General features: G+C 32.2%; 5 protein-coding genes across 13 annotated transcripts; 2 read left to right on the top strand and 3 right to left on the bottom strand.

The window, feature by feature from the left end:
• Window positions 1-13,210: 13,210 nt before the first annotated feature.
• LOC113510212 (glutathione S-transferase 1-like) lies at window positions 13,211-20,678 on the bottom strand. Its single transcript, XM_052901020.1, has 6 exons — window positions 20,577-20,678; window positions 19,153-19,304; window positions 18,172-18,230; window positions 17,309-17,450; window positions 15,731-15,921; window positions 13,211-13,554 (listed from the first exon to the last, which is right to left on the bottom strand). The coding sequence occupies exons 2-6, from the start codon at window positions 19,294-19,296 to the stop codon at window positions 13,440-13,442; spliced, it is 651 nt and encodes a 216-aa protein (XP_052756980.1). The 5' UTR covers window positions 19,297-19,304; window positions 20,577-20,678; the 3' UTR covers window positions 13,211-13,439.
• Window positions 20,679-80,004: 59,326 nt separating this feature from the next.
• On the top strand, window positions 80,005-83,059 carry LOC113516553 (odorant receptor Or2-like). Its single transcript, XM_052900498.1, has 5 exons — window positions 80,005-80,811; window positions 81,675-81,774; window positions 82,352-82,456; window positions 82,828-82,983; window positions 83,045-83,059. Exons 1-5 carry the CDS (start codon window positions 80,018-80,020, stop codon window positions 83,057-83,059), a joined length of 1,170 nt encoding a protein of 389 aa, XP_052756458.1. The 5' UTR covers window positions 80,005-80,017.
• Window positions 83,060-86,271: 3,212 nt separating this feature from the next.
• On the top strand, window positions 86,272-91,710 carry LOC113516551 (odorant receptor 4). The gene is made up of 5 exons (XM_052900748.1): window positions 86,272-87,081; window positions 88,313-88,412; window positions 89,015-89,119; window positions 89,861-90,016; window positions 91,626-91,710. Exons 1-5 carry the CDS (start codon window positions 86,300-86,302, stop codon window positions 91,677-91,679), a joined length of 1,197 nt encoding a protein of 398 aa, XP_052756708.1. The 5' UTR covers window positions 86,272-86,299; the 3' UTR covers window positions 91,680-91,710.
• A 26,233-nt stretch (window positions 91,711-117,943) lies between these two features.
• LOC113512279 (atrial natriuretic peptide receptor 1) lies at window positions 117,944-487,767 on the bottom strand. 9 transcript variants are annotated; one of them, XM_052900303.1, is made up of 22 exons: window positions 487,610-487,767; window positions 434,696-434,971; window positions 431,197-431,386; window positions 372,294-372,477; window positions 349,787-349,984; window positions 349,262-349,461; window positions 195,015-195,129; window positions 180,665-180,812; window positions 176,359-176,554; window positions 175,166-175,257; window positions 159,038-159,176; window positions 150,025-150,106; window positions 143,495-143,618; window positions 135,035-135,361; window positions 133,324-133,483; window positions 131,878-132,036; window positions 130,705-130,870; window positions 128,497-128,646; window positions 128,044-128,236; window positions 125,366-125,540; window positions 121,428-121,618; window positions 117,944-121,114 (listed from the first exon to the last, which is right to left on the bottom strand). In XM_052900303.1, exons 2-22 carry the CDS (start codon window positions 434,867-434,869, stop codon window positions 120,500-120,502), a joined length of 3,978 nt encoding a protein of 1,325 aa, XP_052756263.1. In that variant the 5' UTR covers window positions 434,870-434,971; window positions 487,610-487,767; the 3' UTR covers window positions 117,944-120,499. The 9 variants fall into 9 exon arrangements, with proteins under 9 accessions (XP_052756263.1, XP_052756267.1, XP_052756272.1 ...); XM_052900307.1 differs by lacking the exon at window positions 487,610-487,767 and adding an exon at window positions 487,459-487,602; XM_052900312.1 differs by lacking the exon at window positions 487,610-487,767 and adding an exon at window positions 446,131-446,232.
• A 12,576-nt stretch (window positions 487,768-500,343) lies between these two features.
• On the bottom strand, window positions 500,344-574,315 carry LOC113516399 (F-box/LRR-repeat protein 7). Its single transcript, XM_052900276.1, has 8 exons — window positions 573,948-574,315; window positions 522,785-523,011; window positions 521,670-521,861; window positions 519,348-519,492; window positions 512,757-512,942; window positions 504,056-504,201; window positions 502,523-502,696; window positions 500,344-500,689 (listed from the first exon to the last, which is right to left on the bottom strand). Exons 2-8 carry the CDS (start codon window positions 522,998-523,000, stop codon window positions 500,477-500,479), a joined length of 1,272 nt encoding a protein of 423 aa, XP_052756236.1. The 5' UTR covers window positions 523,001-523,011; window positions 573,948-574,315; the 3' UTR covers window positions 500,344-500,476.
• Between the last annotated feature and the right edge of the window lie 2,401 nt (window positions 574,316-576,716).

The following is a 576,716-nucleotide window of genomic DNA, read 5'->3' as shown; positions in this document are numbered from 1 at the left end:
TAAATTTACGCACACATACATAACAATACATACATATAACACAAAACATTATCACATTAATATATAGAATTTTTCCGTTACGTTATCATAATGCTTTTTATATAAAAGTGGCAAAGTGACAATGATGTCATACACATAACAATACATACACATAACATAAAACATTATCACATTAATATATGTACATAGTTTTTCTGTTACGCTATCATAATGCTTTGTATATAAAAGTGGCAGAGTGATAATGGTGTCATACAAATAACAATGCATGCACATAACATACAACATTATTATAATAGGAACATTATGTCCCCTCAAGCCAAGGTGCATTAAGGGAACAGTCAGCTTGTCAGCAGTAATTGTATATCAAAGCAACTGTGATTTCACACGGCGATTGTCCTCTGACACTGTCGTAGTTCAGAATAATTTGAGCAGGAACTTGGAATGTAATGGGAGCATTATGTACTCGGAATATTTTTTAAGGGAAACGCTTTTTATTTATACGAAGTTGAAAAATTGTTTTGAAGTTTTCTTAGTTATTTAAAATTATTTTTAAACGTATAATTTATATTTAGAATGTTAATTTCCTACCTTTATTTTAAGGAGTTTTCCTATATTTACAACTGAAATAAGAATAATTATTTTTAGAAAATGTATTATTAATTCTTAAAAAAAAATATTATTTCTTAGATTTCAATAACTAAAATGCTGTATTTAATGCTTTTATGCTATATAATTAATGCTTTTACCAAGGTATCATTTTAGTGTTCCATTAATCCTATTTTGTTCAATTGTATATTTTGCACTGTTATTTATATTACAAAAAAATTATGTCAGTTTTTGATATAATATTTTTAACTAGTTGGGATTAAAATAATTTCGTTTAATTTTTAATCTGTTCTACTCTACTAACCAATTTTTAGATTTCCATAAAATAACACCTAATTCAGTAAGATATACCATCATTTTAGCCATCTACAGTCTACTGCTAAACATACCATACCCCATAGGCCTTTGAAGTCATCTGTTCGTTTAGCTGGAGGTCATCAGCTGTTAACTGTTGCTAAATACAGGCCTCCCCCATAAATTGGCAGTATTTGTCACGGTTGGCAGGCGGGTTAGCAACCGCAGTTAGATTTCGGTGATGTTTTAAGTGGGACGCTGCTGCCCGTTCCTCAACTATAAAGTTTGTATACCAAAAATATAAATATTAGCAAATACACTAAAGTCATGCATATTATGCCTACGGTACTACTCATGTCTATAGGTGACGGTTACTGCTTTCCATCAGGTGAGCCTTTAGCTTGTTTGGCATTCTAAGTTGCATAAAAAAAAAATACAAAGTTAAAAACTATTAGTGCTTTATATAAATTTTTGGTGTTTAAAAATTTTAAGAACTCCGATTCGATTTTCAGTCATAATATTTACTGAACTGAAATGCCCCGTTGACTACCAACGACGTAGCAGCGGGTAAATACAATTAATTAAATCAACATTAAGAATATTGCGTAGCTTATATCGTAACTGTATGCCTGATATTGTACATTTATTTGCTTGTACTTATTTAAGAACACTTCCAGTCTATTTCAATTTTGTACCCGTAATGTTGAGGCACATCTCAAGGATATATGTTGCTCCTTTGTCTGTCTACAAGAGGTATATTAATATTTCGAAAGCAAAGGAAATATGTTATACAGTTTAGGTTTGTCGAAGATGTAACACACGTAGCTATATTTGAGTGTGGTCTCCTCTGAAGTAGAGGTTTATTATCAGTTGGCTGAGTCCAGTTTTGTAACTGGGAATCTCGTTCTATCCTTATCCGAATATAGCTACCCGTCCTGGGTGCGGATGGTTTCATAGGGAGAAGATCTAATTTCTTTTAATAAAATATATGCTTATGTTACGTACTTATAATATAGCTTACTCTATATGCATGAATTTTTAAAATCGGCTCAGTATTATATATATAATATAATAATGGATAATCCTTAAAAAATACTGAGCCGATTTTAAATATATAATATATTATAAAGTATATAAATAATATATATGTGTGTGTGTGTGTATGTGTGCGTGCGTGTTTACGAGTGTCCAAGCGAACATGCGTGCGTGTTTGCGAGCGTCCGATCGTGTGTACGTGCGTGTGTGCGTACGTGCGTCCGAGCGTGCGTGCGAGCGTGCGTGCGTGCGTGCGTGCGTGCGTACGTGCGTGCGTGCATGCGTACGTACGTGTGTGTGTGTGTGTGTGTACATATTTTTCCTCCTTTATTTAGGACTAGCTATCCACGACTGCCGTGTGGTCCCGGTATATAATAGGTCATCCTTACCTTTCCTGTGGGTATCGTAGGAAGCGACTAAGGAAAGGCCGGTTGCCAATCCGCCTGCCAAACGTTACAATTACTGGTAAGACCCTTCAAAAGGGAGGCTTATGTTCAGCAATGGAGAATTAAAGGCTGATAATGATGATGATCCACGACTGCGTCCGTGTATTCAGAATATCTTTATAAACCGGGATCAAATTTCACAGATATTAGTTACGGTGTGAAGGCGCTAATCGGTAAAATCAAATACATTTTCATATTTATAATATTAGTAAGAATAAGGATTTAATAATAATTGAATAAGACGTTAAGAAGTAACAAACGAGATAGCAAATAAATTCACTTGCACATTAATATTAGAAAGGATTTCATTTGTCTAAATGAGTGCAACTAAATCGTGCACTTTGTTCAGAAAATACCTTGCATGGCATGTGTGAAACTAGTAATTTCCGCCTTATATTGATTAGAGATTCAGCTAATTGCCTGAGTTGCTGCATGTGATTTAGCAGCGAGGAAGAAGTGCACTCAGATGTCACTAATCCAGCCTTTAATCAAGCTAAGCTCTTGCAATCTGTTTCTTAGTGTCATTAAATTGGATTAGTTAGTAGTGACACATAAGGAGAGTTAATATTATGATAATATGACTTTTAATAATAATTTACCAGAGGGAGACTTTGTACAAAAGTCGTTTGCTTGGGCACCTCTGTCCCATTCGTGTTTCAACCGTAAAGCAGTTGTGTTTGCATGGCTGTGTTTCGGTTTGAAGGATGGGATATGGCGTGAATTTACAGGGTACAAAGGAATAACATCGGAGTCCTCAGGAATAGCAACGCATGGGGGGTACATGGGCGAAACAGTATACTCTGTGTTATGTCCATACCACTGCTCATGTTTAAAGGCGAGGGTTACCACTTTCCATCAGGTAGACCGTCAGCATGTTTGCTATTTCAAGTTGTATAATATATATATAATTAAATTAAATATCACCAAAAGCCTAAATGCGGTCACCAACCCACCTGCTAAGTCTCATATCATCCCAATTCAATCCCATCGCATCTTATGGAGGAGGCCTATGTTCTGCAGTGGACAGTTAATGGCTGATATGATGATGGTGGAAAGCTACATTATCAGAGAGTATATTTTATTTTTGTCATAGGCTATATTTTATTTTTGTAAATTTTATCTATCCATGCGAAGCCAAGGTAGATCGCTAATAATATTATATAGTCGATATAATAAAGCTCAATCAAGAAGTCAGAATAAAGAAGAAGTTTTATTTCTCAGAAACGACAACGCACAATACAAGAAAAAGTAACATGGGGATGGCAGTATATTATGTGAAGTTAATGGTACGTAGTATATAGGCAATAGTTCCTGTACAAATATAGGTGACTGTTATGTCCAATTACGTGAACACATCAGCTTAATAAGAAATAATTCCGTGTTCGAAATAGTTCACCTAAGATAAGTTGTCAAAGTAGATAAAAATAGAAGATTGTAGATTTGCAAAACCATAAATTGGATATTACTAAAAGACTACACAATTTTATGCATAAATTTTGTGGTTATATAGATATGAGTTAAAATTACTGACTTGTTTATTTATTCAACGTTATACGTACAATATACACAACTAAATAAAGTCAAGACGTTACAATCATTTAAATACTTACTATAAATATCACTATAAAAATTAAAAAATCATTTTTTTTTATTAAAGACGCCAAAGAATCTGAGAAAGCTGCAGTATCCAAAGAGTCTGAGAAAGCTGCAGCGTCCTATATACTCGTATTGCGTGTTTTTAGACAAACTACCTAATTAAAAATTGAGAGTGAAGATCAAGAATTAGGTGAAAGAAAGTGGAGGGATAATCCATGGTGTAAGCTGATAACATTAATAAATTTGTAGAATTAAGGATCAGATCAAATGGATCAAATTAATGGATCAATGGAATTCATGTAAGGACCTTATAACCAAAAATGTGCAATCGCAACCTAAGAAAGACAAAGAACATATTCGTAAAACTACAAACACATAATATGCAGTTCATCATAATCGCCTCTCGTCGTGTACTCAATTTATCATAATCGTAGCATGTCATAATATTTATTTCGCTGCGAAAACCAATAATGATTAATCTTGATTGTATTGTTTGTGCTTCCTTCGATTTTATCGGACATTCTTGTCATACATATTCATTAATATTGTCAATGTTCCGTAACATGTCCAGTGTGTCTAATTGGACGTTTTCCTAGAACTATTAAAGTGTCCTGCAATTATTACTTGTTCTTGTATAGGCCTTATCAATGCCCCTCATTCGCACGATCTTTTCACTACATTCATAATTTTGGTCACATATTTTCGGTATTTATCGTTTCTAATAATAGTACCTATATAGATATCTGGCAGGATTATTATTATTGGTAATTTTTGCTTTTTTAATCCATAAATAAATTAAAATCTTGATCTTAATTGTTTATTATTGTATAATACATTGAAAATTTTCAAATAAAAAGTATTACTATTTTTTCATTTAAAATATTCTTCTAAATTATCCATCCCGTTTGTTATAAAATCCCGAAAAAATCCCGTTTGTTATAAAATTCTTAACTATATAGTATATATATAAAATATTAACACTTCTATAACGGAACGATATAGTAATACTATATCGTCCGCCTTTTGTACTAGACATTATTTTTGTAATGTGGTCAATAAAGAATAAATAAATTAAAAAAAAAAATAAAAAAAAAAACGATGGATTATGATGGTAGTAAATGATGAAGACATGAATTTAAAGACAGTAATTGCACAGTGACCGAGAAAACAAAAAGACTGTCAAAAATACAAGATATATCTAAATTATTAATTAAAATGTAAAACGTAAAAATAAATCTATAAAGAAGTATATAAAAAAAGTGTATAAGACTGCATCAGTCGGTCGCTAAGGACTACTTTGAGACAATAACGTCAAAAGATACAAAATCAAAATTATAAATTAAAACATTCTAAAAGTAAATATATATATATAAAAAAATGTAAAATAGTGGTAAAAGTCATTGTTGTTTACACAGTTTTAAGAATAGTAACAATATAATAAATAATGTGCAATTAAAAGTTTTATTGGTGCACTATATCTATAGATTATATAAAATTTCTCTTGCAACTGCAATCCTTACTGTACTCGTATTTTCATTACGGGTGAATTTTGTCTGTATTTTTGTCTACTCTTTTGACCAGACACTTAATTCCCCTGATTTCATTAAGAGAACACGAACTGGAATGTGTTGGTTAGTACCAGTTTCAACTGGTTTCGTATTCTGTGCTAGGCCGCCATGTTAGTGGGCACTAACGAGTCTCACATTCAGACGTATTCAAATTAAGCTTTTAACTGCAAATTTTTCGTCGCATTTAGGCTCTCTATACATTTCTTGTATGCTATGAATAGAATTTTGGCGCTATTCAATGGATAGCAATTTAAAAATCAAGTAAATTATACCTGCTATATTTTTATTTATTAAATATGATATTTTACATGATATTTCTATTAACATTATTAAAAAAACATTTATTGGCAGTGTTTGTAGATCAATCGTTTGAAATACTGTTTGAAGACTTATGGAGATGGATTTTTATAAATATATAAAACTTTTTACTTTTTAATCATGTTCGTTCATATTCAGCAGGATTTTTAAATTTATCTCCTCTTATAGTATTCGAAGAAGCTGTCTATTCAAGAAACCAAAGAGATCACCGATAAATTGATCAGAAATATTTTTTATACTACTAAAGTGGCAAACAAGTATACGATATGCTCTGCATATAACGCTTGCAATATCAGGGCATTACGCGGCGTTACTGACCCTGAAAAAACCTCTTTATCTCTTTTTTGATGAACCCCATACTGTAGTCTCTTGGATTCTGAGCATTTTGATCAAGAGCTTGAGGATTGTTTATCAAACTAGTTGTCTTTTGAGAATCTGCTCGAATACATAGAATATAGTTGATATCTATGGGATAAAAGTTGTCATTTTTTGCTTGGACCTCTTCTTTTATCTAGGAGAGAAGACTAAGTCTAAGTGTCTTCTCTCCTAGATAAAAGAAGAGGTCCAAAGAATTAGATAAAAGAAGTAATTGAAGTTCTCGCAATGTGTCTCTATCTATGTCTGTTCACAGCTGAGCTAGAGGATTCCACAATTGACTGTTCTGTGGCTGTTTTTATTAGATAAATCCATTTTCTTCTCCGTTTCTTTTTCTTTCCCTCGGGTATAATATCGGGTAAGAGGCGACTAAGGGAACTTAATTGTCAAAAGATGGACAGCAGTATTCCTTTTAAAACATCACTACAGACCGCCAGTTGCCAATCCGCCTGCCAAGCGTGACAACTACTGGCAAACTTTATGGGAGAGACTTATGATCAGTAGTGTGGCCACTAATGGTTATTGATTGATATGATGATGTAAACGGTTAACGGTTGAAATGATGACGATGTGAACCCATTATAAGATTATTTCTTTAAATTTTATTAGCAATTTATATAATAATTCTGATTCTAAGTCTAATCTGGCTCCTTCAAGCTCAATTTATACGTCAGTCAATTCATAAATTGCATTTTAAAATGTGATTATAAAAAGCGTCTAAAAACAACAGTAACAAATCCAATTCTGTAACTATTCTGTAACTGACTCATTAATATTAACTTGCCCAGTCTCATATCTTATTCATTCAAGTAGAATTTACGTAGTTCTTGCTTTAGTAGCGTATGCAAGTACGGATTTTGTGGACTCGTTGAAACCACTTAGCTAAACAGATCAGGTCAAACTATGCAACTTTCTTTGATTAAATTTAACAGAGAGATGCAATGAAAACAAAATCTAAACCTACAGGAAATTACACGGTTATCTAAATAAATAGTCACATTATAGCATGGTTATAATTTTAATAATTATTTTTAGCTAAGTAAGCTAAGGTCTGTGAGATTTGTCGTACATTAAATTTGGTGCATTATAAGAAAGTTACTATGCGTATTTATAATTGTTTTATTTTGGATAAATTCAACTAAAACTTTATTGCTTAATAAAAAATAACAACCAAAAGAGAAACAAATTTATAAATATAGTTGGGAAATATAATATGTAAAAATATTCAAACATTCACTAATTCTTTTATTTGAAGCCATTACTATGAATATTTAATACCTAGGTCGGCAACATTAGATTTTTTTGCCTTTTAAAAAGTCGATTTAATAAACAATTCTGCTTTAAAATTCAATATTTAATATCTTCAATATACGTAGCTAAAAATATACGTATGGTAAGTAACTTGATTAGAATTATTTTGTTTAATTCCGCTACTATTAGTATATTGGCAACTGCCAACACTTGAGAATTGACTACTATTATTATTACCAGAAGTTCTACAATCTTTCATATTAGCCGTTAGTTTCCGACCACTGTTCCGTCCACGCATGTTTTGCGGCACATGTTTCACCTCTACACGAGGTATCTTTAGGCAAATTATTAGATTACTGCTTGGAACCTAATGTTAACAATTAGGTAGCCAAACTACGAATAATGCATACTAATGGTAGCGGTATTAAACAAAATAATTCTAATCCGCTAATCAGTGATATGGATTTTCAGGTTTGCTTTTAGGAATGCAGTATTGATTCAAATTCAGATCATCTGTATACAATTAAACTTGTACAAACACTTTTAAAAAGTAATTTTTTTTTAATCTACTACAGGATTCGGAAAGTTATTATCTCCTGAGAAGAACCCGCAAGAAACTCAATGATATGTTATATTACTTGATGGCATTCTCTACCAACCTTAGCTCCGAATATACGTTTTTTTCGAACCGAAGCCAAAACATGATAATGACGCCTTCTGTCTCCAGTGTTTGAGATTAATTGCTAAAAATGCTTATATATATAATCATCATCATCATTATTTGTCCACTGTTGAATATGGAGGAGGCCATAAACTAACACAAAGAACGGTCGTAAGCCACCTTCATCCATTGCCTCCCTGCATATAAATTTAATTATTATATTATGTAAATATAATGCCACCTATTATATTTACAAAATATAATGAGTGGCATTATTTTAATGTGAATTTAACTCTCTTCCTCCTGAAAATGTTGCCTGGGGCAGGTGCTCGGTTTAATCTTCCCCCTTCTAGTTCCATGGTGCAGTCGATCGTTACGCTAAACAAAGAGAGTGAAAGCTGATGTACAAATTTAATACTGACATGTTTGCACATGCCAATTTATAATTTCCAGTAAGTTGAACTTGATTCGAAATATTATTATTGAATTTTCTAAAAGAAAATTACGTTTTTTAATGCTTGTCTACTTTTTTATCTATTGTCTATTATATATATATATATATATATATATATATAATACATAAATACTTTCTGTTCTAATGTATAAGAGATCTTAGCATTTTTTTTCTATTTTTATCGATACAAAGAATTGTAAATGGATATTTTGAGGCTTTCACTTTTTAAGATTTATTTTGTAACTTAGACCTCTTGAGACTTACATTCCGGGAGTTATGGAAGTTTTTACTACGTATTTTATGTTATTTTAAGATTTATATGTTCCGAGAAACGAACATATCTTGCTGTTCTTGAACTCCCTACTATATAAGACAGTTTTAGTCCATTATTATCACGATCCACCAGTAGATGGAGAGACGACCCCAAATGCATTGTAGTGAATGTAGATGGCTCGGGATCCTTATGCCAATCTATGAAGGAAATCTATTTTCGGCAATAGATAACGGCTGATATGATGATGATGATGATTATTACAGCAGTCAGATGATTTGGTTAAAGATTTTAAGTTTTTAAATGTAACTAAATTTTTTTTTATACAACTTAGATTGGCAAACAATTTTTTTTATTACAGCACGACATGTGACCACTTCATTCTGAGCAAGCACAGAGATATTCATGAATAAGATCAACCGAAAAGAGAATTATTTACGCTCAATGGCTGACTGCACTATGCTGGCTCATTAAGTACTTTTCACGCTACGTTTCAAGGATCTGAGGTTATAGGATGAAGGAAATATATTAAGGGAAAGGCCAATGTCAAAATTATTATATTATTGTAGGTGTACCATCATTAGGCTAAGTTTGTGTTATTAACAAATTGTAGTTTGTAATAAGGATTTTTTTATACCACTGAGGTGGCAAACAAGCATACGGCCCACCTGATGGTAAGTGGTTACCGTAGCCTATGAACACCATCACTACCACCATCATCATCACCAATATATCAGCCATTAACTGTCCACTGCTGAACATAAATATCCCCCATAGACTGCCACAGGAAATAGTCCTGAGTCACTTGTATACACTGATTTCCCGCAATGTATTTAAAATCGTCATTTCATCAAATAGAGGGTCGTCCTACACTGCATGTAAAGGGTCGCCATTCAAGAAATTCTTCTTCCGCGTCGATTGTCGAGGCTTATTATATTATATATGAGAATTTAACTATTTTTCTGAATTAAATTTATCCTAACAATATATCTTAATACATAATATGTTAGAGTATATAAAATTTATTACTTCAAACTGGAGCTTGTATTGAACAACGCGTGTGGTATCATTAATTTGCCATATGTCATTTTCAAGGAAACCCTAATTAAATATGAATTCCCGGTTTCCAGGAAAAGCTCTCAGATGATTTTCTAGTCGATACCTACGAGATTGGAAATTGTCTTGCCTTTATGTAAAGTCGATGGAAAATTACAGGTAAGTTGAAACAATTAATTTTAGATTTCACCGCATTCAGGCAATTTATTAGATACGCAGTACAAAAGACTTGTGTATTGGGAAATTTATTAACGTTATTAATCTTTGGTTAAGACTTTGGATTAACTGTTACACGTACACCGTTATAATCTGTATTAATATTATGAATGTAAAAGTTAGTTTGGTTGTTTGTAATCTCTTGGCGCTTTCGTAATAGCTCAACAATTTATTATAAAATTTGGTATACACGTAGATATATGTGCTGGACAGATAGACGATATAAATTATGGAAAGTGGTAACCGTCGCCCATGCGTTGGTATTCCTGAGGACTCAGGTGTTATTTCTCTGTACCATGTAAATTCACTGCCATATCCCACCCTTCAAACCGAAACAGCCATGCAAACACAATTGCTTCACGGTAGAAACACGAATGGTACAGAGGTGCAAACGACTTTTGTACAAAGTCTCTCTCTGGTAATTTTAGCATGTGTGAAAGTACTAAACTAATAATCTCTAAAATTTTAAAATGAACGATCTATTTAGAAATTTTATGTACGCGCGTTTATATACTCCTGCGCATCTTACCTACGTGCCTCGTCTACTATTCTCGCACGGGCAACGCCTGCGATTACGCAATAATTTTACCGGCCTATTGTTTTTATTTCGCGATATCTTTTGACCAACTGTATCAATTAATATGATGTTAACAGTAAACTTTATTTCTATAAAATTTCCATTTTGATTTTGCTATTTATTTTTATAAGAATTTGTAATGTATACGACAAACCTGTATCCAAAACTTAATCTTGTAAAATTTATTTCAATTTTAAAAACCTTTTTTTCGGCTGAGATATTAGACTTAGATATATGATGTCGCGAACTTTTGTGTAAAGCTAAATATAATGAATATTTTTGCTATAGATTTTATTCCTTTATTTAAACCGTTAAAGTATTGTACGCCAAATTATAGAATTTTTTAATATAATTAAGGGGTTTATAATTAAGGGGTAATAATATAATAGTAAATATTAGTACAGATATAAATAAAACATAATATGCCACATACGTCCGTCATTATATTTATTAGAACGAGACAGCGTATCTCACGTTACTCTCTACGTGGGCGATAAGCGAATTCTATTACATCTGTAAAAAATAAAGGTCATCTATTTACTTTGCTATGGTAGGAAGATGTAGGTACTCAGAAATCGAATTGACTGCCTCCCACACATGTTATTAATTTACACGAGGTCTTTTCGGCGGACATTGCCCGTTCAGTTCATAGAGCAAATATTCACCATTTTATTTAAGAGTCGACATTCTCTTTGTATTGTCGACACGAAAAAATGAATCTATGCAACCGTCCAAAAGTCATACCATCGTAAAATAAAATAATATTTTTACGATTTTATGACCATGTTTCTGTGTAAAATATCGATATTGACAACTATTTTTAATGATCAAGCTAACTTATAGTGTAAAATTCTGAAATTTAGTAAACTGGTTACATAGATATCATACAAACTTTTATTTTTCGAAGTGACGAGGCCTGGTAAGATCTTTATAGTGGGCATTGTTTGTTCTTCCCGCCATTTTGTTACGCACTCTATTACTGTGATACCTATTATTTATTATTATATCAGCCCTTAACTGTCTACTGCTGAACATAGGCCTTCCCATAAAGAGGGATTTTGCCAGTAGTTGTCACGTTTGGCAAAAGGGTTGGCAACTGCAGTTAGATTTTTGGTAATGTTTTAAGAAAGATGTGATAACTAGATAATATCTAAATCTCAATAATCTTAATTGAAATATTTTTATTTTTATTTTGGTATTCTTCGTCTTCTTGTGAAAAGAAGGATAGACCAAGGGAATATAATAACCTATAAATTCTACTGATACTTATCTTTCGTCCATAGTTTTTCTGTTTAATTAATAAAATATTTAAATATTTATATCTTTTTTTTTTAAATGTATTCTTGTTTATTCTAGATTCGATATTATTTATTTCATTTTTTTTAATTTCCAACCACACTTACTAAATTATTTTTTTAATTATTTTAAATGTTGTATAAATACAACATTTATATTTGCTACCTCAATTTGACGCCTACATTTAAATTAAAAGGCGCAATTTTTCAGTGTTGCAAGTAATTAAACTAAACATTTTCTGGACTAAATCAATTTCCTAAATTAGAATTCAGAATTATTTCTTCTGATATTATATAAACATAAATATGATCGTATTATATACAAATAAATATAAATGTATTAATTAAAATGGCAGCCAGTTTCAATTATTTTAAAACGGAAACATATTATAAGTTTTTAGTTGGATATAAATCAAAATAATCGGTAAAGATAAGCATCACCTTAAATTTATTATGGACTGTTTATCTTGTTTGTAGTTCTAATTTCTTATCGTTTTTATTTTACGATTTAACTTTTTTTCGTACAATTTAGAATGGCATACAAGCTAACGGCCTACTTGATGGAAAGTGGTAACCGTCGCCCAGAGGCATGAGCATAACAGAGTATACTGTTTCGCCCATGATACTCCCAATGCGTTGCCATTCCTGAGGACTCAGATGTTATTCCTCTGTACCCTGTAAATTCACGCCATATCCCACCCTTCAAACCGAAACACAGCCATGCAAACACAACCGCTTCACGGTAGAAACAAGAATGGGACAGAGGTACCCAAGCAATCGACTTTTGTACAAAGTCTCTACTGAGTACTAAATGCACATTATAGTAACCCTGTTGACGCACACGCATATGGATATACGGAGACACTATATAATCTAAGGTGCCACACAATCACACCTATTGCCTGATCTTCAAATATGTATATCAAATAATTGCTTCTGTATATATTATACTAATTTTATTAAGATTGAAGTAGCATTATGTTTAAACCGACTTTAAAAAAAGGAAGTTATCAATTTGATTGTATTTTTTTGATATTTGTTACTTCATAACTTCGTCAGTTATGAATCAATTTGAAAAATCCTTTTTATCTAAAAGTATATACTTACAGATTAGTCCTGTAGAAATTTTATCAGAATAAGTTTAGTAGTTTCGTTTTGAAATAAAAAGAAACAGTTTTTGCGACAATTAAAGTCTTTTTTTTTTGTGGAACACTATCTTTAATTATTCTCATAAGCCTAAGTATCTTATTTTTACAATTTTTCGCATTTTTAGTGATAAGTACAGTTCACTAAGTTAATCAAATTCCTTTTTAAAGTGCTATATTATATTGAACACTATTAATTCCAGTATTGTATGAATATTCAATAACAGACGGTGAATAGTTGTTTATAACGATGATGATGTAGTTATTGTATCCCTTTATTCGAGTTTCGACTTCAACATTTGACGGATTTGTAGCAAGCCGGGTTCGTTGCCTTTTTTGCAAATGTCTTCATTGGAGCAACGCTCCAGCCATGCCAGTAGATTGGGGTACCTGTAATTTTAGGTTTAATGTATAGTATATAAGATATATTTAATAATAATAATAATTAATCCGCCACGTGGTCCCAGCATAGAATAGACCAGCCCTGCCATTCCTGTGAGCGTCGTTAGAGGCGACTAAGAGAACTTAATAGTCGAGGGATGGGCAGCGACGTTCTTTGAACTTGTCTTTGTCTGATGTTTTTTGAACCATTTTTCCTTTAATTTTGAACATGAATTATATCACCTTGATTTATTTCACCAATAAAAAAAATCATGCAAAGAAGGGTAAAGGTACGTCCCGTTTAGACCTCTAAATATTATTTTTTTTTTTACATTTTTCGCTAAGATCATTTGCATGTTTATTCCGCAAAATCGCTTATCTAATTATAATAAATGAAGGGATGTTCATTCATTGTAAAAAGTATGTATACATAAATTAATAGTAATACGGTCCAGCTTTACAGGTGAATAGAATTTTAAAAAATAATGTATAGCCACAAAATTTTATCGCGTGACCGGGATATGTTTATTGACTGGAATAAAAAGTAGCCTATAACCTTCTCCATCCCAGATAGTATATGTATAACAAATTTTATAATAATTGGTTAAGCCATTAAGGCGTTATAATCTAACAAACAAACTCACATTTACATTAATAATATTAGTAGGAATGTAATTCACTGATAACGTAGCTTTTTACAGGTGAAATATATTTTAATATTGATGGAGTAATTTATGAGCTTGTCCATTACGAACAATCAGAGGTTTCCTCTTTATAATATTAGGATAGATATATATTATTTATTTAATTTAATTGGTGATTAATGCTTCTTACCACTCAAGGTTTGCTGAAAGAGAACTCTTGTGGAGTTAAGCACACCTGTTATACATCTTTATTCAAAATAAATTATAACAATATATTTTTTTGTAAAATAAAGTATAAATAAATAAATATATGTAAGACAACTATTAGTATTGTTAATTACAATGTATAAGCCGAGGTATACAATACAAATTACATAAGGCATTAAAGGAAGGCATGTTAAGTATTACGTCCGCCACAACGTGAACAGTCAATAAATCGATGGTTAACCGCAAATATTTCGTCAACAAAACTTTATAAGAGACATAGAAAAGATCCCAATTTTAACTCTACTCTTAATATGATGGAACCGAATAGTAATTTAGTTTATTTTAATATCAGTTCTGAAAATAATGATGTACAAATTAATATCATAGATAAAATAATATTACTTCGTACCTGCTTTTTTTTTCTATGGCAATTTATTTATTTATTTGTCTTGAGGGAAGATTACAGTTATAATAACCTAATAATTAAATATATATAACAACAGTAAGCCGTTTAAAAGTTACCAAATATACTCGTATGTACATACAATACAATATTAGCCATGAACTGTCCACTGCTGAATATAGACTTCCCCCTAATAGGGGATTATGCCGGTAGTTGTCAGGCTTGGCAGGCAAATTGGCAACTGCAGTTAGGTTTTGGTGTTATTTTAAGAAAGATCCTGCTGCCGACCTCTCGACGGTTAACTTCTCTAAGTCACCTCTTACGACACCCACGGGAAAGGAAGGGGTGGCCCATTCTATGCCGGAACCTAAATTAATGAGTGCGCAAATATAATATAGGAAAGGAAGTAAAAAAGTTAAAAGGAATGTTTAATAAATATTTTATAAATATCAGTTACGAAATGTTGGTTATCAACCGTTGAAATACCGTTTAGATAAGCGTCATTATGATCATTTGGTATAGTCGTGAGCTTATTTCTTTTACAATAACGAGAAGGCTTTTTTACGAGATTAAAATTAAATGGTAACTCCGCTTTCGCTATCATTATACACTGGCATGGAACCAGTGAGTGATAATACGTGTGGATGAAAGCAGGTCAGTTGGCCCATCGTCAACAATTGAATGAGTATTAACTACGATGGCTTCCAGAACCGTATGGAGAGATCTCCACTTATAAAGGTATATTACTAGCAATGGGGCTTTTAGAACTACTCATTTCCCTCCCTTTTTTATTTTAGAGTTTCATCTTCTTGAGGCAACTAATTCGTGTATTCTCTTCCAGCCAGCTCTATTCCAGGCTATATATTTGACCGTCATGTTGACATGACACCTAGTTTTTCCTTAACGAGAGAATTTAAACCTAACAACTTACAAGCTTCCGTTGATCGGTACGATTTCATTTAAAGTACTGATACTAGAAACGCAGCAGATGTCAGCTAGCGTCAACTCATCACCAGCCAGCCACGGTGCGGTAAAGAATTTCTCTATCAGAGTGTATGCAGAGTTTATTTTCACAATGTCTTCATCCTTGATGTACTTCTGTCCATGGAAAAGTATAGGCTCCTGAAATAGAATTAAGGTACAATTTTTCATGAGATAGAATAAGACTTTTGGCTCAAAGGTATCAAAACAAATGCTTTCACGAAATGATAATATAAAATACATCGCTTGCCACCTTTTGGCGCCTTAACAGCTTAATTAATCGCTTTAAAAATTGATATAGACATAGTTAATATAGGCTTAATATAAGGTTGCCGAAGATCTGGAAGATGCCGAATCTCCTGGTCAAAAAATCTAAGTCAGTGGTTCGGAATGAGCACCAGATCTTTTTCCAGGATCGCGGTGGACAAAATAAAGATTTCCATGATGAAAGCTAACCTTCGATAGGATATGGGTGCCATATCCTACCGAAGAAATAGACGTAGTTACTACATAAAATGGAGAAAGATATGAGCTACTTTTTATCTTGGCCAATGAACGTAATATCTCGGTTACGCGGACGAAGTCGCGATTAAAAGCTAAATATAAATCTTTATTTAGTACTCACAAGAAATACTGTACTGCTAATTCAATTAGGTTCTTATCTTAATAAGTCCTTGCGAAAGTTTAGAGATAACTAATCTGTATTAAGCCTGAACCTGTGTGTACTACAGAATTCTCTCGGGAATCTTACGATATATTGTTCTACACGTCTTTAAAAAATATTATTATGTGCATGAAGTGTTTAATGGATGATAATGGAATGGTAACCCCATTTGCGCTAACGGTATACGCCGGTAAGGTACCGTAAGGTGAAAGATGATAAGAGAGGATTGACAGGTAAAAAAGAAAGCAGATCAGTTAAACCAACGTGAAGAATTTCACAAGAACTAACCACAGTAGTTTCCAGGAGAACTGCGAGAGATCGATCTAAAAGGATATATTGTTATCTCACTGTGATCACTTCTTGTAATTGCTTGAATTTATAATAAGTTTACTACTGGATAATAATCTTTAAGAGGAAACAATAAACAGTATCTATCTATCTATATTGCTAGCAACGGGATTTTTTTTTATTGGATGAAAATGGAGTGGTAACCCCGCCTGCGCTAATGGGATACGCTGGCGGGGCACCAGTGAAGGATGATCGATGAGGATAAAAACAGGCCAGTTAGCCCATCATGATGAATTCATCAGGAATTAATCATGATAGTTTCCAGGGGGAACCGCGAGGAGGTCGACCTGGTTGGATATATTGCTAGCAATGGGATTCTTAGTCTCCATTACTAACAATCCCTTTCCCTCCCGCAACGGGATTGTTAGACCCCATTACTAACAATACCTATCTCCCCAACTTTAGTTAGTAGTTTTACCCGTAATACAAGCTACGCTATGTTCAATTAGTGCTATATGCTATGTCTAGGACCTATAAAAAGTATACAGATAAAAAAAAAAATACAAAAATACTCACTAAAGTTCCACGAATGGCTGGGAATAATACGCCGCTATCGAAATGCAATCTCTGGTCGATAATTGCTCTCTGCTTAGGCTCGGTCGGATAAAGTGAGTCGTCTTTGCCGTACTTCGCTATCAGATATCCGCAGATCGCGTGGCTTAATATTGAATAAAAAAAATATTAATGTTTTAGTAATAAAGTTATTAACAAACTGGCCCTCAATTTTGCTATATTTCCAACTGACATTAAAAAGAAAAAGCTTCTCAATTCGATTGTATTTTTTATGTTTGTTACCTCATAACTCTATCAGTGGTAAACCAATTTGAAAAAATTCATTCCTTATCTAAATTATATAAAGCATATGATTACAGGTCCTTTAGATATTTTATCAAAATCGATTAAATACTTTAGTTTTTAAATTAAAATAACTGATTCAATTGTGGTAAACAATTGAAGTTGGATTTTTTTTTGTGAAACAAAAAACACAAATTAATTTCTTTTTTATTTTATTTCCGGTTTTGATGATTATTTTTAATCGAAAGAATTTATTCCCGTATTATGTTTTCACACAAATTTTATTAAAATTAAATTCGTTTCCTATGGAAGCATATCTTCGTTTATTGCATCTATATAAAATAAATGTGAATCACTAAATATGTTGCTAAGCACAAAACTGGGGAATGACTAGTTAAAGAACAATTAAGGTAATTTTTTTTCAAATATGTTGTAATGTTCGCGGAATATTCTTATGAAGAGAAAATTAAAAAAAAAATGCCCGTGTAAATATAAAAACCTTATTTTTCTCTCTCCCATTCAAACAGCTTTTGGAAAAATGTCTGCAACTGTGATATAGTAAGTACTACACTTGTATTATTTACCTGTCCCATATAACGAAGTCGTCCTCTTTTAGCGTAGGAATAGTATGTTGAGGATTCATCTGAAAAAAAAAATAGATTTCAATATTTACAACGATTTTAAATCGATTTAGCTGCTTTGATGATATATCTTGAAATATCAATTATAGAGTTATCCTTAAATCAAAATAAATATAAAAATGTTTATTATAATTTTTGTCAATTATTTATTGATGGCGAATAAAATTTTAATATTTTTAAATTTATAATAAAAAAATCATAGTTTATTAAAAGAGAAAGAATTTCAAAAGTTTTAGTTCCCTTATAGATATTCTCTTCTATTTTTTGTGGCTATTTTACACAACTGCTTCGTTAATTTTGAGTAAATTTTGATAGTTCTGTATGATCTTTTTGTTTATAAATTAATTTTGAGAGCATTGAAGCTGTTTTTTTTTTGCATAGCAAAGTATGATTTAACTTTTTTTGCATGCCATAACAAGACATGTTTACCATTTACTTCAAGAATTAGAAGACAAAACTCCTCATAATTTTTCATTTTCTTAATATTTTTTATTCATTTAATAACATGTATTAGTTTAATTCAATTTTTATGTTTCTCAAACACAAAGCATGCTGTGGTTGCCTCTACATGTAAAAACAATTAAACCTAATTCACTAGTGCATTGTATTGAAATGCTTCGCTGTATCTTATATTGGTGGTTGTATAAATAAATAAATAATAAAGAGATTTAATAAACGCTCACAAATTTTTACATATAATATTTCACTCTGTTTATTTGGTAAAATACTACTAGTATAATCTAAACTAATATTAAAAGAGGAAAGATTTAATTTTTTGTTTGCAATGAATAAGCTCGAAAATACTTAACTCGTTTTTTTAAATTCTTTCACCTATAGAAACAGAAATATCATATAAAAAAAAAAACAATCGAATTAAGAATAGCCTTTTGTAGTCGATTAAAAATCTTTTAATCTATACCTCACCTGTATAAATTCTTCTGTGAGATGCTCCCCTTTGAATAAATTCGTGTCTATGTATTGTACATCAGAAAGATTTAGGGCTTCAATAGTCATATACACGGCGCGAACTGGCGGGCTTGCGTCCAATTTGTATAGGGTTAGAACCATTTTTATTTCTAAAATAAAAAGAAATACTTATTGTTTTACAATGTATACCAGAGGGAGACTTTGTACAAAAGTCCATTGCTTGGGTACCTCTGTCCCATTCGTGTTTCAACCGTGAAGCAGTTGTGTTTGCATGGCTATGTTTCGGTTTGAAGGGTGGGATATGGCGTGAATTTACTGGGTACGAAGGAAAAACACCTGAGTTCTCAGAAATGGCAACGCATGGGGGGTATCATGGGCGAAACAGTATACTCTGTTATGTCCATGGTACTGCTCATGTTTATAGGCGACGGTTACCACTTTCCATCAGGTGGGCCATCAGCTTGTTTACCATTCTAAGTTGTATAAAAAAAATGTATAAAAAAGATACATCATTATTATCATACCAGCCGTAAACTGTCCACTGCTGAACATAGGCCTCCCCCTTAAGGATATTGGCATTCGTTGTCATGCTTGGCAAGTGAGTCAGCAACCGCAGTTAGGTTTTGGTGATGTTTTAAGAAGGACGTTACTGCCCATCCCTCGATTATTAAATTCCCTTAGTCGCCTCTTACGACACCCACAGTAAAGCAAGAGCTCACCCATTTGTACTGGGACCACACGGCAAAAAATAGATGTAAAAAATGTTGTTTATTAAAATTATTATAAAATACAATTATATTAATTTTAATCGTAAATGTGTATATTTGGTTTTTATTCAATAGATAAATAATTACAGCTTCTTATTCTTATTAATTTTTCTTTTTTTTTAATGAAGATATAAATTTATTTTTTTCTTTTCTAAATATGATTATACGAATTGATCCACTCGTTCTTAAATGATACACTTTTCAACCTATTATAAGTTGATAACAACGTTGCTTACTTTTTAATCTATTTTATGCAAGAAAAGTCATAAGTTACAGTTAGTATAAATTTATTTTTCTTTGGACCTAATAATGGAAAATAGCCTTGTAGCCTAATGGAAATGAATTCACTTATTTATTCTTTGCATCTTTTTTTTTAAATATTAATAATTGTTCAAAAATTACAAAATGTCATAGTGTATACAAAACATAATTTATTGAGATTGCTTATTCATCAGTCAAAGAATTAAAAAAAAAATGTAACAAAAGACGCCCTTAGTCATAAAAACTAAAACCTGTTTTAATTACTACACTATTTTGTCACTTTCGTTCAAACTGAGAATTCAGCAAAAAAGAAAGAGATGAAATAGTTCAATACCTTATATGATAGATTTGATCATTCTTCGAATGAGGAGCTAAATCTTTAAAAATACTTACCCGGTTTTATTGATGCAAACACTGTCCCTGGTGTCTTTAACGTAACTGACGCGTGAGACTCAAAAGCTGATCTCTGACTTTCACTTATCGTAACATAAACATGCCATTTGGTGAATATTTGATTGTGAGCTCAATTAAGTGGGCGTTAAGGAGTAGAATAGCTTAATGATGTCTTGTTGATCAATTTCGGAAGCGCATTTCATATGGATGTGGCACTTGTGTTTAATTCGAGTGTTGTATTCAAAGATCAATAAGATCTTATATGCATTCGAAAATCCTTACTAATATCATAAATGTGAAAGTGAGTTTGTCTGTTACCTCTTAGCGTGTTAACCAAACGCCACGTTTGGTATACACACGGCCAGTGAACCAAGTCACGCGGACGCAGTCGTGGGCAGTAAAACTAGTATCAAATATTTTCATTATCTGTCATAGTGTCATATGAGCTCAGTATCTAAAAATTTGATTAACTTTTTAATAATGCGTATGATTTTTTTGTTTAATTAATAATTTCACAGAAAATATTTATTTTATTTTTTAACCTTTAAAATAGTAGGAGGTTCTATGCTCGACTGTATTTTTTTTACTTAAATTCAAATCCATTTATTGCCAGACAACAAGATCTATTCTGTTAGTACTAGATATAAAATTATTTTAGAAAGAAAGGTTATAATTTAATACACCATATATTTGAAAGGCATTCGGTTAGGACGGCAACGAAGGTTGACCGACAACAAACAACAAATGACGAAATGCCCTATCACAAGTACATGGCTCAGCTATAGGTTTTTGTATTTCTTGAATGGCCATCAATTTTTTCATTTATATGTGTGTGCGTGCGTGCGTGCGTGCGTGCGTGCGTGTTTGCGTGCGTGCGTGCGTGCGTGCGTGCGTGCGTGCGTGAGTGCGTGCGTGCGTGCGTGCGTGTGTGTGTATGTGTACAGTGTGTGTACAGATACACCTGTACATCATGGGTGTATCTCTTTGTTTCCTATTGCTTAAATTAATATCTCGAACTGTCCGATTTTCCTAAGTGATTGTTTATAGAGTGATGAATGAGAATTTCTGTTTACAATTCTAAAGGTTGCGTAATAGCTAATGTCATAATAGCCTCTTGTACTACACTTGTACTATTATTTATTTAATGAATACCATGTCTAACCTTGTATGGTATTACTTCTTTGAATTATTTCATGTTTGTGACAGTAATAGATGGTATGCTTAACTACTTTGAGAACCTCTGATGCGTAATGAACTTGATACTTTGTAAAATGTACGGTTCGATTCTCCGTCGAGGTAATTTCAGTTTTCGCTATCTTAACATATTGACCAGATGGCGTGGCATGGTATTTAGTTTTAAGCTGTCCTACTCTGGTGGTAATAAACTTTTACGATTTTCTAATGAAGATTATGTAATAGGTAACAGTTCACTCGATGGCAACTGTAGCTTATAGTTATGACGTGTACCATGGATATCACAAAATACACTGTGACGCCCATTGTACCACAAGTGTTGCCATTTTATATCTTTATTTCTTCTGTGGCATTGTCTCCTATAAATATGTATATTCTTTTTTATAACTTTAATAATTTCAGATGATAGTGTCAACATATCAGCTATCTACTGTCCACTGCTGAACATAGGCCTCCTCCAAAAGGGGGGGGATTGCTAATAGTTTGCTACGATTGATAACGCAGGCAGGTTGATAACCACAGTTAAGTTTTGGTGATGTTTTAAGAAGGACGCAGCTGCCTATCTCTCGACTATTAAGTTCCTTTAGTCACATCTGATGACATTCAAGTGGAATGGGTAGCCTATTCTATGCCGAGACCATATATATATATATATATATGTATATATATATATATCTTTTTGTCTAAAAGATTATAATCACAGATTGGTCCTATAGAAAATTAATCCAAAATCAAGTAGTTTATTTTTTATATAAAAATAAACGGGTTTACTACAATTAAATTCGGCTTTTTTGTAGATCACAATTTAAAAACAATATAATAAAGCCCATGTTACTCGCTGCTAATGTAGCTTTCTATAAGGTAAATAAAATTAAAAAGCGATTGAGTATTTTTTTAATTTATCTTATTACTTATTTACAAACATAAAGATAAATCTTTTCATTTCGTAAAAATATTTAGGTGATAATACAGTTTATTATAATAATAAATAGCATTTTAGATTCAGTACATGACAATAATTTTGTAAAATCCGACATAATCTAGTGTGAAACCGAATTCTGCTACCAAAAAGTAATAAATTTCCCTTTTAATCTGATATTCGACACTGAATGGTTTTTATCGACGCGATATATGTGTATAGAAATACCATTTACTGTGCTATGGTTACTTTTATTATTTATAGCTGGTTTTAAAGGGGATTATGATGTTATGAAGTCTAATATAAATGCAACATATGCAGAAAATAAATAACTCGGAATGATCTGAGGGATCAAGTTTTTTATCATTAGAAAGGATTTTTTTTATACCACTGAAGTTGCAAACAAGCATATGGCCCACCTGGTGGTGAGTGGTTACCGTAGCCTATGAACGCCTCCAATACTAGAGATATTACCCACACGTTGCCGACCCTGAAGACACCTTTTTACCCCCTTTTGAAGAACCCCATGCTGTGATCTCTTGGGAAAACCTCGGCTTATTTCATAACTTGAGTGTTCGTGGGAGAAAACATCTCTGAAACCGCGTTGTACGCGACCATCTAGGCAGTAGGGAGAGTGAACTCCCTGTCAATGGCGAGCCGAGGATTATTTTGAAGTAAATCTTCATACTCTCTCTTCATAATATAATATTGGGCTCAATCTTAAGTTTAAAGAAAAATATTATAGTACATTACTGCAGCGGCCAGCAACTCAGGCATTGATGGACGAACGTGGGCCGAGGCGTAGCCGAAGCACACATACGTAAGTCCATCAATGCCTAGTTGTGACCAAGGCTTGTATAGTACTTTTCTCAAACAATGCGTGGAAATCAAAAACACAATTTTACTTTTTAAGTTCAGTGACGAATGACGAACAATAATAATTTTTCACGCGCCATAATGTTCATTTGTTTTTTTTTTTCAATAAATAAAGCTTTCTATTTGTAAGCCTGTTCGAAATTTAAATAAAACTTTTTATTAGTTACCTCCTTGGTAGCCATGTTTCGAAGTAAAAGGTCACTCCATTTTTAAATTACAAGACAGATATGAGTTTACATTGTAATTTATCTGGCCGCAAAAAACGACAGATATGGATTTTCATACAACTTTTGCCGGCCGCTGTCCGCATGTATCTGGCCAGTACGGCAATTTTGATTTATCTCGAAGAAGATTGTCAAAATAATGCTCACATTTCCAAGCATGTTTGAGAAAAATTATAAAATATTGAGTATAAAATTTCAAATATTTTTTAACTAAAATTCATTATAAATTAATTTCTTTAAAAATATAAATAAGTATTTCTGCGTAATTTATTTATTTATTTATTCTTTATTGACCATGTTACAAAAAAATGTCTGGTATAAAAGGCGGACTTAATACATTCTCTATTAGTCAACCTTAAGATGAAATTTAAATCTTAGTATAGAGACATACAATGATCATGAGCAGTAAAATGAATAAGAAACGTTCACATTTTCTATTTTATTGCCCTCTGTTACAAACAACTGAAATCAAATATTTATCAAGGCTTTTCCTACTACTTACTACCTTGGTCGGTGAAATTATTTCACTCCAGTAATAATAGCTATCAGACGTTAGATGGCGTTAAGTATTTACTCTTTAAGATCTGTTGTCTTGCTACCGTATCACAGATGGCGATACTTTAATTATAAAACACGGTATTTTAATATTGCTGTATATTTTTGCTACAACTGCCAAAAAACTAAGTGTTTTTAATCTTTGGCATTGATTTTCTATGTTTGTTGGTTTTAACAGAAATAAAAAAAAATATAGAGGAGGAAAAAGCGAAATAAAATATACAAGTTTGTGAAATACATAGATATAACAAGTAAAACAATTTATCAGAAATATTTATGGTTAGGATTTGCGCCTCCTTTCAACAAGTTCTACAACAACAACAATTCTAAGAACAAAAAAGTCGTAAAGAAAGAGTAATTTCGTTTTACGACAAAATCTGAAACAGGAAGAAAAATATTTCCAGGCACAGGTTACCTAACTTCATAACAAATCAATAACTTTATCTCATATTTTCATCATACTAGATTCTCAGTAGAAATTTTATGAAGACAAAAATACAAGGACTATTAGATTAAAAAATGTAAAGTAGGGGTGTATAAGTGTAGGGATATATTGCAATATCTATATATTTTAGTTTAATACATATATATATCTGTCACGCCTGTCTCCCATTAGGGTAGGCAGAAACAATGGAACGCCAAATGCTTCGATTCAAACAAACCTCTTTCGCTTCTTCCACATTCATCAATCTTGTCATACACGCTCGCCGGTTACGGGTACTTATAACAAGTACTTACTTACTTACTGTACAAATAACATACTGTTTTACTGCTCTCTACTCACACAAAAAAGGAACATAAAATGGAAATAGATTTTGTTTTATTTTTATTATTTTACATGTTCTTTCACTAAATGGAACTGAACTTCAGTAATGGTATCATAAGTCAAACGGCAATAAAAAGATATGAATTTTACCTATATATTTTAATCTCAAGGTTACCAAAGAAACGTAACAAAATTCAAATAGCTATGTAACGTGTGTCAAATACTAAAGTCAGTATACGAGATTGCATTTGTGCAACGCTAATCCATACACGTGCACGTGACTGAAGTGATAAACTCAGGGAAAATTGAAATAGCTTTGAAATTTTGTAGAGAAGTAACTAGGTTTTAAAATTTCAACGCAAAATGGACTGTATGAGCGAGATCCACGTAACAATTTCATATTTACGTGGTTGACATTTCACCTATCCATACCAAATAGTTTACTACATCGTTTTTTTATTGGATTGGTGAAACAGTGTAATTCTGTGTTTACTGTTTTATTTAGCCTTCTTTTTTTTATAATATATAGAATGGAAAACAAGCTGATGGCCCACCTAATGGAAAGTGGTAATCGTCGTCTAAGGCGAGGGGAAAGAGATAGTAATGGATTTTTTTTTATACGACTTAGAATGGCAAACAAGCTGACGGCCCACCTGATGGAAAGTGGTAACCGTCGCCTATAGACATGAGCAATACCATAGACATAACAGAGTGTACTGTTTCGCCCATGATACCCTCCATGCGTTGCCATTCCTGAGGACTCAGATGTTATTCCTCTGTACCCTGTAAATTCACGCTATATCCCACCCTTCTTATTATATATTGCAATAAAGAATATATATAATTATATATATATATATTCTTTATTGCACTAAAACATACAGTAACAACAATAAGTTAATAACAATATTAGCAAAGGCGAACTTATCTCTAAAAGAGATTTCTTCCAGTCAACCTAACGCAGTGGAATAGGAAGTTAATGGCCACTTTTTAAAATGTAAAAATGTCCACCCGTGCGACGCCGGGACGGGCCGCTAGTTTTGAAATATATCTTTAGGTACGTAAGAAATAAGCATAAAGGTAGGTAGGATAGTAAATGCGTAAGCCTAAAAAATGAAGGGTCACGAATTCAATTTCCACTTCTATGCTACATTATATTCTGTATATTTTTCAAAGTGAAATTGATTGCTTCTTTTAGGTACTGTCGAACATAAAATCACGTAGAACCAATTTTTTTGCGAACTGAAATGTATAAGAAAGACGATGTATACAAAATTTGCGATAAAAATGAAAAAAGGCTAGAAAGAATGTTTTATACCTATATCATACATAACACTTTTAATTAAAAAAAATTGTACATACATATACCTATCTGTCATGCCCGTCTCCTGTTAGGGTAGGTAGAAACAATGGAACGCCAAATTCTTCGATTCAAACAATCCTCTTTCGCTTCCTCCACATTCAATCTTTTCATACACGCTCGCCGGTTATGGGTATTTGGCCTTTCTTTAGCGCGTCATCTATCTTTTGGTGGAATTTTATTTTTGGAGTTTCTGTAATGGATAAAATTTTATTATATTTTAATTATTTTATGATGGCATTACAAAATCAAATTTACTTTCATATTATCTCTTTTCTCACAAAAAGAACGATTAAAATCGGTACAGAATGATTCTAATTAAACTTATCCTTTTATAAGTAGTTAAAGGTGTTTGGTTAAAATATATATCCAAAAAGCGACCCAAAAAAGAACGATTGATTGTATAAACTCATTCGTTAATTTACGTGTGTCATTAAATGGCTCGAATAAAGTGTTTATCTATCATCTATCTACCTATCTATCTACGAGTATACATATCATATTATCATATTTCGCCATTATATTAATTATACTTAATGAATAAAAATTTGTAAATATGTATCTTCCCTCTATCTTTATGAAGGAAATTTAATGGATGAGGAATGTGCAGCAGCGTCCTTCTTAAAACATCACCAAAGTCTAACTGCGGGTGCCAATCCGCCTACCAAGCGTGGCAACTACTGACAAAACTTCCCTTTATGGGGGAGGCCTATGTTCAGCAGTGGTCAGTTAACGACTAATTGATACGATACGACACTTATATACAAGAATAGATATGTGTGTGCAAACATACAGACGGATAGACAGACAACTAAACAATATTATTTTGACATCCGTTGGGCTTATTAAGATTCCTCATATTATTTATTCTTTAAAATATAATTTATACAGTGTAATTTTATTGTACGTAATTCATACTGATAAATTAAAAGATTTAATATACAATGGCGGACTTATCCCATTAAGGGATCTCTTACAGTTAACCTACCAGAGGGAGACTTTGTACAAAAGTCGATTGCTTGGGTACCTCTGTCTCATTAGTGTTTCAACCGTGAAGCAGCTGTGTTTGCATGGCTGTGTTTCGGTTTGAATGGTGGGATATGGCGTGAATTTACTGGGTACAGAGGAATAACACCTGAGTCCTCAGGAATGGCAACGCAGGGGGTATCATGGGCGAAACAGTATACTCTGTTATGTCCATGGTACTGCTCATGTCTATAGGCGGCGGTTACTACTTTCCATCAGGTGGACCGTCAGCTTGTCTGCCATTCTAAGTTGTATATAAAAAAAACCTTTGAGAAGCTGAAAGAAAACTATAGAATGTACAAGGGTAATAACCGTCAATTTATCTGCCATGTACAGGCATCATTAAGATATAATTTTATTATATTAATAAAGTAATCACCTTTATTGTATCCTCACTTAATCTAATCGCCAAACATTATTGTTTGTAATGTCAATGGTTAATTAAAATAGTAGAATCTCAGTAGGCGCCAACAACATTTGCCTACACGCATACAGTAAGCTCTCGTGTGAATAGGCGTTTAATTAGGAGCGGTATTCGTCCAAAGGTTGCATTCCCTTTGATAACGAACCGCTTTTTAATAGTATTAAAGTGTCTCTGAAATTAATGAATGGAGAAAATTGAAAGGTCTCAAGAATACTGAAAGGTTTTTAAACAACAATGTTGAGGGTTGGGATAAACATATCTACAGTGGAGAAAGATAACAGGCAAAATTCATAATGGGCGCCTTAACTGGACATGCCAGTAACGCATATACTATACAAGATGGGTTTGCAGATGGTGCAGTGAGGAATCGAAATCCTTGCAACATCAGATGTATAACTGATTCGTTGGTATGTATGCATATGAGTCTACTGGGAACGGTTTGTCCTGAAGCAGAAGACTATAGGCATCTTAAATCATGGGATATCGCAAAGGATTTGTATCATCATGTCAGCCTTTAACTATCTACTGCTGAACATAACCTTTCACCAGAAGGGGAGTTTTTCCAGTACTTGCCATGCTTGTCAGACGAGTTGGCAACCGCAGTTAAGCGTTTAGAGATGTTTTAGGAGGAACGATGCTGCCCAATCCTCTACCATTAAGTTTCCTAGTCGCCTCTTACGACACCCACGGGACAGGAAGGGGTGGTCCATTCTATGCCTGGATTTACACAGCGAAAAGATAATGTAAAGGATCTATAAAATTTTAGTACAAGGCAGACGGAAGCACAAAAAAGGGTGGGATATGGCGTGAATTTACTGGGTACAGAGGAATAACACCTGAGTTCTCAGGAATGGCAACGTATGGGGGTATCATGGGCGAAACAGTATATTATGTCCATGGTACTGCTCATGACTATAGGCGACGGTTACCACTTTCCATCAGGTGGGCCGTCAACTTGTTTGACATTCTAAGTTGTATAAAAAAAATCCCAATGGTTCGAAATGCAACAGTTTAGCTGACCCCATACGCAAATATTAGATACAGGAGATACCTCTGTTTTTTTTTTTTTTGTATATCATAAATATCAAACAGTAAAAATACCGATGACAAGTTTGAACGATTGAGAGATGGATGTGTGGGTTAACAAAGAGTAAGTGACAATGCATCCATCTTTTCAGGTCGTCCTTTAGATTCTTCATTTCCTTAATTTGAAAGCAAAATCCTGTAAAAAAATACGTGATTCTAAGGGAAGAAACAACAAGGAGGTACGTGCCTACTTTTTATTCTGCAAACAAAAAGTGACTTTCAATCATGAAAAATATTAATGTTCGTATTGATTAATATTTTCACTGTTCTTACTTCAAAACTAACTTTTTCCTGCGACCTCGTGCGCATTGGTTTTAAAACATAATTTTATAACATAAGAATAATAGTGATTTTTTAATATGTTTGAATACACAACAAGAAATCGAATTATGAAAGATATTGTGTAACATATAATTATTAAAATTTTAATGCTGTTAGATGAATTTTTTTTATAATCCAGTGAGCATATGGCTCATCCGAAGGTAAGTGAGTACTGTTGCCTATGAGTAGTTGTAACAATGGAGGAAATACAAGTGTACTACCAGGCTTTTAAAAAAGAATATGCTCATTTCTTAAAGGTATGATATCGTATCGGTTTGGAAATACTGCTGCTGGGAGTTGGGTCCAAAGCTTGGTTAGTTGGTTGTGCGTGGAAGAAAGTGACATGAAAAATGCACTTGATGAAATGTGATGATGATAAGTTGATGAATAAATGACCGAATGAAATTTATTTAGCAGGAAAATTCTAAATATACCATCACCATCATATCAGCCATTAACTGTCCACTGCTGAACATAGGGCTCCCCATATTGATATTTGCCAGTAGTTGCCATATTAGGCAAGCCGATTGGCAGCCGCAGTTAAACTTTGGTGATGTTTTAAGAGGGATGCTGATGCTCATCCTTTGATCATTAAATTTCCTTAGTCACTTCTTACGACACCCACGGGAAAGGAAGAGGTGACCCATTCTATGCCGAAACCACACGGCAAATAATTAGTTGCTAACAATTATAATAATAAGTCCACATATATCTCCATGATCATACCATAATAGAAATGTTAATAATATAGATTTTATCCAATATTATTATTAGAAGACTCCAACTATTTATCCTTATGTTAACCTATTAGCACGTTCCGTTTCAGCCTATTCAATATTCAACTAATGCGCCAATTGTCACGATTATTGAAACGAAGATATCCCTGCAGTGGTTGGAGCTGGCTTAATTACTTCATTAGACGAGCGTTAATCGACGATGTAGCTTGAATCGACTATCAATTCGATTATTGAAATACAATTTGAAATTATTCGAAACCAAACGATCAAACTCAGCAATTCGGTAATTAGAAAATTTTTTTTTGTTATTATAGTTTAATTCTGATACTAGGTATTACTTTCATGAAAATTTCAGGGTAATACCTAAATAATACTTAAATTTTTGAACAAATTACTTTGAATAAATATCAGAGAACGATGGTCGATTCGAATAAAGAATGATCGAATTATGTTTATAAATAGTGAAGAATCGTATAATAATAGTTACATTATAATTAGAGATTGTGATTTACCAAAAAACTGACTTCTATTGTAACAATACCAAATAGATTGGTCTAAAAATTAAACTACTCAACTGATTTTGATAAAAGAAGAACAGAATTGACCAAATAAGATCCCTTCTCTTTTGCACTGAAACAAAGATTTTTCGAAAATATAACCTATATTACCCGCTGATAACGTAGCTTTCTGCATGTGAAAGTTGCAGTGAAAGTAGTTTTTTTAAATCGATTATATAGTTTTTGTGTAATAAACAAGCAAACCATGATTTTTTTTTCCTCTTTATAATATTAGTATAGATAAATAAATTCTCCGAATGATATTATCATCATCATCTCAGCCATTGTCTGTCCACTGCTTTTTTTGCAGTAGAACATAGCGAAACTCCCTCACATATCAAGAGTGAACAAGTATAGTAAACCACGTGGTCATTATATAAAATATATCACAATTATTGTTGATGGAAGTCCTAAAGAAACTAAAGTTAAATAAGTGTCAATGGATTAACAGAAGTTGAGTATTTATGTTATATTATTTGTTATATATCAAATACAAAGTAAAATAAGTAAATATATGATTTAATAGTATGATATCTAAATTAAATGAACTAAGTGAACTTGTACTTAATTTCTATTTATTGGTAAGAGGCTTACAACTTTTATATTTCTAAAGATTATATCTTATATACCATGTAAAGTTAGAATTACATAGTTAAAGTATTATATAAACATATTATATATATTAAATACAGTTTTTTAATTTTTTGATAAATGCATGCAGTGTGATATGTATTTGCCTATCAAACATAAGCCATTTCTCATTTATTATCTTTGCAAACAGTCGATTTTCTCCAACCTGCCTGTATATTTTTTTATAAATTGTATCAGATTACCTTCTTTTATAATGATGCGTGTTATGGTGAAATTGTAATATGAATCCATTTTATTTACTTTTCCTCTTATTGCTTATTTTATATACATATATTCATTCCCAAATCTGTCCTTATTTTGTAATAGGTGTATGCTGCAATAAACGATTTCTCTTCTATCATAATTATTAAGGTGAATGCCACAAAAAATTTCGAGTAATGTTTTAGTCGCGCACACTTGAACCACACCCTATTATTATAATAATACACACAGAGAGAAGAAATTTAATTAATCCAGTAAGCGCAACCGGATACGGGAAATTGCTCATTAAAAGTTTCCACGGATTAAACTGTGAGAGTGCATTATTCTCACTATCACTTATCTATTAATTTATAGATAATTGTTTAAATCGTAATATTATTTAACGGATCATAATAGGATGGTCGTTTGCGCTATCGGTTAACGTTGGCCAAGTATCACTGAAGGATATGTAACTATGAGAATTACCAAAGAGAACAGCGTAGAATATAAATAATGGGACCGCTCGTCCCCGCAGATCATAATAGTAACATCTACAAAAAAAAAACAAGCGTGGTAACCCCATATTTACCATTTAGATACCAGAGGGAGACTTTGTACAAAAGTCGATTGCTTGGGTAACTTTGTCCCATTCGTGTTTCTACCGTGAAGCAGTTGTGTTTGCATAGCTGTGTTTCGGTTTGAAGGGTGGGATATGGCGTGATTTTGGAGGAGGAATAACACCTGAGTCCTCAGGAATGAGGTTCCCTCAACGCATGGGGGGTATCATGGGCGAAACAGTATGTATCCGCCTATAGACATAGTACTGCTCATGTCTATAGGCGACGGTTACCACTTTCCATCAGGTGGGCCATCAGCTTGTTTGAAATTCTAAGTCGTATAAAAAAACTTATTAAAAAAAAACTAAACTACTTATATACTACGGTTTATAAATGACGCACTGTTTATATATATTGTCACTTGCATAAAAAAAGTTAGTAATTAGCAGAAAATAATAAAAAAAAAATGCTCGCAACTATAATTCTTAGTAATATTACACAATTAGTATTTGTCAGCAAGCTTTTGTCAACTATTGTGGTGAACATAACACTCGACATGTCCATGTTTCACGTTACGTTCTAAATTAACCCATATTGCATTCTAATATACCCGTATTAGAATCCAATGTGGCAGGAGACGAGCTTATCCTCGCTCGAGCTGTCATTCAATTCAATTTATTAGTGTAATCACACGTTAGAGATCTTCGACCTATTTATCCTTTCGAAGCCGAAACGAGATATTAGTTTTAATAATAAAATAATTGAAGTAAGTATTTATGAAGTAATAATCATCATGTCAGTCTTGATATATCCACTGCTGAATACAAGCCTTCCCTTGGGGGGTTTTGCCAGTAGTTGCCATGCTTGGCAGATCGATTGGCAACCTCAGTTAGACTTAAGAGATGTTTTAAGAGGGATGGTGCTGTCCATCTCTCGCACTCCCTTAGTCATCTCTTTCGACAACTACGGGAAAAGAAGGGGTGGCTAATTCTATGCCGGAAGCACACGGCCTCTAAAGTAATAATAATAATTATTTATTCAATAAAAAATACAAATTCGTTATACAAGATACAGTACATATAGTCTCTGGTCTCCATGCTAGGAAAATTCTGTGTTATGAAATTCAGGCTACCGTATTTTATATATTTAATTTTTTTTAATATAAGTTTAAAGAATTTTTAAATAAACAAAAACTATAGAATTAAATATTAATTACAAGGGATATTGTATCCTAGTATGAAATAATAAAATTATTGCCCTTACTTATATATTATATATTACTTATATATGTAAACTAAGCTATGTATCTATGAGTACATGTGTTATTTGTATTAAAAAAAGTAAAGTCTATGCGATGTAAAAAGTGATAAATTGTAAGCAAATGTATGAGAGTGGTCAGTAGATAAGGTTAGTGTATGTGTAATTGCAGGAAGTTACTTAAAATCATGTACATTTATATAGTATACTTAAAAAGCAAAAAGCTCGTGATGCATTAATGCTATCGTCAAGAAGTGTCATCATTATTATCCAGATATCATTAGGTGTTCTGTGTCAGCATAACCTAAATAAAGTAGGCATAAATTAATATATGGTATTATAAAATAAACAAAATTAAAATATAAATCAGTAATATTATTTATCAAACTTAATTAATTCTTTAATTAAAACAAATAAGGAATTCTCTTACAATATTATATTACACGAAACAATTTTGTTATTTTAGTAAAATAATTCCTCACTCCTGTTTATTAAATTGTAAATAGTATGGCATTATGCTTTATCTATTTGCTGTCCTGATAATAGGATCTCATAACAAAATTATACAAAGACCCTCTTATTTTTGTCACTTTGACTCGATTCTCTTAAAAGAAAGCACTCAAATATCACTGCAGCAGAGAATTCAATTGAAATATTGATACTTGTCAATTGATTTGTCAACCGAGATACAATGTTTCCAGTTATATTTTTCTGTATTGTTCTTGTTTCTGGCAGATATGTCAGCCAACATTTTTATGTAATTCTGCAGTTTTGATATTCGTCTTTTTAATGGATTTCTTGATACCTCTTTGACATCTTTTCATGTACAGTTTTCCTTTCATTGAGTATTACTTTGAAGTACTATAGTACATTAATAACGTGTTTTGTTTTATATAATAAAAAAATATTTGTACCTCGCAATTCATACGATTTATTTTAAAACAAAAGTGATTAAAAATTGAATGAAAGAAAACTCAAATTACCTTGTCACCAAAAACAAAACAAAAATATTGCAATTGAACTATCAAATAAATTTAAATTCAAATCATCTTTATTTAAATATACTTATTTACAAGCACTGTTAAATGGTAAATAAAGGATAATTAAAAAAAAAATAGTTTTAAAACTAAGAGACAGAAGGATTCGGTATCTTTAGATGAGTGGACATCGTCTGATATTAAGATCACGTACATTTTTCAAATTTTGGGCATAAAACTTTTAGAAATCTTGGATTTGAAAGTACTAGAACGCGGAACAGTCGAGAATTATATTAACATTTTAGAAACTAAATTAGCAACAGTTAGTTTATCTTTACAAAAAACACAGTATGTTTGGTAATTGACAGACATATCGTTATATGTACTATGAGTAAAATAGTGCGTTTATTGTTTGCGTCTCGCACATGGTATCCAAAATATATATAAGAATAATTTTAATGGAAAATGATAAAAGCATAACAATAATAAAGATACTGAAGAAATTATACATAAATTATAAGATGCTAATTAGATTTCTGATAGTGATTTCGATGAAGATAGTTTTGACGTTTATCAACAAGATCAGAGAGCTCTTGTTTCTAATCCAATATGTAAGGATGTAATCTGTCAAGTCAGAAAAGATGTAAAATTATATAAAAAGTCTCCAATATAATAAGAAATATTGTTTAAATATTTTAAATTATTAATAATATATATTATTAATAATTTACAATAAAATATAGAAATAAATTAAAATATAAATGGCAGTATTTGATAGAGAAGGACTCCAACAATTATTAATATTTAACCCAAGTTCATGAATCCTTATTGGCTATACTACGAACAAAATAGAATGTGTAAAAAGTTTTTTCTCAATTAAATACAAGTATATAATATGGATCCATCTTAGATATTCGTTTTAGGTCATATTACCAAATCAAAAAATAGAAATGGAAATATATATTTATAAACATTTGACAGGTGTGGGTATGAGAGTGACAAATAATGGATAAGATTAACAGGGAGTATTATTGGATGAGGTTTGGAAGTTGTACTTGTGATAGATTATTTGAAAAATATTCGCCTGTACTGGTATGGTATCGTGACACCTCTGGTGTTGCAGGCGTCCATAGGCTACAGTGGCAGTTTATCATCAGACGGGCTGCATGCTTGTTTGCCACCTTTGTGTTTTAAAAAATATGAACGGACATGTAATGCGCAGAGATTTTTTCAATCAATTTTTTCAATTGTCTCCTGTTACAGAGATGTCGAGCTACTGTAAGTATAGTGTTTGTACTTTAATTTTATTGTGATCATTATATAAGACTCTCTTATGATGACCCATCCATGTAATAAAAAAATAATTGTTTACCCAATATTATATGCCTCAACATGTCTAAATTTGATTTTTATATTCAGTTTAATTAACCATAATTTATTTCTAATAGGCAGAATCTCGAGTTCCAATATTCTATTATATAATTTAATAAATAAAAAAGCCGATCAAGTGCGAGTTGGACGCACGCAACGAGGGTTCCGTACTAAATCATCAAGTATAAAACTTTTGGTTTTTAAAGAACTACAAATTTACGGTTTTTGGATTTTTCCCTTTACTTGTGCTATGTGACATTGTTTCTTGCCAAATATCATAATTTTAAGTCAACGGGAAGTACCCTATAGGTTTTAACTCACTTTGCGAATGTCAAAATATGCCATATAAATGGATTATAAACGGCCGTATCTTTTGGTTGCGTCGATTTATAAGCTTGATTTTCTCACTGCTTTAAGAGATTGCAAACCTGAGTATATAATATTAATTTCAATTTGATACCTCCATGCGTTTTTTAAGAAAAAGGGTCTTGACAGACGGACGGACAGACAACTAAGTGATCCTATAAGGGTTCCATCTTTTCCTTTGGAGACACGGAACTCTAAAAATATAACTAGGATTGTCTATGATTAAAGCTCTTATCAGTTCCCGCTCCAGGAAGCAAGCGAGTCTCATCGATGTAATTTAGTAAATTATAAAGATAAAATGCACTTTAACATTGTAATAGTCCGTGTGTTGCAAGAAATAAATCAGGAAGTGAATTCAGTAATTTTCAGTTTAATTTACCAAGCCATCAAAACCACGTCTGCTCGCGGTCAGACATAATTTGAGTGCACAATTAATGTTAAATTATGTTGTGGTTGTTATTTTTTCGCTTTAGTTATGTAGTTTTTTTTTTATTGGATGAAAATGGAATGGTAACCCCGCCCGCGCTAACGGGATACGCCGGCGGGGCACCAGTGAATGGTGATCGATGAGGATGAAAACAGGCCAGTTAGCCCATCATGATGAATTCATCTGGAATTAATCATGATAGTTTCCAGGGGGAACCGCGAGGAGGTCGACCTGGTTGGATATATTGCCAGCAATGAGATTCTCAGTCTCCATTACTAACAATCCCTTTCCCCCCTTAGTTATATAGTTCTTACTGTATGTATCATTAATTTATTATCAGGCCTGTTAGGATGTATGTCTAATTTCTTCTTATAATTGTCATTACTTTTCTTCCATTTTTAATTACTCGTATACGCATATCCTTATGAATTATTTTATTAGGTACATATCTACAAATCTATTAAAACGTTTAATAAAGTATTTTAATAAATAAAATAATAGTATAATAAGTGTACGTTAACCAAAAATTTTAGATACTGTCCTTACATTGTAAACACCCTGTTGTATTAATATTTCTTTTAAGTGTTTTATGTACAAATCTTTAGAGAAATAAATGTCTTAAAACCGTAAACCTAATTTAAAACAGGGTACTTTATGTTACGATTCATGCAAATAGAGTCGCGGGATACGATATTACAATTTTGAAACCGAGTGATGTTTTGTGATATAAAAAAAAAAGGTTTTTTTTATAACACAAATTTGGCATACACATGTTGTTTGGTGAAGAGGTACATCATATTTCATTCTGCCATTCTGGTCACGCGAGCAAAGTCGCTTGTAAAAACTAGTAATGACGACAAATTTTAATTATTAAAATTCAGTTTCTTTGTATTAATACTACGTTTAGTGTTTCATTAAGCAAACCCGCAAGATGAGGGTACACTGGTGTTTAACGCTAAATGAACAGGATGAGAAATAAATGTTCTCATTGTTTATTTGGGCAAATGTAGGTGTCTTGATGTGGGTCGGTTTATAAATTGTGACTGTAGGTGTGTCTCGTTGAGTTGGCAGATTCATTTTTACATATAATTACGTATGTATGCTGTTGTGGTTAGGTTAGTACATTACAGTAAGCTACGTGACAGACGGACAGAACTGTCTTAATTAAATAACAAGTACGTTTAAACATTTTTAAAAAGGAGCTTCTATAGTTTTTAAGCTACATCATCAGAGTTTGGACACTACACATTAATAAGCCTAAACATCATCATCAGACCAACTTCATAACACAATATTATATTGTCACGTTACCGAACTTACATGATATGATTTCAGTACAGTTGGAAGTTAGTAAATAGTTGAAAAATTATTGCAAATTCTGAAGATTTACAGACTAAAGTAAGTATTTTCAAGCATCTTAGAATGGCAAACAATCGATGCCGAAGAAACGGCTGCTCACGTCATTCTGGAATTTAAAGCTGTGGCCCCTCAACGTTAAGAAATCCTCGTAATGGTGAGGTCACTCTGTGAGTCCTGTAAAGATCCCAGGACGCTTCTGTACCTCTGGGCGGAGCTGAGCTGGCTGTACTAGACACAACTCTGAGCACAACGGCCCAAATGTGAGGCTAAGCGCGGAAGCTGACAGCCCACCTGATGAAAAATGGTCTGCTGTCTGACAACTGTCGCCAATAGACATGAGCAGTACTATGGATAAGTTAAATAAAAGATAAAAGATAAATTAAAGATAAGATGATCATCGCAGTCTATACTAGCACCAACAGAAGAGTCTCCTAAGTCTCCGTTGCTAATCTTTTAAAATTTAAAATCTCTTTAAGGCTCCGATGTTCAATTTGTTAAGAAAGGTTGCTGCAGGTAGTTTTAATGAAAATGTTATTATAACCTTGACTGCATTAGCAGTAGGTATATACTGAAGGGACGTGACTGATGATTAGTGAAGAAATAAGTGAAGTCACGTCATTTGGTTCATCATGATATATATACATCAAGAATCAACTACGATAGTTTCTAGAAAGAACTGTATGGAAATCAACCTGATAAATTATATTGCTAGCAATGGTGTTACTAGATCCCTTTACTCACGATCCTCCTCCACAATCCTTACAATTTTTTACAGGACTTAGTAGAAAATGTCACGTAGCTTACTGTAATGAACCGCCATTCGTCAAGATTATGTTGGTAGAAATTTAATTTGAAAGGTAGAAAAATTATTTTCATGCTAGTTGTGATCATTGTTTTGCTTGAGTAAATTATAATAAAGCGTTACAGTCAAGGTTTTTATTATAGAATAAAATATAAAATTTCAATGTCGATGATCCCAGGCTTACAATCAGTATCGAAACCTTAACTCTTAGGAGAGATTTTGCCTCACTTTGCGTGTTCTACCGCTTGTATAACGGACTGTGCTGAGAGGAATTGTTCAATATGATGCCCACAGCCATTTTCTACTATCGTACAAAATCCCTATCGACTCGCCGTCGACAGGGAGTCACACCCGTACTTTAGAGCCCAGATGGTCTCATACAACGCAGTTTCAGAGATGTTTACTCCCACGAATGCTCAGGTTATTGAATGAACTAGTTATTGAGGTTTTTCAAAAAAATTACAGCATGGGGTTCTTTTTGAAACTAATTTACTTAATTATCTAAATTATTATACATGCTAATTCAATGTGATACGTTCGAGACCTCCTATCCTAACGTTAAAATAAATCTAACCAAAATAAACTTGGAAACAGGCGTATAATAAAATATAACGCGAATTGTAAATAGACTATAATAGTATTGAGCAAACGAATAATTCAGAGATAGCATGTTTATAAAATATTCATAGGCAGATTAATGTTACGATAATTCATATTAAGTAGTCAGGCATGAATAGTTTCGAGGATGAGAGTGAATTAAGAATGTTACAGATCCCTAATTGTTCCCTATACCATACTCTGACATTGAACCAGACTCAAAACAACGCATCTGTATGATAATAAGCCACTATATAAAGCAACAATCGTACCACAGATGGATTAAAGGAGTCTTGATCTCAGAGTATTACGAATCGTTTCTAATATCAAAGCAATACGATAAACTGACTTACGAAATAAGATAAATAATACACACATGCACATAACATTTAAAATGGCATAGAAATAGAATAGAGTAAACTTAAATGATAAAATAAACAACTTATACACACATGCACTTAAAATCGTATTGCTGAAATAAAATTAGTTAAAGTAAATGCTGAAAGAATAAATAGATAGTGAAAATAACATACAATCAATAATTATTCAGGTCACACAAAGCATTAGCGTTTGTGGATCATCTGCTTTCACCGCTTTTTATCATTATTCCTTTAATTATTTTATATTTTAATATCTTAAATGTTCTCCTACGCTAGCTGAAATCCCTAACAAAACCCTAGCTAGTCCTGAATTATTTAGTAACATCTATTAATGTTTAAATACCTTGTGAATTTATTATTTACAAAACTATACCTAACTATTCATTAAACCTAATGATAATTGTTCCTTTCGGTTCTAATAATCTTTGCTAGCTGAAAATCCTATTAAAACCCTAGCTATTCGTATATCTAATGCAAAATTGAATTTAAATTATTAAAATTAAAATTTGATAAAAATGAATTTAAACTACTCTAAGCTGATTGAATCCTATTCTAAATATCTTGAAAACACGAGGAAATAATATATATTAGTGCAGTCAGAAAAACAGAACGGATTCACTGGATTACGCCAATCTCGAACCTGCTACGCCAATCAGGTACCAGCAATCAGGAACCCGCATCACGCCTACCAGGAATCACTCGCGATTCACTCCCGAATTTAATTAAATTTAACACTATAAAATTTAAAATAAATGAACCAAGCGAATCGGGCAGAGTCTCGACCAGCACGGACGGGAGCCTTCCTCACGGACCCGATGAGTGTTCTTCCAATTTTTGCTGCTAGCGCGCCGAATAAGAAAAGAGACCGAGACCCTCCATTCAGGCTCTTTTATAGGGCCTCCCCTCATCATTCCTTCGTCACTCTCACCTTCGTTATTTTTTCCCTCCAATTTCCCAAAAACTTCATTCAATTCATCGCTATTAGTTATCCCCAATTTAGGTTACCTATGTGCTCTATTTCTATTGGCTCGCGCCAAAATACCACGTTTTTACATCATCCAACTACCTTCATAAGTTATAATTGTATTATTCCTAAACAAAATCATTCAGAATCAAAATATATACTAATACTATAGTTTTATCAAATTTGTTAGATATATAATATAAATTTTATTCTATGATAATATTCATTATTACTGAACCAGATAGACATGCAATCGTAGCCTATCTTCCATTATTTTCCTAGTCAGAAGATAAATTTAAATTCTTCCCGCCTACGTACATAAAATATCATTCAATTCATAGTTTATCAGTGGTAGTAAATTTAGTGTCCGATTAAATAGATTGTTCTTTTTAAACTTCATTAAGTAATTATATTTTCACAATAATGCTTTCTTATTTTATTACTAACTTTTATCCTGAAATAATACCTTATAATCAATTAATTTATATACCGCAAAGCGCCCTCTTCACGTAAAAATGTAGAATACGATTCCAACTTCCTATTCTTCTGTAAAATTTGACAGAGAAATAATTAATTTTAGGTCTTAATTGTATGCCTATAAGTTCACTAAATCCTACTCAAAATTTATTAAATATTCTAATTTATAAATTTTGTAACATATACGATTTTCATATGAAAATAGTAGTTTTATTAATTCAGTTCCATTATGACGTACAATTTTTTTTACCACTGAGGTGGCAAACAAGCATACGGCTCACCTGATGGTAAGTGGTTACCGTAGCCATTTTTAACATTATTTAACAATGCATCAATATCAAACATCTTAAATTAATATTAAATGGACGTTCATATAGTATTAATTTTGTTAAATTATTTTCTAGCTTTATACATTTTTCTGTAAACATTAAAATATTAATTTATTATTTAAATTTCTTGCAAGTTCAACACCTCTCCACGAGATGGCGTTAAATGTATTTTTACACATATGACGAACGGTAACAGTATGCTTGTCAATGGTATAAAAATCATAAACTAAATTTATAATTATTTTAACTTAAATCTATTAGAAATTGAGCTCATATTGGTTCATTCGCTGTGATATTAAAAGTTTTAAATTTACATAAATATATAGAGAAATGGCTTAGAATAGACCATATTATGAATCTCTAAAATACATGTCTATAAAATCACTGTGTAATCCGAGTTTACAATGGGACACTCCTTTCATTTTAGTGTCGTAAGAGGCGACTAAGGGAACTTAATGGTCGAAGGATAGTTAACAGGGTCCTTTTTAAAATATCATCAAAGTTTAACTGCCACCAAACCGCATGTCAAGCGTGGCAACTACTAGCAAAAGTCACACAATAGGGATAGGCTTATGTACAGCAGTAGATAGTTAACGGCTGTTACGTATGTCTATAAAATCTGCCAGTACATCAGTAACGTAAAATGTCTTTGTTTCTAACATTGAGTTTGAATACTCCAGAGAACATACGCTTCGTAAAATTTGCAATTTGCTTAAATCCTATTTTGTATAAGTATACCTAAGCAGTTAAGTACATCAAATAAAATTTAGAATACTGCCAGAGGGAGACTTTATATTAAAGTCGTTTGCATGGGTACCTTTGTCCCACCTATGAATTTATTATGAAATAACTATTCTTTAAAGACCTTTCTCCTTTCAGATAGTAAGTTTAGACATAGCAATAAAATCACATGGTACGTCCAATTTAGTTTTCAATAATAGCAATCTACCATGGGGATTACAGTGCAGTCTTTAATGGTGCTTTTCATTTTTGTAAGCGATGGTTACCACTTCCAATCGGATGGGCTGCCATCTTGTTTGCTATTCTGAACATCATAAAAATATTTGTGCATTTATTGATTTGATAAAGTGATGGGTTTCTAAAATTTCTCATTACGTATTAGTATCCAATTTTATAAATTATTTATTCATTTAATTTATTCATGTAATACATAATACATAGATTTCTTAAAAACAAATCGTCATAGTCGTAGAATACTGACGGATATATATATATGTTATATTTGTCAGATCCGTCAGTATTCTACGACTATGACGAAATAGTATACTGGATTGGTTAGCAGTATATTTTAAGAGCGCAAATTAAAAAAAATCTGAAAAACAAAACTAAATCTGTTTTCTATCTACTTCAAAACGAAGAAGGTTCTGAATTCCGTTGTATTTTTTTTATATTTGTTACCTCATAACATTGAAATTACATTTTTTTATCTAAGTATATCATATGCTTACACATTGATTCTATAGGAATTTTATCAAAATCAGTTGAGTATTTTAGATCAAAATAACTGATTTGTCATAATTGATGTCGGATTTTTTTTATGGGGCAGTAATTTTAATTATCAGCCATAATTACACTCTTTGTTATTTATTTGTGTGTTTTTGTACATTAATGTACATTTTGTAAATTATAATACATAATGCATACAGGCGGACTCATCGAATTTTTTTTTTTATTTTCAGGTCATTATATTTACATATTCCCGTTTAGTCACGGCATAGAATAAGCCACCCCCTTCCTTTCCCGTGGGTGTCGTAAGAGGCAACTAAGGTTACTAATCCGTCTGCCAAACATGGCATCTACTGGCAAAACCCTCTTATGTTCAGCAGTGGACATTTAAAAGCTGATATGATGATGACGATGATGATTACTAGAGGGAGACTTTGTACAAAAGTCGATTCCTTGGGTACCTTTGTGTTTCCCCATTCGTGTTTCAACCGTGAAGCAGTTGTGTTTGCATGGCTGTGTTTCGGTTTGAAGGGTGGGATATGGTGTGAATTTACAGGGTACAGAGGAATAACACCTGAGTCCTCAAGAATGACAACGCATGGGGGGTATCATGGCCGAAACAATATACTCTGTTATGTCCATGTTACTGCTCATGTCTATAGGCAATGGTTACCACTTTCCATCAGGCCGTCAGCTTGTTTGCCATTCTAAGTTGTATATATATATATATATATATATATATATATATATATATATATATATATATATATATATATATATATATATGCTCGGAACGCACCTCGCACCTCGTAGTACCTCAACATTGAAGTGTCAGATGACCTATGTCAGACTTTTGAGCTGTCTGCTGTCACTTGCTTTTTAGGAATTAATTACGTCCAATGATTCTGTTGTTAGTAATAATAAAAAGTAAATAGAATTACATTCTTCTTATTAAATATTACATACAATATAAGAACCCACCAAACACAACAACTAAACCATCCTGTGTAAAATAAATATAAAACATTGACACATGAGCAACGAATACAAATTAGACTATTTCTTATTCCCTTACTGTTATTTTTAACAAAATATGTTATATGAGGATATTGATTGTTGATTGAAAATAAATTTATGGAAAGGATCTCCTGTTCTGAGTAATAAAAAGGAAAAAAACACAAAAAAAAATTTCAGAAGGAACGCAATCATCATATCAATATTTTTATGACATGTCGTAAATTTTACATTACGTCCTTTTGTTTGTTTTCTGATTTTTTTTCGTGATTTCGAAGTATTTTTTCTTGCTGATATACTTTCAAGGATAATATCTTTGGTCGAAATAAATAAATTATTTTAGAGTAAATGTCGTATTAAAATTAGAATTTCGATTTATTTAATTACTGATATTGTGCATATTAATGGATGATATTGGAATGGTAACCCCGCCTGCGCTATCACTATACGTTAACGAGGAACCAATGAGAGACGACAGATGCAGATGAAAGCAGGTCAGTAAGCCCATCTTGACAAATTCGACTATAATTAATCACGACAGTTACCAGAAAGAACCGCGGATAGATCGACCTGAGGGTACCTTGCTAGTAATGGAGCTATTTGATCCCATGACTAACAATCCCTTTCCCCCTAATATTGTGCTTACGACATCGTCCGCGTAAACAGGATAAAATATAGCCTTCTCTGTGCCATGTGTGCCTCTCTCAATAGGAGCCCTTATAAGGGCTTTATACATATCATATGTATGTATATGAATAAAGGCTTATATTGAGTTTGAAACTAGTCTGCCACCCCTGAAATCAAAACGTAAGCAAAGCCGATAAATAGTTATAACTTATATTTATGATAAATTTTACAGTGACAATAATAAGAGCTAACAAACAAACAAACTCACTTCATGTTAATCCTTATTAATATAATAATATTTAATACAACTGCACTTTACAACTGACAAAATATGGGAAACTGTAAAAGAATTAACAAAATAGATTTAGAATTTGTGACGTAATAGCTTAACTGAGAATTTATTTTCCTTGCCATATTTCCAAATTCAGAATTTATTTAATTTCTGTAACTGACATAACATATGATCGACTTTTTCCACTTTCGACTTGTGAACTTCAAAGAAAGTGCGTGCGTGGGAGTTTAATAGGGTTGAAATTCAATTTATTTCTCTGTTATTTTTCGTATTTGTAATATTATAGGAAAATGTCTACTTGCTATGCAAATAAGACAATTTCTTATTGATTTGAAAGTGACAATGTTTATGTATTAGTGTTGGTGGTTATTATTATATACTCTTATTACATTTTTCCGCACTTTAACAAACTTAAATAAAATGCATATTCCTTTTTAAGAGGCCGGCAGTATACCTGTAATTTCTTTGGTGTTGCGAGTCATGAGTGACTTACGTAACCTCCCTGTCTCCTCTTACGACACCTACAGAAAAGAAAGCGGGGGCCTATCCTATGCTGGGACCCAAATGGCTATTGTAGAATATATTTTATCTTAATTCAAGAGGAAAAAGCGTTTTATTAATAATGCTGACATCAAGGCCTTTGACAATTTTATAAAGGTTACTTTTTTCCATTAAAATATGCTTTTACAATTAACATATTTATTCACTTAAAATAACCAAACCACAGCAACATGCCTCATACCACAGATCACAATTTGTTACGCTCCATCACAAAACGAACCTACCTTGTTGGATTTAGAGTAGCCTATTTATGGTTATTGTTAATTAATCATCTATAATAATGAAAATATTACAGCTTAATCGATTATAACATAATAAATAATCTTACAAAATCGATTACGGTATGCAATGATGATGTCTGCTCATATAGATTACGTTATAAAAATAAATTTAATTTGTAGTCAAAAATATGTGTTGCATATCTTGTTATTGTTGTCTTTTTGTCTGTCTATTTGTCTGTTTTTCGCTTTGTCAAATGCTTAAATAAGCGGCAAAATACTGTCGAATAAATTATAGTGGAATATATCGTACTTGATATTGATACTATCGATTACATTGATTAATTGATAGTATCTTAATCAATAAGAACATATTATCGATTAACAATCGGTTATTAGATTATTTGTTGCTATCATCTAATAATCGATATCCAACGATTTATAGGCATCAGTCGGCAACATTAACTCAACCTGTGCAAAGAATATGTTTAAATATTTAATAATCCGTTCATATTTTTTAAAATAAATTACTAAACGTACGTAAAACTTCTGAAAATTGAACGACATCTCGGCTGTAGGTGTCAAGAAGTTTTTTTATGTTCAACCAAAGTTGAACCAAACCTCCACGTTGGTGTACATAATGAAAGGAAATTGCTTGCTAAACAAAACTTATTAATTCTCAAGGGACTCGACTGGATAAATAAATAATAAACCTATTTGCTTTAATATTCTATTATTGAAATTTATAATAATGTAATCGTATGATTTTGGTTAAGAGCGTTCATAGTGGAACCAGATACCATTTCATACCATACCATACAATTTCGCAATGTTTTGTCAAACTTCAAAACATCTGGATTAATTCCAATATTTCTAATTAAAATTTGTTTGATATCGAACTGAAAAATTACAAATTTCTACATAAATTTGTAACTCCAAGAGCTAAAGATAAAAATAAAAAGTCAAATTTTAATTTTTAATATATACAAAGATAAAAATAAAATCCAGCTCGTAAAGTACGGGAGTGAATTCTGTGAAGGAATAATTATAAAGATAATAGATACTTACAAGAAGGAGTGAATTAAATATAGTATTTGCAAAGAATAATGAAGTACTTTAGAAATTATTACAATTACTGAATATTAAATAAAGAAATAAATTAACGCAACATTGCCTATGTTCCATAAGAACGTTTGTTTGTTTCTTTAAAATCCTTTATAAAAACCACAAAAAAAAAATATACTTAAAATAATCAGACTGTAGATGCATGCCTTAGTGGTAACTTCTGCCACGCAAATAATATAGTCAGGATCTACGAATGTTTTTGAAATTCGGTCTTGAAGCCATGACCTATGTGGTAGATTGCTATCTGCAATTAATACTGGGTATCCAACTTTAAAAACTGGCATTTACTCAAAGCATCTAAGAATTAAAGTAAGGAGGTATTAAAAATGGTCAGCGAACCGAAGTTCCTTTTTCTATTCGACTTGAAGATCTCGATCCTTCAATTATTTATTTGTTTTTCTATACACCGACAATGTAATGAGGTTGATTGTCTACATATCAAAATTGAGCAATTGCACTAACACCATTGTTTACTTAACCCTACAGGACTTTTTCCTATGATTTTTCTTTTTCAAGTTTGTTATTAATTCTTCTGGTGACAAAACAACACAAATAAATGTTATTAGATGAATTAAATAAAATTGTTATAGTAAGTTGGATAAAAGTACAAGAATGACAATGTTTTGGCGTCTCCCTGCAGAAGCAAATCATTGGAATACATACCTCTGGTATTCAAAGCTGCCAGCCGTCTAGATTTACTGTACGAATGAATACTGTAAGTTGCAAAGTTTCTATTAACATTGTTCTTCATTGGAAAAAAAAATAATAAAAAAAATATCGTGTATTATAAATGTGGTAAGAAGAGAAGATTATGGTTAGAATATATATTATTTATCATCAAATTAAGGTTATAATTAAATAAGGCGGAAGAAGGAATTCCCCCACTCCAAAAAAATAACGCAAGATAAGAAAACTTTGTTTTATCAAATTTTAAAAATTACTTAAGATTAATTAAAAATAAAAATCTCCAATTATCACTGGTCACCCGGAGGATGGAATAGTAGTAGGATGATAAAAAAATAAGAAGAGAAAAGGGTAAAAAAGATGAAAAGGGGTTGAAAAGTAAGTTAAGTAAAATTAGAAAGAATTAGGAAAGCTTTCCTTTATAAAGATGAATTGAAAATTTTTATAACTTTTCATATAAAGATTTATTTTTAATAAGTCTTTCTATTTCCTCTACTTTGACCCTATTTCATCTATATTAATTGGAAAGTTACCCGTTAGTATGGTAACATTTATATTTATTATTATGAAATACTCATTTTAATATGCACAAATAACTTTTAATTCGCCGGATGTGCATATCATTAATTGCAATGAATCTATTAATTGTACGAGCTTCATAATATATATCGTATCTAATATAATGTAATGATGTCTTATATTATGTACGTATATATATGTATAACGGGAAATTTAGTATCCTTACTATTTTGTTTATCCTTTCCGACAATTGTTTCGTCTTTATTTAGAAGTCTTCTTTATAGGGAATACAGCGCTTTGCGTCACAACGTCTCGTCTTAGTTATTAGGGCAATCTTCCAGTTTTGGATCACCACTCTTAGAATCAATTTTAATTTTCAAATTTTGATGTAACTATTTGGGTGAATTACCCAGTGAAATGTATCATTAGATACTTATAAGTATTATGTATATCTCTGCAATCCAAATTTTACTTCATCGATTTCAATAATACGCGAAAGTATGCGTATCATTAAATTTTTATTTTGATTTTATAATTTATAAGCAATTACTATTTTTTTTACAATGATCATTATTATCTCATTAACTCAGCCATTATTTGTCCACTGCTGAACATGGGCCTTCCCCATAGACTATGGTCCTGAGCCACCTGCATCCACTGACTCCCTGCAATGCATTAAAGGTCGTCACTCCATCTAGTGGGGGTTCGACTTACACTGCATTTGCTCGTACGGAGTTGTCACTTGGGAATCTTTCTTTAACATCGTTTGTCGGTTCTTCGATCATATCAATAATCATACGTATCTGAAATTAGTATATGGTGACAACACAGTATATCTTTTATTCTCTGTCGTTTTCCTTCTTTGTTTGCACATACATACATATAATTCAATTTGCTATTTGTGCTACCAATTGTTACAAATCAATTATTTTAATCACTATGATTAACTTTGGGATGTAAACTCTTTTATTTGTAGCATTAATCTTGCTGATCACTCGTAGAACAAACTTGTCCACTGCTGAACATAAATCTCCCCTTTGAGGGGGGGGGGGGGGGGGGGGTTACCAACAGTTCCTCCGCTTGGCAGGCGGATTGGCAACTGCAGTCAGACTTTAGAAATGTTTTAAGAAGGACGCTGCTGTCCATCTCTCGCCCTCCCTTAGCCAGCTCTTACGACGTCCACGGGAAAGGAAGGGGTGGCCTATTCTATGCCGGAACTACACGACCACATCATAACATGATTATATTAATTGTCAAATTGCGATTCTTTCATTTGGATAATGTGCCCAGGATTATCTATCGTTAAATTTTCATTTTGATATTTTTATTCGTTAATAATAGTTGTTCCAACACAGAATATTTTTCATTATTTGCAATTTTCCTTTTTTTTGTTGTTTATGCATAAAATTATGAGAAAGCATGTTCATTAACTTAAAAATAAGAAGCGAATTTGTACAAGGCTCTTAGGAGCATGTTTTCAAAGTTCCAATATAAGGTTTTCTTTGTCATTTGGGACATTTCACGACAAGCGGACAGCAAAAAATGAGACATTCTGAAATTCATTTTTATTCCGGTTAATTTTACCTCTGGCCAGAGGGTATGAATGTAAACAAATTTTTTTTTCTTTGTATGAGTTTTTGGTTTTTAAGATCAAAGTATTGATGGATTATGAGGAACAATTTTTAGAAAATGTTAATGAAATTAAACAACTTGCAATAAAATAATCTAAATAGCGTTTGATATACATACTTAACGGTCTATTCAATTTAACGGTCATCATGTCATGGAATCAAATTCGAAATTTGAATTTTTCATGTAGAAAACCGAAAGGGAACGTTTAAATTAGACTTTGAGTGACTTAAATCATTATTATTTTTGAGTTTTAAAATGTTACATTTGAGGTTTCGTAAAATGAATGAATTTAACTTCAATTAAATTAATTTTTTACATTTAAATAGATTCACAAAATTAAATAAATTTTTATTGCAAAGTATCTGTTATATACATAATTTTAATTTTTTTTTTCTAAAAAGTGTAGATATAGTTATTTTTGGAAGTTATAGTATTGTTGTATCATGTTTTAGATCATCCAAGATCATAAGAAAGAAAAAAGAAACAAATATTTTTATTCAAGTAAACTTAGATTTAAGCATTTTTGACATTTTTTTTCATTACCGCCCATTCGGAACGCAATTTCGGCCAAGACGAACGGGCAAGAAACTCAGCTGTTGCTTTTAACAAAAAGTTTAATTGTATAAATAATGAATTTGTGTGAATACAAACGACTAAGCAGTATCAGGTCATAAAATTTAAAATATATAAAGCAGACCAGTTCTCACAGGAACATGATGGATAAGTTAGCCATAATTGGGCTCAGCCATATTTTAGAGAACTCAATAACCCGATCCACCACGCCATCACCTATTTGGATAATCATGTTTTCATATCTTAATTCAGTTCCATTTTCATAATTATATACGGACGTTAAAAGATCTCAATACAATGTAATCGTCATCTCTATTTTAAATATTCAACGACCCTCAATGGGCTTTCTTTGATTACCTTTTAATCCTTAATCTTTTAATCCAAACATCGATCTGATTTACGTCAATAGACCAGAGTTGTTTATTACTTTGTTTTAATTTAGATTTTCTTATTTGAAATCAAGTATGGTTTCTTTACAATATGAAAAAATGATAACTTTATTTGCTTATAACTACAGGAACTCATAAATAAGTTACAATAGTAATTGAGTCTCTACGAATCATGTTCTCAAACTTCTATTGTAAGATTTAGTTAGACATTTAGTTTCGTGGTACCGTAATCTGCTAAGTTGTTGTAGTAGATTGCTACAGACTCATTGAAGTTTGGTAATATACATGTGTTTTCTAGTAGCTATAATCTATTTCTTCTGCAATCCATCCTATCAGAGGAAGACTTTGTACAAAAGTCGTTTGCTTGGGCACATCTGTTCCATTCGTGTTCCTACCGTGAAGAAGTTATTTATTTATTTATTACATTCACTGTTATGTTTGCATAGCTATGTTTCGGTTTGAAGAGTGGGATATGGCAGTAGTTTTACAGGGTACACAGGAATAACATTGGAGTCCTCAGAAATTGCAACGCATGGGGAGTATCATGGCTGAAACAGTATACTCTTGTGATGGTCCCCCCTTTTTGTGCACCCCTATATAAAATAACTACCCTCAAACTAACCTACACATGGAAAACCTACAAAGCCTAAGAAAAGCCTACGAAGGCTTAACATAATGGAAATTTATGAAAACCTACCCTAAAGAATGGCCTAACACCCTCAATATAACCCCATACCTATATTGCCTTATATACCCCAAACACCCTATTAATCATATAACCTTTCAATAAACACATAATATTGAACAGATCTTTAGTAGAACACTTGATCATCTGGCCAGATAAATAAATGTGTGATCGTCTAGTAATGTAGGACCCGTTGTGTGTGTAATAACCAAAAGGTTCTTTAATTGGTATATTATAGGAGTTAAATTATGAAGATAATTGATAAAGCTTTAAGGATTAAGAATAATTAATAAATTATACTCATTATTCGTGCAACTAGGAAGTTGTTAATTTAATATTAAATTACAGAATAATTGTAATAAAAAAATGGGGGAGCGGTCAGGCCCCTCACACGCCCGGACCAGTGGAAGACTTTCCAACTATCTATAACTCTTCCTCCTAAAAGGTAGGGAAGGGTATTACTATTTATTAATGCACTCTGATGGTAATAAGGGCATGAGTATTCTCAGTTCCAAACCAAACATAAGTACATTTACTTCAACATTACAGTGGCTCCACCAGCCCCACGATGCTTCCAGTATAAATTGGTGTTTGCCAGAGGCAAAAGGATCGGAACTGAAATCCCAGGATCACTCCGACACGAGAGCTTACTCATGGGCGATGACCCTTTCAGTCCTATATGGCGACATAGAGATCACCCACTAACAGTACGAAACTGTTTCCCAGCGTCACCCTGTTACGAGCTTACTCAATGGGGGTTTCCCTTCGGCTCCACAAGAGATCAGACCAAGAAGCGAGATCACCCAGACACCAGAACCTACTTTGATGGGACATAACCCTTCGGCCCTATATAATGTGACATTAGAGATCACCTGTGAAGACAGTCCGATAGAGATGAAGATTTGTGTGATAGGGGATACCTTCCACACCCCGGAATTGGCCAAGCCATATAATGTTGATAATTGCTATATCATAACATAGCATTGTCAATTTAATATTATTTACTTAATACCAAGAATACTCAAGGTTCAAGTTAAATCTGTTGATTAGGCCGGAGCCTAAGAACGAGTAGTCTAACCCATAGGTCGAGAGCTACTAAAAGTAATGAGTGCTATTGAATGAACTATAAGTCCAGTCAATTATATATAATATTATTGTTGATTAACCACATTGTGAATTAACCAATTATTTATTCAGAGAGATATATCTAAAGGAACTATAAGTCCTTTAAAAGACACTGATTAATCACAAGTTAACAACGTCTCGTGAAATAACCAGTTGGGTTTTCTAGAAGTTTGAGGACACTAAGTCCAACAAGCTATTATTGTGTTGAGAGTAATAGAGATCTTTTGTAATATTTGTAGAGGTTTGATTAATCACATTGTGAAATAATCAGATTAAATAATTATGTAGCTTTATAGAGAGGACTATAAGTCCTAATTGGTTGTTGTCATAAGTACTGATAAATTACACATTAAAGTGCCAGGTCAATTATTATATATAGGTATATAGGAAGGACAATAAGTCCTATTTGTGTATGTTGTAGTAGTAGAGGCAATATATTGCATAATTATAATGTGAAAGATATAGATTAAATATATATTTGTATAGAAAGGACAGTAAGTCCCATACAATTATTGTAGCTGTACTATAGTTATACTATATCTACTTCCTTTTAGTGTCTTAGTAAACCTATTTACTAAGAGGATTTCTCAGATAAACAAGTGTTTTAGTGTTTAAATCATCATGATTAAATCCCTAAGAAATTAGGTCTTTAAATAATTATCATATCATTTAAGTGAAATTTCTCATATAAATAATTCCAATATTTCCCCTACAGTTATTATAAAATAACAGAAAATTATATAAATTTTCTATAGACTTAGATATAGAATCATAACGTGTATAATCTCCTTTTGTTTGACATCTGTCACATTAATGACGTATTGATGTATTGAATTGAATTTTGATTATCTATCACAACTGTCAACGTAACAAATACTAGCAAGTTTGTTTATTTGTATTTGTTTAATATAATTAAATATAAAATCATCATATATCAACCGTAATATACAACTAAATTATCAGTGACATAAATAATTATGGTTTACACCAGAAATAATTAATAGTATCCAGTAATGCTGCAGCTTTATATTCATATCAGTAGCCAAGCTTACTTTCAAATTCAAGAATGAACAGAAGATTAGAAGTTTAACATTCTTATTGCAATTGTACTTGCAATAATATATACATACAGTACTAATTATCAAGAACATTCCTCAAATACATGTGTGGTGAAGATTTCCCAATATGCTATCTATTTGATTCCTAACCTCTAATGTAAATTTATTAAAGAAGTGAATAATCAGTGTTAGTGTTTGTTTTATTAATATTTAAAGTAATTGTCCTAACTTGATATTAATAGGATAATATCTCCTTGGATACAGTCCGACATAAACATATAACTCAATAATTAAATTTATAAAATACTAATATTATATTTTACTACTTGTATATCTCCATACTATTCCCATAAAATATTCAAACATGTATATTAAATATAAATCCAGTAAATATTCACTAATATTAACCCTGTCTGAATTTGTCTAGTCAATATAACATGAACAAACAACACACATACAAATCTTATCGCCAGGACAACTTCCTTTCTAAATATGAGTAAAATACATAACTCATACTTGTCATTTAGTACTAATTTTATACTGTATCTCATACCTAGTTAAGAATAACTATAGTCAGAGAATCCTTTAGTACATTTATTACCATTAGGAAATAAATCCACACCCATAATATCAATATAATTAAATATTATTAAAAGCAGTAATATACAATGAGTTGTTATTGTCAGCTTGCTCACTACAATAAAATCAATATTAAAGTTTATAATAAATCAAGACAAAATATCTATTTAAACAATACAGGCTTGTTTACCATAAACACCCCACAGTCACATGAATTTATCTAATAACACAATTAATAATGTATTAAAAGTATTACATTCACATAATATTACATGCATCAGTTAAGCTGTTTCTTTGTACATCTGGTGTAAAACAAATCCCCACATGTAATCATGGGTAATTAGAAGTATACAAAAGAATTATTAGTTCAGTCGACCGAGCAATGGTATGAAAACATTTCACCATGGGGCGTTAAGCATGCACAGAAATTCCAAACCAACACTGTAATAGTGTAATAAATACAACTATTCCATCATCATCATCGTCTCAACCATCATTAATCCACGACTGAACACAGACAATTCCCACACACTACCACAAGGAACGGCCCGAGACTCCTGCATCCACTAACTCCCTGATCAACCTATAATAACTTTGCTTGCTTGCCTGACCGTTATAAATAAATAATTTTATATTAAACAATAAGCTGTCTTTATATAGGTGTTATAATAGCTTGATAGTTAATTCCTAAAGTAATCTCCAAATCTAAACAAGTACAACAATTTTGTAATAGTGGAACCTAAGTTTACATCAGCTTCACTGAATCAAAGTGATAAAGTTCTACTAAACAAATGTCTAATTAGAGTTTTGTATATGAATAGAATAACATAGGTATATATCATCATATAGATTATTCATCATCATCGTTATATTGAAGTCAAAATTTTATCAAATGTGATAACATTTAAAGATTAAACGCATTACCTAAGCTTGTATTGACTCTAGTAAATATGTATTTCAATAGTTGGTGGAAATATTAAGTATAGACATTGCCTGCGATCACAGTCAAAAATCTAACTACGCAGTAATAAATGGAACAAGCTCACCGGATTCTCCAGTCTTCCATTGATTAATTTCACACTCTTAATCGATAGTGATACACTAAGGTCTCAAACCCCTTCATCGATCCAGTCCCTCCTAGATCTATATCCCAGTTAGTTTTTTATTTCTATTGCGCAATTCCTAAAACACGACTCCCGCGCCATTTTTTTTTTTTTTTTTTTTTTTTTTTTTTTTTGCGCAATTCCTAAAAAGCGACTCCCGCGCGCCCGCCGATCTGCCGGCTCTCCTTTTTTCTTTTTTTTTTTTCTCACCTAGTAACGTCATAGATTATGTTACCGAAGGGTAGATATTTCAATAATCGGATTTAGCCTATTATTCGAACTGAACTTTTCTTTAAATTCAATTTAATTATATGTTAACGTATTTTGGTATTTTCTATTAAATTGATTATCGAATTTATAAAACTTTAAAGGCTCTCATAAACCTTATTAAACTGTGTTATATGCATCCTTTTTACACCTGATGAGAAAAAGGTAAACTATAATTTGGTTAATATAAAATATAATATATTTTTGTTTAATTTATTTAATTTTCTTGTGACGTCCATTACACTCTGGAAACACATCAAAGGAGTTTCCCTTCTGTGTCAATATTTCATATATGGTAACGTCTTCTCTGTATACTATTGTGAACCTTGACTTTAAAGTTTGTTTATATTAAATAGCTCAGCTTTCGCAGCGGTCACCCATAGGAACCCCTGTTTCTTTTCTATGTACTTATGGTATTAAACCTATTGTACTATAGGCGAACCGTCACACTCTGTTATGTCCATGGTACTGCTCAGGTAACGGTTAGCACTTTCCATCATAAAAGTTGCATAAAAAAAAAACCAGTCGTTAGCAGTCCTCTATGCTATCAATTATAAAATAGGTTCATTTAAGTTTTTTGTTTTCGTGAATTGTGAACGAATTTATGAACGGATGACATGACAATATATCTAAAATAAACTTTTGTTTCTTAGTATTATTACTTATACAATACTTTTATATAAGCAAATCGGCTTGCGAGTCGCATGTTAATTATAAATTCTCTATTACATTAGTAGCTTTAATTTGTTACAGTTCTAATTCACTAAAACGTCACTTGTCACAGGAAACGAGTCGAGTATTTTACTAATTTCAACTGTAAATGTTAAAGCGTGACGGGAATTACTGGGTCTTTTAAAGATTAGTTCAATTGGACTTTTGTAAAAATTGTTGGAACCTTTCAGGCTTTATTTGTTACATATTAAAAAGAAAGTTTCAGTGAATAACTTTTATTTTTATTTCAGTTATAAAAACATTAGCTGTGTCCACATAACTCCTAAGCAAATTTCCCTAAAAACCATTAATTATTTTTTGTCATTTTTCAAAAAACATGGATTATGTTTTTTTGGTGAAAATGTTATATACATATGTACTTATTATATACGTATATATTATATATGTATATATTATATATAATAATCGTGTTTTGAAGAATTTTTATTTAATTTCTCTATTTTTGATAATTATTAAAAATTTGCTCTTATCAATCACGGAAAGGAATAAATTTTTGAAATTTATTTCACTCTGATTCCTCCACTACAGCTTTGAATATATTGAGATTAATGTTTAAAATGTTATTCGTCGTAATGGTTGAGAATTTTAAGTACATGGCCGAAGTTTCATAATATTTACTTTCAAAATTGTCTCCTTTTTCTACATCAGATTCTAAATCTTGTGGAGTCTCTATATATAGTCAAATTTCCATAAAATCGTCTTACAGTTTATTAAATTTTTATATCTAACTTTCTTTTAAACAAATTTTGTTTGATGTTTACTTATGAAAGTATTATAACGTGTGGCCTTTTACATTGTACGTTTATTAAGCAATCGTTCCAATTCAGCCATCTTTTTTTTATACCACTGCGGGAGCAAACATGCATTCGGCCTACCTGATGGTAAACGGTTACCTTAGCCTATGAATGCCTGTAATACCAGAGGTATTTCGCGCGCGTTGGCATAGCTGAAGGAACCCTCTTTACCTCTTTTTTGGAGAATTCCATGTTGTAGTCTTTTGGAAAAATGTCGACAGGAAGTTCGTTCCATAACCTGAGCGTTTATGGGAGAAAACATCTCTGATACCGTTGGTTATTATAATGTTATAACTATTATGTAGTCTGTATATAGTATAATGTGGGTAAATGCTTTTATTTTACTTATGATTATGTATGATCTATTAATCAGATTCTGTTTTATTCTTCTGTTGCTTTATAAAATGAAATTAGTTTCTATGCATTAAACGTTTAAAATTATTAACAAAGATCACGTAGTATTAAGTTTGGCACCTGTTTTATTGCTTTAAGCGAAGTAGTCATGCAAATATGTTTATTTTATAAAATAAGTGAAAAATTAATTATAAAAAAGTGATACAATTTTAGGTAATTTAATTACATTTATATTTTAAACATTAAATTATGTTACATCATTACGCATTATGTTACTTATACAGATTATATCTAGACTGACAATAAGGAAAAGTAATAATTAAAATGTCAACTATAACAAAAATACAATAAAATTATGAATTAAGAAAATGTAAAATAATTTAAATGTTAATATTACTCTAAAAATACTCCTTAGAATAATAAAACAGTTTGTCCAAAAGTCATTTAATTAGCTCTTTTTTAAATTTAATAAGAGACAATTCTTAAATGTCAGAAGGTAACTTGTTAAAAGTTTTTTGTGTTATAAATGTATTGTCTTGAATATTATTTTTCCAATTATATTGTCTATCGAAAGACTACTTATTATATTCATAAATATGCCAGCCTTTTGTATCACTTCTTATTAAAATTAACTGTATTTATTTATTTTGTAAATGGTGCAATAAAATGTAAATTAATATATATAAAAGTAACATGCAGAAACAGATTAAAAAGATCTCTGTACACAATACAGCATTAAACTATGGACGAGCGCCTTCTGGTATCGAAATAAAACAACCGTTAATGTCGGATCGTTGAACATGGAAGATGTTCTTGGAATTATGATATATTTATTTTAACTTGCGTAGCAAATGAAGTACTAGCGGCGTCTAAATTATTGACAGTACCATCTATTATTGACAGAAAATATTAAATTTAAATATGTAGACTGTAAATAAGATGTTATTACTTTAATATCCATTACAAACTTATGTAATCACGCTTATACAAAATATCTATAGTTTATCCAGATATTTCTGAATACTATTATATAATTTCCTAAATTATTTGATATCTAATTTGTTTCTCGATTTATAACGAAAGTACAAATTTGTTATTACAATAATTATTGTAATTAATTAATTATTATGTAAAATGATAATTAGAATAACAACTTTACCAAAGTAACAAAGATAAAGTTTATGCAAATATCTGGAAACTCTTATTAAAGTAATTGTTTTCAAACCTATTGGGACCCTTGTAATAATTTTGCCTTCTCTTATAATTAGCGTTTCTCATTTACATGGAAAGATAAATACAATTTGGTTTAATTGCTTGCTTATTCTGCAAATAAATTATGCTCCTCAGAAAAAATAGACAATTTAAATCCTAAATACACAGATCAATGAATAATGAGATCTTGAATAGAAATATTATAAAAAAAAATAGACAGTTAGAACAAGTAGGTTTTTGATCTCTTTTCTTTTATCCAGTCTCTCTTATCTCTACTAACATTTCATCTCAATCATGAATTCGAGAAAAAAATCGAATTTGAAAGTTTTTCGAGCGAAAATCAGGTTATGTTATTCTGGGTACGCCGATTTCCATGTATCTCGATTGTAAACCACTCAAATTTATTTATTTATTTATAGGATCACGAACATATAAATAAATAAATAAATTTGCAAAGTATTTCAATACAATACTCGTATATGGATAGATTAGATCTAACTGTTCTTACATTTAGAGACAACCACAACATACTTTGTATTTAATAATCATAAAAATGGAATTAAATTATTAAATGTCATTAAATGAATAAAGATATTGTCAATTTAAATAAATAATGGGAATTGTAATTAAATTATTTTAATAGTTTTTTTTCAAAAGAAGCGGAGAACTTTTTACTTTTTAACTGCGGGTCCGTTTTAACAAGTTCTACTAATAATTACTTTTGCTGTAGTGACGGATATACTTTTTTGCTTATTTTTATTTGCCTATTTCAAATTAACAATAATAATAAATTATAATAATAAAACCGGTTTTAAGCAATAATAAATTAAATGTAAAATAAAAATAATGGGTTTATAAAAAATAAGAAACTAGGTTGACATTGAGAATCCATCGTGCTGAATTCCAGGCGTATTCATGACGATGGGTTAACTGACCTGCTTTTTCATTCTCACCTATCATCCCTCACTGGTGTATATCGTTAGCGCATGCGAAGTTACCATTCTATTATCATCCATTAAAAAAAAAAATAAAGCCGAACAGTTTGCTTATTTTTGCTCTGAAACTGTCAGTCTGCTTTGAAATTATTTTTGCCTTTAATACTCGTAGCTTATTTCTTAAGGAACGTATTCAACAATACGACAAATCGCGGAATACAGCTGGTATATTACAAAAATTATAAGAATTCACACGGGCAAAGACGCAGTATACAACTAGCATCCAGTTAATCTAAACGCGTAGGTATTATATCAAAATTATTGATTTTGTCCCTTTAGATTTCATTTCTGCCTCCCAATACAGCCATTTTGAGAAGTTTGCGGCACTTCACAATTGAAATAAAGTGCAAAGTTTAAAATGTTGCTCAATAGCGACTCTGTATAAGGTCTTACTGCAAACTAAGAGACTTAAAATTGCTATTCGATCGTTCTAATCAAATTAGTTGTAATATACAAAATTTGATTAGAACGATTGTTAATTGGAAAGGGATTGTTAATTATGGAGACTGAGAATCCCATTGCTAGCAATACATCCAACCAGGTCGACCTCCTCGCGGTTCCCCCTGGAAACTATCATGGTTAATTCCCTATGAATTCATCATGATAGGCTAACTGGCCTGTTTTCATTCTCATCTATCACCCTTCACTGGTGCTCTGCCATCGTATCCCGTTAGCGCAGGCGGGGTTACCATACCATTTTCACCCATCAAAAATGCAGTTGCAGAATTAGTAATTTCTTTTCAATTTTATTAAATAAGCAATAATATATATGATAATTGTCGTTCATCATCATCATTATTATCATATCAACTGTTAATAGTCCACTGCTGAATACGAGTATAGGCTCTGCTGTATGCTGAATATACTGTCTCTATTGGGGGGATTTAGTCGGTAGTTATCATACTTGGCAGGCAGGTTAACAACCGTAGTTAAGCTTTAGTCATGTTTTAAGAAGGACGCTGCTGTCGAACTTTTTCTTGTCGCCTCTTACGACAGCCACGGGAAAGGAAGAGGTGGCCCATTTTATGACAGATAATTTTCTTTAGTACCAATTAAATTATACTATAATATTATTACTAGAATACCGATATTTGTAACTGATAAAATAGGAATTAATATTTAAAGCACTTGCATTCTTTAACAAATTGTTAAAATAAATACTTAAAAGGTAAAAACATATATAGTTTAATTCTTTGACTTCTTAAATGGTTAAAAGTTATTTTGAAAATAGAAACTGTGCGGTGTGGACTGCCGCACGGTGAGCGTGGACTGTAGGGGCGTTGGTTCAGGCTGGAGTGAAACACAGGGATTACTATTCTGAAGCCTCCGGTACCGTCTGAAGAGAGTATTTTTTCTTCTTGTCCTATTTCTTCTCGAGTGTAGTGTGTCGCTGCCCGGAAGCGAATGCCGCTCGACGAGAGGCGGCCTATCTTTATACCCGCCCGCTCGCATGATAACGTTTCCAACTCGCGTTAGCGAATCTGCGCGAGCGGGACGGGGCGAGAAAGAACGAGACGCGTGTCTCTTCAGATCGGTACTCTATAGCGTTTATTTATTGCAATTTACAAGTTCTTAATTCTATTTATTGTTACAATTTCTATTTGTATTCGTAGGTAATAATGACAACACACAAAGGAATACTTTATTTAACTTACACTATCTTAAATCTATGTAAATCTATATAAAATAACAGAATACAAAACGATTAACTAGGACTTAACAACTATAAATTACGATATATACAAATAATGTCGCGAACATAATCTCCCGCCGCAGCTCTCGTAGCTGGAGTTAACTCGTGTTCGCGTCGCTCGATGTCGATGTGGGCAGTATGATCAGCTTCTTAGTGGGTCGCCGTAGGATGCCCTTGTTCGTCCGCACGTCGACCGCTCGAACCTCGCCGTCTGGTCCAGGGTAGGTCGCCACCACCACGCCTCGCGGCCACGTGTTGCGAGGCAAGGTCCCATCAGCTATTAGGACCAGGTCGTCCATTTTGATGGCTCCGTGTGTAGCTCGGGGCTCCCGCCGGTGTTGCAACTCGGGTAGGTACTCCTTCACCCACCGGTTCCAGAAGCAATCAGCTCGCCTCTGGCTGGCACGCCACTCCTTGTGTCCCGCCGCGTCGCTCTCGGTGAAGCTGCCTGGCAGTGGGACGCGCGATGGACCGCCCAATATGAAGTGATTGGGGGTTAGGGCGCTGTCGTCGTCTGCCGATGTTGACACGTGGGTTAGCGGTCGACTATTGAGGGTGTGCTCGACCTCGACCAGCAGAGTGTGGAGGACCTCTTCCTTGGGGGCCCGCTCGTTCAACGTAGCGGCTAGTGCGGTCTTCACGCTACGCACCAGCCGTTCCCACGCACCTCCCATGAAGGGTGCGCTCGGGGGAATGTAGCGCCACCGGATGAAATGGACTGATGACTCTTCTTGGATGGCTTCCTCGGCTGCTTTCTTCAGTTCGACGTCAGCACCTTTGAGGTTGGTGCCTTTGTCGGACCATAGCTCAGTGGGACACCCTCTGCGGCTTATGAAGCGCCGCAGGGCCATTATGGCGGAGTCCGTGCTGAGGCTGCCGGCGATTTCTAGGTGGACTGCGCGCGTCGTTAGGCAGGTGAAGAGCACTCCGTACCGCTTCTGGTGAGTGCGGCCCACTGTCACGGTCATAGGCCCGAAGTAGTCTAGGCCGGTGAACGTGAACGGTCGCTGATGATGCGCCAGCCTGCTCTGTGGATGGTTGCCCGTTGACGGCTGCGCCGGTCTTGCTCTTCGTAGGCGGCACAGCTGACACCTCTTCAGTTCACTGCGGACGGCGTGTCGTAGGCGCAACACCCACAAGTGTTGTCGCACCTCGTTCGTGGTGATCTCGAAGCCGCCGTGGTGAAGTTTCCGATGCACCCATGCGATGTATAGGTGCACCCAGGCGTGGTTTCCGTCGACGATGGGGGGCTCTCGTTGCTCGGCTGACAGATCGGCGGCGGCTGCTATCCTCGATCGAAGTCGCAGAATATCGTCGTTGTCTATGACGACCGACAGCTGTATGAGTCGACTGGATGACGGCAGCTGTTTTCTATGTTTCACTGCTGCGATTTCGTTGCCGAACGCCTCTTGTTGTATCGCGCGAATCCATAGTCGTCGCGCGCGATCTAGGTAGTGTGTGTCTATGGGGATGAAACACACAGATGGACTATTGTTGTTCTTGATTTTCATCTTCGTCTTCTCTCTATCGACTTTCTTCGTGCGGGTCCAAGTGGGGTCGGCGCTCTCTTTCTTCTTGTTCCTCTTTCGGATGGCGGTACAGCGTTGACTGGTCGGTCGCAGGAGGTCGATGAACTGCAACACCCGTGCTGAACTGCGAACAAGTTTCAACCAATTAGAAAAACGTGACGGATCGGGTAATGCTATAGACAACTGCGTCGCGTTCTGTAGCTTGTGTACACGTTCTTCTCCCGTTTCCGCTTGACTATCGTCGCTCGTACTATCTTCACGCGGCCACTGCTCTTCGTTTTTGTCGAAATTCCTTTCGACCGGTTGGAGACGTCGCATTACCGATTCATAGTTGTCCGGCGGCACAGGGTCGTCCTTCTTCCATAATAACCCCGTCTCGTATCCTCCCGCCGGTAACGGACGAGTTTTCTCTTCTAAAATGCGTAGGGCGCGACGTTCCTCTTCGTTGTAGGACCTCTTCGGTGCGATCCCCAGCGATTCGAGCGCGAAATGTTGCTTCATCATTTCTTCCATCGATTGTTCCTCTTCATGTGTCGTCACTATGTGGCTGATTCTGTGCACCTGCTGTCTTGTCCTGCCGCGACTCGTACCGTGCAGTACCCATCCCAGGTCGGTGAGTGATGCGACCGGCTGCGTGTCGGATCCTCTTCTGACTTCGTGGGCCAGCAGTAGGTGCCAGTTGTCTTGCCCCAACAGTACCGTCGGTTTGCCCTCTTCATAGACCAATTCCCTCTCTATGTCCCGCAGATGTGGACAGCCCTTGATGACGCTGCGTGGTACCGACTGCGGTGATAACTGCAGTCTGTCCATCGTCCGTGCCCCCACTGTGTATTCTTGTGAATTCCGCCCGCGGATCTTGAAGTGAACACGCGTCGATTGAGCTGCGTTGATCCGTGCCCCGGCCACACCTTCCATGTATAATGGTGCGGGGGGACCCGTAGCACCGATTCGCTCCGCCACCGTCGTCTCGATGATGGTGCAAGTCGACCCGTCGTCCAGTAGCGCGTAGGTGTCGCACGTTCCCGTGGGACCGGTGACTCGTATCGGCAGGATCTTCAGGAACGCGATCTTGTCGTTTTCCCTTGCCGATGCGGTGACTGCGGCGGACTTGTCCTCGACGACGTGTGTCGTTACTTCATTCTCCGGCTGTTGTCGCGTGGTGTGCAGCAGAGGGTGATGAGTCTGCGTGCACTCATCTACTCCACATCTCTTGCTCTTGCAGGCGTGGCGAAATCTTCTTACTTTGAGGCAGCGGAAACACAGCCTATGAGTCTTCGCTAACTCCCATCTCGCCGATGTGTCTGCTTCCTTCATCGTCTTGCAGTCCGATGGAGCGTGTCCCTCTCGTCGACACATCGGGCACGGTGGTGTAGCGGGTTTCTCCTGCGTCGTGTATGTCTTCGCCGTCTTCCTAGGAGCGGACTCCCGCCGGTCTTCGGACGGTATCTCCTCGGCGGGGGCGAAGTTTCCACATCGTGCGGCGGTCCTTTGCAGGAACTGAGAGAGTGTTATGAGGTCCGGTTGTCCCTCCGGTTGGTCGTTGGCGAAATCGTAGTACTTGAAGCGTAGTACCGACGGCATCTTCTCTGTGACGTTTCTCACTATTTCTTCATTGTAGAGGTAGTGACTCTTGTTCAGCGCTCGTATCGTGGCGACGACGTTCTGCACCTTGCTTGCGAAGAGGCAGACGTCTCTTGCGTTGTCCGAGAGTCGTGGTAGCGCGCGGAGTTTGTTCAGTTCGGCTGTGACGAGTGCTCCAGGGCGGCCGAACCTCGCGGCTAACATCTTCATCACTTCTTCTGCGGTCGTAGACCCGACGAATAGGGAGCGTGCCGCGTCCTTTGCGGCCCCCTTCAAACTTCTGCGCAGTCTTGCTAGGTTCTCTTGTTCTGTGTGTTGACTTGCGCTTTCTTCATAGGCCATCTTCCATGGTAACCACTCGCTCGACGATCCATTGAAGACTGGCAACTCGGTGACTCTTGACGCTGTGGAGGGCAGTATGTTGCGAGCGGCCATCTGCATGGCGATCGCAAACTCATTGCAATCGATGCCCACCTTCAGCACCGGTTCTTCCTTCTTCATCGACTGCATCGCTGCTGCTATCGTAGGCATGGCGGCATGTGGGTCAACGTGGCGTGCGTGGTCCCGGTGAAGTGCGTCGCTGCTCGGCTGTGGCGGCGGCGCTCTCGAATCCTCTTCAACGGGTCTCGATGGGACGAACCCCTGACGCTTGCCGGTGACTTCTTCTATCTCTGGTACATGCGGCTCCATCGTGAGTGCTAGCGTGCTTCGATGAACCCAATCCGACGTTCGTTCTCTTCTGACGGTAGCGTCGTCGTCTTCTATTTCCTCGTCGTCCTCTGATTCGGCTTCCAGGGCGGCGACACGTGCAGCAGCCAATTCCACCTCCTTTCGAAGTAGCTCCTCCCGTGCCTTGGCCAGAGCCTTCTTCTTCTGCGAGGCCGTGGTGCGAACCGTGCGTGCCGTGCCGTGCTTCGGTTCCTTCTTCCTTGCTGTCTCCTCTGTCGTTCCTGTGGCTTCGGTAGTCTCCGTGGCTCCTGTGGTCGTCGTATCGCCGGACGTGTTCGTAGTCGATGTGGTGGCGGCGGTAGACGACGTGGCAGCGACAGATGACGTTCTGACAGCCGCAGACGACGTGGTGGCAGCAACGGACGGCGTGGCAGCGACGGACAGCGTTCCGGCGGTCGTAGTCGACGTGGTGGCGGCGGACGTTGTGGCTTCGGTGACGGCGATTTTTTGTTGCGACGACTTCATGTTTCTCGTAGTCGGCATTTCAGCGATCCGGCTTCAGAATGGTCTTCCTCCAGCGATCCGGCTTCTCGATGTACCAACGGTGTTCCTCCAGCAATCCGGCTTCTCGAAGGACCACGATGAACGGTGTGGACTGCCGCACGGTGAGCGTGGACTGTAGGGGCGTTGGTTCAGGCTGGAGTGAAACACAGGGATTACTATTCTGAAGCCTCCGTACCGTCTGAAGAGAGTATTTTTTCTTCTTGTCCTATTTCTTCTCGAGTGTAGTGTGTCGCTGCCCGGAAGCGAATGCCGCTCGACGAGAGGCGGCCTATCTTTATACCCGCCCGCTCGCATGATAACGTTTCCAACTCGCGTTAGCGAATCTGCGCGAGCGGGACGGGGCGAGAAAGAACGAGACGCGTGTCTCTTCAGATCGGTACTCTATAGCGTTTATTTATTGCAATTTACAAGTTCTTAATTCTATTTATTGTTACAATTTCTATTTCTATTCGTAGGTAATAATGACAACACACAAAGGAATACTTTATTTAACTTACACTATCTTAAATCTATGTAAATCTATATAAAATAACAGAATACAAAACGATTAACTAGGACTTAACAACTATAAATTACGATATATACAAATAATGTCGCGAACAGAAACTATACTTTTAATCTAATCTTATTTTTATTAGAGCTTCCTTTTGTAATGTGACTTGCTTCTAGCTCTAAAAATATTTATTTATTTATTAAACTTTAATACACGAGGAAAGTGTAAACGGCGGACTTAACACCATATGGCGTTACCTACCAATCGACCGTAGACAGGAATAATGGAAAATTTAATTGACGGTGCAACGTAATAAACATCTCTGTTCAACATATTATTTACTGTCAACTACACAATTTATTAAAAATGTTATTTTTATTATTGAAAATAATATATTATTATTATATTATTGAGATTATTACTGAGAGAATTACTTGCTTCTATTTTGGTCACAATGCAAAAAAAAAGTAAAAAGAAAAAGAAGAAATACCGCACTGCCATTGTGTTGTTTTCTCATGGCATTGCCGATTAATAAAAATCTATGGCTAAACAGTTATCCTTATTTTATTCATTGACGTAACAAAAGAGGTTTCGCATTTTGTTCTAGAACTTTTCCAATATTCGATGAAAGGGCGACAACAATCGAAAGTGAGTTTTTAAAACAAGTTTGTTATCAAAATTCTTTTACAAGTTAAACGATTAAAAACGTAAAGATTTTTGATTTTTTTATGGACGAAGATGACGCCGTCCATTCATTTAAGTCAATAATATATAATAGAAATGGCAGAAAGCCAGAAAAAATTGGTGTAAATAATACACAATTATATATTTTTTTTATTTTATTTGCTCATGTTTTTATTATTGAAAAACCAAGAGGTAAAAAATGTCATAATAAAAAAAGACAAGATAAAAAGCCAATTAAAAGTTTTAACAAATAAAAACAAGATTTAACTAATGCACATAATATCACTTAAACTTAAACTTAGAGTAACATAGTAGTAGGTAGTACGAACATTATATTTAGGCAGTTATGCAAAATAAAAGGTTGAAATCACATGTTCAAAGATGAAATATCAAAGAATAACTGACTCAATACATATCTTGCATCTGCAAGATATGTATTGAGTCTATCTTAATTTTCAAATGTACAAATTAAAAAAAAAAACTAAAATATTTGTTACAAAAAAAAACTAAAATGAAACTGCATATGGATTTGAAATTTCTACTTCCAATTCAGCAAGGGTTAAGTACTGGAGGAAAAGATTGCTGGCCTTCGTTACAAGAGGTGCTTTAGCTCGGAACAAAGCCAAGTATGGCTAAACGGGCCAATCTTGGACTTTCTATCCGTGAATTTGCTATATGGAGAGCATTTCAAGGTTTATTAAATTACAATACTTTGTTTTAATCTATGTCTCAGATTTATATTGATACTTAGATGGAGAATGTAATGAAAATAAACGTAAGTACGTAATATATACAGTTGCGTAATTTATTTTTAAAACCAAACAAAAAGGTGCGATTTTTCAATGTATCAATTTATAATGTTTTAAAATCCTTATTCACGCACACACTGACAAATTAGCGACTGCTAATAACTCAGTTTGACATTACTAAACTGAGTTATTAAAGCTGTTAAACCCTAACTAATATAAAAAGTAATATGAAATTTGGTTCGGTATTGAAGAAGATATCGCCAAACATAATATGTACACAAAAAATTTATATACGATGTGAAGTTGCAAAAAATTGTTAGTTTTCTTTAGTCTTTATGGTTTTTTTTATACAACTTAGAATGGCAAACAAGCTGACGGCCCACCTGATGGAAAGTGGTAACCGTCGCCTATAGAGATGACCATGGGCATAACAGGGTATACTGTTTCGCCCGTGATACCCCCATGCGTTGCCATTCCTGAGGACTCAGGTGTTATTCCTCTGTACCCTGTAAATTCACGCCATATCCCACCCTTCAAACCGAAACGCAGCCATGCAAACACATCTGCTTTACGGTTGAAACACGAATGGAACAGAGGTACTCAAGCAAACGACTTTTGTACAAAGTCTCCCACTGATGAAGTGGTGGTTGCGGAAAAAGTTTTATGAGATTTTATATAGCCATATTCATATATAAAAGGAATGGTCACGCTGTCTACATTATTCGTGTACATTGACGTAGCACCAGTGAAAAATGTAAGTAGAAATAAGTGGGGTTTAAGCCACACTTGTTGGTTTTTCGTGACCAATTAAAAAGATACCAACTGGAAGCCGAACTAATTAGTATTGTATTGTTAGCAAATGGAGCACATCCCTAATGTCGAAGCGACATTGTGAGTTATACAATTGTGATTTTTACCCCCTAACAATAATACTTTCTTTTCCTTAACAGTCAGGTAAAAAGTAATCAAGCCGACAACTGCCTTTTTATGAAATCCGTGATATTTTAACTTTTTTTTTAATAACAAAAACACAGTGAGATCTCATTGTTTTCGTAACCCAATTCCCACAACTGGGGCACGGCATGGTAAATCTATCCTACTGGCATATATATTTCCCTCTCAAATGTTACTGAGATAGTCTCACCTCTTGTAAATGTAATGTATATTAATCTACCCGTATCCGCAACATGACACATCTATCGTGCTAGACATTTTGCGTTTTGTGTTTACTAACATATGCAAGCAAAGCCGCGGGTAGCAGCTAGTCTATATATTTTTATCATCATCATCATGTCAACCGTTAATTGTCCACTGTTGAACATAGCCCCCCCTGGGGGGTTTTGCCAGTAGTTGCTATGCTTGACAGACGAAAGGGCAACCGCAGTTAGGCTTTGGAGATGTTTTAAGAGGAACATTACTGCTCATCCCTCGCCCTTCTTAGTCGGTTTTTGCGACACCCATAGGAAACGAAAGGGTAACCTATTCTATTCCGAGATCACACGGCCATATATATATATAAACAATAATTAATTATACTTTTCACAAATTACAATACTCATAAAACCAATACATTTCACAGTATCAAAAAAAAATTCAACAATCAGTCCCTCTCATGATCCGTACCCGGCCCAAAGGTATATATATATATATATATTAAAAAGGATTAATATCTATTTTCAAGTTATCAATTAGGTTCCAGTCCATAATGCTTAGCTAATAACCCGTCTATTGCAACGTCCGATATCGCACGCATTACGACGATAGTCGCAAATGTCATTACCGATGACAATTTTCCAATACTGGTATCTAAGCTCTGGATGTGGCAGCTCATTAACGCAGATAAAATTGTCTCGTGCAAATAAATTTATTTTGCTCCACTAAAAATGATTTCTATCCGACATACTGAGACACGACGAATTGTCCGCAAAGAAAATGCTTACATTGTCAATAAAATAATATAGAAAGATTTTTTGAGAAAAATGTGATTTCTTCAGGGTTGGCATGGCATGCGTATTGCTCCTAGTATTGCAAGCATTCATAGACTACGGTAACTGCTTACCATCAGGTGGATCGTACGCCTGTTTGCCACCTCAGTGGTATAAAAAATATACTATCTACTTATTTCTGTACAGAAGTGTTCTTTTAAACAAAAACTGCGAACTGTTTTTGTTTAAAAGTATACTTTACCAAGGGTAAGGGTTATTTCTAACAGTAACAGTAAGTAGGTGGAGTAAAATTTCACTTTTACCGCTCGATGGAGAAACATTGGTAGGGATAAGTAGAACTGGCTGATAAAAGGCCCCATAAAATTTGCCCAATTCCTTTACAATTAATAGTGATTGTAAAAAAATTGTCCTAAATCTATTTAGAATTGGCAGTATCGCGTAACATAGGTATTTGCTAATAATTCGGACGAATTGAGAAAAATGAGTCTTTTGGTAAAACAATTTAATTTTTTTAAGACGAATAATATCTCGATTTGTTCGTATTTTCAACTGAACGAAAAAGGTTTGGAACGAAAAAATTTGGTTGCATTTTTTATCTTCACTTCATAAATCCGTCAGTTGTAATCTAATTTGGAAAAAAAAGTGTCTGAAAGGATATACTTACAGACTGGTTCCGTAGAAATTTTATCAAAATCGGTTTAATAGTTTAGTTTTTAAAATAAAATAATTGGTTTCGTCACATTTGAAGTCGGTTTTTAATTACGAACACAATCTTTACTATTTGTGTATATTATATAATATCTATGCCAATCCGATTATAAACTTTTCAATTATACTACAATACATATAAAGTTCATACTGAAATGAACCGTTAGAATTATTTGTCAATTTAGTAAGACAGCTGGTGTGGGCGATATTATGGACTGTATATTGATGTATATGATGTAATCAAACAATGGGTTTTAAAGGAAAATAACTATAATACAGAAAACTACGAAAAATAGACTACGACAGCAAAGAGCAAAAGTGACAATTGTAGAAACAAAAGTATAAAAATACGATACAAATAAAAACCCTTTAAAAATAACTAAGGAGTTCGCAACAGCTGGACATTTTTCAATGTTTCTGATTAAATTAATTGAAAAGTTTCCTGATAACGAATCAAAATATTAATTATGCTATGGAATTTATGTTATTTGTGTATTACCTCTAAATATATTGTACCTACTTAATAATTTGCTTCTAAAGATTATTTTACTTTATGTATCAAAATCAAAGTTGTCAGTAATGGATCGATAAGAATTTTATTGAGTGTTTTATATTTCATTTCAATATCAAAGCATTTTTAATAACCAGTCAGGAATATTGAAAATTGATCTCTTTTTTAATTATTCGATAATTGCAACGTTAAAAGACTTCATTGTAAATAAATGTAGTATGCTTTGATTTTATAATCTAAATAATAAACCTGTGTATTTTTATTTTATAATATTTAATGACCTTTTATTTGATACAAAACTTTAACAAACAAACAGGACTATAAAGAAAACAATATATTTTACGGGTTTTTAACCCTTAAACAAGCATATACAGTAATTGGTTAAAATCCGGCTCGAAGGACGAAAATGTCCCTACATTGTATCGTTCTAGTTAGGGATATATAAGAAACATCAATTCCTTACTAATCCTTACTAATATTATGAATGTGAAAGTGAGTTTATTTGTTACTTTTTGGTACTTTAGGGCACAACCCAATAATATGTATTTGGAATAAAAGAACGTAGAACGTGTTGGTTTTTACAACTGGAATCGGAATAATTCTGTTTATTAATACCATATCAGCTGTTGTTCACTGCTGAACGTAGCCCTTCCTTTATTGGCGGGTTTTGCCAGCAATTGTCACGCTTGGCAAGCGGGTTGGCAACCGTAGTTAGGCTTTGGTGATGTTCTTAGAAGGATGCTGCTGCTAATCTCTCGACCATTAAGTTCCCTTAGTTGCTTCTTATGTCACTCATGAGATAAGAACCGATGGACTATTCAATGCAAATATTGTTATGTTGCACGTGTTGTCGGAATGTTTAACAAATGTGAATTTGACTAATTAAAATTATGATACAATGTTTATTGTACACGTCGCTAATTATCGCTGAAGCGTCCCCGAAATGTACGGTGAATGACTGCACAAAGCTTTCGAATGGCAATTTATTTTTGTTGTAGACTGTACTTTGATTTTGTATATATTATTTATTATTAACAATCCGGCCTAGTTGCACACATGTAGAGAGAAATTTCGAAAATAATACACGAGTAACATAACTCGTTCAAAATATAGCTTCCTATAATATATGAACGGAAAACTCGAAAAGAAACTCTATAGCAATATGAAGCTCCTCTTATGGGGAGAGATTCGTGTCAAGCACGGGACGTTAATAGCTTGTTAAGGTGTAGTAAGGTAACATACATATATGAGTATGTATATATGTAACTCAATAGGCCAAAAACATTAGCCAGACGGATAAAAACTAGGTCGGCTATCACTAGGCTCAGCGCACTCGTATGATAAACGATCTTACAGCGTATGGTCTAGTAGGGATAAAGAAAACGGTAGCCTAGACTGAAAGCGACGTGAATTTTGCTTTTAGGATTATCCAGCGATCGATACTGTTTTTGCATGTTTTGTTTACATAAAATTTGTAGCTTATGTAATTCACTGATAGTATATCTTTCTGTAGGAAATTTTTTTTATAACTCTTTTTTTTTTATAACTCTTTATTGCACCATAAATAAAAATATACTAAATGACAAGTGAAATACAATAACATAAATACAGATTGAAATATACACATAAAGGTACAAAAGGCGGTCTTATCGCTAGGGCAGTCTCTTGTTTTTGCAATTTTGTTTTTTGATTCGAGTATATTTTGAGTTTATCTCATGTTTATTCGTTACAAATGAAAAAAGTCAAACCTTTCCTCTTTGTAATATTAATTTGGTCTATAATTTGTCCGCGATTTCGTTCGTATGTAATTTTAACCGACTTCAAAAAGAAGAAGGTTCTCAATTCGGTTATATTTTTAATATTTGTTATTTCATAACTCCATCAGTGTTGAACCAATTTGAAAATTTATTTTGTTTATCTGAAAGGATATACTTATAGATTGGACCCATAGAAATTTTATCAAAATCGGTTCAATGGTTTAATTTTTAAATCAAAACAATTGGTTTTGCCACTCTTGAAGCCGCGTCTTTTTGAACTCAATCTTAAATTATTTGGAATTATGTTACGCGATTGGGTAACCAATTTTGTACCGATTTTCATAATTCTTTTTGCAATGGATAACACACTTCCTTTTTAGTTCTATATTAATATTGCAAATATTGAAACTGCCGTTTTTTTCCGAATAAAAATATTCGAATACGGAAATCGCTCTTTTCTTAAGTCTATTAAAATGTATGCTATCACTCCATTACAAAACACATAAGCACTCTCTTGCCGTTCTGAATATCCCCATTTTATTAGCTCAGTGTCATCGTCTGGAAGCGATAGCCCCCTTCATAAATGGCAGTCATTTATTTCACATTAAACCCCTTCCAAGCTTCATATGACACGGCTTTTTATCAAGCGCGAATCTACAAATTAAGTAGGTAATTTAATTTTTATGACGGGTTTTATTCAGTTGAAAGGGAATGGTTTAATTTAGCATTGATTTGAATTCGGTCATGGAGATTTTGTACAGAGATGTAGCATGTGATTTATTATTTTTATAAATTCTTACTAATACTAAAAATGTTAAAGTGTTTCTTTATCACTTTATATGCCTTTTTTTAATGGATGATAATGCAATGGTAACCCTTCCTGCGCTATCGGTATACACCGGCGGTATACATCAGTGAGAGATGATAAGTGAAAGAGCAGATCAGTTAGTTCATCGTGATAAATACACCTGGAATTCAACACGATAGTTTCCAGGGGGGACCACGTGGAAGTCGACCTGACTTCCACATGGAAAGTGAAAGTCCTATTTTCTCTCTCCTATTACTCTATTCTACTTCGCTACCCTCAGTATATGTGTGATATATAGTAAACACGTACTATAATAGGTGATGGAGAAGAATATAGGCTACTTTGTACTTGGGTCAGTAAACAGTTATGCGGACGAAGTCGCGGGTAAAAGTTAGTACTAAATATTATTAAAATAATATGATCTGACGAGATTAGAACTCACTCTCTCTGCTATCAGGCTTAATATGTCCAGTTACACTACAGAGTCGCTAAATTCTCAACCACCTTGTTCAAACGTCTGACGTGCGATTAAATATATTGTAAAAAGAATTATCAAAATCGGTTTAGACCTATCGAAGATACCGTGTTTTTTGATTAGTGAAAATGGAATGGTCACCCGGCCTGCGCTAACGGGATACGCTGGCGGAGCACCAGTGAAGGGTGACAGGTGAGAATGAAAACAGGACAGTTAGCCCATCATGATGAATTCATCGGGAATTAACCATGATAAATTCCAGGGGGAACCGCGAGGAGGTCGACCTGGTTGGGTATATTGCTAACAATGAGATTCTCAGTCTCCATTACTAACAATCCCTTCCCCCCCCCCAACATACCGTGTTATATCCTCATAAAACAATATACAAGAATTAAAAACCTTCCCATGTCTTAGAAGTCGCCTAAAAACAATTTTGGGTAACGCAGTATTTTTTTTTATATAATTTAACAAACAATAATATAATCATCATTTTAGCCGTAAACTGTCTATTGCAGAACATAAACCTGAACATAAGGAGAGTTTTGCTCGTAGTTGCCTCGCTCGGCGCACAGGTTGGTAACCGCAGTTCGGATTTTGGACACGTTTTAAGAGCGACGCTGCTGCCCAACCCTCTACCTTTCATCCTTCATTAAATTCCTTTAGTCGCCTCTTACAACACCCACAGGAAAGGAAGGGGTGGCCTATTCTATGCCGAGACTACCCGGACAGATTACTACATAAAATGAAAATTAATATTTTATTTTTTATAATATTTTGTGTATAATTGGAGCTGATCATTATATCTATTCATTAAATTATATTACTGTAACATTAATACAACAACTACGTCATCGTTATTAATTATTATAAAAAATAAATAGATATTTAAATATATTGTTATTTTAATATTTACCAATTATGTATGTATATTACTAAATTCGCAATGGAGAAGGTAACTAGGAAAATAGTTGAAGAGAGAACGTATCTAGATTTTATAATATCTATGTCAGTGTATCATAAATTTTCTTCGTTTTTTTTTTAATTTTACAAAAAAACATTAGGTTGGCAACAATGAAACAGATAGATAAAATTCAAAAATAGAATCGAACCCTTTGATTTACCAGTAACAGAACGCAACAGGAATTAGATTACACACACTGAGTAATTATAGCACATAATTTAGTCTGTAACGAGTCAGGTCATTATGTAGTACCCTACAGTAACTTATATGGTGGTGACTACACCGACCACAGATGTAGTTTACATGGAACCGTCAGTTAATAATAAATCATATCTTATTTTTATTTTGACTGATTATGGTTGCACGCATTGATCGTGTAATTGCTACCTTATTTTTCAGACTTTTGTATTGATGAAACTGGAAAATGAATTTATATAATCATCTAAAATAAATATAATAACCTCCTTATTCATAAAAATATTAAACCTCTTATAAACCTATCTTAGCTATTAACTGTTTTTTTCTTTCTTTTACATTAAATTCCCAATTTGAAATAAAAGTGACAAAACATAGCAAGTGTTAAAATATATTTATAGAAGATTTTAGTGTTTATGAATAAAAGGGAAGTGTTATACAACTATACAACAGTGTATTTTAAATACAGAATCGGGATTTAATGTGATGTAAAAGCCGTTACAGGTAAATAGTACCTACAAACGAGTACCTGCTTCTTTATTGCTGACGTTTCGACGTGGATTGCACCACGTCGTGGTCCCGACAGGACGTGGCAAAAAAACGAAATGTTGAGTCCCGATTGTGTATTTAAAATATGTGTAAAAAAGCGAAAGTTTAAAATTAAAATAGCGGTTGCCAACCGACTTGTCAAACGTGGCAACTATTGACAAAACTCCCCTTATGGGGCAGGTTTACGCAACAGTGGACAGTTAACGACTGAGATATTAAAAAAAACTATATATCATATCTCTGTGCAAAATATCAATATCAATAGGTATCATAAAAGATCTAGCTGCTTAATAATGTAAAGCTTTCAAACACAACTTAATGCTTAGATTTGTTTTTGAAATTATATATTTTTTTTTAAATATTTATTCCTTTTTTCGTAACAACTCGGGCCTACGTAAGTTCTTCAATTTAAGAGGATTTAACGTTTATATTGAAATTTCATTGCCATTTTGATGGAATAACTTTACAATCGGCATCATTAACAAAAGACGAGAATACGAAATGGTTTTTACTTTTTAACCAACAATATTGCTGCGGTTTTTGTTATGGAAATCGAAATACTTAGGTACACCAAAAATTATAGCTACGTACAGGTCGATGGAAGGATCGAGGGGAGAGCACCATGGCTCAATCATCGATGGAACGTATGAAATTCCACACACGATATAGGTACGTCGCTTTAATGTCTATCGTCTTTAATTTGAATTATTTAGGAACATAGAAAGCAGGTTAGGAATGTCAGCATGTATGAATGAACACTCTTTACTGTTCCTTTCAAAGACAGATAAGTATAAATCTATTTTAATAGAATATAATTAAAGTTAATCAATAACGAAAGAATCATTGGCCCGAACAGAAGACAGTCTGCTGATGTCGAGTAATTTCTAGCATAAATACAAAATTTATCGAATGTTTCTATTTGTTTTCAATTTTATTTACTTTTAATATTTTTGTAATTATTCAACAAAACAGACTATATACGAGATGAGGTATGTAATATTTGTATTTTATGCAACATTCATTTAAATTGGTACATGCTTATAATAAAATATAGTTAAAATTCAAACTTCCTCTTTTTTAAGGTTAGTTAATGGATTTATTAAATTTATTTTTTATAAGAAATAATTTAATAATTATAACATTACATTTTCAAACGCTTATTTATTTATTTATATTTTATTGTATACAAAAATCACATTGTTATATTTGATTTTGAATAATGATGTACAACAGGCGAGCTTAATTCTGTAAGATATTATATGCTTATAATATGATCACTTCCATTTCTTTAACTCCACGTTTCATATTATTCTGCAACTTGATATTTTATCTAAACAATGTGTTACAGTGTAATATATAAACCTGCTATCTAAAACGGACCAAGTATGAGTCAAAGTTTTGTATTAGAAAGAAGAAGCTGAAAATGCACTCAAGTGCGAGTTGGACTCGCGCGATGAGCGTTCCGTACAAAATTATCAAGATAAAATTTTCTTTTTTTTTTGTGAAATATCTACTAATTTGGGGTTTTCGGATTTTTACCTTTTACTTGTACTACAGGACATTGCTTCTTGCCAAATTTCATGTTTTTAGAGCAACGGTTTGACATAAAAATAGGTTTTGATTCCCTTTGCGAATGTCAAAATATGCAATAAATGGACATAAACGGTCGTATCTTTTGCAGGCGCCGATTTAGAAGCTTGATTTTTTCACTGCTTTCAGAAATTGCAGACCTGAGTATATGATATTAATTTCAAATTAATACCTCCACGCGTTCGTAAGAAAAAAGGTTTTGACAGAGGGACGGACAGACAACGAAGTGTTTCTATAAGGATCCCGTTTTTTTCTTTCGAAGATACGGAACCCTAAAAATTACAGTGTCATTGACATTACATTACAAAATTAATAAAATTAATATAGAATTAATAAAAATACGAAATCGGTTCATAATTAGTAAAATTTTATCCATATTTATACAGCAAAAATACAAAAGTTAATATATAACATATACTCGAAATATTTAAAAAACAGTTTTTTTTTTATCGGTTCATAATTAGTGAAAATTTTTTTTTAAATGGTAAACTTTTTATATGAATCGAATTCGAAAAGAACGGACAAGAAAATCAACTGTTATTTTTTCAAACAAAATTGAGTATACAAAAAAGAAGCGAAATACAATCACTATTACAAATTTCATATTTATAAAAAGCAATAGTAAATCATATCGAGTCAAATATTCTTCTATAAACCAGTTCCTACCAGAAGAGCCACTGTTCACGAGTATGACGGATTTTATATCAGTCAGTCGACATGTTTCGATTACCTGGACAAAGTCAGGGATAAAGACTAGTAGCTTTACAAACTCAACTGAAGAGCTTTTAACATCAAATTTTGCAGGGCTGCCCGATTAAATTTTCATTGAGCGTCATAGGAGGAGTAATTGGTAATTTCACGTACTGACATGGGATCGACAAATTGCCTGTTAAAACTTGGTGTAGACTCAAAATTGACGCGCCTTGGCCTGTACTGTACTGTGTTAATATTGTTAACACTAACGTAGTTAAAGGTATTCATGTTCTGTTATTTCAAGGGGTTTAAACACTAGAGATAGGAGTTCATCATCACATCGGCCATTAACTGTCCACTGCTGGACATAGGCCTCCCCGTTTTTTTTAATGGATGATAATGAAATGATAATCCCGCGTGCGCTATCGGTATACACTAGTGGGGCACCAGTGAGGGATGATTGGTGAGGATGAAAAGGCAAGGAAGTTAGGCCATCGTGACGAATACAACAATAAATAAGTCACGATATTTTCCAGGAAAAACCGTGTGGAAGTCGACCTGATAGGGTGTATTGATAGCAATGGGGACTAACCTCCTCATTACTAACAATCCCTTCCCCCAGGCTTTCCTGTTAGGAGTATTTTGGCAGTCGTTGTCACGCTTGGCAGGCGTGTTGACATTTGCATTTAGGCTTGTGGTGGTATTTTTATGAGAGACGCTACTGCCTATACCTCGACGATTAAATTCTCTTAGTCGCCTCTTACGACACCCACGGGAAAGGAAGGGGTGGCCCATTCTATGCTGGGACTGCACAGTGAGTAATAAGTGTATAATCCTGTAAAAAGAAATCACTTCAACCGTGAATACACCGATAAATGACGAGATGTTTTATAGATAGATATATACAATAAACTTGTAAGAGAAGATTGCCCTAAGAAGCCGTTTTGTAAAATTATTTGTAGGTTTTCACACTTAATCAATTTAGTCATCTCAGATGTAATGTTTGTTGGTTATTTCTTTTGCTATGGTACAGGAAAATACGAGTACTTCATTAACTATATCGTATTTTTTTTTATATAATTTCCATAATACGTGGAAACCATCTTACTATACCATGTTTGTTTACATAATGTAAAAAATAATTTCATTTTTCTCAACAATTCGTTATATATATATATTTTTTATGCAACTTAGAATGGCAAACAAGCTGACGGGCCACCTGATCGAAAGTGGTAACCGTCGCCTATAGACATGAGCAGTACCATGGACATAACAGAGTATACTGTTTCGCCCATGATATCCCCCGCCCCATGCGTCTGCCATGCCTTTCCTGAGGACTCAGATATTATTCCTCTCTACCCAGTAAATTCACTGCCATATTCCAGCCTTCAAACCGAAACTCAACCATGCAAACACTATTTTACGTAGAAACACGAATAGGACAGAGGTGTCCAAGAAAATGGCTTTTGTACAAAGTCTCCCTCTGGTTAAACTGTTTCTTCTATGAGATCATTTCTTTAGTTGCTTATCTTTATTTTTATATTCGGAAAATTATCGAAATAATTTAAGAAAAAAATATTCGTCTGTTATTCACCATTATTAGTGTATTGTAGGTGCTTGAAATTGTAGCTAAAAATTAAATATTTTCATTCAAGGTTCAAAATAATTCAGTAGACTGTAAAACTAGCTCTTGCTATATAATCTTCCGTTTCTCGGCCGATCCGTGTCTCATACATACCTAATTGGCTATTTAGCTAATTCATAGTACGTAAAATATCATACTATCTCTATCATTCCTATGGTAGTGTACAGAGACAAAGAACATATTGATAGAATTTACAATTTAAAAAATATATCGTTATTGGAATTGCTGAGCGCACACCTTTTTGCCTTCAATTATTAAAGCACGTGTAATTATTAAGGCTGTATCATGCAAAATGTATGAATTTAACTTCACAAACATTTATATTTTCATACATTTTTAAATTATCTAATATTAGACAAATAGATACCTATTGTAATTAAGATTACAGAAGATGGACTTAAGCTTTTGTGTTATTATCGAAATTTTTTTTGGGAAACATTAAGTTTTTAAATGTTTTTAATTTATTTAATAAAAATACTTGAAGGGATATTATGATAAATCCTCTTCTAGTTCCAGTGTTTCTTTCTATTTGTTTTATTATTTAATGTACATTCCAAATTTATTATGTTTAGTACGTATTTATAACTTTTGATAAATTTATATGCTTTTTATCATCATATAATTATTTGTTATAATGATAAATTAAAAATAATTTCATAACTTTAATAATTAACTTTTATTTTTAATTATTTTTTATTCTTTGTTTTCTCTAATATAATAGAAACACATTTATAGATTAATAATTTCAATTTCCTCAACTAAATATAATTAGACATTTCATAAGTTGCTTTAATGTATACTATCATCCATTTTGATAATTTATTTAAAAAGCCGTGAAAGCAGTATGAATTCACCCTACCCAAATCATTCACCAATGGTTTTCGCTAAAACAACGTCATGCTTTTACGAAAATTAATTTCGTTTACCAAAGGACTGGAAGATCCTGAACATCCTTTATTGGGTCCAAATTTAAGAGGACTTTATTGGTGTGGCTTTTGGCGGGACGCTAACAAAATTCGTAACATGTGTTCTGACGTTGCAATACTTTCTGCACAATTTTTCATTGTCAGCGAAATAATTGAGATATATTGTTTGAGAAATGATGTAAATAAGATGCTAAGTAATATATCGGTGACTATTTTAAGTATAATATCCGCATCAAAAGCTATAGACTTTGTTATCAATCAAAAGAAATGGAAAGAATTAGTAAACCTGATCTCAGCGCAAGAAATCTCAGATTTAATTGAAATGGACAACGATACACTTAGAGAAATGGCAAACTATAAAAAATATGCTAGAACAGTGACGTTCACATATTGGGTACTGGTTTTCATAACTAATCTCGGAATGATAGTAACACCACTCTTTAAATATGCATCTGCTATTTGTAATAAGGATATAGATAGTTCTGAACTGTATCCTGAAATAATCAACTCTTGGTTTCCATTTGATAAAACTAAAAGACCTGGATATATTATAGCGGGTGCTATACATATATTTATGTCTACTTACGGAGCCGCCACTGTTGGAGTTTGTGATATGTTTGCTATTACGATTCTGGCTTTTATCAAAGGTCAATTGATAATTTTAAGGAAGAGATGTATGAAAATTTTTGACCGTAATCGCTATTCGGAGGAAAAAATCTTGAAGACAATCAAAAATTGTCATTGGCGTCATGATAATTTATTAAGGTAACTACAACTAGTTGCCTATTTCATAAATTACAAGTAGAATAGATTAATCGCTTAATTTCTCTAAAGTAAATAATATAGATAGATATAAATAATAATTTTAATAATTATATATTTTAAGTATGTTATCACCTGTATGTTTTTTATTGTTTTGTTGGTATCAGTTTTGTTAATATGTGATTACATATTAACAAAACTGATACCAACCGATAAATAATAAATCGATGACTTAAGAAAATGTTGTATACATCTGTAATTGGTGTAAATGCAAGATGCAAGCCCTGTATATCAATTAAAATCAATGTCTGTATTTACACTGTTGATGTACCTTTTAAAAATAAATAAATAAATAAATGATGGGTGCTACACTACTTACACTATACTAAATATCAATTGTCTGAGCTCAATTGGATGTGTTATAAAAAATTCGATAACGAGTATATGGAGACAATCTTAAAATACCCAAACCCGTGCCAATTTTGAAAATTTTCGCTTCCTAAACGGGTTTTTGGTTCCTAAACGGGTCGAGAACCGCTATGTACTTATTATACTACGAGTACAAAGGTCTAATATTATAGTAATTATTGTTTTTCTTTTATATATTATTTTTAATTATTGAAACCATTTAAAAAAATCTTTCACTTATGAAATTAATATTCTATATTTAAAATGGAAACAAAAGATTGCAGATTAGCTAGGACAAAGCAACGAGAAATATATTTTTAAAGTTTATGTTTTATACATGTACCTCTTTCTAGCTTAATAATTTTCACCACGGTTATTTAGTCTCTTTTATTTAAAGGAGCATGGTAATTACATTTACCTATAGATCATATTGCATATACTAATTTATATGATTTTAGGATCTACAAATTATTCAATTCACTGTTGTCACCAGTCATGTACGTCTATGTATTGATTTGTTCAGTAATGATTTGCTGCAATGTGGTTCAATTCACGTCGGTAAGTGTCAATTTTAATTATAAGGATTAAGATAATTACAATTATGATAAAATTGTCATTTTATAGAAGCTTATTTGGTAAACATAGTCGTACATAAGCAAGATTTTATGAAGAACAAGTATATATGAATTAAATTTCAAAATAAAATTGTAATTTGGTCGCCACGTCGAGCTGTAAGATAGTGTTAATTTCCATTTTTATTAAATCGACGTAACCCAAAGGATAAGCAAGCTGAAATGACTATAGGCTGGTCACATACATAGCACAAAGTACCAACAACCGACGGGAAAGAAAGATTCTTCAGTAACGACCTCGTACAGACAAATGCAGTATAAGACGACTCCCTGAAAGATGGAGCAACGACCTCAAATACATTGCAGTCACATTACAGTGAGTCACTGGATGCAGGAGGCTTGGAATCGTTCCTTATGGCAACCTATAGGGGAGACCTATGTTCAGGAGTGGACAGATAATGGCTGATAGAATGATGATGAGGTTAAATCTTAAGGTTAAGAATGACGTTTTATTAGTACTGTAATATTATAATCAGTGTATTGCATTTTTTTTTCTTACTCAGAGCGACATAACAATATCTCAGAAGCTGTGGATTTTTCAATACACTTTTTATCTCGTCTCCCAATTGTTTTTATTTTGCTGGCACAGTAATGAAGTAATAATTGAAGTAAGTTAAATTTTCAGTACTTATGTCGTTTTAAACAGTTTTATTTGCATTTTTATAGGTAAGTAATAAAATATTTGTAACGTCTAAATTTTTGTGCTGATTGAAACGTAATCTTTAAGGGATTTTTTATTCTTAAAAGGGTATTATACCTGCAGGTCATTTTTCACAAAAGAAAAAAATATGTTGTGGTACGAGGTAGACTTTTATTCATTTAGCAAAACAACTTTACTTTTAACTTTGAATAGCAAAAAAGTATCATCGGCAATTAGTAGTGTGCAAAAATGTCTGCTATTTGTTTAAATTTATGATCGTATAATGATAAATCATTATTATAAGGTAATAAAAGCTTTTTAAAAAGATGTTCCCTACAGAGTAAAGACGTGGATCGAGGAGTATATACAAGTGATTGGTGGAAAAGTGATCTAAACATACGGAAGCAAATTCTACTGCTAGGTGGAAAATTAAAAAGTGAATTTATAATGAATGCTGGACCTTTCACTATATTATCAATACCTACCTTTATAGATGTAAGTTTTATTTTTAAAACGGTATTTTTTATTATTATTATTGTGATACGGACTTTTTTAGGCAGAAAATCTGTGACACTGCGACCTTTTAATGGTCTTTTGTGCTCGCCCTTTATTAAAGTTCGCTGCTAATTCCTACCAGTGATAGGAATTTTAAGATGCTCTTAATAGCGAGATAGATGTTTTCTATCACCTCAGGAAATAAGGAATATTTTCCAAAGGAGATGTATCGTTTATGTATGAGTAGGCTACAGCCACAAATTTAATATTGCAGCAAAAGTTTTGCTTCAAGAGTACATATAGGTACTAAAATTTTAAAATGGTAAAATCAAGATGTAATAGAAGTATTTTATATGTTAATATAGGATATGGTTTAACATATACTCTCTATGTTAATTCTGATATTTGAATCCTTGCAATCATTTGAGCATTTGAATGACAAATATATAACATTTTTAGAAACAGTCATATTTACTATATCAATAACATAGGCAGCAAATCGCAACTTTGCAACTTATGCTAAAAAGTATAGAAAAAATAAAAGATTCCAACATAAATATGCTTTTCTAATAATTTTGTATCTTTAATGCATTTTCACAAAATATAATGTACATGTATATACAATGTACAAATATACATTTCAACTGTAGTCAACTGACGAAGGAACATCTTCAAATATACCTACATTAAAGAGAGGAATTATTTACATAGGACCTTGGTCAAATTCAATAGCCCACGGGTCATCGAATTGTAAATAGAATGAGCTATATTCTTTTTAATCTAAAATGCCCCTTTTTTAATTTGGAGCTCATATAAATATACCTACCTATACTATCTACCCCTTCCTTTCCCATGGGTGTCGAAAGAGGCGTAATTTAATGGTAGAGGGATGAGCAGCAGTATCCATCTTGAAACATCACTAAAGACTAACTGCAGTTGCCAATCCGCCTGCCAAGCGTGGCAACTACTAACAAAACTCCCCAATAGAGGGATGCCTATGTTCAGCAGTGGACAGTTAACAGCGGATATGATGATAAATAATGCAAGGCAGTGTAAACAGAGAGTTTAGAACTTTAACAATTTTAATAAATTAATTAATACAATATCACTTCATTCGTAATGTTATCTATTTTCAACCGACCTCAAAAAAATATGGTGTTTTTTATGTTTGTTACCTCAAAACTCTGACAGTATATATATATATATATATATATATATATATATATATATATATATATATATATATATATTATTTTTATAAATTCAGCGAATCAAAGAAGATGTTATAATATTAATTTGCAATGATATAACACACTTTTTAATTATATATATATATATATATATATATATATATATATATATATATATATATATATATATATATCACATTTTACAGAAAATAAATTATTAAATGGAATTAGCAAAAAATTCTATACATAATAATATATAATAGATTTTTTTCTCTAAATACATAACATAGGTTACATAACAATAAACAATTTCATACTAACTTCATGGTTAAACACATCGTCTTAGTAGCTATTGGAAACTCAACATTTTGCGTTGTTTTGTATCCATGTTTGTCAGACACATAGAATACTCGCTTAAAAGTGATTGGTGATGTTCATTTCACTTGTATATTCATCTTTTAATATATCTTATAGTGTAGTCTCAGTCTCTTAGAGAGAATTTTTGTATTTGCTTCTATTATTCCATCCTTTCCCAAAGTGGGCGATAAAGCCCCCTTGTGGGCGCTGCAGACCTAAAGGGAGGTGGTAAGAGACCCAGAAAAAAATTATTAATTTACACAGTTTACACAATAATTGATTAATTTAATTTGAAGTAATAGTGGTTTTTAAGTAGGTGAAAAAAATGGGGGCGCTAAATAATAATTTATTCTCAAAGTGGACAATAGACAAAATAAGTTTGGTTGTTTATTCTGACACTAATAAGCAGTATACACCACTAAATAGGTTGTATATTAAAAAATGACATTTCGAAATCTAAATAACAAAAATAACGAGTTGTTATAACAAACTATTATTACACCCACACTACTAAATAATTGGGTGTTCAGTTTCTTTAGATAATAATATATCATTTTACATGACAGGCAAGGTTCTATATTACTTTTACAAACTAAATTATCCTTACTAATATTACAAATGTGACAGAGTGTTTGTTTATTTGTTACGTCCTGAGTCCTCAGGAATGGCAACGCATGAGGGGTATCGTGGGTGAAACAGTATACTCTGTTATGTCCATGGTACTGCTCATGTCTATAGGCGACGGTTACCACTTTCCATCAGGTGGCCCGTCAGCTTTTTTGCCATTCTAAGTTGTATAAAAAAAAAAAAAGTGTTGACATATAAAATTTAAAGCCGGCTCGACTAATTATCGTTAAATTTTACTATAAATTAAGATGAAGAAAGACATTAGCAAATTTTTATTTCCGTCAAATAATATAACCTGGTTAGAGTCCTCTTAAAGCTGTGTTAAAACTAGTTAACTTTAAAACCACTATAAAATTTAATGCTATATTATTTTAGTTATTTGATTATAATTATTTTGTTTAATTTCTTTACCTTTAGTGTGTAAGTGTGTAACTCCCAGTACTTGAATATTGACCACCGTTATTACTACCAGAAGTTCCTCAACCTTCTATATTGGCCAACAATCTCCGACTACCATTTTGTACGTGTACGTTTTGCGACACGTGTTTCACCTCTAAACGAGGCATTTTCAGGCAAATTATTAGATCGCTGCTTGGAATCTAGTGTTAATCGGTCAGCGCCCAAACTGAGAAAATGTGTTATTTTGTTTAATTTTAACAATGTAATATTTTTAGATTATTAAAAATAATATATGTTTAGAGAAATTAAAAGGCATAGATTTGTAAAACTGGTTTTATTTTTCATTATTAAACAGGTGCATGTAATAATGAAAGTATTTAGTAATAGACTAAATACTGGACTTTTGTTTTGAATTACATCATCATGATTATTTCAGATATCATCCGTCTATAGCTGAACATAGACTTCCCCCATAGACCGTCGTAAAGCACGACACTAAATGCGATATGTAACTCAAAATATAACTACAGATTTTCATAATTTTTGGATACACTCCTATTCTCAATAAATTGAACAGTACACAAAATAAAAAAAAATATCGATGAAGCCCCAAAGGAAAACGCTTGTACATCTAAAAATACTCATAAGAATGGCTTTATATAACTTGACTATTACACATAAAACACCATTTAATCTCATAAACAGATACAAACGTTACCAGGATATCATAATAACAAGGAATAATGTTGAAGACACTTCGAGCTCTTGAAAATCCTGACCATCCGTTACTCGGGCCGACACTTAAGGGGCTTAAGTTATGGGGTCTATGGATGGGGGCTGGATGGAATCCTGTTATATATAATACGATTCATGCTTGGGCTGTATTTTTTGTAATAAGCCAATATATTGAATTGTGGTATCAAAGATCAGATCTGCCGTCAGCTCTTCGAAATCTCTCTGTTTCAATGCTAAGTACAGTTTGCATAGTAAAATCTATAACATTCGTATATTGGCAAAACGAATGGAGAGAAGTTTTGAATTTTGTATCACGCTTAGAAAGATATCAGCTTTCAAAGAACGATAAAACAACGAATTGTATTATCAAGAAGTATACTGATTATTCTAGAAGAATTACATACGTCTATTGGTCTTTAGTAACTGCAACAGTTTTAACGTTGATCCTAGCACCGTTGGTTGACTTTTTGTGCTCACCCGAAGATAGGCTGATAATTAAAAACGGTACAAAGCCATATCCAGAAATAATGAGTTCGTGGGCGCCGTTTGATAGAACAAGAGGTTTTGGGTACTGGACTGTAACTATTGAACAATCATTGATATGCTTTTATGGAGGTGGTATTGTAGCGAATTATGATACTAATGCGTTTGTTTTGATGTCTTTTATTGCTGGGCAAATGAAGATTGTAAGAAAAAATTGTGAACGGTTGTTTGAGGGGAAAGATGCTAGATATGATGTAATTTTAAAAAGAATTACATATTGTCACTATCATCATCTTTCTTTGGTCAAGTAATTTTTTTCTTTTTTTTTATTGCTTATATTACTGATTATATTGAGCATTTCGTTGTTTTGGAATATCACGAAATTTGTATTCATGGTAACGCTTACGTGTTGCAAGTTTCTGTTTGTTTTTCTCTTTTAGGGTTCAGTACCTCCAATGGAAAAAATGGAACCCTTATAAAATCACTTCATTGTCCATCTGTCCGTCCGTCTATCAAGATCCTTTTTATTAGGAACGCTTGGAGGTATCAAATTGAAATTAATATCGTATACTCAGATCTACTTATCTCTTAAAGCATTGAAAAAATTAAGCTTCTAAATCGTTGGAATCAAAAGATATGGCTGTTTATATTCCATTTATATCGCATATTTTGACATTCCCAAAACCAATCAAAATTTATAGGATACTTTCCGTTGACTTAAAATTATAAAATTTGGCAAGAAGTAATGTTATGTAGCATAAGTAATGGAAAAAATCCGAAAACCGTAAATTTGGAGTTATTTCACAAAAAAAATCAAACTTGATTTTGTAACCTCGTTACGCGAGTCCGACTCGCACTTGACCGGTTTTTATTTTCTATTGAATTAGGTATTATTTTGCGGAACTCCACGTCACTGGCAGGAATTATTTTGTTTAAGTCCAAAAAACAAAAATAAATTATTCAAATCACGCAGCCAATTTCCACTTATTTTTCGAACGAAGCGCTCCTATATTATGACCAAACTTCATTTACACATAAGTTTGTTTGATCACTACTAGTGATTTACTAATTACTAACTTAGATTTATTTATGCAACATAGAATGGTAAACAAGCTGACGGCCCACCTGATGGAAAGTAGTAGACGGCGACTATAAACATGAACAGTACCATAGACACAACAGAATATACTATTTTGCCCATGAAACCCTTATGCATTGCCATTCTTGAAGCCTAAGGTGTTATACCTCTGTACCCTCTAAATTCACTGCCATATCCTACCCTTCAAACCGAAACACAGCTATTTAAACACAACTGCTTCACGGTAGCAACGCGAATGGAACAGAGGTACCCAAGCAAACGACTTTTGTATAAATCTCCCTCCGATGATTTAGTAACTACTACTAATTATACTAATTACTTTAATTAGATACTAAATATAATAAGTAGATCATTAAGAGTGAAAAACCTATGAAAAAAATACCACACAAGTATTTAAAGTACGTGATATTTTTTCTTACATTTTTCCTACTATTTTCAGATTTGCCAAATTGTTTAATAGTTTATTGTCACCAGTGATGTTCTTGTACGTCATTATATGTTCCCTGATGATCTGCGCCAGTGCAATCCAATTAACTACGGTATTAATACATATTTTATATTCAACACTTTAGTTGAAATATCTATATTTCGCCAGTATGTATGAGATGAGGTATTTGAAGGAGGATTGAGATGCGTGTAAAAATGAAGGCTGTAGGTACTCTGTTCAACTATATGAGAAACTTGGCGAGAAGATGTAGATATTTCTCGTTAACATTCTTATAGATATTTGTAATATATTGCTGTGTGATCCCAGGATAGAATAGGCCACCCCTTCCTTTCCAGTGGGTGTCGTAAGAGGCGACTAAGGGAATTGAATGATCGAGGGATGGGCGGCAGCGTCCCTCTTAAAATATTACCAAAATCCTAACTGCGGTTGCCAACCTGCCTGCTAAACATGACAACCCTTCTTATAGAGGAGCCTTATGTTCAGCATTGGGCAGTTATCGGCTGGTATGATGAAAATGATGATGATGATGTAATATATATTTTTGATGGCTTAATGTACTGTCCAACGGTCGTGGGTTTGACCACCGACCAATATATTTGTATTCATGAGTGTGTTTTTATTGGTTTAGACGTGGTGTTTTTATATATATTCAAAGAAATAGTAATTATAATGTACCTAATATTAAAATTTTAGAAAAGCACTACTAGTATGCAGAAGATATGGATCGCTGAATATCTACTGTCACTTATATCGCAACTGTTTTTGTATTGCTGGCATAGTAATGAAGTCTTCGTTACAGTAAGTACAGACAAACAATGCTTATAACAAAAAGTTGAAGAATAAAATATTTAAAATGTTTTAGAAAAGATTTTTTTTTCTTTTTAGAAAGTCTAATTGTCTTTTACAATATACTCATATTTTTTAAGAGGTTGCCAGTATTTCATTTCCTCATTTCATTTTATACTTATTTGCTGACCCTATATTAATTGTGTCACGTTAGAAGCAAAACTTGTTGATAATACAAATTCAAATATATCAATTCTGATATATCTATAAAACATCGTATAATTTATTCATATGTTTGTAATTTTTGGAGTTTATTGTTTTGTACAGTATAAAAAGATATTTTTGTGTCATTTTTAGGGTTCCGTACCTCCGATGAAAAAAACGGATCTCTTATAGGATCACTTCGTTGTCCATCTGTCAAGACCCTTTTTCTTAGGAATGCGTGGAAGTATCAAGTTGAAATTAATATCATATACTCAGGTCTGCAATCTCATCTATCAAACAAAAGATTTTTATGTTCCGTTTATATCGCTGTTTTGACATTCGCAAAGGGAATCAAAACCTATAGTGTACTTCCCGTTCATTAAGAATCATGAAACTTAGCAAAAACTAACACAGCACAAGTAAAGGAAATCTACGAAATTCGTAAATTTATAATTATATCACAAAAAAAAATTAAACTTGATGATTTTGTACGGAACCCTCGTTGCGCGAGTCCGACTCGCACTTAACTGGCTTTTTTCTTTTTACCAGAGCAACGAAGTCGACCGTGGGTTATACAAGAGCGATTGGTGGTCGAGCAACACACGTGTACGCCGCAGTCTACTTCTACTTGGAGGGCAGCTCCAGAAGAGGGTAGTCTTTACAGCTGGACCATTCACTACTCTCAGCTTACCAACATTTATCACTGTAGGTACAGTAAGTGTAGTTACTAATATAATTTATAAATTTGCTCCACAGAAAACGCCAATTTTAATAGTGGCAAAACTTTTGATTTAAACGCTAAATTACTGAATCGATTTTTGATGAAATGTCTATGGGTCTAATCTAGAAGTATATCCTCTGAGATAAAAAAGAAAATTCCGAATTCGATCGATTTATAAATGACGGAGTTATGACGTAACAAACAATAAAACATACCACCGATTTGTGACCTTACTCATTTTTCACAACTTAAAATCATAGCCATAAGAAGTTTTCCGTATACTTCGCCGTATACTGTGCTAATATTACACTTGTAAAACATTGTTTTGTTTGTTTCCAATGGCGCTTTATCGACTTAATCAATGATCACGTTAATGATGTGGCAATTGGGATGGTGAAGAATATTTGCTTTTCATCCCCCGTTCTCTCATCTTCCATCGTTCTTGTTACAAAGTCACCGGTGAAAATCAGTATGCAATAAAAGTTATAGAACCGAAACAGGATCCTACACGATTGCCCGTATGCAAAAGCTTCAAGTTACGTGTCTTTACGTGATAGAATCTCTTTACGAAACAAAAATATCTGCAAAAGAACCAAAGTAACAGACATAGCCCGAAAGATAAGCAAACTGAAATGACAAAGGGCTGGTCACATACCACCAAGAACCGACAACCGATGAGGAAGAAAGGTTCTTGAGTGGCGATCACGTATGTTTAAATACAATGTAGGACGACCTCCCGTTAAAAGAAGTGACGACCTGAAATATATTGCAGGGAGTCAGTGGATACAGGTGGCTTAGGACCTTATACAATAAAATTATAACTAGACGATATCTATATATGGGAGATATGTATTTAAAAAAAATAAAATGACGGGTCTTAATAATACCAATAGATCCTAAAACAATAATTGTTTGAAATTTTGTTTGCCTGTTTGTGTATTTGTGTGTTTTTGTGTGTCTGTCTATCTATTCAAGTATCACGTTATAACTACTACACTAAATTGGATGCGATTTTCACAATGAAGGTCTAACTTAGAATCTAATGAATGTTTCATTTTGGTACGTTATCCAGAATTATTATTTGTTACTTCGTCGTCTGAAATTCACGGCGAATAAAAAGCAATAAGCAATAATAATAGGCGACAGCTTATAAATTTATATAATAATTAATTAAATAATATGCTTAAACTATAATACTTAATGGGTAGTAATAGCTACGGTAATAGTTAACAAGTGCACAGTAAATTATATATCATTATATATATTAAAAAATCTTATATACATACATATATGAGCAACTGTTTGCTAATTATTATATTTTCTACCTGTCGAAATTCAAATGTTATGTCCAAATATTAATCATACTGTGTACACATATTTTTTAATTGTAACCTAGTATATAAACCATAATTACCTATATATAAACCTAATATGGTTATAATTTTTCGTTGTTATGTATGCCTCATTAAAATAAAATAAATACTTTCACCACTAAGTGAATGTAACATTTCACCGAGGATATTAGAATCCAACGTGACAGAGGGTCTCTGCCTTTGTCACCCGGATTAATTTATATAATTCTTTTATTTTCAGATATTAAAAGGATCATACAGTTATTACGCCATTTTAAGTGAGAAAGCAGATTAAGTTCTATAGACTACTTGGAGCCAATATATGTATTATAGATTCACTTAAGAATTATGATAGAATTAATTATTGTACAAGCAAGCACTTTGTTTTTGTTTTTTATACAACTTAGAATGCAAACAAGCTGACGGCCCACCTGATGGAAAGTGGTAACCGTCGCCTATAGACATGAGCAGTACCATGGACGTAACATAGTTTTTTTTTTTTTATACCACTGAGGTGGCAAACAAGCATACGGCCCACCTGATGGTAAGCGGTTACCGTAGCCTATGTACGCCTGCAATACCAGAGGTATTACGCGCGCGTTGCCGACCCTGAAGAAACCTCTTTACCCCCCTTTTGAAGAACCCCAATAGTATACTGTTTCGCCCATGATACCCCCCATGTGTTGCCATTCCTGAGGACTCAGGTGTTATTCCTCTGTACCCAGTAAATTCACGCCATATACCACCCTTCAAACCAAAACACAGCCATGCAAACACAATTGCTTCACTGTTGAAACACGAATGAGACAGAGGTATCCAAGCAATCGACTTTTGTACAAAGTCTCCCTCTGGTAACACAGCACAAGCACATTTTAAAATATTAAACAATTATAATTAAATATTAAACTTGTTATTACTTAACTTATTTTGCATTAATAATTATTTTATTATACTTATTTTTGAATAAACTTGTTTTTTTTTTTGTCGAATGAAGGTTATCATATCAGCCGTTAACTGACAGCCTACTCTGAAATATTTTCCGAAAATTCGGGATCGAACGAAATACAAATTTGATGCTAAAATAATGTATACCGTTTAAAAATATTAAAAATTTTAAAATATCGTTCCTTTGGAATTTTATGGTAGAGTTTATGACGAACGAAATATTGCGCTCCATTTACTGAACCGATTTCGATATCAACAGAAACGCAAAATTGAGTCCGAAAATTCGGAATTTCATTATAAGACCCTCTATTCGCTACTGAACTCAGACCTCCCCCATAAGGGCTTTGTAATGTAAGAAGGGAATGAAGTACTTCAAAAGGTAATGAAATAAGCTTATATGTGCATTTACACAATTGTCTAATTCTCCTTTTGTCGTCTAAAATTATCCACTAAAACAACTTTTCCACGAAATTGAACTTTTACTTAAATTGCCTTGGTACTTTTATACTTCTGAAGGTAACTCGATTCATTTCCACCGTCTTTGAAGTTATTATACGATTTTAGGTTTATATTGGCGGAAAATATTATTTATTACCTGAAAATTAAAGGAATAGCTTATAAAAGTTATATTCAACTAAAATTGGAGCTATTTTTACTAGTTGGCAGCACCAAATAATCGATAGTTATACATCAAAATAATCGTAGAGTTGGTCGATAGAATCGATTTTTTACTGATAGTTAAAAGAAGTTACGTAATTTAATTCGTTATTAGGTAATAATTTACTATAATTGATCGCAATGTGAAATACTATCAATGATATTGATTATAATAATATTGGCCGTGTAGTCCCGGCATAGAATATACTACCCCTTAATTTCCCGTTGGTGTTGTAAGAGCCAACTAAGGAAACTTAATAACATTACAATCGATTATATCGAATTATCAATTACAAAATCGATTGTTATATTATTGATGCCCCTATAAGAAATACTGATTAATGATTGATACCGAATAATTATTTAACGATTATCAGGCAACACAATTATCAACTCTTTTTGTAAATAGAGTATCTTGAAATTGCATTTAAATACTCTATTTACGAAACACAAATAAATTGCTATTTTAGCAATTAAATGAAGGATAAGAAAAGCACTTAAATAAATGAAAACTCATTAAAATATTGTCTTAAGAAATATACGTTCTATGATAAAGGATATTTTGAGAGAGAATTAATAGTATAAAATGCTTTTAAACTAAACGATACTCGTCCGTTAATGAGCGGTTTTCGCTTTATTATTTAATGATTCCTATTATACAGGTAAGGTTATCTGTAGATAAACTTGAAGATCTAGAAAATACCTAAAGTAATGAAGCCAATATTTTAACCAGAAAGCATGCAGGGTTAATTAAAAAAAAGTCCCCTGGTAGTTCGATCTAAAGTTTATGATTAGTTTTAATTCTATTCATAATTAATTGTAATTAGCGTGAAATTATATAATTAGTTGATAAATTCAAGTTCAAATCCTATCAATTTGAACTAAAATTTTATTTTATTTTACTATCACCTTCATTGTCTAATATTTATTTATTTATACTTGTATACACAATAACGACTTACAGAGCGAATTTAATGCCTGATGACATTCTCCATGAGTCAACCGTTACGCTAAACAGAGTGAGTAAATGGCGGTGCATTAGTCTAACAAAATCAATTTGTAAATAAAATAAATATTTTGATAAATAACAATACTTATACATTTTTATATAAATGAATATACATACATATAGAATAATATTACAAAAATTATACATACATAAATCACATACAATATAATACATAAAAATATAACAAATATAAAGTAATAGCTAATCATATAATAGTCACTGTTTGACATTAATTACGCATTAATTCTTATAAAACTTTATCTAAGCTGCTCTATTTGTTTAACCGTGAAATAACCAAGGATTGTTTTTTTTAAACAAGCTTAGGACATATCCAAAGTCTGTACACACTCCGTAAGTAAGATTTGTATTTACATAGGTCTGTGATAGTCTTTATTTATTAAGCTCATTCACTGAGTCAGCTGGCACATTTCACTATTTCTTATATCAACGAAGTTATATAGTTTATTACTGGAATCTGGATTACCAGACTACAACAAATTGTCTAATATTAACAATTAGGCATCTATTTTAGCTTTAAACTCGATTTTGTACAAAAGTCGTTTGCTTGGGTACCTCTATACTATTCCTGTTTCAACCGTGCAACAGTTGTGTTTGCAAGGCTGTGTTTCAGTTTGAAGGGTGGGATATGGCAATGAATTTATAGGCTACAAAGGAATAACACCTGAGTCCTCAGGAATGGCAACGCATGGAGGGTATCATGGGCGAAACAGTATATTCTGTTATTCCTATGGTACTGCTCGTGTCTATAAACGACGGTTACCACTTTCCATCAGGTGGGCTGTCAGCATGTTGCCATCCTGAGTTGCATAAAAAAAAATGTTATATTAAATTACCAATAAACCACATTGCCGTGAGGTTTCGGCATAGAATAGGCCACCCCACCCTTTCCCGTAGGTGTCATAAGAAGAGGGTTGTCGAGGGATGAGCAGCAATCCCCCTTTCAAAACATCTTTAATGTCTAACTGCGGTTGCCAACTCGTGGCAAGTACTGGTAAAACCCCCAATATAGGGAGGCCAATGTTCTGTAAAGAACAATTAACGGCTAATCTGGTATGGTATGGTAAGCTACATCTTGGGCATTATTTTATATGACCACACGATTCTGAGCAAACACAGCGAAAACAGTTTATGAATACGATCAATTGAAAGTACAAAAAGCCTAATGCCAATCCGCCTGCCAAGCATAGCAACTACTGGCAAAACCCTCTTTATGCTTATATTTATGGACGCTTATGTTCAGTAGTGGACAATTAAAAGCTATGATGATAATAATATTCAAATAAAAGAGAAGTATTAATTTGTGTTGGACAATTCTAATCCTTATAGTATAGGCTATACTTATTTAAGAACTATAAGGTTGTATAAAATGTCCATTGACATTTGCCAATCAATTGATAAGTATTAATTTTTTCACTGTTATATTAAATCATAAAAAAGGATATTATGGTATTTTAGGAACCGCCGGCATCTAGATTAATTCGGTTTGATCTGATTCAGTGACCACAATTACGCGTGCCTATTCATAAGCAGGACGTGACCTTACTCCGAAATTCGTCATTGGAAATTTCAAATTAAATTATTAACATAAAATAATAAATTACAATTTCATTTTGAAATTATTCAGAAATAATTTTAATAATTGATTATGACGAAACAATCGAAATAGCAATAACTGATTATTGCTAAATTTTAAAATGTGTATTGCAGACTTTTCATTCCAAGAATGGAAATTTCTCAAATCTATTGAAGATAAATTTAATTATATGATTTAATTTGATTTTCTCTTTACCACTAATATCTTATTATGAGCTATTCATTTTCCACTTACTACCCTTTTTTCTTTTTTCTTCGATCTCGAATTAGAACTTCTATTAGTACAGTGACTGAACGGTGAACGAACTGAGCAGCAGGTCGTTTACATCTGTAGAAAAATGGAAAGATCATACAACAATAAATAATATTATCTATTGGTCTTATATAAATCTTCGTTGCGAACACTACAATATATCATCGTGTACTACTTCTATAGGATTTATTTCAGTATTTATATGACCTGACCTGCTTCACAGTATCAAGTGTATTTTTTGTGGATAAAAATAGAACGGTAAACCCACCTGCACTATTTGTTTACACTGTCGGCGGACATGTGAGTTAGTGAGGATAGATAGTGGGGATGACAGGTCAGAATGAAGTCAGGTCAGTTGGACCGATATGATTTTAAAAACAAGGAATTGAAAAAATATATATTAACTCTGTTTCAATTCAGATTCAAATATTTTTTTTTCAAACAGAGTTGTTTACAATCGTATATTTTTTATAATTTTCTCTAAATTTACTTTTCCAAATTCACAACTTTCCAATGATTAAATACACCGTTAATAAAATAATTAATGTATAATTTATATGTATCTTTTACTCCACTCAGAAATACAGATGATTCGTGGACAGATGGGGTTTGTTAAAATTTAGATTGCAATATGCCTAGTACTATGATTTAAAAATTTTCCTTTATTTTTAAAAAACCATGTATCGATTGTGTTTTGTTTTGTTTCGATAACGATTGCGAGTTTCGAACTGCATATATACTTGTTGTGAATAATTTTATCTTATTGTTTTTGTTGTTTCTATGAAGTATGTATGTACAATGTATTCAAATATTTAATCTCATATAGAGAGATTTTAGTACGTATTTTATATACGGAACTCTTGGCGATTAACTTTAACATCCACTTAATGGTTTGTTTTATCAAATTGCAAAAAAAAAATCAATATATTCCACTCTCAGATTTATCCAATTGTGGTTACTTGTTAAGTCGGAGACAAAAAAACAGGTAATGTAGACGTTCTCTTTTTGAAAATAAAATTATTAAAAAAGAACTTGAATTCTAAATAATTCTGCGAATTCTTAATTCAAATGGCAAAAATATAATATTAAAATTGTTCGGTTTCTTTTTAATGAATTATATCAATCCCAATTAATAACGGCCAGTAATAAATTATAATAATCTATCAATTAAGCTAAATGTTCTGTCATAGGCGGAGAATTGCTTTATATTAGGTCTAATAAAAGATGTTTGGGAACTTTCAGCCTATTTCTAAATTGAATTATCTTGCGTAAAAGCTTGGCAATTTTCAGAGAAAGGAAATCGACAGTTGGAAATAAAATTTATATCCTGTTAAAAAATAGGGTAAAATTGCTACAGCTATTTATAGTAACTAGTAAAATAGCCGTTAGTTGAAGAAAAAGATTTCCGAATATATATATATATATATATATATATATAAGATTTGATGGTAAGAGGTGACTAAGGGAACTTAATGGTTGAGGGAAAGGGAAAGCAGTAGTGTCCTTTTTAAAATATCATTACAACCTAACTACAGTTAATAATCCAGCTGCCGAACATGGTAACTACTGGCAAAACTATGGGGGGGCTATGATCAGTACTGGGAAGTTAACAGTTAATTTGGTATGTTATTAAAATATCAGTTAGGTATTCACTTAAATATAACATTTTAGTTTTCAGGAATGACTACGCATATGGTACGAAGTTTGTCGCAGATTTATCTATTTTATCCTCTCTGTATTTTCCACATTAAACACATTCCTTATAAACAAAGTGTTCCCAAAGTTTTCGGTGCTTATTAAACATCACAGAATAACTTAAACAACTTTACATAATTCATTTTGCAACTTCCAGTGTTGACGGCGCAAATGTAAACTTTTTAATCTTCTACAAAAACAACACTCCAATCGTTCGTTGTTGATTTCTATTTAAGTCCAGTCATTCCATTTAATAAATAAAATTAGTTACTAACTTTTAACAGCGACTTTGTCTATGTAACCGGGATATGTACTCATTTTTTTATACAACTTAGAATGGCAAACAAGCTAACGGCCCACCTGATAGAAAGTGGTAACCGTCGCCTATAGATATGAGCAACACCATGGACATAACAGAGTATACTGTTTCGCCCATGATACCCCCCACGCATTGCTATTCCTGAGGACTCAGGTGTTATTCCTTTGTACCCAATAAATTCACGCCATATACCATCCTTCAAACCGAAACACAGCCATGCAAACACAACTGCTTCACGGTAGAAACACGAATGGGACAGAGGTATCCAAGCAATCGACTTTTGTACAATGTCTCCCGCTGGTCATTATTATTATCATTATTATTTCAGTGTGTTTCTATCCACAGATGGACATAAGCCTATCCCAATGCCTTCAACCATATGCAACCCTTCGCTTAGAGCATTGATCCTCTTCCAGTCATCTTCTTAATGTCGTCGGTTCATTTAAAATAAGAGCTCCCTACGCTCTGTCACCCTGTACGCGAACTTTAATACCAAGACTATCCTTTCTCATGTACCATCGCTGATTCGACAAATATAGTCGATCTACCACCATTAACAAACTTTGAAAGTCATATTAAATACTTTAGTTCCCCGTCAAATTTCGGATCATGTTTAATAATTATATTGACTGAGCCTTTTAAAAAGATGTCTATCTTTTGGCACAAGTAAAATTTCATAATGATTATTTACACTGTAAATACATCAAAAGGCAAAATTGTGTGTAAATCCAAAATTATCAGTCAAGATACTGCTGTTCTGTCTACTAAATGACATTTAAATACGTAGATTTTTGGTGATACAATATTAAATTATTTGGTGGTACAATATTAAATTATTTATATTCATATTATGCGATTACGTTGTCAATTCAGAATCGATTATTTGATGCGTATTCGCAAAATCAAAATGTATTTTATATCAGCTCTTAAGGTTTTTCCTTTAGATATAAAATACTCGTGACCTTGATCTAACAGAAATGGAAACGAATACGCGGGTGGGAGTTAGTAAAATAATTACTTTGTAATTATTACAATGGGGACTTGTAAATGGGAAACCGAGCTGAAAATTTGGAAAACAATTTGCAGTGGGCGTACATTTATCCAACGGTGCTCTTATATTTGATGAGGGTAGTATAACATAATGACATTTACAAACTGTTTTAGTTTTATTCCAAAACTTAAACCCTATGAATTTCAAATATATTATATCACTAGCGTTTACCCGCGACTACGTGTGCGTAGATTTTGAAAATAGGTAACCTCTTCTAGATGACGTATATGAATAAAAACACTAGATTTTAAGTTATAGATTCAGGATATATAACTGTGAAGAAAGTTTGGTGCAGTAGCTTTTACGTAGCACTGAAATAAACATTCAAACAGACAAAAATCTAATCTTTAGAATTTGCCGAATTAAAAATCATGAACGATGTGAAAAATATCATAAATGTATTTCTTTTGACCAAGAAAGAACTAATTTGACATTAATAGAAAAATAAATATTACAGTTGCCAGTATCAAAAAAGGATAACTGTAAGATGTTAAACAAGGACCAAAAAAATTTTAGGTACTGGTTGGAAATAAGGAAGAGTAAATCTAACAACACTGAAAATTTGACAAATAGGTCAACAAAAAATAAAAACATGAAATAAAAGGTTAGTTCCCAACATTCCAGATATCGTCTAGTTTGAATTTTATTAGATAAAGAATAAGGAGATATAAAATTTAATGTATCTTTCAAAATACTCCAGCTTATAGTGAAAATCTTATCTACTACTTTAGGAACAAATTGGATCCAATCAACATTACAAGTCGGAGTCACCTTCTGTCTATTGTTCGAAGTTTCTGTACTCTTGTTGATATCGATGTAATTAACAAAACTATTGTTTGCTATCAAGTTATTAGGTCGAAGAGCAATACACTGTTATATTGTATTGAAAGGGCAAATTGTATTAGTGATGTGCCCAGTCGCCCTTTTTCAGTATTCGAGTATTTTCGTACTCTTTAAAAAGGAATCGAATTCCGAATCGAGTCTGTGGACTAGGATAAGTAATCGAGTACTTGTATGATTATTCGAGTACTTCATCAGACTCGAGTATTTTTTTCAATTGATTTCTAAAGCTTACTTTTAATATAATTATGAAGATAAGAAATGTTCGGTCATTTAAAAATTTCACCTTTAGTAATTAAAGTAATTATTGAATCCATGAAATAAAAATAAAAAAATATGATAATCATGAGACTAGTAGTTTAATACAAGTATTCGAATAGTGTATTTGAGTATTGTGTATTCGATATTCATACATCTAGTAATCAAGTACCTAAATACTTAGTAGATATGAGAAATTGAGGACTAAGTATTATATTTAGTGTACATATGCGATGATTTACACAAATATAATAAAACAATGGATAAAAAGGAAAAGAATAATGATATAGCAACTAAAAAAAACTGCCAAGACAAAAAATTTAAAAATTATTAAAAAAAAAATAGAAAATGAAAGAGTTTACAATAGAAGGTATTCGAGTTAGTATTCGAGTCAGTACTCGAGTCAGCCTGACTCGGTACATCATTAAATGGTACGCTATTGTGAGTTTATGTGGCAAGTTAATATTGGTTATGCTATTAACACAATCTAAGAGACCCTATTAATTTCGACTTTCTAAGAATTTCAAAGTCGTAGATTCTGTTCAAAATTCTGTATAAAGATTCTTTAGGTATGGTTTCTTGTTATGTATTACTGTACAAAGTGTGGAAACGTCGTTCCAACCGTCGTTTGGACGACAAGGAAGTATAGCCTATATTCTTCTCCATTTAAAATATTACGAGTGCACCAAATTTCATAAGTATTAGTTGAGCCATGTGTTAAAAGTGACAAATACTTTCAAATTTATAATATTATTGTTATTTACCAGACAGAGACTTTGTACAAAAGTCGATTGCTTGGGTACCTCTGTCCCATTCGTGTTTCAACCGTGAAGCAATTGTGTTTGCATGGTTGTGTTTCGGTTTGAAGTATTATGAATTATGTTTTAATTAAATAGTTATTACAAGAAACTGAAACAGTATACTGTTATTTTCTATGGTACTGCGTCTATAGGCGACGGTTACCACTTTCCATCAGGTGGACCGTCAGCTTGTTTGCCATTCTAAGTTGTATAAAAAAAAAAACTTCTTTGTTCATGTGAGTAGGATATGTTAATTGATCGGGATCAACTATATTACTAACTTCTCCAACCCAAATAATACATACATACTAAATTTTATAATTATGTAATTAATAAACGAACAAAAATCTCATTTTCACATTTTATTTGATGCCTACAATCACCTTTCACTATAGCACTGCTCGCCATCTACAGGAAATGCATCCTCATACATTAGAATTAGTTGTCGAAAGATCTTCCTGCTGAGGCTTACTCTAGAGATTGAAGCATGTTCTTAAAAATGGGCGTATTAAGATTTCTTGAAGTTTATGACATCCCTGGTGGTATAGACGTCCATAGACTACAGTAACCGCATTTACTATCAGATGGCTCGTATCTATAGCCACCATAGTAATATAAAAAAAAACTTTTATATTTATAATATTTGTAAGTATTATTAAGAATAAAGACTGTTCGTGAGTATTATGAATTAAAAGCATATTTAATTAAATAGCTAATACAAGAGACTTAAAGTGGAGTTTAATCTGCAAAATTAAAATTGCCGAAAACATATCACCATGCTTTTTTTATAACAAATAAAATGCATTGACGAACGATAAGAAGAATTTAAAACATTTGAATTTAGAATGAGGAATTGTATGGGTGAGTGATTTTTCTCAATAAAAAAAAAAATAAAAAAATGGTTCTTGAATATGTAGATGTGTAAATAATAGAAATCTGATGCAATAAATGAGTTTTAATATATAACAGAACAATTACAATTTATAGAGAACGTGTTATACATAAAAAAGCATGTTGACAAGTGTAGACTATATAGATATTACGATGATAAAACGAGCTAAATAAAACCGTTTAAAAAAACTACTCAATCTTGACAGCGCACTATTATGTGAGGTGCGTACACGCGTTACAAATTAAAAAAATCTAAAAATTTGCGACATAGCTTATGAAGAAGCTAGAGAAGGTAAGCACGCTTTTCAAAAGGTGAGATTCGTGACCAATTGCTGGATCCTTCAACAGTATTGAAAAAATTAAGGAATGAAAGGCTTGGTTCTCTCTGCCTACCTCACAAAGGACTTGACGTGAAAATAGTTAATTACACAATTGCTATAGGTATTCCATAAATTGAGGTGTGTATTTGGAATCCTAAATAAACAAAAGTTCACCATATTGAAACTAACAGCGTAACAAGCAAATAGATTGTAGGGTTGTAAAATAAAGTTAACTCCGACAAGGGATCACTTAGCAAACATTATAACATTCAACTCTAATTACTCGTTAATTTCTGAATGCAAACAAGTTTTGTAATGTAACGTAATGCACATTTAACAATGGAATCTTATTATAATATCAGTGTTAGAAAAAAAAAAACTAGATCTATTTACATTAAGAAATTATTATTTAGATATAAAGTATGATAAATTTCCTATTTTAAGTGATGTCATGCTTAATTTTTTATATATATATATATATATATATATATATATATATATATATATATATATATATATATATATATATATATATATATATATATATATATATATATATATATATTCTTTTTGTTTTATGACTCCAAATCAAAGAATATTCCTACAGTTACGTAAAATAATAAAAAAAAAAAAGGATCAAAATACATAATTTGTTTATAAATAGCAATCTTTTTCAGGCAATCTTAGGGTTATACTTTCATGATGTAGCAATAGGAATATTAAAATTATAGAAAATAATTAGTTAATTATTTTTATATTTATTTGATGATAAACCTATTCATAGATTGTCAAGAATAAGCAAATCAAAATCACCCTATCCCATTATGGTATATGTAATAAATTAATATATATGTAATAAATTAACTTATATTTAGATATTTCGCTTCTTTTAAAATTTTTTATACGGAACCCTGGATATGCAATTCCGATCGGCACTTAGCCGATTTTTTCTAACTTTTTCAATTATAAATTTTCTTTCTTATACGTATATATGTTAACGCTATATCTCCACCGAATGAGAAATAATTATTAAAATTCATTTTTGTAATCAAAAAGGTTTTAATTCAGATTTGCCAAATATGAATTTATTATTTTTATTATTTATGAATATGTATTTTTTTATTAAAAAATATATTAAAAAAAAGGAAATGTTTTATTAATATTCTATACTGGTAATTACGCAAATAGGAACATGGTAAAGGCGGATGTGAGGTTGAATTTGATTCAGCACATTTTTACAAAACCACAAAACAAAAGCGCTTTATAACGGATTTAAGCTTTCTGGTTGTCTGCTAATGCGAAAAATATTGTTGCGTTAAAAATTGTCTTACAATTAATTAAAAATTATCTAAAAAAAATCCACTAAATGAGAACTACGAGAACAAAGCGTACTATGGCGCTAAGAGAAAGAAAATTATATATAAAACTCTATACCAAGTCATCTAGCCAGTATTATCATTTTCTTCTAAATATCAAAAACTAAATAAATCTAGAATATGGAGAGAGGAAAACAAAAAGAAATAATTGCAATTGGGTTAAAATTGTTAAAATTAATTACACATTACATAAAAATAAATAGTAAAATTAAGCATTAAAAGAGACATATTTAAATACAGTTTATTTATATTCTTTCCTTACTCCTCACTGGAATAATTAATACCTGAGTCTTTCATACGGTGGACCTAACAGTATGTTTGCCATTCTAAGTTGCATAAAAAAAAAATTATTGCCGTGTGGTTCCGGCATAGAATGGGATTTTTTTCCCGTATTTGTAAATAAATAACTAAGAGAATGGTCAAGGGATGGCCAGCAGTGTTCCTCTAAAAATAACAGCCAGTCCGCCTGCCTAGTGTAGCATTTTCTGATAAAATCACTCTTATGGTGGAGGCCCATATTCAACAGTATAAGTTAACGGCTGATACGATGATGATTTTATTCAAGTAAGAAGTGAACAGATTAAAAAAATAAATTAATTTTTATTCTACTCGTATTCTTCTTCTTTTACTTTTTTTTTTATTATTCTTATTTTATTATATATTTTTATTATCAGCAGATGGCCGTACACAATAAGTAAAAACCAAGCTGTACCTAATAAATAACTTAAAATATACTTTTTTATTCAAATAGATTTCTTTCGCAGCTCGTTTAAATCATCACTTGTTAATTTTTATGTATATATATTTTTCTGCTATTAATAGCAGATTCTAAAATTTACATAACTGTACTCAACTATAAGCTTCGTATTATACAAAATCTGTTTTTAAAAATAAAAATTGAAAATAAATAAATTAGAAACAAAGATTTGTACCTACATACAAAAGTACAATAAAGCGTTTAATATGTAGCTATCATGCACAGGTTTTTGAATGACCATATAATATTAGACATGTACATTTAAATAAATGTACAATATTAACATAGATTTAAAAGAGTAACTGTTGAATTTCTTGCGAATTCTTCTCAACATATGTATAATAACTTTCCGAACCCTGCATTCATAAAAAAATATTATTTCAATGTGCTTATAAACAAGTCTAAATAAGGTAACTGTAAATAAAAATGTTGCTTAATATTTTATTGTCAATAAATTATCAATTAACATAATGAATTTTGTAATTAAATTCAAAACAATATACTGAGTTTTCAACCTTTATTACGCAAAAGGTGCGCGCCATCTTGCATTTTTACTGCTTCGTTTATAGTCGTATATCTGTGCGGGCTTAGCACCTCGATAAAAACGGAAGAAAATAAGAAAGCGAATAACAAATCTCCACTGTTTCTAAGTAAAATGTCGGTGTCTTTTTGTCGATAGGCGTGTGTCTGTTTACAGTAGCTGGCGTGAATGGGCGTGAACAAATATTTGCATGCAAAAACTTGAATTCTGTGATCAGGTTACCAAGTGATTTTTACTTGACAACCTTAGTTTATATAGATAGTGTCTCCATACAAATGCTTCGACGAAAATGTGTCAACTTTTTATCCACGTGTACGTAAATCGTGTTACCAGTATGTATAGTTTATACTAAGTATATGGGAGAAATTTAAAAATAAAAATTATACAAATTTTTACGAATATATTTGTATTGATTCGTAATGTGCTTATCTTTATTGAATACTTTGATTTATATTTATGTATAGATATAAAATATGTTTTTATTTTGAAAGAACTGAAAATAGTAGCTATTTTTTATTAATACATGTATTATATAATTTGTAAGCAGTACGTAAATTTTTATCTTTATATCAGAAAAATAGTTCCCAATTTTAATTTAAAAATTGACTTGATCTGGGAAGTTTTTAATTAACTTACTTGCAACACGAAAAAAAAGTGTGTTTGATTAGATTAAAAAAAAAAATTATCAGCCAATTTGACGTTTCTTATGGGCACCTAGATACTAACTTAAGCCCTCAGTGCAGTAACGAGCTATGAGAAATCTCGATAAGCGGTATCAAATCCTTAAGTCTGCTTATTCTACCGCTTGTACAACGGATTGTGCTCAGAGGAATTGCTTAATAAGATGCCTACGGCCACTGCTTTCTACCGTACAGCTCGCCATCGACAGTAAATTCACCTCCATAACTTAGAGCTTAGATAATCGGGTACAGTGCAGTTTCAGAGATTTTTTTTATACAACTTAAAATAGCAAACAAGCTTACGGCCCACAGCATGACGGAAAGTGGTATTGAGGCAACGTCACCTATAGACATGAGCAGTACCATGGACATAACATAAAATCATTTAATCTGTTAATTAAATTAATAGTAAATTATATTCCTGAGGACTCAGGTGTTATTCCTCTGTACCCAGTAAATAAAGAATCACGCCATATCCCATCCTTCAAACCGAAACACAGCTATGCAAATACAACTGCTTCACGGTAGAAACACGAATGGGACAGAGGTACCCAAGCAATCGACTTTTGTAGAAAGTCTCCCTCTGTTACAACAGATTATTAATAAAGAATACCTGTACATAATACAGGTATCAAATATTCTACTTTTATATAGAAATATGAGTTTTTTTTGTTATCAAAAGTACTTAAATTCATGAAAATATTTAGGCTGTATTACCAGAGATCTGGAACACACATCAGATCGATAAGGAATAAAACACAAGCTCCTTTCCTCTTTAAACACATTTCAAGTTGATTAACTTTCCAATATTTACTAGCGATCCGATTAAACCACCTTGTCTCTTGTAATAAAAGTCGGATAAATCAGGAAAAAGGAAACGATTACTTTAATCTTTAATAAACGGTTTTAATGAAACTTGACAAAAGGTACAATCTTACTTATTACTAAGGTTATCGTGACAGTAAATTAGCAGTCTACTCAGTGTTAAACGAGAATATTTAAAATGTAGAAAGAGAATGCCATAGAATACATGCGGCATTGTGAAACAGCAATAGAATGACCTCATTGAGCAAAGAGAAAAATAATACAATACAATAATACATTCACCTTCTTATTCGTGACATAGTTATTTAATTGAAGCTTTTAATGTGGTAAATAACGGTGAGGCATCCAAAAATAAAAGCATATACAGAGCAAGACAATAAACTGTTTCTGATCTTGTTCATACTTCCGTGTTTCACTTATATTACTTATAGGATATAGATTATACTGCGTTTCATATTTATAAGATCGCAGGTATTTTCCTAATTCTATGTTTAAAAAAAGCATATCATAAATTTAAAATATTTGAATTTAGAACGTGGAATTGTGTTTAAAAGAAGTTTTTCTTTTGCAATATTTTATCCTGTAAATAAAAAACAGTACCTTCGACCTTTGCAATATTAATTTATTGTTACATTTAATTTTGGACTAATACAAATTATCCTATTGATTTCAAAAAAAATATTCTTAAAAGCGTGTTTTGATTGACGAAAATATTGCGTAAATTATAAACAAAAAATATATAGACGAATTGAGAAATAGGAGGCTCCTTTTCGAAATTCCTTAAAATATGACTCGGGCTAGCGATTTTCATTGCGATATTACTGCCCTTCGTAGAAGGTAAAATATAAAATGGCTTACACTTTAATTATAACTGTTTTAATGTAACAATTTTATATTAAAAAATGCAAATGCTCTCTCAGAGGATAGTGAATCTTCTGTATCTGTAAATACAGTTTTATATTCTGTATCCTTATTGGAGATAGAACTAAATTACTGAAGACATTTTATAATTTTACGAAGTCTCAAAAAATTCTTGTTTATTATTGGTTTTACGATGTTCTCGAAAGATCGCTGTACACAAGTGATTTTGAGTAATAGCTCTTGGAAGTTTTTAATTAAATTCTCCTTAGAGTTGACACAAACAGGCAAATAAACAGTGAATTTCATAAAGACAGATTGTTATTTTATCGTTAAAAATGTCTCTTGTAATATATATATATTTACGGTAGTTAAGTTTTCTCAAAAATTGTATTATGTTGCTTTGTGTATAAAACACTAAATAAAATTGTGACTTCGTCTGCCTGAACAGGATAAAAAGAAGTCTATATCCTTAGATTATATAGATAGAGTGTCTCCATAGAAATGTTTCGAGAAAAATGGATCAACTTTTTCATACAATTTTGCGTGATAAATAGTTATGATTTCTTTATTTAATTTGTCTTATAATTTCTGCATCTTTTTTATGCATAAACACTCATTTTTTTTATTAAATAATATATAGAACAATGTATATAGAACACTAATAAAAAAGAGTTGGCCAATTTGACAATTAGCTGACAAAAAGTTGACCCGTTTTTGAGGTTTGATACTTTATCTATATAATCTAATCTCCATCTTAAATACTAAATGCCAAACATAACGACTGATTTTTAAAGTACCATTAAGTACAGAGGAATAACATCTGAGTTCTCAGGAATAGCAACGCATGGGGGATATCATGGGTGAGACAGTATACTCTGTTATGTCCATGGTACTGCTCATGTCTATAGGCGACGGTTACCACTTTCCATCAGGTGGACCGTCAGCTTATTTGCCATTCTATGTTGCATAAAAAAAAAACTCATAAAATTTATATTCATTGTCGCAAAATATTAATATAAAATATGACTAAAACTATCGAAGGGTCAACTACTAGCAATATTTTAAAGGTTGTTGAGCCTATAAAATATGCTGACACAGCACAGATGTGAGGCCATAAGTACGTTTTTGGGACAAAGTCAACATAGGATGAAAGGCTATCTTACTAGTTTTTATCATAAAAACGAGGCAAAAAGGATAACAACTTGCATAATGGGATGAAGGTCCATTATGTTAGTAGGACAACTGTGAAAGGGCTCCAATCCCAGTAAGATATCGCGTGAAAATACATGGACAAATACATTAAAACCTATCATAAAAAAATTGTTATTTCTTTTTTATGACACTTAGTGTGTTATGGATGTCATACAATACACAATACACATATACATACACAACACAATACATATACATGTATATGGAATACAGAGTGGAGTCCTTGGAAACCTTTCCCTTACATTGAGTTAAGTCATAGAAATCAAATCTTTAATATTTTAACTTTAATTACACTAAGAAATAAATTATATATATATATATATTTTCTTTACCTGAGGGAGATTTTGTACAAAAGTCGTTTGCTTGGGCAGCTCTGTCCCATTCGTGTTTCTACCGTGAAGCAGTTGTGTTTGCATGACTGTGTTTCGGTTTGAAGAGTGGGTATGGTAGTGAATTTTACAGGGTACAGAAGAATAACACCTGAGTCTTCAAGAATGGCAACGCATGAGAGAAGGGGTATGATGAGCGAAACAGTATACTCTGTTATATCCATAGTACTGTTCATGTCTATAGGCGACGGTTACCACTTTCCATCAGGTGAGTCGTCAGCTTATTTGCCATTCTAAGTTGTATAAAAAAAATTGCCAATATTATAAATTAAATTATATTCAACTAGCTTTTTGCTAGTTACTTTTTAAGCGTAGATTTCAGAAGTAAGAAATTCAATGAAATAGTCACTTCTAAATGTCACGACAAGATAATGTATATAACAGATATTAAGTTAGACTATCAGGAACATAACTGTAATAACCGCATCTAATTTAATGCAGTAGTTTTTGCGAGATATTGGAACAGATAAAATTTCTAAAAATTAATGTTTGACTTCTATTATTCTTATTGAAACTCCTTATATAATTTTTTTAAACAACCTTAAAGTGATAGCTGAAAATGTCCATGCACCTGTGATAGGGCATTTCGTCAGGACGATACCTGAAACAAAGAATAATCATTCCCTTGTTCGTTACCGTCCTAACAGTATGCCTCTCAGGTATATGATTCATTAAATTATAGCCTTTTTACTAACACAATTTTAAGTCTAGTACGGTGTTCCCCAACGTGGGGCCCACGTCCCACAGGGGGCAATTTGATAGTTATGGAGGGGCAATTAAAAAATGGAAGCGACTTTAACCCTCTTGCTCCGGGCCATTTCAATGTAATGCTACGAGTAGATATCGGGGCCAAATTTATCAAAAAAAGTAAATTAAAAAAAAATGCTGTAAATATTTATTAGGTAAAATTTCGTTTGACCTTACCGAAATATCAACTGGGCGATTAGAGTCGTCAGTCGTATTTATGAGGGCATAAAAATTTTAGTAATATTCAAGTGGGGCATGGCACAAAAAGGTTGGGAAACACTGGTCTAGTACTAACAGAATAGATCTTGTTATCTGACATTAAATAAATTTAAATTAAACATCTCCCATTCATCTCCAGACAACATCTAGTTACAATTTTATTACATGAGTAAAATTAGCTAAATTGTGTTTACGTGAGATGCGCACTGAAGCAGACTAATAGGATAAATAGGACCATCAAAATTGTAAAAGTCATTATGCTAAATCACATCCCAGCACTCGGAATGACTTAAGAGAGTGCGACAATGTACGAACTTAATTTTGTTTATTTAAGAGATTTTGTACGAAATAACGGTAAAACATGGGTGTATAAAAATTCTAGATTCTCATTCCTCATATAAAAGTTATAAACAAAATATGCTCTATTAAAATTGAAAGAAAAAGTAGTTATCGCAAAAGAGAAAAAAGTAAAAGAAAAAGAAGAAGAGGCGAGAAGGTATGAACAGTACTTATTTATTATTTTTTTTATACAACTTAGAATGGCAAACAAGCTGACGGCCCACCTGATGGAAAGTGGTAACCGTCGCCTATAGACATGAGCAGTGCCATGTACATAACAGAGTATACTGTTTCGCCCATGATACCTCCCATGCGTTGCCATTCCTGAGGACTCAGGTGTTATCCCCCTGTACCCAGTAAATTCACGCCATACCCTTCAAACTGAAACACAACCATGCAAACAGCTGTTTCACGGTTGAAACACGAATGGGACAGAGGTACCCAAGCAATTGACTTTTGTACAAAGTCTCCCTCTGGTAAATTATAATCATCATTATTGCTTTGCCTATTCTCATGTACTTGGGATCGGCTCATTATGACTTCTTCTTCCACAAATCCCTGTCAACCATAATAATAAAGGCTTTCTCTTCTTTCATTTATATTATCTTTTACACAGTTCACCTTTTCCTCCATTTTTTATTCGGTCATCCCTTTCCTTTACATCCATAAAGACTTTATTGACTCGAGTGTGATTGCCCTGAGTAGTGCTCCCAAATGAACATTGCCTGTGTCCACGGAATATTCGAGTTTGATGACCAAGCCATTGATGTTATTTTAACACTGAATATTAATTATTATTTCAGCCGTTTATTGTCCACTGCTGAACATAAACCTTCCCCATAAGGAAAGTTTTACCAGTAGTTTCCACGCTTAGCAAGCGGTTTGGCAACCGCGGTTAGGCTTTTAGAGATGTTTTAAGAAGGACGCTGCTGCCCATCCCTCGCCCTCCCTTAGTCGGCTCCTACGACACCCACGGGAAAGGAAAAGGTGCTATTGTGCCCATTTTATGGCATTATATACACACGATATAATTTATATTATTAATGTAAATATAAAACTCTGTCTTTATACGTAACATTTTTACAATTTTTTTTATGAATATTTCATCATTTTAAACTTCAAATATCCATGAATATTTAAAAATAAGTGTATAATTAACTTGATTGTGTTCTATCTTCATTGCCATAGTTAGTGCATCTTGTGTTTTTTGTACATCAATATACTATAACAAAGCACTAAATATGTACATAAGCACTGCTTTAATAATTTCTTTGTAGCTAATATCGATGTCTTTACTAAAAACGAAGCAAGCAGACAATACTTCAGTTCACTCCACTACATTCGCTCGAACTTAATTAAAACTTTCCCGTGCTTCCGAAGTAGATTTAGAAAACACATTTTTAAACCTATTCGTAGTTTATTCAAAGCTCATTTTATTTTTTGCCTTTTAATTCTTTCTTTATGTTAACATTTTGTATGATAGATCTCTAATACAGACGTTCAATTTCGATTTAACAAATTAAAATTCTAATGAACATTGCTATATTCCACTACTAGTAGCGTTCCATCCTTCCCAAGGGAGATTATATCCTCCTACCGCTATGATTCTACCTATCTATTCTACCTACAATTTCCACGCAATCTACGCAGCATAATATAATATTGTATTTAGAAATTTGCCTTTCTAGCACTGAGTTTGATATTGTTGTTTGAATATGACAATGAAATTACAAGGTACAGGGGCCTTGGTACTCAGGAATGGCAACGCACGAATGGTATCATGGATGACACAATATACTCTGTTATGTCTATAATACTGTTCAATCGATAGGCGATGCTTACTATTTTTAATCGAGTAAACCATCAGCATGTTTGCCATTCTGAGTTGCATAAAAAATATAAGTCTCCTTCCATGAATTCTAGGAAGGAAAGAAATGTTGTATGTCTTTGTATATCTATAGAGAGCTTATTTTATCTCTTAGATGATAAATCCTCATTTCTTTTTTCTATCTAGGAAAATTTATTCAGCGTTACAGAATAAGATAATAAGGTTATAATTCTATTAGAGAGCTTATTAAAGTCATTGACTTTATGATTTAATATTTGAATTTATAATTTTATGAATAAGCTTAGACTGGCGGAGTGGCGGATAGCAAAATATTGCTGGAATAATAATTGAATTCCATTTTTATTAAAAAAAAGTGAAAAATAAAATTAACAATAATAAGCTTTTTGTAATAACTATAAATACACCCTCATAGCTCGAGTGATTGTTTTTAAGCATGGAGTCATAGAAAAACAGAGAATTTTTTTTTTCTTATTATGTCAGCTTTTAACTGTCCACTGCCTCTTTTTTGACACTAGGCAGGCGGGTTGGTTATAGCAATTAGGCTTTGGTGATGTTTTAACCCTTCTTTGCATACATTTATTTTATTTAAAAATTACTCACCACGCTTACAGTCTCCCAAAACGTGTAGTGAGCCATAGGTTTATTTTACAAACTTACAAATTTTATACAACATTTTAAAAATATGTCTATTTTGTCATTAAATATATCAACATCCGGCTGCTGAGCAATCAGAGAATTGATCAGAGAAATAGCCTGATAAGTGGGAGCAAACTGAGCAGTACAGGTGCGAATTGGCGGTGCCGATAGTAATCGACAAGCACACAATCGCATACAGCGTTGGGGTGTGTACAAAGAACAACGGCTAAGAGTTGCAGGATTGTCTATTGAATGCTTAAAACCTATATAAAAGACCAAATTCACTTTAAGTTGATTGCGTCTAGATAATTTTTTAATGTCTATTGCAGAAAAAAAAAACATTGCTGTCTTTATTGTTTGAACCACTTTTCCTTTAATTTTAAACATGAATTATATCACTTTGATTATATGACTTTGATTTCACCAATAAAAAAAAATATGCAAAGAAGGGTTAAAATGGACGCTGCTGGCCATTAAGTTCCCTTCATCACCTCTGTCAGGACTACATAGCAATTTAAAATTATACCATATATCAGGTGGGCCGTCAGCTTGTTTGACATTCTAAGTTGCATAAAAAAGATTATATATATATATATATATATATATATATATATATATATATATATATATATATATATATATATATATATATATATATATATATAATCTATATATAGTACTAAGCACATTGAAAAGAAAATGTGTGAATGCATTATTAAAATGCATTTGATTAATTGTAGCCACTCTTTGTGCATATGGAAGGCTATCGAAGTAGAAGTGTACTTGGCTCACTCTATGGGACAGGTCATCAACAAACACTTCATACACTAACTAGTTTGATAAACTTTCTGCGCGTTTAATGAATTCATTTATGCACGATTTCGCTCAAACTTTACTTTGCAATGCATATCCATGCAATCTATCATTGTTAAAAATTTTAACTCACTAATTGTTATTATTTGGGCTGTACATTGATTGAAATAACTGGAGTAAAGTTGCGTATTGAGACTTCATTGCATTCAGTTCAAAAATATGTACTGGAAAATCTTTTTGTAAAATTTCCTCTTATTCAGAAGACATTTATTACTTTATTAAATGGGTTGAAAAATTTACCTTCCGAGAACTCGATCCGATGGGATTTCACATCTGTCTGCTATCTGGGTTTATTGTGTACTCAGGTATATCACGAAAAAATATTATCACTCGGTACATTTGTATATTTTTGTTTATGGTGCAATAAAGAGTTATAAATAAAATAAATAAACCACTTTTTTCATACATTTACCCCTGATTTTTTTATGTAACTTAGAATGGCAAATAAGCTGACAGCTCAACTGATGGAAAATGATAACCGTTGCATATAGACATGAGCAGTACCATATACGTAACAGAATATACTGTGTCACCCATGATACTATTCCCGAGGACTATTACGTTATCTATTACTGCACTCATCATTGCAACTTATCTATTTTTCACTGTCGAACATAGGTCTCCCATAACTACGCCACAAAGTGCGATTCTGCGTCAGTTATATCCAGCGACACTCTGGAACATTCTTAACATCGTCACTCTGTTTAACAGGGGAGGGGCGATAGCGGTGACCGGAGACAATGGTGTTATCGGAGACTAGTAGCTGAATCTCGTGTAGATATCGTTGATTGTGAAGGACTCTCCTCTTCGCTGCTGCTCTCTTCTGAGTTGTCCAACACAGTCTGACACGCAAAGCTCTCTGTATCTTCTTTAAACAATTCATGTAGTGATCTCTAGCATCCTTGCAAACACGTTCTCGAAAACTGTGATAAAGTCCACCCTTTATCTCTATTGAAATTATGGTGACAGCTAATTTATATGGCTTCACAAACCTCGCGAGGAATAAACAGCTTTTCTCTTGCTAAGACTCGAGCCTTGTCAAAACGCATATAGTGCGTCGCCTCAAAGAACAAAGTTTGCTTTAATAACTTTAGTACTTCAGCGGATTTCCATGTTCCGGATTCTATCACAAAGTGAAACTCTGAGCGTAGCCCTATCCGTAGCTTGATGAACGACTTGTAGCATTCTCATACGACAAGCAGACTAGTTTTTACACTGTCATTTATAAATTTTATCAATACTTCATCATTCAAGACTCTAAGAATTATATGACAAAACTACATTTGCATTTGCATGCCATATTTCGATAGTTATAAATAAATTATACGGATAACTTGGGGATTAAGGAGCATCTAATATAAATGCAAATATATGTCTGAAGAGTTATAAGCCTGGTAACAGCTGATAATGGCCTTATACATAATATATATATTTACTTTATATTACACATAATAAGATGTGCGGAAATATATTATGAATATCGATTTAAAATGTCAACGTATTTGGGTAATGTTCTTTCTATATATATATATATATATATATATATATATATATATATATATATATATATATATATATATATATATATGCATTCACTATTGTGTTACGATCGGATGGGATGAAATATAATAAGAAGAGATGGATGCTATAGAGGATACAGTGGGGGAAAGAGATTGAGATCTAACAACCCCATTGCTAGTCATGCACGACGAGCTATGAGAATTGTCGATGATCCCATGCTTGCAAGCGGTATCGAACCCTTAAGTCTTAGGAGAGATTTTGCCTCATTCTGCGTGTTCTACCGCTTATACAACGGATTGTGCTCAGAGGAATTATTCAATATGATGCCTACGGCCACTTTCTATCATCGTACGGCTCGCCATCGACAGGGAGTTCGCCCTCATACCTTACAGCCTAAATGGTCGCGTACAACGCGGTTTTAGAGATGCTTTCTCCCACGAACACTCAGGTTATGGAATAAGCTCCCTGCCATGATTTTCCCAAGAGACTACAGCATGGGTTCTTCAAAAGGGGGTAAAGAGGTTTCTTCAGGGTCGGCAACGCGCGCGTAATACCTCTGGTATTGCAGGCGTTCATAGGCTACGGTAACCGCTTACCATCAGGTGGGCCGTATGCTTGTTTGCCACTTCAGTGGTATAAAAAAAATGCACCCTATCAGGTCGAGATCCATGTGGTTTCCCCTGAAAACAATCTTGATTAATTCTTTTATGAATTTTCACAATGAGCCAACTCACCTGCTTTCATCATCACATATCATCTCTCACTGGTGCCCCGTCAATATATACCGATAACGCACACTCCATTTTATTATCACCCATTTAAAAAAAGGTGATACAGTATATTCCAAGAGTGTTTTCGCAGTACTTGTAATAAATCAAGTTAACAATATCATTACATTTAAAAATAATAATAATAACATAGTAATTATTTCTTTATCTCATAAAATATTTAAGCAATAAAAACCAGCAGAGGCAAATATTACAAAAGTTATTTCTAATTTATTTGTCTGATATTTGAATACCAAATCCTCATTTGAATTTAAACTTATCTATTAAGGGTCTTCTTGAAATAATTATGGAACTTAAGATACCTAAGTTTTTATACAGGTTATTGGGATATTAATTTATTGTTGACTAGCTCTGTACGCTACTTCCTATGCGTGGGTTTCAAAAGTAGATAAATCAATGAAAAACTTTTAGATGAGAGTATTAAGAAGAAACAGGCGAGATTTTAAGTTACAAGAAATACGAGTATAATTGTTAAATGCGTATTCAATTTGGCGCAGTAATTTTTTCGTGATGCCGAAGTACACATACAGATAGACAGACAAAATTTATAAAAATATTATTTTGGCTTTTATTGCTCTTTTATTATAATTCCTCATATATTTTTTTCTTAAATATCTTCCATGTACACACACTGTCTACTTACAATTTTGTTATATTTATAAGTTAGTAAAATTAGAAGACAGACTTAATCAGAGAAAAAAACTACCCTTAATTCTTCTTTTTATTTAAAAGTTTCCTCTTATCGGCGCATCTAAATTATGTATCCTCTTCCAAATAGCTCTATCCCAGGCCATATCTTTGACCTCTCTATACGACATGACACCTAGTGTTTCCTTTATCTGTTTCCCTTAGTTTCAGACCTCAAAACAGTTCTTTGCCAGCCAAAAACACCGTAAACTTGTTCATAATTATCATGGGCGATTCAGTATACTTTGTTATATTCTCGATACTGTTCATAAATACAGGCGACAGTTATCTCTATCAGGTGGGCTGTTAGATTGTATGCCATTTTAGGTTGCATAAAAAAGATAATTATAACAAAATAAATGACTAAAAAAATGGCCCAAGTAATTAATGATGGAAAACAGATTAACATAAAATCTGAACACTCTAATTAACTATTACAGCAAGAAAAGTTATCATCGTAATAAATTAGAAATTTCCACATTAAAATTCAAAATTGTGTAATTAGGTCCGTATTCATTAAAACAATAATAATGTAGATTGCTTGGAAATTATATCGAAATCAGCATTCCATATTTTATCCCCAAGGGTCTGTGTAGACGAGTAACTTTTATAAGTGAAATTATCCTTGAAGTTTTACCACAAATATTGCTCGTGTAATCAGCCCACGTCTTATACGGTCTCGTATGCAATATGCGGTGTAATTTTTTATCATAGCCTTAACAACCTAAAATGTAAGTCTATACCTATAGGTATTTCTTCATTATAAAACCTCAAGTGACTTGCTTAGTCATATCTCTCTATAGACTTATTTACACTTACTACCTTTGACAGAGGGGTAAAAATGTTGGGACACTTGATACGACATGACGAACTTATAAACATTATAATAAAAGATAAAATACAATGAAAGAGGGAAAGAGGGAGACCAAGGTATAGTTACAGTAGGCAGATCAAGAAAGAAGTTGGTGTCGTGTCGTATCAAGAGGTGAAGAGACTCGTTGAAAATCGTAGTGAGTGGCAAGAGCTCCACCGACAGGAATGCAGCTCTTAAATAGGATAGATAGATTGACCTTTTATTCACATATCGCACATTTCTTTTTCATAGCTTTATTTTTATAATTATTAATTGCTTAACCCTATGTGGGTCGCTCGATTTTACTGAAATAAATCTTCATTCTCTCCACTTAATTAAATGCTGCAAGTAATTAAATGTCGCAGCTGCATATCACTGTTTGGTCTTAAATTAAGCTTTAATAGAGCCTAATTAAATTTTAATTTAGACTGTCAATATAAAATTGATATCAATTAAGTTAATTTAGCTTTTTCTGTGATTTATTCTTCTGATTTAAATACTGCAATATCCACTGTAAATACAAGTACAATATAAACTAAAGTGCGTCCAATTTTCTAGGTTATTCCGTATTTGCGGATTTCTGTATGTAATAGTATTAACGGTGACAATAGCCCAAATCCTTATCTTTGTAATATATAAGAAGCTTACAAGAAAAGTCTATTAGTGGTCAAGCAACTTCTATGGATATTAAGATATATTACGCCGGTGTTACAAATAAATACGAAAGAGACAAAGGTATAAATAAAACAATGGAAAATTCTCATCATTTATATTCGCTATAACGTTTTTGAAACATTTAATTTATAATTAACTACTATATAAATACAATTAAGAATACCTTTCTCTAAGATCACAACAACATTGAAAAGTTAATTATAAGTATTGTAAACACACGCTTTATCCATTTGGGGTAGGTAGAAACCATAGATCGTATTTTGCTCCTATTTTAAAATGCTTATGCTAAAATATTATTTACAATAAATAGAATACATTGCTATATTTACATCCTAGTCTCATCACTGATATAAGAACCAATAAATATTCCAATTTCTTACAATAAAACTATGTTTTATGGAACAAAAATATTTTTATATTAATTTAGTCTATAACTAATATATGGGGTAATAAAATACGAGTTGATGGAATTATTCTAGTTAATGCCGCGATCACAGAATTTTTAATACAATGAAGTTATGAAATTTGAAACTTTTGTGAAACATAAAATGCTTTGCCCTTTTAAATATTAGAAAATGATGAACTTAAATCGTTTTAGAAATAATTAATTCAATATGAAAATTTCAATAATTTATTGAGTGATTGAGTGAGTGCCAAATGTCTAATGGTAAATAAAATGTTTAATGTAGTCTGAAAGACTTTACACGTTCTCTTGTATCATATTTCGCAATTGGGAATCTATTATTGATACTTTTAAAATTAGTTTTAAAAATATTAATGCTTAACATATTACATGATTTTAATTACTTAATAAATACATTTTGTAATAATTGTAGACAATTCCAAATACTGGAACAGTGGCTTTGTTAAAGAAAATTCTTTCTTTTATTTCAATCAAAATATTTTTTTAATAGATCTCTCGAAAGAAAATAATATTTTTCTCTTTATACATAATTAAAGAATGTATCCCACAAAAAACACCGACTTCAATCGAGATAAAACGAGTTATTTTAATGTCAAATTTAAACTACTGAACCGACTTTGATAAAATCTCTATGGAACCAATCTATTAATATACTTTCAGATACAAAAAGAATCATTCAAGTCGATTTAGAACTGACGGAGTTATGAGGTAACAAACATGTAAAAATCGAACAGAATTGAGAACCTTCTACCTTTTGAAGTCGGTTGAAAATTACATGTCCACAGTCGATTACATGTTTTTACATCAATGTCGATAACAGTGATAGATGTTTAGCCAAGCAAAATGTCGCAAATAAGGCAAGGGTATTAAGTGATAGATAAATAATGAATTAAACGTGGAATTTTTCTCCACTACATACCATTTAATTTATCCTTGGAAAATTTCAAAAAAATAAATATGCTCACGACAATAATCCCTAACGAGGTAGTCAGAGACATTGTCAACTTTTGCCATTGTGGTGAACGTAATATATAGGTTGACATAAAAAATACCTTATTTAAATATATTGGATCATTCTTTTTATATTATATAAAATAATAGCACATTTTAACAAAAACACTAATTTTTTGGAATTTTTCTCTTTATGTGGAACAACCAACATAAAGAGAAAAATTCCGAAAATGGACTCAAATTTCAAGAACATAAATTAAAAAAATCTAAATGCATTAATATTGGGTTAAGTACTTATAATTTTTTTAAGTAACGTGTAAAAAAAATTCTATCTAAATAATAAATAATTGCAACCATAAATATGTTCATGGCTTACTTTCTGCACTTTGCGATTTCACAACCCTTAGTTCACCATATATAAACTATTTGGCTTAGCTTTTTAGGCAGATGTTTCTCAATACTCATCCACATAAGCCTTTAAGCTCCGTCAAAACCTCTTACAACTTATTGGTGGATGCCTAAAACTAGAGATGACTTCTTTACATTTGTTCCGTAGATCAGAATCACTCAAAAGATATCAAATTACAATTTTGATATATCAAGACGCTTTAACATACTCATTGCTTCGAATTAAAAATTTCGATGTTCAATACTTATAAAAGTATCACATTCGTAAATTGATTGATTTATAATTATAGAAGCAAAGGAATGTTGGAAGTGATGTTAATATCGTATTATATTTACTATATCAGTGAAACAGTTTGACTATTTTGTTTATCGATTAAACATCTACTGTAATTGTTAGAGTCATACATATTTTCTATACAAATTTCTAGATACAATTCTTCTAGCTAAACTTGTAATAAAATTACGATCTTACCTATTCAGCAGTATAGAATTTATACGATGTTTAAGTGAGCACACAATTTTATTAACAATTTTATCAACACCTAATAATCTAATATTGACACCAAAACATTGATAATTATTATTAAAAATTCTCTCATCTTTACCAGTTAAGTACATAGATTAATAAGTTAAACCTTGACCAGAATTATAATTCAATTATACTTAATTTAGTGAAAGGATGGCTTTTTTTTCTTATATTCTAAGTTTTAAGTTTTCATCTGCATCAATTAAACTATTTATGTAAATTTAAATTATACTTCTGATCATAATACTATCAAAGAAAAATATGCAGTCTATAATAAATTAAATAATTCAGTAACATTAGCTACTGGAAATACATTAAGTATAAAGTCACACTATTGAATCATTCAGTGTATCAGCCTTAGACAACAATGGTACACTGCTATAATCTTTCAAATGCTCATTTACTTTTTTAGAGCCATTATCAAAGGAACTAGCTGTCGGTATCTTTGCTATCCAATTATTATTACCTACCTTATTCGATTTATGATTTCCAACTGAATTCATTTGACAGTCCTTCAGTTTCACTTTTGGCTGTCCATGACTGACTGAGTTGTGATTCAACGAATTTACATTCAGTGATATGGAATTCGTTACACTTATTTTTTCTAGGTCCTCACTATTGTCTGTAATTCCATTAGCTACAGGCTCAAGTGGATCTGAATGCTGTCTCTGGATTTTAAGATTTTGCAATAGCGGTGTAGCTTCTTTTTCTAATTTCTCTAGTTTGCTAGTGTCATTTTGTTTTTGTAAGAATATGCCAGAGCCTCTTCTACTAGACGAACGGGACCCATGGTCTAATCGCTGTCTGAAAGGTGTTAAGTGTGACAGAGAACCACTCTCTGATGACTGTGTTTGGTGTTTGGTCAACGAAGGTTTTTCTTTAGGTGCATTTGGATCGACTTTTTCACCTAACAACCAATATGTGACTAGAATTCCTTTTCCCTGTAATAAATTGATTTAATTAATACATTTTAAATTACACAACCACATTGGTCTGAAATTTTGAACAAGCAAATTGATTAAAATTTCAATTACAATTAATTATGAATTCCAGTAACGGTATGAAAACATTACCATATTATTCACAAAGTTATTAAATTCATGACACGAATCAATTAATTCATCATTGTAATCGAGAACAGTCCTATTGTCAAAACAATAATCATTAGAACAGCAGTGAAATACAGTTGCAGACTCTGTAGAAACATCTCGAAAATATCTTTTCTAGCAAACACGTTTTATAAATCATGCATACCTTCATAGCTACTTCGCCCCGACACTCCAGATGGAACGTTCCGAACGTATCCAACAGAGCTTTTGTATCCGGAGATACATGAATTTTGAGAGCTTCACCATTCGACTCCATCCGAGATGCCGTGTTGACTGTGTCACCAAATAAACAGTATCGAGGCATCTTGAGACCAACGACGCCGGCAACACAGGGACCTAATGTCAAATGAATAGATGAAAAGTTAATGCAGACGTAAAAAAATCAACGTTGTCGTTTCTTTACTTGGCATGTATTTTAATCTAATGCAACATATTCATTGACATATTGAATAGGTTATGTAATAATAATATTTAACGCCTCTCTAATAACACATTCACTGTGTACGCACTATTACTTGTAGAATTTTATAGTAAATAGTTTGTTTTTTATTCTATTTGTGTTACAACTTTTTGATGAGCTATTCATATTCATGGTGCTATTCATTCTATGGTGCTACTCATGTCATAAAACAGATTTTTTTTTATATATATACAGCATCAAATGGCAAAATAGTTTACGGTCCACCTGATGGAAAATGTAACCTTTGTCTATGGACACGAACAGTATACACCAAGTGATGCCTATGATACTTCTTTTCTGTTGAGATTTCTGAGTACTAGGGTGTTATGTCTCCGTGACTATAATGTCACTGTGATATTCTCCTATTCCTCAAATCGAATACATATACATAATATAACCACGGTTCATTGGCAAGGCATACATGGTAGAAATACTATATATTTAATTAATAGTAAAGCAGAACTACCCATTCAAGTGACTTTTACAGACTCTCTCTCTCTCTCTCTGTCTCTCTCTCTGGTATACTCGTATAATAATTTTAATAATATAAACAACTTCGTTATTTAAAGTACGAGCAACTGTCAAAGTGCTGATAATGCTGTAAGTAACTATAACTTTACCAGAAAACTTTTGAAAGATTTCCCGTTAAAGTTACTTTAGCAAAACCAGAAAAGTTTGTTTGGATCCTTCTAAATGGATATTGATAGTTTCAACCCAAACAAACTTGTGTATAATCCTTTTAGCACGTTTTAGTAACATTAGAGATCCATCATGCAGTTTTAACATAGTCGTCAATTGTCCACTACCGAACATAGGTATGCCTCTATTGGGAAATTTTGCCAGTATTTGCCATGTTTGGCAATCGCAGCCAGGCCTTGGAGATGTTTTAAGAGGGACGCTGCTGCCCATCCATCGACCATCAATTTCCTTTAGTCGCTTTTTACAAAACCACGGGAAAGGAATGGGTGGCCCATTCTATGTCGGGGCCATACGGTATCATGTAGTTTTACATTAATTACTTGCCAGAACTTTGCTTACGTGAATCAGTATATATAACCTATTCAATATACTAAGTTTAATTCAAATCCCTAGTTTTTTCATAATTAAATATTCCATCTAACCATACATCCTCTAGCTTCAATACAAATATTCTCAATTATAATTTATTTTTTTATTTATTTAATAATTTATTGTACACGCTAATTATACACAAAAATATGACAGAGATAATCAAATGTATTGGTAAAAGGGATTTACAATAATAGTAGTTCTATACAAATTTAAAATCATTCGTACCTTTATTTATTTTTTTATACATAGGATCACCAACATAAGATACAGCGAAACATTTCAATACAATACACTGGTAGATTAGATCTAACTGTTCTTACATTTATAGGCAATCACAGCATGCTTTGTGTTTGATAAACATTAAAATGGAATTAAATTATTAAATGTCATTAAATAAATAAAGATATTAATAATATGAATAATAATATACTATAAATAATGAAACTTTACGTCTACTACTGCTCCTTTACTTTATGTGACTGTTCTGTCAATATAACTGAACTTTTTCCCAAAGAAATATGAGTCGAAAGACGACAAAGAACTTTAGAACTTCCCTTACTAATTTGACAGTTGGACGTGCCGTGTTAGTACAGAGACTCGTAAATAATAATAAATAATTTGTATAAATAAATGTGACTTATATGTAGACAGTTATACAAAATTTATTATATATATATATATATATATATATATATATATTATCTCAGATCTCTATTACCAAAATATATTTATAATTATTACCAAAATAATTTTCATATTTGTTCCATATAAACTTCATCAAAATAGGTCCCGTAATTTTTAAATCAAAACTGATTTTGCAACTATTTTTGTGTATTTTTTAAAATAATATCTACTTGTATTTTCAAGAAAAAATACGTATAATCATTGTAAAAAAACACTTGAGTTTCCTTACAATTTTTATTAAATACGTTTTTAAAAACTACACAAAAAAATCTTACGTGCGTCATTAATACATTTGTATTAAATATTTTATAGATCTTTGAGAATTCAAAGTCAAACCGGTCCAATATTGTATAAAAATAATAAGTCATAGGATTTTACAACGATCATATTTATACCACAAAGATGGTGAACAAGCATACAGCCCGTCTGATGGTAAACAGCCACTGTAGCCTATGGACGCTTGCATCACTAGGGGTATCACGTGTGCGTTGCTGACCCTGAAGTAACCTTAATATACCCTTTTTGAAGAACCCCATACTATAGTCTCCAGGAAAAACCTCAACAGGGGAGCTCATTCTACAGCCTGAGCGTTCGTGGAAGAAAATTTCTCTGAAACCGTACGAGACGATTTAGGCTCAAGCGTATAAGGATGAAATCCCTGTCGATGGCAAGCAGTGGGATGATAAAAGGTGGCTGTGGGCATCATTTCCGCAAGAATTCCGCAGAATACAATCCGCTATACAAGCAGCAGAACAAATAAAGAGAGTAAGTCTCACCTTAGACTTAAGGACTTGATACCGCCTGTGAATTTGATGATAAAAAACTAACGTTCACATTTATAATATTAGTGCGGATTTCTCTTATTATATAAATCCCTTCTGATAACATTTTATCTGTAGTAAAAGTCTCGAACTTATACTAACGCACTTTGACCTATAAGGCGCTTTTACGCATTGTCATGCCTTTCGCTTGGGCGATTATGGTTAAGAGCCATATGATGTCCTGGGACTAAGATAAATCTTCTATTTCTAGAAAAAAGATTCATTTAAGTCCTTACTAAATATGATGCATGCCATAAAATCTTTTCGTTCTTATCTCTGTCATATTCTTGATCTGCTAATTTTAGATAGTTTTAAGTTGTACCTATATACTATTAATATTTTATGTATATGTATATCATATTATGTTATGTATATAATACCCATAATACCACATAATACTCATACATATAAATGACGAGATGTTCCATACATATTTTAAATACACTATCGGAGTTTAATAGAACTGTCGTGACCACGACATGACACAATCCACGTCAAAACATAGGCATCCAAAAGCAGGTACCTAGGCACTACTTTAAAATATTTAAAATGTTTCATTACACACACATTATATCAAATATATTTTAATTTAGAACGAAAAGAATATAAGTCGATTTTTTTTTCAACAGTTTTTTTTTCTGTTCTACTACAAAAAGCAGTTTTTTTTTTAATCTGAAATGATGTGTATAACATGTTGAAGCATATAATATTCATTTCAAAAATTATGAAACCTGATTAAGAACTGGCGAAAACAGAATAATTCAGATGAATTGAATTGATTTTTATATTAAACTTATATACAAAGCTTTAAAAACAAACATTTAATAAAAAAATATTAGCCAAGTAAGTGCAACGAAATGTAAACGAATAAAACAAATTGACATTTTTAATTATATAGATTAATTTAATAGGGAGCCAACGCATTTTTTTTTTTAACGGTTTTTTATTTTTTTTTTTTTCACTTTTATACTTATATTTTCAAGAATAATACTTAGTGGAACACTAACGCAATGTTTTCTAAACTGTATGAACTAAATAAATACTTACCAGAATGCAAACCAATCCTCAGCTTGAGCTGATCGTGAGGTCTGTGCCTGATGCGGAACCTTCTCACAGCATCCAGCAGAGCCAGTGACATCCGCGCCACCTCACACGCGTGCCGTGTGCCGTTCCTCTCAGGAAGACCAGATACCACCATGTACGCATCACCTATTGTCTCCACCTATTGGAAAATTACAATAAAATTAATAAAAATTATTTTATGTATTATATAAAATAATAATGAATATAATGAAAAAAATACAGCTGATATACATTATGATATAAAATATTTATATGATGTGTATATATATGTATATGTATAAATAAACAGTAAAATTATAAATATTCCATTATTATACATACAGATATAATAATAATAGTGCACCTAGGGTTGCAGGCGTCAATAGGTTACAGTGTTGTATTGTATTGTATTGTATTGTAAAAAAAAAAAAATCTTTATTGTACATAATTCACATTAAATACTCATAAATGATTTAATATACAGTAATAGTTTAACGATTTTTTAAGAGCATAATAGAAGGAAAGATAGAGTATAAAAGAGGAAGAGGAAGACCGAGGATTAACTACATGGGACAGATAAAGGAGACACTAGGCGTCATGTCGTATAGGAAGATAAAGAATATGGCCTGGGATAGAGCTGGCTGGAGGAAGATGCATGAATTAGTTGCACCGACAAGAGGAAACTATTAAATGAAAAGAAAAATAGTTTATCATCAGAAATAGATATACATATACATACATATATATGTATAATCATTAAGAAAATGAGCAAAAGTTAAAAATATATTCACTCATATTTGATTAGACTCAAAATAAGGCTACAGCCTTATTAGTCTAATTTTCAGATTTAAATATAAATTTTCTGCAGTAAAATATTATAGCTTTCTATGAAATAATTATTAAAATTGATTGAGTAGTTTTTGAATTTATCCATTACAATGAAACAAATAATTCCTCTTTATATGTATAGAAGTATAGATTAATTATTTTTTTATCTATCTATCCGTATAGAGTTGGAGTCTATCGCAAGTATCTATGCAAAAAGATAGATTATTCTGTACAAAAGAAAATATTATTTTTGCTAAAATCTACATTACTCATAATAATAATAAGGAACGTATTTAAGATAAGGTAAGATGAGATACATCCGCGACAACTACAACTATCTTATTAATAAAGAATTTTCTCGTTGAAGATAGTAGCTTAATAACGCTTTGTATCATCTCGCTGCTGCAGCGATTTAGGTTTTAAGAGCTTTTAGGAAATGAAATCTTTTTGTCGCGCTAGAGACACCCTAATTCTTACTAATATTGCAAATGTGAATGTGAGTTTGTTTGTCTGTTATTTCTTAGCGACTTTGTAACTTTATCGATCGATATGAAATTCAGTGAAAATATGCCGGTCACGCAGATGAAATCAGGGGTTAAAATTAGTATTGTAATATTTATAATTACCATTTGGTAAGTTGTTTTTTTAATACTACGTTTATAGTATAAATTATGTTATACACCATCATATATTTATAAATTTAAATATATATTTTCGTAATATAATTGCATATTGTTTGCACTGCCATATTTTTAAACAAACATATGTTTGTTACTGTTTTGCTATTTTCTTTCAAATTGAAAAATTTGTGCAAAACAGAAATGACAACAATTCTACAGCTAAAATAATTTTGTAAGATATTTGAGATTTCTTATGACCAAGTAAGTAATTCTTTACTGATTACAAAACATTACTAATGGATCTAATATTAATTAAGCTAAGCTTAAAAAGAATTAAGCTAAGCTTCATATCAGATGGATTTTAATAAGCTTAGCAAATTTTGTTTAGCATTGGGCTACGTTCATCACAACACTCGTAGCAACCATCGACCAAATTTCTAAAAAGACTTTGATTACCTCAACTGGATTCGTCAAATTTATTTTAAAAAGTTTCTCATTTGAAAAGAATTTAATAACAACTGCGTTTCTTGACCGTTCTTCTTTATTAAAATTGCGCTCCGAATAGGCGGAAGAATCATAAAAAATGACTATTCAAATATGCTTAAATTTAAGTTTATTTGAATAAAAATATTAATTTATTTTTTCTTTCTACCTTATCACAAAAAAAATTTAAAAAAAACTGCTATTTAAACAGATTTTGATAAAATTCAGTCTAAGTGATTAAATATTGTTTGTTTATTTATTTATTTCCAAGAAACATAGTAAGTGTATAGATGTTAACAATAGGTATAATATATATATCCTCATATTTCGCCATAATTAAGTATGCAAAATTTAAAACTTCAGAAGTATAAATGTTATATTTAATTAACAATGTCATTAAAACAATTAGTAATATTACAGAAAATACAATATATCAAATACTTTGAACACTTGTTAACAAAAAAGTAATGTCACTGTCAAATCATGGACATAACAGCTGCATTGTAAAACGATAGGTAATTCAAACTTTAGTCGATGTAATAATGTATATTTATAAATTTATTTAATAAAATTTATTACTTTAAGTACCTTTTATTTTTAATATATCAGACTATATAATAAGAGGTATATACATGTATTGATCATCTGTCTTTATAAAGTTTTGATAAGACAGTTTGTAAACCGTCTTGTGAAATATTCAAAAAAATATTAAATGTATTTAATAATACTTACTTTGTAAACGTCATAGTTTTCAACAATCGAATCGAAACACGTGTACAAATCGTTAAGTAGATCGACAACTTGCATCGGCGTGGAGGACGCAGAGAGAGCCGTGAAGCCGACAATATCGGAGAAGTAGATGGTGACCTGTTCGAACGTCTCGGCTACAACTGAGAGGCCGTTGATCAGTTGAGATGCCACAGACCTGGATGTGACAAAATTATTATTAAAAAATATATAATTCACACAAAGTAGACGACGACAAAGTAGATGACGGAGCAACATCTTCAGGTTCCTCCGTCATTTTATTGCTTGTATGTACATATATAATAAATATAATAGCTGCGAAAAATAATAATCTGTTTCGAATTCTATCACTTATTTACTAAGTTAATCCACTACAAAAGCAACAAAATTATACTAATTAATCAATGAAGCATACTGGTTACATATTCGTTAACTTACTTTGGTAACAACTGGTACAATAACTCTTCGCATTTCTTCTTCTCTTCCAAATAGTCTTGGGTACGTTCATCTACTAAGAACTCTAAATTATTTGCATATTGTTCCATACGTGAAAGCAAATTATCCAAAATATTACTACTTTCTTGAGTCCTGTTGACAATAATATCGTTCTTTAGAATTTTCTCGTAAACTTGTTATAACACAGAAGTGTTTTTAAATATATTTTATATACTAGCAAAACATATTATGTATTTGATGACAGTAATTAATAAAGAAAAAACAAGAAAATCTAATAAGCGCCACCAGGAAAAATCTCTTAAACTTATTACTAAAAAAAATATAATAAAATGAATACGAAGAAAATAAAAGTATATATTATGCTTGTGAAATAAAAAATAACACCGTGTACTATAAAAATAAAAACTACAAAATTATGACTAGAGGAATGAATGAATTAAAACTCTTCATTTGTTCAAAGAATTATACGGATTATAAAGATTAATTTTATATATATAAAATGTATCTTTATAATCCTTATAATGTATAATTTATAATGTATAATTATATATATATATATATATATATATAAAGAAATATTAAAAAAATTATAAAAATTTCTATAAACTAATTTAATATGTATAAATAATGATTACTACTTTCAATCCAGTGGACTGTCAGTTTATTCGAAAAAAAAACGACAATATTTACCAAAGGAATGATATATAAATGGTACAATAAAAAGTTTCATTCATTCATTCACAAAACATAACGAGTTAAAGCTAATGAACATAAATTAATGAAATGTAAATAAAATAATACACTAAATAAATTGGCATGATACCTTATATATATATAAAAAATACCTACAATATAAATTTATAAAGGGATCAGATTTCAAAAGTAAATTGACCGTAAAGGTCACAAAATTTCAGGTATCTTGTCCGACAAAGTGACTGGATACACAGCAACCGCAGATTTGTGTAATTTAAAACTTTTGCGTACAATGCGGTTTCCCATAATGAAACGTATAAAGTTAGAATTTGGGTAATTTGACTCGTAAAAGGAATCGAATGAAAATAGCAAAGGTATAAAGTATTCCAATATTCGACGAGTTTTTTATTTCCAATATTCTGCGAGGTCTGATTGAGGTAATAGTTTCTGAAATAGATACCGAGGTTAATTCAAATTCATTTAACAATTACAGTCATAAAGAAACACCACTTCCATGGTAATTTTAAACGAAAAAGCTATTATATGGCCATAAATTCTGAATTCGCCATTAAGCCAGGGTGAATGTAAAGAATTTTCTTATTTATTTTAATTTATCACCCGAAGTAACTTAAGATTAATGCGTTGCAAATATTTGGAGAAATTCCTTCAGACTCTTTGATACATGGGAATTCTTAGAGTGAAATTAATATTTGAAGATAAAGATATTTAAATAAATAATATTTAGATGATATTTATGTATTTTGTAAATTGTAGAAAATTTATGTTTTTACTTAATAATTTATTTTAATTATTGATTTTAATACCTGTTAATTTTATTTTTTACTGTATAAATATTTAATTATTAAAAAATAAAATAGTGAATAGTTAGTGAATGAAAAAAAGCAAATGAATGGTCATGCTAAGTAATTGACCAAAATATAGGGGAAGAGATAAAATGTTAAATGAATAAATGTTAAAAAGCTTGAAATATTTCATTTTGTTAATTTGTTTTAAATAATTAATTATTTAATTATTAGTAATTTGACGGTTAACAATTAATACCTTCTGACATTTTAAAAATAGTTTTAAATTTTATTTTTCTTACATAAATATGTATTATGTTTTATATTTATATTTTTTATGTTTTATATAAAAGTAATTTTTAGATCAGTACCTATATACGGTAATGATATACAAATCAAGAGTATTTTACTCTTTGATTTCATCGTATTCTTACTGACATTTTAAATAAATATGTAAGTTTGTTTGTTTGTTGCGTGTTAGCGTCTTAATGGCCTAACTAGTCACAAAGAAATTTGGTATACATGTACTATATGGGATGGAGAAGGACATAGGCTACTATTATTCTGGTAAATCGAAATATCTATTTCAAAATAAAAATTGATTTGGAATAAATTTTTCAAGAAACATTTTTATAGCAGAATTAGTCGAATGCATTCCACAACCAGTATGAGCAGACATGTACATAAACATTACTTATTGAGGCGTCGGATCGCTATCTTAAGGTGAGCAAAGTCCGGTCGCTCCGCAGGGTCCTCAGCCCAACACTTCCTCATCAGTTCTGCGGCATCGTCAGCCTCGCACGATCGAAGATTGGTTACATTCGGTCGAATACCGCTTCCTATTACGGTGTCAACAATTTCTGTGGAATTAAATTATAATATATAGATATAAAATTTAATGAAGGGTAACCGAGTTTTATTGAAATCAACACAAAAACACTGTGTAAATCAAATTAGTAATAAATTAAGACATTCAATTAATTGATACATTATGATTTGTACTATTCATTAGACATAAGTACACTACCTTATTGTCTAGTCAATTATTAGTTTATTTACATTTTCATTAAGTTCTATTGAAATATAGTTCTACAATATTCAAAATTTGAAAATTAATAGTGTATTATTATTATTTATATCTACAAATACACACCCATAGCTGAATTAGGTGATTTCCTTTTACTTAATACTTATTAAATGAAATCTATTGAAACTGACTATAATATTGTAAATTTAAAAATTAATAGTGTATTATTATTTTCTTTTACCACTACCAACAAATACCTACTGCTGAAGGTGATTTTCTTTAACTTAGTACTTATTAATTGATTTCTATTGAAACTGACTAAAATATTACAAATTTAAAAATTAATAGTGTATTATTATTATTATTTATTTATTACAACAAATACACACCTACTGCTGAATGAGGTGATTTTCTTTAACTTAGTATTTATTAATTGAAATCTATTGAATCTGACTATAATATTGTAAATTTGAATATAAATAGTGTATTATTATTTTCTTTTATCACTGTAAAGACACATCTACTGCTGAATGAAGTGATTTTTTTCAACTTAGTACTTAATAATTAAAATCAATCGTAATTACATACTACATAAGTCTACTTTTCTTTTCTATTTAAATAAATCAAATGTAGTGCTATTTTCAGACACTGTCATCCCATTTTACACTACTTTACCTACATTGGATTGATACTATTATTGCCTAATATACATGTTTTTTACTTATTTTTGCATATGTATTATTTATGTTTTGTAAACAAGTTAAAATACGAAAAATCTATTAGGTATAATAGTTTAAAATTTAAGCTATGTTCTTTAAAAATGACCTTTACACAACCAACCTTTAGGGGACATTTCAATGCCTGGTCCCAACCAGAACACACCCTGTCTGTTGACAATCTCGTGCATGATTATTCCAAAGGAATACACGTCACCCTTCTGCGTACCTTCAGGCGGTGGGTCTGACATACGGAGTAGCTCCGGTGATGTCCACAACAAACCTACATTAAATATAAATACATATAAAAGACATATAAAAACATTCTTCATCATCATATATGATTTAACTGTCCACTACTGTAAATAAGTCTCTCCCATAAGTGGGGTTTTGACAGTAGTTGACACGCTTGGCAGGCGGATTGGCAACCGCAGTTTTAGATATATTTTGAAATGGACGCTGCTGCCCATCACCCGCCCGCTCTTAGTCGCCTCTTATGACACCCATATGAAAGGAAGGGATGGCCTATTATTACTTAGTATAAAAAAAGTCCCTTTATATCTGTTTTCGGCTTGCTTTTTCTAAACCACGTAATACATTTTCACTGTCATTTAAATATTATTTTAAAGATGGCGGATGTACATACATTATATGTAAATTTTTGTTTATATGGATAAATTCAATGTTTTATAATTATCATTATCATTCTTAGCATTAAATCATGCTGAGCAGGCGAGTTAATAACTGTGGATTTTTTGTATTACATTTTTATTGGCTAAACCATCATCGAATGCACTTTCTACCTGTCAAATATAGATATTATTAATTAAAGATCTTTGATGGATATTCAGTAGCGAGCAGACGATTTTTATAAAAAATCTCCCTCTGCTAAAAACATCCATCATAGCTATCGTAGATATAAATTAATTAATAATAATAAAGTAAAACAAAGTGTTCTTATAATTATCATTCTTTATCATTCTCTTTAATCCAGTTACATCATTATTTAAAAGAACGTTTTATGTTTCTTGAGAGAGCGAGTTCTTATTCCTTATAACTGACAACCTCCATTTTCCTACCCATTCTTCCTCTTTCTACTCCAAATCCTTTTCCGTTTCGTTTGTGGAACTCACTCCCTACCTCTATACGGTGCGCTCAATCGTTGCCCATTTTTAAAAACTTACATCATCCTTATAATCACTTAGTCCTACGTATTTCCAGTTTTATGTGTTATATATATGTGTATTAATATGGTATATTTGTATGTATTTATGCGTATATACGTATATGTATGTATATATATTTATATGTGTATGTGTATGTATATATATGTATATGTTTGGTTGTATGTGTTTATTTATGTATGTATATGTATATGACTATCCTGTCACAAATATTATTTTTTAAAAATCTATCTTTTTTAACGCGCCACCTACCTACTTAAATTCTTTCTAAAAGGTTGTCATTGCTTAGCAATAAGACATACACTATCGTATTGAAAATAACAAATCATGTTATGTTGGTGCAATAAAGTGTTAAATAAATAAATAAGTAAATAAATAAAACATACGAGTCCAGTAGCTATGCGCTCTTGAGTCTTTCTCGCAGCTCCTCAAAGCGTGGAGTCCAAAGTCGGTGATTTTTAAAACAAATCGGGAGTCTACAACGCAGTTGCTAGATTTCAGGGCACCGTGAGATCTGATGTCCGTCCCATGAAGGTAATGCATGCCCTGTATAAAAATCAATGGTAAAGTATACCTTTAAGAATAAGCATTCTAAGAAGTGCAAAAGTATAATGTATGTACAGGTTTGTGTGTCAATCTGCCATGCGTTCGATTAGTTGCATTGGTTTCCAATATTCTTTTCATTGAACAAAATCGACAAAATATAAAAAAAAATGTGAAATGTACAAAATTAAATATTGTGTACCACAAAGTCACAGTCGGATATTGATGGCTAATATGGAAAGTTATCGAACTTCTGGTAGTAACAGTGGTGTTCGATCTTCAAGTGTTGGCAGTCACACATGTATTAATGGTAGCGGAATTAAACAAAATAATTCTATTTAAATAATCAGTGATATAGTTTTCCGCAATATATTAACCTAGCTCAGGAAAATATATCTCTTTTGATCCTTTCTTTGTTGTAATAAAGGTAATGTTGACAATTATATATGTTTATATACTTGTTTAATAAATACCAACAAGTCTGACTAGTGTAATATAAAAATTTTGCAAACAATATTTGTCTAGTTATTTTGATCCCACGCACATTTATACGGTTTACCAAGGAACGTGCCCTGAAGCTATTATCATACCAAATTACACAAACATGTTGGAAATTTTACAAAATTACTAATAACTCTGGCCCGAGGCTTCACCCTCGTTATAACTGCCCACCTAGTTTTAAACTCACCTAGTTCGAAATAGAAATTTCGTAATAAAAAAAAATTTTCATTGCTAACTGGAACTATCCAATTACAAATATTTAATGAAAAACGAGATGTTTGTAGATACATTAGATAATAAATAGTAATTGTCTACAATTCTACGAGATAATTAACACATAAAAAAAAACTTTGGACACGAATCAAATCATGTGTCCACAAGTAGACTTTTCTTTGATCTAATTAATTTTTTGCTCCATAAAAGGGTCATAAAGTTACTTAATTTATAACTGATATGAGAACAAATTCTATTGACTTCATAAATAATTAAAATTTAATAATGAAATAGAAGTTATTTCAAAATGTTGCCACAAAAAATACAAATTTAAAATCTCGTACTTATTAAAATTCCTTTAATAATATTAAAGTAAATTAATATCAAAAAATCCTAGCAAGCTATATTTATTTATTTATTTCTTATTGCATTCCATAATGTGATTAGTAGATAACATTTCAACTTTAATTATGGACCCTGTTGGGCACTGCAAGTAGGAGAGAGAAGGACAACCCTTTTTTCACTTTAGAAATAGTTTAAGAGTTTGTTACAATATTATCCAGTCATTTAAATTTTATTACGACAGGTACGTTTTTTCTAAGTGTTATTATTATTCATTATTTAAGTATTGATATATATCTATTCATATTGTATTTAATCCATTAATAAAAATAAATTATATAATCGATTTTACTTCAATATAAAAGCGAATAACTTTGTTAGCATTACTTAAATTAACACACGTAATATCCTAAACTAGATTATTCAAAATACTATGTACATTATCAAGTTAAATACTTAACAAGAAGCTTAAAGTGGATTTAATTATAAGCGCCTTACCCTCACAATGTCATGCATCAGACTGACTTTGAACATCCAATCTAATTTTATGTTTTCATTTTCAAGTATATCTTGAAGGGATCCTTTGGGACAGTACTCTGTGAGTAGGCAACAGTGTGGCGGGTCCACACAAGCTCCGTAAAACCTGGCCAAATGGTCATGTTCTAAATCCTTCATTTTCTTCAGTTCCAGCAGTAGTGGTCTGGTGAGGTCTATGCGCTGTTTGTCCACTTTCTTAATAGCAACGCGGCAGCCTTTGTAGAAGCCACACGGGGCGAAGACTTGCCTGTCGCCCGGCAATGAAGCGGCCTCATCGGAATAACCAGTCTGGAAAAAAACAAGAAATGTGAATACATTTATATTAATAGGTGGATTTCATCATCATATCATATCAACTATTAACCGTCTATTGCTGAACATAGGTTTCCCCCTATTGGGAGGGTTTTCTAGAACTACCATGTTTGGCAGGGTTAGCAAACGCAGTTAAGCTTTGGTGATGGTTTAAGAGGGACAGCTATTAAGTTCCCTTAATCACCCCTTACGATGCCCATGAAAAAGAAAGGGGTGGCCCATTCTTTGTTGGGATCACACGATAGTTGTAATGTATGTTCGCCACCACTACCCTGAAACGCTTTTTCTGAAGAAGGGCCAAATTAAAAGTACCCATAACCGGCGAGCGTGTATGAAGATTGATAATTGTGGAAGAAGCGAAAGAGGTTTGTTTGTTTTGTAACTAACAAGCGTGTATAAAAAAATTGATAAATGTAAAGGAAGCGAAAAACCTCTACTTGAATCGAAGCATTTGGCGTTCCATTGCTTCTGCCTACCCTAATGGGAGACAGGTATGACCAATATATGTATGTATGTATGTCTCATCATAATTATTACTTAGCAATAACGAGAAAATTTTTTTATTCAAGTAAACTTAATTACACACATTTTTTCATACAAATATTTTTTTTTTATGATTCTTCCACCCATTCGGTTCCATTAAGATAAACACTTAATTGCAATTAACAACTGGTCATGACAACGCTAGGGTTCCCGCTAATTTTACCATAAACTCTTATAATAATAAACGTCCAATGCAGATTGAACCTTCAGGCGTTCGAGTGCCCTTTACCGGGAGCTATTAAATTAACAATTTAATTACTCTCGTAGCATGTAGTGGTCCGTCGGCTAGACTAGACTAGCGGCGAGATGAAAGAGATATACCGATTTTGTGATAATATCATATTCCGTAAATTATAAAACTCAGGGCTGTCAACGCACATATGACAGCCTCGTATGAGGGAAGAATATTGTTAGAAATGGGATCGTAGACCGCTGTCAGATCAACTTCCACGTGGTCCTCTTATAAAACATCGTGGTTAATTCCTGACGAATTCGTCACGATGAAGTGAAATGACATGGCATGGCATGACATGACATAATATGACATGACATGGCATGATATAACATGACATGAAATTAAATAAAATGAAACGAAACGAAATTAAACGAAATTTACTTGCCAGAAACATTGTAAATAAGATGTGGCATTTATCAAGTTTACAAGATGTCCATTATGTTTCGCGACATCAAATAACATGTAAATATTAACCATTGAACGATATGCCAACTAACCTAATTTTCATGCTCACTGGTGCATCGCTAGTGCAATGGAAAATGGATTTCGTTGTTTAAAAAAAAAATTAAAAAGTATAATTTGTTAAGCTAATAGTTTACCATTAGACTAACCGTATGCTTATCTACCACCATAGTTATCATCATTATCATCGTATCTGTCTACTGCTGGACATATCCCTCCCTCATTGACCGCCATAAGGAACAGTCCTGAGCCACCTGTATCCATTGACTACCTGCAATGCATTTGAGGTCGTCATTCCATCTAGTGGGGGGTCATCCTACACTGCGTTTCCCCATATGAGGTCGCTACTCAAGAACCTTTCTTCTACATCGGTCGTTGGTTCTTCGGGCTATATGACCAGCTAATTGCCACTTCAGCTTGCTTATCTTTCAGGCTATATCGGTTACCACTATAGTTATGTAAAAAAAAGGAAAAGCGCATCCTAATGAGGTCAATATACATATGTCGACGAAGGTAAGTAACACCAACAAAAAGAAGGTTATTATTAAAACCATTTATATTAAAGTCTGAAAATATTTACATTTTAATTAGGAGGGATTTAAGGTGCATTTTTCAATTATACAGACTTCGCCAGATTTCAATGATATTTTAATACTTTATTATCTATACTGTCGTTACATTATCGTCATCGTCATTATATCAGCCTTTAACTGGCCACTGATAAACATAAGCCTTCCCCTTAGGGGGTTTTGACAGTAGTTGCCATGCTTGGCAGGCGGATTAGTAACCACAGTCAGACTTTAGAGGTGTTTTAAGAGGAACACTGCTAACCTTCCCTTGCCCTCTCTTAGTCAGCTTTTACCACATTCACGGGATAGGAAGGGGCGGCCTATTCTATTCCGGGGCCACACAGCCAAATTTAATACTACAGTACAGGGAGGAAAGGAATTGTTAGTAATGGGGTCTAATTTGCCCATTACTAGCAATTCCATTGTTTCTGCCTACCCTAATGTGTGACAGGCGTGACAGATATGTATGTATGTATGTAGCAATACACCTTATCAGGTCGACCTCCACGCGGTTCCCCCTGGAAACTCGTGGTTAATTCTAGTGGAATTCGTCACGATGGGCTAACTGACCTGCTTTCATCATCACCTATCATCCCTCACTGGTGCCCCGCCAGGATATACCGTTAGTGCAGGTGGGGTTACCATACCATTATTATGCATCAAAAAAAATACTACAGTACATAAAAAAAAATTGTTTCTGGCTGCCGGAAGCTGGTATAATTTTTTCACGGATATATTTTCTCTACATTATCATGAATCATACATGTGTCATAATTGTTTTAAAACTGTTTACAATTCAACATAAATGAGTACAATTTAACTGAATAATTATACCACAGTATAAATTGTACTAAGCAATTAAGAGGCCCATTTCATAGGTGCGCTTCATATGATAAAAAGTACCTACTTCAGAGGGCGGTAGGTACAGATGGAAGAGGCCTCTTAAATACTTATTTATTTTATTAAGAGGCCCCTTTCTTCGGAGCACTTCACATGATAAATAGCACTTATTACGTGGAGAGGCACAGAACTCTTTACGTATCCCCCCAGTGTTGCCAGATTGGGTACTTTTTTCGCAATTTTAGAATAAAAATATTCTATTTATGAAATTTTGGGAGAAAATCGAAATGGGTTTGTAGAAATTGGGGTAAATATTTTGGCAATTTTGGTACTTGTAAATCGTATAGCAGTATGTAAGAAAGACTCTGTTTTCCGCACTTAGCCTCTCAATAGCAGTATAAAATATATAAATGAAGGTAGCAAAGCACGAAACGGAATATAACAAGAAAGCAAGAACGTAGGGACATGCAGAAGCACGGTGCTTTTTTTTTATCGTTTGCTTTGTGATTCATGGTAAAACGTATTTGAAAAAAATACTATAAATACTAAAATTTTGCATGCCATTGTTTTGGCTAAACAAGCATATTCATAACATATTATTACTAGCATCTGTATACCGTGTTTTTCAGCAAATAAATAAATTATTGTTATTATTGTTATAACGTAATGAAATTCGATAGACGTTTAAGAATGGGTAAATATAAAGAAAATCTTATTAATTTGGAGAAAATTATTTAACATTTGGGTAAAAATAAAAATCACAACTGGCAACCCCGGTATACCCTCACTGCGTTCATAAAAACTAGAATGTTTACAATATGTTATTTTAATAAAATCTAAAGAAATCTCTGTTGCTATTGTATGGGTTGCATGATTTAAGAAACTAGTGTAAACTAGTTTACGACGTAAATCAATTAAATCGAACACAATACCATTTTACTTGACAATCGGAGTTACTCATAAGATTTTGAAGACTAGAAAGCGTTTAAACTAATGAATATTGTAATTTTTGGTTTTCCAATTTTGACCTTTATTTTTTTAACATTTACTTTTTTTTATATATTTTTATTATCACATATAGAATCAACAACTTATGTCTAAATTAATTAAAATATATTATATTTACAATATACCTATTCCAATTACAAATTTCCATTTTATATACTAAATAATGTTATACTTATTTTTTATATTATAATATGTTCCTGATATGTTATTTTGTATTCTGTCACTGTATCTTAAAATGAGTATTGCAGTATACTATAATAAAATAAAAAAATCCTGTAGATTCATTTAATTAAGTATGATCATCATTATACTAGCCGTTAACTGTCCGCTGTTGAGCACGGGCCTCCCCATATTGGAGGTTTTACCAGTAGTGGTCAAACTTGGCAGGCGCCCGCCTGATAGCGGCAATTAGGCTTTGTTGATGTTTTAAGAGGGACGCTGCTGCCCATTCCACCATTTAATCATTAAATTCCCTTAGTAGCCTGTTACGAAACCCACAGAAAAGAAAAGGGTGACTCATTCTACGCCGGGGCCACAGAGAAAATATTTAAGTATATCATACTACTTCAAGACAAATGGATATTTGTTACTCTTTCACGCAAAAGCTACTGAACGGCGTGAATTGGCGTGAATTTATTGGGTACAGAGGAATAACACCTGAGTCCTCAGGAATGACAACGCATGGGGGGTATCATGGGTGAAACAGTATACTCTGTTATATCCATGGTACTGCTCATGTCTATAGGCGACGGTTACCAATTTCCATCAGGTGGGCCGTCAGCTTGTTTGCCATTCAAAGTAGTATAAAGAAAACGGATTTGAATTAAATTAGGTATACCTACGGGTAGGTTATATCCTAACTTTGCACAACAATATTTTATATATTGATTCACACGAGTGAAGACACGGGATACAGCTAGTAAACGATCATCTTGAAATTTGACACATATCTAGTATTTACAACGAAAAAGAACACCACGTTCTATAAGGTTGACTGGTACAGAATGCTACTAACATTAAGTCCGCCTTTTGGACCATATTTTATTTGGATCAATAAAGTTATTTAAATAAATAAATACTCCAGCCTTTCCAACTAATCTATATTGCGAGGCGGATAAACGCTAATAACTGTTACAATAACGTTAACTTGGCTTTATTCCAAATTTGTTCATTAAAATAATGAAAATGAATAACATTTATTGGAAATGGCTAAATGATTTAGAAATAAAAAATAAAAAAACACGGAAAAAGGCAAAAGGAATTCAACGTAATGATTATAAGTACACCTTTTATTTAAGAGGTTACAAATTTCATTTTGTCGTAAGCGTAAAAGCAATTTACAAGAACGAACGATTATAGGATTCGAATCGAAGCAGGATCTAGGGAAATACTTTTTATTGTTAAGCAAAAATTACTACACTGCGATAAGGAAATCTTGTTATTTGGTAGGGCTTAAAGAAATAATCCCTATCAATACGAGTATTAACGAGCGAGCGCTTTTCGTTCTTTTATTTATTTGCTAGCAATTCGCCCGCTACTTTGTATGCCTGAATTTTAAATAGATAGATAGATAGATACTCTTTATTGTTTCCTCCTATTTATGTATAATAAACTTAGATACAGTATTAAACTGTGAGGAAACAACTATAATTATAATGTGAAAAAGGCTTTCAGGTTGCAAAAAAAGAGCGATTAGAACTATCGCTCGGATTCCGCAGTGGCAGTCTTGTAGGACTTTTTTTTTTCAAAATATAGCATTCTTACTGTACCCAGTTTATATATATTGATTGTGGTTACAGACTATGTTAAAAATCGTCTGCCAAGAAAATGAAACCAGACAAGAGAGAAATATTCGCATGATTTCTAGACGAAAAGATGTTGCAACCAAATGATATACAACCAAAACTAAATATAGTAAAACATGGCGCAAAATTCACAAGCGGTTAAATTGTATAATACATTACCCAATGCATTAAAAACTGTTGACGATTGGAGAATTTTGAAAATAAAACTTTATACTCTTTTGTTGGAAAGGTGCATCTAGTCAATTGATGAATTTTAAAAGATTAGATCTCGAATCCTTTTAACGTAACACGCAATTTTAATATGTATTGTATACTATGATTTACTAATGACATTTGTTTATTTTGTAATTTTTGGACAATTATTATTGATTATATTGTTGCTTCATATTTTAGTTTAGTAGTTTTTTTTCTAGTTCGGTTTCGGTATATATTGGCGGGGCATCAGTGAGGGATGATAAGTGAAAATGAAACAGGTCAGTTAGCCCATCGTGACAAATTCAACAATGAATCAATCACAATGGTTTCTAGGGGGAACCGCGAGGAGGTCGACCTGATGGGGTATATTGCTAGTAATACGGTTGGTAATCCCCATTACTAACAATCCCTTTCCCCCCTGTAGTTATTGGGCTAACCCTTTACAGAGCTATGTTGCATAACTGCAACATTTCAACTAAAATGAATATAAAGTTTAGTAGTTTATATATATAATTATATCTCAATCACTTTCTAAAGTACAAAATCTACATCTTAGAAATGTGATGACTACAAACAATTGTTACTAATCTAATAAACCAACCGTGAACTGGCGATTAATCACTGGACTATATTGAATCGCAAGCAACCATTGTATAATGCCAGTCATCCGAATATGACGACAGATGTGTGACGTCACCACGAGATATATTCATCCTGTCAGTTCGGAACAATTAAACACAGACGAAAAGAGGCATTCGCTCACTCCACTTACATGCCTATGATTATTGGAATAGTTGAAAATTATTATGCTATACATTCATTTATTTCTATTTGAGTGCTGTATTCTTGTCGGTGGAGCTCTTGCCAGTTACAGTTTGTAGCGAGTCTCATCACCTCTTGATACAGTATGACACCAAATTTTTCCTTGATCTACCTGATGTAACTATGTCTTTGTCTCCCCCTTCTTCTTCCCTCTATCTTACCTTCTATTAAAACGTTTATAAGGTTGTCGTGTCGTATCAAGTGTTCCAACATTTTTCTCATTTGACCTCAATAGTTTTTATAATTTGTCTTTTTTCCTTAACCCTAAGTAGAACCTTGTCATTATTAATTCGATTTTTCGAGCAAATTTTCTCCATCCTTCTGCAGAGCCACATTATAAAGGCTTTAGGTTTTTCTATTCCTTTCTGGGTTAGTATCCACGGTTTACATCTATATAAAGCTACACTCCAGATATAGTTCTTAATTAATGGAGCACAAATGACAGTGCTATGTGAAAGATAAAAGTTAGTGTAATACCCATATAGGTATGGGGGGTATCATGGGCGAAACAGTGTACTCTGTTATGTCTATGGTACTGGTCATGTCTATAGGCGACGGTTACCACTTTCCGTCAGGTGGGCCGTCAGCTTGTTTGCCATTCTAAGTTGTATAAAAAAAAATATTTTGAAAATTGTCTCAAACCAATTAAATCAAACATATACGGTCATCATATCCGCCATTATCTGTCCACTGTTGAACATAGGTGTCTTCCATAAGAGGAGTTTTACCATTAGTTGCCACGCTTGGCAGGCAGTTTGGCAAGCGCTTACTAACTTACTAAGCAATTTATAAAACAGTTTATTAAAACAGTGTTTAACAAAACTCTAAGTTATTGTTTAGACAGTGTAATTATTTGTATCTATACGTAAGTAAATAATCTATAATATGTAGGTAAGCTATATTCCGCAACTCCACTCGCTCGAATCAGTATATAAAGTTTTGTAAGTGCTAAGTTAAGAGATAACCTATTCGTGTACGAAACTTAATACAAATTCGTTTAGTATTTTTTGCGTGAAAGAGTAACATCCATCCATCTATCCATCCACCCATCCATCGATCATTGCAAACTTTCGCATTTATTTGTTCAAGCAGTTTTTACCTTCATGTTCGCACCTACATATTACTTGCTCTTTAACTGCGTGTGAATTCCGCTAATGTAGATGTTAAAATATTTTCAGATTTTACCTTTTTATTACATTTGTCGTTTTTTTTTAACATATTGAACTAATAAAAAATATATATCATCATCATCATCACCTTCATCATCTCTGCGATTATACAAAAGAAAACACAATATAAGAAAGAGATTTAACTAGTGTTGGCAATAAGAGCGTTAAAAGCTTTATATATACCAAGAGGTATGAAGGTTATTGATGAATGATAATTAAACAGCAACCCTGCTTGCGCTGTCAGTATATGCTAATGGAAGACAAGTGATGTATGACAGGTGATGAAGGCAAGTCAGTTCGTTCATCATGAAGAATTCAGTAATAATTAATCATAATGGTGTCCAGAGGGAAGTTTATTTGACAGGAAATAATGCTAGCAATGTGGTCACTAGTCGCAGTTATCAACAATCTCTTTCCGTCACTTTACTTTGCAAAAATTTCAAACATTCAAGGATACTCACTCCAGTACTGAATCTGCGTGCTAGAGAATGCATGCTGCCACGGAATCTGCCGCTAGGGTGCAGCACGTCTGTCCAGCTGACGCGCCACGTCATCATTGCTATCTCCGCTTCCAACTTGTAATGCCTGGTGGAAAATATAGTCACGTTATTTACTACTCACTTTTTGGATGATGCAAGAACAAACATATAGACAGACACGAACAAATATGTTTTGGTTTCTTTTACTCTCTTCTTTTACTTCTTCTTCTTTTATTTTCTTTTACTCTTATTAAATCTATCGTTTAAATTTTTCTTAAATATTTTTAAATATTCTTTCATATACATGCAATGTCCAGTTGTCTAGTTACATTTTATTTATATTATTAATTATTATATATTTTTGTTTTCTCCGTATAATTGCTTAAAAATCGCAGTTAGGCTTTGCTGTTGTTTTAAAAGAAATGCTGCTACCTATCAATCGACTATTAAGTTCCCTTAGTCGCCACTTACGACACCCACGGAAAAAAAAGGGGTAGCGGTACCGGGTACAAACGGAAATAAAGGCTGATAGGTTTAAATATAAAAAAAAAATCTAATAAATTGAATAAAAACCACTTAATTATATCATAATATTTTTTTCGTGATGAGAATTGTTTACTTAAATAACATAAAATATACTTATTTTATTGTTTTATTTTATTATTTTTTTAAGGCTATTATAGCCTTACATCTGATTTGATTGTGAATTTTCCTTATGTAATAGTGGTGTAATTGCCCTTTATTTCCTTATTCCAGTTTTACACGAGGAAAAAAATGTGTCATATTGTTTCTTTATACTATTCATTAAACAGACAGACAAAACCAACTATTTCGATCATGATATAGTAATTTTATATATTTATTTAAAAGAGATGACTGTTATATGTTTCATAGATACATTAGATTTGAAAAAAAAAATAACTAGAATAAATTTAAATTTATTTTGTGAAAACAAAAGATTTAATATTTTGTTTGTAATGGATAAGCTCAAAAAATTGCTAATAGATTTTAAAAATTTATTCACTTACAGGAAGGTACATTATCAGCGAGTAACATGCCTATGTTTTATGTTCAAAAAATCGTACAAAGTCGGGACCAGCTGCTAATTTTAACTGTCATTATATAGAATAAAGATTTGATTTTTTGTATGTTTGTTTTTAATGGGTATACTCAATAACACTTAACCGATTTTAAAAATTCATATACTTGTAAAAAAAACTACATTATCAGAGAGTCATATGGAATGTATTTTATAAAAAAAAAAACAAACAAAAATAAGGCGACTCGCTAGATTTTTATATAATTCAAATTTTTAATAATACGATAAGCAGGATATTGCTGTGGTAAAGGCAATGACAACAGTACCAATACTGATAAAATTCATATGGAAACAAGAACTTTAGGATAAAATACAGGCACAAATTTACGGGTTACCATCATAACAGCCTTGGGGAGTTTTGCCAGTAATTGTCACACTTGTCCGACGTATTGACTACTGCAATACGTCTTTGAAGATGTTGTATATAGGGACACTGCTGATATATATATATATATATATATATATATATATATATATATATATATATATATATATATATATATACAGCAACTCGGGCATGCGGGCATGCATCACCCACAACACCAAAGACATTGCAGGTATGCTGCCGGCCTTTTAAAAAGGAATATGCTCTTTTTTCTTAAACGTTTTTTATATAAATAGCTAGCTCTTTTCTGATGAAATGAAAGAAAGCGCGTCATATTTATCTATCGAATGGTATCAAAATGTCAAAACTGCCAAAAAATTACTTACGCAAGATAAGAACTTTACTGACGATAAGCTACTTTGTACTCTACTCTAGTCAGTGACCATAACCTAGTCATGCAGACGATGTCGTGGGCAAAAGCCAGTAAAATTCGTAAGAATTATTAATTTTAACAATAACCGAAAATCTATTCAAAAAGAAAATATAAAACTTCTCTCTCCTGTATTGTTTCATTTTCAAAAGTTGTTTGATGATCATATTTTGGTCAGTATATAATAAATTCCAGTGATAAATAAATCTTAGTCCATAAATCGTTTGGCAAGTATTATACACTGACCTAAACATTTAAAATAGATATATATTAGACTATAATACATATATATATATATATATATATATATATATATATAGTCATTAAACACAAAATGCACATATTTGTAAATTATGCATTATAACAAAAATCATACAATTAATTTTGGGAGGGTAGTTTGAACCCAAATAGTACCAAGTTGGTAACATTCATATTAGTTATTACTATTAGCATCTCTCTTGTATTGAAATTACTCAATTATGTATCAGCCAGTATACACAATCAGACGTATTTGCCTTCAACTTGTTGGAGTTTTGTCGGATGACCACAGTTGTGTTGTTTGCCACCATTGTAGTATAAAAAAACTAATGTAGCGAATGAAGGTATGTGACCTTCTAAATACGAAACAAGTGATAATATTTTTTACATGATTTTCTATTTGATCAGATATTTTGTCCTAGGATTCGATCATTATGAAAATGGAAAGTGGTAACCATCACCTCTATATATAAAATTGATAATCTCCGTGGTGCTGTGGTATGTTGCTTTGCATAAATAAGATTCCTGGTTCGATTCCCAGTCGGTCAATTTTAAGAAACGAAATTCTTCGAATTTGGTCGAGTTTGGGTATTTTGGATTGAGCCTCAGATGTGTCGGTAGCTTAATTCCTCATAAAGTATCTCAGGTATTTTAAAGTTTGAAAATAGAATGGTTACTCCGCCCGCGCTATCGGTGTACGCTGGCGGGGCACCAGTGATAGGCGATTAGTGAGGATGAAGGCAGGTCATCCCAGTCGAAGGTCCATCGTGAAGAATGCAACAAGAATTAATCACGATGGTTTCCAGGGGAAACCGCGTGGAACCCATTACTGAAAAACTCTTTCCCCCCAGTATCTTAGGTAGACGGTCAGGTAATTAGTGTATTCATGGAAAAAAAAAATTTTTTTATACCACTGAGGTGTCAAAAAAGCATACCCGTAGCATAACCCTCCTGATGGTAAGCGGTTGGTGTTTTCATGGAAAAAATATATGAACAGCATTATTTACAATAATTTTCCTTAAGACAGTCTATGGGGATTATGTTCAGCAGTGGACAGGTAACGGCTAAAATGATCATGAAAATTTAAAATACACTTTCACGAAAACCCTGTATTACCATTCTATTCCATTTATTGCGTGTATGGACGTTTTAATTTTAGTTTCTTATTCATACATCCTTAAAATCAAAACACAGTCATGTATGCACAGCTGTTTGATGGAAGAAACACAAGTGAAACAAGGGGACCCATGCAAATAACTTACATAAACTCATTTGCATGGGTCCCCTTAAAATATAGTAGCTACTATATATGATTATAAAATACCATAAAATAATAATATTCTATTTCAGAAAAGTCATGTATAATAAATTTACTATATTTATTAAATTATTATTATTATATAACTATATAGTTAGGAAATATCATCATTAATTTAACTATTTTTCTGAACTAGCTGTTTTTCGGAATTCCTTATTTTTATTGCTTAGAATTATTTTGTTTAATTCCGCTACCATTAATACATACGCTACTGCATTAATTACTGCAAAGACTGACTACTATTATTATTACCAGAAGTTCTACAACCTTCCATGTTAGTCATCAATCACCTACTGCCATTTCGTTCACGCACGTTTAGCGATATATATTTTACCTCTAATCGAGACATGTTCAGGCAAATTTATAGATCATTGCTCAGAGCCTAGTCAAACGACTTCAAAAAGAAGGAGCTTCTCAATTCGGTTACCAGAGGGTGACTTTGTACCGTTTGCTTGAGCACCTCTGTCCCTTTCGTGTTTTTACCGTGAAGCAGTTGAGTTTTGCATGTGTTTTGGTTTGAAGGCTGGAATATGGCAGTGTATTTACAGGGTACAGAGGAATAACACCTGAGTCCTCAGAAATAGCAACGCATGGGGGGTATAATGAGCGAAACAGTACACTGTATTATGTCTATGGTACTGCTCATGTCTAAGGGGCCAGCGACCACCTTTCAAAAGGTGGGCCGTTAGCTTATTTGCCATTCTAAGCTGCATAATTTTTTTTATGTTTGTTATTTCATGCCACCATCAGTTATAAACCGATTTACAAAATTCTGAATGACAGAATCTGAATTCTGAATTCTGAATACAGATTAATCTTATGGAAATATCAAATTCGATAGAGTATTTAATTTAATTTAAAATATGGGTTTTCGCTATAAATGAAGTCGGATTTTTTTGTAAAATACAACTTATTACTCTACAAAAAAGCATTGCTATAAACAAATTATTTTCATAATAATTAATAAATGATTAAATAATTATAATTAAATAATTATTCGTGTGATAATAAATTATGCTTAAATAATTAAAATACTTTGAAAAAATATTTTAGTAGAGACAATACCTAAGTTTTAAAGCGTGAGAATAGAATGGTAGTCCACCTACACTATCGGTATACGCTGATGGGCCAGTTAGAGATAATAAGTGAAGATAAAAGCAGGTCAGTTCGCCCATCGTAACAAATTGCACAAGTATTAACTATGACGGTTTCCAGGCAGAATCGGGTGGAGGTCGAGCTGATAGGATGTATTGGCAGCAATCAGGCAATTAGATCTTATTATTAACAATGTGTCTTGTCTCCTTGTCCCCATCAAAATACCTATGTACGTATTGTATCTAAGGAGTATTCCTTTAATGATTAATCCACGTTGATGAAAGACATGTTTGGATAAAATTATTGTGGAAGGGAGAATCATTTTTCTTCCCAATGATTTTTAGAATACTGTCCAAACTGTCTTGATCATCAAAGTATATACTGTGATAACATGCTACTTTTTATGTCTGTAGGCGATGGTTACCACATTCCATCACATGAGCAGCTTGTTTGCCATTCTTTGTCGTATAAGAAAAGTCTCTGTACTTTATGCATCAATAAATGGGAGATTGTACACATTTATAAACAAAAACATAAATAAAAGAATTTTTAGAATTGCGTTTTTTTTTCTTAATCTCTTGTTTTCTTCTAGTAAATAAATTTTCTTTCCATTGACTTATTTCACAGTAAAAGTTATTGTCGACAATAATTTTTTCCGCAACATTAAACACATTTGCTTTTCCGATAACAAAATAATAGAGCACCATCCAACATGGATCTAACAGAAACTAATTCGCGAAAACGTGCGGCCAAATATATATTTTATTTGTGGAACATATGAAAAGAATTTTTGTACAAACAAAAATCAGATTTCCTGATAATGGAGAGAAAATGCAATCACGAATTGTTTGTGATAGATTGTAGGGAATTATTTTCTTGGCCCTTTTGATGTTGCCGCTATTGGAAAATAGTTTATTTGTAATATATTTAATAAAACTTATAGTGTGCATGATGTACTTTTTTGGTTTCCTTTTAAACTTTATTAAAAAAAAAGTTTTAGTTTGTGATTTGAAGTTTCGCCCACATGTATGCTGGTATGGAAACGCGGTGTTTTTAGAAAGATAATATAATTATAAAAAAATATATACAAAGCAAACTAACGGAGCAAAAGAAGTGAACAAAACAAAACTAAACTGACAGTAACTTCAAATCACAAACAAAAACTTCTTTTTAATAAACGACTAGTGGCCAGCTTCGACTTGACATGATTTTTTGGAAAACAAAATTATTCGCTGATAATGTAGCTTTCTATAGGTAAAAGAATTTTTAAAATGGGTTAATTATTTTTTCATTTTATCAATTACAAAAAAAAGTCTCTATGTAACATTACTTTAAACTAAGGTTCTTAGTGAAATTTATTAAATTTCATGAATTAAATTACTGGATTTTGGTTGTTTACCTATTACAATTAATTTTTTATATACAAAATCATACAAAATTAATTGAGGTATTTAGCCTTCATTTCTAAGTCTTAAGTAAGCATGTATTTTTTTTTATTTACTACTTTAATAAAAAAATTATTTATTTATTATAATTCATAATTTTTATTTCATAATCTCTAAAAATGCAACCTAATCTGGAATTAGCTGAAGAACTGCTAGCGGAGATTCATTCTCCATTCAAGCTAGAGATTTACTAATGGAGAATGAAATTCAAGCTAAAAACTGCTTGAAATTTTATTACTAATTAAAATTTTAAAAAGTTTGATATAAATGTACATAGATGAATAAATAAAGATAGATATACATAGTATAACCAAGAACAAATATGTACACATTCACACACATATACACCTATGTGTAGTATATATGTATATTCTCTCACTCTCTCTATGTGTACACACACACACACACATACACACACACACACACACACACACACACACACAGAGAGAGAGAGAGAGAGATGATATCTTTAATTTAAAACGCTACAATACTAAAATTTATTTATAAAAAAATATTTTCATAAATGTAAACACTTCACATACCTGTATATAAACACTGATAAAATCGCCAGAACCACCACCACAGAGCTGAGTACGATACTCAGTATCGCGTAAACTGGTAGGGCTGAAACAAAAGAACTACTTTAAAGATTTTACTTCACAAAAATCAACAACTTCAATAAATGAGTAAAATTTGTCATAAGTTTAGACTTATATAGAAACTTAAATATGATGAAATTACAGGATATGGGGGTGAAATGCCTTTTGTCCTTATGAATGATATATGTTTACTGGTACAGAATCTTAATTATTATTATTAATTAGTAAGATTAACGGTGTCCAATAAATGAAATATTTTCTCCTGAATGTGCCTCTAACCGTCGTCATTAGGTACGTGAGCCTTTTCAGATTGGCGGTTGGAATGGAAAGCATTTACGACTTATGCCTATATGGTACCTAGTGGAAATATATGGAATTTCCAAATACTCAATATTTATGCCTTTTCATACCTACACGTAATATGTACTTCATAGATTTATAGATATATCACTGCAAATACAGTTAGATTTATTGTAATACTAGCTAAACTCGTGACTTCGTATAACTGAGACAGATGAAAACAAATAAGCATAGTAACTGACATTTTTAACTGACTTCAAAAAATAGCGTCCTCAATTCACTTATATTTTTTTATCTCATAACAACATCTATAAATCGATTTGGATTATTATATTTTTTTATTTATTTACTTTTATTTTTTTTATATATATTTTTATTAAATAAAAACCAACAGCTATAAAATTTATTTTTAAAAACAATAGTAAAGATAAAAAACCAATTACAGGCTTTCACAAATAAAAACAAATTTTAACTACATACGTATAAATAACATCGGTAATACGTATAATTGAACAAATTAAACTTGAAGTAATAAGTACGAATATTGTTAAATAAAAAAAATTTGAAGAAAAAAAAATCAAAAGAACCGCTGACACGTCTTTATTTATTACAAGAATCTACAGCGGTATAAAAATTAAAGTGTTAAATTTTTTTATGCAACATAGAATAGCGAACAAGCTGACGGTCCACCTGATGGAAAATGGTAACAGTCACCTATAGACATCAGCAGTACCATAATAATAAAGTATTGTTTCGCCCATGATGTGATGATAAATATCCTATCTAAGTTAGGATATTACCTACCTGTATACCAAGTTTCATTCTAATCCATTCAAAAATTTATGCGTAAAATAGTGACAAACGTCCGTCCATTCATCTGTCATTAGAAACTTTTGCATTTATGATCTTAATTAGATAATAATAATACCTTTACCTATTAGATTTTATTAATACTATAATAATAGTTCACAATAACCCGTTATGATTAACCCGAAAATATAATCCTATTTAAATCATGACCACGCAATATTGAAGAATAATATAATATTCTATTTTCTTAAAAAAATCAACATTATGCATTGGAGCACGAAAAGGGGCTGAAGTCAAATTATCGGTATAAAGCAGATAATAAAAGTTAATTTTACGGCGAAACGAACTTGCCCCTGGGCTCATATTGCGAGTGTAAGGTAAGGAATTTCTTACAACCACTATAACATGTTACTGAGCAACTATAAACATAAAACAAGCGAATGCTCAATGTAATAGCTGTTGTGTTTGTAAAATATGAGTCAAATACAAAAGTAAAATAATCACGTACATTATTATGTTATTGTTATGTACATTGTTGTACATTATTGTTGTTTTTATTTTAGCCGTTAACTGTCTACTGCTGAACATAAGCCTTCTTCATAAGGGGAGCTTTGCTAGTAGTTGCCACGCTTAGCAAGCGGGTTGACAACAGCAGTTAGACTTTTTGAGATTTTTTAAGAAACAAACGCTGTTGCCCATCCCTCGCCCTCCCTTAGTCGTCTCTTATGTTACTCACGGGAAAGGAAGGGGTGGCTCATTCTATACCGGGACACACACGCCGAATACTGTTAACTTTGAGATTTGAAGGAGTATTTGTTCAGTTTCTTGCACGTTCTTCTCATTAGATAGCAACATTCCAAACCCAGCAGTAGAATCATAAAAAAATTATGATTTAAAAGAGTTTGTAAACGAGCATATTTAAATAAAGATTAATTGTATTCTAATTAATTATATTGTCATAATATAATTAGGTAAACATTTGTATTAAATAAGTCAATAAAAAAATTACTTTGATACTGACAAAATTAATATCTTTAATTTGTATCAGTTTTAATTTCCAAATATTTCTATCAGTATTAATTTCCAAAAATAATTAAAGAATGTCTCCTACAAAAAAAAAAAATATCGACTTCAATTGTGACAAAATCGTTCTGAAAAAAAGTTGTTCTTATTCAAAAATTAAACTATTGGACCGATTTTGATAAAATTTCTACCAGACCAAACTGGAATATCGTTTCAGATAAAAAAAAAAATTCCCAAATCGGTTTACAACTAACAAAGTTATAAGGCAAAATAAGGCAATGAACATAAAAAAATACAACCGAACTGAGAACTTCCATCATTTTGAAATTGGTTAAAAAGCAGCTATTAAACAATCGTGACTAAATTAATATGAGACTGACACATATTGACGTTTTTAAAAAAAATACACTTTAGTAAACGGTTGGCTGACCTTTTCTGGCACTCAATACTCCATTTAGAAGTATATAATCTAAGGTCGTAGCAAAACCTCGCGCAATGATGAATTAGTACGTGGGTAGAATAATGATGGACGGTTTTCTGAATGATCGCGGACATATAACCATTTCTCGTACTATATTTACCGTCGGAATCCATTTTAGTACCTTTTACTTTCATTCGGTGAGATGCAAGTGTTTTTAAAGATCTTTCACAATTGTCTGCATAAAGCAAAGAAAAAAATTTAATTTTTAGAGATACTGGTTCTAAACAATTAAAGGTTTACCTTCTGATTCCTAAATTATATAAATGGATTTATTATATGATAAATTCCTTATATTAAAGAAAGTGTTTTTGAAGGTGTTGGCGTGTGGTTCCGGCATACAATAACCCAACTCCTTCCTATCCAGTCGATGTCGTAAGAGCCGACTAAGGGAGGGCGATAGATGGGCAGCAACGTTACTCTTTGAAATATCTCTAAAGCCTGATTGCGGTTGCCAACCCGCCTACCAAGCGTGGCAACTACTGGCAAAACCCCCCCAGGTGGAGCTTATATTCAGCAATGGACGGATAAAAGCTGATATGATGATGATGATGATGAAAGAAGGTGATTTAAATTGTCACTTTGCTCATTCATCACCATCATCATATAAGCCGTTTACTGCCCATTGCTGAACGTAGATCTATACACAGTAGTTGCTACGCTTAGATAAGCAAGCCAAAGTAGCAATGGTAGACCGATGAGATGGGAAGAAAGATAGATGGGCAAACGCAGTGTAGACCGACCACCCACTAGATGGAGTGACGAACTCAACCTCTTTGTTTTTAATTTTCTTTTTCTTTTTTTGCAATTTTCTATTACAGTTTGATTCCTTAATCATCTCTTACTGTATCTTAAGGATAATGACTACTCGTACATTTTATTCCACAAAAAAGCAGCGACTTCATTCGTCGAAAATCAAATTATTTCTATTTAAAAGTAGAACTATTGAACTGATTTTATGAAATTTATATAAATAATCTGAAAGTATATTCCTACTAACAAAAAAAGAATCTTCCAAATCGGTTTATAAATGACAGAGTTCTGAGATAACAAATATAAAAAATGTAATCAAATTTAAAACCTCCTTCTTTGTTGAAGTTTATTAAAAAGGAAAGGAAACACATTGTAGTTTTATTCTACCACCAAAGTACAACCAGAGAGAGACTTTGTACAAAAGTAGTTTACTTGGGCACCTCTGTCTCATTTGAGTTTCTACCTTCACGGTACCAGTTGTGTTGGCATCGCTGTTTCGGTTTGTTGAAGGGCGGGATATGGCAGTGAATTTACATAATACAGAGGAATAACACCTGAGTCCTCAGGAATGGCAACGCATGGGGGCTAACATGGATAAAACAGTATACTTTGTTATGACCATGGTACTGCTCATGTCTATAGGCGACGGTTATCACTTTTTATGAGGTTGGGCTGTCAGCTTGTTTACCATTTTAAGTGTCATAAAAAAAAACTAAAAAAAAAACTTTCGTCTTTATAATATTAGTTTAAATATCAATAGTTCACATCAGAGATAGAATAGCTGTGCTCCATATTCTTAAAAAATAAAAATAAAAAATGAATGCCTAATAATATAAAATGGGTCGTATCTTATTTACATATTACTGAACGAAATGAAATCATCGTTACTATTTTTATTTTTATATTTCTTATTATTTCTATTTCATCTGATATCCAGAATTCCTATAACGTTTATTAATATCTATTATAGATGAAACGATACTGTCAAAGGAGTTGAATAAAAACAAACAGTTTAAGTGAGTGCTTTGATTCAGATGCTCCGTAAACACCAGGGTTATGAGGCAATGTAAATTTACATGTCAGAAATGGGAAATTACATTTTGACTGTGGTAAACACAGCGATTGGTTTACTTTAAGTTATTCCAAACTCTGTTACTATGGCAGGTATTTATTTTACTAATAATCTAGATTCCGACGCTTGCGTGAATATTGATTGGGTTTACGATAACCGACAGTCAGGGGGAAAGAGATTGTTAGTAATGGAGACTGAGAATCTCATAGCTAGCAATATATCCAACCAGGTCGATCTCCTCGCGGTTCTCCCTGGAAACTATCATGGTTAATTCCTGATGAATTCATCATGATGGGCTAACTGGCCTGTTTTCATTCTCATCTATCACCCTTCACGGGTACTCCGCCAACGTATCCCGTTAGCGCAGGCGGGGTTACCATTCCATTTTCACCCATCAAAAAAAAAATAACTGACAGTCAGGGAGAAAGGGATTGTTAGTAATGGAAATCTAACAGCTCCTTTACTAGCAATGTAACTTATCACCTTAAACTTCACAAGGTTTTCCCTGGAAACCTTTTTGGTTAATTATTTATGAATTCGTCGGTATGGGCTAATTGAACTGTTTCATTCTTACTGATGTACTACGTATTACTAACAATCCCTTATCCCCCCTGGCAATATACCCTGTCAGGTCTACCTCCACTTAGTCTCCCCCTGGAATCCATTATGCTGAATTTCAGATGTATTCATCACGATGGGCTAACTAACTGCCCTTTCATCCTCACATGTCATCCCTCACTGGTGCCCCTTCAGTGTACACTGATAGCGCAGACGGGGCTCTCATTCTATTATCATCAATTAAAAAGAAATAACCAGCGGGCCAACATTTGCATTCGAATTGGATTCTAATCGAAATGGGATTAATTTATCCTATATGATTTTGGTTTTTCACGAATTTCAGTTTTTTTTAATTTTAATTAACTTAAGATTTTCTTCTACAAAAATACGGGCTTCAATAATGGCAAAACAAGGAATCTATCATGAAATAAAATTCCGAATTTTAGGACTCAATTTCATGTTTTCATTTATACTGAAATCAACCCAGTAAATGGAGCTTAACGTTTTATTTGTCATAAATCCCACCATAAAAGTCCAAAGGAACGATATTTTAACATTTTTAATGTCTTTAAATGTATTATAAAATTTCAACGTTCAAATTTGTGTTGTGTTTGGACCTGAAATTTCGAAAAACATTTCATGGTTGATCCCCAGGTTATTTTAATTTGAAAACTAAACTGATTTTGAATGTATCTATGAAACTTCTTGACATTCTTAAATAAGACCAATACATGCCAAAACTATATTTCTTTAGAATTTTTTTCTGTCTGTCTATCTGTATGTTGATTCCAGCATCACAAAAAACTACTATACCAAATTAGATGCAGTTTTCACAATTGCATTTCAGAATTTAAGTCAGTTTAATTCTGGTATATATATTTTATCTTGATACATTATCTAGTTTATTTCATTTCTTCATCATAAAATTTGTTGGTGCGATTTAAAAGAGGTAGCAAAACAGGACACTGTTGAACATAGGCCTCTTCCATAAAGGGTGGTTTACTCCTAATTGCCAAGCTTGGCAGAAATTATCAAATAGAGGATTAATAAAACAATTAAGAAAGTTTATAAGGACGGATAGATAGATGAATGCTACTCTTTCACGCAAAAACTCCTGAACGGATTTGAATGAAATTTGGTACACTACTGGTAGGTTATATCCTAAAGCAGATAGGATACTTTATATACTGATCCACATAAGTAGAGCCGCGAGATACAGCTAGTATTGTATATATGACAGTTTGTTTAAATATATCTTTGGATTCTATTTGCTTGGATTATTGGATATTTTTAACGGCTGATCGAATTTAAATAAAATTTAGTACATGGGAAACTTAAAACATAGGCTATTAAATTTTCATTCGAATAAAACAAATCCACGTTATAGTTATTACTAATATATACTTGTAAATACATTCGGTATACTATATAACGGTATATGACTTGACTGTATATATATATAATCTTCAAAATGAGCAATATGTCACGTTCTCACTTAGCGAGGCTGTGAAAAAACATCTCTTGCATTATCTATTGTTTGTTTGTTTTTCTCCGACTTCCAAAAGTAATTGGACCAGATGGAGACTTTGTATGGAAGTCGTCTGCTTGTGTGGGTACCTCTGTCCCATTCGTATTTCTACCGTGAAGCGGTTGTGTTTAAATGGCTATATTTCAGTTTGAAGAGTTTATGGCAATGAAATTACAGAAGCATAACACATTAGTCCTCAGAAATGGCAACATATGTGTTGTAATCATGGGTGACACAGTATACTCTGTTATGTCGATGATACTGTACATGTCTATAGGTGACGGTTACTACTTTCCATCAGGTGAGCCATCAGCTTGTTTGCTATTCTAAGCTTAAAAAAAAAGTTTTTTATCAGGACATTATAATTGTTTGGAATCTTCGATATCTTCTATAATTTCATTTCATCCCTGGATTATTCAGTTTTTCTACGCCATACACTTATACGGGATGACAAAAACGCAACATAAATTATGTAATCCATCTAATTTATAAAGATGGAGGATACAATGGAGGGGTCAAGCTTTATCTCGAGATTCGGTTGACCTATTCTGATAAGGCCACGTGCGGGCACCGCTGCTTAGATAAATTTGTTTATGGTGTTTCAAACCTCGTAGAGTTAGTCAAAAATTTAAATTAACACAAAATTTTTGGTGTCGGTCAGGATTTACGACTTCATCAATCAGGGACACAATAGCAATATTTTGCTCTTTTGCGGACAAAGCAATAAACTGAGTTGTGACCATTTTGTGTTGCTATCGCTAATACACGAAAGGAAAAATTATGTTTCTTCTTTCATGTTTTTTTTTTTGTATATGTTTATTTTATATTATATATTTATTTGACTATCTATCTATATATCTACAAATTATAAACATACAATAAACAATAAAACTACAGCATAGGATTTAAAAAAAAAACCGGTAAAAAGGTTTCTTTAGGGTTGGCAACGCGCGCGTAATGCCCTCGGTATTGTAATTGTAGACGATCAGAGGTTATGGGATGCGCTGTATACTTGTTTGCTTCCTCGGTGGTATAAAGAAAACGGCTGAGCTAATAGTGATGAATTTCGACATTGCACTTATAAACTGAATAAGCTTAGTCTTCAGCTTAATACGTACTAAACAATAGATGTAGGAAAATGCCATCGATGGAATATAAAATAAAGTATGTGTAAACTAATATTATAAAGAGAAAATATTTATTTATTTATTTTGTAATGGCTAAACTCAAAAAGAAATAACCTATTTTATAAACTCTTTCTCTTTTAGAAAACTCTATTATCAGCGAGTAACATAGATTGTACATAGTTCTACCTATTTACTCAAGCGAAGCCAGGACCGGTGCTAGTTTAAATAGTAAAGGTTTTGTTTTATAATAACTATTTTATTTTATACCACTGTGGTGGCAAACAAGCATACGGCCCACCTGATGGTAAGCGGTTAACGTAGCCTATGAACGCCTGCAATACCAGAGGTATTACGCGCGCGTTGCCGACCCTGAAGAAACCTCTTTACCCCCCTTTTGAAGAACCCCATGCTGTAGTCTCTCGGGAAAACCTCGGCAGGGAGCTCATTCCATAACCTGAGTGTTCGTGGGAGAAAGCATCTCTGAAACCGCGTTGTATGCGACCATTTAGGCTTTAAGGTATGAGGGTGAACTCCCTGTCGATGGCGAGCAGTACGATGATAGAAAGTGGCCGTAGGCATCATATTGAATAATTCCTCTGAGCACAATCCGTTGTATAAGCGGTAGAACACGCAGAGTGAGGCAAAATCTCTCCTAAGACTTAAGGGTTCAATACCGCTTGCAAGCATGGGATCATCGACAATTCTCATAGCTCGTCGTTGCACTAAGTCGAAGGGTTCAAGCTGGTATCTAATCGCTGATCCGGCGTGAAGTAATGCTTCGCTCTATTGAGCACACCGAGTTTTTTGGATGCCAGCTTCACCTTATCTTCGAGGTGGCCACGAAACTGTACGTCACTAGAGATGTCGACACCAAGAGTCCCAATGCTTTTACAGATGTTAAGAGACGTGCCTTGGAACTGTGGGGCCACAGCAAATGGGGTTTTCTTAGCGGTGAACGCGCAAACTTGTGTCTTAGAGGGGTTAAATTGGACCAAGTTTTATCGTCCCCAATCAGAGACTCCAGTTAGTGTTCTCTCGATTTCAGACACAAGCTGTTCACGATTGTTCTCCACGATGGAACGGGAGACATTGGTACGACCCGTATATAACTATCATGAGTCATAGTGTATTGTAATTATTGCACGCGAGTAGTAAGAGCGCGCTGGTTTTTCAGTGCTGCTCGCCACACAGCCTTGAACCGCGCTCATGAATTAGGGCTCCTATTGACTTCGGACCTAGTCCGTTATCTTCGAATTTAAAAAATGAGTAAAGTTGACATAAATCATTATAGTAAATATTTTACTTACAATTATCAGGACACAAGGAGCCATCGAACCCACACTCGGGGGTATCAGGCGGTGGGGTGAGTCGGCCTCCAGCCCAGTGGATCGGCCGGTCCGGGATGAACTGAAGGGACGAGTTTGCAGCTACATACGTCGCTACTACCTGTTGAGTAGAACCATTTTTTTACTCAAAATAAAATATTTCCTCTAAAATACAAGCTGGTAAAATATTAATTGACATGTAAACGGGAAATTTTTCACAAAAATCACGACAGTCAGTGACCGTGTCAGCTGATACGAGGCAGCTAAAAAATATTTTTCGAACATGTATTTAGTCCGTAGGCACGGTGTATATTATGTACCCAATATTCTCTTTTAGGGCAACCACAGCCGTGCGACTCAATTCAAGTGCTTTAATACAAAAAATATTAAATTTGAATTTTAAAATGTAAAAGTAACTGTCTATCACTATTTATTATCCTTAATAAGAACAAGACAGTGTCCTTACTAATATGAATGTAAAAGTGAATTTGTTTGTTTGTTACCTTATAGCGCTTTAATTAATCACTATGAAATTTCGTATACACGTTCTACATGTGAAGGAGAAGCATATAGGCTACTTTTTATCCCGGTCAGTAAATATATACTTATTCAAAATTTTATTTTTAAGTCTATCCTCAAAATTCACTGAGTTTTCGGATTGAATCTGGTGTTTTTTTTTTTCATACCAAAATCGGCCCAGGAAATGGCGCTTAACTTTTTATTTTTAGTATGATAGGATATGGATAATAGTCGAAAGGAACGATATTTTAATATTTTTAAACGGTATATGTAATTTTAACATCGAATTTGTGTTTCGCTCGGTCTTAAAATTTCGGTTGTTTCGGTTGTCAGTCCGCCTGCCAAGCGTGGCAACTACTGATAAAACCCCCCGAGGGGGAGGCTTATGTTCAGCAGTGGACTGTTAAAGGCGGATCTGATGACAGTGTATGTTTGATTTAAGTATATAATAGTATCAAATTTAATAATTATAAAAAAAATTCTAATATTCTTTTTAATCGTAACTGTTGCGGTAAGCAATTGTTTAGCATTTTTCATTTACGAGTAAGTTACTTTGATATACCAGTTAGAATGAAACTATATAAAATTATAGAAATAAAAATCTCCCGTGTGAATTCACTATTAGGAAATGAAAGATTAATATTTGTTCTGTGACGCGATTCGGAAATACCGTGAGAGCGCGCGTTTGCTTCTGCATTTCGTTTAAAAGGATACATTGTAGCGTGAAAATGCTTTCAGATATAGCTCCACGTTCGAATCGGGTGACACACTTTAGGATATTCCATTACGTTTATTATAATTACGAGTGGAACAAGTAGACTTTGTTCCACAAAACACAACTTCAATCGCTAACACACACGGAGCACAACGAAATATTTTTTTTGATAATTTGAATTTAGAACGCGAATTCATGTTTGCCAGTGGACTATGTTTTTTTTTTTTAATTTATGTTTTATGTTTGATAATGAAATGGTAACCCCGCCCACGCGGGGGGAAAGGGATTTTTAGCAATGGAGTTCGACATTGCTAGCATATGCCCTATCAGGTCGACTTCCACGTGGTTCCCCCTGGAAACCATCGTGAACAATTCTTGTTGGATTCGTCACAATGGGCTAACTGACCTGCTTCATTCTCATCTATCATCCCTTATTGGTGCCCCGCCGGTATACCAATAGCGCGGGTGGGGCTACCATTCCATTATCACCCATTAAACAAAAGAAAACCCCGCCCACGCTGACAGTATACACTGGCGGGGCACCAGTGAGGGATGATGAGTGAGATCAAAGGGCAGGTCAGTTAGATTATCGTGATAAATACACCTGAAATTCAGCGCGATGGTTTTCGGGGGGACCACGTGGAGGTCGACCTAATTGGGTATATTGTTAGCTATGCTTGTTGAATATAACTATCGTGAGTCATACTGTATTTTAATTATTTATATTGACATTATTCACGTTTTAAATCCGGGGATGCCGGGCTAGTTACAAACTCGATAGGAGCCCTTATTCATGAGTGTGGTTTACAGCAGTGTAGTGAGTAACCACTACGATATTTTTTGCTTTGCAAAAAAATGGCTTAAATTGTTTAAAAATTATTAAGGTACTAATAAAAATAAACTGTTTTACTTTTTAAAAGAACTATCTATCAAAACTGCCGTCATAGCGTAACTTGTCTACAAAAAAACAGAATCCAAATAAAGTGAATTGAATTTGAAATCGCAAAAAAAAATACTGATGTATAAATGTGAAAATGTCTGTTTATTTGTTACCTCTTAGCACCTGAACGATTTTATCAATCACTATGACATTCAGTATACACGTACTCAATAGGATGAAGATTTAATATTATTAGGATAAATATTTGGGTGGTGCATTCATAAAATTAATGTATTCCAAATCTTGTTTGTCGAACTATGTACTTCCTCCTCCCTGTATATAGGGATCCTGTATGAGTTCTATTGGGGGGATTTCATTTATATCTATTTAAAAATAATTAAAATATAATTTAAAAACTAAACTACTGAAATGATTTTGTATATATGTATGTCCTTTCTGATGAAAAAAATACAAATCGGTATATAACTGACAGAGTTATGAGGTAACAAACATAAAAAAACAATTCCAACCGAATTCAGAACCTTCTTGTTTTAAATAACAAACATAAAAAAATACAATTCCAACCGAATTCAGAACCTTCTTGTTTTCAATAACATACATAAAAAAATACAATTCCAACCGAATTCAGAACCTTCTTGTTTTAAATAACAAACATAAAAAATACAATTCCAACCGAATTCAGAATCTTCTTGTTTTAAATAACAAACATAAAAAAAACAATTCCAACCGAATTCAGAACCTTCTAGTTTTAAAAGTCTGTTGAAAAAGATTCTTCTAATAGATTCTTCTAATTGTTTGTCTATTTTTGTAAATTTATATCTGTAATGCCCATTATTACGATGGAGGCTACAAAACACATATAGATAGACAAAATCGTTTTAATACTGAGAGAGTTTCTCAAGAAAATCCTTTCAATACATCCAAGCGATTTAGTTTACAATAGTCGATGCTGGTTTGTATTGTACTGTGGAAGTGGTGAGGAAGAAAGATTTTCTAAATAACGACTCAATGCAACTGAAAATCGGTCTGTTTACATTAAACGTATTGGAGTATATAACAGGAATTTCCTATTTCGTACAGTTTCTTACGAAAACAACAAAGTTAATTTTATATATTGGTATAAAAACCGCTGGATTTACATTTATTTATTATTATTAAAATTGCATATGACTGTTACGTTATATAAGATCTGAGGATCCACATAATGTTATTATATTTTACAATTCGTTACTTAATCAAATCTTAATGGTTCTTATATTTATTTTTAACTAGATACCCACTGCGGTTTCGCTCGGGTGGCCTAATAAAGAAAATAAGACGAAAAAGCTAAAGCTTATTGAAGCGTAGTAACGTTGGAATTATCTGTAAATTTTCAAAAACTGTTACAATATATTTATATATACATAGATATATGTATATTTTCAATATTTATAAGTCACTACCTATATCAGTGATAAAAAATTAGCCTTCTCTAATTCCTATAATGCATGTACACTAAATGACATAATAATTAATTAAGTCATTAAAATAAAGCAAACAAACAAACTCACATTCATATTAATAATATAAGTAGACCTTAGGACTATTTAAAGTGTAATCTAATAATAAACTAAATAAAAATAAATTAATTATTAAATTTGGTTGAAGCACTTTATTCCAAATCTCCGTTTTTAATCTCAAATTTTGCATCTTGTATTTTTTATAACAATACATAGTAATAATCTGAAATTTACTGCAGGAGATTTAGAAGATTACGTAGAATAAGAGGACGTAACAAAGTCACAAAATCCCGACTTTGCGTGAATTTTTGCATGTTTTTCTTGGTTTTTGTAAAGTACATAATTATGGCAGCCATTTTATTTTTATACTGTTGTTAAATAAAATTAAATGGAAGAGGTTGAATATCTGTCACTTATTGTCAAACTCCAAGGGTCATCAACATGTAGAGTGTAATAAATAATTAATTATTAGTGTATAATATATTAAATTTACCAAATATTTGCTTCTATATTAGTTCCGATTTCGCCCATATTTTCATTTATATATATTACGTGATTACATCGCCAATTTTTATTGTTGTTGTTGTATTAGTTATGAACCGTCCACTGCTGAATATAACCTTCCCCTATAAGATGGGGTTTTAGTAGCAAAACCTAGTTGCCACGCTTGGCAGGCAGGTTGGAAACTGCAATTTGGCTTTTTGTGATGTTTTAAGAGGAAAGTTGCTCCATTCCTCCTCCATCTCTCCACCATAAACTCACTTAGTCGCCTCGTATGATATCCATGGGAAAGAAAGGGATGACTTTTTCTATGCCGGGACCTACACGACCAATTCCCAATTCTTATCTGAATGATTCATCCTATTTGACAAAGATTGGGTTCCTCCCGTATTGATAGCATATGAATTTTATTACAAACAATCGTTTTTCTTTTTATCTCGAAATCTACTTATAATTTATATTGTGACAAAATTCACCGCGTGGGCCCTGGTATAGAATGGGCTACTCCTTCCTTTCATGTGGGTGTAGTAAGAGGCGACTAAGGGAGGGCGAAGGATGGCGGTAGCGTCCCACTTAAAACATCTTTAAAAGCCTAACTGCGGTTGCCAACGCGACTGCCAAGCGTGGCAACTTCCTGCAAATCTTCTCTTATAGGGAAGGCTTATGTCCAACAGTGGACAGTTTGACACACAATTCTAAGTTCCAAAATCTAATGTTTTTAATCTATCGCACTCTGATAATAATGATAATGTATATTAAAAACGAAAATAATTTCACTTATTTTTTTTTTTTTTTGCGGAGAAATTTAATTGTCTTGTTTTATTTTATATACAAATTTCGTGAATAAGTATATCCCAGTATTTTGTCAAATAACATCGTAGTTCTCAAGCTACAAAATGCTTTTTTTTTCAATCTTTTTTCAGATAAAAGATCCTGATTTAGTTATTGCTCAAAGATTTATTGAGGACAAATAAAACTAATAACATATGTGCGTCTGTCTGCGTAGAATCAAGATAGCAGTTTGGGATAAATAAACATTGGCCATTTCGATTCAAGTGATCTAATACGACAAAAAATACATGCGATTATCGTTTTCGATATCGAATAAAATGAAATGATAGGCTTTGTGGCGATGTTTCTATATATACTGCTTTATTCTGTAGTCTCTCAAAAAATCATATTAGGTTTATTATATAATATTATATAGAGAGTACTTAATACAATTTTATATCGAAACATTACCACAAAGAAATATCTTCTATGATAGATAATTGAATAAATTACTTCTGAATACCAGAGGGAGACTTTGTACTAAAGTCGATTGCTTGGGTACCTCTGTCCCATTCGTGTTTCAACCGAGAAGCAGTTGTGTTTGCATGGCTGTGTTTCGGTTTGAAGGGTGGAATATGGCGTGAATTTACTGGGTACAGAGGAATAACACCTGAGACCTCAGGAATGGCAACGCATGGGGGTATCATGGGCGAAACAGTATACTCTGTTATGTCTATGGTACTGCTCATGTCTATAGGCGACGGTTACCACTTTCCATCAAATAGGCCGTCAGCTTGTTTGCCATTCTAAGTTGTATAAAAAAAAATATGAAGAACAAATTACTTAACTAGCTACTTAGAGGGCTATGTTTGGAGTTTCTTTGCGTAAAAGAATGCGAAATGAGGATATCCGCATAAGAACTAAAGTCATCGACATAGCCCGAAGGATAAGCAAGCTAAAGTAGTATTAAGCTTGTCACATAGCTGGAAGAACCGATGGGAAAGAAAGTTTCTTGAGTGGCGATCCCATACGGGCAAACGCAATAGGACGACCCCTAACTAGATGGAGTGACGATTTTTGATGCATTGCAGGGAGTCAATGACTGCAGGTAGCTCAGGACCGTTCCTTATGGCAGTCTATGGGGGAGGCCTACGTTCAGCAGTGGACAGACAATGGCAATATATATATATATATATATATATATATATATATATATATATATATATATATATATATATATATATATATATAGCGGTAATGAGTTAATGAAACAAATAGACGAAAATATTTGGGTATTTTTTTATACATTTCTGTTTTGCCAAAGGTTGACTGGTAGAAAATGTTGTAAGTTCGCCTTTAATTTTTTAATGTGGAAAATAAAGAATAAATACATATATTTTGAATATGAATTTACTAATTCTGATTATCAGGAAGCAATATATAGCTGATATAGAATAAAAATTGAACGCTGGATATGACCAGAAACTAGAAACGTAATGAATAACGTCATTGCTGTGCCCTTCCACGGTTCATGTTGATTCTTTACTTTTAATAATTTAAGACCTATATTGTTACAACATGAAATAGCAATAAATGATTAAATTGAATTAGTATTTAAATAAATAAAAAAAAAACAAGCTACAAGCAATGATGGTTTTATAATTAAATAAAATTTTATAAAAACAAACATACAAGTCTATAGTTTTCCGTATACAGCGATAGTTCAGTGTAAAAAAGAGAACGAAATTAGAATAAATGCAGTCGAAATGGAAGAAGAATGCTTTGCAAAGTGCGGCTGGCAGATCGCATTCCCAACACGTTGAATAAACGAGATAGTATGAAAGAAAGTGACAGTGTAAATAATGAAAGAGACGAATACATATTTGAAACATTCTTCTCTGTCATAAATAATATGTTATAAGCTATTTTCACCAGACAGCCGATGAAAAGAGGGTAATTTTGAGAGGTGTGTACGTCTGTATGTATACGTGCGCATCTACGATACAGCAGCTTGATGGATTTCAATAAATGTGGTGACATTAGATTCCTCTTACTTCTAAGAGTGATATAGATTATATAAAGATATAAATATCATATTATTGTTAAAATATTCGTAAGTACACATTACATTTTAATCTAATAACTGACGATTTAATTTACGTGCTAATTGGTCTAAAATGCTCGACTAGTTTTGGGACCATTCGGGCAGTAAGTCACTCAAGACTAAAGGTTCACAATTATCTTGATACCTGTCGAGCTTTCTCGACCAAATTACATGTAATTTAAACCAATATTTAGAAGAAAGAAAGAAAGAATTTTATTACATTAAAATAAAATATTATAACCATTCATATTCATTTATTTTTATAAATCTACAGGCGAGATCTATGCTCAGAAAAGAACAATTAATTTCTAATTAATAATAATGACGATTTGTTCTAATATCCATGAGACTAAATATTATGAAAAGGCGGTGAAACAGCTAATGGATAAATAATTCAGAACAATTAATATCTTTCAATACCTACGCGAAAATATCTGACTAAAAATAGAAACTTATTGGAAGTTATCGATTAGTTCATCTCATAGTGGGAAGGTAAATGAGATAAGAACCAACTTTCCAACTCCAATATGCAAGTTTGAAATCAGTATGAGGAACTTTTTCAAGGATTGTTTCAGTTCAGAACATTTGGAAATATTACATTTTCAAGAAACTTTCTACCTTCTAAATCACGATTCAAATCACTAAGACGTTTCTTGACTTTCCTGTGAGTATTATCATTCTTAGAAGAGATTATTGTTGATATAATAGCTATACTATTACTGAGGTATATAAATAAATTTTTACAAAGGCCAACCATGTACATATGATATTTTTAATGACATATTGTATATTTAAATAATTATTTTATATTTTTTTCTCTCTTACACACATTTTTTCTTTTACTGAGGATCTTGATTATATGACTTTATTACTTTTTGCATCATCATCTTACGAACTATATAGTTTTATATGCCTAACATTTTGTGTATAAATAGAATTAAAAGAAACTTGTCCAAGGGAAAGTTAGGGGTATAAACTAGTAAAAAACAGCAACAGAAGTGAGTTCGTTATTTTTGATCTACGATTTTGGTTCTATAATGTCAGAAGAAGAGTCAGAAAAGAAAAGAACTATACATATATTACAGATTACTTCTTATATTGAGATGAAAGGAATATTTCTATTTACTTTCTTGCCAAGACTTTCCCTAGAAACTACAGTATGAGTTTATTCAATAAATGTACACTAAAATTTTTTTATGGTTGGCAACATGCACGTGACATTCTTGATATTGTAAGTGTCCATATGCTACAGTGAGCGTTTAGATTCAAATAGACTGTATACAGGTTTGCTACTTTCATGATATATAAATAAAATATATCAAGATACACCAAAGAACGACTAGTATTCCTAAAGAGGCACATTTATCTTGGACCTAATCCAGACATTTGTAAGAGACCGTTCAAGTTTGTCAGAGCACTTAAAACTTCAAACTTCTATTAATCACTGAGAATATTTAAGCTGTATTGTATTAATTCAACACTGATTACATACAATAAAATACAAAGCCCTGCAACTAATTTTCTATCTGGGGTCAATGGTACGCAATGAAAAGTATTATTTCTGAATTGCTTTAATTGCATGAATATTTATATAGGTCAAGATAAAAGAGAAAGGGTATAAAAACAAATAAAGATAATAAAGATTTAATTTGTTAGTTGATTAATTTCAGTTGCTTTTAGTTTCATTTGATTAATAAGATTATTAAACAATAGCTGTATTCCGTGACTTTGCTTTGCCCTTACCAATATTGTAAATGCGAAATTGAATTTGTTTGTTAACTCTTGACGTCTTATTAGCTAAACCAATATAAAATTTTGTATACATATATTATATGAGATGGCGGATGGCATAGACTGTATTTTATCTCAGTAATTGAAAATACTCCGGACGAAAACGCGGATAAAAGTTGGTCATTAATTTCAAAACTTGTCTGTATAGGTACTTAATTTTATTGAAATCCATTAAGTAGTTTTTGCTTGAAAGACTAATAAATACCCAATCAAATTATAATAGCACATAGTAAGATAACACTAGTTTGTTGCAATAAACTTCCTCTAGAAAACAGATTAACATGAAGAAAAGAATATTATTTTTTTATGATGAAACTAGTGTGCTAATTTTGGTAGATTAGCTTAGTTATGAAGTCTTTAAAAGAATTTTAGGACATTAACATTCAACTTTTTGTTACCAGAAAGTTAAGTCTTTCGGGATAACAAGCTACCCACATACATTCACACCATACAACTAGGCTCTATATTGACTAATATATTAACACACTAGCACGTATGCACGCACGCACGCACGCCTGCACGCAATGACACCCACACACACAATGAAGCTAAAGCTCTTGACGTAAAATACATTCATACCATACAACAAGGCTCTATATTGACTAATATATTAACACACTAACACGCATGCACGCACGCACGCACGCACGCCTGCACGCAATGACACCCACATACACAATGAAGCCAAAGCTGTTGACATAAAATACATTCATACTATACAACTAGCCTCTATATTGAGTAACACACTGACACGCACGCACGCATGCCAGCACGCAATGATACCCATACACACTGTGAAGCCAAAGTCAAGACGGAGAATACATTCTGCCGAGGTTTTCCCAAGAGACTACAGCATGGGATTCTTCAAAAGAGTGGTAAAGATGTTTCTTCAGGGTCGGCAACGCACGCATAATACCTCAGGTGTTCATAGGCTACGGTAACCACTTACAATCAAGTGGGCCGTATGCTTGTTTGCCACCTCAGTGGTATAAAAAAAACACATTCACACCATACAACTTGGCTCTAAACTGACTAACATACTGACGCGCACGCACACATGTTCTCACACACGCACACCCACACACACACACACAGAAGCCAAAGTTCAAGACGGAGATAAGTTATTCTAGAATAAAAATTATAAAAATCTTTTAATGTCGAAATGAATTCATCTCGCTACCCCTAGAGGTGTTAGCAGGAAAGTAGCAATCAATCTATCAAAAAGTTTGTTTTCTTACTACATGGTAATGGTATTGTATATGGATGATTAATATTATATACTTTTTACCACGTTTCAAGAGAAATAAAGTTATTTGTATTCGTTGCTGTGCGCATAAATTATGGTGAAATGCGAATCGTTAACACCATGTAAAAGAATGTTCCACCAAAGAAACAAAACATTTTCCCCAAAGCAACATTGGTCGAAAAATGACAAAAAAATTTGAGCTTTTTACACTAACGTGGCGTGCCTAACTGTTTAGTTAGTACGAGAAGTTCGGATTTCCTTGTCAACTTTTTTAACCTTACAATTTGATTTTACGCGGTATATCCCGCATGTAGAAACTGAACTTTTATAAAAAGAATTTTCTACATTAATATTATAAAGAGGAACAATTTGATTGTTTGTTTGTTTGTAATGGATAAACTCCAAAACTACTTAACCAATTTAAAAAAATTTTTTACTTGTAGAAAGCTAGATTTTTAACGAGTAACATATGCTATATATTATTTTCCAAAAATCTATCTACTCGTGCGAAACTGGCCCGCACCACCAGTAATTAATACTAATTACTGGTGATTACTTAACTGATTTAAAAAAAACTTTCACATATAGAAAGCTACATTATAAATGCTTATATTTTATTTAACCCGAAGCCAGAACAATATGTAGTATAGAATAAGATATAAGGTCAATCGTATGAATAAGATTAAGTAACAAATATCCAAACATCTTTAAAAACTCACATTTATAAAATTAACATATTAAAATAAAATATTAATTGAAAAAAATATGTAGATTTATTGCCATAAAAAAAACTACTTCAATTATAATAAAACCAGTTATCATGATTTAAAAAAAAAATCTAGTAAACATATATTAATGCAATTCCTACTGAACTAATCTGAAAGTAAACTTAAAAGTAATTTTCTAAATCGGTTTATTTGTAAACCGAGACAGAGTTCTGTGATAACAAACATAAAAAAAAATTCAACAGAATTAATAACCTCCTTTTTTAAAGTCGGTTAATAAGAAATAACACTCCTTCACGTGTCTATATTAATTACGCCAATTGATATAATATCATCTGTGCCGTAACTATAGTTCTCATTTGCAAAGTTCCCTTTGTGTTATGGATTCGTTTAAGGCCTTTTAGCAAATGAAATCTCTTTGTGTTGCTAATGAAACGGCCCGTTATGCAATTAGTAACAATTGTTTTGTTTCTGAAATCTTTGTTCATTCCACACCGTTCTGTTCAAGAGACCCTCGCTAAAATCATAATATTGATATTTCCTGTAAATTTTCTGCTTTTACATTATTATAAAAGATATCATTTCAAAATTTAACAGTACGTAGATGCTACTGGAATTCTATTATAACAAGTGCTTTTTATTTAGCAAAAGATACGCACACACGCTCATACACACTCACATGTGCACACAGACATTAACGCGCGCGCACGCATACACACATTCATTATTTCGTCTTATACTATGAAATTCACCTTTGTTTTTTGTACTTAAAAAAATACCTCTAGACAAAAATCCAAATAAAAAGTAACGATTGAACATCTCAGTGGCGATATCACATGTCTACTCGATTCTTTACAAGGCTAAATTTCTTTAAGTCTGATATTATACCCTGATACGATATCTATCCGACATTTTACGGTCACTTAAGTTCCCTTGCGATATTTTATTCCTTTTATTACGGTTCACCAAAAGTACTCTATATAATCGGATTAGATTTATTTGTAAATAATTCTTTTCCTCTAGTCTCCCAGTATAGTGGCAGGATAAAAATACAATGGGCCACTACACATTTTTATTTATAAAATGTCGCAAAAAGCAACTAGGGGAACAAAATCCAATATACTAAGGGAAGAGATGAAAAAATCAAAAATAAAACCGATTGTAAGAAGATTTGCATTTTGATTGTTTCTTTCTTCCTATATTATGTGATATTCTCGCCAAATCTGCACTGAGTTTTTAACTAATATAATAAAATTGCAACTAGACGAAGCCTGTACATGTCATATATTTAAGAAAAAAATATTCAAATTACGTAAAATACTAACTTTTTGGCCGCAAATTTGTACATTAAAAAAGGTTCACGTTGTGTTCAATAGTCGTAGCCATTGAAAGATTAAAAAAATTAACACAAATTTAAAGAACTTCGTTTTAAAAAAATGACAGATTGTTTTTGCCGAAACATTTGTAACGAGATCTCCTTAGTCCTTACAAAGTGCTGTATCTATAAGTTTTTGACCTAGTTCTAAATGTATCATTACAGCTACTGCTATTTTGTTTGCGAATTCGCAATCGCTATTTGATAATTCACTTTGTTTAATTCCCAGATACCTATCAGTTTCAGATCCGGCGTCCGGAATAATTTATTGGTATCGAATATCGATAAACTCTCGATGAGAGCTAATTAATTACTGCCTACTCTAACAGTTGAAAAATTATCGGTTTCTTCTAATTGATAATTCACTCAACAGTTTTTGTAGAAATAATCAAATTTTCTGCTGTGTAATCCCGGCTTTGAATGGGCCTCTTCCTTTCTCGTAGACGTCATATGAGGCGACTAAGGGAAGTTAATGGTTGAAGGATTGGCAGTGCCCCTCTTAAAACATCACGAAGACCTAATTATGGTTGTAAACCCGCCTATCAAACGTGCAACTACTGGCAAAATTCCCCAAAACGGGTAGGCCTATGTTCAACAGATCGAGAAGGCTCGACTAGTTTCGATACTTTTCGAGTCTCTTATAGCCAAATTCACACTATAATGACGGTTTCAGTTCATTCGCGATTGGATCTCGGTCTAGTAAAATATTATTTAACAATATGTGTATTTTTTATGTAACTTAGAATGGCAAACAAGCTAATGGCTCATATGATGGAAAGTGAGAATGACAGAGTATTCTATGTCACTGATTATACCCTTCATGCATTGCCGTTCCTGAGAACTAAGGTGTTATGCCTCTGTACCCTGTAATTTTACTGTAATACCCCATCTTTAAAATCGAAACATAGCCATGCAAACGCAACTGCTTTACGGCAGAAACACGAATGGAACAGAGGTATTCAAGCAGATGACTTTAGCACAAAGTCTCCTTCTGGTTGTATAATGCAAAAGCACTCATCACTTCAACGTCCTCCAAGATGAATGAAGTTATAATATGGCCTTATTGAGATTTGATTGACCATGTGTCAGGACATATCGAATTTGTACATCTTGGAGTGTTCGAGTCAACGTCATGTTAGGGTATTGGAATATTGGATAGCGTAATACCGGTGTCAGTCTTGCGTTCGCGTAACGTCTCATGATTAAAACTCTCGGATTGTCCCGGAACTAATTGAACATTCTCGACAAAAATACGCTTTTTTTATGATACTTATAATGGCAAACAAGCTGACGGCCTACCTGTTCAACAACATTGTAGACATCAAAGAATACATTTTGACGCCCTTAGTACTGCTTATTCATGCGTTGCCATTCTCATTTTTTTGCAAAACAAAATCCACTCAATATTATAAATCAAAACATGTACATACATATATATTGATATTACCACAACAAATATATACATTAATGAAATATATATATGTATCTCTATATGAAAGTGCTGAGTAACCGCAATCAGGGTCATTTATAATTCCGCTTATTCACTCAAAGCCGGAGGTCAAACCAAATAAAAAAAAAATGCTACTGACCACATACAAGTCTAATTGCCCTACGTCGTACAAAGAGGTATGATGTAATGTTCTTTATAACAGTTTAAATGTCATTGAACTTTACTTACAAGATCATCGTGGACAAAAAACTTAACATAAAAATCCATATCATAGTTTTAAATATATTGTAATCAGGGTAGTTTTTAACTTTAATTGAAAAAATACCAGTCTTATATCCTACGGTTTAAAGAGACATTGATTTGCAGTATACTGTCCTGAGAGAATTAAACCGACATAGAAAGGATATTCCGAAAGTTAGTTTTAATTATATTTATGTACATATTAATAACAAGCTGTCCTGGTTCTGTCCTTACCGCTACCTACAGGGATTAACCAGGTTATGTGGGAAAAGAAAAAGTGGAAAATTTGCGTTTTTTCAGTGATTTTCTTTTTCAATATTTCTCTTTATATTGACCTGATTTGTATTTCAACAAATATGTGAAAAAAATAGCCAATTTGGTCCAACCATTCCTTAATTTTGCGCTAAGCATCACATTTAGCGGTATATTTTGTATAAACAGAAAATAGAAAGATTTATTACCTATATGTTTAGATAAAGATAGGTATAATGTATGTCCGTGTGGGGAATGATAACGGAGTTACTCTTTTTAAAAACTTGATTTTTTCATGTTTGTTTGTATAGAATAAAATCAAAAACCATACATACATATCTGTCACGCCTGTTTCCCGTTAAAATACGCAAAAACAATGGAAGGCCAAATACTTCGATTCAAACAGATTTTTCGCTTCCTCTACATTTATAATTTTTTTCATACACGCTTGTTAATTACAGGTACTTTTAATTTGGCCCTTCTTCAGCACATTGCCGATTTCATGAATATACTGCCGTATAGGGCGACCCCTACCGACATCTCCATTCACTAGTGCTCCATAAGTCTCTCAAAAACTACTTAACTGATTTTAAACTCTTTCACCTATAAATAGCTGCATTATCAGCGAGTAACATGAGCAATATATTATTAAAAAAAAAAGTCGTGTGAAGTCGAGGCGAGTCGCTAGTGATATATCTTATGAAGTCATCGATTTAACACCTTTTTCTAGACATAAAGATGTTAGATATCTAACATCTTTATTTCTATCTATTAACAGTATATATCTATCTATCTTTCTAGATAGATAGATACTGTTTATTGTTTCCATAAGATTGCAATAGTAGACTTATTATAAATACAAAAAATTACAAGAAAAGATTAGACTGACAAAACCATGGACGGCCTTATATTATAAAAATGATCTCTTCCAGGAAATATTTGGATGGAAAAAAGTAATTATAAACAGTTTGACTGTCGGCACGAAAATCTGTTCGTGTTTTAAATAATAATGTGAATATATAAATGTACATTTTAGTTGCTGATACATACTTGAATAAATCCGCATATACATATAAATATATAAATACATATACATAGAGATACATATATATAAATAAAAATTCATACATATACGAACGATAATCCTTCCTACTAACAAATATGTTATAAATGTTTTTTAAATATAAAGATGTTTCTTACTCAGTCACGCGTAAAAACAGCTGAACGAATCTGATTAAATTTTTCTACATGGATGGATCTTGTTTACTCGGATTTTAACTCCTATGGGTAGGATGTGGCGATAAAGTTACAAGGCACTAAGGCATTACACTATAGTCCTCAAGTATGGCAAAGCATGAAGGTTACTATGGGTATCACAGAGTGTTATGTGACATTGTGAAGGGGAGGCGCTAACTTGTCTACCATTACAAGTTTCATAAAAAAATTACATGTAATAAATCATATATGTCCACCAATAAAAAATGCACCAGTCTTCGGAATTAGCGTGTTTTCATAAAACTTATAAAAGTGCAAGAAACAAGAGATGTAAATAAGGAAAGGGTCTTTGGAACTCGGTTTTCTCTGTATACCCTAAAAGAGGCTTGACGTTGAAATAGATATATTTACACTATTATGAATATTGAATAATATTGAAATATATGACGACCCCCCCACTAGATGGAGGGACGACCTGAAATGCGTTGCAGGGAGTCAGTGGATGCAGGTGGCTCAGGACCGTTCTTTATGGCAGTCTATGTATCTATATCTATAAACTTATGTCCAGCAATGGACGGATAATGGCTGAAATGATGATAATGACGATGATAAATATTGAATACTAAAATTTACAAGAAAAAGAAGATAAAAGATTACATGCAGACAAACTCGCGAAAAACTACGAGTTAGGATTAAATATAGTTGCATTTCACTTTGCATCAGGTAAGTCCCAAGGTTCTTTTGTTTGTTATTACCAATAGAATCAATACAATACCAAACGGTAAAGCGAAACAGTGTTCACTGACCTGAAATTTACTTGTTTCGGGATTCATATCCAGAAGCGAATACGAAGCAACCCTGTCCCCGTTCCCATCGATTATAACTTCGCCGGTGATACCTGAAAAACAATAAGATTATACGTACTTTATTTTAAACGGGTTCGTGTATTTTATAACCGAATTTAAAAAAGTAAAGAGTACCAAGGGTAAAAAAGAGACCTGTTTGCCATTCTGAGTTTGCATAAGAAAATTCGGTTGTATTTTTTTTTATTTTTCTTACCTCAGAAGTTCGTCATTTATAAACCGATTCATAAAGTTTTTTTTTTTTTTTATTGAATTGATATACTTTCAGATTGGTCCAATAGAAATTTCATCTCATGGAATTCAGTAGTTTGGTTTTTATATCGAAATAACTGATTTTGTTATGATTGAAGACTTAAACTGAAATGATACTCCATCTGAGCTATTTGCGGAATAACAGTAAGTGATGATAGGTAAGAATAAAGTCCTATTCAGTTAGTTAATCGCAGCAAGTTCATTAGGAACTAACCACGACAGTTTCCAGGAAACGCAACGGGGAGGATAAATAAAGTAAAAAAAAAACGACTAGAAATATTGTTCAATAAAATGCTCATCGTTGTAAAACGTAAATTATACATACGACTAATAACCCAAATCTAATTAACTAAACTCTTTTTGTGTCAGAGCTTTGTTATTTTGAATGTAATGAGTGACGATTTTAATATGGAAACTAAAAAGGTTCGTAGACGGTCAAGCAACTTTATTTTAGTTCAAATATAGCGCATTTAATCATCTTCCATAATTTCTGATGCTAAATTTAAGTAAATTAGTCTAGATTTAAGTAACTGATGCAGAACTCGCATTGGACTTTTTTTCTAAAGCGAATTCTATATCAGTCAGTATGTTTGATTTTCTATTTAGGTAAACATATTTATTATATTAGGCGTTAACTGTCTTCTATTAAACATGTGCCTCCCCCATAAGGGAGGTCTTGTCAGTAACTGCCAATATTTGGCATGCGGGTGAGCAACCGTAGTTAGGCTTTAGTAATGTCGCCCCTTATGACAACCACGGGAAAAGCAGGGATGGTCCATTCTATTTCGAAATAAATAACTTAGTAATTTTTCAAGCAGCAATATGGTATATATTGTTAAATATAAAACCAAAAACTACCTATGTCTGTAATTTCGAATACAAACCTTGAAATGTCCTATTCCACATGTTCTTAATAACTGCAGCGCCATCTAGCGGTCCTTTGCTATCCGCTTCTCTCAGAGTGTCGTTTAGTGCTAATGCATACAGAAGTACTGCATCATAGAATGCTCCCACGAAGGTCGACACCACTTCGCCTTTTCCGAATGTGTAATTATATTTTGTAGCCGCCAACTCCTTAACCTGGAGAATATAAACTCGTTAATATATTTTATTGAAATATACAATAAAGTAAAGCAGAAGGTATTGTTAATAGCGGGGATATTAGTCCCCATTGCTAGCAATATATACTATCAGCTTCCGCGCGATTCCCTCTGTAAACTATCATGATTAATTTCTGACAAATTCGTCAAGTAGTGTCGACTGACCAGCTTTCATCCTCATCTATCATCACTCACTGGTTTTCCGCCAGCGTAAACTAACAGCACAGGCGGAGTTCCAATATCATTATTATCTATAAAAAAATACTTAGAATGCCAAACGAGCTGACGATCCACCTGATGGAAAATACCTCATTGCCTATAAACATGACAATTTATTTTCATTAATATATATATATATATATATATATATACACACACACACACACACACACACACACACACACATATATATATATATATATATATATATATATATATATATATACATAGTTGTTGTATGTTTATAAATACACTATGGTTTCCACTTTACACTTATGCATTGTCTCATTCCTGAAGACTATATATTATGTTTTTATAACTACACTATTATTGCCTAAAATATACCATCTCAGGTCAGATATCGTATACTGTCTACGTAGGCGGGGTTACATTTCACAACCTTTTAAAACAAGTCCCATTAAATTAATTCAATTAAAATTGTATTATTTTGTGTAATGGTCAACTAAGAATATAAAGGGTCACTAATACATTATCCCCATTATATACCCGTACCCAAAATGTACCAAGTAAATAAAGCGGTTTACTTAAAATACATTAAATTCAACTTTCTTGGAAAACGTTGTTTAATTTTATAAATATTATGGGAAAGTTTCCAGTAATTATACCCTCGACCTGACCGTTTTTTATTTACCTTTTTTTCTTATAAAACCCGGTACGGTAAATATTGATTTATTATTTACTCATCTCCTGGGTATTTCTAATTCTACTAATTATGCGTTTTTTTATGTAAGCTCTGTTAAACAATATTTATTCAGGACATGACTATAGAGAATACATTCTATTTATAAAATATTCTGTTAATATATATATATATATATATATATATATATATATATATATATATATATATATATATATATATATATATATATATATATATATTCCTTTATATTTATGTATATATTACTTATTTTGTGCAACTATATATTATTCGATGTTATTTTCTTTATCTATTCCAATAATTAAGTACGTTCGTGATTCACTCTTCATCCCAAAGGCTGACTGAAGCTACTAGCATTAAATCTGCCTTTTGTACCTTAATCTATTATCGTCAATAAAGTTATTTAAAAAAAAGAAAGTATTATAATGTTTGTGGGTACATCACTAATGTGTGACAATTGTAAAATGTGTACCTACCTCTCAACCAGGATTTGTCAGTCTGTTGCCGACATTTAAACGTATAGCATATTAACTGTATATATTTGAAACTATATCCCTAAACTATATATATTTAATAACAAACTCACGTTCTTATTTATAATATTAGTTATGGCAGGACAAACTTCTATAGAATGAATAAGGAATCTACCCTTCACCAATTTGTATAATAAACATATTTTTTCTTGTGGAAAAAATGTATTTGTGAAAATTTGATGGCAACATTCGAATGTTGCCATCATAGTGAGCATAGTACTTGACTTGCCTTTTCACTTGACACTTGACATTTCCCAGTAAAATGCGGGCAAGTCGAGAGTTGAGCAGATTTGAATTCAACGACGGAGTGATTCAAGTACCACCGTCTTTCGGATTAATTAGGTTTGTTTTTGTGACTCCTGAACAGACGTGAATGTACGAGACAAGAGAGTGAATGAAACAAAAGATGTATATAAGGATAGAAGCAAATGCATGAGACTTTGAGTGAAGATATATAAGTGTTTTTAGTACTTTTCATCATACATCACCACGCCAAATTAATTTACTAAAACACTTTTTCTTATTGTTTATAATATAGGTATAGTAAGATTTCCTCAAGGTTGGTAACACACACGTGACACCTCTAGTGTTGCAAGTATCTGTTGTCTACAGTGACTATTTATTATCATACGGGCTGCATGTTTGTTTGCTACCTTTGTAGTATAAAATATATAATTATATATAACTTTTAAATAAGCACTGTAAAAATAGGTATATTTTTATTTATTTATTTATTTTTTTAAATTAACAATTAGTTTTAGATTATATAAATAAGGCGTGTAAAAAACGTTTCAATCTTTAGTCAGCCGAACGTCAAATTAGCTAAAATATGTTTTTTTAAATCAAAACAAACGTATTTTTTTCGGTATTCCAGGACTAATGATTATTACTTATAAGTAATTGGATTTAAAAAAATGCAGATTTTTTAATTAGAATTGGTAGTTATTTTTCTGATATAATATAAATATATAAATGACTAGCACTTCAATATACGTTTATTAGTTAAAATGGCGACTTTTTACAATAGTTTAAAAACGAAAACCTAATTTATGTCTTTACTCAGATATAAACAAAGTGTCCAGTAAAGATAAGTATTATTACGAATTATTATTGACTATCTAACTCTTTTAAATATATTTTAAACATTTTATTATTATTTTTCAATTTAAACTTATAATATATTTTGTCCCATATACTTAGTAATAAATTTATTTATATTATGGTAACCCTATTCTCGCATCATGAATAAAAAAGAAACCTGCTTTTAGTGAAGCATTTGTATGAAGATACTCTATCTATATAATCTAAGTAATAAATATACTAAAGTTCATTACAACAAGATGCAGTAATTACAAAAGTGTCGCAAATAGACCAATAGACGTAAGTTCAGTCTAAATAAATAACATAAAAAAAAATTTTTCAACTAAACCATTCCTACTTATTGTTCCAGCTGCTAAACTATTAGAATATCTAAATTATAATCAGTAAAAGCTAGTTACTTGTCTTCTTATAAGAAATATGTATGTATTTAATGCGTGTGGAGTAAGAATAACTTCATGATTTATGAATCCAGTTTCAGGAGACGACGTCGTATCTTAGGTTATGGACCGTTTATATTTATTCAGGTACATGTCTTTCTGTACCTAAGCTTCACCTTCATGTCTACCGTCTTTATTTGAAAAAATTCTGAGACACGAGACAATGTAAGGTATTTTCTCTTATCTTACAAAATATTTACAAAACTCCACACGATATTTTCATGTCTAGACCTACCTAGTACATATATTTAAATACCAGCTTTTACCGGCGACTTCATCCGCGTAACCGGAATGATAAATTACCTATATCTTTCTCCAACTGTATATCAAGTCTATATTGTATACCAAATTTTATAATAAATGATTAAGTTGTTAAGGTGCCAACAGGTAACAAATAAACTCACTTTTATATTTATAATATTTAAGTTATATAATTATTAGTTATATAGTTATAAATCTATATATTTAGTAAGGTTTTAAGGCGGTTTTAAAACTAAATAACATTGTCTGCCAGTCAAGCTTTGAAAAAACAGAAAATATACCATAAAATTACCTGCACTCTAGACAAAAAAATATTTATTAAGAGTGTTTATACTGATGGTTGATAATATCCACTAATCTATCGATTTAAAAAAAAAAAACAAATTTCATTATTTGAGAATCATGTAAGAGTTATCTATTTATATCTAAGGGTACTTTTCAACTCAAGATTACGGGTCCAGATTGACCCTGAAACTAATAAAGCTATCTGGACCAAATAACATGCAAGTAAGTTATTACATTTAAATATAATGTATACTTATGAAACATTTAACAATATAAATATATATTATTTTTAATACTTAACTATTAAAATAACAATTTCTAATCGTAACCAAAATGGTTTCTTATAAAGTAGTTTTTTGTTTCGTCGTCCCATACATATCTTGATGGAAACAAAATAATATAACGGACGTCTGTTTCCAATAATACAATACCGCAGTTAGCCTTTAGAGATGTTTTAAGAGGGACGCTGTTGTGCATCCTTTGCCCTCCCTTAGTCGCTTCTTACGACATCCACGGGAAAGGAAGGGGTGGCCTATTCTATGCCAGGGCCATACGACAAAAAAATAGATTACCTGATCAGAAAATTCATGATATTCTTTCTTTTCTGGTGCAGGGCTGGTGACGGTGAGGACAGCGCTGTACGCGCGTTTGGCTCTCTCGTTCCTCTCATCTGTATCACCTTCAACTTTCCACGGCTCCTTCGATGACGCCGATGCCAAACTGCAAAATGTACATATAGTGTCAAGAAAAATAAGGTACAAAAGTTGTCTGCTTATACACTATTGCTCTAATCATGATTCTGTCGTAAAGTTGCTTGCAGGGTTTTAATAATAATAATATTTCTTTATTTATAGATTACAAAGATCCATTTTTGTTAGTAACAATTGACTTAAACTATGTTAGTAGAAAAAAAAATACAAAATTCATTTTATGGCCCCTATAATAATTTTGACCCACAATGAGAGGATCGGGCTATCGTATTTATTACATAATGCCCTCAGAATGCTGTTACTGCTGCCACGCAATCGGTATAAAAGAGATGCGATCCGTTTGCGTCTGATGGCATAGAAGCCATTTGTCCATGCCGCTGCAAACATTGTGGATGCACTACAAAAACGTGGCAGCCGCAACAATACCCTGAAAACATTATTGTATTGAATACGCAGATGTATATGTATATATAAATATGTATGCCCGCTGTGTATAGTCAACCCACAGGCTGCTCGTGTAAAAAGATTGGCAATATGTCTTGAACAATTTTATTTTGACTTCAGTCGAGCAACGAGCAAACCTGCGAGCCAACATATTACCTCTTACAGCCAGCGCCCTGCGTTCACGTTCAATGTCAGCGTTATCTTTCAAGTCATCGGTAATAATATGTCCTAGATATTTAAACTGAGTCACTCTATTAAGAGGAACACCATTCAGAAGAATTGGCGGGATTTGTGGATTCTTACCACCAAGACCGAAATACATAAATTAACTTTTTTGTGTATTATATTTTAGACCATGTTTTTCAGCATATTTTTCACACACGCTTAGCAATTTACGTAAAGCTCTGATTGATGGACTCAGCAGCACCATGTCGTCAGCGTAACTCAAGTTATTTACAGCAATCCCGTCTATGTAACAGCCCGCATGCATGCGTTTTACTTTATTTTAAAGAATTTGATCATAATCACATCACATCAGCCGTTAATTGTCCACTGTTGAACATACGCCTCCCCCATAAGGGGGAATTTTACCATTAGTTGCCTTGCTTGGCAGATGGGTTAGTAACCGCGGATAGGTTTTGGTGATGTTTTAAGAGATACGCTACTGCTCATCTCTAAACTTTTAAATTCCCTTAGTCGTCTCTTATAACGCCCACGGAAAAGAAAGGGGTGGTCCGTTCTACGCCGGGACCACAAGGCAGAATGAACAAGTATGGGATAAGGCAGTGATATTATAGAGTGCAGTGATATAATAAGGTAAAGATGCAGGACATGAGGGGTAGAATGTGTTCCACCGGTTATTCTGTGACGCTCGTGTGCTATTCATGTCGAGAGACGACGGGTTATTTTATTTTTATTTATTTAAACTTCAATGGGCAATTATATAATGTAAGTAAGTGTACATATGGCGAACTTAACATCTAATGGCGTTCTATATCTGTCAACCATAAGGCAAGCTGAAAATCGGTTATCACTTTCAATAGACTGGCCGTTATTTGCCATTATGAATTGAATAAAAAAAATTGTCTCAATGTAATTTTTTTTTTATTTTTTTTAGGCGACGTGCTGATTAAGGGTCAAATTAAAAGTACCCGTAACCGGCGAGCGTGTATGAAAAGATTGATGAATGTGGAAGAAGCGAAAGAGGTTTGTTTGAATCGAAGCATTTGGCGTTCCATTGTTTCTGCATACCCTAACGAGAGATAGGCGTGACAGATATGTATGTATATATGTATGTATGTATAATTTTACCTTTCAGTTCTACCACACCACAGATAGTTCAACCGTTTAGTTCTACTATTTGCAGAACAATTAAAAGCACTGAACGAATTTGACCTAATTTGTAGAAAGGGTTCTTATTTTAAATTAGTTCATTTTATTTCGACTTGAACGGAAATGCGCTGTATCATGTTTACCAATAAGTTTTAAATTTGGAATTGAAAATAACATAATTATTTTAAATTATTCTCTATTCAATCGATGGGTAATAGACCGTTGCAGTGATAATTTCAGTCCTCGATTATAATATGAAATTTGCATTTTTTTTACTCAAATGGGTACATAATTTGTTTACTCAAATTTTGAATTATCGGTACTATACTTTGCTCATTATCATTCTTTTTACTATACCACCATCATGATATTTAAGGAATCTAAAGCTATAATTAGCAAGCTCTCGTAATTATAATTGATACTTTGTTAATACTCATTGAATAAGTCTCGTATAAATATAAGTAGTCGTAATATATATTTAATATAATGTTTACGCTGTTATATAATAAAAATATAGTACGAATAAATTGCCCGAAAAATAAACGTGTCATAACTTCTGGCTTATATAAGTGTCGTACGCAGTACCTTTATATTACGCCTTTATATTATCATAACATTTGATTTTATTTTACGGAACCTAGACGTGTTAAAAAAGGATTAGTAAACAAAGTATCTAGATTTACAAATAAATGAACTTGTAAAAATATAAGCATCAATAACATGAACATTGAAAATTAGACTCTATGTCCTTTAATTTAGGTGTAGTACCAAATAATGAAATTCCAGTCTTTCCTTTTTCAATTTTAGTTTAGTGCAAACTTTTAAAAAGAATTCTAAGAGCATTCTTTTGTTTCTCGCCAATACTCGTTGTTATTTTAGTTATTTATAGACTAAATATGAACTATCTGAAAAGCTCTAGATAGAACATAGAATCAAGAATTTAACATAGATTTATTTAAGCTTTTATTCTACTATTTATTCTAATAGTCTAACTACACAAATTGTACAGACGATCTGATAAATATAATGGTTATTCAATACGGAACTAAACCGTTAAAAAGAATTATCTAATTCAATTTTAAATCTAAAAGTACACAGAAAATTTGTCATCCAATTGAGAATCTTTTATTTTTTAAAGTTTCTTCAGGATCGGCAACGCGCGCGTAATACCTCTGGTATTGCAGGCGTTCATAGACTACGGTAACCGCTTATCATCAGGTGGGCCGTATGCTTGTTTGCCACCTCAGTGTAATAAAAAAAAATGTATTTTTATTATACTTTAAAAAACAGCTTCAACCTGACACATCATGTTTTTATTCAATAAAAACAATTTACAATAAATATTTCATTCAATTTGTTATCTAAAGGTATTCTTGTATATCATAGTATTCAGAAAGAAGTCTCTCAAAGCAAGATTCATTATAATCAAAGTGCAAGTATTAAATGCTATTATAGCATCTAAATTCTTGTAGTATTTTTTGCTTAAACACAAACGTGACAAAATTATAATAAAGACAATTTCTTGTCAGGTTGAAATCATTATATTAACAATAGATAACTCTTTTGTATGCAGATAACAGAATTTTCTTTTGTATTCACAAATTGTGCAGGTATGTATGATAATCTATATATTTTACTAGCTGTATCTCGCGACTTTACCTGCTTGAATCAGTATATAAAGTATCCGATGTGCTGACTTAGGATATGAACAAATTCCATTTAAATTCGTTTAAAAGTTTTTGTGTGAATGAGTTACAAACAACAAGAGGGAGACTTTGTACAAAAGTCGTTTGCTTGGGCACCTCTACCCAATACGTGTTTCTACCGTGAAGCAGTTGTATTTGCATGACTGTATTTCAGTTTAAAGGATGGGATATGGCAATGAATTTACAAGGTAATGCGATATAGCACCTGAGCCCTCAGGAATGGCAACGCATGGAAAGTACCATGAGTGAAACAGTATATTCTGTTATGTCCATGGTACTACTCATATCTATAGGTGACGCTTACCACTTTACATTAGGTGGGCCGTCAGCTTGTTTGCCATTCTAAGTTGCATAAAAAAAAACCATCTATCCATCCAAAAAACAAACTTTCCCATTTATAACGTTAATTGGATAATACCAAGTATGGCAACAAGTTGACGGTCTGCCTGATGGAAAGTGGTAACCATCGTCTATAGACATGAACAATGGATATTAGAGAATGTCATTGGTAATCTTTCTGCTTTGCTATTTGAAGACTATGGTTTTATGACTTATTCTGTAATTTCATTGCTATATAAAAGCCTTCAAATCGAAATACAGCCTTGCAAGTACAGCTGATTCATAGTAGAAACATGATGAGAAAAAAGATGCCCAAGTTGACTACTTTTATACTACCAGAGGGAGATCTTTACTGTTCAATTAGAATATATTCTTCTTTATCTCATTCTTTATTTTCTTCTTTTTTGAAACAACTTCAAACTTATGGTGAATAAGAGTCTTCTGGGTAAGCGCACTCCATTCTTGATATTATCAACACTTACTATCAGGTAAGTTAAGATCAAGCGCAAACCAATCTTATAACAAAAAAAAAAAAACTTAGAATGGTAAACAAGCTGAATAAGCTGATGGCCCATCTGATGGAAAATGATAACTATCGCCTATGGACATGAACAGCACCTGCGATTCAAACTATGGTGACATTTGACAAAGGAACATATCTCCGTATACAAACACATATTTATATGTGCATAAAATATAATTTATTCATGCAATAGTAGCAGCTATGAACCACACAGTTTTTATATAAAATGTCTGGGGTTAGTTCTATTCTAACGGGCAAGGATATATCAAGAAGTGTCTATCATTTGTTAAGTTTCAGCATAAAATATACACATAAACGTTCACGTAGGCGTACTTCTCGATCTTTGAATCCTATTCTCATCTCTAATTCAAATATGTAAACATTTACAAGGCAAACGCCATATTTTCGTTGGGAGATTTAAAGCGACAGGACGACAGATGCTACCTTCCTCAACTCTTGGGTACGAAATTAAAAAAAAACAATAATTAAAAACAACAATAATATTTAGCAACATTTACAATAGCTTAACACTCGGTATACGCTGAGCCACGTTCGTCCAAACCGCAATAAAATAATAAGAATCACATACAAAGTTACGTGACTATGATGCAAATACGCGATGACGGTTTATAAAACTATATCTGGATAAATAAGTACATAAATAGAATTATAACACTGGCTGGCAAACGATGTAGTCATAGATAAAATAATAATTATAATTTTTATGGCAGTCTAAACGAGTCTAGAAACATGTCATGTTTTTTTTTCTGGTCCTTTACATATACAACCTGTGTCACTTTTAAAAATCCTTATTTATATTTATTTATTTTCGTTATAATTAAAATACATTTGGTTATATATATAATTGCATAGATATCTATTTTTTTTTTATGTAATTTATAATGGAAAACCAACTGACGGCCCACCTGAAGGAAATTAGTAACCGTCGCCTACAGACATGATCAGTACCATGGACATAACAGAGTATGTTGAGTCACTTACGATACCCCTCATGTGTAAAAAAATATTTAATTAGAAGCTTCAACGTTGTTATTTGAATACACCAACGGGACTTTTTGTCCCTGGTCATGTCTTGATCACAGCGTGGTGCAATCCACGTCGAAACGTCGACCATAAAGAAGTAGAACAGAACCTCTGTCTCATTTGTGTTTCAACCGTGAAGCAGCTGTGTTTGCATGCCTGTGTTTCAGTTTGAAGGGTGGAATATGGCGTGAATTTACTGGGTACAGAGAAATAACACCCGAGTCCTAACGAATAGCAACGCATGGGGGGTATCATGGGCGAAACAGTATACTCTATTATGTCCATGGTACTGCTCATGTCTATAGGCGACGGTTACCACTTTCCATCAGGTGGGCCATCAACTTGTTTGCTAATCTAAGTTGTATATAAAAAAAGCAGGTATATGGATACTATTTTCCTGCAAAATTTTCCATCGCGCTAAGTCCCAATAGTGTATTCAAATATACTCGTATGTAAACAATTAGAAAGTTTAAAATTAACTTTTGGAATTATTGTCATTTAATTTATTATTTTAATTTTAATAAATCTTTATTGATTTTTAAATTAGATTTAATTACATTATTAATTTGTCAGTAGATGCAGAAGGCTCAGAGCTGTTACTCATGGCATTCTATTGAGAAACCTATATTTAGCAATGGAAAGATAATGGCTGTGATAATAATGATATTATTATTAATCTTAATATAATTAATTATAAAAAAATCAAAAAGAGAATATTGCGTTGGTTTGACCATATGAAGAGAATGGATGAAAGAAAGATTATGAAAGACGTTTATCGAGCAAGAATAAATGGAGATGTCGGTAGGGAGCGTTCTAGATGGGCATATGTCCCAAATAGGCGACATGCTAAAAAAGGTTCAAATTTAAAGTACCCGTACCCGGCGAACGTGTGTGAAAAGATTGATGAATGTGGAGGAAGCGAAAGAAGCTTGTTTGAATGCCTACCCTAATCGGAGACAGGCGTGAGGAGACAGGCGTGACAGATATGTATGTATGTATTTCAGGCATTTATAATGAGAAATAACTACAGTTTGTTTTAATGCTATTTAATTTAATATGATATTATTTATAATATATATATATATATATATATATATATATATATATATATATATATATATATATATATATATATATATATATATATATATATATATATATATATATATATATATATATATATATAATAAAAAATCATCAATGTCTATCATATGGGCTAACAGCTCATTTGGCATTTTAAGTATCATAAAAAAATCCCTGATTCACAGCAGAGCGTAAGGAGAATTCACAATTGTTGATCATGACATTTAAGATTAGCTCCCTCATAAAATCCATATCGTATATATTAACGTAAGACTGCTGCGTTTCGCTAAATATTAACGGATGTTACTGGATAAATTTATAATGCTTACAATAAAGGTTGTTACATACAACAGGCACTTTGTAGTTGATTTATTCCTAGGATAAAACTTAAAAGAAAATATTATACTGATTTAAATTTCATTATGACCTTATGTGATATTGGTACGTCTATTATGTTATGGGTAACATCATTTTATTTCACCCTTTCTTTCCCGTGATAGTCATAAGTGGTGTCTAACGGAACTTAATATTTGAGGAATGGGCAGCATCGTCCCTCTTAAAAAGCCTAGCTGTAGTTGCCAACCCACCTGACAAATGTAGAAACCATTGACAAAACCATTTTTGTATTGTGAAAAAATCTTTGTATTGTAAAATCTTTATTTTACATAATTCATACTGAATACATTAAAAGATTTAATATACTCGCACAACAGCGGACTTATCCCATAAAGGGATCTCTTACAGTCAACCTTTGAGAAGATGAAACAAAACTATAGATTGTACAAGGGTAATAACTGCACAGCTAAAGACTAAATAATACCCAGTAAAAAATTTAATATATAATACATTAAAAACTTCTTATGGAGGAGATCTATGTTCAGTAGTGGACAGTTAACGGCTGATATGATGATGATGATGATGATAATTTATTTGATGACTACTGGTAAGTGATGTGATAGGATCATCAGTAACGGCTACCTAATAAAACCTATAAATCTGAAGGTGCATTGTTACACTGTATTGCATCTACGTGTTCCTATAATTTGTAATTCTCAAGCTAACAAATTGCTCCAATAAATGCATTACGCTGCTGCACTTTACTTGTTAAATGACATTTTAGAATAAAATGCAGATCTCTTTAGCTATTATCTGACGGAGTTTTTAACAGCTGAAATGCTTATTAACATATTACTGTAAAATTTAAAAAATAAAATACCATATAAAATAAAATAACATGTAACGTAAGATATGATGCTTTAAAACATCGTGTCTATATAGGTGGAACTTTAGATGTTTATCGACCGTAAACGCCAGCAAATTACACGTTAATTACATGCAACTAAAACTGCAGTAACTATTAATGCACTTCAAGATCTTGCCAGTTTTACAATTTTCAACGCCTGTAAAATATCTTGGGTCATAATATCAATTTACCATTAAATAATTTTATTTGCTTGATATATTTCATAGCAAATATTAAATGTTGTAAAATTTCAGTACCTGATTATAAAAATATAAAAATAGAATTAAATTAAAAATCGATGAATAGATCATAAGATTAGAACTTGTAGAATCAAATAGTTTTAGATAAAAAGAGTAACAGAAGAACAATACATGGTATCATGTCTATAAGCGGCAGTTACAACTTACCATCAGGTGGGTCGTCAGCTTGTTTGCAATTCTAAATTGCATAAAAAAACGCAATAAATGTTTAACGGATGCAATTGAGCGATTAAACTCTAAGAATAGTTATAGTCTCAGTATGTTTACACTAATCAACAGTTTAGAAAAAAAAAATAGATGGAGAATGATGATTCACTTGCTTAATTTTAAATTATAACTAATTCTACAAGATCGGTCTTTTTTTTTTTAATAACACAAGCAGAATTAAGTACAAACACGTCTTGGACTCCATGTCCAGTAATGAACAGTTTACGACTAACGTACGCAAAAAGTAGAGATAAAATTCAAGAATAAAATTATACAAACATTTTATTACATAATTACAATTTGGTAAATAAATGTTTAGACTTTTTAGACCAATAATTTATACTTAAGTGATAACTCTTAATTAAAAGTCATGTACGTAAAATCGATGAGAAGCTAGTTCATATATTTTTAAATGACTTTTAAAAAAGAGGATGTTTTAATATTCTTTTTTAACAAGCGGATATTATCTACTTTCGTCTTGGCCTCGTTATATTTTTTATCCAGATTATCTTATAAATTTTTTCAATTATTAAGAAATAAGAAATTTCACAAAAAAAAAAATACCAACATGAAATATTTGCTCAGCAAAATCTTAAATAATTAAGATTGTGCACAATAAAGTTATTAGACAAACAGAACCCCTTCACGTCCCCCTCAAGGCTCCTCTTCAAGGAAATTTCTGTATTGGATTAACCAATTATCTATCCCAACATAGTTGATGTTTGTATACAATACCCAATTAATGAAGTAATTAACCACAAGACGCCTAACGACACAGCTATAGATAGAAACATAGAAAGCGTTCTGGTAAGCGAATGAAAATTGCTAGAAATTTTCAGCGTAACTTCTTCTCTGCTAAGTTAGTTTGCATTCATTTTGTAGTGAACAAAGTGCTATGAAGTCGTTAGAATGAAAAAAAAAAAGAAATAAATTTCAACATAACGACATTAATGTGTCTATGTGAAATGTCACTTTAATGTAAGGACTTGTAGAAATTACTACTTTTTTTTACTACTTGTGTAACCATATCGCCCTCTGGTGATTATCTTGTATACTCGTAATTAATGGGTGATAATGGAAAATCAAAGAAAATTAAGGAATCCCCGTCTGCGCTATCGATATACGCTGGTGGTGCCCTAATGAGAGATGATAGGTGATGATGAAAGCAGGCCAGTTAGCCCATCGTAACGAATTCCACTAGAATTAACCACGATGGTTTCCAGGAGGAACCACATCGACGTCAAACTGATAGGGTGTATTGCTAGGAGTGGGTCAGTTAGACTCTATTACTAACAATCCCTTTTCCCCCCAGAAATTACTACTTGTGTAACCATATCGCCCTCTGGTGATTATCTTGTATACTCGTAATTAATGATTAGGTTATTAAAATAATTATTACGCAAAAAAAGTAAAATCAAAGAAAATTAAGCATTATCCTGAGTTTATGTTAACCAACTACTAACACCTTTGCCTCTTTGTAGTAATAAAATATATATATATATATATATATATATATATATATATATATATATATATATATATATATATATATATATATATATATATATATATATATATATATACAATTATAAATAGGAAATATTTTATTGATTTATAATGGCCTACAGAAATATATTATCAGCGAGTAAACAAGCATAAAATATGCATGTACCCACCTGATGGAAAGTGGGAACCGTTGACACCTGTGTCCTCAGAAATGGCAACGCATGGGGTTATCATGGTTGAAACAATATACTCTGTTATGTCCATGGTACTGCTCATGTCTATAGGCGACGGTTACCACTTTCCATCAGATGGGCCATCAGCTTGTTTGCTATTCTAAGTTCTATAAAAAAAAAGAAAAAGTGTGTTCGTCTGTTACCTCTTAGAGCTGTCCTTTCCCATTCCATTATTATTCGTATATTGGTTACTTTTATCCCGGTCAGATCACGCGAAAAACGAATAAAAGCTCGTAAAAATATAAATCTCTCCTTCCCTGTAAAAATGCAATGTAATACATTGCACTCCTTTTCATCCAACCACCAATATATCATATACAACACAGGAGGAAAAATGATATAAAAATCTTTCCCAAATCGCCTGACAGTTTAGATAATGGTACGGTAATATCGTAAGAATAAATACATATGATAGGTTTCTACCTATCATATCGTGTCAGTGATGTATTTTCTTTCCTTTAAGCCCCGATTTTTGAGGGTAATCACAAATCTGTACTCAAGTATACTTACATAATATACTGATATTATACAGAGGAAAGATTTTTATTTTGTTTATTTGTAATGATTAACTCAATAACTACTGGGAGGAAGGAATTGTTAGCAATGGAGTTTGACAGCCCCATTGCTAGCAATATGCCCTATCAGGTCAACCTCCTCCTGGAAACCATCGTAAACAATTCTCATTGAATTCGTCACGATGGGCTAACTGACCTGTTTCATCCTCTATCCTGTATACCGATAGCGCGGGTGGGGTTACTATTTCATTAAAACCTATAAATAACTCAATAACTAGTCAACTTGTTTTAAATATTCTATCACATATAGAGAGCTATATTATTGGCAAGTGAAATAAGTTAGATATTATTTTCAAAACATAGATATTCCAACGAAATTTGCATTAATGCAGGCCAAAGCATCAAAATTTTGTCTATTAAAGCTAATATATGTAACATATTAAGTTATCGTCCTATCTACTTGTACGAAGTCGTAACCGATTACTTGTATTTATAATATATAATTAATGATATCAGGTAATAATATAGTCTATTCTATATAATATTCCTATATACAACATATCGGAACACCCAGCAAATTCCTTTTACTTTATAGAACCCCATATCAAACGATTACAAATCAAGAACACTGTAATTTAAATAAAAGCAAAAGCTTTTATTAAAAATATTTTAAAACAATAACACTTTGTAGTTTCCTTTAACATTTAATTTACTTTAATTTCTTGAAGAATGAAATTGTTTGACTGTATTAATAATTTCGCGGAACTCAGGTGACTTTTCATGAAACCCCTTAGATTCTGCGGAATCCACTTTTTGAATCGCTGGCCAACAGTATCTTACGCATTTTGTATGAAATGTCAACCATAGAATCTATATATGTATATAGAAAATTTATTTATATATTACATCATTTTATATAAAAAAAATATATATGAAAATATTTATAACATCATGTCAGTAATTATCTGTCCACTGCTGAACATAGGCCTCTCCCATAGACTGCCATAATGAACGGTGCCGAACCACTTGTATCCACTGACTCCCTTCAATCTATTTGAGGTCGTCACTTTATCTAGTGGGGTATCAAGGGAGTCGTCCTACACTGTGTTTGCTTGTACAAGGTCGTCCCTTAAAAGTCTTTCTTCACCATCGGTTGTGGGTTCTTTGTGCTTTGTGACAATATTTATTCTTCTATACCGTGTGTAATAAATATTAGAATCTGAATTCCAAACTTTTAAACGTAAATAATATGTTTATATTTGCTCAAATATTTGTTCAGAATAAGCGAATCGATTCCTTTGACATGATCAATTGAATGCTTCCGTTAGTTGAACAAAATGCTTTTATTGGAGTATCCTTTGATGCGAGTTCTATCAGCCTGATGAAATTTTAACCTGGCGATACTAGAGAGCTCCAACTAATAGATTTATAAGTCGATATAGTTAAGTTAGTCGGTTGCTCTTGTTTATTTAACTCCTAATAAATTTGTTACAAAAAGTATAGCAGCAAAAATAACTTAATAACCAGAAAAATATATCACTTTGTACAGTATAACAGATCTGTCTCTCTATCGAGTTGATATTGCCCCTTTCTGTCAATCGAATATGATAGTACAAAAAAATAATGCACAGTACATATCCAAACATTTGCATATGTATAAATCTAAAATCTTTGGTATCTTAGACTTTTTTTTTATACAACTTAGAATGGCAAACAAGCTGACGGCCCACCTGATAGAAAGTGGTAACCGTCGCCTATAGACATGAGCAGTACCATGAACATAACAGAGTACACTGTTTCGCCCATGATACCCCCATGCGTTGCCATTCCTGAGGACTCAGGTGTTATTCCTCTGTACCCAGTAAATTCACGCCATATCCCACCCTTCAAACCGAAACACAGTCATGCAAGCACAACTGCTTCACGGTTGAAACACGAATGGGACAGAGGTACCCAAGCAATCGACTTTTGTACAAAGTCTCCCTCTGGTATTTGGTATAGTGGTAGACGTTATAATTATGTATACTAGTGGTCGCCCAGTGGTCGAAATTCGATAATAATTTGAATTATAAGTTCTAACATTATTAAAGTTCTTATGTCAAAAACTATACTATACTATATATACATACATACATACATACATACATATCTGTCACGCCTGTCTCCCATTAGGGTAGGCAGAAACAATGGAACGCCAAATTCTTCGATTCAAACGAACCTCTTTCGCTTCTTCCACATTCATCAATCTTTTCATACACGCTCGCCGGTTACGGGTACTTTTAATTTGGCCCTTCTTCAGCACGTCGCCTATTTGGTCGACATACGTCCGTCTAGGGCGGCCCCCTACCGACATCTCCATTCATTTTTGCTCGATAAATCTCTTTCGTAATTCTTCTTTCATCCATCCTCTCCAAATGACCAAACCAAGGCAACATTATACATATATCTCATATATATCATATGTTTGGCATTCAGTAAGACTATAGATAAATAATATATTAATCTGTTCTCAATTTGACCACAGACTTTAACAATAAACAAAAGAGTATATATGTGTGCGTGTATCCAATACATGGCAGTTGTATAATTTCTTTTTTATTAATTTAATGTATTTTTTATGCGAAATTCCTCCATACGCGCAATTTTCGTAAATAGGGGTATAAAGTTTTTGATTCACGTATTAATATATAGATATAATAGTGACAGTTAGGGATATAATTATTTTTAGAAATTTTAATTTACTGTTTTGATTTGCTTAAAAAAAAGCAGAGATGACACTTAAAGTGGTTAGGTATCATAAACGAATACATGACAATGTTATTTTTGGGTGTATTAATGTGTTTGGAAATATCATGCACCTACGAAACGTGTTGTGAATAAAAACGAAGCAAGAGACATTCTATCCGAGTTTCCGTAATGATTATACAAGTATTCCACGTGTACACAATATGTATACAAATCTCAATACAATAACAATTTACTATTAGACTATATCTTATTTCTTACAAATACCTTTTTCAATAGAAATCATTACAAATATAAACAAACGCTTAGTTGATGAAACATGACTCAAACAATTTGCTGAAGTTTAATCATCATCATCATCATCTTCCTACCCTTATCCCTATCATTTGGGTCGGCGTAATATGATTTTATCCATATTACAAAAAGATTTGGTTTTTAATTTTACCCAACCCTCAACCCTCTTTGGGAAAGTTTAAGTTTAATATTAGTACAAATAGAAAAATAATTAATTGATTGAAATTTTCAATTTGTTATTAATTTCATTAATATATAATAATTTAAAGAATAATTTTCATTTAAAGAATGTTTATGTGATAATTCTAACAAAACTTTGTTTAATTTTACTAAGTTATTTTGAAACGGAATTTTAACAGTACTTTTAAGTTTATTACTCTATCACATTTTAATTAAACTGGTACACAGATTTATCAAACTGGTTGGAGGGAAGGGACTGTTAGTAATAGAGGTTAATAACCCCATTGCTAACAGTACATGCAGTTCCCTTTGGAAACCATCGTCGTTAATTCTGGTCAATTTTATCACGATGGGTTAACTGGCCTGCCTTCATGCTCAACTTCCATCTCTCACTAGTCCGTCAGCAGAGCATCAGCAACCAAAAGCGTAGGCGAGGGTTTAGATTTCATCCCATAATAAAAACCATTCTGGTTATCTTATGTATTAAACATAAGATAAATTTTATCGTTTAACAAGTGAGATAGATTGTACTAGAATAAATGAATGCATGGTACTCACTTTGAAAACAATTCAATATTGAAGAACACGTACTCTCCTGAAGAAACCATGTTGAGATCGTCGGCAGCTAGCATTATTTCCCTGACTGTGCTCGGATTCGCGCAGACCACGACAACTGTAACAAAAGTAAACTATTTAGAAAACAATTTTTGTTTTCAATTAATTTTTTTTTTAAATATTTTTGTCATAATACTCAGTAGTATTTTATATTAGAAATACGATTTATTTGAGTAATTTATTACTTAAGTAAACAATAAAAACTGTGTATAATAAATAAATACAAGATATTCAGTATAACAATAAAAAATTTAAAATTATTATTTTAAGATTTCTTACAACTAATGTAAATAAAATTTAATAAAATAAAAATATAAGCTCACAGTATACTTTCATTTAAAAAAGAATCCTTGCAAAAACAAATACTTATTTACCTCCGTCATTAATAATTCATTAGTTTATCTGGTTAAAAAAAAATTATAAATAAAATCATTGTAAGACGTCAGACCGTAAATGTTTACTGTAATTGTAATAAATAATAAGTACATATAACAAATTTACAAAAAATATACGACTACCAAATTTCTTTTATTTTCACTATATTTATATTATTGCTATAATCATGTATAATTGCTGCTGTTATGTGAAATCTATCGACACTTCATTAATTCAAATCCATCAAACATAATTTAGATAGTAGCGACATCTGTATTGCATACACACATACTCACACATACACACACATAGTATGTAATTTGCAAATTAATAATTTTATCATAATTATAATTTTAATAAGTTTTAATGTTACGTTTATTCTCGCAGTTTATATCGCTTTATTGTTATCTGTGTATTATAAACATTTGTTTTTTAACTATTTGTGTAGTCCAAGGAGATGGGGCACTGGTGGCTTGTAACACAGGTCTTTTCAAAACCTATTGCAGGAACCGATCTCTCCCAAAACTGTCCTGACATATTTAATTATACCTCAAGCTGATACTTTTTACTACCTTTTGTGAAAAGAAAAATAAATCATTAATTCATTAATTTAACAAAATATAAAGTCAACTTTATTGTTAAAAGTTTCGTAAGCATACGTTATATTTTAATATAACAACTACCGGTTTAACTAACGTGTAATTAGATTGAAAAAGCTAGCGACTAGTTCCGGAATCAATTCGTGATCCTTAGTCATGAGCGACTGTAACGCGAGCACGAACTTGATTGCGTGCCTCAGTCCTTTTTCGATTTAGTTACACGTAAGTTAAATCGGTAATTATTACATTAAAATATAAAGTTAAATTGTTCAACTCTATTTTTTTTATACTTTTGATGTCTGTTAAAGCATAAACAGCGATTGAGCAACGCATAATGTATCTTCTAAGGTAAATTGGTTGGCATATTTACATAGGCAAATAATTCCTCAGCGGGTGAAACGGCGAAGACAAGATCTGACGAGGGTTCCTCATTTAAAAATGTCCCTTCAACATTTTGGACTGAGATAAACTTAATGTCTTCTGAAATAGTATTATTCAAATAAGCTTGATTTGGGTCTTGACGAATCAATAAATGTTACAGTCACACCTTCTGTTTATTAATGTACTTGGAAGCATAAATAGTATCCTTTTAACAGTGTGTTTTTTTAATGAATGGTAATAGAATGGTAATCCCGCCTGAGTTCCGCTGTAAGTATACGCTGGCAGAGCACCAATGAGAAATAAGAAGTGAAGATAAAAGCAAGTCAGATGACTCATCTTTTTTTTTTATATAACTTTGATAGCAGTAATCGTTGCCTATAAACATGAACAGTACCATGGACATAACAGAGTATACTATTTCGCCCATGATACCCCCCATGCGTTGCCATTCCTGAGCACTCAGGTGTTATTCCTCTGTATCCAGTAAATTCACGCTATATCCCACCCTTCAAACCGAAACACAGCCACGCAAACACAACTGCTTCACGGTTGAAACACGAATGGGACAGAGGTACCCAAGCAATCGACTTTTGTACCAAGTCTCCCTCTGATGCTGATCATCGTGACGATTTCGTCTAAAATTTTCTGCCATGCAGCAGTTGTTTGCATGGCTGTATTTCAGTTTGAAGTGTGGGTTATGGAAATAAAATTACCTGATACAGAGGTATAATATCTTAGTCCTCAGGAATGGCAACGCATAAAATGTATCATGAGCGAGACAGTATACTCTGTTATGTCCACGATACTGTTCATGCCTATAGACGAAGATAACCAGTAATTACCAGCTTAAGAGACTTGTGTATGCTGTTATTCCATTGCCATATCCTGCAAACCGACACACAGCCATGCAATCCAATATTGCTTCACAGCAAAAATATGAGTGAGACAGATGTATTAAAGCAAAATGGATTTTGATGTTGATTAACATTCTTGATAGAATTAATTATATTATTAATACATACAATTTTTCAATATTTTTCTATTCTATTCCCGTAAGCTTAATTACCTTTGTTCACATTCATTTGTCAGTGAAAGTGTAATGCATTTGTTTAAGATGCAGTAATTTCAAACACTTGTAGTTAATGATAACAAAAATGACATTCAGTAAGTGGTATAAGGTGATGCAGTGTATTTATTTTCAGATCTCTCTTCAATACTTCGTATTAGATAGATCAGACCACGCAGAGATCCCGCTAGTGTGTTACGACACATGTAATGGTAACAACAACACAGTACACAACTACAGGGGGATAAGGGATTGTTAGTAATAGGGACTAATGGCCTCATTGCTAGCAAGCCCTGTCAGGTCGACCTCCACGCGGTTCCCCCTGGAAACCATCGTGATTAATACTTGTTGCATTCGTTACGATGGGCTAACTGACCTGCTTTCATGCTCATCTGTGATCCCTCACTGGTGCCCCGCCAGTGTATACCAATAGCGCAGGCGGGGGTTACTATGCCATTATCATCCATTAAAAAAACTACACAACTACAAACACATATAAATACATACAAATACAATGTACTTACTTATAAACAAGTTGTCAACTGAAAATTTTATTTATTTTTTATTTTGATCCTTATATCTTTGGAAATAATGTTCAACTTGACTATTAAAACACTTATAAAAGAATGCTAATCATTAAATTTCACCTCGTACTTACAGTTCCGAATATAATTTCCAAAAAAGTTATAAAGTAAACAAAAATTCAAGGTTAAATTGAATTGAACGATACCAGCCCCGCTAGTTAGCATAGTATGATATTACGTAAACGAAAAGTTACAACATCTCAACTTTGAATGTAAACAGGAATATGAAAGCAAAATGTTTGTTTGTTCGAGTTATTTTTTCTACAACTTTCAAAATTGGAAAGTTTACTCATCGTGAAAATTTATATTCATGGAATAAAATACGTAATTTGTCGTGTTGATGACGTTGATTATTGGTATTTGATGGAATTCTATTTTTAAAATTATAAACAAAATGTTTAATAACAATAAAATAAGCCAATATTGGTTCAAATGTCCATCTGCTTGAGTACCGCTATCATATTCATGTTTCTATCGTGAAGCAGTTGTATTAGCATGGCTGCGTTTCAGTTTGAAAGATGGGATATGGTAATAAAATTACATGATACAGGGGTATAACACCTTAATCCTTAGAAATAGCAACTCTAAAGAATAATGAACGACACAGGATATAGTATACTTTTGTATGTCTATGGTACTGTTCATGTCTATAGGCGACGATTACCACTGTATCCATCTTGTAGGTCGTCAGCTTATTTGCCATTCTGTTGCGTAAAAAAAAATGTAATACCATAACACTTATATTATACCACAATTTTATCTTTATTTTATTTACAATGTTATGTATGTGCGCGTGAGCATTTACATTTGTGTGTGTGCACATGACTACGTGTTTGTATTAATTCTGACATAAGCAAAATTCGTCAAGTATATTATTATGTTAAATATAAAGGCATGAAATAGTTCAAATGACATACAAATTTAATTCAAAAATCGAATATTTGATACATCTAAACTAATATATAGCTCATGCATTATTAAAAAGGTTGCTTAGAGATGAAATGAATACAAAAAATATTATAACATATATAAATTTTTTCAGTAACGTAAATGTATGTATCAAATAATAGGTAAGGGCATATTGCATTACCCAGAATGATATCATAAGAAGCGACTAGGGGGGAAAAAGCATGATCAATCTTCATACGTATATAAAGAGAAGAAAAACTCGAAACGAAGTACTAATAGTAGCTTAGTCCTTCTCTTACAGGGGAAGAAAATAAGTAGAAACATATTACACCTCTATTCGTACTCTGTTCAATTTTTATTTCACTAAAAGGAAATTTGCTATTATCCCTTCGTTGTATTTTCCTTTAAATAAACAATGTAATTAAGTTTACACAATCTAAACGGAATTGATATTTATTAACATAACATTTTATTGAAATATTCCAAATTTATCATGATATTAGAAAATTATTTAATATTAACATTGGAATTCTGAGAATAATAAACCTAAACCATGTAAATTTAGTAGGTATATAATAATATAGAATCATTATATAATCGTGTTTATTTAGGCTAAAATTTCTAATCCAAGGCATGTGAGTTGACTGCTTTCAATTTATAATACTAATTATTATATTATTCAAAGAAAATCCATGTAGGATTATATAAAATCCAATTTCATACATACGGTGATAATTATATCAAACTTAACACAATTTGAGAGGACACTGTTTAATCATGTCGAAGCAATTTATGAGGACTATCATGAATTTTTAATCCTACTCTTATTAATCTATACTTATAATAAATCTGTAGAGAGGTCAATTCTGTACATGAAATATATTTCCAAAATAACTATCAGGGGGTGATTAGTGATCGCTACTGATGCCAAAAATGCAATCAGTATAATTTTTGTCTATCTGTCTGTCTGTATGTTCGTTATAGAAACAAAAACTACTCGATAGATTTTAACGAAACTTGGTACAATTATTCTTCATATTTCTGGGCAGGTTTTAGTATACTTTTCATCACGCTACGATCAATAGTAGCAAAGCAGTGAAGGGAAATGTGTCTGTTACATCAAAACCACTGAACCGTGAGGAAGGACATAGGCTACTTATTTTACGAAAAACGACGGAAACGCGGACGAAGTCGCTGGCAATAGTTAGTTTCTTATAAATGTGAAAGTTTATTAAAGATTGAATGTTTGTTACTCTGTGATTCTTATACGACTGAACGAATTTGAATGGAATTAATCATCATCAGCCTTTACATGTCCACTGCTGAACATAAGCCTCCCTTTTGGGGGGTTTTGCTAGTATTTTCCACACTTGGCAGGCGAATTGGCAACCGCAGTTAGAGTTTAGAGATGTTTTAAGAGGGACGCTGCTGTCCATCCCTCGTCCTACCTTAGTCGCCTCTCACGACACCCACGTTAAACGAAGGGATGGCCTATTCTACGCCGGGACCACATAGGACTAAAAGCTTTACACCTACTTAATATTTTGCTTTGTAATTATTTAAATATATTTTTGACATTAAAAATCTAAACTTTCAGTAACAGCTTAATAAGAATATTATTGCATTAACAAATAAAACGCAGTCAGAAATATAAAAAAAATGTTTAAATTGTTTTCGAAAATTGACAAATAATTGCGACAGATGTTGTCACACTTCGGTAAGCTAAAATTACGAAAGCTATTAACGTATATAACGGGTCTTAATGAACTCACTGTGTGAGTCGCTTTCGACAATTGTTTCGACTACAAAATTAACGTCAGTTATAAAAATATATCGATTTTTTAATGTATCTTAAAATGGCTAACAAGCTGACGGCCCACCTGATGGATAGCAGTAATCGTTGCCTATAAACATGAACAGTACCATGGACATAACCGAGTATACTATTTTACCCATGATACCCTCCATACGTTGCCTTTCCTGAGGACTCAGGTGTTATTCCTCTGTACCTTGTAAATTCACTACCATATCCCACTCTTCAAACCGTAACACAGCCATGCAAACACAACTGCTTCACGGTATAAACACGAATGGGACAGAGGTGACCAAGCAAACGACTTTTGTACAAGTGGTAATTGATAAAGATATTTAGATTATTGTGTGTATGTATATTCAATCATGCATAAATACTTGCACATATTTGATTAAGATTTGATACACTGACACATCCTAACCTGAATTAACACAGGATATATTTTGTTCTAATTCAAACAGATAAAGCCACGTGATAAAGCTAGTATAATAATATTTAAGCAGAGTAATTCACACACGAGTACACGAGGCAAAAAATCAAGGATCTTTCCTAATATAAGTCCAAAGTAAAGTAGTCAAAGTGCCCTGAAATATAGTCAACTTTTAATAAGCACTCTCACACTAACGACAGACTACTGCTTTAAGCATCGCTTGTTGGCACCACTAGAGTCGAAGTTATGGATAATGTATCTAGGCACTTATGTTACCTAAAATGTAGTTATTCCTTATAGAATAATGTATGTACAAAAGTTGCAACAATGTTATGCAATACCGATATGACCAGAAACAAAGTGAGGTCATGTATAATAATTGTAAATACCACATGATCACTTCCACTGCCTGATCATCATCCTACGATATTTTATATAATGAGACAGAATGAATATCTAGGGGTATAATCCAGAATACATAGATTCGTGCTATATTAGTAAAGTTAATTTTGTAAATTGACTTGTTTGACAAATTTGAGGTCTCATTCTCGTTAAATAGCGTAGGTGCGTTTTACCATCCGCTCTTGTCACAGCTGCTCACGATTAAAGGTCTCGGATGATTCTAAAACTAGTAATTTTCGCCTAAAGTACAAATCAGTCCGGTTGTTCTTACAATGAAAATATATTATATTATGTACTTTATAACTATTATTTTTATATTTTAATATATATGTTATATTAAAATTACCACTAATTGGCATTACCAATTAGTGGTAATTTTTTTCTTGGAAACATTTGCTATTTAAAATAATACTAGTTAATAAACTCGTAATCCTAACGTCATAATGACGTTAGAACTATTTAGAATAAATAAACATATTGACCACTAAAATGCTTCCTCATAGTTGTATTTTAATTATTTTGAGTAAATAAACCGTAAAAGAATCGAGAAATGAAAGTCACGTTTTAAATCAGGCGGTAATTTGAATATAGATGAATCTAAAAAGTTGAATTGATCAAAGAAAAGGCAGTAGAAATATATAAAGGAAGATTTCTTTAAAAATAAAACTCGAAAACTAGATCGAGTTCAATGGAAAGAGAAAACATACGACGCTGAGCGTAAATAATGAGACAAAGTTGAGTTGGGTTGACGTCATCAGTGTAGGTATACAAATAATACAACTGGTGCTTCATAACGTAGACTAGATATATTTTTCATCTATACATATGAAGCTACTGTTGCAATCTAAAAGGAAATGAAAGTATTTCTACAAGATGTTTCAATATTAACGATGAAGATGTTCAACGATGTCTATTGTCAATTAAAGACTAGTCTAATGTACCTGACACTTAATCAAAGTAGTCTGTTAACACAGGATACACTATTAGAAACCAGGCACATACTAAGCCTAGCCAATCGAAATATGTTAATATCATAAAATTGTATTGGCGATAAATTCGATATCTTATTAACAAATCGCAATATTCTTGCAGTATAAAATATTTTAAGATATAAAGACAAAATAGGGCATTCAGTTTAATACACACGTTGTGGTATTAAACTGAATGAAACAAGTTCTTAATAAAATCTAAAGGGCACCTAAATATTTTGAGGGCATATTAAATATTCAATACAATTTCTTAACCGGAATCTCTTTATTTCATACTCACTTCTGGTGTTTAAAGACAATTTTTGAAGAAGTTGCTTCAGCTTGGTTGTTGTGGTGTTCGTTTCGTCGAATGGAATATTAGGAATAGTAGCTCCAGATCCTTTAGTCTTTAGAACTGTGAATACAGCACTAAGAGTTAAAAAGCAGGGACTGTTGCCTTGTCCAGTTGTAGGGTCGTTGTTGTGGTAAAGCATGCCGAGCTTTCGCCAGTTGAATTCCTGTAACAATATTTCAAAGATTGGTCAAAGAGAAAAAACTGTACAATTTATATCATCATATCAGGTATTACACGAAGAAAACATACAGATTTCAGTGCCAATGACCTCATTTTTACCTACATCTTTAATTTAATTTAATTTTATAATTCACCTCATGCATGCAAGCCTAATTTGGAGGTCCGTGACTTATTCTTTTTAATGTCAAATAATCATGAAGTTGTTTTTTTTTCTAAAATTAAACAAAGGATATTAACATTAAAGCTCTGCATGATAAATCTGACCAGTGATAGAAAGATGAGTAAAAAAATTTTTCGCGTCTTCACCATAAAGTGCATAAAGCATTTTTACAATTATTACTAGGAAAAGAAAACTAACTCACGACCCATCTTAATCAAGTTAACACCTTCTATAGATCTGAACAACACTATGAACTTAGCATAGTAAACTGTTCTCATAAGTTGTTACTCCTACTTTTACTACTCTTAAGAATCCATCTATAAATATGTTTTTGCTGCCATGATCACATCTTTTATTATTTTTCTTTCTCATGCAAGTAGTGTCGAAATCGTATCTATCAATAGAAACATTTACAACTTGTCTAAGAAGACTGATGATTCTGAGGTTTGTCTCAGTTCACGAATTTATCAATTATAAACAATGGAGGTGGCTTCCTGCTGCTTTGCCTCTCATTCTTATAGCGAGGTTACATTTACCAATATATACAAAATTTATAAAGTATTTGAAACGTATTGAAAACAACAAAACAATACAACTCAGACGATACAATATTAGCTTATAATGATAAACATAGAAAGCATAGATAATTCGAAAATAAGAATTGAAAAAACAGTTATTTTATTATTAAAGACGATTTAAGTAACTTATTAACTAGACTCTTTTTTAAACAACCAATAACAAAACATAGTTATGTCAATTTTTTTTATTAAACTACAAACAAAAAAATATCAAAATATATCAACTTTTTGCGAAATACATACTACATACATACATACACAATACATAGATAAACAAGTTTATTAGAAGCTTAAATGTAATAGTGTAAGCACTGACAGTATAAAACATTCTTGATGACATTTTCATTCATACATATCGCAGAATTGCTATATATGTTTGACGGAAAAAAATATAGTATAAATATATAAGGCTAGCTTCAATCTTCGGTCGTTAATAATATACGACGAAAAGTCAATAAATTCAATTGCATACAATTTATTACTCTCGGTCACACTGCATTACAAAATCTATCATTGTATCACAGAATGCGCTTGACGTCTTTTTATGTTACTTCTTCATTTTCGCAAATATTCATGACTGATACATTACTTATTTCTTCAATTTCAATTCTTTTTAATTCTTAAGTAATATTGTTAAGTAAAATTCTAACTGTTAATTTTATTCCTCTCAATTTTATACTTATGTCGATAAAACAATTACTTGTTTTATAAAATTTAATATTATTTTATTTATAATGTGTTTACCTCGGAAACCAGAACCAATAAAATTGAAAAGCAGTACCGTCAAAGCTATATCTGAAATGGTTTCATTTGCAATATTGCCGAGTACAGGGACACTCATAAATATCCAGGTTATGATGGTAAACCGTTATTTCTAACTGTACCTACATAAGGACAAGAAGGAAATTGTTATATAAAAATTATTCCATGAACGAGTTTCGAATTCGAAATAAATCTGGACATAAAACTCAATGTAAGGAATTGACTATATTAATTTCATTTAGAGTCACAAAATTGTTATCATAACTTTTTCCTATTCTCGTATTTCAAGAATAGAAGATAAAGTACTCTTATAAGTACGTAGTTACGTCAAATAAAAATGTATCAAAATATTTTTTCTTTAATTTACTTTACCTACTGGCAGTGTTCTCTTAAAATGTTAAATGTTAAAATTCCTTCCTTATCTCTCCCCTTCTGTTTTCAAAACATTGATAGTTTCGGTTTAGTAATAATGAGGTAATTAGCTACGCAACTCTTTATAATATAAGTATACAGCTTCTTAAGATAAGATAACCCCAAAAGATAAGCAAACATGTTAATATTTTAGATGAAGCGATTTCCATATTATTTTGGTAGCTCTCAAAATTTATCGGGCCCTTGTAAAATTAGAAATTTTTCACGACCGTTAATGGCTCTATTTAAATTCCAAAGCACGGTGTATATCTTTCTCAAGCTTTATTTACCTTAAAATATTTATATATAAGGATGAAATATTGTATATACGAGTAACTTTCAAGTCAATTTACATTGTCTAAATTAAACGAAATTGCTAAACATATGAAAATGTGACGACATACTTGTATTACGATGTCTAAAAGCTACTCCGAGGATGGAGTTTAAAACAAAGATACACAGAGAATTATTGCTGCAGTTAATGTAGATACAATGAGTTGGCTTGATATTGACGATCAAAAGCTTAAGGTCATTGCATAAGATAATTAAATATTATAATATGTACTCATATTATATTATTTTTTATTCAAATTAGATACAACTATTTTAATAGCTAAAACTATATATTATTGTAAGATAGAAACAAAATCGTTTTGTGTAGAAATAGAGAAATTGTCTTCCTAATTATATTATTAAAATAAAAATAAATTTTAAATTGATATAAGTAAAAGCCAATTAAAAACAAAGATTTCCTACTATAAAAAATAGCTAAACTAAGTAAAGACTTACTTAGGAAAGTAATTATTGATATTAATTGCATTTTTAGCATTATATTGTATTTGTTAAATTTATTTAATAGCTTAAAAATCAGAATTGTGCTATGTTAGTATATAAAATAAAGGAACAAGTTTAAAATTATAATGTTATAAATAAAGTCTCTTTGTATTTCAAAAATAAATATTAAAAATGTAACATTTGAATCTCTTTCTTTTACGTGAATCAATAACGTGGATGAATTAAATAATTACTTGAAAGATTACAAATGCAAGTACATATCACACTGTTTGAATTAAGTAATGGAACAATATTACCGCATAAAATATCTTCTATTATTGCAAATTAAATCTGTTTAAGGTTACGAACACCAATTTATTTAACTAGAACATTTATCAGTCAAATCACGTTTCACATCAAGACGTAATATTATCGGCGAGTGCCCTCAGAAGTTTTTGGTCTATGACGACGAAGGTAGTAATGACGATCGTGCCTGATCCATACAATCATGTATGATGTTTACGTTTTGCTACAATTCATTAATATGTAATAACGTTCCATACGAGTTTTGATTCCTGAGTAGAATTCAAAGTATGTAGCGCAATCTTCGAGGATGAGTGTACTCGAAAATTATATTCGTGTTTCCGATTTAAATCAGTCTGATTAAGTGTTTACACATTGTCGAAATATATTGATTTAATGATGTATATATTTGGACGCAAGTAATCTTTATATTCTCAGTTCATTATAAACAAACAAGTCTATTTACAAACATTTAGTAAAAAAAATAAGCTTTTAAAATGTACATCGTTATCTTGAACCGACGGTCATTTTAAATTTAGTCTATCTTTTATTTGATATCCATAGTTGAAAAAAAAAAAAACACGATCCGCCATCTTGAGATGGTGGCTATTTTAAAAGTATTATAATGTTAACTATTACATACTATATTGTCATCAAAACTAAAGATATATGCAAAATTTTAGCACAATTGGGTGACAAGAAGTGGTTCTAAATTAACTTACAAGATTTGTCCTAAACAAACGAAATAATCAACATACATTGCAAGTTAAATAGAAGCTTGTAAATATCAAGCATAAAGCACATTACAATGCTGGAATATATGAAGAAAACATAAAAACGTGTATAATAGAAAACTTAACAGGAGAAATTACACAAATATGAGAAATAGATATTTAATAAGATCCAGTAGCAACTACACATAATAACTAGATTTCCTTATTCACAGGAAGGAAAGGAGGAAATTGATGGCAATAGAATCTTATTAATGTTGCTGGTAGTGAATCGTCTTTATTTTGGTAATCTATTGAATCCTCTTTAGGAATATTCATATAATATTATATATATATATATATATATATATATAAACTTACCTATGATAAATATGAACTTACCTATATAGGTAAGTTCATATTTATCTATGTTCATAATTGTACACTGTATATATTTTCGAACCGTTTTATACTTTCCTAATGAATATTTCTTATACAAATTGTAAATTAATGATAATTCTTTACTACTAGTAGGTCGCACAGACTTTTTTTTCAATGTTATAAGTATTCGAATACGAATTAAAAACCATATCTCATTTGCACAAAAAGTTATTACGTCAAGTGAGGACCGGTGAACGCGACGCCTTAAGAATTTTTATTTAATTTAACATTCTTCAAGTTTCATTACAAATTCGAGTCTCGTAAAACGATTACAATCAAATTTAAATTCTTATTTGACTCTATTATTTGAATATTTTAAAAGAAATCCAAGACTTTCAAAAGGAGTTGTAGTTATCGAAAAGGCATAGGTGAAAATAAAACCAAAATAATTTTAAGCAAATAACAATACAATTGCTGACATAACAAAACACAAATATACATATATACAGTACAACATTTAATACACGGAAATTGTGAATTACCTCGAAAACTTTCCGAATAGCAACACCGGCCTGGATGTAGCTTCCCATCATTCTAGTTAAGGTCATGTAACTGGGGTGCTTATAGCTAAAGGCCTCAGCTTGTGCACCAGCCGTAAGTACTGGAATACCCCATGGACCCGCATAACGAGCTACGGGAGCTATCACGTACTCGCATCCCGGTCCGATGAAGGCATCTGAAAATTATGTAATTATTGAGGTATGGATTTTGTCTTAAACTGATACATTGTAATACATTTGTTAGCAACCACGGCACAAACAAGCAGAAAATTTTCCATACACCTCATTGTTATTGTTTAATAATTATTGAATTTAAACATAACTGTTTAAAATTCAATTATTCACCTTGTTCAAATTGAAAATAGCTTTTGTACTCGTATGTTTAATAATACCTATGAATAACGACAACAGAAACTAAATATTTTCAATACCTATTTATAGTCATTGCCGTTACAATTTATACATCTGAATTTTAAACGAATAAATATTAAATTTCATAATTATGTGATATATTACATATATTTATCATTATCATCATCATATCAGCCATTAACTGTCCACCGCTGAACATAAGCCTCCCCACTTTGAAGGTTTTTCTAGTAGTTGCCACGCTTGGCAAGCAGATTGGCAATCGCAGTTGGGAATTGGTGGTGTTTTAAAAGGAACGCTACTGCCCTTCTTTCGACTACTAAATTCTCAAATATATAATAAGAAAGTATAATATTAACTGATTTTTTTTAATAAATAATAGTAATATAATAATACACAGTATGTTGAAAACTCACCGGCGGATTCATTTATATAGAATTCAAATGCAGCTAGTGGTCCTTCCACAGATGAACATCCTGTGTCTCTATAATCTACTAGAATTTTCCATCCAGGCAAAGGTCCATCGGGTTTAGTTACCGCTGGCACAGCCATTTCTAAGATAGGCAACACCTTCGCCAAAGAAAACACTTGTCTTGGGTCAGCTGGTAATAATACACCCAATTTCACAATTTTTTGATGAAACTGATGTCTCTCAGGCCTCAAATTGAAATTGGTTTTCTTAACGTTGTATGCAGAATATGCTAATTCATGTGGAACTCCCACAGAGTCCTTGTAAAAAAATTTCGACATATCGGAACTGTATGGGAATTCAGTAACATTAGTAAGTTGATCATTATGTTTGAAATAATCGTAATATTTTGCGCCAGAGTATTTATCGAGTTTTTCTTGAGTATCTGTTTCTCTTTGTGGAGTGCGTTCTTTTCTAAGATTTCTGCTGTGCAAATCATGTTTATGTCCACGTTTTACTTTATCTCTAGAAAATGAATGTGCGCCGTATGTTGCTTGATTTTCATTGAACGTCTTTATATTTACATCATTAACACTAAGATCACACGTAATTATCACATTTATAACACATACATAGAAAATAAGGAATGATAATAATAATGGGATTTTTACTATTTTTACTGGTTTGTTGTTTCTTTTAATCTGGTGTGTTTTAGCATTGTCCACAACTTCACGTCGTTTTTCGACAGCATCTTGTGCATTTTTATCTTCTTTAACTTGTGTTGTGTCCGAATTTGAAATAGTTTCTTCATTGTCAAACGTCTTTGTTGAATTTATCGGGAGGATCGTGTGAACGACCTCCTCTACCATTTTATCTTACACGAGTTTCATTTTAGTAGGTCTTTCACTACACCGCAGTTTTTCATCTATCTAAAAAGTTTTTTTTTTTTTTTTTATAATAAACGAAAGCGATAATCGTTTCTTCTTAATATTTTATATCAACTGAATCGTAAGTAAATTATTCCATTTTGTACGCAATAGTGTTTAAACAACAAAAGAATTACGATTGTTCATTTGAGTTCGATACAAAAAAAAGTCAATTCTAAAAATAATCTAATTGTATCTGACTTAAAGATAATATTTATTTAAAAACGCATAACACTACAATGTATAATATTTAAGACGTAAATGCCTCCAACTTGCTGGAGTTTCATCGGATAATAACAGAGTGTTTATGTTCAGATATTTAAGATATAAATTTTATTTCTATTATTGTTGTATGGTGGTATTTTAATCTTATTAATATTATTCCTTTTAATTGTAATTGTAAAGTATGTATTACTGTACTTATGCTTTCTTGAGTAAGCGCATTGGGAGACTGTAAAGCTCCCAATCTAAACAAACCAAGCGGTTGATCAAATAAATAAATAAATAAATAAATATATTATGATTATTTCTAAAGAAACATGACATATCAAAATAAATTATTGCTGATACTGATTTTCTGCATTTTATTTGCTCTTACACTATATATATATATATAGCCATTTGGTTTTAAAATTACTTTATAAAAAACAATTTGTCCATTTGCCTTTATTTTTTATGTACTTTATTTGTTTCACTATAATTCCAATTATATAAGTTCATCCATTCGGATATCTAATTCTTTTTATAATATTTTTTTTTATTAATCAAATAAAAATAAGCTAAGCTCTATCTTCAATTTTAATGATTCTAGTTTGCTTTTTATATAGCAATAAATATTTTAATATTCTTTTAAATATATAATTTTGCAACGATGTTTTAAGATCATTAAAAACCAATCATACTTGATATATAATACTATAATTATACCATAATAACCCACTGTCTTCCCACACAAATCTGTCTCCATAAGAAAGAGCCTATTATTACAAAGCAATCCAGACGAAATACGAGTTATATTTCAAATTTTCATTCTCTTTTACACACAGATAGTATTTACAGACTATTCGAATGTTACAAGGCCAAAGTTTCTTATTTGAAAAATTGATAAATATCAGTAGTAGATTTTACTCTATTATTACTATTTATTGAGTTACAAATGGTGCATATAAAAAGACTATTTTGTACGACAATCCCTAGTCACTTAATGCCTAAAACGATTAACTCCAAATATAGTAGTTTTTCACTTTAAATTCGCAACTTCTATATCCACACATTTATTTTACACGCACACTAATGTAAATAGGTTTATGTGTCGCCTGTGATTTTATTTTCAGTTTAGCAGTATGTCAGTATGTACTAAGTCTAGTATATACGATATTATCTGTGATTGTACTAAGGTAAATTAATCCGGATACAAGCGGTAAACTCGCCCCTGGGTAGCGATATTGTGCACGTGCTGCATTTACCACAATGGCAACAGTCATCAAATATCTGTCACTACCACATAAAAAAATATATTCACCATTACAAAAATACATGTCATCTTATTATTACATTTTTTTATGGCAAACAAACTGACTGCCCACCTGATGGAAAGTGGTAACTGTCGCCTATAGAAATGAGCAGTACAATGGACATAACAGAAAATACTGTTTTATCCATGATACCCCCATTACATCCATAATGCGTTGCCATTCCTGAAGCCTATAGGGTTATGCTTCTGTACCCTACTGTAATTTCAACTGTAAATTCATTGACATATCCCACCCTTCAATGCGAAATACTACCATGCATATACAACTGATTCACGGTAAATCATGAATGGGACAGATGTATCCAAGCAAAAACTTTTGTATTAAGTTTCCCTCTGGTAAATAACGTCAGTTAAAAACCGATTTGGAAAATTATTTTTTATTTTTTTTTATCTAAAAGAATATACTTACAAACTGATACCAGAATAGAAATTTGATCCAAATCGGTTCAATAATTGAGTTTTTTTTATCAAGATAATTGATTTTTTTTAACTCGAAAAAATTTAAATATAAAAACTGTACTCTTTCTTACGTTTTTTTTTTTTTGTTGTTGTTGCTGTATAAAGAATCTGTACTATATATTTAATTAGAATACCATATGCTATGAAGAACAATGAAGGTCAGGAGACAAAATCAATTCCAGGAATTATGTCCGAAAATGGCACAAATGACCCATTGTCGACCCTTTTAGCAGTTTCTATATATGTAACGTCATTACGGAAGGTAATTCTATTGAACTTGAACTAGGTGGCCTTAATTTGGTTAGACACATGTGTTTACAGCGGATAATAGTGTTAATTGCAATAAGTAAATCAAAAAGAGACTCTATCGTTATAAACTTATGAATGAAAATAATTAGTACAGCACAACTGTAGTTATTAGCATTCGTTACAACCTTCGATACCTAGATATATAGTAAGTAGAAGAATCTCAGAAAATAGTTTTTTTTTTTTGATGGGTGAAAATGGTATAGTAACCCCGCCTGCGCTAACGGGATACGCTGGCGGAGCACCAGTGAAGGGTGATAGATGAGAATGAAAACAGGCCAGTTAGCCCATCATGATGAATTCATCAGGAATTAACCATGATAGTTTCCAGGGGGATCCGCGAGGAGGTCGATCTGGTTGAGTATATTGCTAACAATGGGATTCTCAGTCTCCATTACTAACAATCCCTTCCCCCCCCCCCTTAGAAAATAGTTGATACCACATCATACTATATTACCCATTAAATGTCACGGTGCCAACTTATTAGTTATTGGCGTTATTATAGTAACTATCGTTTATAGATATATACCGTATGATCCTTTATATAGAACAGGCCACACCTTCCTTTCCCGTGGGTGTCGTGAGAAGCTGCTAAGGGAACTTAATGGTGGAGGAATGGACAGCAACGTCCCTCTTAAAACATCTCTAAAAGCCTAACTGCGGTTGACAATTCGCCTGCCAAGCATGGCATAACTATTGGCAATATTCCCCTTATGGGAAAGGCTTATATTTAGCAATGAACTATTTACGATTGACATGAAAAAAATGACACTACAATATCACACTTTAAACTTTAACACATATGACATGTCTCATATGAGTTTAAGTAGAAGACATAACCAGATAATACCAGACAGAATTTTTGTACAAAATTTCTGTCTGGTATTATATATTTTTTTCCAAACATCAAGCCAGTATTTCAATTGAAAGACATTTCAATAAACATGCAGTGTATTTATCCAAAATATAATTACCTACAATTTCAGTTACTGAAATCCGCATTCGAATTATTTTATTTAGCTCCACTACTATTTTGTTTATTCGTTAAAACAACACGTAACTCAATAAAACAATATACAATTTTGCTTAATTTCGTTTCATAATCGTGAGTGTATTTCATAACAATTAGTGAAACAGTATTCAGTCAAACACTATTTTCGTCGAAACATATGCGCATAATGTGTGTACAGTATGCGCATATTATTATAATACTACAGTACAATGGCGATGGTAACACGCTGTGTATATTTTTCCATCGAATAAGAATAATGCTTTGAATCCGTTCATCGATATTTTTCCAAGTTTTCAAACTTTTTTTTATGCAAATTAGCATGGCAAACAAGCTGAACGCCCACCTGATGGAAAATGGTAATCGTCGACTATAGACACAAGCAGTATCATCGACATAACAGAGTATACTGTTTTGCCTATAATACTCTCTCTACCCCTATAGATTGATACATTTCTGTTACTCCACGCATTATTATAATAAAATCCAATGTATTATAATTTTATAATGTAAGATGATATTTCACAACAAGAAACAACTTCAATTGTTGCAAGACGAGTTATTTTGATTAAAAAAGGAAGTTTTATAATTGTTTTTTACTTTATTATCATGTAAATACATACAAAAATCATAAGCATTTTTAGTACCACTTAAACCTCTCGAACTTGTATGTGGCACTTTATATTTCGTTGCTCTGTAGTAAACAGTAGCTTAGTTTTAATGATGATTAAAGATTGTGTCCCACAATAAAACATAGACATCAATTGGGGCAAAACCAACTAAAAATTAAACTACTAGACCGATTTTGATAAAATTTCTATGAGACTAATCTTTTAATATCCTTTCGGACAAAAAAAGTATTTTTCAAGTCGTTTTAGAACTGACGGTGTTATTAATTACAAACATAAAAAAATAACCGTATTGAATACCTCCTTCTTTTCAAAATAGATTGAAAAAAACTGTTTTTGTCACAATTGGATTAATTTTTTTAGTAAAATATAATACAGAGGAAGACTTTGTACAAAAGTCGATTGCTTGGGTACCTCTGTCCCATTCGTGTTTGTACCGTGAAGCAGTTGTTTGCATGGCTGTGTTTCGGTTTGAAGGGTGGGATATGGCATGAATTTACAGGGTACAGAGGAATTACATCTGAGTCCTCATGGGCGAAACAGTATACTCTGCTATGTCCATGGTACTGCTCATGTCTATAGGCGACGATTACTGGGTTTTATGTTTGCGTTGTGTGGGTAACGAATCTGTTACCGTAGGCAAGTGAAACAGCATCTTAAATCACTACAACCAAGGTCTACAACCAAATATTAATCTATATAACATTATTCTATTTTAATAACATTAACATAAAGTGATATTTTTAAAGCAAATTTAAATATCCAGCCGTGTTAGCACGCCACGATGAAAAATGTTATTAAAAAATTTTCCCTTTTTAATAGGATCGTGACTGAAAGACTTCTGTGAATATTTTAATATCTTTTTATTTTACTGGTCTAATTGTCAATGCTCGACAATTTATTCCGATTGGGTATTTTTCATGCAATTTTAGGTAAAAGATATTGTTTTCGGGAAATTATGGAGAATTGAAATTGTTAGAAAAAATTTATGAGAGTAGAGAAATTTAGTTAACATTTTTAACATTTATAAATATATATAGTATCATCATATCAGCCTTTAACTGTCTACTGCTGAACATGAGCCTCCTTCTTTGGGAGATTTTGCCAGTATCAAGCTTGGCAGACGGATTGGAGACCACAGTCAGGCTTTAAAGATGTTTTAAGTGGAACGCTCCTGCTTATACCTTGCCCTCCCTTACTCGGCTCCCGGCCACCGCAGTTAGGCTTTGGTGATATTTAAAGAGGGCCGCTGCTGCCTATCCCTCGAACATTAAGTTCCTTTAGTCACCTCTTACGACACCCACGGGAAAGGAAGGGATGGCCCATTCTATGCCGGGACCACACGGCCATATAATAATAATAATTATTCAATTCATAATAATCATGAGATATTTTTTAACATAAATATTCTTAAAGAAACAAATTATTATACTTTTAAAGATTCTATCTTTATTCAACCTATCTGTTATTTGGTATCAGGGATAAGGATATATTTAAAATGTAAAACCTTTAGAATATTTCCATAGACTAAAATAAAAGGTAGTCTATATTTATCTCCATTACATAGGAGTATATACCAAATTTTATAATGATTGCTCAAGTCATTAAGTATGTTATGTCCATGGTACTATTCATATTTATAGATGATACCATCAGATTACCATCAGGTGGGCTGTCAACTTGTTTGCCTTTCTAAGATGGATAAAAAAATTAGAGCACTAAGAGATAACAAGTAAAAAAACTTACTTTCATATTTATAAACTAATTGGACACTTTTTGAAGAGATTCATATAACATAGATGTAGCAAACTTTTTTCGATGTAAACACACCTGTATATTTCCAGTGGTATAAACAATTCTACTGTAACAAATTTAGTTTCCCGTGAGAAATGAAAGACAAAGGCCCATCACATCCTTCTATCTGTTCCACCTTACTCGCATCATTTATCTCAAAGTCTGTCTACGATTGTCCCCAAAGAAAATGATATTGAAGTCAGTGTCGCGGAAAAAATATTGTATTAATCGTAGACTTGTTACAAAAGAACACAGTTTTTTCCGTAATAAAGAATTATTTATTAAGTTTTCCAATCATATCAGAATAACATGTTTGAAGTAACATCGGAAAATTCAATTGATTTATATATTTATTTATACACGAATGGTCTAGTCACATAGCTCGAAGAACCGACAACCGATGGGGAAGAGAGGTTCTTGAGTGGCGACCCCGTACGAGCAAACGGAGTGTAGGACGATACTAGATGGAGTGACAATTTCAAATGTATTGCAGAGAGTCAGTGAATTCAGGTGGCTCAAGACTATTCCTTATAGCAGTCTATGCGAGAGATCTATGTTCATCAGTGGACAGATATCGGTTTCGATGACGATGATATTGATGAATTTATTTATGACAACGATGGCATTATTGAATTAAGCTATCGTGTCAACGTTTAACATTTATAACATAAATAGGTAAATGATATATTACCGAACGCCATCTGGTGGCAAAACAAGCAGAACTTGTATTATGAATATTTTTATCTTAGGGGGTTCGAAACATTATCAGTTGGAAGACGAGATGATGTCGTAAATAGCTTCACTACCGACTTTTATAATGAATATATAATTTACTATCAAAAATGGATACACAAGTACATGCAATTACTTTGAAAGCGACATCTATTTAAACCAATATCTGTGGTACATCCCTAAAATAAATAAACAGGATACATAAACTTTCTCATTGAAATTTAAATTCTAGAAAGGACCAATTTAGAAGTTTTTTCGCCCATATAACCGAAACAAAGGGTGGATTATGATAATATCAGCCTTAGGCTATTCGGCTATTTTAAGTATAATTTTAGATAATGTAGATAAGCTCATGAAAAAGATGTTTCAACAATATCTCCTTTTTTATAGTGGATAAAAACCTTGTTTCTCGTCTTACAGATAAAAATAAACATTCCATTTTATATAAAGTGTACTTGAGACTTGAGAAAAACGTTTATCCTTTTTGTTTTACTGTGTGGTCTCAGCATAGCATGGACCACCTCTTCATTTCCTGTGGGAGTTGTAAGAGGAAACTAAGAGAACGTAACGGTCGAGAGATGGGCAGAGGCGAGGGTACGAGGGACTTTAAACATCACCAAAAGCTAAACTGCGTATGCCACTATTAGGAGAGTTCTACTAATAGTTGTCACGCTTGGCAGATGGATTGGCAACCGCAGTTAGGCTTTTGGTAATGTTTTGAGAGAGATGCTACTGCAAATTCCTCGACGATTAAGTTCCTTTAGTCGCTTCTTGCGAAATCTATGGGAAGAAAGTGGTGGTCCATTCTAAAAGTAACCCATCTTATGTACTTTTATATACTAATTCACATTCACAAGAGAACCCACAAAAAATAGCTAGTTTTTTATACAAGTACGTAAATCATTTTTCTCTGTCTCCGACAAGTCCTACCGACACCACGACCAAGGAATGTTTTTTTTATTTTTTTTATACAACTTAGAATGGCAAACAAGCTGACGGCTCACCTTTTTTTTATACTGATGAAAACAAGCTGACGGCCCATCTAATGGAAAATGGTAACCGTCGCCTATGGACATGAGCAGTACCATGGACAGAACAGAGTATACGGTTTCGCCCATGATACCCCCCATGCGTTGCCATTCCTGAGGACTCAAGTGTTATTCCTCCGTACCCAGTAAATTCACGCCATATCTCACCCTTCAAACCGAAACACAGCCATGCAAACACAACTGCTTTACGGTTGAAACACGAATGGGACAGTGAATGTGTGAATAGGGCTTTATAATTTTTTCCATAGTTATCTCTCATGATATGCAGGGAATAAAAAACAACATGCTATTATGACACGGAAATACTCAGTACGTGAGTAAAATGTAGTTTTTGCTTGGTATGTTACCATGTTGTAATAACCTTAGAACGAATTATGTACAAATCAGTACGAGACCGAACGAAACTAATCGTTACGCCATTGTAATATGGTTCGATTCGATTAGACATCAAACTAAACCTCAGACACTGTAATAGTGACCGTGACTTATCATATAATCTCGTCCAAAAATAACTTCGACTTTGTCTATTTTTAAACTTTGAAATACTTTATTCAAATTAATGAGAACGTATAAAAACAATTTTTTTTATGTATCATAATAAGTGTACTTAATTAAAAAGATTGTTCTTTTTTCAAATTCGAGTCTTTTATGGTTCTTCAAAATTTGTTATTTACTAAGTTTTATTAGTACTAAAAATAAATCTAAGAATAAAAACCTGGGAAATACCAGTCGAAGTTGCATCCCGAGAATTCCGTATATTTAATATGTAAGTAATATAATATGTAAGGAGATAAAATATTTTTTTGTATAATTTTGATAATAATTTAGAGTTCATTCTTCATGTATATATTACGAAAAAAAATTAACTATTATTAAATAAATAATTAAGCTATTTCCACTATAGCCACATGCAACAGTGCATATTCTCTACTATTAGTAGTAAGCTTGAAGAACCGACAACCAATGGGGAGGAAAGGTTCTTGAGTGGCGACCCTGTACGGGTAAACGCTGTGTAGTACGACCCCCACTAGATGAAGTGATGACCTCAAAAGCATTGTAGGGTGTCGGTGAATGCAGGTGGCTCAGGACCGTTCCTTATGGCAGTTTATGGAGGAGGCCTATGTCCAACAGTGGACGGATAATGGCTAAAATAATGATAATGATAATCATACCTGTGTACCAAATTTAATTTAAATCTATTTATGAGCGTTTGTTAACTAAATAACAATCTTACACAAACATATAAAGAGAGAAAGAAAAAAAGAAACTTTATTTCACAAAAATATACGACTACACCCACACAGGGGTAAAAAATGATTATAAATTATAATAATGAAACTTAAACAATATATATATATATATATATATATATATATATATATATATATATATATATATATATATATATATATATATATATATATAGTAGAATAAAAGTATTTATAATATTGATAGAAATGACTTATGTATTACTAATCGAACCGAGAAATAAACACCACAGGGTTTAACTTATTAACGTTTGAGCACTAACCCTAAAAATTGTGAGTATCGCCTACCATTTTCAGTTCAACAAGACAAGTCAGGTGTGACCGTGACTTCATCGCGGACTCTAAAAATAACATCGACTCGGGTTATTTTTATATTCAATTGTCATTTATATTGATGAAAACAACTATTAAAGTGTGGTGTTTTTGCGGCTGCATATTAAATGACTCCGCACGGAAGTCTGCTAACGTTTGAATTGTCTGTTAGTACAAAAAAATTACTATTTTCTTTATTTCTTAATGATTATGTGAGCAGTACAGCTTTGCTCAGCAAGAAATAAACAGCGTCTTTAACTTTACAATGAATAACGAAATTATTATTATATATAATATATATATATATATATATATATATATATATATATATATATATATATATATATATATATATATATATATATATATATATATATATATATATATATATATATATATATATATATAAAAACAAGGATTCTATAAAAAAAAATTTGCTTCGCAATAAGCAATTTTTCAAAACTTAAAAATAAATAATTGTCTTTAAACCCTGTTGATTAATTCATTAAAAATTTTTGAATATAGAAGGAGGATTCGGTAAAAAAAAAAAACTAAACTTGCTTTTTAATAAGCAATTTTTTCGAAACTCTTCAATAAAACCAGCAACTTCAATTGTTTGAACCTTGTTAATTCATTCATTGCTCACTGTTGAACATTAATTTCCTTATGTTACGTCAGAAAATACAATCTGTTGATAATGGCTGGAAATATTTCGATATATATAGACTTTGATATAATTTAAAATTACTGTGCGATATTACCTTTTGGCTTATCTTTCATTGTTCTAATATTTTTTTCTTTCTAATAACAACTTTATAATAAAAGTTAAAAAAAACTGGTTTAGTAAAATTTCCATACAAAGGAGAATGAAAAAGCGAGAGTAAATCCATGCGAAGCCAAGACAAGCAACTAGTTCAAAATGTAAAAAAAAATATTGGATCCCTTATATTCATCAATGCTGGTCCCAAATCCGACCTCTCTTCAGGATATTGCCAATTTGGTCGAAGCAGTTTTATTGAAAAGCAACATGTTCAATTCACTATTCATATTGGAAAACCATTTACATTAGAAAAATGTATATTTTTGGATGAGTAAGTAACCTTTAAAATATTTTATTATAATTACTTGAACATAACAAAATATAATTAATTTGTTTTGTAAATATGACTAATTTTGTGTAAAGGACTATATTTGATATAGATGGAGAAATTACAAAATTACAAAATTTTCCTAGTTCTCATATTAGTGTTATGGCCAAACTTAAACGATTAAAAGCACATCATACTAATTTTGATGTCACAAAAAATACCCAGACACGAGCTAATTTGAAAAACTACATTTACCAAATTCGTTCCAAACGAGAATCAAGCGAGAAGTTTATGTACGCAAATGAACACACCTAATCGGTCTGTAAAATTAACTTATTTCGATATAACTCGAAATATTAATTAACAGAAACAGCATTATAAATGATATTTTCGAAATTAGTGTCGAACGGGATAGTAGATAAGACCGTTACTCCTAATTGACAACACATAGCTCAAACTACTAAGTCTAGAAAGCTGGAATTTGAAATATAAGTGTATTTTACAATATAATCATTTACTAAAAACAATTTTTAAATTTCAACTTGAAAGGAAAACACGACACCACGTGTGTGTAACCTCGGGCAATAGCTAATCCCAAGTCGAGTATCAGTATAACAACTTTTGTTATATCACGAGATATAATTTTGTTGTGGCACGCTTAGCCAATGGTATCTACAATTGGTATTGCGCGTCATCTAATTATATATATGTCTCTGATAATTACAATGATCATTAAAATTCATAATGTTCTACTGCGCAACGACGGTTCATAGTTTAGATGCATAAATTTATCATTATTGTATGAACAAGGAACTGGTTATTTTTTATTAAAATCAAAACATCAATTTCTTGTCGATGATTGTGTTTTTATAATTAAACATGCAGCGCATTATATATATATATATATATATATATATATATATATATATATATATATATATATATATATACTAAATTATACCATTAACGTTCTGACGTTGAAATATAAATAGCTTTAAAGCGTTTGTAGTATGTAACTTCAAATTTTTTTTTATTTTAAACGAGTTTTTTTACGATTTTTTTGATTCCGTCTGTCTGACAGAAAAGGTATAACGACTATTCGAGATAAAAATTATATACTAGGTACATATATCTTTCTCCATTTCAAATACATTCCAAATAGTGACCGAAACAAAAATTTTATGACAATTAGAAAATTAAAGCACTAATAGTTAACAAACAATCAGACAAACTGACATTGATGCTCCTTTCCCCTTTGAGTTTGCAGGAAGAGAACTACATTTGCTTTTCAATGGCATATTTCTATATCTATTATTTGCGTGTACAATAAAGTATAAATAATTTTTTTTTATATTTAAAACATTATATATATATATATATATATATATATATATATATATATATATATATATATATATATATATACATACATTTTGGTGGTTTTTTTAATGGATGACAGTGGTATGGTAACCCCGTCTGCACTATCATGACAGATTCAACGATAAATTAGTCACAATCGTTTCCAGGGGAAACCGCGTGGAGGTCGACCTGATAGAGTATATTGATTGCAATGAGGTATAACCTTCCTCTTACTAACAGTCCCTTCCCACCGGTTTTGGTGATATTTTAAGAGAGACGCAGCAGCTTATCTCTCGACTATTTAATTGACATGACCTATTCTATACCGGTACCAAACGATAAATATAAGTATAATTATATTAATTAATTAATATTAATTGCTAATAGACTAGCCATTAGCAATTAAAAACCTTGTATAAGATTGTACATTATATAAATAACATATAAATTAACAATCGATAGGTATTTAAAAGTTCCAAACAATCTATATAAATTTATTCTTTTTTTATATTTCTGATTCACGCCAATAACATTAAAAAAAAAAATATAATCCTATCTATTTAAAAATTATTTAATAAAACGTCATCATATCAGCCTTTAACTATCCACTGCTAAACGTAAGCTTCCCCCTTGGGGAGTTTTGCCAGTAGTTGCCACGCTTAGCAGGCGAATTGGCAACCGCAGTCAGGCTTCAGAGATGTTTTAAGAGGGACGCTGCTGACCATCCCTCACCTTCCTTTAGTCAGTTCTTATGATACCCACGGGAAAGGAAGGGTGGCCTATTCTACGCTGGGACCACACGGCCAGTAACAGTAATACGACCAATAAAAACATATTATTAATAGAAATAATAATAATTTAATAATAATTCTTATTTATACCTAATACATGTCAATGACATTTTGGAAGTTACATGATGTATCTATTTTTGGATTCAAATGGTCAAAATTCAATAAAAAAGTAATTCAAATTTTCTATTTATAAATTCGAGCCAAATATATTTTGTGGCAATTCGAAACGAATCTATTTTAGGATTCAAATGATCGAGTTCATTGACCAGTGGCAGTACTAAAAAATATTAGCATACTTTTTGTGTGAGACTAAAAAGGAAACGACACGTGTAGGTACGTCCGGCTTTTTTCTCGTCCTGTGAGCGACGCCAAAAATCTTATCTTAATGCCTACTTACATTAAGAAACTATTTTGACTAGCTAAACTAGTTTATATTACTTTTCGAGCGACTTCAAAAAAAAGAATGTTTTGAATTCAGTTGTATTCTTCATTTATGTTTAATACCTCATAACTCGGTCAGTTATGTTCCGATTTGGAGAATTCTTCTCATTTCACCATATACTTACAGATTGGTTCCATACATATTTTATCAAAATCGGTTCATTATTTTAGTTTTGAAATCAAAATATCTCGTTTCGTCACAAATGAAGTTGTTCTTATTTGTAGAATACAACCTTAATTATTTTTAATTCATAATTATTTTATTGTTTTATATATCATGTAAATACTCGTAGCATGTTATCTATTTAGAATTTAATACTATAATGTAATACTGCTGACTATTCAAATGGGTAATATTTTTTTTATACAACTTAGAATAGCAAATAAGCTGACGACCCACCTGATGGAAAGTGGTCACCGTCACCTATAGATATATATCATATATCATGGGCGAAACAGTATACACTGTTATGTCCATGGTACTGCTCATGAGTATAGGCGACGTTTACCACTTTCCATCAGGTGGGCAGTCAGCTTGTTTGCCAATCTAAGTCGTATAAAAAACAATTTGTCTAATAATGGTACATCCATTAAATATCAATTATTTAATAATGTCGAAATGAAGAACCCGATCGAAATTATATTGATACCAGACTAGTATGAACGACACCGATATAGATAATCTATTATTATCCAGCATCAATATCCAGAGGATTCCAATATATAGTTATTGGAGTGGATCTGATATTATCCTAGCCTAGCTAACTATAAAATTTTTAGAAATTAGTAAAAATATGCAAAAAAGTTTTCTGTTTCAAGGGTTTTGTAACTTCGTATATTTAAATGTTACTTTGAAATATCAGTAAAATGAAGGGAAGTTATAATTTTCCTTGTAATAATATAACAGCAAAAGCAACGAATATAAGAATAATATCATTTATTTACCAGAGAGATACTGTACAAAAGTCGTTTACTTGGGTACCTCTGTCGCATTCATGAAGCAGTTGTGTTTGCATGACTGTATTTCGATTTTAAGGGTGGGATATGGCTGTGAATTTACAGGGTACAGAGGAATAACACCTGAGTCCTCAGGAATGGCAACGCATGGGAGATATGATGGGCGGAACAGTATACTCTGTTATGTAAATGGTACTGCTCATGTCTATAGGTGACGGTTACCGCTTTCCATCGGGTGGCCCTCAGCTTGTTTATCATTCTAAATTGTATAAAAAAAAATGAATTTTAGATTTACAATAGTAATTATATTTTTTACGCTACGATGGTACAAGTACACGATTTGTGTAATAGTAAATAATTGCTATAACATACAGGCAAGTGCAACACCATGGGTGTCAATGGCGCGTTGATGACCGTTAAAAACCCTTATTATGGCCTTTTTAACGAATTCCACGCCATAGACTTTAGAGAAAAAAAAAAAAGGAATAAAGAAAAAAGAAAGTTAATCCCATTTGATATGTTTGCTGTAATTGTTGACAGGTCAGTTAGACTACCGTTATAAATACATTTGAAATTTAACACGATGATTACCAAGGGAGAACCACGTGGAGGTCGACCTGATAGGGTATATTGCTAGCAAAGGGTTTGATAGTCCGCATTACTAACAATCCCTTTCCCCCCTAAGTAGTCAAAGGTACCTATTGACTGTTAATGTTGGGTGAACCTGTGACGGTTCGCCTATAGTACAATAGGTTTAATACCATAAGTACATAAAAGAAACAGGGGTTCCTATGGGTGACCGCTGCGAAAGCTGAGCTATTTAATATAAACAAACTTTAAAGTCAAGGTTCACAATAGTGTACAGAGAAAACGTTACCATATATGAAATATTGACACAGAAGGGAAACTCCTTTGATGTGTTTCCAAAGTGTAGTGGATGTCACAAGAAAATTAAATAAATTAAACAAAAATATATTATATTTTATATATAACCAAATTATAGTTTACCTTTTTATCATCAGGTGTAAAAAAGATACATACAACACAGTTTAATAAGGTTTATGAGAGCCTTTAAAGTTTTATAAATTCGATAATCAATTTAATATAAAATATCAAGATACGTTAACATATAATTAAATTGAATTTAAAGAAAAGTTCAGTTCGAATAATAGGCTAAATCTGATTATTGAAATATCTACCCTTCGGTGACATAATCTATGACGTTATTAGAGAAAGAATAGAAAGAAAAAAAAGAAAAAAAAAGAGGGACGGCAGATCGGCGGGCGCGCGAGAGTGGCTTTTTAGGAATTGCGCAATAAAAAATGAAAAAAGAAAAAAAAAAAAATGGCGCGGGAGTCGTGTTTTAGGAACTGCGCAATAAAATAAAAAAGATAACTGGGATAGAGAGCTAGGAGTGACTGGATCTATGAAGGGGTTTAAGATCTTAGTGTATCACTATCGATTAAGTGTGTGAAAAGAGTCAATGGAAGACTGGAGAATCCGGTGAGCTTGTTCCATTTATTACTACGTAGTTAGATTTTTGACTGTGATCACAGGCAAGGTTTATAATTAATATTTTTCCCGACAACTATTAAAATACGTATTTAATCGAGTCCATATACCTTTAGGTAATGCGTTTATCGTTTAATGCAATCACATTTGAACAAAGATCTACATCAATATAATTTACGTAATAATAATACATACTTACGTTATTTTACTCATATACAAAATTCAATTATATGGCTGTTTGATAGAAATTCATCGATTTGACTCAATATTCTAATTGTCCAATTTTGACAAATACTTATTGAATCAACTATTAAACTATTATAATACTAACTAAATTCATATCTAGTTACTATAAATTATTTATTTATTGAGGATAAATAGACTGAGGTGGCTGTGGTCTGGTCTCATTGCTGGGGAAACAACCATTGATGAGACGGAGGGGTTATTGAGTGGCGACTCTGTATATGCAAGTGTGGTGAGGGCTGCCTCCATTGGTTGGAGTGACTGTTTTATGTGTATTGTGGGGACTCGGTGGGTGCAGGAGTTTGGGGCCGTTCCTAGTGGCAGTCTATGGGGAATTGCCTGTGTTCAGTCGTGGATTGGTGATGGTTGAGACGATGATGATGATGGAATAGTTGTATTTATTACACTATTACAGCGTTGATTTGGAACACCTGCTCATGCTTAACGTCTCATGGTAAAGTGTTTTCATACCATTGCTCGATCGACTGTACTAATGATTCTTTTGTATACTTTTAATTACCCATGATTACATGTGGGAATTTGTTTTACACCAGATGTACAGAGAAACAGCTTAGCTGTTCCAGGTGATTTTATGTGAATGTATTACTTTTAATACATTATTGTGTTAGTAGATAAATTCATGTAACGGTGGGATGTTTATGGTAAACAAGCCTGTATTGTTTAAGTAGATATTTTGTCTTGATTTATTATAAACTTTAATATTGATTTTATTGTAGTAAACAAGCTGATAATAACAATTCTGTGTGTATTACTGGTTTCTAATAATATTTAATTATGCTGATATTATAGGTGTGGATTTAATTCCTAGTGGTAATAAAATTATCAAAGGATTCTCTGACTATAATTACTATTAAGTAGGTAACTGTACCTCATGTACAGTATAAAATTAGTACTAAATGACAAGTATAAGTTATGTATTTTACTCATATTTAGGAAGAAAGTTGTCATGGCGATAAGGTTTGTATGTGTGTTGTTTGTTCATGTTATATTGACTAGACAAGTTCAGACAGGGTTAAAATTAGTGAATCTTTATTGGATTTATATTTAATATACATATTTTGAATATTTATGGGAATAGAATGGAGATATACAAGTAGTAAAATATAATATTAGTATTTTATAAATTTCATTATCGAGTTAGTTGTATATGTTGGGCTGTATCCAAGGAGATATGAACCTATTAATATCAAGTTAGGACAATTACTTTAAATATTAATAAAGCAAACACTAACACTGATTATTCACTTCTTTAATAAATTTACATTAGAGGTTAGAAATCAAATAAATAGCATATTGGGAAAATCTTCGCCACACATGTATTTGAGGAATGTTCTTGATAATTAGTACTGTATGTATATATTATTGCAAGTACAATTGCAATAAGAATGTTAAACTTCTAATCTTCTGTTCATTCTTGAATTTGAAAGTAAGCTTGGCTACTGATATGAATATAAAACTGCAGCATTGCTGGATGCTATTAATTATTACTAGTGTAAACCTTGATTATTTATGTCACTGATAATTTAGTTATATATTACGGTTGATATATGATGATTTTGTATTTAATTATATTAAACAAATACAAATAAACAAACTCGCTAGTATTTGTTACGTTGACAGTTGTGATAGATAATCAAAATTCAATTCGATACATCAATACGTCATTCAATACGTCATTGAAGTGACAGACGTCAAACAAAAGGAGATTATACACGTTATGATTCTATATCTAAGTCTATAGAAAATTTATATAATTTTCTGTTATTTTATAATAACTGTAGGGGAAATATTGGAATTATTTATATGAGAAATTTCACTTAAATGATATGATAATTATTTAAAGACCTAATTTCTTAGGGATTTAATCATGATGATTTAAACACTAAAACACTTGTTTATCTGAGAAATCCTCTTAGTAAATAGGTTTACTAAGACACTAAAAGGAAGTAGATATAGTATAACTATAGTACAGCTACAAAAATTGTATGGGACTTACTGTCCTTTCTATACAAATATATATTTAATCTATATCTTTCACATTATAATTATGCAATATATTACCTCTACAACATACACAAATAGGACTTATTGTCCTTCCTATATACCTATATATAATAATTGACCTGGCACTTTAATGTGTAATTTATCAGTACTTATGACAACAACCAATTAGGACTTATAGTCCTCTCTATAAAGCTACATAATTATTTAATCTGATTATTTCACAATGTGATTAATCAAACCTCTACAAATATTACAAAAGATCTCTATTACTCTCAACACAATAATAGCTTGTTGGACTTAGTGTCCTCAAACTTATAGAAAACCCAACTGGTTATTTCACGAGATGTTGTTAACTTGTGATTAATCAGTGTCTTTTAAAGGACTTATAGTTCCTTTAGATATATCTCTCTGAATAAATAATTGGTTAATTCACAATGTGGTTAATCAACAATAATATTATATATAATTGACTGGACTTATAGTTCATTCAATAGCACTCATTACTTTTAGTAGCTCTCGACCTTTTGGTTGGACTACTCATTCTTAGGCTCCGGCCTAATCAACAGATTTAATTTGAACCTTGAGTATTCTTGGTATTAAGTAAATAATATTAAATTGACAATGCTATGTTATGATATAGCAATTATCAACATTATATGGCTTGGCCAATTCCAGGGTGTGGAAGGTATCCCCTATCACACAAATCTTCATCTCTATCGGACTGTCTTCACAGGTGATCTCTAATGTCACATTATAGGGCCGAAGGGTTATGTCCCAACAAAGTAAGTTCTGGTGTCTGGGTGATCTCGCTTCTTGGTCTGATCTCTTGTGGAGCCGAAGGGAAACCCCATTGAGTAAGCTCGTAACAGGGTGACGCTGGGAAACAGTTTCGTACTGTTAGTGGGTGATCTCTATGTCGCCATATAGGACTGAAAGGGTCATCGCCCATGAGTAAGCTCTCGTGTCGGAGTGATCCTGGGATTTCAGTTCCGATCCGTTTGCCTCTGGCAAACACTAATTTATACTGGAAGCATCGTGGGGCTGGTGGAGCCACTGTAATGTTGAAGTAAATGTACTTATGTTTGGTTTGGAACTGAGAATACTCATTCCCTTATTACCATCAGAGTGCATTAATAAATAGTAATACCCTTCCCTACCTTTTTGGAGGAAGAGTTATAGATAGTTGGAAAGTCTTCCACTGGTCCGGGCGTGTGAGGGGCCCGACCGCTCCCCCATTTTTTTTATTATTACAGTTATTCTGTAATTTACTATTAAATTAATATATTATATTCTAACTTCCTAGTTACATGAATTATGAGTATAATTCATTAATTATTTTTAATCCTTAAAGCTTTATCAATTATCTTCATTATTTAACTCCTATCATATACCAATTAAAGAACCTTTTGGTTATTACACACACAACGGGTCCTACATTACTAGACGATCACACATTTAATTATCTGGCCAAATGATCAAGTGTTCTACTATAAGATCTGTTCAATATTATGTGTTTATTGTAAGGGTTTATATGATTCATAGGATGTTTAGGTGTATAAGGCAATATAGGTATGGGGTTATATTGAGGGTGTTAGGCCTTTCTTTAGGGTAGATTTTCATTATATTTTCATAGATTTCATTAGGTAAAGCCTTCGTAGGCTTTTCTTAGGCTTTGTAGGTTTTCCATGTGTAGCTTAGTTTAGAGAGTAGTTAATATATAAAGGGGTACACATACACAAAAGGGGGGGGACCATCACAATTGGTGCCGTGACCAGGATATAATTGGTTCATGGCTATTTACAGATCAGATCAATAAGAACACTTGGTCACAATTGGAGCTTGTGACTTCAGGGATTGGTTATTAAAATATGAAGGAGTATAAAGTTAAACAGTAATATCTGCTAATAGTATAACTCAAAACCAACTTTGATGATTATGACTAAATAATTATACCGTCATAGATCTAGGATTTGGACCTAATTTCATGATTTCTATGTCTATAGGTAAATGGCCTATTTTACTGTTATCTCATGTTCTTAGGATTTAATTTATCAAATTCATTCAGTGGTTACCTATTGGAGTCAGTTATACAACAAATTTACATGATTTGGTTTATATTTTATTTTACTCTATATCAATTGAGTAAATAATATTAAGTATTACACTAATAGGTACATAACAATAGTAGTGAGGATAGCTTACTAGGTTATATTCAGTTCACATTGATCTAATTTTATGCTATAGGACACATTTATTATTCTTTTGCTTCATTAATTCTCAATACTTACTGAACTATTAGTATAACATTATATTAAATTTATAAACAATAATTATGCTATAATGACTTATACATAAAATTTATTAATCTCATTTTATTATTAAAGAAATAATTTAAGATGAATTAATGACATTATTTATTTCTGAGGAAATATCCAATTGACTTTTATTTCATAAACTTTTATGATGCAGTGACATTAATTATATATATATAAAAAAAAAAAAATTAAATAATTATGATTTGATTTTGATTTAGGATGTTTAAATAGCTTATAAAATGTTTTATAGGGGTTTCAAATTGAAAGTTAAACGTTTCATAAAAGATCATTAAAGGTTAGTTAGGGCCTTTAGTTACTTTATTTGATTACCTAAATTTAAAAATTTAATTAGGTGTTTTCATATTGTTAAATTTAATTCCAACAATTTATTAGGATGTATTAAAAATATTTTATTTAGTTTTCTTCACATATTTTCTTTATTTCACTTTACAATTATAGTTCAGATTTTATTTGATTATTTACTTATTTTGACTTAGACACTTTATTATATAAAAAAAAAACCCTTATACTTATATCAGAGGGAGATTTTGTAGGTTATTTATACATATACACTCTTTACATGCCTAAGCATTTTACATACTTAGATGTTGTGCACACTTAGTTTATTTAGCTCTTTGTAATTGCACATAACACAAGACATCTGTATCTTTTGAAATGATAATTTATTGTACAAAATAAACTAATTGATGTATCTAATATAGTTGGTTGTATTTATGTTGGGTTTGCTGTTGTGATCTTTTGGAGGAGGCGATGGGGAGTGTCTATCTACCTATCTTATGTGGTTACATAATATTTTATTATAAAACTTATTGATCATGTTATTTCTGAGAGTATTTAGAAATAGTCATTGGTAATTTAAGTATATTAAAGGAATTTCTTATAATAAGAGTTTTAAACTATGGGGGCCGTTTGTATTATTTTATGCAACATATTTATAGAAGTCTTAAAATTTGGGGGCCGTGTAAAATTTTTGAGACAGATAAGAGTTTTAAACTATGGGCCATTTGTATTATTTTATGCAACATAATTATAGGAGTCTTAAAATTGGGGGCCGTGCAAAATTTGTCAGACAGGGGGGCCGGTGGTGATAAATTATTTTTATATAAGCTTGCAATTGAAAATATGTACTTGGGATTTTATTTAATCATTTATTTACACTCAGACAATTATTTTAGGATTCTTTTTTTTGCATTTATTACATTTTAATGCTCAGATTTTTCCACTTCATTTCGCTTTAGGTTTTCTATTTAGGCTTGTGACGGTTCGCCTATAGGGAAATAGATTCAAGAGAGGAGGGGAAGCGCAACAGAATATTTGTAATTATCAATCCGGTAAACTCCTTGATAATTAGGGGGCCGGATGTGACGGTTCGCCTATAGTACAATAGGTTTAATACCATAAGTACATAAAAGAAACAGGGGTTCCTATGGGTGACCGCTGCGAAAGCTGAGCTATTTAATATAAACAAACTTTAAAGTCAAGGTTCACAATAGTGTACAGAGAAAACGTTACCATATATGAAATATTGACACAGAAGGGAAACTCCTTTGATGTGTTTCCAAAGTGTAGTGGATGTCACAAGAAAATTAAATAAATTAAACAAAAATATATTATATTTTATATATAACCAAATTATAGTTTACCTTTTTATCATCAGGTGTAAAAAAGATACATACAACACAGTTTAATAAGGTTTATGAGAGCCTTTAAAGTTTTATAAATTCGATAATCAATTTAATATAAAATATCAAGATACGTTAACATATAATTAAATTGAATTTAAAGAAAAGTTCAGTTCGAATAATAGGCTAAATCTGATTATTGAAATATCTACCCTTCGGTGACATAATCTATGACGTTATTAGAGAAAGAATAGAAAGAAAAAAAAGAAAAAAAAGAGGGACGGCAGATCGGCGGGCGCGCGAGAGTGGCTTTTTAGGAATTGCGCAATAAAAAATGAAAAAAGAAAAAAAAAAAAATGGCGCGGGAGTCGTGTTTTAGGAACTGCGCAATAAAATAAAAAAGATAACTGGGATAGAGAGCTAGGAGTGACTGGATCTATGAAGGGGTTTAAGATCTTAGTGTATCACTATCGATTAAGTGTGTGAAAAGAGTCAATGGAAGACTGGAGAATCCGGTGAGCTTGTTCCATTTATTACTACGTAGTTAGATTTTTGACTGTGATCACAGGCAAGGTTTATAATTAATATTTTTCCCGACAACTATTAAAATACGTATTTAATCGAGTCCATATACCTTTAGGTAATGCGTTTATCGTTTAATGCAATCACATTTGAACAAAGATCTACATCAATATAATTTACGTAATAATAATACATACTTACGTTATTTTACTCATATACAAAATTCAATTATATGGCTGTTTGATAGAAATTCATCGATTTGACTCAATATTCTAATTGTCCAATTTTGACAAATACTTATTGAATCAACTATTAAACTATTATAATACTAACTAAATTCATATCTAGTTACTATAAATTATTTATTTATTGAGGATAAATAGACTGAGGTGGCTGTGGTCTGGTCTCATTGCTGGGGAAACAACCATTGATGAGACGGAGGGGTTATTGAGTGGCGACTCTGTATATGCAAGTGTGGTGAGGGCTGCCTCCATTGGTTGGAGTGACTGTTTTATGTGTATTGTGGGGACTCGGTGGGTGCAGGAGTTTGGGGCCGTTCCTAGTGGCAGTCTATGGGGAATTGCCTGTGTTCAGTCGTGGATTGGTGATGGTTGAGACGATGATGATGATGGAATAGTTGTATTTATTACACTATTACAGCGTTGATTTGGAACACCTGCTCATGCTTAACGTCTCATGGTAAAGTGTTTTCATACCATTGCTCGATCGACTGTACTAATGATTCTTTTGTATACTTTTAATTACCCATGATTACATGTGGGAATTTGTTTTACACCAGATGTACAGAGAAACAGCTTAGCTGTTCCAGGTGATTTTATGTGAATGTATTACTTTTAATACATTATTGTGTTAGTAGATAAATTCATGTAACGGTGGGATGTTTATGGTAAACAAGCCTGTATTGTTTAAGTAGATATTTTGTCTTGATTTATTATAAACTTTAATATTGATTTTATTGTAGTAAACAAGCTGATAATAACAATTCTGTGTGTATTACTGGTTTCTAATAATATTTAATTATGCTGATATTATAGGTGTGGATTTAATTCCTAGTGGTAATAAAATTATCAAAGGATTCTCTGACTATAATTACTATTAAGTAGGTAACTGTACCTCATGTACAGTATAAAATTAGTACTAAATGACAAGTATAAGTTATGTATTTTACTCATATTTAGGAAGAAAGTTGTCATGGCGATAAGGTTTGTATGTGTGTTGTTTGTTCATGTTATATTGACTAGACAAGTTCAGACAGGGTTAAAATTAGTGAATCTTTATTGGATTTATATTTAATATACATATTTTGAATATTTATGGGAATAGAATGGAGATATACAAGTAGTAAAATATAATATTAGTATTTTATAAATTTCATTATCGAGTTAGTTGTATATGTTGGGCTGTATCCAAGGAGATATGAACCTATTAATATCAAGTTAGGACAATTACTTTAAATATTAATAAAGCAAACACTAACACTGATTATTCACTTCTTTAATAAATTTACATTAGAGGTTAGAAATCAAATAAATAGCATATTGGGAAAATCTTCGCCACACATGTATTTGAGGAATGTTCTTGATAATTAGTACTGTATGTATATATTATTGCAAGTACAATTGCAATAAGAATGTTAAACTTCTAATCTTCTGTTCATTCTTGAATTTGAAAGTAAGCTTGGCTACTGATATGAATATAAAACTGCAGCATTGCTGGATGCTATTAATTATTACTAGTGTAAACCTTGATTATTTATGTCACTGATAATTTAGTTATATATTACGGTTGATATATGATGATTTTGTATTTAATTATATTAAACAAATACAAATAAACAAACTCGCTAGTATTTGTTACGTTGACAGTTGTGATAGATAATCAAAATTCAATTCGATACATCAATACGTCATTCAATACGTCATTGAAGTGACAGACGTCAAACAAAAGGAGATTATACACGTTATGATTCTATATCTAAGTCTATAGAAAATTTATATAATTTTCTGTTATTTTATAATAACTGTAGGGGAAATATTGGAATTATTTATATGAGAAATTTCACTTAAATGATATGATAATTATTTAAAGACCTAATTTCTTAGGGATTTAATCATGATGATTTAAACACTAAAACACTTGTTTATCTGAGAAATCCTCTTAGTAAATAGGTTTACTAAGACACTAAAAGGAAGTAGATATAGTATAACTATAGTACAGCTACAAAAATTGTATGGGACTTACTGTCCTTTCTATACAAATATATATTTAATCTATATCTTTCACATTATAATTATGCAATATATTACCTCTACAACATACACAAATAGGACTTATTGTCCTTCCTATATACCTATATATAATAATTGACCTGGCACTTTAATGTGTAATTTATCAGTACTTATGACAACAACCAATTAGGACTTATAGTCCTCTCTATAAAGCTACATAATTATTTAATCTGATTATTTCACAATGTGATTAATCAAACCTCTACAAATATTACAAAAGATCTCTATTACTCTCAACACAATAATAGCTTGTTGGACTTAGTGTCCTCAAACTTATAGAAAACCCAACTGGTTATTTCACGAGATGTTGTTAACTTGTGATTAATCAGTGTCTTTTAAAGGACTTATAGTTCCTTTAGATATATCTCTCTGAATAAATAATTGGTTAATTCACAATGTGGTTAATCAACAATAATATTATATATAATTGACTGGACTTATAGTTCATTCAATAGCACTCATTACTTTTAGTAGCTCTCGACCTTTTGGTTGGACTACTCATTCTTAGGCTCCGGCCTAATCAACAGATTTAATTTGAACCTTGAGTATTCTTGGTATTAAGTAAATAATATTAAATTGACAATGCTATGTTATGATATAGCAATTATCAACATTATATGGCTTGGCCAATTCCAGGGTGTGGAAGGTATCCCCTATCACACAAATCTTCATCTCTATCGGACTGTCTTCACAGGTGATCTCTAATGTCACATTATAGGGCCGAAGGGTTATGTCCCAACAAAGTAAGTTCTGGTGTCTGGGTGATCTCGCTTCTTGGTCTGATCTCTTGTGGAGCCGAAGGGAAACCCCCATTGAGTAAGCTCGTAACAGGGTGACGCTGGGAAACAGTTTCGTACTGTTAGTGGGTGATCTCTATGTCGCCATATAGGACTGAAAGGGTCATCGCCCATGAGTAAGCTCTCGTGTCGGAGTGATCCTGGGATTTCAGTTCCGATCCGTTTGCCTCTGGCAAACACTAATTTATACTGGAAGCATCGTGGGGCTGGTGGAGCCACTGTAATGTTGAAGTAAATGTACTTATGTTTGGTTTGGAACTGAGAATACTCATTCCCTTATTACCATCAGAGTGCATTAATAAATAGTAATACCCTTCCCTACCTTTTTGGAGGAAGAGTTATAGATAGTTGGAAAGTCTTCCACTGGTCCGGGCGTGTGAGGGGCCCGACCGCTCCCCCATTTTTTTTATTATTACAGTTATTCTGTAATTTACTATTAAATTAATATATTATATTCTAACTTCCTAGTTACATGAATTATGAGTATAATTCATTAATTATTTTTAATCCTTAAAGCTTTATCAATTATCTTCATTATTTAACTCCTATCATATACCAATTAAAGAACCTTTTGGTTATTACACACACAACGGGTCCTACATTACTAGACGATCACACATTTAATTATCTGGCCAAATGATCAAGTGTTCTACTATAAGATCTGTTCAATATTATGTGTTTATTGTAAGGGTTTATATGATTCATAGGATGTTTAGGTGTATAAGGCAATATAGGTATGGGGTTATATTGAGGGTGTTAGGCCTTTCTTTAGGGTAGATTTTCATTATATTTTCATAGATTTCATTAGGTAAAGCCTTCGTAGGCTTTTCTTAGGCTTTGTAGGTTTTCCATGTGTAGCTTAGTTTAGAGAGTAGTTAATATATAAAGGGGTACACATACACAAAAGGGGGGGGACCATCACAAACCTAACACTCGATATGCAGCTATCAATATACCCCTGGAAACCATCGTGGTTAATTTTTATGGAATTAATCACGATGGACTAATTGGCTTGCTTTCATCCTCACCTATATAATCTCTCAATAGTGTGTAGTAATATCGTCGGCATACACCAATAGCGTAAACAGGCTTACTTTCGATATGTCCATATTTCATTAAGCATATTATTTTACCACTTTATATCGGATTAATTCAGTTTTTTTTATTTAACAATGTTTTCCATCAAGAATATTATTTCTAATAAAAACGGTAAATTTTATTATTGCATCGATCTATCTTTGGCTGCATGCCCATAGAAAGAATGACGCACTAAAGATATATATGTATTTTTAATCAATATCAAGAACATATGTGTTCGCAATTCGGATATTGGCATACATTCTTAATTTTAAATAAATAGGTTAGTCGTAAATTCTAACATTCAAATATGAACCAAAATTAAAAGCGTATTTAGATAAAGAAACGCATTAATAGAGTGTTTGAAATGGTGTTACAGAGGTTAATCATGGTACTTACTGGAGCAGGTCAAAATGATATCTAATTGTTCTTTTTCAATGTTCCGTACAAAATGGTACAAGAAACCGTTCTGATGCGACTCCATCTATCTGTCAGTCTATTGTAGCACCATATCTAAGTAACCACTTATACTTTCGTTTTGACTGTCGAAATAGTTTTATAATATTTATTTTAAAATGCGATAAAAAATTTAAGAAGTTTAAAATCGAATTTGATGTTTTGCAAAACATTAGTTGACTACGTATTTTATTTTAAGATGCATATATTCCAATCAAATCGTCATAGTTGTAGAATACTGACAGATATATATATTTAATATTTGTCAGATCCGTCAGTATTCTACGACTATGACGAAATATTAATTACTAAAATATTAAATGAAATTGTTGTAAACTAAGTACATATTTTTTATTGTTACATTAAAATTAAATATTAATTATCAAAATATTAAATTTATTTAAATAGTTGTAGAATAATATTACCAGATATTACATTATTTGACGAAATTGAATCTGTAACACTAATAAAAACGTAACCTCTTTAATACACCTGTTAACACAATGTCCATTCAATCACTATATACCTAAAAACATGTATATCTACTTGTTACATCAATTTTAAGTTTTTTTTATCAAGTCTTAATCTTACAAAGTACATACTCAGCAGGCGTGACAGACTTATAGTGACTAAGTAATAAGTATCCTTACAGATACTAAACTACATATTTTTATAAGTACAAACGTCTCGCTAAAGGTTACGCACACACGTGCACGTGAACTCTACAACGAAGAGTTCACGTATTTACAATCAGTGCTAGTATAAACTACTTGCCACCAGCTTAATGTTTGAGTGTACTTACAGCGGAACGCGTGTATACGTCTTGAGCTCTGTAAGGATACTTATTCATGTGATTATAGTCTCGTCTAGTCTCACTTGTAACAAGTACGTGCGGTCGATTACCTCACGAAATGAATATAATTTAAAAAAAAATTAAAGTCTGCCCACCTTCTTATCTAACCGTATATCATGACGAATTTTACTAGAAGTACTTTAAAAATTATATTCATATAATTTTATTAGCATGAATGAGATTGCTGTTAAAAAATCGTGACGTAGATTTTTAGTGCTAAGAGAATATTCCGTCATAGTCATTTGTATTAATTAGTACTATATTATATTTTTAAAAACGAAATATAGCAAATGTTTTTTTGTCTTGCAAGTAATGACTATAAAATATTTTAATAGGAATATTAATTATTAACGCACACACAGATGAATTGCGTCAGTCAACGTGTGTGTAAAGTGTATACAGAATAACTCACAATTTTTTTTTTTTATAAAAACAATTTAAAATGTTAATTATGAAAAAAAAAGTTATTTATGTAACATAAGTTTATTTTTTATTTGTTTGTAACACTTTATTGTACAGTTAAGTCTTTAATTATAGGATACAGAGTTCTTAAGGAAAAAAAATGAGTACAATGGCGGACTTATCCCATAAAGAGATTTCTTCCAGTCAACATTAAAATGTTTGATAGAGATAATGAATTGGTAGAGTATTAATTAATTCTTAATAATAAATCACTTTTTAAATTTGCATATTTTCTATTAACATAACTATTTTCTTTAATAGATAAATAAACATAACAATAAATTAATTAATGAATAAAAATTAATTACATTTCTTAACTGTTCTATCTATTAACCTAATATGAAAGTCAATTTTCGATATTTTATTTTCCTAATGTGATTGAACTGTATGAACGATGAGAAAACTAGGCTATCTGTAGTATCCTGCCTTTGGTACTAAATCTTTTGTGAGAGTAAACAGCCTATTAATAAAGTCGCTTCGTAAAACATATGCCATAAACTTTACTATCGCTCAAAAATAAGTAGGTTGCTAAGAATGGGTATTGTTACTTTGTTAGACACTTTCACTTATATTGGAATTTTGTCCTTCTATCTTCGTATAATACTTTTTCTTCAGACCATACAATCAAATCATTATAATTTATTGAAAGCCACTAAAAAGTAAAAATTAAATAATAAAACATACATTTATAATACCTACTTTTTGATCCGCAAATTTTAAAATAAATAATTATTTATTATCTTACAAAAAACCTGACTTCAATTAGGACAAAACCAGTTATTTTGATCTACGAGAAAGTTTAACTACTTAACTGATTTTGATGAAAATGCTATGATACCTATCTGTAAATATTCTTTTCAGATAAAAAAAATATTTTTCCAAATCGGTTTTAGAACTAACAAAGGTATGAGGTAAAAAATTGAAAAAAAAAATACAACCGAATTGAGAATCTTATTCTTTTTAAAGCCGTTTAGAAATATGACTGAACCTAAAAAAACTATTTTCAAAAAATAAATATTTCTATATTTATTCAACTGAGTGAGCCAGTCTCCCAATACGCTCACCCAGGAAAGCATCAATACAATAACGCATACTTTACATTTATATGGAATATTACAGGTAGTGTCACTTCATACATATATATCTCTGTTCAGATATTTGGAAGTTATGGTTGAATAATATAACTTACGTACATTAATCCTGAAAATATTTCACACATTTTTGGATAGTCGCGTAAAAAAATGTTATGCTACAATTTTTGATCACTTTACGCATTGTCATTTTTAAGAACTAATATTTTTTATGGATTATATTGGAATGGTAACCCTGCTTGCTCAATTCGGTATACGCCAGTGAGGGATGATAAGTGAAGATGAAAGCAGGCCAGTTAGCACATGGTGTCGAATTCCACAAGATTTAACCAAGATGGTTTCTAAGTGATATCACGTGAAGCTCTATCTTATAGGGTATATTGCTAGAAATGGGGTTATTAAAACTCTATTACTGACAACCCCTTACCTTCAAACTGAGATGCATGCTACCGTATTTTATGATTTCATCACCATATTCAAACCAAAATAGAGGTGTACAAGCTCAGCTGTTTCGAAGAGTAGGACAGAGAAACCCATGCAAAATACTTTTGTGCAATCTCCCTTCTGTATTATGTCTGTGTAGGTCCCTGCATAGGATAGGCCACCCCTTGCTTTTCCGTGGGTGTCGTAAGAGGCGACTAAGGGAGCTTAAGAGTCGTTATATAGGTAGTAGCTTACTTCTTAAAATATCACCAAAAGCCAAACTATGGTTGCCATCTCGCCTGCCAGGCGTGGCAACTACTGGAAAAATCCCCCTTATTGGAGAAGCTATATTCAGCAGTGGACTGTTAATACAACTGGTAATACAACGATCTCCTTTTCTAAATTTAGATTATGGGCCTTCAGAATTATAAAATGTGAAAATAATAAAAAACGCCACCGTAACACCCACCTACAACTTTTCCAAGTACTTTTTTATATTTCCTTCTTATGAAGAAGTTGCCAAAATGTGGAAAAAAATTGAAAAAAAAACCATATAATTTTTTTTTTCATAGACAACATGTATTACTTTTATTCTGTGTTCAGACATACTTCGTACATACATAATGCAAACAGAACACATTTCTTCCTTATTTTCCCTAGTTCTGACATTTGATATCTCAAATAAAGCAAGAAAATATTGCTATGCCGCAATTGGATGTCGGTTTGTTCAAAGATGTCAATAACAGATAGATATATCAACATATGTAATACATTACGTACTTGAATGACAACGCAAGTAATATATTTTGACAAGTAAAGTTTTATGCTAGTTATATCTCGCTGCTATGTTCATGTAAATTAAATTTTAAAAATATAAAAGTTATCTTATTTATTAGCAAGTGCAATTAGAATTTGATGATATTTTAAGATGTTTGTTTTTTCGTGAATAATATATTTTATTTACAAAAATAAAAAAAGGATTTAAGTGTATCAGTACTATAAGTACTATACAACTGATAAATATATTTAAATAGTAGCTTTGCTTAGTTTGGGACTAGAGGGCGCTGTCCTATAATGAGTAAACTTCAGGAGTATTTATTTATTTATTTAAATGCTTATATACATTCATTTTTAATAGAGATATCTGGTTATAACCAAAATATACACAAGCAGACTTCTCCCTTGAAGGGATTTCTTCCAGTCAACTTTAACCTTATGAACCTGAAGAAGATAATATCTATTCGTACAGAGTTTGTAGATAAAGCATAACATATATGGAGCAAAAATAATATGGTAAATAATAAACTATATTATTGATAGCTATATATTTAAATAACTGAATATAAACATAAGAAGAATAAATATGTAGCTATATATTGAAATAACTGATATAAAAAGTAAATAAATAATAAATATATATATAAATTAGTCCTTAGAAATGGTAACAAGTCAAGGGTATCATGGCCGGCAGATAGATAGATATGAACATAACAGAGTACACTGTACTCTGTTAGGTTCATATCTAAATGTGACGGTTACCACTTCCCATCAGATGCACCGTCAGCTTGTTTGACATTCTAAGTTCCATAAAAAAAATTAAAAAATATGTAAGTAACTCAAATGTTAAGTTTAATATGAAATCTTATTTTAATAAATTAGAATGCATTTATAAGTATTAATATCTTATAGATAAAGCATAATTTTATGAAACTAGCGTATAAGAAAATGGCGTAACTGTCATGGCCGCTTCGCTCGTAATTTTCGCGGTTTTTAGTCGCATCGCTGCCAACTGTATAAAGTTTTATGATGAAAATCATCTTTGTTGATCTGGCACATTAACATGATATATTGATATGTTCATCGAGAAACTTCAAACGATTCATTTGTATGGGTATAGTGCAATTGTTCGCGGAATCTTTTGTGTATTAATAGATTTTTAGACGCAATTCAGTAATGTCTTTTAATTACTTGTATATATATTTATCGATTGATATTAGTAATGTGACAAAATTTCCGGGTTACCTGACCAGTACTTTATATGTAAAAAGTGACATATATATATATACACTTTTTATGGATTTTCTATTATTATTTTTTTAAAATATTATTATTTCTTTTTCTCTATTTTGTAAATGTTTGTCTCTGTTTGTGTGATAGAAATAAATTATTTATCTATCTATCTATGTAAAATTTTTTTTAGAGCCTATTGTATCTTGTGATTATAACTTTATGTTTTTGTTAAAAAATATTATTTTTTTAATTTATATTCAAAACATTTCAAAAAATAAACAATAAATAAACTTTTGCTTTATAATAAACAAAATTTTGCTTTACAAATATAGACATCGTGTTTACTGATAAAGAAATTATGCCTATATGTTGCAAAAGTAACAATTGGAATCAGTTTAAAATTTAGTACGTAATCGCATAACATATCCAAAAACGTACAGATCTTTTCTTTCTGGAATCCACTATAAAATACACAATAAAAATTCTCAGATTACTTGGAAGACTACTTGAGAAAAGGAACTAAAGGTTAGAACAACATTAATCAAGGCCTCGCCCGTAATTACTGGGAGAATTTCCATCGTATTCTATGATCTTATCTTTTTCGATTTTCTCTTTAATAGACGATGTTGGTTTGAGAAAGATCACATTATTTATTCTATGTAATTCTGCCAAAGAAATCTGATTCCTTCGTTTGAAGTATTATTGGCGAAGCTATATCAGGAGTTCGGAGTAATTCAGAATTTATTATTGTACTTAGAAGTTAAGTACTCATTTAGACCATTTTTCTAGTATAATTATATCATATTAGCTTTTATCAGAATTATATGATTAATACTTCAAATTGTTGTTCATTATACAATGTATTTTTTTTTTTTTATATAACTTAGAATGGCAAACAAGCTGACGGCCCACCTGATGGAAAGTGGTAACCGTCGCCTATAGACATGAGCAGTACTATGGACATAACAGAGTATACTGTTTCGCCCATGATAGCCCCATGTATTGCCATTCTTGAGGACTCAGGTGTTATTCCTCTGTACCCAGTAAATGCATGTATATTAACTACCTATCAATAAAATTTTACTACACTCAAACAAGGTTCGTGTACTTACTCTACATAAGAACATTGTAACTCTATGTACATGAATGCATTATAATAAATAAATGTTTACTAACTGGAACGTATACTATCTTTTACCTGCGACTTTGTTCGCATGACCGGGATATATTCATTGACCAGGATAGATATTAAATTTTACCCTCAACTTCATCCGAGTAATTGTGATATATTCACTGACCGGGATTACAAGTACGCCTACGCCTACGCCCTTCCTATCGAGGGGCAAAAGATTGTTAGTAATCAAGACTAAGGGCTCTATTACTAGCAATATACCCAACCAGGTCGGCCTCCCCATGGTGCCCCCTGGAAACCATCGTGCTGAATTCCAAGTGTATTCATCACAATGGGCTAACTGACCTGCCTTTTTCATCCCCAATTATCCCTCACTGTTGCCCCGCCAGTGTATAACGTTAGCGCAGGCGGGGATACCGTTGCATTATCATCCATTAAAAAGTCCTTCTCCATTTAATACGTGTGTACCAAATTTTAAGACGCTTTGAGGCAACAAACCCATTTCCACATTTATAATATAGGTAAGGATACAGAATGAAATGGTATACATTAGTATCCCTTTAAAGGATTGCTCCATCAGTGAAACTGGATATTTTTCCAATGAAATATAGATCGAAATACGACAAACACTTTGCGTTTACCGTACGAATTACGTGCCGTGTTCAAAACTCATATATATTTATATGCATATACATATAATAAAATATCAGCCGTTAACTGTGCACTGTTGCCATGCTTGGTAGGCGGGTTGGCAACAACAATTAAGCTTTAGTGATGTTTTAATAAACGGATTACAGAATGCCATATTGCATTAAGCTCGCTATTTGTACAAAATTTTATTGTGCAATAAAGAATAAATAAAAATAAAGTAAATAAAACAGTTTCAAATGAAAATACACATAATAAGTTACAAAGTAACATCCAGTTTAATTCATATTTAATATGAAAATAATGTCAAAGTAAACAAATAAAAAAAACAAACGCTGAAAATGAAGAACTCATTTTCACAGCGACGGTAGGGAGTGTAAAGGAAAAATCTAATAAACTCACATCACAGGTACACACATCTGGAAACGTGAATTTCGTGACTTATAATAGCATGCAAATGAAAACACGTCATATTATATATATATATATATATATAATATTATTTTTCACATATTTTCACTAGGCGCGTATTATTAACTAAATTTGCCGTATGGTCCCGGCATAGAATCGGCCATGCCTTCTATTCCCGTAAGTGTCGTAAGAGGCGACTAAAGGAACTTAATGGTCGAGGGATAGGCAGCAGCGTCCCTCTTTAAATATTACCAAGGCCTAACTGCGGTGGTCGAGGGAAAGGGATTGTTAGTAAAGGGGTCTAATAAACCCATTGCTAACAATACACCTTATCAGGACGACCTTCATGTGGTTCCCCCTGAAAATCATCGTGAACAATTCTTGTTGAATTCGTCACGATGGGCTAACTGACCTGCTTTCATGGTCATCTATCATCTATCACTGATGCCTTGCCGGTGTATACCGATAGCGCAGGCGGGGTTACCATTCCATTATCGCCCTTTAAAAAAAACTGCGGTGGCCAATCCGCCTGCCAAGCGTAACAACTACTGTTAACCCCCCCCCCATAAGTGGCGGCCTATAATCAGCAATGGACTGTTACCAGCTGATATGTGTATATAAATTATGCAAATTTATTATAATTACTTTTTCTTTGTTGTTGCCGTGTGGTCCGAACATAGAATAAGCCACGTCTTGTTCGAGCAATAGATGAGCAGCTATGTCGCTTTTAAAACATCTTCAAAACCTAACTGCCAATCCGGCTGCAACTACTGGCAAAACCCTCAAGTGAAAGGCTTATGTTCAGGAGTGGAAAGGTATGATGATGATGATTTTCCTCTGTCGTTAGAGAGACGTAAGTTTTTATAACCACATTTCATGAAATCATAAATATCAATTTTGCATGTATGTTACTCTACTGTAAAGCATTCTCTGACATATTAATTTGACTTTATTTCGTTCTGCAATAAGCACAATTTTGCTATTCAAAAATCAACTATATAACAAAAATTTAAATGAGACTCAAAAATTATCAGAAAATAATCAAAACTAATTCACATTTGGAGGAGATATATATAACATACAAAAAAAAGTTCTTTGTGGTTTAATAATCTTGTCTTTTTTTTTTAATTAGTTGTAAACGAGAATCTAAAAAAAAGAAAAAAAATTGATTAACTACTAACTCAATGCACAAAAAGCTATTGAATCTTAAATAATTATTTTTGCATATAAATGTCTTATAATGTATTTAGTCTCTTATATCATTTGAAAAGCAACTTATATCTTTATTCATTTATACTAATATTATAAAGAGTACTATATATACTAATATTATAAAGAAATATTTTACTGTTTGTTTGTTTCTAATGGATAAATTCGAAAACTAATAGACCTATTTTAAAAATTCTCCCTCCGATAGAAAGCTACATTGTCAGCAAGAAACAGACTATATATATTTTATGAAAATTCTATCTAGATAAACGAAGTCTGGCCACATCACTAGTTTCAAATAAATTTCAAGACGACCTGTTGACCTGTTAAAGTACCAAAAAGTAACAAATAAAGAATTTGACATTCATAATATAACTGAGCTGAGAAGAAAAAAGGGTTTTCTCAAAATAAAAGCAAACTTTATAGAGTAAGTGACAAAATTAAATTAAAAACACAAACAAGAGGGACAAACCTATTCCCGTTGTTGAGTCAAAAGTTATGGATAAGTGTCAACCCTCGTCAATAAACTTTATCATACAGACAAACGTTTCTACTTTATATCAACATATCAATACGTTCCAAGGGTTGACACAACATGGAAAATTATTAATAATTTCTAAGCGATCTATATGTTTTGAGACAAGTTTTTTTTTTATTTATTTCGTGTTTTGTTTGTGTGTAAATTTATGTATTTATATGTGTATGACATAGCATAGAATAGGCCACCCTTTCCTGTGAGTGTCGTAGGAGACGACTAAAGGAACTAAATGCTAGAGGAATGGGCAGCAACGTCCCTCTTAAAACATATCCAAAAGCCTAACTGTAGTTGCCGCCGCCCAATATGCCAACCCACCTGCCAAGCGTGGCAACTACTGGCAAAACTCCCCTTATGGGGAAGGCTTATGTCCAGCAATGGACAATTAATAGCTGAAATGATGATGATGTGTGTTATCGAAGTTGGTTGGGAACTGGTGATGATACATCGTAATATCTTCACCAATTCCAAACAGTAAGTCAATGTCTGAGAAGATTACAATAAGATTCTGTGGATATAGTCGAAAACTGATAAAAGATAATTTTAAATTTTCCCCAATTTCTGTTTAATTAAACCACTTCACACCTTACATTAAATACATCTTGTTCCTAATTTTTTGTTTTTTACAAATTCTAATAGTCATATAAACAATAAGTTTAGATAAATCTAAGTACACAGTGTTGCCATATTTAAATAAACCTACGTAATTTCACGTCCTATTTCACATTAATTCTGCCAGATGAAAATTGCACTGGTTCAAACAATGCCTCCGGGCCGCGGTGGGCTCAAGAGTATTATTGTTCCAGTCTAATAAGACTTTTCCCGCATTACTCAATTATATAGTTGCAGCATTGCCATGTGGCCCCGGAATAGAATGGGTCGCGCCTTCCTTTCCGGTGTTGTTTTAAGAGGGGATTAAAATAACTTAATGATTGAATGATAGGCAACAGTGTCTTTTTTAAAACATCACCAAAGCATAACTGCGGTTGCCAACTCGCCTGCCAAGCGGGGCAACTACTGGCAAAACCCTTCTCATAGGGGTGGACTATGTTCAGTGGACAGTTAATGTCATATATGATGATGATAATTGTAATATTGTAAAAAGTACTAAATATTTAAGTCACCCATATGATCTTGAGAGTTTGACGCGTCATATTTATATTAGATACCCAAAATATTTTGTTGTGCTATGAAATGAAAAAAAAAAATCCTCAAAGATTTCTTAGGAATTCCAAAACATTTCCTCGAGGATGCTACTGTTTACTATTTCAACTCATATTCCATTTACTTTATTTGTGTGTATTTAATAAAAAAACTTGCATTCAATTTGTAGCCTAGTGAAAGAAGGACCTTCTTGTTCACAAATGATTTTTCTTTCCATTCATTTTTCTCATTCTACCTATTGCTATTTAATCAAGAAAAACAATGGATATTTTTGTTATCTCACAAGACTGTGGAAATTGATAAATCCGTCAAAATTATTAAAGACTAAGTGTTTCTCGTGGCTTTGCACGTGTCATGTTGTATTTTCTCTCTAAATTGTCATTTTCCAAAACTCTTTCTTAACTTAGCTGATGCTTATATTATATCAAATTACAGATATATAGATTACTAGCTTTTACCCGCGACTTCGTCTATGATCCAAGATGTGTTCATTGACCGGAATGAAAAATAACCTGTATCCTTCCCCATCCCATACAATACATATGTACTAACATTTCATAATGATTAGATAATCCGTTAAGGCGCTAAATAGTAACAAACATACAAACTCCGTATCACATTTACAATACATACACGTATTTATTACTAGGAGTATTTATTACCTCACTACTTCCATCCTAAGAGTTTTAACTGGGCATAGGATTTTTGAATTTTCTATCTAATACACGGGCAATTAGTGCTTTATCTCGGTCATCTCGACATAATGAAGAGAAATGATATTACATTATGTACTTACACGTTTTCCATTACCACCATAGGATACCATGGACAATAGAATATAATAAATTCAGAGATCTATCAGAACGACGAGATGGCAACTTCTTTGTCAGTATCAAATATATAAAAAAGCTGGTCAAGTGCGAGTCGGATTCGCGCAGCGAAGGTGCCGTACAAAATTATCAATTTAAATTTTTTGTTTTGTGAAATAACTACAAATTTAAAGTAATTTTTTCCTTTACTTGTGCTATAGAACATTGTTTCTTGTCAAAATTCATGATTCTAGGCCAACAAGAAGTACCCTATAGGTTTGATTCCCTTTGCTTATGTCAAAATATGCGATATAAATGGAACATAAACGACCGTATCTTTTGATTTCATATATTTAAAAGCTTGACTTTTTCACTGCTTTAAGAGATTACAGACCGGGGTAAATGATATTAATTTCAATTTAATACCTTCACGCGTTCCTAAGAAAAACGGTCTTGACACACGGACGGACGGACAACTAAGTGATCCTATAAGGGTTTCGTTTTTCCTTTGGAGGTACGGAACCCTAAAAGAAACTAAATCAATACTGAACAACGAGTATAACTCAGTAAACACTTCAAATCAAATATTCATTTATATAATCCAAATAAATAAATACAATTTTTCCAGAGACCTACAAAGCTTCAACTGTGAAAGACATTCACTAAACGATTTACAATTCCAACAGAATTTTTATTTGTAGAATTCTAATATAATAAATCATCAGGACGTGATGTTTTTAGGCGATTCATGTAGTTTAACAATCATTAATTTTAGGCACAGACAATAATCTCACTTCGTGCTAATGTAAATATTTGTTAAGATGTTTGGATGTTTGTTACTTGATCACAGTTACCAGGTCCTGGACTTTTTTTATCCTAATATACGCAAAAAAACCTGTATTTTTTTTTATACGACTTAGAATGGCACACAACCTGACGGCCCACCTGATGGAAAGTGGTAACCGTCGCCTATAAACATGAGCAGTACCATGAACATAACAGTACACACACATACTGTTTCGCCCATGATAACTTCCATGCGTTGCCATTCCTGAGGACTTAGATGTTATTCCTCTATTCCTTGTAAATTTACGCCGTATCCCACCCTTCAAAGTTTATAATTTGCCAGATAGATATTGTATGAATGTTGTTTGCTTAGGTACCTCTGTCCCGTCTTGTTTGCATGGCTGTATTTCGGTATAAAGGATTTTTTTAATGGATGATAACGGGCACCAGCGAGGAATGATAAGTGGGGATAAAAGGGCAAATCAGTTAGCTCATAATGTTGAATGCATCTGGCATTTAGTAGGATGGTTTTTAGGAGGACCATAGGCAGGTCGACCTAATAGGATATATTGTTAACAATGGGACTAGTAATCCATATTACTAACAATACGTTCCCCCCTCGGTATGAAGGGTGGGATATTGCAATGAAAATACAGGGTACAAAGTCATAACACCTGAGACACAGCATACTGTGTTATGTCCATGATACTGTTCATGTCTATAGGCAACGGTTACCACTTGCCATCAGGTGGACCATAAATTTTTCTGCCATTTTAATTTGAAGAAAAAATAATTAATACAGAACACAAACAAATACATCTTTGACCGTTGTTTGCCTTGTTTCTGCTTAAAGAATCATACCTATATCTTACTGTTAGTTTATAGAGAAAGCTATTAATGTATACGGCTCAAAAACTTTTATAATAATCTCTTGTATAATTTACGAATAATGTATGAAGATGACTACCAAATTTGCCCCGTACACTTTAAGTACCTACACATTTGAAAGTATAATAAACCATTTAAACATACATATAAGCTATGCAATATTCCCTGTCCCATACCATACGAAACCCATGTTTACTGATGTATTCATACAGCGACAGAATCGAAGATGATAACGTTTGGATGGTTCAAAGAGCTATAGAAATGACCGAGGACTTATAATAACTGGTATATATATGTTAAGAATATAGATACTCGTTTTAATATCTCATTCTAAGTACAAGAGAAAGGTATATCCACTCGGAACGACCATAAAAGTGCAATAAAGAAGTGTAAAAGCTATAAACCGACGAAGCTAGAATTGTTTTTAAAAGAATAAAATTGAAAGACACGTGTGTTTATAGGCAAACTTAAAGGGTCACGGAACGTATGACAGCATATAACTGGTTCAAGATTAATACAAGATTTCAGTTCCAGGAAGCAGTCTCTAAAATTAGGTCGTCGGCCTTCTATAGGAAATGGCACGAGAAGAAGTATAGTATCAAGACATATAATAAAATCGTAACTGGTCGCTGTCCGTACATGGAAGATATACAAGAAGAAGAGAACTATTATAGGTTTAAACCGTTTCTGAGATTAGCATACACAAACGTATAGACATACAGACAAACAGACAAAAAATCCAAAAATCATTGTTTTGGGTTCCATTGCGTTCATAAAGCCCCAATATAATATTTTTTCTTATATATCTTCCATATATAGATAACGACTAGTAACGATTTTATTATATGTATTGATAAAAAAATAGTTTATATTTATGTCTGTTCTCCTTTAATCAAAGGTTGTTTGTAAGAAATTGCCCAAGTGATAAGACCGCCCGTCGTACCTTGATGTATATATTTTAAACTATACTTTATGCTACTGTAATTCACTTAAATTTTCTCACATTGTATGTATTTATGTGGTGATCCATTTGGGGTGTCCATGTTGTGGTGTGAATGTTGGGTAGTGCATAAAAAAAACAAAAATATGCAATTATAAAGTTGAAATTAAAATAAGTATAATTAAAAACATGTCTCATTTTAAACTGAATTTTATCACCAATATATAAACTTTGAATTAGGTATTTCAGTTTATTTAATAGCTTAGATACTGAGCTAATAGCAACAGCTGATTAGAATTTTAAGGCTTTCGAATTATTTGTCTGAAGTCTGAATACTAAATTGAGTTAGATAAAATTAAATTTCGAAACAAAATTATGGTCTTCAATATCGAAATAGCTTCTTTTGTTTTTACTGTTTTACATTACGAGTTAGTTTCATGTATCCTTTATAAAGATAAATTCACAAAGTCATTGAAATTAAGAGAATGCGTAAACTAGACTCATGTTCATTTATGGGCAGTAGGAGGAAGAACTTGTTAGTAATGCGGGCTACCAGTCTCGTTGCTAGCAAGTCTACCTTCATATGGTCCCTTCTGGAAACCACCGTGATGAACTCCAGGGGTATTCAACAGGATGGACTAATTGACCTGACTTTTCATTCTTTATCATCCCGCCAGCGTATACCGTTAGCGCAGGCGAGGTTACCATTCCATTATCATCCATTAGTTTATGGGCGGTTAATTTAAACATGTTTACTCAACACGTATGCACTTTCGTAATGCATATTTTATTATACATTTAATTATTGAAACCTGGTTATATGACATTAATATTATTAAAAAATCTCGATGTGTACAAAAATATTTTGGCTGTATGAAACTGATAATTGTATTAGGGGTTTATATTTGGAATCGAAGGTGTAACGAGCTTTTGCTTTTGAAAAAAGAAAACGAATTAAAATTAAGAAGATTTATTTTAAAAATATATGAAAATTTGTTTAAAATCAAATTATATATTTTGTTATTATATATTATATACAGATCATATATACGTGTGATATATGTATATATGTTTAGTATCCATATAATAATGCGGTATCTACCCTTTGCATTTTTTCTTAATGTCCTCTACTCAAAGATTGTCTGAAAGAGATTGCTTAGCAACACAGCCGCCATTTGTACTCGCATCATTTCACACTAAAATTTACTTTACTTACTATTTTCATAAATGATACAACAAAATGTATATAAATAAATAAAAATTTCAAGTCAAAATAATATACCATGGAACTTGGAACTTTTGTAAGTCTATTAAATAACGTTATAAAATTTCTTGCCATTTCTTTGTCTTTTGTAGCTAAAGTCTCCTCTTTGGGAACCTCAATATCTTTATTCATAACCTTGTCGAGCTTCGAAAATATCATATCTGATTTATTTTATACTAACTTTTACCCAGGACCTTGTCCGCGTGACCGGGATATGTTTACTGACTGAGATAAAGAGTGACATATATACTTCTCCATCCCATATAGAACGTGTATACCAAACTTCATAATTAGTTAAGCCGTTAAACCGCTATAAGATAACAAACAAACAAACTCACGTTCACGTTCATAACATTATTATCAAAAGTTTCGTTAACGCGCATTATATTTTAATGTAATAACTACCGGTTTAACTTACGTGTAATTAGATCGAAAAAGCTCGACTAATTTCGGAATCAATTTGTGATCCTTAGTCATAAGCAGCTGTGACACGAATGCAAAACTGTATAATATTAGTAAGGATATAAGATTATCGAGAAAGGCAAAATAGATTTTTTTTATAGACATAAATTGTTTATTAAGTTTAATAATAAATCATGATGAAAAGTGAATCGTCGCCTAGAAAAACATATCAGAGTATAAATGTCGCCCATGATACCCAATGCGTTGTCATTCCTGAGGGTTCAGGTGTTATTCCTCTATACCCAGTAAGTTCACGCCATATCCCACCCTTCAAACCGAAACACAGCCATACAAATACAACTGCTCTCCACGGTTAAAACACGAATGGGACAGCAGGTGTCGGGACGGGAAATCGACTTTTTACAAAGTCTATTAATTTTGTTTTTTTTTGGAAGGAACAATAAATAATCGATCTAAATATTAATTGTTTATTTGTAAAAATATTTGTTCATTTACTTTTAATATAGATATCAGGCGTGCTTATCCCTATTTATTATGACACGATAGGTGATTCTGTCTATATAATTTAACAGGTGACGAAAAGCATATTTATTTGTTTGTATATATTATTTGTTGCACTTGTAAATTACAAATATAACACATTTATAATACCTAATTGTAAGAAAAAGTTAACTTATCTCTAAAAGAGATTTTTTCCAGCTAACCCAATATACATATATACATACATATGTATACGTAGTGAGAAAGCATATAGCTAGCGGGCAGTACGTCAATTTATCTATCTAACAACAATTACAACAAAACAATTAACAACAAAAATGTTAAAGCACATTTTTAATGTGAAGTAGCGATGCGCGAATACGAATTTTTTTTTTTTTTTTTTTTTACAACACAGGGGGCAAACGAGCATGCGGCTCACCTGATGGTATATTGACTCATGGGATCACCCACAACACCTACGGCATTGCAGGTGTGCTGCCAGGCCTTATTAAAAAGGAATATGGTCTTTTCTTGAAGGTTATGTTTCGTATCGGTTCGGAAATACTATCATGCTGGAAGTTGATTCCCAGCGTATACCGTTGTGCGTGGAAGAATTATCATCCATTAGAAAAAAACCACAACGTTGGAGGAACAAATACCACTCGTCCATTATAACAGTTGGGATGAATTTATTTGTTTATATATTATTGAGCACTTGTAAATTACGATGGTGAAAAAAATCAATTGTAAGAAAAAGACTCGACTTATCTATCAAAAGAGATTTTTTCCAGCTGAAAGTGATATACATATATACGGTGTCATTTTATACGGTGAACGCGCAGACTTGTGTCTTCTTAGGGTTAAAGTCAAGATATCTATCTACCAACAATCAACAAAACAATTAACAACAAAAATATTAAAGCACATTTTTAATGTGAAGTAGCGATGCGCGAATACGAATGATTTTGTTATTCGAATTATAAGTAATTACTAATTTTAGAATTCGACTACTAAATTAGTAATGTACTAATTTCTGTATTCGAATAATTTTACTAATTAGTAACTAATTACAACGAAGTCTTATCCCTATCCTGTATCCGCTATGATTGATCATGATTTAGTATAGACTAAATCATGACGACGAAAAAAACAAAAAAAAAATCGGGTCGACTCGGCTATGTTCGTGTCAATTCGTACATAAACAACTACTAATGAATGATATTTATAGTCAAATGATATTAGTAGTCGACGATTTTTTTTTTATGATGAGTGAAAATGGTATGGTAACGGGATACGCTGGCGGAGCACCAATGAAGGGTGATAGATGAGAATGAAAACAGGTCAGTTAGCCCATCGTGATGAATTCATCTGGAATTAACCATGATAGTTTCCAGGGAGAACCGCGAGGAGGTCGACCTGGTTGGGTATATTGCTAGCAATGGGATTCTCAGTCTCCATTAATAACAATCCCTTTCCCCCCCAGTCGAACGATATTAGCAGTCTGCTAACATTAGTAGTTGAAAATCATTCGAATAATCCGAACGATTTGCTCAATAGAATGAATATTGTGCACAATAAATAGGTAGTAGAAATCATGATGACATTATGATAATAGTGGCATGCAAATGTCAAATTTTGGCTCGTTCCAGTCAACGATCTGCGGGTTGATGTGAACAAAATGCAAACCTCGCCAGCTGACGGATTAATTACAACAATTTGATCATCTGACAATATCACAAAGACGCGATTGTTGACTTCCAGTCACATAACTAAAAAAAAATATATAATAACTACCGTGAGTCATACTGTATTGTAGTTTTTATGTCGACTTTATATGTATATACTTTTTATGTTTTAAATTCGGAGATGCCTAACTAGTTCGTTGTTAGTTTGCTCGTGCTGATCACGACACAGCCGTAAACTGCGCTCATGAATAAGGGCGCTTACTTAACTCGAAACTAGTCTGGCATCCTTGAATTTAAAACATGAGTAAAGTTTTATTTTTGAAAATACATAATTATAATTATTTTCTGTACCTTTATTTTTATTATATAGCAATAAAAATATGTTAATTCTAATATTTGAAAAAAATGACAAATTAAAGGTTGACAAAACATATAATGCGACAACGAACGGATATGTGTATGGAGCAGAGGTCTAGTCCGAACATAATTATCAAGATAGTCTATGTCCACTATTACCTCTTTACCTTGCTACTTGTAGCAGATAAATAGATAAACAAAAGATTAAAATAGTAAACTTATTATAGATAAAAACAATTACGAGAAATGATCACACAGAGTAAACAATAAGCGGCCTCATGGCTAAAAACGATCTCTTCCAGACAAACTTTAGATAGAGAGGAGTTATTATATAATAATTATAAACAGTTTAATCGGAAACAAGATAAAAGTTCTGACGTAAAATCCTGTAATACTATTTTTTGTATTAAAAGTTTTGCAGAAGATTTTGCGTGATATCGATACAAACATATATATATATATATTTTATGTAGCTTGTTAAATTCATGCTCTGCTACCAGAAATTATTAAAATAAGAATAATTAATATTGTACGAGGACAATGCTATCCGATGTAATGTCCAAATCTATCCAAAAATCTAATTATAATGTCCTGGCAGTCTCGCGAAATAAAGTAAAAACGAAACACCCACGCTCTATTAGATACGAGTCTTTTAGATGATCTTAGGAAACAATAATGGATTTTGACCTGAGCTAATAAAAGTCTATTATAAGTGAAGGACTACTTGGCATAGAAAAAAATTCCCCTTATAGGGGAGGCCTATGTTCAGCAGTGGACAGTTAACGTCTGATATGGTGATAATGTAGCAAGAAATGCGGGTAATGTTGTAATAATATTACGTTGTACTTAAGTAGTAACTTATTGCTCGATATTTCGTACGCGTGGATTTCAGACGTAGGGAAACGAATGAAATAAACAATTTTTAGATGACATACGAAACATACATTATATTTTAAGTCAGACCTTTAGGAATATAACTGTGAAAACAGTTTCATGTTGTAGATTTTGCGTGATATCGGTACAAATATATAGACAGAAAGACAGATATCAAAATTTTAAATAATATTTATTTTTATTTTTAGGACCCCTTATTATAATTTTAATAAAAACCTCCTAAATACAGACATCATAGATAAGATCACCAGAGGGAGACTTTGTACAAAAGTCAATTGCTTGGGTACCTCTGTCCCATCCGTGTTTCAACCGTGAAGCAGCTATGTTTGTATGGCTGTGTTTCAGTTTGAAGGGTGGGATATGGCGTGAATTTACTGGGTACAAAAGAATAACACCTGAGTCCTCAGGAATGACAACGCATGGGGGGTATCATGGGCGAAACAGTATACTCTTAGTTATGTCCATGGTACTGCTCATGTCTATAGGCGACGGTTACCACTTTCCATCAGGTGGGCCGTTAGCTTGTTTGCCATTCTAAGTTGTATATATACATAAAGTATAATTAAAATTACAATTTTATTATATTATTAAAGTATTATAAAATATTCACTATCTATGTAATATTAATAAGCTTCTGAATATACAAGATATTTTAAATCTATCTTTAACATAGAATTTTCATTAATTAATTCAAATCATGATCGAAATATCCCTTGAAGTTCACAAGCACTCTGTTGATGAAAGTAAGCCCACCCTACTTTATACACAGTCAACATCCTGGTAGGCCTCGTTAAATGGATCTCATGTATTTTTCATTTGATCAACAATACAGGAGAATACAGAATGTTATGTGCTGTCCTAGGAATGTATGAATTTTATTGGGCATATTTTATGCAGGCGCAGCCTATACGACAAGATTGTTTTTCCACTGTTCATATTAAAATGTAGACTATAAATATATGATAAATATACGTGAATATATAAAATAAGCAATATCTTATTTTCTCTTCTTTAAAATCCATTACAATGGATATATTGTACTACATTGTAATCTATCTAATCTAGGTAATAGGTAATCTAGTTTGCACTCAATATAAAGTCTATGTATTACATGTATGATTAACATTTCGAATCATCCCACATCAAAAGTTGCTAACACCAGCATCCATAAAGACCTTCAATAAATACCTAAACAATAACCGCTTATACTCAGCACTCAACAATTCTCGTGATTTCATACAAATAATAAACTTTTACAAATATATATACACATACACTTTTTTTTTACAAATTAATATATAACACATAAAATAATTCCCCGCAATTTTTCCATGTAGAATTCCATTACTCAAAAGTACACAAATCAGGTTATCAAAATCGTTCCAGAACGAGGAAAATGCCAGTATGAGTAAGTATCTATACAGAGTCCAAGTTACATACAAATAACTCGTTATAGAACACTCACACATAGTGGATCTTTGCTATGTGAACTCTAATACTAATGACTCCGCATAAACTCAACTATATCAAGAGTTTAATTGTATCGTTTTAAAAATGAAATATACTCACAACTATAATCTCTCATTGAGTAGTCGGAGGTATTTCGCAAGACCAAAATTTCTATGTTATGTACTTTAGTGATCACATTGTGGTATTACTCTCTAATAGTATGTTACTTGAAGAAATAAATAAATGAATTTATAGTTCACGTTTCAAGCATAATAGAATTCAAAGTGCCAGAAAGTGATCCCACCGACGTCACTCGGATTATTTATATTATTATACAACATATATTTCCAAATATGTATTAAAAAAAAATGCTCACCTTATAAATTCTCTAAACGGTAGTAGTTAGTCATCACCTTCCATATATTTATATTACATTAATGTATAAAATAGTTACTAATTTATTTTATTACAATTCTTCGTGTTTTATTCATTAAGTATACCTGTTATTATTATTTCCTATCCTAATAATAAATTATTGCGTTCGTGATTCACTGTTCACACCAAAGATTGACTAGTAGAGAATGCCATAAGCATTAAATGCGCCTTAATAAAATTGTGGTACAAAAGCACAATTTTATTCCATCAATAAAATTATTTTAATAAATATATTATACCGACTTAGTCGTAGTTTGAAAATATTATGCACTTGTGTATTAATAAATGGTAAGAGCTTCACTGACAAGTGTGAGGCTCTTAAATAAGGATGAATGAATGTGTGTACCCACAACGAGCCACTTGTATGCAGCTTGGTTTCTATAGAAATAGTTACTCGTATGAAACCGTTACGAAGTTCCATCTCATTTGAAAGGTAATGAGACTGCTTCATCCGTTGAATTTTGCATGCGAAGTATAGGCAAACAGATATTCCAGTCTACAGTGATTTTATAACAAGGTATAATGTTATTCCGTAGATATTTATGTGCCTACATTCAAGGACACTGCATTGAAATGTTAGATTTGAAAATAAACTTTAGGAATCTATAATTTTAGTTAGATAATATGCAAATTTGTTTGATAAATATGTTATTTTATATTAAAAATACCCAATTTTTTATAAGACGTAGCTGAATATGTTCAGAAAATACTTTTTAAAAATATTTTTTTAACTAAACTATCGACTTAAAATTTACCAAATTAATATGAAAATTTTTTTACACAACTTAGAATGGCAAACAAGCTGACAGCCCACCTGATGGAAAGTGGTAACCGTCGCCTATAGACATGAGCAAAACCATGGACATAACAGAGTATACTGTTTCGCTCATGATACCCATGAATCGTGACAAATTAAATAAAAAGTGCAAATTGTCAATCCAGAACTCTCGAAGGAATTGGTGCAAATATATGCAAATTAAAAAGTCAAATGCCGATAATTATAACCTCCTGCATTAATTATGAATTATTTATCCTATAAAAAAGTTAATTGATTTTTGTAAATGCAAACTAAAATTAATAAGTAAATTCAATTAATGATATGGTTCGACCAAACCATAGTAAAATTAAAAATCTTTGAATTCTTTGAAGTTTGAAAATACTAACGTAACAAAACGGCTAGATGTAAAATAATGTCCCTCTATGTATTCTTTTAACGGGCTTTTAAAATATGGTGAGAAATAATTCGTGGTATAATGTTTTTCCGGTCATAATGAAACCCCTAAAACTGTATGCTACAACGAACAAGAGTTATGCAAATTCATGGCAAAGGAAAATTTTTGAGATATCCATCATTTGTAATTTTTATTTTTCTAGACGAGTATTTATTTTATAAAGAAGAAAGATTTTATTGTTTGTAATGGATAAATTTAAAAACTACTCAATCGATTTTAGTGAGTGACCTAGATGGAACCCCACCTGCGCTATCGGTATACGCTGGTGGGGCACCAGTGAGTGATTTATTTAGATTTATAAAAGACAACCAACAATATGCTCACAATAGCCCAACGTGACGAATTCCAATGTTAGAATTAACCACGATGGATTAAATCTAAGTTTGAACAAAAAAATGGAGGTCGACCTGATAAGGTATATTAACATAGAATGGGTTCATTAGACCCCATTACTAACAATCCCTTCCCCCTAAGTGACCTAGATTAGATATATGTTGTTTTCGAAAATTTAAAACACTACGCTCGAAGTTATCCAAGAGTATATATACCTGGGACAACTTGTCCGACTAGGTAAGTCTAATTTCAACTGAGAGATCAAGGCAGGGTAGATAGAGTTCGGAAAACTACGCCACATCTTTTCATCCAAAATACCTTAAAGTTTGAAGAAAAAGGTCTTTAACCAGACTGTATTACCAGTGATGAGCTATGAACCGAAACATGGTTCTACACAGTTTTTTTTATAAAGGCTGATAATGGAATGGTAACCCTACCCGCGCTGTCGGTATACACAGGCAGGGCACCAGTGAAGGATGATAGGTGAGTATGAATGAAGTAGGTCAGTTAGCCCATCGTGACGAATTCAACAAAACTTGTTCACGAGGTTTCCAGGCAGGGTAACCACGTGGAGGTCGACCTAATAAGGCATATTGCTAGAAATGGGGCTGTCAAACTCCATTGATAACAATCCCGAAACCCCTAGTTTTACACAGTTGTTCGTATGCAAAAGCTTCAAATTACTCAGCGAGCTATTGAGAGGTTTATACTTGGAGTTTTTTTGCGTAATAGAATCCGAAATGAGGGTACCCGCAATAAAACCAAAGTTAGCGACATAACTCGAAGGATATGCAAGCTGAAGTGGCAATGGGCTAATCACATAACTTAAAGAATCGATAACTGATTGGAAAGAAAGTTTCTTCAGTGGCGACCCTGTACGGGCAAACGCAGTGTATAATGCATTGCAAGGAGTCAGTGGATGCAGGTGGCTCTAGACCAATCCTTGTGGCAGTCAATATGGGAGGTCTACGTTCAGCAGTGGACGGATAATGGTTGAAATAATGATGATGGTACACTATATGTTATTTAAAAATAAATGGAGATCCATCAAAAATAACAAAAATATAACCCAAAGTGTCAAAAACTCACGTGAAGCCGCGGCGGATCGCTAGTGTTAGGATAAAATTAAAAAAAAAAACATTTCTATCTCTGTTGGGGTTTTCTTTATATTATAGGTTTAAACTTGATGGATTTATTGTCTGTATGTAAATAAATGTATGTTACTTATTCGCTACTTAGTTACAAATAGTGTGAGTAATTATGCATATGTATGGAGACAATGTATTTTTGGACGACCTTAAAAAAAGAGAGGAAGTCATTAAACTATAACAACTTCTTACAAATCCGATAATTTGTAAATTAGTCCAGCATTTAATAAAGTTTATTTTTTTAATTTCAAGACTGGAGTATTTAGAACTATGTACTATATACTACTACTATATACTATATATCTCGCGACTTTAGCCGCCTGAATCAGTATAAAGTATCCTATGTGTTAAATTAGAATGTAGTTTATTCATGTAGGTGGAAAAGTATTTTTATAATAATAGGGATCTAACAGCTCCATTGCTAGCAATATACCCTATCAGGTCGACTTTCGCGCGGTTCCCCCTGGAAACCATCTTGTTTAATTCCTATGGAATTCGTCACTATGAGCTAACTTGTTTGATTTCATTATCATATACCATCCCTCACTGGTGCCACGCCAGTGTATACCAATAGGAGGAAGAGATTGTTAGTTATGCAAACTACGAGTCCCATTGCCAGTAATCATCCTGTCAGGTCGACAACCACGTGGTCCCGCCTGGAAACCAACCACCAACCACAACAATACCGTGATGTATACCTAGAATTCATGCTGAATTCCAGGTATATACATCACGATGAGCTAACTAACCTACTTTTTCATTCTCACCTATCATCCCTCATTGATGCCCCGCTAGCGTATACCGCTAACGCAAGCAGTGTTACTATTCCATTATCACTCATTAAAAAAAAACCTATTTATGCATCAACTTTTATTTAAATCTGTTTAGTAGTTTTTGCGTAAAAGAATAATAAACATTCATGCAATCAATAAAGCAGATGAAAAAAAAATATTCAAACGTATTTGTAGTAATTTTTGGATAGCCTTTTTTACGATTTTACTAATTTCTAATTGGGAATGTAATATCCGCTGAGAATGGTCAAAAACACAGCTTTTGAATTTTTTCAACAAAATTTGTTTATTGCAAGTTACTTTGTATGATTATTAACTACCATATAGCGCAGAATCATACTAATTTAAATATTAAACATACAATTAATATATTAATAAATCAGATGCAACCACTAGAGCAGACTAGTCCCTACAAGCCCGTTTCACGAGTATGACGGTTGGACCAGTCATCATTGCAATAGTCACATAGCAGGTAGCCGCTTTTACATTATCACTAAGAGCAAGAGAAAAATTATAAGTATGGAAAGAAAAGAAAATTTTCCTTTATCATTTCACAACTCTCATGAAGAATATAAACAATATTACCTTTATCCAGTAACTAGACATTTTACTGGTAAGTATGACAGCAAAAAAAATATATTTCTCAGAAACGATGAACTTCCAAAAGATATTTACACAGCAGATACGAAATCCTTTTACTTTTTATATCGAAATAAAATATATCATTTCGTTCGCGAAGGGAACGCAATTTTCCGCTCCACGCTTGGTGCTTTTATCTCCCTTTAACGCGATAATGTATTATACATCTGTCTCGTTCACCTTCCGATATGTAATGAATCAGTAAACAGCTTTCACTTATTAACTTCTCTTTGTTCTATAACTGAAAGGGTCTCAAATTGTATGTTTAGCCCATGAGTTAATAATATGTAAATACTAGTGTCACAGCACGTTACTGGCGGAAGGAAGGAATATTGGGTTTATCGGCTTTATTACTTGTAATATATCGTCACCTCTATGGCAAATTTACAAATCTGCAGTTTTTTCAAATTTGACATTCCTTAAAAAATCTACATTTTGCGTCCTACTATTTATTGTGGCTTATTTTCAAATTTCTATCTCTAACGGTTAAAGAAATCGAGTAACTCGAATCTCCATATTTTTATGATATACCCAAAGTAAACTTACTTAGCATATTTTTATAGTATTTTCTATAATAAACACTTTAATTTGAATATTTCAATAATTATTTTATCAATTTTTCAATCCTAATTAAGTTATTTTACATGAATGATTGCTATAACGTTGTTATTTAAACTGAAGTTTTCTCCAAAACACGTAATTTATACCTTGGTACTCGTATATTTACGAAAGTGGCACTTTCATTAGTTTGCCATATATAAATGATTTTCTTTGGCAACTTATGACACTGCCACTTTTGTAGATTTGCTGTTGTATAACTCAATACCTACGAACTCTCATGTATGAAGATGCAAAGTAACGAATATGCATTTATTTCTGATACTGAATTCAATAAAAAACAGGATTTTAAAACTAAAATGTTAGCATGATCTCTTACAGTAGTCTTCTGTCAAAAGTTATTTGCATTCTAATTTTTCAAAACGTTCCCTTGTAAAATGTATATTTTTCAGTTTCGTAAGTTTACCATAAAGGTGACGATATGTACCTTGACTGGTCGACTTTCTTGCGGTCCTACCTGGAAACCATCGTGGTCAATTCCTATCGCATTCGCCATAGTGGGCAAACTGACCTGAATTTATTATCGTCGTTTTATCCTCTATTAGTGCTTCGCCATTGTATACCGTTAGCATACATAGCAGTTTTTATTTATTTATCAACCATTAAAAACAAATATTGAAAAAGAAATTATTTATGCAATTATTACTTAAATTTACGCATTTTTGAATAGTCATTTTTATGAGTGTATTGCCCATTCGGAATACAATTGCAGCTAAAAAGAACGAGCAAGAAATTTGTTATTTTTTTAAAGAGGAATTGTATAAATTATGAATTTGTGTGAATACAAACTACTAGTAAAAGGGGAAAAAGATTGGTGTACTGGGTATAATTGATCCATTGCTAGCAATACACTATCAGATCGACTTCCACGCGATTCCCCCTGAAAACCATCGTGGTTAATTCTAGTGGAGTTCGTCACGATGGGCTAATTGACTTGCCTTTTCATCCTTACGTATCATCCCTCACTGGTGATGAGTGATGGTGATGGTGAGATTACCATTCCGTTATCACTCATAAAAAAAACTACTAGTAAAATAGAACAATAGTAAAATAAATCAGTTGCAGTGAAGTTATAATAACTCAGTGATTTTATCTTTCAAACTAGAACACGGGAAAGAGGTGTCTATCCTGTCAGACGACTTCCTACGAAGTTTATCTTAGAAACTCAGTGTATCTCATATCTCAATCTATCTATAGGAAAACTAAATGTTACTATTAAACTACTTGCCTCAATCTTACAAAAGCTATTTATTGACAGCAACTGTCTTATCAAACTCTATACGAAATATTTATATATTTATTTTCCATGTGCATAACATGTGTGTACCGGGGGGAAATGGATTGTTAGTAATGAGGTCTAATAGCCCCATTGCTAGCAATATACCCTCTCAGGTCGACCTCCACGCGGTTCCCCCCTGGAAACCGTTATGGTTAATTCTTGTCGAATTCATTATGGTGGGCCAACAGACATGCATTCATTCTCACCTATCAAGATGATACCACTGGTGCCCTGTCGGTGTATACCGATAGCGCGGGCGGGGTACCCATTCCATTATCATCCATTAAAAAAAAAGTGTATACCTTGTACATGGCGAACATAACACTCAAAGACGTTCTCTGCCAATCAACCATGGGCAGACACAGATATTAAGTAGCAGTATTTTAAAATAAAAGGGAAACTATATATATGCACTAATATAAAATATCTAATATATATAGATAAATGGATATATTTTTTTTTATGGGTGAAGATGGAATTGTTACCCCGCCTGCGTACCAGTGAAGGGTGACAGGTGAGGATGATGACAGGTCGTTTGGCCTATAGTGACCAATTGATCAAGAATTAACCACTATGGTTTCCAGAGGGAACCGCTTGGAAGTCGACCTGATAGGGTGTATTGCTAGCAATGAGGTTGTTAAATCTCATTACTAACAACCTTTTCCCCCTCAAATGGATATAATTTAAAATTAATTTACATAAATATATACAGCATTATATTTATATTCAATTTTGTTTTTTTATAGAACTTAGAATGGCAAATAAGCTGACGGCCCACCTGATGGAAAGTGGTAACCGTCACCTATAGACATGAGCAGTACCATGGACATAACAAAGTATACTGTTTCGCCCATGATACCCCCCATGCATTGCCATTCCTGAGGACTCAGGTGTTATTCCTCTGTACCCAGTAAATTCGCGCAGTATAAGAATAATATTCTCTATGTGTATGTTTCTTATCTAATCATTTATCACAATAAATTTGTACAGTAATATTTTTAGCTGCTGCCTGCCAATTATCTTCAAAAGCGTACTTCTGACATTTCTTCCCACATAAGCAAATTATGTCAGAAACCACACAAACATTTTCCTGTTTGAAACATCGCTAAAAATATCCAATAATTTTGTATGTGTACTCGTATTTGAAAAACAGTACTTTTTTACATTTCACAAATTGAAAAATTAATAATGTTTTCCATTAGTAAAATATTTTAAAATACAAAGTTTTCTTTTGCCAAGAACACAAACGAACTGATGGTTTAGTTAATAAGAGATTGTTACTAATGGAGATATTAGTCCCCATTGCCAGCAATATATACTAAGTTGCCAATCGAGACACCGCGTACCAATAATAGAACAAGAAACAACGGCGACCCTTTTGTGGAGCCCCAGTAATGGTGAGATTTTTTTTATGCCATTTAGAATGGCAATCAAGCTGACGGCCTACTTGATGGAAAGTTGTAACCTATAAACACGAGATGTTTAAATCACAGCAACAATAGCGTATTGTCCCTTCCACGTATTTGTTACCACTCGATTGTTTATAAACGACGCTTATTTGATGTTCTGTAAGAACAAAGTTAGCTTAGTTCCCCTGTATCTTGCATTTAAACTACTCACTCATGTTTTGTGCAGGTATCCGCAATTAGACGTGTTTGCCTCCAACTTGCTGTAGTTTCGTCGGATGACCACAGAGTGTTTGTGTTCAGAGATTTAAGATCTAATGTTATTTCTATTTAAGTTGAATCTTATTAGTATTATTTCTTAAGTGATTTACATATGCGTTATTATACTTATGCTTTCATGGGTGAGCGTATTTGGAGACTATAAAGCTCATCTAATTGTTGAAATAAATAAAATAATAATTACGTCTCGTATGAAACTAGTTCTCTAATGTTGCTCATTTGTTTTTTTGGATTTGGAAGCATTCCTAGTGAGAACTGTGAGTCGAACGTTTGTACTTAATTTAGTGATTGTGTATGATTGTGTAATATAAAAATGTTAAATGGAGTTAAGGAATAAATCACCTAATTAAGTGAATGTATAGTATAGATTTCTTACCTAGTCAATAAATTTGTTTATTATAAAAATCTGTCTCGTTTAACTAACAACTGTTAATGTATAGATAAATTGTGTCCCACAAAAATAAAAAAGATTTCAATTCTATAAAAACACGTTATTTTGATCTAAACTCTAAATTACTGAAACGATTTTGATAAAAATTCTATGTTGATTACATAGAATTTTATAATCTGTAAGTATATCCTTTCAGATAAAAAAGAACTTTCCAAATCGGATCAAAACTAACGAAAGCACATAAAAAATTTCAATGCAATTCCAAATGGAATAATTAGAGACTATTAAACTTTAAATGAACATAACAAAATATTCATCCATTATTATTATTAAATCAACTATTAACTGTCCACTGCTGGACATAAGCCTCTCCCATAAGAGGAGAGTTTTTCCCATAATTGCCACATTTGGCAGGCGGATTGGCAATCGCAATTAGGCTTTGATGATATTTTAATAGGGATGCTGCTATTTATCCTTTAACCATAAAACTGGGAACGGGTGGCCTATTCTATACCGAGACGATCCGGCAAGAAAGATGTGATGTACTTATTAAAGTTTAGACTTCAAGGCCCCGCTCCAGTCACTCCTCTGGATGACGTTCGAGTCGGGTGGTCGTGTGAGTCGCATTGTGACATATTATTGTTTATTATTTTCTACGCCTGCTTACCATACCAAGAGGGGGGAAAGGGATTGTTAGTAATGGGGTCAAATAGCCCCATTACTGGCAATATACCCTCTCAGGTTGACCTCCACGCGGTTCCTCCTGGAAACCATTATGTTTAATTCTTTTCGAATTCATCTTGGTGGGCCAACTAACCTGCATTCATTCTCACCTATCATCTTCCACTGGTGCCTTCCAATAGCGCGGGCGGGGTTACCATTCCATTTTCACACATTAAAAAAAAACCATACCAGGAGGACAGCACAAAATAAGTATAGCAATAAATTAATATAAATTCAGCACGTGTACATTGATTATGTAACATAAAGGTTGCCACTGTATTATCAAGCAAACAATAAGTGTTAGTCATAACTTTGTTTATAATGTTTCCATCGGCGAATCAATCATAAGTTTATTTATAGAACAATACTCGTACATTGTAGTTGTACAAATCAAGTTACAACAGTTATATTTGCTTGTACATTTATAGGTAAGTGATCGTTCTATGTACAGGTAAACAGGATACCTGATATATTAATTCGAAATGCAATTTTATAATTGTTTTTATTCTAAGAAGTAATATTATATTTTCCCCTTGTATCTAAGTGGTTTTTGGTTCGACATTATATATAATTGGTATATATTATTATATATGTATAATGTAGATAATATAAGATTTATGTGTGTGTGTTATTTATGAGTAGGTGGATGATTCCTACTAATGTATAGGTTATTTCTTATACTAATTTACATATTAATATTACAAAGACGGGGATTAATTAACTCTTACTCTCCGCCCATTGTTTTCTCACTGTGATCATTTCTTGTAGTCATTTGTATCTATAATAAGTTTACTATTGTAATCCTTGAGAGAAAACAATAAAGAGTATCTATCTATTTATCTTAGGCTTCCCCTGCCCTTACGATGTCAATCAATTGTCATAAAAGAAAACTTAGTACATCTGGTATTTTGTACGAAGAAGGGCATAGGCTGCTTTTATGCTGGACGGACGAAATCGCGGGCACATCGCTTGTTAGTAAATTCTATTATGCATCTATATTTTTTATACCAAAAAAAAAAAAATATGTTGATCTTCCATAATTAATACCTGTTAGAGATATTGTATTTTTTATATATCTATAATGGACGTGTCAATAAAGCATGCGTTTCGCCGGATGTTATGCGGTAATACTAGCGCATTAGGGAGGAAAGGGATTGCTAGTAATGGGGTCTAATAGCCCCATTACTAGCAATATACGCTTTCAGGTTGACCTCCACGTGGTTCTCCCTGGAAACCATCATGTTAAATTCTTGTCGAATTTATCATGGTGGGCCAACTAACCTACATTTATTCTCACCTATCATCTTCCACTGGTGCCTCGTCGGTGTATACCGATAGAGCAAGTGGGATTACCATTCCATTATCACCCATCACAAAAAAAATACTAGCGCATTTTTATTTTAGCAAAATTTTAAGTTATATTTCCAAAAATTTCAATGTCATACCCTCATCCTATAAATTGTAATATAGCATTATACATATATTAAAGGTAAAATAAGATGCATTCAACTAAGGTCACATAAAATAGACGAGACAAAACTACACATATAAATGACTTTGTATATAATATTAATTTAAAGTAAAGTATACTGTACCAAGATTGTTGCATTTATGGATATCTATAATTATGTTTTGTGACTTGCTATTTCATAGAAATTGTGTTTGCTATGACTTAGTATTGTCGCTGTATTGACGACCTCGTGTACTCGAGGGGAAGAGATTGTTGGTAATGTGGACTATCAGTCCCATTGCTAACAATTTACCGTACCAGGTCGACCTCCCCGTGGTCTCTCCTCGAAACTAACGTGCTAAATTCCAAGTGTATTTTTTTTGATGGATGAAAATGGTATGGTAACTCCGCCTGCGCTATCGGGATATGCTGGCGGAGCACCAGTGAAGGGTGATAGATGACCATGATAGTTTGAAGGGAGAACCGCGAGGAGGTCAACCTGGTTGGGTATATTACTAGCAATGGGATTCTCAGTCTCCATTACTAACAATCCCTTTCCCTCCATTCCAAGTGTATTTATCACGATAGGCTAACTGACCTGCCTTTTTCATTCTCGACTATTTATTTATCCCTCACTAGTGCCTCGCTAGCGTATACCGTTAGTGCAAGTGGGGTTACTACTCCATTATCATCCTTTATAAAAAAGATCCCATGTACTCACATTTAAAATGAACTGCATTGTGTAATATCAGTTTTTTTTGATAATAGTATCTAACAATAGAGTTCCTTGACAGTATATCTCGGGTTACTTTCTAAACTGATAAAGAAAAGAATAAAAAAATACATGTCATAAGTATCTTGTGTTGTAGTTGTACCTACATAAATCAATATAGTTATAACCGGCTTCCTAAAGGGCAGTTTCTTATTTCATCTATTTATAGCCCTTGTACGGCATTTTATAAATCTTTTTCAAATTTAATGTCCTCCCATTTTTAATAATTGAACACGTCATTTCCATATTTGAAGCAAAATCGATTTCAACAATCCATGTTCTAAATTTAAATACGTATTTTGAATCGAATTAATCTGTTTACGAAACAATTGTTGTTTGTTTTATTCATTTTTAAAATAAGTAATATAAATTAAAAATGGACTATAAAAATATATCCAAAGCCGTAAAGTTATTAAAAAAATATTACCCAATATAAATTCTGTCATAATCGAAATCATTGTTCTTGGCGGAGAAAAATCTGCTTTCTTGTCATTGATTTTAAATCGATAATTAAATGTACAAACGTAAGCGAAACTAGTTATAAATGTATTCATTCTAAATCCATTCCCCGACAATAGGTCTGGAAGCGTACACAGATCGGTTGCATTGTGCTGAGATAAAACCAAACCTACCTACCGTATATGTCGAATTCTAAAATTAGGTTGTTCACAGTCGCTCGACTGTGTAATTAGATCAACGATTTAGTACACCTTATTAAACACGACTGTGACAATATCTTTTGATTATTACAAACGCTTTACAGAACTGTGAAACGCGTTACGTATTTTAATTTATAATTAACTACGCATGTGGATAAGTGGTAAACAGAGCGGGTTACCGAGTGGTAATATATATATATATATATATATATATATATATATTGCCACAAAGTGAGTATATTAAATTATATTTCGTCACTTCATTCTTCAGATATCAATAACTGGGTAGTTTCCTTAACCTAAAAGGAACTACGCATGTTCTTAAGTCAATCACTGTACATTTTATTTGTTTGTTCCAGCCCCTATCTACAATCCGCTCTTAGTTTCTATAATGAAGAGAAAGGGATTGTTAGTAACGGGGTCTAACAGCCTCATTGCTAGCAATGAACCCTATCAGATCGACCTCCACGCGGTTCCCCCTGGAAACTATCGTGGTTAATTCTCGTGGAATTTTTCACGATGTGCTCAATGGCCTGCTAATCTTCACCTATCTTCTCTCACTGCTGCCCCGCCAGCGTATACCGATCGCGCAGGCGGTTACCATTCCATTTTTATAAAATGGAACTATCTGGGAGTACAGATTACAGACAAAAATTTCATGAAATTTGAAAATATTTAATACTTATGAGGATCGTTTCAAAATAGTCGAAAATTGATGCGTAACATGCAATAAATAAATGTCCTTCCTTTTCCTCGCTTATAGAGTAGATAAACTAAATCCTCTTATAGTCACAGCTATCCTTAAAATAAGAATATATATTTTTCGACTCAACAATTCGATAGCTAGACGCGCCGCGCTGAGAAAACAAGGCGCGTAATTCTTTTTCTATTTCGACTGAAACTTCTTTAAAAAAAAAAAACAATTCTCATTGACAGAATAATTTTTAAAAAGATGCTAATGATTTCAGTTCCATCCTATATATTAAAACAAATTCGAGTTCTATTGTTTTAATAATAAAACTCAAATTACAACAAATTTGAGTATTGCTCATTAATTATAATGATATTTTAAGTATCTTTCTAAAAGTCAGAAGTTGCGAGCAATTTATACGTAATGAGTGTTCGAGAGTTACATTCCTTTTTCGTATTATAAGATTTTGAACTTAATTAATCTTTGTTGACATTTTGTGAAAGAAATAATAAATTACTTTCAATATAATTACATACATACATACCGTACTGGTTACGCTTCAAACTCTTTTCTCCTACATTCTTCACGACTCTGGAACGCGCTTCCTGATGCCATTAAGAGACTACCGACTAAACCGTCTTTCAAAAAAAGCGTTCACGCTCACTTTTTATTTTTATCCGAGCAATAAGTGCTTTATATTATTCCCAAATTAGTGTATAATATAGTATATATCATATATGTGTAAGTGTATTTGTTATTCATATATATTTATTCGTTTATATATGTAATTTTAGTATGTATGTATATCAATAATTAGTAGTACCGCATTCGAGTATTCTGACACTTCCCTATGGTTGACTGGGAGAGAATGCTTTTAGCATTAAGTCCGCCATGTACACATATTTGTACTAATGAATAAATAAATAAATAAAAAAATACATGTATTTTGAACTGGATTTATAAATACTGACTATATAAGTACTGTATTGTATAAGGAATTATCACTTCCCATCAAGTGGGCCGTCAACTTGTTTGCCATTATCATAAAAAAAATAATTGAGTTAATACTGACTCACATTTCCATGGTTGCGTGTTCGATCCGCAAACAGTAATACATTTGTTTACATAAATATTTGTATTATTTTTAGTGTTTTATATATTTGTATGTGTAAAATTTACAAATAAACAAATAAATATGTCTATCTATTATTTGGGTATTACAGTATGCCGTGTATTATATTGTATTTTATTATGTCCTGTTATATATATTTGTATTTATGTTTGTATAAAACATGGATTAACAATATTTTCTACATAAAAATACATTGCATTCATTTTAACCGAACTGTTCAATTAAGATAATGAAATTTGAACAATTTTTTAACGATTCTTTGTTTTTTAAATGATTAAAATATTACCATAATACCTGTGTCACTCAGATACATATTAATTAACTTAATTAACTCCGATGATTGATATACTTATGGTTCTATAGCTTGATAACGTATAAAATTAAATATATCAATATGTCACGTTAACGTCAGTTTGTTATATCTCATAAAATATAAAGAAATTATGCAATTAAATAGATCTTGAAGTAATAATAGTAGTTTTGAACAGGAATGAAAGCAACAGATTTTATCATATTTTAATGCATCTCCAGTAAAGTAACATAATAAAATACTGGTACACTTTGATAAACAAAGAAAAACCATAACTCCGTTAGCAAAAAACACGCTGAACGAAATGTTACGTAGACACATTGCAATGACAATATTTAAACTTAGATGATTAAAGATTGCTCTCTACAATTGATATCTTATTTTGATTGCAAAGCTAAACTACTAAAATTATTCAGATAAAATTTCTACAGGACCCGTCTATGAGTATATTCTTTCAAATAAAAAAATAATTCCAAATCGTTTTAGAACTGGCAATGTTATGAGGTAACAAACTTGAAAAAATACAACTAAATTGAGTACCTACTTTTTCTGAAATCGGTTGAAAAGAACACGCAATGTCAGTCATTACAAAACTCGAACGAAATGTTTCATAGAAACATTAGAGTGAAGATATTTGAAATGAGTAAATGTGTGCATGCAAATAGATTTTGCTCTTCAACCAGCAGTTTCTTGTTGAAAAACAGGCATTCTAAATTCAAATAATTTAAATCGAATATAACGTATCGTCTTTTATCGGTACACTTTATTCGTGTAAGTATAAGACTTAGCCCCTTATTCCTAAAACGTTTATCTCTTTCTTTTGTGGTAAATTCGAATTTTGAATGAAAGTGACAAAACAGTAATAGTCAAAATATATTTCTGGAAAGTTTTAGTTTTTATGAATACGTAAGGATTAATACATATATAAAAGTCAAGACTGTATAGATAGAACATTAACTGTAATAAACATACAAACATTTGCATTTATTTTTAAATTGACATTTAGCTGAATCAATTAATTTTGTTTAACGAGCATGCGGCTCACCTGATGGCAAGTGCCTACCGCCGCCCAGAATCACCCACAACACCAAAGGCATTTGTGCTGCCGGCCTTTAAAAAAGGAATATGCTCTTCTCTTGAAGGTTACGATATGGTATCGGTTCGGAAATACAGCGGAAGTAGGTTTTTATTGGGAACACAATTTTAAATTATCAATAAAGGAATTATCTATAAACGGATTTATGATAAGAATCCATATAAATTAGCACTATATTATATTATTTATATATATATATATATATATATATATAATGCCAAATATGTCCCTTCCTTGTCAGTTTTGTGTGTGGGCCACTATAAACTAGTAAAGATAGGACAGGAATCCGGTAGTTACTTCGGTACGTGATATCCGGTCTCACGTACTACGAGTATCACTAGGATCATTCGTTTCAAATAAGTATGGCTTCTGTATATGGAATCTAGTTGTCTAATTTTGGACAAGTTATTCTTATACTTATTTATACTCATATAATGGTAATATTACATATTTTTTATGCAACTTAGAATGGCAAACAAGCTAATGGTCCACCTGATGGAAAGCGGTAATAGTTGCCTATAGAAATGACCTGCAGCCCCGTAAAGGGCTGCGGATGAACCTCTGTTATTACAAAGTCTCCCTCTGGTAAAAAAAAAGAAAAAAATATATGACATAGAAAAGAATCATCATCGTCATCGTCATTATATCTGTAGATAACTATGTTGGTTTTACAGTAATGCTTAGCAATACAGGGTATATTGCTAGCCATCAGATATGCTTGCTTTCACATGAAAAAATCCAGATGGGTTTAGTACTGATGGCGTTATGTGGTAACAAACATAAAAAAAATTAGAACCTCCTTCTTTTTGAAGTTGGTTAATAAACAAAACTCAGTTGCCGAGTGTATCATCAATTCAGAATGACTGCATCTTAGCTAATTCTTTTTTTTATACATTTGTAATTAAAAAAACCTTAACAAAATTTAAAAAGAAAACATTTAAAGCTATGTATCGAAAAATAAAACAAAATGTTTAAAAATTTCCACATAAAAAATCAGTAGGAAAGCAAGTGTGACAGGAAACAAGAACTGAAAAGGGAAGATTTAGTTTCATTTTCATCATTAGCACACCTGTGCAAAGCCGGGTCGGCCAAATAGTTTATAAGGATAAGTCCAGAAGAAAGTAAAATATGAATCATACGTACTACACTTAGATTACATAGATAGAGTTTCTCCATACAAATGCTTCGAGAAAAACGGGTCAACATTTCATACAATTTTACGTGATAAATAGTTATGAGTGATTCCTAAATAACTTCTATATTTGTTTTGTGTTAAAATTTTTACATCATTTTAATACATAAACACTAGTTTAATTTATTAAATAAAACGTCAAGATTCATTAACACACAAAAAAAAAAACGAGTCAACTAATTTGACAATTAGCTGACAAAAAGTTGACCCGTTTTTGAGACTATATCTGTATAATCAAGATACTACAATAGGCAAACATTATGTGGAAAGAAAAGCATCATGAGTAAACCACAAATCAATCTACGACCATTTCATTTGATCCCAGAAGTGCTTCCAAATGGTTCTCAATAAATAAAATAAAGCAATACTCCGCTGTCACAGACAGATGTACTTACAAGTCGATCGAATTGACCCAATTTTCTAATTAATTGGATCACAACCAATAAAACATATCCTGCTGGATAAAATAAATAAATAAATATGTATCATTATATATATTACACAGCGTTCTCCGTGCGGTCCCCGCATAGAATAAGCCACCTCTTCCATTCCCGTGGGTGTCGTGAGGGATGACTAAGAGAACTCAACAGCAGAGGGGCGCTCAGCAACGTCCCTTTTTAAATTATCACCAAAGCCTAACTATGGTTGCAAACCCGCCCGTGATGTGTGACAGTTATTAGCAACTCCCCCCTTATGGGGGAGAGCTATGTTCAATAGTAGACAATTAACGGGTGATATAATAGTAAATAAAAATATTACACAGCGCCATCTGGCCTTAAACTAATCAGAGCTTGAATTACCACTATGACAATATATCAACTAATAAAAATACATACATTTTCTTTCAAAAGTTCAAATTAATAACTTTTATTGACATCATATTATTCTATTAATTAATATAATAAAAGCATAAATTTATAACGATAGATAGATGGATGGATGGATATTTGTTACTCTTTCACGCAAGAACTACTGCACGAATTTAAATGAAATTTGGTACACGGATAGGTTATTTCCTAATTTAGCACATAGAATTAACAAAATTATACACTGATTTACGCGGATGAAGTCGCTGGATACAGCTAATACTTAACTTGACTTTTTGAAGTTGGTTTTTTGTTTGTATCTGACATTGAATAAAACTGTCTAAATAAAGGATAACCCACAAAAGTAGAGGAGGAGGTATTGCTAGTAATGCGGGCTACCAGTCTCATTGCTAACAATATACCCTGTCAAGCCATCCTCCACGTGGTCCCTCCTGGAAACCATCATTCTGAATTTCAGGTGTACTATCATGAACTAACTAACCTGCATTTTTATTCTCATCTATCATCCCTCACTGGTAGCGCATACCGTTAGCGTAGGCGGGATTACCATTACATTATGATCCATAAAAAATCCCCACAAAAGTAAAAAGCAATGTGTGAAAGAAAATGTAAATAAATATTCCCATAATAAATAAGTAGTATCATTGAAACAAGATCAAAACAGAAAATAAATAAAAGCAAAGCCATACTCAAATGAAAGGTAATGACAAGAAGGATGGTGACAAATGCAAAAGTTTCTGAATAAAATTTATCGTACAAAAGTTATTTACGATATACTAAGAGATAAACAAGTCTAAAAATGTGAATGAACTAATAAAATAAATCTAGACTGTGATGCCGTTATATTTTGTCTAGTAAATAAAATATTTTTGTTCTCTTAATAGCTAAGGAAGCAGACTTTAGCACTAGGTCAATCTACAAACCGTGTCTAGACATGATTCATTATTACCACAAGTTATATCTGTATATGTGTACACCCACACATCTAAGGTTTGTCAATAAGATTAATATATATTAATTATTATACAGTTAATTTCCATTAATATATAAACTATTTATAATTATTCCTGTCCATCCAAAGGTCGCCGGGAAGAAATTCGCTTTTAGCGATAAGGTCGTCGTTTGTTTTCTCACTGTGATCTTTTCTTGTAATTGTTTGTATCTATAGTAAGTTTACTATTGTAATCTAATTGTAGTAAGTAGTTTAATAAATTATATATATTTGATATTTTTGTGCATTACATGTTTTTGTATTTTATGCACGAAAATTATAAATTCACTCTTGCGCCACCTGCCCTTTTCTATCTGTTCTCCTTTAACTAAAGGTTGTCTGTAAAAGATTGCCCTAGCGATAAGACCGCCTTTTGTACCTTTATGTGTATATTTCAATCTGTATTTATATTACTGTATTTCACTTGAATTATTCACTTGTCATTGTATATTTTTATTTATGGTGCAATAAAGAGTTAAATAAATAAATAAATAAACTAATCTTTTGGAGGAAAGAAAAAAGAGTATCTATCTATATATATCTATTAAAATCTAACTGAACTGATTTTATTGAAATTCTATGGGCCCAATCTTAAAAATATAACCATATTTTTTTAAGTCGGTTTATAAATAACAGAGTTTTGAGATAATAAACATAATAAAATACAACCAAATTGCGAAAATTCCCCCTTTTTTGTAGTTGGTTTAAAAGAAATGCACAGGTAGAGTTGCCCGTAACACAGATATTCAGTAAGCGATTTATGTGTGATTGAATATTAAACATCTGAACAGCCTTCGTTTTAAAAACTAGACGTAAATTATTTATGACTTTGCCGGCATAAAGGTCTCTTTTAAGCTGAATTCCTAATGGAAAACGGAATATTTGAGAATATGTCTATATTTATTTTTATACATACTGTATATAGGTGTAACGGAAATTTTAAGAACTTATAATTGTTTCGATTTTATAAAAAAAAGCAATAATATTTTTTTTTATACAACTTAGAATGACAAACAAGCTGACAGCCCACCTGATGGAAAGTGGTAACCGTCGCCTATAGACATGAGCAGTACCATGGACATAACAGAGTATACTGTTTCGCATGGGCGATGTATGGGGGGTATCATGGGATACCCCCCATACATTGCCATTCCTGAGGACTCAGGTTTTATTCCTCTGTACCCAGTAAATTCACGCCTTATCCCACCCTTCAAACTGAAACACAGCCATGCAAACACAACTGCTTCACGGTTGAAACACGAATGGGACAGAGGTAATCGACTTTTGTACAAAGTCTCCCTCTGGTTACAAATACAAATCCTTTAATCTCGTTAAACTTAAATGTTACTTCAATAGGGGGCCCCTAACTGATAGGTGGCCCCTAGACAGTTGTCTACACTGCCTAATGAATAATGTGGCTCTCAAAACAAAATCTGTAAAATTATACAATAAATATTACATTTTGTAAACTATTTGTGTTCGTCCCTCAAGAACATAGATTTAAATAGACAAATAACATTCATATTATTAATACAATATGGCGACTTTTGTTATATTCACACTAGGAAATTTCATTTAGTAATTTGGGTCCATTGGATATATATAGGGTTGCCATTACAATATTCGAAAAACAGGATTTTTCAAATTTGAAAACGGTAAACCAAAAAGCTAGGACAGTTCTAAAAATATTCAGATATTTTAGCCGCGAAATTTTATAATAAATATCAAATCAATATTTTTCATCTAAATCAAAAAGTCTAGGTAAACAATAGCCTGGGTGGGAGACGAAAAATGCCGTCCATATATCCAGACAAATCTGGATAAAATGTCACCCTACAAGTATGGGATTGAGAAAAGGGTCGAATGGGCAAGTAATTAAGTAAGGGCCGATAAATCACAGTTACTTATTAACAAATGGTTTTATGGACCCTATAGACCGTTGTGATGTAAAGTTCAAGGTACCAATTTAAAACTGAAATTCTATCTGCTACTTTCCTTGTGATCTGTTTTAACTGAGATATTATATATTTTATATTAATTATTACATATTACCTCCCCTTACTCCTCTTAAGAGGAAGGCTTATGTTCAGCAGCGGACAGTTAAAAATTACCAAATTTCATGATGATGGGTTGTGCCATTAAAGTACCAAAAAGAACACGAATACAAACATCAGTTAGTTTTTTTTGAGAGGACGCTTATTTATATGTCGTTCACAATTTTAGGCCGATTTAAAAGCAATAATTAATTAATGAGAAAAAACCCAAAGGGAGTTAATTAAGTTAAGTAAGTACTCGTAAAGTTAGCTTATCTACAACATGCACAGAAAGGCGAAATAACTTTCTGAAATAAGAAACTGGATTCATATTTTATGAATCACGCCAACTTCTCATAAGTACACGTTCCAAATTTAAATTGATAAAAAATTCAGTTCACTCGTATTTTATCAGATGTGTCTATCTAAAATATCCCTAATCGTCATATATTTTAAGCAAATATGGTAATATGAATTCAGAATGTTTAAGTGCTTAAGAATTTTTGTATTATCTCTATGGAGAAACGTAAAGTCTCTTTTTTACCTAAGTGCTGAGAGAGGACTAATATTTTTTTTATTTATGTATATATATATATATATATATTCATATATGTATAAATTAAAGATAGCTAGTCATTAATAAATTAAATATAATTTACACTAAAAAGCTCCAATAATTAATTAAAATAAAGCTACACAATCTCTAAAATTACTAACATTGAAACCTGTACAATCCCATTAATTACGGACTTCTGGATTTCTGACAAATCAAATACACGAGTTCCAAGTCAAGAGGTAACAACAATCTTAGAACTTTACTGTAAATAATTGAATATCTTATCGCTTCGTCTATTCTAGGTATTATTGACTTCTCTAGTAAAGATACAATACTACCCATACAAAATGAAAAAATAAAACATAACGGCAGCTAACAATCGGCAAATCGTGTTTTATAACTATTTATAGTTATAATCTAAAATTCTTTCCCCTCCCTTTCCGGATGGATATCGTAAAAGACAACTAAGGGAACTTAATGGTCGAGACAGGAAACAGCGTCCCTCTTAAAACATCATCAGGGCTTTACTGCAGTTGCCAACCTAAAGCTTGCAAAGCATGGCAAGTACTGGCAAAATCCCTCAATAAGCCTATGTACGGCAGTGAACCATTAACTGATATATGATGAAAATCTGAGATATTAGCTATCATCATCATATCAGCCATTTACTGTCCACTATAGCAGTCGACTTTCATACAAAGTCGACTGCTTGGGTACCTCTGTCACATTCGTGTTTCTACCGTGAAGCAGTTGTGTTTGCATGGCTGTGTTTCGGTTTGAAGAGTGGGATATGGCGTGAATTTACTGGGTACAGAGGAATAACACCTGAGTCCTCAGGAATGGCAACGCATGGGGGGTATCATGGGCAAAACAGTATACTCTCTTATGTCCATGGTACTGCTCATGTCTATAGACGACGGTTACCACTTTCCATCAGATAAGCCGTCAGCTTGTTTGCCGTTCTAAATTGTATAAAAAAAAGAATATAAGCCTCTCCCTTAGAGGGTTAAATATAGCAATGTCTATCATATAAAATACATTAATTTAGTCATAATTACAATTGCTCTGCCTTGACAAAGTAAGAATGACCTTCCTATAAATTATTACAGTGTAATTTGAGAAATTTATAATGTTGTTCATGTCTACCGTAATGTTTCTCACATTTGGATAACCATTATCAGATTAGATTACATTCATTTGGACGTCAATAATCCGCTATTCATAGTATTAGAAAAAACAGCTTTGGTTCACATGTTACTAATTTAATAAAATTGTAAGTAACTAAAAAATATAAAAAACATAGGAGATATTTAAGAAAAATTGATATGAAGAGTTTTAATAAAAGCTATAGAAACCAGATATTTTTTTTAAATTTATTTTTTAATCCATCTGATTTATCTATTTATTTTAGCATCATACAAAAGCTGTTGCACCAAATTGTATTCCTAAAAGTCTAATTTAAAATCCGATACACATATTTCATTTGTCATAAGTTTTTCTAGTACTGAAATCCAAGCGTACAAAGTAGGCAAAAAGTAGTATGAAATGTTAATTAGTTATTTATGAATAACATATGGCATAGAGCGCTGCTTTCAAAGCTACCTTCATTTGGGTTGCCTGCGAGACTGTGCATTTGGGTCGCCAGTTTTCTCAAGGAACGTAGCATTAAGGTCGTAGTCGACGGTGCATGCTCTGATTTAAAACCTTTGAATGCTGGTGTCCCGCAAGGCTGTGTACTATCTCCGACTCTGTTTCTTCTGCATATCAATGATATGTTACAGATAAGTAATATTCATTGCTATGCGGACGACAGTACAGTAGATACATTATATACCGGTCATGCAAAGATCTCGCGGGCACATACCGATGAGTGCCGGAATAGACTTGTGTCTGAAATCGAAACTTCACTCCATCAAGTTTCGATCTGGGGTGAACAAAATCTTGTCCAATTTAACCCCAAAAAGACACAAGTCTGCGCGTTTACCGCTAAAAAGACGCCGTTTGTCGTATCTCCTCACTTTCAGGGCACTTCCCTTGATAAAAAGTCAAGTCTAGGAATTCTGGGCGTTGATATATCTTGCGACGTCCAGTTTTGCGGTCATCTGGAGGAGAAGGCTAAGATAGCTTCCAAAAAGTTAGGAGTGCTCAATAGGGTGAGACGATATTTCATGCCAGAACACCGCCTGAAATTATATAAAGCCCAAGTCAGGCCGCATATGGAATACTGTTCTCACCTGTGGGCAGGAGCGCCACAGTACCAACTCCTTCCGTTAGACCGCATTCAAAGTCGGGCGGCTCGAATTATCGATAGTCAACGCCTTACTGTCCGACTTGACCCATTGAAACTGCGCAGAGATGTTGCATCTCTGTGCATCTTCTACCGAATTTATCATGGGGAGTGTTCTGAGGAATTGTTCGGATTGATACCTGCTGCTGATTTTCACCACCGTACAACCCGCCACAAACTAAAGTTTCATCCCAATCATCTGGACGAGTGGCGGTCTTCCACCGTGCGTTTTTCAAGGCACTTTCTTCCACGCACAACCATTCTTTGGAATCAACTTCCAGCAGCAGTATTTCCGAACCGATACGACAACATAACCTTCAAGAAAAGAGTATATTCCTTTTTAAAAGGCCGGCAGCACACCTGCAATGCCGCTGGTGTTGTGGGTGATCATGGGCGGCGGTAGTCACTTACCATCAGGTGAGCCGCATGATCGTTTGCCCCCTGTGTTGTAAAAAAAAAAAAACTAATTAATTAGTTATTTATGAATGAACCAGAGGGAGACTTTGTACAAAAGTCGATTGCTTGGGTACCTCTGTCTCTGTCCCATTCGTGTTTCAACCGTGAAGCATTTGTGTTTGCATGGCTGTGTTTCGGTTTGAAGGGTGAGATATGGCGTGAATTTACAGGGTACAGAGGAATAATATCTGAGTTCTCAGGAATGGCAACGCATGGGGGATATCATGGGCGAAACAGTATACTTTGTTATGTCCATGGTACTGCTCATGTCTATAGACGACGGTTACCACTTTCCATCAGGTGGGCCGTCAGCTTGTTTGCTATTCTAAGTTGTATAAAAAAAATTGTTATTTTATTATTTTGTTTAAAAGTCAAGAATCCCAGAAACCGTCCAATTACGAAATTGGATAAAGAAAGAGATGTTGGCAAGATGCTTTTGACTTTAGCTTATGTCTACCTAGTTCATAGCGAGAAGTTAGTGTTGAAAAACTGTGTAACCTTGACTCCGCATCAAATATACTCGTAAAAAGCATGGAAGTTTTTCTTGATTAGCATTTGGTAATTAATTTTTTATTCATCCAGTCATACGAACAGGTGGCTTAGGTATTCATCTTAAAACGTCTTATTCCTAGAATATTTTTTTTCTTCCTAACTCATCCGAGCATTTATCACTTTTTGTTCTACTCACCAGTGTTATTATCTCGTACAATTGAAAATAATCACAAAGTATTCATTTTCATATAAACGAGTAAAGTACTAGGAAAACAATAATATTATTTTCCATTTCTTTCCCCTTTCTAATTCTATACTTTTCCTTTAACACAAATTCAGTTACTTAGGATTTAATTAAACTTGCTGTAGTAATAAATTAGTTACTTGGATAACATAATTGAACCCTTTTTCTGTTAAGACAATGGGTCTCATGGGATTAATTCGATCAACGTAATCTTAGTTCCCGACTCGCATACATCATATGGCTGGACTGAGATATCAAGTCGATGTTACTTATAAGGACGATGACTTGATATATTCAAGGAATGTTGTCGTAATATTAATTGACATGCTTCATTATGTAGCTATATATGAATGATTAATTTAAATATTTAAATACCTGTATTATATATATTATGTACAAGGAAATTGTCGTATGGACCCAGCGTTACCATTCAATTTTACTCATAAAAAGACTGTTTCCCGCGGGGGAAAGGGATTATTAATAATGCGGACTCTCAGTCCCATTGCCAGTAATACACCCTATCAGGTCGACCTCTACGCGATTTCCCCTGGAAACCATCATGGTTAAGTCTAATGGAATTCGTCACGATGGGCTAACTGGCCTGCTTTCATCGTCGCTTCACTAATTCTAAAATTTCTTCACTAATGCCCCGCCAGTATATGCCGATAGCGCAGTTGGGGTTACCATTCCATTATCACCCATTCAAAAAAAACTGGCTTGACTTTTCATTTTCACCTATCATACGTCACTAATACACCACCAGCGTACAAGTATACCGTTAGTACAGGCAGGTTACTATTCCATTATCATCAATTCTGATTGTTGAAAAAAACTGTTTCCCGCGTCTTCGATCATGCGGAACTATTGTCTATTTTTATTTTTATTACTGACCGTTGGAAACAAAAAACAGACTGTTCTTCACTAAACCCAAAAGCTATTTTTATAACGCTTGCATAAGTCACTGGAGCGTCAAGAAGCGTCCAACAATAAGTACATTTGGCTTCGAAAAAATAGCAACTTCAATTGTGACAAATGAATTTATATTATTAAATATAGAAGATAGAACAATAAATGTTGGCTGTCTGTATGTCTGTATATTTATACCGACATCGCGTTAAAACTATTACATCAAATTGGACGTAGTTTTCAAAGTTGTATTCCTGAAGGTCTAACTTAAAAACTTGTATATGTTTTATCTTGATACGCCATCTAGTGATGTATTTCATTAGTTTTACTTCTAAAAACTACGTGTAGGAAGCAGAAGGCAAAAAGCTAGTAAAAAAATATAAATAAATTGAGAACTTCTTTCTTTTAGAAGTCGCTTAAAAACCAAAAAGCAACACTTGAATACTGCAAATAATGTCCCACTAAAAAAAACTAATTTAGTTATAACAAAACCAGTTATTTTGATCTAAAAAAATTAAACGAATGAACCGATTTCTATAAAAATTTTATGAGACTAATTTGTAAGCATATCCATTTAGATAAAAAAGTATTTTCCAAATCGGTTTAGAACTGACTGAGTTATGATGTAACATAATAAAAATAATAACCTAACTGAGAACCTCCTTCTTTTTAAGTCAGTTGCAAAGTAAATTAAATTTTGATTTGTAAATTTATTTAAATAAGTAACGCTGTTCTACTTCGCTCACAAATGTTTACGTCCATATTCACATATCGAACAACACATAAACAAAGTAATATCGAATATCTAAAATGCATTTATTGTTATGACTTCATAACAGAATTAGAGTTTGTTACGTGAAACCAATAAAATGGATCCCGTTTCTATTTTAACACAAATACATACATGTATATGTATATATAGGTAAGTATTGAATACTCTCTTTACACTGTACTGCGAAGGACGTTACATTACTGGATACTAGTGACTCAGCCTGACTTCGCACGACTAGATACAATTTTCAAAAACTTATAATTTTTTTTATGAGTTTATCCATTAATCAAACAAATATAATATAGTTTTAGATATACCCTTTATTTATAAAATTAAAAACTTACAAACCTATTTTAACTATTACATTCTTTTTTTACTTTCAAACTGAGAATTTTGCACAAAAGAACGAGACAAGACAGTTCAATAGTTAAAATAAATTACAACGTACAAATATATATACAAATCTTTCCTCTTTGTAATATAGATATGAGATCATACACAAATTTTACGTACACGACTATATTCTGCGCATTATCTGGTATGGTACGGGTGACAAGTCACAAAATACAAGCCAAACAATTAAAAGCTAAAGCAAAAATACATTTGATTTTAAAACTAACGTAACAAAGAGTACTGAATAAAATTTCTATGGGACCGTTTCTGTAAGAATATCCTTTAGATAAAAAAAAAATATTTCAAGTCAGTTTATAACTGACGAAGTTATGAGGTAGCAATCATAAAAAATATAATTGAATTGAGAACCTCTTTCTTTTTGAAGTCGGTTGAAAATATCAGTTACATATGATAGTCTCGAAAAATAAATCGACTTCTCTACCCCCCAGTGGGGAAACGTTGGTGAAAGACAAGTGGAATTGGACTCAATCATAACAAAACACACAACAAACGACAGGATATTAACATCTATGATATTTGAATTTAGAATGTTTTTCTTCTCAGGAAAAAAAACTGGTAATCCATTCTCAAAGAAAAATGATAGTATTAATCATCAACTGTACATGCTGTAATTTTTTTTTTTTGATGTTTGACAATTGATTTCTTCGTTATTTGTAAACTAATTTTAAAGTTTATTTTTTTTAGTTTTAAGTTTATTCCTGACATGATCCCATTGTCATCAAGTCAGGATCTAATATCAATTTATTATTCGCTTTTGTAATTTTTTTTTTTTTTAATCTTTGAAGGTTTAATTTTTTTATAATAAAATTTATACTGTAAAAGTTTTGCAAGTATACATCATTATATCATATCAACCGTTAACTGACCAATGCTAAACATAAGTCTTCCTCAGAAGGAGAATTTTGCCAATAATTACCATGCAGGTTGGCAACCGCAGTTAGGCTTTTAGTGATGTTTTAAGATGAACGCTGCTGCCCATCCCTCTACCATTCTCTTAGTCTCCTCTTACGACACCTACGGGAAAGAAAGGAGTGACCTATTCTATATCAGGACCACACGGCTAGCTTACGTGTATTTGAGTCAAGGCTTTTATTTCCATATTTACAATTAGGTAGGTCGTCTATTAAATAAATATGAGGTTGATCTTACTCTAATTCCCTAGCTGATCCCCATACTCACAGAAGACAGTAAAGCTTAATGTTTCACAAGAGTCTATGTGAATGGCCATTATGCAAAGCCAGCGGCGTGGATTTCCATTGACTACAGTCAGTGGAACAATTATTATGTAACTGAGTTGATTACTTGAATGAGTCTCCTGCGGGCGGCTCATCCGAAACCGGAAAGCGGGATATCTTAAGGCTAATGGGCAATATATACATATAATTAAATGTTTTGTTAGTAAGTATATCACTTGAAAGTCTCTGAAATAATAAACGAGAGCTTTGTATTTTTTTATGCCATGTACGGTAGAAATAAAAAAGCAAAAAGCCAAATGCCATGGTCATACTAATATGACGATACCAATTGGTAACCATCAGATTAAGTTGGGCTCAGATGCTTAAATATACAAATAGATAGTTCTAGACCTAGTGGCTGCCCCAAAAACGCTGGCTGGACATTGTGAACTAAGACATTCAAGCCAATGCTTTGTCTATAGAAGCACAAGATTGGGCAAAATGGAACAGAAATAGTAGGAAAGCTGACCCTGGCTATAGCCAAGATTATAACTAGGACGAAGAAGATGAAGTACTGTAGAAATAAATATATATCACTTATTTGTCTACAATATCTAAAATAATTAAAGATACTTAATACTTACTTATTAATTAAAGATGCAATATTGGGATACCACATGCGCGTTGCCAATCCTAAAGAAATTTTAATATGCCTTTAAGAGTTGGAACAGATAAAACGTTTTTATTGTTTTTAATATAACTAGTCTTTACGAAAATGTTCACTAGTTACTACTACTACTATCAAAATGTAAGTATACATGCTTGAAAAGCTAATAATTTTGATTTTAATCTTTATCTTTAATCGTAAGACACTAGATGGCGCTTTTTTGGTATTTTAGATTATCTCTGTATAGATACTGTAGTGTTGATTTCAATTGTCAACAATAATTTTTATAGTATTAAATGTTTTTTTTATGATTTATAACAATATAAGATGAATATTACTTAAAGTATCTTAATTTTTTATAGTTTCCATAACAATAGTTACGAGAAACTCTTATAGTTCTTGTCCGACTGTCCATTAGTCACATGTAGCATATATAAATAATTAAAACTGCCATCGATTATAAATTTATAATGTTTTATTATTGTTCTAGGAACTATTCTAATTCATCGTATAATTTAAATGATATAACATCACATTGTTACGAACACACATGCAACTGTAAACATGTGTTGCATATACATAACTAGTACCTCTATAGCTAATGACACACATCATTCATGATGAATAAATAACACAATGATAAATTTCCTGCTTAATTAGTCACACTAGTACCATATTAATAAGTATGTTTCAACCACAAGTATCTGCAATTTTACCATCTCATTCTAAGGCATAAATTCACATATAACAAATTTAATTTTAGTTTTTTAAAAACTTCAAACATCTAAAAGTTTATCTTAAAAAATATAAAATAAATCCACTCGTTTTTTTATAATATATGTATATAAATAAAGAATTACGACAACTACTTTACCTTACTACCCGCTGATGTACCCGAGTCTGTTTGTTATAGCCATGGTGCGTTACAACAGACTAGCGATGAGAAGAGATATCGTTCTCATAAAATATGTTGTGAGTATGTTACGCGGATGGATGCATCGCCCAGAAGTGCTAGAGACAATCCAACTGCGAGTATGGAACGGTTATGTAAGCGCGCTCCGTATTCCGGTTACGTTTAATATCCTGTCAGAACTAACCTACTCCAGCACACTCCCTTAACTCGTGCTGTCTATTTGTTAAACAATATTATAGACTTCTTTAATATTTTAGTAGTAGCCTACCAAAGATTGACTAAGATTGATTAAAAGTGGCTCAGAATTATCTAAAGTCTGGTTAAATACTGATAATATATCAATAATTAAATAAATGAATCTTTCTTTTTAAACATAAATCGCTTGCGGTGTAGACAAAACCGAGTGCTATAAAGACCTGTTATATAATTTTTTTTGTGCAACTTAGAACGGCGTTCAAGCAGATGGCCCACCTAATGGAAAATAGGCACCGCCACCTATAGGCATAAACAGTACAATGGACATACTAGAGTAATACTTCATTGATCCACAAAAAACAGTGACATAAATACTCTTTATTGTTTTCTCCAAAATATTACAATTGTAAACTTATTACCACAAACAATTACAAGAAAAGGTCACACTGAGAAAACAATAGACGATCAATAATGTAACTTCAGTCAATAAAAAACTGATTGAAGTGGTTTTGTGGTAAAAAATTCTTGCATTTCTTGTTTTCTTTGCTGTATTACAATATCAAATGCATGACTTAGAAAAATATCTACGTCTTGTAGTCATAAATACAGATTAGAAATTATCATAATTATATCAGCCATAAACTATTCATTACTGAACATAGACTTCCACCATAACTATGGGGTTTGGCAATAGTTGCCACGCTCGGCATTTATATTTGGAAGTAGATTATAAAGCTTATTTCTACTGTAGTTTACCGTATTACGTTTTAATTCAACTGTTTCCCGAGACTTCTCATCCTAAAAAGATATTATTTAGGTTTTTTTGGGAAGATTACGACTGCCTTAGCCGTGATTTAAACTCAGAAAAGTGCCAAAGTTTGTAATCATCATAAGTTTGTGAGTCAAACATTGCTTTCTCTGTAAATGTTTTTTTTTGCAGGGTCAACAACTATAGCATTCTTATAAAAAGTATCTTCAGCAAATAGGTACATAATTTTGGTGAATTATGTACCTATTTGCTTATTCTCATTCTTAATCTTATTTTAGTAATGTAGTAAAAATGTAATTATATGATGTTTGTACATGGGAGATATTTAAAAGAAATATGAGGAGTTTTAATAAGAACTATAGAAAACCAAAACAATATTTTTTTTAAATTATGTCTGTCTGTATGTTTGTTTTTTTTTATACAACTTAGAATGGCAAATAAGCTGACGGCCCACCTGATGGAAAGTGGTAACCGTCACCTATAGACATGAGCAGTACCATGGACATAACAGAGTATACTGTTTCGCCCATGATACCCCCCATGTGTTGCCATTCCTGAGGACTCAGATGTTATTCCTCTGTACCCTGTAAATTCTATGGCATGAATTCCCGCCCTTCAAACCGAAACACAACCATGTAAACACAATTGCTTCACGGTAGAAACACGAATGGGACAGAGATACCCAAGCAATCGACTTTTGTACAGTCTGTTTTGTTTAATTCATTTATATCAATTAACTGTCCATTGCTAAACATAAGCCTTCTCCAAAATGGAAGTTTTGCCAGTAGTTGCCACGATTTACAAAAATTTGACAACCGCAGTTGGGTTTTTAGTGATCTTTTAAGAGTTTTAAGTTTGCCCATTTCTCTACCATTAAGTTCCCTTTGGCGACTAACTGAACTTAATGGTAGAGGGATTGGCAGTAGCTCTTACACCCATGGGAAAGGAAGAGATGGTCTATTCTATGCCGGGACCTACACGATTTGTTTCATTACTACGCAAAAACTATTACACAAAATTGTATCAAGTTTTTTATAATTCTGTTTATGAGGGTCTAACTTTAAAATTGGTGTGTATTTTATACCTTAACACACTATAAATACACACTAAAAGTGGTCTCTTTCATTGACTTTTCTACTTTTGAAATCTACGCGGACAAAGTAGCAGGCAAAAGCTAGTGTCACTAAATAAATAAATAGCCCTGGAAATCTAAACAAAACTTATACAGTTGGTACTAGATAACTAACTGGCAGTATGTAAATACATAAAAACACACATGTAATGGATATAAAATGCCAAGACTAATACAAATGCTCGTGATCATAAATAGACGCGTAATAAATACAGTTTGATATATCAAACTACGTAAAATTTGTTAGCATCAGGTGGGCCGTATGCTTATTTGCCATCCCATTGGTATAAAAGATAAGAAATTAAAAATTTCAGTCATTGATAAATAAGATTGTTACTATTATATGGGAGACTAATTTATTTTAATAAAAATTCAGAAATATTAAAACCTTTCTCTGTTTAGTTACAAATAATTAATATGTTGCTCTATTTCGAATGAATGCTCTTGAATTGTGTATATTTCTCACTATCTTAGTGGGAGTATTTTCTTAGAAACTCTGAAAATAGCAGGTTTGACGCTATGTAATCGACACAGTCGCCATTTGGGGCATGTCACTGAGAAGTTTTCAATGCAATACTAAATTAGCGTCAGTTATTTGTTCATAATGACGTATTTATATTAGTGACGTGCCGAGTAAGACTAACTCGAATACCGACTCGAAACCTAATAAGTACTAATAATCAGGTATTCGAGTTCTCAGTATTTAAATTTATAAATACGGTGAAAAAAGAAAAAAGAAACTTTATTTTACAAAAATATACGACACACCTACACAGGAGTTATAAAATGATTAAAAATTATAATAAAAAAACTACACAAAAACATATAAATAAAGGAAATAAAATAAAAAAATGCATATTATAACAATTTCATCCAAAATGAGTGTGGGTGCGTGCGTCGCAATGCTTGCAAAATGAGGTCCGTGCTCAGCATTTTGCTGTAGTGTCAGGGACACTACAGCGATGATTTTCAGCAAGAGTTTCGGCAACCCACGAATACTAGTGCTCGAATACTAGTCGTGTTTCATTAATTTCTTCCTTAAATACCAATGGAAAAAATATCAAATGATTGAATTATAGTTAATTACAATTTAAAAGTAAGCTTCAAGAATCATATCGATATTATTAGTAAACATTTATACTATTTATTTATTATATTTAGCACAAAAAGGTTTTATATTAAATATCTGTCCAAGAAAGACTGCCACATTATTATTAATAATGGCCAGCTCTCAATTGATTGCGCGGAAAAAAAAAACAGTATAAAAACTACCAATTGAAAATGCCCTAAACATATTTTTACGATAAAACATTTTTGGGGAAGAGAACAAGTGTTTTCTAATAATATCAATATGTATACAAAGTCCCACCAAGTTACGACAATCATGAATATTAACATAAATCAATCGACAAATTAATCGGGTTCAGAAGTACACGAATATTCATAATATAAGTACTCGAATTCTTATTACAGCCCACGAACTCGAGTCATTCTTCGATTATTTTGTAATCAGAACCAAAATACTCGATTATAAAAAAAGCCAACTCGGCACATCACTAATTTGTACTAATATGATCTCGAAACTTCCAAAGAACACGGACAGATGTCTTCCGGTACAATGTTTACTGCTATACGTACACACAAACAGTACATCTGATGTACTGGCTGGTTTATTTTTAATGTTCTTAGCTATTTATAATAACATAGTATGCAATAAAAAACATAATGTTTAAATTATCAATGTCATGAAACTTAATAATTCAGTATTTCTTATGACATTACCTTATTGATTTCATTTTGTGTATCTTAATAAAAGGTTTTTTTTTTTTTGGACAGATGACAATGGAATACTTAGTAACCCCGCCTGCGTTACCAAGAAGGCATTTGCATGGTGAGAATGAAAAGGCAGGTCAATTAGCCCATCCTGATGTATACATCTAGAATTCAGCACGATAGTTTCCAGCGGGGACCACGTGAACGACCTGACAGGGTATATTGCTAGCAATAAGACTGATAGTCTGTATTACTATACTATCATATACTGGGGGAAGGGATTGTTAGTAATGCGGGCTACCAGTCCCATTGCTAGCAATATACCCTGTCAGGTTGACCTCCACGCGGTTTCCCCTGGAAACCATAGTGATGAATACCAGGTGTAATCATCACGATGGGCCAACTGACCTGCTTTTTTTTTCATCCACCTATCATCCCTCACTGGTGCCCCGCCAACGTATACCGTTAGCGCAGGCGGGGTTACCACTCCATTATCATCCATTAAAAAAACTATCATATACTGATAGTCAATCCCTTCCAACCCCTCCCCCCTTGAATAAATGATTTGGTATAGATATTTATTTATTTTTCTATATTGAATACAATTGAGAATAGAAAAAGTGATGACGCATAATCTAAGGAGATGACACATTATATAATTGCGTAGTAACAACATGGAGAATTTTATTTGAATACGTTTATTAATACTTAGCGAGTTATTGTATATATTGTTACTTTACTAACTTTATTGTTACTTTTGTGAGAGAAATAAATATATACTCGTATTTACTTATCTTTCAAATTTAAATTACAATTTAATAATTTTCTTAACTAATAGATCTAAACATAGCTAAAATTCCATTCATAATTTTATAGTAATATTTTTATTTGTCTAATTTTAACGAGTGAAGCAGCCAATAAATGATATAGATAGATACTCTTTATGGTTTTCTTCATAAGATTACAATAATAAACTTTGTTATTTAACTTTTCAAATTTTATTATTAAACTATTTATTGATTAATTTTACAATATGAATATAAATAATTATAAACTACAGAATATATTAAAGCTTAAAAAACTATATAATACTAATAATAATTACGATATGAATAGATACACACTAATACTTAAATAATGAGTAATAATAATAAGAAAATACGTACTTATCGTGATATACTATTTCGAAAGTGAAAAAAGTGTTGTCCTCCTCTCTCCTACTTGCTGTGCCCAACAGGGTCCATAATTGAAACCTTATGTAATAATTATGTATTATGTATTAATTAATTATTATGGAATGTAATAAATAAATAAATAAAATAAATAAATAAATAAAATAAATAAACTTATTATAGATATAAACAATTACAAGAAATAATCATGGTGAGATAAGAATGGGTGGCCTTATCGCTAAGAGCGATTTCTTCCAGGCAACTTTTGGATGAAGAAGATAATTAACTCTTTTAGAATTTTTACAACGACCATTCACTTATGGAAGTGGGAAGGAAAAAGAAAATTTTTCTTTATGCAACTTACAATGGCAAATAAACTAACGGCCCACCTGATGAAAAGTGGTAACCGTCGCCTATAGACATAAGCAGTACCATGGACATAACAGAGTATACTGTTTCTCCCATGATACCTCCCATGCGTTACCATTCCTGAGAACACAGGTGTTATTCCTCTGTACCCTGTAAATTTACTGCTATATTCCACCCTTCAAACTGAAACCCAGCTATGCAAACACAACAGGAAAAAGACAAAAGACAGTCGAATGTCAAATATATTAAAACTACACCGTCAGACAAGAAAATACTTTGTATATACAATTATATATTACTACAACTTATGAAATGACACAATAAGGTAAACGTATATAATTATACAGCTTCGAATTCGACATTATAATCCAAACGATGTGTCAACATGTCATGGCATTGAAATGGGATGGACGCCAAATGTATACCACAATTCAATAGATAACTGTGCATGATTATTTTTACGTAATACTTGTAGACACACCATATATTTTATTTAATGTCACTAATTAAAATAAATTTTAAATATATTTATTTATTTATCTATTCATTTATTTATTTATTTAAACTAATGCATAGTGTGAATAAATGTGCGTTTGGTGGCTTAACACCGGATGGTATCATATACATATCATATGTCGATTATACGATTTATTTGATTTTAAATATTTAAAACAAATTGGGTTTATTTTTGTTAGTAAGTGTACTTAAAAACTATTTTAATACTTAATTACTAATAATGATCTAGTCCTCTTGGCAAGCATTCTCACGAAAGTACTACATATTTTATTCATTTATAAACACGTTCAGGATACTGTTGCCACTCCCGCATATTCTATGTAAGAAAGAGTGATTGCCTATAGTACTTTCTCCATCTCATATAGTAAATGTACACCAAGTTTCATAATGATTGGTAAAGCTGTTAAGGCGCAATTATTACTGTTATTCAGCGCTGACACATTTACAACATTAGTAAAGATTTTGTTTAATTAAATTTTCTATATACATTTTTTTTAATAGATGATAATGAACCTTAGGTTACCTTGCCTGCACTATCGGTATACAGGTCACCAGGAAGGGATGAGGGTGAGGACGAAGCAGGTCAGTTGTCTCGTCGTGGTGAATTCAGCAATAAATCAATCACGATGTTTCCCAAAGGAAACCGCTTGGAGATCGACCTAATATTGATAGCAATGGGATTGCTAATTCTCATTACTAACAATCTCTTCCTCCCCTTCTACATACATATTAGGGTTAAAGATACCTTTAGCACTTGGATTATGTCTGCCTACCCTGCAACAGCTCAAGTTTACTCATTCATTCATTTATTCAACAGCCTAGGCGTAAATATAAATAAATAAAGTTCCATTAAGAATTTGCATTTTGAAATCAGATTTCTTGTACAGAAAGTGTTTGTTTAATCCCTCATTTCTACCAAAGTACGTGTAACAAAACTTATTGTGTTTAAGAAATGTAAATTCAAACGGTTTAAAACTTGGAATAAACGCTCTACAGAATGAACCTATTATATTTAAACCTATTGTAAGTACACGTTTTTCATCTGAGATTAACAATAAATGATAATTCTCCTGTACTGAAAAAATATACTTATGTTACTTTCATAGAGAGAAAAAAAAGTAATAAAAGAAGTTTGTGTACGTAGCGGATTGTAAGGATACCAATCTACACATATATATTACAATAAAATCTCCAATATCTGTAGATTTGAAACTGAACAGAGCCTCCTTTATACTCAATTGTAATATGTATTTTTCACCAGAGGGAGATTCTGTACTAGATTTAAAATATGTCCTTTTTTATAACACAAGAGGCAAACAAGTATACGACTCACCTGATAGTAAATGATCACCGCCGTCCACTACCGTGTATTTTCTCTTTGAAAAAAAATGTTAGAAGACGTGCATGTATTTATTTACACCCAACTGTCGAATAAAATACTCCTCTCAAAGTACCCTACATTGGGAGGAGGAGGATTTGACGATACTTTTATTATCTTTTTATTAAAAATTGTAAAGGTTTAATTATTATTTTAGTCATTAACTGTCCACTGCTGAACATAAGCCTTCCCAATAAAGAGAGTTTTGCCAGTAGTTACCACGCTTTGCCGGCAGGTTGGCAACCGCAGTTAGGTCTTTGGAGATATTTTTAGAGGAATGCTGCTGCCCATCTTTCGCCCTTCTTTAGTCGCTTACGACACCGAAGAGAAAGGAAGGGGTGGCCCATATGAAGATTTAATATTTATCTATAACTTAAATCTTTGCAATTTTTATTAAAAAAAATATAAATTTGCAATATCTGTGAATTGACTCGAGCTACATTTGATCTCCAAGATCAATCGAAGCGCATGTCTTATTTATTTGCTTACTACAATAGCTATTACAACACCCACGCAATTCTATGGATTGTCCGAGGACTCGCTAAAACATTTCTTGATTCACAATTTATCATTGTTAAAATGACGTCACTGGTGTAAGTACTTCGCTAAATTAAATTCTCGATCAAATGAGTTTAACAATTTGACTTCTTTGACAATTGAGCTTAATGTTCTAGTGAAGGGAGAGGGGGGCATTAGGGCACAATTTTGTGGAAATAATTATTCATTAGATCCGGGCTTCTAAGACTAGCTCTATCTAGTGGCTTCGCTTACGTGAATCAGTATATACCGTTTCCCCTAAATTAGAGAACATATCCTATTCGTATACTAAATTTCATTTAAATCTGTTTGGTAAATTTTTACGTAAAAATGTAAAAAATATCCATCCAGCTATTCTCACAAATTTTTGCATTTATAATGGTAGCAGAAAAAAGGAAATGTTATGCATATATGAGAACATATTGAATTTGTTTGAAAACACCGCTCTGCAGGTAGTTTATTTGACATTCATATGATACGTGGCAGGAAATGATACGTGAAATGTGCAGTAATGGACTGTCTTTTATCAAATATTTCTAAATAATAATGTAACATTTACTGAAAAATAAATATCGATCGAATTTATATAATTAATATTCTCTAACATCTTTTTTAAAATCTTCCCACCCTTATCCTAATTATTATTTGGGATCGGCGTAATATGTTTTCCGCTTTCATTCTTCTCTATTCACAGTCATTTCTGCATTCATATCCATTCTGGCCATATCATCTTTCACACAGTCCATCCATGTCTTTTTACATCTTCCTCTGCCGTTATAGTCATTAAAATTCACACTCAATATCTTTGTTTAATTATCACGTGTCCATACTTAATACATAATTAATACTCTTTAACATCATGTTAAATTATGTAAATAATTCTTCAAGTGTACTGGTGATATGTTAATGCATTTAATATTTCAGTAAGAATAAATTATTATTCAATTATTCATACGACGAAATTCTTAATTAACTACATGCTACCTATACCAGGGATCGGAAACCTTTCGAGTCGGAAGAGTCAATAATTAAAATTTACAAAATTTCAAAGTTTTTAAAGAGCCACAAAAATTTTTCTTGCCAACAATAAATAGTACTTGTATAAATAAAGTTCGGTGTCTAATCCTCTTTAACCGATTCAGAACGATTTTTTTTTTTATAAAACAATATTTGCGTACTGAAAAGCCGTAGCTTCACATCCATAGAGCTACATGTGGTTAGCGAGCCGCAGGTTGCCGACCCCTGGCCTATACCCATCTACAACGTAGTAAAAATAAAAATAAAACACTGGCTGTGACAAAATAAACGTCGCCACTGGTCCATCCAACCCCAAAGCCCCCTTTTGGCTATTTAGATACAGTGATGTTGAATCAGTCAGTCGAGAAATATGTTTTATAATGTTAATATAGATACTATTTTTATACATTGTACTTGTTTATTAAAATATATAACGATAATTCATACGGTTTTATCTATTAATTAATTAATTATTAATTAATCTATATGTATTCTAATACATAAAGCAAATAATTTTATTTGTTTGTACGTGCTAATCTTTGAAACTATTAGTCGGATTTAAAACAATCTTTTTGAATTTGATATCTCATTTCTTGAAGAAGATTATAGGTTATTCAACATCACTCGCTCGCGTTGATTTTCAAGCGGACCCTTAACTTATACTAGTATAGCATTATCATATATTTAAGTTTTCATATACATTTTAGAAGTCAGTTTGTTCAGACATCAATAAGTTTTACATTTAACGCAACAAATAACATTTCTTTAAATATACAATCGGGACTTAACGCGATGTAAAAGCTTTTACAGGTAAATAGTACCTACATACCTGCTTCTTTATTGTCGACGTTTCGACGTGGATTGCACCACGTCGTGGTCACGTCGTGTACTGAAGTAAGCAGCGTCTTCGTCTGGTATTGTGTATTTAAAATATGTATAATCAACGCGAAAGTTTAAATTAATTAAATAATATTTCACCAGAAGGAATAGTTCTAAACCACTTACATTCACAAACTCCTGACATTTGATCATTGCTCTGTCTTTATGTAGTTGCCACTTGGCTGTTAACTGTCTTCCTTTATTCTTAAGCACATTAGCTCTTCAAGCTTTATTATTTTAAGTATTGAACAACTACTACCTCATTGCTATTTCAGTTTATTGATTCTTCCGGTTATATCGGTTTCTTTTTTCTTCGACTCAGTAAAAACTTTTTTCCCAATAAGACCTCTTACACTTTGCTTTTAAACTATAAAAGCTCGTGAGAGCTTAAGTACTTTCAGCACAACTTCTTTAGTAGCGACAGGAGGAAAGTTAATTGAGGAAAATAAGCTTTCTAGTCTTTTGAGAAAAAATACAAACTTACGATGAATCAAGTCCAGGTATTAATTGCTAATTACAAGTTTTCTTGTTTATTTGATATTCTAACAAATTTATTTAAGTATTTGTCTATTATTGACAATTGTTATGTAACGTTCTTGCTTTTTCGTTTTATTCTTAATATATAAAAATATTCGTCTCTCATCAAGCTCAGTAACGCAAATTTTGCACATATTTCAAACGTCAGTAACGTTAGAAATATGTGTAATATTTTATTAACTGCAGTTTATTTTCAGTATCACTTTTTTGTCTACAATAGTCTATCTTATGCGCTTTTCCATATCAATGATGATATTTTTATCAAGTGTGATGAATTTTATCATAGCTGTATGATATATAGGTGATGTGTATAATGAGGTCAGCATCAAAGATTAGAATAGTGACTAGCTATAAATAGGCAATTCCAATATTTTTTAGTTTCTGTTTGTTTTGATGCTAAAATGTTAACTAAATTCAATATTCTAGCACAGTCTGTCGATTTAGATATAAAGAATTATTTAGGTAGTATATAAGCAAGTTTCTCGAATGCAATTTACATATTTTTGTGGCTTCAAATTTATAAAAATACAATTTATGGATATGTCATACATTAATGTATATGGAATATATATATTGTTTATGCACTAAATCTTAAAATTGTTTTGTAAAAAATTAAAAAAAAATATATTTTAAAATTGTATTCTGCGAACAATCAAAGATCAAATAGGATGCGCAGAAATACCGTTCAGTTGAATTTTTATTCGTTTGGTAGTGTATATCAACAACAAAGAGAATTAAATTTAAATTTACAAAATATAACTGATATTGGTCAAATTTAAATTCACATAATTTCCCTTGTGTATTTATAGCATGTAATTTTAAAGGTTTTTACAATAACTAGATTAAAATTTGCATCGTAGATTGATCCTTGTTGGGTTTCAAAGCTTAGGATAGTATAGGACTGCCTTCCATTTTGTTCTTTTTTTTTAAAAAAAAAAACAAAAATTTTGTTTAAAAAATATCTCTCATCTGCGCTGGTATAATAGTTACTTCTCTGATCCGAATGACAGTCTAGACTTGAAATAAACAATAAAAGACAAACAAAAGACCTATTATTATGTATTCAAATTAAGCGATGTAAAAACAAAAGTTGTTTTCGTTTTAGCTTACCATTTAATATAATCAGTCGCATTAAATGATGTGTAACTAATTCACTTACGTATGTATAACTTTTAAATTAGAAAATAGATACATCACATATAGAATAAAAGTGAAATAGTCAATGGTCTATAGAAAAAAAACTTTATTATCATCTGAATACCTCTGTTATGCATGTTGGGACCGGTTAACAAAGAGAGACGTAAGTTTGTATGGAATGTTTTGCGTGTCATTCATAAAATGTATAATAAAAATTTACGTATATTTAGAAGGTTTTGTTATGAGGGCGTATATAGTAAAAATGTGTGAGTTCACTGACAGCTCAGTTAAACAACGCTTGACAACGGTCTGAAGGTCTTAAGATCGAATCTAAAGCTAAGCCACTGAGTGGTTCAAAATCCCGTTTAAACCATTTATATATTATTATCACTTGCATCGTACTTAGGGAAGTACGTCAAATCCATTTTTCGTTAAGCCCCGTCAGAGGTTTCCTAATATGACTGCAGCTCTTGCCACCAGTCACTGTAAACTGTATAGATATAAATGCTTATAATGATGGACGATAACCTACAAAGAGATAGGTGAATCGGATGAATAATACTGTGGCCAGAAAAAGAGTCAATACAAATAGAGATTTATTTTACACAACTTAGAATGACATACAAGCTGACGGCCCACCTGATGAAAAGTGGTAACCGTCGCCTATAGACATGAACAGTACCATGGACATAACAGAGTATACTGTTTCGCCCATGATACCCCTCATGCGTTGCCATTCCTGAGGACTCGAGTGTTATTTCTCTGTACCCAGTAAATTCGCGCCGTATCCCACCCTTCAAAGCTAAACATAGACATGCAAACACAACTGCTTTAAGGTTGAAACACGAATGGGACAGAGGTAACCAAGCAAACGACTTTTGTACAAAGTCTCCCTCTGGTGATCCTGCCTACGCTAACGACATATATTGACTGGCAAGGCATCAGTGAGGGATGATAAGTGAAGATGAAGACAGGTGAATTAGCCCATCGAATTCGAAAGATTACTTACACCTATTGATCAATCAATATGGAAAAAGTTACAATGGACCAATCGCCAACATTTACAAATAAATTGCTCACCTTCCTTCTCATATATTTTTTATAAGTCATTCGATTCGAAAGGAAGTACCGGTATACAAATCAGAAAGTAAATTCGTCTCGAACCAAAGTAGAATGCCCTTCTCATTTTTATATGTGAAATGAATATCGAGGGAAAGGTTGACGGAACGAATTATGTAATGCGAAAGTATATGACTGTAGGTACTTATGCAGGTCTATACTATAAGATGCATACTAAAACTAGTATGTATGTGAAGAATTTTAAACACACAAGAAACAAAGGAAGTATTTTGTATTAATAGCTTAATTCTTATAACGTTGATAAATAGATAAATATATTTATTTGCTTAAACATTGTGTAAATGTAAAAATACCAAGATACTTGTATGGTACTAACTCACTCGTTGTAACTGTATGTATTCTTATCCTTGAACGATATCAATTCTAAGTAGTAAAACCGTGATATCATAGAGTCGTTTTCTTATTACTCGTAAAATAGTATGTAATGTTTTATATATTTTTTATTCAAAACTCTTTCAGGGTTTATTTTAAAACAATTGATTATATACAAAGTTATATATTATTTTTTATTCTTAGATAACTTTTAAATTTATTTGATAGTATGTGCAGGTGCCTTGTGGCAGTCTATAAAAAAGCATATGTCCAGCAGTGGACAGTTAATGGCTGATATGATGATGACAATGATTTTGTATTTCTTAGTTGACAAGTTATAGACAGGTAATACATGAATACAAACTGCTGACTGGATTATTTAAGTACTTCTCAAACTTAATGGTTTGCTTTTACTATAATTAAGCTATACAGTTTTCTACATGCTATTCTGTAGCCTTATACAATGAAAAACAGAATAAAAATCAGAATAAAAATCAAACCGTCTCTTGCATATTTTATTTGCATCAGTAAAAGTCAAATTTCCAGTCTTCATAAGAGCTAGAAACCATAAGTAATTTAATATTTATACATAAATAACATTTTTTATCTAACTTGCGTAAATCTTAGAAAAAAAATTTTAAATCAAATCTTGATACGAGTACTTAGTATCAAGAACACATAATTCATTCCTGTACTAACTCCAACGATGGAGAGAAGCTAAATCAACGAGGGTAGAGACCCAATTTTCATCTCATGTTTCATATACGTTCTAGTATATGATACAGCTATCGCAGACATAAATTTAACCTAAACAATAGCTTGGTAACAAGTATAATAGTGCATAGTATAGTGCCACACGATCTCACCAGGCGCCTTGTCGTCAAGCTAGAATACTATATGTTATGAAGGACCAAGCAACGAACATCTGAGGTAAATCCGAGCCAATTGGGAGGGAAAGGGATTTTTAGTAATGGTGTCTACTGACCCATTGCCAACAATACACCCTATCAGGTCGACCTCCACGTGATTCCCCTGGAAACCATCGTGGTTAATTCTAGTGGAATTCGTCACGATGGGCTAACTAACTTGCTTTCATTGTCACCTATTATCCTACACTGGTTCTCCGCCAATGTATGCCGATAGCGCAAGCGGTGTTACCATTCCATTATCACCCATTAATAAAAATCCGAGCCAATTCAAAAAATTTGCTTCCAAAATTGGTTTGATCAGAATCAAACCCAAGACCTCATGATGTGCCTATTACTACGCCATAGAGACCATCATTCAATCAGTATCTAACTTATAATATTCGGCGTACTTTTTGTCTATCAAAATAAAATATAAAATTATACTATATAGGTAACCATAACTATACGAGTAATGCAATAAATATGTCAAGAATTTAACTTCAAACAGCTGATACCGCTAGGTACAATATATATATATATATATATATATATATATATATATATTACATAGCACTAATAAACAGTACTCAATAGATATACATACTTAAAAAAATACTTTTATGGGAAAATATCTTGTAATATATATTATACATGAATATACTCATGCTATATTATACACGAAATTGAGAATAATAGTGCTTTATATTATTCTCAATTTCGTGTATAATATAGTATATGTCATATATGTGTAAGTATATTTGTTATTTATATATATTTATTCGTTTATATATGTAATTTTAGTATGTATAGATAGAGAGTATTCTGACACTTCCCTATGGTTGATTGGGACAGAATGCTTTTAGCATTAAGTCCGCCATGTACACATATTTGTACTAATGAATAAATAAATATCCAAACCAATATAAATATATATACTAGAGGTAAATAATATATAACAGTATCTATATATTTAAGATACAATATATATATATATATATATATATATATATATATATATATATATATATATATATATATATATATATTGAACCAACAACGAATATGTTTAACGTCTAATATCCAATATTTAATGTCGAAATGAAGAACTCAATCGAAACGAATATAGATAATCGACCAGCACGGACGATATCGGAATGGGTATTGACCTTGTTTCCACCATCAATGCCCGGATGCCGATGCAAGAGCATTCAATATATAGATATTAGAGCGATACTAACATTACCCATGCCTAATATATGCTCATGAATATCGAACCCACTACCATTGAAAAATAAGACAGTGTGTCAAAGCGCTAAACCATCAAGGTCGTCAAGTGAATACATTATAAGATTTATTTCTTAATTATTCCTTTGTTTATAATGTTACAATAGTGTTGACTATAATCAACAAATAGACATACAATAATATAAATCTACGTTACTTTATTTGCAATTCTGATATATTCATATTATAGATAAATCATTAATTACTCGAATTAACATAATTATTATTACAGTATAAATATATTCCGTATTGCGTTGTTGTAAAATATTTTAATAAATACAAGCAGACTTACTAATAATCAGATATATTTTAATATTCCCAGGCAACTACTAATAGCGAATCTAATATTTGAAAATACATGTATACTAAAGTTATATATATATATATATATATATATATATATATATATATATATATATATATATATATATATAATACATAATTATCCAATAACAAATACTCCCACGCTGGCGGATTTTGGCTTTTTATCATTTTTAATTTAAAAAGTACTTTTCTATTTTATATTAAAAAGAAATTGTAGTCCCAATTACAAGCTATATTAAAATATATTCGCTTTATTTTTTTTTTTACAATTGACTTCAAAAAGAAAAAGGTTCTGAATTAAGATATATTTATTTATATTTGTTACCTCATAATACTGTCAGTTATTTATTATTGCAACATAAATAAAAATATACAATGACAAATGAACAATTCAAGTGAAATACAGTAACATAAATACAGATTGAAATATACACATAAAGATACAAAAGGCGGTCTTATCGCTGGGGCAGTCTCTTACAGACAACCTTTGGTTAAATGAGAACAGATAGAAGTGGGCAGGTGGCGCGAGAGTATTTGAAACCTATATGAAAAAAAAATCTACTTTTATCTAAAAGAATATACTTATAAATCTGCTCAATATCAAGCAATTTTATTAAAATCTATTCAATAGTTTAATTTTTAAATCGAAATAACTGGTTTCGCCACAATTGAAGCCGGTTTTTTGTGGAACGGAGTCTTAATTATTCTTTAAGCACTCACATTTTCAAGTCTTTTAAAGGAAGCAATATTTGACAAGGCAGGTAAGATTTTTTTATACTAAAGATATGAAAATATTATAGTTATCAGATAGCTCATTTCTTATTAAACGGAACTCGTCACCGTCACTCTGAGGGGAACTCGAAATCATAAGTAAATAACATACAACATAAATGACACAGCTGTGCTTGTATAGTACTGTTTCGATGGATTAACACCTCCTACGTAGTTGATTATATATTTCACTAGTAAACTAACTATTGGCCGTAACTTTTTATGTATGATTTCAACAGTTTCCTCTTTAAATTGAAATTTTCAAAAATACTTCTTTAGTGGATTTTTGCGTTATAAAATAAATTAATGTTTAAAATTTGAGCTTTATGGACTTAATAGTTTACATCATCGTTTTCCTACCCTTATCCCAATTATTATTTGGGATCGGCATAATATGTTTTTCTCTTTCATTCTTCTCTATTCGCAGTCATATCCGCATTTACTCCCATTCTGGCTTTATCATCTTTCACATCCATTTCTTTTTAGGTGTTAGTAGTTTTATTAGTTAGTATATTAATTAGTCAATCAAGACGAACGATTTTATAAGTATAAATTAAAATATATATTTACCAACCTAAAACAGAACACCAACAAAACTTTAGTTGGATACTCAAAGAAACCACACAGTATTAGAACTCAATCTTTACTTATAACTTTTTTTTATATTACTTCTGGAAATATTATTTATATTTATATATTTATATTAATTAGGTATTCAAACAAACAACAACAAAAATCAAAATTCAGAACTGCTAATGTTTAGATAAGAAGTAATTTTATGACTAAAATTTTCGATTTTAGAACTCAGTTCAATACCCAATAAACTATCAGCCCTGCACAATTATCTCTCAGAATCTTCACTTGTAAAATATATAATATTGCGCGTAGAAATATATAAATAAGTAGGTTTCTACCCACTGCTTCATCATCGACATGAAATTTGTACCAGATTTTAAGTTAGACCTCCAGGAACACAACTATGAAAACCGCATCCAATTTGGTGGAGCAAATTTTGCGTGATACCACTACAAACATATAAACATTTTAGTATTTATTGGTATTGGAGTCTTAATAAATTAAGAACCCTCGTATTATTTTTTCTTAAATGCTTTCCAATGGTAAACACAGTCTATTTGCTGTTTTATTTTTCAATAGTAAGTAATTTTTAAGGCTGCAAAATAATATCCTAAACATAATACTCACTTAAACACTGAAAATGACAATCTTTCGTATTTGAACTCCGTTAATGTTTGCAACTAGTTTGTGTCCAAAATAGGGAACAATCTAATCCATCGATTGGGGTCTAGTAAACTTAGTTCAATTTAACTCCGCAAACTAGCAACCCTGCACGATCACCACACAGATAATCCTGTTTGCTGCGCTTTAGTAATTCCAGAACACGTTACGTACGTAATAAATCTAGTTTTCGGTAGACATGAGGGATATCGGTACCACTCCAATGTTTACATATCTAAAATATTGGATTCTATTCTTGCCGTAAGGTCCCGGCATTGAATAGACAACAAACGTAAACATCGTAAGAAACAACTAAAGGAACTTAATGATTGAAGGATGGGCAGCAGCATCCCTCTTAAAACATCACCAAAGCCTAACTACGGTTGCCAACCCAGCTGCCAAGCGTGTCAACTACTAATAAAACCCTTCTTATGGGAGAGGCATATGTTTAATAATGGACAGTGAACAACTGACATGATGATGATTGAATTCTAATTGGACATTGATGACGGAAAAATGTCATCACCATATCCCATTTCATCCCACGATACAACCCATACTGGCCAAATATTTATATTCATTGGATGTGTTTAGTGACAGGAATGAAAAGTAACCTATATACATTGGGGATGTATACAGGTTAGCGCTAGAGAAGTATTTTGGAAAATTTCAATTTAAAGATTATAAATTTCCCGAATAGTACGCGTATATAAATTTAATAGTAATTGGTTAAGTCGTTAAAGTGGTATAAAGTTACAAACAAACTCACTTTCACATTTAAAGTAAAAAAAATCAACTAATATTTAAATAATTTTAACTAATTGTTTATAATTACTCCTCTCCATCCAAAGGTTGCCTGGAAGAGATATCGCTTTTAGCAATAAGATCACCCATTGTTTTCTCATTGTGATTATTTCTTGTAATTGTTTATATTTATAATAAGTTTACTATTGTAATCTTTTGAAGGAAACAATAAAGAGTATCTATCTATCTTATATTTAATATATCCGTTATAGGACCAATATATAGATTATGTAACTATATACACTATATATCGCTTATCCCTAGTTTTACTGTATCTTAGTGTCTAGATCACTAGTTCAGGTTCACAGTGTTTGCAAGATAAAGTTAAGCTTAATGACGGATTGAGGCTAGATCAAAAGAGAAACGGTAACATATTAGGGCTGAATCTAAAAAACGGATGTGTAATTTATTCTTTCTATAATACTTAGAATAGCAAACAAGCTGACAGCTCATCGGATGATGGTAAAAAATAAAATCATTTATATCACAGAATACTGTGATATCCATGGTATTTCCCATGCGTTGTCGTTCATAAGAGTTGTGGTAATACCTTCTAGAATATATATATATATAAATTTCTTATATTGTTAAAAATTTGCACAGAGGCATAATGTACACGCAAGAAATATAAACCTCTATCATCTAAAAATTACCTGCATTCTAGCAAAATAAATTCATTTCATTTTTTTCATTTCATTTCATTTGACCTTCGTAACTTATAGTTTCACTACCATATGCCACTCTTAAACTGAAACACAGCCATGAAGGCAATACTGCTTCAAGATGGAATCGCGGACGAAATAGAGGTACCCATGTAGATGTCTATTATATATGAAAATAAAATTCTGCTATTATTTTTTATGAATTAAGTATTTTAATAATTAGACAAGTTATTATTTTTTAAAAGAATGGCAAATCCGAGTCGGAAAGTCTGGCTCAGTACCATCCCTGATCAAACATAAACCCAAATCCATTAACCTCGATAAAGCTCGATGTAATAGATCTAGACAGTAATTCATCCCGGACAAAGACTTCACAAGTTACAAATCCGCTCCCACATGAATATTTCTTGAATATAGTTTATTAGATTTAGCTCAAATATACAGGAATATAGGAATTTAAACAATACTAGTTCCAGAAATTATAACTATTAAAAAAATAATTTTGTCTCCTTTTGTCAGGAATTAATTAATATTAAGGACCCATTATTTACATGCCAATGTATAGCGCAACATGCGCTTATGGTTTTTCAAACACCATGTATCTCAAGTTTCAAGTGAATAATTAATTAATAAATGAAATAAAGAGCATGTTTTAATGTTCCCAAAGAGGGTCGACGTCAGGCAGGCAACCGATCGTAAAACTAAAAGCCAAATCTTTTTGTAATATCGATAAAAACATATTACGCCGACTCTAAATAATAATTGGGAGAAGGGTAGGAAGACGATGATGATGATGAAGATCATGTTTTAAGAAAAGTGTGAAATATAAAGTGTAAATAGTTATAAGGGTAAAGCAAAACCTAAAAAGTAATAAATGGACTACGTGAAATATGATATGGCCGGAATGGAAGTGAATGCAAAAATGACTGTGACTAGAGATGAATGGAAGGGGAAAATATATCGGGCCGATTCCAAATAATAGGGACAAGGGCCAGAAGAAGATAATGATAATTTTGACATCTTAATGACCTCTGTGGCTTATTATTATTGGCGTGATTTCCATAGATGAGGCCCCATATTCGAGTCTATTCAGACCAATAAAAGGAATGATTTTTTTAATTGATTTGGGTTTGAATATTCTAGCTTGTACCTCCAAACATCCATTGCCTCGTTCCTCATATCACAGAATATCTCGTAGCTTGAGAACCAGCTCGGTTGGTATGTGGTATGTTGCCTATTTATTTATTAATCTTCCTAACGGATTGTTTTTTAAAAAACTATTGTTAATACTATCATTAAAATATTTCTGTGGAATAGAGTCTTGTTGTAATTGCATAAGAATCATACAAACATCTCCACAACTTTTCATATTTATAATATTAGGAGGATCGTTTTATTCTCCCATAGCAAAAAGTTATAAATTAATCCGAAATTAATGAACAGAGATAAATGCGGGTAGAGAAATCGTGTAGATTGAAAAATGTTTGAAAGCTTTTAACGTGACTACATCTTTACTAATATTACACATGTGAAAGTAAGTTTGTTTCTTTGTTACCACTTAACGCTTTAACGACTTAATCAATCACTGTAAAATCTTTTATAAACATACTATATGAAGAAGGACATAGGATATTTTTATCCCAGTCAGGAAATATATCTCGAACACGTGAAAAAAGTCGCAGGTAAAAGCTAGTACGTATATAAATGAACTTTTTCAATTATATTTGATGGGGGAAAGGAATCGTTAATGGGCCTGTTAGGCCTCATCTAACTAGCCCATTGTTTCTAATATACCATATTAGGTCCTCCAACATCTACACGATTCCCCTGGAAAACTTAGTGGATAATTCTTGAATTTGATACGATGGGCTAACTAACCTGCTTTCATCCTCACCTATCATCACTCACTGGTGCCCCGCCAGTACAGACCGATAGCGCAGGTGGGACGATCATTCTATTTTCACCCATAAAAGTAACTACATTTGATGGAAATGTGTTCAGCTTCCAAATTAAACGGCAATATTTCTTTATCCTACTAATGTAATAATTTTTGTATATCAATATTCTTATTGCATTCTTAGTGCCGCGATACTGCTTTATATTATACTTTTACACAGTTATAACATATATACTATATATATATATATATATATATATATATATATATATATATATATATATATATATATATATATATATATATATATATATACACACACATGCATACATACATATACATACATTTACTCAAATACACTTGAACAACTGAACGAATTTAACTAATCGAATATACTTTTATCCTAATTTATCTAATTCATGGTAAGCAAAGGTACATGAAGAGAAACACAGAAAGTAATTACTATATTTCTAAACGACGGAGATTCTTAATTAATCTGTGTTTCTATGCACGTGTGCGTTTTTTATAACACAGCCAGAAAAAAAGGGGGCATGCTACTCACATAATGATATTTTAGTGGCTTCCGCCGCCTATTAGCATCCACAACACGGGAGAAATTGTAGATGTGCCGCGGACCTTTTGAAAAACGAATATTCTCTTTTTTGAAAGTTTCAATTTAGTGTCGGTCTAGAAACACTACTGCTGGGATTTAATACAAAAGAGTACCCCGCATAAAATGGGCCACCCCGTCCTCTTTCATGTGTGAGACCGAGGGATGGGCATCAGTGTCCTTCTTTCTTAAAATATTACCAAAACCTAACTGCGGTTGTCAATCCCCCTTATGAGCGATGTGCGAAGTCTTTGTTGCCAGCAGTGGACAGCTAATGGCTGATGTGGTAGTATTCATAGAAATCCTATTTTAATAAATAAAATGTACAGGAATTATGTTATTGTTTTAGTGTTCCAATAAATATAACTTCGCCCATTGTGCAAATAACGATACAATTGAACTTTTCGTAATATTTTTAGACAAATATTTTTTGTATTTGTATCTTGTGAAGAGCAATTTACTTCGACAGCACTTAATTTCCTTTACATTTGTATTGCAACAAGCCATCACATTCTATATTGTACTTACTTTTTGTTTTTTTAAACTAGAGTAATTTTTTTTATACCACAATGATGGCAAACAAGCATACTATAATACTAGGGATGTCACATGTGCGTTTCTAGCCCTGAAGAAACCTTATTATACACTTTTTAAGAACCTCATACTTTAGTCTCTAGGGTAATCCACAGCAGAGAGCTCATTCCACAACCTAAGTATCTATATAACTATATATATATATAAAAGTGGATGCAGATTGACTGACTGATATATGTATCATATATCAACACACATCTAAAACTGCTAAGTCTATTATTTTGAAATTTTTTAGATAAATTCTATCATAGAGTAGGTAATCCATAAAGAAGAAATTCGAAAAATTCAACCCCTAGAAGAGACGAAACAGAGGTTGAAAGATTATATGGAATTTCGTCACTTTAGATGTTAAACACACGTGAATTGTAGAAGAATAGATAGATTATCACACGCGAATAAAGCCGCGGGCAAAACCTAGTTAATAGATAAATATGGAAACTATAATTTAATATTCTATATCTTTAAGCCCATCACTATACACTGCACTAAATTTATATGACATTATTATAATTTTATCTTAAAGTATGTAGTAACTTGTATAAGATATATAGTTACTCAAACATTAGTATTATATTAACTTAATAAGTAATAAAATTTAATAGAAAGAAAAAAACACATCTGCAGTTGCAATTTGCAATCAAAATTATGGCAGTAAAAAATTTGCATACACACATAAAATGTACGTACCTACACTAAATTGTTTTTATGGAAACTCAAGTTTTAATAAAAACCTTGAATACAAAACATTACTCCGTATCAGGCTATTTGAATAATCTTTTGATTAAGATATTTTTTTGCTAATAAATGTAATTTTATATTCCCTTTACGGCAAAGGTATAGGAAATATAACCTAAAATTATAATATCCACTATTAATAATAGAATTCGAGTTATCACTTCCCTAAAGTTTAACCGGGAAAAAAGGTTTTTATGTTAAATATGTCTTCTAGCAACTACTAACAAAATCTCCCAAATGGGAGGCTTATGTTCGGCAGTGGACAGTTAAAGGCTGATATGATGATGATGATTTCTTCTATTCACATTACATTACACATACATTATTTCTAGAACTATACATGAAAATTCATCGTACTACAATTATTATATTCGATTTTCATCTTGCAATCCTATTGCGGAATATAAAAATCGCTTCTAAAAAACGGGTTGATCGTAAAAGTGTGAAAATTTGAAGTTGTATGTATTTTTCAATGCTAAATCATAATATAAATAAATTAATCAAAATAAATAAGGGGTGGGTTACTCTTATCATTGGGGGATATGAAAAATAGATGTTGGCCGATTCTCAGACCTACCCAATATGCACACAAAATTTTATAAAAATCGGTAAAGCCGTATATATATATATATATATATATATAATAAAGAGGAAAGATTTGTATTTATATATATATATATATATATATTCTAAAGAATAATTAATACTATGTTAGGTAATATGAAACATAGATCTCAATGTCTTTAAAATGTCATTGAATAGACGCTATGGCGTCTCATCCATCATTCAATATAAATAGCTTAGCATAACGTTATAACATTATATTGATTTAAAAGATAACAGCTTAATTTTAGTGTTTAGTCATTTTATTTTTCCCACATATAAAGATGCACTTTTTATGCAAATTTGTTAGTTATTGAAGAAATTAATTAAATCTGTGTTAACAGTTGAAATTGACTTACTTTTTTATAAAAAAATGTCTATTATATATAAAAAAAAAACTCAAAGAAGAAAATTGTCGTTAAACTTTCGCGTTTTTTTACATACATTTCAATTTATTTTGGAGGCTTAACGCAACCCGATTACGGGTAAAGTACCTACCTATAAACACGTCGCGTTATATCCCAAAAATAAAATTAAATATATGTTAAATATATGTAACCAAATAATACTATATTCAGTTTATTGAATAAAATTATATATTACTTGCGTAGTACCTATTTACGTTTCTAAGAAAAAAATATATATATAATGAATACTAAATATCTAGTCATAAGTGTCTTATTATATTTATATAAAAATGGAATTTTTATTTCAAGTACAAGAACTCAACGTAATAAATCTTTTTTGTACCTATTACTTGCGTAATAGCATACTTGTGAAAAAATTATAAGTAATACTGAATACGTAGTCATGAGAAGGGCTAATAACATTGTCTCTGCTTATTTCGAATACAAAAACTCAACAAAAAGAAATATATTAGTATATAAATATTATATTTATTAATTTATATAGTACTTACCTTACACAAATATTTAAAAAATATATGTAATTAATACTCGACATCTAGTTGAGATAACAGATAATTGGTTAAAAGATACGATGTGTACTTAACTTTTAGAACATTTGTATCAAGTTCAAAAATTCAAGGAACTAAGTCTTTTAATGTGAAAATATTGCATATTAAGTTTATTATATCAATTTATGTTACTTGATTAACAAACATAACAAATTAATGTAAAAAAAAAACGTATCTTATAATATATAAAATTGAAAATTCTTTTTAAAATACAAGTATTCAAATAAAATAGTCTTTTAGTGTGAAGTTATTACATGTTCAGTTTGTTGAAATAAAATTTATACATTACTTGTATCGTGCTTACGTTAAATATAATAGCCACTGCCTAGTCGAGATAAGAGATAATAAAATTGTCTAAAATATATCTTATAACACGTTAAAATAAAAGCGGAAATAGATATTATTATCGTGCATATAAACTCGTTTTTACTGCACATAAAAAGATCCATTCCAGCCACAACGTAAATTAGTATTCACGCCATTATATTATTTGGTAATGATATAATTGGGACTAAAATTCGTCATGTGGCCTCTACATGAATAACAACCAATTTGGCTTTTTTTAGACGAAAACCTGTTTCAACAATGCTACACCGTATATTTTCAGTTTGAATTTCAGAATTCTTTTGTATGTAAATTCGTTTACGCGACACCGCGCGATGTACATTTGTACAGCTGAATTCTTACAGAAATAATAACGTGTAGAATAACGATTATCGCTTTCGTTTGATACGGGCAAAATCGAAAACAATTTTCCAACACTACAAACCATCGGTATTATTACCGAAAAACACTAAAAGCATCACTTTATTATTATTATTTTTTTTTTAATTCACACACACTTATAACTTTTTAAACACAATTCGAATAGAACTCGGTGATTCAAAATTTGAACACAATTTTTTATGGAATCTGTGGTTTATTTCATCGAGAAAAAGTTTAAGTTGTTAACACGCGTGTTTCCCGCGTAAACAGTATGGCGACGCGTACACCCCCACCGGCCTGAACATTAACACTGGCTGGCTAGAGTGACTAGTGACGTGACACCATCGCGTCGGGTTACCGAACGCGAAATCTCTTTACCGTCGTAACCTTACCGCGACCGGTTCCATTGGAGCCCGTTAATATACTACCAAAAATAACATCGACAATAACAAAAACGTTTATTTCCATATTTTTTAAGAGACTTTACCTTGTAACATAGACACACGCGGTTACATTTGTCATAATAATATTTATTTATTCAATGATAAGCAAAAATCAATTATCACTGTTGTTAAACTGGCCCTTATCTAAATAAAAAATGTAAATAACAGTTATACTTAAGTCTCAAGCAAAAACATGAACATGCATAATAACAATGAATCTACTAAATCGCACATAATTTTAAATTAGTTGCATTAGTTTTATATACTGTACTTAGTAAAAAACTAAACCACATAATTCAATTTGTTTTTGAGTATATTTATTTATTTACTCTTTATTGCATCACTTAATGAATATATACAAATAAAATAGAGAAATTACCCAAAACAGTATCATCATCCCAATCATTTGGGGTCGGCGTAATATGGTTTTATCCATATTACAAAAAGATTTGGTTTTTAGTTTTCCGACCGGCCACCTGCCACCCAAAACAGTATATTTTGGGTAAATTCTCTAAAATTGTGCGAATTGGAAACATCTTTCTATCTTTCCTATAATACGCGTACTAACATGTCTTAATATATAAAAATCTAAGTACGATGAATTTTGACAAATATAATATCTGAAACTGATCAAGCGATTTTAATGACTATATTTAATGTGTTTGTTTTTTTTTTTGATGGGTGAAAATAGTATGGTAACCCCGCCTGCGCTAACGGGATACGCTGGCGGAGCATCAATGAAGGGTGATCGATGAGAATGAAAACAGGTCAGTTAGCCCATCATGACGAATTCATCAGGGATTAACCATGACAGTTTCCAGGGGGAACCGCGAGGAGGTCGACCTGGTTGGGTATATTGCTAGCAATGGGATTCTCAGTCTCCATCACTAACAATCCCCTTCCCGCCCTAACGTGTTTGATTTAACTTGATAGATACAATGGTTTTTCCCCCAATAGATAGGTAACTTAAATACAAAACCGAACAACTTCTTGCGGCTTAGTGGTCAGACTGTTTTATATATATTCTTTATTGCACTTGTAGATTACAATGTTAATGCATTTATAAATATTGTGAGCAAGGGTGGACTTATCTCTGACAGAGATCTCTTCCAGTCAACCCAATGCAGTTAGAAAACATGTTGCTTGCTGTTTTGTTCTATTTGAAATTTTTCGCTTCATCATCTTCAGAAGTAATAGTTTTTTTTTACGTTTCTAATCATAAATCGGAAATTACACGGCATATATTTAAAGATTGTGTCCCACAAAAAAAAACCGACTTCAAATATGGCAAAATCATATATTCTGATTTAAAGTCTAAATTGCTGAACCGACTTCGATAAAATTTCTATGAAACCAATATATAAGTTTGTCTTTTCAAATAAAAAAATAATTTTCAAAATGTTTTTAGCTAACAAAATTATGAGGTAACAAATATAAAAAAATACAAACGATCGATTGAGAATCAATCGTTTGTATTGTGAATCTTCTTCTTTCACTTTCTGAAGTCGATTTTTTATGCAACTTAGAATGATAAACGAGCCGATAGTCATTTCAACTAAAAAGGAAAAAAGTTTTAGAGACCACAAATCAACTTTATTTTTTCAATTATTAATTTTGTAATATGGATATGTGAACAATATCTGTAACTATTTCAAACTGGTAACATAACAATTGCGGAGATTATAGTACTATAACGGACGGATAGTCTGACCATAAGGCTTCCTTTGTACCTTCCGTTTTAATATCCGTTGTGTTTCGGTTTGAAACGTGGGATATGGCAGTGAATTTACAGGGTACAGAGGAGTAACACCTGAGTCCTTACAAATGGCAACGCATGAGGGTATCATGGGTGAAACAGTATACTCTGTTATGTCCATGGTATGGCTCATGTCTATAGGCGACAGTTACCACTTTTCATCAGGTGGACCGTCAGCGTGTTTGCCATTCTAAGTTGCATAAAAAAAATTAAAACAAAATGCGGCACCCAAATTATATGACGCGCGACATTATCACACTAATTAAACTAAATATGCATTATGAAATTAAACCTTTACACGTTGAAATGTTCTTAAATTAATGTTGTGTAACTAGTTTATTTTTACACTAATGTCATAACAATTTAAACTTCAATCTAACAACTTTTTGATAACAAAAAGTTGTGAAACTGAACCACTACACAATACAATTATAAAGTTAAAGTTTAAATTTAAAGTTAAACATAATCTGGTTACCTTTATCACTCACAGTAATAATTATTATTATTGGGGGTGGCAATGGAAACCAGGAATAGGAATTAAAAATATATGTATATTGCTAAAGAAACTTAGAAGACTTTTTTTAATGGATGAAAAGGGAATGGTCACACCGCCTGCGCTATCGGGATACGCTGGCAGGGCACGAGTGAGGGATAATAGGTGAGATTGAAGCAGGTCAGTTGGCCCATCATGATAGATTCATCAAAAATTGGCCACGATGTTTTCCAGGTGGAACCGCATAGAGGTCGACCTGTTAGGATAAACTGCTAGTAAAGTGTTTGTTGGATCTTACTACTAACGATCCCTGTCTACCCCATTTTAGAAGACTAGGATCGTGAAGGCCGTGAAGGGCAACTAAAAGGAAATAGAGATGCATGTCAATTTCGAATTTGGTAAATAATAATAATAATATATGTGGCCTGTACCTGTATTGTTGTTATTACTTGTTATTACTTGACTATTTTCTCGGAACACGTTTTAAACGTGACTATTTTTAACGCCTATAATAAAAATAAATGTGTACACAACTATATCCATGATGGGGTAGGCTCGCTGTCAACAGTTCTTAGAAATGTAGACATGGCCAGTGTCTTTATTTTTATTATTATTTTTTTATTTCTAACAATAATACACAGCTCTCTTACAAAACAAATTACATGTTGTGTCTCTTATACATACAGCCAATAAAGAATTTAAATTTTATAAACGAAAATTATAAGTTTAAAATAAGTAAGGTAAGTTAAAGTGGGTATGTTTTAAAGAAATAATAACAAAGAGTATCTATGTAAACGGTTGATTAATATATAAATATAAATAATATCTATGTTGCTGCAATTCATTAATAATATTAGTTTAAACTCAAACTAAGAAAGTGTACTATACAAACATAGCAATAGGTTCTTTTTTTATACGACTTAGAATGGCAAACAAGCTTACGGCCCACCTGATGGAAAATGGTAACCGTCGCCTATAGACATAAGAAGTACCATGGACATAACAGAGTATACTGTTTCGCCTATGATACCCCCCATGCATTGCCATTCCTAAGGACTCGGGTGTTATTTCTTTGTACCCTGTAAATTCACGCCATATCCCACCCTTCAAACCGAAACACAACCATATAAACACAACTGCTTCACGGTAGAAACACGAATGGGACAGAGGTACCCAAGCAATCGACTTTTGTACAAAGTCTCCCTCTGGTAAAGTCAAAGGCAGTCTATGAGGGAGGACTTTGTTCAGTAGTGGATAGTTTAACGGCTGATATAATGATGATATTTAGAGAGTGCGTTCTAAAGAGCAAAATACTCTACATACTTACATTTCTCAGAATTGTTGACATCGAGCCTACCCCATCATATATATAGTTGTAGCCATACTCTCTTTTAATGTTGTCGTTAAAAGTTTTCCAAGGAAAAAGGACTTTCTGACAAATATGCAAAAGATATTTTTTACAAACACTAAATTATTTCCTATGTGCATGTTTAAATCATCCTCATCATAACAATCATGAAATATCCACTGATGAATATAGGCGTCTCCCTATTGGGGAGTGTTATATAAAGGAAAATTGGTGGAATATTGACCATCCATAGAAAAGAAAGAAGTGGCCCATTCTATTTTGAGACTACATGGCAATTCTATAAATATATCTAACCATAACTTGGATTCATACACATTACACATATTTATCTGAAAAATTAAATTAAACTAATAAACAATATAAATTAAACAGCTTGTAATTGTTCCCGCGGTTTCACCAGCGTGGATCAGTACATACAGTATCTTATATGATATAGCCTACCTATGTACCAAATTTCATACAAATCCGTTTAAAAGTTTTTACGTGAAAGAGTAACAAAAATTTATCCATCTACCCATTCTTCGTTATAAACTTTAATAAGACTTAAAAATTGTGTAATTCCGTTATTTATTCGATGTTCATAAATATGAACTATCCAATAAATAAAATAAAGGCTGCTCTATGACCGACTCTATCTAACTATATTATGCTTAAAATAATAGTTTAAGGTTTTAATTGATCTGCTAGGAAGTCTATATTATCATAAGAACATTTAAAAATCGAAGGGCACGAAACCTTTTTAAAAGTCATCGATATCCACAAACGAAATCAAAAGGCACGAAATTTTTCTTTTTTCGAGTAATAAATTATTACTATATTTCGAACAAATTTTGGCAACTTGGTATAAATTTCAGCAGCCCTACATACATAGGTAATTAATTTTAAACTTTCCCGTTGTTTACACATACATTGAGTACACTATTCCGACGCTTCGACGTGGATTGCACCACGACGAAACGTCAGCAAAAAAGAAACAGGTGTGTTGGTATGTACCTGCAAAAAAAATTCATCGCGTTAAATTCCGATAGTGTATTTAAAATATACATACATAGGTACTTTTACGCATTAGTGTCCTTCTATGAGATTCCAAACAAGAATTTTTTCCAAGCATCGCGTCTCTGCATGTGTTTATCCATAAGAATATTATAAATGTGAGAGTGTTTGTTTGACGTCTCTTGGCACCTTAACGGCTTAATCAATCATTATAAAATTTGGTATAAAGATTGTGCACGCCAAATAGTGTCTGAACGTGGGCACACATGGTTTTGATGGCTTGGTAAATGAAAACGAAAATTACTGAATACAAAAATCATTTCCTGATTTATTTCTTGTAACTCACTGATAATTACAATATCAAAGTGCATTTTATCTGTATAATTATATATCTTTATTATTTATTGAATTACATTGCCGAGATATGTTCGCTTCCTCGAGCGTAAACGGAAGAAGTCTGATTCATAGACAATCCTAGTTGCATTTTTTATTAGATCATAGACTATTAGCAACTGAGATTCTTCCCGTTAGGAATAAATTATAATTAAATGAACTAAATATAAAAAATGAGATTTAGACATGTCGAAGCGTATAATATTACGTAAACAAAGGTACTATTTAAGATGCAGAAGGACATAAACTATTTTTTATCTCGTTCAATGAACATAGTATCTCGCTCACACAGACTCTTTGGTAAAAATTAATAATTAAATAAATTTTAATTATGGAAGTCGCTTTTCTATGAACAAAAAAGCCACAGATAATAAAATTTCACAATTATAACAAATTTATAAATATCATTAATTTTAAACTTTATAATATTATTAAAATGTATTCAAATAATGTCATTTTAGAAATATTGCTGCAATTCAAAGAGAACTATATTGTTCAAACAAAACCGGTTTTTCGTCGTCTAAATATAGGTTATAAGTAGGTGTAATTCTTCATGGCCAACATTTTCCAATAGCAGCCATTCGTTTAAAATACCATTTGATAATAAACCAGCGTTATAAATACCTACTATAAATAAACTGGGTACTTCCCTATTCAATTATTTTGAATTTTTTCCTTATTTATTTTGAGAATTCATAGGCTACAGATTAAGAGCAGTACTTAATTGATCTTTTAACTGGTGACTCTCAATTGCAACTTCATTTTTATATTTTTTGTTTGTCTATTTTCAACCGATTTAAAAAAAGAAGGAGGTACTTAATTTGGGTTATATTTTTTGTTTGCCACCTCAGAACTTCATGGATTAAACCAAATAGAAAAATTATTTTTTATTTAAAAGTATATATTTTTATTTAATCAATATTATCAAATAATCAATCAATATGTTATGATTATAAAAAGGCAGATAGTTTTTAAATAATTTCTTAATTAGAATATTTTTTTAAATATATTTTAATGAAACTGATCATCTTTTTGTGACGGAGTATCTTTTTTAATCAACTTTAAAGAGATTCTATATGCGATATTAATGGCGAGTAACATATTTTTAAATAACTTCCAAAATGGAATGTCAGTTGTCTTTTGTCTTTTAAATAATTCCTTTCATTTAAAGAGTTTTTACTTTCATGTAAGTATCACAATAAATTTGTAACATTATGTTTATTAATTTATTTGTGTTTTTCTTAATTTATAAAGAATACAAAAGTACCTATCAATTAAGCAAATGGCCCACTTAAGCATTAATAGGTCGAATTGCTCCAAATATTCTTCATAATTTCCTTATGATTTGTCAAAATGAAGAAAGATTGACTGAATTTTTTTGTTCGTTTATTAAAAAAAAAAAACCAAAAGTACCCAAAGGACCCGCAATTTCAAAACCAAAGACTAATTGCCAGTCGTTCTAGTAAATGATACCCATTTCTATTATAAAAGAAAAATTATGCGGACGCCCTCATATTTTATTAAAGTGAAGTATTCCAGTTTTTCGTGATTGCTCATTACATTTCTGCAAAGATGTAGCTGAAGGAGCGTAGTAATTTTTACAATAGAATTTTATGACAGAACTAATATATTTTCTCTTTGTTATAAAAATTATATCATACTGATATTATAAATTTTAAAAATTTTCAAGACTATTCATAATGACTGACTATTATAAATAGTACGTAGTAAATTTATTTATTTTTTATTAAAGAAAAACCGACAGCTAATTAATTTAATTATAAAACAATGTCAGTAAGGATAAAAAGCCAATTGTATTCACAAATTAAAACAAAATTTAACTAAATGTATATAAATATATATTAGAAATAAGGTAAGTAATAAATTATATACATTTTTTTATTTCTATTTCATACATTATACATACATTTTTATTTTTATATTTTATTATATGTATAAAATTATTATTTTACATTAGAAATATAGAGCAGTAATTCTCAGACCTGGCTTCATACGGGTAGATAGAATTTTCAAAAATAATTAATGTCCTATATTACTTAACGCTGATAATGTAGCTTTCTATAGATGAATTAAGTGAGGAATTTTAAAAATTAGTTGAGTAGTTTTTGAATTCATCCATTACAAATAAACAAACAAACAGTATATTTTTTCCTCTTTATAATTTTAAGACTTTGTTCGCATATTCTTTCTTTATATCATATGTTTATTTTTTACGCCATCTATTGTCAACTATGACAAAAACAAATTAAAAATACCAAAGATTTTTAGATACGAGAATTTTTTTTTCCTTAAAATATATATTATGTTATGATGATATATATGACCCAAATTTGGTGCTTTTTTTTTAATCATTCAAAATACCAAATTTTTAATATAGGTATTTAACAATAATAACCGATTTTTTTAGCAATATTAAATAATTGTATTATTTATATCAAAATAAAAATACGTAATTCTCCCAATAGTAGGTAGCACACAAATTACTAAAAACTCTTTCTTAATACATTATAAGTATTTTATGTCTGGAAAGTGATTTGTTGGTCCGATATTAAACTTTTATATCTGAAGCTATAAAATCTAGTATTTTCCGTGACACAAATATAAAGGAAATCGAATAAAATTGTTGACGATTGTTTATTGGAAATTGCAATATCTACAAGAATAATAATGCACTTTAATGCAATATCCGCAAATAAGTTGAGATTTATTCAATAGTGATATATATATATTAACTAGATCAAACGCATATAGATAGTCGTTACTGCCAAGAAACGTCCTAAAAAGGATTACATTCTTATTTAAAGAAAAAATGTTTTAAAGGCACTCTGTCTAGTTAGTCTAAGATTTTGTCTTTAACTATTACGTATTGACAATGACTTGTAATATTAGTAGATGGAAAAAGACCGACGAAATGCACAATAGACTCCGTCAATGTAGATAATGGTTTTAAGGTCCCCGGAGGCATAAAGAAATGAAAAAACATCATCAATCAAAATATGTATATATATATGTATATATATATATATATATATATATATATATAGTTTCAGCCGTTTACTGTCCACTTCTGGATATAAGCCTTTCCCATAACGGGGAGTTTGGCCAGTAGTTGCCACGCTTGGCAGCCGGGTTGCCAACTACAGTTAGACTTTTAAAGATGTTTTAAGAGGGACGCTGCTGCCCGTCCCTCGCCTTCCCTTAGTTACCTTTTACGACACCCACGGGAAAGGAAAGGGTGACCCATTCTATATATATATATATATATATATATATATATATATATATATATATATATGTAATGTACACAAATCATATGACTGCATATTTTTATTTTTAAATAACATAAAAGGCTTTCTGGAAGAAATCTCTTATTAGATATATGTTCGCCTTTGTATATTATATTTAAAATTAACTCTTCTCATCATTATGCTTGTATAATAAAGAATAAAACTAGCTAAAACCATTTTTTGTGCATATATCGGAACATATATAAAATTTGATATAAAAGCTGTATATTTTATTTTTATTTTTATACAACATAGAATGGCAAACAAGCTGACGGCCCACCTGATGGAAAGTGGTAACCGTCGCCTATAGACATGAGCAGAACCATAGACATAACAGAGTATACTGTTTCGCTCATGATACCCCCCATGCGTTGCCATTCCTGAGGACTCAGGTGTTATTCCTCTGTACCCAGTAATTTCACGCCATATCCCACCCTTCAAACCGAAACACAGCCATGCAAACACTACTGCTTCACGGTTGAAACACGAATGGGACAGAGGTACCCAAGCAATCGACTTTTGTACAAAGTCTCCCTCTGTATAATACTACTTAATACTATACTGTAAAATATATATACAAAATTTTCTATATTGTGTTAAAATCGTAATATATTAAAAATCCGTGTAACGATGTACATTCGCGCACATCGTAATTCCGGAAACTGTTTAAAATAGTTTATCCCACCAACTTTCTCACGTTCGAAGCTAAAAATTGAAACAGTCCCGTTAATTACACATATTTCAATTTACGATCAGCACCGCTCCCATAAGTTTGTACGAATAACTTAATACAGATTACTGTCAGAATAGTAGATTACTGTCAAGTTTAACTATCGAAATCGTAACTACTGTAGAAAAGAAAATTATAATACATCATTTTCTATTTTTGTTTTATTAATAAGTATTATTTTATCTCTTTTTCTATGTACGTCTATTTATACCTGTTCTTATTTGTATCTAATCTAATGTAGTAAATTGTCTATACAAACTCATGGTATTGGTACTGGATTTAATGCGACACGATTACAGGTAAATAAAGATGTCGAGCCGACAAGTAGGTGACAAATAAAGTATGGCGAATCACCTTGTATATATACATATATAGCGTTATCAAACTACCGTCAAATACATACATCCTAAAAATACTAGGGAGGTAAACAAAAGTCATATATATTTTTTAAGTCCACATTTTGCATCATATTTCATTTATCAATAAAGATAAAATAAATAAACATAATTATTATTATTATTATTATTAATATTGTAACATCAGCCATTAACTGTCTACTGCTAAACATAAGTCTCCTCCTTTTGGGATTTTGTCAGCAGTTACCATACCTGGCTGATGGGACAGCACCCACAGTTAGGCTTTGGTAATATTTTAAGAGGGATACTGAGGATTAAAAGGATGCACATTCCTCGACCATTAAGTTAAATAAGTCACTATCAATACTTTTTCAATTATCAAGATTATTTATTAAAATCATTTTCACTTTAATAAAAAATCCAAACAAAAAAAATCATCATCGATTTAAGATTAATAAAAATAAAGCATGGTACAATAATAAAGAAAGAATTTGAATTGTTTGATAACTTTCTATTTGAAGTCGGTTAAAGTACTCAAGTATATATAATTAATTACCACTTAGCGTCTCTTGGAACATCAGAAGGATTAAACTCGGGTAATCCATTAGCAGACATCAAATTACATTGTTTCAATTTCAACTGTAAGTTGTCTATATTTGAATTTACTGATCCAGAAAACTGGAACAATCTGGTTTATTCCGGACTGGTGACCTAATGGGTGTTAGCAAGTTTGCGATCGGTTTCCCTTTGTCCTATAATCAATGTTGGCACAATATAAGTTTTCCTCTTCCACTGATCCCCAATTTTTTTTTTATTTACGTATTAATCTTTCGTACGCTCTATCCACATTTTCTTTGATCATTCCCCCATTGAAGTATTTTTAAGTTGTTAACAGCTGTATTTATGTAAACATGCATGGTTTACTAACAAAGAATTTTGGTTATAAAATATGATAGGAATATTCCATAAATATCATATTTCAAACTAATATAATAAAATTATATTAGTATGAAATGACCATGTGGTCCTGGCATGACATTGACATGACACTGGCCACCCCTTATTTTCCCGTGGGTGTCTTAAAAGACGACTAAAGGACGGCGAGAGATGGGCAGCAGCGTCCCTGTTAAGACATCTCTAAAACCTGACTGCGGTTGCCAATCCGCCTACCAAGTGTGAAAAAACCCCCCAAGGGGGAAGTTTATGTTCTGTGTATAAGCTGTATTATATATTAATCAAATTAAACTTTAAAATTAGAGATGTGGTGACATAGATGCATTTACGAAATAAATATATACAGAGACTGGTTTGAGATGACACAGAATAGGAACTTTTGAAAGGAGATGTTGGGAGACCTTTTCTCAGTAGAGGGACACTGTGAGTTAATAATAGATAGATATACTAGCTGTGTGGTTCCTGAATAGAATAGCCCACCCCTTCCTTTCGTGTGTGTCTTAAGGAAACCTAATGTTAGAGAGATAGGTAGTAGCGTCCTTCTTAAAACATCACCAAAGCCTAACTACGATTATCAACTCGCCTGCCAATCGTGGCAACTACTGGCAAACCCCACTTTTATGGAAGAAATCTATGTTCTGCAATGGACAATTAACAGCTGATATGATGGTTATAGACAATTAAATATATAATATAAAGTTATTTTATTTTTAAAATAACATATTCCAGTTAATTTAAAACAGTTACTTTTCAGAGACAGAGGAAGACTTTGTACAAAAGTCGATTGCTTGGGTACCTCTGTCCCATTCATGTTTCAACTGTGAAGCAGTTGTGTTTGCATGGCTGTGTTTCGGTTTGAAGGATGGGATATGGCGTGAATTTACAGGGTACGGAAGAATAACATCTGAGTCCTCAGGAATGGCATCGCATGGGGGATATCATGGGCGAAACAGTATACTCTGTTATGTCCATGGTACTGCTTATGTCTATAGGCGACGGTTACCACTTTCCATCAGGTGGACCGTTAGCTTGTTTGCCATTCTAAGTTGTATAAAAAAAAGACAAGAGTTATTCTATATCACCCGTCAATATTAAACAACATTCGCCGTGGAATATACCTAAACAACAAGATAGCGAGTTACGATATAAGAGAAAAGGCAAGAATACGTTTAATGGAAATCTTATTAAGTGAGGAAAATTATTCCTGACAGTTGTTGGGGTGATTCGATATCATTAGCATAATTTTGAATGACAATAATAATATTAGTGAAACAAAACATATTTGCCAAAGAAATATGAGTTGAAAGGCGTAAAAAAAATTAGTGTATTCTTCCATGCTGAATAATCCATTGAACGTATCGTGTTTTTTTTTAATGGGTGATAATACCCTGTCTTCGCTATCGGTATACACTGGCGGGGCACCAGTGATAGATGACTGATGAGGATAAAAGCAGCTCAGTTAGCCCATCATGATGAATTCAACTAGAATTAGCCACTATGGTTTCCAGCGGGAACCACGTGGAGGTCGACCTGATAGGGTATATTGCTACTTAAGGGGCTATTTGACTTTTTTTGATATTACTAACAATCCAGGACAGTGGAACAATCCAGGAGGTTAGGATAGTCATTATCATCATCGTCACTTGAGAGGTTTTACCTATAGTTGTCACGCTTGACTGGCGGGTTGGTAACCGCAGTTAACCTTTGGTCATATTTTAAGAAAAACGCTGCTGTCCATCCCTAGACTACTAAGTTCCCTTAGTTGTCTCTCACGATACTTACGAGATAGGAATGTTTAATGCCGGAAGCACACGACAAGTTCAGTATTGATAAAGACAAATTACATATACATATATGTTAAACATGTAAAAAATACAGGCAAATTGAGAAATTCCATTTTCGCTAAAAATATATTACCATAATCCTTTATCCACTTCTCCCAGATTATAAATGTGGGAACGCACGTGTGATGTAAAATATATACATATATATATTTATATATATACGTCGCAAAGTTAAGCAAGTTGAATGTTCTTAATAAATCTTATATTCATACGACACTCTCTACTGAACCTGTACAAAATCATATTGAACAGACAGGCTTTGTATTTCCCGTGAGAATAGGTTTTTTTTTCTCTATACCAGGACGTCCTCTACTTATAATTCTAGTACGTAACGTTTTTGATATGATCTAGCATTGTTGATCATTGCGGGATCGATTCACGTACAATTCAAATTTACGAACACGTCGCTTGGTGTTGGTCTATTGTTATCGTAGGCTACTTGTTTTTTTTTTCCTAACATAAGTTCTTTTTTCACATTAATAAAACTATACCGCGCAAATTTAAATGTAACCAATAAACAATTGTAGAAAGTGACAAATATAGTGTGTGTGTGCGTGCGTGCGCGTGTGTGTGTGTGTGTGCGTGTGCGTGTACGCGCGCGCGCGCGCGCGCGTGTGTGTGTGTGTGTGTGTGTGTGTGTGTGTGTGTGTGTGTGTGTGTGTGTGTGTGTGTGTGTGTGTGTGTGTGTGTGTGTGTGTGTGTGCGCGTGCGTGCGTGCAAGTGCGTGCGTGTGTGTGTGTGTGTGCGTGTGCGTGCGTGTGTGTGTGTACATAGGCTAGCATAACTAGCCAAGCAAGCGAAATCGCGAGTAAAAGCTAGTAATAATATGTGAGAGCAATTATGTTTCTAGACATAATATTCATAAAATTATAGATGATGGTATCAGCCGCTACTGTCCACAGCTAAACGTAGATCTTCCCCTATTAGGGGTTTTGCTAGTAGTTGCCACGTTCGACAGGTGGATTAGCAACCGCACTTAGGCTATGGTTATGTTTTAAAAGGGGCACTGCTGCTTATCCCTCGAGAATGTGTCCTTAAATTCTATGCTAGGACCACAAGACATTAAAAACATGTAAATAACACCCTTATTATCTGTAGTGTAATAAACATTTTTTTATTATTTTTAATTCCTTGCAAAAAGCAATGAAATAAAGTCGTGATATAATAATCATAAATAAGTGTCAATTTAATTAAAATTAAATTTGAAATTTAAACGATTATATTCATTTTATCTAAAATTTCGAAACATTTACTCAAAATGATGACAACTCTATTATATATAATGAAGACGCCTCCGAATCACAGGATTTCGTTTGAGGGCGCAATACTTGAATGAAATGAACGCAATTTCTGGATGTAAAAGGGTCGGGTTTATTTGAAACTAAATTGATTACCTCTGTTAATGATAAATATACTCGTGTCTTACTTTGTTATCTCTATGGCGCAGTGGTAACATTGGTTTAAATAAACGAGATTGCAGATTCGATTCTTGATCGAATTAATTTAACAAATTAACTTTTCTAAATTATTATATAACTCGAAATGTAATTATTTCACTACAAGAAATTGTGAGAATCAAATTTACTATAGTGCTTAGCAATAGCATAATAACATAAAAAAATTTTTTTATAACAGAGATAAGTAACTAGCGCCACCTATAATCGCTAGCAACACCAGAGGTATTTATTGTAAATGTGCTGCCAACATTTTAAAAAGAAAAATGCTGTTTTCTTGAAGGTTCTGATATCGTATCGTTTCGGAAATACTGCTGCTGGAAATTTATTCCAAAAAGTGGATATTGATTAAATTTAATTACAAATTAAATCTATACAGTGCATTCAAGAATAAAGTGTTTAACAAGTAGAATATATATAATTAATCTGAATATTTGTCATCAGTCGGGCTGTATACTTGTTTGTTACTTTATGGTATAAAAAACATATGACTACAAGTAACATAGTCACAAATTTTCACATACTTATTTTTTTTCTTTTCTTATGTAACAATATAATTAATTTATAATATTTTTTTTAAATATATTTATGGATGATGTATCGAAACCTGTGATAATTATCCTTACTTCCTTACTAATATTATAAATGTAAAAAAGAGTTTGTTTAGTGCTTATCTCGTTTGTAATTGTTTGTATCTATAATAAGTTTACTATTGTAATCTTTTGGAGGAAACAATAAACAGTGTATATCTATATATCTACCTCTTAGTGCCTTGACGGTTTAATAAATCATTATAAAATTTAATATACACGTACGATAAGAGATAGACATTACAATAAAAACAGTAGAACAAAACAAATACAATTATTTTAAATAATATCATTATAATCGTTACAAACTTTCAACACTTCACCTACACAGAAATTTATACCCGTTTCGGTCCCTAAACGAGATTTGTACGTGACATATGAAATTGAGAAATCTAGTTACAATGTTGTTCGTAGCATTCTTACTAGAATAAAGGTTTAAATTTTGAATTATATTCTTATTTATATTTATATATTCTTCACTAACTGTATCCTGCATAAATCAGTATACAATATATATATATATATATATATATATATATATATATATAAAGAATGACAAAGTTAATTGAAATATTTTCTTCGTAAAAAACAGTTCATAATAAAATAACTCCATAACAAAATTAATTTAGTACCAACGCGGAATTATAATTATTAAATTTACAAAATATTATACAATAAAAATTATCATAAGTTGTTTTTTGATTGCTACTTCGTACGTGTAGATCAGATTTTGGAAAATCAATAAAATACATCACTTTTAGATAGTGTATTGAGATAAAATATACACTGGTTTCTAAGCTAGACCACTAGAAAGACAATGGTAAAAACCGCTTCCAATTTGGTGCAGTACTTTTTGCATAATCCCGGAACAAACATACAGTCGAAACAGACAAAATTTCAAAAAAAATTGGTTTTGATTTATATTGCTCTTATCATTTTTCTCATCTGCATATTTTTTTTTAAATATCTCCCATGTAGGGACATCATATAATTAGAATTTTATTATATTAGTATGACTAAACTTTGAAACTTTTTTTTTGAATACTAAAGCATAAGCAGCATCAATACTCTAGTTTACAGAACATTGTTGAAATAATGTTTATCCATCGATAATCGAACCTGCGATCACATTTATATGAAAGGTACGTCTACACTACACTGTTTCAATGCCAAAACGTGTTATGCACGTAACATATAAAATTTCGATTTGTTTTAAATAAAATCAAGTTACAATGTTGTTCGTTTCACTCCGGTCACAGACGTTAGATTTTGACAAAAATCATGTTCTATGCAATTTCAAGAACGAGAAGATTCTCGATTTTTTTGTAATGATGTTTATTAAAAATATTATTAAAAATATCAATTAAATATGAAATTATTGATATTATATTAATATTAGATTATTAACATCAGCTTCATATCAGCCTTTAACTGTCCACTGCTGAACATAGCCTATTTGAGGGGTTCTTCCAGTAGTTGCCACGCTTGGCAGGCGGATTGGCAACCGCAGTCAGACTTTATATATTTTAAGAGGGACGCTGTTGCCCATCCCTCGCTCTCCCTGAGTCGCTTCTTACGACACCCACGGGAAAGGAAGGGGTGGCCTATTTTATGCTGGGACCATACGGCTAAGTTATTATAATTATGTATTATTCTTTTATTAAAATAAGATCTAGACTACATAAGATGTAACATTATATATCTTGAACATAAATATATGTACTTCTAAATAAGTTTTGTTAAAATCGGCAGTCTGTCAAGTTCGCTACATATCCATATGACGTCACAATTTATTGCTTCAACTCGAAAAGTTATATGTATTCCTGAAACGATTCGTGTGCGCTGAAAATTTTCAAGGTCCTCACGACTTTCTGTAATATTATTCGAAAAATACCAGAGGGAGATTTTGTACAAATTTTTTCTGCTGTACCGTATTTCCATATATATTTTTGCCATTTTTGCAAGGAGATTTTAAGGGTAGTCATGTTATGACTATGTTATGTCATGGTAGGATTTTAAGGCAATGGTCATGTCATTATATCACCCATTATCTGTTCACTGCAAAACATAGGCCTATCCCTATGAACTGCCATAAGAAATGGCCCCGGGACACCTGCATCCACAGATTCCCTGCAATGCATTGAGTGAAATTTAATAAATATTAACTAAAAAAAAATAATTTATAAAATATATATACTATAAAAATTAATTTATAAATATTATCGTCACTCCATCCAGTGAAGGATAGTTTACCTGTATGGAGAGGCCACTCAAGAATCTTTCTTTTCTTCTTCGGACTATACGACAAGCCCATTACCACTTCAGCTTTCTTATTTTTCTAATATCCTCTTAAGGTAGAAAAATTATAATAATATCATAATCTTTGTGAGTGATCTCAGTAAATGATGGATATTTATGGGTAGCACTTTCCATTAAGTAAACCATCAGTTTGCTTACCATTCTAAGCATTATAAAAAAAAATAGAAAAGAATCTTTCGTGTGATGATGAAATAAAAATATATGTATCACTACACTTCTTTATTCAGGTCTTTTTAACATTTTTTTTTTCTCATATTATCGTAAGAGATGACTAAGAATACACGAAAAAAAGACGGCCAGTATATCAGAAGTCCTACCAGTAGATATCAGTAAACCCTATGTTTTTTATATGTCACAAAAGGTTATTGGTAATAGTGTTTAAAAACCTCATCGCTAACAATGTACCCATAACAAATTATCTTTTTTTCAATACTACTACGGTGGCAAAAAAGCTTACGGCCCATCTGGTAGTAAACGGGGTTACCATCAGACAAATTGTACTACTACCATAAATGCGAAAGTTTATGAGAACAGGGGGCCTACCATGAAATGAAATTTCGAATTTTCGGGCTCAATTTCGTGTTTTTATTCGTACCAAAATCAACCCAGTAAATGAAGCTTAACGTTTCATTCATCAAAAATCCTATCCTAATAGTCCAAAGGAACGATATTTTAATATTTTTAATAATTTTAAACGGCATGTATTATGTAATTTTAACATCAAATTTCTATTTCGTTCGTCCCCGGAATTTCGGAAAATATTTCGTGGTAGGCCCTCAGGTGTACCCTTTCACGCAATAACTATTAAATGGATTTCAATGAAATTTGCACGAATTAAACGGATGTGTTATATCTTAATTTTGATAATAAATTACTTCATGTAAAGTGTTAAGTTACAGCTTGTATTAAATATAGATACGCAAAGTTAATATTAAACTCCTTTCGGGAACATATTGAAACCTTATCTCTTCATAACTGAACACTTTCTGAATTTACAACGAAACTTCCACGGCAAGTCGCAAGTTTGTTGAGCAAGTTTTTTACAGGCCTCTCAAGTTACAGCTGTATGGTCCGTTCATTACATAAAGACCGAAGGATTTATAATACATATGTTAATCTAATTATTTTATACTAGTTATTCGCTCTGACTTCGCGCGGGTAGATAGATTGAAACCTTAATTAGTATTTTATATTAATCTTAGTATTGCCTATTGTGCCCACGCACAAAAGGAAAAATTGTACTTGGATTTTATGTATTTTATTTTAATCATTTCTCTTATCTCTATATTAGCTTTTTATGTATATCTGTGTCTATTATAATTTGTGTGCGGTAAGTCATGCAAACAAGTTATATATCTATCTATCTAAAATAATAATATATAAAAACACAGGCCTCCACTATAAGCAGAGTTTTATCAATACTTGCCTTACTTAGAAGGCAAAGTTCTGTAGTCACTAATTCTATCAATATCTTACAACTTCATTTCGCAAGTGCCAAAACTATAAAACATTGTATGTACTTTCACCATTAATTTTTTTCCCGGAAAGTTTAATTGAAGTCCGTAATTGATGTTTTGGGCGTTGTTAAGAAGTTAGCCAACAAAATAGAAAGAATTACTTACGTCGCCTACTAAAGTTAGTCCTCTTTATATGTTAGGATTTAATTAATATGTTAGTTACTGAAAATTATAATTAAATATACAAAAATATGTATAAAAATAAATTTACTATTTTTTTTTCAGATATTGTACTTGCTTTTTTAGAAGTTCTTGCCAAATAGTTACAAACGAAATGTGGCTATTTTTCTCTATAAATATCTTATTGTTTACGTTAATTATCTATATTATTGTTTATTACAAATACTTTAAATGAGAAAAGAGTATAAAAAAAACAATAGAGAAAAGAAGAGACAAAATGCCGGCCCACCTTATACGACATGACGATTTTTTAAAGAGCATACTAGAAGGAAAAACAGAATGTAAAAGAAGAAGGGGAAGACCGAGAAATAACTACATGGGACTAATAAAAGAAACACTAGGTGTCATGTCGTATAGGGAGGTTAAAAATATAGCCTGAATTAGACGTGGCTGAAAGAAAATGCATGACAAGAAGAAATTCTTAAATGTAAAGTGCAATAATAAATACTATGATAGGTACTAGACTAAAAAGGCTGATATGACGATGACGATGATGATAAGGCACTAGATATTTAATAGAAAAACTTACTTTTTCGTAATTTTTTTTAATATAATAAAAGCGAAATTTTATAACGATAATTACAGCTTGAGGTTCTTCAAAAAGGGCGTATAAAGGTTTCTTATAGGTTGGCAAAGCGCGCCTGACATCTCTGACGTTACAGGCGTCCGTAGACTATGGTAACCCAATTTACCATCAGACCGGCCATATGCTTATTTACCACTAAAGACGTGTAAAAGAAAACGATGGATGGATATTACTCGTTCACGCAAAAACTTCTGAATGGATTTTAACGAACTTTGGTATAATAACACAGGAAAATGTATGTACAAATTCACGCGAACAAAGCCGCGTGATACAGATTGTATATACCTATTATTATAGTGCGTGCAAATTACTTTTATTACTTACTAACGAATCCAAATGTTTGTATTGTACTGGGATCGAACCAGCAACCGTCGAATGATAAAGCGTAAAGTCAAACCGCTACACCAGTAAGACCATCATTAGAAATTCAAAGTCGTAATAGATTATCACCAGCTCGATTACTCTCTCAAAATAACTTTCGTATCCTTTCAGGAAATATTTTACCTATTTTGAAACCTAGACCCTAACCTAAACTGTCTGACTGGCGTAATAAAGCTGTGGTTTTCAACCGTCTCGGTAGTTGACAAATTATTGTGACAAATCGTTGTTTAACCAATACCTCCTAACTGACATTTAGAAAATAATTAATTATTTTTTTCCTACTTATTATCTCCTTTTTTATGTTATATAAAAACACTTGTTTACACTTGAAGCTGAGAAATTCTTGGTGAAATGAAATACTTTATTCATGGCTTAATTTTTATAATAAAATTAAACGATACAAAAGTGTGTGTAGTGCCAAGACTATGCGTTAACAAAATTTTTAAATATTTGATGTTTAACGGTTTAACAATCAGCCTCTATGGTTTTCTAATGTTGCAAGTTCAAAAAATATTAGTTTCTATTGAAATGCTTGATCTAGAACAATACTTTTTAACTGATATATTAAAAGTTTACCTTTTCTAGTTACTTTATTTTTAGTTTCATCATATTATTACTAATATTATAAATGTGGGGGAAAGGGATTGTTAGTAATGGAGACTAAGAATCACATTGCTATCAATATACCCAACCAGATCGACCTCCTCGCGGTTCTCCCTGGAAACTATCATGGTTATTTCCTGATGAATTCATCATGATGGGCTAACTGACCTACTTCATCCTCAACTATCATCCCTCACTTGTGTCCCGCCGGTATATACCAATAACGCGGGTGGGGTTACCATACCATTTTCACCCATTAAAAAAAAATTATAAATGTAAAAATAAGTTTCTTTGTTTGTTACGTCATAGCCTCTTAAGTTTAACCAATCTCAATGAAATGTGGAATATGGTGTACTATATGGAATTATGAAGGATATAGGCTTTTTATAATGGTTAGTAAATATATCCCACGTGGACTTAATCACGGATGAAAGCAAATTTGGAATAAATTTAAAATTATTAGCTTTCAGACTTCTGCTCTGCGTAATTTACGTTTTATAAGAGATGAGAAATAAGGCAATTTACTTGAATTCCTCAATGTTTTTATAATTCAGGTAAATTATTATAGATTTTTTATAACATATGAGGAAAACAAGTATAAATAACTACCGCCCGCAACACTGGAGTATATACAAGAATGTATGTTAATTTTTTAAAAAGGAATATGTTCTTTTTTAAAAGGTTACGAAATTATAGTTAACCTAAATGATTGTGGTAATTTCCTTCTTTTATAAAACATAAATTCAAAATTCAAAATATTTTTTGTATCAAATATAAATGTTATTATTATATTATGGGGGTATTTATAATAGATCATCTAAATTGTTGGAAAAGGATTGAAACTACCAGTCCTATTGCTATCAATATACCTGTCAGGTCGACTTCCACGTGGTCCTCCCTGGAAACCATTGTACTGAATTCCAGGTGTATTCATCACGGTGGGCTAACTGACCTGCTTCGTCCACACCTATCATCTCTCACTGGTGCCCCACCAACGTATACCGTTAGCACAGGCGGGATTACTATTCCATTATCATCCATTAAAAAAAAAACATCAAAATTGTATATAGGCGTTATCAAATTGTCACATTTAAAACGTACAATAAATAAAAGTGTTGATCGAAGCTTAATAAATGAATCGCAGTGAGGACAAGGAACACCGTTGGAATTAATTAATGGATTAATTTGAAACCTCTCGGGCCCAATCCGAGGCTTGGATACAGTGGATGTTTACCCGACTGGTTAACAATTTTCGGCTCCCTATAGGTAAGAGGTGTAGGTTAGAAAATGACATTTAATTCAATGGGTATTATTAATCCGTATTAATCCTTACATTAATATTATATACTTATATTAATATTATATACTAGCTTTTTGCCCGTTACTTCGTATGCGTGGATTTCAGAAATAGGAAAGCCAATTAAATAGCCTTCTTCTAGATACCAGAGGGAGACTTTCTACAAAAGTCGATTGCTTGGGTACCTCTGTCCCATTCGTGTTTCAATCGTAAAGCAGTTGTGTTTGCATGGCTGTGTTTCAGTTTGAAGGGTGGGATATGGCGTGAATTTACTGGGTACAGAAGAATAACACCTGAGTCCTCAGGAATGGGGGGTATCATGGGCGAAACAGTATACTCTGTGTTATGTCCATGGTACTGCTCATGTCTATAGGCGACGGTTACCACTTTCCACCAGGTGGGCTGTCAGCTTGTTTGCTATTCTAAGTTGTATAAAAAAAAAGATAGCTTGTCAATATAAAACATGACCATATATTAAGCTAGATCTTCAGGAATACAACTGTTAAAATCGCATTTAATTTGGCAAAGTATTTTTTTGCGTAATATCAAAATATTCAAAAGATTACAATAGTAAACTTATTATGTACAGATATCGTCCAGTTACAATTCAATTAAATCAGTAAAATAAGATGCGAAAGCAAGTTAGTTTCTTTGTTACCTGTTGGCACTTTCACGACTCAACCAATTATCATGAAGTTCCCTACAGAATTTGGGATAGAAAAGGTCATAAACTACTTTCCCTCTAGACAATTAACCTATATCGATTATTGATTATGAAATCAAAGCTTATACTATACTATAACTCCATCTAATTATCCAAACTCAATGTTTATAAATTTATAAATATGTATATACATACATACCTGTCACGCCTGTCTCTCATTAGAATAGGCAGAAACAATGGAATGCCAAATGCTTCGATTCAAAGATATCTGTAAACTGTAGTGAACTAAATTCCTATTTCAGAAGTATTTAAATGTAATCATATTTAAGTAACTTCAAAATTATTTCTCAAGTTTACATGTTAAGCAATTACGTAGCCAAGTCCTAACCGATTTTGATCATTACTTTCACATTTAATCCCGTGTTGGTTAAATGATAATTTTGTTATCACTAAAGTCATTTTAACATCATTATTTAATAGGGAAGATATCGTAAACAAAACAAAAAGTGAAGAACCAATTTATATATTTATATACTTTCGTACATTCGCTTTTAATATAGATATCAGAACTTCCTCGTTTTTAAAGTCGGCTAAAACTATTAGCAAACGGCAAAGGAAATAATGCCATCGAGCCAAATTGTTCATCAAGCTAACAACGATCAACAATAGAACAAAACGAGCAATCAATAATGTTCACGAGACAATGATTGGGTGAAAGCTTGACAGTTTTTGGTAGGATGCCAAATATGTTAATCTTGGACTCTTTTGTGAAAGTAACTAACAAAATAATAAAGATGAAACGTTATACATTATTATTTTCATGGCTCGTAAACTAGAAGTCCAGAATATGTTCGGAATCGAGGAGAGAAATTGTTAAAGCAAAGTGCTTCCTCAGCACTGCGCGGAATTGACCGGCTACGTTAACTACGACTCTACGAGAACAATGACCCATACCATAGGCAAAATATCTGTTTAATAAGCTTCAGTTACATCTATCCGATAGGTAAATATAGTATTTCTAAAGTTATTCTTTTAAATTCTGTTATGTAGCAATTTTATAGTTATTAATTATTAAATTTTGTAGTTATTAATAAGAATTAATATAACCTGCCAGTGTACCAATTTTATCCAATTCCGTTCAATAACTTTTTCGTGAATGAGTAACGAACATCCATCCATACATCTTTACAAACTTTCACATAATATTAAAAGGCTTAATAATTAAAAATAAACAATTTTGAATTCTAACTGCTAAACATAGGAGCATAGCAGCAGTGGAAAATAAATGGTTCATATGATAAGGTATTTATCTATGTGCATTTGTTTATAAAACAAAGCCTGAAATAAAGTAATAAAATACCTATATATATAAAAAAACAAATATTAGAATTCAAAGAAGCATATAAGAAGGCGATCCTTCCGCAGTCACTCGAAATAATTCGGTTTACTTTATGATATTTTCCTCTACCAGGAAATCGGTCTGATATTTAAATAAATACACACCATTTTTTTTTTTTTAATTCGGGACCTTAGCAGTCTAAAATCGAAAAGTTAACCACTCAGTCACGATCATTTGTTTCAAGAAATAAACCACCAACAAACAGTCTTTCAAGGCTTATGTATTTTACTAAGGGTTATTAATATAACATCTAGTATTATATCGTCATGGTCGTAGAATACTGACGAATCTGACAAATATTACATATAAAGATCCGTCAGTATTCTACGACTATGACGATACGTTAATTTATAATCACTTAATAGTGGTTTTAATACCCGTATTTGCCCGCAACTTTGTCCGCATTGATTTTAGAAGTAAACTTTTCCTCTGCTTCTAGACTTGGCAAGATAAAACATACACCAGACTTATACATACAGGAATACAACTATGAGAACTGGTGGAGTAGTTTTATATATGTATGGAGCAGTAGTTTTAGTAGTAGAGTGATACTGTAACAAACATATGAACAGAGGAACCAGAGGGAGACTTTGTACAAAAGTCGATTGCTTGGGTACCTCTGTCCCGTTCGTGTTTCAACCGTGATGCAGTTGTGTTTGCATGGCTGTGTTTCGGTTTGTAGGGTGGAATATGGCGTTAATTTACTGGGTACAGAGGAATAACACCTGAGTCCTCAGGAATGCCAACGCATGGGGGGTATCATGGTACTGCTCATTTCTATAGGCTACGGTTACCACTTTTCATCAAGTGGGCGCTTAGCTTGTTTGCCATTCTAAGTTGTATAAAAAAAAAGACAAAAATTCTAAAAGTCTTAGCATCTATGGCAATTATTAAGATACTTCATATAAATTTTTCTTAAATATCTCCTATATATGTAATACAAACATTGTTTCCTTTCAACTTTATTATATTATTAATATAAGAAATAAGATATTCTGTTAATTAGTTATACAATATTAACAAATTACGTTGCCATTCATTCGGATCAAACTGATTATAGTATAATAACAGGCGTATCGTGTCCTGAACTACGTAATCAACATCACACGACACATTAATTAATTAATGTCTTTTGATATAATTATAGATACTGGGAATTGACTCATTCGCTGTTCCACTTGAGAACGCCACTTCACCGTCGATAAATCTGTTCTTCGAACTTCAATATACTGCTTTGTTATTAAGTAGGTATCGAATTAGAGATGTTTCACTTATTAAAATACTCGCGATGTACCCCGGCTTTGCACAGATTTTTGTATACCAGTGAGGTAGCAAACAAGCTTACGGCCCACCTGATGGTAAGCGGTTACCGTAGCTTATGAACGCCTGCAATATCAAGGGTATTACGCGTGCGCTGCCGACCCTGAAGAAACCTCTTTACCCCTCTTTTGAAGAACCCCATGCTGTAGTCCCTTGGGAAAACCTCGGCAGGGAGCTCATTCCATAACATGAGTGTTCGTGGAAGAAAACATCTCTGAAACTGCGTTGTACGCGACCATTTGGGCTGTAGGGTATGAGGGTGAACTCCCTTTTGATGGCGAGCCGTACGATGGTAGAAAGTGGCCGTTGGCATCATATGAACAGATGAATAGAAAGATGAATTTTATCAATCCCCTTACATAACTTAATATATTTAAACATATATAAAATATACTATATTATACACGAAAACGTGTATAGTATAGTATTTACTGTTAGCATAAACTATAAAAGTGAGCATAAACGTTTAAGCATGAAATCCTAAAAAAGTTAAAGACCACCTAAGTGAAAATACTGGAAATACCTAGACGTTAGGCGTTCCGTTAGCTAAAATACTATTCTATTATTTATTTAGCATATCCAAGAAGCTCCATGAATAAATCCGTGCGTTTCTCGCTTATAAAACCTATTTTATTCGTATCACAATTCGCGAGTCCCGAAGAATTCATATTAACGGATTCACCTGTATCCCTTGCGCGTCGTAAAATCTATTTTGTCTCTTCAAGCAAGACATATTACATACTTTTACCTTAAATCAAATATTGTGAGGATCTAAAGCAAGGCGAGCATAAAACGGCATACCTAAATTTTATTTATGGTTATGGTATTTATAGGGTTGCGATTAGTAGGGTCTGTATGGGATTTTTTGTATTGTAGACACGTATATATTTTTGAGCTGAAAGTGCTTTCCAAATTTTAGGATAAATTCGTTTTTTTTTATGTATACATAATACTGAATACATAATGAATGCTACTTTCGTTCATTCTTTTACGCAATCGAAAAATAAACTTGTGTAAAAATGGAAAACTCAGAGAAAGGGGAAGACAGCCCATTCACTCGCTCACCTCTTTTTCGCTTCCAGCATCGTAGCAGTAACGCTATCCGTTATGTTCTAATTATAATTAATTTGCTATGTTTTTTTTATAATTATTCCTTTTTTTTTTTTTTGTTTTTTTTTTTCTCTCTGGCAACATGCCGATAACAGTCTTTGTCATTGGCTCTTATTTATTTATTTTTTTAATTTATTACTTGTGAAATAACGATACTAGTGTATATAATCAGTAGTTTTGGTCATAAGTAACGTCGATTGTTGTTGGTGTGCAAATCTGTGATTTCTTTATGACAATAATCTACGTTACAAAATTTGTGGGACCGCCAACTGTCAAAGTATTGGTAATTTACAATAGAAGTCTTGGATTTCTATTGACTCCTTTAATAATTAAATACAGTTATTACACTTCACTATTACTATATCCATTTACAAATAAACAATAATATTAAAGTCAAATATTCGATAGTGAAGATCGGTTGTTGTTGTTGAGAGGAAAAAAAAAAAAAAAAATCTACCCCCTAACATAAAATATTATTGCAATAATTACAGCTCATAAAATTTATTTATTATCATATTGATAATATATTCCAAATAGCTGTGCGATATATATATATATATATATATATATATATATATATATATATATATATATAAGATTAATTATTTTTTTTTTTAACAATAATTGTAATTAAAGTTTTTAAAAAAAAAATTTATTTATTTAATTATTATTAAATTATTTATTGTATTATTTTATTGAAGGGAAATAGCGCACTTTCAACACTGTATTTCTTTTTGAATAATATTCATTGTTGTCTTGTTTCGTAGATATTTAACATAATAATTAAAAATGATGTCCGCAGAGCATGTGATCTTGATCTCTCAAGGTGACACTGATTAAAAAATCCAATGAATTAAATAAGGCCTTATTACAGGAACGAGATGAAAGTAGATTGAAATTTTGATGTCTGATAAATATGTGGCTCTGAAGAATGACCTAGTGAAGATCAGTACAGACTTTGAAGTTCTACATAGCGAAAAAGAAAAACTTCAAGAAATTGTAAACAAATATGATCTGTGCAGAGACACATATGAGTCAGCATTGCAGAAAATCACTCATCTAGAGCGGCACCTTGAGGAAGTTCAATCACAAAATAAATCTTTGTTGGATCACAGGCGGTTGAGTAGTTATAACGAGACCATGGATCTGTATACAGAAATGTTAAATACTACTAGTGATCAAACATCTGCTCTGCCCCTTGTGACCATAGATTTGACAAATACACCAAGCTCCTATAGTCCTAATAAAGTACGTATTAATAGTAGTAAGAAGTTAAAAAAATATGTAAAATTAAATAAATTTATTCGAAAATCAGAAAATTTAGTGAAAAGTCATAAAAAGTGTTTAAAATCAATTATTACTAGGAAGCAAAAAATTGACTTATCAATAGAATTAAATAATTGTAAAGAAAAAATATATAACAAAGATTTAGAAATAGATGAATTATCACAAAAAATTAAACTATTAGAGAACTCGTTGTCCAATTTATCTTTGAAATACGAATCAGCTAGGAATGAAATACATGAATATTCTGATCAGTTGGATAATTTAATAAAATTAGGTAACTACAACATGGAGCGGTTTGTTTCTCTTACGGATAGATGTCACTGTAATTCACCAGAGTCTGATAACTATATCCAACCGTCCCACCATAATCAGTTGAACATTGATATCTCATCCGTCACGGGGCCAGACGTTTCATGTTTACCCACACGAAACAGTACAAAAGTAAATAAATGCAGCACTGTACATGAAACCATCAGGAGAACAATTGTTTATTCAGATGAATTTGGCAAGGATTTAGGTAGTTTATTATCGAACTGCCTCTCGCAACAAGTAATAAATAATTGTTTTCCGGGATCAGGTATATATAAGATTATAAAAAATATAGTAAATGAAAAATATGATATTCACACGACCCTAGTAATAGCGTTAGGGAATTGTTTGCATATGCGTAAATCTGATATAGTTAATTTTATAAAATCATTATATAATATAGTGGAGCTTGGTATAGGTAAAATATTATTATGCGCATTTCCCTACTCTCAATCCCTGACTAATGAACAGAATAAGTTCATTTATAGTATAAATAATTTAATTTATTCGATGACATATCATTGTAATGATATATTTTATTTTGAAAGTAACAAATTTGTTACAAATTATTATATGACGGGAGGTAATTTTTATCTTCCTAAAAAACAAAAAAAGACTATTGCTAGTTTACTAGCGTATAACATTTATGATCCCATTATAAGTAGTATAACGGGTTTAATTAGTAATATTAGTAATTATACTAATAATGTGACATGTGTTAATTTAAACTAACATCTACGACATTGGTTAAGCCACAGGATATGGTCATTATTCATCAAAATATTCGTGGCTTCTCCAGCAAAGAATTAGAATTAAGTCTTTTCTTAGAATCTAACAATGTACGGGTGTTATGTCTGACAGAACATTGGCTTAAACAATATGAAATAATTTGTCCTTTTGAACATTATAATATAGCTAGTTTTTTTGCTAGGAACAATGCCATTCATGGCGGGTCAATTATTATTTTAAAAAATGATGTAGAATATAAAAACCGTCAAGACATTGTAAATATTTCTATTGAGCAAACAATTGAATTATCTATAGAATTAGTTATATAATAATTTGCGTTTATCGTCCGCCATCGGCTTGTTTTGATTCTTTTGAACTGGCTATGGAGGAAGCATTGAGACGAGTCACACGGAGGAATAAAACATTATTTGTATGTGGCGATTTTAATGTTGATTTATTATCGGAATGCTCAATAAGCTTAAGATTGATTAACTTATTTAAATCATTTAATTTGCACAATCTTTTTTTAGAACCCACTAGAGTCGCAGGAAATTCTGCCACTTGTATAGATAATGTTTTTTGTAATTGTGAAGTAAAGGTGAAAATGAATTTCGACTGTCTTGGATCTGATCATTACGGACAAAAAGTTATAATTGAAACTAAGGGATCCAAAGGGACTCAAACAATTACATGCAGACAAATAACACAAAAGAATTTGGCACGTTTTAAAAATAAAATTGAACATAAAATATCTAGTGTCATAGTACCTCAATATGACCCGGACATTGTATGTGAACATATTTTTAATTTAATTGAACATGAAGCTAGCAGTGAATTTAAAACAAAAACATTTTCAACTAGTGTAAAATCAAAGTTTTGTGACTGGGCCACGTTTGGTATTTATAGGTCTAGGGCTAATCTTTACGAACTTTACGAAAAACGAAGCTATATATCCGATCCCTTATTTCATGAACATGTAAAATCTTATTCGAAAATATTTAAAAAGGTTTGTCATACAGCTAAGTCTCTCTATTTAGGTAAAATAATAACTAAATCTAAAGATAAAATAAAAGCCACTTGGAAAGTAATAAATAGCGAAACTGGAAAAGTTAATTTTCAAAATAGCAAAATAGCTTTAAAAATTAATAACAAATTGGTAAATTCCGACACAGAGGTCGCGCATACATTCGAATCTTATTTTACTAATATTCCATTAATTACGACACAGGCTCTAAAATCTTCCCCGTCTGCTGCTGAAACTTTACTAACAGACAATGTTAGCAAGTCATCAGCTGTATTTAACTTTAGACATACATCATCAGTAGAAATAATGAAAATATTCAAACAGCTTAATAATAAAAAAACAGAGGATCTATGGGGTATATCTGTTAAAATACTGGATAGTATAATGGAAATTATTGCGCCCTCTCTTGCTTTTATTTTCAATAAATGTATAGATGAAGGTAAATTTCCTAACATAATGAAAATTAGTAAAATCATACCGCTTTTTAAATCTGGAGATAGGAGTGACCCAATAAATTATAGACCTATATCCATACTCCCAGCACTCAGTAAAATTTTTGAAAAAATAATCCTTATGCAACTTGTCAGTTATTTCAATTTAAATAATTTAATCCACAATAGTCAATTCGGTTTTTCCAAAGGTCGTTCAACTACAGACGCAGGTGCAGAGTTGCTTAGACACGTATTTGCTGCATGGGAAACTAAAATGGATGTGATAGGTGTTTTTTGTGACCTTTCTAAGGCTTTTGATTGCGTTGATCATAATACATTGCTAAAAAAACTTGCTTTTTATGGCGTCAAAGACAATGCTTTAAATTTAACAAAATCTTATCTATCTGATAGAATACAGAAAGTGAAGATTAGCAACGCTACGTCTGACGGGTCACTTGTGCAAATGGGTGTACCTCAAGGATCTATTCTCGGTCCATTTTTATTCCTAGTTTACATTAATGATCTCCCATATGCCATGCAGGATAGATGCGGCATAGTATTATTTGCAGACGATACTTCATTGATTTTTAAAGTTAATAGAATGACTAATAATTATGACGATGTAAATAGTGCTTTGCGGCGTCTCCTGCACTGGTTTACAACTAACAATCTTATGTTAAACGCTAAAAAAACAAAATGTGTTAATTTCTCTCTGTCTAAAAGTTTTAATACTAATTGCAATATTAAATTAAATGACGAATCTCTCGAATTTATAGAATCTACTGTCTTTCTAGGAATCACACTAGATAATAAAACACAATGGGGTGCACAAATTCAAAGCCTTGCAGCGAAACTAAGTTCAGCAGCTTTTGCCGTGCGTAAAGTTAGACAGTACACTGATACTGATACTGCTAGATTAGTCTATTTTAGTTATTTTCATAGTTTACTCTCTTATGGAATATTACTATGGGGAAAAGCGGCAGATATTAAGAATATATTCATATTACAAAAACGTGCCGTTCGAGCGATCTACTGTATGAAGAGTCGTGACTCATTAAGAGAGAAATTCAAAGAGGCAAATATTCTCACCGTTGCTTCTCAATTTATATATTCAAATATCCTATATGTTCATAAAAATCTTGACTTATTTCCAAAAAACAGCAATATTCATAATATTAATACTAGATTTAAAGACAAAGTTGCTGTCCCCAAGTATCGTTTAGAAAAAGTTAATAGGTCTTTTATGGGAATAGGTATAAAAATTTACAATAAGATACCAAAGGATATGTTGGAATTACCCTTAAATAAATTCAAAACATCTGTTAAATCATATTTACTGAGCAAAGCCTATTACTCACTAAACGATTACTTGAATGACGAGTGTGCATGGCAATAGTTGTTCATGCACTGAATTTTCATTTAATGTTAGACATAGACACCTATATAAATATACATTGTAAATAAACTGGCTTTAAAAAAAAAAAAGTAATTCAATTGAGTTTCTTGCCAGTTCTTCTGAATTGGATCTATATACCGAACTGGACGGTAGGGAAAAAAATAAAATTATAATGTAAAAATTTGACGTTCATAAGCGGCTAAAATGTCCTACATGAATAAATGATTTTTGAATTTGAATTTGAATTTGAATTACATATTATTTGTGTTCTAATTTTCGTCGGCCATGTTGTAATTGTAAACATGTTTTCCTTATTATTAATAAAAATATTTCTAAGTTATATTTAATGTTCTTGAAAAAAAAAAATTTCAATTTAATTTCAATATACCTATATACAAAACTATAATACTGATTAAAGTCATATATAGATATGACGCCAGTATACAGTACATAATAATAATTAATATCCTTTATTATTAAATGTAAGTCAATCCAGTTATACAGATTAAATCAATCAAACCATTTATTATCCAACTCGAAATAACAAACAAACCGATATATATATATATATATATATATATATATATATATATATATATATATATATTGATAGATAGATAGATATATATATACATTTTTGTCTCATAATCAAAACATTTATCAAAATTTTTATTTGTTTAAGGATCCTATGGCTCCCTTATGGGATTTATTTATGGTCTGTCTGTCTCTCTGTAACTGATTAAATCGAATCGGAGCCCCTGTAAGATTTATTTGATATCCGTGTCTTGATATCTGTCTATTTATTAGTTGCGACACTTAGCAGGCGGGTTGCCAACCACTTAGACTTTTAGAGATGCTTTAAGAGGGACGCTGCAGCCGATCCCTCTAACATTAAATTCTTTAAGTTGCCTCACGACACTCACAGGAAAGGAAGGAGTGACCTATTCTATGCTGGAACAACACAAATATGCACGAACGGAGAACGGAATAATTACTTTACGAGTAGATGTAAATACATCATAATACTAATTATCGCATCTTAAAATGTTACTTGATTATTTGTTAAAATTGAAATTACGAAGTGATAAATGAACATAATTCACAAAAACAAAGAGATTTACCATCTTTTATACTTAAAGACGTTAAATTTTCCAAATTAATCCCTTGAAAATATGATCACTGTTCTTGAAGGCTTCATTTTAAACGCCTTGTCTCTTAAATATTTATACAAATTGCAGTGCAACAAATAAAAAAATATATTTATAAGCTACTAGCTTTTAACTGCGACTTCATCCGCATGATCGGCATATGTTCACTAAATGGAATAAAAACTTGTAGCCTATCTTCTTCTCTATCCTATATAGTACAAATATACTAAATTTCATAGTGATTGCTTAAGACGTTATGGTACCAAGAAATATAAAACAAACTCACTTTCGCATTTATAAGTTTTTTAAGGATTTGTTTACTTATTGAAAACTAGTTTTTACGCGCTACGTCATCTGCGTTATCGGAATATGTCAATTTCCCGAGACAAAAATTAGCCTAGAACCTTCTCTATTCCAAACACAGCATTCGTACTACATTTTATAACAATTCTTTGAACCGCTAAAACTCGAAGAGGTAATAAACTAACCAATTTTTACATTTATACCTAATTAATAATTATTATATGTATATATTTTAGTATTAGTAGGATATTACTAAAGATTTATGGTAAAATAAGTAATAAATATCGAAAATGTTTTTAATTAATTATAAACTTATAAATGTTACCTCTGTTTTAAAAATACCGACTTCATTCGTGGCAAAACTAGATATTATGATTCAAAACTAGACTACTGAATCGATTTTAATAAAATATCTGTAAGACTAATCTGTAAGTATGGTCTTTCAGACAAAAAATGTTTACTAATCAACTTACAACTGGCGAAGTTATGAGGTATTAAACATAAAAAAATGTAACCGAATTGAGAACGTTGGTTTACCAGTAGAAACCAGTGCATGATGATAGTTGAGGATAAAGTCAGTGAGTTGGCTCATCGTGACTATATCCCTGAGAATTAACCACGATAGTTTTTTTTTTTATACAACTTAGAATGGCAAACAAGCTAACGGCCCACCTGATAGAAAGTGGTAACCGTCGCCTATAGACATGAGCAGTACCATGGACATAACAGAGTATACTGTTTCGCATGATACCCCCCATGCGTTGCCATTCCTGAGAACTCAGATGTTATTCCTCTGTACCTTATAAATTCACGCCCTTCAAACCGAAACACAGCCATTCAAACACAACTGCTTCACGATAGAAACACGAATGGGACAGAGGTACCCAAACAATCGAGTTTTGTACAGTCTCCCTCTGGTAAAATTTCCAGCATAGTGGAGGTTAAATTATTGGGTATATTGCTAGAAATCTGGCCACGAGTTGTCATTACTAACAAGCTAGCTCAGTGCACTTCACGCTGTTTGTTCTGAACGCCCCTTAAGTTTTATCTGAGTTACCCTGGCACCTCAAAACGAGCAAGCTTATGTCAATATTGCAGTGTACATAATAACCCTCGTCAAATTTTGTTATGAACTATCAAACCCATACAATTTCTGACATGGACATGGCGTTAATCCGATATTTTTCTTCAATCTCTTCTGACTTATTACGTCTCCCTCGCGTACCTCTTTAGAAGGGCTCTTAACACTCTATACCAGTGATTTTCAACTTTTTTTTTATTGCGGCACATAATTAACGATTTCAAAATTTGGCGGCACACAAAGTAAAAGATAAAAATTATTTACTTACTACAACACACTGCATAAATAGTTTATGACAAAAATTTTAAATATTTGCAAAATTTGGCGGCACACTTTTAAAATTTGGCCGCACACAAAAGTGCCGCGGCACAGTGGTTGAGAATCACTGCTCTATACTATATACTACTTATCTTACCTCTGTTTTAGTCGTATTCTGCTATTAATCAGCTGTGCTAGCATAAATGTATTTCGATATAAGGAATGCAATATCACAGTAAAATTAGTAATAAAATTAGTGCAGGCATCCATAGACTAATGTGATCGTTTTCCATCAGACGGGCAGTATGCTTATTTGCCACCTTTGTGTTATAAAAAAATCTAAAAGAAAGTTCGGCGTCTATTTTTTCTAATATATCGAGTACCATAATTTTTCTATTTCTTCCTGGAGAAGGAAAAGATTGCTAATAATGGATACTAGCGGCCCCATTATTAGTAATATTTATAATTAGTTTACGACCTCTATAATAATGAGATCTCAGGTTTGATTCCCAATCGGACCTACAGATAACCTACAGATTTTCGTTGTCTACTTTAGCTTACTTTTTTTTTATTATGGCACGACATACGAGTACACCGTTCCGAGCGAACACAGAAACAGTATGGTCCTTGAATACGATCGACCGAAAAAGAATATTTACTCTCAAACAGCTGACTAAAGTTTTTACCAGCCTTTCTTACTGTTCCTTGAACCTTCTTTTTTTGAAGTTACTTAACTCCATAGAGAAAAATGTACAATATATGTTGTATATGAATGTATATGTTACATTCATATACAACATATATTGTATATGGAACAATGTTAGTATGTAATAGTAGTCATAAGTATGTTACATATATGTTAGAGTCATGTAACATTCACATATATATTTATTGTCAATTCTGAACCGATTTGGATTTTTTTTAAAAAACGCATCTGTTTACTTCCGTGCCGATTTCATTAAAACTTTATCACCACTAAAGTTATTTTTCATTGATCTTAAATTACTTGAATTAATTGATCCAAATTTAATGTCGGATTTATATTTGCAGCTTCTTATTCATTACAGTTTGACAAAAAATTTTTGAGATAATCTTGGAATAAAAATCTAGCGGTCAGGTCATTTGTCAGCCAAAAGGGGAGGATTAATGTACTGGAAAACATTACTAGATAGCTAAGCTAGCTAGTATTTTTATATGTACCTTGATAACGTAATGTCCGTATAGTGATATAACATATTTTTAACCGACTTCAAAAAACGAGGAGGTTCATAATTCGGTAGTATTTTTTCTGTTTGTTATCTCATAACTCCATCAGTTATAAACTGATTTGGAAAAAAATCTTTCTTTTTTATCTAAAAAGATATACTTACAAATTGGATTCATAAAAATTTAATTAAAATCAATCCAGTATTTAAGATTTTGGATATACATACTGGTTTTGGTTGGTTTTATCATAATTGAATTTTTTTTGTGTGATACAGTCTTTAATTATTGAGCTATAACTACAAACACTAACAAATCTATTAAGTATCTATTTTAAATTATATTAGAAAGAAATATTTTTTATGTGTTAAATTTAAAAATAACCAGTATTTATTGTCAAGAAATTATGTATTTTTTGTCAAGAAAACTAGTTTTAAGACCCTTAATTATGAGTGGCCATCATATGAATGCATAAACAGCAGACCCACTGTCACCTGCTTTCTACATTTTTAAGGCATCTTTGAAAACTGAAAATCTTAGTATCTCTAATCATGGGTGCTCAAAAAACTACCCAGAGTAGAATTCATTTATAATTATAGAAAAATGAATATGTCATAAGGAGTTATTTAATTAAAGTTCATCAGGACTCGTTTAATATTTTTATAGAAAAAGAAACACATCGTCAGAACTTGTTCAATATGTTTATATAAAAAAAGGGATATTTCACCAGACCTCTTTTAAAATGTTTACTTAAAAAATACTTTATCAGGACTCGTTTAACATTTTTAGACAAAAGTAATAATTCATCAGTACTCGTTTACTATTTCTATATAATTTTTATGTGTGAAACTGTACTTCCACAGGTGTGTTCACAGCATGTAATCTAACGACACGGTTAAATCAAATCTCACGGGTTATTGTCGTGAGTTATTGATATAATGGAATTACGTCTGGCTCGAGCACAGTATTCGATTATAATTTATGGGTATTAGTGGATATAAAACAGTTTTATGTTAGAAAATTTTAAACGAAAACATTAAATAAAATACTTTTGTGTAACAATACTTTTTCTATGACGAAACTAATCGACTTTCTCCAAAGAACAAACTCTAAACACAGAATTTTGTCTCGTTTTGTCTTCAAATATTGTTAATATTAAGAAGAGGTAGTGTCTTACCTCATATCATATCATTCAATACATTCAAACATACAAAACACAAACATGCATACAATCTCATTTCCTAAACTTAAACACCATATGTATTCGTTTATTAGTAATAATTCAAGGTTTTTAATGGGTAACAGTGGGATGGCAACTTTGCCTACGCTAATGGTATACGCTGACAGAGCACCAGTCAGAGACGGTATAAGAAAAAGCAGGTCAGTTGGCCCATCGTGATGAATTCACCTGGAATTAAGTATGACGGTTTCCAAGGGAGGATCACGAAGAGATTGACCTGGTAGGGTATATTGCTGGCAATAGGGCTGTTAGTTCCCCTTACTAACGATTCCTTTTCCCCAATAATTCAAGGTAAGATTTGACGGAAGACTGATAAACTTCAATCGTTACAAAATTTTACTGATGATAATGCGTAAGTTACACATCAACATAAAACATTATTAATGATTGTGTCCCGCAAAAGATAACTGACTTCAATTGGGATAAAACCAGTTACTTTGATCTAAAATCTAAACTACTCAACCAATTTTGATAAAATTTATACGAGACCTATCTGTAAGCATGTCCTTTCAAATAAAAAAAGAATCATCCAAATCGGTTCAGAACCAACATAGTTCTGAGGTAACAAAAAAAAATACATCAGAATTAAAAACGAAGAATTTTAGAAAACCGTTAAAAATACAGGCGAATTAAACATTATCTTTAAGTCTGTTTTCCTTAATTAGGAACTCGGTTTCTTATTAACATACTCCTTATAAAAGCCAATAGGTTCCTCTTAAGTTGAAAAGGCAATTTTTAGTCCGACAACGTAGTGTTTGTTTTATTTAATTACTACTGGCCGAACCGGCTTCATTTTCTCGGTACAATATGGTTTTTACGGCGCGCTCTCGGCAAACTTTTTGCTTACATCTCGATTCGCTATTATCATTAACTTTGAGCTCCTGCTAGTGACAGGTCAGTGTTTAATGGAGGGTTATAACACGTGAGTAAATATTCATAAAAAAATATACTTATATTTCGCGTAAATGCGTAGTTTTTTAATGTATGGGAATGGAATAGTAACTCCGCCTATGCTGATGAGACATCAGCGAGGGATGATTTATTTAAAAGTGCAAGAAGATCACGCGAAATGAATTGAGAGAATGGGATTATTAGTAATAAAGTCTTAAACTCCATTGCTAGCAATATACCCATATAATTATAGAGCTTTCGTAATATTTATAATTAAAAAATATTACTAAGATAGAATTTTTTTTTATTCAACTTAGAATGGCAAACAAGCTAACGGCCCACTTGATGGAAAGCGGTAACCGTTGTCTATAGACATAAGCAGCACCATAGACACTAAATTCACGCCATATCCCACCCTTCAAACCGAAACACAGCCATGCAAACACAACTGCTTCACGGTTGAAACACGAATGGGACAGAGGTACTCAAGTAATCGACTTTTGTACAAAGTCTCCCTCTCCCTCTCCCTTCGACGAATATTTCAAATATTGTCACTATTGTTTGACAGGAAACGTAAAATTTTCTTTACGTTGCTAAATTTGTAAAAAAAAAAAAATATAAATATTAACCAATAACCCGAAATCTCTGTGCTTCAGTGCGAAAAAATAAACACGTGCATGTGTAAAAACCACACAATAAAGTAAATATGCGAATTCATTCAATAAATTCACACATTCAATAAACTATTATAATTAAGGTAAATTGCCTTAATTATAATAGTGTATATAATAGTGTGAAATTGTCACAAAATTATTTGACCTTCACCAGAACACAGCATTTACTTATATGTACCGTTCGATACCAGATTAGGGGAGCACAAAGTAAATTAGTCATTAGTCAATCAATAGATTAACAAAAAAGAATTAAAAAGTATCTACTAGATAAAAGCCAATTATTCAAATTACCTTTCCAGTGTGACCAATTATACTGATGACAGAATTATCATCAGTATGATTGGTATGGCAGAGTATTCAATGTACCATAGATTCGACACCATAGATAAATAATTGTACTTAATATATCATAGTTCTTTATTGTAAGTCTAAATGTTTAAAAAATTGTAAGTTTAAAATAATAAAAGGCCCGCCAAAATACCTAACACTGTCAAATTGGGTCGTCACTTCACATAATCCGTAATAGGTACGTGCTGTGTTACAAAAATAAAATTTATAAATTTTATTTTCGTGTTTTGTACATGAAGGACTATTGTTTAGTTTTAAACTTTCAAATATAAATACCGATAACATGATAATTTAACCAACCACCGGCCGCATTAGTTTTAGAAATAAGGACCACCCATAAAAATTGTTTTTACCATAGTAACACACACTTTTATTGTGCATATTAAAACAAAGTGTCCTAGTACCTAATACAGGTTTAACAAAGATTTACGTTACGATCATCTTCACGTTTACTTGATAATTTTGTATAGATATCTGTGTTTCTAACTCTATCCGCTAGAGGCGCAGTTGAGTGTCAACAACTTATCAAGTAAACGTTACAAAAATAAAACCCACACACACACACACGTCAAACCGAACTCACTTGCAAATGCGTTCCCTACATCCTGTAATAGCATGTCCTCATGACTCTCTTCTGGAATTAACTCCTTCCCAACCACCGTAAAGCCTTCCATTATCATGTATGAATGTATGTTGCTTGCTAGCAAATATCCCCCGCTACCTCCAACGTACTCATCGTAGGCTGGCGTGTCGTAAAGTAACGCCGTTCGCGTCCATCCGTATCTGTAGAACGCAAGATTTACTCGTAGCGACATCTGTTATCGAGTAGAATAAACACTGAATATTAAGACTACGTTCCTATTGGGGTGATGTGCTTAGATAATGCCATCTGTCGGGTGGTTGTAAAAATATAAATAAAATATTTCCTACGACTACTAGGGAATAAATTAAATTATTTATGTTAAGTTGTTACAACGCCATCTGTTGTTTATTATCTGCACGCATTAATAAAATGCTTACTGTTAGCTCTTGTCATCGCTTACCTTGTAGCTGCACGCGTGTCTATACTGGATCAGAGAGAGAATAAATGAAGCACTTACTTGTATACCTGTAATTTAGGTAAATCTTCAAGTTTTCGGTGTTGTTCTTTCCGCCGTCAGATGTCGTGTCCCACGGAATGTAGGTTATGTTTTCTTTCTTCAAGTAATTGGCGAAAGTCTTCATCATAAGGTGGCAAGTCGACTTTCCGGCGATGTGTACTTGCGCCTCGGGTTCCGTTATGAGTAGCAGTTGCCGCCAGTTGTAACTAGATGGAGTAAAAAAACGTGTCAGTGCAAAACAAAAACACACGTGCAGAAAAACTGTGCGAAAAACGTTCATATTTAATGAATTGTGTCCCTATTACTATTAAGAAATACAACTTACAAAAATATTTAATGTTTTTTACAAATTGAAACAAATTGCTACTTCGATTTCTTTCTTTTACACTTGTCCTTAATCTTAGTTTTAATAATAATCTGAAAATGGCTTTATTTATTAGTTTGATATCTCTTTAAACTTTAATGACTCAATTAGTCTTCGTGAAATTAGGCATACATATAGTAGGTACTTCAGATGGAGCCACTTTTTATCGTGGAAAGTCAATATGATTCAGTAATACGGATAAAGTGGGGGGAAAGGGATTGTTAGTAATGGAGACTGAGAATCCCATTGCTAGCAATATACCCAACCAAGTCAACCTCCTCGCGGTTCTCCCTGGAAACTATCATGGTTAATTCCTGATGAATTCATCATGATGGGCTAACTACTAGCCTATTTTCATTCTCATCTATCACCCTTCACTGGTGTTCCGCCAACGTAACCCGTTAGCATACCATTTTCACCCATCAAAAAAAAAATACGGATAAAGTATCCGATATGCGGATATTAAATTAAAAACATCAATTGTGTAAAGCTTAATTAGACCTTTTTAAATTCAGATACTATTAGATAATTTTATATATATTTATTTTTTAATAATTTCTTTAAATGCAATTTTATAACATAAGTGTTATCTGAAAATGATCATAAAATAATGTTTCCTAATAAATAATTTGATAGTGAAAAAATATTGGGAAACTAATGCCACTAAAAGATTACTTATTTCTTTTAATTTCCTATAATTTTCTTATTCCATATCTTTATAAATTCCAAATTAGTCTCCGTTTGGCAGAAAATGCAACTGACATATTATCAAAAAAGAAAAATGGAAAATAAAGTAAGTAGGATGCCGTTGAGTGGAAAACTCAATCAAATGTTATATGTGAAAACCACTACTTTCTCCGGATGAATGAGGGCGAAAAATATCCGATGAATTCATCTAAAAGCCCGGAGTTAAGCGCACACCTAATTCCATTTAAGTCCATACAGCTATTTAGTAAGATGGAAAAAAAGATTTTACTGCGTAATAGCTGTATCTTACAGCTTTACTTACATGAATCATCCAATAAAATATTCTATGTGTTAAGTTAGTACCATTCAAATCCATTCAGTCGTTTAAGCGTGATTAACGTGATTGATGATTAAAACGTAAATGTAGTTCCATACTTGTTTAGAAGCAGTATGCAAGCACTTTAGATACAATACTTATTTATTTATTTATTCTTTAGTTTAAGGTATGAATACAAAGCGGACTTAATGCTAAAAGTATTCTCTCTCAGTCAACCTTAGGAAAATGTTAGAAAGCTCAAATTTTGGTACAAATTTTTATATACAATACGTATAATTCATACTTAAATTTACATAGATACTTAAATATATATATAAAACAAATGTATTCACACATAATTATAAGATATACAATATAATATAATAGATATCCCATACTTCAAACCGAAACACAGCCATACGAATACAACTGCTTTACGGTTGAAACACGAATGGGACAGAGGTACCCAAGCAAACGACTTTTGTACAAAGTCTCCTTCTGTCTATAGACAAATGAAATAAAGATATACGAGTTATATAAGTAATAATTTATATGAAATATATGGCATCATAACAACATTATTACATTAAATTATCAACAAGTTTTTTTTTTTTTTTTTTAATATTTTAAGGGCTTTTACCTTCTTCAGATATATCAGTCCTATTGTACCCTGAACTGATTTCTCCAACAAAACTTTATCTACTTTCCCTAGAAAATAAAGATATATCAATAATTTACAGAGATGTTCAAAAATTTCTGGTTTAATTCAGCTAACATAGTTTGAATAAGACCAACATTCAATTTATTTAAGTTAAATATATTCTTCTCTTTTCGTGTTAATACGACACTCTAATAGAATATGATGCACATCATCGATGGTACTACAAGTTTGACAATGGGGTGACAAGGACTTTCCCATCATATGTGCAAATTTTTTGATGGATAATGACCAGAACTCTCTAACAGCTAATTTAATACAGTACCTATTGATTTTAATTCCACAAAACCAAGGAATATGTGGTGGTTCAGCCTGAATAGTTTTGTACCAAATGCCTTTTTCTTTTGAAATTTCGTTAAAATATTCTTTCCAATCTTTTTGACATTGATTTTTGAATTTAGATATATAATCAGTAAAAGGTGGTAATGACTGATGTTCCACTACCCTTCTATGCCCAGTTTAGCTAAACGATCTGCTTCTTCATTGCCCCGTAAACCAACGTGTGCTGGAATCCATTGCAGTATTAGATCAATTTTGCTTAGGTTTAATTTATGAATGAGTTCTAAAATTTTGTAAGCAATAGGAATTCCTCTTTTTCCAGATGCACAATAAATTAAGTGTTGTAATCCGCTCTTACAATCTGATAAAATTACACATTTCTTAACATTTATGACAGATGAGATATATATCAATGCTTCTAAAATTGCAATTAATTCCGCTGACATAATAGACATATTACAATTGATTTTAAAGCAACCGAAAACAAGTTGAAAAATACATTCCAACGACTCGTTTCGACAGGATTCGAACCAACGATTTTCGCTATTCGAACTAGTTGTGTTCTTAGTTACACCACAAAAGGAATACTATCAGTTGGTAAATTTTCAATTTTTTTTTTTACCAAACAAAGTAAATATATTTAATTAAAAGTAAAAGTATCACATTAATTTCTTTTTTTTTTTTTTTGTTAACTTGTGCATTATTAGAAAGTTCATGACAAATTCAAAACAAGACTTTTGTTTTATTACACAATAGCCGACACTTCAATACCATACAATTTAAATACTTATGGTTGTACTTTTAAAACATACCTCGAGAACATATATCGTCTTCAAGTACGTATTTTTAAGATAGTTGTACCAAATAATGTTAAGGATCAAAATATCTCTGCGACTATAAATTATTTCAATATTAGCATACTTTTCCAAATCACCATAAAGTGCCTGTTGCTAAGAGAACAATTCTATAATTTGCTTTCTCCCAGTACAGTAACACGCAAGGTGATTCAAGGTAAATTAATCACGTTTATGATCCCTCGATTAATAAATAACTTGAACCATAATTTACGAGTTTTAAAATTGTAAGAATATAAAATATATATTAAAAAAACATTTTATGTCTTTATTGTAATAAGTCAGCTCGGCACTAGTTGATGTAATTATGTACAAATGGTAGATTTGAAAAAGCCATTCAGAATAAATCTTCTTTGATTTCCTAAATGTAGCTCATAAGTTAAATTATAATTGATGGATTGTTTTGTCTAATAATTAAATATAAAATATATCAATGGTTTTATGTAAGTCTTTGATATAACCCTTTCAGACCCAAGATTTTTTTTCAGATTAAATATATTTTCGTGTTTTGGAGCCAAGCCATCTTGCCGGCACGCACGAGACTACTGTACCACCTAACCGCTAAAATTAATTCTTATTGGCTGGTTTAGAATCTCACTATCATGTTATTTTATCTTCGTGTATAAAAAAGAATTGCGCGCGATTTTAGAATTTTTTAAAGTTACAACTCACGCCCGTATCGTTCAGGTCTGAAAGGGATAATATTCTACCAATTCCAGGAACACATATAAAAATAGATGGTACCTACAACTGACCACTACTATCTACAAGGTCAAAACTCTATCTAAAACCTAGACTACTTTGGTTAATGCTGATAAACCCGATAAGCCTGAAAGGGAAATTTTAGTACACATACGGGAAAATATTTCAACAATAACGGTTAAAATATTACTTGTACCCGAGGAGCAGCGTCTACGGGCCTGAGATGACTAGTAAATAATAAAGTGGGAGAACATACTATTAATATTATAAATGCAAAAGTTTATAAAAATGGATGAAGGTTATGTTATATACTGATTCATGCAGGTAAAGCCGTGAGATATAACTAATTTAAAACTAAATAATATTTTTGCACATAGTACTGTATTGTCTCCGAGGTTGAAAAAAGAAAGCGGCTATTATTACTACATAATAAATAAATTTATCTTACTGCATAAAAATTGCAAAATAACAATTTTCTTTATTACTTTATTATATCACCCGTTAACTGTCCACTGATTACTATAGAACTTCCCCATAAGAGTAGTTTTGTCAATAATTGCCATGGATTGGTAACAGTTTGTCTTTGGTGATGTTTTAATAAGGACACTGCTGTCCATTCTTTGAGCAATAATTTCCCTTAGTTGCCTCTTACGACACCTACGGGAAACGAAAGGGGTAATTGTCTTTTTCTTATTAACAAATAATAAACTAATTGTTAAACCTACATGATAGTACAAATATTTTACTCTATAAAACTTATTTTAATAGAATCCTATTATTTCTTATTGCCGATATAGTGAACAAAAAATTCACATTTCACTGCACAATTAAATCTTATACATACAAAAAACAAAGAAGCATCATCTCTGGGATTATGATGTTACATCTACAAAGAGTAAACAGAAAAGCTTAATCTACATATTGTGTTAATACTATGAATACTAATTGCGATAACCAATTTTAATGATTTATTTTAAGTCCCGTGTTTAATGAAAATATTAACCGGTGTTTTTATAAAAATGTATAATAAGATTTTAAAAGAACATTGTTATTACTACACACGAATATATTTTATTATGATTTTAGTTTCTATTAAGTTGAATATAGTGATGTTAACTACTTAATTGCTAATAATACTCAATTATCTATTTACTAATCGATCGGGACAGTACAGAGAATAAACCCGTGTGTTTTTATTAATGTAATGATAAATATAAATATACTTACAAGCTATTTTTGGATACATTGAGTGTTGCAATTTTAGGAAACTTTATTTATATACTTTTAGAGTAGTTTGTATACACAACTGTGTTAACATGATATTACGTTACGGACACAAAACAAAACAGTAGAAGTTATATAAATATAAATAAAAATATATATTATTATATATATATATATATATATATATATATATATATATATTCTTAAGCGACTTGTTTAATAATATAAATAAAAATAAATAATAAAAATATAGATAAAAAAATGTAACAAAGTTGTTGAAAAGGTGATTCTATAAACACTAATATAATTAGTTTTACGTGAGATCTTACAAGTTTTTGTAGTGCAAGAACTGCCTTGATAGACTTGGCATTTTTTTACATATAATGTTTTTGACGGAATATTATTACTACTTTAGATGATATAATGGCTATAAGTTATCATTAATTCATGTTGTTACTCACACTTGATTACGTATAATCGAAACCAAACGGGAGAAGTGGAAGGGATTGTTAGTGCCCTATATTGCTAGCAATAGAGACTAGCGGCCCTACTATAACAGGTCGACCTTCACGCAGTTTCGGTGGTATAAAAAAAATACTATAAGAGATTATTCGATTTACTTCAGATTTTATTTCTGGCACAATTAAAAAGTTAAAGAGGAACATAAAGTTACCAACTTTTGTCTCTTTAGAAAGCTACGTAAAATATATACTAACTACGTCATACAGTATTGTGTTTTAATAGAGTTTAATGGAAAGGTATTGTTGAAATTGTCAGAGAAACACGCTCTCAATGAAATTTAATTATAAGTTGATATATTCAATTAATCGATTAATTATTTGCTAAATGATCGATTTACTATTGAAAATCAGCAGACTAGTTTTATATTTGGGCTAATTATTCGTATTTACATTTTCATTAAGTTACAATTGGGCAACACTGGACTATCTTATAGTTCTACATGGAGTTCTTCAAACGGGAAATAAAGAGGTTTCTTCAGTGTCGACAACGCGAGCGTAATACCCCTGGTATCGCAGGCGTTCATAGGCTACGGTAACTGCTTACCATCAGGCGGGCCGTATGCTTGTTTGCCACCTCAGTGATATAAAAAAAAAATTACTCAAAGTTGACCTGTCTCAAAGATACGCAATTTACTTACGCACTTCACCTTTGTTCTATATAAATTCTTATGTCGCGAATTTTTTTGCAGTTTCATTCATCACTGGTGTCATTTAGAGATTAAAAAAATAATTAATAACATTCTAAAAGTCGTAAAGTATGGTATTCTTAATTATTAATTTTAGTAAAAAAATTAAATGCATATACTCGTAATTATTATCCCAGTCGCGATAGTCAGAGAAATAAAATATTTAAGTAAATAATTTAAGTTCCAGAGGCTGTAGACTCTGGGTTCTAGGTAAATGCAGCTTATTTGGACATAAAAGAAATTATGATAGATAGATAGATGTAAGTACAGTTAGATCTAATCTACCAGTGTATTGTATTGAAATGTTTCGCTGTATCTTATGTTAGTAATTCTATAAATAAATAAATTTATTTGCAAACACAAATAACATTAGCTATTGGTACATATTTAAAGAAATTAAATAAAACATATACCAAAAAAAAAAAAACAAAAAGTGCATAAAAGAGGACACACAATTTCTCGATAGAGTAAACGGTAACCTACTTCCACAAATTTCAGCTACCGGATTTTCTCCTTTATTAATTAAATTAATAAAAATTAATTTTTTTATTAATTAAATTAAAAAAATAGATGTAGTATAAGGGGCATGATTCTAAACTATATTTCACGTATTCTGATGTAAGCCAGGGAAATCATTTAGGACCGTTAGAATTCTTAATACTTATTATGCCCTGCTAGAGGTAAATAACGGTGTGTGCCGTTTGTCATTTGCGGATGATTTATAATTATTTTTTAAAGTTACCAATTTCTGTTACTGTGAGATCCGACAAAATTATATTAATAAAATTCTAAGTTGGGCTGAAAAAAGCAGCTTAGTGTTCATTGATACGAAATGTTCGCTCATAACCTTAAATAAGATTTTTAAAGCTTAATTACTAGTTAGGAAACATAGTTATACCGATGATAGTACTAATGTAAGATTTAGAGGTTTTATTGTCTGAAGCTGAACCTTCAGAAAATATATTACTACATTATACACTCAGTCATTCAGAACTTTCGGAACAGAAGAAATCTCTTTTAGAGATAAGTTCACCTTTGCTAACTTTGTTATTAACTTCTTGTTATCACTGTATATTTTAGTGCAATAAAGAGTATATATTAACTATTAAATTTATGCCGCGTCAATCACAAGAATTAAATTGTATACAGGCCATCAAAATGCTATTTATATATCTTTCACAGTAAAGAAGAAAGTAATACAATTATCTGGAATGCACATTAGACAAAATATATACTCACGGTGGAGAAAATCCAAAGAAAATTTATAAGGTGTCTGTAACAAAAACAGTATGGACAGTATGTTGCGTTTCCTACTATATACTCTACTAAGTTCTTATTGGTCATGGTAAATCATAACTCACTTAAAGTGAGTTATCATTAACTGAGTATATTTCAAAAGTGTTTAAAAGGTGTAAATATAATCAGAGCATCCTGACATCGGTACCCATTAGAGCGCCCTCTAATTATGCTCAAGCACGTCGAAAGGACTTTTTTCATGTTTACTTTTTCCGTTAAGAAAAATAGAGCTAGCAAAACAGGCTCCTCTTCCGCTAGTATTAACTCTGCTTAACAGTGCCGTGAACCAATATTCGAACTTGGATTTATTTACTTGTAAACTTGTCAAGTTTAGGCGAATGACAATAAATTATTAAGAAAGTGTCCAACAGTTATATTTTATGTCGGTTATTTTTATTAATTTTGACATCAGTTTTTTTTTACTTATGACTAATTTATATTTTGCCATTAAATATATAATTATATTTTATTATATTATATATCTTGTAATTACTAAGAAAGTGTCCTGGAAAACTGTCGAGTTCCCTTAGTTAATAAATATAATAAATAAATACCACTAGATATCACCATTTAGCGTAAAACTAAGCAGAGATTTGTACTATGGGTATTAGACAACTGATAAAAATATTTATTTTTTTTATAATGATATAGTGTATTAGTTAACAAAATATATTTCTTAAAACTAGTATTAATGTTTAATAATGAATTGGAGGGTAATTTATTGGAGTACATAAACTTGAGAGCCACTGAACACTTTTCTTGTACAACTAAACTTTTTTCTATACCGTTCGCAAACAGTAATGTGTCATATAATAATCCAATATACAGAATGTGCAAATTGTACAATGACATTGACTGTAAATCGGATATTGACATATTGTATTAGAAATTTTCATCATAATGAAGCACTTTACATACATTGATAACCTAATAGTTTATAAGCATAGTTTGGTAGTTTTGTTTTTGATTCTTGTTTTGTATGTAGTTTTTATCATTAATTCTTTTTGTATTAAAAATCAATCTATTCTGTTTCACCTCTGTGAATGTTGAGTACAACTATAATTGGACTGCAAACTTATAATGCTATTGTTGTATTCTATTGTTAACAGTTTTGTTTGTAATCTGTTGATGTACCACAAAAATAAATAAATAAATAAGCTTTCATGATGGAGTTATGAAGCAACAAACAAATAAATGTAGGTAATAGCCGAATTGAGAACCTTGTCTTTTATTGAAGTAGATTTAAAATACGCATGACATGCGTTATCATTTCTGAGGCTTAAGTTTTGGGGGAAAGGGATTGTTAGTAATGGGATCAAATAGCTCGATCACTAACAATATACCCTGCTAGCTCAACCGCTACGCGGTTCCCCCTAAAAACCATCGTGGTTAATTCTAGTTGAATTCATCAGGATAAGCTAACTGACCTGCTTTCATCCTCATCTATCATCTTCCACTGGTGCTCTGCCAGTGTATACCGATAGATGTATATATCCATTATCCTGTAATGATTGAATTTAAATTTGAAATATTATAAACAATTTAATTAAAAAAAAAAACCTCTTCTAAATTTCAAATGTAATGTATTTAACATGCCGTTAGAACTTCGTCATGAGCAAAGAAAATCAATATATTTATTTGATATTATTCAAAGCATCGAAATCTCCATCCTTGTTGAGCAACATTTTATTTAAATATCCTAGATTGAGTGGTCGTTCTAAACCCGTTTTTCCGCCCCAATTTGTAAAACTGATTACTTTAAATTTGTTTATTAGAGCACGTACAACCGTTATTCTTATTTCCTTATTAATTATATAAATGTAAAATAGTTGCGAAAACTCTTTAGATAATATATTTTTAAAGTTATTTAAAAATAGAATAAAAAATATATAAAAACAAAATATGTAATATGTTTGTTATTCTAGTGTTCTTTAATACCTTTATTCGGGAGGAAAGTTATTAATGGATTACGGGGGGACTTAGTAATGGAGACTAAGAATCCAATTGCTAGCAATATACCCAACCAGGTGAACCTCCTCGCGGTTCCTCTGGAAATTATCATGGTTAATTCCTGACGAATTCATCATGATGAGCTAACTGGCCTGTTTTCAGTCTCATCTATCACTCTTTACTGGTGCTCCGCCCGCGTATCCCGTTAGCGCAGGCGGGGTTACCATTCCATTTTCACCCATCAAAAAAAAATACCTTTATTCGGAAGAGAGGTTTTATTAATAATGGAGTCTAATAGCCCCATTGCCAGAAATACGAGGTCTATGAGGTCCTATGAGGTTGTTTTCCACGCGGTTTTCCTGGAAACCATCGTGTTTAATTTTCGTCCAGTTCTACACGATGGGCCAACGGACCTGCTTTCATCTTCACTTGTCATCTATTTTAGTTAATTTAAAAAAAAAACAGTCGTGAACACATATACCGTCATTTATAGGTAATAAAAGACAATATATTTCACAATTACCTTACACTGAAATATTATAATTCACAATAATCCCCCCAAATTTACATATAATTACACTGTGTATTAAAGTTTAAATAAATAAACAAGGTACATATGTCACACATTTGTAATTTAGGTGCTGAACGATTAACGCTAGGCTCCGAGTAGCTATCTAATAACTTGCTTGTAGATGCCTCGTTTAGAGGTAAAACATGTATCGCGAAACGTGCGTAAACAAAATGGCAGGCGGATATTGATGGCTAACATGGAAGATTGTGGAACTTCTGGTAATAACTGTAATGGTTAATCTTCGAGCGTTGGCAGTCACATGCTTACTATGGTAGTAAAATTAAGCAAAATACATATATCATATATATACATATCTGTCACGCCTGTCTCCCATTAGGTTAGGCAGAAACAATGGAACGCCAAACGCCTTTCGCTTCTTCCACATTCATCAATCTTTTCATACATGCTCGCCGGTTACGGATACTTTTAATTTGGCCCTTCTTCAGCACGTCGCCTATTTGTCGACATACGTCCATCTAAGGCGGCCTCTACCGACATCTCTATTCATTCTTGCTCCATAAATCTCTTTCGTAATTCTTCTTTCATGACAAATGACAAAACCAACGCAACAATCAAATAACTAGTGGAATAAATATGGGACCAATAGAGGACTACCTACATGAATACGATTACGAAAAGATTTGTGAAAATCGATTTTGATTAATGATTGGTATCGACTGCTTGAGGACAGCGGAGACCAATCATTAATCTAAGAAAATCGGTCCGGAATTGGCAACGTAATCGCCTAGTATGGTCACAAAAAAATCAGATGAATTGAAGTACCCTCAAATCGCTTCAAAAATTAGTGCAATATAAAATTATATACATAGATATGTAAAATAATTTAAGATTATGTTCTATATTGATATATGATTTATGATTATGTACGATTTCAGACGTGACAAATAACAATTATTGTTATTTAAAAACTAAAGTAGTTAATCACTAATAAAACCAATCAGAAAGTATATCCTATTACATATAAAAAAAGAAATAGCTAAATCTATTTACAAATGACGTAATTATGAGGCAAGAAACATAAAAAATACAAGCAATTTGAGAATCTTCTTGTTTTTTTAAAGTCGATTTAAAAGCTACAATTATTTGCAATACAATGAACTCTATTGTTCAATAACAGTGGATGTCGTAAGAGGCGACTAACAAAACTTTATCGTCGAGGGATGGGCAGCAGTGTTCCTTTTAAAATATCATCAAATACCAAATTGCTAATGATAACTGGCCTATCAAAGATGGCAACTACTGGCAAAACCCCCTAAGAGGAGGCCTATGTTCAGTAACAGACAATTGTTAAGGCTGATAAGAGGGACGCTGCTGCCCATCCCTTCCCATGGGAAATCTTGGATATGCTGAAACGATTTTAATAATCCCTTTTCCATTCAACGGGGACAAACTCGAGACTTGATGCTGCTATTTTGTTTTACAAAATGTTTCTATATATTACATTGCAGTATTCATAAAAGTAAATTTAAAAAATATCTCTGTGCTCAAGTCTAAATTCAAATAAGGATTTATTTAATAAGGTTACCTATCTCAGTTTACGCAAACAACTTCCACCAAATCTCCAGAATGGACTATTTAAATAACATTGTCATAATAAAGAAGAATTTTATCTGGGTAACAGTCCTTTTTTGCGGCAACTGTAAATGTTAAGACTTTGTTAATAAGGAGAATTAAAATAAATATTTTTATTCTACTAAGCGTATTACACTAATACTAATATAATTATATATATATATGTATATATATATATATATATATATATATATATATATATATATATATATATATATATATATTACAATATTATTGAAAAACGATGATATCCGAAGAAGTATATATATAAGTTATGATGTCGTATCGGATATATATATCTATATATCCTGTTAGCTATATCTCTATGTAGATATTACTTTTTTTTTAAAGATAATATCTAATCAAATGGTTACCGTGCCTGCGCTTACTTTCATTTTACGCTGACGGTATACCAGTGAACAATGATAGATGAGAATGAAAGCAGATCAGTTAACCCACCATGACGAATTTATTAAAAATTTGTTACTATAATTTCTGGGGAACGGTGGAAGTAGACTTCAAGGTAATATACCCACTAACAACGGGAACGTTAATCCTCATTACTAATCATTCACCGTCGCTATTATGAGATGGGAGGTATATCGTCAGGTTATTTAGCCGGTGATGGAAAGTGATCCGGCAGTAGCCCACATAAAAGGTCCCTAAGCTGTTTGGGTCTGCATGATGCATTCTTCCTGACGTAAAAAAAAAGGGGGAAACGCGTGGAAGTCGACGTGAGTGGGTAATATACCCACTAACAATGGGAGCGATAGTCCTCATTACTAACAATTTCTTTTCCCCAAAGTACTACTAATAATTTTTTCCCGTCCGCGTGACCAGGATAAGTTCACTGACCTTGTTAAAAAGTAGCTTATATCCTTCTCCGTCTCATAATGTACTTGTATACTAAATTTCATAGTGATTGCTTCAGCCATTAAGACGCTAAGAATATTAGAATAGTGAGAGAGAAGTTGTTTTTTTATTGGTTACCTCTGAGCATTTTAACAGATGAACCAAACATCATATTATTTATTTGGGATGAAGAAAAGCATAGTAAAATCTTAGCTTTATCCCTAAACTAGGTTTCACTGTATAATATGTCCAAGAATTATTTGTTGAATTTATTTATCTAATAAAAATAACAATCATATGGTCCCGCCATAGAGTGGGCCACCCCTTCCTTTCTCGTGGGTACTGTAAGAGGCGACTAAGGGAACTTAATAGTCGAAGGATAGGTAGTTTTGTCCCTCTTAAAACTACTGGTAAAACTCACTAAGGGAGAAGTCTATGTTCAATAGTGGACAGTTAACGTCTTATATGGTATGGTGGTAAATTACATTTAAGAAACGATGTCTATATAAATAATGTTTAAGGAACGTATTCCATTTTTCGCAGTACAAACCATATTAGAAGAATCAATTTACAATCGCTATATGCATAAGAAATGGGATTCCTAATTGAATAACGTTACGAATTTACGTAAATGGAAACATAAAATATAAATCCTTCAAATACGAATGAGATTGTACATAATTGGGTTTCATATCACATGCTAACATATGTAGCAGTATGAAGTAACTTCTAGTCTTAATATTGTTTTTAAAAAACATTACGATTGGATGGATGTCTGGATGGCATTCAAGATAAATAAGAAAGAGAAACAAGAATCCATTTTTTATCTCATCCATCCAACTCTTCCATCTCATACATTCACAAATTAGACAGTCATGATTCATTCCTGTTGCCATTCCTGAGGACTCAGGTGTTATTTCTCTGTACCCAGTAAATTCACGCCATATCCCACCTTTCAAACCGAAACACAGCTATGCAAACACAACTGCTTCACGGTTGAAACACGAATGGGACAGAGGTACCCAAGCAATCGACTTTTGTACAAAGTCTCTCTCGTACTCTCCAATTCTAGAAATAATTTAAGATTTTTCAATGAAATAAACAATAATATTCAATATAAGCTATCACAATTGGTTTATAATTGATTAAAATATCGAATTATATACACACAAGATAATTAAAAATTGTGTTCCACAAAGAAACCTATTTCAATTGTGACAAAACCAGTTATTTTATTCTAAAAAATAAACTATTGAACCGTTTTTGATAAAAATTTCTATGGAACCAATCTGTAAGTATATTTTTTAGATAAAAAAAGAATTTTCCAAATCGGTTCATAACTGATAGAGTTATAAGAAACAAAAAAATACAACTAAAATGAAAATCTCCTTCTTTTTAAAGTCGGTTAAAAAGTCAGTTGACACGTGAAATGAGAACTTCGTCCTTAATTAAGAAATTTAATTGTAAATATGCATTATTATATTATTTCAAAAAAATAATCGTAAAATATTTTAATTTACATTTTATCGTCTTAATTTAATTGCTTCGCCGAAACTAATGCAAAATATTTTTATGTGTTAAAAATTGATTAAGTTTTTACATTAATTAGTGAATTACTTTGTTGTATTTAGTTAATTTAGAATGCGTATATAAATGGCATGAAATGTATTTTCTACATGCACATGCATATTTAGAAACCTTTAACTATAGAAATCAATTACTTTCAGAGTTCTCATCTTATGAATATTGCTACACAATCTTAGATAAAATGAAACATACGACCTGCCTGATGATAATTGGTCACCATATTCGGTGGACGCCAGCAACACTAGAGATGTTTGATATAAAATAGTGTCTTGCCATTTTATTGTACCTTTTGAATTAGGTGCTAGAGAGGTTGCTAAGTAACGCCTTGTTATTTTAGAATAGAAAATACATATCTTTCTTCATTCTATTCCCCTACATACCACCCATTATTGACCCTTAAGAAATCTAATTTCAGCCTTTTTAAAAAAAACCCTATGATAGTCTCTATGATATGACTTAGTAAAAAGCTGTATAAACTCATTTCACAATTTGAATGTTTATTTCTTTTTTCTTTATTGTACACAAAAGGTTATTGGAATGTAAAAACAAACATAATAGTGCATAAAGGCGAGCTTATCTCCAATAGAGATTTCTTCCAGCAAACCCAATATGAGAAAACTGACAGTTCATTAGTAGTTACAGTCATACATGTGTACCAATCGACTTAAATGTTATAGTTAAAAATAAATAAATAAAATGTCTTTACAATTGAAAAGACCGATAGATATAAATAAATAAATAAAAATATATATAAGTAAATACATATAAATAGATAGATATATATTATATATAATACACAAATATAATAAGTACGTACATCAGCATTGTGAGAGGTAATAATTCTTCAGACGCGATTTGAAAATCCCAATGCTTGGGCTATTTCTAATTTTATTAGGAAGTGTGTTCCATAATCTAATTACAGCCACAACAAAAGAGTCTGAATACGCTTGACCAGAATAAATCGGAGTTCGCAATAAAGAACGATTAAGAGTCCTGGTATTGCTTTCCGCTGAATACAGAAAGTTAATCCGCTCACGAAGATATGTTGGTGCAATGGGATTATGCAAGATATTATAAAGAAAAGAGAGTATATGTAGATTAAGCCGGAGCTGAAAAGGAAGCCATTTTAACTGTAGTTCTATAGTGAGAAATATAGTCGAATTTACGTAATCCAAATATAAAACGAATACAGAGATTCAGGAGACGTTCTAGCTTGTTCTGAAGTTCAATAGTTCAGAAAACAAACATCCGCGTAATCAAGAACAGGTAGAAGGAGTGTGTGACATATATTGATCTTTGTTTTGATAGGAAGAAAGTTTTGAAGACGTCTCAAAGAGTGAACGGCTGAGTGCATTCTTTTACTGATAAGATTGATATGCGATAACCAGGAAAGATCGCGATCAACAAGTACACCCAAATTCTTTACCGAGTTAACATAGGTAATTACGCTCCCATCGTCATCATCTGAGTCCTAAGGACTGGCAACGCATGGGGGGTATCATGGGCGAAACAGTATACTCTGTTATGTCCATGGCACTGCTCATATCTATAGGCGACGGTTACCACTTTCCATCAGGTGGGCCGTCAGCTTATATAAAAAAAAAAAACTAAATTGCTACAATCGTTAAACTCTGTTTTTTAGTTAATACAAAAAAATGAACATCTCGAATCTATATAATGACTTTTCGTTTCAAAGCTCAAAACCTTGATACGAAAAAAAAAACTCCGAGAAAATCTCCTGTAACAATGACGACCGGTAAAAGTTGGACCGACCTATTTGTGGAAGCCGCAGCTTTAATAACCTCGGTCAGTGGTGATTCAGTTATTCCGCAATTTATTTATAAAGACGGAAATCCGACGTTTTTATGAAATCGTCTCAAGATCTAAGTGAATTCGACTTCTCCCTTGACAATAAGATACATGTTGTACTTTTAATTCACTTTAAAAGGTTCTTTAATATCATCTTCTTTCTTGTTACACAATATCTCCACTAATTGAAAACGGATTTTAATAATTTTTTAATCGAATGGATTAAGTACCTTTTAAGATTCATATCAGGCTTTAACTGTCCACTGCTGTACATAAGCCTTCCTCATAAAGGGAGTTTTCAAGTCGTTGCCACACTTGGCAGGCGAATTGGTTAGGCTTTTAGTGATATTTTAATAGGGACGCTGCTGCCCATCATCATTAGGTTCTCTAAGTCGCCTCTTACGATTACCACGGGAAAGAAAGGGTGGCTTATTATCCTATGCCGGGACCACATGGCAATCTTTTAAAATTGATCAACACAAATTTTGTTTTTGATGAAAAATATTGAGTTATCTTATTACAATTTTACCCTTTTATTTCCCACTCATTATATTGTGAACTACCAAATTCAAAATGGAAAACAAACCCAACGATTCCAAAAGTAATCGTGAAATCAGTTCAGAGTTGACGACGTATTTAATTAAGTTGTCATTGAATTTATTTTATACAAATTAGAAACAACTGACGCCCTATCTGACGAGAAATGGTAACCGTCGCTTATAGACATGAACAGTACCGATATAAAAAATAACTTTATTCTCGTTTTTACCCCTCAAATACCTAAACTAAAGCATACAAATCGGTAATACGATCCGAGAGTCTGAGCCGAGAGTGCCTTTTAATATTTATTAGCAAGCGTAACCACTATACATCACTAAACACGACAAAATAATTGGCACAAGACGTGAATCAGGATCCTATTTATTATTAAGCATTAGTTTCATTTAATACCTTATTAATTTAATATTTGAACACAAACTTCAATGACATCAATATTAATATTTTTTTTATTTCATTATCATCATCATATCAGCCCTTAACTGTCCATTAAACATGAGCCTTTCCCTTGGGGGGTTTGCCAGTAGTTGCCATGCTTGGCAAGTGGATTGGCAACCGCAGTTAGGCTTCGGAGATGTTTTATATTATAAAACGCTGAGGGGTAACAAACGAACACACTTATTTTCACATAATATCAATAAGGATTTCATAATATGAATTATACTAACAAATAAGACATATCAATATGAGTTTATTAAAAAATCATATTGGAGAAATAAGGATTAAAAGTGTTATTCCTCTGTACCTTGTAAATTCACTTCCATATCCCTTCAAACCGAAACACAGCCATGCAAATAACTGCTTTACAAATGAAACACGAATGAGACAGAGGTAACCCAGCAAACGTTTTATTGTATAAAGTCATTCTCTGGTAAAGGGAGACTTCTCATTTTAAATTCAATTCACATCAAAATTGGTAAAGACGTCGAAAGAGTGTTGGCAGTCAAAGACATATTAATGATAGCGAAATGAAACAAAATAATACTAATTGAATATTTTTTTTATTACAACTTAGAATGGCAAACAAGCTGACGGCCCACCTGATGTAAAGTGGTAACCGTCGCCTATAGACATGAGCAGTACCATGGACATAACAGAGTATACTGTTTCGCCCATGATACCCCCCATGCGTTGCCATTCCTGAGGACTCAGGTGTTATTCCTCTGTACCCAGTAAATTCACGCCATATCCCACCCTTCAAACCGAAACAAAGCCATGCAAACACAACTGCTTTACGGCTGAAACACGAATGGGACAGAGGTACCCAAGCAATCGACGTTTGTACAAAGTCTCCCTCTGGTAACCAAACTTATATTTATAATATAAGAAAGGATTACTTTAAAAGAGAGATAATATAAATTATACATGAATACAAATTTTCAAAGTATCCTTATAAATTCCTTGACAATACTAACAAAAGGAAAGCTTTTCTCGTTGCAAACCACAGTGCAAACTCTTGGGACCCGAATACAGCAACTGACTTCGTTAATGAAGTTTAATTAGGGAAGAACAAGACGAAGTAGTAGTGAATGTAATACGGCGTAACAACTTAACTACTAAACTTCATGCAGAGTTAACAAATACGACACTGTGGTATTACTTAAACTTACTAATGTATTTGTCTAAATCTACATCATATAACTGTCTACTGCTAAACATAAACCTCCTCTTTAGGAATTTTGTCAGTAGTTGCCACGCTTGGAAAACGGACTGGCAACCGCAGTTAGGCTTTTGTTTTAATGGATTTTTTTTTATACAACTTAGAATGGCAAACAAGCTGACGGCCCACCTGATGTAAAGTGGTAACAGTCGCCTATAGATATGAGCAATACCATGGACATAACAGAGTATACTGTTTGCCCATGATACCCTCCATGCGTTGCCATTCCTGAGGACTCAGGTGTTATTCCTCTGTACCCAGTAAATTCACGCCATATCCCACCCTTCAAACCGAAACACAGCCATGCAAACTAATGACAATAATGGTGTGGTAATCCCACCTGCGCTATCGGTATACACTGGCGGAGCACCAGTGGGAGATGATAAAGGTGAAAGCAGGTCAGTTAGACCATTCTGAGGAATTCAACTAGAATCAACCACGATGGTTTACAGGGGAAACCATGTGGAAGCAACCTGACAGAGTATATTGCTAGTAATGGGGCTATTTGACCTCATTACTCCCTTTCCTTGTTGAAGATGTTTTAAAAGGAACGTTGCTGCCCATTCCTTGTCTTCCCTTAGTCGTCTCTTACAACGCCCACGGGAAAGGAAGAGGTGGCTTATTCTACCTATTCTATGCCGGGACCATGGCATATATATTTAAACATAATATACAACAACTATACAAAATACAACAAACAATCAGACTTGCCACCTTGTCTTTTTTAATCTTATTATTTCTATTGTTACGTCTTGATCAGACGGAAATTTAATTATTCCTCCCCATCCTAAAGTTGCATGGAAGAGATCGCTATTTAGCGATAAAGCCATTCTTTGTTGGCTTTTTACCTTGCTTTTGTAATAATGAGTTTTTTGTGTACATCCTTATTAACATTTTAAATGTGAAATTGAGTTTGTTACCTTATAGCGTCTTAACGGCTTAAAAAATATAAAACTTGATATACACATACTGTATGAGTATGAGATGGAGAAGAATGCAAATTACTTTTTATCCCGGTTAGTAAACACATCTCGGCCACGCGGACGAAGTCGCGTGTAAAAGCTATATATCTTCGTTTGAGGAGAACAATACAGAGCTCTCAATCATTCATTCTTATCTCAGCAGGATACAAATTTTTTTAGTTACATCGCCCGGAAATTTGGCAACCATAACTAATGATGCTGGCAAGATAGACGGTATAGGTACATCTTCAATTCTGATGATAATAATCAATATTGTGATATTTTTTATCACCGTCACAATATGGCGGACTATGTACGAGTATATTTTGACAAACTTGTTAATATGGGTAAAAAATAAAAGATCTAGAACGGTAGGTAAAGATAAAAAACTACATATATTTTAAAAAGGCCTGGAAGAGATCGCTTTTAGCGATAAGGTTGCCCTTTATTTTCTCATTGTGATTATTTCATGTAATTGTTTATATTTATAATAAGTTTACTATTGTAATCTTTTCGAGGAAATAATAAAGAGTATCTGTCTATCTATCTATAATATAAATATTAAAATTTCATGTAATTGTTTATATTTATAACATATTATTGCTAACATCTGTATACCTGTTTTACAGGAAATAAATTATATTATTATTATTTTTTATAATAACTTAATTTTAAAAGTTGTTATAATGCAGGGGGCTAAAGAACATACGGCTCATCTGATGGTATAATGGTGATCACAACACCAAAAGCATTGCAGGTATACTATTGGTCTTTTAAAAAGGAATATGCTTATTTCTTAAAGGTTATGATGTCGTATCGGTTCGGAAAGTTTTAACAAGTTAAAAAGTGCTTTAACAAACTTTTTTAGTCGCAATAAAGTGCACCAAATCGTTGTTACAAATAATGAATTTAAAGTTGTGTTATCCCATTTCAAGCATACACTGATGAATCGCATGAAGTCTACGTCTACGTCTACGTGATTTATGATACAAAAATTTGTCCAAACAAAGTGAAAAATGGGGGTATTTTTGACGAAAGATTAATCAAATTAAATGTTTCTATTTTGATATTATTAAATAATGTATAAGGCACTTTTAAAACATCACCAAAGCCGTCTGCCAAGCGAGGCAACTACTGGCAAAAATCCCCCTTATTGGGGAGGTCCATGTTCAGCAGTGGACAGTTAATACACTGATGTCATCATCATCATTATCAGTCGAAGTATACATTTTTTTTTTGTTAATAATTAAGTTTTATCAATACTAATATGGAATCTGAAACTGCTAGTCGGATTTGATAAATTATTTTTGCATTTAATAGCGTATTCCTAAAAAAAAAGTTATAGTCTATTGCTGTTCAACATCATAAGTGGCCCACAGGTAAAGTCGCTGAATATAGCTAGTGTTCATACATACATACATTACATATCTGTAACGCCAGCTTCTCATTAGGGTAGGCAGAAATAATGTTATAAATACGATAGTGAGTTTATTTGTTACTCTTCAGCATACAATATTTAAGATTAAAAAAATAATTTAAAGTAATAAATTATTTAGTAGTTAAAATAGAAAAGGGTATTGCCTATTTGCCTACGTGTTACTGTATTAATCGTTAACTGTCCACTGCTTAACATAACCTCTCCCATAAGGGGTGTTTTGACAGTCATTGCCACACTTGGCTGCCTACGTATGATTGTACCTTAATATATAATAATAGTAAATCGGCTATGTTATATTTCTATATTAAATTTAAATAAAATTAAGTACTACCCGATGAGTTTCCGCTGAAAATCAGCGCTGTAACTCCTCAACTCCAGCATAACGCTGAGCGGGGGCCATTTCGGTAAACATTGTCCAACCTTCACCTTTACATATTATGTTACTCTGTATGAACCTTTTTCGTAAGTGTAACAATGTTTACTGAATAAACTATTATTACTTTTTAATATATCCAGCCCATTTGGACACCAATTCACGGAATTGCATGAATCTATACTTAAATATATAAATAAATACTGAACATTTGGTCCCGGCATAAATAGACCCCTTCATATCCGGTGAGTGTCGTAAAAGGCGACTAAGGGAGAATAAGGGATGGGCAGCATTGTCGCTCTTAAAACATCGTCAAAGCCTAACTGTGTTTGCCAATTCGCCTATCAAGCATGGCAACTACTGGTAAAGCCCTCAAGGGAGAGGATTACGTTTAGCTGTGGACAGTTAAACGCCAATATGATACTTAAATACAACAATCTTAATGTTTATATTACAATGTCATTTATTCTATAGTAATATCATTTAAGGTGTCAACCCACCACCTTATTGCCACGTGCAATTCAAACACAAAGAACAAACGCAACTGTCAAAATGAATTACAAAAATGTTTTATAAAGTGCGTTGCGTCAAACTCAAGTGCATATGTGAAATCTTATCAAACGTAACTTACTATTCTCCGATGTTTTCCGCTACGCTAATTAAGTCACGAAATTGATTTCCGAGAAAATACTTACACTAATTGTAAAAATCGAATTTCCCCGGATTATAAACTGGATCAACTACTTATTGTATTTGCTAAAATAGTACCTTTTCAAAATACTTGAATATATTATAATTAAACAATAATTATTTATTGATAACAGCATTATTTTTTTTATTTACAAGTAAAATAAAGAATATATCAAATTATTTTGTCACTTTCTAAGACTGTAATCTTAATTAATTATTATTAATAAGTTTGTAACGATAAATGGACGGATGTTTGTTACTCTTTCATGAAAAAACTACTAAACGGATTAAAATGAAATTTGGTATACGGATAGGTTATATCCTGGCTTAGCACATAGAATACTTTATATAATGATAACGGGCTGTACCAAGGGAAAAATTTTATCAATTAATTGATAATAATTTATTATATTAACCGTAAACGTATTATAGACGAATCAAGGGTATTTGGAACTGGCATGTTATGAATGTAATAATTATGGAAGTGGAGGAACTGATTCTTATGGGTGTGCATGTGCGTGTGTGTGTGTGTGTGTGTGTGTGCGAGTGCGTGTGCGTGTGCGTGTGCGTGTGTGTGTGCGTGGGCGTGTGCGTGTGCGTGTGTGTGTATGTATGTGTGTACATTTATACTTTATTGTACAAGATATACACAGAAATACAATAGTAGAAATTAAATATACAAAGGCGAACTTAACTCTGCAAGAGTTCTTTTCCAGCAAACTTAAAGTGGAAAGGAGCATCAATGTCATCTACATATCTGACATAAACATAATATTTTCAAGTATTTTGAAAGGAACTGTTTAATTAAATATTAAAAATACTTACTGTCTCATAATATCTATTAAAAAATACGCCACGTCTTTGAACCCGAGAGGGCCGCTTCGCACAGTCATGTAGAACTCATCCTGACACGTTTGCTTTGGCTTCGCAAAATCGAAAGAGTAACCACCAGTGGTGATGATTGGCGTGCCAGTGCTGCCAAGGAACTTGGCGATTCTTCCTACGGCAGCTGAAAAAGAAATTGACAGTTACTTAGGAGTAATGAATTATGTATATGAAAAATAACGTGAATTAAGTATTGTGTATGGACGTAAATATATCTATATCTATACTAATATTATTAAAAGGAAAGATTTGTTTGTTTGTAATAGATAAAATCAAAAACTTAATTAGTACTGGCAAAACCTATTATTTTGTTTTTTTTTTTTAATTGTAGTTAGTTTTTTTTTTTTTGTGAAACACAATCTTTATTTATTTACAATGCAAATTATGCTTGTTATGACTTCGTATAATTTAGTAAATTAGAGTCCTTAGCGAGTCGATTTCAATCAAATACACATGAATCGGGGACTAACGAATGTTTCTTATTACATGTCTTACACAGACATTATCGTCGACTTTGTGGCGCCGAGATCTCTCTGTGTACAGATTAATAACAGTTCTCTGTCTACACTAACATTTTATAGAGATAACATTTATTTATGCGTATGTTGTAATTAATCTGTGTAACTACTGAACGAACTATCTTTATTATTATAATCAGTAAGTAGCTTTGCTCGCACCAATTTGTATCAAAAAAGTTCATTTAACTATATTTTTAAAGATATTTCATATAGATAACTTTGGCAAATCAAAGAAGTAATCTTGCGTACGCTGCATCGATGTGGTGCGTTGGAAGACTATTTTTTATTAATTTTTCGTGTTGATATTTAAAAATTGTATAAGTTTAAATTATTGTATGTGTATAATAATATAACATTTTTAATATTAGTAGAAGTGTGTATATCGTTTTAAAACTGTAGGTATTCGTCCGTGAAGTCACTGTGTGGCTGGCACAGAATAACAGCACTGTGGTAGTAAATAAACTACCATAGCCTAACGCTGAGTGCTGGCCACGTTGAAAACTAGTTGTAACAAATTAATATTATTGTCTCTATTTTGTTTTATTTTATTTATGCCACTGGTTGTCAATAAAGTTTTTTTCTTTCTTTTTTATTTATTATATACTTTTTTGCACACGCTAATGTATATACAGATAAATAGTAGTTTAAAACGATTACACGAATGACAAATGTGCGTGGAATTAGATGATCATGTACGGGCTTTTTAATGTTCATGTAATGAATGAATGAGTATACGTTATTTGCATTATACAATATAGGAAATAAGCAAGACAATTTACAAACACAACGATACAATTTTATGAGTACAGTAAGGCGGTCTTATTGCTGAGAGCAATCTTTTCAAGACAACCTTAAGGTAATGTACTAATTGTTGTACAAGAGAGTAACTGTCGAGTTTCTTGCAGGTTCTTCTCAACATATTTCTGAACCCTGCATTCATAAAAAAATAACTACCTAAAAAATTATTTAAATTTGAATTGCATGGTTTTTATTCAAGAGTAGTATGAAAAGCGATTGAGATAAAACTTTCAATATGGAAAACGGTTTCCAATACACCGCGACATAGAACCCAGAAATCCAAGGGAGTCAGTAGATGCATAAAACAGCTGCATCCACTGACTCCTTGCAATGTATTTGAGGTCATCACTCCATCTAGTAGGGAGGGGAGATCTCCACTCAAGAACCTTTCTTCCCCATCAGTTATTGATTCTTTGAACTTTGTAATTATTACTACTTCAGCTTAAACGATCAATAAGCCAGGCAAACTATTCTATTTCACCTAAATCTATATTCTGTAGTACTGAATTACTTTCAATTACCTGTAATCCCTCGTATGATTGAGCGATTAAGAATACATGGTAAAAACCATTTGGTACAAAAGAAATTCAGCTTGGGAATCGATCATACACATTACAAGTACGCAGTAGCAAAATATCATTATCAGGCTGTCAATCATTTGTCCAATCTATCATATGTATACTCTTAGAAAGTATTGAAGCCATAACAAAACACTCCACCAACAATAACTTGTGTTGTTTTGTTTTCTTAACAATTAATTGAGATTAGGGATGGATAATCGGTACTGCCTCGATAACTATATATTGAGTTCCTCTGGATGGCGGAAAGAAAGACATTCTTTTTTTTTATACTACTTAGAATGGCAAACAAGCTGACGGCCCACCTGATGTAAAGTGGTAACCGTCGCCTATAGACATGAGCAGTAACATGGACATAACAGAGTATACTGTTTCGCCTATGATACCCCCCATGCGCTGCCATTCCTGAGGACTCAGGTGTTATTCCTCTGTACCCAGTAAATTCACGCCATATCCCACCCTTCAAACCGAAACACAGCCATGCAAACACAACTGCTTCACGGTTGAAACACGAATGGGACAGAGGTACCCAAGCAATCGACTTTTGTAGAAAGTATCCCTCTGATATTCTGTATGAATATCACTCATACTGGTCTAATATCTTTTTTTTTTTTATATAACACAGGATGCAAACGAGCATGCGGCTCACCTGATGGTAAGTCCATCATTTCAATATATATATATTGTTTATTTTGTTCGGATTCGTGGCATATGAACATAGTTGAATTTATTAAAAAACTTTTAAACGAAGTAGGTTGTCAATTCATCTGAATTTTTATAACTATGTTACATGATCACGCAGTTAATTTATTACTGATTTTCATTATTCTTTTACATTCTATAGAGTGGTAAAACAAAACTCTTGTGTAATATCCATTTTAATTTTATAACAATTAAAATAGTCATTTTTCTTTGTGGAGCTTAAAACAGCTTATTGCTGTTAAAAGAAACAAGGTTTCTGTTTTTTTAATAAAAATGGAATAGCAGATCAATGGTAGTAAAAGCAAAGAATGACAAATGAAGTTGCCACAAATTACTTGATCCTTCATAACATTTTGAGTAAACTTCACTACGATTATTTACAAAGGCATGAAGATTGACCTAACAGAATAATAATATATCAGTAGCAATAGTTACAGCTCTTTTACTAACAATCTCTCCGCACCTTATCCTGGAAAGAACAAGGCTAGACTTGCAAGTTGAAATAAGTTTGAATAGTCTTAGTACCAAAATCCACAATATATACTCAAATATATATATATATATAACAAATAAAGTATAGATATAAATATAAGGCTATCTGTAAGAGATTGCCCTGGCGATAAAACTATCTTTTGTACCTTTATGTATATATTTTAATCTGTACAACGCTGTGCTATTGTATTTGACTTGAATGGTTTATATGTCATTGTTTATTTATATGCTTTTGTGGTTAGTTATATATTTGGGGCAATAAAGAGTTAAATAAATAGATATATCTATACGTTATAATTAGAAATTCTGTATCTTACATTTCCTTCAAAATAGCAATTTTATCTTGTTGGCACTGTTAATGGAAGAAATACAAGTTATTCATATATTAGTTCAAAGTCATAGATAATAAATTGTATTATAACTGAAATAAAAAAAAAAAGAAATATGAAATACCTATTGAACGCTATTCCCAGACATGTTAACTTTCTCTGTAACGAGGGAAAAGCATATCTCGACAGCACTTTAAATAGATAATTATATTGACTACCTCTTTATATACGGCTAAACAATAAACCTGTTTTAATATTCATTAAAACCATCCTGTTGTGCTGCCATGAAATGTAACAAAGGGAATTACTAAATCCATTCAAGATGAAGCACGCAAAAAATGTTTTTGTTAAAAATGAATTACCTACACTGTCTGCTATCATCTGTTATTGTTAAATATGTAAACATTTCTGTTTGCTAATACAGAAAATTAAGGAAATAATAACATATTAGGAACAATTATGTAAACATAATACAAAACTGATTATTAGCAAAAACAGAGATCACGTTTGCGTAGATTTAGTTCAAGTAATTTGTATACAATATAATATTAAGGATCATATAGAGACTTTGTACAAATGTCACCTGCTTAGGCATCTCTTCTGCTCAGCTTTTATGACTGTATTTCACTTTTAAAATGAGATATGACAGTGAAGTTCAGATTTTGCCAGTAATTAGCACGCTTCACAGGTGCATTGGACTGCAGTTAACTTTTTAGGACGCTGCTACCCATCATTAGACACATAAAATCCCTTATATACTCCTTACAACACCTACAGAAAAAGAAGATGGTCTTTTCTTTGCCAGGATCGCAGGATACATAACTACTCGTTGGCCCACTTGCATATTTAGAATGACTATTACATAGATCTATAAATGTATATACAATATAACTAATCAATCCAAATAATCACAGTAGTGGCAAATATTTAAATAGATACTATACAGATACGATTGTATAAATACCAGAGGAAGACTTTGTACAAAAGTCGATTGCTTGGGTACCTCTGTCCCATTCGTGTTTCTACCGTGAAGCAGTTGTGTTTGCATGGCTGTGTTCGGTTTGAAGGGTGGGATATGGCGTGAATTTACTGGGTACAAAGGAATAACACCTGAGTCCTCAGGAATGGCAACGCATGGGGGGTATCATGGGCAAAACAGTATACTCTGTTATGTCCATGGTACTGCTCATGTGTATAAGCGACGGTTACCACTTTCCATCAGGTGGGCCGTCAACTTGTTTGCCATTCTAAGTTGTATAAAAAAAATGATAAATGCTTTAGGTTTTTTTAATGAATAATAATAGAATGATAACCCCGCCTGCGCTATCATTACACACGTGCGAGGTACCAGTGAAAATTCCTCTGGCTTACAAACATCCAGGATAGCTTGTTATTGTTAGTGAAAACATTAGAGGAAAAGTCCACAATAATGAAGTACTCGTGCAACAGGCGAGGTCAAATCCGTGGCACTCACGATACGAAATTGCGAAATAGCCAATCAACCCTTCTGTGGTTTGATAACTTTCTCTACGTGATTGCGTTTTCTACAAAAAAAAAAAGAACGGAACTTCGAAGGCTCTCTCCTATTATCAATATTGAGACTTTCAGGAACTCTTTCAAAGAAACTTGCCCCGATTGGTTGATTGACCTAAGGTTTATTATGCTTATAATAAATATATTTTACAGTGCTTCAAGTTAGTTTTTTTTTTGTTACCTTCAACGACTCGACCAATTATCACAAAATGTATATATGTACGAGTATGTTGACATATTATTTATTATGTATTTATGTATGTTGACAAATATATATTCCCGTCACGCGGACAAAGTCGCAGTTACAAACCAGTATTTAAATATTTTTGATAAAATCCGTCAGAATAATTCGAAACGCTTTATCATGACACAGTTGGATTCATTATTTAAAAATGACAAACTGTATCCTCAAGTCTCTGAAGTAATTAATTTGTCTCTTTCACTCTACTTTGATGTTTTGGATCGGTATGTATTTTCATAATAAATTGGAGACCCATTTTTTCATTAAATACTTAAAGCTTTAAGCTTAAATTATAAAATAATATTATTGTTGTATTAAATACTAATAATCCGTTCTTTCGGGGGGAGAAGGAATTGTTAGTAACGGAGATTAGTAGCCCTATTGCTAGCAATATACCCTGTCAGGTCGACCTCCTCGTGGTTCCCCCTGGAAACCATCATGATTGATTTATTGTTAAATACGTCACGGCAAAATGACCTGCTACATCCTCACCGATCACCTCTCACTGGTGCCCCGCCAGTGTATACCGATAGCGCAGGCAGGGTTACCATTCCATTGTCATCCATTAAAAAAAATCCGTTTTAGCTTCGCATAGATAGATACAAAATATCATATAACTCATGACGTAGCTTTTTATAGGTGAAATAATTTTTAAAATCTATTAAGTTTTTGAGTTTATTCGTTATAAACAAACAAACAAATCTATCTTTTTTATTATATTAGTATAGGAATATAGATTATCCAAGTAAAATTTTAACATAATATTTTTTTTTATTCAATTTAATTTTCGTAGAAAAGGGCTCTTCCGTAAGGGAATTATTGTGAAGGAAAGACAGTGGTTGAAAATAACTGTATTTGTCGGATAGGATTTCTCAGGAAATAACAACTCGTTGCTTAGCAACCATTTCCTTATCCTTGTGTATAATTCAAACACATAGTGAAATAGCTAAATTATGCCAGAGCCGTTCTACTCTAGTGATCTTTCCGAATCTAAAGGCATACGGGTTTGCGACCCCGGCCTCCATAGCCACTGCAGTTTCTGACCAATATTTATGTAGCTGTAAAAATTTTGCTAAGTTAATATTATAGTATTTAATGAGGGTTGAGCACTGTTGTCTGAGATACAGCTTTAATAATCTAATTCAGACACAGATGTTTAAGCTGATGCAAATGTACAAATGAATTCGTACCTACTTTTACTGTAATTTCCAGTGCTGAGTTTGTTACAGTCGTGGTTAGGCAATAAAGTTATTATTGTTAATTAATCCTCTCCACAGCAATCCCCTTTCCTTTTTCTGTAAATCTTTTATCTTTTTTTTACCAACTGCCTCAACTCCCTCGTGACGTACTCCTCATTTTCTGACACATTTTAACGCAAAATATAGTATTAATAAGTCATCATGACGGAATGTTGGCTATCTAATACTTTAAGAATCCCACCTATAAAAGGATATTCCTCGATACTTCCCTTTATGGCGAATATCACCAAGGGTCGATGTTAAGTAAGCAGTAGTTGCCGTGTTTGACAGACAAATTGGCAATCTCAGTTAGGCATTGGTGATGTAAGACACTGTATGATATAGAGGGGCACTACTGCCTATTCCTCGACCATTAAGTAATTTAATGAAACGAAGGGGTAGACCATTCTATTTCGGGACCACATCTATATCAATATTATCAGCATCATCCTTTCAGCCATTATCCGGCCACTGCTGGACATAAGTCTCCACCATAGACTGCCATAAAGAACGGTCCTGAGCCACCTACATCCACTGACTCCCTGCAACGCATTTCAGGTCGACGCGCCATTTAGTGGGGGGTCGTCCTACACTGCGTTTATCCGTGGTCGCCACTCAAGAACTTTTCTTCCCCCTCGGTTGTCGGTTCTTCGAACTATCAACCCATTGCCACATCAGCTTGCTTATCCTTCGGACTTTTTTTTTGATGGGTGAAAATGGTATTGTAACCCCACCTGCGCTAACGGTATATGCTGGAGGAGCACCAGTGAAGGGTGATAGATGAGAATGAAAACAGGCCAGTTAGCCCATCATGATGAATTCATCAGGAATTAACCATGATAATTTCCAGGGAGAACCACGAGGAGGTCAACCTGGTCGGGTATATTGCTAGCAATGGGATTCTCAGTCTCCATTACTAACAATCCCTTTTCCCCCTATCCTTCGGACTATGCCGGTTATTTTAGTTCTTTTGCGGATATATCAATATATTAGTAATAAAATAATATTAACATGTGTGTAATACATATAGGTCGCCTATTTACCCGTACTTAACAACACGTTCGATTATATCCTTTGTAATTTATCGCCTGGATAACCATAAAATAATCTCACGATACTTTTAATGTGTAATTCCGAAATGTACGTTTGTGGGTACGCGATTTCCTGCGATATTACTAACATATGACGTTTACAACACATGTTATCATAATGTCATTTTATATGTCTCTTTCAGCTATCAAAGTTATAGCTTACATTATACGAATTTCATGAAACCATTACGGTAAGTGCTGTCAATTTAATTTGTAAGTATCAGATATTATTTGCACTTCAATAAGCAGTCGCTTCTCAATATGATTGTATTTTTATATTTTTATCTATCTATCCTATTTAAGAGCTGCGCTCTTGTCGGTGGAGCTCTTGCCACTCACTACGATTTTCAGCAAGTCTCTTCACCTCTTGATACGACACGACCCCAACTCCTTCCTTGATCTGCCTGATGTAACTATGTCTCGGTTTCCCTCTTTCCCTCCTTCCTTCTATCTTATCTTCTATTATAATGTTCATAAGTTCGTCGTGTCGTATCAGGTGTCCCAACATTTTTCCCCTTTTATCCTCAATAGTTCTAGTAATTTTTCTTTTTTCCTTAATAGCATAAAAAGGAATATTTTCTTTAATGCTGCACAGTTTTTTTTGAATCTTTTTGCGATCGTTAAAGAATTTATATTCTAATTTTGTGACAATTAGTTTTATGTTAGCATTTAAGATATATATTGTATTAATTGCCTTGTGTGCCCGGCTTAGAATGGGCCCTTCCTTTATTTCCTGAGGGTGTCATAAGAGGCGACTAAAGAAGCTCAACAGTCGAAAGATATGCAGTAGCATCCCTCTTAAAAAAACACCAAAACCTACCTGCGGTTGTCAATCCGTCTGCCAAGCATGACAATTAGTGTGGCAAAACCCCTTATGGGGGAGGCTTATATTCCATAGTGGGCAATTAACGGCTCATATGATGATAATGATTGTATTTATGAAATATAATATACCAATTTGCTCTGCCCGCGACTTCGTATGACTATTGGTTCGCTAGTATCAAAAATAGTCTTGTTCGTGTACATAGTTTAAGATATATAAACTTTTTATTTTAGCCATTTATGACACACGTAAATTTACAAATGAGTTTGTACAATCAAATTATTTACACTTTTTTAAATATAAAACAAAAGATAAAATACGAAAATATGGTTTGTCCATGTGTGAGATAGTACCTGCTACGGTCTGTATTGGCTAATACCTCATATCAATTAGCCCGTCGTGACGAATTCGTCTAGAATTAATCATTATGGTTTCCAGGAGAGGACAGGATATATTACTAGCATTAGATTTTAATCGCGACTTCGTCTGCGTGACCAAATATCTCCACTAACCAGAATTAAAAGTGTAAAGTAAGCCCTTCAAAATTAGTCCTTCTAAATTTCATATAGTTTATATGTACCAAATTTCATAGTGAATGATTAAGCCGTTAAGGCGCTATGATGTAATAAACAAACAAACTCACTTTCCTATTTATAATAACAGTGAGGATTTAAAAATAATACAATTAACCAAATCGTATAAATCAATAAACCGCTTGTCGTATATTTCGGAGACCGCCCTTAAAAACGTCTACGTTACAGTACATAAGAATAAAATGTAAATGAGTAATAAATTAGGCCTTGTTTCCGACAAGTAAATAACTTTCGCGTTTACATAGACAAATGTGGAAGGAAAAGTGGAATAACACAAAGATAAGTTCGGGACGGGACATAAAGGGTTCTTAACATTTATAGAGGTGCAACCACAGCCTTATTTCTTTAAAGTTAAAGCGGTTTTCCGGTGCCTCGGAGAGGCAAGGTTACTGAAGAGTCCCAACTAAACTTTATATACGAATATATATATGTATATATACAATATATTACAGTACATTACAATATATTATATATACAACTTAGAAGGGCAAATAAGCTGACGGCCTACCTGATAGAAAGTGGTATCCGTCGCCTATAGACATGAACAGTACCATGGACATAACAGAGTATACTGTTTCGCCCATAATACCCCCCATGCGTTGCCATCTCTGATGACACAGGTGTTATTCCTGTTTACCTTGTAAATTCACGCTGTATTCCACCCTTCAAATCAAAACACAGCCATGTAAACACAACTGCTTCACGGTAGAAACACGAATGGGACAAAGGTTCTCAAGCAAACGACTTTTATACAAAATCTCCCTCTGGTATATATATATATAAGAAATAAATTATAAATTCATCGTCATAATTATACATATAAGCCATTAAATGTCCACTGCTGGACAAAGGCCTCCTTCAGAGATTGCTATAAGTAACGATTCCGGACCACCTGCATTCACTAACTCCCTACATTCAATTATGAATTACTAGTTTTTATCAACGACTTTGTCCTTATGATCGGAATAAATCGAGCTGAAACCTGGTAGATGTTCTTCTTCATACCAAACACTATAATAAATTTTAATCTTGAACTGTCAAATTGCTATAAAGTAATTATATAAATTAAACAAATACACTCCAATATTCGAGATTAATATCATAAAATTAAAGTAATACCATGGTTGTATGTACGACCATTGAATTCCCTTAGTCGCTTTCTACCCATGGGAAAGGAAGGGATGGCCCATTCCGTGCGGGGACCTACACGGCAGATGCACATACATCTCTTGTTTAATATATTTCCATAGCTCATAGTTACATGGCTGTTCTATTTTAAAACCGTACAAAATATTACTACATATTTCTTGTTTTTGTTAGAGCTAATTCTTGTTTAAGATATAAAAATTAACTCTGAAACTTTCTGACAGACAGTAAAGTGTTTTACAAATTGGACCGGACTATTTAATTAATGGACTTCATAAAATTCCTCTACACTGACAAGTGCCAAGAATATTAACAAAAGAAAAGTAAATTTGAACTACCAACTTAAAATATTGTTACACATTTTAAGCAAAGTGTGATGGAGTGAAATGGAAGAAATTGAAAAACTTGAGTAAAAATTTATTTTTCACTGTCCATTTTATTATTCATTATAATATTAGTATAATGCAAATATTTCTATTTTAATAAAATTAAAAATAAATTAATATTGTCACCACTATAAATATCTAATTGTCGTGCGATGCCGGCATAGAATAAGACATCCCTGCCTTTCCCGAGGCTGTCACAAGACGCAACTAAAAGAACTTAAAAGTAGATAGATGGGCAGCAGCGTCCCTCTTAAAATATCACCAAACCCTAACTGCGATTGCCAACTTGCCTGCGAAGCGTGACAACTGGCAAAATCCCCTTATAGAGAAGTCCTATACTCACTAGTGGACAGTTAATTGCTAATATGATAATATCTAATAATTTGGTGTAGGGGAGAAGGGGGATTGTTAGTAGTAAGGAGTACCAGTCCCATAGTTAACAATATACCTTGTCAGGTCGACCTCCACGTGTTCCCCCCTGGAAACCATCGTGCTGAATTCCAAATGTATTCGTCACGATGGGCTAACGGACCTGCTTTTTCATACTCACCTATCACTCCTCACTGGTGCTCCGCCAGCGTATGTCGATGGCGTGGGCGGAATTGTCATTTCATTATCATCCATAAAAAAAAAGTGATGTATGTATGTAATAACAATAGTCGACAATACCAACCTCACAGGCGGTATCGTGCCCTTAAGACTAAGGCAAGACTTTTCCTTCCTTTATACGTTCTACCGTTTATATAATGGATTGTATTCTAAAGATTTTTTGAAATGATACCCATAGGCACCTTTAATCATCGCACCGCTCGCCATGGACAGGGAATTCAAGCTCACTCGCTTGAACCTAAATGGTCATGTACAGTGCAGTTTCAAAGGAGTTTTCTCCCGCGAACGCTCAGGCTATGGGATGAACTCCGTGACAAGGTTTTCCCGTCCAGGTGACACTCCTAATGTTGCAGGCGTCCTACAACTAGAGTAACTATCAAACGGATTGTATACTTGTTTGCCATACATTTACATACATTTCGCCATGGATGTTATCGTGTATGTGTCGTATTATATATGTATCAAATAATTTCCATCATCAAAGAATTGTGTGAAAAAAATAATTTAGATTTTTAAAACTAATAAATTTAAACTCATGATTTTTTCATATTGAGTATATTATATACACAGTATATTAACTGCTGAGCAACAATGTTTTTTTTTTACTGTAATTCTACAAAAAGAAGTATATATCGGATCCATTGGATTCAGACGTAGTGTGAAAAAGCACTGAGAGATCCATAATAGTGTGATCAAACATTGAGAGCAGGATACTCTCTTTCATGGATCATATCGTCCCTGCGATCATTCTTGACGATGTGGTCACATATTGTGTTATTATAAAAAAAAGGTATTTGTCAATTGTAGCCATTACATGAACGTAATTGTCAGCCTTTCACAAAACATATTAGAAATCTAACGACACAAAGCAATACTCGTTTAACATTATTACAATTCGAACCAGGACCAGATGCGACATATTGGTTGGTATGACGAATTTATATTTATATACTTTTAAAGGTTTCTTTTCAGATTTTACCAGAGGGAGACTTTGTACAAAAGTCAATTGCTTGGGTACCTCTGTCCCATTCGTGTTTCTACCGTGAAGCAGTTGTGTTTGCATGGCTGTGTTTTGGTTTGAAGGGTCGGATATGGCGTGAATTTACAGAGTACAGAGGAATAACACATGAGTCCTCAGGAATGGCAACGCATGGGGGGTATCATGGACGAAACAGTATACTCTGTTATGTCCATGGTACTGTTCATGTCTATAGGCGAAGGTTAAGGTCCATCAGGTGGACCGTCAGCTTGTTTGCCATTCTAAGTTGTATAAAAAAAAAAGATTGCAGTGTGGTTCCAACATAGAATAGGCCACCCCTTCCTTTCCTGTTGGAGTTGTAAAAAACGACTAAGCGAACTTATTGATAAAAGGATGGGCAGCAGCGTCCCTCTCAAAACATTTTATTTATTTATTCATTAAAATAACTATAACATCTTTAAAACCCTAATTGCGGTTGCCAACTCGCTTGTGAAGTATAAAAACTACTGACAAAACTGAGTAAACTGCTCTTATAGGAAAGGATTATGTTCAGCAGTGGACAGTTAACGGCTGAAATGGTGCCTCGAGTCAAACTATTTATAATTAGTCTTTTTCGTCTAAAGGTTGCCTGGAAGAGATCGTTCTTAGCGATAAGGTCTCCCATTGTTTTCTCAGTATAATATTTTCTTGTAATTTGTATTTATTTATTATAAGTTTACTATTCTAATCTTATGGAGAAAACAATAAAGAGTATCTATCTGAGTTTAATCGACTAGATGTTTTGATTTGTTTTTCATTTCATTTATAAAACGTGTGTCTGTAAAAGTGTCTGTGATAAGTTTAACAGAATTTTTATTAAGTTCCTTTGAAGCAGATAATATTGTTCAATAACGTTTAAAAACATAAATAAGAAATCGCTACGCTTCGATATTGATTTAATTTGAATTTATTTGAATATATACAAAACATTTTCATATCTTTATAAAGAAACAATTCTAATATCATTGCTCAAGACAGCAATTTTTCATGTTGGGGCGGAGCATTCTTTTTGAATAATATAAGGGGTACATTTAATGAGATTAGTTATAAAGGTTACGTAGGAAAGAACTAAAGATCTCTTCTTTTTAGAGTTTCGTAGCGAAATTGATAATTGGAATCAAAAATACTACCATATATTCTACTAGCCTTATCTCACGACTTTGCTTAGTAAATAAGGCCAAAGACCAAGAAGAGGCTTATGTTAGTAAGTTAGTGGACAGTTAATGGCTAATATAATAAAATTATAATTAAGGAAATGATAAAATTTGAACTGTTCGTAGCTGTATTTAAATACATTATAACACAAAATATAATACAATAGACGCGGCACATGAAGCAGGAAAAACTCAGGAAGTGATAAAGTGAAAATCAAAAAATAGTTTTGTTTATACAAAGTATGAGTATGTACTTATCTTGAGGGGCGAAGGCGATGTAAATAGATACGCTATATTTACATACTAAAATGAAACTTAGTGTAAATATACAAAATCTACTTGTGTGACACTTAGTTCCAGAAAAAAAAGACACTGACGTCATAAAATTTCTATGTAAACAAACTAGAAATATATCCTTTCAGATAAAAAATCCGAGTCGATTTAAAACTTATTAAGTTCTAAGGTAACAAACATACCAAATTAGAAGTACCCATAACCGGCGAGCGTGTATGAAAAGATTGATGAATGTGGAAGAAGCGAAAGTAGTTTGTTTGAATCGAAGTATTTGGCATTCAATTATTTTTGCCTATGGGAGACAAGCGTGACATATATGTATGTATTCATGTAACAAACATAAAAAGTCCCGAGTTAAGAACATCCTGTTTTTCTGAAATCGGTAAAAACAGGTATCGTGCCACTGACTATGCTACAAAGGCATAGAATTGCAGCAGATGACAATGAATGACTAAAATCATAGTAATTAGTTTTAAAGAACTATCAATATTACAACAAAAAAATATATAACATAATTCTATGACTCTTATAATGTACGACCACTAAACTTACCTGTGAACAAATTAAATCTATAAGCACGTAAATATATACTGAATCCAGTGCGTTAAATTTTCGAACGGGTATTGACCCATTCGGAAAATTTCAATATTGATTGATACTGTCATATTACTAAGAATAGCCCCGTAATTACATCAGTCCAATGTCCGTGCCGTTGCGTAGAACTGTTCTTGGTGTCAACTCCACTGTACCACGTCTTTGCAAGCTATTGAATGATTGCAAGCAACACTTGGATATTCACTTCGATACAAAAGGGGATTTCTATAGAAAAGCATTGCAGTTAATTTAAATAGCTAAAACTTATGTGAAGCAATAATCTATTGAATCTAAAAAACTATACCAATGTCAAATACCTCAAGAGATTGTTATACCATATTATTGTTTTTGTTAATTAGCATGCTGTGTTTCCTTTAAAATGATTGTACACCAAGTATAAATAGACAGTAATTGTAATATTAAATCTTATCAGTGTAACAATTGCTAGGAGACCAAATAAAGATAAAATAAAATAAAATTCGATACTGATACTCAAACTATTAGACTGATGTGAAAAGCAGAATATCATAGTCAGTCATACAGTGTAATTACATACTAACTAAAATCCAATCAGACCCATAACAGGTTCCAATTAATCTGACTATTAATTGGTTAATAAATTCCTTTGAAATCACTATGTACAAGACATTATGTGAAATATTGTAACTGGTAACTCGATAGGCATATGCAAACATTATCTTACGATGTAACCAATGTTCTAAATTCGATTCTCAGTCGACCCAATTTAAGGTATGAAGTTTTATAATTAAGTTAAAACTGGGTAATTTGGAATGGAGCACATTGCTGGAGATTCAAACTATAAGATTTTTTTAGCTCCCAATAATTTGATTAAACATATAGAGAGCTGCTTTGCTGCATTATATGTTGTAAAAAGCAGGGTGCAGTAATAAAAAATAACATGTATTTTCGATATAAAATAATGAGTTTAGTGAAAAAACACAAGACACGTTTCATAAAAATCTGACACAGAACAAACTTAAAAATAATACATTGTTCTAAAAAACCTCAGTGTCAGCAGCCAGTATTAAAACTCCAACATCAGACTCGTAAACAGGTGCTGATTATACTAACTAGTCTGAACAGAAATATTGTAATTTCAAATAATTGTAAAAGTATTAATAAGCTATTGTATCTGATCAAAATGTTTATTTTAACTTTCAAGTTTTATTAGAAAAAAAAACAACAAGAAAGTTTCTTACCCATTCTTTTCAGCTGAAATTACATTCCAAATTAAGTGATAGAATCCTAAAAATTACTATCCATAAACGCTTAAAATTAAGTTTATTTTAATAAAAAAATAATAATATTTCTTTTCTATTCTCGCGTTTTCTTTGTACTCTTTGTTCGATAGATGTAACTAAACCATTATACCTAGAAACTTGTAATTTAATCCGGTTATTCTTACAATAATATAATATGTATTTATAAAAGTTTTAACAATAAAAAGATTATACCTTTTGTGACCAGAGAACAATAAAAACCAACGCTCGTCACGTGAACTGTGTATTTTAAAACGAACGTAGGAAAAGGTGGCAAAACTACATCAAAAAGAATATATGGTATAAGAATATATAAGAATACAAATATATGAAAAATAGCTGACGGGTCAAATTGCTATAAGAAACGCCTTTTTGAAAAGCATAAATAAATACTCCGGTATTTCTTATTTTCATGATTTATAAGCGATCACTTAGAATTAGACAAGCTGCGTTTGCCTTCCTTTTAGAAAAAAAAATCTCTCGTGATTTTCTAGGTAACTAGAAACCCTCACAAAAGCTTACTATCAGTACTACCTCTATACGTTTACTCGACAATTTGTCGGTGTCAGATTTCTCTTTCCTCCATTACCTAGATGTAAACATGAAAAATTGATGTGTGAGACGCATATTATTAGATTTCTATAGCTGATACAACTAAGTAAAGGGTTCTTCCCAGGATAATTGGTAAGAACTTATTATATTAAATCCAAATATAAAAACGATGAAATTTCCAATTTTTTTTTATACAACTTAGAATGGCAAACATGCTGACGGCTCACCTGATGGAAAGCGGTAACCGTCGCCTATAGACATGAGCAGTACCATAGATACAACAGAGTACACTGGTTCGCCCATGATACCCCCCATGCGTTGCCATTGCTGAGGACTCAGGTTTTATTTCTCTGTACCCAGTAAATTCACGCCATATGCCACCCTTCAAACCGAGACACAGCTATGCAAATACAACTGCTTCACGGTTGAAACACGAATGGGGCAGAGGTACCTAAGCAGACGACTTGTGTACAAAGTCTCCCTCTGGTGAATTGGAATGTCCCACGTACAGTGATATCCTTCGGAGATTGCGAACTATTTTGATGATTCTTTTTATCACTAATAGTTCGTATCCAAAATATAAGTTCCTATCCAAAATATAAAACATATACTGAGTGCTTCCAGAGACTGCCGATCTTTTTTTTTAGTTTTTTTTTTAGGCTCAATGACCTGTTGGAAGACAGAAGATCTGGAAAGTATAATGGTCGGCTGCGTGGAGGGAAAAACAAGTAGAATTTTTTTTTTTTTATTTAATTACGAGTATAAGGCAATCATGACGGTTCCTACTTGATTGATATACAATGACGAGTTACCAGTAAGGGATAATAGGTTAAAATGGAGTCAGATTATTTGACCCATCGTGAAGAATTCATTTGAAATTAGCAACGATGTTTTATTTTTCAAAGAGGAAATTTTAATATTTACTGTACTTTCTAATCCTTTCTAATTGGGGAGAAAGGGATTGTTAACAATAGAGTTTGACAGCCCCATTGCTAGCAATATACCCTATTAGGTCGACCTCCACGTGGTTCCCCTTGGAAACCAACGTGAACAATTCTTGTTGAATTCGTCACAATGGGTTAACTGACCTGCTTATTCCTCACCTATCATCCTTCACTGGTGGCCCGCCGGTGTATACCGATAGCACGGGTGGGGTAACCATTCCATTATCACGCACTAAAAAAGTCCCTTCTAATTGGGGGGAAAGGGATTGTTAGTAATGGAGATTGAGAATCCCATTGCTAGCAATATATAACTCAACCAGATCGACCTCCTCGCGGTCCTCCCTGGAAACTATCACGGTTAATTTCTGATGAATTCATCATGATGGGCTAACTGACCTGTTTTCATTCTCATCATTCATCCTTCACTGGTGCTCCGCCAGCGTATCCCATTAGCGCAGGCGGGGTTACCATACCATTTTCACCCATCAAAAAAATCCCTTCTAATTGGGGGAAAGGGATTGTTAGTAATGGGATCTAGAATTTCCATTGCTAGCAAGATACCCTATCAGATCGACCTCCACCCGGTTCCCCCTGGAAACCATCGTGGTTAATTCTTACGGAATTCTTCACGATGGGCTAACTGACTTGCTTTCACCCCCACCCATCACCTCTCACTGGTGCCCCGCCAGAATATAGCGATAGCGCAGGCACCATACCATTTTCTCCCATCAAAAAAAATCCCTTCTAATTTCTAAATTGTCCATCTTGGACAACTTTCCGTCCTCTCAATTTCTACATCCAGATATATTATAATGTTTTAAAAGTTTAATATTTGAGAAGGATTGTGAAAGGTTAGGTAAAACTCGCTTCGCAAGAAGAAAGTGAATTTATCAAAGTGAAATACATAACTTTGAATACACAGTAACATCTCAAGTCTTCGTAACTTTAAAGATGGAAATAAAAGGGTTAAAACTGTTTAATTTAAATTTATTTCTTAAAATGCTCGAGTGTTTTTTTTATTTTGGAGTGTGTATTTCTATTTCATCTTTATTCTTACTTATATTTTAAATGTGAAAATGAATTTATTTATTTAGACAGATTGGTCCCAGATAAAAAAAAATAAACTTCGTCCTTTCATCTAAAAAAAGAATTTTCCAAATCGGTTTACATCTAACAAAATTATGAGGTAACAAACATAAAACAAAAAACAACCGAATTGATACCTCTTTTTTATTAAGTCGGTTGAAAATGTTGCATTCCTCTTATAACTTCTACAGTAATTTCTTAGTTTCGAAAATTTCTGTTGGAAACAGTTTTAAATGTAGGTTTTTTATTGAAATATAAATAATATTTTTTTAATGTCTATATAAATTCTGTAACCTTTTCAAATCCATTTTTTTTAAGTATGTAGATATTTCAGTAATACAACCTACTCCGTAAGCTAATTAATTATAAAATAAATTGAATTGTTTATAATAAACAAAAATATTAAATTTTAAATTTAGAACTAAATTCTTATCCATATCAAAGTAATTGCAATACCACTATCAATATCAATACTTGAGTATTGAAAATGATTCCATATTTGAACTTTTTTTTTCTTTTATAATATTAAAGTTCTGATATTAAAGATTGCGCATGGAACCGACACTAAATAAAATTTCAAGTCACGTGCTTGATCCCCGTGATTTTTATACGGTATCTGAATAGACTAATACTTTTTAGTTGCGTCGCTGTCACGTAATTGTTTTACTCTAATTGGCTTTTTTTTCTATTTCATGATATTTTTTTATTAAATTTATTATAATGATAATATATATGTTTAATAATTTGACGGGGCATCTTTATTAGTATAAGGTCTTTTAATAGAATTTAATGAAAAGGTAACTAAATTGTATGGAAATTACTATAGGAGAAATGGAACACAACTACGATACTATATACCTCCGTACCCTGTAATTACAGTGTCATGTCACTACCCTTCAAACCGAAGCCATGAAATTAAATGTGCCTAGCGGCAGAAACCTAAATGGGACAATGGTACCCAAACAGACTACTTTTGTGCTAAATCTCCCTTTAATATCTATTTAAGAAAAGTAATCATTACGATCCTATCAGAATTTAAGCTGTAAGGTAAATAACTCGATGTATTATTCCAATGAACGTTCACTTGCGGAATTTAGTTATTTTAACTGAACGGGGAAAGGTATATGTTTCCCTATCGCTCCATTTTACGTATTCGATTCAAATATCCTATTATAAATGGACTTTTCTCTCGATATTCTTAACCGACTTACAAAGGGATATTCTATTGTTACTAATATTAAAAATGTGAAAGTCTTATTTTTTATTATTATTTTAGCCGTTAACTGTCCACTGTTAAACATTAGCCTTCCCCATAAAAGAAGTTTTGCCAATAGTTGCCACGCTTGGCAGGCGGGTTGGCAACCGCAGTTAGGCTTCTACAGATGTTTTAAGAAGGACGCTGCTGCCCGTCTCTCTACCATAAGCTCCCTTAGTCGTCTCTTATGATACCCACGGGAAAGGAAGAGGTGGTCCATTCTATGCCAGGACCTACACGGCGAAAATCTTAATTAATGGTTATGAAATTTGATTTTCAAAGACTATATAGGTTGGTGAGGGATAAGTAGCCTATGGGCTACTTCTATTTATTTACCAGAGGGAGACTTTGTACAAAAGTCGATTGCTTGGGTACCACTGTCCCATTCGTGTTTCAACCGTGAAGCAGTTGTGATTGCATCTCTGTGTTTCGGTTTGAAGGGTGGGATATAGCGTGAATTTACTGGGTACAGAGGAATAACACCTGAGTCCTCAGAAATGGCAACGCATGGGGGGTATCATGGGCGAAACAGTATACTCTGTTATGTCCATGGTACTGCTCATGTCTATAGGCGACGGTTACCACTTTCCATCAGATGGGCCGTCAGCTTGTTTGCCATTCTAAGTTGTATAAAAAAAAACAGTTATATTCTTGAGGGTGTAACTTAAAATTTTGTGTGTTTTATTTTCATATACCTTCTAGAAGTAGGAAATTTCATAGGTTTTCCTAATTATGAAATCCACGTGTACGAAATAGCGGGCAAAAAGCTAGCTAATAATTATTATACCACTATTGAAAAAACATGAAAGTTATTTAGAAATAACCAATATTAGTTACTCACCCTTTCAGAAGGAAAACATAATATAAAAATAAATAATAAATCAATATATACTGGAATAACTATATTACTTTTTCGGTCAGTTTGCGTGACATTCTGATTACAAACACGTAGAAGGACCTATTTTGAATATTAAGTGTACGATGTCAATTTCACAGAGATTTCATTTTATTTTCGACTTTGATAACTAAAACCAAAAATTATATAATAACTTAAATCTCTGTTCTGTCTGTCAGTTACTATTATTTTAATTGACTCTAAAAGTGTTTAATACGTAAAATTTAAATTTAGTTACGCAACTCGTTAACTTTACATTAGGTCCTTACATATGAAATTAGCGTTTTGTCGTACTGACCACTTTGATCTGAAATATCTCCTCTTTGGTTAAGTATTCCAAATTCAAATTTATAAATTCATTTAGCTGGTATACATTTGAGTTTTAAAAACAGTCATTCATTTGTTTTTCCTCATAATTTTTTCCTCTGGCGGCGCGTATTACCACATAATGGAAAACATGAAATAACGGTATATTTACGAGTACAAGTTCTACCGTGGCACCAGTGCTGCAGAAACAGCTCGAAGGACTAATGATATGTACGGTGCTGGTGTCGCAAAAGAAAGCGATTTTGGTTTCAACGTTTTCTTTCTGGAAATTTGGCCTTTAGAACCAACCCCGTGGACGGCCGGAGACCAAAGTGGAAAATGAAGAATTAAAGGCTATTGTGGAAGCGGATCCACCACAAAGCACTTCAGAGATAGCTGCAGGCTTCGGGGTAAGTGATAAAACTGTATTAATCCGCTTGAAATAAATCGGGAAAGTAAAAAAAACATAAACGACGGATACCTCATGAATTAAGTGAATCGAACTTACAAACACGCGTCGACTGCTGTGTTGCTTTCCTCAACCGACAATAATGAAGGGATTTTAAAACTAATCATTATGAAACAGCCGTTATGAAATTTTGTAAACATTACCTATATAGAATGGATGATCATAGGATATCAGAGTTTACACACACACACACACACACACACAGACATACATATATATATATATATATATGAACTATTTAATTATTAATTTTATTTTCTCATTGTTGTCTTATTTATATATCAATATTAATGTTAGTAATATGAACATGCACAGAACATTACAATTAAAAAAAATATACATAATAATTAATCTAAAAATCTTAATTTGTGAATTTAAAATAAATATAAAAGTAATATAATTTTAAACTAACAATCAGTTAAAATAATTTTCACGTTCCGTACCCGACCCAAGGGTCCCCATAACGCTTGCAGCGTTTCCACGTTAGATAGCTACATATATCCTTTGAGCCAGATACGGACCGGAACGGCAATCATGGGCCCTATCCACAATTCATAAACCCGACTCCTTTATAAAAGATTTCGCCACCGCTCCTCACACACCTGTGTTCTCAAAATTTATATGTATATGGAACTTAGAAATGCCATAATTGTACACAAATGTAAAGAGTCGAAACTGTAAAATATCTTTGTATTATGGTAAATAAGAGATTGAGATGGGGCACTCATATATCTAAAAGATTAAGGAAACTAATACACATTCAAAAATCTTAAACATATGGCACAAAACGTGCATGATATATAATATACATAGAAAGTTGTAGAACTTCTAGTAGTAATAATGGTGTTCTAACTTCGAGTGTTGATAGCCACACACATATTAATGAAGGCATAATTAAACAAAATAATTCTATTTATCCAACTTTATTCATTAGACAAAGACATCGTATAAAATACACAAAAAAAAATACGGTCTAATTCAGTACCTTTGAAAAATCTTTTAAAGTATTTCACAGGACAATTTTGTGTCATTAATTTTTTAAGTAGCTTTAAATCCTTAGATTATTTCGTCTTTGGATAATCAACGCCTCGCCCGAGGGGTCCGATTATGTTTCGCTACCACAAAAGTCCTTAATACGTTTATTTTAAATTAAACAATTTCAGCCTTACGTTACATTATAAACACGAGTTGTCTTTCAATTTTGTCGAAATTAATAATTTCCTTTGTTGGAAAAAATATTTTTTCCCATTTCTCAGTTTATCAAAATGTATTTTTCAACCACATTGCTAATTCGTTAATTGTTGTAATGGGCTTTAAATAAATCCTATTTAAGATCATCAATGCGACCGTTTGTAAAAAAATATGAGTTTTCAAAAGAATTTAATGATAACGGAAATTAATAATAATAAACTAAAGATCCAACACAATGTCACGCGGGCAGATATAATTTTCGACAATAATATGTATATTATTATCATGAGCGATTGATTATCCACTGCTGAACATAGGCTGCGATAAGGAACAGTTCCGAATCACTTGCATCCACTGACTCCCTGCAATACTGCGTTTGACTGTACGAGGTCGCCACTCAAAAATCTTTCTTCGCCATCGGTTGTAGATTCTTTCAGCTATATGACTAGTCCATTGCCATTTGAATTCATTTTGATTATAATTCTTCAGACTATATCGGTCACTAATTTTTTTTTCACGAAGGTGGCAAATAAGCTTACAGCCCGTCTGATGGTAAATGGTCACTATAACCTATGGACACCTGCAACACTAGAGATCTCACGTGCGCATTACCAGCCCTGAAGATACTTTAATACACTTTTTTCGAAGAACCGTGTACTGTAGTCTCTAGGGAAAACCTCGGCAGGGAACTCATTCCACAGCCGGAGCGTTCGCGGGAGAAAACTCCTCTCAAACCGCAATTCTTCTACGGATAACTGTTAGATTACCAACAATCCCTTTTACCCTTATCTAAAAGTCTGTCAAATAAAAAACTAAACCTGAGATAATACATCAGAGCAAAATGAGGAAATAATATAGTTCCCTAATAAGAAAAAATTCTCAATGACAAATCATGGCCAGTATGGCCATGTAAAGGAAATCTTTATCCCTGCATCACGAGATTAATCTCTGGTGAAGTTGTCACAATGACTCACTCTCGCCTATCATCCCTCAGTGATATTCCGTCAGCACAAAGCATTAGCGCAAGCAGGATTTTAATTCTAATATAATTAATTGTATATTAATTTAAAAAAAAAAACTTCCCTATATATTATATGGTGATCAAAGTGCTTTTAAAATAAAAATATCCGATGTATTAGACAGCCCGCGTCAGATTGGGTATTTCTTCGCAAATGGGCTGTATTTTATTAAAAGAAAACCGAAGCAAATCCGGGGCGGGTCACTAGTAGAATATAAATTAATAATGAAGGTAGAAAAGTGACGGTAAGAGATTAACGTCAAGAAATTTTTTTTTTGTCGCTCATAAAAATGGTTAGAATTGCAAATATAATATAGCAACACTGTTGATATCTATCGTTTAATTAAGGAATTCGCATGAATTCTGAGATGTACAGGCAACATTATTATTTCGAGGGCGTCTTAAGCTTGTGGGGTTCCTTTCCCGTTATTCACTTTTTATGACATATATGGGATTATTTTTTATTGCCTATAACTGACGACCTTATAGTGCAGTAGTTTTATAATACTAGCTCACCTTCCAATGGTTACGGATTCAATTTCTGTATGTATGTATATCTTTCGAATTTAAAATAGAATATATCATAAACTATTTCTATATCACTAAGTTAGGGAATATTCAAAAGTGAAATACATATTTTAACAGAAAAATAATAAAAATTAAACAAGAATTCTCTTAGAAGTCAATCTGTACAACCAAAGATTAATATATACATAGAAGTCAGATGAAGTACTAGTTCGCTAAAGGGAAATTTTATACAAAAGACATTTCCTAGGGTACCTCTGTACAACTCGTGTTTCTGTCGTACAACAAAACAGCTGCAACTGTGCTTGTTTGGTTGAGTTTTAGTTTGAAGGTCGATTGCTTGAGTACTTCTGTCCCATTCGTGTTTCTACCGTGAAGCAGTTGTGTTTGCATGGCTGTGTTTCAGTTTAAAGGATGGGATATGGCGTGAATTTACTGGGTACAGAGGAATAACACATGAGTCCTCAGAAATGGCAACACATGGGAGCTATCATGAGCGTAAAAGTATACTCTGTTATGTCCATGGTACTGAATTAAAAAAACCACCAGTGGATGGTACATCCACCAGGTATACTAGTGAAATTATAGAATACTAGTGATTCGGCCCGATTTCGTACAAGTAGATAGAATATTCGGAAATAATATATAACCTATATTACCTGCTAATAGTGTAGCTTTCTATAAAAGAATCTTTAAAATTAGTTGAGTAGTTTTTAAGTTTATCCATTAGAAACAAACAAAAAATCAAATCTTTCCTATTTAGTGTAAATAGAGATATAAAGCCTTACTCATTAGGAATAAACACTTGAGAAATAATTGTTTAATATAAAATACACCAGCAATATGTTCACAATAATTAAACAGAATAGGTACCTATGACTCTATAAGTAAACTTAAAACTACACGAATATTGTAGAGTACCAGCCACATACCGGTCACCAGAGGGAGACTTTGTACAAAAGTCAATTGCTTGGGTACCTCTGTCCCATCCGTGTTTCAACCGTGAAGCAGCTGTGTTTGCATGGCTGTGTTTCAGTTTGAAAGGTGGGATATGGCGTGAATTTACTGGGTACAAAAGAATAACACCTGAGTCCTCAGAAATGGCAACACATGGGAGCTATCATGAGCGTAAAAGTATACTCTGTTATGTCCATGGTACTGCTCATGTCTATAGGCCACGGTTACCACTTTCCATCGGGTGGGCCGTCAGCTTGTTTGCCATTCTAAGTTGTATAAAAAAAAAAAACATACGTGTATATTATTTATAGTTTTTATCTCTGTTGTTTTCTTTTGGCTTCCTTTCACGGCGCTAGTCTTTTAAGTTCCCTTCGCCAATATACATGTATATTATATATTTCCAATTTCCATTCCTGGTTTTTTTTGTCGCCTACAAGTATATCAATAAAAAGCGTATACGAACTGTGTACACCTCACAGGTGTGTGTTTGTTTCCACTAATGATCATACAATTAACGGAGACTTAGTTATTAATTTATAAGCTTAATAAATTATATTAAAGAATTACCAAAGTTATATTATTATCGTTATTAAAATTATAAATATTTTTTTTTATTTTGCAGTTTGAGTACCATGGCTTTTCTATCAGGCGAGCTGTCAGCTAATTTGGTATTCTAAATATCATAAAAGAGTGGATGTTAATTGTGACATGGATATTACAGTATAGTGAATAGTACTGTCTGTATTACAGAATATATTGTCTATAGTAAAATATATATGTATATATGCAACAATGTCTATAGGCAACAATCACCACATTCAATTAGATGGGCCGTCAACTTGTTTGCCATTCATAAAAAAATATGTTCCAGAGAGTCGACTCAGAAAATATATTCAAATGTAGCAGTGATATTTAAAAAAAAAAGCACATACATCAATATTGGTAATGAAACTTGAATATGTGTATATTCAACATGCATAAATGAAAATAAATACTGTCAATATACGAGTATGTTCTTTATTCCCACTCATGGGACAAACCGATACGATAAAGTAAGAAATAATAGGATCAAAAAGGTATTTCCTTTGACAGATGATGTTGTATGATGTATGATTTTTGTGTAACTCGCCTCTGTAGAATTGTGCAATGAATTACCTATTTCTACCATAATACATACAGTCGGCTTCGTTATTTTGTTTCCATTATAGAAGATTAGATTACGTTCAACATCGTCTCATAGTAATTTTTGCAAGCATTTTTATTCCAAATTAATAATCTCTAACATATTTAACATTTATTTTTTATTTTGGTTTAGGAAGGACTGTTATAAGTATATATTGTATTCATATTTTTTTATTAAACAATATAACAGTTTTATTGTTAAAGGTTTTATAAGCACGCATTATATTTGAATGTAATAACTTTCGGTTTAACTTACGTGTAATTAAAAAGGCTAAACTAGTTTCGAAATCAATTCGCGTCACAGTCGCTCATGACTAAGGATCACGAATTGATTCCGATACTAGTCGAACTTTTTTGATCTAATTACACGTAAGTTAAACCGGTATTTATAACATTAAAATACAATGTAACAGTTTTCGTTACATAAAAACAAGTCAATATTTACTATATGATTTTTAAACTTACAAAATAAATAATAATGATAATTTAAAAATATTTGAAATATAAAATAAAAATAATTTTATAAATTAATTACAAAACATGTCAATATAATAGTAATTACGTATCAATAATGATAATTACAAGTTTTAAAACCCAAAATTTTAGAATTATTACACTTAAAAATTAATAAATAAAATATGTCTTAATTTAATATTGGCATTTAGGTATTCAGTCATGTAGTAAAAAGGTGTTGTTAAAAAATTCTTTGTTTCATTTTTAAATTTATTTCTTGATATTTGTGTTTTATTTATTATACATTTTTACTTTTAAATGAATGCCTTTTTTCATTCGTGAGATATACAATATTTTTTACTGATATATCTGACTATGAATGTAGTTAAAAGGCGTTCATTACAAGCTTAACTAAGTGTGCCAATGTCGCAAATAACTGTCAATTTTCAATACCAATTACACAATTTTCAATATTGCTGATTGACTTTTTATAAAATGCTCTAACAGCGAACTAAACTATTAATCATGCAATAATTTAATCATAAGTCTCATCGTTTGTTTATATTATTAATATCTTTATTAATTTAATAACATTTAATAATTTAATTCCATTTTTATGTTTCTCAAACACAAAGCATGCTATGGTTACCTCTAAATATAAGAACGTTTAGACCTAATCCATCAGTATATTGTATTGAAAATCTTCGCTGTATCCTATGTTGATGATCCTATAAATAAATAAATATATTTATTTGCTGCCGCTGGAAATTTGGTTTTTGATGCCAAAAATGTATTTGAAATATTCTGAAACAAAATAAAATGCCGTACTACTCACACTGAAAAAGATTTCTGGATGAACTTGAAACAATTATCAGAAACGACCAGTCTTAGTTTATATAGGTATAGATAGAGCATTAAGTCTCAAAAACGGGTCATTTTTGTCAGTAAATTTTCAATTTAACTGACTCGTTTTTTTTATCAGTGTTCTATATACTTACGCATATAATGTATATTGACGTATTTATATTCAATTATTTAATGAATAAAATGAGTTTTTACGAATTAAAAAAATGCTAAAATTATAAAACAAAATAAATATAGAAGTTATAGAGGAAACACTCATAACTATTTATCACGCAAAATTGTATGAAAACAGTTGACCCGCTTTTCTCGAAGCATTTGTACGGAGACACTCTATCTATATAATCTAAGCGACCAATATACTGAGTTAATAAATTTCCCGCTATAAATATATATAGACATTATTCTGTATTTATTTTAGTTACTCAATACGTAAGAATTACAATAATTGAATTGGCACATCGCACAGAATCGAGGCTGGCGCTAAATTTCATTTAGAAGCAGTGACAGTAAATCGATAATTTTATACGTTCATATATTATATAATATGGGTTCACCATGATGTAAAGTGAGACCGTATATTCGTTTGATATGACGGAAAATTAATTGACATTAGAATGATTAAGGACTATAGGAAATTGTCGAATTCAGCAATGCAGCGACAAAATACATTCATTTTCAAACGACCTCCAATATTAAAAAGTAAAAAGCTTCGATTGTATATTGTGCGAGTTAGATGACATCTTTGCTATTTCTGAACGAATGTCGATATATATATATTTTTTTTTATTAAAAAATGTTTGTGCACACCTGTAGTCCTAACACAAGAATCCAAGAAAATATATCATTATACAAAAATACTTTCTAGTCGTCTTTATTTATTTATTTTTTTTTTTTATTTATTGATTATATTCTTTTTTGCACTTGAACAAAAGATACAGCGATTAGTTTAACAACATGTAACCAAGGATTTTTGTATTTGGAAGACTAACAGCTGTTATGTCCATGGTACTACTCATGTCTATAGGCGACGGTTACCACTTTCCATCAGGTGGGCCGTCAGCTTGTTTGCCATTCTAAGTTGTATAAAAAAAAAAGAAAAAAAATATTATTAATGCGATAATTTGTTACAATGGATAAATGGATATTTGTTACTTATTCACGTAAAAATTTAGTAATGGATTTATGTAAAATTTGGTACATGGGTAAGATATATCCTGACTTAACACATAGAACACTTTATGTACTGATTAACGTGGGTCACAGCCGCGGGATACAACAAATTATAAATAAAAATGTAGTAATATGAAAATATTAATTCTATAAACGAGTACATCGGATATTTTAATTTTAAAAGCACTTTGATCACCATATCAAATATGAGGGGAGTTTTTTTTTTTTTTAATTAATATACAATTAATTATATAGGCTAAGAACTTTTCAAATGACCCTCGTATATACACAATATTATTTGTTTTTAACGACTTGCAAATATTAAGAGGATTTTTATTGTACAATTATTTTTACGATCAATAATTGGATTTGCTCCAGTGTTGGTCTATACTAATTAAATAATGATTGAAGCAGCTGTTTTTTTAAGAAGCAAACAATTGCTTATTGCAATATAATAAACACGCTACTTCACATTCTAGATCCAATAGTTTTATATTTTATATTTATACGAACGATGCGATATAAAATATTTGTAAAATACATAACAATATTAATTATAAATACATACAAATAATTGTAAACACACATATAGAGACATTTATTGTTGTATCAGCCATTAACTGTCTGTACCCAACTGTACCTCTGTCCTATTCGTGTTTCAACCGTGAAGCAGTTGTGTTTGCATGGCTTTGTTTCGGTTTGAAGGGTGGGATATGGCAGTGAATTTACAGGGTACAGAGGAATAACATCTGAGTCCTCAGGAATGGAAACGTATGGGAGTTATCATGGGCTAAACAGTATACTCTGTTATGTCCATGATACTGCTCATGTCTATAGGTGACGGTTACCCCTTTCCATCAGGTGGGCCGTCAGCTTATTTGCCATTCTAAGTTGTATAAAAAAAAAACATACACATATACATACAACACGTTATGAACACACGTTCACAATTGAGGTCGCTTTTTTTACATAAAATACATATATTATTTTTAATTCTATTTAAAATTTTACAATGTCTGGTTTTCTCGTAGAACAAGATTTGTAGATAATATTACCAAGGAGCAAAATAATATTTCTACGGGTTATTCTATATTCAGAGGTAAGATAAGAATTCTAGATTAGATGCGATAATCCGCTCTTTTTCTTTTAAATCTAGAAGAAAAAAAAAAAAACAAACGTTGCTGGGTAAAAAAGAAAAATTTAAGATAAACCGGGTTTACATAGTTTTTGTAAGTAGATTTCTAACTTTGCTTCATTATTCACTTAAAATACCCAATACTTATGTTGATTTGCTGATTTTCGCGAGATAATGCTCGGAGATCGCACCTAATGAAAAGTAAATTGCGGAGATTTTATAACAAGATCTTAACAACACTTGACCTGCACAATGCATAGGCAGACTCGTCGATTTTTTATCTACCGGAGGGAGAGTTTGTACAAAAGTCGTTTGCTTGGATACCTCTGTCCCATTCGTGTTTAAACCGTGAAGCATTTGTTTGCATGGCTGTGTTTCGGTTTGAAGAGTGGGATATGGTAGTGAATTTACAGGGTACAGAGGAATAACACCTGAGTCCTCAAGAATGGCAAAGCATGGACATAACAGAGTATACTGTTTCGCCCATGATAGGGGGTATCATGGGCGAAACAGTATACTCTGTTATGTCCATAGTACTGCTCATGTCTATAGGCGACGGTTACCACTTTCCATCCGGTGGCCTGTCAGCTTGTTTGCCATTCTAAGTTGTATAAAAATAAACTCCAGACTTAATAGGAAGTATAGATAGGCACATAGGGTAGAAAATATTGTATTGCGTTCAGAAATTGTAGATTTATATTAACCAACCGTTTAATGGAAAATTAAAAACCGCACGATACAATAAACATTTGATTTGATTTATTAAGATAACCGTCCCAAATAAACTGACCTATTTAAAATATTAAAAAAAAAATGTTACCGTAAAGTGCGACAACAAATGATTGTCTTTGAGTACATTTACGGACTCAGATACAGCCATTGTACTTGTAAACTTTATAATTATTGTTATTGTTTTTATATTTTTTTAACGGATGTAAATGGAGTGGTAATCCCACCTGCGCTATCGCTGTACGCTTGCGGGGCACCTGTGAGCGATGAGAGGTCAGGATGAAAGAAGGTCAGTTAAACAAATTTATCAGAAATTAACCACGATGGTTTCCGGGAGAGAACACGCGGGAATCGATCTGACAGGATATATTGCATGCAATACGACCGCTGAACTCTGTTACTAACAATTTTTTTCCTCCATATTTGTATACTTAGAAGATTTAATACTACAAAAATTGTAAACGAATAATATTCTCTCTTTACAAATCCGACATTAAAAAATACTTTAAGATTAATTTATTATTATTTACTAGCTTTTGTCCGCGAACTAATTACTCCTTTGTTGCTTGAACACATTAATTTTAATTTAGTATCGCATGCCACGCAGCTCATTAACACACGTCCTACTGAAGATATATTTTTATATTACTTACTAGCTGTTGCCTACGCCTTCGTCTGCGTTTCCGTCGTTTTTTTGTAAAATAAGTAACCTATGTCCTTCCTCACGGTTCAGTGGTTTTGATGTAACAGACACATTTCCCTTCACTGCTCTGCTCCTATAAATTGTAGCGTGATGAAAAGTATACTATAACCTGCCCAGGAGTATAAAGAATAATTGTACCAAGTTTCGTTAAAATCCGTCGGGTAGTTAAAATATAGACAGACAGACAGACAAAAATTTTACTGGTTGCATTTTGGCATCAGTATCGATCACTAATCACCCCCTGATAGTTATTTTGGAGATATATTTCTTGTACAGAATTGACCTCTCTTCAGATTTATTATAAGTATAGATATGCTATTCTGATATATAAACTATAATTAAAATAAAAATTGTAAAGTATAATTAAAATCCTATATTATATATATATATATATATATATATATATATATATATATATATATATATATATATATATATATATATATATGTATGTATATATATATATATATATATACCAACATGCCGTTTGCTCCCGGCATAGAATAGGCTACCCCTTCCTTTCCCGTGAGTGTCGTAAAAGGAAACTAAGGAAGCTTATGGTAGAGGAATGGGCAGCAACGTCCATCATAAAACATCACCAAAAGCCAAACTGCTGTTGCCAATCCGCCTGCCAAACGTGGCAACTACTGGCAATCCCCCTCCCTTATGGGGTGGTTATGTTCAGCAGTGGACATTTAACGACTGATACATTAAAAATAAATTTAAATGAACAATACGACTGACATTTTGCGCGTAATTTTTGGTCCTAAATTAGCTTCAATGGAGCCTGATTTACTCTAAATTTCAATTCAGAGCCTTACCTTAAATTTATGATGAAAAAGATTTAGGAAATTAACAATGGCAGCATTAAAAATGGTATTTTGAAGGGATTTAGTAACTTTTGTAACATGAAGACAAGTAAAAAATCTTACTTTTTTTATATAACATAAAATCGTAAACAAGCTGACGGCTCACCTGATAGAAAATGGTAACCGTCACTTTTTTACACTAACAGCACCGTGAACATTACAGAGTATACTGTGACACCCGTCATACCCTTTAAGCATTGCTATTCCCCAGGACTTAGTACTTTTCACTTGTTTGTTCAAGATGATGTATCTGTACTAGTATAGTTTTATATTATCTGTGCCAGGACTAAGATATTTTTTTTAATAGATGAAGGTGGAATGGTGCCCCCCTTTATTCTAACAGTGTATAATGACAGTGCTTCAGTGGAAGATGAAACGATGAGAATGAAAGCAAATTAGTCCATCGTAGCAAATTCACAACAAATTAACCACGATGGTTTACAGTAATCACCGCGTGGAGTTCGACCTGACAGAGTATATTGCTAGCAATAGGAACTAACATCCCCATTAGTGACAATCCATTCTTCTCCCAGACTTCAAATCGAAACACAACCCTACAAGCACCGATGCTTCACAGTAGACACACGACTGGGACAGAGGTACCCAAACTTTTCTACAAAATTACCTTCTACTTCTACAAATTGTATAAAACAATGTCACTATCCGTGTATGTGTGTTTCTCTACCTACATTTTCTATACCAAGCGACAGAATGGGCACCTATGCAAAGCCGAGACTTAACGCTAGTAATAAATGAATAGCAATATACATATGCATCATCTATCTCTTTCTACGTCCCTGCTATCTGTTTAATAAAGTTATTATATTACTAACATAACCCCAGTACTAAGATAACATAAAATTCCAGGCGCGAAAATAAATAATAATGCATTTGCTGGCATTATGATGGTTTATATAGGCGAGCGTTGATTTTATTTTGTTCTGTTATTTTCAATTTAACGGACAATAAAGTGAAATGAAATAAGTTAACTGATATTGTACTTTTTGTTACAGGCATTTATTAAATTTCACTTCTCAGTAAGTAATTTTTATACTCTGTTAAAATTGACTGTTGTATAATGCAGTATAATAATTGAAGTCCAAGAGCTGACGTACGATTGTTACAAAATTTTCATCCAAATTTGAACTCTAGATCCTATTAATAATGTAATAAATGCAAGTGTGTACGATAGATAGATGGCTATATGGATGTTTATTACTTATTTACGCAAAAACTACTCAACGGATTCAAATAAAATTTGTTAAACAGATTATGTCCTATCTTAGGACATAGGATACTTCAAGCATGCACGCACGTACGCACGCATACATGCACGCACCCACACGCGCATGCACGCACCCACGCATACATGCATGCACGCACGCACGCATACACGCACAGACGCATACAAAAGCAGGCGCATGCGTTCAACAAACACATATTTATATTCTTAATTAAAAACATTGTCAATATTAAATAAAAGTATCGTTTTCAATGTGACGTAATAGATTTTAGTGATAAATTATCCCATACCTAGACAACGACTGACTACTAATGTTAATAAATCTCTGAAAGCTTTCGTTTTAATTTAGAGGTACATTGCTACACGATTACTTCAATCTGATTTAATTCGTGTAAGAAACAATTACAGTAGCACCCTGCATTTTGGTTGTATTTTGTTAAGAGAGGGACTGTCTGAAAACTAGCACTGTACACATTACGCTTGGACACTCATAGCATCAGCTGAGCCGGTTCCTTTTACCTAGTATGAAACACTTCTTATATGTATTTTCTATATTTTATATTGTGATTGTGTGTTTACTGGCAATAAATGTTTTCTATTCTATTCTATTTAACTATATTTTATTCTAATATACTTGGGATTTCATGTTGATAGTATAATGTTTTGGGATCCTTTGACCTATAAACATGAACTAAAAGGATACAAAATAACAAAGACCGACGGCAATAGTCTCAATACTCTAATCAAATTATCTACACATATTAAAATTAGTGGAATGCCAATACGAAAGTGAACACTAGAAATTGCAAAAATGGTGACATCGACCGCAATCTTAATGAAAAGGATCCTTCGTATATCGACATGAAATACATTTTAATCCTTATAAAACACATTTTTATACACAATTAAACTCTTCGTGTTTTAGAAATTGCTTAAAACAAAGGGAAGAAACTATGAAAAGGTTACTGAAACTGAAATAAGGTTTCAGTTAATTGTAAATGAATTTCGTACATAATAATTAAACCGCAAAGAAATCAATTAGATTGTTTTTTTTTTAATATCCCTTAAACCTGGACAAGTATAATATAAGATTTACTCAGTTTTGTAACAGAAATCTAGTACGTACTTACTAGTACAGTACTTGCGATACACAACAGCTAAATTAAAGTTTTTACGTCCTCATCATAGGTTTTTGTATTTCTGTTTCATTTATTATTCTTTAATTTATATTTCTTTAATTACTAAATGAATATTTATTAAATGTGTGTACATTTATCATTTTTATTAAAACTAAGCTTCATAAATAATTTTCATAATTACTCAAGTCTAATAAAATGTTCAAATACGCAAAGATATGCATGAGTACTTATCCAAGTCTTCAGACTCGACTCAGGATTCAAATCTTTTGTAATGAGTACGAAAATACTCGAATATAAAAAAAAGATCGCATCGACACATCACTAGTAAAAGTCCTGTTTAATTTATGTCTAGAAAAATCTATCAATAAAACAACAGATTTACTCAGAATATCATGAATTCTTTTATACAAATTGAAATGGCTAAAAAGCTAACTGTATTGTATTGTAGTGTAAAATCTTTATTGTACATAACTCAGATTAAACACTGGTAAATGATTTAATATACAATGGCGGACTTATCCCATAAAGGGATCTCTTACAGTCAACCTTTGAGAAGCTGAAAGAAAACTGTAGAATGTACAAGGGTAATAATCGTACAATTAAAAATAAACTAAATAATACCCAGTAAAAAATTTAATATATAATACAATAAAAACAGCTCTATATTCCTACATATGTAAATAATAAAAGTATATGAATAATAATATAACATTAATACATTAATAAATAAAATCTTACACACATAAATTACATTTACATTAAATTACACACATAACTGTCTTAGATGATGACTAATTTGACAAAAAATATAACTTGCCTATAGTAATGAATAGTACCACGTACTATATATAGAAGTACCTACAGCCATGATACACCTCATGAGTCATTCTTGAATTCTAAAGTATTAATATATATAGTTCCATACTTAATTATTTCATAACTATATCCTAACGATATACCTGAAATATATCAATGCAAGCGCAGCTTTGCAATAGATTTTTGATATTCCGTAATATTTCATTATAATTTTTTTTTATAATATGATATAATATCATAAAAATATGATTTTAAATAAAAAAATCAGAAAAAAAATTTTCCTGAAAAAGATTTTTCACTGGTTTTCAGTTCAGAATAATGGTCGGAATTCACTGTTTCAGTTTTTCCAACATGTCTCTTATACCCTGTATGTTCCATATCCTTTATTAATTTTAATATATTTGTAGACACTTTTTTTAAATGCTCACTTCACTAACAGTTTCCCCAAAACTAAAGTCATAATCGTCAATTTGCAACTTCGTAACATTCATCTCGTCATTATATTCCGGTTATCCCTTTTCCCAGCTATAATTAATTAACGATGCTCGAAACAATTTCCAACATTATTGAGTGATTTTATTGAGAATCTTCGTGAACCAAATACCTATTAATTTGGATAACTTGGACTCAATTAAAACAAATTTCACAGTTCAGATAAATAAAATGTACTGAGGAGTTCCTTTGAAATTATATTTTATAAGTAGGTACCAGGTATTACAATAAATACAGTGATATGACCTTAATAATTTTTTTAGCGTGAAACAACTGCGTTTGTGCTTCTGTATGTTGTTTTTGTACTTATTTAAATTTATCATCATCATCATCACAACTTTATGGTGATGATATCATAAACAATATGGTGATGACCATATAAGAATATATATTTAGCATAATACCACGTTAGCTAGATGTTTTAGTATGAATTTTATTATCACAAGTAGGTAGGTGTAGTGAATTCTGGTAAATGTGTTACCATCCTTATAGTCTCGCTTTAATTTGGATACCTTATTTCAGTTCACTTATCATCACCAAAGCTTACAAAAACTTAAATTAATTGAATTTTAATTTTCTTTTTTATACTAAGGATTTTGCCAGTAATCCTTCAAAAAGGAGGTTTATGTTCAGTAGTGTAGTGAAGGTACTTTTGTAATAAAAGTTCGGAAGGTAGTATTAAAAACCTGTAGTATCAACTGAGGTTGTTTAATTGAGTGCTCCCGTATTTCCTGGACATTACAGTGGCGACGAGGCTTTCAGTTGATAATTGATCGACTTTTGAACTCACAGTAACATAGTATATATTATTTGACTGTAAAAGTGATGAGTGGGGAGTTCATAGTGCACAGTTGAAAAATTTCTTTGTGGCTAATGGTATTAACGATACAAGCGACGTGAATGGTGTTAAACGACGTGCTATATTACTTAATTGCATGTCACAGGACTCATATCGGTTAACTCGTGATTTGTTATTTCCAATTGTGCCCGAGTCGGCCACCTACAGTGTGATTGTAGATACTTTGGATGCTCATTTTCAACCCAAAAAGTGATATATGCGGAACGGCAGAAATTCTATTCGGCTAAGAAAGACCCCCACGAGTCCCTACCAGAATATGCTGCGCGTATTCGTGGCTTGGCATCTACATGTCAGTTTGGTGCTTCGCTAGAAATGTGTATGACGGATCGTTTCGTCCTCGGCGTTGACTCCCCAGTTGTACGAGAGAAGTTATTTCGGGAGGATCCTGGACAACTCAAATTAACACGAGCAGTCGAGGTAGCAGGAGCAGTAGAAAGCGCGCAACGGGTTGCGTGTTCAGATCTGGCAGCGCTCAATATTAAATCTGAATCGGTGCTGTACGCGGCTGAGCGGACAGAGCGGCGCCATGCGACCGCTGGCAGGAGCCGCGACGTCGGCAGCGGCGGCAGCGGCGGCAACGGCAGCGGCGGCGGCGGCGGCGGCGGGTGCGCAAATGGCGTGACACCCCGCTGCACAGTATGCGGCGCTAAATCGCATTCGTCTTCTCAGTGCGGTTATCGTAATTTATCTTGTGATAATTGTGGTGTTAAAGGTCATTTAAAACGTATGTGTGCCTCGAAAAGTGTTCGTATGGTTGACCGTAATAACATTAAGTCACGTAGAAATAGGAATAGCGAAAGGCGAAGTAATTTTATCAGTGAATGTGATAACGAGAGCGAAAACAGCGATTATGCGCTGTTAAATAATATTAGATGTTCTGAGGGTGCGCCGATGACTGTGGCGGTGACCGCGGACGGGAAACCGTTTAGCATGGAAGTAGACTCGGGCAGCGCGGTATCGGCAATGCCGTCGGCGGTGTGGCGCAGGTATTTTTCTAAAACCCATCCACTCGGTGAGTCTGATAAAATCTTACGTACTTATAACGGTTCGTTGTTGTCACCTATTGGAGTATGTGATTTATTGATTACGTATAATAACAACTCTCAGTACATTCGTTTTTATGTGGTAAATAATGGCCCAGTTTCGCTTCTTGGCAGGGATTTTTTGTATAAATTTAATTTAGCACACTAGACAGTAAATCACTGCTCAGCAAATAAGTACAGCTCAATTTTAAATAAATATAATTCCCTGTTTTCTGACAACCTTGGTACTTTTAATCGCTATAAGTTGACATTACATTTGAAGGAGGGCGCTGTCCCAAAATTTTGTAAAGCTAGAACAGTGCCCTTTGCACTCAAGGACAAAGTGAGTGCGGAGTTAGATAGACTGGTACGGATAGGTATTTTAAAACCGGTTTCTTATTCGAAGTACGCGTCACCGATTGTTGCCGTTTTAAAAAAGAACAACGAAGTACGTATCTGTGGCGATTATTCAGGTACAATTAATAAAATATTAAAAGTGGATTCGTATCCACTACCCAAATTGAATGAGTTATGTGCTTCCTTGCACGGTTGTCGCTATTTTAGCAAGCTCGATTTGTCACAAAGCTATAATCAATTTTTACTAGACGACCAGTCTCAAGAATACACATGTATAAATACACATAAGGGGTTATTTGTTTACACTCGGCTAGTGTTTGGCTTAGCAAACGCACCAGCGCTATTCCAGCGTGCAATGGTTCAATTGTTGAACGGCATAGATGGAGTCGTATGTTTCCTCGACGATGTACTTATTGCCGCATCTACTCCCGAATTACACTGGGAACGCGTAGAACAAGTTTTGATTCGACTAAGAGATGCTGGACTTATATTGCAAAAATCTAAATGCTATTTTCTTCAGGAAAAAGTGGAATATCTGGGGTTTATCATAGATCGGGAGGGAATTCACAAAAATCCAGATAAAATTAGAGCAATTATTGATGTCAAGGTTCCTATGAATACGAAACAATTAAAATCGTTTTTAGGAATTGTAAATTTTTATCACAGTTTCATACCGCAAGCGGCGGCGTTACTAGAACCACTACATACTTTGTTGCGAAAGGATATCGAGTGGGAGTGGACAGACGAGCACCAAAAAGCGTTTAATGCTGTTAAAAGGGAATTGAGTTCATCACGAGTGTTAGCTCACTATGACCCCCGACAGTAGCTCGTGCTTACCGTAGACGCGGCGCCAAGTGGGCTGGGCGCGGTTCTAGCAGCGCGCTACCACGACGGTGCCGAACGTCCCATCTGCTATGCGTCACGAGCATTAAACAAAAGCGAACGTGCATATAGCCAGATTCAAAAGGAGGCGACGGCCATCATTTATGGTATCAAAAAATTCCACCAGTATCTTTATGGCCGTCAGCAACCATTCATTTTGAGAACCGATCACAAACCCTTGTTGTCAATTTTTTCGCCAGAAAAAGGAGTACCTCAAATGACTGAATCTAGGCTTCAACGATATGCATTATTTCTCGCTGCTTATAATTACAAAATTGAATTCGTTAGCAGTGGAAATAATGTTGCTGATTATTTAAGTCGGTTTCCTGTGGAAATAGAACCGCAAGAAGTAATTAATGACACCGAAATGCCTAGTTATATTAACGCACTAGCGGCGGCCGGTGCGACATTGCCCGCCTCATTGGAGGAGATGCGGTCGTCTACTGCTGCCGACATTACACTTTCTGATGTAATACAATATATAAATAAAGGGTGGCCACGGAAAGTACGAGTAGAATTGTTGCCGTACAGCCGGTGTCAGCACGAGCTTCATGTTGACAATGGATGTTTAATGCGCGGACATCGCGTGGTCGTACCCGAGGTATACAGGTCGGCTGTGATACAAGAACTCCATGCTGCGCATTTAGGCATAATGAAAATGAAGTCGTTGGCTCGAGAGCGTTGTTGGTACCCGGGTATCGACCGTGATATTGAACAAACAGTGTCCAACTGTGACCGTTGCATTTCCGTTCGGTCAGCTCCCCCGAAAGCTCACATGGAATCATGGAATTGGCCTGTATCTGTTTTTGATAGAATTCATTTGGACTATCTTGGGCCCTTAAGTAGTAAAATATTTCTTGTTTTAGTCGATGCTCATAGTAAATGGATTGAATGCTTGGATATGCCAAATATGACGTCTCAAAGTTTAATTTTAAATTTAAAAAAAGTATTTTCGAGATTCGGTTTGCCTAAAACAATTGTGACAGACAACGCAACAACTTTTACGTCTTCTGAGTTCGGAAAATTTTGTGACGTCAACGGTATCACTCACATATTGTCTCCCGTTTATTCGCCGCAAAGTAATGGACTCGCCGAAAACGCGGTTAAAACATGCAAACGATTTATTAAAAACGCGCTTAAAGATTGTTCCATAAAAAATATAGGTAGCCGATTAGATGATTACTTATTTTATTACCGAAATACGCCACACTGCACGACTGGTGTATCGCCGTCAGTACTCATGTTCGGTAGAAATCTACGATGTAAACTCGACCTCATATCTGTCCGACCGTCGGCCACAGGTCCTAACCCAATGTTGATTAATAACCGTGTACGGCTGAACCAGGAACGCCAACGACGTTGTTTCGGTGGCAAAGGACGATACTTTTCGCGATATGATAAGGTTTGGATTAGAGACTATCGATTTAATCCAAAAAGACCGGTGTGGGTGTTAGGATCGGTCGTCAGTCGTGTCGGTAAGGTTGTTTACGATGTTGCTGTAAAGGACACTGATATCGTTTGGAGGCGTCACATTAACCAGTTACTGGATGCGAAGACTTATAATGGTAACGTGAATAGTTCCGCTTGGTCATATGATAAGTACGACAACGGGACAACCTGTTCTTTGACCCACGATCTAACTACGGAGCCGTTTCAGCCAGACTCGCCAACTACGGCTCCAGGGTTAGGAGTGGAAGGCGAGGTGCGGCCGTCTACACCGGCCGGCTCGCCAGAGCCGCGGGCGCCCAACGATGCCGATTACGACTCGTACGGCACGCCTCCCAACGAAGCGCCCGAGCGGTCACCACCGCGCGCTGCCTCTGTTCCTGGAGTCCGCCGCACACGATCGGGACGCCCAGTTCATCCACCCAAAAGATTATTTTTTTAGTATATAATTAGGTTTATAGCATAGTGTATATCTTATAGTATTAGTAGTTATTATTTCTTATTAAGTTATGGTTCCCGTCTGCATTTCCCGGATTAATAATTAAGATTTTTTTTTATTTTTGTGGTTTTTTTTATATATCTATATTGTAGTAATGTCTCGATATTAATTGTGGAGGGAAAATATAGAGCTGTAACTATCAATAAAATTAACTAAGACATTTTCTCATTCACTGTGCTGTAAATGTGAATAATGACCTAAGTTATTATATATAAGTTTTCATAGTTAATAAGTAGTCCTATGTGCTTACTTTCCCCTCAGTTGTTAATTTAATTATGGAGGAGATGTAGTGAAGGTACTTTTGTAATAAAAGTTCGGAAGGTAGTATTAAAAACCTGTAGTATCAACTGAGGTTGTTTAATTGAGTGCTCCCGTATTTCCTGGACATTACAAGTAGTGAATAGTTAAAGGTTGATATGATGATGATGATGATGATAATTGCCGTTTACAATTATGTATGTCACTTTAGTTCCATCGACGATAACGTAATATAGAACAAATATAAGTATGGCATGGTATTGGTATTGGATAGGGCTGCCATCCGTCCGGAATTCCCCGGATTTGTCCTAGTTCCGTCAAGGGCGTCCGGGGGATGTCCCGCAGAGGATTTTAATAAATGTCCGGATATAGGTACACTTTTGTTGTCAGGGGAAATCCAATTTTTTTATAGGTAGGCAAACAATTAAAATAAATCTTAGTTACAAATTCATCCACAATAACCCTGTTTTTATAAAACAATGTTTTTATTTTTGTTACAAAAAATATTTTTCAGAAGTGTCCGAGGAATAAAAGATATTTCGCTCAAATGTCCGGGATTTTTGCCGTATTTATCCGGTGTTGGCAATTTAGGTGATGACAGCCCTAGTATTGGAGAATGCGGAATATTATAATTTCAATCTGATTGATTAGATTTGATTTCAATAATAATCCCACTGACCTAAATGCATGCCTAATAATTTGGGAGCAACTCGGGATAAATGTACCTATCTATATAATAAAAACTAGGTTCATAAATTTTTACCGTTCGCCATATTAGATACTATCCCACTAATATTATTATATAATTTTTTTTTATTGCAACTTTGAATGGGAAACAAGCTGACGGCCCACCAGATGGAAAGTGGTAACCATCGCCTATAGAACATGAGCAGTACCATGGACATAACAGAGTATACTGTTTCGCCCATGATACCCCCCCATGCGTTGCCATTCCTGAGGACTCAGGTGTTATTCCTCTGTACCCTGTAAATTCACGCCACCCTTCAAACCGAAACACAGTCATGCAAACACAACTGCTTCACGGTAGAAACACGAATGGGACAGAGGTACCCACTTTCCATCAGGTGGGCCATCAGCTTGTTTGCCATTCTAAGTTATATAAAAAAAAACTTAAAATAAACAATAATACTACAATTATTACTTCGTGTACGTGGGGATTAACAAAACAACTTACTCTGAAGTAGCAATTTTTAAAAGACACCAGAGTCATACCTATAAACTGTTTTATTGGAATTTACAGGTTGTAGTTTTTTTTCATTGTCACAGAAATACTCTGTACATAAAATATGGTTACATACACATAAGACAAAAAATCTTATTCAGTCATACAGTACCTGTTTCAAGAGGGATATCCTATTATGGCTGCATTGGTAATTATTTGAACTACTAAGAGAATTTACTGTATACATAGTGTTATAACCACAACTAATTATTATATAATCTTTACTAATACGAATTGTCTATTTCTGCAGTGAGTGAGTGATAGAATTATGATTGCCATTCACGTACAAACTTTAATATGATTTTTAAAATCGAATGACGTGCCACTACAATTATTGCTACGTGTATGTAAGGCTTTATAAAACAACAAGCTGGACCAGACTAAGGTCTGGAGTAACAATTTTTAAAAGATGCCAGAGCCATACCTTTAAATTGTTTCAATGGAACTTAATGTAAAGGTAGTAATTTTTTTTTTTATTACAAAAACATTGTGTAAATGAAATTAGTGTAGTGAAAGTGTATTTTGAAATATGAAATCAATTAATAGGTTTTTCATTTGGACTACCATTGAACATTGGTGAACTGAAAGATGGTCAGGTAATTTTTTTTTTACAACACCTCACCTGATGGTAAGTGACTACCGCCGCCCATGGTCACCCACAACACCAACGGCATTGCAGGTGTTCTGCCGGCCTTTTAAAAGGGAATATGCTCTTTTCTTGAAGGTTATGTTTTCGTATCGGTTCGGAAATACTGCTGCTGGAAGTTGAATCCAAAGAGTGGTTAAGCGTTGGAGAAAGTGCCTTGAAAAACGCACAGTGGAGAACCGCCACTCGTCCAGATGGTTGGGGTGAAATTTTAGTTTACGACGGGTTGTACGATGGTGAAAATCAGCAGCAGGTATCAATCCGAATAATTCTTCAGAGCACTCCCCATGATAAATTCGGTAAAAGATGCACAGAGATGCAACATCTCTACGCAGTTTCAGTGGGTCGAGTCAGACAGTAAATAATTATTTGTTTGTTCACATTTTTCTTTTTTTTATATTATTGAAACAAACATCTTCATTTTGTTCTCTCTTAAAACAGACTATATCTTAGCTGTGACCATATCTACCGCAAACCTTACTTGTTTCTACTATGAATCAATATCGTAAATTCTAAATTTATAAGATGTTGTATTAGATCCTCATTGTCTGTCACTCATATTTCTATTTTAAATTGTATTCGATATTATCACAAACATACGATGTGTCGATCAATTTCAACGTTGCAATATTTGATTTTTGAATTTTAACGACATTTCGAATTATCGTTCCAAGTATGTGGAGCCTTACTTAATAAGAAACCAATATAAAGAAGCAAATGTTTTCATCGTAGCTTCATAATATATATACGAAAATGTTTTTTATATACGCAGGAATCTTTAACCGTTTCTTAAAAACAGCGATCTCAATAATCTTGACACTAGATACAAACTTGTATTTTAGTTTTGGAGGTCTTCCAAAAGAGCCTTTTTATCGAATTAGACAGGTAATCATAGAAAATGTTGCATATAAATCTATCTCTAGGGGGGAAAGGGATTGTTAGTAATGGAGACTGAGAATCCCATTGCTAGAAATATACCCAACCAGGTCGACCTCCTCGCGGTTCTCCCTGGAAACTATCATAGTTAATTCCTGATGAATTCATCTTAATGGGCTAACTGGCCTGTTTCATTCTCATCTATCACCCTTCACTGGTGCAGCCACCATATAGAAAAAAAATATAGGTTTCTATGGGAATAGACATTAAATATTATAATAAGATATCAAAAGATATTTTGGTCCTAACTTTTATTAAATTTAAAATTGTTATTAAAAAACACTTATGTTATGACAATTACACATGGTGTTAGTCGATAATGCATGCATGTCTTTTTAATGTACATGTAATTTTAAACAAGTAATTATGTAAGCAGACAACAACTTTCGGAACTCTGCACTAGAGATAAAAAAAATATGATTTAAAATTGTTTGTAAACAAGTCTATATAAAGATGACTTAAATATGAATAACCTATTTCAATATATTGACACGTTAAAGGTACAATATGATGCAGAGCTAGATACATACATAATATACATTATGTGACACTCACGGTTTTGTACGACTCTGGGTGACGGTTATCACGTCCTATCAAATGGGCCGTCACCTCGAAATCAAATGCCACATCAAAATGTGCATAACAATATGAAAATATTCCAAAATAGAGTAATAAGACACTCGACGAATACGTCCCTGGAATCACCTGTCACAGTTGATTGCTTGTAGGCAACAATTATTTTCCAATACAACAGTTCGCTGGAAGTGCTCGCATCAATAGTTAAGTGCTTCAATGAATGACTACATTTGAGAGTGAGATATTTATTAAATCAAATTGAAATAATTTAAAAAAAAAAAAGAAGAACTATGATTAAATCGTGACAAAATTCAAACCACATTGTAAACTAAGCGAATGAAACTCGTTTAACTCGTTTAATTACCCAGTGATGTAAAGAAAGTAAAGCTATGCACACTAAACTTAGGCTCCAATCTAAAAATGTAATGTTCAACGAAAGAATATACTATATTTTTACTAACGATATTTACCTTACTAGTATTATTAGCTCGCCCGACTAGTTCACGTTAGGTACTAAGGTAAATCTAATGAAGATATACCATGGTATTCTAGCAGAGTTTATGTATTACTTAAGGTATTATGTATCACTACTTAATACTACTACTTTTTTTTATACAACTTAGAATGGCAAAATAGCTGACGGCCCACTTGATAGAAAGTGGTAACCGTCGCCTACAGACATGAGCAGTACCATGGACATAACAAAGTATTCTGTTTCGCCAATGATACCCCCCATGCGTTGCCATTCCTAAGACCTTAGGTGTAATTCCTCTGTACCCTATAAATTCATTGCCATATCCCACCCTTCAAATCAAAACACAGCCATGCAAACACAACTGCTTTACGGTTGAAACACGAATGGGATAGAGGTATCCAAGCAAACGACTTTTGTACAAAGTTTCCCTCTGGTAAAACTTACTTACAGATACTTATACTGTGGTTTTACCAAATATAAAAAATAACGAAAATTTCATAATTTCAATAAACAATAATATCAATAAACACTTAATAGCGACGAACGTGACACGGTAATATTATTACGTCTTACCTAAAATCGATGGTAGAAAATTCGGTCCTTAACCAAAAATAAACAATTGATTCTTAGAAAAGGTTCATATTTCCATTAAATTGGACATCTAAATATATATTTTTATATCAAATTTTCATGATAAACAGATCTTTTGTATTGCAATTATAGAAAGAAAGTAAAAAAGCAATGACCTAATTAAAAAAAAGTAAATAAATAAATGAAAGTGTATGCAGAAAATTGCATAATATGCAATTTTCTGCATACATTAACCGTGGGATTCCGGTATAGAACAGGCTTTCCCGTGGGTGTCGCATGAGCCGACTAAGGGAGGAAAAGAGATGGGCAGTAGCGTCCTCTTAAAACATCTCTAAAGCCTGACTGCGGTTGCCAATCTTTTTGCCCAGTGTGGCAACTACTGGCTAAACCCCCAAAGTATTAAAGGGTGATATGACAATGATATACAAATATAAAAGAGGATGCTAAGGACTGGTGACAGGGGGAAAGGGATTGTTAGTAATAGAGACTGAGAATCCCATTGCAAGCAATATACCCAACCAGGTCGACCTTCTCGCGGTTCCCCCTGGAAACTATCATGGTTAATTTCTGATGAATTCATCATGATGGGCTGACTGACCTGTTTTCATTTTCACCGATTACCCTTCACTGGTGCTCCGCCAGCATATTCCATTAGCGCAGGCGTGGTTACCATTCCATTTTCACTCAACAAAAAAAAAAAGAAGTGACTGGTGACTGTCCCATACATCAACGCACAGCCGAAAACGCTGAATTTAGAGGCTTAAAATTCCTTATTCGTAATTAGCTTATTGTTCAAATACGAAAAGAATTTTGAAACTTCAGATCTTAAGGGCAAAAGGAGTAGTTAAAAGTTTGTATGGAATTTCGTCAATTTAGAAGTCAGATATAGGAAATTTTAGCCTAGTGAAATAGGAAATGAAAGTTTATATCGGCGTTTTGTTATAATTGAAGCTAGAATTATGAAACTGAACAGACTTCTGATTAGAAATAATTTAAAAAAAATTAATGTTTTTAAAAATTTTGCCCCTAAAGGGTGAAATGGGAGATGAAATTTTTTATAAGGATTCTGTTATTTTTGTATTTAGAATAAAAATTTGTTTTTAGGATTTTAATTACAACAATGATTTTTTTAGCAGTTTTTTGGAAATTCTACTCTTAAGGAAGTTAGAAGGTTATTTAAATCTAATATTCTTCTATTTATCTTTCTTAAGAGTAAAATTTGCAAAAACAGCTGAAAAACTCTTAAAATAAAAAAAATTATGTAAATTTATTAATTTTAACGGCCAAATTTTTTGAAAATATCTACCTTAAAGGGATGAAATGTAGGATGAAATATTCTATACTTATGTTTGAGCTTATGATTATAAAACAGAAAGTACGCGTTCCAACATTCATAAAATTTATCCTCTGAAACTACCCTCTGACGGAGTGGAATAGAAAATGAAACTTTACATGAAAATTTAGCATTTTTAAAGCTAAAAATTATTCATAGTATTAATTTTTAAAACTTCCACCTTTGCGGGGATGAGACATATAAAATAGGGGTTTGCAGTATAACCGAAATCTGTGCGGATAAAGTTGCGAACAGCAACTGTAATTTATAAAATTGCGACGGAAAAGTTATTCGTGCGAGAAATCGAATACCACATGCGAGCGAAGCCGCGGAAAAAAGCTCGTATTATTGCTATTCGCTGGCCTGTCAAACATTATTTAGTCCCGTACTGGGTCCATTTTTTCTTATCAAGTTAAATGCTGTCACGTCTTTTGAATTGGAACAAAATAAATAAAATTTCATTAAAATCGGTTGAGCGGTTTCAGATAGCAATGAACGTAAACGGACCTGTGTCCGTCCCATATATAAAAACCCCATGTCACTATTGACATGGGGTTTTTATATATATTAAAATAATATACTTGTGGCCAATACAACCTAACAGTTGACTAAATCTTTTTGGAACTTTTTTTTGTTTTCGGCGCTCTCTCAAAATCCATCGTGGAAACTATCGTCATTAATGTTTGTTGAATTCCTCACGATGTGCCAACTGACTTATACATATTTCAGCGTATACTGGTAACGCAAGCAGATTGCCATTTCATTATAAAAATAATAATGGAATAGCAATCCACATAATTTAAAAAAAATCTTACCCAATTTTTTTTTTTTTTTTTTTGCTGTATCATCCCTGCTAAATCTTTTTACACAATTACGAAGATCCGGGTAATTCCCTATGAATATCCACTTAGCATTAAGCACACTGATTCAACGTGACAAGGATTCCTTTGCTTTTGAGTTAGATTATATAAAATGAGGCTTAAAATGTAATTAAGGCTACAGATTGCTCCCAGTCGGCTATTCACCCATAAGTATGATGTTGATTACGGTATTATTATGGGTGACAGTCCTACAAGCAATGTTATCGACAGATAATTATCGATAATTAAAAAAAAATAAGCGTTTAAGTGCGAGTAGAAATAGGGCTGACACACTAAAGGTTTCATACATGAAAATAATAATTAATATAGTATCTTAATCCCCTTCCTTTCCTGTGGGTGTCTTAAGAGGCGACTAAGGGAAGTTAATTGTAGACGGATGGGCAGCAGTGTCCCTCTTAAAACATGACTCAAAGCCTATCTGGGGTTGCTAACACACCTGCCAAGCGTGGCAACTACTGGCAAATCTCCTTATGAGGCTTATATTGCAGTGTGGACAGTTAACGGCTGGTATGATGATAGTATCTTAGTATATTTCATTATTTTTAAACATATATGTCTTTAGATACAAGCAATAAACCCCGAGTTTGAACGTTACAATTTTTTTTGTAATATATATAGTCTATATAACTGGCTGATAATGAAACTTTCTATATGTGAAAGAATTTTTAAAATCGGTTAAGCATTTTTCAAGTTTATTCATTACAAACAAAAAAGCAAATCTCTTTAAAATATTATACTTTAGGAGTTCATATGTAAGTATAGGATAAATTCACATTATTGATTTGAGTGGCACATTGATGTGAATGTACCGTACGGTCCCGGCATAGATTGAGCCGCCCCTTCCTTTCCTACGAGTCTATATTCAACAGTGAACAGTTAAGATGTATATATATCATCATCTTATTACCCTTATCCCAATAATTTGGGGTCGGCGTAATATGATTTTGTCCATATTACAAAAAGACTTGGTTTTTTAGTTTTACGACCGGCCACCTGCCTGACGTCAACTCTCTTTGGGATGTATATATATATATATATATATATATATATATATATATATATATATATATATATGATGTATTATATAATATAATATTATATAATCAAACATTATTCTATTTTTTCTCTAATATTTTTATTACATCCTTTTAATAACTGTAATTATTTAACATTTTTCGCATTAAAAATTTCAAAAATATGTCGGGAATGGGAAACGTAAAAAAAAAAAATACAAATTAAACCCCTTTCTTTCTATTAGATTAGTAAACCTAGTTTGAAATAAGAATAAAACAACAATAACTAAAACTATGACAAATTTCGACTCGAGAATACTGTCAATACTTGTTGAAATATAGTTCTGTGACAGATGGATAGATAGATAGTCACGATAAAGGTATGTAAGTTTAGTAAGAAACTCTAAAAAATGCTAGCATAACATACAACGCTGCTGGGTCCCAAACTTTCTTGAGAACTAAGGTCTTATGTGTCCCAATCCAATAATTTCATTGCCTTGTCGGACCTATCAAACCGAAACACGGTGAAAGGAAAATGTAAGATCGATAGTGTGACCGTGTGTGTACTGATGTACCGAGACTACCATTTTTGATATTCGAGTATTTTGGTACTCGTTTAAAAAAAGAATCGAAACCTGACTCGAGTCTGTGAACTCGGACAAATACTCGAGAACCTATGCAATTATTCGAGTATTCCTTCAAACTTAAGTAATTTTACAATTCATTTTTAAATGTTATTTTAATGGCAATAATAAATGATCAATCAATAATTTAAAAGCAATGAAACGATGAGACAGAAACATAAAAAATTACGATTAACATGCGACTATAATTCGAGTACCACAATTACCCAAAACCAGTGTAACATATCGTGTATCCAAATTCTATATGTTGAGTATTTGAGTATCCATTCAAACCACCACTCGAGTGAGCTTTACTCGGCACGTAACTAGTGCAGTCTCACATTTTCCTCTGAATACGCCATCGAAATATTTGACAGCTGGCAAAAACATGTGCCGATCTTTACCGACCCCAAATAATACAAGTGGATTTTTATCCGCAGAAAAACAGCGACGTCAGTCATGACAAAATTAATAAAAAAAAATAAACATGTTCACGATTGTAATTCCTAATGAAAGAGTTAGAAGTATTTATCAACTATTACTGCTGTAGAGTATATTTGAAATGAATAAGCCGCGTAGGTTCCGGTATAAAATAGGCCACTCCGTCCTTTCCCGTGGGTGTTGTAAGAGGCAACTAAAAGAGCTTATGGTGGAGAGATGAGCAACAGCGTTTCTTTTAAAACATCACTAAAAGCCAAACTGCGGTTGCCAACCTGCCTGCCAAGCGCATCTAATTATTCTTATTTTAAAAACGATTTATTCGTTGTTAGATGCACCAATAGAAATACATTTTTCGTGAAAAAATTAGTTTTAAATTTGGAATCTAGAATCGTATAATTTAAATTATGTTCAGCAACCAACAGAATTTCTCTTGGTTGCTGAATTGTTACATAAGATCAACACGACCCTAACTCTAGCCCTATCGACAGCAAAAACATTATCAACATTGACTTAGAATTTGCGACTTAGCTTTTACGGTGTTGCAGGTTTACATTTATAATATTAGGAAGGATTAAAGGGAATTAAGTTAATTAAAGGTGTCTTTATGAAGGTAGGTATTACATTAAATTTATTAGTGGTATTCAAAATGGAAATATATAAGGTACTAGTAATAATGTCATGAATGTAAATTTGGTTATTCCTCGAAATGCTTTTTGAATGGAAGGGTTTCTTCGGTTTCAAATTCTCTGAATACCCACTGAAGTGTAATTATTTACTTTATCTAGTTCACAGTCCTTTAAATCTTGTATTGTATGAGATATATCTGTTTATAATATTACTTGCTTCAACTGCAACTGTCCTATTTATTTATGTATGTCTTCCACTTTCACAGATCTCATTCCACTTTTATATGACATATATACATCTTTCACGTAATCTATCCAAGTTTTACTTCTTATAAATAAATATCCATTGTCGTGTAATCCCAGCATAGAATGGGCCACCATTTCCATTCCCCTGGGTGTCGTAAGAGGCGACTAATGGAACTTAAATAACACCACCAAAAGCCAAACTACGTTTGCCAAGCGTGGTAACTACTAACAAATTCCTCCCAATGGTAAACAGCCGTAAGGAACGGTCTCCTTTTTATAACAATCTATGGAGGAGACCTATGATCAGCGATGGATAGAAAAATGGCTGCTATGATGATCATAATGATATAAATATGGTATAAATAACATCATACCATAGACATAATAAAGCTACATCAAAAGGTCACAGCATAAACAATGAATTTAAAAAGAATACATCCTATTTGGGAACTCGTGTAAATAGATCACACCCCTGAACCCTTACAGACTCGAACCTTAACCGCTATTTATCACAGAAAACAGGCAAGCGTATATTTATATCCAATATAACTTGTTGTATGCTTCGATAAATTGATTCGTTTACTGCTTCTCATTTATCTAAGCAGTCCTAGTCCATTCGTTAACACCAAAACAAACCATTGTGTATATTTATTAATGTATGGTCAGCAAATAATTAAATCTATCTATCTAATAATCTGTGATTTATATGTAACCAATCTCTCTCTCGGTAGACAGTATTTTGTTTTAATTACTGTATGTCATTTACAAGCTAATATAGCCAAAATGGTGTACGCAAAAATGACTGTGAATACAAAAGAATGGAAGAGAAAAACATGTTGCTGATATCATCTTCAATTGCATACAATTACAATGATTTATTTTTAACCGGTTTAAGAAAGTAGAGTACCTTTTTTTACAACACAGGGAGCAAACGAGCATGCGGCTCACCTGATGGTAAGTGACTACCGCCGCTCATGATCACCCACAACACCTACGGCATTGCAGGTGTGCTGCCGGCCTTTTAAAAAGGAATATGCTCTTTTCTTGAAGGTTATGTTGTCGTATCGGTTCGGAAATACTGCTGCTGGAAGTTGATTCCAAAGAGTGGTTGTGCGTGGGAGAAAATGCCTTGAAAAACGCACGGTGGAGGACCGCCACTCGTCCAGATGGTTGGGATGAAATTTTAGTTTATGGCGGGTTGTACGTTAACTGAAGTGTATTTTTTAGTGTAGTTAATGTAAAAAGCTTCGAGATATCTGCAATTAATTGTGAACTGATTTTCACAATGACTTTATTGATATAGTTCTTGTATGTACTAATATTGTGAGCATTTCATGAGTTACAGAAAAAATTAATTTAAAAAAAATACTTTACTACTAACTCTATTACAATAAAATTGTGAAATACTCTTTAGATCATTTTATGCAATTTACACCCGTCGCTAATCTGTCTGGTCGTTAGGTTTCTAAACTGAACGGGCTTTTTAAATGGATGATAATGGAATGGTAACCACGCCTGCACTCAAGGTATACACTAACGGGACACCAGTGAGGGAAGATAGGTGATGATGAAAAGACGGGTCAGTCCAAGAGTTAGCCCATCGTGATGTATTCACTTGGAATTGAACACGACGGTTTCCTGGAGAAACCGTGAAGAGGTCAACATGACAGGTTGCTAATAATGAGGCTACTAATTCCCCTTCTCTTTCAAATTGAACGGTTGCAATAATGCAGATGCGATGCACTATATTCTATTGTATGGATCCTTCGAACTCCTTGATTCTATAATCGAATCGGGGAAGCTGACGCGAAAACTCGATATCTGTAGTCAGGCTTATAATAGCAAACAAGGTCACCCACTTAAAGTTAATATAAAGTCATAACGTTAATAAAAAGTCAAAGTCAAACCCATCGTCTACAAGCATGAACACATGATAATACCAGAAAATACACTGTGACGCCAATGGTATCTGTATTCCATTGCATTTTTGAGAACTATAAACAAAAATCGTAATTTCTTCAAAACTTACCATTATATAACTATATATACAAAATTAATAGATAATACAATGGTTATTTATTAAAAAAAAAATTAATTTTGACTCACGTGTATATATATTAAATATTAATAAAAATCCTCTCAATTTGGTCTCAAGCATAAATTGCTTTTAATTTTTTTTATTAGTCTAAAAAAACATCACATTCTACGTAATATTCGTAAAAAATGCCGTAATACAGATACGTTGTATAAATTTAATTATAAGGCAAATAAAAAATAAAAACATTACAAAAATTTAATAAAATTTTTGTAAACTTTTCGTTTTTGATAAATTAATAAATTTGCACATACTTAAATATCATTATTTGCAGCTACAATATAAAATCTTATGGTAATTTTAGATAAAAAGATTAGAAACAAAGCTAGTAAACCTAAATAGACTTTACCTACTTCCATGTTGATGTAAACGGTAATGTAACGGGAATTAAACTTACTGTTTGTCTTTATCGACAATTGTTTCAAGTTCATCCGGAAATCTTCTTTAAGGGGCGTACAGCGTTTTGCACTACGGCATTTTGCACAGCTTCTCGTCTCGCATAGAGCCTTATTCCGTATTAGGAATTACAATTTTTCAACGATGTCTCGTTAGAAATGAACATAACTTTAAAAAAATACCATTGAAATACATTTAAAAATTAAATCTTAATTGATCCTTACTAACATTATAAATAAAACAATAAGTCGGTTTTTTTTTAAGAAACGAAATGCTGCTCACAACAATTGTTAGAAACGACAAATGTAGTGAGTTTACTGAATTCCGTTATAAATACAAACGAGCCTTATAATTTCGATCGCGCGAATGAAGTCGAGTGTAAAAACTAGCTTGTTTCCCATTCCACCCGCTTCGTGGTTAATCGAAACTTGGTGAAGATTATTCACATGCAAAAAAAAACTTTGACACAAGGGATATACGAGTATGTAAAAGATTTGAAAAGTCGCCGCCTAAGAGAATAACTTTGTTATCTCAAAACATTTTTCAATATACAAGTTTCTTGTATAAAAAACATACGAGCATCTATATAAATAAAATTCGGAGATAAAATCGATACAACTTGGGTGCCGTTATCTCTTGTTTTTTTAATACTACTATGGTAGCTTAGCCTGGTACTAACTATGGTACTAACAGGATCTACAACCTAGAGAATAGAAAATGAGGTCTTGATATTAATTAATATTTCTGTAATTTGTCAATGTAATAACAGAATCCTAACGGAGTAACTATTAGGTACTCTGTGCTCCTGTTAGTTCACAACATTAATAATTAAGTTATCTCAAGTTCGAAGGTCGTGTTTCCTTTATAAACTTTATAAATGGTTTAAATTATTTCCTCATCATCATCATATAAGCCATTAACTGTTCACTGTTAAACATAGACCTCCCTAGGGTTTTGCCCGGTGCAAAACCCTTCCTTTATAAAGAAATACTGAGCTGCCACGCTTGGTAGTCGTTTTGACAACCATAGTTGGACTTTGGTAATGTTTAAGGGACGCTGCTGTCTATCTCTTTAACATTAGGTTCCCTTAGTCGCCTCTTACGACACCGACGAGAAAGGAAGAGGTTGCTGAACTGCTGCTTGTTGGTCAAAACCACATGGCTAAAAATTATTAATACTATCTGTTATTATTTTATTGGATATAGTTCTTTGAACATAAGACTGTATCTCGGAATAAGTTTCTGTCAGCTACAAAAACGGTGTATTCAAATTTAAACTTGAACGCTATTCAAATATAAAAGAATATATAAAATAAAGGAGAAAATTGCTGCTGCGAATCTTAAAGTTTTCCACGGGTACGAGCATTAACACTGGATGTTTTAAATTAAAAAGACAAATTACAATTCTAAGCAGCTAGAATACCGCAGTACGCTAATGCTTATTGTAGCTAGAGGGTACCTTTTGTTTGCCACCATAACAGTATAAAAAAATTATTAGATTACTAAATATTTATTATCTTTATAAAAGTAAACTTTAGAAATCAATTTAAATAGTACTCGTGTCTGACAAAGTATTCGATTACCTGTACAATTACTCGAATAGATCATTGTTCGAGACCTCAAATTCGAGTTACGATTTGTTTGCTTTTTAACGATTACCAAAATACTCGAATACAAAAAACACCGACTTGGCACACCAGTAGTCGATAATAGAGCACTTTAGTATCACAAATCAATGGCTATTATTATTCAGCCAATGTGGTTTCAGCTATCGTATTACGGGTACTTTCATCTATAAAGAAAATATACTTTTTTTTGTAGTTATAACTTTTTTGTGAACATATTTTTATATAACTTTCTTTGAAAGGAAGAATACAGAGTTTCTATTAATAGAGAAACTACGAGTAAAACGGGCGAAGGTAACTTGTTTGTCATAATATAGTGCGAAAGTTTGAAATTGTCAAACGGGTATAGATAACCTATTTTCTATATATTATTCTATAGACCAGTGATATCGTTTAGTTTTTGTAGTGACTATTTTTACTGTAAGTGATTAATTGTAGTAACACTGACACCTTGTAAAAACAATTCGCAACTAATAATTAATTGTGTAACCTGAAGATAGATAGATAGAAACAGTGATAATAAGTGATGGTAAGTGACTACCGCCGCCCATGATCAGGTGTGCTACGGGCCTTTTAAGAAGGAATATACTCCTTTCTTGAAAGTTATCATGTCGTATCGGTTCAGAAACACTGCTGCTAGAAATTGCAAAGAGTGGTTGTGCGTTAAGATTTAAGTGTTTCTAATATACCATACAATACTATATTTTTTTATACTGCTATGATGACAAACGTTCTAAGTTATATAAAAAATACAAGCATACGGCCCATCTGATAGTAAATGGGATCACCGTAGCCTATGGACGCCTGTAACCAGGAATGGCACGCGTGCAATGTCTGTCGACCCTTAAAAAACCTCATTACGCCCTTTATATCTCATGCTGTACTCTTTAGGGAAAACCTATACAACTCAACAAATTACGTTATTGAAATTATTGTGTAAACTCTTTCATTTATATGTAAATGATCAACGAGAATCTAATGACATTACTGTGTTTGTCTTTGAAACATTTTTTGGAAAAGACATAGTAAGATAATTAAATTCCAGTTGTCCAGTTCCATAAACGACAAACACCGTAAGTTGATAAAGATCTAGATATATAAATATATCTAAACATACATAAGCGTAGTTAAAAAGAGTATAAGTTTTGTTTTTATAACACAAGGAGCAAACGAGCAAGCAGCTCACCTGATGGTAAGTGACTACCGTTGCCCATGATCACCCACGACACCAAATGTAATACTGCCGGCCTTTTAAAAAGGAATATGCTCTTTTCTTGAAGGTTCGTATCGTATCGATAAGCAAAAACTGCTGCTGGAAGTTGATTCCAAAGAGTGGTTGAAAGAACCTTGAAAAACGCACAGTGGAAGACCGCCACTCATCCAGATGGTTAGGATGGAATTTTAATTTGTGGCGGGTTGTAAAATAGCAAAAATTTGCAGCAAATATTAATTTTCCAAACAATTCCTCAGAGCATTCCCCATGATAAATTCGGTAGAAGATGCACAGAAATGAAATATCTCTACGCAGTTTCAGTGGGTCGAGTCGGACAGTAAGGCGCTGATCATCAATCAATAATTCAATAAGTTTGCAAAATAAAATATAGCTCTTTTAAATGTTTAATCTTCATACAATACATTGCAGTAGGAATATATAAATATTCATATGGTAGACTTACCACCTAACGAGGTTTGTACCACTCAACTCTATAGCTGCGTAATGCAGACATTAAAATTCTAATATAAATGCATATTATGTTAGAATATCAGAAAGAAGTTTAACTAGATATTACGAATACTTATCTATACCAATATAATGAAAGCGGAAGAGTTTTTTTGTATAAAAGCGCTAATTTTGTAACTTTGGGGGGAAAAGGATTATTAGTAATAGGGTTTAACAAAGAATAAAAAATTAATTTAAATTTTAAAAATAATATTAATTCAAAAATTATCAAGTTCTCGAGGAAATCTGTTTAAAATTGACAACGAAATCGAAATAGCACATAGCGAAAAGACGATAAAAGATTTATTTACAAAATTATAATAAGTATAACAACGTCGCAATGACCTGAAAACTTTTAAAAACAATTTAACAATTTTTGTTGTTTCTGACTAATTATTAAAAAAGTTCTCTATTAGTGAACTAAAAGGTAAATCTGCATGATTAACATTCTTATTAAATTGTCACTGACATTTGTATTTTAATTGCCAAAATGCATTTGAAAAATCCCGAAGCGAAGTTATAAGTGTAAAGTTTTAGTGATAGATTTATATGGAATGTGTTCTAAAATTAACATTTTCGTTCACCAGCCGAGCACTTTTTAAATAATCAATCAGAAATATTAAAAATTGTTAAATTATTTTTGACAATTGATAGAAAATTACGTTACCACACCTTCACAAGCTACAGTTATGAGAAAGCGAAGACTATGGAATTGAAATTTTAGATTCATATATATATGTATGTTTGATTATATGTGTTCTATTTGCGTGTAGCAGTTTAGCTGGATTCGTTAGGATTTAGTATGACAGAGAGATTGATGTAGATAAGGGCTTTAAATTTGCTTTTAGATTTAGACAGCTATCCATCTCTGACAACTCTGTACATTAGAGCGTTTCCTATGAAATGTAAACGAACGTGGTGTTACATTTTGAGAAAGTCTAGGTATTTAGATTGTATTTCCTAAATTTTTTCATTCACATCTGCCCTCTTAAGGAGAGAAGATGGCAAACTAACCTCCCCGTATGGGGGCCGGTAGACAGCAAAGGTCGCCAGTTCGGAGGCCGACCACATACTCATTTATTGCAGTATCTAGCCATTTATTTACCTTTCTAATTCTTCTCAAATATTGCGTCTAAATTGCGCCCATCATATACCCTCTTGTATAGGCATTCCGTCACCCGTATCCAATAGCGAGGATGGGATGCCTTAAATACTGTACCGCAAACCAAAAACAAAACCAGTACAAGTATTCTTGGCTAGGCTTCTGAGCCCCAAGGAGAAAAACTGACGTAAAATACGGGCAGTATTTAAGAGAACCGCTTTCTGCATCTTTCCCGGGAGTGAGCCTTCTTAGAATCCCAACCGCGTTAGGTATTGTTCCAGACAGTTTGGGATAAGATCGATCACCGACAGAACGATCAGGATAAATGCTAAGGATGTAACCCCCCACACTTTGGTCACTTCGTGAACCAAGTTAAAATATGTTCTTACTATTATGGCAAACAATCTGACAGTTAACTTGATTTAAAATGGTATCCATCGTCTAAGACACAAATAGCATCTTGAACATTATAGAGAGGTCCATGATTCATGCACTGGCATTCCTGAAGAATAAGTAGTTCCGTCTCTGTACCTTATAACTTCAAAGGAAATCACAGTCGTTCAAATAAAGCTGCTTAAAAAGTCTGCGCTAATGACGGACATTTTGTTGGCGACAATATTTTCTCTTTGTGTGAATATTTTTTTTTAATAGATGATAATGGAATGGTAGCTCCTCGTGAACTATCGGTATACGCAAACGAGACACCAGTGAGTTGTAATAGGTGAGAATAAAAGCTATTCATTTGGAGTATCTTGATAAATTCATTGGGAAACCACTATAGTTTCAAAGGATGACCGCAGTTAGATCGAGTTACCAGGATATATAACTAACAGAAACTAACTAATATAATATGACTAACAATTCCTTCCCCTCAAGAGCCATGTTTTTTCACAACACGTGTGCGTTGTAGCATGCAGTTTTATGGCCTTTATTATGACCGATATAAAATTGTCACATATAAAACACGAGGCAAACATAAACCTTCAACAAACCTATTTCAACTACTACAGTCTTTTGTCACTGTCTTTCAAATTGAGATTTTATAATAAAAGAAGAAGATAAAACACTTCAGTGGCCAAAATAGGTTTATTAGACGTTTAAAGTTGTTTTTATGAACAAGTGGGTTATTCTTAACATTTTAGTTTATATTTATCACTGTCTATATATTTAATAATACAGATAAATAAAAATTGTCATAAACAAAAGGGTAAAGTCCAATATCTAGTATTTGCCATTGCTGAAATCGAAAACGGCCATAACAAATTATTTCACCGATTAAACACTATGTCGTCCGGTATAGAATGGGCCACTCCTTCCTTTCCTGTGGGTGTCGTACGAGGCGACTAAGAAAACTTAATGGCCAAGGGATGGACAGCAGCGACATAAGACATCACTACAGCCTAACTGCGATTACCAACCCGTCTGCGAAGCGTGGCAACTATTGGAAAAACTGCTTATGAAGAAGGCCTATGTCCAACAGTGGACGGATAATGGCTGAAATGATGATGATGATGGTAATAATAAAAATATAATAAATACTTACCAAGTGCAAAATCACATGCAGGGCCAAAGAACACATGGGCGCAGTCATTGTATGCATCTATAGCCGATATGACCGCGTACGCGGCGTCGCAGTCCGTGACGTCATAGGTCGTCCATTCGAAACTGAGGCCGGCGGGGAAAGCCTCTTTGACCGCTTGATGCTGCATTGCCAGCTCTATCACCGTTCCCACCTGTGAACATTAATCCAATAATCCAATTAAGGTAAAAAAGACCTTTTCCGAATAAGGTCGGGTCAAGGTTACATGGATCGCGCTCCCAGATTATTCATTTCCCGATTCCTCATAATACACGCAACTAGGATATAATTTGGTGTAATTTATTTATTCATTAACTCTTTATTGCACTACTTAAAGAATAATACAAATACTCAATAAATTTAATATACATATTATGTTTGTGTGCGTGTGCGTGTGCGTGTGCGTGTGCGTGTGCGTGTGCGTGTGCGTGTGCGTGTGGGTGTGCGTGCGTGTGCGTGCGCGTGCGCGTGCGCGTGCGTGTACGTGTGCGCGTGCGTGCGCGTGCGCGTGCGCGCGCGTGCGCGTGCGTACGTACGACTGAAAAGAGAGAGAGAGAGTGTTATATTTAATTTATATAGAATTCTAAGGAATTGTTTGAAATGATGCTTAGACACCTTTTATCACCGCTGGCTATCGACAGAGAATTTATTCTCACATGCTTGAACCTAAATAGTCACGTACAGTGCGGTTTCAGAGAAATTTTCTTCCGGGAACGCTTAGGCTGTGGAATGAGCTCCCTATCGAGGTTTTCCCTAGAGACTACAGTATAAGGTACTTAAAAAAGGGTATATAATAATAAAGTACAATAGGCGGTCTTATCGCTAAAGCAATCTTTTCCAGACCACCTTTGGGTAAAGGGGAAGAGACGGTAGTTATTTGATGTAATAAGCATATCTAAAAAACACTCATGTTAACAAAATATTAGCATATATTTCGCTTATATATACATAAAAGACATAACATAAATATATTTATTTTTATGTTATGTCTTTTATTTTACACTTTATTGCACCAAGTAAAGAAATAATAAATACAATAAAAGAAGTAAAAAAAAAACAATCTATGACTCAAACAGAATAACCGGTGAAGAGAAATTTAAAGAGAAGATGAGAAAAGAAGAATATTAGGTTTATAAATCTGCCTTTTCCAAACAAAAGAAGCGAAATATATGTATAAAAGCTATAGATATATGAAATATATGTCTAATGGCACTTATTATTATTACAAGATAACAGATAAATTAAATTTCTAAATTCAAAATTGACAGATTCCCATTTATATTTCAATTGAATTGTAATTTAAGAAATGAATTTTCAAAATTCCTTCTTAACTGTAATCTCCTGCTGAACAGAGGTTTTGTTGTTTTAATGTCAGTCAATGTTCTATAAATAAAATTTTGTTTATTGTAAATATGAATGTTTGTCTATTACTTCTTAGCTTTTTAACAGCTCAATCAAACGACATGAATTTTGGCAAATACGTACCATTTCAAATGGCCAAAGACATTGACATTTTTTATCTCAATCATGAAAACGAAGTCGCCAATAAAAACTAATAAACAAATACATAAATAGACCAGTGGGGTTACTCTTGAAATAAATTCCAATAGATTGATATTTCAATTGAGACGTTTCGCACTCAATTCCAATATCAATCTATTGGAACACAACATTAGCGACATGATGATTTCATATTGTTCTGATATATGGACATCAGTATAATTTACCAATACAAACTATTGCAAATCGATTCCAAATCTAAACTAATTTCTAATTTTTATTTCATGAGTGCAGTATAAAAATGTCATAGATCGCTCTTCGCGCTCGCTCAAGAGATCGCTCTTAGCGATAAAGTCGCCCATTGTTTTCTCATTGTGATTATTTCTTGTAATTATTTATATTTATAATAAATTTACTATTGTAATCTTTTGGAAGAAACAATAAATAGTATCTATCTATCTATCTATCATAGGCATAGGCAAAAATGTCATTGGATTACACTGCTATTACATTCAAGAGTAAACGTGCTATTCATCGATGTAGAGAGGGCAGTTGTGTGTAATTGGAAAGTGATTGAAAATTTAGCTATTTACAAATTCGATTTTTTAATATTTCCAAAATATTATCTCTAATAAAAAAAATATCTAAGTAAAAAATTCTAATACGAGTACACACACACAAAGGATTTATGGAGATGTTATTACTATGGTTTGTTGAATGTATGCTTCATTTGCTATTAAATAATTCATATTAAGACTTAACAAACTATATTAATAATATATGTATGCTATATTATTAATATAAATATATTATCAATATAACATAGTAAACATCATGACATATTTAAAAGCAACTTTTGTAAACATAACAAACTAGGATACCATAAACATTAAACTTCATTGAGCGCAACCCAGAACAGACTTGAACCTTAGAAAAGTTTGGGAAAAACCACAGACATAAAGTAGAGATAGACGACGCAAGCACCTCAATTTATAATCCTGTCAATACTAAACTACTTGTTGTTTTTTGTTAATCGTAAACCCTTTCCTTATTAGGCCCCTTCGAAATCATTTGTTACGATGCCCTCTAAACTTTTCGACATAATTTGTATGTGAACTCTGAACCCACATTTAGACGAAATTAAATACGCTACGTTGGGCCTATTTTAGTATAATACACATACTGGTTTTTCAAATTGCCGACGTTTCGACGTAGATTCCACCACGTCGTGGTCATAACAGGACTGCCAATTTTTTCATCGTGTCAAGTCCCGATTGTGTATTTAAAATAATCACTGTTATTTAAGAGTCGGCACTATCCTTATATTGACGAAATCGGAAAAAAATCGATGGAACCACTTAAAAGTATCACTACAATACTACAATACGTATAGTATAATATAGTAAGGCGGTCTTTACTGTACTTATACAATTGTATCGTTGTGTTTATAAATTGTCTTGCTTATTTCCTATACTGTATAATGCAAATAAAGTATACTCATTCATTTATTCATACAATAAAATAAATGAAAATTCATAGTGCTGTACAACTATTACTAATATACTTCCATCTAAAATGTTTATATCAATAGGTATCATATAAAATCTACCTTCCTTATATTTAAATATAATTTTTAAATTCAATAAACTGATCGTATCGATTTCTTATAAGCATTTATTTTGTTCGAAGTGGTGCCGTCCCTTGAAGCTAAAAACCCTTCTGTACACGAATTATAATAGGATTTGCTTTGTAGAACTTGCCGTTTTAAATGTACTACTCCATTCGTATTATGCCCTCAGTGCAAGAGGCTTATTGAATTCGGCGGCTTGTGCAAAACAAATCCTATTATGATTCGTAGAAGGTCGGCTTTTAAATCGTTTACAACTTCCTAAGTATGAAAATGAGTAATGACACATTGTATTTAATTCTTACATGTTTACGACACACACAATTTAATACTCACCGTAAACAAATTCGCGACATACGCCGAATTCTTCGGCAGCAACAATGCGGCCCTAATTTTACAGTTTCCGTCCTTGTCACACACATTTTCGCACTCCCTAACTCTCTCTTCCCCTCTACAATTCTGGCAGTTACCGACACTCAGAATACACAAGAACAAGAAGAACAACCACATTTTATCGATATAACATTTCACATGTATCGTCCCATCACTATTTTCACTAAGTACAACTCCGAATTTTCACGTGGAAACAATATTGGTCACTTCACTATAAACCTGTAACAAAGAAAAAGAATAATATCAATACTAATATTAAATGCATATCATAACAACGTCAATCACACCTTTCAGAATGCACATTATATAAATATAGATATTTGTGAAATAGTAAAATTATTTTTTATATTATTATAAATAAGACTGTTATAAATTCGTTTGTTAACTTTCATTGCCTTTACAGCTCAACTAATCGTTATGAAATTAAATATACATGTACTATATACATGGAATAAAGAAGACAGACTACTGTTTATCCCGGTCAACACATGTAAACGAAGTCACTGGTCAAAGCAAGTAACTATATAATTACATATTATGATGCTTAAATTTACTAAAAATTAATATCGTTGTGTTTAAACGCAGTGTACTCGTATATACCGTGAGTGCGGCGTGTAGGGCAGATATAAACAACAATAGTAATAATGTGAGGGTAGCTGAAAAAACTGCACAGTCTGCCAGTAGACAACGCTTTTCACTTCAGTCTTGCTGTAACCGCGACGCGGTGCAGCCCATGTCGAAACGTCAGCAATAAAAATTATGTATGTTTTTTCTAATAGATTTTAAGGGAATGGTAACCCCGCCTGCGCAATCTGTATACGCTGGCCGGTGATCAGTGAAGGATAGGTGATGATGAAAGCAAGTCAGTTGACCCATCACAACGAATACATCAAGAATAAATCACGATAATTTTCAGAGGAATCGTAAGAAAGACGACCTGATGAGTCCTACCTAATAGGGTATATTAAGGAGAAAGGGATTGTTAGTAATGGGGTCAAATAGCCTCATTACTAGCAATATACGCTGTCAGGTCGATCTCTATGTGGGAGATCCACTGGAAACCACTGTGGCTAATTCTAGTTGAATTCGTCAGGAAGGGCTAACTGACCTGCCCTCATCCTCACCTGTCACCCTTCACTGGTGCCCCGCCAGCGTATACCAACAGCGCAGGGGGTTAGCATTCTATCTTCACCCATTAAAAAAATAGGATATATTACTAGTAATGAGGGCACTAGTCCCCATTGCCAACAATTCCTTTTCCCCAAATCAGATATTTTTCTATTTATTTATACTTTTGCACACATTAAAATATGTCTAGAGGGCGGACTTAATGCCTAATGGCTCTAACCATCAACCGTTACGCTAAACAGAGAGTAAATGGCGATGTATAGATTAAAAAAAATGGTATGTAGGTATTATTTACCTGTAATTGCAACGTGTTATGCTCGTATTATATGTAAACAAAGCAAAAGTTTAAAATAAAAATAATATCAATCGAAAGAATATAATTTACAATACATATCTAAAACTGAACTAGGTAGATTATTATATTTTACGTAATATTATATTAATATGTAATATTTTGGTTAGGTACAAAATGATAATAATGATATCATTTTGTATGATTTACAATTAAATTCAATTTAGATTATTACTTTAATTATAGATTACGTCGACTTATCAAGACAGAGGGCATTGGCACTCGCTTATCTCTGTCTACCCTGTAGGGATCTTAAGTTAAAGATATAGGCGTATACGAAAAACATGACAAATCCATTATATGTATCTGTTACATTACATGCAATATGATAGATTCACAACAATAGGGTAAATTTGAATAGTATATAATTTTTTTTTATTTTTTTATACCACTGAGGTAGCAAACAAGCATACGGCCCACCTGATGGTAAGCGGTTAACGTAGCCTATGAACGCCTGCAATACCAGAGGTATTACGCGTGCGTTGCCGACCCTGAAGAGAACTCTTTACCCCCCTTTTGAAGAACCCCATGCTGTAGTCTCTTGGGAAACCCTTAGCAGGGAGCTCATTCCATAACCTGAGTGCTCGTGGGAGAAAACATATCTGAAACCGCGTTGTACGCGACCATTTAGGCTGTAGGGTATGAGGGTGAACTCCCTGTCGATGGCGAGCCGTACGATGATAGAAAGTGGCCGTAAGCATCATATTGAATAATTCCTCTGAACACAATGCATTGTACAAGCGATAGAACACGCAGAGTGAGGCAAAATCTCTCCTAAGACTTAAGGGTTCGATACCGCTTGCAAGCCTGGGATCATGGACAATTCTTATAGCTCGTCGTTGCACTGAGTCGAAGAGTTCAAGCTGGTATCTAGGTGCTCCCGCCAATAAGTGACAATAATATGGGGCCGGATTTGCGATTTGTAAAGCATTAATCGCTGATTTAAAAATTAAAATTTTAATGCTTATGTTATATACATTTAAAATATACATTATTGTTTATATGCAATTTAATATGGCGAACAAACTAACAAAAAGTGGTAACCATCATCAATAGATCGTCGTAGTCGTAGAATACTGACGGATCTATATATATATTTGTCAGATCCGTCAGTATTCTACGACTATGACGAAATATGAACAGTTCCATGGAAATTACACAACATTACTGTGTCAATCATGGTACCCGTCATGCATTGCCATTCACGGGAGCTATGTTGTTATCATCATCTTATATATCCGCTGCTGAATATAGGTCTCCCCCATAGATTGCCATAAGGGACGGTCCTGAGCTACCTGCATCCATTGAGTCCCTGCAATGCATTTGAGGTCGTCGCTCCATATAGTCAGGGGTCATCCTACACTGCGTTTAAAGGTACGCGATCGTCACTCAAGAGCCTTATTTCCACATCGATTGTCAGTTCTTCAAGGTATATAACCAGCCCATTGCCACTTCAGCTTACTTATTCTTCAGGCTATGTTGGTTGCGTTAGTTCTTTTGCAGATTTTCAGATTCTGTCACGCAAAGAAACTCTGAAAGTAGCCCTCTCCATAACTCGCTGAGTACTTTGACACTTTTACATACGAGCAACCATGTAGGACATGTTTCGGCTCCATAGATCTTCACTGGCAACTCTGTACCTTGAATATCGTAAATTCACTACATATCTACTGCTCAAACCAAAACATAAGCGAAAGAATCACCCAAGCAGACGATAATTGTTTTTTATGCAACTTACAATGGCAAACAAGCTGACGGCCCACCTGATGGAAAGTGGTAACCGTCGCCTATAGACATAAGCAGTACCATGAACATAACAGAGTATACTGTTTTGACCATGATACCCCCCATGCGTTGCCATTCCTGAGGACTCAGGTGTTATTCCTCTGTACCCAGTAAATTCACGCTCACCATTCAAACCGAAACACAGCTATGCAAACACAACTGCTTCACGGTTGAAACACGAATGGGACAGAGGTATCCAAGCAATCGACTTTTGTACAAAGTCTCCCTCTGGTATATATATTTGTTATGCTATATCTTTCGTATATATCATTTATGATCGTTTATGAATAATTTTTTGCAATCGGTAGGGTTCGCTTCCGTATCGGCCCTTTATAAATTTGTCGCTATTGAAGGGCCTGTTTTCTTTATAGAATAAAATATTATATTACTAGCTACGACCTACGACTTTGTTCGCATGACTTGGATATGTTCACTAAAAAGCCTATATACTTTTCCATTGCATGTAGTACTTATATATACCAAATTTTACAATGATTAGTTAAACCGTTAAGGCGTTATATGATAACAAACAGACAAATTCACTTTTACATTTATTACATTAGTAAGAATTCTTTTTTTTCGAATCGACAAAGTTGATCATCACCATCATCATGTCATCTCTTAACTGTTCACTGTTGAACACAGGCCTCCTCCATAAGGGGGTTTTGACAGAGTTGGTGTTATATATAGATTCTCTCAAACGTTTGTGTATTTCAAATAAATATTGTTTTATTTTCAATTTTTTTTTACAACGCAGGGGGCAAACGAGCATGCGGCTCACCTGATGGTAAGTGACTACCGCCGCCCATGATCACCCACAACACCAGCGGCATTGCAAGTGTGCTGCCGGCCTTTTAAATATTGTTAGGCTGTTTGTTATAAATAGTTACTGAAATCTTTTCTGTGTGGGACACTTGTTTAATATAAAAAAAAAACAACTTTTTCCGACACACCAAAATTATTTACTAAATATTTTCTTTTATACACAGCTAATAGTACACTTTCACTTATTTGAAGGTTCACTTTGACTCGCGACGTGCGAGACCCTTGGTTCAGGGTTTTATTGAGCCCGGATGAATGTAACTAGTTAGTTTTACTGGCCATACCGGCGGGCCGAAACCAGTAGGTCTACCATAAAATAATTTCCGAAATTTCGGAGACGAACGAAACAGAAATTTGATATTAAAATTACATAATACATGCCGTTTAAAATTATTAAAAATGTTAAAATATCGTTCCTTTGGACTATTAGGATAGGATTTATGATGAACGAAATGTTAAGCTCCATTTACTGGCTCGATTTCGGTACGAACAAAAACACGAAATTGAGCCCGAAAATTCGGAATTTCATTTCATGGTAGACCACCAGAATGATAACCCCGCCTGCGCTAACGGGATACGCTTGCGGAGCACCAGTGAAGGGTAATAGATGAGAATGAAAACAGGTCATTTAGCCCAACATGATGAATTCATCAGGAATTAACCATAATAGTTTCCAGGGGGAACCGCGAGGAGGTCGGCCTGGTTGGGTATATTGCTAGCAATGGAATTCTCAGTCTCCATTACTAACAATCCCTTTCCCCCCCAGTAAACAATATTACAACGGTCAAACTTTAAATTACAAGCTTTTCATGAAGAAAGTTAGTAATTACAAGTGACAAAGCAAAACTACAGTGGGTTTTGTGAAAATGTCACATCTATTAGCTCCTTTGAGCGTCTTACACGCCCAACAAAGCCTTCCCTTGTCGTACTCAAATTACCACAACGTCCGCAATGTAGGTTAATCCTTTTAATATTTTACATTTAATCATACTAAAGGACAAGAGACGACATAATTCTCTCAAAGATCAAACGTCTTCGTAACAGAATCTTCATGATAAAATTATAATATTTTAAGAGGATTTATTACTGCTTGAGCTAGAAGCGGTTCTACCTACCTTTGTATATATCTTGGAGTTATAATATACTAAGTGCCTTTATTCGTAATATGCTAATATTGTAACAAGAGGTTATCTGTGGCATGGAGAGATATTTAAAAAAAAAAGTAGGTAATAACTACTTTCTAGAAATTATGTCAATCTGTCTATATGTTTGATCTGATACCTGTCGGCCTGTTTGACATTCCAAGAATGACAAACAGGCTAGCAGGTGCGCCACCTGATGGAAAGTAGTAACTATCATCTGTTGATATAAACAACACAATAAGCAGCACAACACACACACACTGTAACCTCTTTCGCACCTCTTAAGCATAGCCTTCCTTAGAACTAAGACGTACTAGAGGGAGACTGTACAAAAGTCGATTGCTTGGGTACCTCTGTCCCATTCGTGTTTCAACCGTGAAGCAGCTGTGTTTGCATGGCTGTGTTTTGGTTTGAAGGGTTGGATATGGCGTGAATTTACAGGGTACAGAGGAATAACACCTGAGGCCTCAGGAATGACAACGCATGGGGGGTATCATGGGCGAAACAGTATAATGTGTTATGTCCATGGTACTGCTCATGTCTATAGGCGACGGTTACCACTTTCCATCAGGTGAACCATCAGCTTGTTTGCCAATCTAAGTTGTATAAAAAAACGTACTCATCTTATTTCATGAATCTTAAATTTTTCAAAAATTAATTTGGGATTGGAAGTTCTGAGGGTTAAATTCTTTTCTTAATTTTGGATCCCCTGACAGGCCACGAATTAAAAAATTCTCTAATTGAACTATAAATGTTATAGCTACACCATACTATCAGTCTAACTGTCCACTGCTGAACATAGGCCTCCACCATAAGGGGAGGTTTTGCCAGAAGTTGCCACGCTTGGCAAGCGGGTTGGCAACTGCAGTTAGGTCTTTTGATATATTTTAAGAGAGGTGCTACTGCCCATCCTTCGTCCATTAAATTCCCGTAGTCGCCACTTACGACACCCACAGGAAAGAAAGGGGTGGCTTATTCTATGCCAGGACCACACGGCTTATTATAGCTTAGGTATCCTATAATATCTATCTATCTAAACAATATATATACTATAACTAGCATCAGTACTATCAATGTTGGGGGAGAAGGGTTTGTCAGTTTTGCGGATTATCAGTTCCATTGCTAATAATATACCCTAACAGGTCGACCACCCCGCGGTCTTCCCTGGAAACCATCGTGCCGAATTCCAAGTGTATTCATCACAATGGGCTAACTGACCTGCTTTTTCATCCTCACCTATCATCTATCACTGGTGCCCCGCCAGTGTATACCGTTAGCGCAGGCGGGGTTACCATTCCATTGTCATCCGTTAAAAAAAAAAGTACTATCAATGTATCAAATTATTTGTACATAATTTCGACTCTATTACAATGTAATACAGTATAATAATTCACCAATCGATATTTTATAGGTACATTTAGGAAAGTATTCATACATCTAATCTCTACTAGTAAGTACAGCATTATCAATCTATTGATATGTGAAAGTGGATTGTTCCGCATCCATCCTATGACATCTTATCTCACTTATATTTATTTTTCTGATACAATTCATGTTTTTCATATGAAACTTATAGTAAATACGCTAACGGCCCACCTTTTAAAAAGTGTTTTTTTTTAATGGGTGATAATGGAATGGCAACCCCACCCGCGCCATCGGTATACACCGGCGGGGCACCAGTGAAGGATGATAAGTGAGGACGAAGCAGGTCAGTTAGCTCATCGTGACGAATTCAACAAGAATTGTTCACGATAGTTTCCAGGGAGAACCACGTGGAGGTCGACCTAATAGGGCATATTGCTAGCAATTTAGCTGTCAAACTCCATAACAATCCCTTTCCCCCCTATAAAAAGTGGTAACCGTCGCCTCTAGACATGAAGATTACTGAGAGCATAATGTGATGCCCATAATACCCTTCATGTGTTCAGGATCTTAATCCCCAATCATACATACATACATACATATCTGTCACGCCTGTCTCCCAGTAGGGTAGGCAGAAACAATGGAACGCCAAATGCTTCGATTCAAACAAACCTCTTTCGCTTCTTCCACATTCATCAATCTTTTCATACACGCTCGCCGGTTACGTGTACTTTTAATTTGGCTCTTCTTCAGCGTCCGTCTAGGGCGGCCCCCTACCGACATCTCCGTTCATTCTTGCTCGATAAATCTCTTTCGTAATTCTTCTTTCATCCATCCTCTCTAAATGACCAAACCAACGCAACATTCCTTTTTCACCCTAATCATCCAATAACAATCATAATTTTCTGAGTTATTTAGCCACTGAATATCCTTAACATGCTTTTAAATTTTCAATCGACTTCGGAAATATGCATATGATATTTTCAATTCGTTGTATTTTTTTTTATGTTTGTTACCTCACAACTCCATCAATTGTAAACCGATTTGGAAAATTCTTTCTTTATCTGAATGGATTGGTCACATAGAAATTTTATCGTTTTAGTAGTTTAGTTTTAAAAAAAAATAACTAATTTTACTACAATTGAAGCCGGTTTTTATTTGGGGAAAACAATCTTAATTATTGTCACTTGAGCGTATTTAAAAAAAAAAGCATTGGAAAAACACTGTAAAGGAAATACTGTTCAAGACAAATAAAGCAATACAATGGGATGTACAAGTACAGAGCAACTCGCAAAAGTTCTTCAATAAACAGAGAATGTTTGAAAGTTTTAAGAACATATAGTAATTTAGGTATATAGCGAGGCACCTCCACAATGCTAAAGTTTTACATTCTAATACGCTAAGTGCTTTATCTCGTAGGTATTATACTATATACCTAAGTATTGATTCATATGGAACCATAGAAATGACAACTGTATTTCTTTTTTTTTTTTATACAACTTAGAATGGCAAGCAAGCTGACGGCCCACCTGATGGAAAGTGGTAACAGTCGCCTATAGACATGAGCAGTACCATGGACATAACAGAGTATACTATTTCGCCCATGATACCCCTCCTGCGTTGCCATTCCTGAGGACTCAGGTGTTACATTGAATCTCTATACTTACTGTATAGATTCAGTAATTTTATTTATCATCAACTTCATTTTAGCCGTTAACTGTCCATTGCTGAAGCTTTCTCCGTGAAGGAAATTTTGCCAGTAGTTCCTGGGTTTGGTAGATGGGTTGGGATTCCCAGTTAGGCTTTTAAAAATGTTTTAAAAGGAACGCTGCTGTTCATCTCCCTACCATTAATTTACTTTAGTCACCTCTTACAACACCCACGGGAAAGTCAGGGGTGGCCAATTCCATGCCCCGACCATGCGATTATTTTACATATTAACCTATTTTTATTTTCAAAAATCTTCTTGCCTATGTTTTAATTAGATCAAAAATAATTATAAAAATTTTCAAAGATAATTTTTAGTATGTTCAGAAAGAATAAGGCGAAAATATCGTGTAACATATTCAACTGGTCCCTACGTAGAATGGGCTACCCCTTCCTTTCCCGTAGGTGTCGTATGAGGCAAGTAAGGGTTATGGAAAGGCCTGTGTTCAATGAACTGTTAATGGCTGATATGATGATCACAATTTGACCATAATTTGACCATAGTTTTATTTATTACTCTCACAAAATAATAACATAATAAAACTTAGAACTACATAGGTTACAATTCAAAACAATCTTTGTAAGAGATCAGTGTCGATAATTTAAGAACCTGTCTTACAGATCACCAGCAACATGATGATGATGATATAAACACAGCCAAATGGAGATTCTCATCCTTTCGCAGTTTGAAAAATGCAAAATATAATAAATACTAAACGAATCCTATTAATATAATAAATGCGAAAGTTTGTAACGATAAATGGATCGATGAATGAATGGATGTTACGCTTTCACGCGAAATTTATTGAACGAATTTGAATGAAATTTGATACACGGGAATATTTTATGTACTGATTCACATGAGTGAAGCCGTGTGATATAGCTAGCAAATAAATAAATTTATAAATTTATTAAACCACGGCTTCAACATGCTATCTCGTCTGCACCACCGGGATATATTCAATATCTACCATATATATATTTATCAAAGAGAGACATTGTACAAAAGTCGTTTGCTCGGGTACCTCTGTTCCATTCGTATTTCTACCATAAAGTAGTTGTGTTTCCATGGCTGTGTTTCAGTTTAAAGAGTGGGATATGGCAGTGAATTTACAGGGTACAGAGGAATAACACCTCAGTCCTCAAGAATGGCAACGCATGGGGGGTATCATGGGCACTATACCACTTTACCACTTTCAATCAGGTGCACCGTCAGCTTGTATAACATTCTAAGTTGCATAAAAAAATCTAGGATAAGAAATGTCCTATGTTATTCTCCATCCCATATAATATACTTATACCAAATTTGATAAAGATTAGTTAAGTAGTTACAGCACTAAGAGGTAATCCACAAAAACACTTTCACATTTATAAATTATAGTGAAAATTAAAAAATATATGAATATATATATATATATATATATATATATATATATATATATATATATATATATATATATATATATATATATATATATATATATATATTTATATTGGCTAGTCCTTAACAAAGGATGTCACGTTTATTACATAATATTTAGATATTGAAGTATGTAATTCCGTTCAGTATTCCAGTAACAAATGAGTAAAATAATCTTATCATAATACTTACTACTGATACGGCGTACTTAAATCCTAATATTCTACTTCCTACCAATGATGTAAATATGAAAGTTTGCAAAGATAACTGGGCAATTATTAGTAATATAAAGGGCTGTTTATTAGTTCAAAATTCTCTCTTCTTATTTAAGAGTTTCCTCTTATCGAGACAACTGATTCATAGATTTTCTTCCAGCCAACTCTATTCCAGGCCTTATCTTTGACCTCCGTACATGATACCTAGTGTTTCCTTTATCAGTCCCATGTAGTTATTTCTCGGTCTATTAATGTTCTTTTCTTATTTATCCTTTAAAAGTCTTCCTTGTTCGTTACTTTTTCTAATCAGCTTATCCAATCCATACATTTATGTTCACATTTCGAATGCCTCAAGCATCTTTTTTTCTACTACGAGACTACTTTCTATATAGTATTTTTTTCTGTATAACGACATTTTTAAATGAATTTTGTAATTGTTACAGGTATTCCTACTTTTATGTTACTTTTCTAAAGATCTTAATTTAAGTGTACTAACTGGCGAGAAATTAAGATTCAGTTATAAATACTTTTCCAAGTATTTCATTTGCGATAAAAATTAGTTTACAACAACATCTAAAACTTTTCCAAATTCAATCCAATAGCATTAGTAGTAATTGAGATATAGCACTATAACAGACGAATGGACGAACGGACAAAGCCGCATAGGTACTAAGGTTTCCTTTGTGCCAATTTGGTTCGGAACCCTAAAAAGTAAACAAATAATAGATCGTCGATATTAGCAGAATATATTCAAGAGAGAAACAAACGCCAAAGAAACATACGTTAAATAAGTAAGTAAGTCTTTGATGGTTTGAAATATCAAAATTGATCAAAGAAATTACTTGTTTATATTTTAAAGCTTAATATGCTTTACAAAACAGATCGATTTCTAGTAATTTCAGAAAGTAATTAACTACTTTACTGGTTTTAAGTTTGTTTTTATTCCAAAATTACTAGTTTTATTCTAACTCTCGTAAGCACAAAAAATTGTTATTGCGGAAAACAATTCGTAAAAGCAAAATACGATATCGACACGTATTATAAGTGACTTCCAATGAGATTAGGCATTTCTGAACCGATTCTAATAATTCTTTTACAATTGATAGGGTTTACATCTGTGTCGATATCATTTTAATGTTGTGACAATTGAAGCAGCGTTTTTTTTTCGTATAAAAAAAACTGCATATTTAAACTGAAATCTATTTGTACCTATACAATAATTTACCACATCTAAAAAACAGGGAAAGAAGAGATTGTTAATAATGGAAACAAGCGATCCCACTACTAGCAATATATACCATCAGATCGAGGTTGGAAGAAAAAGTAAAGATCAAGCTTCCAAAAAGTTAGAAGTGCTCAATAGAATGAGACGGTATTTCATGCCGGAACACCGCCTGAAATTGTATTAAGCTCAAGTCAGACCGCATATGGAATACTGTTCTTACCTATGGGCAGGAACGCCACAGTATCAGCTCCTTCCGTTAGACCGCATTTGAAGTCGGGCGCTTCGAATTATTAATAGTCAGCGCCTTACTGTCCGACTCGACCCACTGAAACTGCGCAGAGATATTGCATCTCTGTGCATCATCTACCGAATTTATCATGGGGAGTTCTCTGAGGAATTGTTCGGATTGATACCTACTGCTGATTTTCACCATCATACAACCCGCAATAAACTAAAATTTCATACCAACCATCTGGACGAGTGGCGGTCTTCCACCGTGCGTTTTTCAAGGCACTTTCTTCCACGCACAACCACTCTTTGGAAACATCTTCCAGCAGCAGTATTTTCGGACCAATATGACATCATAACCTTCAAGAAAAGAGCATATTCCCTTTTAAAAGGCCGGTAGCACACCTGCAATACTGTTGGTGTTGTGGGTGGTCATGGGCAGCGGTAGTCACTTACCATCGGGTCAGCCGCATGCTCGTTTGCTCCCTGTGTTGTAAAAAAAATGAAATTGATGCCAACTTACTCCCTTATTCATAACAAAGTTAAACTTTTCATAAACCCAGTTTAGTTATTGAACTGTTTTGTCTCTTTCTTTTGAGATAAATTTCAAATTAAAAAAAGTGACAAAACAGTGTAATAGTTAAAATAGATTTGTAGAATGTTTTAGTTTTTATAAACAAGGGGATTAGAGTATAGTATAAATTAACCTTTAAATAATATTTAAAAATTAAAACAATATTAAATTAATAATAGATAAAAAACAGTTCAGACTCCTTCACGCTTTGTATCCTAGTAGTGAAACGTAACTGGCTCTTAGACTTAGGAAAACAGTATTCCCTAACAAAACAAAAGTACCTACTTATATTACATTCTTATATCCTAGTCTATTTATAACAATAACACAACGGGTGACAATTTAGAAACAGCTTACTAACAACGTTACTTTATCAAAAGAAAACTTCGTACTCTGTCACTTCCTACTTCTAATATCGTCTTTACATATATTTGTATAATTTATATACAACATTCCAATTTCTAACGTCAAATTTCTAGCTTTATTATTGTGAAATTATTTTCCCGTTAACAATATATGGCAGTGAAATTTAGATATCAAGAAGTAAACAAATTCACTTTTATATAATATTTATATTAGTACTACAATAAAATATATAATTCTTACATAATACTATATATTGCTTTTTATGTAGCAGAGTCACTAGAATGGGTATTTTTTCGGTTTTGTGTAAATTTTTTTTTTTTATATTTCGGAGAAATTAAGTTCTTGAAACAATTTTCAGAAAAAAAAGTGAAATGTGTTTGGAAAAATTTGGGTATTTTTTTTTTTTTTGGATAATCTTGATACTTGTAAGGTATATGGAGATAGTGAAATAGAAAATGGGATAAGAGAAGGAGTGGGTAAAATGAGCTGAAAGTAGGAACAGGAGAAATGCATTGCAGGGAGTCAGTGGATGCAGGTGGCTCAGGACCGTTCTTTATATAAATATATTCTTTATTGCACTTAAACAATACATATAGCGATCACTTTAACAACTTGTTAGCAAGGGAAGGCTTATCTTTGAAAAAGATCTCTTCCAGCCTATAGGCTGTCAGTGGGACAGTCTATGGGGGGAGGCTTATGTCCAGCAGTGTCCAGCAGTGGACGAATAATTGCTGAAATGATAATGTCGATGAATGGTTATGATAACACCGCCTGCGCTATCGGTATACACTGGCGGGGTACTAGGGAGACATGATAGGTGAGGATGAAAACAGGCCACTTACAGGAGAAATGGCCTTTTATCGTCATTCATTTTAAGCCACATAGCAAAACATATTAAAAAAAGGTTCAACTTTGTAGTATGCTAAAAGCCCTGTAAAAGAGTATCGATTCCGAGAAAAAGTATTAGACGTTTAGATAAAAATTGAAATCCGCATCTGGCAACCCTGATGCGTAGTTATGTCTGTGTGGTAACACGCAAAAATCTAAATACCAATATGAAATTGATAAGTGAGCGTTACTATATTTAAAAACCATCTTTGATGTAATCGCTCGCCTCCGATTAGACTGATTAATGACAGCTCTATTTCGAATGTACGCAAACCATTTTTAACGGCATAAACAATTTCAATTGAACCACAGACTGATAGCTCACTAACAAGTCTAATACATTTAGATGATGATGTAAGATATCCACATTTATCACGTATTAAAATAAAACTACTTAAATAGACTTTTGTGGTATATTAATTAATGTCATTCGTCAATACATAATTTAAAAGTAAAGTCCGCACAGTGTCACCGTCGAAATACAACTTGCAATTGTATAAAGCTCAAGTCCGACCACATGGAATACTGTTCTCACCTATAGGCAGAAGCGCCACAGCGCCAACTTCTTTCGTGAGACCACATAATGTCGGGCGGCTCGAATTATTGACGATCAACGCCTTACTATCCGAATCGACCCACTGAAACTGCGTAGAGATATTGCATCTCTGTACATCTTATACCGAATTTATCATGGGGAATGCCTTAAGGAATTATTCGGATTGATACCTGCTGCTGATTTTCACCACCGTACAACCCGCCACAAACTAAAGTTCCATCCCCACCATCTGGATGAGTTTCGGTCCTGCACCATGCGTTTTTTAAGAAACTGTCTTCCACGCACATCCACACTTTGGTCATCAACTTCCTGCATACGTTTAACGTTTCACTTCCTGTTTAGTTCCTCCGAATCGATACAACATTGTAACCTTCAAGAAAAGAGTATATTCCTTTTTAAAAAGCCAGCAGCATACCTGCAATGCTTCTGGTGTTGTGGGTGATCATGGACGGCGATGAACACCTACCGTCAGGTAAGTTAAAGTGTTAAATAGTAGACAAACTAACAGCCTACCGAACTGAAAGTAGTAATCGTCGTAAATAGAAACAGAATCATGAAAAATACACTACACATTATAATGCCACTAATGGGTTGCTATTTTTAAGGAAACGCGGTATTACACAAGCCAAAACAAAATTTACTGCACTAATTTAGATGTAGTTTTCACAGTTTTATTATAAAGATATACCTTAAAATTGTTATTCCTTTGTTTAAGTACATCATCTAGTAATATTTTATTTAATTAATTTTCCTAATTTTAAACTCTTTTTTTTTACAACACAGGGGGCAAACGAGCATGCGGCTCACCTGATGGTAAGTGACTATCGCCGCCCATGATCACCCACAACACCAGTGGCATTACAGGTGTGCTGCCGGCTTTTCGTTACAAACTAGTAATCTCTTTATAGTATAAACAAAGTCGCTTCCCGCCGTCTATATGCTTAGATATTTTTTATTACGCAACGGATTTTAATGCAATTTTTATTAATAGATAAAGTAATTCAAGGTTAATGTATAGTTTAATATTGTTTTGTGTTAATTTATTAAAATATGATGATAATTGTTCAAGATGTCGGAAGAAATCAAGTCAAGTGAGAGCTATCGTCGAAAATTCAGAAAAATAATTAAATAATGTATGACGGAATTTCTCTCCTTTATTAAGACTACAGAAAAAAATACAGTGACCCTATCTATATTACACAGATATATATTTATATATTACGCTTAATATAATCATTTTAAAGTTAAAAAAAAATACGCAAACTTTGTAGAGTTTGGATAGCTCCACATAATTTGTATTGGAGATGGATATAATAGTAATGTTTCTCACTTCGCACTAACACCACATTGTCTCTATATTGCAACCATTCGAAGCCGTGGTATTCCGCTAGTATAATAAATAATAATAAAATTCTAATAATAAAATTAATTTATTTTATTTGGAAGGCAAAAAATATTGCTGTTTAACAAGTATAAAAAAGCGACTTCAGTCTTGAACGCACCGATAAACAACGTGTTATTATAGATACACTACAACGACTTATTTCCTAAATTCTCCACATTATAAATATTGCGTGTCTATATATAAATTTTGTTTCGATACTCGTATAATTAAAATGGAACCAACACACGAGTGAACCTTTTCGATTGCAAAAAGAATTGTGAAAATCGGTTCGGAATCGAATAGCATAATCGCAAAATATTAAACGAATTGGGAAACTGCTTTTTTAAAAATTCCTTTAAAGGTCGCTGTTTCATTCAATACTAGCTATATCCTACGACTTCGCTCGCGTAATACAGCTAGTATTGCAACGTACATAAAATATCCTATGTGCTAAGTGATGACATAGCCTATCCGTGTAGCAAATTTCATTTACATTCGATTAATAGTACAAGCGTGAAAGAGTAACGGTCATCCACATATCCATCGTTACAAACTTTCACATTTATTATATTAATAATATGATTGCTATATTCCTATTAAAATCTAATTTGAACCATTTTTAAACACATAAAATGTAAAACGTGTTATATCGCCATTAGGTATTATGCTTCCGTACCCTGTAATTGTACTGCCATATCTCTCCCATTAAATCTAAACATAGCCATGGCGTAGCAGCGTTTATTTATACCTATTCACACAATTCAGGCGAGTTTCATTTGAAAACATAAAAAAATATAGGTATCTGTACAGAATTTATTAAGAACAAATAGTACATTACTGCAGCGACCAGCGACTGAGGCATGATGGACGAACGTGCAAATGTGGGCCGAGGCATAGCCGAGGCACACATATGTGAGTCCATCAATGCCTAGTTGTGGCCAAGACTTGTATAGTACTTTTCTCAAACAATGCGCAGAAATCAAAAACACAATTTTACTTTTAAGTTCAATGACGAATAACGAACAATAATAATTTTTCACGCGCCATAATGTTCCTTTTTTTTTTAATAAACAGCTTTCTATTTGCAAGCCAGTTCGAAATTTAAATAAAACCTTTTATTAGATACCTCCTTGGTAGCTGTGTTTCGAAGTAAAAGGTCATTCCATTTTTAAATTACAGGACAGATATGAGTTTACATAGTAATTTATCTGGCCGCAAAACACGACAGATATGGATTTTCATACAACTTTTGCCGGCCGCTGCCCGCATGTATCTGGCCAATACGGCAATTTTGATTTATCTCTAAGAAGATTGTCAAAATAATGCTCACATTTCCAAGCATGTTTGAGAAAATATTATTCCATAACAATTCTACTATTCAGTCACAATACAAGCTTTTGGTGTATATATATTTATATATGTTATACAATCTGGGACATTTATCCATATTTTATCCTAATAATATTTTATATACATATATATATAATTATTATAAATAAAATAAGTAATCAACAGATAAACCCTTTAGTTTAAAGTAAAAGTAAAAGTTTATTGTGCAAATATACAAACATATTTCAAAAGAGTAGAAATAACTATTGTTAACATAAAAAATACTGACAAATTCGTTTGTTGCAAAATATACAATGGCAATATTCTTGTAACCACACTCCATAATCTTGCCCTCAGAACTCTTATATTTCTTTGGAATTTCAATAATCGACATTCCCATAAATATTGCCAGTTACACAAGCAATTTCACGTATTTGAACATAATATTTATACGAGTATACCGGGATGTACTTTACCGATTTCCGAAAGAGAGTTCTAAAGATTCTTAAGTATAATTCTTTATAAGATTTAGATTCTTTTTTTTAATAAGCTTTAGATTCGGTATAGGCTCAAATTAATCATATTATGTACCAAAATGTAACCATCTCAGAATATCCATTATTTTTATATTATTAATTTATTTATTTATTGTACCACTTATAGAATAATACAGAACTATATATATATTACAGTTATGAAGTACAAAAGGCAGTTTTATCGCTAAAGCAATTTCTTCCAGACTCTTTAGGTAGAAGAGAAAATATTTTATTATATTCTTTTTATTTTGTACTTGTACTGTGTACCTTCCTGTACTGAACGAGATAATGTTAACTGACTGAAAAGCTAGCATATATCTTCTTCTAAAAAAATAATACTTATATACTAAAACCCAGAGATAAGGATAAATAAATAAACTGAATAATCTGAATAATAATTATATTAAAACACAATTTGAATGATTCTAATGTTTGAATCAATTAAGTACAGTTATTACTTCGGCAATAATTATTCATAATACTAAATGGCAATATTAATAATTATAGATCATGTCCTATAAAAAAACCGGCTTCAATTGTGACAAAACCGGTTATTGTATTTGTATGTATATATATTAATGTAAAAACTAAACTACATCATGATCAAATCAATTTTCGTAAATCCAAACTTTAAATACATCCTTTTAGATAAAAAAATAAATTTAATTAATTTTTCAAATCGGTTTAGACCTGACGGAGTTATGATGGTACCTACATTTATTATGGTAATAAACATAAAAAATATACAATCCAATTGAGAACCTCGTTCTTTTTGAAATCAGTTGAAAAAGAAAACGCTAAAATAAATAAACAGAGCTTCAAAAAAATTGAAATGTGTCAAATGAAAGTATACGTCGAGTTATCAGATTGATATTAAGTGGAAATCCTTTAAGGAAAAGTACATTACCACATTTTACCTTACCAGACATATCATTATGTTGTCGAGTTATCAGAGAGTCTTAAAAACCAGTGAAAGTGTTATATAAATTGTTTTATATTGAGAGAAAATGTTTTTCTAATATAATTTAACGTCTTCTGTGACGTAGTGGTGGCCACGTTGCTTTGCTTAGGTATATAAGTCCCTGAATTCGACTCCCGGTTAGACTAATTTAGGAAATTATATTTTCTAAATGGTCCCGGGATTAGGTACCCTGGTTGTGCCTCCAAATGTTCGTTGCCCAGATATTTATAGATTGAAGACTAGGCAATTGATGTGATTGGATTATTCTAATTAATTCAAAAACAACGACGTATAAAAATTAATAAAATAGTAATGTATAAATGACGCTTTTTCATATAATACCCAATTGGACTAACACGCTACTTAGATAGTATAATAAACTAGATGTTATTTTGCTGAAGTCCATATGACCGGTTATTTTTTTTTTTTGATCAGTGAAAATGGTTTGGTAACCCCGCCTGCACTAACGGGATACGCTGGCGGAGCACCAGTGAAGGGTGATCGATAAGAATGAAAACAGGTCAGTTAGCCCATAATGATGAATTCTTCAGGAATTAACCATGATAGTTTCCAGGGGGAACCGCGAGGAGGTCGACCTGATTGGGTATATTGCTAGCAATGGAATTCTCAGTCTCCATTACTAACAATCCCTTCTCCCCCCCATATGACTAGTTAGAAAGTTGAAGAACTTCTACTAATAATAATAGTAATGAATCTTGAAACATTGATAGTCTCACACTTAAGCGGTACTGGAATTAAACAAAATAATTCAAATCGAGCATATTTCGATGTTTCGGACATACCATTTTTTTAATATATGATAATGGAATGGTCCCTGCGCATGTCAGTTAGTCCATCGTGACAAAATCACCAATGAATCAATCACTATGGTTTCCAGGAGGAACCGCGAAGAGATCGACCTGATAGGGTATACGAGTATTGCTAACCCTAATAGGTTGCTAATCCTTATTACTAATAATCTCTTAATTTTTCAAACATTATTTTTACGAGTAAGTCAACAATATTTAAACGCATTCCAAATTAATTACCCAGTGATAATTAACTTCCTTACTCAATATTATATATGTAAAAATGATTTTTTTTTATTCGTTACATATATAAAAACTTATAAAACCATGTAAGCTAAATTATTATAAGCTAAATTATAAGCACATACATAATAATTATTACACGCTATGATATGACAAGCGGAATAAGTAGCACTATAATGGTTCTTCTATACCATTTTGACACGGAATCCTAATAATTGAAATATGTCATATAGAAGTAAACGTCGAAAGCTTAAAATGATATTAAGTAAAAATCCTTTTAAGAAGCACGCATTTCAATGATATATATGTGCCTGTCAAATTATAATAAAGTCTCCAAGCGTTAATATTGAAATATGGTGACATCTGAACGATCTGTTATTTCTTAAAATAATCTATACACATATAATAAAATTGTAACTAGGCAATATCTGTATATGGGAGATATTTAAAAATTCAAAAATCAAAAACTATAATGAGGGGACTTAATAAAAATAGCAGAAGCCAAACCAATAATTTTCAGAATTATTATATGTGTGTATATTTGTTTATCATATATTTGTATATATAGCCGTTTCGGTCCCGGCATACAATGGGCCACCCCTTCCTTTCCCATGGGTGTCGTAAGAGGCGACTATCCCTTAGTCCATAATCTCCTTTAGTCGCCTATTAGAGGGATGGGCAGCAGCGTCCCTCTTAAAACATCTGTTAACGCCTAACTGCAGTTGCCAACCCGCATGCCAAGCGTGATAACTACTGGCAAAACTCCCCTTATGGAAAAGACTTATGTTTAACAGTGGACAGCTAACAGTTCAAATAATAATTAAAAAATATTTGTTTCGGCAAGCAAAAAGTACTACATCAAATTAAATGTGATTTTCACAATTATCTCTCTAAAGGTCTTTCATAAAATCTGGTGAATACTTTATCTAGATGCGCCATCTAGAATTGATGTGTTTTTTAGTTTTCCTATTTCCTCAACCAGCGGTAACAAAATCGTAAGCAAACATATAAATAATTTTCAATATTTATGAATATTTATATACCAAGCGCTCTGTTAACAAACCAAACTTGTTTTGTTATTTTATGATAATAAAATTATACAATAATATTGCAAAATATATACAGGAACTAGCTTTAAATCATTTTAAAGTCAATTTAAAACGTTAGCTCTAGGAAAATGTTTTTATTCGATAAAAGAGTTTGCTACAAAATGATTATGATGTTTTAATTATTCAAATAAATTTATCTCATACGACGTTTTAAAAGTTTAATATGCCATTTATTTACTACTTATTATTTTTATTGTAAATAGAATAAATATTGTTACTGTAAAGTCTAAAATTATCTAAAATGTATCTACGTTCCTCCATGTAATCGTTCCTTATAGCAGTCTATGGGGGAGACCTATGTCCAGCAGTGGACAGCTAATGACAGAGATGATAATGATCCGTGCAAGGTCAAAAACTCATGAAAACAAATTCATATTTTTTCATAATATACATTTTTAGGAAAATATTAACGTACAAATTAGCTACTAAGTCTAAATACAATTTGGCAAAATGCTATTTCATTTTTCTTTATACTTCTTTCACAGCAATTAATATAAGTATAAAAAGTAGATTAGGAAATGAACAAATTATTTTTTATTTTTAGAAAGTAATACTTTAATCTGTATAAAACGTTAATAATTATATATATATATATATATATATATATAATATATTATTAACGTCCCAATTACTAACAATCTTTCTCCCCTCGATATCTGAGTGTTAACAAATTGCCAGTAACTGACTACTTGTTAATAGTATATAATAATTTACTTCGCTATATTCAGTACCTAGTTCAAAGGCGAAACACGTAGGTAATGTATTAAAGAACTAGTAATGGTAGAATAGAACAAATTACCTAATACATGAGTAGATATCTGTACCTAATGAACTTTCGTAAAATAAAGTCTTTTTATTTGAAGAGAAAAAAAGATATTTTTTAAATCCCTTGCTCCCTGACATTAGAATAAATAAGGAAAAATTATTTTTACTAGTGGTCGCCCAGAGGTCAAATTCGACCATAACATTATATTGTAATAAATGAATTTATTATGGTTGTTCGACATTCAATAAGATAATAAAATAATAAATAATGTTAATCTATTCTCAATTTGTCCATAGACTTCAACAATGCACAAAAGAGTGTATATATGTTTGTGTGTGTCAAATACATGCTATTGTGTGTATTATTTTTATGAACTTGCATCATTTTTATAAACTATGCATAATTAAAAAAAATACTACATAAACTATAAGTGCAAAATTGCATACTCCTACGTCTGCACAATTTTCGCAAAAAGAAGTTCAAAGTCACAAAATTCTGCGACTTAGTATACTTAAATTTTGGAAGTGGACAATAAAATAAAACCTATTCTATGTACAAACATTGTCTACTTAATTACAAATTTATTGCATTAGTAAGATTTATTTTTATATTTTAGTAGAAAATTTCCTTAATGTCACCGCCGAATGGTAGAGCACCCAGGAGGCTGGCCGAATTGCCCCGCTGTCCCGCTGTATGGCGATTGAAATGTGCTGGTATATATATATATATATATATATATATATATATATATATATATATATATATATATATATATATATATATATATATATATATATATATTATCATAATAAAATCATAACCTGACAACCAGAAAACTGACATATATTTTAATCGCCATATATCATAATCAAATTCGTCGCAATATCTAATAAAAAAATACTATCATCAAATCTGTTGTTTTAATAGTATTTTAAAATAAACAATTAACTTTCGTAATATTTACCCGACACTTATCTCGCGGACCCAAACAAACTAAATACTCGTAAAGCCTTGTTTTTTCCGAGTAACTGTGAGCTCGACATTAAAACAAAACAACAGAGTCTTATGAAGGAATGATTAATACAAAGTTATTTTGTTACACCACAGTTATACAAACAGTTAGTTTGTTAAACCGAATTATATTATTGTTTTCAGCTACCATATATTTAAATAACTATACCATGTCACCGTTAACTGTCCACTGCTGAACATAGGCCTCCCACATAAGGGACATTTCGCTAGTAGTTGCCACGCTTGCCAACCACAATTAAGCTTTGGTGATGTTTTAAGAGAGACGCTGCTGCTCATCCCTCGACCATTAACTTCCTTTAGTCGCCTTTTACGATACCCACTGGAAAAGAAGGGGTGGCCTATTCTATGCCGGGACCACACGGCCAATAACTATAGTCTGTTTAAATAGAATTTAATAAAAATTTAAACAAGTATTTGACAAAACCATAAAACTTAACAAAAATTATATTTATATTAAAAGTGAATATACAAAAGTATTTAAATAAAAAATTAATAAAATTGTTATATTTTTAGTGTCAAATCTAAATATATAAAATGTTGATTAAATATTTAATACGAAAATGATTCCAAGAAATAAATACCGTTTGAGGATAGGAATGGTAATGAAAGTAAGTCGTTACGTTACCAATTTTTACACGTTTATTTTATACGATTTGGGCTATAGGTTCGGACCTATAGGTGCATCATTGATCTTACGTTTGATGCATCATCATATTCTATCATAATAAGTACATATATAATAACATTAATTTAGTAATTTATTTCAATCATCAAGAATCATAATAGAGTACATTAATTGTTGTATATTATATAAATACACATACATACACATACATATCCGTCTCACCTGTCTCCCATTGGAGTAGGCAGAAACAATGGAACACCAAATGGCTTGATTCTAAAAAGACCTCTTTCGCTATCTTTCTATTACGAATTCCATGTTCAATTCAAAGATATTTGTCTAAAATTACATCGAAATGCGAAATTTTAATAGCGCTTTAATAACTTTCTGTTGAGAAGAGAAAAAGAGCGTCTTCAATCGAAAAATTAATATAAAACCAACATTAAAATAAACCCTATGGATTTCTGAAATTTTATAAAAATCCATTGAGATATAGCGACATAGATAAAGTCACAAAAAAAAATTGACGAAGACTGCTTAAATATATATTGGTCTATGTTTATTACTCTTATACTATCAATATAATATATACCATTCATAGATTAAGGATAGTTTATTGACATTTTATTTCTGTGGTAGGTACAGAAAACATAGTGACCCCAAAAATAATATACATAAGAAATATAACATGCTCGAATATGAAACGCATATATGTCCGCAGTATATCCAATCTCATCAATGAAATAATTCTCCATTCTGACCATTTGCTGTATGAAGTGACGCCTAATACCCTCATCACGTGACCCTCGTCCATATTTACTTTCATTTCAAACCCATCCAAAATTATCTCAAGGTTATTGCTAAATTTAAATATGGCTTCTATCTGTCCGGGTGTTGTCTGTTTTGAATAACAAAAAAAGAATGAAATATTACAATCGACAATTTTACAAATTAATAGCCCTTGTAAGAAAATACAGGAAATATTATCATCACCTTCGAAGACAGGGCCGTATCTGTTAAGCAGTAAGGTGTTTTTACGACATTTTTAATTAATAATTTAATTTAATTTAAAAATGGAATAGTAACCTCGTCTACGCTGATGAGATACCAGTTAAATATTATAGGTAAGAATGATGTCAAATCATTTAGGCCACTAGGAACTAAATTCACCAGGAATTAATCACGATAAATTCCAGAGAGGAACGCGTGGTGGTAAACCTGATATAGTATATCACTAGCAATGTAGGTCAACATCCTTTTGCTAATAATTTCTTCTCCCTTTGTGTACATATTGAATATTTCACACCACGAGTCATTCGGATTACGTTGTAAAAAGCTATCAAACTTTTTATACCGGAGAAAGTCACGCTTTATTGTAAACTGGGCACGCATCCTTACCAAAACTAAATGAAGTTATTTGAGAAAAGGTCGAATTTACACAATAATAGGCACTGCAATAAAAAAAACCTCATACATAATTTAAGATTTTGTTTATTCCACAAAATGCAACGGTTTTCATCGTAATATGATTAGCTCGAAATGAACAAATAATAAAGCCTCTCAATTTAAAAAATAATCTTCAAATTAGGTGCTGAATTAGCAAAAAAATTCAAGTCGAATTGAGACCCTTTCCCGTTTTAAATCTCGTTAAAAACGAATATTGGCTACTGTTCAACCAGTGAAATAAATATTCGTAAAATAAGACCACATTGTAAACCATACTAATAATGTAAACTAACTTTAGCCTACGACTTCATGCACAATTTTGAAAGTAAATAAATATATATTTTCCCCTAAACACATAAAATATACCACGTCTAATTTATATAATCTTTAGGCATATAAAGTTAGATACATTATTCACTAACAAGTAATACACAGTCCTTAACACCCCTCAAATCTTTTTTTTTTTTAATATTTGCTATGTACTGACATCTAATTACAATTTTATTATGTTAATTAAAAATCCAATAAACATTTCCAGAAGACATATCGAGATAGGCAAAAATTCTAAAAATAATTCTTTCGACTTTTATTGCTCTTAAACCCCTCATAATTTTTTTTTCTTTATAATCTTTTATGTAAAGTCTAGAATCTTATTTTATATTTTATATATATATTCAAAAAAAATACTTAAGAAGTAGAAATCAAAATAATGGTTTTTAGAATATTTGTCTGTCTGTCTGAGAGGAGTAAATAAACAGTTTGATCGAAGGCACGATGAAAATTCTATTATTTCTAAATATGGAAATACGATAAATGTAATAATAATAATTTAGTATACATATACTACATAAAATGGAGGAGGATAAAGTTTACTTTTCACGCAAACAAAGTCGCGGACAGAAGCTAAATACGAGTATAATAAAATGATTACTTTGACCATTAAGACCGGACTCCAAATTGCGCACTTTATGAAAAACCCAATGACTCCGGCAAGCTAATTATAAATTGGTAATTAAGAAATGCTGCGTGATCACTTCGTTATCAAATTTAATTATTTTAATTGAAATTGTCCAAAACAACGATACCTTTGTATCTCAGTCGCTTCGTAATCATTAAAAGAGCTAGATGCACTTTTATATGAAAAATAGCATCATAAGTGATCAATTAACAATACGAGTAAATTAAATAATTTTAGTTCATAAATCATTCTGCAGAGACATTACTGGTGTTTACTTGTTTATCCTTTTTATGTAATGCAAAATTTGGCAAAATTTCTGATAACAATTACTGAGCGATTTTAGGTTAACTTTGCGATACTACAGTTTTATATACACTATCGGGACCTACGCTATACCAGAGGGAGACTTTGTACAAAAATCGTTTCCTTGGGTACCTCCGTCCCATTCATGTTTCAACCGTAAAACAGTTGTGTTTGCATGGCTGTGTTTCGATTTGAAGGATATGGCAGTAAATTTACATGGTACAGAGGAATAACACCTGAGTCCTCAGGACTGGCAATGTATGGGGGGTATTGTGGGCGAAACAGTATACTCTGTTATGTCCATGGTACTGCACATGTCTGTAGGCAACAGTTACCACTTTCCATCAGGTAGAATGTCAGCTTATTTACCATTCTAAGTTGAATAAAAAATAAACTTATGCGACGAAAAATTATTGCAAGTACAATAAATTGTACCTACATACATGCTTCTTCATTATCAATGTTTCAACGTGGATTGTATCACGTCGTGGTCACTGGAAGACCAAAATTTTTCATCGCATTAAGTCCTGATAGTGTATTCAAAATATGTGTAAATAACGCAAAAGTTTAAAATTAACTATTGCAAGATTATATTATTAGAAAACAAAACGAATCCCATGCACCAAAGTTGAATACGGCTCTGTCTAAATAATGATCCGAGTTAATTAACCATACACGTGCAAGGAGTTCCATGTATATATTTACAAGGAATAATAACACTCTACCTGAATATTTGAATTTCGCAAAAGCCGAGAACAATTTTGATATAAACATTCCTGTGTATCAAGTTGAGCGACCAGCTAAATATAATTATACAAGGAGCAAGAGAAAGTTCACAATAATCCCAATCCCAGTTACAGGTACTACGTATTTGGGAAAATGAACAAGTTACTTTCCGGAAACACCGGTCGGGTTATAAAATAATTTTTGATCATTTTATACTAAATCGATTACGGTCTGGCATAAATATATGAAACACTCAAAATTCACATACTTATACATAACATATTTTGAATAGTGGTCACACTATTAAAATTTTAAATTTTACTTAAAAAATAGTGAGTTCTATGGTAAAAGTATAATAAGGAACCAGTATACTCAACAAAAAACAACAACAAACAATGTACAGAATAGTAAGATCGATACACCCGATCGTTCTTAAAAAAAATCTAAATCGGCGAAAATATTGTATATCATATTCATAAAAAGCAGAAACAAATCAGAAAACCGCTTTTTTTCTAACGATTTTTAATCAACTTTGAAAAATTGATCAAAAATAAAAGAAATAGTGGTTACCACAGTATATGAGTGATTACAAATAAATACTTTAGTTTACTATACATTATTTTTAGCCAACGATTGTACATCTTGTATCGTTTGTATATCAAAACAAAAAGCAAAACAGTATAGTCTGTTATGTCCGTGGTACTACTCATGTCTATAGGCGACGTTTATAACTTTCCATCAGGCGTGCCGTCAGCTTGTTTGCCATTCTAAGTTATATAAAAAAATAAAAAAAATCAATGAAGGAACTACCATAATTCCTAATTTCAAAACAATAATATTGCTAGTCATAAGGTAAAATATTACAATAATTAAGAAGAGAATTTTATTCAAATTATTAGATGTATTATTTATCTACTTTTTTTACGTTCTTCGTTTTATTGTTCCATTTGTTAGGTAAATATTTAAAACTATAATATTATCTGAAAGTATTGATTTGAGTCAGCCCTAAATTTTAATATGTAATTTTTTATATCTATAAACATCTTTTTGTATCAATGTATTATCTCAATATTGTGCATGTCTATAATTGATGCAAATACTATATTTCGTTTTCTAATGTATGCTGTCGATGTATGTATTTGTATTGTGAATATGCCTAAACGAATAAATAAATAAAGTCGTTAGCTTGGATACGTCTCTTCTATTCATGTTTCAACCGTGAAGCAGTTGTATTTTTTTTTATGAATGATAATGGAATGGTAGCCCCGCCCGTGCTATCGGTATACACCAGCGAAGCACCAGTAGTAGATGATAGATGAGAATGAATGTAGGTCAGTTGGGTCACCATGATAAATTTGACAAAAATTAAACATAATGATTTCCAAGGGGAACCGCATCGAGGTCGACCTGAGACGGTATATTGCTAGCAATGGGACTATTAGACCTCATTACTAACAATCCCTTTCCCCTCAGCAGTTGTATTTGCATAGCTGTGTTTTGGTTGCGAAGCATGGGATATGGCAGTGAATTTACAGAGTACAAAGGTATAACACCTTATTTCTCAGGAATAGCAACGCATGGATGTATCATGGACGAAATATTATACTCTGTGATGTCCATGGTACTGTTCATATCTATAGACGATGGTTACCACTTTCCAGCAAGTGAACCATCAGCCTGTTAGCAATTCTAAATCACATAAAAAAATATAATAATTTAACCAACCCTTTTTGGTACAATAATTTCTATAAAAAAATCAATTGGCGTGACTTTTCATTTCTTACGTACAACTGTACTCGAATAAATGAATGATGAGTTGTAAAATATACAGTATCATTATTGATAAGGATATAATCTATAAATGTACAATTACACAGCACTAAACTTTATTAGTTCCTTCAAATATAATTAATAACATAATAAGGCTGCATTTATCACCTATATGCACGTGCACCAGAGGGAGACTTTGTACAAAAGGCGATTGCATGGGTACCTCTGTGAAGCAGTTGTGTTTGCATAGCTGTGTTTCGGTTTGATGGGTGGGATATGGCGTGAATTTACAGGGTACAGAGGAATAACATCTGAGTCCTCAGGAATGGCAACGCATGGGGGGTATCATAGACGAAACGGTATACTCTGTTATGTCCATGGTACTGCTCATGTTTATAGGCGACGGTTACCACTTTCCATCAGGTGGGCCGTCAGCTTGTTTGCCATTCTAAGTTGTATAAAAAAAAAGTATATATAACTATTTATATGTAACTAGATTTCTTTTAATGCTTGAAAATGGAATAGCCTTGCCTGCGCTACCGACATACACTGGCCGGGTACCAATTAGTGATGATAGGTGAGGATGAAAGCAGGTTAGTTAGCTCGTCGTACTCGTAACCCATTCAAGTAAACTACGTTAGTTACCGGTAGTAGCTACGTTAGTTAGGAGGAACCGCGGAGAGGTCGAACTGATAGGTACACAGCAATGAAGCTGTTGCTGAGACCGGATTACTAACTATCCCTTTCCCCTCTGTAAATAGCTGACCTGACAAACGTTGATTTGCTACCCTACCGACACCTAACAGATGATTTTTTTTATCAAAATAAAATAATATAAAATTAACTTTCAACTAAATATAAAATTTTGTTGAAAACGGTTGAGTGATGGCAAAGATTAACGTAGACAAATACGGAATTTTTATATATAAAGATAGAAATTAATATATGTTATAGATAAAGTGATTAATTAGGGCATTATTTATAATGTCCGGGCATTATGAATAATGACAAGCTACATCGGGCCAAGTGATTAATAATTCTCTAAACTTCATTATTTATCTCATTGTCTAGTCATTATGTATATTGCTACGTGATCTATCTAATCTATCTAATAATGTAAATACCTACATTGGAAGCGGTGCGGGGAGGGATGCAAACGCGATCTAATATATTGTCTGATATGATTGTAATGGTGGCTGATGAATAAATCTGATAAATTTAGTAATAAAAATTAACTATATATCTCAAAACGCCATCAAAACAATAATTGTAAAGAGAACTCAATTGTTAATGTTGTAATCTAACAATCCCATTGCTAGCAATGTACCTTTATCAGGTCGACCTTTACACGGTTCCCCCTATATACCAATTAATTTACTAAATAATTACTAATTAATGCCCCCCAATAGGTGACATAAATTTCAATAGTTATTATCACATTGTCTTCTCATATTGGTTTATTTTCAAAATGCCCGGTTATTATGTATAATGTCCAATTGATCATTTGATCCATAACGTATACATCCACAATATATGTGACTAACTGAAACGGCTTAATTAAACAAGCGGTTCTAAGAAAGTAAATAATATTACATATCTAGATGTATATAATCTTAGATATACGAGTACATACATTCGAAAAACATAATGTAGCCTTTTCTTCTGTAATCAAGTAAATATTTTTGTGTCCAGCGCATTTCTATGAAGAGATAAAATAATAAACGAAAGTGGCCTGTGAATCAAAACATTCTGCATGAACAGTTCTATAATATTTCTTTGTATCTTATTCAATAGATGACAGACGAGATGTTTTGGTACGATGACATATTTTATTTTTACTGGACGCATAGAAATAATCATGACCATAGAGTATTAACATATAAGAGATAATTACCACTTAATGTTTCGTTTGAAAACATTAATATCCGAGTTTCTTGTTCAATGTAAAATAAAGATAATTCAATGTAATGTAAGTTTAATGTAAAAGAAAGTAGAATATATATATACGTACGTACATACATACATATATATATATATATATATATATATATATATATATATATATATATATAAAAAAAATTTGCATACTTTTAGATAAGGCGAACCTAAGGCATAAGGCGTACAGACCACATTTTAAGCAAATAAATTATTATTAATAATAATAATAACTAGCAATATTTTTTATACCACTGCGGTGGTAAATAACCATACGGCCCAGCTGATGGTAAGTGGTTACCGTAGCCTATGTACGTCTGCAATTTCAACGCACGCGTTGCCGACCCTGAAGATACCTTTTTATCCATTTTTCCAAATGACTTCTCGATGAAAATTATTTCTAAATAGTAAAGTACACTTACACACATTGATATTTCACGTTCACACACAACACACGTTCATATAGTTCATATGGAAGTTATTTTTGTTTATCACCCATTTGATTCATATTTATTTTTTAACATTACCATGAATTTGAATATGCTATGATTATTAGATAATCCCAATCTTATATTGTAATGCTGAAATATTTTTAAGAGAACAAAATTATTTTTCATTTTTATTTCCTGTCTTAAAAAAATATTAAGACCCTTAGCATTAAATACCATTATATTTCATTAAATTCGTATTCAGTGAATAAAACATTAAATTTCCTGGACAAATGGTGTTTTTTAATTAAATAAATAAACAGTCTTCATTTTTTATGAATACGCAAAGAAATTTTCTGTACTATTGTCATCAGAGACTTCATAATAAAACCATCAAATTGTCTATAATAATAATTTTTTTTTTTATTTATTTATTTATTTTTAGATAACTGGGATCCATTCAATAATGGCTCACCCGTCTGAAGATAACGGCCTGACTCAGCAACTTTGTCCTTACACGTAGCAACAACAAATAGATTTATTTATTATGAAAATAAATGTATGTTCAGCGATTTATAGTACTTAAGTAACTATATACCAGAGAGAGACTTTGTACAAAAGTAATTTGCTTAGGCACCTCTGTCCCATTCTACCGTGAAGCAGTTGTGTTTTCATGGCTGTGTTTCGGTTTGAAGGGTGGGATATGGCAGTCAATTTACAGGGTACAGAGAAATAATACCTAAGTCCTCAGAAATGGCAACGCATGGAGGGTATCATGGACAAAACAGCCTGTTCATGTCTATAGGTGAGGGTTACCACAAAGAAAGAGATTCTATGTTCATCATATCATTATTATATCAGCCGTTAACTGATCACTGCAGAACATACCGACCCTTTTGGGGGGGTTTTCCAGTAGTTGTCACGCTTGCAGGCAGATTGGCAACCGCAGTTAGGCTTTGGAGATGTTTTAAGAGGGACGCTGCTACCCATCCCTAGCTCTCACTTAGTCGCCTCTTACGACACTCATGGAAAAAGAAGGGGTAGCCTATTCTGTTCCGGAAACACCCTAATAAATTCCGTTAATTACATAAGAAATAATCTAATTTCGAATTAATCAATTGCATTAAGAATTGATAAGTAAAAAAGAAACAATCGAATTGACGAATTCCTTATTAAGCAGAAAAGAGAAGACTTCAGAGAGTAAGAGACGAAACAAATCCATATCTCTAGTCTTATAAATGATTTTTTATTGACAATTGCTACCGATAGATCACCGATTCGCATCTGTACTGCTCAGTTTTCTCGCACTTATCAAGCTCTGCTCAATTTTCTGATTGAGCAGTCTATTGATATTTTTAATGACAACTTATAGATTAGATAGATTTTCTAATTGTCGTTTAAAATTTTAAAGTTTGTGCCATGAACTTACAGCTCACTACACGTTTACGGAAACTGTAAATGAAATGAGCAATTTATATTTAAATAAATAAATGATTAGATGATGTTACATGCAAAATACATATAATTTTACAGTAATAAAATGACTACATACGTGTAAGTAAAAGACGCGCGATACCTAATCTATATAGGTAGGAATGTGACTGGTCTATGATATGTCTCAGAATCGTATCGACTCGAAAATAATTTAGATTCTGTCTATTTATAGTATTATTAGATATAATCAATCATACAATTCGATATGAATGATAAATATATCATTTAAATGACATGACATTTGATAAGAAAGAAGTAAGAAAAATAAGTTGTTAGATTTATTTATTATATTATGATTCTATTGGTTTGAAACGAGGAAACGTAAACAATATTAAATCGACTAATCAGTAAATAAAATGAAGAAAACACATTAGTTATCATTATTAGGGGGTATCATGGACGAAACAGTATACTCTGTTATGTCCATGGTATTGCTCATGACTATAGGCGACAGTTACCACTTGCCATCAGGTGGGCCGTCAGCTTGTTTGCCATTCTAAGTTGTATAAAAAAAAAGTTAGTATAAAAGAGTTTGTATAACATACTAGTAATCCACCCCGGTTTCGTACGGGTTTTTGAAAATAACTTCATCATCATATCATTACGTCAGCCATTATCTGTCCACTGGTGAACATAGGCGTCCCCCTATGGGGGGATTTTGCTAGTAGTTTGACAGACGTTTCGCCAGTAAATGGGCAGTCGTTTTTCCAGTAGTTTGCAATGCTTGATGCTTGCGGATTAGCAACCGCAGTTAGGCTTTTGGTGATGTTTTAAGAGGGACGTTGTCCATCCGTCGACTATTCAGTTCCTTTAGTCGCCTCTTACAATATCTACGGACAATTAAAGGGTGTGTGGTCCATTCTATATCAGAACCACACGGCTACATGTCGCTGGAGCTGTACATATATAGCAACAGCTGAGACGGCTCCTATTACCAGCAACATTAATTGTTTTTTTTTCTTTTTGTTGTTTTAATTTTTTATTTTCTTAATACCGGTAATAAAGGTTATCTATCTATCTATCTAATAAGTCGGTAACGTAAGGAGTATATATTATAAATTTTCAAAAGTACCCACTCAAAATCATCATCTTACAATTCCAATAAATATATATGTCATGGTAAAACACTTATATTGAATGACGTATTACGAACACTTATTATTGAAGACTGTTGCACATCTTGAAAGTATAACTGGAAATCTATCTTTGGCTTGTATGCTAAAGATAAATGCGAGAGCAGTTCTATAATCCTACTAATATTATAAACCAGCTGTTGCCCGCGACTTTGTTCACGTGAATCAGTATATAAAGTATTCTAGTATAATATTAATATTCTTGTATTTACCTCTTATAAGGTCTCATGCCCAGTAGTGGGACATCGATGGATTTTTAAAAATGGATGATAATGGAATAGTAACTCCTGAGCTGCGTCTTTAATATTTATCAGTGAGGAATGGAAGATGAGGTCGATTAGCCACCACCATTGGAAACCATGATGGTGTCGAGGTATAACCGCGTAGAATTCGACCTCAATAGGATGTATGTTAGCAATGGAACCACTGGTCCCCATTAATAACACTCTTGTTTCCTTGATTTGGATAAATTGTTATAATCATAAAGTAGTTCTACTTACCTGAATATCTTTCTGAATCATTATCATCATATTAACCGTTAACTGTCCACTGCTGAACGTAGGCCATGTTCAAAATTTCATGAACAAATTTACTTTTATTCATGGCCATATTCATGGCCATGAACAAAAGTTCAAAGTTAACGTTCCCCCATACTCTGCCATAAAGAACAGTCTCGAGCTACATGCAATCACTCACTCTCTGCAATGCATTCGTTGCTCCATCTAGTAAGATGGAGCAACGAATGCATTGCAGAGAGTGAGTCTTCCTACACCGCGTCTGCTTGTACGAATTCACCACTCAAGTTCCTTTTTCCCCCATCGGTTGTCGATTCTTCGATATCTATCTGAATATCGTTTTAGAATAATTTATTATCAATTATTTTTATACTTTTTTTTTTACTGTCAAAGAGGCAAATGAGCAGACGGTCCACCTGATGGAAAGTGACTACCGTCACCCATGAACACCTGCAACACGAGAAGCGTTGCTTGTACGTTGCCGGCCTTTTAGATATGTTTTATAAAAAACAATTAATAATTTATTTTCTTAGAGATACATTAAACCATTTCCATTGTTATCCCCATTTATTTTGCAACCGTAAAAGATAATGTTTTCAGTTATATCTAATCTCGAGTGCTCAACTGCTGTGCTATAAGTGGAGCGATAAAATGAAGAGTACGATGGTACATTGGTCAAGTTCTCCATGTCTAACTTCACTTTGTGCATGATATTATTTTTTAAAAGGATGCAAATGGAATGGTAACCCCGCCTGCGTTATTGCCTTACGCTGGCGGGTTTTTATTTTAATTGGTGGAAATGAAATGGTATCGGTATAAGGTGGCGGGGCACCAGTGATAGATGATAGGCGAAGCTGAAAGCCTGTCAGTTAGGCCATCGTGAAGAATTCATAAAGGATTAACCACAATGGTTTCCAGGAGGAACCGCAAGGAGGTCGACCTGATAGGGTGTATTGTTAGCAATGTGCTGTTAGAACCCATTACTAGCAATCCCTTTCCTCTCTAAACTGGCGGGTTACTAATTGTGTATGTGTATGTATGTGTGTGTGTATGTGTGTGTGTGTGTGTGTGTGCGTGTGTGTGTGTGTGTATTAATTAATAGATGTATGAATGAATGAATGATAATGAATGAATGATAACTTTATTTGCTTGAATACAGGTTATTACATTAGAAGTATTTAATGTTAAAAACAGAAAATCTGCATTCAATTAATGAGAATGTAATCTGGTACAGTTATTCTGTTGTGAAGAATTCACCGGGTATTACATACGATGGTTTCAAGGAAGAAACACGTAGAGGTCGATCTGACAGTGTAGCCGCAGTAATGAAGCCGCTAGTCCCCATTAGTAACATTTGTCTGCTAGATGGACTGTCATATCTGTCTGTTTACTGTATAGATAATCTGGTAGTATTATTTTATTGTTACCCTATTCCTTTTGGACGCAACAGAATATCATGTTTTGCTCTTTTTAGGACGAAGCAATAAACTAAGTCGTGACAATTTTGTATTGTTATGGCACACACATAAAAGAAAAAAATTGTATCTAGCTTTGTTTTTTTTTTGTTTAATCATTTATGTTATCTCGTTTTTTATGTATATCTATATATGTTGTAATTTGTGTGCTATATAAGTAATGGAAATAAATTATCTATCTAACTAATAAACTATTCCCCCATGATGTTATAATGAGTAGTAATAAATAAAATAATAATAAATGTAAATTAACCATTGATTAACCGAAAATTGTGAACTGTCCTTACACTGTTAACAACCTATTGTATTAAGCTGCATCATATTACAATAAGGCACTTGATTTATAATTACTTTTAATAGATTTTACTCAATACATTGCAGGGAATCAGTGGATGCAGGTGGCACAGGACCGTTCCTTATAACAATCTATGGTAGAAGCCTATATCCAGCAGTGAGCAGATAATGGCTGAGATGATGATGATGATGAGATTCCACTCGCTAACAATGAACATAAGTGCCAATTTTATATTTTGTAATTTCTCATTCAAGTGAATAAATAATTTTTCGTATAAGAATTTATAAAAATTATATATTCTTATGCGAAAAATAAAGCATACAAATATTAGACATACAATTTAATCATTTTTATTGTAATTTTTTACATTTTATCATTATTATTGACATTGTTTTTATTGTTATATAAGTTATTTTTACTTTAATTTTATATTGTACATGCCGATATGGTAGAATGTGGAATAATGGACATGTAATGATTATTTACCCATATCTAATATCTAATGTATGTACCCATATTCGTGCAATAAATGATTTGAATTTAATTTAATAATATTTATTTTTTTTTTTAATAAAATCACCGAAATTAGCCAAGTTATAAAAAAATTAACAGTCAAATTGAAAATCTCAATCTTGAAAGTTCAGCCTGCAAGAACAATATTTGAAACTCCGGTCCTTTATGTACATTTTGTACAAGTTTCAAGAAATTCTCTTAATACTTATTAACTAATAAATTATCAGTAATTAATATTATACTAAATCTAATAAATTAACTTTCAGTTCATAGAATTTATTATTCTTTGTTTTGTATCTTTAATTATATCTCTTCAACAGTAATTTAATATTACAAATATTAAATTACTTTTGCAATGTATAAACAGATTTCATGTATTTAAAAGTGTTTACACAAACTAAAATTACTGCCCCATATAGACATACATATAGCCATGTGGTTCCGGCATAGAACTGGTCACCCCTTCCTTTCCCATGGGTGTCATAAGAGACGACTAAGGGACAGCGAGGGATGGGCAGCAGCGTCATTCTTAAAACATCTCCAAAGTCTAACTGCGGTTACCAATCTGCCTGCTAAGCGTGGCAAATACTGGCAAAACCCCCCCAAGGGGGAGACTTATATTCAGCAGTGAATAATCAAAGGCTGATATTATGGTGTTGATGATAATAAACATATGGATGTATACTAATATTATAAAGAGGAAAGATTTGATTATTTATTTGTAACGGACAAATACAAAAACTACTCTTTAAAAATTATTTCACCTGTAGAATGATAGATTATCAACGAATATCATAACACTATTTATTTTCGAAAATTTTATCTGCACACGTGAAACCGGATCGAATCTTTAATATTGTTTATAATGACCCTGACTAAATAAAGTGACGGTACTTAACGTTGTTTTTCCATGGATGAAGATGCGCCTGCTTATGTTAAGGGTGTACATTGACGAGACCCAATGAAGGATGAAAGTAGGTAAATGAATGCACATTTTTTTTTTATTTAAAACTTTATTGACCAATAATCTCAAATGTTTGATACAAACCACAGACTTAATAAAAATGAACTTACATACTATAAACAGTAGAATTAAACGAACAAAATATCCATTTTGTTCTACATCCTGTAGTGTGATAGAACTAAATTGTAGAACTATATGGATATAATCGCATTATCTACCAGTCAACCATTAGGATTTTTAATGTAATAACTAACAGTTTAACTTACATATACAATAAAATATAACTATATGGTATATACGAAAGTTTAAAAAAAACTATTGGAATGTCTGCACATTCTAAAGGTTTTATTGTTAAAATTTTCGAGATGATCACCCAATGTGTCGAATTTACTAAAAAGCTATTGCTAGCAACGCGCATTAATCTCCTTATTACTAACAATTCGTCCCCATCTCTTTTCACATTATACGAAGACAATAAATATACATGGCTCTGAACCGTTTCTTTCTATACAGAAATAATGTATAGATTCGAATTAGATAGTATTCAGGTACAACCTCTTACATTCAGACTATTTACGTATAAAAATATTATTAATAAAGAACACTTAAATATACTTAGACACTAAAAGAAGGTTATATACATTTAAAGGTGTAATAATTTGTAAGCGCGTTCTGTTAATCTCCAGACAACATATACGTGACAGTGAGTTTCCGATTTATATCAATGAATATTGCTATGTTGCGATAAATTATTTTTGTCTATCATTATATCTATCGTTATATGTATTATACTTATACTACAAAGGTGGCAAACAAGCATACGACCCATGTAATGGTAAGCGGTTGCCGTAGCCTGCAATACCAGGAATATTACGCACGCATAGCCCACCCTGAAGAAACCTCTTTATCCCTTCTTTGAAGAACCCCATACTGTAGTCTCATGGAAAAACCTCGAAAAAGAGCTCATTCTTATATATGTATATATGAGGTAACGTAAACGTATAGTGATCATAACAATACCGTGTTTAAAAGTGAGCTAAAAAAACAAATAGACTGAGATTTTATTCCAGAAACAAAAATTACAATTAACTATGGAACTAGTGCGACAAATACACACTTTCTATTTTAAAAAAAAAGCTCTAAAATGTAGTTAAAAAGTAGCAAGAAATCAGTTGAAAAGCAATAAAAAACAAGACCTCCCAAATACTATTTGCTGTAGTAGAATTCCAGGTAAGTGAAAAAATTATTAAGATGCTACAAAAACACTAGAAGCGAGTATTTACCGAATATAACCGAACCTAAAATTAGTTAAAATGTAATTGTTAAAAATAACAATTATACAATGGCAACTCACACAAGAAACCGAAAGCCCTATGCTATCTCATAAACTTTTAAACCTCTAACTAATGTTTCATAAAAACAGATTAATATTGTGTTTATGAAAAACGACAGCGTCTGTTTATCATTCGCTGAAATTTACGCACAGTTTTTGTAATTGATGATTATTGCGTTCTAATGGAATTTCTATTATTCACAGACATACCAACCATCACCTTCTTTTGTAAACAAGATTAAGAATAAATACTAATGCTATTTAGACGCAGTTAAAAAGTGAAACTTCTGCTATCAACTCCCTTCTACTAGTGGAAAATAATAAAATTTGAAAAATAAAATTACTTGGCTTCCCTTTATGTCAAACTTCAAGACTTTGATACTAAAGCCTTCACAAATATATTTATTCTATACTAATATAATATAACGAAAGAGTCTATATGTTCGTTTAACTGCGCTAATCTCCGGAACTAACAGTGGAATTTGAAAAATTGTAAAGAAAAATGTAAAGAACATTCGACAGCTAATTTCATGAAGAATGTTACAGGCTTACATTATACTCATAGACAGATAGAGCATCAAGTCTCAAAAACAGGTCAACTTTTTGTCAAATTAGTTGATCCGTTTTTTTTTTTTTATTAGTGTTCCATACACTTACGCACATAATGTATCTTGACGTATCTATATTTAATTATTTAATAAATAAAATGAAATTTTACACATTAAAAAGATGCAAAAATTATAAAACAAAATAAATATAGAAGTTATGAAGGAAACATAACTATTTATTAAGCAAAATTGTATAAAAAGTAGACCCGCTTTTCTTAATGCGCTTGTATGGAGACACTCTATATAAGGTTACAGGCTATTTAACATCACAATTCAACCAATTTACATGATACAGATATTAATATAATTAATTCTAGCTTTTGTCCGCGGCGTCGCACGTATACTAATTTCATCCATTAATTCATACTTATTTTTAATTATATAACGTTAATAGTACCTACTTAAATGTTTTGATATGTATTTACTTACAAGCCAATTACCTATTCTAAAATTGTTGCATGCCCAATAGGGTATAACTGTTGATACTAATATCAAGTCCAAACCAATGTTTACTGCTGTATGTACACAGTTAGCATTCAAAATTCTATTGCAAAATTCTATTCTGTTATATGCATCCCCTTTTTCATCCCTTTATAAATAAATATTAATATTTGTTAATATAATATATAAATATTTGTTATGAACTAAATGAATTTAAAATTTCACGTGTCTAACTTACCTTATTGTAGTCTGTGGGGAAGTCCTATGTTCAATAGTGGACAATTAATGGTTGATAAAATAATAATAATAAATAAATTCTTTAACCAGGACCCACATAACTTCTGTACAATATTAATTTATATTAAATTTAAATTAGATATAATGTTGATAATATATTTAAAATATTTTGTCTACTTTAAACATAATAAATAAATGCCAATACATTCACCAGTTCCAAACTTTCAATAACCATAAGAGCCACGAAAATCTCAGTACAGAGTTTTGCGATTTCATTCAAGTTATTTATGAGAATATAAAACTTTGGCGTTGGTATCTGTGAAGTTCGTACGAACTACAAAACCTTTCTATTTAAGACACATATTGTCCCTGATGACATTACGAGGGAACTTTGTAAATGTCACTCAAACCAAACAAGATATAAATATATAAAAAAAAGACATAATAAAAGTATTAAATGTACTATCTATCATCCAACGATGTTGGTACTAACTATCATCATATCAGCCGTTTCCACTTCTGAACATAGGCCTCCCTCATAGTGAGGGAGGGAGTGTCTTACCTGTAGTTACCATACTTGGCTAGCGGGTTGGCACCCGCAGTTCGACTTTGGCGATGTTTTAAGAGGCAAGGGATGGGCAGCATCCCTCGACCATTAAGTTTCCTTAATCGCTTCTTGCTACACTTATGGGAAAGGAAGTGGTGGCCTATTCTATTAAATAAATAACTCAAAAAAAAGAGCGCACACTGATTCACCAATGAATAAAGTTTTCGTCAAAGGTAATTTTTTAAAACGAAAAAATTTGCAAACTTATGCAAATAAACGAAAAGAGCAATGCCTTTTGATAAAAAGGGCAGTCTACGCTCACGAAATCTCAAGTGCCTGCAGGTAATTGGATTTACATATATTTTTTCTTATTGGGAAATTAAAAAATAATTAGAATTATTATTTGTTTTCTTTGTGTATTTTTAGACTCGTATTCAATGATAAAAATGACTATTTATATATATATATATATATATATATATATATATATATATATATATATATATATATATATATATATATATATATATATATATATATATATATATATATATTTTTAAATATATATATAGTCATTAATAAATTAGGTTCAGATAACTGTTGCACGTCTGTAGGCTGACAACCATTTACGTCTCATTATTGAGAGGTTATTGAGAGGTCATTTCTTTTGAAATACAACGTGGTTTCAGAGATGTTTTTTCCCACGAACACTCAGGTTATGGAATGAGCTTGATAAATTTTCCCAAGAGACTACAGGATGGGGTTCCTCAAAAGGGGGGTAAAGAGGTTTCTTCAGGGTCGGCAACGCGCGTGTAATGCCTCTGGTATTACAGGCGTTCATAGGCTACGGTAACCGCTTACCATCAGGTGGGCCGTATGCTTGTTTGCCACCTCAGTGGTATAAAAAAAAAGTCTAATCTCCAGCTATTATATTTTTATTCACTTTGACTTATGCATCCGAATTTATCTCTATTAAGATGACGTTTTTATCTAAGTCTTCTAAATCTTTCCGAATGACGTAGCCAAAATGTTAGATATCTATTGCATCATCAGTAACTATTGAAGTGCTTAATATATAGCATAGAGTATAACATAAAGTGATAGAGTATTAAGTGTATATAAAAAGATACATAGAAAATAATCGTAAATTTAGAAACAGTGAAGAGAACACAAATGCTTTGCTAAAAACAGCTCAACACTTTTAAATCCATGTATGTATGTATAAGACTACTATAATGTATATTTTGTCTACCCCCTTTCATTAAGAACCACTTAATATTCCGCTTCTGAAAACGGATCTTTCCTGAAAATTGTAATATATGACATACTAGTACCACAGCAGGCCTGCCGGTTTGGTATAACAGTTTATTTCCTACCTTCGCACATGATGATGTTATTTTTGCCTTAGACACTTCTCACATCATCTTAGTAACGAAAAGAAATGACGATTTATAGTTAAATAAGATAGATACTCTTTATTACTATCTCCAAAATATTCCAGTAGTAAAATTAGTAAAAATCCAAAAAAATTCAAGAAAGTGACAGTGAAAAAACAATGGACGACCTTATCGCTAAAAGCGATTACTTACAGGCAATCTTTGAATGGAGAGGAATAATTTATTAACCATTGGGTCGGGAGCATAATAAAATTCTGTCCATTTCTGTATACATACATAATTATACTACAATAATATGAATACATAAATTTACATTTTATAAAATACAAAACTTACATAATTTTCTGCCGATCTTTGTAGCGTAGTGATATTGGACGTTGCTTTGTATAAATGGGGTCCCGGGTACAATTCTCAGTTAGGTTAATTTAAAAAATAACTTTTCTGAAACGTTACGTTCCCATACCACTTACTAAATGTAAATCATTTTAATATATCAATGAGTAACAATAATACGGTTACTCATGCTAAAACAGTATTATCTTTAGCTATTGGTTATTAAAATAAGTTATAATAATATTAATATCATCATTGTTTACTCTTACAGATTCCTTGCAAATTGAGCATGAGAGGTTTCGCAGTTCCAGCAAAACATTCCGTTTCACGCAGCAGGCGCCGCTAAAGTTTTATTGTCTTGGAGTTATAATTTTATTCTTCATTTGTTATTCTAGATGTTTAGATATAACAAAGAGCAATTATTCGTCTTTTTATTTTAAATTTGATTCTTAATACATATAAATTTAAATACCTATTATAAAATCCTCATCATAGGCTGTTACATAGTAAGGTATGATATTGGTGTGGATTTTGAAGCACCATTGTTTATCTTTAAAATTAAAATGTCTAATTGATATTACAGAGAAATGATTAAGTATTCTAGAAACTAGTAATAATAAATTAAACTTTTAGTAGACTTGCGTCAAAACAGTTTTGTATTTAACTAGTTCATGACCTCTGTTCTACTCACTTTGGGGTTGAATGTTCAAAATTCCTTTATTATTGTTCACGTGCACGTATGTACCTATCAAAATTCTACATCCATTGATTTCGGCTGTGATGGTTAGATATGGGTCAGTCAGTCAATTAATATATATATATATATATATATATATATAAGAGGAGGATATAGATATATATAAAGGACTATAAGCTTGAATAGAAACACAGTACATTTAGTAAAATAATATAATTATAAAAATATATATAAAATGCAAAAAAAAAGTTTTTAAAATTCTTTTTTTAATAAAATTAAAAAGAAAACCAAAAAGGTGCGTCACGTATGTTCTTAGATTAAAACATGCTTGATAAAATATGTTTGTGAATTAATATCTAAAAATTACTCTAAATACTCCATTAGAGATTTCAGACAAGACAAGAGCCTATATTTAGTTATTACTCTGTATTATCTAGTTAGCATTAATAAATATCTAGATACAATCGATAATCTAATCTAAGAACCTAAACTTATGATTGATTAAGGTTATTTTCCAATTTAATAAATGGTTTCAGGATTTTCGTCGAATTAAAATAATGAAAATATTATGTTAACAAACTATTATTCCATCTTTTTAGACGTTTATAATTTACATACAAGCTATATGCCGTAGCTTTGCCTATATCAACCAGTATAAATTGTTCAGTATTACATAGTAAACAGTATAGTTATTTTCATTTTTTATTTTACACTTTTAATTAAATTTTGCCAATATATTATATACTACCGGTCCGGCTCGGCTTCACACGTACAGATAGAATTTCCGAAAATAAACTATAACCTCTATTACTTGCTAATAATATAGTTTTCTACAGGTGAAAAAATTTCTAATATCGGTTGTGTGTTTTTTGTATTTATCCATTACAAATAAACAAACAATCAAATATTTCCTTTTTATAATATTAATTCATATAAGTAGATAAAATATTTATTTATTTATTTACTCATTTAGGCAGAGCAACAGTAATACAATTCACATTACATTGACTATAATAAGCTTTATGACTAAGTAATTGTTTAAAAATTGTACACCGTTAATTGCTACGCACATCGTTAGCTTATACTAGTTTCAATATTATATACAATAACTATAGTATATGTGTACATATAATTAAGTTTACATATTTAATTATTCATTTTGTTTATGTACATATTGTTAATATTATATTTATAATCTGTAACATTCTTTGAAAGAAACAGTAAAAAGTTTTCAATTCATACACATATTCATTGCATCAGCAAAGAGAAAAAACTTCCTTCTTTCTAATTGGATTGTATTTTCTTATGTATATGTTATACGATATTTCAGTCAATCGATTTAATGAATTAAAAAAAAAACGGAGCACAGATAATTTGAGATGAAGAAACCACAGACAATATGGTCGATTGCAAAACAATTATCAATGTGAAGATATCGCGTAACATACATGCAGAATAATAGAGAACCCCTTTACCAAGTCGCTTATAATTTATAACTTTTTACTAATGCCCCGCCCTGGCAATATGTGACTTTTTTTTTAATAAAATATATGACTTGATGATAATGTAGCTTTCTATAAGTAAGGGACTTTTCAAAATCGATTAGGTTTTTTTTTAAATTTATTTATTACAAATAAAAAATCTTTTGTTTTTATAATATTATTGAAGTGGATTGGTCTGCTCATGTTTTTTCGTTTATTTTGCATTTAATAATACATATAAATATAACTGAATCCTAATTAAAGTCACAGAACGCATACAAGTGTAAAAATATCTTGTGCATGATAATTTGAAAAGTATAACTATTGATAAAAGAATCCATATTTTTTCTCAGTAGATACCAACATTCCGAACCCAGCATTAGAATTATAAAAAAAAAAAGATTTGAAAGAGCTTAATAAATTTTACACTAACTAACCTGACAAACTTTGTTTTGCTCCTTACCACCATTTACCAGGTCCTTTTTCTCTTTTTCTCAACGCTCAGAAGAACTACATTCCCTTATTCCACCTTCTCCTTTCCGATATCGTACGATACGATACGCCAGCGACTGCACCCTACGTGGTAAACCCTTTCACGCTCGTATACAAAAAAGTTTGCGATCTCTTACGTGAACAGTACCTTAACATTGCGGAATGGCCTATCCCGTAACGTGTTTCCTTCGTCCTGTAACCTTTGAAACTTTCAAACGTAGCGTGAAAAACACTTAGCCAGCATAGTGCGGCCAACCGTTGAGAGTGGAATATTCTCATTTCGGTTGATGGCATTCTTGAACTATATCCCACTGTCGGCTCAGGATGATGATATTGGTGAGGTTATGATGTATTATTATAAAAAAAAGTAGCTCAAATTGGAAGAAGTAATAAACATTTACAAAATTTTATTAAAATGGATGCGGCCATTTCGAACATTAACGTAAATGAACATTTTGAGAAGAGTTTTTTAAATATTAACATTTTAGCACAGAATTATATACACCGCTATATGTTTTAATATAAATTTTAATATATCTGTTTGCCATGTGGTCCTGGCATAGAATGAGCCACCCCTTCTTATCCCATAGGTGTCGTAAGAGGCGACTAAAGGAACTTAATACTCAAGGGATGGACAGCAGCGTCCCTCTTAAAATATCACCAAAACCTAACTGCGGTTGCCAACCTACCCGACAAGTGTGGCAACTACTGGCAAAACATGTTCCAACCAAGCAGCCAACATCTGATATGATAATAATGATGAACATATCTGTAAAATACAACATAAAACTAACTTCAACTTCTAAATATGCGACTCTAAACGTATAAACTTACAAAATGTTATTTTCAAGGTCAAGCTAAACCTCAGGACATAATTGTGTAGGCGCATAATTAAAGAGGGCGCTCTGCTCAAAGAGAAATATGTCTAAGGGTTGGTGTATATGTAAGGTATGCAATTATAAGAATATGTATATTCTTTTACTAGTTAGTTTCTCAATTTGCATAAGAAAATAGCATCCAAGTGTCCACAATTTGTGATTATTATTTCTGAAAACCTCTTTATATGTTAATATATACATAAACGGGATAAAAATACATAGATAAGTTTGTTGACAATGTTTTAGTTCCAGAACTAATCTCAGTACAATATGTTAATGAATTTAATACAAATTAAAAATAATAAGGATAGAAAAATGAATAATTTGAACACACACATTGTTAGATATGGCATTGAATAATTATGATTATGTTCCATTAAAAAAAAACCGTCATCAAATGTGGCAAAACCAGTTTTTTTTTTTTGCGTGCGTTCGTGCGTGCGTTCGTGCGTGCGTGCTTGCATATATGCGTGATATGCAATTTTTCTGTGTTTACAATCCTTTTCTGCGAAGCAAAATCAATGTGCAAAATAAAAATAATCATATTAAGTATTTATTAAAAAATTGTTACAAACTGGATTGATATTATTATATACAGTACGATCGTAAACGTATCCTTACGAAAAAATAACGGGAAAATCTTTACATGTCAATAATAAAATCGCAGAAAGGTCGAATCTATATATTGAATATTTTATTAAAAGTCATCTTGCTGCGTATATTCTATACTGATATGACAAACAAAACAAAATATTTTCACCCGTCTTTTTTTCGAATACCACCTTTTTTAATACGGCTTGTAATGTTAAACAAACTGACTGCCCACCTGGTGTGAAAATGGTAATCGTCACCTGTTAGTACAAACAGCTCTCTGGTATCACAGAGTTCGCTATGATGCCATGGTTCTCACATACATAGTAAAGTATAGTTTCTAAAAACTAAGATGTTATGTCTCTATACTACGTAATTTCATAGTTACATTTCACCATCAAACCAAAATACTGTCATGCGAGCACAGCTGCTTAGTGGCAAATACATAAGACAGATAGAGGTACCTAAGCAGGCGACTTTTAAACAAAAACTTCTTTTTGTAACAAGACAGGTTTCTCGTTAATTTCTATATATGTACTGTGCAGTAACAGCATTCTGTGGGCATTGTGTAATAAATAAGATAGCCCGATCCTCTCATTGTGAGTCAAAATTATTATAGGGACCATAAAATGATTTTTGTATTTTATTTTTTCTACTAACATAGTTTAAGTCAATTGTTACTAACAAAAATGGATCTTTGTAATCTATAATAAAGAAATATTATTATTATTAATCACATTAATCGTTAACTGTCACAGCTGAACATAAGACTTCCCCATAAAGGGGGTTCTACCAAATAAATATCACGCTTGGCAGGTGGGTTGGCAACCGCAGTTAAACTTTGGTGATGTTTCAAGAGGAAATCTGCTACCTATCTGTCAAACATTTCCCTTAGTCGCCTTTTACAACACCCACGAGAAAGGGATGGCCTATTCTATGCCAAGACCATATGGTAACCTGTATATACCAACCTTTATTCTTAAAAACGTCAAACGTTTCATAACTCTATTTTAGCTTCTGTAGTGTTTTGTCTTTTTCCTTTGCGTTGAACTCTCAATTAAAAAAAAAAGTGATAAAACGCTCCAATAGTTGAAATAAGTCTATAGATTTTAATAAAGAGTTAAAAGTATATAGGGTTCATTTTTTGTACAGTAAACAAGTCTATTTAAAAAGACATTTTAAACATGTTTTCATATCGTAATTTAATAAAATACTTGATCCGCCATCTTGTGACGGGCGCCATTTAGAAAATATTACAATATGGAGTATTGCATATTGTATTGTCAGTAGAAGTAACGGTGTATGCAAAATTTCAAATCAACTTGCATGAATTAACCTAAACAAACAAACTAACTGACTAATATATATTGCAAGTTAAAAGCTTATAAAATATTTTTTTAAACTTAGAATAGCTAATAAGTTTACGGCCCCTACTACCTGGTGGAAAGTGATAACCATCACTTATAGACATGAATAATACCATGGGCATAATAGAGTATACTGTATCGCCCATGATACCGTTCATGCGTTGTCATTCCTAAGAACCAAGATGTTATGCCTCTGTACACAGAAATTACATTGTTATCTCTTACTTTTCAAACCGAAATACAGCCATGAAAACATAACTGCTTCACGACAGAAACGCAAATGGGACAGAGGTAACCAAACAGACGACTTTTACAAAGTCTTCCTCTGGCAAATATAAAGAAATATGGTCACGTCACTTTAATGAAAGGTCATGCTGTAATGTCATTTAATATAAGACAATCCATCCTTCCCTGCCTCATAACTCGTGGTTCGAGCTACCTAATATGACGCTGCAAGATATCGTATCGGCTTTGTGACCTACTCGATCATGTTAAAGCGTAATTGAGTAACAAATTGATGAGATTTGAATGAAAGCTACAGAGATATATATTCTAAATTACCACCTAAAATTAAAATTTATCCTTCGTAGCAATTTAGAATATTTTACCCTAAGATTTTACCCTAATTCATAGTGACAAACTCATTAATTTAATAAGGCTACCAAAATACATACTATCGACATAATATTAAAATATAAGATTATTTAAAATATTTACACTTTATCCCATCGTTTTTATTTTATTTTTGTTTTTTTTCTTTTTTTTCTTTATAACAGAGGGGGCAAACGAGCATGCGGCTCATGTGATTTTTCAAATGTAAGTTTCAAAATTTTATATTAAAAGATATTTATATAAATTAAAACAATTAGGTATAGATGGGTACTTTTAATTTTCAATGCACAGAGTAACATGCTAAACAGTAACATCTCAAGCTAATGGAAAGACAGTAATGCACTTGTCAAAAATGTAAAATTATAACAATTAAAGCTGTAAATAATATTAAAATTATATGTCAAAATATAAATAAAATTTATGTATCTAATTTATGCTACATATTAAGAAGCCAAAATATAAAGTTGAAAATTTATTTTTATGTTACATATTTTATAGAATAATTTTTCTTTTTATTCAAATTACAATGGTAAACAAGTTAATGGCTCACCTAATGAAAATGGGGACCGTCGTCTATAAACATGAACAATACTACGAACATAACAGAGTATACTCTATCACTCATTAAACCCTTCATACGTTGCATTTCTGAAGATTAAGGTGTTATGTCTCTGTACCCTGTAATTTCACTACCATATCCAACCAAAGCACAGCCATTTCATGCAGAAACCCGAATGGGACAGAAGTAGCTAAACTGACGACTTTTGGGTCTTTTTCTTTTTTTTTTATATACACATATTTAAACAGAAATTACATCAATATGAGATCTGCTAGATTATAATATAGATAGAAACTCACTTTTATACACCACGCGGCGAGATCTCACTATGAGCCAGCTAAGGTAAGCCACACTCTTCCACAACGCTATATCTAGTCTTGCCGGGAGAGACACGAAAATCCTTTAAGCCAGTCAAATATTAATTCGTGGTTGTACCTTGCCTAAAATAAGCGGGCAACGTTATTGTATTACCGCTACACTATAGTTTTACAGAATTAGGTATCGTTTTGCAGGAGACCACATCATTGGTTACTTGATTTTAATTATTTTAATTCCAAAACTATTACTGTGCGTGCGACAACCAACATTATTAGTACAGACCTAATATATATATATAACGCTATGACCTGTTTGACTGCAAATACAATCACAGTCTGGGTCACCAAGCTCTTAATGCTAGTCAACAAACAGCGAACGATTAATTGCCTGATATCTCGTTTAAAGGTGAAACACGTGTCGCAACATAAGACTAATAATGTTTGATGACTAATAGGAAAGGTCTTAGAGCCTCTACTAATAGTAGTCAATTCTGGATTTATATCCAATTCGTTCATTGTCATTGCCAGAAGTCTCCGGAATAGAATAACCTATGCATCGAATACATATGGCATCGAGTAAGCTTATGGTATATCCAAACAAAAATTTTTCAATTATCTGTTGTATATATATATATATATATATATATGTGCAGTAAGGAATAAATAAATATATTCTCATTTTAAATAACATGCATAGTAATTGTAGTGAAATAAAACAAAATAATTCTATTTAACTGCACTACGAAACTATACTTATCTATAATAATTTCGATCATAATCCAAATTGATCCTCTAACATCCTCAGAGTACATTATTTCGCCGTAGAAGTCAGTGCCAAAGTTTCAAACTTTAATTTAACATTAAAGTAACAAGATATAAAAGATTATTTCATCGAAGACTGATAACTTTTCCTCAGTTATTCGGCTCGTTGAGAACGGTAATATCCAATCCCTTGTGAAACGTAAAATTTATATTAGATTTTCATAATGAAGTAATGAATTCGCGCAGTTTTGCTTAAGAAATATAAAACTAAATTATCATTTTTATTTTAATAATAAATACTACAATAGTATATTGTAATTATTTATGTTGACTTTAATTACGTTTTAAATTCGAGGATGCCCGACTAGTTTCAAACTCAATAAGAACCTTATTATACTATATATTTTTTATTATTAATTATTATTTAAAAACTTAGTATATGATATTAAAGAAAGCCCCATAAGAAAAAAATTTATATTTCAAATTTTATTTTTTTACAGTAAGAAAAAAAAGTTTATGGCAAGAATTTCACTTTTTAACTGCATTTAAATATCATCAGTGTTTATTCTTAAACTTATTTACAGAAGAAGTTAATGGTTGGTATGTCTGTGATAAACAGAAACTCCATTAAAACGCAATAATCATCAATAACAAAAGCTGTGTATAAATTTGAGTCAAAGATAAACTGACACCATCATTTTCCGCAAAAAAAACTCTCATATTTCAATGGTCATAAAATTAATGTCAAATGAAGAAAAAATCCCTTTTGATTGCAAAATCATCACAAGAAACATACTAATTGTGAACACCTAATGGTAAGTGACTACCGCCGCCCATGATCACCCACGACACCAGCGGCATTGCAGGTGTGCTATGTGATTTGTGTTAGTTTTATCATTTCTTGCATTCCTGGACCACACTTAAGCCTGAAAATGAGCTGTCAACAATCGCTTCCACATCTATTCATATGCCTAAAGTTAAGACCAACTTTGCTAATGTCTAATTACTACAAAGTTACTGTTCACTTAGGTTATCAAACTCCTTTTGTTCTTTGGCACTGTAGACATTTCAAATTCTATATTTAGATGCTCCAACTTAATTAACTCCTTTCAGTCACCTGTCTTTTTGTATAAAGAATTATTTTACCTCCAAAAATTTTTATTTACCTAGTAAGACTTTTTCAACGATTGATTTCACTAGTGAATTCATCTCTTTTGAAAGACCCGAGCACAGAAGTGTGATAAAAGATTATTAAGATAAAGTTAAAGTTTCACAGTTAGTAGACATACTGACGTAAACTCAAAAGTCAAATTAACTTATTTATTGAAACCTCAAATGACCAATAAACTAATTTCAAAACTGCCATAATATTAATTCTGAAACTATAATTTCACTGCCATATTCCACCCACCGTCTTTTCTAATTAAATATTAACGGGACACAAGTACCCAAGTAAACAACTTTTGTACAAAACAGTTTTAATTAAAGAACTGCTTTTTTTTTGTTCTTTTGAAATTAATTTATAATAAAAGAAGTGTCGAAACACATTTATGATTTAAAAAAAAACCTTTAATTTCTTAAAAGTCGCTGTGGAATCTCTTGCATTAGAGCCCCCTCCCCCCTCCTTCTCTCTTACATAACAGTATATTGATAGTAAATACGTACCGCTGTCGCATACTAACATAATCTCTTAATAAGATTAACGCCAAAAAGAAGATATGTCGCAAGCATATTTCTCCGAAAAAAAATAACAGCTCTAATTCTGATAAAAGACATCATTTAAAACGAACTACGAAATGTAACAGTTATTAACTGTCCACTGCTGAACACAGGCCTCGCCCACAAGGTGGGAGTTGCCAATAGTTGCTTGCCATGCTTGGCAGGCGGGTTGGCGCAACAGCCGTTTAAGCTTTACCAGAGGGAGACTTTGTACAAAAGTCGATTGTTTGGGACCTCTGTCCCATTCGTGTTTCAACCGTGAAGCTGCTGTGTTTGCATGGCTGTGTTTCGGTTTGAAGGGTGGGATATGGCGTGAATTTACTGGGTACAGAGAAATAACACCTGAGTCCTCAGGAATGACAACGCATTGGGGGTATCATGGTCCAAACAGTATACTCTGTTATGTCCATGGTACTGCTCATGTCTATAGGCAACGGTTACCACTTTCCAACAGGTGAACCGTCAGTTTGGTTGCTATTCTAAGTCGTATAAAAATAATAAAAAAAAAACGCTGCTGACCATCCCTCGACCATTAAATTGCTTCAGTCACCTCTTATCACACCCACAGGACGAAAAGAGACAGCACATTCTATACGGAGACCACATTGCAGATATATTAAATTGAAAATATGTTACAGAATCGTGTTTCAACAAGCAAACAGACTTTGCATCTCAAAAAACTCACAAACTCTTTATAATATTAATATACACAATGACTTCCATTATTCAAAGGTAAATAGGAATGTGAGAAAACTGAATATGTGCATTGTCTTTCGATGCTGACTGTACGTAAGTACGTGAAGGCATTAAATGTACTGTCAAGGATAAGGCAAACATCCATATTTTTCGTTCCGAACAGTATTTACCTATTATAATGGAAATAGTTGTGTATATTGTATAAAAACCAAAGTTTTCGAATATTTAATTATTTTTCTTTTTTTATATATTTACACAGGGGACAATCGAACTTGCGATTACCTGGTGGTAAGTGACTACCGCCACCCATGAGCACCCGTAACACTAGAGGCATTGCAGTTGTGCTGCCGGCCTTTTAATTATGTATATTTAATTAGTTGTCTGTCTTCAAATTTCGGTCTTGTTCACGATTGTGCCATAATCATGACTCAATCGTGTCATAATTTCATAAGTTTCACCTTTGACCAAGTTGTGCTAAGTTGATCGTGTGGTCCCAGCATAGAACACCTTTGGCGGATGCCGATCCGCCTGCCAAGCGTGGTAACTGCTGGCACCCCCCCCCCCCCAAGGAGGAAGCTTATATTTCGCAGTGGACAGTTAAAGTCTGATATGATGATGATAAAATTCTACATTTAATTGATAGATCACTTTAAGGCTTTTATTCAGTTTAAAAAGTAATTTCTAAAACATAGTAACTTTTTTTATATCGATAAAATATTTTTATCTTGCAACTTTTAAATCGTTGTTTTTTATTTCCTTAAACTTTAGAAAAATTGTTGTTATATTAAATCTTTTAATTATTCTGTTTACATTAATAAAAATGTAATTGCTAATCGATTATTAATTAAAATATACCTACCAACCATTCCATACTTGAAATATACTTACCTTAATTACAAACTTTTAAGTTTTAAATAACTATCAATAAATAATATTTCTATTTAGCGAAATCTATAAAGTTCTAAGATAGAAAACAAATTACCTAAATAAACTGATCTTATAAAATTTATAAGATTTTTTCACCCAACAATGTATTCATTTGTTTATAATAACTATTAAAACAAAACTTTATAATTATCTCTAAATTGATCCCATCATTTTGTAAAATGTATTTACTACTTACCTATAATATATTATATATCATTTAAACAACACCGTGACTATCTAATTATAAAAACATAGCTACGGGCATTACCGATTTGTTTTATCAAATAATAACACTTGAAAATTTGTTTATCACTGTAACTAAGCAATTTACCCACACACAAACTTACCAGGTCAATTAAAAGATCCATAAATGCAATAGAACAATCTTTGAACACACAAAAGGTCTATTACGAATAATTCATTCATTAGGTATTCTTTAGTATCGGTTACGAGTTAACATTTCGCGAAAAACCGACGAAAAGAAGACACGTCTACGCCCGTCTGCGTGTCCACTGATACTGATTGTTGACAAGAAATTCCTGTCTGATATCGTACTTTGTTAAACAATTGATTATTGCAAAAATTATCAAGAACAAATACTTTATTGTAGTAAACATTTGTTGACAACGAGAGCAAGTAAGCAATCCATCAGTTTGCCACTATTGCAGTGTAAAATGATCGCCTACAAAGCGGACGGACTTTTTTTTTTTTTTTTTTTTTTATGCAATTTAGAATGACAAACAAGCTGACGGCCCACCTGATGGAAAGTGGCAACCGTCGCCCATAGACATGAGAACCATGGACATAAATACAATTTTGATTCCCGAGGACTGTGTGTAAGTAAATTCACGCCAAAAATCTTAATCTTATCTTACATGACTTAATCTTGCATGAGAAAATAAACAATTTTGACTGTGTGAAGAGTCAGTCTAAATACTTAAATATAAATGCTGTTATTAGCAACGTCTCTGAGGAATACCTGTATTGAGTTCCCTAATTGCTCTTTTTTAAATATTCGTACTAGTCCGATTGAAGTATTTAGAGTAATAAAAATTGGAAAAATTACCCGGAGAATTGGAAAAAATATTTTTGCATATGCTCTCGATCATGATTGATAATTGAAACAGCATATATGGTTCTTTTTGTTTTATTAATAAATCTCTAACTTATAGAGTTTGATTCCCTTTTTTTTAAGATTCAATTAATAAAGGAATAAAGTATATGTAGGATGTAGGTACATCATGAGCACGCCAAAAGTAAAACGTGAACAAAACGCTAAATTAGCGCCTCAAGCAGTGATCGCTACATTTAAATACACTTCCATGCAAATGACAGATACTAGATATCTTACTTACTCTTATTTTAAAATACTGTATAATTTCTGTAAAGTATTACACACAAGCCCAAAAGGTTTAAGCGGTACGAAAAATTCTTATGTTTTTTGTATGTATTTGCAAGATAAATAGATACAATAAGTAAATCATTCCATCCATTTTACATTTCACCACAATCTGGTGAAATTAATAAAGAAATTAATGTCTATGTATAATATTCCTTCGGAGTATTCAGAATATTTTTAGTTAGTTATTTTCACGTATTTTTAAAAAATATCATTGTCTTATAAATTGTATTAAGAAGTACTTAGCTCATTTGAATAGAGCATCGAGTATTATTTATTATTATGAAATGGTATTTTTTTTTCCATGGCTGAAAATGGTATGGTAACCCCGCCTCCGCTAACGGGATACGCTGGCGGACCACCAGTGAAGGGTGATAGATGAGAATGAAAACAGGCCAGTTAGCCCATCATGATGAATTCATCAGGAATTAACAGTTTCCAAGGAGAACCGCGAGGAAGTCGACATGGTTGGGTATATTGCTAGCAATGGGATTCTCAGTCTCTATTACTAACAATCCCTTTCCCCCCATTATGAAATGGTTATAAACACAGAATGTAATGGACTCGGAAAGGTTTTATCCTAACTTAAAACATAGAAATTTTTATGTAATGATTCACACAAGCTAATCCACAGGACACAGTTTGTACATAAATATACACTGCTCCTATATACTAGTTATAGTTACAAACTCTATCTGAATTGCTTTATAATTTGAAAACTGTAACTGTTCATTCTCTTAGAGTTATTGTCGTTAGATAACGAATTTATTATTTCATCTTTATTATTTCAGTTGCTGCGGAACATAGACCTCCCTTGTAAACGGCCGCAAGAAAATAGTTTAAATTATTTCATTTAATGAAATATAAATAAATTTGAGAAGAGCACAGCTTCGACCCGTCAGACACTATATAGGTCTGTATAATGTATAACAATAGAAGCATTTGATTACCCCACATTGATATATAATTTGCTAAAAATATACACTAGCTTAGTACTAAATTTCATATCCAAATGTTTGAATCCATTTTCCTTTATTTATTTATTTACCAGAGGGAGACTTTGTACAAAAGTCGATTGCTTGGATACCTCTGTCCCATTCGTGTTTCAACCGTAAAGCACTTGTGTTTGCATGGCTGTGTTTCGGTTTGATGGGTGGGATATGACGTAAATTTACTGGGTACGGAGGAATAACACCTGAGTCCTCAGGAATGGCAACGCATGGGGGATATCATGGGCAAAACAGTATACTCTGTTATGTCCATGGTACTGCTCATGTTTATAGGCAACGGTTACCACTTTCCATCAGGTGGGCCGTCAGCTTGTTTGCGATTCTAAGTTGTATAAAAAAAAATTATAAATGTAAAAGTGAAATTCTTGATTTACCTCCATACCTCTTGGTGCCTTAACAGCTTAACCAGTCAGTATGAAATTTGGTATACAAGTACTTTACAAGATAGAGAAGGATATAGGCTACTCTTTATCCCGATCAATAAACATGTCCTAGATACATGGACGACATCGCGGGTGAAAGCTAGTGTACAATCCTTGCTTGATGGGATTTTCAATGTTTAATCAAACTCAGATTGGCCAGACAAATTCGTATGGAGCAGGGTTTGCGTTATGACACATTAAACGTCAAATATAATTCGTTCGAACAGAATGAATAATTTAAAGATGACCAAATGATTCAGATAAAGTGTGCAGTAATTCTTTGCCAATACACAAGTACCAATACTCGTTCGTAAGAGATTTTTTTTTGGAATTTTCTATTCAGTCGGACCAACTGAATCCGAAAAATTTTGTGGGAGTTTTTTTTTTCTTTCGTTAATTGAAAATGTTACGGTATCTCCGTTCCGCCTACCCAATTGGTATTCGTTACCAGTAAAGGGTGATAAGTGAACATAAAGTCTGATCGGCTGAACCAATGTGACAAATACAGCAGGAATTAACCACAGCAATTTCCAGGAAGAATACTTGATGGTTGACCCAATACAAACACAAATTTATTTTGTTTGAAAAGTAGTAAAGAGGATGGTACATAATATTTAAATATTGTTCACGCTTTTCACCAGAATCCGGCGTACAAAATTCATTTAATTGTGCTATGCTACCTACGAACACAAAACAACACCGATTGTCACGTATTTACTTATGTCATCATATATATGTCAACATATTTACTTATTAATAATACATTATATAAATTACAAATAACAATCAATTAATTAAGTCACATATTTAAGCTTTGAATTGAATAAAATATTCATTAACTGAATAAAAGGTTGTCTGGAAGAGATTGCTTAGCAATAATAAGACCGCTCTTTGTAATACACTACACTTATTGAAAATTGTTCAACGAATCCTGTTATGTTGGTGCAATAAAGTGTTAAATAAATAAAAACCTTTTTCTATTAGCCACCTTTTTAGTTTCTTTTTAAATATATTTATGGGTAGGTTTTTCATTACGTCCGTTAATTTATTATAAATATTAATTGTTACACAGTAGACATTTCTGCTATACAAAGTTGTAGTTTTATAAAGTAATACTAGGTTTCTAGGATTTCTTGTGTTAAAATTACAGAAATCACTTTTCTTTTTAAATAAATGTAAATGTATTTTAGCAAATATGCATACTTCATATATTTACATGGGACATTAAGTAAATTCTTATGATCGACAAGATGTACGTAAGTTAACGTTACAGATCACCCTGATGCATTGTTTATACGTCTGGTTTTAGCCTTATTGATATATTACTAGCAACGAGGCCAACAATAGCTGACTGCGCGTCATATAATATTATTATAATTAGACGCGCAGTTAGCTCGCGCGTTGCGTCACAACCGCTCATAATTAAGGGTCACGAATGGTCCCGAAACTAGTTAAATTTTCTTGAATTACACATAAATTAAACCGGCAGTTATTACATTAAAATAAAATGTATATTTACGAAACTTTAAACAATAAAATATCTAACCAGCGTTATCAGATTAGACTTTCTTTTTGTAAAAAGGGCTTTGATGAATTTGGGTATTTTTTTTGAAATTTTTAGGTCAAAGTTATAGTACTTGCAAACTTTGGACAGGCATATGAAGTTCAGAATTGCAGTAAAATATATGACTGAAATTACATAACGGAAACAGAAAGAGAGAGAGAAAAGTAGACACAGAAGAAATGACTTTTTTTGTTGTTCATTTTGTGATAAAACGTGAAAAACTACATAACTTTGCTATAATTTAAAAATCCTGAAAATCATATCGAATTAGAGAAAAAATTTGACGTTTTGAGCAAAAATCAAAATTGGTACCTGACAACCCTGCATCTACCTAACAATCCAATTCCTAGTGATAAAACTTCAAACTTGCGGCGGACACTTTGACAACCAATTTTAGATCTTTTACGGGACATTCCCTTAATATTGAGAATTGAATAAGTCATGCTCAATGATACGGTCATATATTTTATGATATATTAAATTCGTAAGTACTTAAATATTCAAGAGACAAAAAAAGCGACGCATTCCTTATCTGATAGATAAGATAAATTCATCAGTCAATTAATAAATTTAGTAAATTAATACTTCCAAGTGATAAGCCGTTTAATATTGAACGCGTTATCAATGGCCAGTGTTAGGAGATAGGATAAAGTTATTGCTAAACGTGCGGCGTGATTTACGATAAAAATGCATTGTTTTGTGTGTGTCCACGAATTAGAATTATTAATAATTAGAATTGTCCCAGTCTCGTAACTAATTAAGCAGCAAATTCCAATACCTTTTTGAAACTCATCCGTTCGTAACCTTCGTACAAGTAATACTCTCCAACTATTTATCCCCTCTCACCGTACTGGTTTCGCTTCAAAATCTTTTCTCCTACATTCTTCACGTTCCTGAACGTTTCTTACTAAAGTCCCCTTCTTTCCGGAAGAGGGAATTGTTAATAATGGGGACAATCAGCCCCATTGCTAGCGACTTGTAACAACAAAAAATGTAACTGTCACAGTATAATGCTATGCGGTCCTCCTGGAATCCATCGTAGTTAATTTCAAATGAACTCATCAGATCTCACTGGTACCCTACTCACCTACCTCACTATACCTAGTAAGTAATATACATACATATATATATATATATATATATATATATATATATATATATATATATATATATATATTATATCAGATTTTATAATACAATTCAATAACATAGGCCTCTACCTAACTCATAACATACATGAATATGGAATTATAACTCTTTATTATTCCATATTCATGTATGCACAAGAGCCTTTTTTAATGGATGCAAATGAAATGGTAACACCGTCTACCCTATCGATATACACTGGCATCTTAGATTATATAGATAGAGCATCGAGCCTCAAAAATGGGTCAACTTTTTGTCAACTAATTGTCAAATTAGCTCGTTTTTTTGTTTTGTCAGTGTTCTATATACTTACGCATCAAATGTATCTTGACGTATAATTTAATAGATAAAATTAGTGTTTACGCATTAAAAAGATGTGGAAATTATAAGAGAAAATAAATATAGAAATTATAAAGGAATCGCTTGTAACTATTTATCACACAAAATTATATGAAAAAGTTGAGTTGAGTTTTTCTTGAAGCATTCTATTTATATAATCTAAGGTTAGCTTATAATGAAAACAGACCTATTAGTCCATCGTAACGAATTAAATTAATTAAATTTAGAATGATTTTACCATTATGTTTGTACCACCTTGTACACATATGTACATGTAGTAAGGAATAAATAAATAAATAAATTCAACAAAAATTAGCCACGATGGTTTCCGTTGATAATCACTTGGAGTTCGACCTAGTACTAAACGTTTTTTTTTCTCTTTTAATTTTTTCGTAAATGCATGTATACAGGGCAAAATCTAAACTGTTAATATATTACCACTGAGGTTAAAAATTTCTCCAAAAAACCATATCCCCCTAGCCTCCATTTACAACTCTAAAGGGCGAACAGGATTGGTAACATATTGTATCCGAATCCTTACCCTGTAAACACATAAATAAATAATTCACTGTTCGAACATCTATCCTTCAACAAAAGAGAATATATCGTTTTGAAAAGCCGGCAGCATATCTGCAATTCCTCCGGTATTGTTCGCTCATGGACGGCAATGATCACTTACCGTCAGATGAGCAGCGTGCTCGTTTGCCTTCTATTTAAAAAAGAAAAAAACTAATTAGACGATCACATGACCGCGAATTTTAAGAAAATGAGAAGTTGGTTGCACAAAAATTTAGCCCTTCATTAGAGAAAGTTGTACAATTTCACGAATATGTACTACCGTTAAATTTCGAATTGGTAATGTATATGTAAATATATTTATATACATATATCCCATTTTACTATTTACTTACTCATGAATTTGCAGCGTCAGCATATTATATTTACTATTGTTTCTATTACCTCGTGGATAATACATAACAATATAAAGTTAAGTCCACTTTTAGTATACTTTAAATCTATGTTGTGTATTAAAGTTGTAAAAAAATCCTTTACATCTTGTAGGTTAAACGCTAAATTCCTAAATACACATGAAAAGTTTTCACATATTTCACAGCTGAGTTGCCTTCATTGATCTGTGGAGGAGCAATGAGCCATGTAACGCATAGTGATATGCTAATATGGCTGAAGGGCAGACGTCCTTCCAAGGACACATTTAGTTGGATTTATAATGAACTAACTTTTACCTGCGACTTCGTTCGCATGACCTGGATATGTCGACTGAATATATAAATGTCGAATGGGCCACATGCAGTTCGTTGTACATTACGAGTTAAGAGGTAACAAACATAAAAAAAAATATACAACCGAATTGAGAACGTCCTTCATTCTGAAGTCTATTGAAAAACATACTATTCTAGATACCTACATGAAACATAATTTTTTCAATCCATTGTTACAGTTAAGTACTTATCACTGCTGCTATTGTGCGCCAAAAAGTAGGCCTAAAACGCAATATATTTACCAAATGGAGAGTTTCAGGATATAAAGTTATTGTCAGCCTTGAAAAGAGTACCCGTTCGAATGAGCATTCGTGAAAAAGACCAATTTTCTCCATAATCGATGAAAGCAAAAAGTGTAACAATAAATTACAATTCAACTCTATAGTTCCCATAGATAAAGAATTATACCATTCTTTATCTAAGATAGTTCCCTATTGTGAAGAAAAAAATATTGATAATGGATTATGTTTTTTTCCATTCATCGGCCGACCAAATGGCGTCTTATGGTTGAATTCTCGCAATTCACTATTCGTTGTTCGAAGTCGATCAATGAGGCCATGCAAAGGTAAGGACAGTCATCACTCGGATGGGTGACCGTATAACTTAATGTTAGTTAAATCCAATTCAAGTATTAGTCATACACCAACCAGTTCGCTACTACACTGCGCTCAAAAATGCACTGCGACTTACTTTTTTTCTTCTGTAAGTTTTTTTCCTTCTCAAACTTTTTTCTTCTCTTTGCTAACTTATTTTCAGACTCAATATTATGGAATGGTCATTAACATACTTGTACTTGCCTTATTTTTATGAAGACATGACTATAATGTAATTTATTATATTTAAATTATTAACCAAAGATATAAAAGCTTACTTCAGAGTACATTAATGAATTCCTTTCCCGTGGGTAACGTAAGAGGCTACTAAAGAAGTTTATGATGGAGGCATAGGCAGCAGCGTCCCTCTTAAAACATCACCAAAAGCCAAACTTCAATTGCTAACCCTCCTGCCAATCGTGGCAACTACTGGCAGCCCTTTCCCCCTCTCTATATGGAAAACTATGTTCAGCAGTGGACAGTTAACGATTGATATAGAAAATAAATTACGAAAAACAATAAGTCAATCGTATAGAATGAAATAATTGGATGTTAAAATAATTATAACAAACCCAAACTCAAAAGCGTAGATAATTTTAACGAAGTATAAGAATGTTTCGAGTTGCATATACTAATTTATTTTTTACAAATAAATTAGAATATACAATTAATTACAACCATGCATCTTTACACTTGTGCTTTGGTTTAAAAAGTATTTAATTACCATATACACCAAATTAAAAAAAAAATAACAACCAATACTACTATATTTTCTAATGTCACTATCAAAGACATTTTTTGGCTATTACAGTTGTGATAAATTTAAAGTTTAAGTTACTGAAATCTATTTATCTATCAATAGATAAAGATTCGCTGGGAAAGGTGACGAAAACCCGTTATTCTGTTATAAAGTATAATTTAATTATAAACATTAAAACAACAATGGCAATCGAGTTAATGACATTGAATCAATTCAATTTACACTAATAAATAATGACATCTTTTTAAGATATCCAATAAAATAATTACATATTTATAAAAATGTAAAACTAATTAATTACAATTTCTTACACAATACAATTTTGTTACTGCCACGAATTTTGTATATGGCACAGTATAAAAAAAATGGATATTTATACATTTCTCATAGATACTGGAGCGTTTCATCATTACTAGCAGATTTTTATACTGAGACTTCCCGAACTATCGGCGCTTCAATATGACATCATCCAACTACTCCAAAATTACAAATATTTTCATTTGATATTTATACATTTATTAGATTTTAGTAACAGTATAAATACATAAGTTTTTTAAATAAACTAATTAAATTTAGTAAACATGTAATTCTCCGCAAGAAATAAGCGACTTCAATTGTGAATGAATCGTAAAACTACGATGTTTCGTAGATACCTTACATTGTAAATATCGTGTATTTACATATAGATTTTGCTTTGCAACAAATTTCTTGTTTTCTGCAAAGAAAAACGGATTGAATCGTTACAAAATGAGAATTGGACCAACATGATAGTAAACCTTATTGATTCTATAAATAATAATGAAAATATGTACAAGACTTGCAATATAATCGCATAACACACACAAAAAAAGCAATCGAATTGAAAGTTTACGATACATCTTGTTATAATTAGGTACGTGAGTACTCCCGATTTACGTTTCATTTTTGCAGAGCAAAATCCTATTGATATTACAAAATGGGAAATTTTTAAAGATCGATAGATAGATAGTTGTTTATTACTTCTTCACACAAAAACTACTCAAAGTATATGAAAGAAATTTTGTCCACGGATAAGATGTGTCTTAACTTGGAACATAAAATATTATATACTAGCGATCCGGCCCAGCTTCGCACAGGTAGATAGAATTTTCAAAAATAATATACAGCTTATATTACGCGCTGATAATGTACCTTTCTAAGGTGAAAGAATTTTTAAAATTGGTAGAGTCATTTTTGAGTTTATCCATTACGAACAAATCTCTTCTACGATCAAATCTTTCCTCTTTATAAATACAATGGTTTGCGCAGACAAAACCGCGGAATATGGCTAGTATACAATAAATATAGTAAATAATATAAAATTTTCCACCAAACAACTGATCCGTCGTGATTTTATCTCTAGATATGTATCATTGAAGGCCATAAAAATTATATAAGATGAATCAGTCTATTTGCACTGTTCAATAGCAATGATGTTTCGATCTACACAATGTTGCCAAATTGAGTATTTTTATCATCGCGAATTTTAGAAAAATAATATTATATTATTGGAGAAATTTATGAAGAAAAATTAAATGGGCCTGAAAAAAAATGAGATAATTTTTTGACACTTGCTATTTGTAAACCGTATAATAGTATATACTTTTCCATGTGATCCCGGCATAGAATGGCTCACTCCTTCCTTTCCCGTGGATGTCGTAAGAGACGACTAATGGAACTTAATAAGTTTGTTTGTCTATTAACTCTTAGTATCTTAATAGCTTAATCAATCACTATAACTTTTGGTAGACAAGTATGTTACGTAAACGAAGTCGCAGGAAAAACTATAACTAAAATAATAAACTATAAATAAAATATTATTAATAAACAATAAATAAAATAAAATTTTGAAATAAATTGCACACGCTTTAACCTGAATGGTCGCGTACAATACGGTTTCAAAGGATTTTTTTTCCGCGAAAGCTCAGGTTGTAGAATGAGCTACCTGCCGAGGTTTTCCCTAGAGACTACAGTAAGGGTATATTCAAGTTTTTTCAGTGATATTCTAGTGTTGCTGACGTACATAGGCTACAGTGATCGTTTACCAGCAGATGAGCTGTATGCTTATTTATCACCTTTGTGGTATAAAAAAAAAAATACTAATATTAGGGGAAAAATGTAATTAACTCAAAACGGCATCTGTCGCATTACAAATAAATAGAATAAAATGTTCGTGTAGACTTTTGCGGAAATGTGTGGAAATGGGCCAATTACTGTTGGAAGCGCTTAAGGAGCGTCTTGTCCAAATTTGATTTTCACCGCGCTTGTAATATATATATTTTTTTATATTATGAATAACAAGCTTTTACCCGCCACTTTGTCCGCTTGACCGAAATATGCTGATTGAATGGTATAATGAGTTATCCTTTTCTATTCGAAATACTACGTGTGTATCAATATTCTTGATAATTAATTGAGTCAATAAAATACCTCTTGGTAACTAACAAACATGCTCATTTTAAAACTTTAACATTAGTAAAAATATTATAACATCCACTTTTTTCTGGGTATTCCATTAGAGACTTCCCGTAAAGAAAGATAGTCTTTACACTCTATACTCTTGTAGAGTATGTATATACAAAATTTCATAGTGATCGATTAAGTCGTTAAAGCGCTAAGAGGTAACAAACTCATTTTCATATAATATTAGTTAGGGCATCATTAAATAACACATAGTACATATGAAAAACATCAGTAAACAAAAATCTTAAGGCGTACTTCAATAAATTCGAAGTGATTAATAAATAATCATGAATATGCATTTTCTGTCACGCACGCCTCAGTAAACAATACAGTAAGTAGGTCAACAGGATATGGGGGATGCCCCACGAGAATAATTCCTTCTTGCCAAATTTTCTTTCTGTTTCGTGCAAATCTCATACATTATTCCTTGTTCTCTGCTCATGCAACGACATCAAAATTGGTCCGCTATTTTTTATTAAAAAAAATCGAAAACAGTTCACGAATTTCTCCATGTACTATAAAATACTTGGTAAAAACAGCTGTATTATATAAATTCAAATGTATTTACAGAGAAAAAAAATAAAGAACCTTCTTCTTTTTGAAGTCGATCGAAAACGATACATTGTTCCACGAATCGTGTAATTTGCTACAATTTCTTTAACTTTTTAATAACTTGTAATTTCAAATAGTATTCCACAAAAAAAAAAACAATTTTAATTATAGAAAAACCAGTTACTTTGATTTCAAAACTAAACTATTGAACTGATTTTAATAAAAATTTAACCAATCCGTAAAAATATATTATCAGATAAAAAAAATAATTTTCCAAATCGGTTTATATCGGTTTATGAGGTAAAAAACATAAAAAAATACAACCGAAAAAAACCTCCTTCTATTTGCTAGTCAGTTGAAAATACTACAAAAATATTTGTTAACAAATAAAATGGTATTTTTTTAACAAAATTATATTCTTTAAAATGGAAAACTATACATTTTATATAACTATATTTTATATTTTTATTAAAGCAACGATATACATTAATTTGTTAATATACTTATAATAATATGTACATATTAATATATTATAATTATATCATAATTGATTACTGTATATAAAAGTACAAAAATAACATTTGATTACTTAATAATGTAATCAACTACATGTGTGGGCATGTAATCGATTATACATATATTATATTTATCATTAAAATAATTTCACATTTGATCGATATTTTTATCTTTAAAATTGATCGATATACAAAAAACATAATAGTTGTTTACCTCTCTTTCATTCAAATGTAGTTCTTAAATCAAAAACATTTTATATTTCATTCTTATTATTTTTACTAGCTTTTTTCCGGCTACTGCGTACGAGTGGATTTCAGAAGTAAAAAAACTAATGAAATACCCCATCTCTAGTAGGCATATCAAAATAAACATAGACCAATTTTTAAGTTAAACATTCAGAAACACAACGGTGAAAATCTCATTCAATGTGATGCATCTATTAGTTTTATTTGAACCCCTCATGTTTCTTACAACTTACAATTTTGTAAGTTTGCTTTTCACAATGTTCTTTATATTGCTATGTCATTATTAGTGGGCCCCTCAACCCGACGATTATAAGAGAACCCATCTAAAAGTAAACCTTTAAGAATGCTGACTCATTTTATTATGAAAAACCTAAGTTGTAATCGATCACATTTTATGGTAGAGTATATTGCATCAGTGTTACTTTTTTACTCTACTCAATTTAAAGTACAATAAATGTACTGAGAGACGTGAGACTACAAAGTTTAGTCCGAAATAAAATAATGAAAATAGCAACACAGATGGATGTAATCGTCGTATTATTTAACAGTTGGCACTACCCTTATATTGACGATTCGATATTTCGAATTTCATCAATACAAAGGCAACCATGTAGAAATGTTAACACAATAAAACAAGTTAATATATGTAGTTTTATACAACTATTTTATAATTTATTTTTGTTCAAAATATCGATATTGATAGATATCATAAACACTTGCTTTAGTCTCAAAGGTTACACAGTTTTCACTCAATCTTTTTTTTTTGAAGACTTCTTTTATAAAAATTCATTTTGATCCTTGTTTTTCTTTTTCCAAACTCTTTTTTTAAAGTTATCGAAACTCTTTTTATTGCACAAATATACATATTATATACAATTCATCGTAAATTTCATAATTTTTTTTTAAGTCAACAAAACCCAGGGTTGGTATGTTCGATGACGCACCGTTTGCAATATTTCTTGACAGCCCTGTAACCTCGTAATGTTACAGGCGTGTCTTGTATGTTCAATTGAGTTAGACCCCGGCAATAATACGCTACTGCTTCCAGTCCATCATCACCTATGAGTTCGCAGCCACGTAGTGCCAGCTTCTTCAAGTTGGGACAGCAACGCGCGAGAATCTGAAACGTGGAGATATAATAAAATATTATATTTATTATATAAATAACTGATTTTCACCTACGACTTCGGCCTTCGGATATTTTTTTATACTACTATGATGGCAAACAAGCGTACGGCCCATCTGATGGTAAACGGGGTTACTGTAGCCTATGAATACCTGTAACACGAGGGATGTTACACCCACGTTGCCAACCCTATACTTCACTAACTAGCATAAAAATTAGCCTATGCCCTTCTCAATCCCATATAATACGTGCATACTATATTTCATAGTAACTGGTTATGCCATTAAATCGCTAAGAAGTAATAAAAACAAACTCACTTTCACATTTATAATAATTTACCAGAGGGAGACTGTACAAAAGTCGATTGCTTGGGTACCTCTGTCTCATTCGTGTTTCAAGCGTAAAGCAGTTGTGTTTGCAAGGCTGTGTTTCGGTTTGAAGCGTGGGATATGGCGTGAATTTACTGTGTACAGAGGAATAACACCTGAGTCCTCAGGAATGGCAACGCAAGGGGGCTATCATGGGCGAAACAGTATACTCTGTTATGTCCATGGTGCTGCTCGTGTCTATAGGCGACGGTTACCACTTTCCATCAGGTGGGCCGTCAGCTTGTTTGCCATTCTAAGTTGTATAAAAAAAATATAATAAGGATATTATAAATGTGAAATATTATACAATATGTTTTATTTATTATAATGATACTTGAGAAAGATAAAATAGTTTACAATAATATTTTAGGCATTCAGTCTAGTCAGTTGTATTATAATTTTTTATTTATACAACTATGGTGGCAAACAAGCATATAGCCCGTCTGATGGTAAACGGGGTAACCGTAGCCTATAGACGCCTGTAACATCAGGGATATCAGGCGCGCGATGCCAACCCTGATTGATAACGCTTTATTTATATTTACGTAATGTTAAATAAATAAATTTCCAGAACTTATATGATTTTTACTCTGATATATAGTACCGATTTCTTTAAGACATTTTAAAATTTGTGTGTAACTCTATTTGTATGAAGTTCGAAAGATAAAGAAGAATCGTGAATAATAGAATCAATGATCGGCACGTTTCTTTGCGTAAATAAGGTCACGGGATCAATTACCGGTTGGGCCAATTTGGGAAACGAACTTTTCTGAATTTGTTTGGGTTTGGGTTGTGCCCTCAGATGGTCATTGCCTAGTTTCTCGTAATACAGTGTGTCCTAATTTAGCTAGCGAAGACCAAGCAATTGGTGTTATTGTGTAGCACTTACATAATATAAATTTTAATATCACAAAAAAATCACGAAAATAACCGACTTCAATTATGGCAGAATCAGTTATTCCGATTTAAAAACTAAACTACTAAATCGATTATGTTAAAATTTCTATGGGATCAATCTGTAAATCGCAGGAGACTACAGCATGGGGTTTTTCAAAGAGGGGTAAAGAGGTTTCTTCAGGGTCGGCAATGCGTGCATAATACCAGAGGTATTGCAGGTGTTCATAGGCTACGGTAACCACTTACCATCAGGTGGGCCGTATGCTTGTTTGCCACCTTAGTGGTATAAAAAAAAAAGATAAAAAATAATTATCGAAATCGATCTACAACAGACGGAATTATAGGATACCAAACTTAAAAAATACAACGGAATTGAAAACCTCCTACTTTTGAAGTCGGTTGAAAACAGTAAATATGGAATCTACACGTGAGTAATCTCTTCCATTTAAATATCAGTACCAGCAGCCAGTTTAAAATTGGCAAAGTTATTATGTTACATACACACAAAATGTCCAAATATCTTTTTGAATTTTGAAGTCAATTAAAAAAAAACAAGCCTCACCTGAAGACCAGCTTCCGACACATCAGTGGCTCCCAAGTCCAAAGCCCTGAGCCTTGAGCATCCCCTCGCGACAGCCTCCACCCCATCATCTCCAAGAGCTCCACAGCCCCTCGCGTTCAAATACCGGAGTTTGTAACATCTCCGTGCGAGGGTACGGATACCGGAGTCTGACACCTGGTTTAATTTTTTTTATAATGAATGACAATGGAATGGTATCCCCGCCTACATAATCAGTATATGCTGGCGGTACCTTTGAGGTATAATAGGTGACGATAATCCGGACAGCTAGTTTAACGACTTGGAATATTTAAAAATAATAATATTCTATAGATAAAAGATAGATAGATATATACTCTTTATTGTTTCCTCCAAAAGATTACAATAGTAAACTTTTTATAAATATAAATAATTACAAGAAATAATCACAATGAGAAGAAATAGTATTGAAAAACAGTATTTTTTCTACCTATATATCAATTTTTAATATTCTCTAAAGCAATTTGTACAAATATATTTTTCCTTCTAAATATTCGTTCTAAACCTGGAAAAATTTATAAAGGATTCCAGTGTCCTTTTTTTTATAGATATTGAGAATCGATACCGAGCTGACGACCCATCGTCTGAAGAAGTGTTTTTGTATAAAGATATTTATAGACCTAAAATATTTATCAAGTTTTAAGCATTACATTACTCAAGTGTTATATTATTAGTTCACTGGATGTCAATGAGACTGGCATGTCCATTAAGAATATTTAAGTGTGAATAAAGAGAAAAAACATCGTAAGAATCGACTAAGGGAGAGCGAGGGATGGGCGGCTGCGTCCCTCTTAAAACATCTTTAAAGCCTGACTGCGTTTACCAATACGCCTGCCAAGCATGGCAATTACTAACCTCCCATAATTAATAACCTCCCAGGTTTTGCCAGAGGGAAACTTATATTTTTTTAGTGTGATAATGACATGGTAATCCCGCCTGCGCTATCGGTATACACTGGCGGGGTACTAGTGAGAGATGACAGATGACGATGAAGCAAGTCAGTCAGGCCCATCGTGACGAATTCAACAATAATTAGCCACCATGGTTTCCAGGGGAACCACGTGGACGTCGACCTAATAGAGCATATTGCTAGTAATGGGCCTGTTATTAATAACTAACCCCATTACTAACAATCCCTTTCCCCCGGGAAGCTTACGTTCAACACTGGACAATTAAAGGCTGATATGATTGTTTTCTCATTGTGATTATTTCTTGTAATTGTTTATATTTATAATAAGTTTACTATTGTAATCTTTTGGAGGAAACAATAAAGAGTATCTATCTATCTATCTATCTATGATGAAGATGAAAGAGAAAAAATTCTGGATGTTGGAAATGCTTGAAAGTAATAGGACATTTCACTCTCATAATATCAGTAAAGATGTCATGGACAGCACAGTGTATACTGTGGCGCCCAGATTATTTATTCTATAAACAGCAATTATCACCAATCTTCACCAGAGACTGACACTTTAAATAATATAAAAATAAACTTACCTGAGTACACTTAGCGACAGAGAGATACCTCAACGCTGGACCTAACTTCGCTAGTTCGTATAAGCCGAAGTCCGTGACCCCGGTACAGTCGGATACGCTTAGCTCTTTGAGAGCGCAATATGAAGGGATCCATCTGACGCCTGCATCTAAAAAAAAATGAAAATAAATTTTTGATGTATAAAAATGGAATAGTAATCCCACTGGTTTATATTATATTATACTATTTATATTATTGAAATCAGGAACAGATAAGAAAGAAAATTATAATACTACTTTTAAAATAAACTAATAACCTTATCCTATATATGCGATTAATTCCCATCCTTAGGCATGAAATAATGCCCAAATAAAAGATTTTTATTTTTTCCTTTTTAACCGACTTCATAAAAGGAGAACGTTCTCACTGTATTTTTTATGTTTGTTACTTACAGACTCCATCGTTTATAAAATAATTTCAAAAATTCTTATTTATCTGTTTACTTTCAAATCTATTATATCATATAATTCATTATTATCATCATATCAGCCGTTAACTGTCCACTGCTGAACATAGGCCTCCCCCATAAGGGGGATTTTGTCAGTAGCCGCCCCACTTGGCGGGCATGTTAGTCACCATAAGACTTTAGTGATATTTTATAAAGGACACTTCTGCCCATCCATCAACTATTTAAGTCCCTTAGTCTTTTTTTTATACATCTTGGAATGGCAAACAAGCTAACGGCCTGAATGATGAAAAGTGGTAACCGTCGCCTATAGACATGAGCAGTATCATGGACATAACAGAGTATACTGTTTCGGCCATGATACCCCCCATGCGTTGCCATTCCTGAGGACTCAGGTGTTATACCTCTGTACCCAGTAAATTCACGCCATATCCCACCCTTCAAACCGAAACACAGTTATGCAAACACATCTGCTTCACGGTTGAAACACGAATGGGACAGAGGTACCCAAGCAATCGACTTTTGTACAAAGTCTCCCTCTGGTGAAAGTCATCTTACAACACCCACAGGAAGGGAAGGAATAGCCCATTCAATGCTAGCTACCACACGGCAAATATTATATAAAGATATTATTAAAAATTAAAATCAATCGAAATCACCAATTGTGAACGATAAAGGAAACCAGGAATGCAAATAACAAATATATGTATATTAATAAAGAAGCTTAGAAAACTAGGACCCCAAAAGTAAAGCCAAAGAAAACAATGGAAAGATCTGTTAATTTTGAATTAATAATATCAAAACTATAAACAATATATGTGGCCTTTACTCCACACTGTTATTAAATAGTAGTGTAAATAACGTTTCAAAATAGTAGTGTAAAACTATTCACATCGGCTCTTAGCGTTTAGGCATTTAGGGTTTTGTTATTAAACATCTTAACGAAGACAAACTTCGCCGCTATATTACATTACAGCTGCTTCACGATCAGTTGGTTTAATTAATTACTTTTGTACATATAAACTCTTAGATTATATAGATAGAGCATTGAGTGTAAAAATGTGTTAACGTTTCATCAGCCAAACATCAAATTGACTGTTTTTTTTTTTTAATCAAAACAAACACTTTTTTCTGTATTGGAAAAAATTTGATTAAAAATTTCGCAGATTTCATAATTAAAATTGAGAATTATTTTTCTGATATAATATAAACATACAAATGTATATATTGCTTACAAATTAATATAATGTATTAATTAAAATAGCGACCATTTTAAATTATTTTAAAATGAACGTCGTATTGTCATTTTGTAATATTACTCTCATTTTAATTTTGTAGCAATTGAAACTGAGGTAGCGAAAGTCGTACGAAACAGAATCTATTCCTTGCTCTAAATTTAAATATTTTAAATCTACGAGTAGTATACGAACCATTTGAATGTTTTAGACATTTTAAATTAGAAATAAAAATATTACGTAGAAAGAAAATATAGGTTTCATTTATACTAGTCAATTCTAATTTTAAAAAATCTGTTGCTGACCTTTTTTTACTCGTTTTAACTTTTACTTGACGAATTGTTTTTGCTTTATAATTCTGTAAGCTTCCTCTTAATGGACTTTTTCATTGTAAAACCATCATATACACGTCATACATATCTACATACAATTTATATTACTTATCGCCTGTAAAATCATTATCCTCCTTTTTAGTAGTCAAGTCAAAACGAAATAATTTAAAGTGGCCTTATATATCATCGAAATCGAAATTGGCTGAAGAAACACTTTACATCTTTCAAAGTCCAAACAGATCATATTTCCATAAATCCGTTGACTCGGCTAACTATATTATTTCAGATCTACTCGAATATAGATATAGCTTTGTTTAATAATCTTAGATTGATGTTCATCAAGTCAAACGTAGCGGCAAATTTCTAAACTCATCACAGGAACAGTTGCTCAAAATTCGCTTTCATATTCAAATTTAGAACGTTTTGATTATGAATTCATGGTACACTAGGTAATAACAGCTATGCAAATTCCGTGGTCTCGGCAAACGGAAATCTTCGAAGACGCAAATCTAATTTCAAATCCACTAATAGGTATTCTCGAGTCAAATCGAGACTGAAATTTTTATAAGATTTGATCAGCGGCTATATATGAAGATGTCGCCCTCTAATGTCAAGAATTTCTAGATTTTAGTGTAGCTTACGAACGATAGTTTTTGTGTCCCCCAAAACATGAAACAAGTGTATTATAAATACGAAAGTTTATAAGGACGGATGGATGGATGAATGAATTTCAAAAAAATGCAAAAACTACTCTACGGATTTGAATGCAATTTGGTACATGAGTAGATTATATCCTAAATTACTACATAGGATACTTTATATACTTACTACCACTACTACTAGTTCCTTTTTATATGATTAAAACAAGAATTTGAAGAGATCAGAGGTTTTGATCACAGAACTTGGATTCGATCTTGATACCACCGAATGGCAGTCAAACATTGTTCAACTAAGCTGTCTCTGCTACATATCCTATCATGCCTATATCTATAACCGGGCAGCTTGTTTGCATACTATCAGCTTAAGGGTGAAATATGGATACTGGATACTGTAATCTAAGATCTTTATGTTGCAAAAACTGACAAAGCGTGAGCTATATCTCTGGTATTGAAACGATAAACTTGTATAGAAAAAGCTATAAGTTTCACATTACAACTTTATTGCATTACAATAAAGTTCTGAATCGTTTAGTTAAAAATACAATCTATCACTCATTTTTCTCCTCAGGTTACCGTAAGAACAAACCAAAGAAACAAAGTAAAAAATACAAAAGAAAAGAATACTTATTTACTTATTATATTTATTTTAATTAAAAATGCTGGTGATAATGTTTATGTGATAAAAATGGAAATGAAATAATAATTCCATTCCCCACGCATTTCTATTTCATATATGCCGAAATTGAAATTAAATGAAAAATATTTATTTTGCTCAAACCAACACACAACACACACATTACATGGTTGTAGCTTTCAAAAAACAAAAAAACAATATATACAAAATTACAATAAAAAGAAATTGTCTATAACCTGTTTGTTTGCCACCATAGCAGTATAAAAAATAATAAACTGGCATTGTACTCGTAATTTAAAAAATGAATAACCAAAAAAAATTAATACAATGATAAAAAAAAGTAAATGGCACATAATATATATATATATATATATATATATATATATATATATATATATATATATATATATATATATATATATATATATAATTTAAGTGCAATATATATTACACTTAGATTATATATTGAATAATGAACCATTCAATGCCATTTTTAAACAGAATAATGTTTGCGCCCTTCAGCCAAAGTGAATGAAGTTTGACTGAACCGTGTTAAACAGGCATTATCCATCTAAATGTACTTTCAATGGTTCATTTAGTAACACATTGTATATATATATATATATATATATATATATATATATATATATATATATATATATATATTACAGATAATCAAACTGAAAACCTAATATTATTTAAAATATAAAGTTGCATTCACATTGCACGAAAAAGTTCCGTGAGTTTTTTTTTTTTAAGAAATCAAATCACTCTACAAGAGTAATCAAATCTCTCCCAATTTTATTAATCTGACCCTTATTGCCTTGAAAAAATTGCTTTTAGCTATAAGGCCGCCATTTTGCACTTAACAAGTTTCCGTTTAAGCGCATTTATTTTATCATTCTGTGACACCCATAGTGTTGTAGGCGTCCATGATCGATGGTTACCGGATGCTTGGAATCTTTGTGATACAAAAAATCGGTATATATTAAATATAGTTAATAAACAAGCAAGTAATAATTCATGTCAGAGATGAGAAGGAAATGTGAATAATGAGATCTAACTTTTTTTTTCTTTTCATGCAACTTAGATTGGCATACAAGCTGACTGCCCACCTGATGGAAAGTGGTATATAGGTGGTGGTGCTAATAGTCGCCTATAGACATGAGGAGTACCATGGACATAACAGAGTATACTGTTTCACCCATGACACCCTTCATGCGTTGCCATTCCTGAGGACTCAGGTAACTACCCCATTGCTAACAATATATCCTATCAGGTTGACCCCCACGTAGGTCCTCCTGAAAACCATCGTGATTAATTATTTTTGAATTCGTTATGATAATCCTATTGGCCAGTGTCCATCCTCACCAGGGTATATCACGCGCAGACGGATCCCTATTTCATTTTTATGTATAAAAAAATCTATATCAGAAACGGAGTGTATATAGAGAGCAATCTAGTGACTCTTAATACCACACTAAGCAGCAGAGTGCAGTGTACTTGCACTTATCTTCGTAAATTGCTGGTTGAAAATAATATGACTTTACATTTATAATAAAGAAAACGGAATTTTTAATCCATTGCATATAATTAGCCAATATCACAACCAGGGGTGCTCAAACCTTGACCTTGTCTAAAAAAATGCATATTGTAAGGAAAATTAATATCTATGTCAGGATACAACCAATGACGACAACAAAGACGACAATCCTGCATCACACATACTTGCAATCTCTCAGAGTCGATCAATCGTAGTCTAACAATATTGAAATAGATCGCCAGCAGTTCAAGTTTGAGTACCTCTGATCTAAATACATACATACATACATACATATCTGTCACGCCTGTCTCCCATTAGGGTAGGCAGAAACAATGGAACGCCAAATGCTTCGATTCAAACAAACTTCTTTCGCTTCTTCCACATTCATAAATAAAAATAAATACTTTAAAGTAAATAAAATAATATTTTTCTAATGTAATATATTTAAATTTCACCCCTATGAATTAAAATAAAATGCGATCTAAATTTGCAGTATTATAGATATTCCATCTATTCACTTGTTTAAGCGTGATTGATTTTATATTGTATTTTTTTTATAAAAAAAAAGCAACATGTAGTAATATATAAAATTCTAATAGAAGCAGAGTTTTATGTACAATCCATGAATTTATCTATTACGAGTAATTAGCTAAGCTGATAAGTCTTCGCCGATTGCCCCTGCTAAGTCGTCTCACAGGTGACTTTTTCACTCGTTTAATGAAAACTCCCAAATTGTTATTTGAAAAAAAATACATTGGAAGAGAGTTTAAAAATACATAGTTAAAACGACATAAATAAAACTTAATAAGTACGTGAGCGAATTGTATCTACAACGAATGAATATAGTAACAAATATACAACCATTTCCATAGCACATTTATAATATTATTACGATTAATGCCCTTTGGGGTCTTTGAGGTCCCTTTGAGACCCCTTTGAGATGTTATTTGGGGTTAGAATTGACCCCAAATAATAGAATAAGGATAAGGTCGCCGAAATATGTCGTAGAGGTTAATATATTATTTATATACATACATATATATAGATATGCATGAGGTATGCATGACTGAATAACTGTTATTACCCTTACAGGTTGACTATTGGCATATTTGTATATTGTTGACAAACTATTTTCAAAGGTACTGCTGTTATTAGTTATACTGTTCTATTAAAGATAAATGTAACTAAAATTTTGAAACAAAAAGTATAGGATAAGATTTTTTTTTATTTTATCTAAAAAAAACAAATCGTCTTTATCCTTCATTTATAATAATTAATATTATATTAATTACAAAATTAATTTTTAATATAAATTATAAAAAGGATTACTTTTTATAGTTATAATGAACAACCTGACGGTCCATTCGATGGAAACTGTTAACTGGCGGACCTGATGGAAAGTTGAAAAGTTGTAATCGTAACCTATGTACATAAACAGTATCATAGATCTTATAGAACACTTAACTCCTACAGCAATGCTAGTATGTCAACTAGCCAAATGTTATGATTGCGACTAATCTAATAAATCAATTAAATTTAAATTTACAATTTAGATTGTCTATTTTCGTTTGATATAAACGTGACCTTACTTAGACTATAGTAAATACAAACATTACAAATCCAATTGGGCACAGGCATAATACAAGCAGCTAAATGTTATTATGATCACTCAAATCAACTAGTCCAATGAAACAAATTGGCAATATATTTGTATTTTGAAAAAAAGGATTTATTATTAAGGTAGTCTATTTTCGTTTAATGTGAATGTGACTTTACTTAAACTATCGTAATTATAAATATTACTAAAATTAAACCTATAAAGTACAGACGTATCTATAATATAATACTAACTAATATGACGGTGGGACTGTCGTTCCACAGAGCTATACCTAATATAGATGTCGCAATAAGATCTTGATTACATTAAATTAGTATAATGCACTATAATAGCAGGTTTATTGATATTTAATGGCGGTACCGCTTGATGCAAATATGATGACGGTGATTTACGTGCACTTTCTAGACCAGTCGTAGTCAAAGCGTGCTCTGAGAGAAAAGCGGAGGGCCCTGCAGCCTCATATCATCTTCGCGAGGGGTCCAAGATAGATTACACGCGTCAAAAGATATAAATATCACATCACACAATAAAAAAATATATTAAATAACTATATTATACTAATTACAATTATAATATGAATAGATACACATCAATACTTTAACATTACTTCAAATTTGCACGACAATGAAGAGCTTTAATTAGTCGTAACTTATATATTTAGTATATTAATATGTATTATATATAGTTATTTATATATTTATTATATTGTATGTAAATTATTTATGTATAATTTTTGTAAGTATATTATCCTACATGTTTATATGTTCATTCATCTTAAAATGTATTAATATTGTTATCTCTCAAAATATTTATTTAATTTACAAATTGCTATTGTTAATTCAATGTACCGCCATTTACATTCTCGATTTAGCATAACGGTTCACTGTTAGAGAATACTATCAAGCATTAAGTCCGCCCTGTGTACATTTTAATATGTGCAAAAGTATAAATAAATATATAATACTTAAATAATGAATAATAATACAGAAAATACGTATATATCGTGAAACAATTTCAATGAGTGGATAATATTGTAACAAAATTATAAACTATTTCTAAAGTAAAAAAAAGGTTGTCCTGGTTATTCCTACTTGCTGTAACCAACCATCCATATCCATAATAGAAATTGAAGTGTTATCTATCAACGACATTATGGAATGCAAAGAGAAAAATAAATAAATAAAAATACAGTACCTAACATAAAAACTCTTGCATCACCTTTCTATTCACTTCTATCTGTTCTCCTTTAATCAATGTTTTTTTTTTTAATAGATGATAATGGAATGGTAACTCCACCCGCGCTATCGGTATACACCGGCGAGGTACCAGTGAAGGATGATAGGTGAGGATGGAGTAGGTCAGTTAGCCCATCGTAACGAATTCAACAGGAATTGTTCACGATGGTTTCCAGGGGAACCAGGTGGGGGTAGTTCTAATAGGGTATATTGCTAGCAATGGGGCTGTCAAACTCCATTGCTAACAATCCCTTTCCCACCCTTTTAATCAATGATTGTCTGTAAGAGATTGCCCAAACGATAACACCTGTTCATGTCTATAGGCGACGGTTACCACTTTTCGTCAGGTGGGCCGTCAGCTTGTTTGCCATTCTAAGTTGCATAAAAAAGACCGCTATTTTACTTTTATGTATACCTATATATATTCTATTTTGATCTGTATTTTATACTACTATATTTCACTTGATATTTCTAATTGTTATTGTATATTTTTATGTTTTAGGTGCAATAAAGAGTTGACTAAATATATAAAAAAAAATTAAATGATATAAAAGATTTATGTTTTTTTTTTTTGTCTAAACCAATATTATAAAGAGGTAAGATTTTTTATTTGTGATGGACAAACTCAAAAATACTTAACCAATTTCAAAAATTTCTTCACTTATAGAAAACTATTTTGTCAGAGAGTAACATCAACTATTTTATTACAAAAAGAAACCGTGCGAAGCCAACGTACGTCGCTAGTTAATAATAATATTATAAGATCACCTTAAAATTCATAAACTAGTATTGTAGTACAGTACAGATAAAAAACCTTAATAGCATAAATATAAAATACTATAAATGTTTGTTATTCTTCCACGCAAAAACTACTAAACGGACTTGAATGAAATTTGATACACGTATAGATTATAACTTAGTACATAGGATACTTTGTAATACTTTATGTACTGATTCACGTGGACAAAGCCGAGAGAAATAGCTAGTAAATTATTAAGTTACCTGTGACTAGAGTACACCGCCGTAAATACAAGTACTGCAGCGAGGGACAAGTATGCAGCAATGCACATAGACCCGCATCCGTGACTAAACCGCAATCGGTCAGATCTATGTACTCCACTGGTGGCTTGCGGGTGGACAGACGCGTCTCCAGCCATGCCCACTCCGGCCAGTCCACGTTTGGGCAACCTGAAATAAAAGAAGATTTTAATTTATATAAAACATTATTAATATTATAATTATAAAATAAACTCTGATTATAATCCAATAAGTAAACCATCCGGCCAACGTGCTAAATCAATATTTTAGATTTAAGTTCTTCATTGATTGAAGTTGATGCGACCGCGTAAGGGCAAACTCAGTGTAAGACGACCCTCCACTAAACGGAGTGATGACCTCAAATGCAAAAGCATAAAAGAAGTCAAAATGTTTATCCATTATTCGAGTATCATGCCCATAGTAACTCAACATGGTCGCAACTCAGCCCTCTAAAAGAGAAAGACACTGTCAGGATAAGAACTCTATTGTGGCCAAAACACAGCCAAAAAAATCTTTATTAAAAATAAAATAGAAATATGGATAAAATACCTACATTATGCGTGAGTATTATATTCTCTAATAAATAATAATTAATATTTTATTCTAAATAAATAAATAACAGATAACATTAGAAGAGAGGTAATACAAAAACTCAGGGAGGAAAGGGATTGTTAGCAATGGAGTTTGACATCCCCATTGCTAGCAATATGCCCTATTAGGTTAACCTCCACGAGGTTCCCCCTGAAAACCATCGTGAACAATTCTAGTTGAATTCGTCACGATGGGCTAACTGACCTGCTTCATCCTCACCTATCATCCTTCACTGGTGCCTTACCGGTGTAAACCGTTAACACAGGTGGGCTTACCATTCCATTATCACCCATTAATAAAAAAATACAAAATCTCATTCCCTCCTACCTTTTTATGTAAACTATTTATAGCTGTCTTACATTATATAAATTTTAATTGCCCTCTGATTCCAAGGGGACCGGGGCAGGTTATTACATTAACCTATCTAGAAGGTCAGATCTCAAACCCTTATTGGATACTCTTGTTCAATTACTATATCCACTGTTCGTATTATAAATTCATGTATATGTACTATAGTTATTTTGTGTGGTAATAAATTTCAATTTACTTTTATTTAAAAATATTTATAATATATATTAAAAATATATATAATATTTATTTAAAAATTTATATAAAACCATTCGCAGCTTAGTTTCACAGAATTGTCTATAATTAAAGATTGTGTCCTAGAAAAAACGATTTTAATTGTGACACAACCAGCTATTTTGGTCTAATATTTAAACTACTGAACCGATTTTAATAAAATTTTTATGGTACCAATCTATAAATATGTCCTTTAAAAAAAAAAAGAGTTTTTAAAATCGGTTTAGAACTGACGGAGTTACAAGTTAACGAACATAAAAAATACAACCGAATTGGGAACTTCATTCTTAATGAAGTTGATTGAAAAACGGATTATTTTCATTTCTAACATCCTACTGTTACTCTATACCCCCAATATTACATAATAGTTATTCGCCTAAAACAAATATTATTCTGAAGAAAAAGTACAATAGACTAAAAATTTTCTGGAGTGGATTTAGGATTAAGGAACAAAATGACTCTATTTCGATTTTTACATAAAACCATAAGAAATGTATATATCCATTCTACAATTTGCCATAACAAATTCAAATATTATGAATATCAACAGAATCCTTTGTTGACCTTATTTTATCTCGTACAGGTAAAAGGAAAGTAATCTATTTTTATCGGTTCGAAATTGAAAGTCAACAAGACATAAATATTGTTGGTAACTTATCGAATTATTGATACTTCAAATAAACTTTAATAAATATTTTTTAATAGATAAGAATACAAAAAGGTTCTCAATTCGTTTGAATTTTCAACCGAATTCAAAAAAAGAAGATTCTCGCTTCGATTATATTTTTTTCTATGTTTGTTACCTCATAACCCTCGTGGACCCATAACTCCGCTAATACCTCCATTTAAAAGAACTATTCAGGGTAATAATTATCCAACTACTAATAGTACTAATTGTTATAATGCATCAATATATACTTTTTATGTTTGTTTATAAAAAAATGTTACACTTAGTTCTAAGCTCCATAATTGTATAAATATTTACACTATGATGTGACACAATTGTTTGTGAACCTAAATAAATAAATAATTCCATTAGCTACAAACCGATTTAGATCATAATTTTTTATCTGAAAGAATATACATACAAAATAGATCCTATAGAAATTTTATCAAAACGGTTCAGTAGGACAGTATATAAAAATAACTGGTTTTGTTACAATTAAAATGGGATTTTTTGTCAAACACAACCTTAAACTCGTTGATAATATAATGTAGCTTTCTATAAATAAAATAATTTTTAAAATGGAATGAATAATTTTTGACTTTATCCATTATTATAAACAAACAAACAAAATATCTAATCTTTCCTTCTTATAATATTAGTATAAATATCATGTTGACACGGTCGCACCTTCTAAGGAATATAAATAGCGGCCATAAATAGTTCGTAAATGAGTGAAACTATCTCTTCCTGTGTATACACTATACAATGTGCTCGTAATTGGACCTTTAACTACTCCCTCGTAATAAAGTTGTTAGAATCCACGCCAACGTGAGGTCATGTAACAGCTTCAAGTATTTACACACCTTTACTGATTAAGTTATAATGTTACTTAGTACACTCACCGTCTATTTTACATTCAAGATTTTTGATAACTGTCCTCATATCACGATATGAATATTAATAGATATAAATTCTTTTACTTTTTTATTATACACGTATGTTACTTTATCTCTATGTCTTAGCATTTTCGTTAGATTTTAAAATAATCCTATTAATGTAGTAGATGTGAAAGTTCACAAAAATGTTTATTACTTTATCACACTTAAAGTACTCAACGGATTTTAATAAAATTTTATACACAGGTAGGTTATAGCCTAGTTTAAGACATATAGTACTTTATAACCGAGGCACGCGAGTTAAGCCCTTGGAAATAGCTAGTGAAAAATAATAATGCGTATACACAGACACACACACACGCACGCACGCACGCACACAAGTTTGCACGCACGCACACACACACACATATAACATACTAATATATTGTTAATAATAAGATATAGAAAACAAACTAAAAAATTTATAATAGGATCTAATAAACATCATTAAATTCCATAAAAGCGACAGATCCTTTTTTTTATTAAGTGTGACTATTTAAAAAACCATAGCTAATTACACCATGAGTGAATTTGACTACGTACCGTTAATATCTTTAAACACCTTATTAATTAATTCTTAATATTTAATAAAGTTCGTGATTCACTTTTCATCGCAAAGGTTAACTGATAGAGAATGCTACTAGCATTAAGTCCGCTTTTGTGCCATATTTTTATTTTTTTTAATGAAGGTATTCAAATAAATAAATATTTATTTATAAATAATATTCATACTTTAACAATAATGCTACATCAATTCACAATTATTAAAATGCCAAGCATCGAATCGTAAATAAAAAATGCTTAACCATTAAAATCATTTGTCAAAATTATTCATTTGAAAAAACAACTACAGTACACAAAGAATTACTAAATAATTATAAATAAAACATCAGATACGTTGGAAAGATAGAAGAATTTCTTCTGCACGATGAAAATCCATATCATGTATAAAAATTATATTACACGACTCGGTTGTAAGTACACGAATAAACCCTAAGGATTTTTTCTTGTAAAAATATAAAATATATCTTACTAATATAACTGTAATTATATTATTTATAATTACATATATATTTGTACAGAGAGCAACATGACCCAAACCTTAAAGATCAGCTCCCTTAGGCAAAGTACAAACGAATCTAATGAGAGAATCGTTAACGCTAGCGAGTCGATGAGATAGACTAAATGAAATTAATTTCTTTCCCATGTGAATGCTAAACGAAGCGATTATATCGCTACATTCATTTGTACGTATTTTAAGGGAGTAAACTCTCCAATGAAAAAAAGTAACGATGCAACAAGTTAGTTCAGATGATGATAGTAGGTTCGTCACCTGCAACGTTGGATTGTAATAAGCTCGGGGAAATATGAAATGTCGAATGTTCCGTTCACCTCAAGGACAACAGTTGATAAATGTATGAAGTATTTTTCAATTGTTACTACTACTCTTCATTAATACTACCTACCTCATTAGTTGTTATAGTAGTAAGTATCTTATTTTCTACTATATGTACTAAATTCGTAGGGAATTTAGCTTCATGAATAAGTACATAAAGTGGATGCTATGTGCCAAGTTAGGATATAATCTACCTGTGTACCAATTTTTATTCAAATCCATTCAGTAGTTTTTTTGTGAAAATGTGACAAACATCTATTCATTTATCCTTACAAACTTTCATATTTATCATATAAATAGAATTTTGAACAATATTTTTTAAAAATAAATCTAAAAACCAACATTATCTCTAGTATTTTCTTAATTTAAACACTTTCAATTTTCTAAGCGTAGATACTTCATCAGTACCTGGCGTAAACCGACGAATTTAATTAAAGTTTTCAATGAATATATATTTCGAACTTCTCCAAAAGTCAACCCACTTATCAAGTGTAGAACTTAATTACTTTTCAAATCCTTATTTCTATTGCGTAACTTCGTTTATTAGAAAACACTTTAAATGAGAAATGTTCTTTACAACAAGGTATTTCTAGTATTTTTAGTTTTTAGACAAATTATATTATGAATACTTATGATTTACATTATAGAAGTTACAACTAACGACTAATAACATAATCATTAATTATAGTAGAGATAAAAACTTTGTAAAACATTAACAATACAAGACACTGCGTCTTTATAAATAAAAATACTTATTATACCGATCTTTTCGCTCTTACTTCGCTTGTATTTTTTGTATATACTCGTATGTATGTTACGACTTTGTCAATTCCGATATTTCCTTTCCTTCGAAATTTCTCTTTTATGATCCATCTAAATAAATACTTTAACAATTATCTTGCAATTTCAATTCACCTTAAATTATACAGTCTTGTTTTGCTAGCAACTTAGGTATGTTTATAAAAAATACCCTAACTACCCAACGTTAAGTCAAACCTAGCTTTAGCTTATTTCTTGTATAATCATATGAATACTGTAAGATATTTGAACAATTGTAGTAAATATAACTGCCAAACCTTTGTTCAAGTACAAATAAAGAAATTTTATATTTTTTAACCAAATATACATCTCCCCTCTTAAGGAAAGGAGACGGCAGACTAACCCCTGGTAGTAGCACAAACGGCAGGTGTTAAAAGCCCCAAGGAGAAAAACCGACGCACCGTGGAGAGCATCCAAGAGCACTACTTTTTGCATTATTTTTTACTCGGAATCCTAACTGAGGTATTATTTCAGACGATAAGACCATTTACTAACAAAACGATTATAATAATTTCGGTGGATATAACTCCCCATATTTCGGTCACCTCATGAACCAAGTCGAGGTATTTACTCTTCTTTTCGATTTTGGTTTTCAGGCTGTTCTCGTCATGCAAAATGGCGACATTCGTGAGTGCCCGTTCCTTTATCACAATTTCAGATTTGTTCGCAAGAAATGTCCTGTCCGTGATAATGGATCGGTACTAGTAGAGCCTAACACTGTCGCTATCGAGAACCGGTAGCGCAATCTCTTATTCACAAAACCATACTTAAGAACTAACTATTGATGGAGTATTTTGGGTACTTAGTTGTGTCTGTGCAAATAGTGTTGGCAAGAACTGAACAACCCAAAAGCACATGTCTAAGTACACTCCGAAATAACATGTCGTCATCCTAGCAGACGTCATGATCAGTGCCATCCTTTAGAATCTGCTTTCGGTAATTGTTAATCTTAACTATCTAATCCTGTGTTACATAGATAAAACCCTCGGTCTCTCTGAAAAGATCACCGAATTGTAACCAGTGCACGGAGGTCTTCATATTGATGTACGACCCGTGAAGGTCTTTAAAGTACCTTCCGTGCAACTCCTTCTCTTTCCATACGGCCTCACGTTGAGAGACAACTTGCACTTTAGGTTTTCACTTCGATTGAGCGTGGAAGAAAATGGTTACAAAAATAGTACATAGTAAAGGACCACCACTCATCCACATGATCAGGATAAAACTTTAGCTTATAACAGATTGTACAGTGATGAAATTTAGCAGATCGTATTAATTAGAACAATTTCTGTGAACACTCCTTATGATATATGCAATAAAAGACCCAAAACAACGCAACGTTTCTACGCAATTTCATTAACAGAATATTTCTGTGATAACTTTAACAAAATTTTGTTACCGTTGCCGATTTCCAGAAGTAAACAGTTAACAGCTGATATTATAATGATGATGATGATGATGATGATGATCATGATCATGATGATTGGTTACCATTTCATTAAGTTCTATTAAAAGAGATATGAGATAGGATGTATCTATAGTCAGGTACATTTGGAAATATAACTCACCAGTCAGGTCAATATGCCTAAGGTCCACTAAATCCGTAATTATCGGCGCCAGAGACCGTGCATCCATGCTGGTGGACCCTGTGACCGCCAAGTGCGTCAAGTTCCTGAATGTCGCTGCCAGCAACTGAGCGCCAGCTATCGTCACCTGTAACAAATATTATATAAATGTCTTGTCGCCTGTCACCCATTAAGGTAGACAGAAACAATGGAACGCCAAATGCTTCAATTCAAACAAGTCTCTTTTGCTTCTTTCACATTCATCGATCTTATCATACACGCTCGCCCGGTACAGGTATTTTTATTAAATGTATATATAATATGTATATTTTTAATAATTTTATATAAACGTCTATTTAAGCATAAAATGAAAAAATACTAATATTATCAACATACCATTATTTTTTCATCTACTCGAATAGGAATTTATTAAAACTATAAGTAATAAACTATATTCATTATCATTTTTACCTTTAAACAACAACGATTACCATTCATTGAAGCTTTCGTGTCACGAGACCTTAGACTACTTTCAGAATAAGCTAATTTTTCAACGTCTCATCATAAAATTTTTCCATGGATATTTCTATCTATATATTACTCACAACCTATACTTATTATAACATATTCCTCTTTATTCCCTACCAGAATTATGTATGTTATATATGTATATTAAATTGTGCTTATTTACACTATTATATATATTATTTTTAACGCGCCACATAACCATTTATTCTTTAATTCCTTCTCCCCAAAGGTTGTCTGGAAGAGATTACTTAGCTATAAGAACGCTTTTTGTACTACACTATACTTATTGAAAATTCTTCAACAAGTCCTGTAATATTGGTGCAATAAAATGTTAAATAAATAAATACTTTCTATTTTTTTTATTTAACCAAAATGGAATATGTATTTTTTTTTTTATATTTACTGAATATTTGCGTTACGAGATCTCAGACAACACTGAGGATTCCCTCGGGCAAAAGCTTTTACAAATAAGATTACAGACTCGTTACGAGCCTTATCTAGTTTGTCCTGTTAAAGTCTAACATAATAATTATTTATAATTAACATGTCATAACCGAGAAACTTGATGTTACAAAAAATATTGATAAGAAAATGATGATGATGCTGAAAATGTTAATTACTGGACAAATTCTATTGATTAGTTATAAAAAACAGATACCACCATGTTGTTAACATATCAGAAATAATCTGATATCATAGTATTATAAATAATTCGTAACTATACTGTGCACGAGAAGACGCAATTATTTTTAACCCAATGACCGACCTTTTTGGTGTAACGGTTTAACACTGCGCCTCAACTTCCGAAGGTAACGGGTTCGATTCCCTAATAATAATACATACATACATTTATTTATTACCATATCTGTTTATATTGTTCTAGTTGTTTTGTTTATATATATATATATATATATATATATATATATATATATATATATATATATATATATATATAACAAAACAACTAGAAATATAAAGTACTTATTATTTGCAAAAATATATATATACATATAGTTATCTAGTTTTCACTAATTAGTTTGAGACTAAATGACAATATTTTGCATTCGTCTATAATCCAGAATATTTTACAAATTATTAACTCAATGTAAAGAAATAACTTTTTTTCAATTTCAATTAAGTCCCAATAAAAGTAACGTTACTTTGATATCTACGCTTTATTTAAGACGGAGGTTGTGTTCCGGTAAGTACCAATTAGAAACTTAAGAAAGAAAGTTGTCAATTCATTTGTAATTTTTACGACCCCTGTGGCGTAATGATGGACACGCTTATTATAAAAAAAAATGTATTTTTTTTATACAACTTAGAATGGCAAACAAGCTGACGGCCCACCTGATGGAAAGTGGTAACCGTCGCCTATAGACATGAGCAGTACCATGGACATAACAGAGACATGTCCATAACATAACAGATAACTGTTTCGCCCATGATACCCCCCATTGCTTGGCCATTCCTGAGGACTCAGGTGTTATTCCTCTGTATCCAGTAAATTCACGCCATATCCCACCCTTCAAACCGAAACACAGCCATGCAAACACAACTGCTTCACGGTTGAAACACGAATGGGACAGAGGTACCGAAGCAAACGACTTCTGTACAATTTCGTTGTCAATTCTAAAACGATTTCGATGATTATTTTTAAAATGGATGCGGTTTACTCATGTACAAATTTCGTATTAATTTTGTGGCTACTGAAGATAATAAATAATATTACTACTAATCCCAAAATTCAATCATACAAATTTACAGACAAGACCTATTAGCAAAATTAGCACTTACAGCACAATTCTTCGACCTCCATTCCCTGACAGCACTGACGCATGGCCCAGCCCTAGCCCCGGCACACCGGACTGCTATCTCCAAAGGTCCAGCAGCTCGTACCCGTCTCCAGACCTCTGGCCTTGCTGTTAACCTGGTAATGAGCCTGGCCCATCGTCTGCAAACTCTGGACATCCGACACAGGTCTGACACCTAAAAGTTAATCAATTATTTTTAAAATAGTCTACTATCTTGTTTAATGTATGTTAATGGAATTGTTACTCCGCTTATGTTACTGGTATACGCTGGTAAAGAAACAGAAATAATAAGTAACACCTATCATGACAGATTCATCAAGAATTAACCACAATGATTTCCAGAAGGAATCACGTAGATCTCAACTGATAGAGCTATTATATTGTTAGTAACCAAGCAGCTACTCTCCATTACTAACAAGCCCTATAATCATGTTCAATGATACAGCCCGAAGGCTTTATCTTGCTGTGAGGAAGCAATGAGCTGGCCGAAGAACCATTGGGGAAAAAAAATCTTGAGTGGCGACCCAGGAAATTCTCTATAAAATGTCACGCCACTAAACGGATCGACGACTTCAAATGCAAAGAACCAGTAGATGCATGTTAGGCGGGATTGTTTCATATGAATATTTAGAAGAAAGATCTATATTCAGCAATGGACATTTCACCGCCAAACTGATGATGTCGTTTGTGTTTAAAAAACACATCAAAATTTTATATTTCAATACTAAATTTACTGGATGTCTACGGTGGATGTCTAGGTGGCAAACAAGCATACGGTCCACATGATGGTAAGCGATTACCGTAGCCTATGAACGCTTGCAATACCAGAGGTATTACGCGCGCGTTTCCGACCTTGAAGAAACCTCTTAACCTCCCTTTTGAAGAACCCCATGCTGTAGTCTCTTGGGAAAACCTCGGCAGGGGGCTCATTCCATAACCTGAGTGTTCGTGGGAGAAAACATTTCTGTTGCTGGTATTAATTTATAGACCGTGGTAACCACTTAATAAATTAATATAGAATGTGGTCTATCCATATACAAAATTTCATTCATATGTAATTACAAATATTAAAATTAATAAGAAATAGGATGAGATTACCTCTAGATGCGAGAGTATTTTCAACCACAATGCATCACTCAGGGTATTATCTCTTCTGCGCCGCGGTGGGCCGCAATCGGCTAGAGTATGGTAGCCCTGGTCCAAACTCAGCTCGCTTAGGTCTGCAGCCAGAGAGATCCCGGGTTCAGGGGGAGGTGGGGGGCGACGTCGCGCACCCCCACACATCCCCGGTCCAGAACAACTCCCGCTGGACATGATGTCGGGGCCTGGAAGAAAAATAAATATTATACATATGTAAATTATATAAGCAGAAGAACCTTGATAGAAGTGTAGCAGTTGAACCTTCAAATGGTTACATTTTCGACTCTCACACGATATAAATATTTGTATTCATATCTATGTTTATATTTTGTTTAATAAATAGTTTAGAACTAGATGGCGTAAAATTACCTAATTCCTTAAAATTGTTCTACTTCTTTTCATACTGTATAATTATGATAAAGTAAACGCTGTGAATACCTTTAAAAGATATTTGTATTAATATTGTATTTATATTTAATATTTATTACATATATCATAATGCGATATGCTGTTGATGTTCCTATGAATAAATAAATAAATAAACAATAATAGAAACTTCACAAGTTACAGAAACAACCTGAAGTCAATTTTAATCGTATTATGAATCCACTTGTACATATACCAATATGTAAACCAGCCATTTTCAATATTAAACAACCCACATAAATAATCAAGCCGAGACAAGTAATTTACGCAACAATTAGTTTGTATTGCAATTTGCATACAAAAAGACATTCCTGAATCTTGACCTGACTGACAAAGGAGTCAGTACTAGAATGATATGATTTATGTTTCATTATAAGCATTAAGTCAGTGCCTGACATTTAAATTTAATAAATACCCGTAATAAATAACATAATAGGATATAAGTAATGTAAAAGATATATTCCTTGTAGGAAACTTCCAGAATATGAAAATTCTCGATTGGTCAACATTGTTCATCTATATTTTATATATCATTCATATTTTACAATCATTACAATTAATGATAAATTATCTTATATCCAATATAGTTTACTTCCGTATTGTTCCTTTTTTTAATTAAGTGATTATTGAAGCAGCAAAAAACTACTTGATGAGATAATCGGTTTGTAGACACATAATTCCGCTTTCGAAATTCAAATATTTTAAACTAATACGTCTATGAAACATCACGTTGTTTATAAATGTATTTTATTACAGTTGAAGCTACCATTTTTGTGGTAAAAAATGTACTTGTTAATTTTAACACAATAACTATGGGACCACCCGGAAAATAACCAATAGAGGTTTTGTTAAAATTGAATCAATACCATTTTCGAAAGCTTACAAGCATACAATAATTATATAAATTGTATCGTCTCCACCAATAAATCAGTAAGATTTGCTAGTTCGGTCTCACTTTATATGTCCTGAATACAGACGGACGAGAAAAGACAACTTTTATACTCGTATAGTACCCCATCAAAACGACTACACAGCAATCTATTCTGGAATGTTCTCGCTTGGCTGTTAACAGGTATAGATGGAGACACATTACGAAGACCTCAATCGAGAAAGAGAGTCTCCTCAACAATCCACCATCATCATATCGGCCATTACTTGTTCACTGGTAAACATAGGCCTTCCCCTATTCAAGGGTTTTGCAGTAGTTACCACGTTCGGTAGTCGGGCTGGCAAGAGTTAGGCTTTAATTATGCTTTAAGAGGAGCGTTGCTGCCCATCTCTTGAGCAATAAAATCACTAAGTCGCCTTTTACGACATCCACGTGAAAGGAAGAGTGGTTTATTCTATGCAGAGACCACACGGCAATCTATCATACCAGAGGGAGACTTTGTACAAAAGTCGATTGCTTGGGTACCTCTGTCCCATTCGTGTTTCAACCGTGAAGCAGTTGTGTTTGCATGGCTGTGTTTCGGTTTGAAGTTTTGAATTTACTGGGTACTGAGTCCTCAGGAATGGCAACGCATGGGGGGTATCATGGGCGAAACAGTATACTCTGTTATGTCTATAGTACTGCTCATGTCTATAGGCGACGGTTACCACTTTCCATCAGGTGGGCCGTCAGCTTGTTGCCGTTCTAAGTTATATAAAAAAAATCATTCTATAACTATTATCAGAACTATGACCACTTTGTCAAAAGTATTCGACTAAAGATGAAGAGATATATGGTACCTAATAGATGTTATTCTTTAATGCTTAAACATGATAACAATGATTTAGACCTTACCTCAGAGCATTCTATACAATGTTCTGAAAACCATTCGATTAATGCAACATGATTGAATGCATTCAAATTCTTCCCACTTATACCCACTCTCAGTACTCTAGTCACGGCGGTATCTTTGCATCATGCCTATAAAATCGAGAGAATATAAAGTTGTCCATATATAGAATGGCATCTTAATAAATATTTTATTGAACTATGTCTTTGTAGTAGGTAGGTCTATTTGACTGAATGACTAGTTTAGACCGTAAAATTCTATCTAGGTCGCGTATATCCTATTTGTCTAGATAGAAAGTCTACTTATGACGGACAAGTTATCAATCCGCCTGCCAAGCTTGGCAATTACTGGCAAAACCCTCCAAACCTCCCCTTATGTTCAGCAGTGGACAGTTAAAGGCTGATATGATGATGATGATATGATGGACCTGCATGGTTTCCAGGGAGAATCAGAGTAATAATAGATAGATAATTTATTTACATTGCTTACAGCATACAAGTAACAGCAACATGAAATAGCAATAAATGATTGAATTGAATTGAACAATACAAACATCACATAATATAGACATATACAGTAAAAGAGATAAAAGAATGAAAAACAAAATAAGCAACAAAAAAAAACAAAAAGCAAAATATAAATATATAAAATTTTACAGGATACAGAGGAATAACACTTGAGTCCTCAGGAATAGTAACGCATGCGGGGTATCATGAGCGAAACAGTATACTCTGTTATGTCCATGGTACTGCTCATGTCTATAGGCGACGGTTACCACTTTCCATCAGGTTGACTGTAAGCTTGTTTGCCTTTCTAAGTTGTATATATATATATATATATATATATATATATATACTACTGATAATTCCTTTCCTCAAGTGCATTAAAGTTCTATAACCAAATCACACCGGCAAGTTCTTCAACTAGAAGTGCCGCCTCCTCCTGGCACTTTTTTTACCAGTAATCCTGCATTAGATGATTGGTTAGTTTATCTAAATTCTTTTACACTTAACCCTTCAACTGGGCCGTTGAACATGCCTTGGATAATTAGCTGGAGTACTCAATACTTTTCATTCCTCATAACGTGACCAAAATACGATATGTTTAATGGTATTATCCTCCAACTTCTTTTTAAATCTGTCTAATAAAATTACATTATTGATTGCCTTTTACTTATGAAATAAAAAAATAAATTGCATTTCAATATATATCAAAGAAACAGATTTTATTACTGGCAATTTGCATTTACAAACATCAAAAAACCTATAAAAGGCTCTGGCCTGCTAGAAAACTATAATATACGTAAAATTAGTTCACACAAAAGAGTCCTAGACATATTTTTATTACTATACTAGCTTTTATCCACGACTCCGTCCGCGTATCTGGAATAAATAGTAGCCTATGTTTTTTTATGCAACTTAGAATGGCAATCAAACTGACAACCCACCTGATGGAAAGTAGTAACCCTCGCCTATAGATATACCTAAGCAGTACCATGGACATAACAGAGTATACTGTTTCACCCATGATACCTCTCATGGGTGGCCATTCCTGAGGACTCAGATGTTATTCCTCTGTACCCTGTAAATTCACTATCATATCCCACCCTTCAAACCGAAACACAGCCATGCAAATACAACTGCTTCACGGTAAAAACACGAATAGGACAGAGGTGCCCAAGCAATCGACTTTTGTACAAAGTCTCCCTATGGTATAAATGTCTTTCTACATTATATATATATATACATATACATATATATATATATATATATATATATATATATATATATAACAAATTTTATAGTGACTGGTTAAGTCGTTAATATATATATTAGTACAATCAAAGTAAGGAACCAACTTTCAGCAGCAGTATTTCTGAATAGTTATGATATTGAAACTTTCAAGGAAGGAGCATACTCCTTCTTAAAGGCCAGCATCACATCTGCAATTTCTCTAATGTAGCGAATGCCTAAGGGCGCAAATAATATAATACTACACTAGCTATGGGCGACAGTAATCATTTACCATCAGGAACATGCATGCTCGTTTGCTCTCTATGTTATAAAAAAACATACTAAGGATGGTATTTCATCACATTAGCTGTTAACTGTCCACTGCTGAACAGCCTACCTTTGGAAGGTTTTGCCACTAGTTGCCATCCTTGGCAAACGGGTTGGCAACTACAGTTAGGCTTTGCTAATGTTTTAATAAGGGCACTGCTACCCATCGCTCGACCATTATAAATAAATATAAATTCTACTATTATTATTAGTATTCTACGACTATGACGATATATTTATTGATATATAGAAGGATCCAACGATCACGTAATACAAAAAAGTACAATCAAATTAAAGATCTCAGTCTATGATAGACAATTGCAAATAAATATTCGATCTGTTAATCCTGCCCATCACTACAATAATGCTTCAAACCGTATACTCCAATCGCCCTTAATTGCAATCATCGAAGGACAGACAATGGGCAAATAAATCAAACGAGTCTGTCATCATACACCGCCCGTTAAATTCTCGAGTGGAAATCATTATGGAAATATCTGACAAGCTTAGGTCATACATTTATAGATGGAACCGAATGTGTAAAAGACGGTTTATCTGTAAACAGTTACACTTTTTTTGTTTAATTGTGTACACTTTTTTTTTAAATAAAATACGCCATTTTTTTGTGTCGCATGTAATAACTGTAATATTTTGGTAAAATATTACGTACTTAAAAGAAGTAACTTGTTAGGATATAATAAGATCTAATTTATCTAGAGATCTAATTATTTTATTACAGAAATTTCAATTTTTATCCTCACTCAAAACATATTGATAATATTTCTATGCATATTATTTAAATATCAGTTATTACTGATCGTACCCGACTTTACACAGATTTTTTTTTAATTATATATACTCGTATAGCATGTTACGCGCTGATACATTATCAGCTTTCTATATTTGAAAGGATTTTTAAAAATAGTTGAGTAATTTTGAGTTTATTACAAACAAACAAATTATCAAATCTTTCGACTTTATAATATAAGTAGATATAAATATGCTAGCTTTATTTTATTTATAAATATTGAATTATAAACTTAAATGTTCGATGAAGTTCAAAAATATATTAATATATATTTATTGTTTATGAATGGCAACAATTACGTCTTGATATGGCTTTATTTCTTGGAAGGTGGCAACCCCGTTTTTTTGTGTGCTTTGTACTACTTACTCTGTGTGCTCTCTTGTCTGTGTCTTCGCTGTGCAATGCAAGTATAACTACCTAGCTTCAATAGAGATTTATATTATTAAATAAATTATGAGTAAGTATGTAGGTATATATCTACGTCATAAATAAGATTCATAAAATCATTCATTTTATAAGCGTTTATCTTACATGATTATCTTTTAGATAAATTAATTTTATTTGCTTTTTATGACAACCCGTTAAAAAATATAATTATCACGCAGCTTGTTAAGAGAAGTAGTTGAAAGTTGTTAGTCAAGGCAATAATACACCCGGAGACAGCGTACGTATTACTTCAGTTTTATTAAAACAGGTATGTCTATGCTGTCAATGCCAATCACGATAAAATAAGCTATTATGATTATGCAACTTTAAGCTTCTTAAATTCATTATAAATGAATCATACATTTTTATTGATGTTAAGTAAATAACTTTAGTAATTTCGATAAACATACTTTGTAGGTCATTATATAAAATACATAGAATAACATTTACATACATAACAATCTACTAAAATGTACAAACCTGTAAATCTAAAATATTTGCATATCAATCATTCCATTGTATGATTTTTCTACCTTAAATGACCTTTAAATACTGGGGATATAAGAATCTCAAAAATCTTACAGGAAATAATAACATTTTACCTATGGTTTTCTATAATTATAATCTAATTATTTCAAATTCAAAATATTTATTAATTCTCTACAACACTGTATGAACAATCTATTTACTTAATAATACTCAGTGTATATATTTTAGAGACTGATTTAATCTAATTATAACAGTGAAATTATTGGGCCTGTAACTTAAAATCTTTGCATTATAAAGGTCAGTAATGCTTGTATGAATAAAACTTCTGATGTTTTAAGCATTTATGAGTTATGGTGGTTATATTTCATCCTATAAAGTGTATGCTTAATTGAAGTAAAAGCATTATCAATAAAATGTCTAACAAATATAAAAAATGGCGGTTCAGTCGTTCGATTAAATTATTTTTTCTACCTTGAGTTACTTTTCAATACCTACTCTTATCTCCTAAAAAGCTCACATAAAATAATTATAATATAATATAAATATATGTCCTATAGTTTTTCTTAAACATCATGTCTCCAAGAGTATATAAAATTACAAAATTATACACCAGAACAAACCTAATACAAGAATGTAAATAAAACAAGTTAAGAAAATGCACTACAAAAGTTTGTGCGCGTAAAAGTGTGAAGCGAGCCCAGGAAGTAAGTAATGAATTTCTAATAATTTCTTTTACTATTAACTAATTATTGATGTATATATATGTATAACGGAAATTTTATGATCTTACTATGTTTGTCATTTTCGACAATTATTGTTCAGGTATCTATTTTCATTTTAAATAATACTAATAGTTAAACTTATGTTTACATATTATATGTAAACAAACGAAACAGTCTCCTGATGTCCAACAATGGTCAAATGAAAAATATATTAATTGATTTGTTGCTAATTTAATTGAAAGACTATTTCAGTGATAATTTCAACAAACCTCGGTTATCTTTACACTAATTTTTTTTTAAACAAACTATACCTTACAATGCACATGAATACGAAATATGAATAGTTTCAAATTGTGATCCACAAAAAAACAAGTTCAATCACGACCAAATAAATGACTTAGATTTAAAAAATCTAATTTTTTTGATTTAAAACTATAATACTAAACCGATTTTGATAGAATTTTTGTGACCAATCTTATCTTTTATTCGCGTATGGGTATATAACTAAGCCGTTGCACGTCAACTCATTGGGAATTTTTATGATGCCTTATACCATAATTTTATAGATTCTGTCTGTTACCTTTACGATATTCCGCGGTTTAAGAAATCTATAGCCCCTTGGCGATGGATAAAACCATTTTGTAAGTATATCCTTTCACATAAAAGAATTTTCCAAATCAGTTTATAATTGACGGAGTTATGAGGTATTAAACATTAAAAAAAATCCTTCTTTTTGAAGTCGGTTTAAAAATGTGGAGCGCGAAATCAGCATATTATTCGTAATAAATTTAATGAGAGACCACGAAGTAATGCTATCCTTTTCAAAATCATGCTCATTAATCATTTCTGAATTGACGTAATCGTATCACATAACATATGAAAGTACAAGCATACGGTGAGTGAAGTTCTAACAGAACGTAAGTATTTTTTTTTTACAGTTTTATTTTAATAGACATATCGATATACTCTTTATTGTTTCCTCCAAAAGGTTACAGTAGGAAACTTATTATAGATACAAACAATTACAAGAAAAGATTACATTATGTTGATTTGATTCGTTTATTAAGTGTGTATCAGCTGAACTCTCACAATTTCAAACAATTGCCCTATATTGAAACTTATTGAAATAAAAAAAATACAATAGAAATCAGAAATAGCTATTTTATTCAATTTTTTTTCTTTTTGCCAAATTATGACTTAAGCACTGTTCAAACTTCAATAACAACATTAAAAACATTTTAAATTCCCTCTAATCAAAAGGAAACATTCTTAAAGATTATTTTTTACTTTTTTTGTATCTCATTGAAGAAATAAGTAATTCAAGGAATTACAATTATACGTAATATATTCAAATGTCGATTTGTAACACAATATATTAAGAGTTCTTTGGGATTGTGATAATGTAAAAAGCTATTATGTCCTTATTGTCTGCATATATATCAGAATGGCGGCGTAACATTGCGTGGGTTTAATGGATGAGATTGGAATGGTTACCCCACCTACGCTATTGATATGCGCTGGCGGAGCACCAGTGAAGGAAGATAGGTGAGGATTTATGCAGGTCAGTTGGCTCGTCCTGATGAATAGCCAATAATTACCACTAAGATAGTTTTCAGGGACAACACATGGATGAGTAGCGGTCTTCCACAGTGCATTTGTAAGGCACTTTCTTCCACGTAAAACCACTCGTTGGAATCGACTTTCAACAACAGTATTTCCGAACCGATACAATATCATAACCTTCAAGAAAAGAAGATATTCCTTTTTGGTAGGCTGGCAGCACAGCTGCAAAACCTTTAGTGTTGTGACCTCCATGTGGTCTCCCTGGAAATCATCGTGCTGAATTCCAGATGTATTCATCACGATGAGCTAACTGACCTACCTTTCCATTCATCACTGGTGCCCAGCCAGCGTATACAGTTATCGCAGGCGAGGTTACCATTGCGATAGCATCCATTAAAAAACATCGTATAACTTATATATTATATATATTATATATATGTATATATTATATATATGTATATATATATATATATATATATATATATATATAAAATATTAATATGGCGGCATGGGGGGAAAGGGATTGTTAGTGATGGAGACTGAGAATCCCATTGCTAGCAATATACCCAACCAGGTCGACCTCCTCGCGGTTCTCCCTGGAAACTATCATGGTTAATTCCTGATGAATTCATCATGATGGGCTGACCTGTTTTCATTTTCATCTATCACCCTTCACTGGTGCTCCGCCAGCGTATCCCGTTAGCGCAGGCGGGGTTATCATACCATTTTCACAAATAAAAAAGAAATATATATGGCGATATGATTTTTATCATTTCAAAATTTTTGATTTACAAAATTTATATTCCAATACAATATTCGAAGACCTGTATAAACTCTAATACATACGGCTAACAGCTTCTATTTCCCCTTGCATCAAAGTCAATAGGAATAGTCGTCATTCCCAGTACTGCGTTTGCCATTTTGCCATGCAATTGACATTAAATAAGTACGCCCACGCGGTCCTCGAGGAAAACTTATTGATGTCTTGGAACCCAAAAAGAATTGAATCAAAATGATCGATACAAATAAAAAGTGTATGTAAATGTATTTCCCTTTTTGGCAGTCTTAACAAAATGTTTTAAGCGAAACCCTTAAGGGTTGTAACTACCCAAGCGAGACTTCGGCCACGGTCTATTTAATTGAAAAGAAACATAATTTTACCTAATAAAACATTCACATTTGTTATATGTTAGTTAGGTAGGTATATGCATATATGTTAGGCTACCCCTTTCTTTCCCGTGGGTGTCATGAGAGGCGAATAAGGGAGGGCGAGTGATGGACAGCAACGTCCCTCTTAAAACATCTGCAAAGCCTAACTGCGGTTACCAATCCGCCTGCTAAGCGTGGCAACTGACAAAATCCTCCAAAAGGAGAATCTTATATTCAACAGTGGACAGTTAAAGGCTGACATGATGATGATGATGATGATATATGTTAAACAATAAAAAAGTGAAAACGCCTGATACTAAAAGTAGTAACGCATGAAGGGTACTATAGGCGACACCGTATACTCTATTATGTCTATGGTACTGTCTTATATCTATAGGCATCAGTTACCACTTTCCATCAGGTTGTTTGCCATTTTAAATTGCATAACAAAAAATTGGGATAAATTATGTTGATGATCTACAAGGCGAAGAGTTCAGTAAGTCAATTAAGTAAACAAGAATGTACATATACATGAAAAAAAAAGTAACGGAGAGCTGTTTTAGTTTAATCTTATAACACACAATAAAACTATACTGGAATATATTTATCTTAAAGGTAAATAATATGTATTTATTAGCTAGTTGTTATTTATATAAAAATCATTACATACAAAATCATTATTATTATTATTTGGTGTGATTATTGATTTTATTTATTTATTTATTTAAAGGAACACCAACAGCATATTGCATTATAACATATATAATAAACATTAAATATAATACAATATTAATGCACATGCATATTATAGGTATTCACAGCATTTACTTTAACATAGTTATACAGTGCGAGAAAATGCAGTAACAATTATAATAAATTAAATAACACTAGACTACAAATATTTTATAATTTTAGAAGTACCTATACCACGACACATAAATCCTCTAAAAGATTCTCTACTCTCCATGTAATTATAATCAAATTTTATTTATACATTGTTTTTCAAGAAATAAACAGTAAAATTGTTGTAAAATTAATAACAACACATATTTATATGGTATCATGTCATAAATATAAAACTTAAAAACAATAACAAAAAGGAAAATTAAATAAATCATATTATGTAAAAATTTAGGCCCGTACCGTCGTTAGTATACCAATTCTGACCGCATTACCTCGCTTCGCAGCTTACTGAATACTTTGGGGAAAACCCAGTCTGATCCGCGGTTGAATTATGCGTCTGAAAGGTGATATACTGGTACTAAAACCCTATGTAGTTAAGAATCTTGAATCTCAATGGAATAGAAATATATTGGAGAATCAATTTGATAATATTATACGTAATAGGTATATTTTCATCTGTGAGAAACTTACAATGTCATTCATTTATTAAAAAAAAAGAAAAATTTTCTTTTTGCTATTTTTTTCCTATTTTACAACACAGGGGGCAAAGATGAAAAGTTATAATATCGTATATATATTTTAGAAATTGTAATAATCCTCTTTGGTTTCAAAAATTAAAAATACGATAAATTTAAAAATAAATTAGATTTGTATAAAGATATCTTACACAATCATAATTATTTCAACAATTCTTTTTTTTATGCACCTTAGAATGGTAAACAAGCTGACGGCCCACCTGATGGAAAGTGGCAACCGTCGCCTATAGACATGAGCAGTACCATGGACATTACAGAGTATACTGTTTCGCCCATGATACCCCCCCATACGTTGCCATTCCTGAGGACTCGGATGTTATTTCTCTGTACCCTGTAAATTTACCGTCATATCCTATTCTTTAAACCAATACAATACAACCATGCAAACACAACTGCTGCAAATTCGCTGTTAAATATAGGCATTTCATATTTATTGTTATTTTAATATATAGTTTTTAATAGATTTATTGAAATATATATTGATGTAAATAATTTTAATTAGTGTTATAAATATTCAATTTCTTTACATAATTTTTTTCTACCTAAATTTATATAATTTAAGCTCTTGATAACCCATTCCCAATAAGCGTATTATGAGTTATTTTTTCCCGTGAGACCTGCTTTATGTTCAAGAAATAAAGAACAGATAATAAATGTGCACTTATAAGATATTTATTTGTTAATTTGTGCTAACGGCCTACCTAATAACGTAATGGATCCTTTAAAATAATTTAACATCTTGTTTTATGAATAAGCAAATTTCAGTCACGACGAAATAAAATATAAAATGAATGTGAGAGTCACCTTATCGAAAAGAATAATTAAATTCGGTTTTTAATTAGTGAAAATATGGAGAAAAATTAAGTCAAAACAAAATCCAACCTACTGTTTAATTAGCTTAAAGAATATTATTAATAATAATATTCTGTTTTTAATAAAAGTTAAATTCATTTGATTTATTAAATTTTCTTAAAGTTAAATATAATATAGAATTTTTATTGAGCACAAAATAAATGTATAGATAGAATGTTGATACATTATACTAAACTGGGTCCTCGGGAGTGACAACGCGTAGGGGTATCATGGACGAAACAGTGTACTCTGTTATATCCATGGCTCATGCCTATAGGCGACGGTTACCACTTTACATCAGGTGGACCGTCGGCTTGTTTGCCATTCTAAGTTGTATAAAAAAAAACTATTATTACAAAAAGAAAATATTTGATTTATTGTTTATAATGAATAAACTCAAAAAATATTTAACTAATTTTAAAATTTCTTTCACCTATAAAAAGCTACATTATCAGGTCGATCTCCACGTAGTTCTCCCTGAAAACCATCGTGGTTAATTAAAGTTGAATTCGTCAGGATGGGCTAACTGACCTGCTTTCAACCTCACCTACCATCTTCCACTGGTGCCCCGCCCGTGTATACCGATAGCACAGGCGGGGCTACCATTCCATTACCGTCCATTAAAAACAAAATCTACCCGTGGAAAGCTGTAACATGTTACTAGTATATGATAATCTTGAGAGAGGATATTTTCCTTTGTACATCTATATAGATTAATATTGAGGAGAAATATTAATATACTAATGTACAATACACGGATGTCAACCCTAATTTCGTCTGCAAAGCAATTGAAGGGCGCTGCATGGCGCCAACATTCACTAACCCACGCACTGGCCTTGTATTGGCACACCCGAACTTGTCATAAATACTCACATTTGAATACCATTAATAGATGTTATATTAAGTAGCCATTTATACAATAAGTTCTATTTACAATTTATAAGGCACATTGTTTTAATCTCATTGATATAATCTTACGCAAAATTCTGCCCGACTCAGTACAATATGTACTTCTTTTTTATACTGTACCCGAGTAATTTTTTTATTGTAAACTTTATGAAATACACTTCCTTGCAAATACTTAAAATTCGTCTCACAATATTTTGTTACATGAAGTACGAATATTATATGTTACAGTATCAGTAGCAAAGTTTAACATTTTTTAGAACAGCAATACTCTCAAGATAATTATTATATCACATTCAAACTCCTGGAATGACATAATTGAAATCTTTAAACTTATTCTAAATTCTTATTTAAGATTCGAATTTTGCGCCGCACAAAAACGGACTTTAGTTATAACAAATTTATAGGAAACAAATACGAGAGTAAGCTATCAACATTGAAAAAACATCAAAATCGGTTAATAATTGCTAACAAAAATATTTCGTAATATACACACAAAAAAATACAGATAAGTCAAGAGCATCCTCCTTTTAAAAAGACATAAACAAAACCTAAGATTTCTACTTACAGGAAAATATCTATTAAGTATCATACATATGCCTACATCAAAACCCTTCCCTTTTCGTTTTTTTTTTTTTTATACAACTTAAAATGGCAAACAAGCTGACGGCCCGCCTGATGGAAAGTGGTAACCGTCGCCTATAGACATGAGCAGTATCATGTATACGTATAGTCAATTATTATTCTAAAGACGAATAGTAACATCATCAATAATGGGATCCACTAAAACTGTTACATCTAAAACTACCAAACAACATAGACTATAACCTATTAAATAAACGTTTTAACACCACACAACATTAGGCCCTAAAACAACCGCTAGGATATGACGGCCTATCTCCGTATAATTGGCCCCGCATTAATGCTGCTATAATTTATACCAATTGCCATAAATTCCTTTCTAGTTTGCACTAAAACTAGTATAAGCTGATATATTTTAATGCCCACGCTAACAATCCTGGTGGTGCATATAGCAACATGCGTGTCAAAGATAATATTAATCTATTGTTTTGACATTAATTGGTGCATTATATGCTCTCTTTCAAAAATTTTGCAAATATTAGAAAAAAAAGGTTAGAATATAAATACTGTTGGCATTTGATTTTCTCTATTTATCTCTTAAGGGATTTAGCGGACAATTATAAGTAGATGGCTTGGTCTAGAAATTGTACAAAGTATCTTTAATGTGATTACTTTTTTTATTATTAGGAAGACAAACAAGTCGACGATTCACCTGTTAAAAAATGACTACCGTCTCCCATGAACATCTGCAAGACGAGAGGAATTTCTTGTGTGTTGTTGGCCTTTTAAATGTTTGTAAGCACGGTTTTTGAAATGCTCCAAATAAGGAATAAGAATAATAATAATAATTATAAGGAGAAAACTGAAGACGGGAGCTCATTCGACAACTTTGGCATATGAGGTAAAAATGAACGGATTTTAAAACAAGTATAGAAATTGTATATACTATCCAACAGGTTGTAAACAGCCACCGCGACTAATGAAAGGCTTTCAACAGCAGAGACATTACTCGTGCATTACTAATCCGCGTGATGAAGATCTTGAGTCACATTATTAAGTAAATTTCACTGCAAAGTTCTCTCTTCGAACTGTTGCTATAATTGTCCACCATGACAGTTGTCTTGGCCTACTAGACACAACTTTAGATGCTATCCGAAATATGTAGCAAATCACAATATTTTTTAAAACAATCCAATACAGTGCAAGAGGAGAAAAGATCTATGTGTTTTTACATTATTTCTAATTTATAACTTATAGATCTATGAATAATTAATAAATTTACTATTACATAGATAATGATACGCTGCATGCAAACTATACATTTGCCACCGATAGAAAAGTCATACTGCAATTCAGCCGAAGTATGAGGCTATAGTTGAATAAGTCGCTTGGTGTAGATGTAAGGCAGCCGAATTTAATGTCGATAAGACACAAATGTGTTTTCCTTGAAATAACTCCTTTTCCGTTCTTTTTTTTTTCAGTTCTTTTTTTTTCTACTTAAATAATGCAAAAGACAAGATGCCTATTAGAGGTTACGTTTAATTGCAACCGTATCCAATACTAACAGCTCTAAATACTGTAAAGCAGCCCTAAACATCTGTTTTTACTACTTTTGCTTTGATGCAGTCCTACAAGTTATTCTACTCTTTACATAAAAGAAATGCATATTGTATGGCTATTAAAGTTTACAATCATCTACCAAATTACATTAGAGAAATAACAGCCCATACAGTGTTCAAACATAAACTTAGGAATTGGCTGTTATGTAATAATTTTTATACCATCAATTAATATTTATCTAAAAAAACAAACGTACTTGACAGTCTGTACTGAAGATGTGATTGACATTTTGGCTTTTGTTTTCTTTTTTATTTACTGTAATAAATTATGTGTGTGTGTTAAATAGTATGACTAATAAGGGGAAATATAATGTAGAATTATGTAAATTTTTCATATTGTTAATAATTTGCACGCCGACATAGAGGCAGAATGTATATGGGAAATGTAAAGCTCTTTCATCGAAAACTACCTAGATTCTAGCAAAATAAATTCATTTCATTTCATTTCATTACTCACATCTTTTGAGGTAGATCTGCTCAATAGCTTCTACAACCAAAACCTGATGATAAATGCCCAGTACAGAAAAAATTTGATAAACAAAAACAGAGGCAAATTACTAGAGCAAGCACTCTTATTTCTGGCAGTTAATGTACTTTAATGGTATTTACATTTTATTCCCCACTCCCTTTTATCATCATACTAAATGATACCTAAGGTTACATCCATTCACTGTAGACATATTCGCCGGCATGCAGTAAATTAGTTACTTATGTCGTAGTAACAAAATGTAGAACGATCTCTCTTTTATGCGTCCCGTCGTGTAAAAGTAGTTAGTAAACTGACATATCAGGGTCGACCGCTGCGTTATATTACATAATTAATATGTTAATCCTATTATTTTTCTTTTTATTTTAAGGGATTTTTACCTTCTTCAGGTATATCAGCTCTTCCGTACCCCGAACTGATTTCCCAGATAAGGTTTTATCTACTTTCTCTACTCACGAAAGAATATTCTAAATCTTCTGATTTGGGTTCAACTAATATAGATTGAATAAGACCAATATTTAATTTGCTATGTGGTCCCTGCATAGAATAGACTAAGCCTTACTTTATAGCGTGGGTGTCATAAGAGGGGACTAAGAAAGTCTCTTAAAACATCTTTAAAGCCTTACTGCGATTGTCAATCTGCCTGCCAAGAAAACTCCCTTTTGGGGTATTTTGCTAGTAGTTGCCACTTATATTCAGCAGTGGGCAGTTAAAGGCTGATATGATGATGATGATTTTTTTTTTCACCTGAAAGTGGCACCTGAATTCTTCTTTTTCCATCGAGTTTATACGACAAGAGTTGTGCAAATTATCTTATATCTGTTATCTTTATGTCGGACTGTTATAAACTAGATTCAATATTCATCAGTATATATAGTAAAATATCCTATGTTAGGATACAACCCAACTATATACTAATTTTAATTCAAACCCGTTCTGTTATTTAAGCGTGATCTAGTAACAAACATTCAAACGTCTAAACATCTTTCATATTTATAACATTATTATGATATATTGATGAACAGTTATAACAAAGATAGATTATAAATCCAAAGTCATCATCATATCAGCTGTTAATTATTCACTGCTAAACATAGCCTCTTTTCACTGAGGGGGAGTTGCCAGTAGTTGCCACGCTTGGCAGGCGGATTGACAACCGCAGTTAAGCCTTGAAGATGTTTCAAGAGGGACGTTGCTGCCCACCTTTCTACCACTAAGTTCCCTTAACCGCTTCTTACAATCACCAGAGGAAAGAAAGGGGTAGCCCATTCTATTCCGGAGCCACACGGCAAATGTATATATTCAAAAAATATAAATAAAAAATAATTAATTCGAAGGGTTTTGCTTAATTCAATCATGGATTCCCCTTACCAAAATCAAGCGTTACATACTAATTATAGTGGTAACACACCTTCTGCCATCTAATAAATAATCAAAATATCTGATACCTATTGCCATCAGTCCCACGCACTTTCACCACACCAACAATCCATAATAACCCATGAATTTATGTAAATATATTTATACGACACCGTAAATAGGTAAATCATAATCTGTGATGCCATAACGATATATAAGGCCGTGTGTCCAATATAAAATGCTTTTACAACACAACATAAAATGTCAATCGTGCTGCATAAAATATGTGCAAGTGTCGCCGGTGCATTTTTATTAAATAACACGAGGCGAGTCGTGCTGCGACGCAATTATAAGCGATTTCCATGCAAATAACTTAACAGTTCGCTGTTACGTGGGGCAAATAGAGTAAGCATGATGAGATGCCTGTTAAGGACACTGCTAAAAAGAGGGTGAACAGCATTCAACCCGCATTTCATCAATTACTTTGTGACCATGACTCTTTCAACAGAGGCAAAACAAATAAAAATTTAAATATTATAAATAACGATTAATTAAATTAATAAAAACAAATAAATAATCGTGGTTATTGCCCGTTACTTATGTATATTAGTTCTCAATTCGTTTATTTTTATACCTACGTTATTTGATACATATCAACAGAATTGCAATTTAAAGGATTATAAATTTAAATGTTCGAGTTGGTCCTATTAAGGCCAAGGTCAAAGTAATTTTTAACCAATCAAAAAGTCGTTCGTCTGCGGTCAACCTAAGTTAGTTTACTCTCACTCGCGCGTATTAAATGATGATGATTCTGTGGTCACTGCCTTACATAAGTTTCCGGTAATTTACAACGAAAGTACCATAGGTTTATTTATTGGTAATTCGTTTCTTTTTTTTAGAGTTTTCTGCGTGTTTTTATTATAAAATCGAGCATTCTCGCTCTTTAAATACTATTATTATCATTACTGAGAAATTAGCTTTTTCAGGCAGAAAAACTTGTGACACTGCGATCTTTCTATAATCTTTTGTGCTCGCCATTTTTTAAAGTTCGTTGCTAATTCCTATCAGCGATAAGAATTTTAAGATGTTTTTTAGAGCGGTGTTTTTTTAACTCTTCAGGATATAAAATATATATTCTGAAGGAGATGTTTGAATGACCTATAACCACAAAGTAAGTGCTACGGCATTTCTTCCTCATTGTGACAAAATCTGTAAACACTTTTTGGGCATAAGCATTTAAATACTATAATAAAATAGTAATGAAGCCAAAATGGTAGGTAAATGAAATTATAAGGTATCAGTAAGATTTGTCCTATTAGTTCAGTTCATTTGGGAACCCTAGTCCAGGCATTTACATATCCCACACGATATACTTGTTTGCCCGGATCATCTCAATGTAATTGAATTTTTACGGTTCTATTTTTTATTTCTTGTTTAACAGCTAAAACAGATAGCAACAATTACTATGTTGGCAACTCTATACTGTTACAGAGTACCCGTAAACTAGAGCTAATTGTAGCTAAGTCTTGAGTTAAACGGACGTATTGAGAATCTTATTATTTTGAATATTTTTTTAAAAAATAGAAAGAGATCGTATATATATATATATATATATATTAATTCATATATATATATATATATATATATATAAATCTATATAAGTAATGCAACCAATATATTAAAAATATATTTAACAAATATCAGCTGTTTAGTGTCTACTGCCGAACATAGACCTCCCCTAAAATATAAGGGAAGTTTTGCCAGTAGTTGCCACGCTTGGCAAGCGGGTTGACAACCGCGTGAATTCATCAGTAATTAACCATGATAGTTTCCAGGGGGAACCACGAGGAGGTCGACCTGATCGGACATATTGCTAGCAATGGGATTTTTAGTCTCCATTACTAACAATCCCTTTCCCCCCAACTTTTACTCTGGTTAGTAAACTTATCCCGGTCACACGGACGAAATAATGAATCAAAGTTATTAATCAGAATTCTTTTTTTTTATATTTCTTTAAAGAAAGGCTAATAAAACTCTTAAAACAGCTACTTTACGTACAATTACCAGTATTCGTTGCTTGCTCCATAATAAACAACTGAGTATCGCTTGAGCAAAAAATACATCGAGATTGCAGTACAATCTCGCTCGTCTTACGTATCTACATCTTAAGACAGGGCGCCTAAAATGGAGTTCCTGATAAATCATAAGTACAGCGGTCTATTAAATACCGGGCGGCACAGTATAGTTAACTGTATGTATCTGCTATTCCTAGTTAGTATTACGCTCACTAAATATTATTAAAGTGAAAATAAGTTGGATTTTTTTTAATGGGTGATAATAGAATGGTAACCCCGCCTGCGTTATCGGTATACGCTGGCGGGGCACCAGTGAGGGATGATAGGTGACGATGAAAGCAGATCAGTCAGCCCATTGTGATGAATTACACTAAAATTAACCCGCGACCCGCGCGAGGACCCCCGTGGAGGTCGACGTGATATGGTGAGTTGCTGGCAATGGGTCAGTTAGACCCCATTGCTAGCAATCTCTTACCCCCCAATAAGTTTGATTATTTTTTTGTTTGTTACCTAATCGTCACAAAATTTGGTATATATATATATATATATATATATATTGTATTTGGAAAAGACATAGATATCAGATCACGCGAACGAAGTCACTGTTAAAAACTAGTGTATACATAATTATACTTTTCACTTTGATAACACCAACAGATAGATGTGAGAAATCATTGAACCGCTAAGACGATAGCCAACAAGATAGGGTAATTACTACCTGAGATGAGAATAAATTATTTTCAAAGTATGTTTGTTCACATTTATGGGTGCGTACGTGCCACAGTAAATAAAACGATATCTCTTTTTTATCCATTAGTTTTGGCATTTTATAAACATAATTTTAAGCTAGTTAAATTTCATGCCATTTAAATACTGACCTTATATAACGAAGTCGTTTATAATCAAACAAATTAACGTCACGTTAGGTAACACAAACTGCTTTTCTATAGTGCCGTCACAGACTGTAGTGCCGAAGGGAAAGGGATTGTTAGTAATTGGGTTTGAAAACCCCATCATTAGGTCGACCTCCACGTGGTTCCGCCTGGAAACGATTTTGAATAATTCTTGTTGAATTCGCCACAATAGGCTAACTGACCTGCTTTATCTTCACCTATCATTTCTTACTGGTGCCGCGCCGCACAGCGCAGGGGGGTCACCATTCCATTATCACCCATGAACAGTCTGTAGTGCCATAACAAAATTTACAAACTCTTAACCACGATAATTTACGTAAAAAACATTTTTATTAATAAAAACGTGTCGCATTATAATACTTAGTATCTTTCTGTGGTTACATAACTCGTATTCCGTATGGTCCCGGTATAGAATGGACCAGCCCTTTCCTTTCCCGCGTGTGTCATAAGAGGCGATTAAGGGAACATAATAGTCAAGGGATGGGAACCAATCTTAAACATAACCAAAGCTTAAATGCCAAGCAAATCAACTACTGGCAAAACCCTCCTTATGGGGTAGGCCTATGTTCACCAGTGGATAGTAAAATTATATTATATTCACACACAAAACTAAACGAAATGTGTATTGCAAATCGTAAGTTTTCAATGTCTATTTTATCCGTCTTATTCGTAAAAACTTCAAAACTCTCATTATCCTATTTTAGCTATTGAACTATTTTGTCTCTTTCTTTTGTGCTGAATTCTAAATTAGAATGAAAGTGGCAAAACGTGGCCATAGTTAAAATAGATTTGAAAGAGGTTTTAGTTTTTATAAATAAGGGAGTATGTTTAAACTAATATTTTAAAAAGAAAATATTTGTTTGATTAATGAATAAACTTACAAAATACTTATTCAATTTTAAAAATTCTTTCATCTATACAAAGCCACATTATCAACGAATGGCGGGGTTGTATTTTATTTTAATGAAATCATGTAAAATCAGGACATATCGCTAGTACTCAAAAGAAAATTATGTAAAGTACTGTAAAAATATATATGTATAAAAATTATAATACAGATTGTTCACATTAATTAACACGAAACGTAAAAAGCAACATTTTAGCGCGCCAAAAGCGCAACCAGCGTTCACGATTTTCCCGCGGCGAAACTAGTGCAAAATGAGATGTAAAAAGAATATTTTAATATATGTATACTTATATATTTAAATTATAGCCCGAAGCGATATTGTCCAATGATGATTCTCTACTTCATATTTTATAAAAAAGTATTCTACGGTTGTAAAAAAAAAAAACATCATCTGCTCATGAGATATCTTATTATTATGTAAAAGCTTATAAAAATATTTGGGCGTTGCTTAATTTTTTTCTTATACAACTTAGAATTCTAAACAAAGTGATGGCCCACCTGATAGAAAGTGGTAACCGTCGCCTATAGACATGAGCAGGGAGACTTTCAACAAAAGTCGTTTGCTTGGCCACCTCTGTCCCATTCGTGTTTCTACCGTGAAGCAGCTGTGTTTGCATGGCTGTTTTTCGGTTTGAAGAGTGGGATATGGCAGAGAATTTACAGGGTATAGAGGAATAACACCTGAGTCCTCAGGAATGGCAACGCATGGGGGGTATCAGGGGCGGAACAGTATACTATGTTATGACCATAGTACTGCTCATATCTATAGGCGACGGTTACTACTTTCCATCAGGTGAGCCGTCAGCTTATTTGTCATTCTAAGTCGCATAAAAAAAGCAACTCTATCGTTAGATCTGTTTGTACTTTGTCTAGGGACGCCGATTGTTTATCCTTGTGATAATATATATAAAAATATCGTTGACCTTCATAATTCATACGTTAGCTGCCACTGCCTCTCTGTTTTTAAAGTCGGTAAAAAAGTAAAATCTTCTTTTCAACTTAATTTAGAATACGTTATCATTTCGCAGAATCACAAATAATATTATATACTATTCTATTTATTTATATTCAGTTTACTCCTATTTACTGAGCTCACAGATTTTTTTTTGTGTTCTCGTCCTCGTGCAGGTAAGCATAGTGTAGGACAACCCCCTATCAGATGGAATAAGTGATCCAATGAAGGTGAGTGACCTCCTCCTTTAAGTCACATGATGTTTTTTATTGATACATGTTTTTTTTATTTCATTTATTACTGTTATAATAATTATAACATAAATAATGGATCTATATAATCACGACTACAATTCCAGATAGGCGAAACCCTCTACAATCCAAGGCCTTAAGGCGCAAAACCCTTTTCAAACTATCAGACCACACTATTGTATCATTACTAACTCCATAGATATTTGCAAAGCGACTAATTAATAAGCACCGCCTTGTTCATGGAACACTTAAAGCGCCAGGGGCATTAAGTGAAATAAAATTATTAGAACATCATTTAGCAATAGTGGAGAAGCATTAGCAATCCAAAAAAGGTAACGGCTAACTGTTCCAGTGACAAGATCCAGGGACGCCTTAAACGTCCCACAATTTCCTGCACGTCTTTATTATCGGACAATGGAAACCTAAATATATACTTATTATACCTTATTCATAAAATTGCTAAAACTCGCATAAAACTATTTTAGCTATTAAACAGTTTTATCTCTTTCTTTTACACTAAATTCCCAATATGAAAGAAAGTGACAAAACAGTTATAATAGATTTGCAAAAGGTTTTAGTATTTTTTTTATATCGCTGAGGTGGCAAACAAGCATACGGCCCATCTGATGGTAAGCAGTTACACAATCATAACAAAATATTCTAAAAACACACACACACACACACACACACACACTTTCGTTTATAAATGTGTTTGATATCTCTATATCTTGTCTTTGGGTATACCTTCTTCAATTTAGTTTTCTTTTAAAAATTTCACTACTTTTTTTTTCTTTTTATGACTGCCATAAACTGAAGTCACGTACAAGTAATATTCGCGAGTCACGGGCTCAATATGAGAAATGCTACGAAACGTCAGTCATAAAAATCTATCAAATAGATAGCAAGCAACTATAGAAAGTCATATAAATACAATATACATTTACATATCCTGTAACGTATACGTATACATTTCGATACGCGAATAAAAGCTGCTTCCTTGACAACATGCACACACGCCAACAAACGACGTTTCGTGGACACATTAAATTCAAAATATTTGGATTTGGAATCTTAAATCGTCTGTTAAGTAAATTTTGATATGCAACAAGCTGTATGTTTTTTTTATTATACCACAACATATGACCATACTAAGAGCAAATACAGAGACGACATGATCCATCAATACGATCAACTGAAAAGAGAATGTTCTACAATCAACGGTTGGCCCCACTATGCTGGCTTACTAAGAACTTTTACAGACAAATTTTAAAACTATCTAGATTTTAGGACATTATTTCTAAAAGTAATTAAATAGCAACTTCACTCGTATCACGCAATTATTATGATTAATACATATTATTGAAAAAAATATTATAAAAATTGGTCCCAAATTTGAGACACAAAAAGAATCAGACGAATTAAGAATGTCCTCATTTTGGACACTTCTTGAGAACTTAATTCAAGTGTACTAAGATCTACAACAACAAAAATATATATTTTCTATTAGCATAAGTTAGACTGTACTAATATTATTTAGAGGAAAGGTTTGTTTGTTTGTAATCACTACATAGTATAAAACAAAATTGATTCACGTCTGTCTGTCTCTATTTATGCTTAAATCTTTAAAACTACACAACGGATTTTGAAGCGGTTTTTAATAGAAAGAGTGATTCAAGAGAAAAATTTATATGTATAATACATACATAATATAGTAAAGAAATATTGATAATTTGAGAGGTTTCTTAAAAGGCCGGCGGCGCTAGTAATGAATAAACTCAAAAAGTATACAACCGATTTTAAAATCTCTTTCCCTACAAACAGGCACATTTATTTATTTTTTATTTATTTACTTATTTATTCTTTATTGATTACATTACAAAATTACATTATCAGCTGATTACACAGGTATAGCCTGTATATTTTCAAAAATTCTGTCTACCTATATGAAACCGGGCCAGATCCTTAGTAATATATAAAGTAAAATTCAAGTCGGAAATGAAAGATCCCGACTTGGGTTTTGGAACTATCTAAGTAAGTAGAAATAAAATCAAAGCTAAGTTTAATATAATTCTATTGTGACGGCAGTTGACAACCCTAGCTCGCGTCAAGACAAATACAATAAATTAAGAGGAGACCAACTCGTGACCTGGGGGTCGAGTTCCTATCCGGGTAACTGATACGCTACAGAACAGAACAATGGCTGCTATTTAGCGGTCGTAAAGTCCAATGATTGAGGACGACTGATTGATTGAAAGGTGAAGTGTACGGTGATCTGCAAATGGTAAAGCAAACAAATAAATCAACCAATCAATCGACGACCTTGGTGGTCTAGTGGCTTAAAAAACTGCTTTATTTTCCAATGGTCGCAGATTCGATCCCTGTATAATGCAAACAATAACATAAGTGCATTTGTTTGTATTAATGTAGATTGTTTAACGTATGCATTTCCAAAAAAAAATAAGTATTTCTATCAATTATCTAAATTACACAGTTGCCATCAAGTTATTCAGCGAGCTATGGAGACGACTTTGCCTGGAGTTACTTTACCTTATAGAATCCGAAAGGAAGATATCCGCAGAACAATCAAAGTGGTCGAAAGAAAGAAGCTGAAAGATGGGAAAAAAAGCTTTTTAAGTGACAACCCAGTTTAGAATGACCTGCTCCCCTCAACTTGATAGTATGACGACCTCAAATGCATTACAGGGAAACAGTGGATGCAGGTGGCTCAGGACCGTTCCTTATTGCAAACTATGGGGGAGGCCTATGTTCAACTGTGGACAAAAACTTTTAGTATTATGATAATCAGTTGCCTAGTGTACCTATAGGTCTAGATGATTCTATGTACTGGACATATTCTAGTGATATTTATTTATTTATATTATCAATCTCTTCCTGCATTTGAGGACACGATAAAACCAAGGAGTCCTTCCATCAGCTTGCCAATATTTTATTTATTTATTCTTTATTGCACAATAAAACTTTGTACAAATGGCGAGCTGAATGTCATATAGCATTTTTTACCAGCTAACCATTATGTAAAAACAGAAAGCGTATGAAGGACAGAGGTGGTGAAAAATATGTGTAGTTAAATTACTAATTGGAATTATTGAACTATGTTTATTGAATTATGAACTTAAGTATTACCTATTTTACCTACTTTATCATTCTAACATGTAATAACAAAGATTTAAACAAAAATACCAGTCCTAAATAAATTAAAGGAGGTACCTTTATTTACTTAAGCTAAAAAAAGACATGAAAATGTAGAAAAAAATATAAAATTCAACATTTCCCTGGACCTTTTGAGCCTAAATAAATATACATTGCAGATAACGTGTAGAAATTTCATTAACTGTATACAGATAATGATACTAGGTATTGAAATTTCATTAATTAAGGATGAAATTTTCATTGTATACGGGAGAAATTTATTGTCAATTAGTAATTAATGCTGCTTTCCACTCAGTGTTTGCTGGAAGAGTTGCCTTTTGTACATCTTTATTTAATATAAATTATATGATTGTAATTTATTGTGTTTTGTGGATAAATAAATAAATCAATTAAGTAGATTTTAAAACATCACAGTCAATTTAGAAAATCTAGTTTCCTAAATAGACCTCCGTCCGGGAATCGAACCCGGAACCTCATTTAGTCAAAGCAACGTGCCCACCACTGCACCGTGATGGTCGCCAAAGTGTATAGCAGTTTAATAGTATATACTTAAATTTCATAATAGATGTACTAATTTTTACCAACGAATTTATCCGCGTAACTAAGATAATAAATTTTAATTAATGAAGATAAAAAATAGCTTACGTCTTTTGAAATGAAATGAAACATTGTAGATAAAATGTTGCATTTTTCAAGTTTACAGGATGTCCATTATTCTTATTACTTTTATTCTAAATATTATTTTTTATTAATTTAATAATTAATGAAAAAGATATAATACAAAATTTGTTCGATCTCGATTCGATCTGGTCATTATCCATCAAAAAAATTCGCATATATGATGGGAAAGTTCTGGTCACTCCATTATCCAGTTTGTGATACCATCGATGATGTGCAACATATAGTGTTATAAAATCATATAAACTCGAAGAAAAGGAAAGAATTCATGCGCCACTTTAACCTAAGTTAAATATTGGTCTTATTCAATCTATATTAGCTGTACCCAAATCAGAAATTTTAGAACATCTCTGTAAATTATTGATACCCATTAATTCCACTCCTTCCGTGACTAGGGAAAGTAGATAAAACTTTATTTGAGAAATCAGTTCAGGGTATGATAAGACTGATATACCTGAAGTAGGTATAAGAGTATAAGGTATATAAGTATAAGGTATATAAAGGTATATATTAGTATTTATAGATGTGATGTTTTTCATGGTATTGCGATGTTGCCATTTTCCATTAAATGCCTCAATTTGTTACTGTTTCTCATAATATACCAATATATATGGTATAATACTAGATATATCTTGCGACCTCGCCTGCATGAATCGTGATATATAGAATCTTATGTTCTAAGTTAGTTATCCGTACACCAAATTTCATTCAAATTTGTTAAGTAGTTTATGCATGAAAGAGCAACAAATATCCAACCACACATATATCCACACAAACTTTCGTATTTAAAGGTAAAATAGTAGTAAGACTTAACAATAGAAGGTGGTTACCACTACATAACTAAGCTAACAGCCGTGCAACCAGGTCGACCTACTGAACTGGCTCATGATATATTGTAATGTTAGCATCATTCAAGATGGCGAATGACGGGCAATAAATACGTCAACCACTGACACGGCCGTTTGTAAAATGTCAACCAATTATTTACAAACTCCGATGTCTTTTGTATTTTGTTGTCTAGCGAAAAATGGATTGCTATAACTTATTCAAAATAAAGCACTTTTACCGACACCTGTCAGGTTATTTGTTTCTCATTGAGATCTGATCTATCCTATTTCTCAAATTAAAACAAATATTTCTAAAATTTCCTTGAACGAGCAATCTCGCTGATTTTTTTTAAATAATACATAAATATTAAAATATTTATATTTCTTTCTAAGTCTTTCCTATATATTTTCGTAAGGTTGACTCAAAAGAACTTGATCGCAAATTGTCTTTGGTCTACTTCTTTCAGTCGTATTTTCTCTGATATGACACTGTTTAATCTAAGGAACCCCGTAAATGATGAAACAGTTTAATAAAGAGCACATTTTTCATAAAAGCAAAACAAACTTTCTTAAATAAGAGTGCATAATCGTTAAAGAATTAAGATTCTAAACCTTACACTCTCTTTTCACCATTATAAATTAATGGACGTGTAATGTTCGGGTCGTCAGAAGAAAAGATCGCCGAAGAATATTTATAAGTTTTAATAAAGAGTATAAAATTGACTTAGACTGGAGATTAGCACTATGATAATAGCTACTGAACAGCTCAGTAATTGTAGAGCAACTGCAACTGGACAACAACAATAACAACAACTGAACTTCTTAAGGGTGGGAGGTCCTTATATAAGATTACAAACATATGTTAGCATAGTGATCATTAGGTAAATATCCAAAGTTTATAACAACTCATTATTTAATCAATAGCAAACAAAGCTGTAATCGCTCTATTTAGTTAAGATACTTTCTTCTAACATATTTATCATATAACAATATTCTTTGTTCGCTGTGAACGAACAATACGTAATTTTCCATCACTGTAGTTATTTATCTGTATATTACAATCCTCCCCCGTTAAGAAAGACAATACATTGTCTTTTAAATTATGTGTACATTTTTTTTTTTTCATCAATTAATACAAAATCATTAAAGTAATTTTAACAAACAATTATTCTTATATAGTATTAATATTAAATCTATAAATTATCATACATTTGGTACTTATAATCTATATTTTATTTTAAATATAAAGAAAATTAATTCATTTCATTTCATTTCATTTCATTTCATTACATTTCATTACATTTCATTACATTTCATTACATTTCATTACATTTCATTACATTTCATTACATTTCATTACATTTCATTACATTTCATTACATTTCATTACATTTCATTACATTTCATTACATTTCATTACATTTCATTACATTTCATTACATTTCATTACATTTCATTACATTTCATTACATTTCGTTACATTTCATTACATTTCATTACATTTCATTACATTTCATTTCATTACATTTTATTTCATTTTATTTTATTTCATTACATTACATTTCATTACATTAACAATTTAATTTACTTTTAATTGAGCAATTCTACTGCTCCTTCTTAATGGTTTCAAAACCGGTTCTTCTGTAGAGGATTCTAACTCAACATCTCTTTCAGTATCAGTATTATTACTATTATTCACTCTTAAAGTAATACAATTAGTAATTCTAGCACAACAATTTCGAGAATCTTCGAGAGCTAATAATCTACCTCGATTAGTACAGAAGAATTTTCGTTTATAAATATATTTTCCAATACGGTATATTATATAACAAAACAATATTTTTACAATTGACATGAAAATATAGATAAAGTACGCATTATTTGTTATCTTAGTATAAATTGATTCATTTTCCAAATTAGTTATCATTTCTTCCACTTTATTTATTTTATGGCTGGCTATTTTAAGATTTTCCAAATCTAATTTATCGTGAGATCTTAAAGGTATAAATTCAATTTGTGATATATTTTTATCTTTTATTTTCCTACAACAATCATCATTCACAATGTCAATCGAAGGTAACACAGAATTATATTCACTAATTAGACCTTTTATTTCAGTTTGTAAAATTATGTTCACAGTATATAATTTACAATTATCGGTCATCGACAATATGCCTGTATTAATTAGATCAAAATCGATAGGTTCTTTATCTTTACAGCTAATGGTTGCAATAGTTTTCCTAGGAATGACAAATAACCATTTATTGTTAGTGTATAACTTATACCATTGTTCGTTAAGAACGTATGTCACTCTAGTATCACATTCATTAGGAACTTTTATATTTCCAAACATTAATTGAGTTTCACATGTAGGACTTCCATGAACAGAGTACAAAGGTGAGTTAAGTTTACATATGTAATTCTGACTTAATTTTCTACAATGTTCTAAATTATTAAAATATGCATAATGCATTTTATTACTGGATATAATGAAATATTTTTCTTTGGGCAAAATGAATACAAATGTATTATCATTATTTCTAATGGGTACAGGAACAACATTATACAATTCATAATTAGTTTGTGTTATTAAAGGGGTTTTAATTAAAAATACAAGTTTACCATTCATGTAATATGAAACTAAGTCTACTAATGACAATAATTCAGAAGCTTCACTAATTGAAAGACTTAAGGGATATTTAGTTTGTAATGGCAAATATGGTACAGTTTTTCTGAGTTCTGTAATATACTGTTCAGGTGTTATAATTAATGGGTGTAATGCATTATTTTTTGAAAACAGGATTGCGTTTATGATGGTTGATATTTCATTACTTATTTTTGTAGTAATTAAGGTTAACAATGACAAATGTTCATCAATACCTTGTTTTAAATTTATATCAAAAATTATCGTGTTTACTCTTTTTGTATAATTAGAGAGAATATCTAAATTTTTATTGAAAATTTTTTCATTAGAATACAAATCTGTAAGAGTATTATTAAAATTTGAAAGAGTACTTTTAACAACATTAGTTTGAGTCTTTAATAAACTTAATATGTCGTGTTCATGAGAATCTAAATTGTTAATAGCCTCGTCATATCGTTCGGCATCTTCAGAATCTAAAGTACCAAAAAGAACCTTAAATATTTTTCCAATACCATCAATGTAAGATCGTTTTACTCGATGAACTGTATTTGTTCTACCAGTTAATTCCTTTAAAATGTTTTCTTGACTATAGAGTTGAGGTATAATTTGATCTAGTACTGTAAATGATGTTTCACAAAGAGAAAAATTATTAAACTTTTGATGATTACATAATTCTTTTGTTTTACTATAAGTGTTATCTATTAAATCAATCTTTTGATGTATTTCAGAAATATCCAAATAACTAATCGTATTCCATTCGCTATCGTAATGGTTGACTTTACCTAAATGTTCAAAATATATTCCGCCTTTATCTATATTAGTAATATTATACGAACTTAACCTATTTGCGTTACATCCGTAGATGATAATGAGCATCTTCAAAACTCCAATCATGGTGTTCATTCTGAAACAAACGCGTGTTTCAATCTATTGGTATGAACTCTCCTTTTATTTTTCTTTATTTTAATAGTAACATTTACTGGAGAATTTATTTCAATTATTTCATATGGTCCTAAATAGTATGGTGATAACTTCTTTGACTTTCCGGGTTTTACTTGTTCATTACTTAAATACACTAAATCTCCTACTTTATATTCTATTCTTTTACTGTTCGCATCGTATATTTCTTTGTTATTTAACTTGGACTTTATTAATTTTTCTCGTGCTAACTGTCTGGATTTTCTAAGTTTCAACATTAATTCGTCTAAATAATCATTATAACAATATTTGAATTCTGGGGTTTTTACTATTGACGTTGGTAGTTTCGCTTTATTTCCAAAAATAAGTTCAAAAGGTGTAAACTGTGTTGAGGTGTGAATATTAGTATTATAAGAAAACATGGCAAAATCTATCCATTTATCCCAATTTGATTGGTCTTCATTAACATAATGTTTTAAATAATCAGCTAACGTGGCATGACTTCTTTCTAGCGCACCGTTGGATTGTGGGTGATATGCCGTCGTGTTTATTTTCTTTATTTTAAATAATTTTGATATATCTTTCATTAACGTCGAAGTAAAATCGGCACCTCTATCTGTTAATAACACATCAGGAATTCCAAATTTGCAAATAAAATTGTGAACAAAACAATCTGCTATTGTTTCGGAATCATGTTGTTTTAATGGATATGCTTGAGAAAACTTAGTTAAATCATCTTGAAGTGTGAGAATATATTTGTTTCCGCTTTCAGTAACCGGTAAAGGTCCTACTATATCTAATGCAATCCTTTCAAATGCTTCTGTAGATGTAGATGTAATTTCCATGGGTTGTTTTTTCTTTCTTCTTTCTAATTTATTTTCTTGGCATGACTTACATCTTTTTATATACTCTTTGATGTCTTTTTTCATTGTATTCCAAGTGTAATTAGTTTTTATTTTCCTATAGGTTTTATGAAAACCTGTATGTCCAGAAATTGGGTTGGTATGATTTTCATCCAAAATTCTAGGTATATCCTCTTGCTTTGGAGTTATAATTCTGTTATGAAATACATTTATTTTTATATTTGTGTCTCTAAATAAATATCTTAGCATAGTTCTTATTTTATGAAACTTTAAATGGAAACATGAAAAGTTTTCAAAATTTACTTCATTAGCATTCTTTTCACATAATTTAATTTTCAGGTTCTTCAGACATTCAAACAAATCTTCATATGTTACCTTATCCCAGTAATTATTTTTAGGGAAAACAAAGTACAAAGAATTTTTCTGTGAGTCTTGTGAATCTATGACGTCATACTGTGTAGGGTTGTTTGTTTTGATTTTCTCAACTTCTGTTTTATATTCCACGAGGTGTTTTTCATTTAAAATATCTAAATTACACGATGAAAATATTATCTTATTACTTTTATTTGAAATAGGTTCATTATATTCTTCTAAATTATTTGACAAAATAGGTCTTCTTTCGATTTCTTTTAAAAATGATGAATAAGTTTCACGATTTCTAGTGATAATTTGTAACTTTACGTTTTCCTTTGGACGTATTCTGCTTAAAGCATCTGCATTATAATTTAATTTTCCTTGTTTGTAAACAATTTCATACTCGTATTCTTCAAGGAGTAACCGCCATCTTACTAATCTTGACCCTGGATCTTTTACATTAAAGAGCCATACGAGGGGTTTATGATCGGTTATAATTTTAAACTTTCGACAGTATAAATATGGACGAAAATGCTTTACTGACCATACTATCGCAAGAAGTTCCTTCTCCGTAGTGGAATAATTAATTTCAGCTTTATTTAACGTTCGGCTAGCATAAGCTATAGGGAGATCTTTATTAGGTGGACCTTGTGATAAAACGCTGCCTATGGCATAGTTACTTGCATCGGTAGTAAGATTAAATGTATCTGAAAAATTAGGGTATTGAAGAATAGGTTCTTCACATAATTTATTTATTAAAGTTTCAAATGAATTCTGTTGTAAGCTTGTCCATATGAATGGTTCATCTTTCTTCAATAATTTCGTTAAAGGTTGCGTTATTTGGCTAAAATTCTCAATAAATCGTCTATAATAACCTGCTAAGCCTAAAAAGCTTTTAATTTCTTTAGGTGATTCAGGAACTGGATAATTTTTTACAGCTTCAATCTTTTTTGGATCTGGTTTAACTCCATATTGAGTGATTTGATGTCCTAAATACATTACTTCAGTTTTTAAGAAATTACATTTATCTGGTTGTAATTTTAGGTTATGTTGTGAAAGCCTATCAAATACTTCCTTTAATTTTAAATTATGATCTTCCAGTGAACTTCCATAAATAACTATATCGTCTAAATAAACGAAGCATTTTAAACCTTGTAATCCTGTCAATATATTATTCATCAACCGCTGAAACGTTGCTGGCGCATTTTTTAATCCAAATGGCATTCTAGTATATTCATAATGTCCTAGAGGTACACTAAAAGCTGTTTTTGCTTGATCATCAGGATGCATTTCGATTTGATGAAACCCTGATGCTAAATCTAACGTAGTAAAGTATTTACTGTGACCTAATTGGTCTAATATATCGTTTATTTGAGGTAATGGATATACATCACTAGTACTAATTTCATTCAATTTTCTAAAATCTATAACAAGCCTCCATTTTTTCTTTCCAGATGCATCCATCTTCTTAGGGACTACCCATACTGGAGAGTTCCAAGGGCTGGATGAGGGTTTAATAATTTCATTTTCTAAAAGTTTATTAATTTGATTATTTACTTCATCTTTCAATGCTTCAGGATATCTATAAGACTTTGTATTTACTGGCGACGAATCCTTTGTTGGTATTTCGTGCCTAATTGTGTTTGTTGCTGACAATTTATCACCATCTAAATAAAATATGTGATTATATTCTTTACACATATTAACAATACTTTTCCTTTCCTCATTATTTAAATGATCTAATCTTAATGACTGTTCTAATTTATTTAAACGATTACTACTATAATTTATTTTCTCATTTATTCTATTTATTTTTGTCGTTTCGTTATCTTCATTTCTCGTTAATTGTTCCAATTGAACATGCACTCTTTTTATCTTAATAGTTTTATCTGTTGTGTTTAAACACATGGTTATCGCTTTCTTTTCTTTGATTTTAACAATACTTGGACATAAATATACACCTTTACATAGCTCTACATTTTCTGGAATAATTCCCTCTTTTAAATTAGAATTTATTATATTTACAGAAATAACCTTTTCACATCTTGGTTCAATAATTATATAATCTTCTTCATTTTCATTTGATTGAATAATCTTCTCATTTAATTTCCTTTCACATATTATTTCTTCGCTTTGATTAACTTGCGTTCCTTTTTTCTGTTTATTTTTAATTTTACTCATTTTAGTATTTATTTTTTCACATAAAAAATTATCTCGAATAGGAGATTTTATAAACTCGCAATTACTCTCAATATCTGATTCATAATAGTCCTCCTTAATCATTTTATTATATTGTTCTATTTCTAAACATTCTTGTAACAATTTTATTTGACCATTCTGATAATTGATTACGGCATTCGTTGCCTGCAGAAAATCGCTGCCAATAACACCTTCGTAGTCTATAGGAAAGCTGTCGGGCACCACCGAGATGGTATGACAAACTCTTTTTTCTCCTAAGTAAAACGTTAAGTATGTATAGCCTATAGTTTCTGTAGGATCCGCATCATTATCTATACCGCTTAATTTTAATTTTTTATCTTCATAAATCATTGTGCTTTCTTTTAAAGCTTTATTTTTTATTAGGGTGACTTCAGCACCAGTATCTATTAAAAATATTCCTTCTTCTCTTTTTAATTCTTTTACTCTTAAATTAACATACGACGAACCACCAGTATTAATCGACATTACTCGGCCTGATTTTAATTGGTTGTCCTGGGATCGACCGGCATCCTGGGACCTTTGGAGTTTAAATTATCGGACGCGTTGTTTACATTATTTGTACCACGAAATTTATTATTATAAGAATTTGGTCGTTGATTATTATAATTATGTTGATAACGTGTCGGTTTGTTGTTAAACTGAGTATTTTGTTTGAAATTATTAAAATTATTAGAATTTGGTTTGTTGAACCAACAATCTCGTGACACATGTCCTTTCTTATTACAATTGAAACATGTAGGTATTCTATTAGTTTGAACGGACCTAATCATGGGTTGTTTTCTACACTGAAATGATAAATGTCCTAACATATGGCAATTCGAACAACGCTTTGTTTTATTAATTTCAAAATGTTTTGAGCTCATTTCTTGACGCGATTTTATTTCTTGCTCTTCAGATATGGCTATAGACACGGCTTCCTCAAACTTGGAAGGTTTTTGTGATTTTAATAATATATGTAATTGAGGTATGAGACCACTTATAAAAATATTTAATGCTTGACTTTTCAATAAGTCTATATTTGCCTCTCGCGCTTCCTTTGTTAATTTTGGATTAAGTGATTTAATTAATTTAATGAAACAATTTTCAACTCTATTTGAATAATTTAAAACTGGCTCATTATGTCCTTGTTTACACGAATTTAATTCTAGTTGCCATTGTGCAAATGTTCGTTTTTCGGAATAATTTTCTAATAGATGTTCTCTCAGAGCATCCCATGAATTAAATGTTCGGTTTAATAATGTCGACCTAATATTTCCTTCTATTTTCGATAACACTACTGACACAAACGCAATTCTGTATATTGGATTTAATAAATTATACGCATTATTACAGTTATCAATAAAAACATGCAAATTTGCCTTATCACCATTATATCTTTGTATCATTCTTTCTGCCAGACTAATATCGATAAATCCATTATTTTTAATATCTTCTGAAGTAGACATTTTTACAAAAATATTTAACTTTAATTACTTTTTATAACTTAAAATATTTTATAACTTTCAAAATGTTACATAAATTTTAAATACACAATATAACTTACTTGTCTAGTTTTATATTGCGGAGATGTTCCTTTTGCTTGTTACTTCGTTGTAGGGCTTGTAGTCACGCCGTGGTAGTAACTGCCAAGGTATAACGAAGAACCGCTGGTGCAGTGCTGTGCTATCTTCTAAGTCTTGGATGAGTAAAGATGAAATAATCTTTGAAGAACTCCAATTTCACTCTTCTTAAACAAATCTTAGACGAGTATCGAGGGTAAATGTGTCTCGACTACTGACTCGAATTTGATTTTTACTTCGTTGTGCGTCTTGCTTCTAAGGTATTTCGTACAAACACGTACCAATGTGGTTACGATCTGCTTGTCGATGTTTCCTTGGTTGACCCGTTGAATTTTATTATCAGGATACGAAATCCCACTTCTGACACCAATTTGTAATGTTCGGGTCGTCAGAAGAAAAGATCGCCAAAGAATATTTATAAGTTTTAATAAAGAGTATAAAATTGACTTAGACTAGAGATTAGCACTATGATAATAGCTACTGAACAGCTCAGTAATTGTAGAGCAACTGCAACTGGACAACAACAATAACAACAACTGAACTTCTTAAGGGTGGGAGGTCCTTATATAAGATTACAAACATATGTTAGCATAGTGATCATTAGGTAAATATCCAAAGTTTATAACAACTCATTATTTAATCAATAGCAAACAAAGCTGTAATCGCTCTATTTAGTTAAGATACTTTCTTCTAACATATTTATCATATAACAATATTCTTTGTTCGCTGTGAACGAACAATACGTAATTTTCCATCACTGTAGTTATTTATCTGTATATTACAGACGTATAAATTAAAAAAAAAAAAAACAAAATAAATAGACAATATATAAGTGAATACTGAAATGAACAATATTGAATACCAAATTACTCGCTATGAAAGCCGATTAAAAAAGTTTATTTCGTATATTAAAAAATATCCATACGATAATGGACGAATTAAAATAATGTAAAACTTCCAGTATTTTTTTTATAGAAATGCAAATCATTATTTGTTTTTTTTTTTATTATAAATTAACAAGAGATTGGTTTATTAACCCAGCTGTACTGGGTCTAGGAACCTGAAATTTTAGACAATTGATTTTCACATATTATAATCATTTATTATAAAAGAATTTTTTGGATATAATAAATAAATTACTATCTCTTATTTCCGTTCAGCTTTTTATACTAATCTAAACTATATTTTATACTATCTAATACTTAGCGTAATTAATATAGTATAAACAAAATACGTTTACTTCCTGTGAATGTTCTCAGTTAAAAATTAACATCATTAAATGCACAAAATACAGTCGAATTGAAACCTATTTATTTAATTCGGTCAAAAAAGTTAAAATAATATCATTAGTGTATGTAAATTAATTTACTGAAAGAAAAAAATAATTCCATTAATTCCCACATAAAGTAAAAATTGGGTTTTTGCGAATGAAGTATTAAATTATGTGAAGTTGTAAAGTTAAAAATTGTTTATAACATTTATATGCGTTTGTCGTACTGAAGTAAGTTATTTCTCCGTAAACGGCATTAGGTAGCGCTTGCATTAACACTTGAAGCGAGAATTTAAAGAAAAAAAGATCATAAATCAGTTTGCGGACGCATAAAAATGTCCACTTAATATTAGTTTACGCAACTCGATAGGTGAAGGAACTTAACGATGGTGATTCTAGTTGGTGAGAGCAGATTATTTACCGACTACAAAAAGAGTTATATTCTCAAACCAACTGTATTTTTAAAATTCTCAATTCGTCGGCTTTTTTATGGTTACCGAAGTAAAAACGAATCAATCGATAGGATCGTTATTGCTAGCGAGTCCGTAAGATAGAACGTGATGACAACATCCAGTGTCTTTTTTTTCTCATGTGAGCGTTAACAGAAATGGTTTTATCCATAAATTCATTTGCTACTTGTCTATAGAAATAGAACTGATTTCGACAATCTTCTTGCAATATAATATAATATTATATGTGTTCCACTAAAAAACTGACTTAAATTGTGTAAAAACCAGTTATTTTACTTTAAAAACTAAACTACTAAATCGATTTTCATAAAATTTTTATAAGATCGATCTGTAAATATATCCTTTCAGATAAAAAAATAATTTTTCAAATCGGTATAGAACTACCAGAGTTATGAGGCAACATACATAAAAAATACAACCGAATTGAGAACCTCCTTCTTTTTTTAAGTCGGTTGAAAAATGCTTCAATAAACTTCTTAGAAGAAAAGTCGATTTGTAAATACAAGACTCCGCATTCATAACTCCAAGAAATTCAATCTGTTATCTACGAAATAAAAGAGATCTTCAAATCTCTAAATCAATTAATTTTATAAAATAAATACCTACATACTTACTATGGCTATTTACTAAAGGGAGTCTTCGTACAAAAGTCTTTTGCTTGAGTAGGTACCTCTCCCATTCGTGTTTCTACCGTGAAACAGTTGTGTTTGCATGGCTGTGTCTCAGTTTGTAGGATGGAATATAGTAGTGAATTTACAGGGTACAGAGGAACAACACCTGAGTCCTCAGGAATGGCAACGCATATGGGTATCATGGGCGAAACAGTATACTCTGTTATGCCCATGGTACTGTTCATATTTATAGGCGATGTTTACTACTTTCCATCAGATAAGCCGTTAGCTTGTTGGCTATTCTAAGTTGCATAAAAAAACCTAGTTTCCGGCTAAACGATCAAGCACATTAATACTTATCTAATAAGAGAAGCAAATATGTTTTGTCATTCATACATAAAGGCAAACAATTCTATTTATAAGACTCTTTCTTGCAACTTCATCCACATCCATAATAAATTTCCGTGGGAAATGTAACTTATGTTATTCAAAGAGTAGACTGTATTCAAGTTCCTCCTTTATACAAGCAAATAAATTTCACCTTTGTATGTTAGTATGTATATAATAATGATATCGCCGCAAAATGTTACCTATAAGCATAATTTAGCTATTCGTACCCATCCGGGGGTCATCGTATATGCGAGTATTTTCTTCTTATAGAGATAAAATGCATAATTCGAGTAATTTAAAATTAAATGTTATTATTATTATTATCTAGTTATATCAGCAACCTACAAAACATCTCACATCCTGACAATATGTTAATGAAAGTTATTTGTATGTATCCCTTTTGCTACATACTCCTTAGTTCTTATAAAATAAAATCTATAAACATTTTATTTTTATATTTTTTTTATACTTTATTAGTTTTTTATAATTGTCACGTTGCGCTCTTCTGTCGTCTGTTTCTGTCTGTTCATTGTCTGTCTTCTGTAATTTTCTTTATTATAGTTATTTAGTTTTAAATCCATTGTGTTAATTATACTAAATACATCAGCATTTTATCCATAATATTGCCCACACTTTTAATATTTATTATTATAACTATGTGAAAATTAGCAAAAATACATATTAAAATGTTTCTTACTCAAATACGCATTAACAGCTAGAATAATATTAATGAATTTTGTTGCTATAAACTACCGCATCCAAGCAAAACAAATCATAGGAGAAGGATATTTTTAATCTTAATGAAATCGTGTAAAGTCGTTATAAGTACCTTAACAGTTTTATATAAAATAGTAATCAAATTAAACGTAAATATTTTATTGTTATTTGTCGTGTGGTCCCCGCATAGAATAGTTTACCCTTTTCTTTCCTATGGGTGTTGCAAGAAGCGACTAAGGAGGGCGAGAAATGGACAGCAGCGTCTCTCTTAAAACACCTTTAAAGCCTAACCACAATTGCCAATCCACCTGCCAAGCAAAGCAACTACTGGTAAAATCCCCCAGGGGAAAGCTTATATTCAGCAGGGGACAGTTAAACACTAATATGATGATGATGATTTCATTGTTATAATTTTATTAATTTATATATTAATATTACCTATACTTATATATATATATTAGTAACAGATGAATCAACTTTGACTCATCGCTGTAATATGTCGTAATGTCACAACATAAATTTGTTATTAATGTAAAAATACTATTTTACTACATAACATTTGTGATGAACACAATTGCAATGTGAGAATTACTTTATAAACACATTAAATAGTATTATACAGTTGTTATTCCTCTCATTTCAAACGGTTTGGGCACAAACACGTATACGATTACAAGACGTGATTAATAACTGTTCTTAAGTAATGGTTAAATGTTTAAAAGGATTTTTCCTAATGGAGAAACAGTCATAAAGTTGGTACGTGCTTTGCAACCGTCTCTAGTAATTGTGAATATATTTACACTAAAGAGTTCACATTGGTATTGTACTTATATAGTTATAACTGACTTTTACCCGCGACTTCGTCCACGTGAACAAAAATGTTTACTGGCATAAAAAGTAGCCTATACCTTTCACCATTCTATATAGTACATGTGTATCTAATTTCATAGTAGTTGTTTAAGCCGTTATAAAGTAACAAATAAGCAAACATACTTTCACGTTTATATATATAAGACGATGCCTATATATCTTGAACTATAAGAATATTCGCCTTGCTAACATTGTTATTAACTTATTGTTGTTACTGTATGTTTTAGTGCAATAAAGAATATATAATAATATTCCGCGATTTTTTTTTGCTCAAAATCCTGAATTTCTCATTCTATACAAGACATTAGTATGGCGAAGCAGTAAATATGCCTACAAGGAAGTGAAGAAATTGTTAGTAATACAAACTACCAATCCCATTACAGGCAATATCAGGTCGACCCCCACGTGGTTTCCCCAAGAAACCATTATGCTGAATTCTAAGTGTATTCATCACGATGGGCTAACTGACGTGCTTCTTCACTCTCACCTATCATTTCTCACTGGTGCCCCGCCAGCGTACACCGTTAGCATAAGCGGAATTACCATTCCATTATTATACATAAAAAAAATATGCCTACAAGATCTGCACTCCTTCAACATAACGTCCACTGAAGGGAAATAAGGGAATAAAAATAACAGATATCGCGACCGATTCTAATAAGCCATTTCTCTAAATCATCTTTGAAATTAAAATTTCAATTTGATACCACAACGAAATCTTTGTTTTAAAGGCAAAAAAGAAACCTAAGAAATAAAAAACAAAAAAAAAACAATATAAACTATTTTTTTTAATAGACTTGTATTAAAAATTATTATAAATTTAGTTTATGATAATCCATGAAACAGTAATTTTGTATAACTGTCAAATTAAGTTAAAAAAAATAAATTTAAAGAAATGGTGTCTCAGACCAAACTAAGAACACCGACTTTGATCATAATATAACCAGCTGTTTCAAGCTAAACCGTGTTTAATGAAATTTCTATGTGACAAACCTGAAAATATATCCTTTCAGATAAAAAAAAAACAGTTATCCAAATCAGTTTCAAAATCACAAAGTTATAAGGTAACATACTCGTACTTAAAACAATACAACCGAATTTAGAACTTATTCCTTTTTTGAAGTCAGTTAATAATACCCAACAGACCATCTAGCCTGTGTGATATAAATATATATAAATATATATATTCTCAGGTATTCATTGTCTAGTTTCTCAATACAGGTTCTCATTAATTTAGTTAGTAAATAGCTTGAAGACTTACTAACTGTAAGGACTAAACTTTATCTTAACCAACCCCAAGCCCACGTTCGAAACAACCAGATAGGATTAATTAATAACTATTGTGAGTCATACTGTACTTATTTCATTTATTCCCCGAATTTGAATAGTGAGTAAGCCGGTATAAATAATTACAAGATAGAAAACGTATTAGAAATGGCAAGAAAATCTTTAAATAGAACAAGAAGCATTAAAAGTAAGCATCAGATTCGGTATTAAAATTTTTATTTCAAACAAAAATGTAGTTTTATCACACAAAATATATGGAAAGACAAGAAACAAGTATAGTTTTGCTGACAACATAACGTTTCTAAATGAAATGTTAAAATAATAATCGTGTTCAATTTTAAATAAATGTTTATATAAAATAAGTAAAACTTCTGACAACAATATTACATGACATTTTAATGGGTTTACAATGTTATTACAATGATTATCAGTATTATCTGGTTCCTAGCATACAATTCACGCTAGTTCTAGAATCAAGACTTTATGAAAGTCGATTCTATATATTTCATTTAAAATATTCAATATTATTTATTAATTTATTTATTATTCATGCCTGATTTTCGTTTATTTTATGTATATATTAATTTATATACATTTTTTAAATGCAACACACCCAATATTTAATTAATAAAAAAAGTCGAAAAAATATTATTAAGTAAACAGATAAGTGGATGCAGGTGGTTCAGGACCGTTCTTTATGGGAGTCTATGGGGGAGAGTTATGCCCAGCAGTGGACGGCTGAAATGATGATGATAATGAAATAGGAGAGAAAAGAAACTTCACACATCGAATGAATGTTATTAATCATTTTAATAAGTATATATGAATTCTAATTTCTATTTTAACCACGTAGAATATGCTGAATCCCACCAAAATGGCTAAAATCATTAGATTTATTGATATTGAAATTAGTATTAAACAGAGAATTGTAAGTATTTGATTAAATACATATAAAGTTGCTAAAGAATTTATTTTCTTTTATTTATTTCTTTAAGATAATTTCAAATAGCTTTGATTCAAAATAATTTATTTTTATATTATAGGTATGATAAGTATTATTATATCGGCCATTAACTGTCCACTGCTGAACATGGGCCTCCACCATAAGGAGGGTTTTGCCAGTAGTTGCTACGCTTAGCAAGCCGATTACCAAACACAGTTAGGCTTTGGTGATGTTTTAGAAAGAATACCGCTAACCATCTCTCTACCATTAAGTTCTCTCAATCGCCTCTTACGATACTTACAGGAAAGGAAGCGGTAGCCCATTCTATGCCAGGACCACACGGCAATCCTTCAATTAGATTTTATAGTCATACATAAAATCTGTTATTATATGTTAAGAATAAGGTACAATTATAAGAATTAGGTGTTCTTATGTTACAATGGGAATGTTATTGCCATGTAATATAAATACACCTATCAAGAAAAGAGCATATCCCTTTCTAAAGGGCCGGAAGCACACCTGCAATGCCGTTGGTGTTGTGGGTGATCATGGGCAGCGGTAGTCACTTACCATCAGGTGAGCCGCATGCTCGTTTACCCCCTGCGTTGTAAAAAAAAACATCTATCCTGAAATGAATAAAAAGAAAAAAACATATTGAACTTGGTTGAGATAGAAATATTTTTATTATCCTCTAAAGAACACTTGTACTCTTCCAATGAATGTATATTTGCAAAATCATCTCAATAAAGTTTCCATTATAAAATTGGACTAACAAATAAAAACGATAAATATCACACAATCGATATATCAGAATCGAGAACTGTAATCGATACCGACAGATCAAAGCGTGGCGTTCCCACGAAATCAAGTCAATAGCGTGATTTGCGAAATAATAGGTGATATGAAGAAAGGATAGGGTACGGCACGCGATTTGAATTTTGAACGGCTTCAGGGCATAAATATATACATAAAGATGTATACCACGCCCGCGTCACTTTGAACAATAAACTGTTTGTGAGAAATCTACGCAACCAGTTTATTGAATTTGAAAATTTTACACTAGAAAGTAAAAAGTAGAAAGAGATGTATTATAAATTAGCTATGTCCCGCGGCTTCCACCCCCTATTCACCCCCTTCCACCACCCAGTATTATAAAGAATCCTATATGCTAACTTAGTATATAACCTATCTGTGCACCAAATTTTATTCAAATCGTTTCAATAATTATCGCGTAAATAAGTAACAAATATCCATCCATTGTTACAAACTTTCGCATTACATATATTGATAGTATAGTTGCACTGTTACTTTGATAATATTCTTTTATTAAAATAAACATATTCATCATTGACACTTCTGAATAGTTGCACAGATTTATTTTCCAGTTTTATCAATGTAAGAGCAGTGCCAACTCTTCAATAAAGTAATAATTAAATTATGATTCACACAATAACTACACAATATCATTCATAGGATTTTAACAATTTGTTTTGATTGAATACATAACAACAAGAATGATGCATGACGCTGGCAGAAATAGTTATAAAAATAACGACCGAAAATATCTAACCCTAATGTTCAATGTAAGGGGTGAAGAGATTGTTAATAATGCGGACTACCAGTCCCATTGCTAGCAGCACACCCTGTCAAGTCAACCCCGACGTGGATCCCCCTGGAAACCATCGTGCTGAATTCCAAGTATATTCATCACGATTGGCTAACTGACCTGCCTTTTCATTCTCACTTTTCATCTTTCACTGGTTCTCCGCCAGTGTATACTGTTAGCGCAGGCTAATGGGCCTACTATTCCATTATCATCTATTAAAAAAAAACATTTTTTTTATACAACTTAGAATGGCAAACAAACTGACGGGCCACCTGATGAAAAGTGGTAACCGTCGCTTATAGATATGAGCAGTACCATGGACATAACAGAGTATACTGTTTCGCCCATGATACCCCCCATGCGTTGCCATGCCTGAAGACTCAGGTGTTATTCCTCTGTACCCTGCAAATTCACGCAATATCCCTTCAAAACCAAACACAGCTATGCAAACACAACTGTTTCACGGTAGAAACACGAATGAGACAGAGGTACCCAAACAATCGACTTTTGTGCAAAGTCTCCCTCTGGTAAACAATACTTAACTTATATAACTTTATACTTTACGTTAAAGTGAGTTCATTTGTTTATTTGTTACCTTGTCATCATCATCATTTCAGCCATTATCCGTCCACTACAGGACTTAAGCCTCCCCCATAGACTGTTACCATACCAATAATAAAATTTTGTATACACGTAATATATAGATTATATAAGGATATAGGCCTTTTTTGTTCCGGTCAGTAAATATATACTGGTCACGCGAAAGAAGACGCAGGTTAAAGCTAGTAAATAATTAATACAAGCCGATACGTATCTAATTGATTTTCGAGTTTGTAAAAACCGATTACGCAATACCTTCGCATATATAATATTAACCAACATTATTTTGGGAATTCTATTTGAAAGTAAAATTAAGTATTCTAATAAAAATAGATACGTACGATTCGATTTTTTTTTTTAAGTGATAAATTTTCAATCATAATATTTATTGTCACTACATTAACGCGATGTAATAGTCCTTACAGGTATATATATATATATATGTATGTATATGTATATATACCTAATGGCGTTAAATCCCGTTCGTGTATTTAAAACTTACAATGTATCTTTATTTTAATATTAATAATTTATATAAAATGAATGTTCTTACATTCCTAAAATCTTAAATTAAAAAAGATTACGTAAATTCGTTCAGAATTATCTTTAGTTATTGGATAACATTAATTTAAACATATTTTTAATTGTTTACAACCTCCTCGTTTAAGTCAGTTAGAAAAAAATATAGATATGAAGTCTAATTATTATATATAAATAAGTATCATAGAATGACAAGTGGGCCTCAAACCAAGATACGAGATTAAATTATCTGTGAGTACCAGATGGTAAATATTGCATTACATTCAATATGTTCCAATTATTTTAATGACAGTTTCAATAGATTTATGTTGTTTTATTTATTTATTTAACTTCATACACATAACAAAGGTACACATGGTGGATATAACATCTAAAGGCATATATTATTTTCATATTTTTCGATTGGTTCCCTATATATGTATATTATACATAGATAGATAAACTTTTTATTTACATCAAGAGGTACACAAATATTTAGTAACAAAAAAAGTGACAAAAAACGATATACACAAAATTTTACATAGTATAATATAGTAAATTGTAATATGTGTACCTTTAGATTATATAGATAAAGTGTCTCCGTACAAATGCTTCAAGAAAAGCGGGTCAACTTTTTTATACAATTTTGCGTGATAAATGTAGTTATGATTGATTCTTTTATAACTTCTGTATTTATGTTGTCTTATAAACTCTACGCCTTTTTAACGCGCAAAGACTCGTTTTATTTATTAAATAATTGAATATAAATACGTCAAGATACATTGTGTGCGTAAATGTATAGAACAATAATAAAAAAAAACGAGTCAGCGAATTGGAAAATTAGCTGACAAAAAGAATATGGTCGACGGGTCCATACCCACCTTGTGCAAGGCGATCACTGCAATCCTATTTTCTTTAACACCCCATTCCATATTATAATTTGATAATGAACACGAAAAATAAGAGAAATGGCGCGAAATCGAAAGAAGTTTTTTAAATAATAAACGTGTTCCAAATTCAAAATAATTAAAAAGTTGAAATAAGAGAAAAGTTTTATGTAACAGTATTTATGGCCAGACTTGTTATGATCTAAATGTGTACCACAGTGATGCAAAAAGGAATATCTCGGTAAGTACTCGTATGTACTCAATTTTATTAATTTTTTTCATGCAACATATAGTGTGTCTGCAACTTTATGTTGTTTAATAAAAAAAAATCGACGGCCTCTCTTACTACCTATACTTAGGATGTCAAACAACTCTGACGTTGCCTGTAGACATAAACAGCATCACAGATATTACAAAATACACTATGTCACCCATGATGTCCTCCACACGAAGCCATTCTCGAGGACTAAGGTCATGCCTCCGTACTCTATAATTTTACTACCATACCCTATGAAGGGTACGATAGTAAAATTACAGAGTTACTCTTGGTATTTTAAGTTCAAACACAGCAAACACAATTATTTTATTACAGAAACATGAGTGAGACAGTCGTACCCAAGCACGCAACTTTTGTTCAGTCTTCTTCAGGTACTAAATTAGTAACTTAGTAACATACCTGGAAATGATGCAATAACAAGCGATGAATTCTCAGAAATACTTTTGGAATAGGAAAAAACGGGTTCCGAACGAGTGGTGACGTAGTTTCTTTCTAGCGGGTATATTTATATTTGTAATTGCTTGTAACTATTCTACGTAAGTACTTGCGAAGTTTCTCTTATAAGGTGTGAGAGCGAAGGAAATGAAACAACATTATATCTTGTCGATCTGTCACTCTCATCTGCTGTCCATCGACAATAATTAATCTTCTTAAGGACTATTAGTCTCTGCTTTTCGTTAATCCTGCATCTTTATGTGATACTAGCGATCCGCCCCGACTTCGCACGAGTAGATGGAAAGATAAATTAATATTTTATATTAGCTTTAGTAAACAAATTGATACTTTGAATTACATTATTATCATTATGGTAGAGAGCTCAAATTTTTTCGAAAAAATTATTTATCGTAATCTGCTGATTGATAATGTAGCTTTCTATAAGTGGAAGAATTTTTAAAATAGCTTATTGTTTTTGAGATTGACTCTTCTCTTCTTTATATTATTAATATCGAGTACAGATTAATTACCTGAACAACTTCACTTTTAAAATTTTTTTTATAATCATAGATCAAAAGTTATTCAGTTACATGGACTAAGTGTGAATTTAAAAAAAAATCATAATAAAGTAACTGTCGAAATCCAAATAGACAGATACCTTTGTTTGTATTGATTAAAAATGAAAAAGAATGTTTTTCAAAGACAAATAGAAATAAAAAATAAAAAAATATTCAAAATAAATTCTAAGATAGTAGCTTTTACCGACTTCGTCCGCATGAACAGGATTACGTTCATTGACCGGGATAAAAAGTAGCCTATATCCTTCTTCCTTATTGATTAAGCCGTTAAGACGCCAAGAGCCAACAAACAAACTCACTTCCTTATTTATAATATTAATATTAATAAAATCTTCCAATATACAATTTAACAACACATTATTAGCGTCTCAATATTAGGTCTGTTTTCCCATAACAAAAGAAATCTAGACAATGAACTTGACTCTCTTTACTTTTATCTGGAAATAATCCCTTTAAGGAATAATTAAAGTAAATGTACAAAAGCATATAAATAAATAATAAATTAATTAATCTATTACATTAGGAATTAATTATCAGTTTGTGAAATGAGTTTCCTGTCGAGTTTTTTCCATGAACTAGAGCATGGGGTTCTTCAAAAAAGGGGTAAAGAAGTTTCCTCAGAATCAGCAATACGCGTGTAATTCCTCTGGTATTTCAGGTGTTTATAGGCTACGCTACCCGCTTACCATCAAATGGGCCGTATGTTTGTTTGCCACCTCAATATTATAATAAAAAACAATCTATTACTTTCTGGCCATGTGGTCCCGGCATAGAATAGGCCGCCCCTTCCTTTCCCGTGGGTGTCGTAAGAGGCGACTAAGATATGTTAATGGTAGAGAAATGGGTAGCAGCATCCCTCTTAAGACGAGGTGTCTTAAAAGCCCAGGTGGAGTTGCCAACCCACCTGCCAAGCGTGGCAACTTCTAGCAAAACTCCCTTTATGGGGAAGGCTTATGTTCAACGAAGGACAGTTAACGGCTGAAATGATGACGATGATGATTACTTTGTTAATAAAGCCGCTTAACAAAATAAATTGAGTATTTATCAGTCTGTAAAGTAAGTCTAGATTTAGAAAAAATACAGAGGTCGCAGGGGGAAGGAACTATTTCTTATCAGGTCGGTCTCAACCGCGTCCACCATAGAAACCATCACGGTTAATTCCTCTATAGATACTCATAATTTATTAAAACATTCAATGGTGCCCTCCTTTCTTCATTCATACACCAATCCATCTTCTTTTAAAACATATATACACGAGTAGATAAATATATACCAGTGGTAGACTTTGTATAAAAGTCGATTGCTTGGGTACCATTCGTGTTTCTACCGTGAAGCAGTTGTTTGCATGGCTGTGTTTCGGTTTGAAAGGTGGAATATGGCGTGAATTTACAGGGTACAGAGGAATAACATCTGAGTCCTCAGGAATGGTAACGCATGGGGGGTATCATGGGCGAAACAGTAAACTCTGTTATGTCCATGGTACTGCTCATGTAGGCGACGGTTACCACTTTTCATCAGGTGGGCCGTCAGCTTGTTTGCCATTCTAAGTTGTATAAAAAAAATGTTAGATGTTAAGAATTATTAAACTGATTTAAAGAAATGTTTCGTCACTTGTAGAAAAAGCTACACCGTTACTAGTTAAAAAACTGATGTTTCTCGTAATTTCTATGGAAATGTTAAAGAATGCGGTGCTGCAAATCCATCCTAACCATGTTTGTCCATATGAACCCCATAAACCAGTTAGACAACTAGATAATAGATTTAAATTTCTCACGGTAGTGCTACCTGTCATATTTTTATGTGACATTACGACATATTATAGTGATGAGTCAAAGTTGATTTGTCTGTTACTAACTATTCAATGTTAGTTCTCAAATGATACTCAAATATTTCATATTTACCTTAATAATATTATAAATGATAATATATATTATATATAACATATAGACTAGATAGATAGTATAGAAGTAATAGTAACAAAAATGTATTTGATTTGAAATGATCTTACCTTACTTTAGGCATCAGCCATCTGATTATACATTATATACCCACTGGTTATAGTTATATTTATATATGTATATAATATAATATTTTATTTATTTGTAGACTACCAGCTGTTACCTACGTGGTCCATGTATAAGAATAAAAACTGTCTTATCTCTGAAATTGGAACAAACAATACATTTCGAAATTTCATTAAAATCGATTGTACGGTTTCAAAGATCAGCGTCACGATTTGACACGAGATACTTAAACATACATACATGGTACAAGAACGTCAAATTTGTCACATCGTTTTAAAACTACCTGATATTTACGAGAAACAGTTAAAGTCCCTCCCAAATCCAGCTGTGGCCAAATTCCTGAAGCTCCATTAACAAAACATTGTGGTGTTAAACCCATAACATTTTTATTTATTCCAAGAACATTTCGGAGACACCGACTGGTTTTAAATAAATATACCGTTTTACAAATTTGATATTCCTGCAAATGAAAATTCAAATTCGACAGTTAACTACGAATACCTTTTAACTTTACAAAACAGTTGTAGACATAGAACTTAATCTAATCTTAACTATCTCCTTTTCGATGTTACTCAGAAAAAAAAAATTTAAACCATTACGAGTATATTTAAAATTTATATATTTTTTTTCTTTACAACACAGGGGGCAAACGAGCATGCGGCTCACCTGATGGTAAGTGACTATCACCCACAACACCAGCGGCATTGCAAAATATACTAAGGTATGTCATCTTATCAACTGTTAAGTGTCCACTGCTGATCATAAGCCTCCCCTATCAGAATGGGTCACACCTTCCTTTCTCGTGGGTATCATAAGAAGCGTCTAAAGGAACTTATTGATCAAAGGATGGGCAGCAGGTTCCCTCTTAAAACATCATCAAATCCTAACTGCAGTTGCCAATTCTACTACCAAGCGTAGCAACTACGGGTAAAACCCCCCTTATAGGGGAGGCTTTTGTTCAATAACAGTTTTGTTCAATAATAAATAAACAGCTGTTATGATTTGAAGATACCAAACATTGGTGTCGATTATGAAGTATCATTCTCGATACTCATCTCTGAAATTATAATTTTAATTTGACAGCTTAACAAAACTAAAACGGAATGGACAGTCAGAATTAAATACATATAAAGCAGTTCTGAGGGGAGAAGGAAGGAAAAACAATCAGAATTGTTAGTAATAGGGATTAGCAACCTCATTACTGGCAAGTACTCTATCAAATCGACCTCTTTGCACTTCCAACTAGAAACCTGCGGGTCTACCATGAAATGAAATTCCGAAATTTCAGACTCAATTTCGTGTTTTTGTTTATACTAAAATCGAACCAAAAATTGGAGTTGAACATTTCGTTCGTCATACATCCTATCATAAAAGTCCAAAGGAACAATATTTTAACATTTTTAATATTTCCAAACGGCATGTATTATGTAATTTTAACATCAAATTTCTGTTTCGTTTGGCTCCGAAATTTCGGAAAACATTACATGGTAGGCCCTCTAATTTCTTGTTGAGTTTGTCAAGATGAGCCAACTGATCTGCTTTATCCTGCATTATCCCTACTCTCAATGGTGTCCTATCAGCGTATACCGATAGCGCAAGTTAGATTACCATTCTAATATCACCCAAAAAAACAATTAATAATTCTGACACAGTTCTTCTAAAAAAATACTTTATATTGATCCTTAAAATAATGATTTCACTGTAATATCAAATTTCATTTTTTTAAATAGAGATAGAAGTTTGTATTTTAAAATCAACTCCATTATGTCATAGTATTTTTTTTTCTAAGTTTTATTAAAAGGGATATCTCCTTATTCATAAACAAATCAAACCTGTCATTAACCTATTTTAGCTATTGAACAATTTTGCCTCTTTCTTTTACACTAAATTCCTAATTTGAAAGAAAGTGACAAAACAGTGTAATAGTTAAAATAGATTTGAAAAACTTTGTTTTTATGGATAAGGGAGTTAGTATTTAATATTGAACGCGGTTAAATGTTATCTACACTGGCTCTATGTAAATTAGAACGTGCTCTTAAAGGAATAGAGTATGTTGTTAATATTAATGAACATACTCACAGATATGTATGTCTGTATGTATACCTACTACTTACATTAGATACTTCTCAAAAAGTATAAAAATAAATTTATTTAAAACTGGTAAAAACACTTTCTCTATGTAGGGACTAAATGTCCCTACATTGAAAAAGGGTATTTACTCGTAATACCATAATTTCACGTATCTTAATTTTGTCTGTTTTAATATTTACGTTAAGGTTGGATACGATTATTTATAAATAATTAAAACTATAAATATAAATAATATTCATTTTATTTTGACATGAATATGACAAAAATGAAAGTATTAAAAACTACCTACGATGTGTTAATCAATTATACATACCATATAGTTAGAATATCTGGAATCAGGTTTAATACTATTAATATAATTTTGTATATAAGTTCTAAGGTTGTGATATTGATTTGGTTTTTACTGTGTTATAATTATTTTAATTAATAAATAAATAAATATATTCAAAAGTTAGACACCTGTCCATTTATTAGAACAATATGACTTTTAGAAAGCACATAACTGTGTGGTTTCTTTATGTGTTCTTAGATCCAAAGCTCCAACTCACCTATACAGAAAGCCCCTTTTTCCTTACAGATTTCACGTAGCGAATGGTTTCCCACATTTTTAACTCAGCAATCCATAAATAGTGAAGTGTATTGGAACAACATTTGCACTTTAATTTGAAACACTCATAACACTTAACACTAACTTAACCAAAACTTAACACGAACATCAAGTACTAACGCCAGTAATCACTTATCACATGTTAACAATCCACTGCATATGTCATAGGAAACTTTAACTTATAAGTTATTTTATGAAAGGCTTTCATAAAAAGATGTTAAAAGTGTTTTCAAGCACAAGGGTTCGCTATATAGCGTTTGATGACCCTAAAAGTAGCTTCTCGACTGAGTGTTGAATGCAAAACGCACGGTTTCTCTTGCGCCAGCGCCGGTCGGTATGCGCCTGCGGCTGTGTGCGTTGGTGTACAGATACGCTGACATGCACACAATTGTAAACAGGCTGCACGGTTTTTGTCGATGTCCACGGGGCAAGTAACCTTAGCGCCCAAAAGTTGTAGCTTACGAATTGTTTATTTGTATATTTAACGGTAGAGCTAGTTGAATTTAAATGAAAATTGTCATTCAATTGTCATATTTCTATTTTTATATCTATTAAATAATTTCTTATACATATTGTATGTCACCAGGGTTTTTCCAGTAGTTGCCATGCTTGGCAAGCGGATTGGCCACCACAGTTAGGCTTTGGAGATGTTTTAAGAAGGATGCTGCTGCCTATCTCTCGCCCTCCCTTAGTTGACTCTTACGGAACCTACGGGAAAGGAAAGGGTAGTCTATTTTATGCCAGGACCACACAATGACGAATAGGCTGTCATATGTATCCTAGATATTTTGTTTGTGCTGTCTTTTAACTAGCTAATGTCTGACTGTTTTATTACTTTAATTTCATTCTTTACATATTTTTTTCGCTTATTGAAATACATAATTTTATTGATATATTTGACTATTTTAAAGAAATACATTTAATAGTGAACTCCGAGAGATTTTAAATAAACCAATTCATTACTGACTACAATTGACGATTTTTCGAGTTGCAATGCTGTTGTTCTAAGGTGAAGTTTTTCTGAAAGCTGCTGGTCGATGTCCCGCTAGCGAGTCTCAAGCTCCAATCTCCTGTTTCATTCTAACCATCACACAATCCTACATCAAAAAGAGACAAACATACCACACAATCTTCTCTATAAATTTGCAGAACTTGAAGTGGCTTTACTCAGGTATTATGAACGGCCTGAGTACCATCGTACGGATAATAAGCAACTCATTTAAAAAGCCCTACGCACCGATCGATTTCTTTGGTACGTAACTTGTACTTAATTTTATAAAATTCTCTGAGTTCGCGATGTCGATGTATCGTTTATTTAAAGTAATAGCGGGCTGATTGGTTGTAGTATAACACTGTTGATTAATTTTTATCACCTAACTTTTTGCCATTCCTAGGTTACAGTTCTTGTGATGTGTACCTAGTCTCATAAAATTTACCATATTTGATTTCAACGATGGTGTTTGTACGATATAAAATGTGATAAAAGTAATCCACTATCTAATCGGAGAGTTATTTTATTAATGCATTATTTACAGTACATATCCCACAAAAAAATCCAAATTCAATAGTGGCAAAATCGAATATTTTGATTTAAAAACTAAACTACTGAATCGATTTTGATAAAATTTCTGTGGCACCAGTCTGAAAGTTTCCTTTAAGATAAAAAAAAGAGTTTTCCATATCAGTTTAGAACTGACAGAATTATGAGGTAACAATCATAAAAAAAAAATACAATTGAACTAAAACCTTCTTCCTTTATGAAGTCGATTGAATATAACTAACGACGTCGCAATATAATAAACTTATTAATTCCATTGTTACACGTCAAATGCATCGCTATCTGTACCATGCAATAAGACTATTCTGCTAGGTTTAATTATAAATTGTACATAACATGCTTTGATATTTGGTATCAAACATCACTAATTAGTCTGCGACTTGATAGACGACAGATCGTGGCGCTATACAAATGACACAAAAGGTTGAAGTGATATGTTTGATGTTGTAGAGTTATATAATAATCATAAGACCGAACACGTTGTCCCACATAAAGATTGTAATTTGTTAAAACGATGATTTAAATAAAAACACTTTCTTAACGCACCTGTAATCAGAGCTAAAGTAGGTATTATTAAAATTAAAATAAGAGGTTTCACGCAAAATTATTGTACGGAAACGTTTCAAATAATTATATTTATTTCGTAAAAATTAATGAACTTCATTTATCTATACCTGAATAAACTTTTTGTCATATCAGGCGTTGTCTTTTTACAACTGAACATAGACCTCCCCCTATTGGGGGGGGGGGTTGCCAGTAGTTGCTACGCTTGGCAGGCGAGTTAGCAACCGCAATTAAACTTTTGGTAATATTTTAAGAGGGACGCTGCTGCCTATCCTCTACCATTAACTAACTAACCAGGGCTAACTAACCTGTCTTTTCATCCTCACCTATCATCACTCACTGGTGCCCCGCCAGTATATACCGATAGCGCAGGCGGGGTTACTATTCCATCATCACCCTCATTAAAAAACTATAATAATATGGAATCAAGTTTTTATAAACTAACTTTATCCTGTGATATCGTCCGCGAAACCTATACATAAAGTATCCTATATGCTAAGTTAGGATATAACCTACTCGTATACCAAATTTCATTCAAATCCGTTCAGTAGTTTTTGCGTGAAAGAGTAACAAACATCCATCCATCCA

The sequence above is a fragment of the Galleria mellonella genome, unplaced genomic scaffold, assembly GCF_026898425.1.
Source record: "Galleria mellonella isolate WM207_F2 unplaced genomic scaffold, CSIRO_AGI_GalMel_v1 utg1267, whole genome shotgun sequence".
NCBI classification, from domain to species: Eukaryota; Metazoa; Arthropoda; class Insecta; order Lepidoptera; family Pyralidae; genus Galleria; species Galleria mellonella.
Note: the sequence above shows the minus strand (reverse complement) of the source record. Positions and strands in the feature narration are given on the sequence as shown.

Bases quoted from the DNA above. Each gene is read 5' to 3' on its own strand.
- LOC113510212 (XM_052901020.1), bottom strand. From the start codon at position 19,296: ATGGTTCTAACCCTATACAAATTGGACGCAAGCCCGCCAGTTCGCGCC. The intron at 17,451-18,171 runs GTAAATAATACA...TTCAATATTAAG, and splicing joins GACTTCGTTATATGGGACAG to CCACGCGATCTGCGGATATC. The intron at 13,555-15,730 runs GTAAGTTGTTAG...CTAAAATTACAG, and splicing joins GTACCGATCAACGGAAGCTT to GTACCCCAATCTACTGGCAT.
- LOC113516553 (XM_052900498.1), top strand. From the start codon at position 80,018: ATGCTTTTACGAAAATTAATTTCGTTTACCAAAGGACTGGAAGATCCT. The intron at 80,812-81,674 runs GTAACTACAACT...ATATGATTTTAG, and splicing joins CGTCATGATAATTTATTAAG to GATCTACAAATTATTCAATT. The intron at 82,457-82,827 runs GTAAGTTAAATT...TGTTCCCTACAG, and splicing joins GTAATGAAGTAATAATTGAA to AGTAAAGACGTGGATCGAGG.
- LOC113516551 (XM_052900748.1), top strand. From the start codon at position 86,300: ATGTTGAAGACACTTCGAGCTCTTGAAAATCCTGACCATCCGTTACTC. The intron at 88,413-89,014 runs GTATTAATACAT...TTAAAATTTTAG, and splicing joins GTGCAATCCAATTAACTACG to AAAAGCACTACTAGTATGCA. The intron at 90,017-91,625 runs GTAGGTACAGTA...TTTTATTTTCAG, and splicing joins GCTTACCAACATTTATCACT to ATATTAAAAGGATCATACAG.
- LOC113512279 (XM_052900297.1), bottom strand. From the start codon at position 209,419: ATGGTAGAGGAGGTCGTTCACACGATCCTCCCGATAAATTCAACAAAG. The intron at 203,117-207,754 runs GTAATTCACAAT...ATATTGTTACAG, and splicing joins CTATTCGGAAAGTTTTCGAG to GAATTCAACTGGCGAAAGCT. The intron at 159,177-175,165 runs GTCAGTGAACAC...TCTACTCAACAG, and splicing joins CCGAAACAAGTAAATTTCAG to GTAGTAGCGACGTATGTAGC.
- LOC113516399 (XM_052900276.1), bottom strand. From the start codon at position 523,000: ATGTCCAGCGGGAGTTGTTCTGGACCGGGGATGTGTGGGGGTGCGCGA. The intron at 512,943-519,347 runs GTGAGTTATATT...CTTTTATTTCAG, and splicing joins TAGGCATATTGACCTGACTG to GTTGCCCAAACGTGGACTGG. The intron at 502,697-504,055 runs GTAAGTTTATTT...AAATTAAACCAG, and splicing joins CTGTCGCTAAGTGTACTCAG to GTGTCAGACTCCGGTATCCG.